Raw genomic sequence first — 576,716 nt, forward strand, 5'->3', positions numbered from 1 at the left:
CCGTCTTTTGTTCTAAAGGTTTGTCAGTTTTTTGATCCGACTTATGTCCGGAAAGTCTAGTTGAAGTCTAGTGAAGATGACTGTCGATGACAGCCGAAATATCGGATAAATAAAAAAGAAACAAAACACGAACATCATTGTTTTCATTTGACCAAAAGCCAAAATAAACCCACCAAAAATAAACAAACAAATATCAAAAATTATGAAATAAACTTAAAAATGTTTGTTTTACTTTAACATATATCCTTGTTAGGAAAGTTAAATTTTTAACGGCTTTTTGCAAAATTAACTAGAAACGAAAGGTCTTTTGACCAACAATACTAATACCCAAATGGGTTAATTTTCGTCCTGTTAAAAATGGACATTAACAAAAACATAGATATCAACATCCGCAAAGCGAAAACAAAGAATCCTTTTAAAAAGGTATTTCTAAACAAAAAATGCAAAAAAAAAATCAGATTATGAAAATCACCCTACTGTCCTAAACAAAAGAGCTCTTTTATAAAGTGACCTAAGGGGAAACACTAACGAAATTTTAAAAGTAATTCACGGCTTTGAGAATGCTGAAAAAGAAGTTTAAACATGTAATAAACAAATACTTAAAAATACATAATAATAAAATAAGTCAATACAAATAAAAGAATAAAATTAATAAGTCCATAAAATATTATAATAAAAATATGATTTATGTGTGTTGACGTCTAGATAGTTTAAAGATTTCGTCTTCACATCTCTCAGACTATCGTTTCCAAGCTTCTTTTTATCTTCATCAATTGCTGTTTACAGTTTTTAATTGTTACAGTTAAAAGGCTTCAATCTTCTATCATGGAAACATCAATGTGCACTAGGCGCGTATTTCGGAATGCCAGACACGGTAAAATTATAACAGTTTCTTCCGTGTGGGTGTGGATCATGTTCTGTGTCTGAGATTATTAGCACAGTTAACGTGGATGTGAGTTATGTTCAATGTCTTGGCTACTGGTATATTGTAGCAAAGTTAATTTGGTGCTGAACCGAGATCAAATGGAATGCTGGTTTCACCACTGACCCGTAGATGGCGGATGGGCAGAGATAATGATTTCATAAAATGTTGGGAAATAATCTTTCCTACCTTAATGCAATACCGGGCAGCTGTCTGGGATATGTGGCATTTTGCTATCCACCAAAAGATAGCGCTAGTCTTTCGTCGGTACCAGAGCTCCGATTTATACGCGAGTGAAAATTTGGGGGGAGGTGGTAGTTTTCTGTGGGTCCGATTTTTTTGGTGGGAGTGGGGCTAGTTTATTTTGGGGTGGGATAAGTTTTTGTTTGGCGGTGGGGACGGGGAAAGTTATCCCCCGCAACTTGCGCGAATTCGAAAAGAGTTTCACTCGCGAGTGGAATTCGAGCGAGTATTCGGAGCTCTGGTCGGTACACCAGTGCATGTAAATGTGGCTTGCCTATCCAAGAAATATGAAATTTAATATTTTCCTTAGAAAGATTTAGCCATTTTATTAATTACCTCTATGGCTTTCGCCTAACACTTATTAATTGATTTATCCACTGTGTTAACCGTAAGAAAAAATACATACAAAACTCCACTGCAACCCTAATTTAAAGAATATTTTTAATCATATTTATTATTTGCACTGGTTTTCTAATCTGCATCACCTTTTATTTAAATTTTCAGTTCTTTTTCAGTAAAATATCTTTATAAACATACAAATTTTCCACTAAAACTTCACAATTTTTCAATAAGAACGTTTTTTCTCGTTCAGCACCAATTTTATAACTATTAACCTCTCTTAACTTTCTACTCTCTTTTATAACCTTTTCACTGCTCAAATGCAGCTTTCCACTGATCGACATTTTGCTAATCGGACACCATTTATCCTCCTCTAAATTAACCTATATGGTCCCTTTCTAGTGCAGTTTTCATATATAGATTCACTCAAAAAATAAGAGCCATAATTTTTCTCCCAACTGCTATCTAAGAGTACCCAACTATATGTCGGTAACACCGTATCACTGCTTTGCTTAGTTCCACTATGGCACAAGTTCCATTTGGGGCTATCCCTCCCTAGTGAATGTCATTCATAGCCATCTGACAACTGTCATTGTTTTTGGCATTTTATTCGCTTGGTAGTATAATTCTGTATCGTTCTGATTTATTTTTATGTTTTCATAAAAATAAATTAATTTACCATTACTAATCTCGTTTTCTTTTCAGGTGTTTTTCTTGTGAAGGAGTGCATGAATTGGCCATCATTCCCAGTGAACACACATTACTTTCCCTGGAATGGAATATGGACTCACTGGTAGAGTTTTGGCTATTCCTGCACTTTTTCACATGTGATATTGTTGCACTTTTTCACATGTGATATTGTTGCTGAGATAAGTCCTGGCCACCATACCCAGGCAAAAAGGGTGTAATATAACCACAATTGACGACACCCCAACGATTGGCATCACACAAAAGCCATCTTTGCCACAACACATTGGTGGGAAAAAAATGTGCCACCCACCAAATGCCAGGCAACACAACATTTGCCTCCCCAACAACAACTAACCTTTGCTCTGTTCCAGAACCTGCAGGAAGCTACTATTTTGTACTACGATAACATTTTTTCCTTTATGTTATCGAAAAAAATAGTAAAAATAAGTAGATTCTTGCAGACTGGAACAGACCACTTACTAACAAGGCATGGCTAACCAAAAAAAAAAACATACGGTTACCCGCAGCAAGTGCCCACCAAATCATAGATCCTAACCCCCCTTACTACCATATAGCTCTCCCTAGCTTCCCCATCTTTAGCGGCACATTGGAAGCTAGGGATATTTTTATTTGGCCGCGGATTTGAGACCGCCACCAAAGCAAAAATGGTCTCCCCTTAAAACCCTCCACGCAAAATTTTTTTTGGGCACGGACTTGGGCGTTCGAGGGCCTCGCAACACTACCTAATTCAAATGCTGCCATATTCATTTGAATTAGGTAGAACTTGGCCTTTAGTATTTTACGTGAAACTGAGCGTGAAAAAGCGGCGTATTTAATTCTGTTCACACCTTTAAGCTGAAAACAGATACAACGTTTGATTAAAGTTTTGCCTTGGGCGTCGAGAAAAAAACAACAACAGGGCGACGACGATACCAAAGTCCAGCGTTTATCTGTTTGTCGGCATATATTTCAAATGAATTTGAATTTTTCGGCATCATGTCCAACAGTGTAAAAACGGCCAAAACGACACAAAACTTTACCCAAACGTTGTATCTGTTTCCAGCTTTACGCTCACAGCACATAGCATTGTATTCGCATTGACGTAACTTCATTGTCAAAACGATTTTGACACACCTTGCATGTATGTGTATATAAACAAACATATATGATGATTAATTTTAAATAAATGTTTTTAATTTTCAACGAATCCCAGCAAAAAAGTTTGGAAGTAGTGCAATGCAGAGTTATGATTTCAATACATCTTTCGATGCAGTCCACACGGAGTTATGAAAAATGCACTCCGCTCGATACATTTTAGAAGCACTCGCTTATAGATTCCTATCCAAGCAAGCCAATTTTTTGATCCCTACAGTCGCAGTTTCTTTCTGAACACAAGAAAGAGTGTATAAAATTATAAGAATTTGTTTAAAAAAATAAAGAAATACAAACTAAAGATACGAACATTGCTAAAATTTACGAGACGCAAATTATTTTTGAAGTGGAGTTAGAGTTTTTTAATGGAGAGTTTTTATAATTTGTATTAATGTAATAAAAGTTAATATTCTTCTTTACACGAATAAGCAATGTATTTTATTTATTTTGGGATATTTGCTACGGCTTGCATTTTATAGCATCTTTAGACTGCATTTAAATTCAATTCAAAACACTACATCAAAGGCTGTGATTTGGATCGAAAATGGAGTGCATCCTAGCTGTGTGCCGTGGAAGCAAAATGGAGTGCATCCTAGCTGCGCGCGCTCTTGTAAAATTCATAGGATAAGATGTACTCCAGCGGCAATTGTTCTAGTGATTTAACTGCATCCGCGGATGCAAACTTTTTGCTGGGATAAAATATGTTTTTTTTTTCGCAAAATTCTGTGTTGAAAGGACTGCTTACAAAAATATAAAGATGTCCACATTTCCCGAGATATGGTCCTTGGAAGTTCCCGAAAACTTAGAAAAAATTGACAATTTAGAAGAAAGTTTTGTTCCCGTGTTCGAGATTTGCACCTACACAGGAGAAAGTCTTATATTCCCCTCCGTAGGCCGTCTATTTAGAGATACATTGCATTATATATGATAGTGTACTCCGTAAGCTTTAGAATGGAATCCATATTATCGCTATCCGTTCACAATTGGCGAAGTTATAAACAATGGAAATTTCGGAACTTCAAAAGCCTATAACTCGGGTAGTTTGGATTTCCCCCCAAAGAACTTTGCATTTTTGTAATCAGGACGAAAATTTGGTTAATTAACTATATAACATAACAGTATAGACGAACTTCGTTAACGGACTCCGTCCACTTACCAATACTAACAACAATTATTGTTTACGAGCAAATATTCAATAAACATACCAAACATCAATACTAAAAACCCTTGTGTTTTCCTTTCTTTTCGTTTATTTACACCACACAACCTCTTCGAGGTAAACAACAACAAAGCTACGCTTTATTGTGGATTCTCCACATATCCTAAAATATACAGTGCACTCATCATTTGTTGTCCCACCTAAACTTTTTGCTTTCGCAGCCAAAAATCTGGTCACTTCAGGCTGGATTAAACATTTGTTCCATTCCTACCGGATAAAAACAAGCAAGGATTTCATCCACTACGCCTGGCTCCGTCAGCATAATCAATACATAAGGTACGTACTGTCAGTTTTCTACGAAAGTGAGCAGTGTAACAATACAATAACAACACAAAAATAAAAACATGCATCGATCGCTTTACAATAGTGCCGCGTTAGTTGTAATATTCTCTTTCGAAAATTTGCAATAATAATACTTAATCGATTCTCTTATTTTTGTTACGCGCAAAAAAGCATACAACGTGTGGTGTAACTATCAGCAGTGATTTTTACAACAACAGCGTTTGTTATTTAAGCTGTGTTACTTTACTTACCTGAGGTTACCATTTTTACCATTTGTTACCTGCAAAGCGAAGTGGTAAAACTGGCAAAGTGGTAAAACTGGCAGCAATTTTTAAGAGAGTGAGAGAGGAGAGAGATCACCTATGCCTTTCTCTTCTACCACAGGCTACCCGAGAAATTTCTGCAGGTAAAAAATGGTAGAACTGATTTTTCGACTTTTGTTTGACGATTATTTCACAATGAAGAACAAAATGGACGAAAAACATAAGAAAAAGTCGAACGCTGACAAAACTAAATTAAAAACTGTGAAATAAAAGACGAAAATTGTTTTTTATGTTTCTTTATGACATTGCTACCAGATTACTTTTCTGGTAAAAATGTTCATGAGAGAGCAATTTTGACACTCTTTCTTTTTTTCCACTTTTACAATTAAAAAAGTAAAGGAACAAAGCTTTAGTGGTCAATTCCATTCCGTGCATAAAAAGAATAAAAGAAATTTACAATAACAACATATCCAACACTGTAATACTGCTGTGTGTAGTAACAACACATAGCACTTATCAGTGCTGTAGTTTCGTTGATTTCGTTTTGATTATTAAGAATAAGTAAGAAGAAGAATAATCAGTAACCACATTTACGGTTTAATAAAGCGGGTCGTAAAAAGTTAAAAATTAATTTTCAGAGTACGTAAAAATACTTTAAATAACATTTCCAATCGTTTCGTTTCGTATTTCCCATAGGAACAATACAAAACGAAACATAACCCTCGTTGGCCGAGCTCGCTGTTTAGTTTCGTTTTGTTTACATTCGTGAGTACGAACAAAACGAAAAGCGAAAAGTACTCTACTCCACTAGAGCAGATAGAAAACGAAATAGTACAAAACACATGTAAATAAATCAAAAACGTTTAGTGGTTGATAAAATTCACTGTGGTTGTTGATTGTTTTATTGGGTTGTTATGCTATCAAATGTGTGTGTGCATGAATGTGCCGTGCCAATGATCATTTCACACAACACACGATTCATTTTTCATTCGTTCACATTAGTTTGTAGTTATATTATGATTATTTTTCGGTTTGTAAGTCATCGAAATAAGAAATAAAGACCACGTAAAATATATATGTATGTATGTATATTCTTGTTTAATGGGAAATTCTTAGTCGATCTAATTAAGTGCGTAGGTCCGTCTGTCGCATTCCCTCTAGCATATCCATATGTAAATGAACTGAGACAAGCTAAAAACCGAATTTAGTTAATTTCATATATGTATTTCGATTTTTTTATAAGATATTATATAAGAATGTTTTACATTTAGAGAAAGATAACTTAAAGAAAATTATATTCAATAACTTAAAATCAAATAAAAAATTTTTAATTATTAATATTCATATTCAAATACGCCATTGACTCTTGTTAGCAAAATATGAACCAAATTTTTTGGTGTCAACTTATTTATTTTTTATTTTAATTATTTAAATAATAGGTTTAATGAATTTAATATAAGAATGTCTTACATTTAGAGAAAGAAAACTTAAATGAACGTTATTTTCAATAACTTAAAATCAAAATCAATAATTTAAAAAAATAAATTAAAATATTTAATTATTAATATATAAATACGCCATTGACTCTTGTCAGTAAAATATGTTCCAAATTTGCTGGTGTTAACCTATTACGTCGATCGGATAATATGTATTTTAAGGAAGAAAACAGTCGTTCCACGCTTACTTGTGAGCATGGTATTGCTAATACAACGAATGCTATTGTTGAAAGAGTATTGTTTTGTTTTTTCCAATATTCAATGATATTTTCATTTATTCCTGATCGACTCTGTCGTAAATTAGGAGATCACTATCGATAGTTGTTATTATTGGCTCATTGCAGGAAGGTCTATCAAAAGTTTTTAGATATGCTTCTAATGCATCGTCTGTAAAGCTCGATTCAGCCATACATGTTGTATTAGAATATTCGGCTTCAGAAAAACTTGTACTTTCCTCAATTTTTCCTGAAAAATGTATAATATTAATTACCTATAGAAAAACTTGGCATTAAGAAGGAATACCTTTCAAAGACCAAATGCGCGTATTTAACTGCTTTATACAATTTTTTGCTCTCACAATATTTTCGGCAGTTAAGGAAACTTAAATCCTCGGATCCAAAAATACAGCGGTTACAAATAAATCATTGTCAAATAGCATACTCTTCCGTTCATTCACAGATTTTATTAGAAGCGAGCATAATTCTGTGCTCGGAAGTCTCTCTAATTGCAGTATAATATTCATGATTTGGATATAAAGCTCACTGTAGATGAGATTTTGCGATTGCAACTTTAAAGACGCGTCGTGAATAATTTTAAAGACATTTAAAAACTCGACAATCAATTTCCAAGTTTCGTCTGGTATTTTGAAAAATGGATGATCTGCTTTAATCAAGTTTATAAATTCCTTTAAATCTATCAACCTTTCTAACATTGAATAGGTGGAATTCCATCTAGTAACGCAGTCTAAAATTGGCATTTTAAACCCACTCGACTTTATGAGATGAAGATAGGTCTGGGTCTTCAGTTTCTTTACGATTGTTCGAACTTTTTCTAGGCTATCTTTGATATTATTTGTTTTGAGCACATCGTTGACACCAGGGTTTCGGAGTCGAGCCATTTTTCCTTCGACTCCGACTCCGACTCCAGGCCAGTTTTTTTGTCACGACTCCGACTCCGGAGTCGACTCCGAGGGTAATTTCCTATACCACTAAAAATTAATAAAATTTGCTAAATTTTTCAACTTTTCCTATACTAGGACCCTATATGCTTATGTGTTCTTTTCTCTAAGACAATTTGTAATGCAATGCGATGTAAAATTGATGTTCCGTATTGAATCTGCTGTATCTTATATCAAAAAGAAGAAGAACAACAGAAAGAATTTAGAAAGTTTCAGTAGATTTTGCCGAAATATATGTACGAGTATACCCTCCGATTATCAATTTAAAACAAAAACAAGTAGAACTGACGAGTTTGATTAAATTTTTTTTTGTACGAACGCACAGAGGGAAACATAGGCATAAAGTTGCTCAAAACTCAAAATATGAAAATCGTTTTTTTTTTATGAAAAAATGTTGATAAACGGCAACCAGACTCTTTTCTACATTTGCTATAACCATCCTCGACTTTGTAAGATTAACCAATCCAATGCATCAGTTGATTGAACTCAGCCTTACTGAAAACAAAAAGTAAATTTTCGAAAACTAACTAAATTAGGTGAAAATTAAAATGGCATTATTTTCGCGAAAACTAATATTTTTCAAGATTTATTGTTTTTGTACAGTCTCCGAACAAGATTAGCATTTAAAATTTTCAGATTGATTTTACATCTTTGCTCTTTAATAATGGTAATACATATCCTCTTTACGAAAATTGTTTATGATCATTTTTAAAATTACTACAATTTCAATAGTGAAAAAGTCTATTTCCCCGTCGTTTTCCGACCATAGTTTCTTCTAATGTTTTATGCGATTGAGCCTCAAATATCAGATTCAATCATAAAAAATTGCGCATATTTGCGCCATTCCGAAAAAATCTAATTTTTCTCAACTAAAATATGAAATATTTGTATATGGAATTGAAAGGTTTACTCACACTAAATTTTGCTCCGCGTTATAACCGGGGCTCTAATTTATCAAACTAAACCAACACCTATTAAATATGTCTGCATTATTCAGAAATATTCACGGCTTTTCTCATGTGAATTGAGAAAAATTTTATTTAAGTAAATTTCAAAAAATAAAATTTGGAATGAAATATATGTATATGGGACTATATATCAAGCTTTTTGTAGAAAATTAACTTATGTTGAAACTGAGGTATGGGGTATTGTAAATCGCGATCAGTTTTACTATACCATAACTTTTGACCGCATTTCGGCAAAATAAACTGTTTTAGCCTGATTCACCGATGGATTTCTTAAAATTATAATTTGAGCGGAAGCTGTGGTCGTACTAATGTAAAAAAAAATCGGAAAAATCGTTGAAATAAACGAGTTTCATTATGTTATTTTCCAATTAGTGGTTTTACAACACAATGTAGAGCTTAATGCTCAAAGGAGAAGTTAAAGAGCACACTTCAAAGTTGAAGTTTCTAATGTATGATTTTTTAATATATCCACTGTATCTACCTCAAACGGATGCTGACATTTTGAAACCTGAAAAATGGGGTTTTTTGAATTTTTGCTCTAATCGGGACGCGCAGCTGGATTTCCCTAAAAGCTTATTATTGGATTGTAGTACTCGCGATTTCGCATTTTTTAATGTATAACATGAGGGTGTAGCCCTCACAGGATCACAGTAATCTGCGCCTAAACACGAAATTTTTGTGCGTAAATTTTTCTCAAAAACCTATTTTTTTGGTTTAAAATTTACAAACGTCATTCGATTTCCGTGGAAACCCGCGTAAATTTAGTTTTTTTACGTTCTGAATCTAACAAGCCACGACGCGTAAAAATCCACCCACTAGATCGGCGGATATGATACCCCTCAAATTTCGAAAATTTGCAAAAAATTATTTTGAAAATATCGCATATTAAAACGCGTTTTGGATGTGTCAGTTCTACTTAAATGAATAGATCGATACGCGTGTTTAAACTGCGCGAAAACAGATATTTCAAAACTATCGCTAATCCAGAGATATAATAGATTTTTTCTAAAAATTAAGTGCGATGCTACATCCACGGTTCTTGATGGATCGCATTGAAACGGCATAGAAGGATGTATTTTTTAATGGTGATTATTGAAATCGGATGCGCATAAAATGTAAATGAACTTCGCGGAAATTATGACCATTTTACTGTATTTTGCACCCTAATATGCAGCAGATGCTACATCGTGGCCGCCAAATAGAATTGACAAACTGTACATCAAATAAAAGGGATTGATTCGCTGTGTTGGAAAATCGGATGCGCATCATGTCATTTTCATAATTACGCGGTTTATATGAGTCTCAAATGTTGTAATATTCAATATAACATTATTTGAACGTTATGCCACAATTGGAATTCCTTGTGATTTAATATAAGGTTCTAATAATATTATCCAATAGGAAAACTATAAGCGAAAAATTTGTTACAACGGAATATCATCATTATTGCGTGAAATTTTGACGAAAATGCCGAAGAACTCAAACATTTTTTTCTCCAACTTTTCCTATAAAACCATAAAAAAATAAAATTAGAATAATATGATTTTAATTTTTTCGTAATATTTTCTTCGTATTTTTGCAAATAACTTTAATACTATAGCTCCAACATTCACAACTTAGGTTTCATTTTATTCCTCAAAATGTCTGGATGCTGTTATAATTTTTTTATATATTTTTCGTAACTATGAGCGCTATTGTTTCAAAAATATGTTTGTAAATACGTGAAATTTTTTAACAAATTTGATTTTTCGCGAATCCATTCAGACTTCGCGATTATATTTTGCATCATCGCAAAGGTTACGATTTCAGTTAACGATAAAAGGATATAACAGCTAACTATATTAAGCCGCGATTTTTTTAGAATTTGTTCTAATTATCATAATTAAAACGGTCATATCTTTTGCGCGCAACGATCAAAGTTAGTAACGAAAACAGATTTGGAATGCTGATTTTTTTTTCTTAATCTATGTACCAAAAATCATTGATGTAGCATCAAAAAATTTTTTTGATTTTTTTGAAATGGAAAAGACAATTTTATACATTTTTCCTGATATACATCTGTACTGATTTGTTTGAAAATTGGCTCAATGTTTTTTATCTCATATCAGATGCGAATATATATGGAAGCTGCATCCAAATCTGGACCGATTTTCATTATTTTCTATAGGATTAATCCTTGTGCAGAAGATAAGCTTTGTGCAAAATATTATATCAATCGAAGTATAAATGAGCTTTCTAGGACTTTTGATCAACTTTTAACACAAATTTCCCCTCTGTGGGACGGGTCACATATCTTTTTCGTTTTATTTTGTCGAAATATGAAGATGGGTATGCCAACAGTAATTTGTTACTTACAGATTTTACGAAAGCGAAATTTTGACTTCTACAGTTCCCTTTTTTTAAATGCATATTTTTTAATTCGTTTCGCTTAAATACACGATTATTATGTTCTTAATGATCCCACAAAAACATATGCTGATCGGTTTATTCGTTTTCGAGCTTCAGTGGTCACCGCAAACTGCTTTAGTAAAAACAGTGTTTCGTGGGTGGCCATTTGTCAGAAAACTGTGCAATATTTTTCAACAAAAAAAAAAAAAATCTGAAAGTGGCTCAAGGTATTATAAATCAGATGAAAACAATATCTTTTGGAAAAAATTGGTAGATTACTTCTAAAGTTCATGAAAAATTTCATTTTTCGTGCACAAAAAGTGACCATAACCCCTTAATTGTGGACAAAATAAACTTATAATAATTTTTCCACATTATATTGTGAAGTATAAATATGTGAGATCTAAAACTAGTATTCCAGAGTGTATATAAGTTTTGCCATAAATGTGATGGTATATTAAGGAATCGATTTATATTGAAAGATGCAATTATAATTCTTTTGTCATGGAACATTACTAAATATAATAAATCCTTTGCTTACAAGTTTACTCATAGATTTCCTATAAAATGAATAAACGATTTATCAAAATGTTAATAAAGTTAATCTCTCTATCATAAAAAAATAAAAACTCTTTTGATAAATGTAGAAAAAACATTTTGCCCGGAGTCGGAGTCGAGCTTTTTTCACGACTCCAGACTCCGACTCCGACTCCAGCAAAATTTGCTAGACTCCGACTCCAGACTCCGACTCCGACTCCGCAGCCCTGGTTGACACACAGTTGTAAGGTGTGGGCGCCACATCGAATGCTAGTAACGTTGTCTAAATGAAAACTTAGATCTATGCATTCTTCTTCATTTTCGACGCTATTTTCGTTTTCAGCATCTACTGTGTAGCTCATTTGATTCAAGTCGTTGGCCGTCTTGATCATATTTGCAGCATTATCTGTTGTTATGGTTAGAATTTGATTTATACCTAATCTGTATTCATCCAAAATATCCAATAATACACTTTTTATATAGTCACTTTTATGTCGCTTCTTCAATTCTTTTATTCCAAGAGTTTTTATGGTTATGGAACCGTCGCTGATGTATTGGACGTTTACACCCAAAACACCTACATTTAGTCTAGTTGCTGAATCTATTTTCAAAGATAACAATTTTCCCTGTAGTTCTTTGCTGATTTCTTACTTTAAATTAGAAGAAAATTTTACAATCCTTTCCATAACGTTATGTTCATTCAGTTTAACGTTAATCGCGTTGAAAATTGGTTTTGTTAATATCTTAAAGGGACGATCTTCAGTCATTCGGAGAGGTCTGCCGTTTTTAGTAAACAATTCCACTATTGCATTTTCTACACTATTTTTATCGACGGTACATGAAATTTTTAATGAATTTTTGTTTTCTTTATTAAATGATTGTTCATTTTTCCTTTGTATGTACTCTTGATACAGGCCATGATGAAGCGTTTTAAGATGACGCTCCAAATTACCGGCATGTCCACGTAAAGTTTTATGACAATTTTCGTTGTTGCATACTAATGTTTGATTTTGATCATCAAAATCAAAAAATCGCGTAATATTTGATTTTTTGGACGAGGCATGATCGTACGATAACATTAGGTGTGTACGATAACTTCGCAAGTGAAAAGTACTTGCAAGCACTCAGCAAGTTCTTAGTAACTTCTCTCCACCAATTTTACTCTCTCGAAGCAAAACATTTGCAGATTGTTATCGAACAGCAATTTGCATAAACTTGCAAGAAGTCAGCTGATTTGACAAACAAGAAGAAGTTGGCGGAAAAGATTAAATTTAACGATTGAAGGTGTCTACCATTTGTTTTTATTTTCCATTTTTTATACCCTCAGCCTTTAGGCTAAAGAGGGTATTTACACTTTGATACGACCAAAAATGTGCCTCATCGAAATAATGGTGTTAGATCCCAAGTATGTTTGTACGATATCCGTTTCAGACAATTTTTGGTCGAGGAGAAAGTCTTAAATCCCCGGACGAAGGCCGGCCACTTAGAAAAAAATTATAGTTTCAAAGAAATTCTGTTCCCATTCCCGAGATTTCCACCTGTTCATAGGAGAAAGTCATAAATCCCCGGCCGAAGGCCGGCTACGTAGAAAAATGCTATTTAAAAGAAATTCTGTTCCCATTCTCGAGATTTGCATCTGTTCATAGGAGAAAGTCTTAAATCCCCGGCCGAAGGCCGGCTACTTAGAAAAAATTCAATTTAAAAAGAATTTTGTTCCCATTCCCGAGATTTGCATCTGTCCATAGGAGAAAGTCACAAATCCCCGGCCGAAGGCCTGCTACGTAGAAAAATGCTATTTAAAAGAAATTCTGTTCCCATTCCCGAGATTTGCATCTGTCCATAGGAGAAAGTCTTAAATCCCCGGCCGAAGGCCGGCTACTTAGAAAAAATACAATTTTAAGGAAAATGTGTTCCCATTTTTTAGATTTCTACCTGCCCATAGGAAAAAGTCTTAAAATCCCGCCCGAGAGCCGCCTGCTTATAGAAAAAATTCTGGTTCACATGAAATTTTGTTCCGAAAAAGGTTTTTTCAAATTAAGCCAATATTTTTATTTAAATTATTCTAATTTTTACTTTAGATTTTTTAAAGTTTAACGTAAACCAAAACATATAACATAAATGAAAATTATTAACAAAAAATTAAAGAAAGTATTTAACACATAAATTATTTTAATATTTAGTATGATTTTTTTGATTTTTTGGTGGGTGGTTCATCTTCACTGCCGCTGTTAGAGCTATCTTCATTTGTTTCTTCAGTATCTACATCACTTTCATCCGTGGATCCACTTCCCAACCATACATTAGAGGAAGAGGAATCCATTCTTGGTCTTTCTAATTCGGAGTCAGCTGAAGATCTTGTGGGATCATACAGTTGACCCGCGAATTTGAGAAATTCCAAGAATGGATTCCTCTGATTGGCGCGGCACCATCTTAAAAAGACAAATTTTTGAATATATCCGTCGAAAAAGATTTTTCTGCGGTTGTATTCCGGAATTGATCTTTTCAGATGGCGCCATAACCCCTCTATTGTATTTGTGTGGTTCCCGGTTTTTGGATCCACAAAATGTTGCTTGTGGTTCACCATTTTGTGAGTGTATCCCTCGTCGCATAGTGTGTGATATGACTGAAAATAAAATATAATATATGTTTTATTTTGATTTATTTATTTTTTAATATATAGTAATACTTACTGTCCAACAGTCAGAAATAATTATTGATTGTGGTTTTATGTATTTTTTGATAATAGGTAGTAGGGTGTCTCGGGACCTATCCTCCACGGGAAACATAAAACTCTTATTTGTATCCCGTTCGACACCTCCGAACACCCACTGGCCCTTAACATGATGTCCTCGGTGATATTTTCTTTTCCCGATTTTTGTTTCGTCTATTTCAACGATTATTCCGGGGCCGCCGATTTCAATTTGGGTCTGCAGTGAACTATGGACACAAACTTCTCTGCAGAAGTTGTTCCAGTCCACTGCAGCCTTAAATCCAATAGAAATTTCCTCCATGATGTCTTTTAATCCACCGTTTCTCTTTGTCCACATGAAAACAAACACGAGGATTTTATATATGGGTAAATGTGATTTGTCAAAGAATGTTCCTTTCCTAATGGAACGTCTGACATCACATTTGCCCTTATTACGGCCCCGGAATGTTTTGCAGCATCTGAAAAAAAGATTACTATTGAAAAAAAGAACAAAGTTATATTTTTTCTTACCTCCATATCCATCCGTCACAACATGGGTAAGGGCTCAACTTTAATGGATGGTTCCGGTTGCATTTGAGTATTCCCTCCTTGGGAATAAGCCCCCATTCCTGCAGCTTCTCTATTATGGGAGAAGTAAGGTTTCCATCTCGGCATCCGGAAAAAAGATCGCTGAGGTATGTTAACTGGTTAACCATTTTTGCTCAATTGTGTTTCAAATCGAAAATCAACCTCATGTTGAAAATAACTGTTATTTTCCAACATGTATTCCATTTTCAATTGGAAACAAATTGTAATAAAGTGGAAATTAAAATAACAGCTGATAATAATGCTAAATTAAGAACAACATATTAAATCATAACATAATAGAATAAACATAATTTACTTACCGTAAAGTAACCATTAATATACCTGAACAAAATACTATATTTTATTATTTTATTGCAATTATTTTATTAGTTGATTAAAACCACTGTTGCACTTACTTTTTTACGAATTAACAACTTTGTTGATACTTTAACGTTAATTAAAATATACGAAAAATTGTCCCGGAATTTTAGTCGCTTATTTCTCGAGAAGAGTGAACTTTCCCTACACTAGTGCATTTAGGAGAACTTTACATACCTGTAATAACCAAATTTCCATAAAATTCGAGTTTATTACACATATTTAACTTAAGTCCATTTTATGGATTTTCCGGAATTTTCGAGGCCTATATCTCGGGAAGTATACATTTCCTGGACAAATGTTATACACCCTTGGAATCAGGATCGGAAGGACTACTTGTGGCGAAAATGCAGATTTTTTCCGCCAGGTGCCTCTAAAGGAAAGGAGTTCCAAAATTAAATATTTATTTAAATATTGATGTTTACTGAAATTTCTTAAAAATTGTATAACAATAGTGTATATTTCGATACACTGTTAAAAATTATTGGTATATATTTCGATCAAAGACAAAGTAATAAAGACCTGACAAAATGCATGCAGCAAAAAAATGTTTACGAAACTTTGTATAGAAACATTCCCCTTAACAGGTTGCAGTTAATTCAAAATCGCAACCAAGGAGGAACATTTCACGTAATGGTATCAGAAACGAAATATATGAATTCAAGGATCTATTCAAGAATAATTCCATGTCAATTGGATCGGTAAATTCGGTTAAATACGTAAAAATGTATAAAAGAAAAAAATGTTATATCACCATATCGTAACATAACATTATGTTAAATTCAAAAACCATTCACTGAAGAATGATAGCAAAAGAAATGTCTTGTTGTATTTATGTCTTTGTTTCGATATACTAAATTCAATTTGCTGTAAGGCCCGGCCCACACTAGCATGAATTTCATTAAAAAATTGCATGAAATTAGGCGTTTCTAGATCGAGTGTTCCACCTAAACTTTCTGCTTTCGCAGCTAAACATCTTGTCACTTCAGGCTAGATTAAACAGAATGCATTTCAATATTATTACACACAATATCTGTATTTTTAACTTAACAAACATTTTATTGAATAAATGTAAATAAACAAAATTTGTCTTTGTTTTTTCATGTCATGCATGGTTGGATAGTTTCAATTGCAAGTTTAATTACAGACAGGCTAATAGTAAGTTTACATTTGCGAAATGCACTCGATTTCAACTGTCAATTCTATTGATTAAGCGACAAACGAAATCCAATGGATTTCAGATGAGTTTTCATTTGACGTATACGCAAAGGAATTGACAGTTGAAATCGAGTGGATTTCGTAAATGTAAACCAAGCATAACGTACAGAGGAATTTAGGGATGTCTCTTCGTTTTTTGAAATGATGTTACATTTTTTAATTATACCATGTTCTTGCACAAAAAAATACAATATTTGTCTATGGACGGTTGTGGATAATTTGAAGATAAATTGCAAAATGTCTATGGCCCGTTCTTACATCTTGTTTTTAAAGTCCATTTTTGCTATACCTTACTTTAAGAAAAGTAAGGAATAAAGTTCGCATTACAAGGGATTTGTTATTACATCTTCCATTGAAACTAAATGTTATATTTTGTAAAAATATGACAATATCAAGCAAAAAAATCTGTATACCTCAAGTTTTCTCAAATCTGATTGGTTGATTTGAATTTGCTGACAATTTTTACTTGCTTTTTGTGCAGCATACTCTCGGGCGCAGTTAAAATTTTAAAAGGAACACAAAGTTCCTTTTAATTTATCTAACATATTGTTACGGAATTAGGTTTAACTAATCTCCGTGTAGACGTTGTTTTATTCCCTAGTACGATTTGTACCAAATAAAACAGGGTTTGTTTTAGATTACGTTTCTACAATGCTTTATTTACTTTATTACACTTATTCGGAACCGACTTTAATTACTTAGCACACAGCTTGTCTCTAGTTAGCACGCAGCTCTTCTTTAACCGACCTGTTCAGTTCAACGCTTAAAACAGAACTAACTCAATGTTGCCATTCCAACCTGTATTTATTCCCAAAACCTCCTTGGTCTAGAATTATCCAGAACATCTGGCAACACCTCGAATCTGTGCAGCGAACACACAGACGCACATTCGCACTAAGCGAACAACCATACTCACATACATGGGGAAAGATAATTATAAGTGGACAAGCACACTAATGACGTAGTTACAACAACAAAAAATGCAAGAAATAAGAAATGGCAACTAAACGATAATTACATGATTATGGAGAACAAACAAAAGCACATTAATAAAAGGTAAAGTAAGAACTAGAATGATGAAGAGAATTCTACATGGTAGTTGTTGTTGCTTAAGTAGAGTAACTGCGTAATAAAAACTTTACGTTACAATTCAAATTTTTAAATTAACGGAAATTAAACTAAATTAACTTAAACATTCGTAACATTGCCTCCCGCTTAAGTCTGTTCTTCCCGAATAGGCACAGTTCCCCCTCGATGGTATGGGCATTGCTAACACTGCCTCCCGCTGAAGCCTGTTCCTCTTGACTAGACGCAGTTCTCGTTCCGTAGTGGTGGCAACCGATTTTGATGTATCCTCTTCTCCATCTGCTTTGGCCTTTTGATCCTCTGGACGTCGTTGTTTTCTCTCCAGGAATCGCGACGTTATAACTTCTTTCTTCGTGGTCACTCTCCTACGTGCCACCTGTGGGACCTTCGTTTTCATCATCTGCCAGCGGCGGCTCGTGATTGACGGAATTCACTTTATTTGATTCACCTGATGTCTCTTTCTCCAGATTCTTGTCCACCAGTTGGTCGTCGCTTTTTGAAGGCGGTGACGTGGATCTGGGTCTTGCTTGCCGCAATCTGCATTCTCGGGCCATGTGTCCAGTTTTCAGACAGTTATAACAAGTCTTTCTCGTTTTGCCAGCACCTCGTTTCCTTTTATCTATTACCCGTATTATTGCATCCTTCATCAGATCGACAACGGTCTGGGAATTGTTGTCCTCGACTTCCAGCCTCCGCACGTTGTAAGCTTTAGGTTTCCCCAGCATCCTCGCGGTTTCTTGGGCCAGGGCAAATGACACGGTTTCTGCAAATGTTCCTATTGGTGCCGCATACGTCGCAAATTTTACCTCTGGATCACGAATACCACTAGCAAATGTCTCAATCTTTATGCGGTCCACCAATGGATGTGTCTCTCCAGGATATGCCAACTGCGCCAACCGCTCTACTTCAGCCGCAAAGTCCTGCAAGGTCTCATTTGGCTTCTGGACTCTTCCCCTCAGTTCCATTCGGTAGATCTCTTGCTTGTGTTCACTACCGTACTTACATGGTTTAATAAGAAAGGTTAGCCAAAGCTTTATGTCAATTTAAATTTTTCATTCCAGTATGCCTAAAACTTCAAAACAATATAAACAAACTGTGTATGTGTGTGTGGTGTTTGAATAATATGCCAAACAATTTTGAAAACAATCGAATTCAGTGGTTTTTAAAATTGTTTTTAGACCATTTGTATGGAAGAAATTGGTGAGATTTGCATTGAAACAATCAGTTTATCATATTCAGAGAAAACTTAACTCTTCATTCATTTTTCGCGTTTTTTATAAAATGCCCAAAAATGCATTGTAAACAAACCCACTTGTTGCTTTTATTTTGAAGTTTTAGGAATTCAAGAAAAACAAGGGTTCTATAGATTTTTTTCATTTAAACCTACCTCTTTACTTATACCATGCGTACTTACGTTCAAGAGCAGCCATTATTTCTCCATAGTTGTTTCTAGAATCGGCGGGAATACTCTGTAATACGTCAGCAGCATCACCCTTCAATGCCATAAGGCCTTTTCGTTGTCGAACTGTAATTTGAACACATTGAAAGAGGTAGAGCCTTCGAACACTGGAGGCTTAATTTTTAACGCGTTATGGATAGCTCTCACTGGACCGCCTTTGATTTCCAGTTCCGACATTTTCTTCTCAAGGTTCACAAATTTCTCATCATGGGCCAGAAATTTCTCGTCAACAGACAAAATCTTTTTATCCAACTCTTTAATTTGTACCTCCACGTTTTCTACTCACTTTTCAATCACTAACGTGATGTTCTCGAGTTTCTCGTTAATTTTTCCAGAATTCTCTTCCAACTCCTCTTTTAAATTTCTTGAATTTTCTTCAAACATCCTAAATTTTCTGCTTTCATTTCCATCATAAGTCTGGAAGTTTCTTCATTCTTTCTAGACATCTCTTCTAACATTTTACTGGAATTTTCTGCAACCATTCTACAATTTTCTGCCTTCATTTCCATCATAACTCTACACCTTTTTCAGATGTAATTCGAATCATTTTAGTTGTAATTCGTAACATTTCATTTGTAATTCGATTATTCCATTTGTAATTCGAAACAGTTCAATTGTAATTCGAGAATTCCATTTGTAATTCGAATTATTCCATTTGTAATTCGAATTATTTCATTTATAATTCGAATAATTCCATTTGTAATTCGAATTATTCCATTTGTAATTCGAATTATTCCATTTGTAATTCGAATTATTCCATTTGCAATTCGAATCATTTCATTTGTAATTCGAATTATTCCATTTGTAATTCGAATTATTCCATTTGTAATTCGAATTATTCTATTTGTAATTCGAATTATTCTATTTGTAATTCGAATTATTCCATTTGTAATTCGAATTATTCCATTTGAAATTCGAATAATTCCACTTGTAATTCGAATAAAAAAACTAACTTGAATAATAGCTGGGGTAGCTGTTTGTATATGTATACATACACATAGCCCAGAAAGTCTGCGTTCACCTTACTACTTTTCAAAAATGATGCTAAAATTTTAGTAAATAGCTAAATGAGATCAGTTTTTCTTTCATAAATATGTTATTGACACTCTTTAGTACCAGAATAAAAAGAAAAATTCCAGAAAATATATTATTATTACGAAGATAACGGTAAAAAAGTGTTACAACTGCTAAATTAGAGCCCCAAAAAGTCTGCGTTCACTTTGCACGTTGCAATAATACCGTTCGTTTTTTGAATTTTTTTTGCAGTTTTCTCCCATTTTTAATCAATATCGTCACAACTGGTCAGTATGTGAGGTCGCTTGCACACTTAACTTAAAAAAGTAAGTTATTTCAAGAATGGAAAACAAGGGCAAAGAAATTGGCATCGATAAAAGGAAAATTCGAGGAAAATTATGGAAAAAGCTATCGAAATATTGGCGAAACTGTAGGTAGAACATATTAGTCTATACATAGAGTGATAATTAACTATAAACAAACCGGAATTTTTACGTCAAAACCCAGATCTGGGCATTATATAGGAACCAAAACCTTACAATCTCAGCAGTATGCTTCGAAACGTTATGTTGTTGCAACCAAGTTCTTCTGCATTTTGGTTCAAATTGCGATTCATGATGTTTAGGTAACCATACTTGTCCATTGTCGATACAATAAATACAAGTTGGCCCACTCCAGAAGCTGCTACACACCCCCAAACCAAAATGGCACCCTCGACATTTTTTACAGTGTAAAACAAGATTTTGTTTTTCAAGCGCTGTTCGAGCTTTCTCCAAACAGCTTGAAGTCCTTTCATTGCAAACATATAGAACATGTTTCCGTCCGAAAATATGGCTTGATTCCGGAATACTGGAGGCTTGTTTATGTATTCATTAGCAAATTCAATATGCTTCTGCCTGTTCACTAGTGATATGTACGGCTTTCGCCTTGCGACTATACCGTGAAATCCAGCTTTATGGAGTAATTTTCTGGCGGTTTGTGCACAAATACTTTTTTGGATGCCATTCTTACATTTTCCACAATTTTCGAAGTAATTATCGGGCTGTTTGTTTTAACTATATTAGTTATGTTACGCTCCTCCCGTTCTGATAATATTTTTGACCGTCCAAAACTGAGTTTTGACCGTCCAGATCTGGGCTTTGACTTCAAAATTCCGATTTGTTTATAGTTAATTATCACTCTCTGTGTGGACTAATATGTTCTACCTACAGTTTCACTAATATTTCGATCGATTTTTCCATAATTTACCTAGAATTTTCATTTTATCAATGCTAATTTCTTCGTCCTTGTTTTCCATTCTTGAATTAATTTACTTTCTTAAGTTAAGTGTGCAAACGACCCCATAGAATGGCCAATTGTAACAATATTGATTAAAAATGGGAGAAAACTGCAAAAAAAAATCAAAAACACAAACGGTATTGTTGCAACATACAAAGTGAACGCAGACTTTTTGGGGCTCTAATTTAGCAGTTGTAACACTTTTTTACCGTTATCTTCGTAATAATAATATATTTTCTGGAATTTTTCTTTTTATTCTGGTAGTAAAGAGTGCCAATAACATATTTATGAAAGAAAGACTGATCTCAGTTACCAATTTATTAAAGTTTTAGCATCGTTTTTGAAAAATAGTAAGGTGAACGCAGACTTTCTGGGCTATGTGTATTTATTTTTATTTGAAAAAAGGAAATATATTTCTGTGACGTAAATTCCAACGGGCATAACCCTTAAAGCATGGTAGAATAAGAAAAGGTAGCAGCAATACACAGCTGACTGAACTGGGTTGTAACGTTAGTGTCAAATTTCATATGACATTTTATACATTTATTTCTATTTCGATGTACATTAGGGACATATATTTTTTGAGAAAAAATATATCGTTCGGAAAAAACCATTACCCAGAAAGACTTCTTCATATCAATGATATGTAACCTCCTCCAAGTTCAAACGATAAGCGGCGCAGTAAATCTCCGCTTGTAGAGGCGATACAACGTTGGTTAATATGTGAGGTATTTTGTTAAAATTTAAAAAACTAAAGCCCTAATAAACTTGTGCTTCTTTGATTTCTAAAACAAAACATTGAAACAGCTTCTCCTTTTTCTATGAATTTCCAGCGACCCCAAACTTTTCTGCCAGAATTCTACTTTCTGCGAGAATTTATGCATTTAGTGGAGTGATGTGGAAACATAAAAATTGAAAATGTAACGAATTTTCATTCATGTTTTCCAAAATATTCAACCAAATGTGAAAAATTATTAGTTTTTTAAATTCCAATAATTTATAGACATTTCCTTGTTTTGTTTACAAGTACAACTGGCAGTAACGTTACAAACAAAAACAAATTCCTTTGTGATTGTTGTTCGAGTTGTATTTGTTGTAGTATTAACTTTACCTTATATCTACCATGCCCTTAAAGTAAAGATATAGCGTACAACTCCCATTAAATTTTTGGAATTATTTTCAATTTCATTCACGGTTATTACATACTCCAAAATTATTGGTCTGTTCCTTACTTCTGAAAATGGTAAAACCAGCAAAAGCAGTAAAAGTTGAAAACTGCTCCCATATGAATTGTATTGTGTCTGAAGTAAAGGAACGCTTTTCGAGTAAAAAGTTGTAAAACTTGAAGATTCTTGAACGTAAAGGAACAGGGCTTATGTTTGGACTTATGTCACCTTCGAGAAAAAGAAATTTTGTGTATTTTGAGTCCTTTTTATTTGTTCCAAAACATTGTCAGGTCGGTAAAGGAATTCGTAAATGTTTAGCATTTATTGGGGATATTTCCATTAGAACTCGAGTCTGGTTTGAAAGTATAAAAACAGTGGTTCAGAAATCGATTTTTTCGGGCAAAACTATATTTTATAGATAACAGAGTAAAAATGATTACTTATCAGAAAATGAATTAATTGATGTGATGTCAAGCATGTTAATAAAATTATAACCTTACGATGATATTAATTAGTTGTTTTAGAAGAATGTGAAAGCACCACACCACCAAATGTTTGTAATATGCTTATTAGATTGACCAAAAAACAAAAATTTGGAATTAAAAATAAACTGCAAGTTTTCACTAATAGATGCCTTCGCAACATTTTAAAAATATGGTGGCCAAGGACTATCTCAAATGAAGACCTCCTACAACTGGCTCAACAAGAAGATATTAACATACAAATAAAACGACGCAAATACAACTGGATCGGTCACACACTCCGTAGGCCTTTTGATGATATCTGCCATGAAACACTGAGGACGGCCAAAAACCACATGGCGAAGAACCATTTCCAATGAAACCGGAAAAACATTCAATGAGTTAAGATACATTGCATCGGATAGAGTAAGATGGAGATTCTATGTGAATAGTTTATGTTCCTGATAGAATATGCTAATAAATATAAATAATATGAGATCTGTAGTACTCTATAATAATAGCATCGAAGTATGTGGAAAGGACATTAATTTTATTTTGGAATAGATTAAGTGGTAACAAATCGAATAAATTGTCGTCTTTAGAAAGGGTGGAATATTTTGTCACATCTTCATTAAGACTATTTGTTTCAGTGGCGAAAAAAGTGCAAGGCTTTGTCCTCAGACATTATTGATTCTATATTTATAGACATGTTTCCAACGACATTAATTTTTAATTATGCATTGTATGTTTTAGCTCGAAAACATACGTACCTTTTGAGTGTGTCGTAAAGCTCCGGAAGAGATGGCATCAAATTGGCTTTTAAGCTGATTAATTTGGTCTTTGACGACTTGATATTGTGCTTTAATTATGACTCTAGGTCTGTACGATAGCTTCGCAAGTAAAAAGTACTTGCAAGTTCTCAGTAAATTCTCCTCACTAATTTTACTTTCTCGAAGCTAAACATTTGCAGAATGTTATCGAACAACAATTTGCAAAAACCTACAAGAAGTCAGCTGATTTGATAAACAAGAAGTTTGGCGGATAGGATTTAATTCAACAATCGAAGGTTGTTTACGAAAATTATTTGATTATGCATTGCTACAAAAATAATTCTCTTTCCATATCATAAATTATAGCTCATTTAGATTAGCCATAAATCCTCGACTGGATTTAATAAATCCAGTACAAATCTCATTGCATTTAGATATACATTTTGGAGGATTTAAATTGCAGTCAGCTGATTTTTGTTCATAGCACAATTACCAAGGTAGATGCATCAGCCCATCTGAACGAATTTGAAACGTTAAAAGAATTGTTTGTAAATTGAATTCGTCTCAAAAAACACACGTCAAATTACAAATTTATTATTTAATACTGAAAATGTTAGCACATTATGCTACTAATGCTAACTAAAGAGCAAATAAAGAATTATTTTATCGCAATTTGCCATCTAAAATAAATAAACGAATTATTTTATCGTTTAGACATCATAAATATTAGTCTTGGTTGATTAAAATCAACTTTGTACATCAAAACAAATTTAATTTTTCCGCCTTGTTTACAATTTTTTACATTTTAAATTATTTTTAGTGTAGCAATTCTCCGATGCATCTACCTTGTTTCTTGTGCCAGCTTGCAACTTTTTGTATTTTCTAGCAACATGTTGCAAAAAACAGAGTTGTATACGAGGATTTATGCCAGATTTAAAACAAATCCACTCAATAGGAGGATTTATTTTTGTATGGGAAATCTGGTAGATTTTGGCTGGATTTAGCAAATAAAACCTGATAATGGGCTAAATCCGGCTAATGGTGTCATATCTAAATGGCATATTAACGTCTGGCCGTCAACTTAGTGTTCCTCCTACTCCATGGTTGCGACGCTTTTTGCTGGGATTTGATACCTTAGAAATAAAACAATCATCACAAACTAAAAAGTAAGTGAATTTACAAAATAAGTCGTTTTCCATAATTTATTTAGTTATCTCTCCTCTTTTTATCTTGTAATTATTTTAATAACCAAATGTTTGTTTATATTTTTGCCAAGAATTGCAAAGCATGTTCTTCCGGGTTTAAATCAAAAGTCAAAGCATACGACAATCGTGTTTCAGTATACATTCAGCCACGTAGATTTGCCGCATCTCTACGCGGCTGAATGTGTGCTGAAACACGATTTTCGTATGCTTGGACTTTAAGCCGGAAGAACATGCAACTTAATGAATTAAGCCAGAAATCCTCTTATGTGACGAGGCCTTAACAAGGAAAACTTTGCTTGCAAAAACTTGTATGTTCTCAGTAACAAACGTCTCCAAAACTCTCCATAGTTCTCCCACAATTCGCTCTCTTTTACTTTACAAGTTTGTTATCGAACAGTATTTCGTAAAAGTTTTTACAAATTTGTACAAACTTTTGGGTTATCGTACAGACCTTCTGTCTCCATTTTTAAATTGTTCATCAAAAGTCGAAAATTACAAAAAGTCGATATTTTTGAATTGCTTGCTTTTTAACGGCCTCGTTAATAAACACATCCAACGTTTCGGTAAAGTTTTGTGTCGTTTTGGCCGTTTTTACACTCTTCGGCATGATGCCGAAAAATTCAAATTCATTTCAAATATATGCCGGCAAACATATCAACGCTGACTTTGGTGTCGGCGTCGCCCTGTTGTTGTTTTTTTCCCTCAACGTCTACGAATGCCAAGTGTAAAATACGTCTAAGTCGAAGAACTCATTCTTGTACTACGAAAATTTGAATGAAAGCTTTTATAGATATTTTCCACTTCAAATTTTCATAAAACAAGAATCCAGCCCCTGGTCCAACTAGAGTGCTTTCATTGAAATAATATACCTGTACTCGAAAAATCTGTTTGTTTCTTAATTCTTTGCATTTTTTGTCTTTTCACAGAGTTGCCGCATCTCTACGCGGCTGAATGTGTGCTAAAACACGATTTTTGTAGTGTTTGACTTTTGACTTTAAATCGGAAGAACGTGCAACTTAATGAAGTAAGTAAGTAAGTAAGTAAAATTTTTATTTGAGTCTTCTTCTTTTTCGATAACATAGTGAAATGTAAATAGAATTGACAGATACAAACATAGAACTGTAAAGTCTTATTCTAAAACCAGTAATATTTGATTAAAACGCTACATGCTGAAATAACATCGGAATATTCGTGTGTATAAGAAAATGTGTATATGGATAGCAAGACTTGCTCGAGGCCTTAACAGTTGACTAACAGTGCACAATCGACTGTTAAAATAAATAATTAAAACTAAATAACATTAAAATAAGTTAACAGAGTGCTGTTGATATCATTGTCGAACCGCGATTATATCAAACCCGTTCGTAGGTATTGATATGGTTACGAAGTTTTTCGGCAAATCACACACACGCGACCCGAACGCAAAGTAAGAGAGCAAATGTTTTAATTTTTTTACTTCAGTCTTGTACTGAATGTCATGCAAGCAGGTTGATGCCGCTTTATTTGTTTTTTTTGGGTACACCACCGTGGTGCAATGGTTAGCACGTCCGCCTTGCACTCAGAAGGTCTGCGGTTCGAATCCCAGGCCAAGCAACATCAAATTTTCAACGGTGGCAAAATTCCCCCTCAGTAATGCTGGCGACATTTCCTGAGTATTTAAGCCGTGAAAAACTTCTCTAAAAGTGGTGTCGTAAGACACGCCGTTCGGACTCGGCAATAAAAAGTAGGTCCCATATCATTGAGCCAATATGAATCGGCGTGCACTCATTGATATGAGAGAAGTCTCCCTTGTCCCATCTGGGATGTTTGTGGAACAATTATTATTAAAAGATTTTGCAGTTGTACAGCAAATATGTGGACTGAAGAATTTGAAAATGATTTTTTGTTTTGTATTAATATTTTTAATGACGCAGAATGCCTCGTCTGCAATGCAACAATAAAAATGTATATAAACAAAGGAGAGGATTCGAAATGCGGTATATGTATCTGTTTGCTTTGATGAAAGCACTGATATAAGGGACACAAGTCAAATGCTAATTTATATTAGAACCGTAGACAATTTGTTCAATGCATTTGAAGAAATTTTAAAGTTGAAATCTTAATAAAAGAAACTGAAGTGGATACTTTTGACTGTGATTCACTGTATATTATTTTTAATTTTAGTCATACAAAGCGAACGCGCCAACAATATATTTTTTCTATTTGAAAATTTTGCCTTTTTAGGCGAAGATCATTTTTAGTATTATTTTTTTTTTAATTTATTAATCGAGCTTTTTTATGATCTATAATGCAAATGAAAAAGGAAAGCCGACGATTCGAACCCACACACCCACCACTATGTTTGGCTCTGAACGCTAACACGCCGTGACAACTTTTTTCCTGTGTTTTTCATTTCATACTCAATATGAAAATCATCACCCTGTTCTGTTCTGTCAGTGTAATTTTACCCACACATAAACAATTTAAGCGCTCGCTCTTCTTGGTCGGCTATGGATTATATGCGGTAAACATATATGTTGTAAACAGAGAACAAACATATGTATGTAGATATCACAGAGAGTATGTTAAATAACAGTAAAGAGGTAATGTTTAGAAAATAGTGAATAAGGAAAAATGATAAATCGATAGAGCAAAGCTCGTGTAAAAAAAAAATATAAATATAATTTAAAGTCTTATATAAATAGATTAGCCCCTATGGGTGCCTACTGAAGAATTTTTATAAAAATCAGGTACACTAATTACATCGGGATCATAGTTGATATTCTCATTAATAACACCCACTGGCGATAGGTAAGTTGAATCTGTCCATGTTGTGTATTTTTCAGCATCATGAATTATGTTCATTATAGTATTTTCATGGTTGGCGAGACCTTCTACAAAGTTTTTTAGGCGATGAATTGCCAGGTTGCAAAATGGCTGAACTCGTGCGGTTTTTTAAATGTGTGTATTTGAAAATTTCTTAGTAGAATTTTCATAATGTTGATTTATACATTTCCTCAGGATCTTACGCTCGAATACCTCGATTTCTTTTGCCACCACTGGAGAGATCGTGAACCAAATTGGAAAGCCGTATAACAGCATCGACCGTAATGCTACTTTGTATAGAAGCAATTTTGTGCTCTGAGGAAGGTATTTATTACCAAAGAGGTACGAAAATCTCCCAGCAACACGTTTGACTTTTTGAAGAGTTGTTCTGGCATGTGAGTTAAATTTCATTAAAATATTACTTGATACTTGATATTGGATACAAACGGAATATCAATTCCATCCAGTGACAAATGGAGCCGCTTACTCAGGGGAACAACATACCTGGTGCACTTTCCTGAAGCGTTCCGGATACATATAGCTGTGCTTTTGGCTGCATTAATTTTAATACCCCAAGTCTTGTAATACTCGTCGATGGAAAGTAGATGCAAATTTGCCTTGTTTAAAGCTGTTGTTGGCGATACATCGTGAGAGTATATCAAGCAATCATCAGCATAAAGTATGGCTTGAGAGTCTGGTCTAATATGCGGAAAATCACAGAGAAATAAGTTGAATAAAAACGGAGGCAGCACACTGCCTTGTGGAACACCGCTACTAATTTGTCCAAATGATGAAATTGCATCTTGTATTTGTACGGCGAATCTTCGATTGTAAAAGAAACTTTGTATTAATTTGATGATATATGGATCAATGGCCCAAGTCGACCAATTCGTATAAAATTCCATTATGGGACACTGAGTCGAAGGCTTTCTCTATGTCCAGAGAAATTACTACAGTGCATATTTGATTCCGTAGGTTGTTGGTGATATCACTGTGGAATTTTAACAATGCATGCTGAGTTGAATGACATTTCTTGAAGCCAAATTGAAAATTAGAAATTGGTTCTATGACAAATTCTCTTTCAATTTTTTCTTTCAGCACGTGCTCATATACTTTGCCAATGTTCGACAAAAGAGATATGGGACGGAATTCAGCCACAACTTCGCTATTCGGTTTCTTTTTGATCGGGATTATTTTTGCCGTCTTCCAGTCTGATGGGAAATAGCCATTGTTAATGCAATGATTAAAAAGACAGGTTAGTAATTAAATCGTCGATTCAGGAAATTTTCTTATTATGAAGTTAGAAATGCCATCAAAGCCACTTGACTTTTTATTGTTAATTCTGGCGATTTGTTTTTAATATTTTCAGTGTTTGTGAAGTGGAAATCTCTATTGTTTAATGCAGTGAATTCATTATTGAAGGCATATATATGGCGAGGAACAGAAACCATGAAATCTGGCACCTTAGTATCAAAGTCAGCAACGGGATGTTGTGGAGGCTTTTCCACAAAAGTCGAGGAATAGTAGTCTTGGAAATTATTGGCAATCATATTGGAATTGGTAATCTTTTCATCATCATGAATAATATGAGAGCAAAATGGAGCTTTGTTCTTGCCCACGATTTTGAATACTTCTTTAAAAGCTTTTGGTCCAGGTTTTATATTTTGCAGCCGATTATTGAATTTCTGGGCTAACTCAATATTGACTGATTCTTTAATAATAATTTCAATTAGTTGTATTTGTTTGGATAAAATTCGGTACTCACTTCCAGATCTGCTTCCAGTACGATGAAATATATGCTTCAATTCTTTCTGCCAACGATGTTTGATTTTGTACAGTTTTTTTGTCCTCTCAGAGAGTGGAAATTTGTCATCTTTAATGGTAAGAATTTCAGAATTGGATTCGTGTATTGATAAGAAGGCATCATTGAAATCTCTTACAACGTTATCTATTTCCTCATTTTCTAGATTTCTGTTGACTGGAGGCATAATATTTTGAGAAAGAACGTCGATTTCATTTCGGAATCTTTCCCAATCAGTATTTTTGTACGAAGTGAAACTCTTTGGAGTTCTGAGGGTAAAATCAACTCTATCCAATCGCAATGAAAATTTAATGGGATAGTGGTCAGAGAATGATGGTAAAGTCTGCAAGCTGGAATGTTGGCGATTACCATTCATAAGATGCGAGCTTATTAGATAATGATCTAGGTAGGATAGACCATTGGGATATGATGGTGATGTGGCGCAAAGACGGGTGACTTCCAGCGAGTTATCGTCTACCCATCTTGATAATATATTTCCGTTTGAATTGCTGCAAGAATCTCCCCATATCACTTCTTGCTAATACCATTTAATGATGAATCGATTTGGATAAAAGACGTACAAATTCCAATGTTATCCACTGTGACTACATTAAATTGAATGGAACTCGTACAAATTCCAATGTTATCCACTGTGACTACATTAAATTGAATGGAACTCTTTATTGCCACCGCAACACCGACAGATGAGTAATTTGAGACAAAATTGTAACCAGCCATTTTTATTCTTTTGTTTCTTCGTAGGTGGGTTTCCTGGACGAAGCATATGTCTATTTTGTTGCTCAAAAGAGTGTTTTGTAAGTCTATTTGCCGACTTGCGTCGACAAGCGATCTGACGTTATAAGTTAATAAATGCAAATATCTATGGTCCATATTTGACTTTTACTTTATTTAATAGACGCAAGAACTCAGTTTTTGCGTCAGCTTTTGACATGGTTTGATAACGTGTAAGAAACAAGTTTATCTCTTGTTCTAACGACAATTCCTCCGGTTCCAAGAAAATGTTAGCCAGTTTCATGAACTCCTCAATTATAGAGGGCTTCGAGCGTTGGTTATTTTGTTGTGGCTGTTATGTGCTGAAGAGGCTTGAGAAAGGCTTTCCTGGCGAAACGAGAGACATGTTTATAGCTCTGTTAACATTTGCTTTGGCGATGTTTTTTTCTTCTATAGCTTTCGCCACTATCTTGCGGCGAGCAGCTACAAATTTTTTATAGCTTGGACATCCTTTATAGTTGGCTGGATGCCCAATTTCTTGGCAGTTAGCACAATAAGGTTGTGCTGATTCTGTGCGGACACGTTGACATTGCCCGGGAGCATGCTCTTGATCACACTTGACACATTTGAAAGCTGAGTTACAATTTCGTGATATATGGCCCCACTTCTGGCATCTGTGACATTGTACTTCACTATCTTTCTTTTTAGGCTTTTCCCAAGACATCGTTTGACCTTGTAATTCTTTAATGTGACTAACATCGCTGAGTTTCTTTCCTGGGAGGAGAGAAACGGCATATAGGCCAGTGTCGATATTTCTCTTAATGGATGATGGCGTTTTAAATTTCGTCACTTTGTCAACCGTATTAGGAACGAGTTCGTCCAGCTCCAGTTTGATTTGGTCTGAATTGGTACGATTGTATAAACCACGAATCACCAGTGGAACTTGTTTTTGTTCTTTAGGAGTAAAAGACAAAGAATGGATCCTCTTCTCCTTTAAAATTGCCATCATTGAGGCATGCACTGTAGGGTCCGCAAAGTAAAGTTTGCTCTTACTGTTATTTATGTTTCTTATTTGATAAGAACCTGCTGGAAGCGTAGTTTTTAAAGACTCTACAAGAGCTATGATGTCCATATTGTAAACAAAAATTGGAGGGCACCAAGATTTGGCAGTGGCTTTTTTTGTTTTTTCTCGCTCTGTGGCGGCTTAAGGTTAACGTCGGCTAGGACTTCCAGGATGCCGAATTTATTCTGATCATTAGGGTTGTAATTCGCCAGTTTGGTTGCAAGATCAGATGCGTTGACAGTAATGGGGGATAAGGCACTTTCCAACCTTTGTCGTTTACGGTCATTGGCAAAGTTTACATTTCCGATGCTTTTTTGCACATCTGAACTTATTTGGGGTGTTGAAATGATTTCCTCTTCAGCGACATCATAATCGATGTCGTGAAGAGTTGGGCCAGACATCTTATATGCAAAAATGCAAATAAGATTCTGGCAGACGTGATAATTTTATGTAAAAAACCAAAAAAATTGGATAACAAATATTTGCGCTTAAAAATTCGTGCTACCGAACAGGGGTTTGTAGATCGAAAGCAACTTAATTGATTAAACCAGAAATCCTCTTATGTTACGAGGCCTTAAAATGGAAAATGTTGCTTGCAAAAACTTGTAAGTTCTCATTAACAAAAGTCTCCAAAACTCTCCATAGTTCCCTCACAATTCTCTCCAAATTCGCTCTCTTTTACTTTACAAGTTTGTTATCGAACAGCATTTTGTAAAAGTTTTTACAAATTTGTACAAACTTTTGGGTTATGGTACAGACCTTCCGTCTCCATTTTTAAATTTTTCATCAAAAGTCGAAAATTACAAAAAGTCGATATTTTTGAATTGCTTGCTTTTTAACGGCCTCGTTAATAAATCTGGAAACACGTCCAACGTTTGGGTAATGTTTTGTGTCGTTTTGGCCGTTTTTACACTGTTTAGCATGATGCCGAAAAATTCAAATTCATTTCATGGTATAAGTAAAGAGGTAGATTTAAATGAAAAAATCTATTGAACCCTTGTTTTTCCTGAATTCCTAAAACTTCAAAATAAAAGCAAAAAGTGGGGTTGTTTAGAATGCATTTTTTGAGCATTTTATAAAAACCGCGAAAAATGAATGAACAGTTAAGTTTTCTCCACATAATCGAGTTGTGAGTATGATAAACTGATTGTTTTAATGTAAATCTCACCAATTTCTTCCATACAAATGGTCTAAAAACAATTTTAAAAATCATTAAATTCGATTGTTTTTAAAATTGTTTGGCATATTATTCAAACACCACACACACATACACAGTTTGTTTATATTTTTTTGAAGTTTTAGGCATACTCGAATGAAAAAATTTAAATTGACGTAAAGCTTTGGCTAACCTTTCTTATTAAACCATGATTCATTTGAAATATATGCCGGCAAACATATCAGCTTTGTTCCAGAACTAAACAGTTTTTACAATAGCAAAAGTACTAAGTGTTAAGGCCTGCGTACATAAGCTGCTCTGCCTGATTGCCTTGCTTTCCTGCTTCATTTTTGACATATTAAAAATAAAAGAATAAAGAAGGCCGAGGAAATTTCGAACTGGGTTGCCCTTTTCTTTTTTATTCTTTTATCAGAAGTAAGTGCGTTTTCAGACGATGCGGTTTGACTGCTCAAAAACGCGTTGTCCGTTTTGGTTCTCATTCGCAAATTGTGCCAGTGTTGAAACAAAATGTTTTCTTTTTTATTCTTTTATCAGAAGTAAGTGCGTTTTCAGACGATGCGGTTTGACTGCTCAAAAACGCGTTGTCCGTTTTGGTTCTCATTCGCAAATTGTGCCAGTGTTGAAACAAAATGTGGAATTAAGTGAACGAAAACGTACATAAGTACTTTTTTAATAAATTAGTTAATGAAATAAATTTGTGTAAAAATTTGTTCATGTACATGTTATGATTTTGTAAAATTTATTTATTTTTTATTTTATCGTGATTGAAATTATGTTAAATGTCTTGAAATAAAAAATGTATGAATTTTACGCCGGTAACGCAGGAATCTTCTTACCCTCAGGTGTTAACAATTATTACGGTATTCGTTATTAACAATTTTAACCCATTCGTTTTTCCTGATTTTGTGGAATTTACTAGAATTACTCTATTTTAAAATGTTAAAATACAATACACACATAAATATTTTTGGTACATTTATGTAAAACCGTACTTCTTTTTGTTCAAAAAGTACGCTTGTATAAAATGACTTCAAAAACGCAACACTAGATGTGAAAATTACGAATGAGAGTCAAAACGGAAACCACGTTTTTGGGCAGTCAAACCTTATCGTCTGAAAACGTTCTAAGCAAGGTAAGCAGGCAAGGCAGCTTATGTACGCAGGCCTTTACATAGTTGTTACATTAATATGCCTGTTCGATAACTTTGCAAGTAAAAAGTTTTTGCAAGTTCTTGCAACTACTTGCAAGACTTCTCGATTCACTTTTACTGAACAAGTTTGTTATCGAACAGCATTTTGTAAAAGTTTGTGCAAATTTGTACAAACTTTTGGGTTATCGTACAGACCTAATATAATAACCCAAAAGGGTTATTAACCCACTTAGCGCCGAGAATTTTTTTTTGCGAGAAAACTTAAAATTTTTTATGAAAATTATATTTTAGAGAGTTTTTAAGCATTTAAAAAAAATACTTTTTTCTCTAAAAATTATATTTTAGAGAGTTTTTAAGCATTAAAAAAAAAAAATACTTTTTTCTCTAAAACGTATAGTTTTCCTGCAATCGGGCCTTCTTTTAAAAGTGCAAAAATTTTGGAGGGTAATATAGGTGTATCCTTACATGCCAATCACTTGGTTTTTGATTGGGAAAATACTCTTACTATATTCCTAACAAATCCCTGCTTTACATGATTCTAACATTTATGATTAAATTTTTATCGCATATTTAAATTTTTCATCAAAAGTCGAAAATTACAAAAAAATCGATTTTTTGAATAGCTTGGGTTTTAGGCCAATTGCGTGGAAATGCGTAGATCAAATGAAGCGTTATAAGCGTGAAATGACAGATAACACACAATACTATAACAAAATGCAAGAAACCCCACAAAAATATTCGAAAAAACCAGAGTTTTACGTTAATTTTTGCAACCATTTTTTGTGGCGTTTAAACGACCAGTGGCTTTATCTGGGTTAAATAACTTTAAAACTTTTGCTTTTTGTGCTTCTAAGTTGTTTAAATCGGAAAGTAAGAGTGATACAATTTGTGGAGCGAAAACTTTGTTTGGAGGGCAATAAGTTACGTAATACCGTGTCTGGGGATTTCGTAACCTCTGAGGTAATAAGGGTCACACTATAGAATGGATATCTTGGTGGTAAAAGTCCTAACCTCTATGCACCTTAATCAAACTGTAAGTCAAGCCTAGTGTATAAGACAGTCTTCAGTTCCAAGCAGTGCGGTGAAAAGTTTCCGCATTAAAACTAATTCCGTGATTGGCAAAATTTAACATCATAATGATACATTAACTGCAAAGGCTTTAACAGAAACATAACCCAACCAATGAGATTATTTTATTTTTAAGTTTTTGCCATTTTAGGGGAAGCCATTAATTATATTGACTACAAAGCATACCTAACTTTAATATTTATCATTTTTTTATTATTTTATCTTCTTTATTTTTAACATATTTTTATATACTTAATTTTGTGTTGTGTAATCCGTAGAGGTATACTAGGATCTCAGAGGTTATTACAGATGTAGGCGACTTCCCTGCCAGCAATTGGAAGTGAGTTTCGCACTCCCTCGCCTAAGAGGTCACTCCGGAGACACCCCAAGGAAGATCGTCGGTGAATTACACAAACAATTTCTATAGCCTTATTGTGATTACGTTTTATCGCGTATGCCGACACTTCGGAGTGACTTCTGAGTGTCTTTCAAGGCGATTGTTTACATTTATTTAATGATTCAACACATTTGAACAAATATAGAACATTTTCTATGTGATGATTATATGAGAAGGTGGTGCAGTGGTAAGCATACTCGCTTTGCACTCTGAAGGTCCGGGCTCGCTTCCCAAGTCAAGCAAAAAACATCACATTTTTAAAATGACAAAATTAATGTATGCGGTAATTGAGGAATAAAAAATAAATAAAAATAAAAATAAAAAATTAAAAAAAATAAAACTAAAAAAAAATAAAAAATTCAAATAAAAAAAAATAAAAAAAAAATAATATTTTTTTTTTAATTTCTAGAACTATCGCGGAAATGATCTTCTAGAAGTGTCGCTGGAGTGACTTCCAAGACGACACGCCGGCGTGGTTCATTTCTTCACAACGGAGGTCACTCCAGGGTGACTTCCGCGATTGTCGCCGCGACTGTTTTCTTCGCTCTGGGCGACACGCCTAAGTCACTTCCGCGATAGTTTTTGCTTGCAGGGTTAACGATCATTAACCTCAATTATTACATTCATATAGGTAGTACGTCGGCGTCGCAGTAGCGGTGCACATTAAAGACATAAAAGCGCTTAGCTAATATTTACGCTAGTGTACGTCTTAGGAAATAGTATTCAGTTTATTATGTTCAGTGTAGCAAATTTTTAATAATAGATTAGGTGTAAAAGAAAATGTTTAAGACCATGTTTATATTATAGCCTTTTGCAGGGTTAACCTTCTTTATGAGGATTTGTTTGACGTATATGTAATGGAGTTGACATCTAAAACCCAGTGGGTTTGTTAAATCCGGTTATATATAAACGAACTATAAGGATTTTAAATTATATAGTGACAGGACTTTTATTGAAAGTTTCATTTGCGGAATATTATAATTAAGCCTAATGGCTGAGTAGCCTCTACTGAGGAGAGAAAAATAAGTACCCAATAGTGAGTAAGGTCAAAAGACCATTCGAATACATAATTACGTTTAATACGTTTATTACGTGTTTTTTTATAATTGCTTTCATAAGCGCTCAATATTTTGCCTGTTAAATTGGCTACCAAAAGAAATCTAAAGATCGATACATAGACATATTTTTTGTTGACATTATTATATTTTATGTAAATTTTATTTTTTTTTTGTATGCATGTAATTAGATTTATTTGTTTTTAATAAAACATATTATGATTTGAAAAGAAATTTTTAGACATGTATTAGTGCGGAATTTATTAGGGAAGGAAAGGTAAGGTGGTAAAGTGATGTGGGCGGGGTTGTAGGGTCACTGGCGGAATAGTTGGACCGGGTGATCATGGTTGGGCGAGCGGCGGAGGACATTAGGGTGTCCTCTAACTTAAATGGAAACTGTTGTGGGATATAAAATTTGTTTGTAGAAAAGACATTGAAATTTATTGCAACGGGCCTTGGGACTGGGTGGTAAAGGGTTGGGACCTACCCTGAAGGTGGACAGAGCTAGCCGCGGACCATCAATGATGGCCCCTCGAAGTCGCGTACAGCATCAAGTAACACATGTTTCGCCTTTTGGTAATGAAGGCTCCTCAGACATAGCGGATGTGGAACGGCTTCGCTATCATCTAACTTTTTTTTGAAATTTGAGTTATCTTTACCATATCTCATCTGTTTCGGACTTATAAACCTATCAAATCTGACTTTTTTGTAATTTTATTGTAGTCTTGAAAATTTTGACCATAATTCAGTATAAAATTTTGACTTTATAATTTGTTTCTACCGATTTCTTTATAAAAATATTTTTCGGAGCTCTAAGCATCGATTTTCATCAAATTCCGAGACCCTAATACACATTTTTTGCACAATATTTGTTGGCAATCAACACTCACGTCATTTATTTATAATTATAAATAGTTTTTTGAGTAAAAGTGTACCACATCTGTCAAAGGGTTTGTGTAAATTCTTAGGGTGGTTCTATTCTGGTAAACCATTAAAACGTGCTAATATTTTGACATTTTTTCACAAAACGAGTAAAAAGTGCCGTTATAACGCACATTTGTAACATGTTAGGTATTGAAAATATCGGCTACTCTATACTCTACATGTCCACAAATGTATAATTTACAATTCCATTCCTATCGTAGATATAACGGTATTTGTAGGCAAATATTGGTTGGTTGTATTCAGATGAATTCGAACTTCATTAAGAATAAGTGGAGATGGGAAATGGAAAAAACTCCCACAATATTTATTCAGAATACGAAAATGTGGGAATGGGAAAAAATTCCCAACTCCCATGGGTTGTCCATAGGAGAATTTCTTAATCCCCGGCCAAAGACTGACTATATAGAGGAAGCTTAATATTTTGCTTTACCTTACCGAAGAAAATTTTGTTTTACTTTAGCGCATAAACTCAACTTGCTGCAATAAATGTTACTGATTTCCTATACAGCTATATCTTTGCAAATACTTTCCAGTTTTCGCTTATCTTCCCTCTATGGACCGTTCGCAGAAAGTTATGAAAAATATACCAAAGATAGTGTTCTTTATAATGATTCCAATAGAGTATCCAGAGATGTAGACTTCGAAAGTTCCACAAAAGACCTGCCGAAGAACGGCTAATCTAAGGAAAATTACGATTTAATTTCGTGACGACATCAACATCCGAAATTTCGTGGCGATCCGATCAAAATTGCGACCTGTAGCGTGATTACAAGGTTTAGATGGGCAGACGGACGGGCACACATAGGCAGATCGACTCAGCTCGTCGAGCCATTCATTTTGGTATATATATGTAAGTATGGGTCGACGACCATTATTTCGATGTGTTACAAACTTTTTGGCCAAAACCAACTTATAATACCCTCCCCACATAGTGGTGTAGTGTATAACAAATGCGAAGCTATGTGCTTTGAAACGTCACAATTGTGCATTTTAACGCAAGTAAAAATCAAACATGTATCATTCTGAAGGGACATTTATTAATTTAGAATAACAATCCTCGAATAAAACCACTTGTGATCTATCTTGCAGATAAGATGAGACCCAAGATAATAAGTTTTTACTGAATCCGATGCAATTTAATTTGTAAATTAGTAATTTGTGGTTAACTCTATCGAATGCTTTACTGAAGTCGGTATAGGTCGTGTCAGTTTGCTTTTTCTGACTAAAACCCAGCAAAATAAATTGGAAGTAGTGCAATGTGAACTAGTTCTGTCACGGCATGTTTTGATGCAGTTCAACCGGAGTCGTGAAAAAGGCACTCCAGTCCTCACATTTTAACCGCATTTGGATGCAATCCAAAGAATCACATCCACTTGTCACATTTTAACAACATCCGGATGCAGTTCAGCGGGGTCGTGAAAAAGTCACTCCAATTCCTCGCAATTTAACAGCATCCGGATGCAGTCCAAACGTAGTCGTGAAAAAGGCACTCCGTTCGCTACATTTTATTAGCAGTTGTTAGAGATCCCTACATGTACATAAATCAGTTTGTACATCTCTACAGGCAGCGGCATACATTTTCCAAAAAGAGATAAGCGTGTTAACATTTCCAAACATTTGTTAATACAAACTAAAGGGGTGTTTACACTATCTATGAATGTCATATGATATGTCAAATTTGCTACTTGTGAATGTTGTACACGTAGTGTGACCACTATGAAAATTTTCATCTATCAAAATCATCATCTATCAAAGTCATATGTACATTTTGTGGTATAGACTTTGACAAACATAAAAGATGTCGAATGAATAAAGGAAGTGACAGCTCATATGACATAGATAGATAGTGTAAACACCCCTTAAATAATATTTAATTTGTGAATATTTTTCCGGTAACTCACGAGAAGAAAATTTCCGAATGGAGTGCTGTTGGAGTACATGTCGAAATCTTAACTGGTGATGGGAAGACAACCCATTTAGCAAATGAAGTAAAAACAGTTCAGCTTGGAACAAATGGAGAGCGGAGGAAACACGCATGTTTGCGATTGAATTCAATGGAGAATTTTCATAATTTGTGTTAATGTAATAATGTTCTTAATATTTTTGTTTTACACAAATAATAAATGCATTTTATTTGTTCTGGCATATTTTGTAATGGCTTGCACAATTTCCGCAGAATGCCTGTTTCAAACACGTGCTTTGGACTGCCTCCTATTCTACCCCAAAGGGTTAGTTAAAATGCAGTGCCAAAGAGTCAGTTAAAATGCAGTGCCAGAGGGTCAGTTAAAATGCAGTGCCAAAGGGTCAGTTAAAATGCAGTGCAATGGAGTGCCTCTTTCAGTAGTCACGCTCTTGTAAAAATCATGAGTGAAAATGCATAATTTGATGCACTTCCAGATCACTTGTACATATCATTTAACTGCCTCTTTGGAGGCAAACTTTTTGCTGGGAACCTTTAATGACCCATCAAATTATGCATTTTCACTCATGATTTTTACAAGGGAGTGACCCCGGAAAGAGGCACTCCATTGCACCGCATTTTAACTGACCCTTTGGCATTGCATTTTAACTGAACCTTTGGCACTGCATTTTAACTGACCCTTTGGCATTGCATTTTAATTGACCCTTTGGGGTAGAATAGGAGGCAGTCCAGAGCACGTGCTTTGAATAACAAAATAAAATGCATTTATTATTTGTGCAAAACAAAAATATTAATAACTTTATTAAATTAACACAAATTATGAAAATTCTCTATTGAATTCAATCGCAAGCATGTGTGTTTCCTCCGCTCTTCATTTAATCCAAGCTTAAGTGCTTTTGCTTCATCTGCTAAATGGGTTTGATATTGTCTTCCCATCACCAGCTAAGATTTCGACATGTACTCCAACAGCACTCCATTGGGAAATTTCCTTCTCGTGAGTTACCGGAAAAATGTTCACAAATTAAATATTATTTAGTTTGTATTAACAAATGTTTGGAAATGTTAACACGATTATCTCTTTTTGGAAATGTATTCCGCTGCCTGTAGAGATGTACAAACTGATTTATGTACATGTAGGGATCTCTAACAACTGCTAATAAAATGTAGAGAACGGAGTGCCTTTTTCACGACTCCGTTTGCACTGCATCCGGATGCTGTTAAATTGTGAGGAATTGGAGTGCCTTTTTCACGACTCCGTTGAACTGCCTCCGGATGTTGTAAAAATGTCACAAATGGATGTGATTCTTTGGATTGCATCCAAATGCGGTTAAAATGTGAGGAATGGAGTGCCTTTTTCACGACTCCGTTTGAACTGCATAAAAACATGCCGCGAAAGAACTAGTCTACATTGCACTACTTCCAATTTATTTTGCTGGGGACCTCTGAGGTATATTGAACTAAATTCGTGACAGTGGATAGTCCACCATTAAGGTGCCAAAAAAGAACGTGTTACGAGCTAAATCATAGAAAGGATGAAAAATTTCAGAAGAATAGTTATAATATACCCAGCAAAAAGTTTGCCTCCAAAGAGGCAGTTAAATGATATGTACAAGTGATCTGGAAGTGCATCAAATTATGCATTTTCACTCATGATTTTTACAAGAGCGTGACTACTGAAAGAGGCACTCCATTGCACTGCATTTTAACTGACCCTTTGGCACTGCATTTTAACTAATCCTTTGGCATTGCATTTTAACTAACCCTTTGGGGTAGAATAGGAGGCAGTCCAAAGCACGTGTTTTGAAACAGGCATTCTGCGGAAATTTTGCAAGCCATTACAAAATATGCCAGAACAAATAAAATGCATTTATTATTTGTGTAAAACAAAAATATTAAGAACATTATTACATTAACACAAATTATGAAAATTCTCCATTGAATTCAATCGCAAACATGCGTGTTTCCTCCGCTCTCCATTTGTTCCAAGCTGAACTGTTTTTACTTCATTTGCTAAATGGGTTGTCTTCCCATCACCAGTTAAGATTTCGACATGTACTCCAACAGCACTCCATTCGGAAATTTTCTTCTCGTGAGTTACCGGAAAAATATTCACAAATTAAATATTATTTAGTTTGTATTAACAAATGTTTGGACATGTTAACACGCTAATCTCTTTTTGGAAAATGTATGCCGCTGCCTGTAGAGATGTACAAACTGATTTATGTACATGTAGGGATCTCTAACAACTGCTAATAAAATGTAGCGAACGGAGTCCCTTTTTCACGACTACGTTTGGACTGCATCGGATGCTGTTAAATTGCGAGGAATTGGAGTGACTTTTTCACAACTCCGGTGAACTGCATCTGGATGTTGTTAAAATGTGACAAGTGGATGTGATTCTTTGGATTGCATCCAAATGCGGTTAAAATGTGAGGACTGGAGTGCCTTTTTCACGACTCCGGTTGAACTGCATCAAAACATGCCGTGACAGAACTAGTTCACATTGCACTACTTCCAATTTATTTTGATGGGTATCTGTGGTAAGTATTGATCTATCTATCTTAACGGAATACATTATCACGTCATTTCATTAAACTTGTGTATATTTTATTTCAGGAACATTTGAATGATCTGAAGGACACACGAGAAAAACATTCCAAGGACCAAATAAACATAAGTCGCCGTATCAAGTAGTAACGCTCTAGTTCCAGTATCAAGGATCAAGATGGACCTGTCATATCCATAGATATACAAGATTATATTGTCATTTGTAATTTTTTTGCACACCATACAATAAAATAAAGTTTGGCTAATGCATACATAATGCATTTACTTCAACTTACTAGTAATTTTGGCTAAAATTTCTGACTACTGAATTGACTGGTTACTGGTAATGCAATGAAGAGACAAATGCCTTTCACACGACTATCGAATTGGGGGGTTACTGGTAATGCAGTGAGGGGACAATAGACCCCTTCCTATGACATCCCCATGTTAAATTCACCAGTCTATAACATTGCGAGTAGATTGGGTGGTAACTAGGGGTGTTTACCAGTAGCCAGCAAAATTGCTAGTTATTCCCCAGTTACCCGAACAACTGGGAAAGTTACAAACGATTTTTACCAACACATTCATACTTTTCTCTACACATATTCAAAAATTTATAAATGGATTTATGAAAAAGGTCCCAGTTGTTCAATAAGTAGGCATGTAACTAGTTACTCATTGATCCTAGTTACTTTACAACCAAAAAGGAGCCTATAGCCTGCATTTGTTCTGGAAATGGGCTTCCCTGCCTATTATGTCAATTCACCAGTTACAGGTAATGCGGCGTGGAATATATTGACTATTTTATAGACTACCGATGGATAGTGTAATCGACAATGTTTCTCTTTTGTAATCTCTTTTCAACATTATTTCTATTTTTAACACAATAGACAAAATATTCTCTCATTTTGTTTATTAAAATTAAAAACAAAACTTATTGATGCGCTTGTTGTGATAAAATTGAAGATGCAAACATTGAACATTTTAAGAAGAATATTTATAATATATATGTGGTAAGTATTGATACATATCTTGCCACAATTCATTATCGCGTCATATCATTTAACTTCTATACATTTTATTCCAGGAAATATTGAATAATCTGAAGGACCCACGAGAAAAATATTCCAAGGACCAAATAAACATAAGTCACTGTATCAAGTAGTCATACACTAGTTCCAGTATCAAGGATCATGATCTATATGTATACAAGATTATATTTGTCCTTTGTAAAATATTTGGACTCCATGTAATAAAATAGAGTGTGGTTAATGCATATATGCATTAACCCATTTATCTGACTTCAAGTTACTAGTATTTTTGGCTATCATTTATGTCTACCGAATTGACTGGTTACTGGTAATGAAATGAAGGGCAATTGGGTTTCCCAAGTCTATCGAATTGACTGGTTACTGGTAATGCAATGAAGAGACAAATGCCGGCATAAGTTGAATGTTTTCATTAAGCTCGGATCGGGACCAAATTTTTGTCACAGGTAGGTCTTGTCACCCTGATCACAAGTATATACAACATTTATTGCGGAAGTCCATACTTCCCGAGATATGGGCCTCCGAAGTTCCGAAAATTCCCTTGTTAAATGTCGGCTACTTAGAGAAAAATTTTAATTTAAAAGAAAATGTTATTCCCGTTCCCTAGATTGGCTCCTGTCCATAGCAGAAAGTCTTATGGGCCGATTCCGTACAGCGAGGCGAGTCATGTCGCGTCGTCTATCGTCTCTGTGACAAAATTTAAAAAATGCACTACGTACAGCGATTTTTTGAACCAGCATTTCAAATTGCTGTCTTGTAGTAATTTTCACCATTATAAGTACTGAAACACCAAAAACGTATATAATATTAAGTAAATTCACTTAAAATAAATGAAAATGTTACTTACGATTCAATTTTTCGCTGTACGGAATCGGCCCATTAAATCCCCGGCCGAAGGCCGGCTATATAGAAAAAATTAATAATTTTATCCGAGCATAATGCTTAAACTCAACTTGCTCCCAAATGCCTTTCACACGACTATCGAATTGGGGGGTTACTGGTAATGCAGTGAGGGGACAATAGACCCCTTCCTATGAGATCCCCATGTTAAATTCACCAGTCTGTAGCATTGCGAGTAGATTAGGTGGTAACTAGTTGTGTTTACCAGTAGCCAGCAATATTGTTATTCCCTAGTTATCCGAACAACTGGGTTTGTATTTTTGCTATTGTCTTGCCAATACTGGCATTTAAACGCCGGGTTGGGTTAAGGAAAGTAGTTCCTTGTTATGTTACCTAATTTAGGTGTTTCGACTAATTATAGACTGATAATTTTATTCTGTCCACTTATGCAATAAGAAGGCAATCGAGATCCTCTGGGTAATATAGAGGTATACCTCATATATTTTATTCAAATTTTGCTATAAATACCATTATTGCGACCCCTAATAATAATGCTGTTATTTCCTTAATTGACTGCCACAGTTTCGTTGATTCTTCAAGTAATTCCGGAAGAACGCTAACGGCTGCAATGTATATAAAGCCACCAGCAGTAAATGGTAAAACCCAAGGTGCTGCATCAGATTCTGCACCAATTCCAACTAAAGCCAATGCATTTCCTGAGAGAGCACCCAATGCCGTAACAAGTTGGAGACAAATCGCGTTTTTTCTTGAACATCCAGATTTAATAAGTATGGCATAATCGCCAATTTCGTGGGGAACTTCATGCAGAAGAATAGTTACGGTAGTGACCAAACCAATTTCATTTCCGGCCAAATATGATGCGCCAATAGCAAGACCATCTGTAAAGTTGTGCGCAAAGTCGGCAGCTAGATTTAAATAACCAGATATTTCGACTCGTTCCTCTTTCTTTACATGATCTTTTTTGTCTTTATTTTTCGTTTCCGGTACACCATGACTGTGGCCATTTTCTCCTTTGAAAAGACGAACCAATTTTTCTACAGTTAAGAATACAATAATTCCAGCGAGAACCCATAGTCCTGTACTGATATCATGATTGTGTTCATGTCCTTTGTCATGACTGTGACCATGTTCATGAATGTGGCTATGTTCATGAGAGTGTGCATGTTCAGGTTGGTGACTGTGATGTGGATGTGTCGCATGGGGAATCAGATGAAGAAAGGCATCCCCCAGTAATCCTCCTGACGCAAATGCCAAAATAATTTTTAATCTTGGTCTCATAGCTTCGCTGTTATCCAATGGTATCACAAATAAAAGTAAGAAAGGAGCAGCGCTTATAAACAACGTCGATCCCATTGAATATAACCAAACGTTACCTACATCTAAAAGAAAAGAATTAATAACTTCAATAAATATTAACACATTGTTAAAAATACCTAGGGGCTGTTCCTTCCTTGAGTGCACATATTGTTCGGAGACATGGCTTTTAATGTGTTCATTCGCTTCGCGGGAATATTTAAAGCTAGGACTTTCGTCAGTGTGGTCATGACCAAGAATCGATGCTGGTGAAAGCAATATTACAAACAAGAATAATACCATTACCCATATCTGAGATGTCCACTTATATCCAAAACATCCCAACATTTTATGATCTAAGGAATGAATATAATATATAAAATGAATAGTAACACGTCACAAATGTCGCGGAATATTGAAATGTAGAGATTAGAGTTGTGTAGTTCCTGAACGAACTAGTTCCAAGAAACTATTCCGAACAAGGAACTATTGGAACTATATCCGGCTCTTTCATTTATATAGTTCCATTAGTTCATATAGTTCCAGCCGTGCATATAATTCTTTTCACTTGTATAATTATTTTTTTTATTTAATTCAACACTCACATCGATCTTTCACGCTCGGTTCCTTCATCATTCCGATGCGGCCACATTGTTAAATAAACGTAAATCACATCCTCGTTACATCGCTGCAATTTATTAGCTGTGTTCCTTTACTTACCATTTTAACCATTTGTTACCATTTTTAACCTGCAAAGCGTTCCTTAACCCCGAAAAGTGGCAAAACTGGAAGCAATTTTTAAGAGAGTGAGAGGGGAAAGAGAGCGAAATGGCTTTCTCTTCTACCACAGGCTACCAGCAAAATTTCTGCAGGTAGAAAATGGCAGAACTGATTTTTCGACTTTTGTTTGACGAAAACCGAAGAAAAAGTCGAACACTGACAACACTAAATTAAAAACTGTAAAATAAAAGACGAAAATTGATTTTTTTTATGTTTCTTTTCGACATTGCTGCCAGACCTGCCATTTTTCCGTTCCTTTACTTTTCTGGTAAAAATTTTCATGAGAGAGCAATTTTGAACAATTTTGACACTTTTCTCTTTTACCACCCTTACCATTAAAAAAGTAAAGGAACAAAGCTATTTTTATGTCAATTCATCCACCGAAAGATGAAAACACAAAGAAAGAGAAAGATTCGTTCAACTACTTCACTCTCGGAACTATTTGGAACGAAAGATTTGGAAGAAAGAACGCTGAAAGAGAAGGATTCATTGAACTATATCGCTCTCGGAACTATTTGGAACTATATTAAAGAACTAGTTCCTTTTCCCAAAAGGAACTAGAAAGATCGATCCGCTCCATGAACTAGATTGCCAACTCTCTAAATGCCGTTGATACTGTCGATTCAGAGTTGCCACAAAATAAAAATTTAAGACAATTCACACGAGACGATTCAGCGTTGCCACAAAATAAAATTGTAAGACAATTCACACGAGACGATTCAGCGTTGCCACAAAATAAAAATTTAAGACAATTCACACGAGACGATTCAGCGTTGCAACAAAATAAATTTTTTTTTTTTTTTTGGATTTCCTTCCTCCTTCACGTCATAGAGGTTGGCCTGATACCCAAAGTATGCATAGGCCATTACTGATTATTTAATTCATTGATGGTTGGTTACTGAGTAATCACTGGTTGAAAAGTGACAGTTGTACATACATATGTATGTATGTAGTTGTTATGTGATTGTTGATTAAAGTTGAAGCTTCGTGACATGTATAAATTTGCAAAGTTCTATGAAATTTTTCGTTGAGAAACTTTTTAATAATGATGGTAAGTCTTTGTAGTTTTTAAAGAAATTGATGTTTTTTCTCTCGATTTGGAATTTTGGACATATAAAAATTAGATGGTTTTCGTTTTCAGGCGTTTTGCACAGCTCACATAAATTTGATGATTCTACGTTTATCCGATGTAAGTATGTTTTTCCATAAGTATGGCCAGTAAGTAAACGATTTATTAGCTTTATATCTCCAGGTGACATTTTGGAGCCAGCAAACCAATATGAATTCGGAGGAGTATTGAAAAATTGTGTGAAATATGTTCCTTTTGTTGCTGAAGCGAATTTGAAATTATCTTCCCATTCCATCCACAGTTGGTTATAAACTGATGAGTATGCATCAGTTGTTGATAGCTTTGTGCTTATAATCGAGCCAGCCTGTGCTGCATGTTTGGCAAAGAAATCTGCACGTTCATTTGATGGTATCCCAATGTGAGAGGGGGTCCTAATTATAATAATTGATTCCAAGTTTGAGTTGTTTATCTTATTTACAATATCATTGGCAAGATAATTGTTAGAATTGTTGTGCTTTAGTGTAAGACAAGCGTTTTTACTATCCGTAAGTATAACTACTTTGTGACTTTCATCCTCCAGCATTATGTCAATTGCTTTATTAATCGCGTGTAGTTCACCCATTAGAGAAGAGGTTTTTGAAGTTATCCTGAAAACAAAATTTTTGTCGCTGGAAATGTTGCAAACTGCACAGCCTGTATTATTATTCGTTATAGATGCATCGGTCGCCCATATTGAATGTCCTCTAGTTTTGTAGAATTCCAGTTTTTCCTGAAGAATTGATCGGAAGAATTCATTGGATTTGGAGTGTTTTGCCGCCTTGAAGAGATCTATGATGAAATTTATTTTGCTAGATGGTGTTGCCATCTGATTGATCATAATTTGGTCGAAAAGGTCTTTGAATTTAATATAGATGTATCCCAGACTCGTTTTCTTGGACGGATTTATTGTGATGCTGTTGTATAGATTTTTATTGTATATTTTAAATTTGACGAGTTCTTTAGCAGCTAGATATTGACAACGCTGTTCTGGTGGTAGCATGACAGGCAGCGCATAAATGTTGTGAACTGGAGTAGACGGTGTGAGTCCAAGATTCCTTCTGAGAATTTGATTTTGAAAACTCGTCAGTTTCTTGTTGAGATAACGCGGCATGTGAGCCATAGAGGAAATTGAATATTCAGTTTTAGAGAATATCAAGGATTTGGATAAGTTTATTGAAATACTAGGGGATAATCCATTTTTGTAGCTGTTTATCATCTTTAAAGCATTAAGTGATTTGGAACACGATGCCATGGTTTCATCGTAATGATCCTTAAGAGAAAGACTATTTTTAATTAGTCTTCCTAAAAATTTGATTTTGTCGACAGAGTTAATTTTTTTGTTTTGTAAGGTTATGACTGGAATTTTCCGAGGCCCCTTTGCCACATACATAATAACAGTTTTATCAGGGTTGTATCTGAGATTTAATCGAGATAATAAGTTGTGAAATTTATTAGCTTTGAGTTGAAGATTTTGATTTGCCAGTTCAAAGTCCTTGTGGGCAGAAAGAAGGATAAAATCATCCGCAAATTGAAATAGATACGAATTTTGATCGGTGACTCCATGAAGACCAAGAGTATAAATATTGAAAAGAATCGGACTTAAGCAGCTGCCTTGAGGTAGACCGTTATAAATGTCTAACATCTCTTTGCACAAGTGTACGTTTTTTGAGAAAGTTAATAGTCCAATCACTAATATCATCTGGACAATCAAGTTCTACTAAGATTCTCTGCAGTATTTCCAAATTGACGCAATCATAAGCCTTCTCAATGTCGAGTGATAATAATATGACTTTATCACCTTGTTCTTTATGATGATTAATTGTACATTAAAGATGATTGATACACATTGAAGACGAAAAATGTTTTCTGTAAGCGTATGTGCTAGATGGGAGAATGTTTTGGTTGTGTAAAAAGACTTGTAATCTCTCTTTGACCATAAGATTGATTATTTTTAGAAAAACGGATATGAGCGCTATGGGTCTGAAATTGGTTAAGATTTCTAGGTCCTTTCCCTTTTTAGGTATGGGGACGATTTTAATTTTTCGCCATTCTTCTATTATTTCACATTTTTTCCAGGATAAATTAATCGCCTGAAAGAGGTTATATTTTGCCGGGTCAGATAGGCTATTTATCATCTCATATGTTATCCCATCTAGACCCGCGGCTGAGGGTTTCTTTTTATTTTTAAGGACATATTCAAATTCTTCCATTGTGAATTCAGTTGGTTCATTTAATGCATTGGGAACGACGGAGATCTGATTGTTATTCGGCACTAGGTCCCTTAAATGTGACAAAAATTTCTTGTTGTTGTCATCTGACCATTTGTTTCCACTGTTGTCAGATAAACTATTTTTACAACCTCGAACAAATCTGAATAAAGATTTCGAGTTAGGATCTTTATTTAGGGTTGAAATTTTGTTTTTAAAAGAATGCTGCTTAGCATATTTTGTCGCATTTTTAAAATTTTTGATTGCTTCATACAAATTGATTGCATTTTCATCACTGCTGTGCAGATCATATTTTTTTGGGCAGCTACTTGTAACCTGCGTTGTTTTTCAACAAACGAGTCCCACCAGGACTTTGGCAGTCTATTATTGTTTAACACATAGGTTGACTTTTTGATCTGAGTATTCATTGCACAATGTATTTCTTCAAAGTCGGGGTTAAAACTTATATTTCCAAGATTTTTGAGAAGTTTTTTTTTGGCTAAGAATTTCTTACCGTTGCTGCTGACATTATCCAATTTTAGGATCACAGGGAGATGATGACTTCCTCCAATAATATTATTAAGTATTTCCCAAGAAAGAGACATTACTGAGATTGTGAATGACAAGTCAAGGACTGATCCGGTATTATCGTGGATTCGCTTTTTAAAAGTGTAACCACCATTATTTAAGCAACGAAAATTTGAAGAATCGAAAACTTCTTTTAACATTTTTCCCCGCTGTGAGTCGAAAAAGTCACCAAAAGCCGAGTGTCTAGCATTGAAATCGCCACATATAAACGTGTTCGGTTGAGTATCCAGAAGAGATAATAATTTTGTAAGTTCATTTTTAATAGTTACACTTTTCACGGAATGTGGGAAATATACCGATACTAATGTGAGATTGTGATTTAGATTTGTGGTCCGACAAATCAAAATGTCCAGAGAGCTTTGAAAAGAGATTTTTTTGAACTGAATATTTTTTTTAAACATTAGTGCTACACCACCGTAATTATCTTTTCTTTTTTTAGAAATAATGTTATAATTTTGAAATGATTTTCATCTATATTGAATATTTCACTTAAAACGCAAATATCAATGTTGTATTTTTGTAAATGGAAGTCTAAAGAGTTTTTGTTTTTATTTAAACTTTGAATATTATATTGGAAAATGTTCATATTGATTGATTAAAAAAGAAAAAAAATATGTTTTACGTGAGTTCATCACGATTTCTTTCGATAGATTCTGCTGAATTTATACTTTGGGTGTCACCTGGTGAGGGCATAATAGCTTGCTGAAACTTGTTTAAAACTTCGAGGCCTTCTGTGCTGTTAAGCGTAGTTAGTATTGAGGACATTTGGCTTGCAAAAGATGTCAAGGCTTTTTCTAATTCAGTCACTTTAGAAAAGTTCCTGTGTTCAAAAACTGCTTTGGATGGAATTGTTTGTATCGGACTGGCAACTGGATTTTGGTTTCTCATTACTGGAGCTGCTATCTTACTATACTTTATTTTTGTAATTCTTTTATTAATTTCAGTTTGTACATTCTTTTTTGGAGCTCTGCTCGAAACAGTCGGAAATTCATGATTGTATTCATCATCAGAAAGAATGTTGTAATAATTTTGAGTTTCAGGATAAGTTTGGAGTACTTCCCTTCTTGATAAATTTGATAAGGCCATAATACTACTTATATTCCTCTCAGCTTTCCATTTTACACACTTTTTCGAATCCATAGAGAAATGATCAATTTTGTTGCATAAAATACATCTTGGAGACTGGCATGTATCCTTACATGAAGTTGTCGAACGGCACTCTTCACATCTTTCTTCTTCAAAAATTTAAGACGGTTCTTTGGGTTGACCTCTTTGACCAGTTTTGCCAAGTAAGTTTGTTCGAAAATCGTCAATTCTCGGGTGCGAAAATGACTTCGACAGAAAAGTAGTTCTGTTCGATAACCCTAAAATTTGTAAAAACTTTCACAAAATACTGTTCAGTAAAAGAGAACTAAGAAGTACTTGGAAGCTCTTTTAGCCAAGGCAGATTTAACAGGTAACCTTTTCGTCAAATGGCAACAACAAAAAACTCTTTAAACGTCAAATTTTGTTATGATTTTGTAAGAAGAACTGTTGTTGTATGTTGTTTACAACAATTATGTAACATTTTAGCTTCGTTCCCCTACTTTTTAATAGTAAAACTCGTAAAAGAGAGAACTGTAAAAAATGTTTTCTCACACAAAAGTTTTTTGAAATAGTTCGGGAGCGGAAAAATGGAAAATACGTCAAAAAAAAACTGGAACAAATGTCAAAGTCGGCGTATCGGCAAATCAGACTATTTTTTACACGCTCAAATTTGTCGAGTAAAAAGTTTTTAAAGAGAGTGCCATTCAGCGCCATTTTTGTTTATAAGGAAGTGAACATTTTACAATTATTTTGTGTACGGAACGCTTTTTCGGGTAAAATGTGTAAAAGTCGTAAAAGTTGTAAAAACTTTTTAGTTTTGGAACACAGCTTTTATATTCAATCAGCTGGCGTGAGTCGCTACCTTATTCAATATGCCTTGCTTTTACCCTGCGTTTATACGTGACAGGACAGTTGAGTTCATGTATTGATTGTCAAAAACCCAAAACATGCCTGTGTGACGTAGGCGTCCCGACAACTACGGAAACAGTTGTAAAATTATGAATCAATATCATCGATTTCCTTTTGTTTTCGTTCACATATTTTGTTTTTGGTTACGTTCTTTTGTTTTCAACACATTTCAATTATTATCTCACACATTTTTACAAAAAAATTCAAAAATTTGTTAACTCTACTGTCTTTGAAAAACTGATGGACAGCTGGGGGACAGCCGACAAATGTATGTATGTGTTAGTAAATCAGAGTTGTATTTGAAGACAAACTGTCTGGTGTAAACGCCTAGTTAGCTCTGTTCCTTTACGTGCAATAATCTTCAAATTTTACCACTTTTTACTCGAAATGTGTTCCTTTACTTGACGTTAGCATACAATTGATATGACAGCAGTTCACAAATTTTGCAACTTTTGCCATTTCTAAAAGTAAAGGAACATACCATTTACTTTCGGGAAAACCATGGCACAATAATACAGGTACCATGATGAAATAAAAAAGGTGAACCAATAACTACAACTTCTTCTTTATTTGCCACCGTATTCGGACGTTAGCGATCATACAATTACAATTTAGTGTTACCACATTTAACTTAACTAATTGTTAATATTATTATACAATTAAATGACATGTTTTATTCAATTATCAAATGGCTTCGGTTTCTGGCGGCATTCAGAAGACTTCGTTCTTCTTGCAGGACCGTCCATTCATTAATGTTATTTATCCATGTTGTTTCTTTCCTTCCTCTGGGTCTTTTTCCTTCGCTATTAGTTTGAATAATGGTTTGGAGAAGCTTATATTTTTAATTTCTCATTAAATGACCCAAGTAGGATGTTTTTCTGGTCTTTATCGTACGTGTAACTTAAAGTTCGGCATTCATGCGTTTAAGCACTTCCTCATTTGAGACACGATCTGTCCAGCGAATTTTTAAAATGCGACGATATATCCACATTTCAAGCGAATTTATTCTTTTTTGATCTGGTGCCTTTATGGTCCAGGTTTCGGCTGAATATAGTAGTACTGGCCATATGTAAAATTTAACAAAACACATTTTTGTTGGTAAGCTTATATCGTGACTGGTAAGCGTTTTTTTATATTTAAAAAATGAATTTCGTTCCATTTCAATTCTGCACTTTATTTCTTTCGACATATCCAACTCATCGTTAATCTGGACACCAAGGTATTTAAATGTTTTTACTCTTTCTATTTCCGTATTATTTATTAACATAGGTGCATTTGTTCCCACATTCTTTCTGCTTACAATACTCACTTGTTTTCGTGAGTGCATCCAATAATCGTTGTAGCCCCGCAAAACTACTTGCTAATAATGTTGTATCGTCGGCGTAACGAATGTTATTAATAAGCGTGTTGTTTACAGCAATACCAATGTTCTTTTTAGCTATGGATTCTGCAAATATTTGTTCTGAATATATATTGAATAAAAGGGGAGACAGAACGCATCCTTGTCTTACTCCCTTTGAAATTTGAACATTGTCAGTTGTCTCATCATCCACTTTAATATTTGATAACTGATTCCAATATAAATTTTTGATGCATCTTATATCCCATTCGTCCAGCCCAATAGAAGTCAAGATATTCATCAGTTTGTCATGCTTCACCATATCAAACGCCTTCTCATAATCCACGAAGCAAAGAAATACGTCCTTTTGAACTTCGCGACATTTTTGTATTAATAAGTTCAGTCCAAGTAATGCTTCATGAGTTCCCATGCCTTCATTGAATCCAAATTGCGTCTGGCACATAGTGGGTATATTCTTCTATGTATTATTTTTAGAAATATTTTCAGGGCATGACTCATTAAACTACTTAATCTGAAGTCACCACACGCCTTCGCATTATTTTTCTTGGGTATTGGTGTAAACGTTGATTTTAGCCAATCTTGCGGATATTCCCCTGTAATATAAATTTGGTTAAACAACTCCAATAACAGTGGTTTATTGTTGCCTTCTATTAGTTTGAGTATTTCGACAGGTATATCATCAGGGCCTGGTGCCCTTTTGTCTTTCATAGATTTTATTATCGATTCTAATTCTTCCTCATTGATTAGTCTTTCTGGAAAGCCGATTTGGTGAGTATTGTTTAGGAGCTGTGTTCGACTTTCGTCTGTGAATAAAGTTCTGATATATATTTCCCATAGTTTTTTCTTATCCTGACGTTCGTTGGGGGCTACGTTATTATCATCGCAAACAAACGTGGACGTACTTTTTGTGTAAATACCGGATGCCTCTTTCATTTTTTTGTGGAGATTGAAATCGTCGTGAAGAAGTTGTAATCTTTCAATTTCCTGGCATTCCTTGTTTATTTGTTTATAACTACAACAACAAGACTATTTTGATTGTCAAAATCTTTTATCAATTTTCTCATTGATATCGGACATATCGGTTGTTCCTCCTCTGGCATCGGACTTTTACCTTTCAAATGCAATGCGTTCTTAAGGCCGTGACAGAATCATTCGTTGCTTGCTTCCCAAATGTCAAATTATAAAGGAATGCCAGAGCAATTCCGCCGGCGTTACCTCATATAATTTTACATTTGAAAGCAAACCAGCAACGAGCTGATTCTGTCACGGCATTTAAGCGTTTGGAATTGACGTCCGTTGACGTTCTCTTGTTCTAATTCTCTTTGTGTGCACACTAGAGTTGTATAGTTCATGAACGAACTAGTTCAATTGAACGATTCATTGAAAAGAGCGTATGAACTAGATCAGTCGATATAGTTCATTATAGTTCACTGAACTATAATCAGTCGGTTACCGTACGATCAACGAACGATTCACAATCTAGTTCAACAAGTCGTTCACAAATACAGAAAGTGACGGCGTGGTCTATTTTAAGGGATGCCTTCGTAATGTGATCAGTTTGTTTACGTTTTGGATCAAGGTACATGGAATAGCAGTCCGAAAATGAAGATTTCTACAAAAACATAGAGACATAACATATTACAATATGTCGAATCGATTACCTAATGAATCTGCCTTTTTGGATAGAAAAAAAACGGAAAACATAAAAAGAAACACACACGCACAAAGCTTTTTCGCAATGACAATGACTACACACACACACAACATAAAATTTTTTGCCAGCCACCTAAATGAAGGATGTTTTTTTCTAAAATGAATTAATCTTTCTTTAAGAATGCAATAAAATTATGTAAATGTAATATTTTTGTTATGGAGTAGTTAAATTATATTAGTCTTTTGTTTGTTTGTATGTATTTACTGTATGTATGCGTTTTCATCAAACGACCGATTAAGAGCAGCCGGTGAACGATTTTTATCCGAATGATTGATCTGGACAGTGAACTATGAACTAGATTGCTGACCTAGTTCAGTTCAAAGAGCTGAGCTATTGAACTAGATCTTTCAAATGAACTAGATTGTACAACTCTAGTGCACACATCAACGTTCATTTTTAGGCTAGAACTTGCCAAAGACATAAATACAACTAATACCCCGTTTATATATATCCGGATTTAACAAACCGACTGGGTTTTAAATGTCAATTCCATTGCTTATATTTCAAACAAATCCTGATAAAGAAGGTTAACCCTGCAAAAAGCTCTAATATAAACAGCATATAAGACTAGACAAAATGCATGCAACAAAAAAATGTTTACGAAACTTTGTATAGAAACATTACCCTTAACAGGTTGCAGTTAATTCAAAATCGCAACCAAGGAGGAACATTTCATGTAATGGTATCAGAAACGAAATTTATGAATTCAAGGATCTATTCAAGAATAATTCTATGTCAATTGGATCGGTAAATTCGGTTAAATACGTAAAAATGTATAAAAGAAAAAAATGTTATATCACCATATCGTGATATAACATTATGTTAAATTCAAAAGCCATTCACTGAAGAATGATAGCAAACAAAATGTCTTATCTTATTGTATTTATGTCTTTGAACTTGCACCGGCGTTGTTATTCACTTTTCATTGTTTACATATTATACAAACACATTAGATCTGTTCCTTTACGTGCAAGAATCTTCAAGTTTTACCACTTTTTTTTCTCGAAAAGCGTTCCTTTAGTCCCGGTCCACACTAGAGTGATTTCATTGAAAAAATGTCATAAAATTATGCGTCTCTACATCGACTTCCATAGTAGAGTAAAATCTTAAAATTGATGCAGTGAGGAATTCGATTTAGTTAAGATAATGCTTGGTTTACAGTTACGAAATCCACTCGATTTCAACTGTCAAATCCATAGGTTAAACGTCAAATGAAATCCAGATGAGACGTTTGAGCTATGGAATTGACAGTTGAAATCGAGTGGACTTCGTAAATGTAAACTTAGCATAAGTTAATTTTTATTGAGACTTCTTATTTCGATAACATGGTGTATGTAAAGTGAAATGATAACATGATAACTTATGCTTTGTTTACATTTACGAAATCCACTCGATTTCAACTGTCAGTTCCTTTGCGTATACGTCAAATGAAAACTCATCTGAAATCAATTGGATTTCATTTAACGTTTAAGCAATGGATTTGACAGTTGAAATCGAGTGGATTTCGTAAATATAAACGTAGCATTAGACTTATATTTGTCTTGTTCTAATCAATTGAAAGTAGTAATGCTACATGCTTAGAGAAAAAAATGAGAGTGCGTTTATGCAAAAGTGAATGAGAGGCAAGGCTTGCTCACGGCCTATGACAAACAGAGCGTCTTTGTCTGTTAATAATAAATTACAACTTATAACTACATAACAATATAAAACGTGATAACAAGAGACTGTTAAGCATATTGTCAAACAGCGAGTATGTATGAAAAACATATGATTTTAAAACAGTATGTGTATGCGTAAATATCACAGATGTTTAGAAAGTGGGTATTAAACATTACAAACAAGTAATATTTGTTTATTAAAGTGCATAATACGAAAGAGCTATGCTCATATTTTTTTTAATGATAAAAATAACAGATACTTATTTTTTAATTAATTAAAGTAGTTTTTTTCAGCCTCTGTGGGCTCCTTGTGTTACCGTCTTGCAAAAATCAGGTACGTTTGTGTTGTTCGGATCGTCGTCGAATCTTTCATTGATGATGCTAATTGCTGATAGATATGTTGAATTTGACCAATGTATGTTTCTTTCAGCCTCGTGTATGATGTTCATTAAGCAGTTTTCGTGGATCTCTAGCCCATCTACAAACGTCATTAAGTGATAAAGTGTATATTTGCAGAAAGGCTGAATCCTCGCTTTTCCAGAAATATATGTATTGGAAAATTCCTTTGTTGGATTTTTGTAATGTTGATTTACACATTTTCTTAGGATATAGCGCTCAAATATCTCAAGTTCTTTGGTCACAGTTGGTGAAATTGTGAACCAGATGGGGAATCCATATACTAAAATTTAACGTATAGCAACTTTATATAGGAGTAACTTTGTGTTCTGGGGTAGGTATTTGTTATTGAACAGAAGAGATAACCTTCCAGCTACACGATTTAAGAACGCCTAATTTCATGAAATTTTTTAATGAAATTCACAGTAGTGTGGACCGGGACTTACTTTAGACACCGTACAATTCATATGTCTGTGTTTAGACACACAAATTTCTCGGGAAAGTAAATTGAGTTTTTTGGGAGAGAGCGGAGAGGAAAGAGCTCCTAAATACTCTTTCCTAACCCCTATTGCCTAAAAACTGAATTTACTTTCCCGAGAAATTTGTGTGTCTAAACACGGACTATGGGAGTAGTTTACAACTTTTACTACTTTTGCCGGTTTTACTATTTTCAAAAGTAAAGGAACATACCAATTTACTCATTTTTGAAGTTATTCTTGTATTTTTTGTTTATTTGTTTCTCATTTTATGATAAAAGGTATATAAGCTACGTTCCCGTAATTTTTAGTAGTAAAACTCGTAAAAGAGAGAACTGCAAAAAAATTGTTCTCACACACAAGTTTTTTGAAATATTTCGGGAACGGAAAAATCGCCCAAATTTGTCGCGTAAAAAGTTTTTCAAGAGAGCGTCATTCAGCGTCATTTTACAATTTTTTTGTGCTTTTTCGGGTAAAATGTGCAAAAGTCCAAAATTGTAAAAACTTTTTAGTTCTGGAACAAAGCTTAATAACAATGTTTGGGGAGGAATTATATTTTTATATTTCTTAAATGTTGAGCGCCGAACATATGTTATTGTTTACATAAAACATATGGCTGACGACGGCGTTATCAAAAGTTTTATGCGTGTTACCAAGGCCCAACGTGCCCAACGTAAATCGAAGACGACGGGCGACACAAAACTTCAAAACATAAGTTGGATGTGTTTAGGGCTTTACAGTTACCGATAGTTGTCTGTTCAATTTGTAAGACTTCCACGACAAACGGTTTCTGGCGCCGCCTTTGGAAGCTATAGGCCAGTACAGAATCAATCGTCGCTTGCTTCCCCAAATGTCAGATTATAAAGGAATTCCAGAGCCTCTTTGCAAATCCGCCTGCGTTCCGCTGTGTATCGCACGTAGCGTTTATTTCTATCAAATAATTAAAAACTAATAAAAAATTAAACAGAGCCACACAACTTACCGCAGTCTTTATCCCTCACGAACTAAATTTACTAGGCGTTTACACACAGACAGTATTGGCAAGACAATAGCAAAGTTACAAACCATTTTCACCAATACATTCACACTTTTCTCTATTCATACCCAGCCAACAATTTTTGCCGAGGGCTCTGATATTAGATTCTTTTAAGAGGTTTTCCAAAGTTTTTTCAGAAAATGTACGGAATTCTCAAAATTTCCCTCAGAAATTGAAGTGATCTTCAGCAAAATTTCGTTTAAGAATTTCTGCACACTTTCGTGAGCTTTTTTTCGAAAATGTTGCGAGTAATCTGCACATACTCTAATGGGAAATTTTGTTTCGTTTCTCTCTCTCTCTCGGGAACAAAATGCCGAACATTCGTCGAGAGTTAATTTAAAGGTAAGGGAGAGATTTTTTGTGTCTTCACGATTTTGCTTGTTTTTTTTAGTTATTCTGCAGCTGTTAAGTGAATAAGACGTAACGGAACAAGTTATTTTGTGATGAAATTGGCACATGTTTTACAATAAATGAAAGTGTAAGATTGTATACACATTTTTCTAAAACGTTGTTTATAATATTGTTATTTCTATTTTAGATAAATCAAATGAAAATTTGTTCGCAAGGACTGTGCTTTATGATTTTATAAATGTACAATTCAGTGGGCAGCAGCGACGAATACTATTTCATCAATATTGTAATAATAAAAAGTTCAGCAAATATTTTAAATATAGTTCCAATTTAATGAATGAGAAATTCGAATCGTAACCCAATAAACATTGAGAATTTTGGGAGAAAATATTCAGAATATCTAATAAAACATCAGAATAGTTTCCGATTTACGGATAAAATATCTAGCATTTTTTTAGAATTTGTTCCGAAAATTTTCAGAATCTCGAAACAAATCTCCGAAAAGAGTTTTTTTTCAGATTTTCGAATATTTCTTCAGAGTGTTATCAGAAAATCTTTTGAATTCTAAAGGAATTCGTATAGAAACTAGAATGTTCTTTCCGAATTTCCCTCGACAAAACGTTCCGAATTCTGCGAACCGCTTCACACAAATTCGGACCTGTTTTGCATGCGATTACGGCATCAGAAATGGAAACTTGTGCAGAAAATACATCCGAATTCGGTACGATCTCGGCAAAAATTGTTGGCTGGGTATTTAAAAATGTGTAAATGTATTTGTGAAAAAGGTTTGTATTTTTGCTACTGTCTTGCCAATACTGGCATTTGTAAACGCAGGGTTATTAAAAAAGGGCGACAATAATAGACCACAAAATTCTAGTGCATTGCAAATTTCTAACGGTTTTGTTCCAACAAAAAACCTGTTTGAGTGACAACCAATGCAATAGAATATGAGGAGAAAAGGACTGCGGTAAACAAAAACACAACAAAGGCTCAAATGATCAATTAAGAGAACGACTCAAAACAAAATAATGTCAAAAACATAGAAACACACACATGCAAACATATGGATGGCTGTGTCAATGACGTCACACCGTCACCCATATGATGCTGTGTGAAGCTGAGATCAAACAAAAATGTAAACAAACATAAAAAATATGAGCGGCAGCGACACTGGCCTTCCTTTATAATTTGGCATTTGGGAAGCAAGCAAAGCAAGCGACGATTGATTCTGTTCTGTTCTGGCCTTATGAGTTTGCATTTGAACGCTAATGGGGCTTCTACACGGTATGTTTTATACGTGTTTTTTTGTTTATATTCCACATTTCATTGTAACAATGCCTCAATTAAGCAAACAAAAACAACCATTTAGTTGACAGATTTGTAAAACGTGACAGTTGTTAGTCGAAGGTCACACTAGCGCTGTTTCAACATGGCAAATTAGAGTTCATAGGCGAGGGGTATGAGGAAGTGAAACCTCTGTGCATGGTTTTCTGTGTTTGCGATGTTGTATCTTTCTATTATTCGTTTCAAGGAACTCGTATTGATATGTAAAAAAGCAGAGCGTTTAAAAACCCTTAATACGTCGTGACACCTTCAAACGTTTTCGAGGACGTGGGTTCAAATCTCAACAGCTCATTTTATAAGGGGTTATCCCTAGTTGTGCGCACTAAAAAATCATTTTTCATGAACTTTTACGAAGAAACTACCAATAGTTTTAAATTTCGTTTGTCTGATAGGGCACATCTTATACTACTTTTTGGAATTTTTGTTGTTGAAAAATATTGCATAGAATACCTTAGAATTGGCAACGCATCCTGAAATCCGAAAACGTCCAGTGAACAATAAGTTTTATTGCAGTTTGTTTTCATTGTCTATGTAAATGTAAAATGTAAATGTAATTGTCAGCAACATTTTTCAAATCTATAAAAAGCCCATCAGGCATTGATTCTGTCCTTTTTGCTGGACAACTAAATCATGTAAGGAAATTTTTACAACTTTTAATTTTTAATTTTATAAAATTTATTTATTTCTATAGCGAATAAACGCCACAGATTTTAGTATCAAACTTAAACAACATCCTAATACACCTGAAGATCGGATTTACCACCCGTGAAACGTAGTGTAATGGTTGGATGCGTGGGACTTCGGTAGACTCCTAATTTTTCAATGTATCTCTAAAGGCCTAACAGCTCAACTCGAAAGAGAATTAATTAAATATCACTATAAATGGCCTTCGCCTTAATAAGGCAAAAATAAAAAATAATTTCAGCATGAGCCAGGCTGGGATTCGAACCTGGGTCTCCGACAACTGAGTGTCAAGGTTGCCGGCGTCTTAGCGTTCTAAGCCACCATCAACTTGTCAAAACTTTAGTAGACAATAATTGATGATCAAAAAATAAAATCTTCTGATATAGAAGAGCAATTACTAATGATGTAGGAATAAAACTTACCATAGTATTTGTGAACATTGAAAAATGGGATTACCAAGCAGGACTATAGGAAAAGTTTGGAGTTTCAATTAACTGACATAATTTCGCATATACATTTATCTAATGAAGTTCGATATATATACCAGTTACCAAGCTTTGCCTTCGTCTGCCACAAAAACAACATCCTAATACACCTGAAGATCGGATTTACCACCCGTGAAACGTAGTGTAATGGTTGGATGCGTGGGACTTCGGTAGACTCCTAATTTTTCAATGTATCTCTAAAGGCCTAACAGCTCAACTCGAAAGAGAATTAATTAAATATCACTATAAATGGCCTTCGCCTTAATAAGGCAAAAATAAAAAATAATTTCAGCATGAGCCAGGCTGGGATTCGAACCTGTGTCTCCGACAACTGAGTGTCAAGGTTGCCGGCGTCTTAGCGTTCTAAGCCACCATCAACTTGTCAAAACTTTAGTAGACAATAATTGATGATCAAAAAATAAAATCTTCTGATATAGAAGAGCAATTACTAATGATGTAGGAATAAAACTTACCATAGTATTTGTGAACATTGAAAAATGGGATTACCAAGCAGGACTATAGGAAAAGTTTGGAGTTTCAATTAACTGACATAATTTCGCATATACATTTATCTAATGAAGTTCGATATATATACCAGTTACCAAGCTTTGCCTTCGTCTGCCACAAAAACAACATCCTAATACACCTGAAGATCGGATTTACCACCCGTGAAACGTAGTGTAATGGTTGGATGCGTGGGACTTCGGTAGACTCCTAATTTTTCAATGTATCTCTAAAGGCCTAACAGCTCAACTCGAAAGAGAATTAATTAAATATCACTATAAATGGCCTTCGCCTTAATAAGGCAAAAATAAAAAATAATTTCAGCATGAACCAGGCTGGGATTCGAACCTGGGTCTCCGACAACTGAGTGTCAAGGTTGCCGGCGTCTTAGCGTTCTAAGCCACCATCAACTTGTCAAAACTTTAGTAGACAATAATTGATGATCAAAAAATAAAATCTTCTGATATAGAAGAGCAATTACTAATGATGTCGGAATAAAACTTACCATAGTATTTGTGAACATTGAAAAATGGGATTACCAAGCAGGACTATAGGAAAAGTTTGGAGTTTCAATTAACTGACATAATTTCGCATATACATTTATCTAATGAAGTTCGACATATATACCAGTTACTAAGCTTTGCCTTCGTCTGCCACAAAAACAACATCCTAATACACCTGAAGATCGGATTTACCACCCGTGAAACGTAGTGTAATGGTTGGATGCGTGGGACTTCGGTAGACTCCTAATTTTTCAATGTATCTCTAAAGGCCTAACAGCTCAACTCGAAAGAGAATTAATTAAATATCACTATAAATGGCCTTCGCCTTAATAAGGCAAAAATAAAAAACATTGGATTTGTTTTACTTGGTCGTCGCCTTTGTATTACTGCCTTTTGATGTTAGATGGTTTGTTCGGGTTGTCAGCCTATAGCAAAAAGGGAGCCTTTTAGTGTCAAAGCCGACATTATTTTATTTGATGACTTTCTTTTAATTTGATGCCGGATGAGATACGACATATTTTTATTCGATGTTTGATGAGCCATTGATATCAAACATTGTTAATCGTCATTTTGTCAAGCCGATTTGTGTCAACCAACTGTTTATTGAGCCAATTTACATCATCAGCCCCAGAAATTATTTTATTCGATGTTTGATAAGCCATTAATATCAAACATAATTTTATTCGATGTTTGATGAGCCATTGATATCAAACATTGTTAATCGTCATTTTGTCAAGCCGATTAGTGTCAACCATCTGTTTTGTGACCCAATTTACATCATCAGCCCCAGAAATTATATTATTCGACGTTTGATGAGCCATCGATATCAAACATTTGTCATTTGTCAAGCCGATTTGTGTCAATAAATTGTTTAATGAGTCAATTTAGATGAAATATCTTTTCGTTTGATTCGTATCTACTACAAGCCGAAGAAGCTGCAGTTACAATTTATGAAATTGTGTCTGTCAAGCCAGTCACAGAAGTAAACGATCGACACAAGGAAACCCCCCAGCCCGATTCGACGCATACATAGCTGAGATGAGTCTCCAACATTCACCGCCTAATACACCAACCCGCTTACAAACAGACGTAAGCACACCAGCAAGTCAGCCGTCTACAGCAAAGCCAACAACGTCAGCTGCCGGCGAAACAGCGAAACAAAAACAGACAGAAAAATCAGCCACAATGGACACAGCCGAGATGAGGAAAGTGTAGTGTATTTACACAAGAGAAACTTCTCTGTTTCAAATCCAAATGCTTAATGTTCTTTATTTCAAATTAAACAACATAACAAAGCTTAGAACTAACAACCTGTATGTACGTTTATGTGTGTATGCATATACAAGCAACCATGTATCTTTGTCACTCAAAGATAAATACATGAGAGTGAGAGTAAATTACTTGTAACTGCATACAGTAACTAAGTCGGCTTTCACACAGTGTACTTTCGTCACGGAGACGACGTCATTTCTTGCTCTCCGTTTTCGCTTCATTCGTATTTTTTTGTAAGCAGGGTTGCATTTTTGCGGGATTTTTGTGCCAATCGTACATCTTTACCTAAGCGTACTATTTATGTACCGAATGTACAAAAATATTGTAATGAAATATGTTGAAATAGAGATTACAAAATATGAGTATATATTGATTCTGATTATAAAACATCATTACAGGTAAGAAACATAATAAATGAGTGCAATAAAATAATTATTTTGTGTATGAATTTACATCAACATTACTTTTTCGTACGTTTTCTTCACTACATTTTCCCACCCTGACAACATCTACGAATAAACATCAAAACGGAAACTGTGAAATGGTGTCGTCAAAACGACACTGTGTGAAAGCCGTCTAATATAACAAAACAAGAAGAAGATCACATACTGCACATTAGGATGGATCGTACTGAAATATGTATTAGGGTGGAACGAAAATACAAATACTCTATATGCTCCCCCTAAAGTTGGCAATTAATATAAAATTTAAAAATATGAATATTTATGTACAATATAAATTCACTGAATGTAAACAATAAATAAATAACATTATTTTGAATTCATATTTAGTTATTGACTTAATGATTGAATCATAAAATTATATATAATGATAAAGCAATAAATGAAACAATTTTTTTATAAATTGTCTTTAAAAATGATGAGATCATATTAATATGATATTTTAAAGGAAAATTTTAAACATTTTTTTTTTTAAACAATTAACTGAGATTTTTTTAATTTTTCTTTACAACTCTACCTCCTTCTCTTGGTCTGAGTTCTCTTCTAGGTTGTATAATCTCTTCTGGAGCATGATTTTCATTAACAACAAGTGAAGAATTATCATTATTTACATGTGATTGTAAATCAGGCTCAATGACGTGTTGATTTTGTTGTCTACGTTGTCCTCGGATTTGGTCAAGATGTCGTTTTATGACATGGTTATTGTGATTCAAAATGCAGGAATAAGATTGAGGTCCTAGTTGATGTTTTATGGTTGCTTGAGTCCAACTAGGTTTATTAGGGTTGCGATAATCACGCACCATAACTTCCTGACCTTCGCAAAACTGGATGTCACGGTTACCTTTGTGGTTTGAAATGTTGTGTTGTTGTGAATTCATGATTCTTTCTTTTGTTTTAGGAGGTTTGAGAAGTGAAAAACGTGTTTTTAGTGTTCTACCGAAGAAAATTTTTGCTGGAGACTCACCAGTGCTACAATGTACCATGTTTCGGTAGTCCATCAGAAAACGACATAAAATTTGGTCTAAATTTGAATCCCTATTTTGGTCCAAATTGGCCAAAATAGACTTTTTGAACGTTTTTACAAAATTTTCTGCCTGTCCATTCGTAGATGGATGTCCAGGAGCAGTTAATATGTGTTTAATACCATTCAACGATACAAATTTTTGAAATTCATGAGAAGTGAATTGTGAACCGTTGTCACTTACAAGTGTATCAACAAGTCCATAACGAGAAAACATCTCTCTCAGCTTGACAATAGTGAAATTTGTTGTCATATACTTTGTCTTAAACACTTCAACAAATTTTGAAAATGAATCAACGATTATTAAAAAGTAAAAGTTTTTGATTGGGCCAGCAAAATCAATGTGAATTCTACTCCACACTGAATCACTAGGCATCCATGGAATCAAAGTACTCTTCTCAGGACTTGACTGAAGTTTTTGACATGAAATACAATTTGATATTAAATTTTCAATATCCTTGTCAAGACCAGGCCACCATACATACGATCTGGCAAGGGCTTTGGTTTTGACAATACCCAAATGAGAACGGTGAAGTTCTTCCAAAATTTTTGATCTTAGGGTTTTAGGAACTACTGTCCGATATCCCCACAAAATACATCCGTACTCAACAGAAAGTTGAGTATACTTTTCACGAAAAGGTGAAAGATTGTCGTCATGACAATTAACTAAAGTGCCTTCTAAAACCAAATCGGCAACTTTCGACAAAATTGGGTCTCGTCTTGTTTCACGAGATACATCGTTGAAATTTAAATTCAAGTTATTTTCTTGATTTTCAATAAAATTTACATAAGAATTTTCAACAGTTTTAGATTCAAAAGTTTTCTGAGGCATTCTTGAAATACAATCTGCTTCATTCTTAACACCTTTTACATGTTCAATTGTATAAACAAATCCTGAAAGGATTAATGCCCAGCGTTGCATCCGCGCTGAAGCCATAATAGGCAAACCTTTGTTGCTACCAAACAAACATAAAAGTGGACGATGATCCGTTCGTAAAACGAATGGATTTCCCAACAAATATTGGCGAAGTTTTGTAACACAAAACACAATCGATAAAGCCTCTTTCTCAAGAGTGCTATAATTCCGTTCACTTTTTGACAAAGCTCTTGAAACAAAAGCAATTGGTCTTAAACCATCAGAAAATTTATGAGATAAAATCCCAGCTACAGCATTATTTGATGCATCTGTAGTCAAAACAATTGGCAGATCAGCGTTAAAATGAACCAAAACTTGGTCTGAGTTTATAGCCTTCTTAATATCATCATAAGACCTTTTGCATCTTTCTGACCAATCGAATTTTACATCTTTACTGAGTAAATGATAAAATAGCGACATAATTTGCGCAAAATTGTTAATAAATTTGGAATAATAATTTGCCATACCGACAAAAGCTCTCAACTCAGAAACATTTTTGGGAATAGGAGCAGAAATTACACTCGAAATTCTCTCATTATTTTTACGAAGACCATTTCTGTCAATATTAAATCCTAAATAGGATATTTCAGTTTGTAAAAACAATGATTTCTTGACATTTAGTTTCAATCCAGATGATTGAAGCTTCTGAAGAACCAACCTTAAAGTTCTGATATGCTCTTGCATATTCCTACCTGTCATCCTGGTAAACAACAACATATGGAATATCTCTTAGAAGGTTTTCCATAGTTTTCTGAAAAATAGCCGCAGCTGTTTTGACCCCAAAAGGTAATCTTTTTACTTTTAAAGTACCAATATGTGTACTCCAAGCACATAATAATTGAGATTCTTCATCTAAGACAAGTTGATTATAAGCATTTGATAAATCAAGCTTCGTGAAAAGTTCACCTCCCTGCAATGATGCAAAAATTTCATCAATTCTGGGTAATGGATACTTAAAATCCAACAAACATTTATTTAGGGTAACCTTGTAGTCACCACAAATTCTTAAATCGCCATTAGGCTTCAAAATTGGAACTAAAGGAGTTCCCCAATCAGAGTTATCAACTGGTTCTAAAACACCAGATTTAATTAAATCTCTTAATTTGGTTTCAACTTTACTTTTCCAAGCCAACGGTAAGGGTCTTGGTTTGCAAAAAATAGGAATTGCGTTTTCCTCAACTCTCAACGAAACTTTAGTGACATTAAACTGTCCCAACTTTTCTTCAAAAACACCAGAAAACTCGTTTTTGATTTGATTAATAATCATAGAATTTGAGTTTGAGCAATCAATTTTGTTGACTTGCAACAATTCAAAATTAAAAGAACGCAAAAACGTACGACCTAATAAAGGAGGATTCGATGAATCTACAACAACAACAACGATCGATTTTGTTTTACCTTGAAAAGTAACCGAGGCATCATACTCACCAACTAGGTTCAACTTATCACCACTATAATCAACATATGGCACAAGACATGGACGAAGCATATTCTTAATATTGTTCTTCTCCAGGAACGACTTAGGCAGCAATGTACACGGAGCACCTGTATCACAAACTGCTTTTAATTCAACTCCATCAATAATAACCGGAAGAGAATATACTCCACTAGAATTGCACTCCGACACACTAAAAATTGAGTAATTAAAAACATCATCATCATCAAAATTATTTTCATCTTCACAAACATAATTGACACTTCTCTTTTTGTTATAGCAAACAGATGCAAGATGTCCAATTTTACCACAAGAATGACATTTACTGTCTTTGTATTTGCATGCCTGCGACTTATGATTGCGCCAACCACAATGAGAACATACAGGCTTTCTTTCACTTTCATTTCTATTGTCTCTGCCACCGCCAAAATTTCCTCTGCTTCCATTGCCTCTGCCGCTGCCATTTGAACCGCCTCTGTTACCGCTGCTACCACTGCTTCTATTACTACCGCCATTTGCATTTCCAAAATTTTTCTTCATCAATCTCTGCTTATTTACATAGTTCACTGAACTCTGCTCAGCCTCTGCTGCCCTTGACACACTTTTCGTCTCCATAATCATGGCTTTTCGCAACGCCATTTGCATTGTTAGTTTCTCGTCCTCTTCACACAGCCTTTCAAAAATAAAACTTGGTAAGCCCATCGCGAATTGATTTAATACAAAGGCTTCCAAATGATCGCCAAATTTGCAATTAAGCGCCAACGACTTCACTCTGGCGTACCACTCTGCTACCGATTCACTTTCAGCTTTAGTTGAAACATGGAACTTTTTCCTCTCGCTGAACACAATTGTTGGTGGTGTGTACTGTGTGTCCAAAATTTCGCACAAATCTTCATATTTCTTGGACACCGGACTATCGGGACTACACAAACTATGCAACACTTTGTATGCCACTGCACCAACTGATTTCAATAAGATCGATTTCTTCACATTGTCATCCGTACAATTGATCTCACAAAAATGGATTTCCAGACGTTCTTTCCACACACACCAAGATTCCACACTCGGGTTAAACTCAGACACATTAGAAGTCTGGAACACAGCAATTTGGCTGGCATTGAAACTATGGTTGCCTTCACCTTCCATCTTATTCGGCATTCACTTTAGTTTTTATTCGCTTTATTTTATTTTCAGCAAAAACTTTTAATTTTTCACAGCTTTTAATTTGTTTTCAATTTGTGTTTAAATTGATTTGTAACTTTGTTTGTTTCTGTTACTTTCTTTTAAAATTGTTCTTTACTTTATTAATTATATGTATGTACATATATTAATGTTTATTTGCTTTTTCTTTAGGTTATTGAACCACACAAAATATGTTGTTGTTGTTTTAAAAACTTTTTCCTCGTCGCCAAATTGTAGTGTATTTACACAAGAGAAACTTCTCTGTTTCAAATCCAAATGCTTAATGTTCTTTATTTCAAATTAAACAACATAACAAAGCTTAGAACTAACAACCTGTATGTACGTTTATGTGTGTATGCATATACAAGCAACCATGTTTCTTTGTCACTCAAAGATAAATACATGAGAGTGAGAGTAAATTACTTGTAACTGCATACAGTAACTAATATAACAAAACAAGAAGAAGATCACATACTGCACATTAGGATGGATCGTACTGAAATATGTATTAGGGTGGAACGAAAATACAAATACTCTATAGAAAGAAATGCTGAAAATGCAAAAACAAATTCAGCTACAAATGCAGCAGCAAAGGCAAACATTGCTTCAAAATCAGATGCTACAATTGAAGGAAGAAATGGTGAAAACTTTTGCATCGCAGCAGCCAAAAACGTTCGTCCAAAACCCTCAGCCACAAACATCACAACAACAAATTCTTGATCAACAAATACCGCCGCCGTTGCCTAACATGCCACAGTCAATTATACGCCAATCAGGGCCGACGCACGTAACGCAAGGAATGTCCGTACAATACATGCCAGCACAGGGACAACAAATAGTTCCATTAATACTGCAAATACTAATTACAGCAATATGCCTCAAAAGAAAATTTATCATGTTCCAATATTTTCAGGGTTGCCAGAAGAATGGCCAACTTTTTCCGAGTCCTTTTACAGCACCACAAATGAGTTTATGTACAGCGACCTGCACAATATAATGAGGTTAAGAGACGCTTTAAAAGGTAAAGCCCGAGAGACAGTGGAACCATTATTGCCAATGTGGAAGACATCATGAGCAACCTAAAAGAGACGTTCGGAAGACCAGAACAACTCATCAAAAGAAAAAATTCAAAAGGTCCGGAAAATTCCTCCTTTGGTGAAAGACGATTTGAATGCCATAGTAAATTTTGCCATTAAAGCATCAAATATGGCAACATTTTTAAAAAACGCTGGAGGAGAACATCATTTGAATAATCCATCATCATTGAGTAAACTAGTTTCCAAATTACCAATAAATCGACAAATGGAATGGGATGAAAAATGTCTTTATTTAAATAAATCTCCTTCTATTTTAAGTCCAATTTACATATGCACATTAAATGATTTCGTTTTACGAAATCCTAGAATCAAATGAAGTGCATTTACATCTGTTTTTTTGCGTCATTTGCTTACGCACACAATCGCACATACACACATATACAATAACACAAACACACGCACACTATATTTATTCAGAAAAATAGGAATTTCAACACAAATGTGTATCAAATAACTTAAATTAATTCCAAAAACAAAAAACATAATATTTGCAAGTTGTTTAACCATTTATTTTCACTTTTGTCATCGTTTGAGTATTTTTGTTTTTCTACAACACACACAAACAAACATTTTTTGGTAGTTTATGACGAAAAAGCAGGGTTGCGTACAATAGTATGGTGTTTTCGTGCGTTGTTTAGAATAAATGACGTAGCTATCGTCATTTATTTTTGTATGGTAAATGACGCAAAATGTTGCCTGTTTTAGCAAATAAATGACGAAAAAGTTGCTAATGTAAATTGGACATTAGATTTCAGCAAATGGTTGGAAACATTACGTCGCGTTGCTAATGGGGTTTCTACACGGTATGTTTTTTACATATTCATGCATAGCAACTGTCACTTTTTTCGCCCATATGTAATTCCTTCTGCAAGGCAAAATTTTATTTTTCATTCGTTTTCTGTTGTTTTCTTTATTTATATCGCGTACAAACAAAACAGCTTTTTACCTTTGCTTGTATAGACGAGAATAGAGCGCGTTCTATTCGAAAAATATACATATGTATGCACATAACACGTTGATGCATTAAAATTTCTGTATGGTTCACACCATGTGTACAAAATTCAGATTTGTAAAAAGTGGCAGTTGGTATGCACAAATATGTAAAAAACATACCGTGTAGAAACCCCATAACATCGTCTACGATACCCTCCCATACGCACCACACGTGTCCACTAATCGTCGTCAACCCACACAGCCAAGCCGCAAGATTGCATGCGTCGCCGTCAACAATTGTAGTGTGTGCGACGGGGTCTGTACGTCAATTATAAAAGCTGTGTTCCAGAACTAAAAAGTTTTTACAATTTTTACGACTTTTACACATTTTACTCGAAAAAGCGTTCCCGTACACAAAAAAGTTGTAAAATGTTCACTTCTCTTTAAAGAAAAATGGCGCTGAATGACGCTCTCTTTAAAAACTTTTTACACGACAAATTTGGGCGAGTAAAAAAATAGTAACATGGTTGCCGGCGTCTGATTGGCTGATACGCCGACATTTGTTCCAGTTTTTTTGACGTATTTTCCATTTTTCCGTTCCCGAACTATTTCAGAAAACTTGTGTGTAAGAACAAATTTTTGGCAGTTCTCTCTTTTACGAGTTTTACCATTAAAAAGTACGGGAACGAAGCTAAAATGTAAACAATTCACAAATATGCGGACGGACGAAAAGTGGAAGAAAATTAAAGAATTAAAATTATGTTTTTGTTGCCTTAGAAAAGGCCATCAATTAAATCAATGCAGAAATAAAGTGCGTTGCAGTAAAACTAATTGTCAAAAGTACCATAATGTGTTACTGCATTATGAAGCTCTTCGTCTGCTCCGTCGGAAAAGGTCGTAAGTCCACTTTTTTTGGAAATCGCGTTTTTGTTACAGGATGATAGTACAAGTCAAAACACGTCGTATGATAAAAGAAAATGGTAGCATGTCGCGTTTTTCTATATGTTTTGCCCTTGTCGGAAATGGTCGTAAGTCCACAAAACGTACAAATTTGAGTACAAAAATGTCGTAAGTCCACAGGAAAAAGGAAACTTTAAAAGAATACTACAGCTAATGTAGTTCAGATATTATGTTTAACGTCATCCATGGTTGGGGTACAATGTAAAGAACTAGCCTACACCTTTGGATGATAATCGGATGATATTTGGCGGAGCCTGTGGACCAAACTTTTGAACAAAAATCTGATAATTTCTATATTGCAACGAAAATTTACATTTGAAATCTATTTTCCCCTATAAAGGGCGTTCTACACGGTATGTTTTTTACATATTTGTGCATACCAACTGTCACTTTTTACAAATCTGAATTTCGTACACATGGTGTGAACCATACAGAAATTTCAATGCATCAAAGTGTTATGTGCATACACATGTATATTTTTCGAATAGAACGCGCTCTATTCTCGTCTGTACAACCAAAGGTAAACAGCTGTTTTGTTTGTACGCGATATAAATAAAGAAAACAACAGAAAACAAATGAAAACTAAAATTTTGCCGTGCAGATGGAATTACAAATGGGCGAAAATAATTGACAGTTGCTATGCATGAATATGCAAAAACATACCGTGTAGAAACCCCATAATCGAACTGATTATGAAAGATGGACTTCTGGTCTTTTTATTGATACAAATTAGGATGCTGTATGTGTTCAAATACCTCATATGTTGAAAAATTTGTAAAAAAATCAAAATTTTTACAGTTTTTACTGTCGTATATCTTACTTAACTTTATCAACTGGTAATTTGTGGTTTCTCTAGGGGCATTTATTCACATAACGAGATTAGTTTGTATTCTGAATTCAATAAAGTAATACCTTCTAACAGACGGGTAAGTGCAAAGTTTATATTATTAAATGATTCTAAAATAATAATTGATTGAAATGTTCTTGCTAACAAAGAGCAGTATGAATTTGGAATGGAATTAGACGATGGTGTCATGGGTCTAGTTCCCTATGGTTTTCACGGTGATTCTGAAAGCTCTGATGATAAACTTCCTAAACGCAGGAAGACATTACATGCTGAAGATTCTACATGGTTTGCAGACAAAAACAAAAGATGCAGTGAGTTGGGGCAGAAATACTTGGGAATACAAAAAAAGGACACAATTTGGGATTACAATGTAGTTAAAAAAGCATGTACATTAACGGAATTAATCATGAAATTTAATTGAAGGAAAAGGTCGTAAGGCTAAAAAACAAGATCGTAAGTACAACGTGTCATGTTTTACATTAAATATTAGCCGAACCTGTCCACGTTGCTGGCCCTTGAAACAGTTTATGTTACCTTTTCTTATTTCAATTAAATTTTTTTGCATAGCAAATTAGTTGGGATATGCAAGTGAATATCAATAACAAGTAAGAACATCGTTAAATTCGGCCAGGCCGAACTTGTTATACCCTCCACCATGAGTTGTATTGAATTTTACTTTCCTTTCACTTCGTTTATGAAGTAGACTAAATACCAAATTTCAGCAATTTCGGTAAAACAATGTGGCTAACCTTCAAAATACCGAAATTCGGGAGGCACCGTTCTATAGGGCTATATGAAGGCGTGGACCTATATAGACAAATTTATGGAAGAAAGTTTTATACCCGAAACGAAGAATAAATACCAAATTTCAGCCATTTCGGAGGAATATTGAGGCCACACCTTCAAAATACCGGAAATCGGGAGGTACCGTTCTATGGGGGCTATATGAAGGAGTCAATACCAAACATCCTAGAAGTAATAGGGTCGGAGATTCAACAACTGTTGCCTCGCAAATTAATTTTCTTTCATAACTTTTGCAAAAAAGCGTTTTTTTTTAAATAGGGCCTGCCCCCACGCCCTCAGAAATTCAAAAAATATAAAGCCTATTTTCACCTCGGTTCTCTGAAATTTTCAAAAAATATCGGTTTAGCCGTTTTTGAGTGTATGCGGAACATACAAACATTGTCTTTTATATATTAGATTTCACACAAAATTTTGGTCGATTAATCGCGCTAATAATTATCTCATCACCACGTTAAATTGCAAGCTTATTCTTTGTCTTAAACTCAAATCATTCTTAAAATTTCGCTTCGTCGGAATATTACTGCGATCTACAGGACAGCTACAAAGTCGGGTAAAAATTGTGGGTTTGGTCCATTTCACACCTTTCGATCATAACCAACATCTAATGGGGTCACTTCTGGTCGGAACCCGACCTCTCCAGAAAATTTCGTGACGATCGGTCCAAAATTGAGGCCTGGAGTTTTATTACAATTGTTAATGGGTTGACGGACGCACATAGCTAGATCGCTTTATCTCGTCAAGATATGACAAAATGGCAAGGGGAGGGGGTCTACGACGAATACTTCGCGATGTTACACGAATATTGGACAAAACAACCTTATAATACCCTTTCCACATTGTTTTGTGAAGTATAAATATTTTATTTTAAAAACGTCCGTAAATTGTAGGAAAAGGTCGTAAGTCCCTACAAAAATACAAAACTGTACAAGGAAAAGGTCGTAAGTCCAAAGACATCCAATTATCTCCAAAACGCGACGGAATTTTATCAAACAAAGTACAGGTATTGAAGCGGAATAAATAAACGAAAAATACTGCCTTTACCACCATAATAAAATCTTTAATACAGAAAGCACTCTAATGTTTTTTCTTTCTCCTGAAAAATTTATTGAAAGGGACTTACGACCTTTTCCGACGGAGCAGACGTCTTGCTGACGAAGAAAATCAAAATGTAAGTGCAACAAATGATTTCCACTTATGCATTTATAGATGATGGTGCTAATGTAACAATGCTGGACAGTGGAATTGCCAAAGACCTGCAACGAAGAGGAAACAATACACAATTATCCCTACAGTGGCTAAATGAACATTCTGTGATGGAGAATTCTAAAGTAGTGGATCTGGTAATAAGTGGTATAGGAGGAAACGACAGACGATAGCTTCGCTCCAGTACTCTTTTAATGGCAAAATGTGCAAAAGAGAGAACCGGTTAACATGAGTTCAACGCACACATTATTCCAAAATGTACGGGAACGGAAAAAAAGCAGAAACGTCAAAAAACTGAAACAAATATCAAAGTCGGCGTGTCAGCCAATCGGAAGGCGGCAAACATGTTGCACATTTTTGCTCGCTCAAATTTGTCGTGTAAAAAGTTTCTAAAGAGAGAGCCATTCAGCGCCATTTTTGTTCAAAGAGAAGTTGTACGGAAACGCATTTCCGGGAAAAATGTTCAAAATGTGTAAAAACTTTTTAGTTCTGGAACGAAGCTGATATGTGATGAAAAATGTATATACCACTTCAAATTTGTCCTTGCCCATTCAATCGTGTAATATGAAAAATTTGGTAACAAACAGCAATATCGATATATCAAAAATAAAATGTGGAAGTTATAAAAATGTGCAACCAAAATTAATTATCAGTTTACACCATTGTTTTTTGACAGTTCCACTGGATGTGCCCCGCTCGTCGTCTGCCGCTGGACCGATTGTGACCACTACAAAGAACCGAAAGAGGTTAATCCCATTCCAAAATCAAAAAAATCATGGTGTCCTCCCATCTTTGTTTTTAATGCCAACATTAAAACATTGACGAAGACGTTGAAAGCTTCAGTCCCAGAAAGTGCCTTTAAAATCAAAAACGCCAACAAAAACAAAAGCAAATTATATTTTGCTGACCCAAATGTGCATGCTTCAATGATGGTCGTCTTAAAAGCAAAAAACATTCAGTCATATTCCTTCACTCCAAAGGAGCATAAACGAGTCTCACTGATCATTCGCGATCTTTACTCTTATTATAGTGAGGAAGACATAAAGCAAGAACTCGACATTTTGGTACCAAATACGGTTGCCAGTGTTACAAAATTCAGAACTCCAGCATCAATAAAGAAAAACTGGGAGACCGGTCTTTTTCTTGTATCTTTGCTCCCTGGCAAGAAAATGGGAGATATTACACGTATTGACGAAATCTACTTTCAAGGTATAACCTGGGAGAAACCCAAAAAGAAGTCAGGCGAAATTCAATGTCACAGGTGTCAACGTTGGGGACACGTTTCACGGAATTGCAATTATGCTTATAATTGTGTCAAATGTGATACTCAACACCCCCCAAGGGAATGTAAAAGAACTAGGGAAGACACTTCTGATCCGCATTGTGTAAACTGTGGCAAACCCGGTCATCCGGCAAACTGGCGAGGTTGTCCCTCGTATAAAAAATATCTTCTTGCAAGGAAAAAGAAGATGGCCAAAGCAATGGGAGACAAACTTGAAGCTCAAAGCAATGTTTCAAAGGCAATAAACATGCCTTTGGTGTCACCTGGTAAAGCATTCTCTAGTCTTTTCAGAGCTTGCCCCACAATTCAATAGGAAAATAATCTAAAACCTCAAATAGTTCAAGATTTTCTCAAACTTGCCAACTTATTTCTGGAACCTGAGGAGCTCACTTTGGAGCAAGAAATTCAAATTTTCCTGAAGGAGTATAAAAACTTATCAAAGGCCGAAGCGAAAAAACAATTTCTGTCGCTTCTTAGAAAAGTAAAGTCAAATTATGGATCATATATCCCTAAAATTTTTAACGTTCAATGTTCGATCTCTGGTCGATAGAAGTCGGCAGTCAGAACTGCAGAACATATTACATCGCAACAACATTGATATAGCCTTCATTCAAGAATGTCATTTGAGAATCAGTACGAGGGTTAAAATAAGCGGATATTCATTCGTCTACGATAACTCATCCATCGGAGTTGCAATTTTTGTCAAGAACTCAATTCAATATAAAAGAGTCAACACAGCAGACTTGGGCATAAGTACCACATTCATAAGCATAGAAACGTCCTCTACCTACTCATCCAATAACTATCTGTTGGGGTCAGTATAAATTCCATGCAGCTATCCTGTACAGAGACCCGATGCTGATTTGAATAATATAATTCAACTTTCAAACAACTATGATGGTTTCATTCTGGGAGGTGACCTCAACTCAAAAAGTCCTGTTTGGGGTGATTCATACGAAAACTCAAACGGCAAATTCCTGCGATCCTGGCTGGACAACAATTCAATGGAAGTAATCAGATTATCTGATTCAAGCCCTTCGTATCCAAATGGCTCTTCATTTCTGGATCACTTTTTATTCAGTTCCCATCTTATTAATAGAGGCAATCCTAACTTCAACATAAGCAGTAAACCTACATTTTCTGATCACTTCCCTATTAAGCTAAGCCCTAAATTCGCCTCAATACTTCACATCCTATAAAAACACCAACTGGCGCAGCTTTCGCCGGGATATGGATGTAATTTCTCGTCAAATTATGCCGCATACTAACAGAAACCTACAGAATGAGGAAATAGATGATGTAATCAACGTCTTTACTAACCAATTTTCGAGTATTCACGACTTGCATTCACAGAAAATTGAATTAAAAGATGGAAAACTGCCTTATTCAGATAGAATGAAACATTTTCTTAAAATTAAGCATCAATGGCAACGTAATCTCAAGCGTATCTTCCACCATTCAGGCAACAGGACTAGCCGTGAGTATTCCATCCTCTCAAATCAAATTAAATTGCTGAAAACTATAATCCATTTAAAAAAGATTGGAAAAAATTAAACCCGTCCCGACCGCTTTCAAAGAAATATCCCGTGTTACAGGAAAAAACAAATCACCGTTCTGTCAACAAATCAAGCAAGGCAACAATATAATAACAAATAGCAATGAAATTGCAGATCAATTTAAAAGTTTTTACTAGTCGATATTTGAAGGAACTACATTATTACATGACATAGATATGTACAGCTCCAGAGTGCATTCATGTATTGATTCAACACCATCACATATATATTCATTCGACGATAGTTTCAATTCTCTCCAAAATCCGGATACGTTGCATTTCATCACATCTGAAAATGTAAAAAGCATTATTGCCAATATCAATTCACAGAAATCGTCTGGTCCGGATGGAATATCAAATTTCATCATCAAGAAATTTCCGACTTCCACCATAAATATGCTTACCTGCATTTTCAACAATTGTATCAATAATGGATACTTCCCCACGCAATGGAAGATCGCCAAAATCTTCCCATAAAAATAAAAACATCCAACTGTAATGTCGATGATTTTCGTCCAATTTCCCTTTTGTCGAACGTCGGGAAATTGTTGGAAGCAGTGCTGAAAATAAAGATAAATAGCGATTTTATTATTGATCCAATACCAAACTACCAATTTGGCTTTAAACCTGGACATTCTACTCAACATGCACTTCTCAAGTTCCACGATGATATAACAACGCATTTAAGGAGTCAATCATGTACTGTTGCCATCTCTCTGGACATTCAGAAAGCTTTCGACTCCGTTTCTCACATCGGAATTCTATATAAATTAGTCCAGTTGGGCACCGACCCTTACATCGTCAAAATCATGACAAGTTTTTTCACATCGCGAAAATTCTTGGTTCAACTCAAAGATTCAAACTCATCAATGGGCCTTGTGAAAAGTGGTGTTCCCCAAGGAAGCATCTTGGCGCCATATTTATTTAACATTTTTCTTCACGACTTCCCTCACACACATCAATCTTCTCAAGCGATCCTGTACGCAGACGACTGCTTGATCTATGCTCATAGCCCCTCACCGTTTGCCGCTCTGGGACTTGCATCTAATCACCTCAATATCATTAACCATTATTACAACCAATGGGGTATCAACATTAACGCTTCAAAATCGGTAGCGATTTGCATTCGTAATGCATCAGGAAAATGTCCAAGAAACGTTGTTCCTGAAAGTAAGCAGCTGAAATTGTCTCTGGAAGGAGTAGAAATCCCCCTCAAAACGTCCATAAAATACCTTGGCGTCAATTTCAATAACCTCATGAAATTCAACAGTCATGCCCTCTCCATCATACAAAAAGTAAAAGGAGTATTGGGGAGATTTTCAAACATACTCAACAGTAATTACTTACCGCAAAACACCAAACTCCTGTTCTATAAAGTGGCTGTCAGATCCATACTTTCGTACTCATTTCCAATCTGGTTTTCTATTTCCCCGATAGTTGCCAACGAATTGGAAATTTTGAAAAGACAGGTCCTGAGAAAATGTATCAACAAACATTATAAAACTCAAAATAAGAAGTTTTCAAATACTTACATTTACAACTCTTCCAAAGTTGTTCCATTTTGTAAGTATGTCCAACAACAAAACAGGAAGTTTGTGGAAAACCTGGCCACCCATGAAAATCCCCTTATAAGCGCAATACACGATCTGGAAATAAACACTTCTTGGTCTGAATCGTCTTATCTATCGCCGGGAGGAATCCTCAATGAGCCTCCTGACGATGATACGGGCGACTATACACTGCCACACTTCTACACAAAAACAGTACCTGGATCCCATAGAGGATAATTATTTTTTCATTAATATTTTATTGTATTTTAAATATGGTTGTTATTCTATTTTCTTTAACACAACTTATACTTACTTTATAGTATATGTATTAGCTCTCCTGCTGAGCATTCATTTTATTAATTAAATCCATCTGTGATACCTTTAATTCCTCTGAACTTACATTTATTATGTCTTCAAGCACTGTTGTCATAATTTTACAGTATCGATATTGTTATCTAGTTTTAGTTGTTTTGTTATTACTTTGTTTTGTTTATATTTATTATTCTGCAGACACTTTAGCTCTGTTCGTCACAGCCGAGGTCGGCTGCTTTATCATTCTTTATTCTCTTTTGTGTTAATATTTCACAGTTCGCATTGTAGCATATTCATTATTCCATAGTGAGTTAGAATAGGACAACAACAGTTCTAACAATCCTATTCATGTTAATCATTCAGTTTGTATCTCTCTGTACCATCGAAAAGAAGAAGACTCAAATAAAAATTACTTACTACTTAGTGTAAACAATTCACAAATATGCGTACACAATTATCTCTCTGTACCATCGAAAAGAAGAAGACTCAAATAAAAATTACTTACTACTTAGTGTAAACAATTCACAAATATGCGTACACAATTATCCCTACAGTGGCGAAATGAACATTCTGTGACGGAGAATTCTAAAGTAGTGGATCTGGTAATAAGTGGTATAGGAGGAAACGACAGACGATAGCTTCGTTCCAGTACTCTTTTAATGGCAAAATGTGCAAAAGAGAGAACCGGTTAAAATGAGTTCAACGCACACATTATTCCAAAATGTACGGGAACGGAAAAAAGGCAGAAACGTCAAAAAAACTGAAACAAATATCAAAGTCGGCGTGTCAGCCAATCGGAAGGCGGCAAACATGTTGCACATTTTTGCTCGCTCAAATTTGTCGTGTAAAAAGTTTCTAAAGAGAGAGCCATTCAGCGCCATTTTTGTTCAAAGAGAAGTTGTACGGAAACGCATTTCGGGGAAAAATTTTCAAAATGTGTTAAATGTGTAAAAACTTTTTAGTTTTGGAACGAAGCTGATATGTGATGAAAAATGTATATACCACTTCAAATTTGTCCTTGCCCATTCAATCGTGTAATATGAAAAATTTGGTAACAAATAGCAATGTCGATATATCAAAAATAAAATTTGTAAGTTATAAAAATGTGCAACCAAAATTAATTATCTGTTTACACCATTGTTTTTTGACAGTTCCACTGGATGTGCCCCGCTCGTCGTCTGCCGCTAGACCGATTGTGACCACTACAAGATTGGGCGTTGTTGTTTATGGCCCAACGCCAGGAAAAAAAGCCTCAACTAAAAATCGTGCTCTTCATGCCAGAATGTGTGCCCCTTCAACAGACAGTACAGGAAATTGTTTACAACAAATAAACTGGATGATGCAAAACTATTTTGATGTGGAAACGCTTGGTGTGAAGGTAACCACAACAAAACTATTGTCAGCTGATGATGGAAGAGCTTTGGAATTATTAAAGAAACACACAAGAAAACTTGGTGAACGCTATGAATGTCGTCTTTTGTGGAAACAAAACGTGCCTCCATTGCCAGATTTATATGAAATGGCATTGAAACGTTTATACAGTGTGGAAAATAAAATGGCACGGGATAGTGAATATGGCAGTGCATATTGAAAGAAAATATATGAATACATATCAAAGGGCTACTGCAGAAAAATTGAATTGAACGAATCACATTTAAATCCAGAACGTGTTTTTTATGTGCCTCATTTTGGTGTTAAAAATGTGAACAAAAAAGGTATTCGAATTGTGTTTGATGCTGCAGCCGAAGTGAAGAATGTGTCATTGAATAAGTGCCTTTTAAGTGGACCAGACATTAACAATTCCTTAATCTCAACAATTTTAAAATTTCGTGAAGCTTCAATAGCCGTTTGTGGGGACAGTCACATCGTGCAGCAGAAGTAATTGTTAATCGCCATTACGTAGACGACTATGTCGACTGTTTCCAAACTGAAGAATAAGCCGCGAAGGTGGTAAAAGACGTGATAAGATTTCATAGTATTGGAGGTTTTGAATTGAGAAATATAATTTCAAATTCCCAGAGGGTTATTCAAGCACCGCGGAGTCAACGACAGCGGTGAGTTTTTGACTAAAAATTGTGTTGAAAGGATTTTGGGCATACACTGGTTGCCAAATCCAGATGTTTTCTGTTTCCGCTTGAATTTACATAAAGTTGATAAATCCATTTTAGACTTTTCTAAGATTCCGACAAAACGTCAGATGCTCTCTTTGAACATGTCAATTTATGACCCATTCGGATTTGTTTGCGAGTTTATGGTTGCTTCGTCTACATCTTTACGACAAGTCAACAAATTCACGTTATCTCATTGATTCTGGATCCGCGGTATCAGTCGTACCCCCATCTATAATCAAAGGAAAACTCAAGCCGTCCAAACTTACACTTTTGGCTGCAAATCAAAGTGAAATCAAAACATTTGGTGATTGTGTATTGAAACTCGTGCACACACCAATAATAGGTGCCGATTTTCTAGTCAACTTTGATTTACTCATTGATCTCAAACGTCTTATCGACAACAGAACCAAATTATCCAACGGTGGTGTAATTTTGCAAACAAAACAATTTGGAATTTCAACACTGAATTCTGCATCTCCATTCGCAGATCTACTAAAGGAATTTGAAGACATTACCAGAACATCACCGCTTAGGAAACCAACAGATGCATTAATTGTCGTACATCACATCGAAACAACAGGATCTCCAGTTGCTGATCGTCCACGACGTCTTTCGGGTGATAAATTAAAAGCAGCTAAAGCCGAAATGGATTATCTCATCGAACAAGGTATTTGTCGTCCATCAAAGAGTGCTTGGGCTAGTCCTATTCATATGGTCGCTAAGAAAACAGGTGGCTGGCGTGTCTGCGGTGACTATCGTAAACTCAACTCACAAACAATTCCAGACCGCTACCCTATTGCCCATATACACGACTTTGCAGAAAATCTTCACGGTAAGTAAATTTTTACAACTCTTGACCTTACAAGAGCCTATTATCAAATACCCATGGCTGAAGAAGACATCGCAAAAACAGCAGTATGTACTCCGTTCGGATTACTAGAATTTTTGTACATGCCGTTCGGTTTGAGGAACGCAACACAAACTTTCCAACGTTTCATGGACAATGTGTTCCGAGGACTTGACTTCGTATTTTGTTACATCGACGACATTATCATTATGTCCGAATCTCCACAACAACATCGAGAACATCTTCGTGTAGTCTTCGAACTTTTACAACGCTTCGGACTCACCATCAACCCCAACAAATGCCATTTTGGTGTACCTGAGGTAAGATTTCTTGGCTACATAATCAACGCAAATGGTTGTTCCCCACCCACAGATCGTATTGATGCCATAAAAAATTACAAGAAGCCAGAAACTATCTGTGAGCTTCGTCGCTTTATTGGTGTCATAAACTACTACAGGCGCTGCATACCACATGCAGCACATCAACAAGCACCCCTTAACGAACTCGTTGGGAATTCAAAGAAAAATGATAAACGCAAAGTTCCATGGACAACTGAATCAGAAAACGCTTTTGAGATTTGCAAACGAAGCCTTGGTGATGCTACTATGCTACTACTACTACTATGCTACGATACCTGTTCACACGTATTTCTACGAACAGACGCTGTACGAGAACCATTACAACCTCCTTACACTGGACCTTATGAAGTTATCAACAGAATAACAGATCGATTATTCACAATTCGAATCAAGGACAAAAATATTAACGTTACAGTCGATCGTCTCAAACCAGTTTTCGAATTCAACGATTCTAATTCCAACATCACGATAAGTCATAAACAGACTGCAACGCCAACTCAATTTGAAAATTCAATGTCCACTAAAACTCAGCATACAACGCAATCTCCTTCTGAAGATTCAACCGCACCTACTCCAAACGAGGAAAGTTTCTTTCGAGAATGATCGTGACTGTGTCACTGGAGGGGGAGTGGTTGTGGCATCTCCGTCCCCGCAGTTAACAAATAAGATGAGTGATGGTAACTCTGACAAGAGGCAGCAAAAAAGAAAACAGAAGTTAGTTGCTCGCGAAATCTTCAACACCACAGTTGTGGCAAATCGACCTAATTGAAATTGTATTCCTTTTTACTAAATTAATATCAAATAAATAGTTTAAAATAGTTGTTAAGAGAAGTGACTGTCTTTTATTTCAATAACACTAGATAAACTATAAATTCTTTAAAATTTGATATTTTAGCTTTTAAGGACGAATATATTCATAATACCAAGCAGTCGTTTCGACACGTCAACTTGCAATTTTGGATACGACTACGCCAACCGTTATAAGACTGATTATATTGTTACGAATGTAACTGATAGGTTTAAGTTAATTTAGTTTAATTTCCGTTAATTTAAAAATTGTAACGTAAAGTTTTATTACGCAGTTACTTTATTTAAGCAACAACGACAACTACCATGTAGAATTCCCTTCATCATTCTAGTTCTTACTTTACCTTTTATTAATGTGTTTTTGGTTGTTCTCAATTAATCATGTAATTATCATTTAAGCTGAAAACAGATACAACGTTTGATTAAAGTTTTGTGTCGTTTTGGCCGTTTTTACACTGTTGGGCATGATGCCGAAAAATTCAAATTCATTTGAAATATATGCCGACAAACAGATAAACGCTGGACTTTGGTATCGTCGTCGCCCTGTTGTTGTTGTTTTTTTCTCGACGCCCAACGCAAAACTAATCAAACGTTGTATCTGTTTTCAGCTTTCGTTGGCATTTCTTATTTCTTGCATTTGTTTGTTGTTGTAATTACGTCAGTAGTGTGCTTGTCCACTTGTATTTATCTTCCCCCATGTATGTGAGTATGGTTGTTCGCTTAGTGAGAATGTGCGTTTGTGTGTTCGCTGCACAGATTCGAGGTGTTGCCAGATGTTCTGGATAATTCTAGACCAAGGAGATTTTGGGAATAAATACAGGTTGGAACGGCCACATTGAGTTAGTTGTGTTTTAAGCGTTGAACTGAACAAATTGGTTAAAGAATAGCTGCGTGCTAACTAGAGACAAGCTGTGTGCTTAGTAATTAAAGTCGGTTCCAAATATGTGTAATAAAGTATATAAAGCAGCGTAGAAACGTAATCTTAAACGAACCCTGTTTTATTTGGTACAAATCGTATCGGGGAATAAAACAACGTCTACACGGAGATTAGTTAAACCTAATTCCGTAACAATTGGTGTCAGGAAGTGAGATTACGATCATCCTACAATGAAGTTTAAGGATCTGCGAGTGGAAGACTTGAAGAAGGAGCTAAGTAAGTTTGGGTTGCCAACTAGCGGAAGTAAGGCTGTGCTACTAAAACGCCTTTTGGAAGAGTTAAAGTACCGTGGAGTGGACATCGACAAATGTGAGTTTGATATTAGAGATGAACTTCAGAGGCGGTAGCGAGTTGTAGTGTGATAACAGAAGTGCTAACATCGAAGCTGACGGAGTTTACAGCAACATTGATGCAGCAAGTTAATAAGAGATTGGAAGAGGACTCTATTGCAATAGACGAAAACTTCAAATGGGTGAAGGAAGAATTGGAAGAAAAATCCCAAAAATTGGAAGAATTAGAGTCAAATTTTAGAAAAATCAGCGAAAGAGAATAATACGCATGTTATTGAAAAGCGATTGGAGGTTCTGGAAAACTATTTAAAGAAATTGGATAGACAATTTCTGGCCCACGACGAGATGATTGTGAATCTGGAAAGAAAATGTCAGAACTGGAAATCAAAGGAAGTCAAGTGCGAGTTATTGATAACACTGTGAAAATCAAGCCTCCTGAATTCGACGGATCTTCATCGTTTGATGTCTTCAAATTACAATTCGAGGCGGTGGCTTCGAGAAATTCGTGGAACGATCACGACAAGGCGGTACGACTACTTATGGCATTGAAGGGCGGTGCTGCTGACGTATTACAGAATATTCCCGCCGCTACTAGAAACAACTATGGATATATAATTGCTGCTCTCGAACTTAAGTACGGCGGCAGACATAAGCAAGAGGCTTGCAATGTGCGGAGCTTGGAAGTTGAGGACAACAATCCTCAGACCGTTGTCGAACTAATGAAAGGCGCACTAATGCAGGTAATAGATAAAGTGAAACGAGGTGCTGGCAGAACGAAAAAGACTTGTTATAACTGTCGGAAAACTGGACACATGGCCCGAGAATGCAGATTGCGGCAAGCAAGGCCCAGATCCACCTCACCGCCTTCAAAAAGTGACGACCAACCGGTGGCCAAGGATCTGGAAAGGGAGACATCAGGTGAATCAAAAAAAGTGAATTCCGTCAATCACGAGGCGCCGCTGGCAGATGATGATAACGATGGTCCCACAATCTCTATAGCCATAGTCCAGCAGAAGAATCACAACTTGACGGTTAAAGGCTTCATCAATGGTGTAATGCGTACCTTGACATTGGACACCGGTGCAACAAAGTCCATTATTAGACCGGATTTGGTAAAAGGGAAGGTATTGACGTTAAATGGAGTCAAATTGCGGACGGCCACAGACGAGACTACAACAGTACATGGAAAGGCCTACCAAAGGCTGCGCATGGGTAGAAAATCGGTAAATTTCGATTTTATAGTGGCCGATATTGTGACGAAGTTATACTTGGCGTGGACCTCATGATTGCCTTGACATAACCTGGACATAAAGCACCGGTGATGACTTGGTCCAATGTGGAAATACCGATAAATGTGGACTACAACGAGAAGAAAAGCATGCATCGCCCAAAGGCAGAATCCGGCGAGACCACTGTCAATGTCCGTGCGCTGAAAGTGGAAGCCGCCGAAAATTGGTTCGTAGGAAAGCGGAAAAATCCCGCAACGAGGAGGAAACAGCGAAGACATACGTCGATGAAAGGACCATCGAAAAGCAGCCGTACAGCAAGGAAGGGCAAGTCCGATGAAGACCAGGTGGCCCTTAGGAGGGTGACCACGAATGAAGATATAACGTCGCTATCCCTGGAGAGAAAGCAACGACGTCCAGAGGAGCGAAATTCCAAAGCTGATGGCTAGAGGGTACATTTAATCGCTTGCTACCACTATGGAACGAGAAATGTGTCTAGTCAAGAGGAACAGGCTTAAGCGGGAGGCAGTGTTACAATGCACATACCACAGAGAGGGAACTGTGCCTATTCGCGACGAACAGGCTTAAGCGGGGGGCAATGTTACGAATGTAACTGATAGGTTTAAGTTAATTTAGTTTAATTTCCGTTAATTTAAAAATTGTAACGTAAAGTTTTATTACGCAGTTACTTTATTTAAGCAACAACAACAACTACCATGTAGAATTCTCTTCATCATTCTAGTTCTTACTTTACCTTTTATTAATGTGCTTTTGTTTGTTCTCAATTAATCATGTAATTATCGTTTACTTGGCATTTTTTATTTCTTGCATTTGTTTGTAGTTACGTCATTAGTGTGCTTGTCCACTTGTATTTATTTTCCCCCATGTATGTGAGTATGGTTGTTCGTTTAGTGCGAATGTGCGTTTGTGTGTTCGCTGCACAGATTCGAGGTGTTGCGTAATCTTAAACGAACCCTGCTTTATTTGGTACAAATCGTATCGGGGAATAAAACAATGTCTACACGGAGATTAGTTAAACCTAATTCCGTAACAATATACTGAATAATTTCTTTCTTGAACTCATTAGTTGTTAATCTTAGTATATAAATAAGTTAACCGGCTGTTGGAAATATATAATCTGTAGCAGGTATTCTGTAGCAGGTATTCAATTTTCAAAGAGCTATCATATCCCACAGTGATGATGGAGTAACACTGTAGGGCTTACAACGGAATTTGAGGTTCTCCTACTTTTTTATTTTTGGTAGGAATATGAAAAGGGGCACAATTTGTGTGAAAATTAACTCAAAAAGAAAATCCTTAAGTGTAACGATTAAGGATTACTACATGTTTCAAAAGGACAATGACCCAAAAATATGGGATTATTTCAAGAAATGCCCGTTTTATCAAACAGGCAGTGAAACTCGATCAAGATCACATCTTATTAAAAGTTTAGAGCTTTTCTGAATATTTCATGTTTTCAGAGGTCATAAACAGGACATAACACACCCGCAATTTTTTCGCTACAATAGTTGTATTTATAGAAGACTAATTATTCTGGGATTTACGATCCAGTGTACGGTGGATATATCACTATAAGTGCCATTAAAACTAATAAATATACTCTTGAGTATCTTAAATACAGATCTAGTTATATTATTTTAAAAAATATCAAGAATTTTTTACATTCGTTTCTATCAAATAAAACTACTTGTTTGTTGCTTTCAATAACACTATGCAACACTGAAAATGCAAACAACTTCTAGCATGGATTTTTTGAAAGTACATATTTAGACTACAAAAACCCTAGTTGGGTTTTGTCCTGTCAGATCCAGTTCGGATTTTATGGCCTCATCTAAACCGGGCTAAATCTACCCTTTTTTGCATTTATCAGGCCTTTATCTCAGAAACGAATAGGAATTTGGCCTTGCTGTCTTTAGCAATATTGTAGCCCTAAACTAGTAGAACTTATCTCTTGAAGAAAACAAATAAGAAAAACTCCATCTAGGGCATCAAAATCTATAAAATATAGAAAATTTTACATAATTGCTGAAATTCTGGTCAGTATCGGCTAAACTATTGGGAGTTGAACCAAGTAACCGTTTGCAAAAATCTTCCAAATAAAGTTCTCAACAATTCTTTAGAACATTCTGAAACTCTAAAATGCTTACTTCATGTTGTTTCAGCGGTATATTGCATCATAACTTTTACAACACGTATTTCAAACACAGTTCACACCAACAGTTTATTCTCGCATTTCGGATTTCACCACATTATTGACATTTTTGTTAAATCGTCGTTGCAAAATGTACTGAAAACAACGGCGTAGAGGCATTTTACAACAATGACATGTTCTGAAGAGTTGTGTATTACATTCCAGGGAATATTTTTCCAAAAGAAAATAAGGTGTGTTCGTTTACTCAACAATTTGTACAAATCCAGTAACTTCTTGTAATCGACTAAGGTCTTTTGCATTGTACTGTAGAGTAAACGAACAACATCCAGTAACAATTCGTACAAATTTTGAGTAAACGAACACACATATATTCAGAAAAAATTAACGGTTTTGGAGATACGGTGCGAAATGTATAAAAATTGTGGACTTTTTGCATATATTTTGAAATTTGAGGCAATAAATGTAGTTTTTCGAGTTCATTATTTCTCCAAATATTTTATTCTTGTCCTTATCTACAAATTTGCTTCAGAGGTCAGAAGAAGATTCGCATTGGTTTCAGAGATATAGCCCCAAATTTCTTTAAAAACTCAATATTTAGCCATGTTTGGATGGGGCCATAAAATCCGAGCTGGATCTGACACAACAAAACCCAACTAGGGTTTCTTGTCGTTTGGGTCTGTGCATTCAAAAAATCCTCAGTTCGAAGTGTTTGCACAAGATCACCTTAAAAATGTTGCACAGTGTAAGTTATAGCGTTTCTTTTATCCCTAATACATTTCGGTTTCAATGCTGCATACTAACTTTTGCGACAGATTGTAGAAATCATTTAATTTTGGCGACAAAAAATTTATTAAAACAATTTAAATATGTGTATAATTAACAGTTTTATTTTTAATATATGTATATGTATATTTTTTCGAAAATTATGTATGCATCGTTGAATTATAATTTAAATGTTGAGTACCTAAAAATTTAAAAAGTACATACTTGGTATTTAGTAAAGGTTAATTTTTTAAGATAGTTTTACGACACATGTGACATATGCGTAAAGTTTCTGCGCATCTTGAGCATGAACCATGTCCACAAAGAAAAGCGACATCTCTAATTCTTTCCATACAGATACTGCAATAGTGTGACTCTTCATATTCAAGAATTTTGTTTTCCAAGTATCGTAGACGTTCTACTGCGGGAATATGATTAGAATCAGTATTTGGCAAAACTCGGCCATTTTCATCTATACGTTTTTCAATATGAACGGCGCACCGTAGACACTTTTTCATCCGCTTGCCACAATCTTCGCAAGATATTTGGTGTTGACAAGGTTCAAATTTAATTAGTGGCAAATTTTCATCACATACTATACATGAAGTTAACAACGCACTGGGATCTTGTTGTATTGCGGGGGCCGTTACATTTCCTATAGCTGTAGATTGTATTTCGGTCCGGTTGGCCACATTGTTTGTATCTCTACATGGCAGGTTTCTACTAGAATTATCTTGTTCTGGGTGCTCATTAGATGTCAAATCCCTAGTTTGTGAATCGGCAGTTGATACTGATGCATCACCAGATTGTTGCGAACTAATATATTCAGTTCCTTCTTGTATATTTGTCCCTAAACTCATAAAATGAATATTGTGTGTAATTTGCTCAATTGTGGATGCATTTGCATTAGTCGACGTAGAAGAATTGCGTGCTTGCATGAATTCGCGCCCTATAACTCCACAACCTGCGTGTCGGCGATGCTGGTTTGGGCACCACACGCTTCTCCACCAGTTGAATGTCCCAAAAGAAGAGTGGCTGAACATGACTGCGCTGGCTCTCTTACACCGTCCACAGGTAGATGATAAAAAACATGTTGTGCGACTGTTGCTGTATCCCAATGCTGGTGAAAGCTGTTTTTATAAAAGTGTTGCTTATGCCCCCTTAGAAATCAATGACGATCTCCAAACGCTGAAAGTCCAACTAACAGACCGTCAAAGTGAAGTGAGGACACTGACGGTACAGCTGAAGGTGAAGAACGCAGATACTCCAAAGAGAAAAAATATGACCAAGAAGATGTGGCCGATCCGTCCTTCTACTTGAAGCATTCCTGTGCGGTGATGTTAGGGAAAGATGTTGCGAAATACATTTACTTGGGTCTGCCTCGTGAAGAAAAGGGACTCCCATACATGCAGAACACTATATTTGGCTATACATTTTTTGGCACTATTGCCTCGGATGAGGAAGGAAACCACGAAGAGTCCATCTGGTTCAAGAAGAATGGTTTATAGGACCGAGTATTTTTTTAGAATATCTATATCCTGCATATACATATACAAGCTTAAATTGTCTCTGAATGACACTGTATTATTATAAATCAAATTTCGTTGATATTTACCCCTGGTGGGTGTTACATAAATTGAAGTATATTGTATATTATTTTGAACATATCGTTCAAAGGGAGGCGGTATGTTTATGTACGCAGGGACATTTTCTTTCATTATTTTATTTTAGTTAATCATGAACTGAATATTATACGATTTTGTATACACCATGTTATCCCAGCTTAATGATGTTTAATCTCGCCCCTGCTCACATAAACAATTTGTCCAATCACTGACGTCAGATCTCATATCTCTCTCCTTTTGGCTTTTCTATTTTGTTTATTATTGTTGAGATCGTCGTGATGTGCAGAACAATTAACAAAGAATCGAACTAGAGAAGAAAAAAAACATAAATTAGTTATTGAAACCCAACCATTGTATAAGAGAATAATAGAAAACAGCGACTGTAAACAAAAATTGAGTATTAAAGGAAGAATTCTAAACACAAAACCTAATCTTGAATTCTAATAAAAAAGTGTTATTTCACAATTAAAAGGTGTCTTGGCTATTATTAAATATTGTGATATTAAGCATCAAATAGTTTGGTGATTAGGTTTTTGTCACATTAAGACTTTGCCGCCTTTGCTTATTGTGTTGTTGTGCTGGGGAAGTGTTGCTGCCTGCTACCTAGGAAAGTACCTAACCTTTGTCGTTGGATAGGAGTGCCGGAGAAAGTTGTGGTGAACAAAAAAAAAAAAAAAACCTACCAAAACGCCTACCCCAAGCAACTATTTTGATTGAAAAAATTGTAGGTTTGATTTTTCTTCTGGATTAAAAGTTTAAACATGATCTACTAACAATTCTATTAATTTTTTTACAAAAAGAATTTGTGGCATCTCCGTCCCCGCAGTTAACAAATAAGATGAGTGATGGTAACTCTGACAAGAGGCAACAAAAAAGAAAACAGAAGTTAGTTGCTCGCGAAAACTACAACACCACAGTTGTGGCAAATCGACCTAATTGAAATTGTATTCCTTTTTACTAAATTAATATCAAATAAATAGTTTAAAATAGTTGTTGTTAGTTGTTAAGTGACTGTCTTTTATTTCAATAACACTAGATAAACTATAGTGGTGACCCGTCTACGAACAAACAAAACAAAATAAAAATTTGCAACAAGCAGATCGCGATAGTTCGTGGAAATTCATAACACCGACATACGCACACATAAACACGTACATACATTCAAGTACACAAACGTGCATGCCCGCTTTTGCTCGACAACAGTTTCAACGGTCATTTTGCTTCTCAGAATTGTTTAACAAAAACACTTTGAAAACTTATGGTTGATTCAACACGGCAACTGAGACGACGGAATCCAATCAACTATAAAGAGGTCGACTCCAATAGTAGTGAAGACGAAGCCGAATTCTTCGAGAGCAGCAACATCGTAACGGACAACAATATGGCAGAAGACTTGCAACGGCAAATCCAACCGCTCCAGGAACAACTGGCTGCCTTGAGTAGTGCCACTCGGCATGAAGACACACGACCTAATCTACAAAAGGTACACATTCCTAGATTCAACGAAAGAAACCCGAATTTATGGTTTGCGCAAGTGGAACGTTCATTTGCCCTGTGTAACATAACAGCGGATAACGACAAGTTCGATCTGGTGAGTGTCCGTCTTGAAGACGAAGTATTGTTGTCAGTTGAAGACCTTATCACAAATCCACCGGACTCAAGCAAATATTTAGCAATAAAAGAAAGAATTATTTCCAAATTTGCTGAGTCTCCCGAGTCAAAACTACGACGTTTGATACAAGGTGGTGAAACAAACGGCATGAAACCAACGTCAATTTTGGCATACATGAAACGACTTGCTCCTGGTAAAGGCAACGAGGCAATCATCAGAACACTGTTTCTTGGTCAAATGCCAGAAAACATGAGACCTTTTCTAACCGCCTGGGAAGAAGAAGACCTGGAAAAATTGGCAAAAATTTCTGACAAAATGTTTGAAGCAAACAACAACAATTGTGTTAATTCTCTCTCAACCTCACAACAACCAGCTGTTGATGCAATTAACCAAAGAATATCTTTCGCCGATATGTGCAAAACAATAAGGGAACTTTCAGATAAGGTCGACAAAATCCAACAACAAATTGGTAAGCATACACGACATCGTTCCAAATCATGAAATCGTTCGCCAAGTGGTCAAAATTCAAACCAGCGAAATTTGTGCTATTTTCATCTCAAATTTGGTGACAAAGCAAGAAAATGTAAACCTGATTGTTCACGATTTCAGCCGGAAAACTAACTGGGCTGTCGTCAGTCAAATTGGTTGGCGACAGCAGCAATAACAACAACGCTTGTGAAAAACGTCTACATCTTTACGACAAGTCAACAAATTCACGTTATCTCATTGATTCTGGATCAGCGGTATCAGTCGTACCCCCATCTATAATCAAAGGAAAACTCAAGCCGTCCAAACTTACACTTTTGGCTGCAAATCAAAGTGAAATCAAAACATTTGGTGATTGTGTATTGAAACTCGACCTTGGACTTCGACGAGAATTCAAGTGGTTATTTGTGATTGCTGACGTGCACACACCAATAATAGGTGCCGATTTTCTAGTCAACTTTGATTTACTCATTGATCTCAAACAAAAACGTCTTATCGACAACAGAACCAAATTATCCAACGGTGGTGTAATTTTGCAAACAAAACAATTTGGAATTTCAACACTGAATTCTGCATCTCCATTCGCAGATCTACTAAAGGAATTTGAAGACATTACCAGAACATCAACGCTTAGGAAACCAACAGATGCATTAATTGTCGTACATCACATCGAAACAACAGGATCTCCAGTTGCTGATCGTCCACGACGTCTTTCGGGTGATAAATTAAAAGCAGCTAAAGCCGAAATGGATTATCTCATCGAACAAGGTATTTGTCGTCCATCAAAGAGTGCTTGGGCTAGTCCTATTCATATGGTCGCTAAGAAAACAGGTGGCTGGCGTGTCTGCGGTGACTATCGTAAACTCAACTCACAAACAATTCCAGACCGCTACCCTATTGCCCATATACACGACTTTGCAGAAAATCTTCACGGTAAGTAAATTTTTACAACTCTTGACCTTACAAGAGCCTATTATCAAATACCCATGGCTGAAGAAGACATCGCAAAAACAGCAGTATGTACTCCGTTCGAATTACTAGAATTTTTGTACATGCCTTTCGGTTTGAGGAACGCAACACAAACTTTCCAACGTTTCATGGACAATGTGTTCCGAGGACTTGACTTCGTATTTTGTTACATCGACGACATTATCATTATGTCCGAATCTGCACAACAACATCGAGAACATCTTCGTGTAGTCTTCGAACTTTTACAACGCTTCGGACTCACCATCAACCCCAACAAATGCCATTTTGGTGTACCTGAGGTAAGATTTCTTGGCTACATAATCAACGCAAATGGTTGTTCCCCACCCACAGATCGTATTGATGCCATAAAAAATTACAAGAAGCCAGAAACTATCTGTGAGCTTCGTCGCTTTATTGGTGTCATAAATTACTACATGCGCTGCATACCACATGCAGCACATCAACAAGCACCCCTTAACGAACTCGTTGGGAATTCAAAGAAAAATGATAAACGCAAAGTTCCATGGACAACTGAATCAGAAAACGCTTTTGAGATTTGCAAACGAAGCCTTGGTGATGCTACTATGCTACTACTACTACTATGCTACGATACCTGTTCACACGTATTTCTACGAACAGACGCTGTACGAGAACCATTACAACCTCCTTACACTGGACCTTATGAAGTTATCAACAGAATAACAGATCGATTATTCACAATTCGACTCAAGGACAAAAATATTAACGTTACAGTCGATCGTCTCAAACCAGTTTTCGAATTCAACGATTCTAATTCCAACATCACGATAAGTCATAAACAGACTGCAACGCCAACTCAATTTGAAAATTCAATTTCCACTAAAACTCAGCATACAACGCAATCTCCTTCTGAAGATTCAACCGCACCTACTCCAAACGAGGAAAGTTTCTTTCGAGAATGATCGTGACTGTGTCACTGGAGGGGGAGTGGTTGTGGCATCTCCGTCCCCGCAGTTAACAAATAAGATGAGTGATGGTAACTCTGACAAGAGGCAGCAAAAAAGAAAACAGAAGTTAGTTGCTCGCGAAATCTTCAACACCACAGTTGTGGCAAATCGACCTAATTGAAATTGTATTCCTTTTTACTAAATTAATATCAAATAAATAGTTTAAAATAGTTGTTAAGAGAAGTGACTGTCTTTTATTTCAATAACACTAGATAAACTATAAATTCTTTAAAATTTGATATTTTAGCTTTTAAGGACGAATATATTCATAATACCAAGCAGTCGTTTCGACACGTCAACTTGCAATTTTGGATACGACTACGCCAACCGTTATAAGACTGATTATATTGTTACGAATGTAACTGATAGGTTTAAGTTAATTTAGTTTAATTTCCGTTAATTTAAAAATTGTAACGTAAAGTTTTATTACGCAGTTACTTTATTTAAGCAACAACGACAACTACCATGTAGAATTCCCTTCATCATTCTAGTTCTTACTTTACCTTTTATTAATGTGTTTTTGGTTGTTCTCAATTAATCATGTAATTATCATTTAAGCTGAAAACAGATACAACGTTTGATTAAAGTTTTGTGTCGTTTTGGCCGTTTTTACACTGTTGGGCATGATGCCGAAAAATTCAAATTCATTTGAAATATATGCCGACAAACAGATAAACGCTGGACTTTGGTATCGTCGTCGCCCTGTTGTTGTTGTTTTTTTCTCGACGCCCAACGCAAAACTAATCAAACGTTGTATCTGTTTTCAGCTTTCGTTGGCATTTCTTATTTCTTGCATTTGTTTGTTGTTGTAATTACGTCAGTAGTGTGCTTGTCCACTTGTATTTATCTTCCCCCATGTATGTGAGTATGGTTGTTCGCTTAGTGAGAATGTGCGTTTGTGTGTTCGCTGCACAGATTCGAGGTGTTGCCAGATGTTCTGGATAATTCTAGACCAAGGAGATTTTGGGAATAAATACAGGTTGGAACGGCCACATTGAGTTATGGGTCTATCTTGTATTGTCACTAAACTTGAGTTGCGTTGTCAGTTGTCTGCGCGACTGAGACGAAATGTTGTACCCATGAATGTCAACTCAACTGGGTGGTCGATAAACATGTTATCGATCAGTGTTTTTTCAAACTTGTGACCTCTATTCGCAAAAAAAAAAAAACATTTTAAAAATAATTGCGCTTTGGATAACTCTTTTGTGTATTCTGGACAATATTTTAATATTTTGGCTGAGTTTTCGAGCAAATTTGGAAAACAACTCAAGATTGGAATATAACCTGCCCATTGAATCTTCGGATCGTCAAGTTTTATTTGCTGTCCCAAAAAATGATAAGTTCGGTGGAATTATTTTTTGATGAAGAAAATGTACAGGACATTGCATCTATTAGAAGAAATTTGAGGGACAAGTCGAATCCATTGTAATTGCCATCTGCACTGTAAGCTGATGATCATGTGGAAAGATCTGTATTTGTCACCAAATTCATTTGCAAAAGATTTCCTGCTGTCCGCTCCAAAGGCGATAAATTCACTTATTGTGTATTTTATTTTGAGGCATTTTCTTTTTCAACTTTGCTTTAAAGTGAATCCAGACTCTGTCACTCTTCAGGTGTTCGTGTTGGAGGTTCATGGCTGTTTAATCTGTCCAAAATGGACCTCCACGCTTCATCCGCTGTGGCTTTGGTTTCACCAAAACTCCCGAACTCCTCGGGCTAAGTTTGGATTTTCACTCAGTTTATCAATTAATATTTCGAACAGCTGCTTTGTCATTATTTTTACCATATTGATACACAAAATGAATTAATGATGCAAAGAATCAATAATTGTTAACAATTGGTCTGTTCCAGAACTGCAAGAATCTACTATTTTTTACTATTTTCTCCGATAACATAAAGAAGAAAATGTTATCGTAGTAAAAAATAGTAGCTTCTTGCAGGTTCTGGAACAGAGCTAAAATGTTTATTTTTACTTCTTGTTTCTTCGAAAATGTTCACTGCAACTGAAAATTTGTGGTTGCTGAAAAACAGACGCTTCGTCAACTGAGATTCGCAACTTCAGTTGAGAGTTGCCATACGTGGATCAATTTTGACAACTGGCAACGCCACTCAACGATAATTGTTATCGATGATCGACCCCTTAGTTGTGTTTTAAGCGTTGAACTGAACAAATTGGTTAAAGAATAGCTGCGTGCTAACTAGAGACAAGCTGTGTGCTTAGTAATTAAAGTCGGTTCCAAATATGTGTAATAAAGTATATAAAGCAGCGTAGAAGCGTAATCTTAAACGAACCCTGTTTTATTTGGTACAAATCGTATCGGGGAATAAAACAACGTCTACACGGAGATTAGTTAAACCTAATTCCGTAACAATTGGTGTCAGGAAGTGAGATTACGATCATCCTACAATGAAGTTTAAGGGTCTGCGAGTGGAAGACTTGAAGAAGGAGCTAAGTAAGTTTGGGTTGCCAACTAGCGGAAGTAAGGCTGTGCTACTAAAACGCCTTTTGGAAGAGTTAAAGTACCGTGGAGTGGACATCGACAAATGTGAGTTTGATATTAGAGATGAACTTCAGAGGCGGTAGCGAGTTGTAGTGTGATAACAGAAGTGCTAACATCGAAGCTGACGGAGTTTACAGCAACATTGATGCAGCAAGTTAATAAGAGATTGGAAGAGGACTCTATTGCAATAGACGAAAACTTCAAATGGGTGAAGGAAGAATTGGAAGAAAAATCCCAAAAATTGGAAGAATTAGAGTCAAATTTTAGAAAAATCAGCGAAAGAGAATAATACGCATGTTATTGAAAAGCGATTGGAGGTTCTGGAAAACTATTTAAAGAAATTGGATAGACAATTTCTGGCCCACGACGAGATGATTGTGAATCTGGAAAGAAAATGTCAGAACTGGAAATCAAAGGAAGTCAAGTGCGAGTTATTGATAACACTGTGAAAATCAAGCCTCCTGAATTCGACGGATCTACATCGTTTGATGTCTTCAAATTACAATTCGAGGCGGTGGCTTCGAGAAATTCGTGGAACGATCACGACCAGGCGGTACGACTACTTATGGCATTGAAGGGCGGTGCTGCTGACGTATTACAGAATATTCCCGCCGCTACTAGAAACAACTATGGATATATAATTGCTGCTCTCGAACTTAAGTACGGCGGCAGACATAAGCAAGAGGCTTGCAATGTGCGGAGCTTGGAAGTTGAGGACAACAATCCTCAGACCGTTGTCGAACTAATGAAAGGCGCACTAATGCAGGTAATAGATAAAGTGAAACGAGGTGCTGGCAGAACGAAAAAGACTTGTTATAACTGTCGGAAAACTGGACACATGGCCCGAGAATGCAGATTGCGGCAAGCAAGGCCCAGATCCACCTCACCGCCTTCAAAAAGTGACGACCAACCGGTGGCCAAGGATCTGGAAAGGGAGACATCAGGTGAATCAAAAAAAGTGAATTCCGTCAATCACGAGGCGCCGCTGGCAGATGATGATAACGATGGTCCCACAATCTCTATAGCCATAGTCCAGCAGAAGAATCACAACTTGACGGTTAAAGGCTTCATCAATGGTGTAATGCGTACCTTGACATTGGACACCGGTGCAACAAAGTCCATTATTAGACCGGATTTGGTAAAAGGGAAGGTATTGACGTTAAATGGAGTCAAATTGCGGACGGCCACAGACGAGACTACAACAGTACATGGAAAGGCCTACCAAAGGCTGCGCATGGGTAGAAAATCGGTAAATTTCGATTTTATAGTGGCCGATATTGTGACGAAGTTATACTTGGCGTGGACCTCATGATTGCCTTGACATAACCTGGACATAAAGCACCGGTGATGACTTGGTCCAATGTGGAAATACCGATAAATGTGGGCTACAACGAGAAGAAAAGCATGCATCGCCCAAAGGCAGAATCCGGCGAGACCACTGTCGATGTCCGTGCGCTGAAAGTGGAAGCCGCCGAAAATTGGTTCGTAGGAAAGCGGAAAAATCCCGCAACGAGGAGGAAACAGCGAAGATATACGTCGATGAAAGGACCATCGAAAAGCAGCCGTACAGCAAGGAAGGGCAAGTCCGATGAAGACCAGGTGGCCCTTAGGAGGGTGACCACGAATGAAGATATAACGTCGCTATCCCTGGAGAGAAAGCAACGACGTCCAGAGGAGCGAAATTCCAAAGCTGATGGCTAGAGGGTACATTTAATCGCTTGCTACCACTATGGAACGAGAAATGTGTCTAGTCAAGAGGAACAGGCTTAAGCGGGAGGCAGTGTTACAATGCACATACCACAGAGAGGGAACTGTGCCTATTCGCGACGAACAGGCTTAAGCGGGGGGCAATGTTACGAATGTAACTGATAGGTTTAAGTTAATTTAGTTTAATTTCCGTTAATTTAAAAATTGTAACGTAAAGTTTTATTACGCAGTTACTTTATTTAAGCAACAACAACAACTACCATGTAGAATTCTCTTCATCATTCTAGTTCTTACTTTACCTTTTATTAATGTGCTTTTGTTTGTTCTCAATTAATCATGTAATTATCGTTTACTTGGCATTTTTTATTTCTTGCATTTGTTTGTAGTTACGTCATTAGTGTGCTTGTCCACTTGTATTTATTTTCCCCCATGTATGTGAGTATGGTTGTTCGTTTAGTGCGAATGTGCGTTTGTGTGTTCGCTGCACAGATTCGAGGTGTTGCGTAATCTTAAACGAACCCTGTTTTATTTGGTACAAATCGTATCGGGGAATAAAACAATGTCTACACGGAGATTAGTTAAACCTAATTCCGTAACAATATACTGAATAATTTCTTTCTTGAACTCATTAGTTGTTAATCTTAGTATATAAATAAGTTAACCGGCTGTTGGAAATATATAATCTGTAGCAGGTATTCTGTAGCAGGTATTCAATTTTCAAAGAGCTATCATATCCCACAGTGATGATGGAGTAACACTGTAGGGCTTACAACGGAATTTGAGGTTCTCCTACTTTTTTATTTTTGGTAGGAATATGAAAAGGGGCACAATTTGTGTGAAAATTAACTCAAAAAGAAAATCCTTAAGTGTAACGATTAAGGATTACTACATGTTTCAAAAGGACAATGACCCAAAAATATGGGATTATTTCAAGAAATGCCCGTTTTATCAAACAGGCAGTGAAACTCGATCAAGATCACATCTTATTAAAAGTTTAGAGCTTTTCTGAATATTTCATGTTTTCAGAGGTCATAAACAGGACATAACACACCCGCAATTTTTTCGCTACAATAGTTGTATTTATAGAAGACTAATTATTCTGGGATTTACGATCCAGTGTACGGTGGATATATCACTATAAGTGCCATTAAAACTAATAAATATACTCTTGAGTATCTTAAATACAGATCTAGTTATATTATTTTAAAAAATATCAAGAATTTTTTACATTCGTTTCTATCAAATAAAACTACTTGTTTGTTGCTTTCAATAACACTATGCAACACTGAAAATGCAAACAACTTCTAGCATGGATTTTTTGAAAGTACATATTTAGACTACAAAAACCCTAGTTGGGTTTTGTCCTGTCAGATCCAGTTCGGATTTTACGGCCTCATCTAAACCGGGCTAAATCTACCCTTTTTTGCATTTATCAGGCCTTTATCTCAGAAACGAATAGGAATTTGGCCTTGCTGTCTTTAGCAATATTGTAGCCCTAAACTAGTAGAACTTATCTCTTGAAGAAAACACATAAGAAAAACTCCATCTAGGGCATCAAAATCTATAAAATATAGAAAATTTTACATAATTGCTGAAATTCTGGTCAGTATCGGCTAAACTATTGGGAGTTGAACCAAGTAACCCTTTGCAAAAATCTTCCAAATAAAGTTCTCAACAATTCTTTAGAACATTCTGAAACTCTAAAATGCTTACTTCATGTTGTTTCAGCGGTATATTGCATCATAACTTTTACAACACGTATTTCAAACACAGTTCACACCAACAGTTTATTCTCGCATTTCGGATTTCACCACATTATTGACATTTTTGTTAAATCGTCGTTGCAAAATGTACTGAAAACAACGGCGTAGAGGCATTTTACAACAATGACATGTTCTGAAGAGTTGTGTATTACATTCCAGGGAATATTTTTCCAAAAGAAAATAAGGTGTGTTCGTTTACTCAACAATTTGTACAAATCCAGTAACTTCTTGTAATCGACTAAGGTCTTTTGCATTGTACTGTAGAGTAAACGAACAACATCCAGTAACAATTCGTACAAATTTTGAGTAAACGAACACACATATATTCAGAAAAAATTAACGGTTTTGGAGATACGGTGCGAAATGTATAAAAATTGTGGACTTTTTGCATATATTTTGAAATTTGAGGCAATAAATGTAGTTTTTCGAGTTCATTATTTCTCCAAATATTTTATTCTTGTCCTTATCTACAAATTTGCTTCAGAGGTCAGAAGAAGATTCGCATTGGTTTCAGAGATATAGCCCCAAATTTCTTTAAAAACTCAATATTTAGCCATGTTTGGATGGAGCCATAAAATCCGAGCTGGATCTGACACAACAAAACCCAACTAGGGTTTCTTGTCGTTTGGGTCTGTGCATTCAAAAAATCCTCAGTTCGAAGTGTTTGCACAAGATCACCTTAAAAATGTTGCACAGTGTAAGTTATAGCGTTTCTTTTATCCCTAATACATTTCGGTTTCAATGCTGCATACTAACTTTTGCGACAGATTGTAGAAATCATTTAATTTTGGCGACAAAAAATTTATTAAAACAATTTAAATATGTGTATAATTAACAGTTTTATTTTTAATATATGTATATGTATATTTTTTCGAAAATTATGTATGCATCGTTGAATTATAATTTAAATGTTGAGTACCTACAAATTTAAAAAGTACATACTTGGTATTTAGTAAAGGTTAATTTTTTTTAAGATAGTTTTACGACACATGTGACATATGCGTAAAGTTTCTGCGCATCTTGAGCATGAACCATGTCCACAAAGAAAAGCGACATCTCTAATTCTTTCCATACAGATACTGCAATAGTGTGACTCTTCATATTCAAGAATTTTGTTTTCCAAGTATCGTAGACGTTCTACTGCGGGAATATGATTAGAATCAGTATTTGGCAAAACTCGGCCATTTTCATCTATACGTTTTTCAATATGAACGGCGCACCGTAGACACTTTTTCATCCGCTTGCCACAATCTTCGCAAGATATTTGGTGTTGACAAGGTTCAAATTTAATTAGTGGCAAATTTTCATCACATACTATACATGAAGTTAACAACGCACTGGGATCTTGTTGTATTGCGGGGGCCGTTACATTTCCTATAGCTGTAGATTGTATTTCGGTCCGGTTGGCCACATTGTTTGTATCTCTACATGGCAAGTTTCTACTAGAATTATCTTGTTCTGGGTGCTCATTAGATGTCAAATCCCTAGTTTGTGAATCGGCAGTTGATACTGATGCATCACCAGATTGTTGCGAACTAATATATTCAGTTCCTTCTTGTATATTTGTCCCTAAACTCATAAAATGAATATTGTGTGTAATTTGCTCAATTGTGGATGCATTTGCATTAGTCGACGTAGAAGAATTGCGTGATTCAACTTGGGCTAAATTAGCAGGGCGTTGGTTTGCTAATATAAGTTGTTTGCGCTTTATATCTGTAATCCATTCAAATATGTTAATACCTTTATTGTTATATTCTATTTGGCAGCCCAGGCGGTAGAAATAGCACAGTAATGTGTACATAAGACGATCCTCGTTGACATGTGATAAAGATTCATAAATCGCAAATATTTCTGGGCAATCTACTATAGTTGGATCTGAAGCTTGGAGAAGATTATTTTTCTTAACAACACACAAATGCATGGCATTGTCGCCATCCTCATCTCGCGCTGTAACATCGCAACCTAGTTTGACGAGTTTTTCAATGGCTGCAACATGACCTTGAGAAACTGCCAAGAGAAATGGTGTTTGTCGACGATTATTTCGTATGTCAATATCTGCCTGTCCCTCCCGGACCAATACCTCTACTACATTTGCATGACCATTAAGTGCTGCTAAATGCATGGCAGCGAAACCATCATCTTTTTTCACATTAACGAGTTGACGAGCCAATTGCAAAATTCGACTAGTTGCAATAACATTTCCTTTGAGCGCAGCATGATGGAGCACATTAAATCCTCTATTGTTCTTAACAGTAAAGTCTAAATTTGGAGCATTGCATAATATTTCGACTACTTCCGAGTTTTCTTTACCTATTGCATCATGCAGAGCTGTATCACCATACGAATCTTGTATGTTTACGTCGACATTGTGATTCAGTAATTCCCGAACACAGTGAGGTGTTTTTTTATGGGCACAAATATGAAGAGCCGTGCAATGGCTGGAGTTAAGATAGTTTATATCTGCCCCATTTTGGAGCAGAATACGCATCGTTTCTGGTTGGTTACCAAAAGCCGCATAATGTAAAGCAGAGTCGCCCTCTTTATCAACAACATTCACATTGGCACCTTTAGAAATCAATAATTTTACAATTTCTACAAATCCTTGGTGTGCTGCTACCTGAATTGACGCCTTGCCTCCACTCATGACATTTACATGATCGGGATGAGTATCTAAATACTGCTTAACAAACTCAAAGTGGCCATGTGCAGCTTCTCTCACTAATTTATCAGCCATGGAAGTTCCAGACAGGCCAGACAAAGGCGTCATGACATGATCTGTGCGCCTATTGCTTAAATCCATCATACTGTTTGACCGTTCAGCAGCTGAAGCAATCGGAGATCTTTCTAACTTAACACATTTTGGGTTAAGTGTCCATTCAAAACCATCGTCCAGTTGTTCCAGGCGCAAATCACCGTCTGAGTAAACTTTTACTACCTTACAAAGTTTTCCAAGTGCCTGAAATGGAAGAAATTTAGAAAAGTCATTTAACACGATTACAACTTCTTACATATCGCATAAGTTCTATCCATTCTCCATGACCCTTCTGAAGTTGTTGTACTTTTGCTGCATCGTTTATTATAGTAACTAAATCTCCAACACGAAACGAGACAACTTTAACCAAGGCGGTTGGATGAAACGTCCATCTATTTGGGCAATTTTCATACTGCACCCTGAAATTTAAAATTCAAATGTATGAGTTATTTATTTACACAACCAACGAATGTCCTAATGAACAACATACATATGATGATAAGAATATTGTAGAAAAAAATTGAAAGCAAATTGTTATAAAGAATCTTAAAAATAAAAGCTAAGCGCCATCTCAAGGTATATTGAAGAGGTAGTGGTATCACACCAGCTCAAACTGGTCGAAATCATTGTTCCAGCGGCGCAAAAGTAAAAAATCAAACTATAAAATTGCGCCATCCCACGGCAGCGGGTTCTTTCGTATCGGATTGACCCGGAACCACACAACATCAGCGTTCCGGCCAGCGGCTGCCACCTCAGTGTACATGTGTTTGTACTTGTTTAGTTTTTCTGTGTTGGGAGCAGCATATCCCGGAATGCCTGTCCCGAATTCTTTTGGTCCGTGCCGGGACGGAGGAAAACCCAGGACCAACATATTTGTGTTCGGTTTGTCATCTTCACCCATATCCAACCTTCGGTGAGATACAATAAATGTCAGGAGTGGGTGCATTAGGGGTTGCTCTGGACTTGTCCACGTGAGGACTACGACAGGGACTATGTTGCTGCATGCTGCGTGAATACAGTCCCCCGTCGTCAGATTACGAAAGTCACCTGCAGTTCCTTCGACAGCAACAGCACACGCAGCATTTAACAGCAGCCGTTGTTGTCCCAATCCCAGTTTCAGAGAGTTCACCAATCACCGCTTCAGAGAACTGCCCAATCCTTCTGATGTTCGGGTAGCGGAAAGGATGTTCCGAGACATCATCACTGCTGCAGCCGCTCGCCATATCCCTGCTGGTCGCATACCCAAAGTAAGACCAAACTTCCCAGCAGAGGCGACGGGATTAGCAAATGAGCGTGATGAGCTTCGTCGAGCCAACCCCAATGAGCCCAGAGTCAGGGAGCTGACACTGGAAGTTAACAGGCTGGTCTGCGAGCATAAGCGAGACAAGTGGTTAAATCATCTGAAGAGTTGCAACATTGGAGCCGGTATAGGTGAATTGTGGGCAACGGTTAAGTCACTCTCGAACCCCGGAAGAAGGGAAGATAGGACCTCAGTCACGTTTGGCGACGTTACGTTGACTGACCCGAAGAGGTGCGCAAGTTATTTCAATCGACAGTTTGTCGAGCACCCCGAGAGTGGCAGGGCGAAGATAATAGTATTACGTCGGATCTGATCTCTTCCTGCCGAGGAGGAACCACCACAGTTTACAATGGATGATGTTGCCAATGCAATCAGGAACGCTAAATCATCCAAAGCGTTGGGCCCTGATGGAATCTCCATGGTAATGCTGGTAATGCTGGATGAGCCGGGAGTGGAGTATCTCACTAAAGTTCTCAACTTGTCGGTACCCACCCTCATTGTTCCCGAAGTCTGGAAAATGGGCAGGGTGGATCCGCTACGGAAGCCCGGCAAGGATGCCAGAAAAAGTGAATCGTACAGGCCGATTTCGCTTTTGTCGCCCGTAGCAAAGACCATTGAGGCCCTAGTTCTCGAAAGTATCAGGAATAGCTATCAAGTTGCCGATCATCAGCATGGATTCGTAAGCAGCACAGCACGACAACAGCGATGCACGCAATCTCCACATATATTTGTCAAGGACTCAACCGGAGACCGTACGTGGAATTCAGGAAGAAGAAGTCCAAACCCCGTAGAGTGAAACAGGGAGTTATCCAAGGTGGGGTGATATCTACTGAACTGTTTAACCTCTACCTGTCCTGTATTCCGCCCCCTCCAGACGGCAACGAGATCGCAACGTATGCGGATGATTGCGCGATCCTGGCGTCAGGTACCTTCCCTGATGACATCTGTGAGAGACTGAACTCCTATTTAACCGATCCGCTACAAAATCTAGAGACACTCTGTTAACCACATGGACAGCGCAGTTTGGAAGAGAATTGAATGTCGTGGTCGACGGTAGCAGAATTCCGACCACAAACTGCCCCAAAATTTTAGGGGTCACATTCGACACTACTTTTAAGTCGTGCGCGCAAATAATAATAATATTATCATCACGATTATAATAATTATATATTTGTCTTAGAATTACAAATAGCTATATATCATTCCTTCTTCCCATTTTACTTCAATATCTGTTTACTCAATACCCATTATTATTTACTCAATATCTGATTTTAATTTTCTCAACACATATTGATAATTATTTATTTTGTACTCTTCATTATTATAACACTTATACTTTATACAATTCTTCATATATTTGAATATGCTGTTATTCATAATTTTCATTTCCTGTTAAAACATATTTTCCATTTTGTCACTTTTTCAATTTCCCTTCAAATGAATAAGTTGTTAAATAAAATAATTTTAATTTGAATTTTTAAATAATATTACATTTCAATAAAATATTAAAAACGAATATAAAACGGATTTATAATTTGGATTATTTACCAAAAACATTACTCACACGCATCAGCTATCTGCGACAAACTGAAAAGCAGGAACAAGGTCCTCAAGTCCCTAGCCGGCAGCACTTGGGGTGCAGATAAAGAAACCTTGTTGACCACATATAACGCGATAGGTCTGTGGTAAGCTATGCGGCTCCAGTTTGGTCCCCGGGATTATGTGATACGAATTGGAAAAAGATTCAAACCTGTCAAAATAACGCCCCGAGAACAGCAACAGGGTGCCTTCTCAAGTCTTCAGTGGAACATCTACATGAGGAGGCAAAGATTCTTCCAGAAAAGCAGCACAATGAGATGTTTTCGTTGCAGTACTTCCTTGGGTGTTACCGTGAGAGCCATCCCAATCGTCATCTGCTGGCCAGGCCCACGACATTCAGGCACATCAGGAAGGATATTCATGCTCTAGAGCAGCGTCGCCCATAATATTTCCATCAATACTACAGCATATGTGTATGCATTGGTGAAAAAACAACAACCACATGATATTCATCGTTTGTTTATTTACACGTACACTGTACGTGAGAGAGAGAAGCAAATGCAAAAACAACTCAGTGGGCGCCCTCACTATACTTCTTTGCAAAGACAGCGCGGCTCTGCTCTAGAGTAGGCATGCTCACAAACATACAAACACATTTTGTTATTGTGTTGGTTTTGAAACACAAACATTTTGATAGTTTCCCAACATACCACTCAGTCTGATTTTATAAAATTTACGAAAAACAATTCGTATAAATACATTCTACAATTACACGGATAAGCTAATAATTAGCATACACATTTATTATTTTCAAGAGAATCAAGTTTCGTTTATTCTCCAGTGGCTACACAAGAATTTATAATTCAAATATGATGTTTTGCTCGAGTAATGTGGGTTTGTTGGGTTGTATTGTGTAATGGAAAAAAAATGTGTGTATTGAAAATTTTCATTTCAAAAACAAAAGCTCTCTTTTTCAATTGTGTGAGTGAGCAATTTGACACACAGTGACAGGTGATGTGCGCCCTTTGAGCAGCCTTACTCTAGAGAGGGAGGTCCAACAATATAGGAGAGAACCCCTAGATCAACAGGCGTATCAAGCGGGTTTAAATAGTATTCACACGGATGCAGTTGCTAAAGCCATAAGCAAATATAGCGTGAATAAAGTCCTCGGAGTACATCCCCCATCTATCGCGTCAGCTGCCACGACAAACCTTAGTTTTGGCTCGACTACGTTCGGGATTCTTATTGGGCGGAAATCGACCGCGCCGTGCTAGACATCTGCCCAGTATGCGGCATGGGCCCGCACGACGCAAAACACCTTTTCAACTGCCCCGCCCAACCTACTCATCTAACTCCAGTGGATCTGTGGTTACATCCCATCGAATCAGCCACTTTCCTTGAACTGGAGATAGACCCAGAGGCAGATTGAACAAAAGAACGAACATACAAACATAATAATAAATATGTTACAAAAAGCTACAACCCAACCATGATCATCTGTTCCCAATTCTTCCAAAATGACCCCTAATCCCACTCCAATTCACACCATTTACCTCACCTTACTCTCCCTCCCTTCTTCAGTTGAGAACGGCTGGACCGATTTCGATAATTCTTTCTGTAAAATGTGCGCCATAACCCGACTTAGGTTTTCGATTTTTATCTTTTCTACAAAAACTACTGAACTGAACAGGGAAATTTAGTTGAATCCCGGAGAGGGCGGGGTACTTCCCCTATACCCTATTTCTTTAAAAATGTTATATCTTTATAAATAAAAATCAAATGTTCGTTGTTAATGGTATCAGTTGAGAACGGGTGGGCCGATTTCGATAATTCTTTTTTTGTGAAATGTTTGCCCTAACCCGATTTAGGTTTTTATGAAAAAAAAAAAAATTGAGCAAGCCCACTTTTACGGCCACTTTTTTCAATTTTTGTCTTTTTTACAAAAACTACTGAATCGATTTTTCTGAAATTGTCAGGGAATGAACAGGGATGGCCCCCATAAAATGGAGGCGGTGTACTTCCTTTATTTCTTTAAAAATTCTATATTTATAATAATTACAAATGTATCGGTTTAGAAATTAATTTGCGAGACAATTGTGGTTGTGTCACTGATCTTACGTACTTATTTTGGGCCCAAAGACTTGACAACGCCCACTTTGTAAAATATGTTACATCTACAAAACTACTGAACCGATTTTACTGAAATTTTCAGGGAATGTATAGGGATGGCCCCCGGTGAAAATAGGCTGCATATTTTGTTTGATATTAAAAAAACGCTACATTTGCAATAATAACGAATTTATCGGATTGAAAATGTACGAATTTATCTAGAATCTAGGCATTTCTTTTGGGTCTCAAGACCCGACCACGTTTACTTTTTTAAATATGTTATATCTCCAAAACTACTGAACCGATTTCCATGAAATTTGCAGCAAATGCTCAAGGTTTGCCGTGACACTGTATACTCTATGAATATCAGAGAAGGTGGGATACTTTCCCATGCCTTTATTTTAAACGCTTTACATATGTATATTCAGCATTAATTTTGGGAGACAATGGGGTTGTGTCCCCGGACTTAGGTACATATTTGGAGCCAAAATACCGGACCACACCCACTTTTTAAATGTGTTATATCTTGAAAACTGATGACACGACCACTCTTTTCAGTGCATTATATTTTCAAAACTAATGAACCTAATTTCATGAAATTCTGAGAAAATGTCCAGCAATGTCCCGTGGTCCAAAATGCTATATATTTGTTGATAAATTTCGAGGGCCTATTGCTTTATAATCGCTATATTTGCTAAACTTATGAATGCATCGGCTTGCAAATTAATTTTCGTGACAATGGTGGTTGCGCCCCCGATCAAATGTTCTTTCTTGGTGCCCGAAGTCCCGACCACGGACAGTTCTTAAGTATGTTACATTTATTTATTTATTTTATTTATTTATTCAATTCGTTTTTAAGGCCAAGGCCAATAAATAGTATTAATAAAAATGTCCATACTCCTAAGTAGAAAACTCATAATAATTAAAAGCAAATTTCTGCAAAAACAGAAATAAATGGCTCCCCAGCCAAAACTACTAAATCCATAAGGAATAGAAGACCATAACAAGCAACAATAAGCAAGTTACAAAACTGTTTACAGTAGTATGTCCAAAACAATCTCCATAAATCAAACCTCAAGACTAACTCGAAAAATAACGACCGATTTTCATGAAATTTTGTGGAATGTGCCGTGGTGAAGTTTAACGGTCTATCCGCCATGATTGTCAATAAGCGGGAGAAGTCGACTTTACCATTTTTTTCAACTTTTATAATTAGATCTTTTTAGGATAAAGATAGGGGTCATGGGCGATAATAAATCCTAACCAGCATAAATGCGCGAACAAATCCGACAAAGTCCGTAAGAGAAAAGAAAGGCTACAGACAAAATCTGTTGATACGTTGACGACCTTTTTGGGATAATTAAATCAAGTGCAATAAACAATCTACTGTCGACATTCAATAGCTACGATCACCGCATAAAATTTACAATAGAACACGAAAATAACGGCAAATTTCCATACATGGATGTATTAATTACAAGAAAGAACAAAAATATACTGACTGGGAGATTAGTTAATTTCCACTCAAAACACCCAAAAACAATAATAATGAATACCGCATCAAACTTTATTAGCCGCGTTCTAAATATTAGCGACAAGGAATTCCACGGAGAAATCATAAAGGAACAAGTGAGCCAAGGCTATAGTTGGGTCGGGCCGACTATGTGATACCCTACACCACTACCCCTGTGCATTAGGGATATAACTTTTTGTACTTTTTTGCAAATATCAAAAATACCACCACATAGCCGTGTAGAGCGTGAAAAACTATTATGAAATACGGTGTCAATTTTTCTCTACCGCGAAAAAAGTTTCCGCACCAAATGCATTGAAGTTCTGTAATGCATTTTTTAATTTTATCTGTCATAACAACATATTTGCTTTTCATTAAAATTTTTATTTTTTTGTAATCTAATTTAAAATCATTATTAAAGCTTTCTGGACCAATTTGTTCTCAAATCGTGCCATTTCGGACCATATTAAGATTTTTTGACACTATTGCAATTTTTGGTTTTTCTTTATAAACTCGTGAATTTTATGTTTATATTTTTTTAACCTATCGGACAAGAGAATATGGGGTCATTTGCAACGAATTCGCGAAAGTTACAGGTTGTTTTTGTTGACTTTGCCTGTGAGAATTGTATTTTTTTCTATAAACAAAGCAAATTTAAAATTTTAAGTAGAACAAATATCAAAAGGGTTTTAGTAATCACGGCCGGTGCGGGAACTTTTTTCACAGAATCGGTCTTAGAAACGCGTTTTCATTATTAGGACAAAATTCCCCACATGGTACTGGTGTTGTACTTTTGTAGAAAACAAATACGATTCTCACAAGCAAAGTCAACAAAAACAGCATGTAACTTTCGCGAATTCGTTTCAAATGACCCCATATTCCCTGGTCCGATAGGTTAAAAAAATATAAACATAAAATTCACGAGTTTTTACAGAAAAACCAAAAATTGCAATATTGTCAAAAAATCCTAATGTGGTCCGAAATGGCGCGATTTGAGAAGAAATTGGTCCAGAACGCTTTGATAATGATTTTAAATTAGATTACAAAAAAATAAAAATTTTAATGAAAAGCAAATATGTTGTTATGACAGATAAAATTAGAAAATGCATTGCAGAACTTCAATGCATTTGGTGCGGAAACTTTTTTCGCGATAGAGAAAAATTGACACCGTATTTCATAATAGTTTTCCATGCTCTACACGACTATGTGGTGGTATTTTTTCGGTTATAGCCCTACTGTGCATAAGCTTTTGACTGGTAAAATTCAAAATATTAAAATTGGGATAGCTTGGCGCCATCGCTCTGAATGTCTTCATTATTACAGGTCAATTTTGTTTAAACGCATTTAAGTGCATCGTCAGTACAACTCAAATAAAAAAATGGGAATGTTGGATGTAGGGCAACCATCAATAGGCTTCTTTCCCTGTGAGACACCCATCAACCCCCAAAATTTCGTGAGGATCCGATCAAAATTCCGACCTGTAGTGTGATTGCACAAAAAATGGAAAAAGGGATGCATTAGCGACTATTACGATATCTCTGTTGTATGACCACCCATGACAACCTTCATTCACATCGTTGTAAAGGTGATATTTTCAACTTTCCTTGTCAGGTTTTGCTTTTGATATAACCCTTATAGAAGCGGAGATATTCGCTTTGAAATAAAACGTTGGCCTTTTCTCCAAATAAGTTTTTTTCACATTCCGACCCCTGAACATTCGACCATTATCAACATCAATAGGGTTTTTCCTCTGTGGAACCCCTATTAACACCCAAAATTTCGTGACGATCCAATCAAAAATGCGACCTGTAGCAAGATTACAAAAAAATTAAAAAATGGGATGTATTGCTGACTATTGCGATATCTCGGTTATTTGGCCACCTACGCCATACCCCATATAGAAGCAGAGATATTCGCTTTGAAATAAATGTTGACCCCTGAATGTTATCCGACCATCAGTAGGCTTCTTCCCCTCCGGGACCATCATCAACACCCAAAATCTGGAGACGATCGGATTAAAATTGCGACCTGTAGCGTGATTACAAGGTTTAAATGGACAGACAGACGGGCGGACACACATAGCCAGATCGACTCAGCTCGAGACATTCATTTTGGTATATATATGTATGTATGGGTCTACGAGCATTATTTCGATGCGTTACAAACTTTTTGGTAAAAACCAACTTATAACACCCTCCCCACATAGTGGTGTAGGAAGTAAATAGCATCGATATTGAAAAACAGCTTCCCCTCAAATGTTATAAATACTTTAATATTATAAATATTATAAATCGGTGACATATATTCCCGGCCTTTCCGAACGTTTTACTAACTCTAAAAGCCTGTTCATGTATTCGTCTAAAAAAGCGTTCATGTGTGTTATGTTCTTACGGAGGTGGTCGATTGAATGAAAGACGATGTTTAAACATAACAATCAATTCATTTATTGAATAAAACTTTAAGTTATTTTATGAGTTGTAATAAAGTATTAATTATGAAGAACAATGAAATATGACGAAATATGTACAGATGAGATGTCTATTAATTGGTGGTTGCAAAGTAACTAACTGACTGTGTACTGACAATGAGTAGAGAGAGATAATAACTTAAAACTACTGATGCATGCAACACTGCTATGATGCTGCCAGATTGTTGCATTTTATGTGGTAGTACTAGGGTTACCCTAATATCTCCCCTTTTAAGTTTGAACCTGGGTTCTGGATATTACTTCAACTGGTTGTCTTCTGCGGATGATTCAGGTAGATATGCTGTAGAATCTGTATACGGCAATTTAATGTTGAATTCTCGAAGTAATATGTCCAAAGGTGATAATTTGTTTGATGAAGCAGAAGTATCGCCTGTTTTTGTTTGAAGTTGATCTGCATGTACCTTGATGCGACTTCCGTGTTTGAAATTATACTGACTTTCCTTTTTCTGATTTCTGTCCATGACTGATGAACATAGATTTTTATGAACGTTGAATACGTTGTGAGTTTTTCTTCTTGAAGATGTTAAATGACTTAGTTCCTGTGAACTTGATCTGATGACACCATTTCGCTATTGGAATATCCCATAGATTAAATTTCTCAATCCAATCTATGCCTAGGACATTTAATGATTCCAAATTTGAAATGTAACAATCCACAATTTTTGATTTTCCTGCAACTGACACTTCTATTGGAAAAAGTTTTGCAAAAAATGTGAGCTTATTGCCACCTGCATCTTCGGCGGTGTCTGTGGTTTCAAATGCATCCGGCTTTCCGATTCTTTTCCACGTTGATTTGGAAATTATGGTAATGTCTGATGCCGTGTCCAACTGTAGTTTCACTTGCTTTGAATTAATACTCACGGCAGCATATTTTCTTGCCTGCTTGATTTTGACTGGATCTGTTGTAGATACTGTTTTTGTGCTGAATTTTGTTTTGTTGTTGTTAAAATTCTGATGACTCACATTGTTCTGTTCTGAGTTTTGATCATGATTGGTTTTGCTTTGTTGATGTTTGTCGTTGTTGTGTTTTGATTTGCTCTGCATGTGCATGCTGTTGCAAAATCCTTCTTTGTGACCAATCTGTTGACACTTGGTACACTTGTGCTTGGAGTAGGGGCAATGTTTTGCATAATGCATATCTCCACAATACCAACATGCTGTTTTTGGTATCTTTTGTTTTTGTTGAGGCTTACCAATTTTGTTGTACTGTTTTTGACTTCCCTCAATTAGTGCTGTGTCACTTTTCAAATCCAAAATGCTTTGTGTTTCATCAACTAGCTTTTCTAGGTTGACTACTTCCTTACTTTCATTGAGATGCCTTAATAAACGGATTCTGATGTCACTGTCTTGTGATGATTTAAGGCCAAGTATGAAAATTAAACACTTGAACTGGTCTGTAGTTAAGTCATCCAGTTTAAAAAGTTCACACTGAAGATTGACACGACTGGCGTATTCTTTAAAATCTTCATTTTCCATCTTTGTGATTTGGAGACACTTATAACGTAGACTTACTTGTGTTTCTGTTCTGCCAAATAGTCTTGTAAGATGCTTGATTGTGTCTGCAAAGGAAAGTTCTTGAGGTTGTTTTGGTAACACGAAATTCTTGAATCGTTCATGAATGTGATTGGACATTTTTCTCCACAAAAGTCCTACTTTGTCTGCATCGTCCAGTGCACTTGCTTCCCTTTCGAAGATGTGTTTGAAACGATTGTACCACGATTCAAATAATAAACCACTGTCAGGTTCATAGTCAAAATCCGTCATGGAATTAGCTAAAGATTCCATGAGGTGGGCTTTTGCCACTGATGATTCTCCTGGATTTGATGAAGAAACTGTGTTTGCACCTTGTTGTTGTCCAGCGATGAATTGTGTGAGTTTATTTAGCATTTCCTGTTGGGTCGCATTTTGTTCTTGCTGTTGTGCAAGTAATTTCACAATATTCGCTTGTTCCGACATGACTAGATTTTTTTTTTAGTCTCTGTATGTTTTCAGCCGTTACGAATTTTTTAAGACGCTGTCGTTGTATGTGTGTACAGCAAAAATGATGAAATTCCCAACGTTGTAATGGTGTGTGTGTTGAGCTGAAAAAATTTCTGTATATGTGTGTGAGACTGCAAATTGTTGTTTGTGTGAGTGTTGATCGCTGAAGATTTCTTGAAAATTCTTGTTAGAATATTCCTGATGAACTTGCGCCTGTGCCTTTTGATGTTTTCCTTGAAAATCTTCCTGCCACAACTTTTATTGTGTGCGATGTCTTGATGTTATTACGCAGCCTTGTTGAAAGTTCTGATGAAATTGTGAAATTCCTTTTGTTACTGAGTACTGTATTCAATTCACAATCCTCGTCGCCAAATTGTTAGCGAGAATGATACATCTTTGTTCCAAAATCCTCGTCGCCAAATTGTTAGCGAGAATGATACATATTGTTCCAAAATCCTCGTCGCCAAATTGTTATGTTCTTACGGAGGTGGTCGATTGAATGGAAGACGATGTTTAAACATAACAATCAATTCATTTATTGAATAAAACTTTAAGTTGTTTTATGAGTTGTAATAAAGTATTAATTATGAAGAACAATTAAATATGACGAATGACATTTTCCATCGCGTAAGAATAATTCGCGATTCTCCTGGAAGATCAATTATTCACAGGAGGGCACGCCTAAAAATCTTCCGCGAATTACCAATCTAAAGTTAGTGTTTATGCAATGCGAATCGCGACCAAGATTGGCTGACGAATCATATGGAAGATCTTAAGAAGAAAATATAAAGAAAAAATTAAAGGAAATTTATTTTTCTTTCTTCTTTTCTTCTTTTTTTCTTTCATTTGTTGTCTTAGATTTTTACCCGTTTTGTTTTCTGATTTGTTATAATTTTAATTATTCCTTGCTGTGTGGTTGTACACTGGTTTTCATTCACTTTCTTCATTTCACTTCGCAAAACCCGGGCATGTGTTGTGTTTGTCAATATTATACGTGCCATTTATATCAATGTTATGTAGAATGTGTATATAGGAAAATCGGAAAAATAATATATCATTCGCCTGCACTAACAACAGCGGAACATAATACAAATTCGCGGAAAGATCGCTGTGAAGCATAGCAGAAGATTCGTCGTAGCGATTGATTATAAACAATAATTTTTGAGAATCGTCTACGAATGGCAAATTACTAGCGTGGGTGAATTTTATATAAAAATTCGTTAAAAGATTGGCGGAAAAAGCGCAGAAGATTAATCTGATCAAAAAATCGTCTAACAATCTTCCATATGTTCGCAGGAGAAATAAAAACAAAATCCACCTATACATACAAACATTGGAATATGTGTGATTGGTTTAAGAAAATAAAATGTGTCGGTATTTGAATTATTTTATTTAATTGATTTCTTCAAAATAATGAATTTGTTTCAAGAATGTGTTGCATAAATTTGTTTTAAGATTTTCGGTGTTATTCGCGAGTTTACATTCTACTCGACAGCTACAAAGCAAGTGCGTGATTTTCACATTCTCTTTCTATAAAAGACGGTCCTTTCGAAATACAAATTACAAATTTACATGAAGAAGTGTATGTTTACGTGTTATTTCGTATGGCTTGTCGGTCGCATAGATTTTCGTTTCGAAGGTGTTTACATGAACAGAAAATTATTTTTTTCCATTTCGGAAGAGCAAGAAACATAAACAGGGGGTTAATTTTATTGCGCATAATACAGTTTGTCAACTAATGAACTGCAAAAATATTGCATATTAATTGTTCATTTATGACAACAAATTATGTAAAAACTAAAGGTTTTTTGTGCAAATCTCTTGCTATTGGTTGGTTTACTTTGCCATAAATGAACCATTTATTAATATTAATAAATGAATATAAAGTATTGTTATATAGTTAAGGAACTGCCAACTGCCTCAAAAATGCCATATTGGCGCTGAGGCAATTGTAAGAATTACAAAAATATACATATAAATGAAATAAATAAGTCGTATGACTTCTTTCGTTTTCATTCTTTGATATACAAAATCACCGGCAACAACGGATTGTTTTGTATTCTCGTAATTATGCAACCAATAGATTTAAATTCCATATTGTCTTATTCGAAAGCTATAAAATTTAATAAAACAGTACCTACATATTTTTGGTTTCGACGACGAGATAAAGTCATTTGATGATGTTCTAGAAAGGGCTAAAATATATTCAACATAATGAGAATAGTGCATTTGAATTCTGAAATTAGAGTGCCTTTGAATATATAAGTCGTAAGAGGCTCATGTCGGAGGAGTAAAATGAAGAAGTAAAGTTGGAAGCCAAGAAATCTGCTCCTAGTCTTAAAATGGTCGCAACCCGTGATATTTAGTTCATGTGAATTAAGGTAGACGTTAGATATCAGATTATTATCTAATAAACGTCCGTAATACAAGGGTGGTTTTAAAAAAATCGAAGTCGGATTTAAAGCAATTTCACGTGTTAACATATTCCGATTGTGCTCAAAAGTTGGCAATCATAACATCTAACAAAACTAAACACTTTAAGGGGGTGCCGCATAAAAAAATCCCACATCGATTTTTTGCTTTGAGTTAAAACCAGTCTAATGTATATTTTCGGCCAATTTTGATGAAATTTGGAATGTGTGATGGAACTTGGTCTAGAAATAAATGTGTAAAATATCCAAATCGGTTCTGATTTAGATATAGCTCCCATATATATATCACAAATATTTTTGAAAATTTAACATAGCTGAAGCCAAGGTTTACCCTTTTAGAACACGCGACTCGTGATTGTATATTATAAAAATCAAATACTTTTGGATAAAATGAAATGTTTTTGTACGTGGCAAAAATTATTGGCCTTAAAAGATAATTTGCAAGGAAGCTGTGGCTATATTTATGTTAAAAAATTGGTGAAAATGGGTTGAAGCCACCATGTCTTTTTTTGTTATCTCTCTATTTGTGAGTAAACCACACTTCTCTCGAGTTTCCTGTCAAAGTAAAAGCAGCAGCAAACTAAATAAGGATCATCTCGCTAATGTATTACTTTTCAAAATTTCGTCTGCTTCTACCATTAAATGATGCTGACATTTTGAAGCCAGATTTAAAGTGTTTTTTGAAATTTTCTTCTAATTTTATTCCGCAAACAGGTTTTTATAAAAACCATATATAGGATTGTAGTACTTGCGATTCTGAGTTATTTGATAGGAATATTGTGAATGTAGTCTGCACAGCTTCATAGAAATCTGCATCCAAATTCGAAAATTTTGGTGAACATTTTTCTAAAAATCATATTTTTCGGCCCTAATTTTAACAATTGTTATTCGATTTCTTCGTACTTGATTGCACATTTTAGTTTTTTACGTTCCTGATCCAATAAATCATTCCTCGTGAAAATCAATCTACTAAAACGCGAGTTACGAGAAATTCCAAAGTAGAAAAATCACCTAAAATTGTTTTTGAAAATATCGCGTATTTTATCGCGTTTTCTGCGGATCGTTTCCACTGCAATGAAAAAACTAGTGCAGCATCTTCATTTTAGCGGAAACAGAGATTTGAAAACTTCACTTATAAGGGAGCTACATTCATTTTATCTCAAAAAATAGTGTGTGATGTTACATCCACGGTTCTTGATTGCTCGCCTTGAAATAGATATATATCAATATAGATTTTCATGGTGAACACTGAAATCGGATGCGGACAAAAATTTTATGCACTTTGCGCAAATTAGAGATATTTTATAGGTTTTTTAATGCTAGGATGCAGCCGATGCTACATCTTAGCCTTCAATGTAAATTTCGAAAAATATATATAAATTAAAAGATATGGGCTTGCTGTACATGAAAATCACATGCGGACAAAATGATTTTAATAATTACGCGATTTACACGTATTTTAAAATGCATATAAATTAAAATGGGTTATTTGACCTCTATTTCCATTTCAGAAGCTTTGAGATATATCCTCCTCAACCCAATTACCTTCCCTAATGGGAAAGCTTTAATATGAATGTCAATAAAGCAAAATCCGTCTATTTATTGGGAGATTTAAGCAAAACGAAGGAAATATTTCTATAGATTTTTCCAATATTTTCTACTATATAATGCATGTGAAAAAATATTTTGTCAAATAAAAAATTCTTTTTTGACCAAAATATGTGCTTATTTTGGCTGTAACATCAAAACTATAACACCAATCTGTACGATTGTAGTCTCATTTGATTTGCCGTGAAGTTTAGATCCACAACAAATTTTTATGTAATTTTATGACCACTAAATTGGCCTTAATTTTGAAAAAAGTTGACTTATATTCAATAATTTATCAATTTTATGTGCATTCCGCGAATTCTGTGTAACATTTTGCAGGTATTATGCAATCTACTCGCTGAAGTCACATCGAGAGAACTTTTTAGTAACAATTGTGCTTATTAAAATAATTAGCGTTTTTATAATATTTTCTTTCTTAAAAAGCGAAATAAAAGCGCCATAACTTTTGTCCGCATTAACCAAAAATTGGCTCGCGACCAGATTCGTACTGACAATTTTTTTCTTAACCTACATATCAAAAATCGTTGATGTAGCGCGAAAAAAAATTATCCGTTTTTTCTGAAATGCCTCCAAACCAGGAGGTGGTGCTATTATTTTTTTTTTCGCAGGTGTATATATATACAGCTGTGTTCAAAATAATAGGAGTGCCCATACAAACCGAGTGAATGGTCAAATAATCATGGTTACACTTCTTTCTCCGTTTTGGCCTATTTTGTATTTGTTTAACATTGTTAACATCCCAACTGTTAATTCGTTAACAGAAATGTGGCAATTTATTTTAAATTATTTACTGTTTACACCAACATCATAAATGGTCTTCAAATGCTTTGTTAAAAAAAGGAGTGTGGAAGAAAAAGGACAATAAAAATACTTTTATTTGAGTTTAGGACCAAAATTGTCAATATATTAGTTATTAGTAGTGAATTTAATAGATTTGAAGGCTGTTTGAAAACAAAAAAGGCCTTTGGATGTGGCCACAAACAGGATATTGTCCTTGCAGCTATTTTCCCACAATTTGAGCATTTATTGGGAAATCTATAGATTTTATAAACAAATCCTTTATTGATTAGAGTTGTTGAACACTCTAGCTGTTACCTCGAAAAATACATAATGTTTGATTCCCCATAAATTTGTGTATTTTGATCATTGAGCCAAGCTTTAGCCAGTTTCAATTAGACCTTTATGTAAGGATCGACCAAAAAGTTTATCTGTAAAGGCATTAATTCCTCGACCAATTAATGTTTTGAGGCCCTCAGCATCTTAACTGCACGCAGAACAATTATTTTGTTTATACTTGAAAAATTGGATGATTTGCAGATATGAGCAATTTTTCTACTCGCTTTGTTAAAAAGCAAATTTTAAGGAAATACTTTTGAAGTTATCCTACGAAAATGTTTATTAGGTTTTGCATCGTATAAAACACAATTTTCTATAGTAACTAATCTAAATAAAGTACTTTTGGACGAAAAACGTGAGTTTACGTAGAAAAATATAGTTCGGTGTATACCAAGCATAGAGTAATCAAAACCGGATTATCACAAAATGGTGTAAAACTACGTTTCAACCGTTCACGCTTTAAATTTTTTTTTTGGAATAGAAGTGCAATTGCCCAGCAAAGTTCTTTCACGGCATGTTTTTATGCATGTACATAAATCAGTTTGTACATCTCTACAGGCAGCGGAATACATTTCTAAAAAGAGATAATCGTGTTAACATTTCCCAACATTTGTTAATACAAACTAAATAATATATAATTTGTGAACATTTTTCCGGTAACTCACGAGAAGAAAATTTCCCAATGGAGTGCTGTTGGAGTACATGTCGAAATCTTAACTGGTGATGGGAAGACAATATCAAACCCATTTAGCAGATGAAGCAAAAGCACTTAAGCTTGGATTAAATGAAGAGCGGAGGAAACACACATGTTTGCGATTGAATTCAATAGAGAATTTTCATAATTTGTGTTAATTTAATAAAGTTATTAATATTTTTGTTTTACACAAATAATAAATGCATTTTATTTTGTTATTCAAAACACGTGCTCTGGACTGCCTCCTATTCTACCCCAAAGGGTCAGTTAAAATGCAATGCCAAAGGGTCAGTTAAAATGCAGTGCCAAAGGTTCAGTTAAAATGCAATGCCAAAGGGTCAATGCGGTGCAATGGAGTGTCTCTTTCCGGGGTCACTGCTTTATAAAAATCATGAGTGAAAATGCATAATTTGATGCACTTCCAAATCACTTGTACATATAATTTAACTGCCTCTTTGGAGGCAAACTTTTCGGTGGGTGATTATGTACACAAAGTTAACATCCTGAGGACCTCATAATATTATTTGGTCGAGGAATAAATTACCTATAGATGCGCTTTTTTGGCCGATTCTTTCATAAAGGATTAATGGAAACTGGCTGAAACTTGGCTCATGAATCAAAATACACCAATTTATGGGATACTAATCATTATGTTTTCTTTGAGGTAACAGCCAGAGTGTTAAACAACTCTAATCAATAAAGGTTTTGTTTATAAAATCCACTATATTTTCCAATAATTGCTTAATTTATAGGAAAAGTTGCCACAAGAACAATAGCCTGTATTTGGATACCAACAAAGGACTTTTATTTTCAAACAAATTTCAAATGTATTAGATATAGTACTATCAACTAAAATATTTACAGTTTTGGTTGTAAATTTATTTATTTTATTTATTTAACAACCGAACATTAATTCAAAGCCATCGGGCCAAAAAAGATGAATTAAATTATAACAATTCATTGTATGTTATCACTACTCAAAAAAAATAATTTGACAATTGTATGATTAAAATTCAGAATAATAATACAATGAGGAATAAAATAAATTTATCTATGTATATAGAATGTGAGATCTCGGGTAAAAATGACAAAACCTTTTAACGATCACATAAAAACTCATTAAAAGTAGGAGAAAAAAAATTAAGTTAAGTGGCATATAAGACGTTTTGCATAAGTTGTCGGGGAAACATTGAAAACTTTCATATCGTTGGGCAAGATATTAAAAATTCGAGCTACTCTTACTTCAAATGACGTATCCATAAGATGAACAGCTTTCGAAATATTTAATTAATTACGCCTTGTAAAGATAGAAAAATTAAAGGAAGACACCAAGAATCGGGGACATTGGTTCCTAAACAATTTGTAAAAAAATAAAAGCAGACATACTTTTATAAAATTTGCAAATGTTGAACATGAAAACTTTACCACATAAGGTGAAATATGAACACGCCGATTTACTCCATATACGTAACGAACTACTCTGTTTACAGCAAGCCTCAGTACATCTACATTACCTTGAGTTGTACCAGAGTATAACTCCAAACCATAGGTAACTATAGGTAACACAAGACTCTTGGCCAAACGCTGCCTCATATGTATCGGTAAATAAAGATCGGTACCATAAAGACATCTTAGGGAATGGTTGATTCTTGATACAACTGTATTAATGTGGTGGGTAAAGGTAAGTTTGTCATCCAACAAAATACCCAAACAACACAACTGGCCAACAAAATCCAAATACGCGCTGTCATATCGCAACTTCAAATTGTGATTGGAAATTGATGTGAAGCCCATTGCTTTGCTCTTTGACGGATTTATATTCAACCTGTTGTCAGACATCCACAATTGCAGTACAGACATTATCAGATCAATCTTAGATTGCAGAACAGATGTATACCTGACGTCACCAACAAAAAGCAAGTGTATGTCGTCCGCAAAGGCAAATGGCATACACCAACTTTGCAGCTTTGGAAACAGGTCATTAACGAATAATATAAACAAAAGTGGCCCAAGCACCGAACCTTGGGGAACACCACTCTTCACAGGAAGAGTATCACTACACCTTGAACCAACACAAACCATTTGCTCTCTACCGGAAAGATAAGACATAAGAAGCCTGCAAGCACTACTGGAAAACCCATAAATATCTCTTAATTTGAACAATAACAATCCGTGGTCAACACGATCAAATGCAAGAATAGACATTTTATTGCCACCAAAGTTCGCACGGATGCGGTCTGTCAAACCAATCAAGAGGGAAGTAGTGCTTCTATTTCTTCGAAAACCGCACTGAGCATCGTGCAGCATGTTATTCGCTTCCAAGTAAGCAGACATTTGAAATTATAAAATATGTTCTACAATCTTGGAACATACAGGCAAGATTGAGATCGGACGAAATTCCTGTAGATTGTTGACAGCGCCCCTCTTTGCCACCTTCCAAGCAGCAGGAAATGTTGATGTTGTGAGTATAACATTAATAAGGTGGAGCAAATGGTCTGAAATCATCCCATACACCCGCTTCCAAAACTTGAGTGTGAATCCATCAAGTCCTGCTGCATTAGACTTAATTGCGAAAAATATTTTTATTGTCCTTTTTCTTCCACACTCCTATTTTTTTTAACAAAAAATTTGATGACGATTTATAACGTTGGTGTAAACAGTAAATAATTTAAAACAAATTGCCACTGAAAGTTGAAATTTTGGGTGAAGGTTGCTGTTGGTGTGTAGGGGTGAGATAAGGCTGGGTTTTTGGAAATTCGACCTAGAAGTGTACGAAAAGTACTAAAAGGTACTAAATATGTTACCCTTTGTATTAGGCAAACGGTAAGAGCTAGAATTCTGAAATTTGGAATGAGTGTAACTGATGGAGAGCTAGAAAGATGCACGAGACAGATAGAGCTGGAATCCTGAAATTTGGAATAAGGGTCACTGATGAAGAGTAACGATGAAAGGTTTTTGGAAATTCGAACTATAAGGGTACGAAAAGTACTAAATGGTACTAAATTTAGTACAATTTGGATTTGGGTGAACGGGTAGAGCTGGAATACTGAAATTTGGAATGAAGGTCACTGATGAAAAGAACCAATGAAAGGTTTTTGGAAAGTCGACCTATTTGTGTACGAAAATTACTAAATGGTACTAAATTTAGTACAATTTGGATTTGGGTGAACGGATTGAGCTGAAATCATGAAATTTGGAATGAGGGTCACTCATGGAGAGTAACAAAGAAAAGTTGTTGGAAATTCGAACTGTAAGTGCACGAAAAGTACTAAATTTAGTACAATTTGGATTTGGGTGAGCGGATAGAGCTGGAATATAGAAATTTGGAATGAAGGTCACTGATGAAAAGTAACAATGAAAGGTTTTTGGAAAGTCGACCTATTAGAGTACGAAAAGTACTAAATGGTACTAAATTTAGTACAATTTGGATTTGGGTGGACGGATTGAGCTGGAATCCTGAAATTTGGAATGAGGGTCACTGATGGAGAGTAACAAAGAAAAGTTTTTGGAAATTCGAACTGTAAGTGCACGAAAAGTACTAAATTTAGTAAAATTTGGATTTGGGTGAGCGGATAGAGCTGGAATACTGAAAATTGGAATGAAGGTCACTGATGAAAAGTAACAATGAAATGTTTTTTGGAAAGTCGACCTATTAGAGTACGAAAAGTATTAAATGATACTAAATTTAATACAATTTGGATTTGGGTGAACGGATTGAGCTGGAATCCTGAAATTTGGAAATAGGGTTACTGACAGAGATTAACAAAAGTACTAAATGACACTAAATTTAGTACAATTTGGATTTGGGTGAACGGATAGAGCTGGAATATTGAAATTTGGAATGAAGGTCACTGATGGAGAGTAACAAAGAAAGGTTTTTGGAAATTCGAACTATAAGTGTACGAAAAGTACTAAATGGTACTAAATTTAGTACAATTTGGATTTGGGTGAACGGATAGAGCTGGAATCCCGAAATTTGGAATGGGAGTTACTAATGGAGAGTAACAAAGAAAGGTTTTTAGAAATTCTTCCTATTAGTGTACAAAAAGTACTAAATGGTACTCAATTTAGTTCAATTTGGGTGAACAGATAGAGCCGGGATCCTGAAATTTGGAATGAGGATCACTGATGGAGAGTAACAAACTAAGGTTTTAGAAAATTCGAACTACTAAATGGTACTAAATTTAGTACAATTTTGATTCGGGTGAACGGATAGAGCTGGAATCCTGAAATTTGGAATGAGGGGTAACTGATGGAGATTAACAAAGAAAGGTTTTTGGAAATTCGAACTATAAGTGTACGAAAAGTACTAAATAGTACTAAATTTAGTTCAATTTGGGTGAACAGATAGAGCCGGGATCCTGAAATTTGGAATGAGGATCACTGATGGAGAGTAACAAACTAAGGTTTTAGAAAATTCGAACTACTAAATGGTACTAAATTTAGTACAATTTTGATTCGGGTGAACGGATAGAGCTGGAATCCTGAAATTTGGAATGAGGGGTAACTGATGGAGAGTAACAAAGACAGGTTTTTGGAAATTCGAACTAAAAGAGTACGAAAGGTACTAAGTGTAGTACAATTTGGATTTGAATTAACGAATAGTGCTGAAATTTAGAATAGGTGTCACTGATAAAGAGTAAGAAAGATGTATCAAAGGTCGAAAAGTCCTAAATGGTAGTGAGTTTAGTATGATTTGGATTTGGGTGAAGATAGAGCTGGAATCGTGAAACTTAGAATTAAGATTACTGTTAGAATGTAGAATTGGGATATGGAGGTAACTTTAGAAAATCATACTAATGTGCACGAAGCAGTACTAAATGGTACTAAATTCGATACAATTTGTATTTGCGTGAACAGATTACTGTTGGAGTGTAGGATTGCGGTTACTTTGGAAATTCGTACTTGTTGTACTCTTATGTTTGAGTAAAAGATTTAGTTGTGCTTTTATGTTATAAATAAAAGAGTTATTGATAAATCAAGAAACTTAAGCAAGATTTGTTCTGTTTAATTCTGGAAACTGAAATACGTTACAATAAGTTGAAGTGCGTGTTACTACTTGTGGTGTAATACAATGACTGTGTTGTCTGAATGACTGAAAGAGACTGACTGAGTGAGAAAGAGTATAGCATGAGGGTTGCAAGTGTGTGTGTGTGTATGTATGTGTGCATGCATAATAACAATGATGCCTAGTTTCTGATTGTTTACAGTGGAACCCTAACATCTCCCTTTTTGAGACTTCTCGGGGGTCCTGGATACTGGCTGTACAGGGTTTCTTCGAGAAGTGATGCGTTGTGGGTGTATAACCGGTGATGATGGTGGAGTTGTGAAATCTTTGTGTTGAAGTCTTCTAGTAGGATTTGAAGAGGAAGATTATCATTTTGCTCTGCAGGTACATTTTGATCGGTTTCTCTTGGTCTGAGTTGATCTGCGTGAGATCTCACGAGAATTTGTCGCTTTTCCACTTGAAACTGTTCTAATTTTCTCATTTTTCGACCTAGGAATGATTCCGCTGGAGAGAGTTCATTAGGTGAGTTTTTGTTCGGTGTCGAACGATACAATTCTAAGAATGTTTGCAGTGCATAAGATGTCTCCTTTCCCTCTGATTTTTTTAAAGATCGTTTGAGAGTATCGACGAATCTTTCTGCTTGACCATTGGAACTTGGGTGATATCGAACTGTTCGTGTGTGTTTGATTCCTCGTTGAGAACACCAATTTTCAAAATCCGCTGAGGAAAATTGTGTTCCATTGTCGGATACGATTTGTTCAGGATTTCCAAACTGTGAACAATAAATAGTTAGTAAACTTAATGTTGCTGCGGTCGTGGTTGATGAAGTTTCATATATGACGGGATATTTGGAATATGAATCCACTATTACGAGGTAGTAAATGCTTTTTACAGGACCTGCGTAATCTATGTGAACACGTTCGAGAACGCGTGTTGTTGTGGGCCAAGGACAAAGGTTGGTTTTGATGGGACTTTTTGCTGCGAGTTGGCAATTGTTGCATTTCTTGACGTAAGTCTCTATGTCCTTGTCTATGTTTGGCCAATATACGTAGCTGCGTGCGATAGATTTGCTTCTTTCTGTTCCTATGTGTCCGCGATGCAGTTGTTTGAGAATTTGTTTTCTGTAGCATTCGGGTACTATTATGCGCGTATTGAACATAAGACAATCATCTGCTATTGATATTGAATCTTGCCTGTTGAAATATGGAAGAATTGAAGAATCTATGCTGTTTTTGTTTTCTGGCCAGCCGTTGTATACGTAGTTTGAAACTGTTTGTAAGGTTGAATCCTTTTTGGTTGCATTCTGTATCATTTTGAAGCTAACTGGCAGTGTTGATACGGCGTCTGTGATGTCATACCTTATGTCGTTTTCTAGGTTGATTGAAGCTATGATGTACTCGTCTGATCATTTTTCATGTGCGCTTATCAATCTTGACAGAACGTCTGCATGTCCAAAATCCTTTGTATTGGTATACTTTATATCGAAATCATAGGTGAGAAGGATGAGAGCCCAACGTTGTAACCTGTTCGGGTGTAGACCGGAACACCTTTTTTGGAACCAAATATGTTGAGCAATGGCTTATGGTCGGCATGTAGGGTGAATTTTCTTCCGAAAATCATTTTGTGGAAACGTTGTACGGCGAAAACTAGTGCTAGTCCTTCTTTTTCGATTTGACTGTAATTTCGCTCCGTTGGAGTAAGTGATCTTGAGACGTGATGAATGGCTTTGACACTCTTGTCTGGGTAAGTATGTTATATTACCGCTCCGATGCCATGTGATGATGCGTCCGCTGCAATGTGAATTGATAATGCTGGATTGTAATGAGTTAGTAGTAAATCCGATGTTAGAATGCGTTTGAATTCGTTGAGAGATTGTTGACATTCTTTGGTCCAAATGAATTTGTGATCTTTTTTTAAGAGATCATCTAGTGGTTTTCGGATGTTTCTCATGTTGTAGACATGCTTTCCATAGTGGTTTATGGAGGCCAGTAAAGATCGTACTTCTGAAATATTTTCAGGGACCTTGAGATTCTGTATTGCAAGAATTTTGTCTGGATCAGGTCGTATGCCATTTTTTTATCTATGATTTGACATAGATACTTGATTGATGGTTTGAAAAATTGACATTTTTCGAATTTGAGTTTGAAACCGTAATCTTGAATTTTCTGTAATAACAAATTAAGATTAGTTTTGTGATCGTGAAGAGATCTACTTGCCAAGACTATATCGTCTATGTACGCTCGTACTCCTTGGATGCCTGTGCATAGCTCATCCATGAGTCGCTGGAAGGATCCTGGTGCTGATTTTATACCTGGAGTGAGGCGATTAAATCTGTATAACCCTTTGTGAGTATTAATAGTTAGCAAGTCATTGCTTTGATCGTCGACGTCTAGATATGCGTCAGAGAGATCCAAATGACTAAATATCATACAATCGTGACAATCTGAGAGAATTTCTTCAGGAGTGGGCAGAGGATATTGATTTGGTTCAATTGAATTGCTGAGACCCGTGGAATAGTCTGCACAAATTCTAATTTTTCCGTTCCTTCTACTCACGATTATTGGCGCTGCAAATTTTGAAGAATTGACTGGTGTGATGATATTTGCTTTCTCAAGTCTGTCTAGCTCTGTTTCTATTTCTGTTCTCAGGCATATGGTACTGTGCATTTTGCAATGAATGTTTCTTTTGCGTCTGGAAGAAGTTTAATATGCACTTTGGTTTTTGTACAAAGGCCAAGACTGCTGTAGTCGAAAACAGGTTTGAACTTGCTTCTCAGGTTTGATATGTATTCAACGTTTGATATTTGGCTACACCAAGCTGAAATTGGTTTGTCCCAAAGGTTAAAACTTTGTATCCAGTCGATACCCATTATGTTTAAGTTATCGATTTCCGTGACGTAACATTGTAGAGTTAGCGTTTTGTCTGATACCGTTATGTTGCATTGGCACTTTCCGATTAGGCTGATGCTGTTGGAATTTATGTCTGTTGCAGTATCATTTGTTTTCTGTACGTGTGGCTTACCTATGTATTCCCATGTCGATCGTGATATGATTGAAATATCAGATGATGTGTCGATTTGTAATTTGCCTTGTTTCTTGTTTATCTCCACGGTGGTATATTTTCGCAATTGTTGAAATTGGAGTTGCTTCGTAGAGAATACAGCGTTGGCGTTGTATTTTGTTTTGTCCGACTTGACTGCAGTTTTGTCTGTAGTGGACTTGCCTCGTTTTGCGCTTTTGCAAAAGTTATCCTTGTGACCTGTCTGCTGACACTTTGCACATTTATGATTTTTAAATGGACAGTATTTTGAGTAATGCATGTCTCCGCATAACCAGCAGGGCGTTTTAGGAATTTTATGGGAATGCTTGTTGTTGTTCTTGTCGAATTTCTTGACTGCGCAAATTGATTGCGATTGATGCTCGATCAATGTATTGTCTGTTTTCAAATCCATGAGTCGTTGAGTTTCATCTACAAGAGTGTCTAGAGTTATGGAGTCCTTTGCTTCGTCTAGCAATTTGAGTAAACGTAAGCGAATGTCGTTGTCTTTGCTTGATTGTAAACCTAAGACATAGATTAGACACTTGAATTGATCCACTTGCATTGAAGAGTTCGCACTGTAAGTTAACTCTACCGTCGTATTCCTTATAGTCTTCTCCGTCAAGTTTTTTCATTTGCAAACACTTGTAGCGTAGAGACACTTGAGTTTCTACCTTACCAAATAGTTTGTTAAGCTTCTCCAGGGTGTCTTTGAGACTCATTTCTGTTGGATTATTTGGAAGGACGTAGTTCCTGAATCTTTCGTGAACACTGTTTGACATCTTTCTCCAGAGTAACGCAACTTTGTCATGATCGTCCAGAGATTGGGCTTCTTTTTCGAAGACATGTTGGTAGCGATTGTACCACGCCTGAAAAATTAATCCGCTTTCCGGTTCTGTTTAATTCTGGAAACTGAAATACGTTACAATAAGTTGAAGTGCGTGTTACTACCCTGTCGGACTTTTATTAACCAGTTGATCAAATGATTGATAATAGATCGATAATTTTTAAACTGACTAAAAACTGGCTCAAAAGTTATCTAGAGATGAACCACTTTGAACAGAAAAAATTTTCGGCAATTGTCCATGTCTAGATAACTTTTCGACCAATATAAAGTTAGTCGAAAAGTTATCTAGAGATTAACCACTCTGAAAACAGAAACATGTACCGTCTGCAAAGTATTTGTGTTTGTCGAAGAAATTAGGCACAAATGTATAAATAATTCGCACTTGCTTTTTCTTAATATTCTTCGTATAAATGCAGCATCCAGTTATAGAATACAGTGTTGATGGACTGAACATATTCGTACATATTACTCGTATTATTCTGGAATTAAAAAGGAACACAAAGGAAATATACAAATTTGCCCCTTCTTCTCTCTAACAAAAAGAGAGAGAGAGACAAAGAGAGGGAGAGAGACAATATGAAAAGTCAAAAATAAAAAACACACAGAAACAAAAATTGTTTTTTTTCCCATTATGTTTTAAACTGACTAAAAATAGGCAAAAAAAAAGTTAGTTTATTATCAGTCGAAAAGTTATCTGGCGTTGGACAATACTGACCACTCAGGCGCTCATCGCCTTGTAAAATTAGTCAGTTGGCATAAGGCAAAATGATCGATAAAATGCCACTTATGTTTAAAAAAAAGCCAACCTTAAGTGAGCTTTAAACCGGCCACAGTCCCTACAGGGTACTTGTGGTGTAATACAATGACTGTGTTGTCTGAATGACTGAAAGAGACTGACTGAGTGAGAAAGAGTATAGCATGAGGGTTGCAAGTGTGTGTGTGTATGTATGTGTGCATGCATAATGACAATGATGCCTAGTTTCTGATTGTTTACAGTGCAACCCTAACATCTCCCTTTTTGAGACTTCTCGGGGGTCCTGGATACTGGCTGTACAGGGTTTCTTCGAGAAGTGATGCGTTGTGGGTGCATAACCGGTGATGATGGTGGAGTTGTGAAATCTTCTTCCATTGGTGGACTAATGTTGAAGTCTTCTAGTAGGATTTGAAGAGGAAGATTATCATTTTGCTCTGCAGGTACATTTTCGGTTTCTCTTGGTCTGAGTTGATCTGCGTGAGATCTCACGAGAATTTGTCGCTTATCCACTTGAAACTGTTCTCATTTTCTCATTTTTCGACCTAGGAATGATTCCGCTGAAGAGAGTTCATTAGGTGAGTTTTTGTTCGGTGTCGAACGATACACTTCTAAGAATGTTTGTAGTGCATTAGATGCCGTCTCCTTTCCCTCTGATTTTTTTAAAGATAGTTTGAGAGTATCGACGAATCTCTCTGCTTGACCATTGGAACTTGGGTGATATCGAACTGTTCGTGTGTGTTTGATTCCTCGTTGAGAACACCAATTTTCAAAATCCGCTGAGGAAAATTGTGTTCCATTGTCGGATACGATTTTTTCAGGATTTCCAAACTGTGAACAATAAGTAGTTAGTAACCTTAATGTTGCTGCGGTCGTGGTTGATGAAGTTTCATATATGACGGGATATTTGGAATATGAATCCACTATTACGAGGTAGTAAATGCTTTTTACAGGACCTGCATAATCTATGTGAACACGTTCGAGAACGCGTGTTGTTGTGGGCCAAGGACAAAGGTTGGTTTTGATGGGACTTTTTGCTGCGAGTTGGCAATTGTTGCATTTCTTGACGTAAGTCTCTATGTCCTTGTCTATGTTTGGCCAATATACGTAGCTGCGTGCGATAGATTTGCTTCTTTCTGTTCCTATGTGTCCGCGATGCAGTTGTTTGAGAATTTGTTTTCTGTAGCATTCGGGTACTATTATGAGCGTATTGAACATAAGACAATCATCTGCTATTGATATTGAATCTTGTCTGTTGAAATATGGAAAAATTGAAGAATCTATGCTGTTTTTGTTTTCTGGCCAGCCGTTGTATACGTAGTTTGAAACTGTTTGTAAGGTTGAATCCTGTTTGGTTGCATTCTGTATCATTTTGAAGCTAACTGGCAGTGTTGATACGGCGTCTGTGATGTCATACCTTATGTCGTTTTCTAGGTTGATTGAAGCTATGATGTACTCGTCTGATCGTTTTTCATGTGCGCTTATCAATCTTGACAGAACGTCTGCATGTCCAAAATCCTTTGTATTGGTATACTTTATATCGAAATCATAGGTGAGAAGGATGAGAGCCCAACGTTGTAACCTGTTCGGGTGTAGACCGGAACACCTTTTTTGGAACCAAATATGTTGAGCAATGGCTTATGGTCGGTATGTAGGGTGAATTTTCTTCCGAAAATCATTTTGTGGAAACGTTGTACGGCGAAAACTAGTGCTAGTCCTTCTTATTCGATTTGACTGTAATTTCGCTCCGTTGGAGTAAGTGATCTTGAGACGTGATGAATGGCTTTGACACTCTTGTCTGGGTAAGTATGGTATATTACCACTCCGATGCCATGTGATGATGCGTCCGCTGCAATGTGAATTGATAATGCTGGATTGTAATGAGTTAGTAGTAAATCCGATGTTAGAATGCGTTTGAATTCGTTGAGAGATTGTTGACATTCTTTGGTCCAAATGAATTTGTGATCTTTTTTTAAGAGATCATCTAGTGGTTTTCGTATGTTTCTCATGTTGTAGACATACTTTCCATAGTGGTTTATGGAGCCCAGTAAAGATCGTACTTCTGAAATATTTTCAGGGACCTTGATATTCTGTATTGCAAGAATTTAATCTGGATCAGGTCGTATGCCATTTTTTTATCTATGATTTGACATAGATACTTGATTGATGGTTTGAAAAATTGACATTTTTCGAATTTGAGTTTGAAACCGTAATCTTGAATTTTCTGTAATAACAAATTAAGATTAGTTTTGTGATCGTGAAGAGATCTACTTGCCAAGACTATATCGTCTATGTACGCTCGTACTCCTTGGATGCCTGTGCATAGCTCATCCATGATTCGCTGGAAGGATCCTGGTGCTGATTTTATACCTGGAGTGAGGCGATTAAATCTGTATAACCCTTTGTGAGTATTAATAGTTAGCAAGTCTTTGCTTTGATCGTCGACGTCTAGATCAAACCCGTTCGTTGGTATTGATATGGTTACGAAGTTTTTCGGCAAATCACACACACGCGACCCGAACGCAAAGTAAGAGAGCAAATGTTTTGATTTTTTTACTTCAGTCTTGTACTGAATTTCATGCAAGCAGGTTGATGCCGCTTTATTTGTTTTTTTTTTTTTGCGTACACTGAAAAGATTTTGCAGTTGTACAGCAAATATGTGGAGGGAAGAATTTGAAAATGATTTTCTGTTTTGTATTAATATTTTTAATGACGCAGAATGCCTCGTCTGCAATGCAACAATAAAAAAATGCATATCCATCTTACCTTAGGCGTCATTATAATACGCATACAAAATATCATTTAATGACGGGAAATTTATCCGAATTTCGTTAATTTTATTTTATTATATTTAAGTTAAGACCCTAATGTAAAAATATAAAAAAGAACGAAATCGCTATCATTAATTAACTCTTAGCAATCGCAGTTTTAATAAAAGAAACTGAAGTGGATACTTTTGACTGTGATTCACTGTATATTATTTTTAATTTTAGTCATACAAAGCGAAAGCGCCAGCAATATATTTTTTCTATTTGAAAATTTTGCCTTTTTAGGCGAAGATCATTTTTAGTATTAATTTTTTTTTAATTTATTAATCGAGCTTTTTTTATGATATACTGTATATTATTTTTAATTTTAGTCATACAAAGCGAAAGCGCCAGCAATATATTTTTTTATTTGAAAATTTTGCCTTTTTAGGCGAAGATCATTTTTAGTATTAATTTTTTTTTTAATTTATTAATCGAGCTTTTTTTATGATCTATAATGCAAATGAAAAAGGAAAGCCGACGATTCGAACCCACACACCCACCACTATGTTTGGCTCTGAACGCTAACACGCCGTGACAACTTTTTTCCTGTGTTTTTCATTTCATACTCAATATGAAAATCATCATCCTGTTCTGTTCTGTCAGTGTAATTTTACCCACACATAAACAATTTAAGCGCTCGCTCTTATTGGTCGGCTATGGTCTAGATATGCGTCAGAGAGATCCAAATGACTAAATATCATACAATCGTGACAATCTGAGAGAATTTCTTCAGGAGTGGGCAGAGGATATTGATTTGGTTCAATTGAATTGTTGAGACCCGTGGAATAGTCTGCACAAATTCTAATTTTTCCGTTCCTTCTACTCACGACTATTGGCGCTGCAAATTTTGAAGAATTGACTGGTGTGATGATATTTGCTTTTTCAAGTCTGTCTAGCTCTGTTTCTATTTCTGTTCTCAGGCATATGGTACTGGGCGTTTTGCAATGAATGTTTCTTTTGCGCCTGGAAGAAGTTTAATATGCACTTTGGTTTTTGTACAAAGGCCAAGACTGCTGTTGTCGAAAACATGTTTGAACTTGCTTCTCAGGTTTGATATGTATTCATCGTTTGATATTTGGCTACACCAAGCTGAAATTGGTTTGTCCCAAAGGTTAAAACTTTGTATCCAGTCGATACCCATTATGTTTAAGTTATCGGTTTCCGTGACGTAACATTGTAGAGTTAGCGTTTTGTCTGATACCGTTATGTTGCATTGGCACTTTCCGATTAGGCTGATGCTGTTGGAATTTATGTCTGTTGCAGTATCATTTGTTTTCTGTACGTGTGGCTTACCTATGTATTCCTATGTCGATCGTGATATGATTGAAATATCAGATGATGTGTCGATTTGTAATTTGCCTTGTTTCTTGTTTATCTCCACGGTGGTATATTTTCGCAATTGTTGAAATTGGAGTTGCTTCGTAGAGAATACAGCGTTGGCGTTGTATTTTGTTTTGTCCGACTTGACTGCAGTTTTGTCTGTAGTGGACTTGCCTCGTTTTGCGCTTTTGCAAAAGTTATCCTTGTGACCTGTCTGCTGACACTTTGAACATTTATGATTTTTAAATGGACAGTATTTTGAGTAATGCATGTCTCCGCATAACCAGCAGGGCGTTTTAGGAATTTTATGGGAATGCTTGCTGTTGTTCTTGTCGAATTTCTTGACTGCGCAAATTGATTGCGATTGATGCTCGATCAATGTATTGTCTGTTTTCAAATCCATGAGTCGTTGAGTTTCATCTACAAGAGTGTCTAGAGTTATGGAGTCCTTTGCTTCGTCTAGCAATTTGAGTAAACGTAAGCGAATGTCGTTGTCTTTGCTTGATTGTAAACCTAAGACATAGATTAGACACTTAAATTGATCCACTTGCATTTCATTTAGCTTGAAGAGTTCGCACTGTATGTTAACTCTACCGTCGTATTCCTTATAGTCTTCTCCGTCAAGTTTTTTCATTTGCAAACACTTGTAGCGTAGAGACACTTGAGTTTCTACTTTACCAAATAGTTTGTTAAGCTTCTCCAGGGTGTCTTTGAGACTCATTTCTGTTGGATTATTTGGAAGGACGTAGTTCCTGAATCTTTCGTGAACACTGTTTGACATCTTTCTCCAGAGTAACGCAACTTTGTCATGATCGTCCAGAGATTGGGCTTCTTTTTCGAAGACATGTTGGTAGCGATTGTACCACGCCTGAAAAATTAATCCGCTTTCCGGTTCATAAACGAAGTCTGTCATGGAATGTGAAAGAGATTCCATTAATGCTGCTTTTGAAGTGCTGGGACGTAGCATCTTTGGTGTTTCCAGTACTCTGTGCTTGAAGTAGATTTGTTAATTGTTGCAGTAACTGCGTTTGAAGATTCATAGCCGCTTTCTGTTCAGCTAGTAATTTCACAATGCTCTCGTTTGACATTTTATGTGCAGTTGATTTTTAGGTAGATGAATTGAAATTAAAGAATAAATAAATATTCACCGTCCTCGTCGCCAGTTGTTGTACTCTTATGTTTGAGTAAAAGATTTAGTTGTGCTTTTATGTTATAAATAAAATACTTATTGATAAATTAACAAACTTAAGCAAGATTTATTCTGTTTAATTCTGGAAACTGAAATACGTTACAATAAGTTGATGTGCGTGTTACTACTTGTGGTGTAATACAATGACTGTGTTGTCTGAATGACTGAAAGAGACTGACTGAGTGAGAAAGAGTATAGCATGAGGGTTGCAAGTGTGTGTGTGTATGTATGTGTGCATGCATAATAACAACGATGCCTAGTTTCTGATTGTTTACAGTGGAACCCTAACAGTACTTATGAAAAAGTGCTAAATGAAAGTACATTGGCTATAATTTGGATTTAGGTGAACGGAAGAACTGAGGTATGCAAGTAATTTTTGGAAAGTCGTGTATTTGGTATATTTTCGTATTTGCTATATGGTACAGAATTTTGTACAATTTGTGATTTTGTAAAGGGGCAGAAATGGAATTTTTAAATTTGATTCGGTATTAGATTAGCAATTGTTGTTTAGAGTGGAGGTAGGGAGGAGCTTTTGAAAATTCGTACTTATTTATACAAAAAGTACTAAATAGTAATACGAGAAATATGGTGGCTGTGTAGGGGTGCGATACGGCAGATATGTTTTTTTTTGGAATTAAAGGAATTAAATCGATTAAATGTTGGTATCCCGTGGGGGATTGCTAGATCCTCTATCGGGACCCTCCCATTGGCGAATTGGGGAAGCTCAATTTGTTGTTATGACAAGTGGGGTACCGAGGAAATAAAATACTCGGGGGTGACCAAAAACTAGCCTAAGGGGCGGCAGCTGGTCCCTTAGTACCTTTGGTGGGCGGAAGCTGAACCAGCTAGAATGGCCACCACTGGAAATCGGTAGGCGTAACCAAAGTTTAAAACGGCTTCCGAACAGCGAATGAATACTACCACAGTGTCTGTTCCTATATTGGGCGGCTGTGAACAGCGTCTGAACTCCTGTGGAGCGGCTGCAACTACAGATGGAAAACTACAAACCCTTCAAAAGGAAACGGGAAACTACTGAAGTAAAATCCCTTGCAAATCATATAATAATAATTAATATGGAAACAACAGAAGAAACATGGCCCTCAGTCTCCGGCAATAAGAGGGTGCTAAGAATCCCCGGAGGTAAAACAAAAAAGGTATTGAAAATAGGAACGTGGAATGTTAGAAGCTTACACGAAGCTGGAAAGCTCAATAACACTATAAGCGAAATGAGCAGACTAAATATAGACATTATCGGAATAAGTGAAACATGGTGGACTGAAAGCGGAGATTTTAGATCGGAAAATACTCGAGTATTTCACTCAGGGAATCAAGAAGGGACATTATTCAAGTTTACGCTCCCACATCGGACTCAAGTAATGACGAAGTCGAGGAATTATATGCAGAAATCGAAGAGTTACTAAAAAACACCAAATCTCATGAAATTACTATTATACAAGGAGATTTTAACGCAAAGGTGGGAAGAGATGAAGTAAATGGAGTCACTAGAAAATTTGGACTAGGACAACGCAATGATAGAGGGGATAGTCTGATACAATTCTGCCAAGAACATAAAATGAAAGTTACAAATACAATGTTTCAATTACATCCCAGAAGACTTTATACGTGGAGATCTCCTCAAATTGATTACATAATTATCAAAAAACGATACTCTTCATATGTGATGAAGAGCTCAACTTGCACCGGTGCGGACGTCAAATATGCTACTTTCTAAAATAGGGATCAAATTAGCAATTACCCGAAAAAAGAAGAGGACACCCAGACTAAATCTGCACACGATGAAAGATCCAACTGTTAAATGCGAAATTAAAGCAGAGATTAACTCCAAACTTGAAGGAGTAAACAAGGAGGATGTGGAAAATATATGGCTTAATCTCAAAACAAAGATAAACTCCACCACGAATATGTGCCTACAAAACTCTCCTGCATCGAGAGAAGATGAATGGGTCACTGAGGAAATAAAACAATTTCGAATCCTAAGAAGCCAACAGAAAAATAGAAATGTCGAAAGATACTGGGAGATAAATAAAGAAATCAGAACCTTGACAAGAGCAGCAAAAAATAATTTACTTAATGGAAAATGTCAAGAAATTGAAACTCTACAGAACTTACACGATGACTTCAACCTTCATAAGAAGTTAAAGGAAGCAGCAGGAGTATACATATAAAAAAAACAGCACCAGCCACTCTGTTAGATGAAAATAACAGAGCTATATTTGAATTAGCAGAGAAAAAACGAATATGGAAAGAATATGTAGCAAAATTATTCACTGATGCCGAAAGAACCCCTTACGAAGAAACAGAAGACAATCTGACTGGAAACCCAATAACAAAGTGCGAAGTAGAGCTGGCAATAAAACACTCAAAGATATGAAAACAACAGGACCTGACGATATTCCAGCTGAAGTATTAAAACTTATAGAGGATGAAAATACTCGTAATACTCTTTAACAACGTACCAGACTGGCTAATTTCAAAATTCATACCGGTACCAAAGAAGAACAACGCAAAAAATGTGAAGAATATAGACTGATTAGTATCATGAGTCACGCATTAAAACTTTTTCTAAGAGAATATATCCCCAATGTGAAAAGTATATGGGCACATCACAGTTCAGAATGGGGACTCGAGAAGCACTGCTTAGCTTACAGGTACTAGTTCAGAAATGCCGAGAAGTACAACAGGATATATTTATATGTTTCGTTGACTACGAAAAAGCTTTCGAAACAGTTCGTCACGATAAACTAATAGAAATTTTGAAAACAATTAACATAAGCGACAACGAAATACGATGTATACGAAATTTATAATGGAAACAGGCGGCATACATCGATATAAATGGAGAAATGACGGAAGAAGTAACGATTTCAAAGTGGGTACGACAAGGATGTATCCTTTCGCCGTTGTTATTTAATATATACTCCCAACGAATATTTATGGAGGCTATAGAGCACCAAAGAATAGGAGTACAAATACATGGGATGGTTATCAACAATATCAGATACGCGGACGATACAACAATATTCGCAAGCACCATATCCGGTCTACAAAAACTTATTGACAAACTCACAGATGTAAGTGAATCGTATGGATTGAAAATCAACAAAAAGAAAACAAAATACATGACCATCAGCCGAAAAAATACGTATAACAACAGTACGTTGAAAATACAAAACACCGTAATAGAAAAAGTAAAAAACTATAAATATTTAGGAGTTAGCATAAATGAACAATGGGATGTTTCGAAAGGAATAACTTGTCGTATAGAAATGGCAAGGGATGCATTTTACAGACAAACTAAAACCAGATTCATCAAATGCTACATCTGGTCTGTTTTGTTATATGCATCAGAAACATGGACAATAAAGGCGATAGATGAAAGAAAACTGGAATCATTTGAAATTTGGATATACCGAAAATACTTAAAATACCGTGGACAGATCGGATAAGAAATGACGAGGAACTAAGAAGAATGAATCAAGATCGCCAACTCCTTAAAACAGTTAAAACCAGAAAAGTGTCATACCTGGGACATATCATGAGAAATGATAAATATATTATTCTGCAAAAAATTATTAAAGGATCAGTTGATGGAAGATCATGCAGAGGAAGAAAAGAAGTTTCTTGGCTGAAAAATATTCTGACATGGACCGGACATCAAAATGAAAGAAGTTACAGATATCTATATTTATAAAAATCCATTTTTGTTAAACATAAAACAAAAAATAGGTTTTAGTACAACAGAATCGTCAGTGTTCACCACTTCCATATTAAATATTGTTCATATATATTTTATGCCCTCTCCGCATACGAAGTAGCGGGCATTTGCTAGTATATATATATATATATATATATATATATATATATATATATATATATATATATGTATATATATGTTCGGCCGATTTGAGATATTTGAAGCACCAAACACCCTATATCTGTCCAATTTTGATAAAATTTGCAATGTGAAACGGAATTTGGTATAGAAATAAGTGTGACATATAATATATCGAAATCGATTCAGATTTAGATATAGCTCCCATATATATTTTACATATTCACAGTGGTGAAGGGTAAAGTCGGCCCCGCCCCACTTGGATCCTATCCTTACTGTTTTTTTTCTTACAAAAGTCTATACATACTTGCTTTCAAAGTTCCGTAAGTACACTTTTTTCTATATTTTTACAGCCGACAAAGACAATATGGAAATCATTGTAAAAACCGTCGTTGAAATTCCTTAATTTTTTCTTCTTTTTTGGACAGAGACCAACACCGGCCACGCGTTTAAACCTCCTTTTTACACAATTATATTTTACACAATATTTTCTAAATTGTGCAATTTTGTTGCATATGAATTGGCCACCGCTGTCTATCAACGTGCTCCGGCAACGGGCCCAAAACTGGACTTAAGCCGGTATTTGCTGTACAACGCGCTATTAAAGTAGTAAACACGTTCTGATAACTTGGGTGCTTCAAATGGTTACCGATTATTTCTAATATTACATACCTAATATCACCTTTTTCTGTTATTCTGTGAACTGTGCCCGTTTTTTGTAGATGTTCTAACATGCGTGGATTCCAGCCGCCGTGACCTTGTTGTAATTTTACTAGAACCTCTACATCCACACACACCTTAACCCGATCTCCGACTGAAAACATTGGCTTTACTGTTGAAACAACGGGTTGTTGCTCATCTAATTGACCTAAAAAATAAGAAAGATTATTGATACTAAGATAATTACTCTAAAAAGAAAGTTTATTCATAAAACCATCCGATTATTTTGATAGTTTGTATTGAAATTCATTTACATATTAAAACTCATTTACACATTAAAAACGACGATGATTGTAACAAAATATACATTGGGACAACAAAAAGAACTTTGAGTACGAGGGCAGTTCGGAAACTTCTTAGCCTAGAAGTTACAAAAAACTAACAAAAATCTGGTTTATGAATTACTCAAAAGGAATTACATTAATCTATACGAAAAAAAGAAATTACAGTGTTCTGCCGCAAACGCCCCCCGCATCTGTGGACTACCTAAAGTACACAAGCCTAACATACCACTAAGGCCCATAGTATCCTCCGTTAATGTCCCGTGTTACAACACTTCCAAATTTCTAGGCCAAATTTTAAAGAACTTAGTACGAGTATCAACGAAATATTATATAAAGAATTCTGCAGAACTTAAACAGACTCTTAAAGACATTAAGCTGGCCAAAACGGATATATTAGTATCATTCGATGCCATATCCTTATTTACAAATATACCTGTACATACCGCAATTAAAATCATAATGGAAAAATGGGACCAAGTCAAAAACCACACCAAAATCCCAAGAAAACTCTTCCTCCAACTTTTACAATTCTGCCTCAAGGACAACAACTATTCTGTATTCGATGATAAAATATATAATCAAATTTTCGGTATGTCAATGGGAAACCCTCTCTCACCTACAATCGCAGATATAGTTTTAGACCACTTACTTGACGACACCATAGCTGAGCTACAACATAAGGACATAAATATTAAATACATAACCAAATATGTGGATGATATTTTAGCAATAATCAACAAGGACGATGCGGAAACAATACTCAACACTTTAAACAATTTTCACAATAAAATTCAGTTTACACTAGATGTCGAGAAGGAAAAAACAATACCTTATTTAGACGTTAAATTGATTCGAGCCAATGATACAATCACCTTTGACTGGTATAGCGAAGACACATCCTCTGGCAGAATAATAAATTATCATACAACACAAACAAGATCACAAATCCTTAATACTGGTAAACATTTAATATACCGAATTCTAAACATCAGTGACAAACAAAAACAGCAAAATAATAACAAACATTTTACAAAACAACAGCTTTCCCGGCAATATTATACACTCCTTAATTGAGGAAATCAAAAGTAAAATAAGAGAGAAACAAATAATCTAACAAAATAAGACACAGCAAACGCACAAACAAAAAAATTTTACGGTGTAACATACATCCCAGGCCTTTTTGACAACCAAAAATTGCCAAAAATCATAAACAACAACATAAGCTTTGTATATAAAACGAACACAACACTAAACACAATATTTTCAAATACAAAAGCCCCAATTGAAAAGCAACAATAAAACAACGTTGTATATCAAATCAACTGCAAAGGAAAAAACGACGATGATTGTAACAAAATATACATTTGGACAACAAAAAGAACTTCGAGTACGAGGGCAGTTCGGAAACTTCTTAGCCTAGCACAAAAAGCGCGGTACAAACAGAAAAAAGTTAAGTGTTTTGGAAACTTCCATCTCTGTTATGAACACATGTTAAATTTTGTTTCGATCTGGCAACTCCTTCATATAGAAACATGTGTTCAAAAAAAAGACGCATCCGCAATTTTTTTACAATGGCAAAATTAGAAATGCGTGCTGTCATTAAATATTTACATAAAAAAGGTTTATCGGGACAAGAAATTCATAATGATATGGTGAATGTGTTAGGTGAAAGTGCTCCTTCATATGCAACAGTAAAAAATTGGGTTGCTGAATTTAAACGTGGTCGTACAAGCATTGAAGATGAACCACGAAGTGGACGTCCAAAAACAGCAACAACAACAGAAATTGTAGCCAAAGTGCATGATATGGTATTAAATGATCACGAATAAAAGTGCGTGAAATTGCTAATATCATAGGCATCTCAAATGATCGAGTCCATTTAATTTAGCATGAAGAACTACAGATGAAAAAGCTTTCTGCAAGATGGGTGCCGCATTTGTTAACAGTCGATCAAAAACGCATAAGAATGAACATTTCTCAAGCTTGTTTGGATCGTTTTAAGCGAAATAAAATGGATTTTAAGCGTCGCACACTGGTCCCAACTTGCGACAAAAATCGAAAAATCGATATCAGCAAATCTCTGCGACAATTCAGCAAAGATTCTCTAAACATATTATATTTTAATATTCCAGCACTGTTTTTGTAATTTATAACGGTATTTAACAAAACAGAAGAAGTTGACATTTACGTATGATCTCTTAACAACTTTAATAACATCACTAAGGTTGTGACTTCTTACAAGGCAAGTAACTCAAAATTGAAAGGATAAAATTATTTTTTTCGAAATGGAAGTTTTAGTACAAGGGTTTCTAATTAATTTTACATAAAAATGTGTACACATTATTCCCATAAAATGAGCTGGAAATCACATTTTTTATAATACTTTTTTTCCATGTCCTAAAAATTGAAGTAGAGTTTTACTAACTTCGCCATCCTTCGCCACACTCCAAATTTTTTGAAGAATGTGCGAAATAATGTCAATTTTACAAAAAATTTGGTTCCAGTTGCATATATTTGCATTTCCGTGTGTGACATTAAAAATAATGACGTCGTTTCAGTGAGTATGCCGTATTATTGTATTCTCAGTTTCTTCTTTGTTTTGTTTTAATTGTTTGTTTTGGTTTTTTTCTTTAAAGGTTTAGACATTTTTGTTTTGGGATCTACTTATGAGTGTATTTTTTTTACATTTGTATATTTTTGATATATGTATGATGCTTCATATAATATGAAAAACAAGTAAAAATGTAAAGTTCGGTCGCACCGAATTTTATTATGAAATATTCTGACCTAAAATGGTATAATTTGTTTACTTTCCCGTCCACGATACCAGTCGGGGACGTTTTTTGACCAGTAAGAACTCCAAATATAAAATTACAACCAATTCCAACCGAAAATGTAGATAAAAACCTCAAAATAACTGAAATAGGGAGGTACCGTAATATGAGGGCTATACCGAAACCTGGACCTAAGACCACAATTTTTAGCGCAGAAGGTTTCTGATCATTAAGAACCCTAAATGGCAAATTACAACCAATTCGGGCCGAAAATGTTGATAAAATCTTCAAAATACCAGGAATCGGGACGTATTGTAATATGAGAGCTATACCGAAACCTGGACCTAAGACCACAATTTTTGGTGCAGAAGGTTTCTGACCAAATACCAAAGTACAGCCAATTAGGGCCGAAAATGTAGATAAAAGCTTCAAAATACCTGAAATCGGGTGGTACCGCTACATGGAGGCTGTAGGAAAAACTGGACCCATACTTATGATTTTTTGGGTAAAGTATTTTTGTCTTATTTTTAGCGTATACTGAAAAAATCAGATTGATCCGACGATTATAAATATTTTTGTCGCACCTTCCCATACAAGTGGAACCACTGTGCGTCGTTTCATAACTGTTGATGAGACATGGATCCACCACTATACTCCAGAGACAAAAGAACAATCCAAACAATGGACTGAAGCTGGGGGAAGTGCCCCAAAGAAGGCAAAAACAATTCAATCGGCTGGTAAGGTTTTGGGACTTCAAAGGTATTTTATTGATTGACTATCTGCAAAAGGGTAAAACAATACTATTGCAACCTTTTGGATCAATTAAATGTACAAATTCGAGAAAAACGTCCTGGCTTACAACACAAAAAAAAATAATTTTTCATCAAGACAACGCACCAGCGCACAAGAGTGTTTTAACAATGGCTAAAATCAACGAATTAATGTACGAGTTGCTTGACCACACACCTTATTCTCCTGATTTAGCTCCCAGTGACTTTTACTTGTTCCCAAATCTAAAAAAAATTCCTTGCTGGCAAGCGTTTTACCTCAAATAAAGATGCAATTACAGTTGTAAACCACTATTTTGAAGACCTTGAGGAAAACTATTTTAATCAAAGGATAGAATTGCTAGAAAAGCATTGGACTAAGTGTATTGAAGTTTCAGGAGATTATATTGAAAAATAAAAATATTTTTGAAAAACTAACTATTCTCTTTCATTGATGGGCTAAGAAGTTTCCGAACCGCCCTCGTATTAGAATGGGAGAACACAAATCAGATATTGAGAAACAAAAAGAAACGACAGCACTCTCACAACATGCTCCGAGCAAAGGCCACACACCTGACTTTGACAACGTCATACTATTGGACAAAGAACGAAAAGAGAAAAAGAGACTAATGATTGAAAGCTTACGCATTCAACAACATATTGAAAGGACAATGAACATAAAAGAAGACACTGACAGCATAAGTGTCAGTTACGGCATTGCAATATTGTAATCTCACTGTGATCTAGCTTTTAATTCTTGTTAATTGTCTTATATGTTTAATTAATATAAAATCAATGTAACAAGATTTACAAATATTATCGTAAGTTATTAATACATGTACTTTCTTGGTGTTTTTGTAAAATTGCAAATTGTGATTTTTATATATTTAAATAGACATGTCCCCTGAAGAAGTCGCCAAACAAGCGACGAAACGTTGGGATGAAAAAGCAATAAACCCCTTGTTTTATTTGCTTAAATTTACCAAAGGTCAATTAGCTAAACACAATCAACAATAATAAAAAGTTTTTGTTTTTGTCAAAAACTCGCGTGCCGATGGTGAGCGTTGAACACACAACCCTGGGATTTATAGTCAGACACACACACACTGTGCCACCGTCCTCATTACTTAGTCAGGAGTAAAGTAAGTAGGTTTACCTTGTAATTTTTTTAAGAAGTAACCCATTACTTTTCAGATTACTTGTAATGCGAAAATAATCTTGTTTACATTACTTTGTAAAGGGTTACGTAAAGGGTTACGACTATCGGATCCAAATTTTTGCTGGGATAGATCCAAAATTTGAGTACAATCGGATAAGAAATAAAAAAACATGCAAAATCCGATGTCTAAATATAACAAATAATCAAAAAATATTACAAAATATATCACTGCCTTTACGCAGATGACGTCTATATCTAAAGTTCAGTCCCAAGACGGCGGGTTCTCTCGTACCTGATTGACCCGAAATCATAGTATTTCGGCCAGCGCACATTGGTGCAAGATTTCAAAAAACGGAGATTAATTCAGGGAAGCATTTTGGTATAAAAAGTTCGGCCCGACCGAACTTAACGCTTTTCTTACTTGTTTCCTTTTTAAAAGATTGGTCTTTAGTGCATATGATTGTAACTGTAATTTTTCTATTTAATTATTACGCACAAGGTACAAATCTTTTATAAAGGAAAAGTACGCAAAAAAAACAAAAAAGTTAAAACACAAAAAATACCATAACTCATCTATTTTTCAACCGATTTCATTGGTTTTTCTCATTTTGAAAAGCCAACTAAATTCTCTTCTTGATGAAAGTAAATAATTACGCATTTTGGTGTCTTCTACGTAGCCTAGATCACGAGGAAAATAATTTTCCTCACTATAACTCAACCATTTGTTACCGGATTTTTAAAAATTATGGCTTGTTCGAAACGCAAGGTTTTCACCTTTAAAAATAAACTGTAAAAGTCCGGTGTGGAAAAAAGAAGTTATGACCGTTTTAAATTGAAAATTCAAGAAACCTCGTTTTTTGCTACATTTACCGTTATAAAATCAAAAAACGAAGTGACCTAAAGAAACCAAAGGTATTTTCGTCTTCCATGGACTCCCACAATACCGAATTTATGCATCAGAACCCCTGCAAATTTTCACTGTAGCACAGTGTTATTAGTTAAGCTAATATTTGACAAAAAAACTATAAAGTTAGACTAATATTTTCGTATAGCTCCCATACATGAGTATCTCCCGATTTTATGTATTTCGGGGGTCTTGACCATGTTTTTTAGTATATTTATCTGTAAATTAGAATTCATAGTTCTGAATGCCTAAGAATTCATCGTGCTAAAATTTGTCAATATAGGTCAAAGATACAGTACAGTCAAATTTGGGGGATTTCGAACATTTTAGGCATATATTGCAACTAAACTGGCTCAAATTGTGAATTGTGCATTTTGAAGGGGTTGAACATATTTTTATCAAACATCATCTCCATATATTCTCGTTTTGGAATAACATCCATATAAAATATTCCGCTACTTTTTTAACTCTAAATACTTTTCAAAAATTGGGAAAAATAGATAAATTTTAAATTATTTTTTAATATGTTTCTAAACTTTTTTTGCCATAAATATATTTTTAAGATTCTGATATCTATCTGAAGTTGAGGATTCCATTCCAAAATGACCACTTTTGATGCAAAAAAAAATATTACACTTTATACACCAAAAAATTTAATTTTTTATTGTGCTCTTCAAATTATTAAAAATTCTTTGGCTCTAACACAGTGTAACTTTAGAAGTGAACAATATATGATCTTGACATTTTGGTGAGAGACTTAGAATTTTGTAACATATTATCATGTAACGACAGTTATACCAAAAACCGAATTTAATTTTTTTAATTAATTTCCATTTTTTGCGATTTCACCCCTTGTGCATCGCCATCATTTCATAAAAATCATTATATATAGTACCTACAACATATAAGTGGACGTGCGCACATTGTCTAATGTAGGGTGAACACAGACATTAAGCCAAAACACGCAATATCAGAGACAATGAAGACAAAAACCCAAAAAGGCAAAAATTTGACCTAAGGATATTTCCACCATTTTTTGGCATAACTCAAAATGCGCAAGCAAGACGCAAGTTTTGTTTGCGCAATATCAAAGACAACAATCAAGAGAAAAATACAAAAAAATTCTCACGACCTTCTCGACACTCTTTTTTTTATACTCCAATACATTTATGCAAAATCTGGACACATTTTGACGAATTTTTTAAACACATTTCTACAAGACTTTTTCAGAACAATTTTTTCGCTTTGCTAAAATGGTATTTTTTGAAAAAAAAAACTAAAATCGCCATAAGATGGGAAGGAGATGCGAGGACAACAACATCTACTGCAGGGGATGATCAAATAATTATACGAATTATTAAGCAGATCTCTCAGAAGTCATCAACAGATGTTAAATAAAGTTAAAGTTAAAGACTTGACACCGATAAATCTATACAAACACCTCCGATACATACCAAGGATACCGGTATACCAAAATAGGCAAATTTTGGGAAAACAATAATTTCCAGGAAAAATGGAATTTTTCATAGAAATTATGCAAAAAATGTGTGGTTATGTTTTTGGAGTAGTGAAACCGAGTACTTCTCTTCGATTTAAATCTATATTTAAGTTATATGACTTGAAAAAATTTGATTGATCACCAGAACGAAGGACAATAAAATTTGTCCCAAAATGTAGGAGGTGTTTTATATTGCCCTGGAGGTATTTTTATGGACAGAAATGGTACAGGAAGCATGAGATCGAGATGTTTAACAGATCCAAGAACTAACCGGAAAGATAGCATTTCAAAATCGCACCATGTACACTCCAGAAGTGTCGTATAACAGGATGTTTTGACATAATACCGCTTCTAAACGTATATATAATCACGTAAAACTAGTATTTTTTGCAAATAAGCTTAAGTTCTTATCGTACCTGATCAACTTAAGTAATCTAAATTCATATAGGAGGTCCCGGGACTCTAATCTGGACTCTAGACTATTAAATATCGAATAAAACCTTGGTATTTAACAATTATCCTTAGAGCACAGGATTCCAAAGGATATATTAATTTATTTAGTTAACTGGTTTACTTTACGATGTCTCCAGATAATAAATAAAATGTTTAATTCACAATATATTATCAAAACAAGAATAATTTCTTCAGATGTTGAATCAAATTTTGTTGCAAATGTTTTGAGCAGAACAAAAAGTGAGTTCGAGCATTGCTTTGTATATTTTTTGTAAAATAAGTGCAATTTTTGCAAATTAATTTTTAAATCTTTAAAAAGGATCCAATAAACAATCAATCTACAAAAATATTTGCATTTCAAATCCACAAACTATCTCAGAACTACATAAAATACGAACTAGTCATTCCAGTTGCAAATGTTTTGAGCAGCACTGTACGTGTTTAAGTTAAATTGTTTATTTTTGATATTATTTTCGCTCATTAACGGCCAATCTGTTGTGGCCTACATTATCGTTAAAATCTGCAAGCTCCTTATTGTTAGACCCTTGTAACATTTACATTGCAGATTTTAACGATAATTCTTTCGTTGAGTTCCTTTGACATTTTCCCACCTCTCTTCATCTACTTTTACTTTCCATCGGATCGTTGAAACGCGCGCTTTATAGTAAGCTTTTTCTGCAAGATCGTTGCAATTATCTAAGGTAATATCGTTACCATCATCCACTTTTATTTATTGAATAAAATCAATTTGACTTATAGTCAAATACAAATCAAAACGAAAATACTGCATTTATATTTTTCTCCCTTATTTCTTTTATTTACATTGACGTAAACATTTGGTCACTTCGAGTCGCGATTGAGTCGGTGTTGTTGTCGGGGCCTTTGTTAATCGGTCTGTTTGCTCTTATTTCGCAGCAAACAACATAACATCCATACAGTCCATCCATATATCCATCCATCCATCCATCAATCCATTTATTTTCACCCTTAATCTCATCAAAAAACAGGTACGTAAAGTGTTTTAAGTGAGAATATCGAAAACATAAAAATTGAAAGTGAAAAAAAGCAACAATTGTTTGTGTCGTGATCGCTGTTTGGCCGTCTTACAACGCGTTGCGCATCCCCCCTCCCGTATCAATCGATTTGTCACAAGTGAAAAAGAAAAAAAGTGACATTTATTTTTTTGCTATTTTTTGTTGTAAAAAATATTCGATTTTTTTCCTATAAATTGTGGTGGAATAGTGCACAAAATTAAATACAAATAATTGTTAATAAGTGCCTTCAAATTATTACAAAAAGAACCACACATTTTGATACATTAATTGTGCCAAAATTGCATTTTTTATTCCCCACATAACTTGCATTAAAATCCCTTTACGTTTGTTTGGTTATTAGCAAGTGAACAACATATATTCGTTTATACGTACATACGGGCATAAACATACATACTTACGCTCATATCGTTGAGTCAGTCGGTCGGTCAGTCGCTTGGTCGTTTACTTGTTTGCTTGCCCAGCCAGCCAACAATTTTTGCCGATGGCTCTGATATCAGATTTTTTCCGAGATTTCGTAACCTTTCTTTCCGATTATTTTCCGAGTGCTCTGCACAATCTCGGAAGGGAAATTTTGATTTGTTTTCTTTCCGATTAGTTTCCGAGTACTCTGCACATAATCTGAAAGAATTTTTGATCTGTGTATTTTTCTCGCGAGCAAAAATCCCGAACTCTGGTTGAGAGTTGATTGTATACAAACAACGCCAGCGGCAAGGGAAATTTCTTTGCTTTGTTTGCATGCTGTACCTTGTTTTTTAGTTATTTCGCAGCAGTTAAGTGAGTAAGACGTAGCGGAACAAATTATTGTGTGTTTTAAAACAAATTAAAATTGGAAGTTTGCATACACATTTTGTAAAAAGCTGTTTATAATAACAAATATTGTTAATTCTATTTTAGATACGCCAAATAAAGAACAACATCGTGATGACACATGGAAACTTTATTAGGAAAAGTTGTGTTTTATAATTTTGCAAACACACAATATCAGCGGGCAGCAGCAATGAATACTATTAAATCCAACTTGTGAAGATGATGAAATAAAGAATAAAAAAATTCGCATTAAACATCCGAACATTTTCCGAAATATAAATCACCGGAATTTTTTCCGATTTTCGGATAAAACCTTACGAAAATATTCAGATTTTTTTCCATATATCGGATAAAATATCCGATAATCTTCCGATTTTTTTCCAAATATCGGATCAAACATCCGATAATCTTCCGATTTTTTTCCGAATATCGGATCAAACATCCGATAATCTTCCGATTTTTTTCCGAATATCGGATCAAACATCCGATAATCTTCCGATTTTTTTCCGAATATCGGATCAAACATCCGATAATCTTCCGATTTTTTTCCGAATATCGGATCAAACATCCGATAATCTTCCGACTTTTTTCCGAATATCGGATCAAACATCCGATAATCTTCCGATTTTTTACCGAATATCGGATCAAACATCCGATAATTTTCCGAATTTTTTTCCGAATATCGGATCAAACATCCGATAATCTTCCGAATTTTTTCCGATTTTCGAATGTTCCTTCCGAGTTTTTTCCGAAATTGTGCAGATAATCGAAAATTCCCTTAAAATTTACCTTTTTTCATTCGAGTTTTTTTTTGCGAATTCGTTCAGAATTCGGAAAGAAACTCTAATATTCCTTCCGATTTTTTTCCGATAAAACTTTCCGAATTCGTGGGCACCTTCACACAATTTTGTTCCGATTTCTGAACGAATTCGACATCAGTAGTGCGATTCTGTAACTTTTTTTAATAACAAACCGAAATCGGTAGTTAACGAAAATATTCGGTTGAGTTAACGAATGTGCTATTCTGTAACTTTATGTTAACGATTGTAGAAATCGTTAACTCATACCGACGAAAATCGATAGGAAGGAAATGTCAAATATTATATTTTAATATTTATTAAAATATATTTTGAAGCTGAAAACATTATTTCGTCGCGAGTACAAAACATAAAGTGTTTAAGAAGGAAACAATTCAGATTTTTGAAGGATTTTGGCTCAAATGTGTTTCTTTTGGATGAATACGGATGCCAGTAAAGAAGGATTTCTTAAGATGTTTTATTGTGTGTGTGATTTAAAAGTAATAAAAGTGATAAAACCATCATTAATCTTTTTTAAAAGCGCAGTTGTATTTTTTTAATTATAAGTTGGGATCATATTTTGGGTTGTGGCGCTCTGTATGGAAATTCAGCTTTGATATTTGACATGACTTAAGCCCCTTCAGTGATCGTGGATCCACGTTACCGTCATTTGAGTTTATATATTCACATATTTAATTCACGCCCACATTAAATGAAATTTCTCATAGCAGAGAGTATGAAAAGTTCGAAAATCCAAGCTTATACGCCATTTTTAGCATTCTGATTGTTAGTGATGCTGAGTTAAAATCTATAAGATTATCACAGAACAAAGTAGGTTATAGTAATACTATTCACGTGTTGGCCTCAATGCTAAATTAAAGCCAACGAAAGCCTCCTAGAAAGATAGTGTTACGGACATTGCTATAGGTCTTACATAGCAGTACCACACTTGAGTTCTTTTGAAGCATTAGCAAACGTTTTTCCTCTTTAGTAAGTAAAACAAAGGTTAGCGTAGTCTTCATATGTAGGATAGCCACTGTTGCGCCTTCGTCAGCGCCGATTTAATTGATGCTACATGAAGGTGGTCTAAAGGAAATTTATGAGTCAATCGAAGATCAAAGAGAACTTTGATGATCTTTATGCAGTTTCAATAAAATCGGCGCTGGCGAAAGCACAACAGTGGCGAAGCTGACCCGTGTTATCATACATATGTAGTTAACCCTTATGTAAACGCTTTAAGAAGATTTTTCTCAATAAGGCAGAATTTACCTTGTGTACACTCCTGATTAACATAACATATGCTCATATAAAAACGCCGTTTTAAAAAGAAATCAACAAAATATTGCAATAATGTACTGTCGTTAAGACTTAACAACAACTTTTTTTTGGTTGTTAACTTAACAATAATTTTCGGTAATTAACGACAAAATTTACCGACAACAATTGTTAAAATTGGTATACAGAATAGCACTTACCGAAAATTATCGTTAACTACCGACATTAGTCGTTAATTCTGTCGTTAAGGAGTTACAGAATCGCACTTCAGAATCGCATACTTGTGCAGAGTTTCGTTCCGAATTCGGAAAAAATTGTTAGCTGGGTGCTTGTTGATACACACACACACACTGTATACCCCCATACCAGCTGTGTGGTGTTTTTTTTCTTTTTCGTTGAGTAGTGGTATCCCAGTAGGAAATTTTTTCGACATCCCTGTTGGAAAAATTTTCTTAGTACACGCAAAATAATAATTTAATATATTGAAATATTTTATAGTAAATATTTTTGAGAGTGATACGGGAGCGTCGTTTGAATATTTTTGGAAATTAAAAAATCGTGTATTGAGAGTGATACGGGAGCGTCGATTGAATATTTTTGGAAATTAAAAAATCGTGTACACCCTACACTCGGTCAATTCGACTTTTTAATAAATAAAGTGATTTTTTGACCGTTTTGTGAAAAATCAATTATTTTTATTAAAATTTTCCAGAATTTTTAATTTGATTTAATTTGCTTTGTGGTTTTTTGGTCCACATTCACCCTACAATCGGTATTAGTGAGCCTAATTGAGGTATTTTCGCGAATTAAATCATAAAATCTCGGTATTTTCGGTTGAAAATAATAATTTTAATTGAATATTTTGAATTTTTGTACGGTTTCGGTACGTGAAATTACGGGTTTTTCAATTTTGAGAAGAAAATATTTGAATTTTTTGAAATATTTATATATATTTTTGATTTTTACATATATTTTTGATATATTTTGATTACAGTTTGTCGATCTTTTATATAAATATTTTTGATTTCTATTCGATTTATTCGAAGTTTTCTTGAAAATTTCTGAATTTTTTGGCGTTTTTTTACCTTTTTTTCCGAAACTTTGTGGATTTTTTGATTCTGCATTCCTTTGGTGGAATTTCTGAAAGCTCGTGTGTTTAGATACTAATTGAGTATTTCTAAACTGCTTTCTTGTGAAAATTGTTTCCTGTTTTTGAGATTTTAATTAATTATCGGGTATTTTCGTGACTCTATAGTGAGTTTTGAAGTAGATTTTTGGAAATTCAGTACAAATTCCAAAATATTTTTGGCAGTTTAGCGATTTCTGTGCTTCTTTCGCTTTTGAACTTTCTTTTGAGTGATTTTTTCGGACTTTAGTTGAATTTTTTTTTGATAATTCAAAATGTCAGTCACTCCATTGTATTTTTTTTTTTACCAGAGCATCGGACGCTATAGTAACATTCGAGTCTCATTACAGTGCTATTAAGCCTGAAGAGATAGACGAATATGGGTTAGAAGTCCGTAAAGAAAAAATTCAAAAGTTATGGGTAAAGACACAGGAGATGGTTGAAAAGTGTCTTGATTTTGTGATGTCTGCCGGTGATACGAAAAAGGAGGATATTGAATCGATCGACAGTAAGTAGGATGTAGCTTACTTGAGATGTTTGTTAGGAAGTCAGTTAGGTAAACTTAAAAGGTCGCATAGACATTCGTTGAACTCGACAATGAACGATTCGGTTGCCTCTTTAGCGCAACCATCGGTTGCTAGTCCACTAGAAGCGAGAAGTAATCTTAGTACTTCTACTCAGGCTTCACGTGAAGTGGGAACCCAAGTTGATCCTCCTAATACTTTGTCTTTTAGGAGTCTTGGTTTAGATGATATTCCCATGATATAGATGATATTCTCATAACCTCGCACTTCCACCGTGTGATGTGGATATTTTTGAGGGCGATTTTCATTCTTGGCCCACGTTCCGCGACTTATTCACAGCCATTTATATAAATATTCTCGGCCTAGCGATGTTGAACGCTTATGTTATTTGATTCGGAAGATTAGTGGAGAGGCTCGTGAGATAGTTTCCAAATTTCCATTAACTAATAGTAGTTTCGTTCTTGCGTGGAAATCTTTGAAGGACACTTACGAAAATCCTCGTGTTATAGTACACAATCAATTAAAAATCCTTTTCTCTCTTCCTGTTCTTGATGGTGAAACTTGTGCGAATTTGAAATCGTTACAGCGTGGCATAAACGGATGCCTGTCGGCAATGTCCATTTATGATATTTCGACGGATAATTGGGATCCGATCATAGTATTTATGTGCCTGCAACGGCTTCCTAAGCTCACACAAACCTTATGGGAACAAAGTGTGAAAAATAAATCTTCCTCGTCATCGTGGAAAGATTTAGATGCGTTATTGTCGGAGCGGATCCAAACGCTCATGTGTCTTCACGACATGGTTGTGTGCTTTGTTCAAATAAAGCTTATCGATTATTTGAATGTCAGCGATTCCAAAATCAGTCCTCTACGGAACGGTATAAAATAGTTAAACGGTTCCAATTGTGTGTGAATTGTGTACGTAGAGGACATGGAACATAAAAGTGTGATAGTAGTCGTCGTTGTTGGCGACCTGACTTAACGCCAAACGGACATAACGCCCAAAATCAATTTTGGGCGTTATGTCCTCCTTGACCCCGGACTTAACGCCCAAAATAAAATTGGGCGTTAAGTCCGCCCCCATAGCGGACATAAGGCCCATTGGGCTTTATGACCGTTTTCCGAAATTAACGATTTTCCCACTTCATAAGTAAAATTCAGATTTATTTAGAAATAAACTTGTTTTATATATGTACGTAATAAACAAAAAATAAGCTTACTGAAATCATATTTAAATGTATACGGATTTTCCAACAATTTGTGGACAAATGGACCCAACATTACAGTACTGTGATCGTTATGATTTACTTGAGTTTTCTCGAAACAAGATTTACAAGCATGCACAATTTTGCAAACCTGCAATTTTATTTTTTAAAAACATATTCCGTATAAAAGATTTTTTTTGCTACATCTACACATCTACAACGCCATAAATAAAACATTGAGTCATAGGAAATCAAAATCAAAATTCAAACCTGAATATGCTGGAAGCGATGGAGCAAAAGTCAAAAAACGGTATATTTTACAGGAAATCGCGCGCGCGTTTTTTTTTTTTAAATATACGGTTTTTGACTTTTGCTATATCGCTTCCAGCATATTCAGGTTTGCTCTATGACACAATTTTATTTTCAATGAGGAAACAATTTTAAATATTTATGAACTTTTAACCTAACAACTTACGAAAGCGATCGAGCAAAAGTCGAAAACGGTATATTTTATAAGAAATCGCGCACGCGATTTTTTTATAAAATATACCGTTTTCGACTTTTGCTCGATCGCTTTCGTAAGTTGTTAAGTGTTAATATGTATTTAAAATTGTTTCCTCATTGAAAATAAAATTGAGTCATAGTCATAAAACCTAAAGATGTTGTTCAAAAACGGAATATTTTATAAAAAATCGCGCGCGCGATTTCTTATAAAATATACCGTTTTCGACTTTTGCTCGATCGCTTTCGTAAGTTGTTAAGTGTTAATATGTATTTAAAATTGTTTCCTCATTGAAAATAAAATTGAGTCATAGTCATAAAACCTAAAGATGTTGAAAGCGATTTCGACTTTTGCTCGATCGCTTTCAACATCTTTAGGTTTTATCTATGACTCAATTTTTAATTCACAATAAGAAATAGATCACTCAACACGCTGTTAAACATTCCGTTTTGTCAGTGTTTGTTATTTGGAAATGTGCTAATAAATTCCTGAGGAGATTTCGATTTTTCAGAGCTCCTTATGCGTCCAACTAGTTTAAAATCTACTGAATGATGTTTGCTATTTTAGGAATCAATCAAATCATTTTTAAAATCTACTTAACCATAATATAACCTGAAAGAGTCTACCATTTTGAAAATTTAAAAAAATTTTTTTATAATAAAATTAGACAGAATGTTCAAAATAATAATTTATTGTAGGTTTTGCAACACAGCAATTGAAACCGGCCTGCATTACAAATAATGATCATTAAAATATAAAAAAACTCAACATAATATTTTGGGCGTTATGTCCACTTACAACGCGGACATAACGCCAAATTTTTTTGGCGTTGTGTCCGATTATTTTTGGGCCTTATGTCCGGAGTTAGGGCGGACATAACACCCAATTTTATTTTGGGGGTTAAGTCCGGGGTCGGGGCGGACATAACGCCCAAAATTAATTTTGGGCGTTATGTCCTTGGGCGTTAAGTCAGGTCGCCGTCGTTGTTCCAAATGTAATCAACCTCATCACACTTTATTACATCGCCTAGATACCCAATCAAATACTTCGGCTCCGGGTAATACAGTCGCGACAAATTCAAGATCTGTCGATCCCCCTTCTTCATCGGAGCAACCTAGACCATCCACATCGACTGGGTGTCTGCCTTGTCAATCCTTTCATGTAGCACAAAACAAATCGGTTTTGCTAGGAACAGCAATGATAAATATTGTTCATCATGGTGTTTCCTATTCGGCTAGGGCGCTTATATAGATCCAGCATCTGAGTCGTCATTCTTGTCTGAGCGACTTCAGAATCGTTTAAAACTTCCTGTGCATTCCACTACTGCTTCTATTTCTGGTGTGAATTGTACTGTTTCGGCCACTTCTCGGAAAATTTGTTCGCTGAAAGTTTTGGCCCAAAATTCGGTATTTGGTTGGTTAGTTACCGGTCCTGTCCCCACGACCGAGGTTCGGACATTCGCGACTAAAATTGACGTGATAGAAGAAGACAACATTAATAAAACTCTTTTACGATTTTGGGAGCTAGAGGAACCTCCAAAACGGAATATGATGTCTCCGTCTGATCGTTTTTGCGAAGATAATTATATAAAAACCACGCGCAGAATGTCGGACGGTAGATATATAGTAAAACTGCCAATTAAACCTGACATAGATCCTAAGGAATTTTTGGGTAGGTCGCGAGCAACCGTTTTAAAGCAATACCTTAGAAATTAATCGTCTTTATTGAGAAAATCGGACGGACGTTAAGGTTGTTTATGACGCGGTCCTACAAGAATATTTATATCTTGACCACATGAGGTTAGTATCGTCTAGTTCTCTATCTTGTTATTTGCCTCACCACCCCGTCATAAACCCTGATAAACAGACCACTAAACTTCGGGTAGTCTTTAACGCTTCTTTCAAAACGTCTGAACGACTTGCTTTATGTCGGACCCACTTTGCAGCTTGATTTAGTCTTGCTGATTCTGCGGTGGCGTGTTTTTAAATATGTTTTCAATTCGGACATTACCCAGATGTATAGGCAGATTCGCGTCGATCCAAAACATGCCTTGCTTCAGAGAATTCTATTCCGTGATTCCCCCACGAAACCGGTCCAAGACTTTGAATTACATACGGTGACTTTTGGTGTAAATTGTGCACCCTATTTAGCAATTAGAACGCTATTAAAACTGGCGGAAGACACCGAGACCGATTTCCCACTCGCGGCGCACATTTTGCGCAAATGTATGTACGTGGACGACGTGTTTGCGGGAACACATGACCTGGAGACAGCTTTATCTGCTAGGGACGTGTTTGCGGGAACACATGACCTGGAGACGGCTTTATCTGCTAGGGATCAATTAGTTTCCGCGCTTTCTTCAGCGAAATTCGAACTTCGGAAGTGGACAGCGAACAATAGATCGATTCTCGAAGGTATTTCTCCTGATCATTTGCTAGATGAGAAAATATTGTCCTTTGTAGAATCTAGTGGATCTAAGCCGTTAGGAATAAGGTGGAATGCACAATTGGACACATTTTACTTTGAGGTCGCTCCAATCGCAAAAAAGGCATCATATACTAAACGGGAAATTTTATCCGCCATTGCAAAATTATTTGATCCTGTGGGCTGGTTAGGACCAGTTATCGCTGTAGCAAAAATGGTTATGCAAAAGGTGTGGTTGGACAATATTGGTTGGGACGACTCCCTTTCGTCAGCCACAGATGCCGATTGGCGCAAATTTGTAGATTCCTACACGGATGTTAATTCGGTTAGGATTTCCAGATGGGTTCAGTATACTCCTGATTGTTCGGCTGAACTCCATGTTTTTTTTCCGATGCCTAGGAAAAAGCATACGCGGGGCTAATTTATATTAGGATTGAGTCCCCTAGTGGAGATATTTTCGTCCATTTACTATCGTGTAAAACTAGGGTGGCCCCATAAAATCAATTTCTCTGCAATTGATATTGAGTTTCGTCAGGTTTATTGTTGGACGGTCAGGTTTTTCGTAACCAGGAGAGGACTATTCCTGGTTACGAAAAACTCCTTCGACTTGGACTACGTTTGTAGCTAATCGCGTTTGTCGTATCCAAGAAAACGTTGGTAATCACAATTGGTACCACGTTAAATCTGAGGATAATCCCGCTGATTTGGGAAGTCGCGGTCTTGCTCCTTCTGATCTAGCTAATTCCTCTCTTTGGTGGCATGGGCCACATTGGCTTAATGATCAAAAATCTAAATGGTCAATTCGTGATCTGTCGGCACTTGAAACCGATAATGAAAAGCGTTCGGTGAAAAGTCATGCCTCTTTCCTTACGAGCCCTGAGGACTTTCTTGCTAGGTTCTCTTGCTTGGGTAGAGCTCTTCGTGTTGTCTCGTATATATTTAGATTCTTCCATCGTACTCACCCAAGACATAGAAGTAATTTTGTTTACACCGACACCACTATTGCTTCGTCGGAAATCAATTTCGCCCGTACTAGATTGATTGAGATATAGGGATTTATTAGAAAAAAAATCCGCTTAATAGTAAGAGTCCTTTGGTTCCTCTTAACCCCTACTTGGATGATTATGGTATAATTCGTATGAATGGAAGATTAGTTGACTCTCCTACTCTTGCGTATACGGAAAGACATCCTATTATTCTGCCATATCATTGTCGGTTCGTAAAACTTTTAGTGGAATTTGTCCACAAGATTTCCGTTCATGGAGGAAATCAGTTGATGTTGAGGATTCTTCGAATTGAATATTGGGTTCCTCGATTGAAAAGTATGATTCGTTCGGTTATTAATCGTTGCAGAATTTGCATATTAGAAAAGAAGCGTTCTAGAAGTCAAGTTATGGCTGCGCTTCCGCCGGAACGAACCGTGATTAATAGGCCTTTTACTACAACTGGTGTAGATTTCGCTGGGCCTTTCGATGTAAAATCCTTTACGGGTCGTGCCTGTAAAATTACCAAAGGGTATGTTTGCGTTTTCGTGTGCTTCTCTACGAAAGCGATTCATTTGGAAGCAGTCTCAGATTTATCAACTGCAAATTTCTTGGCAGCATTTCATAGGTTTGTTGCTCGTCGTGGTTGTCCTCAGTCCGTATTGTCGGACAATGGTACGAATTTTGTCGGGGCTTCCAGAGAAATAGAAAGAGATTTTAGGTCGTTTCTTCGCATCAATTTCCGCAACGTGACCTTCAAAAAGATGATATCGTCGTGATTAGTCACGAAACTCTCCCTCCAACGTCGTGGAAACTAGGTAGGGGCGAAAACGTATTTCCCGGCCCCGATGGGCATGTTCGCGTCGCCGACGTTCGCATTGAGAACACAGTTATAAGGCGGCCTATAACTAAATTGGTCGTTTTGACCGAATAAATTTCGATATCTTTAACCTAGTTTTTCTCTTTAGTAATATGGACAAAATGTCATTTTTCGCTGATGAACTAAAGGACTACGACGAATTGATGGCGGAAATTGATAGAACCATGGGTCCTTCCACTCCAGTTCCCGCCGTGACGCCTTCCTCCGTCCCCAGCCCAGTTGTCAATGTAGCGTCCCAGTCCATTGTTCCCGAGATCATTGACACTTCGATGAGCAATGTCGCTCCTAACCCTCCAAATGTGGTTCCTTTGCCACCAACACCTTCCACAGCGTCGACTGTCACTGCAACCCCACCGACTTCTGATAGAATCTGTAATAAATTCAGAAATTTACCTTAGGAGAAACGGCATAGGACAGTGGTGAAGTATAGCTATTGTACTCGTTGTCTGGCACAGTCTCACCTGGCAAAGGATTGTAGAAGTAGGAGCAGTTGTCGTATTTGTAACGACAAGCATCATACCTTGCTACACGATGGCAACCATACGCCATCAAAAATTCCTACTTCTCGTCCTGATCGTAAGCATCAACCATATAAAAAGCCCAGGGTCCGTCCGCAAAATGAGTCTGTTTCTCGTCCGTCCGTAGCAAGCAGTCTTTCGGTCGCTTCCACCACAACTTCCTTTGGAAGCCTACCCCTAGTAGGTGTGGTTCCCCTCTCGCCCAGCCTGGTAGTTCGCTTAGTAACTCCTAAGACGTCTATCCCCGTCCATGGTATTATTGACCAATGTGCCAGACAAAGCCAAATATGTGTCTCTATGTATCTCTGGTACATAGTCTGCAGCTTCCCTGCTCTAAAATAGATGAAATTTCATATTGCCGATTTACCATCACTTCTATGTATGATCCGGCTCAATCGGTTGCGGTGACGGCTCGAGTTGGTGATTTGGCGCATGTCTCGACGCCTTCTGAAGCAGTGCCGGAAAGGGTTAAGGAGTCTTACCTGGGGCTACCATTAGCCGATCCGCAGTTTTATATAGTGGGACGTGTGGCTTTAATAATGGGTCCTGAGTTGTATGCCAAAATTATGACCGGCCGTATACCGGAATTGCCTATGGCCCAGTATAGTATATTTGGCTGGGTTTTATCCGGGGTATGCAGCAGCTGAGGATCCCTTATGATCCTATAGCGCGGGGTCCCTAATGGCCCAACGCATCTGTATGGTCCCTAGTAAGCTTTTTCTGCAAGATCGTTGCAATTATCTAAGGTAATATCGTTACCATCATCCACTTTTATTTATTGAATAAAATCAATTTGACTTATAGTCAAATACAAATCAAAACGAAAATACTGCCTTTTTATTTTTCTCCCTCTGTTTCTTTTATTTACATTGACGTAAACATACGACTTTGCTATTTTGGCTAGTGAGGTAGAATTTTGTACTCGTTAACCCTGTCAAAACAGATTATCAAAAATTTGTGTTTCAATTTTTCAATTAAGACCCTTTTTTCAATCTTGCACCAACGTGCAGCGGCACCAGCCCAGCATCAAACCTCTGCTTATACGTAGTTTTCTGTGCTGATACAACAAAAACATGTTAAGTCAACAAAAAAGTAGCAATGACACAAATGAAACATAAAAAAATCAATCAATCAATCTTTCGTTGAGTTCCTTTGACATTTTCCCACCTCTCTTCATCTACTTTTACTTTCCATCGGATCGTTGAAACGCGCGCTGTATAGTAAGCTTTTTCTGCAAGATCGTTGCAATTATCTAAGGTAATATCGTTACCATCATCCACTTTTATTTATTGAATAAAATCAATTTGACTTATAGTCAAATACAAATCAAAACGAAAATACTCCCTTTTTTTCTTTTATTTACATTGACGTAAACATACGACTTTGCTATTTTGGCTAGTGAGGTAGAATTTTGTACTCGTTAACCCTGTCAAAACAGATTATCAAAAATTTGTGTTTCAATTTTTCAAATAAGACCCTTTTTTTCAATCTTGCACCAACGTGCAGCGGCACCAGCCCAGCATCAATCCTCTGCTTATACGTAGTTTTCTGTGCTGATACAACAACAACATGTTAAGTCAACAAAAAAGTAGCAATGACACAAATGAAACATTAAAAAATCAATCAGATATTCTGAAGCAGTACACATCCTCTGGTACAAAAATATCTTCCACCAAATCATCAATACTCCATATTTGCCGAAAATATAAAAGTCAACAAAATGATTTTTCCCGTCGACAATATAATCTTTCCTTATGTAAATCAACCTAAAATATTGGGAGTAACATTCGAAAAAATAGCGAAGAGCCAATATCAAGTGTTAATCCAGCAGAAGTTTCGTTCATATTAGCACTATAAACTACTTAGTAACTACGCCGATGTTAAGCAAAATCGCATATGACTTTTACGTGTACGGCAACAGTCCTCAATCCACCTTAAAATGCATTAAGACCACCTACCACGCATTCATAACATCCAGTTTATATGTTTATCGAAAAATTTCTTTAAAAATAATATTTATCGAATCTTGGTTGCACTCTTTAGAAAAAAGATTTGTAGCATTATCAATAAACAATTCAATAATAGGTGAAGATATTTCAGCAATATTCGTATTAAAAAGAATACCCAATGTGTCTTTGTTGACAGGTGAAGAAGTGGGTATCTTGGAAACTATATATGGCGAAAACCAAAAATTCTTTGCAATTCTATTTTAAAAAAATTAAAAAAATTTTTTGCGAGCACATCTACAATTTTTGGCATAGAGGTTAAGAAAAAAATTCTGGTTTCAAATCTGTTCGCGTTCACAAAATTGGACGATGCGCGCAAAAGTTATAGCGGTTGCACTGTGCGGGGTCGGAATGTGAAGAACTAAATCTGTTTTGTGAGGTCTGTTGTCTCTGCTGGCATGCTGGCGTATACGCGGCTAGTACTCGCCGGATGGGGGGGTCCTTTTGACAACTTACCACCGTTGCACTATGGCAAAAATAATCATTCATGCCAGGCTTTATGTAGAGCTGTTATAAACAAAAAAACTAAAACAAGTAAAAAAGCATTAAGTTCGGCCGGGCCGAATTTTTCATACCCTCCACCATAAAATATTATGACTAAAATGGAATAATTAGTTTTCATTCCTGTCCCCAAATTTAAGTAAGTACGTTAAAATGTCAGATAATGTACATAAAATGCTTCATTAGGGAGGCCCTTTTTTATGGTGCCTATATCTAACTATGTATGGTGACAATTTTTGGTGGGCTAGCAATTGGGAGGTACCGTTATATAGGGGTTATAATAAAAAAACATGGACCTATGTTGACAGTTTTTGATGGGAGCCTTTAATGTCAAATAACTCCTAATTCGGTTAAAAATTGCAGCTAGAATCCTCAAAATACCGAAAATCGGTACATAACGTGGGAATTTCAAATGTCATTAACAGCTAGTTCGGAGGTATGTGGGCTATACGAAAATATGAACTTAAATAAACAATTTTTGTTGCAGAATTTTTGTTGGCTTTTAAATTTCAAATTACAGAAAGTTCGTCCAAAAAATAAAGCTAAGGTACGGAAAATCGGGAGGTTTGTTTTGGGGCTATACCAAAACATGGACATGGACAGGAAGTATCCTTATATTGGGGTTATGTTGACAATTGTTGATGCAGATGTGTGGTGACCACTACAACCTTCAAATGTCAAATTACATTTTGTTCGGTTAAAAATTGTAGCTAAAATTGCAAAATTACTGAAAATTGGGAGGTACCGTTATATGGGAGCTATATCCGAACATGGACCTATGTTGACAATTTTTGATGGAGAGGTGTTGTGACCACTAAGAACTTCAAATGTCAAATTACTGCTAGTTCGGTTTAATATTGTAGCTAAAATCATCAAATTGCTGAAAATCGGGAGGTACCGTTATATGGGGGCTTTATCGTTACATCGAAATTTCTTGACAATTTTTGGTGGAGAGGTGTGGTGTCCACTAGGAATTTCAAATATCAAATGTTCAATTTACAGATAATTCGGTTAAAACTTGTAGGTAAAATTCTCAACATACCGAAAATCGGGAGGTACCGTTATATGGGGCTATACCAAAACATGGACATATGTTCATAATTTTTTCGAATATAAGTTTTTTGGTCACTAAGAACCCTAAATATCAAATTATAGCTAATTCGGTCAAGAAATGTGACTTAAAACGTCAAAATACTTGAAATCGGGCGGTAACGATATATGGGGGCTATTCCAAAACATGGACCTATGTCCACTAGTTTTGTTATATAAGTTTATTGACACTTAAGAACCCTAAATGTCAAAATATAGCTACATCGGTCTGAAAATGTAGCTAAAAACGTCAAAATACCGTAAATCGGGGGTACCGTTATATGGGGGCTATACCAAAACGTGGACCTATATAGCCCATCATCGAACTTGACCTGCTTGCAAACAAAATACGCATTTTCCCAGCGTCCTACCTCCATTTTTGTGGATGCTAGAGTGATTACCACAGACGGACGGACGGACGTGCACAGATCGACTCAGAATTTTACCCTGATCAAGAATATATATACTTTATAGGGTCGCAAATGAGTATTTCAATGCGTTACAAACGGAAAAACAAACTTAATATACCCTCCATACTATGGTGGAGGGTATAAAAAATTGAAGCCCAAAAAGAGGAATAAAATAAACAAACACCTGATATGCACCTCAACTTATATCGTTATTAGGAATCACATACGACCTCGGCTGATGGAATGCCGAGATATTCCCTCCCACTGGAAGGTGCACCGTAGCACCTTAAATGTAATGAAGTGCCCCATACCTACATCTTCATCCTTGTTCCCCTTCCTATCCCTTCATCCCCTTCCCTCTACTCCAATGACAACATCTTATAATTTTCTTCAAACATTACATTACACAGGGTGTTTAAGGAACGGCTTTATATTACTTTTACATCTAGTAAATTCATATAGATTACTTTTAATTTAATGTTTATTTCAATAATTTCTTTCTTTACAGGATCTCGCAGCTGGGTGAATTCCGCAGGCGCCGCTTATAGGTTTGTATGTCCGTTTGGGGAAGGTAAGTATAGGTTAAGTAAATGTAAGTATGTATATTTTAGGTAAGTTAAGTGTTTAAATCTATCATAAAAGTGTATTTCTTTTCCTTTTTTCCAGGGGCAACCTTTAAGCCAGGAAGGATGGCATTTCAAACAATCAGGGCACTACCACCTGAGGTTTATTTGGGTTCCTATCGGGCTAGCTTGAGCTCACGCTGTGGCGAAAGGGACTAATCCGCAACAAAACGGATTTTATAAGGGACGTTATGCTAAAATGCCTACCTTTTTACAAATCTGTTAATTTTTTTCTTTTCTACTTTTATTTATAGATAAAGTGCGTTCGTCAGTTCAGGAGTCAAATGTAAGTGTAAAAGTAAGTGTGTAAGTATGTATATGATGACAGGATACCTGGACACCGCGGCTGGTAGGTGTTGACAAATTGTTGGTTCAACGTTGCAGCAGGGGAGATGAGCCCGCACGATGACGGCAGTTAGACCGCAACAAGTATTCGAAGTATTTCACTTGATTTGAGTTTTTATTAAACCTTAATTCAGTTTCAGTTTTATAGTTCTCTCTTAATTCAAAATTTTATTTTTTACTTTCAATAATTTAATTATGGTCTTTATGCTTGTTTGTTTAGTGCTTATGGTTATTAGTAAATGACTGATAATAATTAGCACTGAAAAATAAAGTATTTAACAAGTAAAAGAAACACTTGTTAAATACTTTATTTTTCAGCACAGATCAATAAAGCAATCAATAAAATGCATTGCCCTTTTTATTACTAATTCAGTTCTATTGCGTTTCACATGGGAATTCAGGGATGTTGCTAGTTCTCCTTCTCTAGGAAATTCAATTGCTTGGTAGAAATGGTGACCACTTGTTATGACTTCCTTCTATGGCTCACCTCCGGCTGCCTTGAGAGATCGAATAAAAAGGAAAGATTTTTTGTCTTCTACACTAAAATAAGGTTTCTTTTTCCTCATGTCATTTTAGAACTTCCAATGGAGACCATCTTGACGTCCAGCATGTAAATAAAACTTTAGTCCGAACTGTCAAGTGACCATAGAAGTCAGCTGGTTATGTGTTGCTACTGTCCCATAGATGGCGCTATTACAATTTGAAACGCACAGGACACAGTTTTTATTCTCATATCGACACCTCCAAATAATAGTATGCTAAGTCTGAAAAGTGAGTTTTGCAGGATAAGCTCTCAAAGTTTACAGTTTTCTTTGACCTTCACTACTATTCTGAGTAAACATTTGTTTATAACTTCTGTTCGGATTGACCGATCATTACCAAAATTTGACAGAATTTAAGTTAAAGGACGTAAAATGTAAAAATGTAAAGAACTTGAAAACATGCTAAGTCGACTTAGCATACTATTGTTTGGAGGCGTCGATATAAGGAAAAAATATTTAAAAATATCTTATTTGTTGTTATGAGAAAATGTATGCATAAATCGTTAACAGCATTCCATATCTATTCGTAGATGTTTAAATAGTTATTAAATTTATTATTATTTTCGTGGAAAATCAACAAATAATACAAAAACTTTGAAGAAAATTAATCTTGAATTAATCTGGTAACTCTATACTATGGTAGTTGGTAAAAAGCAATAACAGAGCGATCATTTTGTGCTTAAAGTGTCTGAAATAATAGTTTTGACATTACGGGCATATGAAGTTTTTTCGTGATATTGCCTATTTTCGTCACTTGCAAATCTATTTATTTTGCCAAAATTTGCCTTGTCATAGTGCGTTTTGTTGTTGGTTGCCGCTGCTGTTTGAGGTGCTATACCGTTGTTTACATTTTCTTTTGGCATTCTTATTTGAACCACATTCGTAATATAAATCCAACAAATTTTCGATCAAAATGAGTCATCCTTGTGGAAAATGCAATGCTAACACAACTGGCACTAATTGTGTTCTCTGCAATAAATGTGAAACATGGTTCCATGCAAATTGTGAAAACATAACGAAGACTTTTTTCACAATGTTGTCAAAAAACGCAAATCTTGCATACACCTGTTCCAAGTGTGTAGGAAATCCAGGAAATCATCCTACAGACGATATTGATGATGGCTTCAAAGCGGAAATTAGACAACAATTTGCTGCAATGAGAGAGTGTTTTAGTTCACTTGCAAGTGATTTGAAAAAAGATCAAATTGAATTCAAACAAACACTTGAAACCATGGTGACCGAAATTCGATGTGATTTAACAAAGGGTCTGCAGGAAATAAGAGATGATGTACAAGAGTGCAGAGATCTTGTTAGTTCTAACGATGTCTCTAATAAAAATAAATTCATGGAGCTTGAGCTTCAAAATCACTGTCTTCAGCACAGATTAAACAGAGCGGATATTGTTGTAACCGGCCTGCCTGAGAATCTTGATAAGTTAAACGACATTGCTGTTTATATCTGTGGTCTTCTCAAAGTCGATATTATTTCGGATCATATTGATAGTGTCATATATATCAGAAAGCGACATTCCATCCTAATCAAATTTAAGAATATTGGCAAGCGTGATGAAGTTATGGCTGCATATTATAAGACCAAATCCCTTAAAGTTTTCGATGTAATTGGTGGATCTGATGGAACTCGTGTATATCTAAATGATAACTATTCTAATTTGGCCAATAGAGTTTGGAAAATTTGCCTCAAGCTTAAGAAGGAGAATAAAATTATATCTTTTAATCTCATAAATCGAGAAACTCTTAAAGTAAAATTTATCATGCTTAATAATGTTTCAAAAATGTTGAATTTTCAAGAATAGTTGATTTCTTCAAAAGTAATCAATGTAATTTTTAACTTGTTAGATTTTCCATTAATCTCACACCTAGTTTTTTTTTGCTGGTAAAACCTTTTTCTTTTTTAAGTGGTCTTACCACTATAAATGAATTTTTTTTCACATTGAAAATGTTATTTGAAATCTTTTATATATTATATATACTTACTATTCGGTTCCCCAATATATATGAATATTACTGCTATCCTGATGAGTCCTAACATTAATCTTGGTCCCGTAGCTACGGATAATACTATATTGAAAAACATTACATCTTCTTTTTCTAATAACCTTAATATTGGACATATAAACGCTCAAAGCTTGTGTCCTTCTAACTCTAATGCTAAGTTAGAAGAATTTAAGCACATTTTTGGTGATTGCGGTTTGGACATTGTGGGAATTTCTGAGACCTGGTTCAAACCCAATATTTATTCCACTTCCTTAGACCTGTCAGGATATACCCTGATCAGAAATGACCGCTGTTCAAACAGAGGAGGTGGTGTATGTTTATACATATCAAAAAAATGGTATTTGTGAGTCATTGTTTGTGGAAATTTTCGGCGTAAACTCTTCATTTATTGTTGGTGTGGTTTATTTACCAAGTGGTTCGGTTGATGTCTTTGAGAGTTTTCATTCAGGTATCTTCGATAAATACTCAAATATAGTTGTAATGGGTGACTTTAATTATAACCTTTTTGATACTGTAAAATCGTTTAATTTCCGCTCACTTATTGACAGATGTGGTCTTCATTGTGTTCACAACTCGCTACCTACGCATATTAATCTTCCCACAAACAGCACTTCATTGTTAGATTTGTTTCTCACAAGTCAGCCGTCTTATGTAGCACACAAAAGCCAGATTCAATATCCGTTTTTCTCTTCTAATCACAGTCTGATATAAATTTCTCTTAAGTTCGAAACCCAACTAAGGCAAAGGTGGATTGATTTTAAAGATTATAACAAATTCAGAATAAATGATTATTCTCAACTTATTAATGAGTTTGATTTAGATTCTGTATATCGTGTTTATGATGTTGATTCCAAATTATCAATATTAAATAACTTTATCAATCTACTCCACTCTAATGTTCCAATAGCAAGAGTAAGAGCAAACTCTATGGATCATTCGTGGATGAATTCGAGAGAAATTATACAAGCTAGGAAGGAGAGGGATAGAGCCTATTCTGCCTTTATTAGAAATCCAAACAATGAAAACTGGAAGTTTTATAAGCGTTTACGGAATAAGGCCAAGTCAATAATTAGGAAAATACGTTTTCAATTTTGCAGATCTTACTTTGCCGATGTCAATGGCACTCAAATGTGGAAAAAAATTCGGCAATTAGGTTGCATTGATCGTGAAAATGTTGAAATTGAAGAAAGTGAAGTTGAAACAATAGCAAATAACTTTTTGAGTAATATGTGTCCCTTAGATAATGTTTCTTTCGATTTTGATAGTTTTGTTGAAGATGCAAATGCTTTTTCTTTTCGTTCTATTTCTGAATATGAACTATTAGTATCACTTACTTCTATTAAATCCAACGCCTCAGGTTATGATTCGGTGCCGATCAAATTCATTAAACAAATATTTCCTGCAATTTCTAATGTCTTGTTGCATATTTTAAATACTATTCTTACTGTGTCCAGTTTTCCTGATGCTTGGAAGCTTGGTAAAATTATACCGATACCTAAAGATGCTCAAAACAATATTAGGAACTATAGACCGATTTCCATACTATCTTCTTTATCAAAAATTCTTGAAAATGTTATGAAGGACCAAATAATTGAGCATTATCGTCGAACCTCATTTTTTAGTCCTTTTCAGTTTGCTTTTCGAAAAAACCACAACACAACCTCGACTCTACTTTCAATTACTGATTCCATTAGGCAACAATTAAATCAACATTCTAGCTGTACACTTGTTTCTTTGGATATTACAAAAGCGTTCGATCGTGTCAATCATTATGTTTTGCTTGAAAAGCTTCGCGACCACTGTAAATTTTCTAAAACTGCGTGTCAGTTAATTTGCTCATACCTTAAAAATCGAAAACAGTATGTTTCGGTAAATGGATTTGAATCGTCTATAGGGCTTGTGACGTCAGGTGTGCCGCAGGGGTCAATATTGGGTCCCATACTTTTTCTTTCATACATTAACGATATTGTGACTGCCTTCAAAAGCCCAATTTGCGATCCTTATGTATTTGCTGATGATTTTTTTCTTTTATTTACGTCTTACGATTCTGATACTGCTATAAACTCCCACCTTCTTCATGTCTCTAATTTACTGTCTTTAAATAAGTTGGAAATAAATCCTCTCAAAAGCAAGGCAATGGTTTTTCGTCCGCGGAATCAAAGTTCGACTCGCTCCAGAATTAAAATTGGTACTACATATATTGAGATTGTGGATTCTATGAAATGTCTTGGCGTAAATGTTGACTCGAGTCTTATTTTCAGTGAGCATATTAATGATATTTCCAGAAAAGTTTGCCTTATTTTAAGAAGACTTTATAGACTAAAAGCGTATACGCCAACTGCTGTGAGGAAAAAACTAGCTTTTTCTATGTTGATGCCTTTGGTAAATTATGGAATTGAAGTTTTTTCTGGAACCTGGTCATATAATCTAGATAGAATTGAAAGTATTATTCGAAAAATTGTTAGATATGTTTATCAAATAAGCATATATGATCATGTGCGTACTTTTGAGCTAATGGAAGTATTTCTTGGTTGTACTTTTCAGAATTATATTAATCAAAGAGTCATTTTACATTTTTATAAGCTTATAAAATTTCATGAGCCTGAAATATTAGCTAATCAATTTTCATTTATTAATTCAACGCGTAACATACAAATTGATGTTCCTTTGATTAGAAATACTACATTTGAACACTCATTTCTCGTTCGGGTTTATCGAGTTTGGAATTTTTTTCCTCCTTTCTTGAGAATGTTTTCATATTCCTACTCCACCTTTAAGAAAAAGCTGAAAATGTATTTTTTTCCAATTGTGATCTAAAAATTCACTTGTTTTTTAGTATTCCTCTGTACTATGAGACCTAAAACTTAAATAAAAACTTTTACACATTTATAAAATGTTCAATATTCATATGGCTGGGGAGCCGTAATATTTTCTTCTTTATTTTTTCTTTTTTTTAATTACCTAATGATTGTATTTTTTTTTTTGTTTTGCTTTATGAAATTATAATTGTTACTACCATAGTATTAGATTTTTATAGTAATCTATGTATTGATTTTCTGAAATAAAAAAAAAATCCAAATTATCCTGTCCCAGAGTCCGTACAAACCCTCAAAAAATAAATTAAAAAATATATGCGGAATCTAGACAATGCGTAGAAAAATATGATACCAAATTTATAGAGATTGGGTACAAAAATTGCATATTATAGCAACAACAAAGGAGAAAAACTTATTGTTGGAAAATATAGTTGCAAATATATTTTTTGGTTTGATTCGAAAAATTAGAAAAAATATTTGGGAGTTCTCCAACTATTTCGCTAAAATCCCATACAATAATTAATGTGTACTGCTAAAACTTCATTGGGTGACGTAGAGGATGAAAGATACCAAGGAACGGTCCTGACCGGCTTTATCATGGTAAAGTCCGGGATTTATCTTGGTCCCTCTCTCATCTCAAGTGGACACAGACCTCCCCGTGGTGTCACCTGGGGAGCTGCCTTTAACACCCGTTAAAGGTAGTGAGCTAACATGTGCCGCGCGTTCACCTGTAAGAACGTTAAAAACTTGGGTTTGGGCGTCGGGCTAGTCTACATAGTGAAACATCAGACAATGGAATGAGGCTGATAGACTTCGCAGCGGAAAAAAACATGGTAGTTAGCAGTACCAGATTTAGGCATCTCGATATTCATAAGGGCACTTGGCTGTCTCCAGACCAAAGAACAATAAATCAAATTGATCACGTTGTGATAGATGGAAGACATTCATCGAGCGTGTTGGATGTACGATCGTTCCGAGGAACAAACATAGACTCGGACCATTACCTCGTTGCAGCAAAGGTACGTACCCGTCTAAACGTTGCAAATAAAGCACGGACAGACACAACACGAAAGTTGGACATCGCTAAGCTGCAAACACAACAGATAGCCAAGGCATATTCCACTCAACTGACCCAATTGCTTAATGAAAGCGCTTCTCGTCCCGATAACATATCAGCACAATGGCAAAATATTGCCCACTCCATGCAAACAGCCGCAAAATCAGTACTTGGATACCAGAGACCTCCACCAAAGAATCCATGGTATGACCAGGAGTGCCGTGCTGCTACCGAAGAAAAAAATGCGGCATATAGGGCTACTTTACAATCAGTAGCAACGCGTAGCGCACGAGAGAGGTATCGGGAGAAAAGGAGAGAGGAGAAACGTATTTTCCGCAGGAAAAAGAGAGAGATGGAAAAGAGGGAGTGTGAACAAATAGAGATGTACAGGAGACAGAACGAAGTCCGAAAATTCTACCAAAGAGTGAAGCATCAAACTGAAGGCTTTGGTACAGGCATATCCTCCTGTAGAGACCAACAAGGTAATTTGGTAACTGATACAGATAGTGTGCTCAGGATATGGAAAGAACATTTTTCCAAACTGTTGGTATCCGACAGCAGTGAAGATGGCGAAGATACCACAGTTCCAATTCCAGAAGATGGTATTGAATGTATACCGCCCAGCCAGGATGAGGTAAGGACAGCAATAAACCGGCTGAAGAATAATAAGGCGGCAGGAGCAGATGGCCTACCAGCCGAGCTGTTCAAAACCGGAGGCGACACGCTGATAAGGTGTATGAATCAGATAGTTAGCACCATCTGGCAGGAAGAACGCGTACCCGACGATTGGAACGTGAGCATCCTATGTCCAGTCCACAAGAAGGGTGATAAGACTGTGTGCTCCAATTACAGAGGCATAAGTCTGCTCCCTATTGCATATAAGATAGTATCTGGCATATTGTGTGAGAGACTAAAGCCTATGGTCAATGAAATTATTGGACCCTATCAGTGCGGCTTAGACCTGGCAAATCCACCATTGACCAGATATTTACCTTGAGAAAACTCCTGGAAAAGACCCAAGAAATGCAGATCGACACCTTCCATCTTTTCGTCGATTATAAAGCAGCATTCGACAGCCCTATACGTTCAAAGGTGTTCCAAGCCATGTCTGAGTTTGGTATTCCTGCAAAGCTCATTCGGCTTTGTAGAATGACATTAACTGAGACGAGATCCTCAGTTAAAATAGGAAAGAACCTCTCCGAAGAGTTTATTACCAAAAGAGGTTTCAGACAAGGAGACGGCCTGTCGTGTGATCTATTCAACATCCTGCTGGAAAAGGTCATACGAGACGCGAAGGTCAAAAGAAATGGAACGATATACACGAACAGCCATATGTTACTGGCTTATGTCGACGACATTGACATCATGGGTCGATCGGTAAAGGAAGTAACTGACACCTTTGCAAAAGTCAAAAGAGAATCTGCTAAAGTTGGTTTGGCAGTAAACGGTCAAAAAACCAAGTTGATGGTATCGACGCGTAATATGTCCACTAACCCCGCACCATCTGTGAATGTTGGTACCTACAATTTTGAGGTAGTAAAGGACTTCGTCTACCTCGGCACCGCCATAAACACAACAAATAACATCAGTTGTGAAATACGAAGAAGAATAGTGTTGGCTAACAGATGCTACTTTGGGCTGAGTAAGCAGTTTAGGAATAAAGCCACCTCTCGTCAAACAAAAGTAACACTTTATAAAACACTGATACTACCCGTGCTAATGTATGGTTCCGAAGCATGGGTACTTGCTCAAGCAGATAAGGCAGTGCTTGGTGTGTTCGAGAGAAAAATTCTTCGAAAGATCTACGGGCCAATCTGTGTTGACGGCGAATATCGGCGTCGTATGAACAACGAGCTGTATCAACTATACAATGACATCAATGTAGTTGAACGAATCGAGATACAACGATTGCGATGGCTAGGCCATGTTATAAGAATGAATGATGATGAACTTGCTAAAAAGGCGTATAAATACGGGCCGCATGGAGGTTCTCGCAGATCGTTGGATCGTTGGATCGAACAAGTCAAACGAGATATCAGAAAGCTACATATCCCAGATTGGGAAAATACGGCAGCAAACAGAGAGGATTGGAGATTTTTTCTTAGTTCGGCTTATGGAACAAATGCTCTGTAAAAGGCCAGCTAAGTAAGTAAGTAAAACTTCATCAAGAAATATGGTTTACCATCGTGAAAGGTTATTGGCTTGTGATAACTTATAAGGATAAGAAATTAAGAGTAATATTGAAATTACAATCATTCAAAAAATGTGGAAATTAAAAAGCCTATTATTCGCGAATTAGTTAACACGTTCGCGGACGTCAATGCTATAGCATTCCGATGCAAAATGACGTGAATGCTATAGCATTCACATTGTCAGCCAATTTTTGTTCATTTACTTGTATACAATCTTAAGTTTTGGTGATTAATATACATAATATAATATTTATTTCAACAAGATACATTTTATAATAAATATAAAAAATAATAATAAAAAAACTAATTTCGAAAATAATTGGGTGTCTCTGAATTTGCTTGCGTCCGCGAACGATCTCTTTCAATATCTATGCATATTTCGATGTTTCACTCAGCGGTCAAAGTGTGCCGCCAGTTGCATCACACAATGCAAAAAACCTTAAAGTGGGTAAAAATCGCGCAATTTGGATACGATTTTGATGCGCATCCGATTTCAGTAGCACCCATCAAAAATACGTCTATATACACATATGTCAAACAGATTACTCAAGAACCGCGGATGTGCCTCCACATTCTATTTTTGGTAAAAACCCCATATTACTCGCGAATCTCTGTAATTTATGACGCGTTTTCGCAAATATTATAATCGCGTATAAAGGATTCCATTTACGTAAAAAATTTTAAAGAAAATCGAGGTTTACTACGCGGATTTATCAAAATAAATTTTTGCTGATTTTCCTATTTTCAGGGTATCTATATCCGCGGTTTTAGTGGATGCATTCTATCGCGGAAGGTATCATTAGATTCGTCGCGTAAAAAAAAACTAAATTCACGCGGGGTACAAAGGAAATTGAATGGCACTTGTAAATTTTAAACGCAAAAAATAGGTTTTTTTTTAAAAAAATTCACGCATCAAATATTGGCCTTTAGACTACAATTACTAGGATGCTGTAAGGAGCACACTCATGAGATATGCATTAAACAACGTAAAATCACGAATTTTATAATCCTATTATGAGTTTTGAATATTTTCTTGTTGCGCGTCCGAATTATTAAAACAATTCAAAAAACCCCGAAATTCCGGCTTCAAAATGTCAGCATCAATTTTAGGTGAATGTAGTGGATATATCGAAAAATGATACACTAGTATCATATTGCCCATGGAGTATTCTTTGAGTCTTTCTTTGAGCATATGTCTATAAAATGTAAGGTTAAGCCAGAAATAGGAAGGGAGCATAACAAAACTTGTTGGCTTCAACCCATTTTTACCTATTTTTCTACATTGATGCCAACACAGCTTCCACGTAAATTAATTTTAATGGTCGACCTTATGGGATTCCTCCTAAAACACTTCATTTTAAAGAATGTATATCATACAATATAGAATATGTTAACAGTTCGCGAATTCTGAATGGGTGAAACTCAGATTCATCGATTGTAACACATTTTTGGTTTTCGCCATATACATATACTCATAGCAAAACAAAACAAAGGGAAAGAACTGATTTTGACTGACAGTTTATCTGCTGTCCAGTCCACACGGTGCGCCTTAACTAATTTTAAATGGAAGGTGCTTACACCTGGGAAGTTTTTGCAGATTCTGAAACCACAATGCTCATAGATGAGAAATATCAAGAAACAAAAAAATTGCCGGAGGGATTTTCAAATAAATCGCGATTTAAGTTCACATTTTTAGGGATTCTTTATGTTTTCACGATTTTGCTTGGAAACCGCGAGTCCTATGTAAATGGGCCTATAGAAAATATTATAGCTGTGAAAATTCTCCACAAGATTGACTTTTATGACATTTTCGTAGGTTTTACCGTTTTTGAGATATAGAAGTTCAAATTGGGACAAGTCTCCATATAAAACAATGTTATGACTGCAATTTCCCAACTTAAACGTATATATCTCAAAAATGGTACAGCCTAAGAAGAAATGAATCAGACAATCTTGTAGAGAATTTTCACAGCTACAAAACTTTCTTTAGTCCTATTTTGACATGACTTGCTGTTTTCAAGCGAAATATTGAAGACTTAAGATAGAAAGCTAAAAATTTGAACTGAACCTCTATATCTCCTATCCCATTCCGATAGGACTTGCGGTTTCCAAGCAAAACAAAAAACATAAAAAACACCTAAAAATGTGAATTTTGACCGCGATTTATTTAAAAATCCTTATAGCAATTTTTTGGGATTTTTCTCATCTATGAGCATTGCTGTTTCAGAATTCACAAAATTCCCCTGTGTAAGCGTTTTTCATTAAAAGTTAGTTAAGGCGCACTGAGCATGATATTGTTTTATAAAGGGGCGATACAGTCAGTGCATTGTCGCAATTTGAACTTCTATATCTCAAAAACGGTAAAACCTACGACAATGTCATAAAGGTCAATCTTGTGGAGAATTTATAATATTTTCTATAGGCCCATTTACATAGGACTCGCGGTTTCCCAGCAAAATCGTAAAAACGGCGTTTTTTGGTTTCTTGATATTCCTTACCCATGAGCATTGTAGTTTCAGAATCTGCTAAAACTTCCCAGGTGTAAGCACCTTCCATTTAAATTTGGTTAAGGCACACCGTGGCCATTTTCCTTCGACTCAGACTCCAGGCCAGTTTTTTTCACGACTCCGACTTCGAAGTCGACTCCGAGGGTAATTTTATATACCACTGAAAATTAATAAAACATGCACCATTTCTAACTTTTTTCCTATACTTGGACCATACATGCTTATACATATGTTTTCCCTAAGGAATTCCGTAATGCATGTTCCATATTGATTCTGCTGTATCTTACATCGAAAAGTAGCAACATGAACAATTTAAAAAGTTGTAGTCGGTGTTGCCGAAATATATGTAAGGGTATATACGCTCAGATTATCATTTTAAAATTCGGTTGGATAAAAATTCTGTGTTAAATTTGAATAACCTACCGTAAAGTTCTATATTGATTTCACAGACTGTCAATGAAGGCAATGCCAATAATTTAACATGCTAGGAGAGATCACCATGATGTAATAGCATTTCTCTGCATACATATTTCATTAAAATTTTAAAGCTTGTATAAGAGGTTCTTAAGTAAAAACTAGAGATGGGCGCGTGCCTAAAAAATTAGGCACGAACATGCACGAACACGGACCAAAATTTTTATGCACATTCACGCACAAACACGGCGATTTTCAAGAAGGCACGAACACGCACACTCACGCACGAAATTACAAAAAAAGAGAAATCGATATAAGTGTACATTTATTTGTTCAAAAATTATTCATATGGGGTTTTCTGAGTAAAATCGGAGACTTTTTCAATATGAGGTTTTTGATTTCCTTTATTTTTTTGCTGTGGCGATGCTGTTCATCTACGAAGTATTTCAATATATTTTCTGATTTTTTTCGACCAACGGATCCAGAAATATCGCGCCTTGAAAAAGTCGAATTCTGTAAAAACCATATGTAAAGAGATACTCATAACTTCTTTAATATTGGTCCAATTTGAAAAAATCTTTTTTGTTGTATTTAATAAAAAATAGAAAATAATTTAGACATATGTGTGTGTGTGGGATGGCTTCGCTATCATGCAACTCTTCCTCTTTCAAATGCAATTTGTTTTTTACAACGCTGAATATTTTTCAGTCATTGTATGGCTTTCATGACAAACGCTTAGCGCAGTCTTTGAAATTTGTCCTTTATACTAGTACACTATAGGTAATTTGGCCTGTTTTTGAGGCAAAAACTAATAGCGGTGAACTTATGGGTTTTCTATACATTTTTAATGCTTTATATGCAAAAGTAAGCTAAAACAAAGAATTACACAGTAGAATTCGGATATAGCGAAAATCGGATATAAGAAACTACGTTTATAACGAACAAAGTTTTGTGTTCCAAAAGATTTTTTCTTAACATTTGTACAGACATTCAACTTCTTAAAATGACCGCGATTATAACGAACAAAAATTGTGACCCCGCGAGTAGAATTTCTTACAATTTGTTAGAAGGTACAGACCAGTTTTTAAGTACAAGCGGATAGCGACGAATTTAAGCACAGTTTTAAATATATTAATATATAATAGTTAAAACTATTTTATTCATTACAACCCAATATACGCAGTTAAAACCATAAAAAGGGTATAATGAACTAAAATATTGATCCGCCAAAACATTTTTATAAACATTGATATGTTTAAAATATTGATTCGGGGATAGATTTTTATACCCTACACCACTATGTGGGGAGGGTATTATAAGTTGGTTTTGGCCAAAAAGTTTGTAACGCATCGAAATAATGGTCGTAGACCCATACTTATATATACCAAAATGAATGTCTCGACGAGCTGAGTCGATCTGGCTATGTGTGTCCGTCCGTCCGTCTGTCCGTCTGTCCGTCTGTCCATCTAAACCTTGTAATCACGCTACAGGTCGTAATTTTGATCGGATCGTCACGAAATTTTGCATGCTGATGGGGGTTCCGGAGGGGAAGAAGCCTATTGATTTTGGTGATGGTCGGATAATATTTAGGGGTCGGAAAGGGCAAAAAACTTAGGTGGATAAAATGACAAGGTTTTTTTCCAAAGCGAATATCTCAGCTTCTATATGGGATATACCAAAAGCAAGACCCGACAATGAAAGTAGAAAATATCACCTTTCAGATGATGTAAGGTAGGTGCTCGTAGGTGATCAAACAACGAAGATATCACAATAGTAGCAAATAAAACCCCAATTTTCGTTTTTGCGATTTTAATTATATTGACGAATATCACAGCTTTGGTTGAAAATTTTCCAAAAGCAAAGCCTGACTATAAAAGAAGAAGATCCCGTCTTTACAATGATGCAAACTAGGTCGGCGTAGGTAACCAAATAACGGAGACATCGCAATAGTCGGTAATACATCCCATTTTTCTATTTTTTTGGAAATCACGCTACAGGTCGCAATTTTGATCGGATCGTCACGAAAATTTGAGGGTTAATGGGGGTCTCACAGATGACGAAGCCTATTGATTTTGGTGACGGTCGGATAATATTTAGAGGTCGGAATGGGCAAACACTTATTTGGAGAAAAGTCAACATTTTATTTCAAAGCCAATATCTCTGTTTCTTTAAGAGGTATATCAAAAGCAAAACCTGGCAAGGAAAGTAGAAAATATCACCTTTACAACGATGTAAAGTAGGTTGTCGTAGGTGGTCAAATAGCAGAGATATGGCAATAGTCGATAATGCATCCAATTTTCCGATTTTTTTGTAATCACGCTACAGGTCGCAATTTTGATCGGATCGTCACGAAATTTTAGGGGTTAATGGCGGTCCCACAGAGGAAGAAGCCTACTGATATTAATGATGGTCGGATAATATTCAGGGGTCGGAATGGGCAAAAACTTATTTGGAGAAGAGGTCTAGGTTTTATTTCAAAGCCAATATCTCTGTTTCTTTAAGAGGTATATCAAAAGCAAAATCTGGCAAGGAAAGTAGAAAATATCACCTTTACAACGATGTACAGTAAGCTGTCGTAGGTGGTCAAACAAAAGAGATATCTCAATAGTCGGTAATGCATCCCATTTTCTGATTTTTTTGTAATCACGCTACAGGTCGCAATTTTGATCGGATGGTCACGAATTTTTTGGGAGTTGATGCGAGACCCACTGAGGAAGAAGCCTATTAAGTTTGGTGCTGGTCGGATAATATTCAGGTGTCGGAATAAGCAAAAAGTTTATGTGGAGAAAAGTCAACGTTTTTTTCTTATGCGAATATCTCCGCTTCTGGCAGGAGTATTACAAAAGGAAGGCCAATGGTAGAAGAAAATATCTCCTTTATATTGATGCAAAGTATATTGACGTAAGTGGGCAAACAACCGAGATATCGCAAAAGTCAGTAATATATCCATTTTTTGTAATCACGCTATCGGTTGGAATTTTGATCGGATAGTCACGAGATTTTGGGGGTAGATACGGGCCCCACAGAGGAAGAAGCCTTTTGATTGTGATGATAGTCTGATAATATTATACATATCATGTTTGATGGTATTCGGATTATATTCCCTAAAATAAATGTTTACCAGTGAAAAGCTTATGCACAGGGGTAGTGGTGTAGGGTAACACATGGTCGGCCCCGTCCCGACTATAGCCTTTGCTCACTTGTTATAAATATTATGTTTTTAAAAGGACCAGATAAACGGCGCAATCGTGATCCCTATGTAGAACGTATTACAGATATAATAAACAAAAAAGTTGACCCGACACCTCTGTACATTTTTACAACACATGGTGAATATATCTTTAAAGAACATGTATTTTTAGTTAAAATCGGATGCTTTTTTGTGTTTAATAATTTCCTCACCAAATCAAAAATTAAAAAAATATATTTTTTCTGCAAGAAGGGCGCCTTCAAAAAAGTCATATAATTCAAAAAATCGCACATTGGTATATTATGTAGTTGATTCAGAACCCTTTTCTGAAGACATTTACGGTGTCAGAATTTCAGACAAAGTTGGACAATTTTGTACAAGTCTATAATAAAAAACTAAAATTTTGTTTTCTACGTGACGTATCCTACATGACGTTTTTTCCCGCTGTAACAAACATGTTAAAGAAAATTATTTTATAAAACAGAAAGTACACACCGCCACCATTCCACTGAATATCATATCTATGTATTTGATTACACTGTGCAGCAGCATTTTTGGGGGGTGGAAAATTTCTTTTGGAGATGAAAGCCCTTGATGAGTATACTAAGAACCCAAAAGGAAATTTTCGCCATAGGTCAAGTTTCTGAGATATCGCGCGATGAAGTTTTTAATTTTTTTCCTATAATACTTGGGAAAATAGCTCCATATCTCTGTTTGCCGTTGTTGTAGCTTCGTTTTGAGGTGACATGTCTTCAGTCAAATCGATTGGCGAATCTTTTTGTAGAACATTTCATTCTTCTAACTCAATGCCTTTCATGTCCTTTTCGTCCTTTATTTCTTGAACCGTAGTGAAAGTACCACAAGATGAGATTTTTCAGCATACAAATATTCTACAAAAATGTTGCTCAGAAGATTTTAGGTACGGTTCTCTTTGACAACTAATCGATTTTGTCCCGTTTTCATTGTCCTTTTTGACATTTAATCGGTTTTGGTTCAGAAATAAACTAAGTTTTGTTTTTCTGTATATTCGTCATTGGGGGTTTATTGGTATGTACACATAACCATTGGTTATTGCTTATGTAGACATCTGGGGTGCTTCTGAAATATTTACCACAAATAGCTATTGCAATGATGAACACGTTAATAACAAATTTTCTTGGAGGATAGATCCGGTTATCTCAATTTTTGAACCGGATATTCCGACATTAAAACCGATTTTTGAACCGGTTTTAAGTAACCGATTAAACTTATATGTATACCGTTAAAAAGCTTATAGAGTTGTCAATCAAATTAAATTATTTCGCTTCTGAAAACGTTGTTAGTTGCAGTTCTAGAACAAAAAAACCGTTTTCTTGAACCGTTTTTAAGGACAAATATCAATACGCGCAAATATGGAGATCAAAGGCTGGGGGCGAAAAATTCTTTTTGGCGATGAAAGTCGATGAAGGTAATATTACGAACCCGGAAGGACAGTTATGCAGTAGGTCAAACTTCTGAGTTATGGCGTGATCAAATTTCGTTAGGTTTTTTGTCATGTAGGTATGTATAGTTTGTCAAGAAAGAATTCATTTCGCTATAACTCAGAAGTTTGACCTAAGGCATAACTGTCCTTCCGGGTTCGTAATATTACCTTCATCGACTTTCATCGCCAAAAAGAATTTTTCGCCCCCCAGCCTTTGATCTCCATATTTACGCGTATTGATATTTGTCCTTAAAAACGGTTCAAGAAAACGGTTTTTTTGTTCTAGAACTGCAACTAACAACGTTTTCAGAAGCGAAATAATTTAATTTGATTGACAACTCTATAAGCTTTTTAACGGTATACATATAAGTTTAATCGGTTACTTAAAACCGGTTCAAAAATCGGTTTTAATGTCGGAATATCCGGTTCAAAAATTGAGATAACCGGATCTATCCTCCAAGAAAATTTGTTATTAACGTGTTCATCATTACAATAGCTATTTGTGGTAAATATTTCAGAAGCACCCCAGATGTCTACATAAGCAATAACCAATGGTTATGTGTACATACCAGTAAACCCCCAATGACGAATATACAGAAAAACAAAACTTAGTTTATTTCTGAACCAAAACCGATTAAATGTCAAAAAGGACAATGAAAACGGGACAAAATCGATTAGTTGTCAAAGAGAACCGTACCTAAAATCTTCTGAGCAACATTTTTGTAGAATATTTGGATGCTGAAAAATCTCATCTTGTGGTACTTTCACTACGGTTCAAGAAATAAAGGACGAAAAGGACGTGAAAGGCATTGAGTTAGAAGAATGAAATGTTCTACAAAAATATTCGCCAATCGATTTGACTGAAGACATGTCACCTCAAAACGAAGCTACAACAACGGCAAACAGAGATATGGAGCTATTTTCCCAAGTATTATAGGAAAAAAATTAAAAACTTCATCGCGCGATATCTCAGAAACTTGACCTATGGCGAAAATTTCCTTTTGGGTTCTTAGTATACTCATCAAGGGCTTTCACATTCAAAAGAAATTTTCCACCCCCCAGACTTTGAGTTCCATTTTGTGTCACAGTGTTATTAACAAACTCTTACAAATTGCGTTTAAATTTTGCTCTGAGTTTTGATATTTTTTATTTTGTTTTCGAAATGTTGATTTTAACTTCGAATTATACCGCGAGTTTTGCATATTTTTGAAAACAAATTGCACATCCATATAATCTGACATGTTCTTTCTTCGAATCAAATTAGAAAACTAAGAAATGATTGTTTAGTTTTAGCTTTCAAATCTTTCATGAATTGAGTCAATGGTATCAATTGAGCAGACTTTCAAAAGTTTTTGAGATCGAAGGGCAAAAATGTGCATAGTAGGGTACTTTTCCGAGCTTAATTTTTCGGAACACTCTTTGAATATTTTATGAAAACCCAATAGAGGTTCTAGCAAACTTTAAGTCAGATATACGATTCAACTCATACTTTTGTTGCAAAATACTCTTAATCTCATTCAGGGCTTGGTGTATGCTCTCAACCAACGTGTTCTTATATCTTGTTTTAACATTTTCTACAATTTGTTGTTTAGCTCCGAGTGTTTAAAATATCTTCCCAATTCGGGAACAGGATGTTTTTCAATAACATCATCCATAACAGATAATACAGTTAGATAAACATCTGATATGCAAAGAGTGTATATTGCGTTGACCCTCTGAGTAGTTTTTGTGTTTGCTTCTCTCATGAACAAAACAACTTGCAAACAAACGTCATCTTTTTTTACTCATACTATTGCCTCTCCATAACAAAACGGCAATAAGTACCAGACTACAAAAACGAAGCAAATAATTTTAGGCATTTTTGGTCGGTTTTATATTCTTGTTAGATTTTCGTGTTTTATATGGTCTCTGGCACGACTTCTAAAGGGAGACCAAAAATTTAGCACGATCGTGTCACATAGTGCAGATCGTGTTTAGTCGTGTCGTGCAAAATCGTGTCGAACAAAAAAACACGATCACGCACGGCCAAAAATGTATTCCGGCACGACACGCACAAACACGGCGTTTTTCGAGAAGGCACGAACACGCACTACTCACGCACGACACGCGCCCACCTCTAGTAAAAACACTTAGTTTAAGAATGTGGGATATGACAAAAAAGCTTCTTTGGATTGTTTTATGCAAATGGCAAAACTTGTGAATTTATGTAAGTGTAATCAGGATCGTAAGTACTACATGGGGTAAGCAACTCCAGAACAGGTCTTAAACTGGATCCAGTCCAAACGTTTGTAGTACTTAATATAAGCCCACACATTTTGAAATGTTCTGGAATTGTACCCGAAGGAGTGGAATCAAAAACTTTATCAAAATATTCCAGATTTATCGTGAACACCAGCCAACACATAGGTAGAAAAGTAAGTCTTTTTATAGAAATTGTTCTAATCACTTCTTTGAAGTCCAGTATGTTTCCTCATAGAAGATCTTAGGACTTATGTAGAAAACATGTTGGTCTTCATGTTGATCATCAGTAGGATTTCTCATAGAAGACTACAAGGTCCTTCATAGTAAACCAATGGGTCCTCTCATAGAATATAAGATGAGAAGACCAGTGGACTTCTGCCGTCAGGATATGGATTGCAACAAAATCTGTAATTATCCCTTAATATGAAAAGATTTTTTCCTGTTAAACATCACACTCAAATGTTAAACAATTTTGGCAATGAAGATGGTTCAGTTTCAGTGCGATTTATTTTTGTATTCATAACGGAACCCGACCTCCATACAAAATTTGGTGACGATCGGTGTTTAATTTGGCCTGGAGTTTGATTAAATTGAAAATAAATTAAAATTGGTATACTAAAAGGGGGCCTAGGACGACTATTTTGCAGTGTTACATGGATTTTGGTCAAAACAAATTTATAATACACTTTCCACATTATAGTGAAGTTGTAAATAAGTGGGATCTAAAACCAGTGTTTCGAAGTGTATTTAAGTTTTTCCATAAATGTGTTAAGAAATCGATTCAGCTTGAAAACTTAATTTTACATTTTATTGCAAAAATTAAGTGGATCAATTGGACCAAAAAATAATTATAATAAAGCCTTTTCTTATAAAGTAGTTTTCTTATAAAGTTAATAAACGATTCCCAAAATTTATCTCTCTGCCATAAAAAAGAAAGAAATTGGTAAATTTAGAAAAAAACAAGTAACAAAGTATCAGTCGCCTTTGCCGACAGAGATATACCCTCAGCCTATGTGAACTGGAACTTTCATATCTACGGACAGACCGAATGTAGTTAGGGTCTTTTCAGAATTTTGTGGTACTTTTTGGACATAGGAACTTGCCGACAAAAATGTCATATCTTTTCGATAGATATCGCGCCCACTAGTCATTTCAGGGGGTTATCGTACACCTGTTTGACCAGTATGCCAGGAAGCATGGACTTGTCCACGGAAAACATAATATGGCTGAAAACAGGACCACAAAGAACATCATCGGTATAAATTTCCAAAGGATCTCCGGACAAACCCTACATTGCACTTGGCCACAAATGTTGAACTTTTGTGTGGGAGGCATCCTAAGGAGAGGACCGATATGGACAATTTTAGAAGTTAAACTAAGTTTGGGCAAAATATGACGAAGGTCAAATTTTGGACCAAATCGGTTTATCAGTTCGAGAGTTATTGTGCTCTCCAGCTACTACATATGGTTCCATAGGGGGTTTTTACAACTTTCGGCTGTTTTCCCAAGAAGTATGGACTTGGCACTGAAAAAACTTTTACCGTCGTAATTGAGACATAGATTGCAAGTTGCTTCAACAGAAATCAAAGTTAGTCAAGAGCAGGTCTTAAAGTGAACTTATCCGAAATTTTGTGTGGGAGGTACCCGAAGGAATGGACAAATATAGTCCATATTCAAACCTGATCTATGTCTGGTAGATATATTAGGATGCGTAAAGTATGGACCAAATCGGTCCTTCCCTTGAAGAATTATCGTGCCCACAAATTTTCCGAACATTTTTGAACTTTTGTGGGGGAGGTACCTGAAGGAGTAAACCGATATAGCTTATCTTCGAATTTAAACTAAGTTTGGACAAAATATTATGAAGGCCAAATTTTGGATCGAATCGGCAGATCCGTTCGAGAGTTATCTTGCACTCCAACTACTACACACGGTGTCAAGGGGTTTTTTGAACCTTTCAGGCTATTTTCTCAGGAAGTATGGTTTTTCCCCTGATGAAACTTGTGCCGCCGTATGGGGGGCGGTGAATACAAGTTGCTACAACAAACAACAACATCAAAACGATTCGAGAACAAGTCCTAAACTGAACTTTTCCGAAATTTTGTGTGGGAGGTACCCGAGGGCGTGGACCGATTGAGTCCATATTGGAACCTCATCTAAGTTTGGTAGAAATTTCCCGATGTGCAAAGTATGGACTAAATCGGTTACTCCCTTCAAGAGTTATCGTGCGCACAAATGTTCCGAACATTTTCGAACTTTTGTGGGGGAGGTACCGGAAGGAGTGGACCGATATAACCCATCTTCGAACTTAAACTAAGTTTGTACAAAATATTACGAAGCCCAAATTTTGAACGGACATTGCTAAATCGACTCCAAATTGTTTGAAACGGATTTCGTCCAAACATACTTGGGGTCTAAAACCATTATTTCGATGAGGCACATATGAACGTGTATATGGTAAATAACAAAAATGTTTTGCAATCGATGAATCCGAGTTTCACCCTTTCAGAATTCGCGAACTGTTAACATATTCTATAAAGTATGACTACAATTCTTTAAAATGAAGTGTTTTAGGAGGGATCCCATAATGTCGACCCTTAAAATTAATTTTCGTGGAAGCTGTGTTGGCATCAATGTAGAAAAATGGGTAAAAATGGGTTGAAGGCAACAAGTTTTTTTATGTTCCCATGCGATTTCTGGCTTAACCTTACATTTTATAGACTATTCCCAAAGAATGAATCACAGAATACTCCATGGGCAATAAGATAGCAGTGTATGATTTTTCGATATATCCACTGCATCCACCTAAAATTGATGCTGACATTTTGAAGCCGGAATTTCGGGGTTTTTTGAATTTTTTTAATAATCCGGACGCGCAAGAAGATAATACTCCAAACTCATAACACGATTATAGAACTCGTGATTTTACGTCGTTTGGTGCATATCTCATGAGTGTGCTCCTTACAGCATCCTAGTAATTGGAGTCGAAAGGCCAAAATTTCATGCGTGAATTTTTTTACAAAACCTATTGTTTGCGTGTAAAATTTACAACTGTCATTCAATTTCCTTTGAAACCCGCGTGAATTTAGTTTTTTTTTACGCGACGGTTCTAATGAAGCCTTCCGCGTTCGAATTCATCTACTAAAACCGCGGATATAGATACCTTGAAAATCGGTAAATCAGCAAAAAAATATTTTGACAAATCCTCGTACTAAACCGCGATTTTCTTTAAAATTTTTTACATGAATGGAATCCTTTACTCGCGATTATATTATTTGCGAAAACACGTGTCATAAAAAACAGAGATACGCGAGTAATATGGGTATTTCGCCAAAAATTGAATGTGGAGGCACATCCGCGGTTTTTGAAGAATCTATTTGAAATAGGTGTATATTGACGTATTTTTGATGGGCGCTGATGAAACCGGATGCGCATCAAGGTCAATATACACCTATTTCGTATCGTATGCACATTGCGCGACTTTTACCAACTTTAAGGTTTTTTACAGTGCATGATGCAACTGGCGGCACACAATGGCCGCTGAGTGAAACATTGAAATATGCATAAATATTGAAAGAGATTGATTCGCTTTATCCAAAATCGGATGCGCATTTACCGACTTTAACTAATTCGCGAATTACAGGCTTTTTAATTTTCATATCTTTTAAATGATAGTAATTTCAATATTACTCTTAATTTCCTATCCTTATACGTTATCACAGTAAGCAGTTAAGCTTTCACGATGGTAAACCAAATATTTTGATAAAGTTTTAGCAGAATACTTTAATTTATATATTAGATTTTAGCGAAATAGTTGGATAACTCTCAAATATTTTTTTCTAATTTTTCGAAACAAACCAAAAAATATATTTGTAACAATATTTTCCAACAATGAGTTGTTTATAAAGCCAATGTTTATAATTTTGGTTTCTCATTTTTTACGCGTTGTCTAGTTTCTGTACGTATTTTTAATTTAGTTTTTAGAGGTTTATACGGACTCTGAGTTAGTATAATTTAAATTTATTGCCAGATTTTTTTTAATTTTTTTCATTTTCCGCGAAAATAAAAACACATTTTGGAAATTTTGGTGGATCTACGGATGGATATCAAATGCTGTTACTGATATATGCTTACATTTTCTCAATACAAAAAATAAGAAATTTTAAAATATTTTATCATTATAAGAGGATAAAAACCGCTATAACTTTTGCGCGCATCGGCCAATTTCGTGAACGCGAGCAGATTTGAAACCAGATTTTTTTCCTTTAACTCTATACCAAAAATCGTAGATGTGCTCGCGAAAATTTTTTTTAATTTTTTTCAAATGGAATTGCAAAGGAATTTTGTTATTTGCCATATACCCTCGTTAGCATAAATGCTGAGGGTATAAAAAAGAATCTTGGCCGGAGTCGAGCTTTTCTTTCACGACTCCGACTCCAGCAAAATTTTCTAGACTCCGACTTCGAAGCCCTTTAAATAACATATCAATTTCAAATTGGGTTGGAATCAATAAAATAAGAGACCTTCTTATATCTAATATAAATAAAATTAAACTTGTATGGATAACGAGAATGTAGCACACAATTTTTACCAAATTTTTACAAATTTCTGTTGTAAAATGCTGCAACCCCAAAGATGACTTAGTATCAAATTTTAGCCATTTCTGTGAGAATATGTGGCTAAAGGCTTAAAAATACAGAAATCCGGAAGTACCGTTCTTTGGGGGCTCAACACATAGATCGATATAACCCATTTCCAATACCAAACATTCTACTTCTGTACTAAATTATAAAGCTCTATCCTAAATATTGCGATCTTTATCTTGATTTTAACTGGCACGCGGAGTGATGGTCAGACGGGCATAATTATATCGACTTCGAAAGCCTTAAAAATACAGGTACCGTTCTTTGGGGGCTATATCAACACGTAGATCGATATAACCCATTTCCAATACCAAACATTCTAGGAGTAATATAAAGTTCTGTACTAAATTATAAAGCTCTATCTTAAATATTGCGAGCTTTATCTTGATTTTAACTGACACGGGGGATGGACAGACGGGCATGATCATATCGACTTCGAATTTTATGCTGATCAAGAATATTTATATTCGACGTGTCACAAAAGGAATGACGAATGTAAGTATTCCCTCCATATTATGGTGGAGGTTATAAAAAGACATGTAGTAAGATACTGTACAAAGGTGTTACATGGACTTACCTAAAACTGGCATGTGATCTTTGTAGTAATATCCGCCCGTAGTAGCAACGACATATTTCAAGTCGACATTTCCCTTGTGACCTAAACGGTAAACATTCGTAGATCCAGTCGTCCAGGAAACATTTGCGACACTACGACAGGATTCGTTATCCCAACCACGAATTTCCATTACTCGTCCAGTTTGCCCTGTAAAAAAAGTTTTGAGGTTTTTAATAATTAATTATTTCTTTTAACACGTGTTAGAGTACAAAAATTTGCAACCCTGCAATATCGCATTAATTTAACGAAGAGAAGAAGAAGACGAAGCTGATGTGCTGAAATGCAGTCAGTTGTTGCATAAACGTGGTAGCGCACACGCGCATTCTATTTAAAATTATTTTATGTTTTCACATCACATATTTATTTTATCATTTTCGTGTTTCCTTTAATATGAATTAAATCAATGAATGTTTGTGTTTTAATAAAATATAATTCCTGAAAAACGACCCCCGAGTTAATCCTCTTTAATTTTTTAGTTCAGAAGTGGTATTGTAATATCTAAATTTTAAATGCGCTTACGGTTCGCGGAAATAAAAGAAATACAATTTGTCGTATTCCAATAAAGAACAACGGTGTCCAAATAAGAAGATCTAATTAGAAATGAAAAACGTCCAAACGCATTGGTACATATCATAAACGTCGTAGCACACACGCGCATTCTATTTAAAATTATTTTATGTTTTCACATCACATATTTATTTTATCTTTTTCGTGTTTCCTTTAATATGAATTAAATCAATGAATGTTTGTGTTTTAATAAAATATAATTCCTGAAAAACGACCCCCGAGTTAATCCTCTTTAATCTTTTAGTTCAGAAGTGGTATTGTAATATCTAAATTTTAAATGCGCTTACGGTTCGCGGAAATAAAAGAAATACAATTTGTCGTATTCCAATAAAGAACAACGGTGTCCAAATAAGAAGATCTAATTAGAAATGAAAAACGTCCAAACGCATTGGTACATATCAAACGGCATCACATACGTAAATATGTATAAAAATTCTTGTGAACATACATACGAACATACAAACGTTTAAGAACGTTTGGGTTTCGAACTACTAGCTTCCACGAATGACAATAATTGTGCATCTACCAAATGCTCTGGAGGGAAACGATCCAAAATAGTCTTATCATTGGTCGTCCATTTTCTAAGCTCAAACTTTGCCGAAGAAAGTGCCGAAATGAGTTGATCCCTAGCAGTCACCGCGGTCTCAAGGTCATGAGCTCCTGCCAATACATCATCCACATACATGGATTTTCGCAATACATATATGCGCTGCTAGGGGATACTGAGTTTCTGTTTCGTCCGCCAGTTGCAATAATGTCCTAATAGCTATTTAAGGGGCGCAATTCAAACCGAAGTTTACTGTTTCTAATTCGAAGTCTTGAACGGGTTTAGTTGGCGAGTCCCGATAGAGGATTCTTTAAAGCGAAGTGTGCTGAGGGTCAACGCGAATCAGCCGATACATTTGGGTTATGTCTGAATTGAAAACGAATTTAAATACTCGCCAACGAAGTATTAAAAGTGCAAGGTCCAGCTGCAAAGTGGGCCCGACATGTAGAATGTCGTTCAGACTGTTCCCGTTAGACGTTTTATTCAAGGCGTTAAATACTACGCGTAATTTAGTTGTCTGCTTTTTGAGGTTGATGACCGAATGATGAGGCAAATAACACGAAAGTGTGCAAGCACTGGTAGCAGAAACTGACTTCATATGATTGAGCTCTAAATACTCATTCAGAACCTTATCATATGTAACTTTTACCTCCGGTTTTTTCAATAACGATGGCTCATTCCGAAGGAATTGCTTGAGGACATTACCACGAGATTCCCCCAAGTACCCGTTTACGCCTAACTCAGTTCGCAAGGGCAGGGTTACAATAAATCTACCGTCAGAGGATCTACGAGTGGTCCGAACATAATTTTCCTCAAAAATGCGATCATATGGGGACAACATGTTCCGTTTAGGAGTTTCTTCTAATTCCCAGAATTGCAACAAAGTTTTCTTAAGAGAGTCCTCTTCCTCAATATTAATTGTCGTATCAAAGGTTCTAATTTCCGACGATGGAATTGGCCCAGTGACAAGCCAACCGAACGTATGTACTTGCAAAATTTAAAAACAAACGGAGAGAACGAAATGTGATGTGAAGTGCAACAACTCAAACCTAACGTAAAACAAAAACAAGTAAGAAAAGCGTTAAGTTCGGTCGGGCCGAACTTTTTATACCCTCCACCACAAATTTCAGCCATTTCGGTGGATTAATGTGGCCACTACCTTCAAAACACCGAAATTCGGAAGGTACCGTTCTATGGGGGCTATATGATGGCGTGGACCTATACCTACAAATTTCTGGGGGAAAGCTTTATACGCCTAAAGAAGACTAAATACCAAATTTCAGCAATATCGGTGTGATAATGAGGCTAAAACGTTCAAAATATCGAAAATCGGGAGATATTGTATTATGGGGGCTATATCAACACGTGGACCTATATAAACATTTTATGGTAGAAATGTTTCTTAGCCTCTGGAAACACAAAATGCAAAGTTACAACCGATTCTTTGGTCAAATGGGTCTAATACATTCAAAATATATTAAAATGACGCGTACTTTATAAGGGGTCTTATGTGGGGACTAAACCAAAACGTGGACCTATATAACCCAACTTTGGTAGGAATGTTTTCTGGCCTCTGAAGACACAAAATACCAAATTACAACCAATTCTGTGGTCAAATGGGTCTAATACATTCAAAATATATTAAAATGACGCGTACTTTATATGGGGCCTTATATGGGGGCTATACCAAAACGTGGACCTATATAACCCAACTTTGGTAGGAATATTTTTTGGCCTCAGGAGACACAAAGTACCAAATTACAACCAATTCGGTGGTAAAATGGGCCAAATATCTTAAAAATTCCTTAAAACGACGACGCGTCACGCGTCATTTTGTATGGGGGCTATACGAAAGCGTGGACCTACATAGCCCGCTTTCAATACCAAAAGTCCTACGTAAATATAACATATTTTCCCAAAATTTCATCAACCTACGTCAATCCGTTCGGACGCTAGAGTGATTTCCACAGACGGACAGACGGACGGACAGACAGACGGACAGACGGACGGACATGGCTATATCGATGTAGAATTGCACGCTGATCAAGAATATATATACTTTGTGGGGTCTACAATGATTATTTCGAGTAGTTACAAACGTAGTGACAAACTTAATATACCCCCATCCTATGGTGGAGGGTATAACAAAACAACTCAAACGGAAATTTTAAAACGAGCTAAAACGTGAAAAAACTCAAACGTTATGGAACGAAACAATAACTGAAAAAAAACCAAACGGATTATGAAAAGTGAACACAACGAAAACAAAACGATAATTATTGAACGTAATAAGAATTTTAAAAACGATTAACGACTACGAACGGATAAACGATTAGAAAAAGGAGTGACAATAGAAAGTAATCAAAACAACACGAACGTAAACATTAATATAATAAACGGAAAAGCAACGTATCAACATGCCGAAATTAACATCATTAAAAGTTGAAGCTTTAAAACGGTTACTCCGCGAAAGAAATTTAAATGTGACGGGTAAGAAAAGTGAACTGATCGAACGGTTATCTGAAGCCCTTGGTAGTGATGAGGTCGAGTGTGAAGATACTGATTGTGTAGATGAAGAATCGTCAATTCAATCTCAAATCAATTCTTTAAAAGAAATGATGCAAAATGTGATATCAATCGTACAGCAGCAACATCAAGCAACACTGCCCACCGTAAGTCTATCAGAAAACGAAAACAACGAGGCCAAGGTAAGTGAATCAAACACTACACAGAAACCCAATTACGACTCCATCTGAAGAAGGTACAGCGTAAAAGAAATTGCTGAAATCTTATCAGAGTACGATCCAACAAAAGATTCAACTTTCAGCGTAGAACAATTCATCGATAGGGTAGATAAAGCCACGCAAGCCTATGAATGCGAAGAAAACCTTTTGTTATTAGCAGTAAAGTATAGTCTCGATAATCCGGACACCACATGTTTCGGCGATGTCCGGATTATCGAATTGTCCGGATTACCGAGTATTCACAAAAACACATAATTTTGTAAGTTAAAATCATTAATATCGGCGGTTTACTAGACAATAACATGACATCTAAGGTAACCGAATTCATATTAAACAAATATCACGGGTGGTGACCATTTTAAGCAGCTTTTCTGGCTACCAAATTTACTTCATAGTTTTATTCAAGGATATAAACTTCTTAGACCATCTACACATACTGATTTTCAATGTCCAATGGACTTGAGATATAACTTCAGAATTCAAATGGCCTCATCTCATTATGGTGAATATATTTTAGCGATTTCTATGACTGATGTCCATAGAAATGTTAAGTTAAGTTAACTCAATAAATTAACTTAACATTTCTATGGACATCAGCAACAGGCTTCACCTTGTCGTCGAAACCAAAAAAGGTATTGTTTTATATAAATATTATATAAATATTGGAATAAGACAATGCAATTTAAATCTATTGGCTGTATAATAACGAGAATACGATACAAAAATCCGTAGTTGCAGGTGATTTTGTATATCAAATAATGAAAATAAAAGGAGTCATGCGTTTTTAAATAATTTATTGCAATTTCTATACAAGAGGTGCGATTATCCAACTCTTTTTTTGCGTTATCGAAAAAATCGGTACAATTAAATTGTTTATAATTTCGGTAATTAACTATATTTATCAGTAACTTAGAGATCAAACAAGTAAAAAAGTGTCAGTCGGCTTTGCCGACAGAGGTATACCCTCAGCCAATGTGAATTGCAACTTTTATCTACGGGCAGATAGAATGTCTCTTCAGAATTTTGTGGGCCTTTTTCAACATTTGAACTTGCCGACAAAAATGTGGATTAGGAATTAACACAAATGTTGAACTTTTGTGGCGGAGGTACCGTTAGGGTGGACCGATATGGGCGCCATTTTAGCAGTTTGACAAAATATTAGGAGATCCAAAGTTTGGACCAAATTGGTTGCACCATTCAAGTGATATCGTCCTAACATTTTAGTGACATTTTTAAATATTGGGAAGTTGGGGACCGGTATTGCACCATGAAACTCAGTTTGGATAAAATATGACGAAGACCAAATGTTGCAATGGATTACATCAGTCACTCCCTTCAAGAGTTATCGTGCGCATATTTTTTCCGAAGATTTTTGAATTTTTGTGAGGGAGGTACCTGAAGGAGTGGACCGTTTATCTTCGATCTTAAACTATGTTTGGACAAAATATTACGAAGGCCAAATTTTTGGACCGAATTGGCAGATCCGTTCGAGATTTATCTTGCGCTCCAACCACTACACACGGTGTCATAGGGGTTTTTTTGCACCTTTCAGGCTATTTTCTCAGGAAGTATGGACGTGCCCCTTATAAAACTTATACCGTCGTATGGGGGGCAGCGAATACAAGTTGCTACAACAAAAATCAAAGCGATTCGAGAGCAGGTCCTAAACTGAACTTTTCCGAAATTTTGTGTGGGAGGCACCCGAAGGAGTTGACCGATTGAGTCCATATTTAAACTTCATCTATGTCTGGTAGAACCTTCACGATGTACAAAATGTGGGCCAAATCGGTTACTCCCTTCTAGAGTTATCGTGCGCACAAATTTTCCGAACTTTTGTGGGGGAGGTACCGGAAGGAGTGGACCGATATAACCCATCTTCGAACTTAAACTAAGTTTGGGCAAAATATTACGAAAGCCAAATTTTGAACCGAATCGGTTGCTCCGTTCGAGAGTTATCGTGCGCACCAGGCAGACAGACAGACAGACGGACGGACATGGCTAAATCAACTCCAAATTGTCTGAAACACATTTCGTCCAAACATACTTGGGGTCTAAAACCATTATTTCGATGAGGCACATTTTGCCCGTATGAAAGTGTATATACCCTCGTTAGCATAAATGCTGAGGGTATAAAAATAGTCGTTTAGTTCTGCCTATAGCAAGATTGCTATTAAATTTTATTTAAACTTTTCATTCATAATTTTGCGTTTTTATTTTACCGATTTTTGTCGGTAACTCATAATATGATTCTCAAACGAATCTAAAAAAATCTAAAAACTAAGCTATTAATTCCAATGCTTTAAATGTTTTAAACATTTCTAGATAAAATATCATTACACAGTTCCAAGGGAATTTGTCACTAATAGGGCCTAAAGATCTATTTCCTTTAGAGAAAAGGAACACCGAACATAGATTTTTAAGGGAACTAGGCTACCCAACACTATGTTGAAAATGCTGTTGCTTATCATAGTTAGACATCGATGGGTGAAGGGTAGAAAAATCATTCGACAGAGTCAAATAGTTAACTCCATATTGACTTATAACTGTGTAAACAGTGGCTAGCCACGAAAGAAACAAAATCGAACAGCGTGCGAAAAGAATTTAGCGATAAACCTGTTACGATAAATGGTTTAACATATTATGCATTAATTGATACAGGCAGTGAATGCAGCATGATCCATAAGTCAGCCGCGAATAAGCTAGGAAACGAAATAAGAAAATGTAATCTACGTATTAGCGGAGTCTGTGGAGGGACGTGTGTCATCGAAGAAGTCATGACAACAAAACTAGCTATTGACGATTTGAAATTACGGCAGAACTTTACGTTGCGGATGATCATACCCCGGACTTAATTCCTGGAAAAGACATTTTTACGAACAACAAGATACGGCTTATAGTAAACGATAAAGATCAACGATTGGAATATGCTAACGTATTAACGACACGGAAAACGGAACGAAAGCCAATTACCTTATCGGAAATTAGTTGCGGAATAAACGATGAAGAAATCCGGATTATGCTACATAAATTGATAAACGAAAATAGAGACGTCATTGGAAAAGGCATCAGCGAAATCGGATTAACGAACGAAATAAAAATTAATATTGAGTTGACGACCAAAGAACCTATTGTATCCAGACCATACCGAATTCCCGAACCGAAAAAGGAAATAGTTACCACGATGATAAATGAACTTTTAGCCAACGATATTATAACAAAATCTACATCCACGTATGCTAGCCCAATTGCACTGGTAATGAAGAAAAACGGTCAAGACAGATTATGCGTCGATTATCGAAAATTAAACCAGCACGTCGCACAGTGTCCGATTTTCCGAAAAACCTGGCCAAAACTCTAAAAATGAATGGATTTTGACCTAACCTTTGGTTTTTATGTTTTTCGGGCCGCTGATTACATTTTTGATATTATTTATTATTTAACCCTCAGGCGGTCACTTAAGGGGTCTTTTTGGTCCCTCCTCCTATAAAATGTGATCTTATCGGATCAAAATATTCTACAAATTTGTTCGCCATCAATTTCTACTATAGGTCCTAGAATACACCAAAACTCTATATCTTACCTAAACACCAGAAATATGCAAAATTATAAACACATTTTAGGGTTAATGACGTAATTTATATGGATTTTGGCAAAATTGTCATACAAAGCATCATTTTAGAAGAATGGCATCAAAGACAAAAATGTTCTCCGCTAAATTTCACTATAAGTCATTAAAGAAATGAAATCTCTATTTGCATTACATACAAAGCAAATATCGGTATCAATTTTGCCAAAATACCAAGAAACTAAAATAGGCTTGCAAGCTTCTACCATTTCTACAGTTTTGGAAATGTTTGAGTTAAGATCACTTGGAATCCTTGCACTTTAGGTGTATAATGTCTTTGGCAACTTTACTGACAAGAATGCGAGGAATATTTTTCTTAAAAAATTAACCCTCGTGCGAGTCATAAAAGCGGTCTTTTATGTCCTTTTTTCTGAAAATCTTTAAAATCGCCTATAAAATGTGATGGAATCAGATCAAAATATTCTAGAAATTTGTTCGCCATAAAATTTTACTATATGTCTTAGAATACATCAAAACTCTAAATTATAACCAAACGCCAAAAAGTGAGCCTATCCTATATTATGACATTCTGAATGAAAGAAAATCTGTACATACCTGCAAGACAAAATATTACATAAAAACAAAAAGTGCAAATATGTGCAGGATGTTTCGATGGAAATTGGTAAAAAAAAACCCTTCCCTTTTTTATGAAATGATAAATTACACGGCCCAACTCAATCTTACTCACAACTATTTTCATAATTTATTGTGAAAATTGATCTTGACAAAAAATTAACAAGTACGGACATCAATTATTAAAGAACGCACAATTCATTGGCGACACTGAACATCTTAAATACTTTTCACATACTTTCATTACAATTACAAAAAGAAAATATTTAATAACCGTTGTTTATTTTGCATATTATCATAGATTTATAAACAACTTAAATATTGAAAAAAAAAAGAAATTCCAAATAGGCACTTCGATCTGCATTTATACCCACTTATTAAACAAGAAATGTATATATTTGTTCATAAATACACGCACTGGGATCCTATAAACAATATCTGACCCTTTTTAGTGTAAATTGATAATTTTTTTTTCGATTTTTGGCCAGGTTTTTTGGAAAATCGGACACTGTGCGTCCTTAAGGAAATATTTCCAACTCCAAATATCGAAGAACAACTTCAAGACATAAAACAATTTAAATACTTTACGTCCTACATTTGAATAGCGGATATTACCAGGTTCCGATAGACGATAACAGTCGAAAATACACGGCATTTGTCACCCCTGATGGTTTGTACGAGTTCAAACGTATGCCCTTCGGACTTAAGAACGCGCCCGCAGTGTTTCAGCGTTTAATGGCACTAATCCGAGAGAGAGAGAGAGCTCGAGACGGTGATGTATTCCACTATATGGACGATATCGTTGTAGGAAGTAATAGTATTGACGAAATGTTTGACAAACTTCGGAGAGTATTTGCAGTTTTACGTGAACTAAACCTAACATTGAATTTCCCAAAATGCATATTTCTTAACGAAACCATAGAATTTCTTGGTCATAAACTACACCCCGATGGTCTAAGCCCAGGCGAGGCTAAAACGGCTGCGATTTTGAAATTCCCAACTCCCACGAATACGACAGAAGTCCGACGATTTCTTGGATTAACGAGTTATTTTCGAAAGTTTGTACCCGCGTACGCTATCATATCCGAACCCCTACGTTTATTATTAAGAAAAGATTGTCAGTTTTATTGGGATGAGAAGCAGGAAAGGGCGTTCAACGAATTAAAATTGTATTTAAGGTCCAACCCGATTTTGGTAGCGTACAAAATGGATAGCGAACACCAAATCCATACAGACGCAAGCTCCATAGGAATTGCAGGAATATTGATGCAGAAGGAAGCCGACGTGTGGAAACCTGTAGCTTTTTACAGCCGATCAACGACCAACGAGGAGAAAAACTATCATAGCTCGAAACACTTGCTGTTGACGAGGCTTTGGAACGGTTTAAATATTATATCTACGGCAAGAAATAACGGTAATCACGGATTGTAGTGCATTAAAACGACCATTCAGAAAAAATGAATTAGTACCCCGAATTGCTAGATGGTGGCTACGTATACAGGACTTTGACGTTAAAATAGAACACCGAGCATCTTCAAGAATGGAACAGGTTGAAGCCCTGAGCCGAGCACCATATGAGAAGCCAAATGAAACTGAGACAGCATCTATGCGTATTTCAAAAACCACAGTAAGTGAAGACGACTGGTTATTCTCAACGCAACTTCAGGACGAGAAAATAAGAAAGTTGGTCGACGATAGATAATTTTTTTTGTGGGTAGTCCCAAAAGCAAAACGCTGGAAAGTAGTCCAAGAACAACACGATAACGCTGGTCATTTAGGACTCGAAAAGACGATACATGGACTAAGTCGACACTTCTGGTTTCCTCGAATGCGAAACTTTGTAAAGTCGTATATTAAGTCATATACCTATTGCGCATACAACAAACACGTTGGTGAAAAACGCGAAGGAGAATACCACTTCACCGACATAGCGCCAATTCTATTTCATACTGTGCATTTGGACCACTAAAAGTTCTAAACAAAGCGAACATATTTTAGTCATTGTGGACGCTTTCACAAAATTCACAATAGTCAGAGCGGTAAGAAGCACAGCAACGAAGTACGTCATCAACGTTTTAAAAGAAGTCAGCGAATATTTTGGAGTACCAACACGTGTTATAACGGACCGAGGAACGTCGTTTACATCCAATGATTTCAAACGGTTTTGTCACGACAACGATATTAAACATATGTATTCTCAATACAGTAAGAATACCCAGATCGAATGGTCACGCCGAAAGAACGAATCGTACAATACTCGGAATGCTTCTACCAGCAACGAAAGAAGATAAACGATGGGACGACCAAATACGACGAATTCAATGGTCAATAAATACGATAAAAAATAAAACTACTGAATTATTATTGGCTTATCAACCGAGAGATATACTTCAAAATAAAATGGTATTAGCGTTACACAACAGCGAAACATTTGATGAAGAACGAATACAACAAACCCGAGACGACGCAGCTATTCGAATTAACCGGCAACGACACATTGAAAAGCAACCATATGATCAACGACATGCGAAGCCAACACGATATAAGGAAGGCGATATAATTTTAATTGAAAACGAACCTGCAGCGACTGGACATTTTAGAAAATTAGAACTTCTATACAAAGGTCCTTTTATTATAACGCAAGTTCTACAGAACGATCGATATGTTATTAAAGATTTACCCGGCTCTAACCGAAAACAACGTCATTATAAATCTATTCACGCATCCGATAAATAAAAACGCTGGTGTATCTTACCACCTAACGAAGATGAAAATAGCGAGGACGAATTTCACGAAGACGTTTCAATTGAGGACGATTGATTGACAGGATGGCCGACTGTTAGAGTACAAAAATTTGCAACCCTGCAATATCGCATTAATTTAACGAAGAGAAGAAGAAGACGAAGCTGATGTGCTGAAATGCAGTCAGTTGTTGCATAAACGTCGTAGCGCACACGCGCATTCTATTTAAAATTATTTTATGTTTTCACATCACATATTTATTTTATCTTTTTTGTGTTTCCTTTAATATGAATTAAATCAATAAATGTTTGTGTTTTAATAAAATATAATTCCTGACAAACGACCTCCTCTTTAATCTTTTACACGGAGCATGAAATACAAGAGTTTTAGAATTATTTCCATCATACACATTTTCTGTGAGCGCATCTACCATATTTGCTATTGAGTTTAAGAAAAATTCTGATTTCATAACTCTTCGCTTTCACAAAATTGGCAGATGCACGCAAAAGCTATAGCGAAATTTTTCTTTTATAAAGAAAAAATATTTCAACATTTCTTAAATGTTGTATTGAGAAAATGTTTGTTTGTATGTATATCAGTAACAGCATTTGGCATCGCTAATAAAGTATTGCATTTAAGTAAAAAGAATTCAATCGAAACGTGTTTTAGTACGCGGGTTTAACAAAATAAATTTTCCAGATATTTATTTTTTAATGTAACAATATCCGATGTGGATGGATCCGAACCTTGATGGCTTTATTAGATTCGGCGAGTAGACAATTGAATTCTCGAGGGTTTTTAACAAAATTGGCACATCAAATTTTCGATTTTGGACTCCAATTACACTGTACAACACAAAAAATAATTATAAGATAATTCTGCCAGGTTATGAAAGAGGAACGAAAAAAAGAAGACACGTGTATCGGCGTTTTGAAAGTTTACGTCGGGAAGTAACCTAAATAGGCGTAGTAACCTAAATAGGCGTCCCCCGCCGCGGATAACAATCTTTGCGCGATGCGGGGGCTAGACGTCACAATCCTCTCATTTAACTTCTTGTAGTGTTGAACTGGGAGGCTGTGATCGACCAAAGGTTATCCACTCTCTGTCACGCTCCAACACAGTGCACTAGAAACTCATAGTGCATCTCTGGACTGAGTGACACATATTTGGTAGCGATCTCCTACCAAAGTAATGGTGAGATCCCCTAACACCGGGGTGTTATGCAACATCGTGCCTATCGGTGTTCCAAGGTTTGCAGTTAGGGTACCAACTGTATTCGAACGGAGCCTCGCTGATACCTGGGCACCTCAGCGAGTAGTTTGCCCTAGTCATGGTAGTGGAGGGCTATGCCATGGCTGTCCTCAGCTCCCCCATAAACCCCTTTTCTCATGGAAAATCAATTTAAAAACTCAAAAAATCTTAAAACCCCCAATTCCGATCTACCCTCGTTATCGACCACTGCTATGACCACGGACAATGTTGCACCTTGTGCGAATACCCAATCCCTGGGCGGGGACGACAATAAGACGACACTGGACAGTGTTAGTGACGCCATCAACCAGCAGAGCAGGGAGTTGCTCGAGCTCCTGAGGGATAGTGAGACCCTCCGACTCAGTCAGGAGAGCCCCCCTCCATGGGACTGGGAGAGTTGGAAGGACGATGAGATGGATATCAAAATTATCCCATCTCAGTCGTCCAACGCAGCTCTCTCTCGCACCTTGGAGAGCTCCAACCTTATGGTCGGGGATCCTGCTCCCTCAGGGGCTGTAGTGTCGGTCGACTCCGACAAGCCTGCCTTTTGCAGGCAGGATGCTGTTGTGGAAAAGGTTCTGGAGGAGGAAACGACGACGGCTTCCCCATTTCCCCTTAACTAAAGCTAATAAGTCTCGGCAGAAGAAAGATAGGTATAATTACCGCAGAGCTATCTTCTACTGCCAAAGATTTATTGGCAAGGACCCCCTCCGAGGTAACACAGTCGGAATTTAGGAAAATTGGCTTGAAGATCCGGTTTGTGAGGCGTTTCGAACGGAAATATCCTCACATTGAGAAGATCTTCCTGCCAATCGACAAAATTCCCACCCCTGCAGAGGCTGCAGTTGCCAGATCAGCGGCTGTGACAAAGGCAACCTCTACAAGGAAAAACGTAAATCTACAGGGAAAAACGTTCGACAACAAAGAACTGCCCGAGTCCTTTGCGGACATCTTTGATGACCGCGGTCGGATCGGGCAGTTTGGCTCCACTGGCCCCAAATACGACAGAACGTAAGGGAAACACTGGTGTGATCCCTCCCGTTTCGAAGTTGGCCGGGGTAAAGAAAGGTGTAGATCTGGCAGGGGCTACGACTGTGCAGAGGGCTGGGCAACAGACCACTGTAAAGCCATCGACACCTGCTAGACCTCACCCTTCTGGTATTAAGAGCAATGCTAGCACTGTGAGTAGCAATGGGGCGGTGGCGAGAGATGGACCATCGACCTCGAAACAGGGCGGACATTCAAAGACATCTGCGCAGGAATGCGTTAAGAGGGTCAGGTCTTCTGAAGATCCGCATCCTGTTGCTAAGAGGGTGGTGGACCGTCGACCGAGCAACCACATGGACTCGCACTCACAGGGGACCGTTCATAAGAAGGCAGCCGACCCAGGTCTGATACCCCCACAGCCTTCTGATGGCAGGACACCGAAGCCAGCGAGCTCAGAAGGGATGATCGCTCCGGAGAATCTCCGAGTGGCGATCATTGATAAGGCTGATCTGGACGGGAGGATCAGCGATTCGCACTGGCTCGCAGTGGAACGCCTCCTTAGGAGAGCAATCACCTTTGATGAGGTAGATGCCGGGAAGACCGGCTTCGGCAGGGCGGTTGTCCAAAGAGGCATCAAAATCCTCTATTGTCAGGATGAGGAGTCGAGCCTGCCTTTTGCAGGCAGGATGCTGTTGTGGAAAAGGTTCTGGAGGAGGAAACGACGACGGCTTCCCCATTTCCCCTTAACTAAAGCTAATAAGTCTCGGCAGAAGAAAGATAGGTATAATTACCGCAGAGCTATCTTCTACTGCCAAAGATTTATTGGCAAGGACCCCTCCGAGGTAACACAGTCGGAATTTAGGGAAATTGGCTTGAAGATCCGGTTTGTGAGGCGTTTCGAACGGAAATATCCTCACATTGAGAAGATCTTCCTGCCAATCGACAAAATTCCGACCCCTGCAGAGGCTGCAGTTGCCAGATCAGCGGCTGTGACAAAGGCAACCTCTACAAGGAAAAACGTAAATCTACAGGGAAAAACGTTCGACAACACAGAACTGCCCGAGTCCTTTGCGGACATCTTTGATGACCGCGGTCGGATCGGGCAGTTTGGCTCCACTGGCCCCAAATACGACAGAACGTAAGGGAAACACTGGTGTGATCCCTCCCGTTTCGAAGTTGGCCGGGGTAAAGAAAGGTGTAGATCTGGCAGGGGCTACGACTGTGCAGAGGGCTGGGCAACAGACCACTGTAAAGCCATCGACACCTGCTAGACCTCACCCTTCTGGTATTAAGAGCAATGCTAGCACTGTGAGTAGCCATGGGGCGGTGGCGAGAGATGGACCATCGACCTCGAAACAGGGCGGACATTCAAAGACATCTGCGCAGGAATGCGTTAAGAGGGTCAGGTCTTCTGAAGATCCGCATCCTGTTGCTAAGAGGGTGGTGGACCGTCGACCGAGCAACCACATGGACTCGCACTCACAGGGGACCGTTCATAAGAAGGCAGCCGACCCAGGTCTGATACCCCCACAGCCTTCTGATGGCAGGACACCGAAGCCAGCGAGCTCAGAAGGGATGATCGCTCCGGAGAATCTCCGAGTGGCGATCATTGATAAGGCTGATCTGGACGGGAGGATCAGCGATTCGCACTGGCTCGCAGTGGAACGCCTCCTTAGGAGAGCAATCACCTTTGATGAGGTAGATGCCGGGAAGACCGGCTTCGGCAGGGCGGTTGTCCAAAGTGGCATCAAAATCCTCTATTGTCAGGATGAGGAGTCGAGAGACTTCCTTATCCAGCTAATAGAGGGTGCTGGTGAACTCTGGGACGGCTGATGAGATACCCAGGAGAGTCGTAGCCACAACGTGGGTGCCTCCTCCTGACTCTGATGCAGGGGAAGTGGTTAAGATGCTGAAGAAGCAGAACAGAGGTCTCTCCGTTGTGGGTTGGAGGCTTCTCAACCATTTCAAGGAGAGGGACGGCATGGTGATGCGATTCACCGTTGATAGTGAGAGTGCGGACTATATCAGAGACTGTGGGGGGTGCTGTTCTTCGGCTCTGGTGGACTTCGGTTCCGGATCTCGAGGTCGAAGTAAAGTAGTTCGGCAGCATGGCCTTCGGGTAGTGCAGATCAATCTGCACCACTGTAAGGCCGCGGCCGAACTCCTTCTCTCCCTCACAGACTCTGCAATAGACATCGCTTTGGTCCAGGAACCCTATTTATATAAAAATAAGGTTTCTGGACTAAACGATAAGCACTTCTCCCTATTCCACACGAATAATGGAGACAAGGTAAAAACCTGTATTGTAGCTAGGAAAAGACTAAATCTTATCCAACTCTACAATTACAGTGATGGCGATACGACTGTAGTAAGGCTAGACGAAGTTACCGGTAGGGCTTTAGTGCTAGCGTCGGACTACATGCCGTATGAGGCACCCGACCCACCAAGCGGATTGGTGCGCAAACTAGTGGAGGAGACGACGGGCAATTGCAGGTTAGTGATGGGCTGTGATGCTTCTACTTCCACTGGGAGAGGTGAGTCAATATTCGATTTTATTTTAGTTAATAATCTACGAGTATGTAATACGGGTAATACTGCCACCTTCCATAATAGGGTAAGGGAGGAGGTCATCGACCTAATCCTTACAAATATGGAAGATACAGACATAGTGGACTGGAGAGTATCGGAGGAGTGTTCATTTTCAAATCACAGAGCGATACACTTTCAAGTTCACTACGGAAGTAAACGGCAACTGCCTCATAGGAATCCAAGGAGGGCAAACTGGGAAAACTACAACTCCCTTGTTTCCTCGAGGCTGTGTGAGTTCTCTGAACCACGCACAGCGGAGGAAATAGATGGCCAAGTGGTGGATCTTACGCGTGTCCTCCCGGTTGCTATGAGAAGTGTTGCTCATTATCTTATCCTGGTAGCAGAACTCAACCACTATTTGTCATAAAATTTTACTATAGGTCCCGGAATACCTAAACTCTAAATCGTACCTAAACGTACTTTATCTGAGTTTATTAAGTTTTGGCCCACATAACTTCATTCTAGATAGAAGACGTCAAAAACAAAAATAATCTCCATCAAATTTCAATATAAGTCGCCGAATAAATGAAATATGTATTTGCAATATATATCAAGAAAAAATATGTTCAACTTTGCCAACAAAACACCCAAAGATATTTTGAATAAATTAGTTTTGTTCCTTTTTCGATTTGAAACTTTTAGGGCCATTATTACATGTGTTCTTTTACTATCTTGAAAATGCAAAATAAACTAATTTGGAGGCATTAAAAATATAATTTTCACATTGAAAGTTAATGACAAGAATTTCTCCTCCTTGAAATTCAATCATCACTTTATACTTTAAGTTAACCAGAACGCTATAAATCTTTTTAGTAAATCCAAACTATAATAAAAGAAGACTTATAATAATGGAGGTTAGACTCTTAATTGAAAATTATTATATACTAAGTCAAAATCTCCTAAAATATCTCACTTTTTGGGGGTTGTGTCAAAAGAAGAAATTTTCCAAATCAAATTTCATTATGAGTCTCTGAACAAAAGAAATTTGTGGATATAATATTTAACATCTCCAACAGCTTTCGCTTTTTATATATGATTTAGAACCATATTCTACCGTTTTTATTCACATTTTTGTTATGTGCGGTCATAAAATATATGTTATTAATGTTTTTTCATAATAAATTCTTTTAGAAGATCTATCTATGGTGAATATATATAGGGAAAATATTGATAACCCAGATCGGACTTTGTAAAATTACGTATTTTAGTACTATAAACTAAAATAATGCACTTTCATACGGCAAAATGTGTCGATTTAGCAATGTCCGTCCGTCTGTCTGGCTGGTGCGCACGATAACTCTCGAATGGATGAACCGATTTGGTCAAAAATTTGGGCTTCGTAATATTTTATCCAAACTTAGTTTAATTTCGAAGATGGGTCATATCGGTCCACTCCTTCATTCAGAAAATTTGGGCGCACGATAACTCTTGAAGGAAGTAAACGATTTGGTCCATACTTTGCACATTGTAAAATTTCTAACAGACTTGGGTGAGGTTCCAATATGGACTCTATCACTTCACTCTTTCGGGTACATACCACACAAAATTTCGGAAAAGTTTAGTTTTGGACCTGCTCTGAAATCGCTTCGATTTTTTGTTGTAACATCTTGTATTCACTGCCCACCATACGACGGTATAAGTTTCATCAGGGGCAAGTTCATACTTCTCGAGAAAATAGCCTAAAAGTTCCAAAAAAAACCTATGACACCGTGTGTAGTGTTTGGAGCGCAAGAAAACTCTTGAACGGATCTGCCGATTCAGTCCAAAATTTGGCCTTAATAATATTTTGTCCAAAGTTAGTTGAAGTTCGAAGGTAAGCCATATTGCTCCACTCCTTCAGGTACTTCCCCCACAAAAGTTCAAAAATGTTCGAAAAAATTGTGCGCACGATAACTCTTGAAGGGAGTGACCGATTTGGTGAATACTTTACACATCCTAATATATCTAACGGATATCGATCAGGTTCGAATTAGGACTATATTTGTTTACTCCTTCGGGTACCTCTTCTACAAAATATCGGATAAGTTAACATTAAGACCTACTCTCGAATCACTTTGTTTTTTGTTGACGCAACTTGCATTCGCTGCCCCCATTTACGACACTAAAAGTTTTTTTCAGGGGCAAGTGCATACTTCTTGAGAAAACAGCCCGAAATGTGTAAAAACCCGTGTAAAGAACCGATTTGGTCCAAAATTTGGCCTTCGTCATATTTGGTGAAAACTTAGATTCAGTTTGAAGATGGGTAATACCGGTCCACATCTTCCGGTACTTCCCCCCAATATTTAAAAAAGCCACTAAAATGGAATGCGCGATATCTTTTGAACGGGTCAAATAACTTGGTCCAAACTTTGGATCTCCTAATATGTGATCCAAATTTAGTTTAACTTCTAAAATGGCCTATTTCGGTCCTCTCCTTAGGGTACTTCCCTCACAAAAGTTCAACGTTTGTGTCTAAGTGCACTTTGGGGTCTGTTCGAAGATCCTTTGGAAATGTATACCGATGCTGTTCGTTGTGGTCCTGTTTACAGCCATATTATGTTTTCCGTGTGCAAGTCCATGCTTCCTGGCATAATGTTATACGATGACCCACTAAAATGACTTGTGGGCGCGATAGCTATCGAAAAGATATGACTCCCAAAATAAGATCCACTTCTGTAATGGACTATATCCGTCTATTCCTTCAAGTACCTCCTCCGCAAAACTTTTGAACTTTAATCCTAATCCACATTTTTGTCGTCAAGTTCAAATGTCCAAAAGATACTGAAAAAATACTGAAAAGACCCTAAATACATTCGATATGTCCGTGGATGAAAGTTTCGATTCGAATTAGCTGAGGGTATATCTCTGTCGGCAGAGCCGACTGAAACTTTTTTACTTGTTCACACCAACATATCGTCCGTGTCATGCTTAAGTGTTCCATACGTCATTTGTCTGATTCGAGAAAAACTCAAGTTAATGTTTGAGCCCATACGGATTAAAAGTGGTACAAAAATCCAATACTTTATGAGCTCAATTCTACTTAACTAAACTCAAAGAATATATCAGTAGTTTATTTTAGTCAGATATCGCTGATAGTCTAGAAGTTATGGTCAATTTTTATAATTGAAAAAGGTTGCTGAAGTGTTCCATGGGTTGTTTTTTCGTGTTTTTGGCTGTTTGTTTCACATGGAACACATTTTGTCATATTTCAACAGAACCACTTTTTATCAATTGTGTTCCACCTCCCTTATATGAAGTGCTACTGTGAGGTTGAAAATTCACGGCTTCAAATGAAACATTTATATGAGCAAATAAATACATTAAGGACTATTATTATAGGTCTCCCTAACATTTATTTATTTATTTGAATTTTTAAAGGATGCGTTACCTTAAGCAAAAATAAATTGTGGTTTTCATATAAAATTACATTATTCAAAACTATTTCTATTTAAAAACTATTATTCTTCATTTAAGCCCAGTCCTTTAAAACAATTTGTTCCATATGCCACATTGTAACTTGACGAAATTGGGCAATTTTTTGTGCCACACGCCATGATTTTCTTGTGCGGAACAGTTCGTTTTTGTCTCTATTTGTTCCATACGCCACATGGCATGGATATGGAACAAAAAAGTTAAAAGTTGTTTTATTCCATACGCCAGGCTTTATGGAAATCGAACAAAAAGACAGGATTTTTTACGTCACAAAGCGGATATGGAACATATTGGCATCTGAATATCTCAAAAACTATAGATGATAGAAGAAAACCGATTAAAAAATCTGAAAGAGCATGTTTTAAAATCTAGTGAGGTACCTTTATCTCAAAATGTCAAAAATGGCGTATGGAACAGTTAAGCATGACACCGACGATATGTACAACATGTTCGAAGATGGATTTGAACAACTGAATTGCGACCAAGAAGTCTTCTTTGAATACCGTTGTGTGAGAAAATGAAATAACAATTCACTTCAATACAAAATCTTGTGAAATGCACAAAGGCACTTTGTGTTCATACGATTTTTAGCGAAGTTTTTGCTAAGATTTTACAAGCAAACAAATTATTTTGGAAATACTTTAAAAACTCAGATCTGTGTTAGATTAAAAAAACGTCCTTTATACGAAAAATTAGGAAAATTCCATTTATTTAAACAAAAAACAACCTATTTGTACCAAGAGATTTCATTTTCAATGCTGGTATTCTGTTGATTAAATTCAAATTTTTTTTAGTTAAAGTCAGATATCATTTCTGCGTCATTAATTAAGGTTGTTGGTCAGGTAATGGTTATTGTGAAAATGTTTTTGCAATTATATCACATTTGTTCTCTTGGGAGTAATAACAGCTGGTGTTATACGACAAAGTTGAAATATTTTTTTTTTCGTTTTTTCCTTAACATTTCAGAGAAGTTTTGAAGATGGATGTAATTCTGATAAATTATTCCAAGACTTGTTTCTAAAAGTAATTAATTCTTGATTTAATTTTTACCTAAGCGATTCATAGCAAGTCCATGGCCAACATCTCTGAATCTTTTAAATTGTCTTTTGTATACGTTCCTATGTTGAAAATAAACTTTAATAAAGTAATGTATCAACTTCTTCTGTATACTTTTTACAAGTTTGGGTATACTGTAATCAATTGCAGATTTTATGGCGTTCGTAAATGTGACAGAAGTTGAGTATATTTGATTTATATTTCCACATAAAAAAGAATCATTAAGTTAGATGCTCCTTTATGAAATGTTTAAAACGAGACGAATTTGCCTTATTACACCGCCCGACAGCCAAAATTACACATGAACCGGACTATATACATACGCCTGAAACTATAGGCGAAATGGAGTAAAATGGCGTTTTTGATTATTCGTTTTCTCATCTTGCTGAGAAACATTAAAATTTCAAAGGAAAACATTTTAAAAAAAAAAAAAAAATATTTTAAATACTCGTACTCATCGCAAGATGCTGGTAGCGGTGTCATATTAAAGTGGAGATTTAGCTTTATATAAAATTATAATTTACTGCATTCAAGGGTAACAAGGACATCAAAAATTTCCTTGGAAAATTAAATACTAAAAACTTTCGGAAATATCCTGCAAATTTTTTTTTTTCAAAAAATTATATGTTCTTTATGTTTTACAACACTTTCCGAAATTTCAATATTTTAGATTTGTTAGTTATTTTTCACTTTATTCTATATCACTGTGGGACAGAAAAAAAGTAACCATATTCTGACACCGCAGCATGATTGAAGGCCAAAAATAGGAATACACGTATCCCGGCCTTTTTTCCCATAACTTCCACATTTGTAGTTACGGGCACATCAAAGGTTTGAAGCCTTGTTGTCAAAAGGGATCATTTTATCAGGCTCATATCTTCTAAAACGCTAAGGATTTTAATTTGCCCTTGGAGGCAATATGTTGTAGCTCTTGTCTTAAGAACAGGGACGTACGCAGGATTTCATTTCGGGGGGGGCCCACCATGACCAAAAATCATGAAATTTTAAAATGTTGGGTAGGGTTACATAACGCTATTTTAAAGGCTTTTAGTGGATTTTTTAACAATTATTGAGACAAGGTGTATAAAATCAATGAAGAGAGAGTTTAAAAAATTTAAAATACAATTTTGGAATTTGGTACAGAGTAATATACGAGGGCGGTTCGGAAACTTCTTAGCCTATCAATGAAAGAGAATAGTTAGTTTTTCAAAAATATTTTTATTTTTCAATATAACCTCCTGAAACTTCAGTACACTTAGTCCAACGCTTTTCTAGCAATTCTATCCCTTGATTAAAATAGTTTTCCTCAAGGTCTTCAAAATAGTGGTTTACAACTGTAATTGCATCTTCATTTGAGGTAAAACGCTTGCCAGCAAGGAATTTTTTTTAGATTTCGGAACAAGTAAAAGTTACTGGGAGCTAAATCAGGAGAATAAGGTGGGTGGTCAAGCAACTCGTACTTTAATTCGTTGATTTTAGCCATTGTTTAAACACTCTTGTGCGCTGGTGCGTTGTCTTGATGAAAAATTATTTTTTTGTGTTGTAAGCCAGGACGTTTTTCTCGAATTTGTACATTTAATTGATCCAAAAGGTTGCAATAGTACTCTGAATTTATTGTTTTACCCTTTTGCAGATAGTCAATCAATAAAATACCTTTGAAGTCCCAAAAAAAAGTTGCCATAACCTTACCAGCCGATTGAATTGTTTTCGCCTTCTTTGGGGCACTTCCTCCAGCTTCAGTCCATTGTTTGGATTGTTCTCTGGAGTATAGTGGTGGATCCATGTCACATCAACAGTTATGAAACGACGCTTAAAATCCATTTTATTTCTCTTAAAACGATCCAAACATGCTTGAGAAATGTTCATTCTTATGCGTTTTTGATCGACTGTTAACAAATGCGGCACCCATCTTGCAGAAAGCTTTTTCATCTGTAGTTCTTCATGCAAAATTAAATGGACTCGATCATTTGAGATGCCCATGATATTAGCAATTTCTCGCACTTTTATTCGTCTATCATTTAATACCATATCATGCACTTTGGCTACAATTTCTGTTGTTGTTGCTGTTTTTGGTCGTCCACTACGTGGTTCATCTTCAATGCTTGTACGACCACGTTTAAATTCAGCAACCCAATTTTTTACTGTTGCATATGAAGGAGCACTTTCACCTAACACATTCGCCATATCATTATGAATTTCTTGTCCCGATAAACCTTTTTTATGTAAATATTTAATGACAGCACGCATTTCTAATTTTTCCATTGTAAAAAATTGCAGATGCGTCTTTATTGAACACCTGTTTCTATATGAAGGAGTTGCCAGATCGAAACAAAATTTAACATGTGTTCATAACAGAGATGGAAGCTTCCAAAACACTTAACTTTTTTCTGTTTATACCGCGCTTTTTGTGCTAGGCTAAGAAGTTTCCGAACTGCCCTCGTATATTATGTATTAGTTCTTGGATATTTTTTATTGAAAATTATCATATCAGACCACGTTCGGTATGGTTATCGGTATTTGTAAGTTGTACACCACATATACTCACATATTGGTATATCTCAGAATTTGTAATATCCGCAATTGTTTTCGCTAGATCCATTAAGCAAGTGTATCTCATTATGAGAGTCATTCCTTTCGATAGTTATCGCGCCCACCAGTCATTTTAGTGGGTCACCGTACATTATGTCAGAAACAATGGCCAAATAGGATATATACGGTTTTAGGAAGCAATTCAAACTTTTGTGGGGGAGGAACTCGTAGTGGTGGACCAATGTGATTTTAACTAAGTGCGAAAATATTACGTCATCTAAAATTTGGACCAAGTCTCCAGCCATAGAGGCGGACTGGGCTAAATGCTTGTCTGACCCGGTTTTCATCCAAATAGACAGAAGTAGAAAAGATAAGAATTTTTAAGGAAATTCGTTGTAATAATATATTAATCTGGTTTTGAAAGTCTTCTGAGAAACCGAAAACGTTTTAATATTAGGCAACAAGTTCCACAATCGAACAATTCGGTTAAAAAAGGATTTTTTATTAAATATTTATTTGTATCTGAGAGCTTCTAGAAGACGATAAAAATATATCATCAAATTAAAAAAGGAATAGAGGTATCAGATTTCAACAAAACGATCAAATGAAAACCCTACAAGCTGAAGGAAAAACTGTGAACAATTATTTCTGCAAACATCTACCATACACAAATTTTAATATTTGACGGAAGCTGGACATAAAGTTGTTTATATTATTTCCGTGGTACCCAGTATTACCTCAATACCATAAAGAATATGAACAACAAATTTGTCTAAATAAATATATAATTGGTTTTCGATATATAGTCAACGAAAACCCCATTTCATGCATTTCCCTTCCCACAAGATTGAAATCGTCATATTTTTTGATACAGGATACCATAAACCTCAAACATGAACTAGCAACTATGGAGTGTAATCATTACGGAACTCCGAGTTCATTTACTTATATTTTTTTGATACTGGAACGACATGCACGGTGTGCCTTAACCAAATTTAAATGGAAGGTGCTTACACCTGGGAAGTTTTTGCAGATACTGAAACTACAATGCACATAGATGAGAAATATGAAGAAACAAAAAAATCGCTGGAGGGATTTTCAAATATATCGCGATTTAAGTTCACATTTTAGGGGTTCTTTAGGTTTTCACGATTTTCCTTGGAAACCGCGAGGCCTAGGTAAATGGGTCTAAAAAAATGTTGTAGCTGTGAAAATTCTCCACAAGATTGACCTTTATGATATTTCCGTAGGTTTTACCGTTTTTGAAATATAGAAGTTCAAATTGAGACAATGCACTATAGGTAATTTGCCCTGTTTTTGAGACAAAAATTAATAACAGCGGAATTAAAGGATTTTTTAACTTTTTAAATTATTTATGTGTAAAAGTGAGATAAAACAAAGATTTTTACAGATAAATTCGGATATAAGGAACAACGGTTATAAGCAACTACGTATATAACGAACAAAGCTATTTTTTCCAATGCCATTTTCATTAGTTTTCTTATACACAACAAACTGATGAAAACGATCACGGTAGTAAGTAACACAAATTTTGTGCCCGCGAGTAGATTTTGCAACGAATTGTTACTACAGTTTTGTATATTTTTTGAATATACGTTAATAAAGACGAGTTTAGTACTCCTTTAAACCGTATTAATGATTAATTTGTAATAGAGATATAAAATAAAGCTTACTACTGCCGCACAGTTTATAGAAAACCATGGATATACCGAACAATTTGTCGCCATTACTTATTTTACTTGTAATGAAACTGTAAACAACAATATTTTTTACAATTATTATTTATTTCCTCAACCAAAACTTCCACAATTTTAAGACTTTTTATTGAGAAGTAACCTAATAAAAACTCATAAATATCAAAAAACGGGCAAAATCGGGTTTTGAAACCTAGTAATACCAATGCAGAAGACTTTCAGTAATGTGTTCTAGGTGGCAAAATCACGGCCAAATACGGCCAATTTAGTATAAGTCTATATGAAGTGAGTTTAAGAAAAATAAAATATTTATTTCTGACTTTTTGTGTTTTTTTGGTCGCTACCCAAAATATTTAAGCTATATTATATATGAAGTAAATTCCTCTCGCAATTGCCAATCTATTCCATTTTACATATATTTATATTTGGTTTATTTTTTCGCGGTTTTAAGAACATTGAAATATGCCTTACAATATATATTTTTTTAGTTCTTCTTCGAAATTCTCACTTTGACTGCAATTTAAACCGCGATAATGACGCTATTTTGAAAAATGTCATTCATATTAATAAATTTTGACATGTTCTTTTTTCAATGCCAACTAAAAAATTATTATTATTAAAAGAAGCAAAATTGACTTTTTGCCTCAAAAACAGGGCAAATTACCTATAGTGCAATGCACTGACTGTATCGCCTCCTTATAAAACAATATTATGCTCAGTGCGCCTTAACTAACTTTTTATGAAAACCGCTTACACATGGGAAGATTTCGCGGATTTTGAAACATCAATGTTCAGAGATAAGAAATATAAAAAAAAAACAGAAAAAATCGCGGAAGGGATTTTTAAATAAATCGCGATCAAAATGCACAATTTTAGGGTTTTTTTAGGTTTTCACGATTTTGCTTGGAAACAGCAAGTCGCGTCGAAATTTGTCTAAAGAAAATGTTGTAGCTGTGAAAAATCTCTACAAGACTGACCTTTAGGTATTTTCGTAGGTTTTACCATTTTTGAGATATAGAGGTTCACTTCAAATTTTTAGGTTTTTATCTCAAGTCTTCAAGATTTTGCTTGGAAACCGCAAGTCATATTAACATGGGACTAAATTGTGAAAACTTAAAGAACCCCTTAAAATGTGAACTTAAATCGCGATTTATTTAAAAATCCCTCCGGCGATTTTCTTGTTTCTTGATATTTCTCATCTATGGGCATTGTAGTTTCAGAATCTGCAAAAACTTACCAGGTGTAAGCACCTTCCATTTAAAATTAGTTAAGGCTCACCGTGTATGGCATAAAGCCGTAATAGAGAAAAATTTGAAAATTTCAAGCAAAAAGTAAAAAAATTTCGAACAAAAAATTTGATAACGAAGTACATTTTCTGTACAGAAACTTCAGAAAATGTATGTTTTCATTTGAAATGTCCAAACATAAAATTATTTTATGAGAAAGAAAAAGCTAATGATCTGTTACAGTAGCTAAAGAAATTGTTGGTCTACCAAACCATTTCGGGGGGGGGCCCGGGCCCCCTGTGCCCCCCCCCTGCGTACGTCCCTGCTTAAGAACATAAATATTGAACACATAAAATGCACCAAACATCATCTACAAGGTCAAAATCGTCAAGGTCAAATTTCCTTTATATTTTTTTTCTAGGGTTTTGGTCTACATATATAAAACTGATGAAAATTAAAGCAAAAAACTTTTGTTTTAGATCGCAAAAACAAGTTTCTAGAACATTCGAACCTGTAGAAACGGCTTTTAATGGTCAAAATTGCAAAAAATACGATTTGTATCCTTTTTCTCTGGTTCTGGTCCATATATACTAAACCACTCAAGTCTTGAAAGTCTTCAAGTAAACAATCAACAACAATAACTAGCAAAGATATATGTACAGTGTTGCGCATATCAAAAGCAACAAATCCCGTATTACGCATTAATTCAATTTTTCGATTCGTTACAATTTTTTAAAATGTAATATTTTGTGTCCAGTTGTTCTTTGTTATGTACAGAGAGCTTTCAACAAGTTGTTTCTGTGCTTTGTAGTTGGATGGGATAACAACAAGAAGAATATTGACTGATCCTTGAGAATGGGAAGTGCAAAACAAAAGCAACAACGGGATCTTATTAACAATTGTAGTCTTATAGGTTTTAATTAAATGTCCTTTTGACTTAAATTTGTTGTTTTGGGGCATGATAGTGTCTTTTTTGGAAAAATTTGCATTTGTTTTCCCAACAGGGTTGCCATCTCCTACCACTTTTCCCATGGTCTGGGGAAAATATCATAATACCCTCAAATCAAAAATTTTCCTTTATACCAGGATGTATTGTGTTTACTGATATTCGATAGTTTAACTATGTTATTATTCGGTAAACATAAGAACAGTTGATACTAAACCATTTTCCGAATGAATATTTTGCAATTTAAATTTTTATATAAGGACAAATTTTCGATTTAAGGGTATTATGATATTTTCCCCAGACCGTGGGAAAAGTGGTAGGAGATGGCAACCCTGTTAGGATAACAAATGCAAATTTTTCCAAAAATGACACTAACATGCCCAAAAACAACAAATTTAAGTCAAAAGGACATTTAATTAAAACCTATAAGACTACAATTGTTAATAATATCCCGTTGTTGCTTTTGTTTTGCACTTCCCATTCTCAAGGATCAGTCAATATTGTTGTTGTTCTTATCCCATCCAACTACAAAGCACAGAAACAACTTGTTGAAAGCTCGCTGTACATAACAAAGAACAGCTGGACACAAAATATTACACTTTAAAAAATTTAACGGATCCAAAAAATTGAATTAATTCGTAATCCTTGATTTGCTGCTTTGCAGTGTTGCGCATCACTGTAAGTAAACAAGGCCGACTTCCGTATCGCTAGTTGCTTGAGTTGTTTAAACTTCGTCAAAATATTTCGGTTGCACTCTCATACATTGTTCCTCGAAAATGCAACAAAATGCATCAGAAATAAAAATTATACATGTTTGCTTTTACCTGCGTTAAAAATTCGTATTTCTGACGTTATGAAACACGTAGCTTTGCATTTGTTAAGTACAACGGCGTTAAGAAACATCATACTTCGCAGATTTGCAGTCATTGGAAAGCAACTGACGATACGGAGCCTACCCAACTAACTACAAAAATGTACCTAAGATTTCAGCAGAGACGATCAGACAGTATAAAAATCATAAAATATCAAACATCTTATGTAAAATTCAATATTTTCTTTGTCTTAATTTGTAGCATTAGGCTGGGACAAATCGATGTCGGATTTTTTAGACGGGGTGCCGTCTTAACTGTTTAGTTTTGTTCGATTTTAAGTTTGCCAAAGTTTAAGCACAATTGGAATATGTTAACACGTGCTACTGGGGCCTCGAAGTTATGAATAATCTTGATGTTTTGGCTATTTGGTGATTTCGGCGACCCATATCTGTGGAACGGTTAAAGATATTTGCCCGTATTATGCGTTAAATTAAAGGCCATTCTGTTCATTTTATGTTCAAAAACAAAATATGTCCCGAAAAACGTGACAGGTACGCCTTAGGGCCAAAATCGAGCCTATTGTAAAAAACCCCATTTTCTTCCTTTTTAATCAATTTTTGGAATGAAGACAAATATCTTTTACATTTTATTCTTATTTAAATTTTTGTCATGTGTCTGACATCATGTGGCTTTCTGGGTACAGCTTACTACTTGGAGAGCGCATTGTTTTAGTTGTACGTCCTTTGTAATTAATTGGTTGTAATCTGTGATGAGCTCGACTCCACGCTCTGCTATGTCGTTCACAACTTTCAAGCTGTTTACGATCCATTGCGCCACCTAGAAATTCGGAGTTAAAGTTTAATCTCTTGAACAACAAGAAGTCTCACTTTTAATTACGCCAGGTAGACCTTTTTCTAGGAATTACGGCAGTTGCTCTTTTGTAAGTTTGGGCCGAATTTACGGTGTTTTGCACGTCGGATCAAACAATGCCAGGTCAACAAGTTCAGGACTAAGATATCACATATGGTTTATCATTTTGTTATTTCCTTTTTCTGTTATTTGTTTGTCAATGTTTTCGTATTTCAATAGATTTTCAATGAGGTCCAGGTCTTGTTTTGACTATATATCCTGAAAAGAATGAAGCGTGCCTTCAGGAAAATCCTAATCATGAAATTGGCATTGCTGCAGGATACAGGGGTCCTATAGAAACATTACTCGTATCATTTTGGATACAGTATAAGCTCTCAGAGAGGATCCCAACAAATATAGAAGCTTTATCCGTGAACAACGGAGAATAAACCGTGAAAAATACACGCAACTACTTCAAGGAAGGCTTAAGATACACCAAAACAAAGTTATTTGCGAAACTATAGTTATTTGGAAAACTATTACCAGGTGTTCTGAAAACAGAGCAGAAAGAACGGGTTGCTGTTCTGGTATCACATAGGGTTACAGAACAACTCCTAGGCGTTCTTGAAACTGACAGTAACTTAGGAGAGAAACAAGACCTAGCAGTGTACGAATGCCTAGAATAATGGGGTCTCACCAGATCTAACAGATGTTATATCGATATCTCCTGTACCTGCGTACAGATAATATAAAAGTATTGTTGAGAGGGATTTTTGAATGCAAGTTTGGAAGCACATCCCAACATATTCAAGCGATTTCTATAAGAATAGCCTGCGATCGACAAATCCAAGTTCGATGTAGGCGAGAATGTTTTAAAAATACTTCCCAGCTGACTTCACAAGAACAAGAGGCCGTAGAAGCACTTTGTGTTTTCATCTTTCGAGCCTGGTTTAACGCCAGACCGTTTTTTATTTTATTTATTTATTTGGTATCTCACACGACAACAATAGAGTGTTAGAAATGAGAGTGTTGGCTATTGATTTTACAAAACGTATAATGAACAAGATAATGTTTATATAGATATAATATAGGATAGATTGGGTAAACATAATCAATACGTTGAAAAGGAATAGAGACAATAAAATTAGTTTAATACAATAACTAGTGAAAACGATATTCAGAAACATTTGTTAGGTCCAACACAAGACCTAATCCGCATTGAAACAAATCTATATATATAAAAGAGCAGTGAGGTGAGGTATTCACTGACTGACTGAGACGAAAACGCTGAAGCTAGAAAGTTGAAATTTTGGGTGTAGGTTGCTGTTGGTGTGTAGGGGTGAGATAAGGCTGGGTTTTTGGAAATTCGACCTAGAAGTGTACGAAAAGTACTAAAAGGTACTAAATATATCACCCTTTGTATTAGGCAAACGGTAAGAGCTAGAATTCTGAAATTTGGAATGAGTGTAACTGATGGAGAGCTAGAAAGATGTACGAGACATATAGAGCTGGAATCCTGAAATTTGGAATAAGGGTCACTGATGAAGAGTAACGATGAAAGGTTTTTGGAAATTCGACCTATTTGTGTACGAAAATTACTAAATGGCACTCCTAGGCGTTCTTGAAACTGACAGTAACTTAGGAGAGAAACAAGACCTAGCAGTGTACGAATGCCTAGAATAATGGGGTCTCACCAGATCTAACAGATGTTATATCGATATCTCCTGTACCTGCGTACAGATAATATAAAAGTATTGTTGAGAGGGATTTTTGAATGCAAGTTTGGAAGCACATCCCAACATATTCAAGCGATTTCTATAAGAATAGCCTGCGATCGACAAATCCAAGTTCGATGTAGGCGAGAATGTTTTAAAAATACTTCCCAGCTGACTTCACAAGAACAAGAGGCCGTAGAAGCACTTTGTGTTTTCATCTTTCGAGCCTGGTTTAACGCCAGACCGTTTTTTATTTTATTTATTTATTTGGTATCTCACACGACAACAATAGAGTGTTAGAAATGAGAGTGTTGGCTATTGATTTTACAAAACGTATAATGAACAAGATAATGTTTATATAGATATAATATAGGATAGATTGGGTAAACATAATCAATACGTTGAAAAGGAATAGAGACAATAAAATTAGTTTAATACAATAACTAGTGAAAACGATATTCAGAAACATTTGTTAGGTCCAACACAAGACCTAATCCGCATTGAAACAAATCTATATATATAAAAGAGCAGTGAGGTGAGGTATTCACTGACTGACTGAGACGAAAACGCTGAAGCTAGAAAGTTGAAATTTTGGGTGTAGGTTGCTGTTGGTGTGTAGGGGTGAGATAAGGCTGGGTTTTTGGAAATTCGACCTAGAAGTGTACGAAAAGTACTAAAAGGTACTAAATATATCACCCTTTGTATTAGGCAAACGGTAAGAGCTAGAATTCTGAAATTTGGAATGAGTGTAACTGATGGAGAGCTAGAAAGATGTACGAGACATATAGAGCTGGAATCCTGAAATTTGGAATAAGGGTCACTGATGAAGAGTAACGATGAAAGGTTTTTGGAAATTCGACCTATTTGTGTACGAAAATTACTAAATGGTACTAAATTTAGTACAATTTTGATTCGGGTGAACGGATAGAGCTGAAATCCTGAAATTTGGAATGGGAGTTACTAATGGAGAGTAACAAAGAAAGGTTTTTAGAAATTCTACCTATTAGTGTACGAAAAGTACTAAATGGTACTAAATTTAGTACAATTTGGATTTGGGTGAACGGATTGAGCTGGAATCCTGAAATTTGGAATGAGGGTTACTGATGGAGATTAACAAAAGTACTAAATGGTACTAAATTTAGTACAATTTGGATTCGGGTAAACGGGTAGAGCTGGAATTCTAAAATTTGGAATTAGGGGTCACTGATGGAGAGTAACAAAGAAATGTTTTTGGAAAGTCGACCTATTTGTGTACGAAAATTACTAAATGGTACTAAATTTAGTACAATTTTGATTCGGGTGAACGGATAGAGCTGGAATCCTGAAATTTGGAATGGGAGTTACTAATGGAGAGCTGAGGGTATATCTCTGTCGGCAGAGCCGACTGAAACTTTTTTACTTGTTCACACCAACATATCGTCCGTGTCATGCTTAAGTGTTCCATACGTCATTTGTCTGATTCGAGAAAAACTCAAGTTAATGTTTGAGCCCATACGGATTAAAAGTGGTACAAAAATCCAATACTTTATGAGCTCAATTCTACTTAACTAAACTCAAAAAATATATCAGTAGTTTATTTTAGTCAGATATCTCTGATAGTCTAGAAGTTATGGTCAATTTTTATAATTGAAAAAGGTTGCTGAAGTGTTCCATGGGTTGTTTTTTCGTGTTTTTGGCTGTTTGTTTCACATGGAACACATTTTGTCATATTTCAACAGAACCACTTTTTATCAATTGTGTTCCACCTCCCTTATATGAAGTGCTACTGTGAGGTTGAAAATTCACGGCTTCAAATGAAACATTTATATGAGCAAATAAATACATTAAGGACTATTATTATAGGTCTCCCTAACATTTATTTATTTATTTGAATTTTTAAAGGATGCGTTACCTTAAGCAAAAATAAATTGTGGTTTTCATATAAAATTACATTATTCAAAACTATTTCTATTTAAAAACTATTATTCTTCATTTAAGCCCAGTCCTTTAAAACAATTTGTTCCATATGCCACATTGTAACTTGACGAAATTGGGCAATTTTTTGTGCCACACGCCATGATTTTCTTGTGCGGAACAGTTCGTTTTTGTCTCTATTTGTTCCATACGCCACATGGCATGGATATGGAACAAAAAAGTTAAAAGTTGTTTTATTCCATACGCCAGGCTTTATGGAAATCGAACAAAAAGACAGGATTTTTTACGTCACAAAGCGGATATGGAACATATTGGCATCTGAATATCTCAAAAACTATAGAAGATAGAAGAAACCCGATTAAAAAATCTGAAAGAGCATGTTTTAAAATCTAGTGAGGTACCTTTATCTCAAAATGTCAAAAATGGCGTATGGAACAGTTAAGCATGACACCGACGATATGTACAACATGTTCGAAGATGGATTTGAACAACTGAATTGCGACCAAGAAGTCTTCTTTGAATACCGTTGTGTGAGAAAATGAAATAACAATTCACTTCAATACAAAATCTTGTGAAATGCACAAAGGCACTTTGTGTTCATACGATTTTTAGCGAAGTTTTTGCTAAGATTTTACAAGCAAACAAATTATTTTGGAAATACTTTAAAAACTCAGATCTGTGTTAGATTAAAAAAACGTCCTTTATACGAAAAATTAGGAAAATTCCATTTATTTAAACAAAAAACAACCTATTTGTACCAAGAGATTTCATTTTCAATGCTGGTATTCTGTTGATTAAATTCAAATTTTTTTTAGTTAAAGTCAGATATCATTTCTGCGTCATTAATTAAGGTTGTTGGTCAGGTAATGGTTATTGTGAAAATGTTTTTGCAATTATATCACATTTGTTCTCTTGGGAGTAATAACAGCTGGTGTTATACGACAAAGTTGAAATATTTTTTTTTCGTTTTTTCCTTAACATTTCAGAGAAGTTTTGAAGATGGATGTAATTCTGATAAATTATTCCAAGACTTGTTTCTAAAAGTAATTAATTCTTGATTTAATTTTTACCTAAGCGATTCATAGCAAGTCCATCGCCAACATCTCTGAATCTTTTAAATTGTCTTTTGTATACGTTCCTATGTTGAAAATAAACTTTAATAAAGTAATGTATCAACTTCTTCTGTATACTTTTTACAAGTTTGGGTATACTGTAATCAATTGCAGATTTTATGGCGTTCGTAAATGTGACAGAAGTTGAGTATATTTGATTTATATTTCCACATAAAAAAGAATCATTAAGTTAGATGCTCCTTTATGAAATGTTTAAAACGAGACGAATTTGCCTTATTACACCGCCCGACAGCCAAAATTACACATGAACCGGACTATATACATACGCCTGAAACTATAGGCGAAATGGAGTAAAATGGCGTTTTTGATTATTCGTTTTCTCATCTTGCTGAGAAACATTAAAATTTCAAAGGAAAACATTTTTCAAAAAAAAAAAATATTTTAAATACTCGTACTCATCGCAAGATGCTGGTAGCGGTGTCATATTAAAGTGGAGATTTAGCTTTATATAAAATTATAATTTACTGCATTCAAGGGTAACAAGGACATCAAAAATTTCCTTGGAAAATTAAATACTAAAAACTTTCGGAAATATCCTGCAATTTTTTTTTTTTCAAAAAATTATATGTTCTTTATGTTTTACAACACTTTCCGAAATTTCAATATTTTAGATTTGTTAGTTATTTTTCACTTTATTCTATATCACTGTGGGACAGAAAAAAAGTAACCATATTCTGACACCGCAGCATGATTGAAGGCCAAAAATAGGAATACACGTATCCCGGCCTTTTTTCCCATAACTTCCACATTTGTAGTTACGGGCACATCAAAGGTTTGAAGCCTTGTTGTCAAAAGGGATCATTTTATCAGGCTCATATCTTCTAAAACGCTAAGGATTTTAATTTGCCCTTGGAGGCAATATGTTGTAGCTCTTGTCTTAAGAACATAAATATTGAACACATAAAATGCACCAAACATCATCTACAAGGTCAAAATCGTCAAGGTCAAATTTCCTTTATATTTTTTTTCTAGGGTTTTGGTCTACATATATAAAACTGATGAAAATTAAAGCAAAAAACTTTTGTTTTAGATCGCAAAAACAAGTTTCTAGAACATTCGAACCTGTAGAAACGGCTTTTAATGGTCAAAATTGCAAAAAATACGATTTGTATCCTTTTTCTCTGGTTCTGGTCCATATATACTAAACCACTCAAGTCTTGAAAGTCTTCAAGTAAACAATCAACAACAATAACTAGCAAAGATATATGTACAGTGTTGCGCATATCAAAAGCAACAAATCCCGTATTACGCATTAATTCAATTTTTCGATTCGTTACAATTTTTTAAAATGTAATATTTTGTGTCCAGTTGTTCTTTGTTATGTACAGAGAGCTTTCAACAAGTTGTTTCTGTGCTTTGTAGTTGGATGGGATAACAACAAGAAGAATATTGACTGATCCTTGAGAATGGGAAGTGCAAAACAAAAGCAACAACGGGATCTTATTAACAATTGTAGTCTTATAGGTTTTAATTAAATGTCCTTTTGACTTAAATTTGTTGTTTTGGGGCATGATAGTGTCTTTTTTGGAAAAATTTGCATTTGTTTTCCCAACAGGGTTGCCATCTCCTACCACTTTTCCCATGGTCTGGGGAAAATATCATAATACCCTCAAATCAAAAATTTTCCTTTATACCAGGATGTATTGTGTTTACTGATATTCGATAGTTTAACTATGTTATTATTCGGTAAACATAAGAACAGTTGATACTAAACCATTTTCCGAATGAATATTTTGCAATTTAAATTTTTATATAAGGACAAATTTTCGATTTAAGGGTATTATGATATTTTCCCCAGACCGTGGGAAAAGTGGTAGGAGATGGCAACCCTGTTAGGATAACAAATGCAAATTTTTCCAAAAATGACACTAACATGCCCAAAAACAACAAATTTAAGTCAAAAGGACATTTAATTAAAACCTATAAGACTACAATTGTTAATAATATCCCGTTGTTGCTTTTGTTTTGCACTTCCCATTCTCAAGGATCAGTCAATATTGTTGTTGTTCTTATCCCATCCAACTACAAAGCACAGAAACAACTTGTTGAAAGCTCGATGTACATAACAAAGAACAGCTGGACACAAAATATTACACTTTAAAAAATTTAACGGATCCAAAAAATTGAATTAATTCGTAATCCTTGATTTGTTGCTTTGCAGTGTTGCGCATCACTGTAAGTAAACAAGGCCGACTTCCGTATCGCTAGTTGCTTGAGTTGTTTAAACTTCGTCAAAATATTTCGGTTGCACTCTCATACATTGTTCCTCGAAAATGCAACAAAATGCATCAGAAATAAAAATTATACATGTTTGCTTTTACCTGCGTTAAAAATTCGTATTTCTGACGTTATGAAACACGTAGCTTTGCATTTGTTAAGTACAACGGCGTTAAGAAACATCATACTTCGCAGATTTGCAGTCATTGGAAAGCAACTGACGATACGGAGCCTACCCAACTAACTACAAAAATGTACCTAAGATTTCAGCAGAGACGATCAGACAGTATAAAAATCATAAAATATCAAACATCTTATGTAAAATTCAATATTTTCTTTGTCTTAATTTGTAGCATTAGGCTGGGACAAATCGATGTCGGATTTTTTAGACGGGGTGCCGTCTTAACTGTTTAGTTTTGTTCGATTTTAAGTTTGCCAAAGTTTAAGCACAATTGGAATATGTTAACACGTGCTACTGGGGCCTCGAAGTTATGAATAATCTTGATGTTTTGGCTATTTGGTGATTTCGGCGACCCATATCTGTGGAACGGTTAAAGATATTTGCCCGTATTATGCGTTAAATTAAAGGCCATTCTGTTCATTTTATGTTCAAAAACAAAATATGTCCCGAAAAACGTGACAGGTACGCCTTAGGGCCAAAATCGAGCCTATTGTAAAAAACCCCATTTTCTTCCTTTTTAATCAATTTTTGGAATGAAGACAAATATCTTTTACATTTTATTCTTATTTAAATTTTTGTCATGTGTCTGACATCATGTGGCTTTCTGGGTACAGCTTACTACTTGGAGAGCGCATTGTTTTAGTTGTACGTCCTTTGTAATTAATTGGTTGTAATCTGTGATGAGCTCGACTCCACGCTCTGCTATGTCGTTCACAACTTTCAAGCTGTTTACGATCCATTGCGCCACCTAGAAATTCGGAGTTAAAGTTTTATCTCTTGAACAACAAGAAGTCTCACTTTTAATTACGCCAGGTAGACCTTTTTCTAGGAATTACGGCAGTTGCTCTTTTGTAAGTTTGGGCCGAATTTACGGTGTTTTGCACGTCGGATCAAACAATGCCAGGTCAACAAGTTCAGGACTAAGATATCACATATGGTTTATCATTTTGTTATTTCCTTTTTCTGTTATTTGTTTGTCAATGTTTTCGTATTTCAATAGATTTTCAATGAGGTCCAGGTCTTGTTTTGACTATATATCCTGAAAAGAATGAAGCGTGCCTTCAGGAAAATCCTAATCATGAAATTGGCATTGCTGCAGGATACAGGGGTCCTATAGAAACATTACTCGTATCATTTTGGATACAGTATAAGCTCTCAGAGAGGATCCCAACAAATATAGAAGCTTTATCCGTGAACAACGGAGAATAAACCGTGAAAAATACACGCAACTACTTCAAGGAAGGCTTAAGATACACCAAAACAAAGTTATTTGCGAAACTATAGTTATTTGGAAAACTATTACCAGGTGTTCTGAAAACAGAGCAGAAAGAACGGGTTGCTGTTCTGGTATCACATAGGGTTACAGAACAACTCCTAGGCGTTCTTGAAACTGACAGTAACTTAGGAGAGAAACAAGACCTAGCAGTGTACGAATGCCTAGAATAATGGGGTCTCACCAGATCTAACAGATGTTATATCGATATCTCCTGTACCTGCGTACAGATAATATAAAAGTATTGTTGAGAGGGATTTTTGAATGCAAGTTTGGAAGCACATCCCAACATATTCAAGCGATTTCTATAAGAATAGCCTGCGATCGACAAATCCAAGTTCGATGTAGGCGAGAATGTTTTAAAAATACTTCCCAGCTGACTTCACAAGAACAAGAGGCCGTAGAAGCACTTTGTGTTTTCATCTTTCGAGCCTGGTTTAACGCCAGACCGTTTTTTATTTTATTTATTTATTTGGTATCTCACACGACAACAATAGAGTGTTAGAAATGAGAGTGTTGGCTATTGATTTTACAAAACGTATAATGAACAAGATAATGTTTATATAGATATAATATAGGATAGATTGGGTAAACATAATCAATACGTTGAAAAGGAATAGAGACAATAAAATTAGTTTAATACAATAACTAGTGAAAACGATATTCAGAAACATTTGTTAGGTCCAACACAAGACCTAATCCGCATTGAAACAAATCTATATATATAAAAGAGCAGTGAGGTGAGGTATTCACTGACTGACTGAGACGAAAACGCTGAAGCTAGAAAGTTGAAATTTTGGGTGTAGGTTGCTGTTGGTGTGTAGGGGTGAGATAAGGCTGGGTTTTTGGAAATTCGACCTAGAAGTGTACGAAAAGTACTAAAAGGTACTAAATATATCACCCTTTGTATTAGGCAAACGGTAAGAGCTAGAATTCTGAAATTTGGAATGAGTGTAACTAATGGAGAGCTAGAAAGATGTACGAGACATATAGAGCTGGAATCCTGAAATTTGGAATAAGGGTCACTGATGAAGAGTAACGATGAAAGGTTTTTGGAAATTCGACCTATTTGTGTACGAAAATTACTAAATGGTACTAAATTTAGTACAATTTTGATTCGGGTGAACGGATAGAGCTGGAATCCTGAAATTTGGAATGGGAGTTACTAATGGAGAGTAACAAAGAAAGGTTTTTAGAAATTCTACCTATTAGTGTACGAAAAGTACTAAATGGTACTAAATTTAGTACAATTTGGATTTGGGTGAACGGATTGAGCTGGAATCCTGAAATTTGGAATGAGGGTTACTAATGGAGAGCTGAGGGTATATCTCTGTCGGCAGAGCCGACTGAAACTTTTTTACTTGTTCACACCAACATATCGTCCGTGTCATGCTTAAGTGTTCCATACGTCATTTGTCTGATTCGAGAAAAACTCAAGTTAATGTTTGAGCCCATACGGATTAAAAGTGGTACAAAAATCCAATACTTTATGAGCTCAATTCTACTTAACTAAACTCAAAAAATATATCAGTAGTTTATTTTAGTCAGATATCTCTGATAGTCTAGAAGTTATGGTCAATTTTTATAATTGAAAAAGGTTGCTGAAGTGTTCCATGGGTTGTTTTTTCGTGTTTTTGGCTGTTTGTTTCACATGGAACACATTTTGTCATATTTCAACAGAACCACTTTTTATCAATTGTGTTCCACCTCCCTTATATGAAGTGCTACTGTGAGGTTGAAAATTCACGGCTTCAAATGAAACATTTATATGAGCAAATAAATACATTAAGGACTATTATTATAGGTCTCCCTAACATTTATTTATTTATTTGAATTTTTAAAGGATGCGTTACCTTAAGCAAAAATAAATTGTGGTTTTCATATAAAATTACATTATTCAAAACTATTTCTATTTAAAAACTATTATTCTTCATTTAAGCCCAGTCCTTTAAAACAATTTGTTCCATATGCCACATTGTAACTTGACGAAATTGGGCAATTTTTTGTGCCACACGCCATGATTTTCTTGTGCGGAACAGTTCGTTTTTGTCTCTATTTGTTCCATACGCCACATGGCATGGATATGGAACAAAAAAGTTAAAAGTTGTTTTATTCCATACGCCAGGCTTTATGGAAATCGAACAAAAAGACAGGATTTTTTACGTCACAAAGCGGATATGGAACATATTGGCATCTGAATATCTCAAAAACTATAGAAGATAGAAGAAACCCGATTAAAAAATCTGAAAGAGCATGTTTTAAAATCTAGTGAGGTACCTTTATCTCAAAATGTCAAAAATGGCGTATGGAACAGTTAAGCATGACACCGACGATGTGTACAACATGTTCGAAGATGGATTTGAACAACTGAATTGCGACCAAGAAGTCTTCTTTGAATACCGTTGTGTGAGAAAATGAAATAACAATTCACTTCAATACAAAATCTTGTGAAATGCACAAAGGCACTTTGTGTTCATACGATTTTTAGCGAAGTTTTTGCTAAGATTTTACAAGCAAACAAATTATTTTGGAAATACTTTAAAAACTCAGATCTGTGTTAGATTAAAAAACGTCCTTTATACGAAAAATTAGGAAAATTCCATTTATTTAAACAAAAAACAACCTATTTGTACCAAGAGATTTCATTTTCAATGCTGGTATTCTGTTGATTAAATTCAAATTTTTTTTAGTTAAAGTCAGATATCATTTCTGCGTCATTAATTAAGGTTGTTGGTCAGGTAATGGTTATTGTGAAAATGTTTTTGCAATTATATCACATTTGTTCTCTTGGGAGTAATAACAGCTGGTGTTATACGACAAAGTTGAAATATTTTTTTTTTCGTTTTTTCCTTAACATTTCAGAGAAGTTTTGAAGATGGATGTAATTCTGATAAATTATTCCAAGACTTGTTTCTAAAAGTAATTAATTCTTGATTTAATTTTTACCTAAGCGATTCATAGCAAGTCCATCGCCAACATCTCTGAATCTTTTAAATTGTCTTTTGTATACGTTCCTATGTTGAAAATAAACTTTAATAAAGTAATGTATCAACTTCTTCTGTATACTTTTTACAAGTTTGGGTATACTGTAATCAATTGCAGATTTTATGGCGTTCGTAAATGTGACAGAAGTTGAGTATATTTGATTTATATTTCCACATAAAAAAGAATCATTAAGTTAGATGCTCCTTTATGAAATGTTTAAAACGAGACGAATTTGCCTTATTACACCGCCCGACAGCCAAAATTACACATGAACCGGACTATATACATACGCCTGAAACTATAGGCGAAATGGAGTAAAATGGCGTTTTTGATTATTCGTTTTCTCATCTTGCTGAGAAACATTAAAATTTCAAAGGAAAACATTTAAAAAAAAAAAAAATATTTTAAATACTCGTACTCATCGCAAGATGCTGGTAGCGGTGTCATATTAAAGTGGAGATTTAGCTTTATATAAAATTATAATTTACTGCATTCAAGGGTAACAAGGACATCAAAAATTTCCTTGGAAAATTAAATACTAAAAACTTTCGGAAATATCCTGCAAATTTTTTTTTTTTCAAAAAATTATATGTTCTTTATGTTTTACAACACTTTCCGAAATTTCAATATTTTAGATTTGTTAGTTATTTTTCACTTTATTCTATATCACTGTGGGACAGAAAAAAAGTAACCATATTCTGACACCGCAGCATGATTGAAGGCCAAAAATAGGAATACACGTATCCCGGCCTTTTTTCCCATAACTTCCACATTTGTAGTTACGGGCACATCAAAGGTTTGAAGCCTTGTTGTCAAAAAGGATCATTTTATCAGGCTCATATCTTCTAAAACGCTAAGGATTTTAATTTGCCCTTGGAGGCAATATGTTGTAGCTCTTGTCTTAAGAACATAAATATTGAACACATAAAATGCACCAAACATCATCTACAAGGTCAAAATCGTCAAGGTCAAATTTCCTTTATATTTTTTTTCTAGGGTTTTGGTCTACATATATAAAACTGATGAAAATTAAAGCAAAAAACTTTTGTTTTAGATCGCAAAAACAAGTTTCTAGAACATTCGAACCTGTAGAAACGGCTTTTAATGGTCAAAATTGCAAAAAATACGATTTGTATCCTTTTTCTCTGGTTCTGGTCCATATATACTAAACCACTCAAGTCTTGAAAGTCTTCAAGTAAACAATCAACAACAATAACTAGCAAAGATATATGTACAGTGTTGCGCATATCAAAGATATAAAGAATAAAAAAAAAAAAAAAAAGCAACAAATCCCGTATTACGCATTAATTCAATTTTTCGATTCGTTACAATTTTTTAAAATGTAATATTTTGTGTCCAGTTGTTCTTTGTTATGTACAGAGAGCTTTCAACAAGTTGTTTCTGTGCTTTGTAGTTGGATGGGATAACAACAAGAAGAATATTGACTGATCCTTGAGAATGGGAAGTGCAAAACAAAAGCAACAACGGGATCTTATTAACAATTGTAGTCTTATAGGTTTTAATTAAATGTCCTTTTGACTTAAATTTGTTGTTTTGGGGCATGATAGTGTCTTTTTTGGAAAAATTTGCATTTGTTTTCCCAACAGGGTTGCCATCTCCTACCACTTTTCCCATGGTCTGGGGAAAATATCATAATACCCTCAAATCAAAAATTTTCCTTTATACCAGGATGTATTGTGTTTACTGATATTCGATAGTTTAACTATGTTATTATTCGGTAAACATAAGAACAGTTGATACTAAACCATTTTCCGAATGAATATTTTGCAATTTAAATTTTTATATAAGGACAAATTTTCGATTTAAGGGTATTATGATATTTTCCCCAGACCGTGGGAAAAGTGGTAGGAGATGGCAACCCTGTTAGGATAACAAATGCAAATTTTTCCAAAAATGACACTAACATGCCCAAAAACAACAAATTTAAGTCAAAAGGACATTTAATTAAAACCTATAAGACTACAATTGTTAATAATATCCCGTTGTTGCTTTTGTTTTGCACTTCCCATTCTCAAGGATCAGTCAATATTGTTGTTGTTCTTATCCCATCCAACTACAAAGCACAGAAACAACTTGTTGAAAGCTCGCTGTACATAACAAAGAACAGCTGGACACAAAATATTACACTTTAAAAAATTTAACGGATCCAAAAAATTGAATTAATTCGTAATCCTTGATTTGCTGCTTTGCAGTGTTGCGCATCACTGTAAGTAAACAAGGCCGACTTCCGTATCGCTAGTTGCTTGAGTTGTTTAAACTTCGTCAAAATATTTCGGTTGCACTCTCATACATTGTTCCTCGAAAATGCAACAAAATGCATCAGAAATAAAAATTATACATGTTTGCTTTTACCTGCGTTAAAAATTCGTATTTCTGACGTTATGAAACACGTAGCTTTGCATTTGTTAAGTACAACGGCGTTAAGAAACATCATACTTCGCAGATTTGCAGTCATTGGAAAGCAACTGACGATACGGAGCCTACCCAACTAACTACAAAAATGTACCTAAGATTTCAGCAGAGACGATCAGACAGTATAAAAATCATAAAATATCAAACATCTTATGTAAAATTCAATATTTTCTTTGTCTTAATTTGTAGCATTAGGCTGGGACAAATCGATGTCGGATTTTTTAGACGGGGTGCCGTCTTAACTGTTTAGTTTTGTTCGATTTTAAGTTTGCCAAAGTTTAAGCACAATTGGAATATGTTAACACGTGCTACTGGGGCCTCGAAGTTATGAATAATCTTGATGTTTTGGCTATTTGGTGATTTCGGCGACCCATATCTGTGGAACGGTTAAAGATATTTGCCCGTATTATGCGTTAAATTAAAGGCCATTCTGTTCATTTTATGTTCAAAAACAAAATATGTCCCGAAAAACGTGACAGGTACGCCTTAGGGCCAAAATCGAGCCTATTGTAAAAAACCCCATTTTCTTCCTTTTTAATCAATTTTTGGAATGAAGACAAATATCTTTTACATTTTATTCTTATTTAAATTTTTGTCATGTGTCTGACATCATGTGGCTTTCTGGGTACAGCTTACTACTTGGAGAGCGCATTGTTTTAGTTGTACGTCCTTTGTAATTAATTGGTTGTAATCTGTGATGAGCTCGACTCCACGCTCTGCTATGTCGTTCACAACTTTCAAGCTGTTTACGATCCATTGCGCCACCTAGAAATTCGGAGTTAAAGTTTAATCTCTTGAACAACAAGAAGTCTCACTTTTAATTACGCCAGGTAGACCTTTTTCTAGGAATTACGGCAGTTGCTCTTTTGTAAGTTTGGGCCGAATTTACGGTGTTTTGCACGTCGGATCAAACAATGCCAGGTCAACAAGTTCAGGACTAAGATATCACATATGGTTTATCATTTTGTTATTTCCTTTTTCTGTTATTTGTTTGTCAATGTTTTCGTATTTCAATAGATTTTCAATGAGGTCCAGGTCTTGTTTTGACTATATATCCTGAAAAGAATGAAGCGTGCCTTCAGGAAAATCCTAATCATGAAATTGGCATTGCTGCAGGATACAGGGGTCCTATAGAAACATTACTCGTATCATTTTGGATACAGTATAAGCTCTCAGAGAGGATCCCAACAAATATAGAAGCTTTATCCGTGAACAACGGAGAATAAACCGTGAAAAATACACGCAACTACTTCAAGGAAGGCTTAAGATACACCAAAACAAAGTTATTTGCGAAACTATAGTTATTTGGAAAACTATTACCAGGTGTTCTGAAAACAGAGCAGAAAGAACGGGTTGCTGTTCTGGTATCACATAGGGTTACAGAACAACTCCTAGGCGTTCTTGAAACTGACAGTAACTTAGGAGAGAAACAAGACCTAGCAGTGTACGAATGCCTAGAATAATGGGGTCTCACCAGATCTAACAGATGTTATATCGATATCTCCTGTACCTGCGTACAGATAATATAAAAGTATTGTTGAGAGGGATTTTTGAATGCAAGTTTGGAAGCACATCCCAACATATTCAAGCGATTTCTATAAGAATAGCCTGCGATCGACAAATCCAAGTTCGATGTAGGCGAGAATGTTTTAAAAATACTTCCCAGCTGACTTCACAAGAAAGAGGCCGTAGAAGCACTTTGTGTTTTCATCTTTCGAGCCTGGTTTAACGCCAGACCGTTTTTTATTTTATTTATTTATTTGGTATCTCACACGACAACAATAGAGTGTTAGAAATGAGAGTGTTGGCTATTGATTTTACAAAACGTATAATGAACAAGATAATGTTTATATAGATATAATATAGGATAGATTGGGTAAACATAATCAATACGTTGAAAAGGAATAGAGACAATAAAATTAGTTTAATACAATAACTAGTGAAAACGATATTCAGAAACATTTGTTAGGTCCAACACAAGACCTAATCCGCATTGAAACAAATCTATATATATAAAAGAGCAGTGAGGTGAGGTATTCACTGACTGACTGAGACGAAAACGCTGAAGCTAGAAAGTTGAAATTTTGGGTGTAGGTTGCTGTTGGTGTGTAGGGGTGAGATAAGGCTGGGTTTTTGGAAATTCGACCTAGAAGTGTACGAAAAGTACTAAAAGGTACTAAATATATCACCCTTTGTATTAGGCAAACGGTAAGAGCTAGAATTCTGAAATTTGGAATGAGTGTAACTGATGGAGAGCTAGAAAGATGTACGAGACATATAGAGCTGGAATCCTGAAATTTGGAATAAGGGTCACTGATGAAGAGTAACGATGAAAGGTTTTTGGAAATTCGACCTATTTGTGTACGAAAATTACTAAATGGTACTAAATTTAGTACAATTTTGATTCGGGTGAACGGATAGAGCTGGAATCCTGAAATTTGGAATGGGAGTTACTAATGGAGAGTAACAAAGAAAGGTTTTTAGAAATTCTACCTATTAGTGTACGAAAAGTACTAAATAGTACTAAATTTATTTCAATTTGGATTTGGGTGAACGGATAGAGCAGGAATCTTGGAATTTTTAATAAGGGTCACTGATGGAGAGTAACAAAGACAGGTTTTTGGAAATTCGAACTAAAAGTGTACGAAAAGTACTAAGTGTAGTATAATTTGGATTTGAATTAACGAATAGTGCTGAAATTTAGAATAGGTGTCACTGATAAAGAGTAAGAAAGATGTACCAAAGGTCGAAAAGTCCTAAATGGTAGTGAGTTTAGTATGATTTGGATTTGGGTGATAGAGCTGAAATCGTGAAACTTAGAATTAAGATTACTATTAGAATGTAGAATTGAGATATGGAGGTAACTTTAGAAAATCATACTAATGTGCACGAAGCAGTACTAAATGGTACTAAATTCGATACAATTTGTATTTGCGTGAACAGATTACTGTTGGAGTGTAGGATTGCGGTTACTTTGGAAATTCGTACTTATGAAAAAGTGCTAAATGAAAGTACATTGGCTATAATTTGGATTTAGGTGAACGAAAGAACTGAGGTATGCAAGTAATTTTTGGAAAGTCGTGTACGATAAGTGGTAAATGGTACAAAATTTGGAATATTTTCGTATTTGCTATATGGTACAGAATTTTGTACAATTTGTGATTTTGTAAAGGGGCAGAACTGGAATTTTTAAATTTGATTCGGTATTAGATTAGCAATTGTTGTTTAGATTGGAGGTAGGGAGGAGCTTTTGAAAATTCGTACTTATTTATACAAAAAGTACTAAATAGTACTATAATTGGTTTCAGGGGAACATATAAGCTGGAAAAGTAAATTGCGGTTGGGATGTACATATGTGTACCAAAAGTTTGGTAACATGTTGGTACCAAAACCATTTTGGTATTGTGTAAACGGTTAAAGTGAGAAATGTCTTCTATAGGGGAACGAAAAGTACTAAACGGTACTAAATTTGGTGTTGGGTGTAGGAACAAAGCTTGGATTATATAATTTGGACAAAAAATACGAAATGGAAAAATATTTGTTATGGATATCACTCTGAACTTTGAGATAAAGTTCGGACTTCGGTTGGAAAATATGCATAAAATCTTCAAAATACTCTAAGTCTTCAAAATACCTCTTCTAATAAAAGTGGATTGAAATAGACATTTTTTAAATTAATCTTTTATATCCTCTGAGTATTCAAGGTCCAAATGTAAAGAAAATTGAACAGTATTTGTTCTATTTTTAAAATACCTACTACCTATTTCTACCTACCTATTCGGGTTCTTGGAGAAACCGCTGAAGCTAGAACCTTGAATTGTGAATGTGCGTTATTGTTGCTGTGAAGGGGTGAGATAAAGTTTAGTGTTTGGAAATTCGTATTGGGAGGGAATACTGTGTAAGTGAAGGAGAAGGAGTAAAACCAGAAGACAAGTCTGAAATTTGCAATATGAGCTGTTGGTGTATGTCTGTGATATGAGGTCGTAGTTCTGGAAATCCGAAATAAAAAATATGGTGGCTGTGTAGGGGTGCGATACGGCAGATATATATTTTTGGAATTAAAGGAATAAAATCGATTAAATGTTGGTATTAAAAATAGGTTTTAGTACAACAGAAAGGTCAGTGCTCACCACTTCCATATTAAATATTGTTCATATATATTTTATGCCCTCTCCGCATACGAAGTAGCGGGCATTTGCTAGTATCAGATAAAGGAAATAACAAAATGATAAATCATCTGTGGTATCTAAGTCCTGATCTTGTTGGTCTGTAGTGGGATTCTCTAATGCATTTTTGGTTACCGACAAAAATCGGTAAAATTAAAGTAATTGTAATTTCGTTAATTAACGAAATCAGTCGGTAAGTTAGCAACCAAAATAAAGTTGTCGCTAAGTACTACCGATAGCAACAGTGTTGCCAATTTTTTTTTCACATTTCATTCATAATTTTGGATTTTAATTTTACCGATTTTTGTCGGCAACCAAAAATGGGTTAGAGAATCATAGCCAAATGCGGAAAAAATCTTAACAAAGCAAGCAGACGAAAATGGAAATTTCTCCAGAAATATTCAAACCATACAAAAGAACAACTGCCGATCTAGAAAAGATCTACCAGACGTAATTACAAGTGAGACTTACTTATTGTTGAAGAGATTAAACAATAACTCCGAATTTCTTGAAAAAGATCCTGCAACTTGGGATGGTAAACAATTTAAAAGCAGGGCAAGGAGTCGAGTTCACCACCAATTAGTCATCTGTACCCAGATGGCTCTAAAACCACATTATGTCAGTCCCTTAAATAAATTTAAATAAGAACAAAATATAAAAGACATTTGTTTTCATTCCCAAAAATTAATAATATAAAAAATGGGGTTTTTTCACAATAGACTTCATTTTCGCTCTAAGACGTTTTCGTGACATTGTCTTATTATCTTGAATTCAGTAATCATTACGAATATTGTCGTTCAGCAAGAAATGTTAAGAACAGAATGGCCTTTAATTTAATGCATAATACGGGCAAATAGCTTAAACCATTCCAGAGAAATGGGTTGCCGAAGTCGCCAAATAGCCACAAAATCGGGATTTTCAAAACTTCGAGGCCCCAGTGACACGTGTTAACATATTCCAATTGTGCTCAAAATTTGACAATCTTAAAATCTAACCAAACTAAACAATTTAGGGGTTGCCTAAAAAAACCGATATCGATATTTCCCTTTAATTCAATTTAACAAATTTTATATTTTTGCGTAGTTTAATAATAAAAAAGGTATTACAATGTACATATAACCATATTTTTATACCCTAAACTCTGTGGTAAGGGGTCTCAATAACATCGACGATAAACGGCAAACAATCTTAATTTAGAACATTTTGAAGATTATTGATGATTTTTTAACTTTAATTGACAATCTTACGACTTTTATGACGATTTTCGTCCAAAAACTGTTTGCATATTCTGAATTTATTCATTTTCTGCATATTTTTTGCATATTTTACATATATTTGGCATATTTTGTGCATATGCAAATATGCAAAAAACAAAATGTGACACTGTTATTTAATTCAGTTTTCTTTGAAACGAATTTTGGCCCAATCAGAATCTTTATTATTAAAAAATATGCAAATATGTAAAATCCGATGTCTAGTGATGAACATGGAGAACGGTATTCTCATGATCTCGCCATTACACAGAACATATTTCAAGGAAAGAATTTCGGGGCTGATTATTGTTGGTCAATTTGTCGTGGGAACAGTGGTAAACACAAACGTATTGGGTAATTTTAAGTATTGGGTAATTTTAAATATCTGTGAATAATTTAGTTTCATATGTTTCGTTTAGGTATGTAAGTACCTTTTGAAAAAATGATTATGCCCTAATCCACTATGTAGGGAGGGTATTATAAGTTGGTTTTGGCCAAAAAGTTTGTAACGCATCGAAATAATGGTCGTATACTTATGTATATATACCAAAATGAATGTCCCGACGAGCTGAGTCGATCTGGCTATGTGTGTCCGTATGCCCGTATGTTGATGAGGGTTCCGCAGGGGAAGAAGTCTATTGATTTTCAGGGGCCGGAATGGGCAAAAAACTTATAGTCGCTAATACAACCCAACATTTCATTTTTTGCGATTTTAATTATAATGACGAATATCACAGCTTTGGTTGGGAAGCTTCCAAAAGCAAAGCCTGACTATGAAAGAAGAATATCCCACCTTTACAATGATGCAAAGTAGGTTGGCGTAGGTGGCCAAATAACGGAGATATAGCAATAGTAGGTAATCCCATTTTAAATTTTTTCGGATAATATTCAGGGGCAGAATGGGCAAAAACTTATTTGGAGAAAAGGTCAACGTTTTATTTCAAAGCCAATATCTTTATTTGTTTAAGAGGTATATCAAAAGCAAGGAACGTAGAAAATATCAGCTTTACAACGATGTAAAGTATGTTGTCGTAGGTGGTCAAACAACAGAGATATCGCAATAGTCGGTAATGCATCCCATTTTATGATTTTTTTGTAATCACGCTACAGGTCACAATTTTGATCAGATCGTCACGATTTTTTGGGAGTTGTTGCGGGTCCCACAGATAAAGAATATTAAGTTTGGTGATGGTCGGATAACATTCAGGAGTCGGAATAAGCAAAACGCTTATGTGGAGAAAAGTCAAGGTTTTTTTCTTATGCGAATATCTCCGCTTCTGGTAAGAGTATTCCAAAAGGAAAGCCCGTCAATGGAAGAAGAAAATATCTCCTTAATATTGATGCAAAGTATGTTGGCGAATTTCAAATGAAATATTCTGAATTTCAAATTAAATATTCTGAATATCAAATGGAATATCTGAATTACAAATAAAATATCTGAATTTCAAATGGAATATTTGAATTAATAATAAAATATCTGAACTTCAAATGGAATATCTGAATTACAAATAAAATATCTGGATTTCAGATAGAATTTCTGAAATACAAATAAAATATCTGATTTTCAAATGGAAATTCTTAATTACAAGTAAAATATCGGAATTTCAAATGGAATTTCTGAATTACAACAGCTATTTTCTGAATAACAGTTGGAAATTGTGTAATGTGGACCGGGACTAACAAAATTTTGGGAAGAAATGATGTAGAGATCTACAAATCGAATTGCTTTTAGGTAGGAATCTTTAGAGAAAATGAATCTAATACCCCGTTTAGACTATGCTTGGTTTTGCAAATCCAGTGGAACGAAAATTCCCCTTGAGTTTTTTGTCTTCTCCGTTTCAACTTAAGGGAGAAAGTAAAAAAACTCACAAATATATGTCAAATAAATCGAGATAATGCTCTTAATCATCGTTTAAGTACATAGTCTAATAGTACGTTTACGTCAAATAAATCCTCAAAAAGAAGGTTAACCCTGCAAAAACCTATAATATAAACAGCATATAAGCCAAGTTTAACATCCCAGAACAGACAAGGAAACTTTTATAATATCGAAGAGTGGAGTCCGATTCTATTTTTAGCACGATGGGACATCTTAGCCTACAATAAATAATAAATCGAGCAAATGGATAAGGTAGTGCCATCGACATATTTGAATACCTATGTTATTTAAAAAATTTTCTTTATGTTGTTGGGGAAATTACAACAATAAAATTTTACTACTTAGGGGTTTAAATTTTCATATTCAATTAGCTGGTTTGATGCCACTGCCCTATGAAACCTTATATAGCTTTAAACAAAGTCATATTGACCATGTAGTGGTGTCACACCAAAAGAAGTGTCAAACGCCTATATAATAAAATTATAATTTCACCAACAAAAAGAAAATGTTGGCATAACATATTCAAAATTTTGTACATAAAAACACAAACTGCATCTCTATTGGATCGATAAAATGGGTTTAAATGCTGATAGGATAGGAAAGATAGGATATTTCACGACGTAATTTGAATGTAATCAAATGCTATTGAAAATATTGGTTCTTTCACAACTTTCTTTGAATGGCTTCAAATGCTGATGAAAAGATCCTTCACGACTTTATTTGAACCAATGCAAAAGATCCAGTGAAATCATGACATCCCATGGAACCACTTTCATAAAATTTTGCTAGGAACTTAGCGACAACTGTAGTGTTTTTCTGCCAGAGGTTTTTGCTGTTTTAAAAGCCTTAGAGCTACTAGAAGAAACGACAGACAACGCAGGTATGACAGCCACGATCTACGAGGATAGCCAGGTAGGCGCTTAGATCCTATACCATTAAATCTAAGATAGTTCAAAATTGTAGGTCTATCCATAAAGCAAGTAATATACCAGGACACTGCGATGTTTAAGGTAATGAGTTAATGAATTGGCAAGGCAAAGCTCTCAATCCTCGGACCTAAAGGTGGAGGACTGTGTCAAGCCACCGCTCTGCTTTTCCTCAGCAAATTCTACGTAAGAATCTGGCAAGACGTACCTGGTTGTAAGGTATCGAAGTCGATCTGGCCGGTTATCTCAGGGCGTAGAACTGCGTCCTTTCTCTCACTACGGAAATCAGAATCGCTCTAGGGGTCATCACTAGCTACTGCGGCATCAGATCTATTACAAGCAAGTGGGATGACAACAACATTGAATACGTAATCAATCGAGCACCTTCCTTGTCGGCGAGCTAGACTGTTGAAGATAGAGAATGTTTGGTGTATACGGGATTGAATCCCTCTCCTACTTTTCCGTAGGAGACTAGGACTAGAAACTGTTTTTTTTTTTAACTCCTCAACTAACTAAATTCAACCACCTCTCTCTCTACTATACAGTGATCGACATTCGTTTAAGCGCAACCCATCTTTTGTGGTTATTCGCTAATTAACTACATTTATTAGGGGTTTCTTTATAAAACAGTTAGTCTTATTACAATTTAACGAATTAGGCACGAAACTTGCTCCATCAAAACTAATCGCGGAAAATTCTCTACAAAAACCTTAAAAATGGTAAGGAGTTCGTTTAAGCGCACCCTACTTAAAAGTACAAAATGTGGACTTAATATTAAGTCTGAGCCAAAATTTATCGTAAATCATTTCTTAGCAGGGCCTATGCTTTCTCCCATGGAGAAAAATCGCGAATCGGAATTGTTGCTATAAAATGGTGACACGCTTTCAGCTAAAAGTTGTACCAACACTCCTAAACCGCTTATAGTCCGGTCAAAATAGACATGCGTATAAGGGGGAAATAGCAAAAATTCCCACAAAGCTGAATTTTGGTGGAGAGCTAGGGTTGGCCATTAGAAGCAACGTCCTAAAAGTCCCCATCGATCCCATGTGTGCAAAACAAGTTATTCGGGGTCAAAGGTCATTTTTGGAGGCATTATTCAGTTTTTTTAATTTTTCTCAAAAACGGTAATACTTAGCAAACGCCCGCTAAAGTAAAAGTTGTAGATTCAATAATTGTCTACAAGATTGGTCTTTACGATTCTTAAAAAAGACTTACCATTTTCGAGATACCTCGATCTAAAGGTCAAATAAAAAATTAGCCGCATAAGTACATTATGAGGCGAACCGGTTAAAGTAACGACACTATGTGTTAGATACTTCCGTAAGCTTTCAAACGATATCCACTTTGCAGTAATCGGTTCAGTAGAACCGGGTCTAACCCGATTTTTAAATTTGGCATTTCGGGTTTAATAACCGGCTAACCGGATCCGCAACCGTTGAAAATTATACATTTCCGTAATCAGCGCAACAAACCCTACCATCGGACAAAACTTGAAAAAAATCGGAGAGTTTTCATTGGGGTCGTTCCCGTTGGGCTTTCGATTATACGTGTGGGTTAAATTGGCTATTTTTGCATAAAATGACTGTAACATTGAATAACTCTACTAAACACACTTCGATTTTGTTGGAATTTTTTTTAGAAGATAGCTAAAATTTCGCTCTTCAAGAAAATATATATTTTTTTGGGGGGACAGACCCGATTACTTCGCTTATTTTAGCCGGTTCGTCTGAATATGTGCATATTTCCCTTATAAGTGCATAAAAATCATGTGTTTTCTAGAACAGCTATATCTCAAGAATGGTTCCTTCTAAGAAAAAAATTATAAAAGCCAAACTTGTAGGTAATTTTTCTGTCTACAATATTTACTTTAGTCACTTTTTGATTAGATCAACCGTTTTCAAAAAATAAATCCGAAAACCTAAAAACCCTTAAATTTTGACCTTTGACCACGAATAATTTTTTTTGCACACATGGGATCGATGGGGACTTTTAGGACGTTGCTTCTAATGGCAAACCCTAGCTCTCCACCAAAATTCAGCTTTGTGGGAATTTTTGTTATTTCAATGTCTATTTTGACCGGACTATTATTTTGGATCATTGATTGTTGCGTAGTGTATTTCACTAGTGCAAACAATAGCTGAGGTAATGCTTAATAGTTTTTATGCTGAATTAAATCAACATCTTATTCTCTTCACGATAATACATTGATTTTCTGTCATTATTTCTTAGTTGCGACCAGGGATGGGAACATTATTTCACTGAAAACTACGCATTTTTACATTTTTTATTAAGATTGGAAATCTACAGGGCCACGGACACTTTCCGATTTCATTTTTGTTTATGCGAAACCAATCGGCCACGTATTTCTAAGAAAAAGTACCCCGCACAATAGGACTTTTATCAATAAAATAATGCTGGGATGTGATTAATTTATTTTTACTTAAATCGCGAAATTATTACTGTTAAAGCACTAAACATGCTAAATTTAATTATTTTCTAGCCATTTTTGTTAAAATCTTTAATTTTTTTTTATCAAATTCGTATGAATTTTGATAACTCCATCCTTTTCAGTTTTTTGTATTTTATAAACATGTGTTACATTGAAATTTTGGCCATATAATAGGTACTGTTATCCTTAAAAAACAGTAAAATGTCATGTAATGATCAACAAGTCGCGATTGTGTGCAAAATTTGTTTAGGTTATCGGAATTTCTGTATATTCCTTACGAAATTGATATCCATCATTCGTGATATGTTTTAAACCACCATATATTTTCGCGGTCAGTTTAAAGTTCTGCGCGATATCGAAGATAAGCACAATAGCGGTATTCACTCATGGTGGTAGATTTAAAACTCTTGTTAATGTACTATATGTACCACACTCTAAACTTTTTCTGTTGAATTTCACAATGATAATGATAGGCAACAAGATGCGACACAAAAATGCGTAGTTTTCAACAGCTTTGTTGTTGTAAGATTTTACGCAAAATATGCTTAAAATTTACACATTTTGAGTTGCGATTTTAAACACAATTTATTGTAATCTGACGCACTTTTCCTTGTAAATATATGCAAATAATTTCTGAATGGGTATAATAAAACTACATTTTGTACGGAGAAAAAATTGTTTTATTTATATAAAAACATAATTTATTTAATTAAAAATACCAATAAAAGTAAATATATATACGGGTATGTTCTGAGACACACTTCAACCTCTCACTTCACGCCTAAAGCATTTTGTTCACCTCATTTACTCCTAGTTTTGCGAATTCCTTGGGGCTAAGATTCATTTTTCAGGCTTCTAAACATCAATTAAAATTATTTATGACACTAAAAATATGTATTTCAAAACTTTTTCGACTTTTAAGTAAAAACAATATCTTCACAACCTTTCGCCCGCTTCGAACAAAGAACCACGAGCAACTAACTCGTGTTTTTTGAGTTTGTTGTTCTTCTGCTTGCTTGGCTTCTGTTTGTGTTTAATTTCAAGCACTTTCTATTGCAATTACAGCTTTTGCAACATTTTATGTTTGAAATTAAGCAGTTTGTGTTTAATTTCAAACATATTCTGTTGAAACTACTGTTTTTCCAATAATTTGTGTTTGAAATTACGCATTTCCATAAATTGCACTATATTTTGTTAATTATTACGCACCTCCTAAAAAATCAACAAAAAATCACAGTGGTTTTCATTGCAATTTTCAACAAATAATTTAGAGTGCAGGGTTTTTCACAACGAAGTGTGAATGTCTTTTTTGTGTATATCGCAAATAAATCAAAACATCTTAATGTCGTCGTAAGTCTATCTTTTAGTTTCAGTTTTATTATACTTTTTCATAAAAAAATGTTTTTTCTTGGCCTCCATTCTTTTATTATTATTTTATTCTTTTTACTTTTCCAATTTTTCTACCAAAAAACAAAACTCCGACATAAAATAAAACTCACAACAAAGTGATGGCACAACAATCAGCTGTTCTGCACCCTTGTAAAAGTACAAGGGAATGTTTACAATACTTTTAGGTCGAGTAAATTAACAACCCTGTGGTAAATTAAACTTTCATGTATTTTGTTGTTGTGGTGTTGTAAACACTTGTAGATCTACAATATTAACAAGATGTACAAGATCTACAAGATCTACAATGCCACTTTACCAACATGAGTGAATACCGCTAATAATACACTCTCGCCGCTACTGCGCACACAGCTGAAAGACAGTTTTCAATATTCAGCGGTCAAATATAGGCGGGTAAGGTGTCATAGTCCAATTTTGACTTTAAAATCAGTCAAATAAGAACAATTGCAATTCGCGTTTTTTATCATTATAAATTTTATTATTATAAATTTGATATAAAGCTTATTTAATGGGTTTTAAGTAGTGTGGGCTTATACGAATGTCGCACAATTTTTAAGGTTTTTAGAAAAAAATCCACGATTAATCGCATCTGTGTCAGTATTCAATTTATTTCCCTTTAAGTTTCTAGCATTATAATACAACTAATTGTTTTGTTTTTAAAATTACTAAAGAATGAAGAAAAACGCTTAGAGATAGCAAACAACCTTAGAGCACACACTCCCCCAAACAATATAACATCGTGGGAAGAAACCTGCAACAAGCTCAAAAACATAGCAATAACTCACGTGGGATACACCAAGAAAAGCGAACGAAAGGAATGGATCTCAGACGACACCTGGAGTCTAATCCAGGAGCGAAATCGTATAAAGCAACAAGCCTTAGGTGATGTATCGAAGAAGGACCGATGTAAAACCGTGGCAAAAATGGTAAAACAATCGGCGCGAAACGACAAAAGGATTTACGCAGAAGCAATGGCAAAGGAAGCAGAAGCAGCAGCGGGATCAAACAACATGAAAGAGCTCTACAAAATAATAAAACGCTATACAAACAATTCGCAAATCCGTTCACAACCAATAAGAGACATGAACGGTAAACTATTAACAAACGCCGAAGAACAAACGAAACATTGGAAACAGCATTTTGAAAAAATAAGCAATATCGATGGTGATGATAGCGAGTCCGTCCACTTGGTCCAGCAAGTTAATAAAAATTAAAATGTGGATAACTCCATAAATACTGATGCCCCCACAATAGCTGAAATTGCAACAGCCATAATTAAACTGAAAAGAAACAAGGCGCCAGGAGAAGATGGTATACCACCCGAACTCTTCCAAGTTGACCCCACAACAACGGCAAGAATTATACACTCGCACATAAACGAGGCGTGGATAAATGAGTGGCTACCTAGTGCATGGACGAAAGGCACCATAATTAAACTGCCGAAAAAGGTGATCTGGCGGGGAATAAAATTATTGCAATCATAATAAATGACAGCCTGCAACCTATTGAAAAAACGTTGCGGGATGAACAGGCTGGGTTCCGCCCACATCGAAGCTGCGTCGACCAGACAAACACCCTGCGCGTAATAATAGAACAATCTATAGAATGGCGAACACCACTCTATCTCGTCTTCATAGATTTTCGAAAAGCGTTCGATTCTATTAAACGCAATGCAATTTGGTCCGTATTACAAAAAAAAGGGGGTGCCGCCAAAAATTATAAATATCATAAAATCAATGTATAATAACGCAACTCTTCAAGTAAAACATAACAACATAATGAGTGAGTCTTTCAAAACTAACGCTGGGGTGAAGCAAGGTTGTCCCTTATCCCCGTTACTTTTTGCGCTAGTTCTCGACGATATCATGGAGAAGATATGTTCGAAGAAAAGAGGTATTATTGGGACTCTCCATCGACATCTAGAAGACCTGGACTTTGCCGATGATATTTGTCTTATGTCGCACAAGTTTACCGACATGCAAGATAAAGTAAACGAGCTTGTTCTTCTAGCCAAAGATGTTGGCCTCGAAATTAACACAAAGAAGACGCAAGCAATGCGCATAAATTATTCAAGTGACAACCACATAAAAATTAACAACGCACCAATACAATATGTGAAATCGTTTTGCTATTTAGGATGCTTCATGGATATTGACCGTGGAGTGGAAGAAGATGTCAATAGTAAGCTAAATAAAGCCAGATCTGCGTTTGGTCGCCTCAGCAAAACATGGAGGTCATAATATCTCTCGCTCCAAACAAAACTGCGCTTATTCAACGCATGCGTAAAACCAATTTTGCCATATGGGAGCGAAACCTGGCTCTTTTCAAACGGAATAATTCAAAAACTACAAGCCTTCATAAACAGATGCTTAAGAAGAATTTGCGGCATCTTTTGGCTAAAAACAACTTCTAATCTTGAATTGTGGAACAAAACCAATGAAGAACCAATAAAACGCCAGATTACAAGAAGAAAATGGAAGTGGATAGGCCACACACTTCGAAAAGATGCTGGTAGCATCTCCAGATGTGGCTTAGATTGGAACCCCCAAGGCACTAGACGTCCAGGAAGGCCCAGAATCACGTGGCGCAGAACAGTTTCTATGGAACTTAAAAGATTAAACATGTCCTGGCAAGAAGTTAAATTTATATGTAATAATAGAGAAGAATGGAATTTTCTTGTAAATGCCCTATGTTCCCAGGTGGAATGAGTAAAGGAAAAAAAATTGTTTTGTAATGAAAAACTTAATAAAACTTATTTAGTTCGCGAGTATATACAAATATACACAAAAACTTGTCTTGCGCTTAAACGAATGTTGACCACTGTATTTATTGTCCTTCCAACTATATTCCGTCTCTACACTTTCCTTCCCCTTTTTAACTAATTTCAGGACGAGCTCGTATCCATCAGAACAACACATTTATTACCACAATTGCCAACTAAACACACCTCGATCCACATCAACTCCAACCAAAACATCTGTAAATCAATAGCCATAACCATTACCACATGCACTCCATCGTAAATTCACCACCTGAACACCGCAAGCCTACGCACAGTGGGAAAAATACCGATCTAGCGTGCAGAAAATCAAAAAATGGACTTAAAGGAAACTATGAAACGTTAGTACAGTATTAAACTAGAGGGTTGACTGTACTACTTAACGGCGTATATAATAATTAGAATTAATTAGTAGGAACGGAATAACGGTACATTTAATATAGATATTTTTTAAAGTGTTCACGATGATGTTTTTTAATCGAAAAATTGTGATGGACGTATGCAGTCTGTGAACATATTACTGTCGAATCTTTTGTATTTTTGACTTATCGTAAAGGTATTTAATTAAATTTATCGGTTTTATAAGCCATGAGTTACATAAATTTAGATGTTATTGGCTAATTATATGTAACGTCCATTTTATTCCATTTCTGCAATTAAAAAAGGGGTAAAGTACAGAATCGGATCGAAATATTTTTTTTTTATTTTTTGTATATCTTGTCCAGAATAACATCTCAAATTATTTCCTGTGACTTATTGCGATTTTTGAATTCAAATAAAATGAAGATACTGGGAAACATATTTTTATAACATATCAGATATCAATTGCAATTGATCACAGCATAGCAGATAAGAAAATATAAATTGAAAAAGGTCGTCCTTCGGTCGCTATGAAATGGGTGGACGTAGGAAACTGTAGGAAACGTAGGATAGTAGTGACATGCCTCTAACCAAACTGTTAAATTCAAGTTTTTATTACTAAAAAGTGCAGAATAGACACATTTTGGACTCGTACACCCAATATATATTTATGAATGAATTGCTTGTGAAATGGCATCTATGAATTTATAACTCAATACATAAAATTACAACAAAATCGGCTGAAAAAATTACCTCAGGAAATTACCGTGGAATTCAGAGACAAGAAGTCCAAACCCCGTAGAGTGAAGCAGGGAGTTCCCCAAGGAGGGGTGATATCTCCGGAACTGTTTAACCTCTACCTCTCTGCAATTCCACGCCCTCCCGACGGCATTGAGTTAATTACGTACGCGGATGATTGTACACTCATGGCGTCAGGTCCCAATATCGGTAACGTTTGTGAAAGGCTAAATGCCTATCTCATTGATCTTGTAGAGTTTTTCCACGCGAGGAATATGAAAATATCCACCACTAAGTCAACAGCCACACTGTTCACCACATGGACGGCGCAAATGAAGCTCCCACTGAATGTGCAGGTCGACGGTGCAACTATTCCGACCACAAACTACCGCAAAGTCCTACGGGTCACATTCGATAGCATGTATAAGTCGTCCCAGCATACTACAGTTATCTGCGATAAGCTGAGAAACAGGAACAAGGTCCTCAAGTCCCTAGCCGGCAGCACTTGAGGTGCGGATAAAGAAACCTTGTTAACCACATACAACGCAATAGGCCGGTCTGTGGTAAGCTATGCGGCGCCAGCGTGGTTTGCTAACGTAAGTGATACGCAATGGGATAAACTACAAATCTGTCAGAATGCTGCCCTGAGAACAGCTACAGGGTGTCACCTCATGTCTGCAGTGGACCATTTACATGAGGAGACAAAGATCCTTCCTGTGAGTCGTCACAACAGGATGTTGACGATGCAGTACTTGCTTGGATGCTATAGGCAAGACCACCCAAATCACCATCTGGTGGATATGCCTGAACCCCCCTAGGCGAGTAAGGGAGGATTATAGAGATCTAGAGAGAGAGGTCCAAAGATATAAAAGAGAACCTCTAGATCAACGTGCATACCAGGCAGGTTTAAGAGACATTCATACTGATGCGGTTGCAGAGGCTCTGGCAGCCTACAGTGTGAATATAGTCCTCGAAGATCATCCACCACCCGTGGCAGCGGAAGAGCAGGAGCTGCCAAGACAAACGAGAGTCGTGTTGGCGCAACTAAGATCTGGTTGGTGCAGCCGCCTTAATTCTTACTGGGCCAGGATTGATGGCACGCGGAATATCTGCCCAGCATGTGGCACCGGTCCGCATACTACGCAGCACCTGTTTAACTGCCCAGCCAACCCGACTGACTTAACTCCTCTCATATTATATTAAGGTAACTTTTAGCTAGGTAACAGGTAATTTTCTTTCTTGAATATGTATCATGAAAGTCATCTTGCATCAAGGGGTTTACCTGAACGTGCTGCCCTTGAGGTGGAGTTTATTGCCTTTTATTATACCTGCTGTTTTTCCAATAGTTGACTAATATGCATTCCCTACAATTTTATGAAAAAGTATTGAAGGTTTTATGTGGAAAGTCATTAAAGGGTTTCAATAACGTAAGATTCATGCTAATTTCGGCACCCTTTATGAGGATCAGATACGGGTATAGATGTACATACTCATTAATCAGTTACATATGAATGGAAAAATCCATATTTTATGGAGGTTTATTCATAGATTCTTTCTCACACAATATGTGATACAGGTATAGACGTTTTTTTTTACAGTACTTCTATCAACCATCGATATAGGGAGCTGCTATCTAAATAAGTCCTTAAACTACTGCAGGATCCGATCTTAACACCAATTCGATTCTGATAGTGATTAGTATTTAAGAAATAATGAATACAATGTATAAAGTATACATAATTTAGTTTTTAAGATTAATAATCTGTAACCAAATACTTAGAATATATGTAAATATATATGTAAGACTAAATTCCGAATTTCAGCCATTTCTGTTGGATAATGCGGGTAAAATCGTCCAAATTATTTTTATTTTCTGCACGCTAGATCTGCATTTTTTCCCACTGTGCTACGCTTGCATCACCATCAATCATCACAGCAATTAACTAAATTACAGTTGATCTTCTATACACTCCTCACCGAAACATCTTTCACACCCAACAATATGGCCGGAACTACACAACACCCCTCATCATCCAAAGCCCACGCTCCACACTACTACATCACGGGTTATCATGAACGACAATTCCCCGTGAATTTTTTCACTTTCTCCCTTAAGTTGCAACGGCGGAAAAACAAAACTCACGGGGAAATTTCATTCATGATAACCCTCCACATCAATAATCATCTCTACATATACATACTATAAAATATTCAGATATAAATATGTATCAAATAAATAATGTAATAAATAAGTACGGTAAGATACTGGATTTAGTATTTGTGAATAATACTCTAAATTTTGAAATTTCGAGAATTCATCCTGTATCTATTCCTGAAGATTACCATCATCCCTCACTTTGTATACAGTTGATTTATAACTCCCCAATTTCAACACCACTAACTTCTAGAACATTCAAATCTGTTTTCAACTTTAAGAAAACTAACTTTCAAAAACTGAATCTTCTCATTACTACCACGGAATGGGCCTCTTTGTTTCACTGTAATAACCAATTTGACCTTGAACAGGCTGTTAATAAATTTTATGACGTACTAAATAATTTTCTTAATGAATGTGTACCAAAAGTTAGAATAAATTCTTCTAATAAGTTGCCGTGGATTACATCCGAATTGTCCGCTCTTAAAAACTCTAAAAATAGACTTTCAAAAAATTTTAAAAGTCGGGATCTACTATAGATTATTCAAATTATTCCATTGCCAGATCAAAGTACAACATTGAATCTCACAGGTCATATAAAATTTACATTGATAAAATTAAGATAAATATTAAATCCGATCCAAAATCATTTTATGATTTTGTTAATTTAAAACGAAAAAGTACCCGTAGACCTCATTTAATAAAATATAAAAATAAGGCGTAGGCGATCGTGATATCGCTGAATGTTTTGCTAGCTTCTTTGCTTCAACATATTCGTATAGCAATAGTTTCTTGGATACTCAATATCCATATCAGTTACGTAACATGGCCCTTTTGGTCATTTAAACTTGCCGACAAAAATCATGATTAGGATTAAAGTTAAAAAGTGTTGCGGAGGAGGTACTTGAAGGAATGGACCGACATAGTCCATTATGGAAGTGGATCTTATTTTGGGAGTCATATCTTTTTGATAGATATGGCGCTTACTAGTCATTTCAGTGGGTCATCGTATTCATTTTGGACCAGTATGCCAGGAAGCATGGACTTGTCCACGGAAAACATAATATCGTTATAGACATGACCACAATGAACACCATCGGTATACATTAACAAACGATCATTGAACTTTTATGGGAGAGATACCTTAAGAAGAGGACCTATATGGGCCATTTTAGATGTTGAACTAAATTTGGACAAAATATTAGGAGATTCAAAGTTTGGACCAAATTGGTTGATCGGTTCGGGAGTTATCGTGTTCTCCAACCACTACACTTTCGGACTGTTTTCTAAAGAAGTATGGACTTGCCTCTGAAAAAAGCTTTTACCGTCATAATTGAGGCAGCAAATTCAAGTAGCTTCATCAAAAATCAAAGTGATTCGAGAGAAGGTCTTAAAGTGAACTTATCCGAAATTTTGTGTGGGAGGTACCCGAAGGAGTGGACAATATAGTCCATATTCAAACCTAATCTATATCTGGTAAATACATTTGGATGTATAAAGTATGAACCAAATCGGTCACTCCCTTCAAGAGTTATCGTGGCCACATTTTTTCGAACATTTCCGAACATTTTTTAATTTTTGTGGGGGAGGTACCTGAAGGAGTGGACCGATATGGCTTATCTTCGAACTTAAACTAAGTTTGAACAAAATAATGCGAAGGCTGAATTTTGGACCGAATCGGCAAATCCGCTCGAGTGTTATCTTGCGCTCCTACCCTTACACACAGTGTCACAGGGGCTTTTTGCACCTTTCAGGCTATTTTTACAGGAAGTATGGACTTGCCCCTGATGAAACTTGTACCATCGTAAAGGGGTCATTGAATACAAGTTGTTACAGCAAAAATCAAAACGATTCGAGAGCAGCTCCTAAACTGAACTTTTCCGAAATTTTGTGTGGAAGGTACCCGAAGGAATGGACCGATTGAGCCCCTATTGGAACCTTATTTAAGTCTGGTAGAAATTTCACGATGTGCAAAGTATGAACAAAATCGGTTACTCCCTTCAAGAGTTATCGTGCGCACAAATTTTCTGAACATTTTCGAACTTTTGTGGGCGAGGTACCGGAAGAAGTGGACCGATATAACCCATCTTCGAACTTAAACTAAGTTTGGACAAAATATTGCGAAACCCAAATTTTGGACCAAATCGGTTCATCCGTTCGAGAGTTATCGTGCGCACCAGCCAGCCAGACAGACAGACGGACGGACATTGCTAGATCGACTCCAAATTGTCTGAAACACATTTCGTCCAAACATACTTGGGGTCTAAAACCATTATTTCGATGAGGCACATTTTGCCCGTATGAAAGTGTATATACCCTCGTTAGCATAAATGCTGAGGGTATAAAAATTGAAATCACTGCACATTCTACTTACAGGTTCACATGAAAAATAATTCGTGCGATGAAGATCAGTATACAATATTTGATAGTTTCTACTACATCTAATAGGAACATTTAATCTAATAGAAGAAATAAGGAAGTCTGAAGGTATATCGCCATTTAAAATTTTAAGTACAAAAATAGTGTTCATCATTATGCGTCTGCTTTTTAATGTGGGTAATCGTATTAATTTTAGCCTGCTAGTGTATGGAGGAAGGCCAAGGTCACCATTCCAATGAAAACTTCTCAAGGCAAAGAGTAAGAAATGTTTTTGAACAGATTCTATTTTATCGGCATAAATTCCATAGCAAGGATTCCATATTACTGATCCATATTCTAATATGGGCCTAACAAGGGAAACAAATAATTGCTTAGTAACATATGGGTCTAAAAATTCCTTAGCCCATCGTTTTATAAAACCTAATACACCATTTGCTTTATTCACCATTGATATAATGTGATTATTAAAATCTAATTTTGGATCCATTAAAATGCCGAGATCAATAAACGATACTACGGGCATCAAATCTGTCCCATTAATTTTATAATAACCTGTAATTGGATAAGCACATATGTTTACATTTTTTAGAGCGAAGCTATTTAGATCGTTTTGAAGTAGATCAATACTTTCTTGAGACTTATGAGTATAGTAAATTTTAACATTAATTATTATAATAATAATAATAATAATATTAACTAAATCGGATCTTTATTTAAAATGTTTGTTGAACATTGTATTATTACAATCTGGATTAAATAGCATTCGACGCCGCTGGATTGGACATTTATAAAATTATAAAGCACAGCCCTTCCTATCAAATTGTCCATATGTTATTATTATATTTATCTAAAATAGAAATAACAATAGTATAAACAACGTTTTAGAAAATGCGCAAACAAACTTACACTTACATTTAATATAAAACATGTGCGAATTTCATCACAAAATAACTTGTTCCGTTACGTCTTTGTCACTTAACAGCTGCGAAATATGTAACTAAATTCTGAACACATGGAAGGGTGAAATGCGACAAACTTCATGAAAGGGTATTCATTTTGTCAAATAATGTAGGAAAATATCCAATTTTAAGAAAGATTTCGGAAAATTTATCAATAAAAAATGGGTGGGGCATGGCCAGACTCATGTGTTACGAATGTGTAGCTCCTTTTCAGGTGATCCTTTAGACTTCGTGTTTCTTTCGTTGGAAAGCTAAGAAAATTTACCTGGAATCTCAGGTTCATAGCTTTGTTGTAACCCAGTTTAAAATGCAAAATAAAATGAAAAAGGCCTGGCCAAACTCAGGTGTCCAACGGAGGGTTAAACTGTAAACGTAACTTATTGGAGGTTTTTCCTATATAACAAACTATTCCTAAACACAAAACATTTCTTATTAAAACTTGTGAACAGCTTCGAAAAATGTACGAAACGAAAGTGCGCAGCACTGTATATCATAATTCTATGCCAAACCATTAGTTAATTCGACCTGCTTATGAATGGGATATTAATTAGATTTCTGTTTTAGTCTTCCGCATGGTAATAGATCATGATTTAAAATAATTCATCTATATATAAAGTCGAAAAATGTTTGTATGTTTGTTTGAAATTTATGGACACAAAAACCGCTGAATCGATCTTGCTGAAATGTATATATTACTACATCGCCTGAAAGTAACATAGGCCATAAAAAGTTTTGAAATTCCGCTTTGATCCGGAGATATAGCATCAGTATCGGAGGTAACTCCAAAATATGCAAATATCTATATAACGGTTTCAGCTACAGTCTCCAAATTTAGAATGTGTGACGAAATTTGGTCTACAAATAAATGTGCCAAAATATATCGAAATCGGTTCAGATTTGGATATAGCTCCCATACATATTTTCGTCTGATTTCAAGTATTTGATGCACAAAAAACGCTATATATGTCCGATTTGAATGAAATTTGGAATGTGTGACGGAATTTGGCCTATAACTACCCAGCAAAATTTATTTGAAGTTGTTCTATGTGAAGTAGTGATTGAAAAGCTTTTTTAGAAGCAGTCCACGCAGAGTCATTAAAAATGTATTCCGTTCTTCACATTTTGACAATGTCCGATTTGAATCCATTTCATAAAATGTTCACATTTTAGCAATGTTTACATTTATAATAACTTTTTGCAAATAAAATTCTTAAGATCACAAGAAACAATTTATTTTACGGTATGGGTAATCATGGGTCCAAGAAATGTCAGACTGCATCTTTGTAGCCAAGAAAGTAGTTGAATCATGAGTGCAAGTGGCTATGTCTTTTTACGTGAAAGAAGTCATGATTTTTACAAGGACATAGTGCAGCTAGAATGCAATCAATTTTAGATGACTCTATGCAAGAAGCATTTTAAGATGTTTTTGCGTAATTTTGTGTAATAAAAGCTAACTTTCTAGAATAAAAGTATTTGATTTTGCACTCAGTCGCTTTTTATAATGATTTATTTGAGATATTCCATTGTTTTATATTCATTATATTTCAATTTCATTAAGACGATCTACGATCTAGGACTACTGTTTTTTTTTTTTTTTTTTTTTTTTGTCAAACAAAAATGTTCTACAAAAACATGAGTTTGAACGAATTTCAATTCGAATCGTCCTAGAGAAACAGGCCATAAATATTAATTTAAAGCTACCACAACTCTTTTAAATAATTTTTCCAAATGACCCTGAGGTCTCAAATCAGTGCAAAATCCTCGCTTAATAAATGTTAACTTCTCCCATATCCTCGCTTGCCAATCAATTTTTAAACGAATCGAAAAATCAATTCAAAATACTTTCCATGGAATGTATATTTATTCACTACAAAGAACTAATGCAAAATGTGTGCTCAAGAAGCAAATTAGACAGTATCCTCACTGCACCATGCCCTTGTAAAATTCATGACTTCTTTCACATAAAAAGATGTAGTCCGAAATCACTTGCATTCATGATTCAACTACTACAAACATTTTGCTGGGCAAGTCTACCAAAATATATCGAAATCGGTTCAGATTTGGATATAGCTCCCACATATATTTTCGTCCGATTTCAAGTATTTGAAGCACCAAAAACGCTATATTTCCGATTTGAATGAAATTTGGAATGTGTGACGGAATTTGGGCTATAACTATATGTACCAAAATATATCGAAATAGGTTCAGATTTGGATATTGCTGCCATATATATTTTCGTCCGATTTCAAGTATTTGATGCACCAAAAACGTTATGTATGTCCGATTTCAATGAAATTTGGAATGTGTGACGGAATTTGGCCTACAAGTAAATGTGCTGCGGGGTAGCGAAGCGCACCGGGCTCAGCTAGTTGAAAATAAAATAAGCTTATTGAAACATTCATATTTTTATCAGTTCGGTTATTGCCATCATATTGTATATATTATTTTTACAAAAATATGTTTACTTTGTATTACCTTCCCCGCCATCTTGTTGGCCCCACTCCCAATCAGGACCACGAGCTACTTGCGCTCCAACGAAAATACCTTTTAGTTGAATCCGTTTGCTGCCTTTTCTAGGCGGTACTCGTACACTAAAAACATTCATTTTGTTAGTACGCAAACATATAATTCTACCTTCATATAATACTCACCCTAAGGAGGTAGGTGTCGTATACCTAATGAAAGGATGTTCTTTATCGTGTAAATCAGCCCCATAGCAAGTGGAGCAGAGATGATAGTTCGCACATTGTTCACATTTGAATACAATGCCAGCTATTCCCCCTTTAGAACAGCCATCACATACTACATTAGGATGACGGACGCCTTAATGAAAAATAATTACTATAACAAAATTCAAAAATTGCTGAAGTAGTTAAATCTTACCGACTTGTGCATTATCCACTATTATTAAATCATATTGATTTTGATACCCGACGCGATAATTCGTTCTATGGCCAGAATCCCAATTTACAACCACCGTGTTTTCTGGAGAATGTACAGATCCCAAACGTCCGATTTCGCAAACAGTACCTACGTGTCCTTCTCCTTCATCTGCGGTAAATAAACGAAAATAAAATAAATTTTTTTACAATGAGACAAAATGTAGTGTATCCTTAGTTGTAAGTTTAACATTGATGGTCAAGAATTGATACATTAGGGTAATCTCTTTTCCTGTTAATGTTGAGTAACTATGCTTAAAACTATTTTCTCATATATTTTTAATTAGATAATACCGTTTTTCCATATTTATATATTAAAACAATTACCAACAAAAATGCACATAACATTATAAACTTAGTATAACATGCCGTGTCGCGTTGTAGTGAGAATATTGAAACACTTGGCAAATTATCTACGATTAGAGAGCACTTATGAGTTTTGTATACAATGCTAAATACGATGACACTTATTTTACACTTTACACAAAACCAACGGTCGTGTAGCGTCGCACAGTGTCACGACAGTGGCAAAAAATCATCAAAAGCGAGTACCTCGGAGTTTAAACGTATTGATGAGAATCGATAGAAAACCTTCCTATTAGACGGATTTTGAATTTTAGTATTGATAAATCAAGTAGTATTGTCCATATGAGGGTTCAAATCCCATATCAAATATTTGAATGAGTAAATTAACGGTAGTTATAAAACTGATTTTTAAGCTGCTTTGGATGTAGAAAACTTGGCTTCACATTTGTTTCAAAGTATATAGTGTATGTGGTTACAGTTACCCAGGCTTGTAGTTTTTACAGTGTTTTATTTAACTTGCTTTGTTGGTGTCCGTTTAGTCCAAATGTAGTAACTCATTTTTGCAGTTGAAACTTTGCATACTTTTCAGATTTGGATGGCAATACATGAATATGAAACCAAAACCAATATGGGTCCATTTTTCCTATAGCCCCATACAGTGGTACCACCCGATTTAGTTTAAATATACTAACTAATTTTTAACACAGTTGCAGTTGACCAATCGAACTGAAACTTTGCACACTTTTCAGATTTGGATGACAATACATGAATATGAAACCAAAACCAATATGGGTCCATATTTTCCTATAGCCGCCAAATACCGGTAACACTCGAATCGGCCAAAAAAAATGTAAAGTTAAAAATTAAAAATAATTCTTCTTCCTCCATCATGAGGAAGAATATACTTATTAAGGCTAAGCGACAAATTATTTTCTAGTTTTAAATGCATTTATAAATAAAACACTGAAGTTAATTTTTTAAATTATTTTTTATTAGTTCATCAAATTTGTGAACAAATTTTAAAAAAATTAGTGGAGTAGAAAAAAATTGTATAAAAGTGTATACCGATATTATTTGCTGTTTTAGTTGTGAAAAGTAAGTACTTCATGTCAAAATGAGTTCGTTTTAAATTCAGGTTTATTTAAAATACAAAGCAATTCTTCAATAAAATAAAATGTTACAAAAATAGTTTATGTAGTGTGCTTAAGCCTTTCTTGAAAGCGTCGGCTCTCGCTCAATGCACAATGACGACTAAATCGCTCATTTTGATACTTGACAATTCGGCCTCTCGTAACTCTTCGTCCCTCCTTAGCGAGCTATCACCGGATTCACATTCATCTTCGACTTGTAACATTGGATCACCATAGCACCAGGGATTTATTGACATAAGACCGCAATATTTCCTTTGCTTTAAACTTAAATCGGGCAGGTCCTCTACCATATGACGATCATTTCCAATGATCCTTGTCACGATATATGGTCCTTATACCGGGCGTTTGTACATAGTAGGTTTAGCATGACGATTGTCAAACCTTTCCTTCCACTTCTTCTTTAGAGACTTGATTTTAGAAGCTATCTGCTTTCTAATTGCTTTTAGATCATAATTCTCTCGTTGTTCATCCCCAAGCGCTGATTCGATTACAACTGACATCTCTTATATTAATTTGAATATTAGGTCATTCGGACTGAACTTCGTAATTGCATTCGGCTGCGAATTTATACCCCATTGTAATGTTGGTACCTTTGTTTCCCATACATTTGTAGCACCCTTTAGACATTTCAGAGAATTTAAAACTGTTTGGTTTTATCCGTTCGGCTTGGACATTAGCTCGCGTTGTTGCAATTTGCACATGCTGGATTCCGTCCCGTTCCACCAACTGTTTGAACTCCTTTGACGTGGCTGTCCAAATACTGACATTACATCTTGCAAAGTTGTTATAACAGGGCTGTCTTTGTATTTCTTGTGGGCTTAATTATTGTGTGTTTGCTGAACGAACAAACAATCACTAGGACGTACTGATTCCCTTTCTTACTTTTAGGGACGCACATGTGGTCGATGTTGATACTCTTGAATGGAATTGCTAGCATTTCTTCGATATGTAGCTCGCCTCCTTTGACCTTGCTGTAGCAACCTTGTTGTAGGAACCAAAAATCTCATTGAAGTCTTTGAATAGTTTCTCAAGATGGAATTGTCCCAAGTCATCATGACATGCTTTAATGTAGTGTATTTACACAAAAGAAACTTATTTGCTTCGAATCCAAATGCTTAATGTTCTTTTATTTTAAATTCAACAACATAACAAGCAGTGTGACCAGATCTAAAAAGGTATTGCAGCTAAATCTGCTTTGAAATTATGCTAAAAAATGCTAAAATAAATATTAAAATGCCAAAAATAATGCTAAATTTAAAAACGTCGTTTTTTATATATTATTATTTTTTATATATTATCTGCAACAATATGGAAGGTAAATTAAGATATAACACTCTGGAAACATGCGTCTTTTGTTTGCAGGCGAAGATTGACTATATTGGTCCATGTTTTGGTATAGCCCGCATATAACGGTTCCGGCCGATTTCAGGTATTTTGTTGTTTGTGTCTGCGTTGTCAGGCCGAATTAGCTATGATCTGGTATTTAAAATTTCCAAAAAACTGATCCAGCAAAAATTGTAAACATAGGGTCCCCCTTTTGGAATAGCCCCCATATAACGTTACCACCCGATTTCTAGTATTTTGACGTTTTTAGCTACATTTTCAGACCGTATTACCTATAACTTAGCATTTAGCGCTCCTAGGGGTAAAAAAACGATCTACCAAAAACTGCCAACATGGGTTCATTTTTTGGAGTAGCCTTAAATAACGGGTATTTTTACATATGTTGTTAGCTACATTTTGAGAGCTGGGCTGGATTCTTATTCTTTGAAAAATTTAAAATGAAAAATATTTTCTTTACAATTTTTTTTTCATTTGACATTTATTTCATTTAAAACATTTTTCATTGCACGTATTCAGAGAAACAGAATTGAGACCCAGATCGAATAAGCTGTAATTTCGTACTTAGGAGTTTCAACAAAATTGTGGACATATGTCAATATACAGTTACTGTCCGGTTTCAGGTATTTTAAGTTTTTATATACATTTTCGGTTTAAATTGGCTGTAATTAGCATTTAAGCTTCGTAGTGATCAAAAACGTCACCGCCAAAGTTGTGGACATAGGCTAAGGTTTCGGAATAGGTCTTATAAAGTGGTACCGGCTGATTTAAGGTACTTAGGGGTCATATGGGTTTAACGAGGTTATAAAACTTTTTCAGCATAAATCGCGGACACATGCCCACGACTCGGTGCCTCGCTTATAACGACGCCGCTGATTTTAGCTTTTTATGTTTAAATCTAAATTTTCAGGCAAAATTGGATGTCATTTGATATTTATAGGTCCCAGTGGTCAAAAAACTTTTCCACCTAAAATAATGGCATTAGTACTTTCGTAACAAAAATAAAAACTATTCCATATCAGTTCAGAATATTTCATGGTGGAAAGTATAACAAGTTCGGCTCGGCCAAACCTAACTAAATGTATAATAACCTAATTAAATGTATAAAAATTAACTAAAAATTATTAGTTTTTTATAAAAAGTACTAATATATTTCGCATTTTAAGGATAGAATAATGCTAAATTAATAATTGAAATATGCTAAAGAATATGCTAAATGGAAAATTTGAGGCTAAATACAAAAAATAATGCTAAATTTAGCTGCAAAAATGCTAAAATGGTCACACTGATAACAAGCTTAAAACTAACAACCCACTAAACAATTGTTGCCGAGCGCTCTGATGTTAGATTTTTTTAAGAGTTTTTCCAATGTATGATCAGAAAATATTCCGATTTCTCAAAATTTCCTTCAGAAGTTGAACCTATTATCAGCCATTTTTTTAAGGAATCTCTGCACATTTTCTTGTGCTTGTTTTCGAAAATCTGCCAATATTCTGCACATTCTCTGATGGGAAATTTTGATTCCTTTCTCTTTGTCGCTAGTAAATTCCAAGAGAGATTATTTTAAGAACTACAAAGACATGGTAGATTTTTTGTTTTGTTTGCATGCTGTGGTTTGTTTTTTTTTTTTAGTTATTTAGCAACTGTTAATTGACAAAGACGTAGCGGAACAAGTTATTTTGTGATTTAAATCGCAAATTGTTTGCAAACACATAATGGAATAATCAATATTTTTTAATTATATTTTAGGAAAATAAAATAAAAGCATTCGAAAACTTTATCAGGAAGGACTGCGACTATAATTTTGCAATTTTTGCGGGCAGCAGCGGTGAATAATATAATAAATTCACATTGTAATTATTTAAATTGCAAGAAATTCGAATCAAATCCGAGTAAAGATTAAGAATTTTGGGCGAATATATTTGGAACATCTAATGAAACATCAGAATAGTTTCCGACTTTCGGATAGAATATAGCAATTTTTTTAGAATAAGTTCCGAAACTTTCCAGAATCTCGAAACACATCTCCGAAATGTATTTCATTTTCTGCACATTTTCGAATACTTCTTCAGAGTTTTGTCCGAGATTGTTCCGAAAAGCAAAATTTACTTCAGATTTTTTTACGAAATTTCTTCAGAATTCGAAACTAATTTTTGTGGAAACTCGAATGCTCTTTTCGAATTTCCTTTAACAAATTGTTCCGAATTCTGCGAACCGCTTCACACAAAAACGGACATGTTTTGCATACGAAGACGGCATCAGAAATGGAAACTTGTGCAGAGATTTCGTCCGAATTCGGTACGATTTCGGCAAAAATTGTTTAGTGGGAAGTGGTTACGTATGTTTATGTGTGTGTGCATATACAAGTTCCCAGCCAACAATTTTTGCCGAGATCGTACCGAATTCGGAGGTATTTTCTGCACAAGTTTCCATTTCTGATGCCGTAATCGCACGCAAAACAGGTCCGCATTTGTGTGAAGCGGTTCGCAGAATTCGGAACGTTTTGTCGAGGGAAATTCGGAAAGAACATTCTAGTTTCTACACGAATTCGTTTAGAATTCGAAAGATTTTCTGATAACACTCTGAAGAAATATTCGAAAATCTGAAGAAAAAAGAATTCTTTTCGGAGATTTGTTTCGAGATTATGAAAATTTTCGGAACAAATTCTAAAAAAAATCTAGATATTTTATCCGTAAATCGGAAACTATTCTGATGTTTTATTAGATATTCTAAATATTTTCTCCCAAAATTCTAAATGTTTATTAGGATACGATTCGAATTTCTCATTTATTAAATTGGAACTTTATTTAAAATATGTATTTGTTGAACTTTTTATTATTACAATGTTGATGAAATAGTATTCGTCGCTGCTGCCCACTGAGTTGCACATTTATAAAATCATAAAGCACAGTCCTTGCGAACAAATTTTCCATTTGATTTTTCTAAAATAGAAATAACAATATTATAAACAACGTTTTAGAAAATGTGTATACAATCTTACACTTTCATTTATTGTAAAACATGTGCCAATTTCATCACAAAATAACTTGTTCCGTTACGTCTTATTCACTTAACAGCTGCAAAATAACTAAAAAAAACAAGCAATATCGTGGAGACACAAAAAATCTCTCCCTTGCCTTTAAATCAACTCTCGACGAATGTTCGGCAATTTTGTTCCCGAGAGAGAGAGAAACGAATCAAAATTTCCCATAAGAGTATGTGCAGATTACTCGCAACATTTTCGAAAACAAGCGCACGAAAGTGTGCAGAAATTCTTAAACGAAATCTTGCTGAAGATCACTTCAATTTCTGAGGGAAATTTTGAGAATACCGTACATTTTCTGAACAAACTTTGGAAAACCTCTTAAAAGAATCTAATATCAGAGCCCTCTGTAAAAGTTGTTTACTGGGTTACCATGTATCTTTATCACTCAGGATACATAGATGAGAGTGAGAGTGAGTGAGGCTTGTAACTGCATACAATAAATAGCAATAATAAATAGGAAGAAGATCAACCTGTATATTAGGTTGGGCCATACAAAATATGTATTAGGGTAGACCGAAACACAAATACTCTATATGCTCCCCCTAAAGCTGGCAATTAACATAAAATTGAAAAATGTCAATATTTATGCACAAAATAAACTCATTGAGTGCAGATAATAAATAACGATATTTTGAATTCATATTTAGTTACTGACTTAATGGTTGAATCATAAAAATATATAATGATACCAATTAATGAAACAATTGTTTTTTACACAAATTGTCTTTTCTTTTTTTTTTCAAAATAGTCTGGCTTAATCCCATTGTTGTCGTTTTAATATTTTAAAACAACTAGTTTATTAGTGGAAAAGATTTGGCATTGTTCGCCAAGGGGTAAGGCAGGGAATACTATAGTTTCGATTCTCGCCACAGTATCTCATCAGTTCCCTTGTTTTTTGTTTGTGGATATTCTTAACCGAAGTTATTTTTCAATAACTTCAACAAAAAACTTGTTATACCCAAACATCAATCGTCAGCTCGAAGTATAAAGCTAAGCAAACAAAAAAGTTCAATGAGAAGTTTTTCCTCGGCAACCTCACACAACTCCGACGAATGTGTCTGCGAAAACAATTCAAACCTTTTCTTTAAAAATGATGAGATTATATTAACACAATATTTTAAAGGAAAATTTAAACATGTTTTTATAATTAACTAAATTATTTTAATTTTTCTTTACAACTCCACCTCCTTCTCTTGGTCTGAGTTCTCTTCTAGGTTGTATAATCTCTTCTGGAGCATGATTTTCATTAACAACAAGTGAAGAATTATTATCTACATGTGATTGTAAATCAGGTTCAATGACGTGTGGATGTTGTTGTCTACGTTGTCCTCGGATTTGATCAAGATGTCGTTTTATGACATACTTGTTATGGTTTAAAATGCAGGAATAAGATTGACGTCCAAGTTGATGTTTTATGGTTGCTTGAGTCCAACTAGGTTTGTTAGGATTTGCGATAATCACGCACCATAACTTCCTGACCTTCGTAAAACTGGATGGCACGGTTACCTTTGTGGTTTAAAATGTTGTGTTGTTGTGAATTCATGATTCTTTCTTTTGTTTTAGGAGGTTTGAGAAGTGAACAAGTAAGAAAAGCGTTAAGTTCGGTCGGGCCGAACTTTTTATACCCTCCACCACAAATTTCAGCCATTTCGGATTAATGTGGCCACAACCTTCAAAATAACGAAATTCGGAAGGTACCGTTCTATGGGGGCTATATGATGGCGTGGACCTATACCTACAAATTTCTGGGGGAAAGTTTTATACGCCTAAAGAAGACTAAATACCAAATTTCAGACATCTCGGTGTGATAATGAGGCTAAAACGTTCAAAATATCGAAAATCGGGAGATATTGTATTGTGGGGGCTATATCAACACGTGGACCTATATAAACATTTTAGTGTAGAAATGTTTCTTAGCCTCTGGAAACACAAAATACAAAGTTACAACCGATTCTTTGGTCAAATGCGTCTAATACATTCAAAATATATTAAAATGACGCGTACTTTATATGGGGCCTTATATGGGGGCTATACCAAAACGTAGACCTATATAACCCAACTTTAGTAGGAATATTTTTTGGCCTCTGGAGACACAAAGTACCGAATTACAACCAATTCGGTGGTAAAATGGGCCAAATATCTTAAAAATTCCTTAAAACGACGACGCGTCACGCGTCATTTTGTATGGGGGCTATACGAAAGCGTGGACCTAAATAGCCCGCTTTCGATACCAAAAGTCCTACGTAAATATAACATATTTTCCCATATTTTCATCAACCTACGTCAATCCGTTCGGACGCTAGAGTGATTTCCACAGACGGACAGACGGACGGACATGGCTATATCGATGTAGAATTGCACGCTGATCAAGAATATATATACTTTGTGGGGTCTACAATGATTATTTCGAGTAGTTACAAACGTAGTGACAAACTTAATATACCCCCATCCTATGGTGGAGGGTATAAAAACGAGTTTTTAATGTCGTACCAAAGAAAATTTTCGCTGGAGACTCACCAGTGCTACAATGCACCGTGTTACGGTAGTCCATTAAAAATCTGCATAAAATTTGGTATAAATTTGAATCTTTATTTTGGTCCAAATTGGCCAAAATAGACTTTTTGAAAGTTTTCACAAAGTTTTCTGCCTGTCCATTCGTAGATGGATGCCCAGGAGCAGTTAATATGTGTTTAATACCATTCAATGATAAAAATTTTTGAAATTCATGAGAAGTGAACTGTGATCCATTGTCACTCACAATGGTATCAACAAGTCCATAGCGAGAAAACACCCTCTTAGCTTCGAAATGGTGAAATTTGTTGTCATGTCTTTGGTTTTGAAGACTTCAACAAATTTCGAAAAAGAGTCAACGACTATTAAAAAGTAAAAGTTTTTGATTGGGCCAGCAAAATCAATGTGAACTCTACTCCACACTGAATCACTAGGCATCCATGGAATTAATGTGCTTTTTCGGGACTTGATTGAAGTTTCTGACAGGAAATACAAGAGCTTTGGTTTTGACAATACCCAAATGAGAACGATGAAGTTCATCGAAAATTTTAGATCTTAGGGTTTTAGGAACTACCGTCCTATATCCCCACAAAATACATCCATACTCAACTGAAAGTGGAGTATACTTTTCACGAAAAGGTGAAAGATTGTCATCATGACAATTAACTAAATTGCCTTCCAAAACAAAGTTTTGATAAAATTGGGTAACGTCTTGTTTCACGAGATATATTTTTTTGAAATTTAAATTCAAGTTATTCTCTTGACTTTCAATAAAATTGATGTAAGAATTTTCATTATTCTTTGATTCAAAACATTTCTGAGGCATTCTTGAAATGCAATCAGCTTCATTCTTAACACCTTTTACATGTTCAATTTTATAAACAAATCCTGAAAGGATTAATGCCCAGCGCTGCATTCGCGCTGAAGCCATAATAGGCAAACCTTTGTTGCTACCAAACAAACATAAAAGTGGGCGATGATCCGTTTGTAAAACGAATGAATTTCCCAATAAATATTGGCGAAGTTTTGTAACACAAAAGACAAAGCCTTTTGACAAAGCTCTTGAAACAAAAGCAATTGGTCTTAAACCATCAGGTAATTTGTGAGATAAAATCCCAGCTACAGCATTATTTGATGCATCTGTAGTAAAAACAATTGGCAGATCAGCGTTAAAATGAACCAAAACTTGGTCTGAGGTTATAGCCTTCTTAATCTCATCATAAGACTTTTTGCATCTTTCTGACCAATCGAATTTTACATCTTTACTGAGTAAATGATAAAATGGCGACATAATTTGCGCAAAATTGTTGATAAACTTTGAATAGTAGTTTGCCATACCGACAAAAGCTCGCAACTCAGAAACATTTTTGGGAATAGGAGCAGAAATCACACTCGAAATTCTCTCATTATTCTTACGAAGACCATTTTTGTCAATATTAAATCCTAAATAGGATATTTCAGATTGTAATTGACATTTAGTTTCAATCCAGATGATTGAAGCTTCTGGAGAACTAACCTTAAGGTTCTGATATGCTCTTGCATATTTCTACCAGTGACCGTAATGTCATCTTGGTAAACAACAACGTATGGAATGTCTCGAAGAAGATTCTCCATAGTTTTTTGAAAAATAGCCGCAGCTGTTTTGACACCAAAAGGTAATCTTTTTACTTTCAAAGTACCAATATGTGTACTCCAAGCACATAATAATTGTGATTCATCATCTAAAACAAGTTGATTATATGCATTTAATAAATCTAGCTTCGTGAAAAGTTCACCTCCCTCCAACGATGCAAAAATCTCATCGATTCTGGGTAACGGATATTTAAAATCCAATAAACATTTGTTAAGGGTAACTTTATAGTCACTACAGATTCTCAAATCGCCGCTAGGCTTCAAAATTGGAACTAAAGGAGTTCCCCAATCAGAGTTATCAACTGGTTCTAGAACACCAGATTTAATTAAAAACACTAGAAAACTCGTTTTTAATTTGATTAATAATCATTGAATTCGAATTTGGACAATAAATTTTGTTGACTTGCAACAATTCAAAATTAAAAGAACGTAAAAACGTACGACCTAACAAAGAAGGATTCGATGAATCTATAACAACAACTATCGACATTGTTTTACCTTGAAAAGTAACCGAGGCATAATACTAACCAACTAGGTTCAACTTATCACCACTATAATCCACGTATGGCACAAGACATGGACGAAGCATCTTCTTAATATTGTTCTTCTCCAGGAACGACTTTGGCAACAACGTACACGGAGCACATGTATCACACACAGCTTTCAACTCAATACCATCAATGATCATCAATGAGTTGCACTCCGACACACTAAAAATTGAATAATTAAAGACATCATTATTTTCAAAATCATTCTCATCTTCACAAACATAATTGACACTTCTTATTTGTCATAGCAAACAGATGCAAGATGTCCAATTTTACCACAAGAATGTCTGTCTTTGTATTTGCACGCCTGCGACTTATGATTGCGCCAATCACAATGGGAACACACAGGCTTTTTTCACTTTCATTTCTGTTGTCTCTGCCACCGCCAAAATTTCCTCTGCTTCCATTTCCTCTGCCGCTGCCACTTGAACCGCCTCTGTTACCGCTGCTACCACAACTTCTATCGCAACCGCCATTTGCATTTCCAAAATTTTTCTTCATAAACTTCTGCTTATTTAAATAATTCACTGAACTCTGCTCAGCCTCTGCCGCCCTTGACATACTCTTCGTCTCCATAATAATGGTTTTTCGCAACGCCATTTGCATAGTCAGTATCTCGTCCTCTTCACACAGCCTTTCAAAAATAAAACTTGGTAAGCCCATCACGAATTGATTTAATACAAAGGCTGCCAAATGATCGCCAAATTTGCAATTAAGCGCCAGCGACTTCACTCTGGCGGACCACTCTGCAACCAATTTACTTTCATTTTTGGTTGCCACATGAAACTTCTTCCATTCACTGAAGACAATTGTCGTTGGTGTGTATTGTGTGTCCAAAATTTCACACAAATCCTCGTATTTTTTTGATACAGGAGAATCGGGACTACAGAAGCTATGTAGAACTTTACACGCCACCGCACCAACCGACTTCAATAAAATTGACTTCCGAACATTATCATCCGTGCAATTAATTTCGCAGAAGTGAAATCAAATATCAAAACATTAACCCAAAACCCCAATTTTCAATTCCTAAAGTTCTGTTCATATAAAAACATTTGAGCCAAATTTTGATATCGTACGTCAATTGTTTTGGCAGTTTAATAGTTTTTACCAACCGTACCTCCCTATTTACGGTATTTTTCCCAAATTAGCCACATATTACTAAAGGAAAAGGCTAATGAGTGCACCCCAAACCTACGGGACCGGTAAAGGACTCTGCCTCAAAGCCCGACTCTGCTCCGAAATGCAAGGGTGAAGCGGCTGGAAATGCTGGTCTCAATAGGAAGATGGTTAGGCCAGCTAAGGTAACATTGTCTTCTGGAGGAACGAACAATGCCCCGCAGCATAAATCTGTGAAGCGCGTTCGTTCCTCCGAGGATCCACAGCCTTCACCTAAGAAGACGATGACTTCTCAGCTGGTTGAACCATCAACCTCGTATGCGGCGGCTGTTGAGCGTACAACCAAGGGGAAGCAACTGAGTACAGGGAAGGCATCCACCTCCTCTGGAAAAGTTAACCCCAAGACGCACGGTCAAGGACGCAAGAAGCCATACCGTAGACCGGTTACAGTGGCAGATGATAGAGACCATCATTTGGCAATCATCGACAGAGCTGACCCAAATGGTAGAATCAGCGACAGTCACTGGTTGCTTTTTGAAACTGGTCTTCGGTCTGCCATAGTTTCTGGACCGGAAGATCAGGAAGACCGACAGTTTGGCAGCGCCTTCTTACGAAAGGGTGTCAAGGTTATTAACTGTCTGAACAAGAAGTCACGAGATTTTCTTGTTCGGACAGTTGAGGTCTTTGGCTTTTGGCTTTGGGAAGGAGCTGATGTTGCGGCGGTCTCCCTATTCGATATTCCGTCCAGGAAGATTCTTTCAGCGTGGATTTCCCCACCTACTGTGGCAAGGAGCTCCTGCTGAAAATGCTGAGATTGCAAAATCCCAACCTCACTACATCGGGCTGGACTGTAATAAGTCTAGCACCCTGTAACGAGGATGGTGGTTTGGTTGCAAGAGTGGCGGTTGACCCCCCTGGGGAGTTGTATCTTAGAGAACGTGAGGGCAAACTGAATTTCGGTTCAGGATGGGTTCGGTTTCGACTGAGTCCACCCCACGAAACTCAGTAAGGGTAGGGAAGCGGCAAAGGCTGCGCATCTTGCAGATTAATCTGCATCATTGCAAAGCCGCCGCCGCTGAACTACTCTTGTCCCTCACGACCTCTGAAGTGGACATTGTCTTAGTCCAGGAGCCTTATATCTATAAGAATAATGTTTCTGGACTAAGCAATGCCAATTTCGACATCTTCGCCGCGTCCGAGGGGGACAAGGTGAGGACTTGTATAGTAGGTAAAAAGAGCTTAAATCTAATCTTTCTATCTAATTACAGCAACGGGTGACATGTGCACGGTTAGGCTGGAGCATGGTACGGGGATGGCCACGATGCTGTCATCCTTATACATGCCTTTTGAGGCCCCAGACCCAACAAACCTGGATGTCCGACGGTTGCTCGGCGATATGATGGGTACCTGCAACGTGATCCTGGGATGCGACGCAAACGCTCACCATTTCCAATGGGGCAGCAAGGACACCAATAAAAGGGGTGAGTCTATATTCGATTTTATTTTATCATATAATTTACGAATATGTAACAGGGGTAATGATCCAGCCTTTTAAATCAGGGATAGGGAGGAGGTCATCGACCTAACCCTCTCTAATCTAGATGACTCCGTCCTAAGGAATTGGATGGTATCCAAAGAATGTTCCTTATCGGCTCATATGAAGATATTCTTTGGTGTTTTTTTGGGCGGAGGTCGCCAAATTCCTTATAGGAACCCGCGAAGAACAACTGGGATAAGTACACGGAACTAACGAGTTCTCAACTTACTCTTAATATTAATTTAGAAACAGTTGAGGATCTAAATGGGACCGTAAAAAAACCTTACAGACGTTCTTCTCCGTTGCCATAAAGAATCATGTCCACTAACCTATCCTGGGAAGAAATCTCAGCCCGTGTGGTGGAACAAGGAACTTGGCGAGCTTAGAAAAACCACCAGGCGACTGTATAACAGGGCGCATGAGACTAAACTCGACATTGATTGGGACTCCTACAAGGTGAGTTGCAATAACTCTTGAGATCAAGCGAGCTAAGAAAAAATCTTGGGTTAATTTCTGTGAGTCAGTAGAAGGAGTCAACGACGCGGCTAGGTTTCGAAGATTACTTTCCAAGGACCCTAAATCTATCGGAAGTATCAAGAAGCAAGATGGTGCGTGGACAGACTCTCCTACCGAGACTCTTAACCTCTTGGCAGAGACCCACTTCCCAGGCTGTAAGGATGCGGACACCGTCAATAATGAATGTGACGACTTCCAAATTCCAGAGCCTATGGGTTTGGATCTCTTTGATAAGGTGGTTAACAGAAATATTTTTAAATGGGCTGTCAACACTTTCAAGCTATATACGTCACCTGGACCGGATGATATAACGCTGGCGATGCTTCAATTTGCATCGCCACGTTTATATCAAATCCTGGAGGAGATCTATAGGGCGTGTTTGACTCTCTCATATGTACCGGGTCTGTGGAAAGAGGTAAAAGTTACTTACATTCCCAAAGCGGAAAAACCTAGTCACTCTGCACCAAAGGACTACAGACCCATCAGTTTATCATCCTTTCTCCTTAAGACTCTCGAAAGACTGACCGATCTGGAGATAAGAAACCATGTTGATACCGCCTCTATAAGCAACTCACAACACGCCTATATCAAAGGCAAATCTGTGGAGTCTGCCTTGCATGAGGTGGTTGGCTTCATTGAGAGGAATATGGAAAACTCAAACTTTACCTTGGTGGCCTTTCTGGACATAGAAGGAACTTTTAACAACGTAGAACTTGAGTCCATAAAACTCTCACTTAAGAAAGTTAATACACCTGAACCTCTAACTTGCTGGATAAATAATATGCTAGAAAGCAGAATTATAAACTCCAGCATTGGGGAGACAAAAATTAGGAAAACACTAACTAGAGGCACCCCCCAAGGAGGGTTGCTCTCACCGTTACTGTGGCTACTTGTTATAAACAGACTGACTGATCTGGACAATCAAGGTATAAAAGGTGTTGCCGATGCTGACGACGTTGTACTACTGATTTCCGGTAAGTTACCGTCAACCATTTCGGAGCTTATGCAAGGAGCATTATCGACACTGTCGCGCTGGGCTAAGGCCAATGGCCTTGGAGTAAACCCAACCAAGACAGAACTGGTAATGTTCACGAGAAAGCGTAAGCTCGGCGTATTTGTACCACCAACTCTGGATGGAGTGCAGCTTCAGCTCTCGCCCGGGGCAAAGTTCCGTGGCACAATCCTGGACTGTCAATTGCGATGGAACAGGAATGCTAAGGAAAGGGCGAAGAGAGGATTGATTGCACTTTATTCATGTAAGAATTCTATTGGGAAAAGTTGGGGTTTAAACCCGTCGATTATACACTGACTGTATAACACCGTGGTTAGACCAATCTTATACTATGGTTCTCTTGTTTGGTGGCACTCACTGCGCCAAAAATAGACATCCGGTAGGCTTGACAAGGTACAAAGAGCTGCCGCGATTCTCATAACTGGAGCCACCAGGAGCACACCACAGGCTGCTCTGAACGCAATGCTGAACTTAAAACCACTGAGTCTCAGCATTTAGTGTCAGGCAACTCGCAGTGCCCTACGGCTGCATGAACAGGATCTCTGGCGCGGTTGTGCCTATGGGCATGGATGTATCCTGAACGAATCAGGTATGAATGTAAACCAACGCGGAAAAGTGAGCGACTATATATCACCAGTCCTGAGATTTGACGATATAGACATCGTTATACCTAGTAGAGACGACTGGAACCGCAGTAACCCCCCTCTGGACAGTCTGGCTTTTTATACAGACGGTTCCAAGATGGAGGAAGGTACCGGGGCTGGCGTCTACTGTGAAAGGCTATCTCTTGAGTACACATACAGGCTAGACAGCAACTGTAGTGTTTTCCAGGCTGAAATCTTCGCGATTTGGAAGGCAGCGGAATTGATAAAAAGTTTAGATGTAGAAATCTTTGAACCGGTGACTATCTTTGTGGATAGTCAAGCGGCTCTTAAAGCCATCAAATCCTGCAACATCAAATCCGATGTCGTCCTAAAGTGTAGATCAGCCTTGGGAACGCTAACTAACGGCTTCCGGCTATGCTGGGTACCAGGACACCGCGACTATCTGGGTAATGAAAGAACAGATGAATTAGCTAGACGAGCATCGCAGTCTACAGATCTAGCTATCGCCACCCATTTGTCATTCCTTCCAAAAAATTGAAACGTTCTCTGACGAAAGAGCCAGTGAATTGTGGCATAATGAACCTAGGTGCATTGTGGCAAGATCCATATGGCCGTCTATGTCAGTCAAAAGAACGAACTCTCTGTTGCACTTGAGTAAAGCTGAAGTTAGAGTAACGACGGGAGTCATTACTGGACACTGCTATATCAGGGTCCTTACCATTAAATGGGATGAGGATGTTACTGACTACTGCAGACTCTGTGAGGATGAGGAGTTAGAGACGATCGAGCACATCCTGTGTCGTTGTCCAGCCCTGCCTCGTAGACGGCATAGGTTAGTAGGTGCTCACTTTCCACCGTGTTTAACTTTCTACTCAACTGTGGAACCTGCTGTGGGACAGCGCAACCTGAACGCGTAAATTATGTTTCAAATATGCTGCCTACCATTAAAAAAATAAAACTTTTTCCTTCTCTAAAACTATTCCTCCCCTCTTAACTTTCTTGCAATTTATTCGTTCTTTAATTTTTTTTAACAACTTCCTCTTTTTATTTCTTCCCCCTATCCTCTCTTTTCCATCTCCTCTTTTCTTTGCAGCATTTTCCTCTTTTTTCTACTGGATGATCACAATGGACCGGAAGGTCACCGAGTAACAATTTAGTGGCTGCACATCCTCTAACCTAACCTAGTGGCAGACTTTAAATGGTGGGTTGTAGACTGAAGCCACCCTAGAATATGGTTTCTATAGATACAGTGAGTGTCACAAATATTCTGTTTTCATTTTCCCCAATAATAACACCTCAGTATTTTAGAAGCCATATCCAATATCCAAAAAACAAAATACTTAAAAAAATGTTGGTCCTATAGCAATTAAAAAATGTACGTAACATGGATCCATGGCAACCCTGTAAGCGAGAATAACAAAGAAATCGTTGTTAACCCTGTCCTAGAAAACTGGTTATATTTCATTATAAAAACAGCACAAATAAAATAAAATTTTGCTTATTTTTGAATATTTTATCGAATATCGTTGAAATAATGTGCAAAAGTCACGAAAATATAGAAATAATAGATTTCGTAAAACACATAAGGCAGCCAAAACCAAGGACTGTGAGGGAAGGTAGAGGAATCTCCTAAAAAATTACGGCTAAACCTCCCTTAATTTTCTTGAAATTGATCACCCAGCCCTAAATGACTTTCAGAAGATAGAAAATACGCACTTACATTCCAGAAAAATCGTAAGGATAAAGCCTTTCCTGGCCTTTCATGTTGGTATATCATAGAAGAATTGTTACCGTATACCCCTTCCAGAGGGAAAGAGTGGGAATACTACCCTCCCTCATGGTTTCCTAAAACAATCTTCGAAGCAGCACAAAGCTGAAACCAGCGTATTAACTTGTCATTTGCACTGGAAATATTTTTGGCCACATTATTAGGAAATATGCATCCGCAAACATGACAGTTCGTTTCTTTCGTATGTGCACAAAAGCGCACAAAAGCGTCTTTTAAATTTAACATTTTTTAACAAGATGCGTTGTTTGTGTTGTCAATTATCAAATCAATTATCTATCAAATAAATGACGTAAATTTCCAAACACCTGTTTCAAGTGTAAAATCCGTTAAAGTCCCCAATCTCTGTGCCAATGAACGGAAACAAACAAAACGATTCCCGTACCAATCACACAAAGCCACAAACTTTTCAGCTTCTCTGAATCGTTTCATTCTCACAACCAAAACAAAACAACAAAATTTGCAATGTAAAAAGATGAAAACTGTACGATTGCTGAAACGTACTTCGGCTATGCTTTGCCGAGTTGTTAATTCACCACCGAAACAAAAAGAATTTTTGGCAAAGTGGTGTTTTACATTTAAACGATTGCTCGTACGAGATTTTGTCTCCTCTTTGTGGTGGTTATTCTTGTTAAGCGGAGTTGCAAAACATAGTAAGATAAATTGAAACAAAATGCAGTTTTGCAATAAATTTGTGTATAAAAAATTATTTAACGCATAAAATGATTATTTTTTATAAGCATTTTAAAATTTTTGTAAAATACCTCCATTTTACATTAAGTATTTGTAACAAAATGTACGCTTGGTACCATGTTACAAAAAATGCAACCCTGTGTGTGAAATTTACGAATATGATCAAAGAGGAGACAAAGTCTCGTACGAGCAATCGTATAAATGTAAAACACCACAAACTTTTGCTGTGCGTTATGGTCAATGACACACTCAGACACACACACATGTGATCGCTTAACGACCCTATAATTATATAACTTAAGTTCGCATCAGCATACCACAGTGAATTTTATCAACCACCAAACGTTTTTGATTTATTCACATGTGTTTAGTACTATTTAGTTTTCTATCTGCCCTTGTGGAGATGAGTACTTTTCGCTTATCGTTTTGTTCGCACTCATGAATGTAAACAAAACGAAACTAAACAGGGAACTCCGCCAGCGTGGGTTATGTTTCGTTTTGTATTGTTCCTATGGAAAATACGAAACGAACCGATTGGAAATGTTATTTAAAGTATTTTACGTACGCTGCTCTGTGCATCCAGTGTTTTTATTTTCTCTCTTTATTTATCGGTTACACTCGGGTTTCTATCCAGCGTTGCCAATATTTTCAAGCCTTATTTGTATTGTTACCTACATGTTGTATAGTATTCTTACACTTTTTATATTTAATTTCATTTTTGGACTAGTATGCGTTTCATTCAACATAAGTTTCTTGAAAATATGAAAACGTCAACAAAAAGTTTGTACTAAATAATATTTGAAATTTGTATATTGAAATTCAATAAAATTGGTTTCAAACTTGTAAAGTATTATATTGTTACGGAATTAGATTTAAATAATCTCCGTGTAGACGTTATTTTATTCCCCAGTACGATTTGTACCAAATAAAACAGGGTTCTTTGTTTATTATTGTCTTTTTAGGACGAAGGCCATTATTTATGAAAGTTTTCAATTAATTGTATTCATCGTTTTAGATTACGTTTCTACAATGCTTTATTTACTTTATTACACTTATTCGGAACCGACTTTAATTACTAAGCACGCACGCAACTTGTCTCTAGTTAGCACGCAGCTATTCTTTAACCGATCTGTTCAGTTCAACGCTTAAAACACAACTAACTCGTCGTTGCTGGTTCCACCTGTATTTATCTCAAAATTCCCTCGTTCAAGAATTCTCTAGAACACGCCTGGCAACACCTCGAATCTGTGCAACGAACACACAGACGCACATTTGCACTAAGCGAACAACCAGACTCACATACATGGGCGAAGATCAATACAAGTGGACAAGCACACTACCCAGCTAACAATTTTTTCCGAGGGCTCTGAATTCCGATTTTTTTCCGAGATTTTCTGAATATTTTTTAGATATTTGTCGATTTCTCTAATATTTTTCTAGAAATTGTACCGATTTTCTAAAACTTTTTTTTAAGAATCTCTGCACATTTTCTGAAGATCCTGAAGAATCTCGTTCCGAATTCGTTCCGATTTCTAATCGATTTTCTAAGGGATCTTTTTGTTCGATTGTTGTCGAAAAACAAAGTGATTTTTTATAAAATTCGCATATCACCAATATTAGTGAAAATTTAACATAGCTGAAGCCAAGGTTTACCCTTTTAGAATACGCGACTTGTGGTTCTATATTATACAAATTAAATATTTTTGGATAAAATGAAATGTTGTTGGACGTGGCAAAAAATATTGGCCTTAAAAAATAATTTGTGTGGAAGCTGTGGCTATAGTTATGTTAAAAAATGGGTAAAAATGGGTTGATGCCACCATGTCTTTTTTTGTTTTCTCTCGATTTGTGAGTAAACCACACTTCTCTCGATTTTCCTGTCAAAGTAAAAGTAGAAGCAAACTAAATAAGGATCATCTCACTAATGTATTACTTTTCAAAATTTCGTCTGCTTCTACCATTAAATGATGCTGACATTTTGAAGCCAGTTTTACAGTGTTTTTTGACATTTTCTTCTAATTTCATTCCGCAAGCAGGTTTTACAAAAAATCGTATAAGATTGTAGAACTCGCGATTCTGAGTTATTTGATATATGTGTCGTGAATGTAGTCTACACAGCTTCATAGAAATCTGCATCCAAATACGGAAATTTTGTGCGAACAATTTTCTAAAAATCATATATTTCGGGTCTAATTTGTAGAATTGTCATTCGATTTCCTCGTACTTGATTGCACATTTTAGTTTTTTACGTTCCGGATCTAATATGCCATTCCCCGTGAAAATCCATCCACTAAAACGCGAGTTACAAGAAAGTCCAAAGTAGAAAAATCACCTAAAATTTTTTTTGGAAATATCGCGTATTTTGTCGCGTTTTCTGCGGTTCGTTTCCACTGCAATGAAACAACTAATACAGCATCTTCGTTTTAGCGGAAACAGAGTTTTGAAAACTTCACTGATAAGGGAGCTACATTCATTTTATCCTAAAAAATAGTGTGTGATGCTACATCCACGGTTCTTAATTGATCGCCTTGAAATAGATATATATCGATGTAGATTTTCATGGTGGACATTGAAATCGAATGCGGACAAAAATTGTATGCACTTTGCGCAAATTAGCCATATTTTATTGGTATTTTAATGCTAAGATGCAGCTGATGCTACATCTTAGGCTCCAAATTAAATTTCGAAAAATATATACAAATTAACAGATATGGTCTTGCTGTACATGAAAATCACATGCGGACAAAACGATTTTGATAATTACGCGATTTACACGTATTTTAAAATGCATATAAATAAAAATGGGTTATTTGACCTCTATTTCCATTTCAGAAGCTTTGACATATGTATATCCTCATCAACCCAATTAGCTTCCCTAATGGGAAAGCTTTAATATGAATGTCAATAAAGCAAAATCCGTCTATTTTGTTAGGAGATTTAAGCAAAATGAAGGAAGTATTCCTATAAATTTTTACAATATTTTCTACTACATAATGCATGTGAAAAAAATATTTTTTCAAACAAAAAATTATTTTTTGACCAAAATATGTGCTTATTTTGGCTGTAACATCCAAACTATAACACCAATCTGTATGATTGCAGTCTCATTTGATTCGCCGTGAAGTTTGGATCCACAACAATTTTTTATGTAATTATATGACCACTAAATGGGCTTTAATTTTGAAAAAAGTACACTTATATTCAATAATTTAGCAATTGTATGTACATTCCGCGAATTCTGTGTAACATTTTGCAGGTATTATGCAACCTACTCGCTGAAGTCACTTCGAGAGAACTTTTTTGTAACAATTGTGTTCATTAAAATAATTAGTGTTTTTATAATATTTTCTTTCTTAAAAAGCGAAATAAAAGCGCCATAACTTTTGTCCGCAACAACTAAAAATTGGCTCGCGACCAGATTCGTACTGGGAATCTTTTTCTTAACCTACATATCAAAAATCGTTAATGTAGCGCGAAAAAAATTTTTATCGATTTTTTCTGAAATGGAATATGAAATAATTGACAATATTCCTGATATACAGTTTTTGAATTGTTTTAATATAAATGCAAAATATAATAACACTGTGACACAAAATGGAACTCAAAGCCTGGGGGTGGAAAATTTCATTTGAATATGAAAGTACTTGATGAGTATACTAAGAACCCAAAAGGAAATTTTCGCCATAGGTCAAGTTTCTGAGATATCTCGCGATGAAGTTTTTGATTTTTTCCCTATAATACTTGGTAAAATAGCTCCATATCTCTATTTGGCGTTGTTGTAGCTTCATTTTCAAGCGATCAAATTTCGCTTGTTTTTTGTCATGTAGGTATGTATAGTTTGTCAAGAAAGAATTCATTTCGCCATAACTCAGAAGTTTGACCTACGGCGTAACTGTCCTTCCGCGTTCGTATTATTATCTTCATCGACTTTCATCGCCAAAAAGAATTGTTCGCCCCCCAGCCTTTGATCTCCATATTTGCGCGTTTTGATATTTTTCCTTAAAAACTGTTTAAGAAATCGGTTTTTTGTTCTAGAACTGCAACTAACAAAGTTTTCAGAAACGAATTAATTTAATTTGATTGACAACTCTATAAGCTTTTTAACGGTATACATATAAGTTTAATCGGTTACTTAAAACCGGTTCAAAAATCCGTTTTAATGTCGGAATATCCGGATCAAAATTGATATAACCGGATCTATCCTCCAAGAAAATTTGTTATTAACGTGTTCACCATTACAAGAGCTATTTGTGGTAAATATTTCAGAAGCACCCCAGATGTCTACATAAGCAATAACCAACTGTTATGTCTACATACCAATAAATAACCAATGCCGAATATACAGAAAAACAAAACATAGTTTATTTCTGAACCAAAACCGATTAAATGTCAAAAAGGACAATGAAAATGTGACAGAATCGATTAGCTGTCAAAGAGAACCGTAGTTAAAATCTTCTTCGCTGAAGTCACTTCGAGAGAACTTTTTTGTAACAATTGTGTTCATTAAAATAATTAGTGTTTTTATAATATTTTCTTTCTTAAAAAGCGAAATAAAAGCGCCATAACTTTTGTCCGCAACAACCAAAAATCGGCTCGCGACCAGATTCGTACTGGGAATCTTTTTCTTAACCTACATATCAAAAATCGTTAATGTAGCGCGAAAAAAATTTATCGTTTTTTTCTGAAATGGAATATGAAATAATTGACAATATTCCTGATATACAGTTTTTGAATTGTTTTAATATAAATGCAAAATATAATAACACTGTGACACAAAATGGAACTCAAAGCCTGGGGGGTGGAAAATTTCATTTGAATATGAAAGTACTTGATGAGTATACTAAGAACCCAAAAGGAAATTTTCGCCATAGGTCAAGTTTCTGAGATATCTCGCGATGAAGTTTTTGATTTTTTCCCTATAATACTTGGTAAAATAGCTCCATATCTCTATTCTATTTGGCGTTGTTGTAGCTTCATTTTCAAGCGATCAAATTTCGCTTGTTTTTTGTCATGTAGGTATGTATAGTTTGTCAAGAAAGAATTCATTTCGCCATAACTCAGAAGTTTGACCTACGGCGTAACTGTCCTTCCGCGTTCGTATTATTATCTTCATCGACTTTCATCGCCAAAAAGAATTGTTCGCCCCCCAGCCTTTGATCTCCATATTTGCGCGTTTTGATATTTTTCCTTAAAAACTGTTTAAGAAATCGTTTTTTTTGTTCTAGAACTGCAACTAACAAAGTTTTCAGAAACGAATTAATTTAATTTGATTGACAACTCTATAAGCTTTTTAACGGTATACATATAAGTTTAATCGGTTACTTAAAACCGGTTCAAAAATCCGTTTTAATGTCGGAATATCCGGATCAAAATTGATATAACCGGATCTATCCTCCAAGAAAATTTGTTATTAACGTGTTCACCATTACAAGAGCTATTTGTGGTAAATATTTCAGAAGCACCCCAGATGTCTACATAAGCAATAACCAACTGTTATGTCTACATACCAATAAATAACCAATGCCGAATATACAGAAAAACAAAACATAGTTTATTTCTGAACCAAAACCGATTAAATGTCAAAAAGGACAATGAAAATGTGACAGAATCGATTAGCTGTCAAAGAGAACCGTAGTTAAAATCTTCTTCGCTGAAGTCACTTCGAGAGAACTTTTTTGTAACAATTGTGTTCATTAAAATAATTTGTGTTTTTATAATATTTTCTTTCTTAAAAAGCGAAATAAAAGCGCCATAACTTTTGTCCGCAACAACCAAAAATTGGCTCGCGACCAGATTCGTACTGGGAATCTTTTTTTTAACCTACATATCAAAAATCGTTAATGTAGCGCGAAAAAAATTTATCGTTTTTTTTCTGAAATGGAATATGAAATAATTGACAATATTCCTGATATACAGTTTTTGAATTGTTTTAATATAAATGCAAAATATAATAACACTGTGACACAAAATGGAACTCAAAGCCTGGGGGTGGAAAATTTCATTTGAATATGAAAGTACTTGATGAGTATACTAAGAACCCAAAAGGAAATTTTCGCCATAGGTCAAGTTTCTGAGATATCTCGCGATGAAGTTTTTGATTTTTTCCCTATAATACTTGGTAAAATAGCTCCATATCTCTATTTGGCGTTGTTGTAGCTTCATTTTGAGGTGACATGTCTTCAGTCAAATCGATTGGCGAATCTTTTTGTAGAACATTTCATTCTTCTAACTCAATGCCTTTCACGTCCTTTTCGTCCTTTATTTCTTGAACCGTAGTGAAAGTACCACAAGATGAGATTTTTCAGCATCCAAATATTCTACAAAAATGTTGATCAGAAGATTTTAACTACAGTTCTCTCTGACAGCTAATCGATTCTGTCACATTTTCATTGTCCTTTTTGACATTTAATCGGTTTTGGTTCAGAAATAAACTATGTTTTGTTTTTCTGTATATTCGGCATTGGTTATTTATTGGTATGTAGACATAACAGTTGGTTATTGCTTATGTAGACATCTGGGGTGCTTCTGAAATATTTACCACAAATAGCTCTTGTAATGGTGAACACGTTAATAACAAATTTTCTTGGAGGATAGATCCGGTTATCTCAATTTTTGATCCGGATATTCCGACATTAAAACGGATTTTTGAACCGGTTTTAAGTAACCGATTAAACTTATATGTATACCGTTAAAAAGCTTATAGAGTTGTCAATCAAATTAAATTAATTCGTTTCTGAAAACTTTGTTAGTTGCAGTTCTAGAACAAAAAAACCGATTTCTTAAACCGTTTTTAAGGAAAAATATCAAAACGCGCAAATATGGAGATCAAAGGCTGGGGGGCGAACAATTCTTTTTGGCGATGAAAGTAAATGACATGTCACCTCAAAATGAAGCTACAACAACGCCAAATAGAGATATGGAGCTATTTTACCAAGTATTATAGGGAAAAAATCAAAAACTTCATCGCGAGATATCTCAGAAACTTGACCTATGGCGAAAATTTCCTTTTGGGTTCTTAGTATACTCATCAAGTGCTTTCATATTCAAAAGAAATTTTCCACCCCCCAAAAATGCTGCTGCACAGTGTAATTCAAGCTAGTGTTGATAGCTTTAACATACTCGTGCACATTCTTCTACTATTACAACAGGGACGTATGGGACGTTAGGACGTATGAAATTAGAATCATCCATAAATAGCGCATTAAAAGAGAATTGTTTCTGAGTTGGGGATTCGTTCTGTGTTGTGTGTCAATATCAAAGGCGTTAGCGGCCAAGAATTTCATCAGATTTTTTCCAGAAAATCTAATCTTTTCTTGGAATTTTCCAGAATTTCTTTCCGAATTCGGACCGAATTCGTTGCGAAACTCTAATATTTTGTTAGAATTTTCTTAGAAAATTCTTTCCGATTTCGGTGGACACGTCCATACAACTTTTGTACCGAATTCGGAAAGAATTCGGCATCAGAATCGGCAACTTGTGCAGAGATTCTGACCGAATTCGCAAAGAATTCGGAAAAAAATGTTAGCTGGGTAATGACGTAATTACAACAACAAGCAAATGCAAGAAATAAAGAAGTAGCAAACTAAACGATCAGGCATGTTCTGGCATTCACCTCTGCACCTCACGTGTATCGAACACACCTAAAGCTGTTCTGCAACACACTTTACACCTAGTTGGGGTGTATTCCTCACACTGTAATTTTGTTGGCGAGAGCTGAGTGAATCCTTATTTTTTAAAGAAACTAATTGAAATTTTCTACAAAAAACTGCATAAGACTAAAATTTAATGTGTTTTCTATTAGCATTTAAAAAATATATTTAATTTTCTTAACAAAATATGATTAAAAAATGTATTTTTTCTTAAAGTACCAAATTCAACATGTACGCGCTCTTGTAGAAGTTCGTTTCTTTGTTTACGTCTGCTTCGTAAACAATCAAACGAACAAGGCGTACATACCCACACACGCATGTTTACTCGTTGATGCGCCAACACAGACTGATATTTTTTCATTGTTAATGATAAAGTTTGAAAGGTCTAATAAAGCTTTCCAAACTTCTTTCGTTAAATATAAAAGCTATTTTCACGTGAAATACAGAACATCAATTGCATTCACAGGTGAAGTGTATGTGTGATGTGAAATGGATACACGGTGAATTCCAGAACATACACGGATAATTACATGATTATGACACAAAAAGCATATTAATGAAAGGTAAAGTAAGAACTAGAATGGTGAAGAGAATTGTACATGGTAGTTGTTGTTGCTTACATACAGAAACTACGTAATAAAACTTTCAAATTTTCAAATTAACGGAAATTAAACTAAATTGACTTAAACCTATCAGTTACATTCGTAACATTGCCTCCCGCTTAAGCACAGTTCCCTCTCGGTGGTATGGGCATTGGTAACACTGTCTCCCGCTTAAGCCTGTTCCTCTTGACTAGACACAGTTCTCGTTCCGTAGTGGTGGCAACCGATTTAGATGTACCCTCTTCGCCATCAGCTTTGAACTTTTGCTCTTCTGGACGACGTTGCTTTCTCTCCAGGAATCGCGACGTTATACCTTCTTTCTTCGTGGTCATCCTCCTAAGTGCCACCTGGTCTTCATCGGACTTGTCCTTCCTTGCTGTACGGCCGCTTTTCGATGTACATTTCCTCGACGTACATCCTGGCTTTTTCCCCCTCGTTGCGGAATTTTTCCGCTTTCCTACGGGCCAATTGTCGGCGGCTTCTACCTTCAGCGCACAGACATCTACAGCGACTTGGTCAGATTCTGGACTTGGGTGATGCTTGATTTTCTTGTCGTTGTAGCCCACATTTATCGGTATTTCCTCATTGGACCAAGTCATCACACGGTGCTTTATGTCCAGGTTGATGTCAAAGGCAATCATGAAGTCTACGCCAAGTATAACTTCGTCCACAATATCGGCAACTATAAAATTGAATTTACCGAGTTTCTACCCATGCTCAGCCTTTGGTGGGCCTTTCCATGCACCGTTGTAGTCTCGCCTGTAGCCGTCCGCAATTTGACTCCATTTAACGGCAATACCATCCCTTTCACCAAATCCGATCTAATAATGGACTTTGTTGCACCGGTGTCCAATGTCAAGGTACACTATACACCATTGATGAAGCCTTTAACCGTTAAGTTGTGATTCTTCTGCTGGACTATGGCTATAGAGATTGTGGGCCCACCGTTTTCATCATCTGCCAGCGGCCTTTCGTAATTGGCGGAATTTACTTTACTTCGGATTATTGGCCATAAGTTGGTCTTCGCTTCTCGAAGGAGGTGAGGCGGATCTGGGCCTTGGTCGTTCCAATCTGCATTCTCGTGCAATGTGTCCAGTTTTCCAACAGTTGTAGCAAGTCTTTCTCGTTTTGCCATCCCCTCGTTTCACTTTATCTTTTACCTGCATTAGTGCGTCTTTCAATACCCAGCAAAATTTGAAGGAAGGGGTTCCATGCGATGACGTGATTTCATGGCATCTTTTGCATTAGTTCAAACGAAGTCGTGAAAGATCCGATCTTTTCATTAGCATTTGAACCTATTCCATCGATCTAGTAGGGATGAATTTTGTGTTTTTATTTATACACATTTTCCTAAATATATAAGAATAATTATTTACAACTAGGAGACTCGAAATCACAACCAACGTTGTTAAAATTCTCGTCGCAATGATAATGTCATTGCAAAGGGTTGGTGGAAATGACATGCCAAAGCATTGGTGAAAATGACATGTCAAATCATTGGTGTAAATGACATGCTTTGGATCCAAAAATGAATAGTATCTTTTGGGGTCCACGCTCATATAAAATTCATCGATGAAGATGCTACAAAGATGACATGCCAAATCACTTGCGCCCATGATTGAATGACATCTTTGGCATCGAACATTTTGCTGGGTAGTTCGACAAAAGTCTGGGGATTGTTGTCCTCAACTTCCAGCCTCCACACATTGCAAGCCTGAGGTTTCACCATTGTCTCTTGCTTATGTCCGTTACCGTACTTACCCAGCAAAATTTGAAGGAAGTGGTTCTATGCGATGAAAGATCCGATCTTTTCATTAGCATTTAAAACCATGCAAAGGAAGTCGTGAAAGATCCGATCTTTTCATCAGCATTTGAATCATTTGTACAGATCACAATAAACAAACAAGTCGATTTGTACATCCCTACAAGTAGCGACATCAAAATAAAAGAGTATACATTTCCAAATTTTTGATATAAAATTACAAATTAAATGTAGGTTCACGAACTAGATTGCTGTTGGAGTCCATGCCGAAATCTGAACTGGTAATGAGAAGATAATAGAAAAGCTTTTGTAAGATGAAACAAAATCAGTGGCTGAGATTGGACGAAGTAAACACTGTTGCGGTGCAGCGGCGGTGATTAAATTGAAATTTTGGGTGTAAACTTTATGCTGATAAATTAGTTCTAGTTATTTCATGAATTAGTTTAAATTATTAGTTTGAATTAGTTTAAATATTTCAATACAGAATTTTCCATTTTCCAAACAAGACATGAAAATGTCATGCCAAAAGATTGGTAGATTGGTGAAAATGACATGTCAAAGCATTGGTCAGAATGACATGCTTAGGATCCGGCAATGAATGTCATCTTAAGATCGGAAAATGAATGTCATCTTATGGTGGTCGCGCTCATATAAAATTCATGAGTGAAAATGTTAAAAAGATGACATGCCAGATCACTTGCACACATGATTCAATAGCATCCTTGGCATCGAACATTTTGCTGGGAACTCTTTATTAATTCAAACTGAAATAACTAGAACAATTTATCAGCATAAAGTTTACATCCAAAATTTCAATTTAATCACCGCCGCTGCACCGCAACAGAATTTCTAGTTCGTGAAACTACATTTAATATGTAATTTTGTAATTTTATAACAAAAATTTTTGAAATGTATTCTCTTTTGTTTTGATGTCCCTATTTCTAGGGATGTACAAATCGACTTGTTTTTTTTTTTTTTTTTTTTTTTTTGTAGTGATGTGTACAAATGATTCAAATGCTGATAAAAAGATCGGATCTTTCACGACTTCCTTTGCATGGGTTTAAATGCTAATGAAAAGATCGGATCTTTCACGACTTGCTTTGAACCAATGCAAAATATCCAATGAAATCACGTCATCGCATAGAACCCCTTCCTTCAAATTTTGCTGGGTTTGGTTTGTCATGAAAATCATATTTCAATACAGAATTTTCCATTTTCCAAACAAGACATGAAAATGTCATGCCAAAGGGTTTGTGAAAATGACATGTCAAAGCATTGGTCAAAATGACATGCTTAGGATCTGACAATGAATGTCATCTTAAGATCCGAAAATGAATGTCATCTTATGGTGGTCACGCTCATATAAAATTCATGAGTGAAAATGCTAAAAAGATGACATGACAGATCACTTGCACCCATGATTCAATAGCATCCTTGGCATCGAACATTTTGCTGGGTAAGTTCGAGAGCAGCAATTATATCTCCATAGTTGTTTCTAGAAGCGGCGGGAATATTCTGTAATATGTCAGCCCTTCAATGCCATAAGTAGTCGTACCGCCTAGTCGTTATCGTTCCACGAATTGCTCAAAGCCACCGTCTCAAATTGTAATTTGAAGACATCAAACGATGTAGATCCGTCGATTTCAGGAGGCTTGATTTTCAGAGTGTTATCAATAACTCGCACTGGTCCTCCTTTGATTTCCAGTTCCGACATTTTTTTTCAGATTCACAAACTTCTCGTCGTGGGCCAGAAATTGCCTGTCCAATTTCTTTAAATGGTTTTCTACAACCTCCAATCGCTTTTCAATAACTTGCGTAATATTCTCGAGTCTTTCGCTGATTTTTCTAAAATTTGCCTCTAATTCTTCCAATTTTTGGGAATTTTTGTCCAATTCCTCCCTCAGACATTTGAAGGTTTCTTTTATTGCAATAGATTCCTCTTTATCTTACTAAATTCCTGCATCAATGTTGCTGTGATCACTTCTGTAACCTCCCTATAACTCGGAACCGCCTCTGAAGTTTCATCTCTAATATCAAACTCATATTCGTCGATGTCCATTCTGAGGCCAAAATGCGTTTTTTGTAGCTCAGCCTTACTTCCAGTAGTTGGCAACCCAAACTTAGATAGCACCTTCTTCAAGTCTTCCTTTCGTACATCCTTGAACTTCATCTTCATTGTAGGATTATCGTAATCTCACTCCTGACACCAATTGTTACGGAATTAGATTTAACTAATCTCCGTGTAGACGTTGTTTTATTCCCCAGTACGATTTGTACTAAATAAAACAGGGTTTGTTTTAGATTACGTTTCTACAATGCTTTATTTACTTTATTACAATTATTCGGAACCTACTTTAATTACTAAGCACGCAGCTTGTCTCTAGTTAGCACGCAGCTATTCTTTAATCGATCTTATCTGAAAAATCCCCATGTTCAAGAATTCTCCAGAACACATCTGGCAACACCTCGAATCTGTACAACGAACACAAAGACGCAAATTCGCATAAAGCGGACAACCAGACTCACATACATGGGCGAAGATCAATACAAGTGGACAAGCACACTAATGACGTATTTACAACAACAAACAAATGCAAGAAATAAAGAAGTAGCAAACTAACCGATAATTACATGATTATGACAAAAAAGGCATATTAATGAAAAGTAAAGTAAGAACTAGAATGATGAAGGGAATTATACATGGTAGTTGTTGTTGCTTACATAAAGTAACTGCGTAATAAAACTTTACGTTACAATTCAAATTTTTAAATTAACAGAAATTTAACTAAATTAACTTAAACCTATCAGTTACATTCGTGACAATATATACATATATCAATTAAGTTAACGATATTAACAACTTCACTCTCAAGTGATTCTGAATCATCAATCCCATTGGATTTATATACATTTTTATAATGAAAGTGTTGTAGCATTTCATTAGGTGGGTCAAAATGTCTACAACAAATGGAGTGTTAGAAAAACTCGTACTGAGTTTTATTTCTAAATTTGTTTTTTACAGAGTTCATAATAGAAGATTCTTTCTACACATGCATCCCTGCAATTTCTACAATTCGAGTTGACATTACATCAAAATGTGTTTTAATCATTAGCAGAATGATCTCCAAATATTTATTTCCAATTTACAAACACAAGCGATAAAAAGAGACAACTAGATATACAAAAACACTTCAAAGCTGTTATAAAAGTTTTCCAAGTCGAATTTGTTTGTCTCCATTTCATGAACAAATTTCCCGATTTCAAGAAAAAATCCAATACTGAAAAAGCGTTGTCAGTATTATTGCTCTCGCTCTCTGCGGCCTATCTGATATTTCACACAAACAGTAGTTGAAATTCGAGCCTAATACGCATATATTTCAAATATTCAATGTTTAAAAAGTTAAAGGAATAAAGCTATGATCTGTAACATTTACACAAACGTTTGCTCTACTTTGTTTTTGCAAAATCTTAAGAGGCTGTTTATAAAAGCAAAATAAGCTAAAACATTTATTTTCCGTTGCCGTTATTCGATTCGTAGAGATCAAAAAGTTAATTTTCGATGACATTAATGTTAATACTTCACCTTGATTTTGCCAAATCCAGTTTGGTCCTCGCACTACTCTTATCCCAGGGGGAATGGCTGCACGCATATCTGAAAAAAATGAACATAATTATATGATACATATTGAAATAAATTAAGATTACATCTATTAAATTAAAATCTAGGAATATTTTGAAGGACAACGTAAGAAATTATATATCGGAAACCAACGTTTAACTACCAAAGAAGCAGCTGAATGACTAAGTTTAGTTGGTCGAATTCTTTAATACAATTCTGGATCTATAAGTAAAAAATAACTCACATAGCACCAATAATGTTACAGAATTAGAGTTGAACTTAATGACGTGTAGATGTTGTTTTATTCCCCGATACAATTTGTACCAAATAAAACAAGGTTTCTTTTTGGATTACGATTCTACAATGCTTTATTAACGTTATTCACTTCAGTTATCCACGCAAGACTTTATTTCTCTACTAGCACACAGCTTTTCTCCAGTAAGCACAAAGCTTTACTCTATTCAGGCTATTTATTTACTAGGCGATGATTACAAGTCCCGATAAAACTTATAACTGATTTCCCATCCTCTCCATTCCCGTATGTATATGTGCCCTCTGCTACTTAGACTGTTCTAGTCCCCATGATCTGGGAGGTTCTACAATGTTCAGGCAATTGGCAAATACACTCGTGTACGCACATACAAACAGACTAACAACTAATGGGGCTGTAGAACTAAATAAGGGAGAGAAGAATAGGTTAAAATGCAGAAGCATAATCGAATAGTCAAAATAAATAGAAAGAAAGATTACAACAACAATAGCTATGTTAGCAGTGCAAATTCATTTCATTTCATAATTGCAATGAACTTCATACAGTTGTTGTTGCAAAAATAAATAAGAGAGAGAGAGAGAGAGAAAGAGAGAACTGAAAGCGTACAACAACAACAATCAAAATAAACATAGGAAAGTAGTGATTGGAATTCTCATAGAGTAATCGTGGTTGTAAATTTGATTTAAATAAACTAAAAGCTTAATAGATTAATAGAAATTCGTCTAAATAAAATTAAATCAATCAGTTACATTCGATTCAATTATAATTAGGTGCCCGCTTCTTTGTATACGGAAAGGGAATAAAATACAAATAAACAATATTTAATATAAAAATGGTTACCACTGAAAATTGTGTAGTACTAATCAGGGTTCCCAGTCCAGTTTCTTCACGACTTCGACTCCGGAGCAGCATTGCCGACAGTTTTTGATCGGAAATCTTCAAATTGTCAATAAAATTTGGAAAATTCGTCAACATGTTCCAAAACTAGGTTCGGTAACTGTTTAATTAATAAATTATAAAAACAACCTACAGAAATATATTTTTTGCACAACGAAATAGATGCAAATACCATATTCCAGATATAGCCAATCTCTCTGGAAATTGGTAATAACATTGAAAAAGCTCATAAATCGAGTTTGCAACATTATTATACCTTACACCACTACAAAGACATAGAACTGTAAAGACTGGAAAAGATGCATAATACAAATATGTTTATGAAACAAAGTATATAAACATTTTCCCATTAAATCCCATTAAAGCGCAATTCGACTTATACAAATTGTAGGAAAGCAAAAAGTTGGGCTCAGGTTTGTATTCCATAGTAGTTTCCAGTTCATTGAATATAAATTAAGCGGTTAAAATCGCCTGAAATTGTTAACTACTTGACAGAATGTTAACTACTTAACAGAATGTTCTTTATTATGATGCAAAATAGGTTGGCGCACATCTCACATTCCCATTTTTTATTTGAATTGTACTGACAAGTAGGTCAGCTTTGGTTGGATTCGTTGAACAATGAAGACATTCTGAGCTTTAAAATGTTCCTGATTGCGTTACCAAAATTTGTAAAATGCTTGCGATTTTGAAAAAGACGCTGGGATATTCCAATTTATTGAATTTTATTTCCATGTTGTTGAAAGCTACCCTGAAACGCAGAATTACTATAGCATTTTGGATGACAGAAATTATGACAAAGTTTTTCCGGCAATTAAAAATAAAACCCCAACAAGAATAAATATCAATGAGGAACTAATTCGCAGAATTACGAAGGTCAAATACAGAAAAATTGCTGCTCCAATAAAAAGAAACAACCACACAGTAGCAGAACCTACAGCTTCAATTCCGTCTAAGCCAACTTTTGAACAATCATTTTTTCAAAGTTTCTGAGCTCGAAAAAGCACTATTTGCTTTCACTAATCAAATGTCAGAGCTACTCCCCTCATTAAACTACACAGAAGGTCTCATCATTCTACATAACTTTAAACAATCTGTTTCTGGTCCCAGATCCAATTCAAAGGACAAAAACAATGGTCAAGATAACCCTCAAACATCATCAAAAGGGGCTTGACAAGTGTGATAGAAGACTTTTTTCACAATAATTTAACAAATCCATTTTTATTTTAAAATCGTGAATATTTTACATTGAAAGTTAAAAAAACAAACACTAGCTTAAATTTTCTTAAATAAAATGAATATAGACATACAGTGTCCCACAAATGTCTTCCTATGCAAATTGTAATAGTGTGCGGCTATTTGCTACCAATGAAATTTCGAAAGAAGAGCCTAGTCTAATGAACCATAAAGAAGTAATTAAGCCAATCCGAAAACATTTGATATTTCGACACCACAAAAGTCTTCGTACTCCAAAACAGAATTTATCAAAACGGACACTAAAATATTTTAAAATTAATTTATTCAATTATGAATTTTATATATGTCGTTATATCTTTAGTCACCCCAATTTTTTGAACGGGGATATAAATTTATCTCAATAATGTAAATTTATCACAGATTTTAGGTGAATCCATATATTCATTCCAATTAGTAAACACAACTAATTGCGGTATGGCTCAATATCACTACAATATTAGTACATAGCTATCGACTAAATTTCTTATTTTAAGGTTAAGGTTCAATCCACCACGCAAAATTGAGTACTTAACTTCAAGGAAGTATATGAAGTCCCTCCCAGATCTTGAAGATTGACATGATCATTAAAGTACGACAAACATGTCCCATGTATTTTGAACATTTGTTAACAAATCTTACCACAGATTTCGCGCAGCAGACCAGATATATATTCGTAGTACATCTCCCTCTTATTTTATTTTAACAGGAACCGTTATAAAAGAATCTTTAATATGCGCAAATTGGAATAACATCAAATCATTTCTGAAAAGTACGAACACTTTTGTCGGAACAGTAAAGGCACATTTTTTAATATTTCGCTAATAACTTTTGCACTAATTCGCAAAATTTGCCAGTTCTTTTTAATAAAATAGAAGAAATGTATAAGAAGGACAGATACAGTTAAATATTTTGTGAAACTATTTCGCAAACTACTGATTATCACTACCAAATATTTTATTACAAGGAGTACGAAGACATTTGTGGTACACTGTATGTATTTTCAGGGAAATTTTTAATATTGATGGGGGCCAAAACGCATCCTCATTTATAAACTACAATATTGTTTCAAAAAAGGAATGACAATTACGGTGGAGTTGCCATTCCTTTCAAAAGTATTTCGATAAAAAAGAAGCACGCGGTGAATAAGATTTAATTCAATAATTCTTTATTATCCCAGCAAAATGTTCGATGCCAAAGATGCTATTCAAGAATGGGTGCAAGTGAAATGGAATGTCATATTTTTAGCATCTTCACTCATTCGTTTTACAAGAGCGTGACCCCCAAAAGATGCAATTGATTTCCAGATCCTAAGCATGTCATCTTCACTAACTCGGTGAAATGGCATCTTCAACAATTCTTTGGCATGGCATCTATACCAATTCTTCGGTATGTCATCTTAACTAATTCCCTAGAATAGCATTTTCGCTAATCTTTGGCATGTCATTTTCCCCAACCCTTTGACATGGATTTTTCACGTCTTGTTCGGAAAATGCTGTACTGAAATATGATTTTCATGGCTTTTTTATTTATTCAAAGCAATTTATGAAATAACTATAATTTAATTATCATCAAAATTATAATTGCAGTTTGTTGTTGCAACAGTAGTTTATATGTTCATTTGTCTGCTTAATGAATGTGGCTACATATTAAAGTTTGTTAGTAGATTTGATGCTGAGCAGATGTTTTGTGTATTGATACCTTGCCCTATAGAAATTTATACGGCAGCACCACCCGAGCGTAAAAATACTCTGCTTTGTCCTGACAGCTGACGCTCCTCAGCTGAGATAAATGGTGGATATTCTCCGAGGACCGCATGCAGACGATAGATATTTGTTTATTGAATCTGCGACTGCATTCATGTGAATACTTCTTAAACCTGCTTCATAGGCTTGTTGATCCTGGTTCTGCTACCATCGACCATGACATTCAACTCTAACTCTATTGTTCTCAACTCTGCCGCCCAAGTGGTGAACAAAGTGGCCGAAGATTTATTGGCTGATATTTGTATATTCCTCGCGTGGAAAAGGGTGGTAAGATCAGACAAAATGAGTTCAGCCATTCACAAATGGCATCAGGGAAGGCACCTGACACCAAGATCGTACAATCATCCGCATACGTTATAGGTTAGACAGTTCCTGCAATATCACCTCGGACAACTCCAAGTTTCACTCTACGGGTCTCGGACATCTTGATCCTAAATTCTACGCACGACAGGCGTCCAAACATATAATTTATTATCCAACGTTTCAAACTTGGCCGGAGCGTAGTCTGCTCGATGAACTCAAACAGCGTGGAGTGCTTGACAGTCTCAAAGGGTTACTATCACTATTCTATCGCACGAATTACTTTGATTGAATCCTCGACTAATATGTGTGGAGATGGCGTGCAGCGCAGTTGTTGTGCTGCTTGCGGATCCCATGTTATTGATCGGCAAATAGACAGTTATTTCTGATGCTGGGGAGGAGTAAAGACTCAAGGGCCTTTGCTACGGGCGACAAAAGCGAAATTTGTCTGCACGATTCACCTTTGCTGTCATCCTTGCTAGTCTTCAGTAGCTGGTATATTTTCCAGACTTCGGGGACGATGTGTGTGGCTAGCGACAGGTTGAGAACTTTATTGAGATACTGGACATTCGGCCGTCCAGCTGTTGCAGTTTAAGCACCGCCGCTGCTCGCAACATAGTTCAATTCCTCCGCAACTGATATATTGATTCATCTAACTGCGAATTACTATTTCGTGAATTTTATATTACGAACATTTTGGAAATGTACGTTTTTTTGTTTTGTAGGAATTTACAAATCGACTTGTAGAGCAGGGCTCTCTAGAGGCAAGAAAACTTTTATAATACCAAAGATTGCAGTCCGACTCTATTTTTTGCTCAATGATTGGGACTTCCCACCGTAATAAATCTTACATAGCTTTAATAAATCTTCGATAAGTAAAAGAAAATATATGTACATGTGTATAAATAAAAACACAAAATTCATCTCTATTGGATCGATGGAATGGGTTCAAATACTGATGAAAAGATCGGATCTATCACGACGTCCTTTGAATGGGTTCAAATGTTGATGATCATTTGAACCAATGCAAAAGATCCAGTGAAATCATGGCATCTCATGGAACCACTTCCATAAAATTCTGCTGGGACCATTTAGTAATTCTCGTACACATAAGTACGAACTTCCATATTTAGTACCCTTTAGTATTCTTCGTACCTTTCTAGGACGGCTTTCCAAAAACCCCTTTACACAAAAACAAATTGTACCAAATTCTGAAACATTTAGTACTTTTCATTGTATGTATTTACAAAGTCATCTATCTGCATATGTTAACCCCACACACAAACAGTGATTCTACACCCGATACCAAATAACGATTTAGTACTTTTCGTATATGTATGGCATGCACGTATTTCTTAAACCACCTCCGTATACGCTACACAGCAACACTCACCCTGATAACCACATATATCAATCCTACACTGACATTAATACCAAATAATAACAGTAATATTAAGTCCAAACTTTTAGGATTTCACCTCTATCCATTCGTCCAATAACAAATTGTACCAAACTTAGTACCGTTAAGTTCTCTTCGTACGATTTTAGTACCGTTGGTACAATTCGTGCCAATATGTACGAATTTCAAAAACTACCTCCATGTCTCAATCCTACACTCCAACAGAAGTTTTACCAAATCCAAGTATTCCAGCTCTATCCGTCCCCCAAAATCCAAATTGTTCCAAATGTAGTACCACTTAATACTTTTCGTACTCATAATTATGAATTTCCAAAACTACTTCAGTTCTAAAATGCAACAGTAATCCTAATTTCATATTTCAGGCCTTAAGCGCTATCCGTTCACCATAAGTACGAATTTCCAAAACTACCTTTATCCTATGCCCCAAATGTAATCTCAATTCTAAATTTAAGGATTCCAGGTCTATTCGTTCACTCAAATCCAAATTGTACCAAATTTATTACCATTTAGTACATTTTGTACACTCATAGTTTTCAAAAACCATTTGGTACATCTTTTTTACTCTTCATCAGTGACCAAATTGTACTAAATTTAGTACCATTATTACTGTTCGTAGAGTGATCCTAATTCCAAGTTTCAGGATTCCAACTCTATCCGTTAGCCCAAATCCAAATTGTACCAAAATTTAGTACCATTTGGTAACCATAAGTGCATATTTCCAAAACTACCTCAATCGTACACTTTAACAATAATCTCAATTCCAAGCTTCCAATTACCCATTGTACCAAATTTAGTACTTTTCGTACACATAAGTACGAATTTCCGAACCTACTTCAATCCTACACCCCAACAGTAATCTCAATTCCAAATTCCGGGATTCCAGCTATAACCGTTAGCTCAAATACAAATTGTACCAAATTAAGTACTATTTATTTCCAAAACTACCTCAATCCTACACTTCAACATAATCTCAATTCCAAATTTCAGGCTTCCAGATTCCAAATCCCCATCGTACCAAATTTAGTACTTTTCATACACATAATTACGAATTTCCGAAACTACTTCAATCTTACACTCCAACAGTAATCTCAATTCCAAATTTCATCTATATCCGTTCACTCAAATCCCCATTGTACCAAATTTAGCACCATTTAAAACTTTTCGTTCCCATAAGTACGAATTTCTAAAACTACCTCAATCCTACACTCCCACAAAAATCTCATGATTCCAGCTCTATCCGTTTACCTAATTCTCTATTGTACCAAATTTAGTACCATTTCGTACTTTTTGTACCCTAATTACGAATTTCCAAAACTACTTTAGTCCTACACTCCAACAGTAATATCAATTCCAAATTTAAAGATCCAAGCTCTATCCGTTCACCCAAATCCAAATTGTAATGAATTTAGTACCACTTAGTACTCTTCGTACACTCATAGTTTCCAAAAACCCTTTCCTCACACTCAGTCCAAATTTAAAATCAAGCTTTATCCGTTCACCCAAATCCAGATTGTGCCAAATTTAGTACCATTTAGTACTTTTAGCACCCATAAGTACGAATTTCCAAACTTATCTCAATCTTACACTCCGACAGTAATCTTAAATCCAAAATTGAAGATTCCTGCTATTTTCGTTCACCCAAATCCCCACTGTACCAAATTTAGTACCACTTAGTACTTGTCATACACATAAGTACTAATTTCCAAAACTTCCCCAATCCTACACTCCAACTGTAATCTCAATTCCAAATTTCAAGTTTCCAGCTCGATCAGTTCACCTAAATCCCTATTGTACCAAATTTAGTACCATTTAGTAGTTTTCGTATACATAAGTATGAATTTCCTAAACTACCTCCATATTTCAATCCCACGTTCCTACAGTGATCCTATTTCAAAATGTCAGGATTCCAACTATATCCGTCAGCCCAAATTGTACCAAATTTAGAACCATTCAGTACTTTTCGTACAAATGAGTACGCATTTCCAAAACCATCTCCTTGTATCAACCCAACTTCTCAAACTTGATTTTAATTCCAAATTTCTAGCTTCTAGCTCTATTCGATCAGATAATACCAAATGGTACCAAATTTTTACATTTTAGTACTTTTCGTACACTTGTAGTTCGAATTTTTGAAAACCGTTGGACACCTTTATTCTACATTCTATCAGTGACCCTCATTCCAAATTTCAGAATTCTAACTCTACCGGTTCGCCAAATACAAAAGGTACCATATTTAGTACCATTTAGTACTTTTCGTACCCATAACCAAAAATTTACAAAACTACCTCAATCCTATACTCCAACAGTAATCTTAATTCCAAATTTCAGAATTCCTGCTATATGCGTTCTCCCAAATCCAAATTGTACAAAATTTAGTACCACTCGGTACTTTTTGTACCCACAAGTACGAATTTAGTACTTTTCGTTGCCATAAGTACGAATTTCCAAAAGTATCCCAATCCCGCACTCTAATAGTAATCTTAATTCCAAATTTCAATATTCCAGCTCTATCCGATCACTTAAATTCATATCGCACCAAATTTGGTACCATTTAGTACTTTTCGTACCCAAAAGTACGAATTTCCAAAATACCTCTATCCTACACTCCGACAGTAATCCTAATTCTAAATTTCAGGATTCCAGCTCCATCCGTTCCCCCAAATCCAAATTGTACTTTATTTGGTACTATTTAGTACCTTTCGTACCCATATGTACGAATCGCTATAACTCAGTAGTTTGACCTATGGCATAACTGTCCTTCTGGGTTCATAATATTAACTTCATCCACTTTCATCGGCAAAAAGAATATTTCACCCACCAAGCTTTGATCTTCATATTTACGCGCAAATTTCCTTTTGGGTTCTTAATATACTCACTAAGGGCTTTCATCTCCAAAAGGAATTTTCCACCGCACAGAAACCTTGTTGCACAGTGTTATCAGTCAGTGAGTGAGTCAGTCAGTCATCATTACTGAACTCTTTTATAATATTAGATAAGGGAGAACAAAACTCACGTTCTTGAGAAAGTAGCTACCATAAGTGTCAAAAAAGTGAGAATGTGAGGCAAATTTTCTCTCACTAACGAAATCATGGTGAGTTGAACAAAAAAATTTAATTATGGACATTTTTTATAGAAAAAAATCAACAAAAAAGAAATTTATGCATTTGTAATGATAATCAGTTGTATTTATTTTAGTTTGAAAGTAACAAATAAAAAAACAATTACAAATTCCTTTGGCAATTATACATGTTCATCCGTGTATCGATGAAGTAATGAAGCATTTTCCAGGTACAGGAAGCGGTTCGGAATCATAGGATGGCAACAGGAATGGAAGAGGCCCCATTCAGGAGCATCCCTTTTCTGCAGTTGTTGTTCCTCAATAGAACAATGTGCATACATACATATATCGATACTTACAAACTTTGCGGCAACTCAAGATGATAAGTGACATATCGTACGTAATTGCCTTTGAATTGTTCATTTTTCGCTAAGGTTCCCTGCAAAATATTCGATGCTTTTTACCACCTTCGCCCATGCTTTTTAAAAGACGTGACCCCCAAAAGATCCAAATCGTTTTGGATGGCATCTTCAATAACCCAGTGGAATAGTATCTTAACCAACACCTTGGCATGGCATCTATACCAAACCTTTGGCATATCATATGCCACGGACAAGAATAATCCTAAATAGGAAGGATTAAATTCATAAAGTAAAATATGGAATAACAATTGAATATTTATCAAATAATATCTATATAAAATTTTCAATTCTTTTCCAAAATTTTTATGGCTATATTTATTGCCTTTTTGTTTAAGATTTATTTATTTTTTTATAATTCATTTAATGATGGCTAATACGAGTATTGTAGTAATTTATACTTTGCCATTTTATAAATTATTTTAAGTTTATTATTATTATTTTTTTGTCCCGTTGATTTGATAGTCAGGATATGTTTTATATGATGTGTGTTCTATGTTGTGTTTATCTTATGTTGAGAGCTATTTCTGCTCGGTTTTTCGAGTAGTTCTTTTTTTTTTTGTATTGTGAATTATATTACAGTTATTTTCGCTAATTGTAATATTATTAGTGAAATGTAGTTGTGTATAGTTATGCCAATGCCTGCTAGTTTTGTGTTTTAATGGCTTATCCTCTCTATCAAGTCATCTCAAATTGTATTAAATATTCTGTTATTTTACTTTTTTAATTTTTTTATGATATTGTATTCCTTACATAGTTGTATATTAATTTATAAAATGTGGCCCTCGGGCTTTGAAATTATGAATAAATATTTAAATAAATAAATAAAATAAAAATCAGATGTTGTTCGTTGGTAATGGCATCAGTTGACCGTAACCCGACGTTGGTTTTTATGGCCACTTTTACGCACACTTTTTTCAATTTTCAATTTTTTCATTTCTACAAAAACTACTGAACCGATTTTCCTGAAATTTCCAAGGATGGCACCCGGGTAAAATGTGCTACAAATTTAGTTGAATTTCGGAAGGGGCGGGGTACTTCCCTATACCCTATTTCTTTAAAAATTCTATATCTACATCTTAACATATAAAAGTGCTTTGTAAGTGAGTGAGTGAGTGACTGACAGATCATCGCCCAGACGAAACCGCTGAAGCTAGAAAGCTGAAATTTTTACTGTGGGTTGCTGTCGGTACGTAGGGGTGAGATAAGGCTGGGTTTTTGGAAATTCGACATAGAAGGGTACGAAAAGTACTAAGAGGTACTAAATGGGGTACCCTTTGTATTCGGCAAACGGGAAGAGCTAGAATTCTGAAATTTGGAATGAGGGTCACTGATGGAGAGTTAGAAAGATGCACCAAAGCGTTTTTGGAAACTCGACCTCTAAGTGTACGAAAAGTACTAAATTTAGTACCAATTGTATATTTTGAACGGATTTAGTTAGAAACTTGGAATTTGGTATGGGAATCAAGTTTGGGAAGTGATGTTATTATAAGGTAATGGTTTTGGAAGTTCGTAATTATGTGTACGAGAAGTACTAAATGGTACTTAGTTTGGTACAATTTGGATTTGGGTGAACGGATAGAGCTGAAAACCTGAAATTTGGAATTTAGATTACCGTTGAAGTGTAGGATTGAGATATGGGGGTAGTCTTGGAAATGAATGAGGAAGTTTTGGAAATTCGTATTTATGGGTAGGTAAATTACTAAATTTGGTACAATTTGGGTAAACAGATAGAGCTGGAATCCTGAAATTTGGAATTAAGTTTACTATTGGAGTGCAGGATTGAGGTAGTTTTGGAAATTCATACTTATGGGTACGGAATGTACTAAATGGTACAAAATTTGGTACAATTTGGATTTGGGTAAACATGTTTGGTTCAATTTGGATTTGGGTGAACATATAGAGCTGGAATTCTGATATTTGAAATTAAGATTACTGTTGGAGTGTAGCCTTGAGGTGGGTTTGAAAATTCGTACCTATGTGTGCGAAAAGTACTATATGGTACTAAATACGGTATAATTTGGATTTGGGTGAACGGAGATAGCTGGAATTTGGAATTTAGATTACTGTTGGAGTATAGGACTGGAATAGTTTTGGAAGTTCGCATTTTCTGGTTACGAAAAGTGCAAAATGGTACTAAATTTTTGTACAATTTAGATTTGGGTGAACGGATAGAGTTGGAATCCCTAAAAATTTGGAATTACTGTTGGAAATAATAATTAAAATTCGTACTTTCATACAAAAAGTATTAATTGTATTATGAATAGAGCTGGAATTCGGAAATTTGGTATTATAGTCGCTGTTGTTGTTAAGGTGGAGATATGAATGTAGTTGTGGATATACAATAAGTGTACGAAAATAACTAAATGGTAATGATAGCCCAACTAATTCAATTAAATGAAACTGGCACAGAGTTTGGTTCAAATTGCTATTTTGAAAAGGGGTAGAGCTGAAATTGTGAAATTCGGTATTAGTATAGCAGTTGGCGTTTATAGTGGAGATAGAGAGGAAGTTTTGGAAATTATGTATACGAAAAATACTAAATCGCGGTTTGGATATAGTTTTGGATATAAGGAAGTAATTTTTGAAACTTATACATATTATAAGTACTAAATTTGGTACCAGTTTGGTGTTGGTGAATTTCGAATTGTTGTATGAGGGTTTGTGTTGGTGGTTAGATAAGGATTTTTGAAATGCCTACAAATTCTGAAATTAGGCTGAGGGCTTGCAGATTTATTCAAAAATAGGAAATGTATTAAATGGCATTAAATTTGACGTTGGGTGTAGCATTGAAGCTGGAATTATATAATTAGTGTGTGAAAAATAAGTTTTTGCAATAAATTTGGTATTGGGCTGAGGAATAGAAGTAAAATTCCGATTTATTATTTATATTCACTGTTACAGGTGATCGTACAATGAGTGTACTAGAAGTAATAAATAATACTAAATATTGAAGCACTGGTATTGAGTGAATCGATTATTGAAATTTATTATGAGAATCATTGTTGAGATCAGAGGATCAGGATCAGAATGTTTATTAAAATCCATCTTTAAAGGTTCCTACATGTAATACCATTGACATTGGGTTAACAAGTAGAGTTAAAACTGTGAAATTTGAGGTAAGGTCCTGAATTTTAAAAATTGTACTGAATAGTGTACTATTGCTTTCATGTCAACACGAATTCGGTTTCTAAATAATGTACTGAATTCATCAAGTCGAACGTATCTTTTCAACAAAATTGTTTTTATTTTTGTTGTCTATTCTGAACGTTATAGTAAGTTCATTTGAAAGAGGAAAATCTTACGGCTAATGTTTTACAAAAAGGTTTTTACACCCTGAGAACAAAAAGGCCTAAATGTCTCAAAAATTATCTGTTATATAGGGTAGCATCTTTTGAATAAAGGGTTTCTACATTTTGATATCACAAATTCCAAAATTCGGTTGGAAAATGTGGATTAAAAAATTTTGATAAAATTTTTAAAATACCCATACCGTTCTAATAAAACATGGACTGGAGTTTAAAATGTAGACCACTGTTGAAGTGTGGAGTTCTTTTTTGAAATTCAAACAAAACGTGTATGAACAGTACTTAAATGAAATTAAATATCAATTCAAATAGGTATAAGTACATCAAAAATTTCACTGTTCACCATATTAAATATTGTTTATTTCTATATTATTCCTTTTCCGCATACGAAGTAGCGGGCATTTTGCTAGTATATAAATAAAAATCAAATGTCGTTCGTTGGTAATGGCATCACCTGAAAACGGCTGGACCGATTTGTATAATTCTTTCTGTGAAATGTTCGCCTTAACCCAACTTTAACTTTTTATGCAAAGAAAAATTGACCACACCCACTTTTTAGTTTTTCAATTTTTATCTTTTCTACAAAAACTACTGAACCGATTTTTCTGAAATTGTCAGGGAATGTAGAGGGATGGCCCTCGGTTAAAATAGGCTACAAATTCAATTGAATTTCGGAAGGGGCGGGGAACTTCCCATATACCCTATTTTTTAAAAATGTTATATTACAATAATTACAAATATATCTATTTGGGAGTTAATTTGCGAGACAATTGTGGTTGTGTCTCCGACCATACACACTTTTTTAGGACCCAAAGACTTGACCACACCCACTTTTTAAAATATGTTACATCTACAAAACTACTGAACCGATTTTCCTGAAAATTTCAGGGAATGTACAGAGATGGACCCCGGTGAAAATAGTATGCATATTTTCTAGAATTTTGAAGGGGCATATTTAAAAAAACGCCTTATATTTATAAATAAAAATCAAATAATGTCATAACCCAGCTTAGGTTTTTATGGAAAGAAAAGTTTACCACGCCCACTTTTTCCAATTTTCAATTTCAATCTTTTCTGCAAAAACTACTGAAATTGTCAGGGAATGTACAGGGAGTTCCCCGAAAACAGGCTACATATTTTATTGCGATATTTTTAAAAAACGTTACATTTGCAAAAATTGTAATGTATCGGTTAAAAAATATACGGATTAATCTACAATCTAGACTTATTTAGGGCCTAAAGACCTGAACACGCCTGTTTTTTTTTTTAATATGTCATAACTCCAATACTACTGAAGGGATTTTCATAAAATTTGCAGCAAAAGCTCAATGTTTGCCGCTATGTATATTTTATGAATTTCGGAAGAGGTCGGGTACCTTCCCCATGCCTTTCATTTAAACGCTATATGTATAAGCCAAACTTATGATTACTCGTATATCGGTTTCAGCATACATTTAGGTAGGCAATGAAGTTGTGTGCACCCAAAATACCGGACAACGCCCACTTTTTTAATATGTTATATCTTGAAACTGATGACCACTCTTTTCAAAACATTATTTTTCCAAAACTACTGAACCTAATTTTTAGAAAATGTTCATGTGTGTGAAGGTAAATTGGATTTCAAATTGGAAAATTTAATTTTAGCAAAGGCACGAACCAACAACAGCGTACTGTACAGAGCACTTCTAGGGCTAAATTTAAATTTTAATTTAATGACAAAATTTAATTTAAGAATGAAACTATTAATATCTTTATAATATTTGAACAATATTTAACTGAATTAACCCAGATAAAGCCACTGGTCGTTTAAACGCCACAAAAAATGGTTGCAAAAATTGACGTAAAACTCTGGTTTTTTCGAATATTTTTGTGGGGTTTTTTGCATTTTGTTATAGTATTGTCTGTTATCTGTAAGTTCACGCTGATAACGCTTCATTTGACAAACGCATTTCCACACAATTGGCCAAAAACCCAAGCTATTCAAAAAAAATTGACTTTTTTGTAATTTTCGACTTTTGATGAAAAATTTAAATATGCGATAAAAATTTAATCAAAAATGTTAGAATCATATAAAGTCAGGGATTTGTTAGGAATATAGTAAGAGTATTTTATCAATCAAAAACCAAGGGATTGGCATGTAAGGATACACCTATATTACCCTCCAAAGTTTTTGGAACTTTTAAAAGAAGGCCCGATTGCAGGAAAACTATACGTTTTAGAGAAAAAAGTTATTTTTTAACAAATGCTTAAAAAATCTCAAAAATATAATTTTCATAAAAAATTTAAGTTTTCTCGCAAAAAAGAATTCTCGGCGCTAAGTGGGTTAAAGGAAACTGTAAATATTTATTTAGCATACAATTTTATTATATTAATGAGGTTTGTTTAAACATTTAAATAATTATATACGTGTCAAAAAAATTGGAACAAAATTATTTTATATACCCACTAGGAAAGCTGCTAAAGGGTAACTACTTTGGGGCCCACCACTAAATAATGGGAGGGGTTCGTCGACGGAATATTTTTTTCTGGATAGGGCATTGTCCATCAAGACCATGCCTTTCAAGAAATTCTAAATATTTTCAGATTTTGGAAAAAAAAATTATTTTATATAGCCACTAGGAAAGCTGCTGAAGGGGTCTTCCACCAAACAATGGGGAGGGGTTCGTCGACGGAATATCTTTTTTTCTGGATAGGGTATCGAATGTCCATCAAGCCTTGTATGTCTTTCAAGAAATTCTAAATATTTTCAGATTTTGGAAAAAAAAATATTTTATATGCCCACTACGAAAGCTGCTAAAGGGTAATTACTTTGGGCCCCCCACCAAATAATGGGGAGGGGTTCGTCGACGGAATATCTTTTTTTCTGGACAGGGCATCGAATGTCCATCAAGACCATGCCTTTCAAGAAATTCTAAATATTTTCAGATTTTGGAAAAAAATATTGCTTATATCCACTACGAAATAGCTGCTAAAGGGTAATTACTTTGGGCCCCCAACAAGATAATATTTTTTCTAGATAGGGCATCGAATGTCCATCAAGAAATTCTAAATATTTATTTATTTATTTATTTATTTATTTATTTATTTATTTATTTATTTATTTATTTATTTATTTATTTATTTATTTATTTATTTATTTATTTATTTATTTATTTATTTATTTATTTATTTATTTATTTATTTATTTATTTATTTATTTATTTATTTATTTATTTATTTATTTATTTATTTATTTATTTATTTATTTAAAATTCTTTCATATAAACAAAGCCATACGGCCAAAAGAGATGATTACATTATACATAACATTGAGAAATTCACTACTCCAAAATCGGGAAACAATAATCCTATATTTTTTATTAAAAATCATACTAAATTTTAGAGATAAAAGAAATATTTAAAAGGTTACGTTATATACAACACTGAGAAAAATACACTACTCCAAACCCAGGACATAAAAAATCCTACATTAATATTATAAAAAAAATTGTGAGATCAAAACAAAATATTAAGGGTTAATAATAAGACTGAAATGAACACACGTTTTTAAGTACAATATAAGTACGTTTGTACTATTACATGTTATCCAAAGTGATTGCGAAAACGTTTTGAGAATGTAGAGGGAGTCATGGTGAAAATTTTCAATTCATTAGGCAAGACATTGTACAAGCGTGCGACACGCACCAGAAATGATTCATCCATGATATGGTGAACAATAAGAATTTGATTACGCCTAATTGAGGCGCCGAAGACAAATTTGTCCGCCATAAACTGAGGGCATTGGTGTTTGATAGTCTTAAAAAACTGAGGAGAAGTCGAGAATTTACAAGTGACTGAAACGGGCAACCAAAAAAATCAATCACATAAGGGGTGACATAAGCTCGGCGATTTAGCTTATATACAAAGCGAATAACCCTAGACTGCTTAGTGTATAATATCAAAATTACTTCACGTTTTACCAGAATACACCTCAACACAGTACAGGAAAATCGGCATCAAATAAAAAGTTGCAGAGCCAGATCGGTGGTGTAAAGACCACGCAGAGAGGATTTATGTTGGGATGTTACCATGTTAATATGGTTAGCAAAATTTAGCTTGTCATCAAGCATCACTCCTAAACACAAAACATCTGAGACAAAGTCAACATGAACATTATTGTATTCCACCGAAACATAGATGTTATTAAATGTAGCAAAAAATACAGCCTTTGTCTTTGAAGGATTAATGTCAAGAAAGCTATTTACCATCCAAGAACGCAACGCTTTCATGGCGTTATCAATTTTAGCCTGAGCCACTGATGCAAAGCGACAATCACCTTTGAAGACCAGCTGTACATTATCAGCATACGCATAAGGCTCACACCAAAAGCTTAAAACCGAAAAAAGGTCATTCAAAAACATAATAAAGAGAAGAGGGCCAAATACCGATCCATGCGGAACACCACTCCTCACAGGTAGAAGAGAGCTGTATCTATTATCAACACAAACCAGCTGCCTTCTATTATCCAGATAAGAGGCAATAAGTGAACACGCACTACAAGAAAAATTAAAAAGTTATGCAACTTTTGAACCAATTTAATATGGTCAACTCTGTCGAGTTGACGGAGGACACCAAATTTGGTACCGCAATATCCGTTTCGAATAGAGTCAGTCCGACCCAGCAAAAGAGATGACGTACTCCTGGCTCTCCTAAAACCGCACTGGGCATCATGAAGCATGTTATTACACTCAAGATAGGACGTCAATTGCATCTTTAAAATATATTCAACTATTTTGGAGAAAATCGGCAAAATAGATATCGGGCGAAATTCTTGAATCGACCCAACTACATTTTTCTTTTTAAAAGGCACAATTTTTGACAACTTCCAGGCGTCAGGGAAGACTGAGTTTGTTAAAATGGTATTCACCAAGTGAACAAAGTGATTGGAAACAAAAGGAAGAATAATCTTCAAATATTTAGGCGTGAAGCCATCTAAGCCAGCAGCATTGGAATTAATAGAAGCAAAAGCCTTCTCAAGGTCTGAAACAACAACACATTGAAAAGAAACCCCACCATCAGCACAGCCCATTCCCTGAAAGTCGCCCAATGAATTAGACGAATTAAGTTGATTACCAGCCAAATTTGCATTCAAATCATCAACACTTCCATTAAACTGATATGACTTATCACATGAAAAGCCATTAGTCTTAAGAATGCTCCATAATTCCTTATTGGTAGATTGGCGCTCAAAAAGAGACGAGTGTGCAATTAGTTTAGCCTTACGAACAACAACTTGGGCCTTGTTTCTGGCCTTGCAAAAAATTCTCCAATCAGACATATCTTTTGTTAGCATGTATTGCCTAAATGCCAAATCCCTTAGTGAGTTATAGTATTCTATATCAGAGGAGTTAACCAGGTATTATCAGAGATCCTAGATAATCTCCTTTTTTTAATAGGGAACATGGAAATCACCGATTTGAGAAACGTGTCAAAACACTCCCATTGAATGTTAACATTATTTGTATTATACATAGAAGAAAAATCAAATGCGGAAACTGCAACAAATAAAGTCTCATTACTCAACGCACCATAGTCAATAAACTCAAAGAATTGATCAGCACGAGAAACGGATATACCAAGGGACAAAAATATAAAGGCATGGTCAGAAATATTAGGGCAAATAAACTGACCTGAAGAAACAATTGCGTCTTCCATGTTAAGGGCAAAAAAATCAAGCAGAGAGGTGGAATTATGCCCTACACTGTAATGGGTTGGTAGAAAATTGTGTCTGATGGAAACACCTAGCCTTCTGCATGAATCTCTAACCTTAACTGAGCTGCCAAGACAGAATAAATCGTTGTTAAAATCACCCATGAACAAAACTTCAGGAGATAGTAGATTTGAGTGATGGTTACGATGTTCTGAGGAAAGATCGCACCAGAAGTGGAGGTGGGGGATTGGCTTTCCTATTGCACCAGTCTGTCCAATACACCCTATCTCGCTTGAGCCTGTCTCTAATGACCCGTACATGGAATGTATGGGGGTAGCAGTCAGGTGTGGTGTTGCCGAGATAGAGTTGCTGAATGTATACAAATGACGTTACCTGGCAACCCGTCATTTCCCTTGGATCAGGCCATCTCCCCATAATTGTCTCCATTAGCAGACCACCCGACTTCATCACCTCTGAACGCCGCACGTTCGTCAATCATAAAAAAGCTGATTGGCCGAGTTTCAGAGAGTTCACCAATCACCACTTCAGAGAACTGCCCAATCCTTCTGATGTTCGGGTAGCGGAAAGGACGTTCCGGGACATCATCACTGCTGCAGCCGCTCGCCATATCCCTGCTGGTCGAATACCCGAAGTAATACCAAATTTCCCAGCAGAGGCGACGGGATTAGCAAATGAGCGTGATGAGCTTCGTCGTATCAACCCCAATGACCCCAGAGTCAGGGAGCTGTCACTGGAAGTTAACAGGCTGGTCGGCGAGCATAAGCGGAACAAATGGTTAAATCATCTGAAGAGCTGCAACATTCAGGCACTCCACGCTGTTTGAGGACATTGAGCAGACAACCCTCCGGCCAAGCTTGAAACGTTGGATAGTCAACTATATGTGTGGACGCCAGTCGTACGTGGAATACAGGAATAAGAAGTCCAAACCCCGTAGAGTGAAACAGGGAGTTCCCCAAGGTGGGGTGATATCTCCGGAACTGTTTAACCTCTACCTCTCCTGTATTCCACCCCCTCCAGACGGCATTGAGATCGTGACGTATGCGGATGATTGCACGATCTTGGCGTCGGGTACCTATCCTGATGACATCTGTGAGAGACTGAACAACTATTTAACTGATCTTACCACCTTTTTCCATTCGAGGAATATGCAGATTTCCGCCACAAAATCTACAGCCACTCTGTTCATCACATGGACAGCGCAGATTGGACGTGAGTTGAATGTCGTGGTCGACGGTAGCAGAATTCCGACCACAAACTGCCCTAAAATTTAAGGGGTCACATTCGACACTACAGCACTTGGGGTGCAGATAAAGAAACCTTGTTGGCCACGTATAACGCGATAGGTCGGTCTGTGGTAAGCTATGCGGCTCCAGTCTGGTCCCCGAGATTGTGTGATACGAACTGGAAAAAGATTCAAACTTGCCAGAATGCCGCCTTGAGAACAGCGACAAGGTGCCTCCTCAAATCTTCAGTGGACCATCTACATGAGGAGGCAAAAATTCTTCCTGTAAAGCAACACAATGAGATGCTTTCGTTGCAGTACCTGCTTGGATGTTATCGTGTGAGCCATACCAATCACCATCTTGTGGGTAGGCGCGGCCCATTCAGGGAGATCAGGAAGGATATCCATGCCCTAGAGGGAGAGGTCCAAAGATACAGGAGAGAACCCCTAGATCAACAAGCATATCAAGCAGGATTGAATAGCATTCACACGGACGCAGTTGCCAAGGCCTTAAGCAATTATAGTGGGAATAAAGTACTCGGAGCACATCCTCCATCTATCGCAGCTGAGGAGCGTCAGCTGCCACGACAAACCAGAGTAGTTTTGGCTCAACTACGCTCGGGATATTGCAGTCGCTTAAATTTGTATTGGGCGGAAATCGATCGCGCCGTGCAAGACATATGCCCTGTATGCGGCATGGGCCCCCACGACACACAACACCTTTTTAACTGCCCCGCCAAACCTACCCATCTAACTCCAGTTGATCTGTGGCTACATCCCATCGAAGCAGCCATTTTTCTGGAACTGGAGATAGACCCAGAGCCAGATTGAACAGAGGAACGAACATATAAACATAATAAAAACACTGTTACAACAACAAATCGACAACATCATGCTCAAAAGCCTCCATGTTACCATTGCACAGTTGTCGCAATCACAAAATTTTTGGCCAAAATTATTTTTTTGAAGTTTCATATTTTTATAATTTTTTGCGCGGAATAATAAAAAACACTTCAAACCATCCGAAAATAATTGGTTTTTCTAAATACCATTAATAGCCAGCCGCTCGTTGGTGTAATGCTAAAGTTGAAAATTTTTTGTATAAAAAATAGAACAGACTGTGTGCTGTAAAATATATACTTTTTGGTGTGCTGTGTGGTCGAATGGGTATACGAAATTCAGACCTAAGTTATTATGAATCTGGAAGCTGATAATAAGTGCTTTCATAATATATAAAGAAAGAACGAAGAAAGTTGTAATATCTGGGTAGGGAGATAAAAGTTTGTGTGTATATTGAAAATTATTTTTTACAAATATTTTTGAAATCTTCTTAAACTTTAGAAAAAATGTAAAAATATCGTCTCCTCCAAAAAATTTTTGGAAGCTGGCAGGGGTATGTACTATCATATTCAGATGAAATATTTTGCCTTATTTTGCCTTTTTTAGAAAAAATGTATTTTTTACTTTAAGTTGAGTGAAATTTTTTATAAATTGATGTTTTTATTGTATATAGTATTGAACTGAAAATGTGGGATAAAGACAAAGTTTCATCCGATTTTTCTTAAAATTGATATTTAAGGTTTTAATAGTATAAAAAACATTTCTGCAACATTTTTTGAAAATTGGCCCACACTGTGACATAGCCGTACCGTCCGATTTAAGATATTTTAAAGATTTTAGCGATATTATTTAACCGATTCGGCTCTAACTTTGCATTTTGACTTCATGGAAAGTATAAACTGTTTGTACCAAATATTTTGGTTAAGACCTCCCACAACGGCGCCTCACTATTTAATTAATTTTCGCTGTTTTTGGCGAAAATACATTTCAATTGATATTTTGGGACATTTGATTAACCTGGTAGTTACCAGAAGTTTGCTCAAATTATCGGAATTAAAGAAGAGCTTGTTTACCGCCTTCATATAATTCTTGTATGTTTAACATGTCAATTTCCCCTTGATTTGGAAAAATTTGAAAAATACTGTTTCGAAACAGCTAAATATATTCAGGGCCATTATCCTTGGGTAGCGATGACACCAACAGTGCACAAGGTCTTGATTCATTCTAAGCAAATAATGCAGAATGTTGTGTTGCCAGTTGGATGTTTTGGAGAGGATGCTGCAGAAACAAAATATATAAAAATGACAGATTATTACACGCTAGAAACAGTAGTCGTGTCAATAATCTCACAGACGTATTTAATAGAGCATTGGATACATCTGATCCACTTATATCATCTATACGCCTAAACGCCCGCTTACAAGAAAGAAAGCGGTTAAACCTGCCATCTGAAGTAATCGAATTGTTAGTTTGTGAACTAAACGATGAATTACGGCCCGATGACACCAACAGTGCACAAGGTCTTGATTCATTCTAAGCAAATAATGCAGAATGTTGTGTTGCCAGTTGGATGTTTTGGAGAGGATGCTGCTGAATGCAGAAACAAAATATATAAAAATGACAGATTATTACACGCTAGAAACAGTAGTCGTGTCAATAATCTCACAGACGTATTTAATAGAGCATTGGATACATCTGATCCACTTATATCATCTATACGCCTAAACGCCCGCTTACAAGAAAGAAAGCGGTTAAACCTGCCATCTGAAGTAATCGAATTGTTAGTTTGTGAACTAAACGATGAATTACTAAACGATGATACTAATTGTGATGAAACCACAGATGAAGAATTCGAAGAAGAATATGGCGATGAAAATATAGTTCTGGAAAACGAAATATCTACATATATTCAATAATTAATTAATTTAAAACTTAATAGAGTTCTTTTATTTTCTTTACTTAATAGTATAAAACAACCTTCTTAAGCCTGTTTTAAGTCATACTTTTATAAAAAGAGTAAATTTTGAATTATGTTTACCGCATTTTATTTTGTTTTACAACTCATGTTTGTACTAAAACATCACATTTTGTACCCTAACATTTTGTATGCCTTTGCATATCTAAAAACCTAATAAATAGTACTATATTGTACCTTATGATTGCAGAAACGCGTTTTAACGGATTTGCAATAAATATTAATATTATTATAATAAATATTAATCTATTTATAAACGAAAAGTATACATTATGTTGTATTAAATAATTTTGGCCAAAAAAATTTGAATTGGGACAACTGTGCATTGGGAAGATAAACGACACCAACTAGAACTTTTCTCCTACCCAACAACAACTCAATGAACAAGCTTTCCGCCCCCAATATAGACTACTTTTATAAACAACTTTAAATATGAGAGACCTTGAAACGTATAAAGCTACCCCGCCACCCCTCTGTGCAGGACGATCATTTCTGCAGCACGCAAATCGAGAAATATCAATTTTGCTTGACGGAATTGAGGATTTGAGCCACGTTTCTGTATCTCCAACCACATTCAAAAAACTATTCCCCACAACGCTTCTTATTTCAGAAAGTTTTGGTGACCTACAAGAGAGATTAAAACTGCTGCGGTTAAAATGCCCAATATTTAGATTATTAGTTAACGCACTCAAGATGATCTTAGAAACGTGTTATCATGCACAATATCGCCTAAATTGCAATCGAACATTGTAACCCTTGATGTCACAAATATAAATTATGTAAATCGATAAAATTAAATATCAGATGCTGCTGCAATATTTCCTTCCCCTGAAGACACCCCAGAACCTCCACAACCAACATCGCCAACCCACTCATCAGAAGTAAAAAAACGTCCACACTGCACTGCATCAAATGTCTTTTCCATATTATTTAACAGCGTGATTCTGACTCTAGGCTCATCACTAGACATCGGATTTTTGCATGTTTTTTATTTCTCATCCGATTGGACTCAAATTTTGGATCTAGGCGTTTTAAGGGTCAATTTTTCGATATTTGGGGTCATATCAAAAACATGCAAAAAATATGCAAAATATATGCAAAAAATATGCAAAAAAATGCAAAAAAAATGCAAAATATGCAAATATGCAAAAAAATATGCAGAATATGCAAAAAATATGCAAAAAAAGGAAACAGTTTTTGGCCGAAAATCGTCATAAAAGTCGTAAAATTGTCAATTAATGTTAGAAAAATCGTCAAAAATCTTCAAAGTGTTCTAAATTAAGATAGTTGGCCGTTTAACGTCGATTTTTTAGCAGATTATTGTGTTATCGACACCTCTTACGACAGTGTGGTGTAGGGTATAAAAGTATGGTATTGTAATACAATTTTTTTATTATTAAACTATGCAAAAATATAAAATTTGATCAAATATCTATGTAAAATTCAATATTTTCTTTGTTATAATTTGTAGCGTTGGGCTGGTTATTGTTCAAAGGGAACAAATCGATGTCGGATTTTTTAAGGCGGCAACCGCATAAAGTTTTTATTTGGTCAGATTTTAAGACTGTCAAAGTTTGAGCACAATTAGAATATGTTAACATGTGCCACTGGGGCATCGACATTATGAAAATCTCGATTTTTTGGCTATTTAGCGATTTCTGACATGGTTAAACTTTTTGTCCATATTAAGCATTAAATTAAAGGCCATTCTGTTCTTAACATTTCTTGCTGAACAACAAAATATAAGTATATATAATAAATCTAATACTAAATAGGTATTACAGAATTCGAGATAATAAATCCAATGTCCCGAAAAACGTGACTAGGTACGCCTTTGTGCGAAAATTGAGACTATTAAAAAAACATTTTCTTCATTTTTATAAATTTTTGGAATGAAAACAAATGTCTCTTACATTTTGTTCCAAATTAAATTTATTCGAGAGTCAGACATAATGTGGTTTTGAGCTATCTGGGAACAGCTGACAACTTGAAGAACGCTCTGCTATGTAGTTCGCAACTTTCAAGTCGTTTACCACCCTTTGCGCCTCCTGGAAATTCGGAGTTAATGTTTAATCTCTTGAACAACAAGAATTATGCCAGACATTTTTCTAGGATTTTCGGCAGTTGCTCTTTTGGAAGTTTGGATCGAATATTTCTGAAGAAATTTTAATCTTTGCTTTAAGATTTTTGTCGCCTTTTGGCTCTTTACGGCGTTTTGCACCGTTGGGTCAAACAATGCCAGGGCAGCAAGTTCAGGACGAAGATACCACAGATTATTAATTATGTTGTTATTTCCTTTTTCTGAAATTTGTGTGTCAATGTTTTCATATTTCAATACATTTTCAATGAGGTCTAGGTCTTGTTTTGATCCTAAACGTATCGTAGAATGTGAAGAACCCGAAAACAATCAAGCGTGGCTTCAAGAAAATCGTAACTATGCAATTGTCATTGGTGCTGGACCCCTGTAAGGTGTATAGGAACGTTACTAGTATCATTATGGATACAGTAGAAGCTATCGGAGAGGATCCCTACAAATATAAGATCTCTAGAAGCTTTATCCGTGAACAGCGTGTGCACTGGAATGGAAAACTATTACCAGATATTCTCAAAACAGGGAAGAAAAAACGGGTTGCTGTTCTGGTATCACATGGGGGTAAAGAACAACTCCTAGGTGTTCCTAAAACTGACAGTAGCTCATGGGAGAAACAAGAACTAGCAGTGTACAAATGCCTAGAAAAATGGGGTCTCACCAGCTCGAGCAGATATTAGGTCGAGAGCTTCCGTACCACCGTACTAACTTGTTAGAAAATGGTTGAGAGGGATTTTTGACTGCAAGTTTGGAAGCACATCCGGACATCAACCAAACATATTCAAGCGATTTCTATAAGAATAGTCTGCGATTGACAAATCCAAGTTCGAAGTAGGCGAGAGTGTTTTAGAACTACTGCCCAGCCCACTTCCCAAGAACAAGAGGCCGTAGAATCACCTTGCGTTCAAATCGTTCGAGACTGGACGCCCCCAGAATGTTTTTTCTATTTTATTTATTTATTTAGTATCACACACGACAACAACTGAGTGTTATAAGTGAGAGTTTGGGTTATTGATTTTACAAAACGTATAATGAACAAGATAATGTTTATATAGATATAATATAGGATATATTGGGTAAACATTATCAATAGGTTAAAAAGAAATAGAGACAATAGATTGAGTTTAGTACAAAAAAATAGTGAAAACTATATTCAGAAATATTTTTAGGTCCAAAACAAGACCTAATCCGCATTCAAGATTTACTTAATACGAAAGGCATTCACAAACAAATATCAGATAAAGGAAATAACAAAATGATAAATCATATGTGGCACCTTAGTCCTGAACTTATTGGTCTGGCATTGTTTGATCTGATAGTGCAAAACACCGTAAAGATCCAAAAGACGACAAAAATCTTAACAAAGCAAAGAATTTCTCCAGAAATAATCGATCCAAACTTACAAAAATCAACTGCCGAAATTCCTAGAAAAAGGTTTACCAGGCATAATTACAAGTGAGACTTAATTGTTGTTCAAGAGATTAAACTTTAACTCCGAATTTCTTGAAAAAGATAATGCAACTTAACCACAGAACATCAATTACCAGGAGGGGTAAAGGATGGTAAATAACTTGAAAATTTTGAGCGACATAGCAAGGAGTCGAGTTCATCACCAAGTTGTCATCTGTACCAGATGGCTCCAAAACCACATTATGTCAGTCCCTTAATGCCCGTAATTTCAAGGCTTAGCTATCTATGAGTTCACAGATATCTCCCGTGTAAACAACGGTTTATAATTTCAACGCATAGGTAACGTTACCGAGTCCGTTACCGAGTTACTTACACTAAGGATTTTACCTGGTTAATCGTTGCCAATGTGTTAAAAGTTGTAAAACACTTCTATATGGCAATGATTTTGCGAAATCATGAATAAAAATCACCAATATTACCACATGATTTCAAAATTTACACGCCTCGGTAAATAACATGGAGAAATTACTAAACGCGTAGGTAAAGATAACTAATAGGAAGCTACCTACCCGTTTACCCAGACGTTGAAATTACGGGCATAAGTAAATTAAAATATGTATGAACAAAATGAAAGCGTTTGTCATTGAAGCCATACAATTAATGTACAAATGTCCATCTTTGTAAAAACAAAATTACATTGATGGAATGTTTGATGGATGGCGATGCCATTCCACGGCCGATATGTCTGATGAGTCTCTACAAAAGACGTAACATGTCACATAATGGTGGTTTTGGGGGTTCGCATCTTCGGCTTTCCTTTTTCACTTGCAAACATCATCGGTCATCATTTCTCCAACGAGAAATGAATTAAAATTAATATTAAAATAGATCTTCGCCCTAATAGGCAAAATTTTCAAATAAAGTAAAATATATTCGTTCTCATTCGCAAAAATTTGATAATTTAGGAAGAAAAAAGTTGTTTTTTTTAATAGACTTCATTTTTGCCCTTAGGCCTTTTTCCGGACATTGGGTTTATTATCTCGAATTCAGTAAGACTTACGTACTTTGTCGTTCAGCAAGAAATGTTAAGAACATAATAGCTTTTAATTAAATGCGTAATGCAAGTAGCTTTAACCGTTCCACATATATGGACCGTCGAAGTCGCCAAATAGCAAAAAAAAATAGATTTTCATAACTTCGAGGCCCCAGTACCACACGTTTTAACATATTCGAATTGTGCTCAAACTTTGGCAATCTTAAAATCTAACAATACTATAAGGTTTAAGCGGCTCCCCGGCTAAAAAATCCGAGATCGATTTGGTCCTTTGAGTTAAAACCAGCCCAATGCTACAAATTAAATTAAGATGCTACAAAAAATAAAATATTGAATTTTACATAAAACGTTTGATATTTTATCAAATTTTATATTTTTACATAGTTTAATAATAAAAAAAAATGGTATTACGATACCATATTTTTATACCCTACACCACACTGTCGTAAATGGTCTCAATAACATAATAATCTGCTGAAAAAATCGACGTTCTACGGTCAACAGTCTTAGTTTAGAACACTGTTATGTATTTTTTGATGGTTTTACCAACTTTAAATAACAATTTTACGACTTTTATGACGATTTTCGGCCAAAATCTTCTTGCATATTTTTTGCATATTCTGCATATTTTTTGCATATTTTGCATATTTTTTGCATATTTTGCATATTTTTTGCATATTTTGTGCATATGCAAATATTAGGGTAACCCTAGTACTACCACATAAAATGCAACAATCTGGCATCATCATAGCAGTGTTGCATGCATCAGTAGTTTTAAATTATTATCTCTCTACTCATTGTCAGTACACAGTCATTTAGTTACTTTGCAACCACCAATTAATAGACATCTCATCTGTACATATTTCGTCATATTTCATTGTTCTTCATAATTAATACTTTATTTCAACTCATAAAACAACTTAAAGTTTTATTCAATAAATGAATTGATTGTTATGTTTAAACATCGTCTTTCATTCAATCGACCACCTCCGTAAGAACATAACAATTTGGCGACGAGGATTGTGAATCAAAAACCGCTCACACAGTAACAAAAGGAATTTCACAATTTCATCAGGATCAACACTCACACAAACAACAGTTTGCAGTCTCACACATACAGAAATTTTTTCAGCTCAACACACACACCATAGCAACGTGGGAAATTTCATGATTTTTGCAGCGCACACATACAGACATACGACGGCAGCGTCTCTAACAAAATTGTAACGGCTGAAAACACAGACACTAGAAAAATCTAGACATGTCGGAACAAGCGAATATTGTAAAATTACTTGCACAGCAGCAAGAGCAAATAGCAAAGCAGCAGGAACAATTTGCGCAACAACAGGAATTACTAAATAAACTCACACAAATCATCGCTGGACAACAAGGTGCAAACGCAGTTTCATCATCAGTTCCAGGTGGAGAATCATCAGTGGCAAAAGCCCACCTCATGGAATCTTTAGCTAATTCCATGACGGATTTTCACTATGAGCCTGACAGTGGTTTATTATTTGAATCGTGGTACAATCGTTTCATACACATCTTCGAAAGGGAAGCAAGTGCATTGGACGATGCAGACAAAGTAGGACTTTTGTGGAGAAAAATGTCCAATCACATTCATGAACGATTCAAGAATTTCGTGTTACCAAAACAACCTCAAGAACTTTCATTGGCAGACACAATCAAGCATCTTACAAGACTATTTGGCAGAGCAGAGACACAAGTAAGTCGACGATACAAGTGTCTCCAAATCACAAAGATGGAAAATGAAGATTTTAAAGAATACGCTAGTCGTGTCAATCTTCAGTGTGAACTTTTTAAACTGGATGACTTAACTACAGACCAGTTCAAGTGTTTAATTTTCATACTTGGTCTTAAATCATCACAAGACAGTGACATCAGAATCCGTTTATTAAGGCATCTTAATGAAAGTAAGGAAGTAGTCAACTTAGAAAAGCTTGTTGATGAAACACAAAGCATTTTGGATTTGAAAACTGACACAGCACTAATTGAGGGAAGCCAAAAACAGTGCAACAAAATTGGTAAGCCTCAACAAAAACAAAAGATACCAAAAACAGCATGTTGGTATTGTGGAGATATGCATTATGCAAAACATTGTCCCTACTCCAAGCACAAGTGTACCAAGTGTCAACAGATTGGTCACAAAGATGGTTTTTGCAACAGCATGCACAGGCAGAGCAAATCAAATCACAACAACAACAAACCTCAACAGAGCAAAACCAATCATGACCAAAATTCTAAGAAGAACAGTGTGACTCATCAGAATTTCAAGAAGAATAAATCAAAATTCAATACAAAAACTATATTGTCAACAAAGCAAGTACACTTCAAGGAATTAAGAAAATATGTCACAGTGAGTATTAATTCAAAACAAGTGAAATTACAAGTGGATACAGCCTCCGACATAAGCATAATTTCTGAATCAACTTGGAAACGCATAGGAAAACCTGAAACAACCCCAACAACAGAGACCGCCAATGCTGCAAATGCTGAGGAGATGAAATTTCTAGCTAAATGTTCAACAGAAGTCTCAATAGGAGATAAATGTGAAATAGTGGAATGCTATATTTCAGACGTGGAATCACTAAATGTAATGGGCATAGATTGGATTGAGAAATTTAATCTATGGAACATTCCAATTACAGCATGGTGTCATCAAATAAATTTCAACGATGAAATATCAAAAATAAAGTCATCATTCAAAGAAGTATTTGACAACAGTTCAATGGGTTTATGTACCAAAACAAAAGTAAACATCAAGGTACTTCCAAATGCAAAAGAAGTTTTTATACCAAAAAGACCAGTTCCATACGCAGCACGCAGTGAAATAGAAACCGAACTGCAACGTCTTGAAAATTTAGGTATAATAACTCCAGTGGACACAACAAAGTGGGCAGCACCTATAGTCGTAAGTAAACGCAATGGAAAAGTAATAATTTGCGGAGACTATTCAACAGGTCTAAACAATGCCATAGAACCTAATCAATATCCGTTGCCTACACCAGAAGAGATTTTTGCAGAATGTCACAACTGCACAGTTTTTACCCATTTGGATCTATCAGACGCCTACCTACAAACAGAAGTAGATGACGACAGTAAGGAGTTGTTAACAGTCAACACCCACAAGGGATTGTTCAAATTCAACAGATTACCTCCAGGAGTGAAATGTGCACCAGGTGCATTTCAACGAATAATGGATGAACTATGCACAGGTATAGATGGCGTTAAGGCATATATCGATGATATTATGATTGCCAGTCCAGACATTGAACAGCATAAGCAATCCTTACAAACATTACCGCAACGTATTCAAGAATTCGGATTTCGTCTAAAATTTGAAAAATGTGCGTTCTTTCAAAGCTCAATTATTTATTTGGGACAAATAATTGATAAAGCAGGAATACGTCCAGATCCAGAAAAAATCAAAGCAGTTCAGCAGCTCAAAGTTCCTGAAAATATATCCGAGGTAAGATCTTTATTAGGTTCAATTAATCATTATGGAAAATATGTTCCTAATATGAGAAATCTGAGAAAGCCTCTTGATGATCTTTTAAAGAAGGAAGCTCATTTCAAATGGACAACCGAGTGCCAGGCAGCACTAGATAAATTCAAAAGTATTCTTTCATCAGATCTCTTGCTTACACACTATGATCCAACTTTACCAGTCCATATAGCAGCAGACGCATCAAGTCATGGTATTGGTGCTGTTATATATCATACATTTCCAAATGGAAGTATGAAAGCAATTCATCATATTTCAAGGTCATTGACTCCTGCAGAAAGAAATTATAGTCAAATTGAAAAGGAAGGTCTCGCTTTAATTTTTGCAGTACAAAAATTTCACCGCATGATACTTGGTCGAAAATTCACTCTTCATACAGACCATAAACCATTATTAGCCATATTTGGGTCTAAAAAAGGCATACCTGTTTATACAGCGAATAGACTTCAAAGATGGGCGCTAATTCTACTTGGTTATGATTTTGACATCATGCAGAAGATACAAAATCTGATAAAGTTTTTCAGTAAATTTTATCATACATGGAAAAAGGATGGCTTGAAAAACAAAATCAAGTGGACCAACAAGTAGCACCTTATTTCAAACATGAGGATGAATTATCACAGGTTGACGGATGTCTACTTTTAAATTCTAGAATAATCATTCCACAAAAATTCAGGAAGAAAATTTTAACACAACTTCATCGTGGACATTTCGCAATTGAAAAATGCAAAACGCTCGCAAGGAGTTATGTCTATTGGCCCAACATAGACAAAGATATTGAAGACTACGTCAAAAGATGTCAAAATTGTCAATTAGTATGTAAAAATCCAGTCAAGACAGACTTATCATCATGGCCATTAACATCAAGACCGCTAGAACGAGTTCACATCGACTACGCTGGTCCAATTAAAGGATTTTACTATCTCTTAATAGTGGATGCATACTCAAAGTATCCAGTCATTTATCAAACATCGTCGATCACAGCTACGTCTACAATCAAATTAATGAACGAATACGTTTCACAATTCGGAAACCCGGAGCAGCTCGTGTCAGACAATGGAACACAGTTCTGTTCCAACAATTTTGAGCAATGGTGCAAGGAAAGAGCCATTCAACATACACGCACAGTTCGTTTTCATCCCAGCTCAAACGGACAAGCCGAAAGGTTTGTTGACACTTTCAAAAGATCACTCAAAAAAATGGAAGGGGAAGGAACGATACCGGAAATACTTTGCAAGTTTCAAGAAGTATACAGATCTATGCCAAATGTAAATTCACCAAATGGTTCATCACCTGCAGAAGCATTTCTAGGACGCAAAATGAGAACCATATTCGACGCTCTTAGAAAGCCTTCAACATCAGCTCTGGAAAGAAACGAGAAAATGGAAAATCAGTATAATGCCAAACACGGAACTAAGCCTAAATCGTTCAAGCCAGGAGATTTAGTATATGCAAAAGAGTTCCGTCACAACAAATCAGAATGGGTTCCTGGAGAAATAATCAACAGAACAGGTACAGTCACTTACGACACAGCAATATGGGTCGGAAGTCGCAAAAAGTTAATCAAGGCTCATGCGGATCAACTTCGAACAAGATTAGCAGATGAGGTTCCTCCATCATCAGACAACGCATTAGCTCTTGATATATTACTTCAAGACTTCAACATTCAATTGCCTCCTACGGATTATACAGCATCACAACAGTCAAGTGAAGATTTCATTACTCCACCAAGTTCACCCATCATCAACTATCAACCAAGAAGGATCACACAGAGAAGACAGCCAGTTGAAGTAATATCCAGAAGCCCGGTTCAAACTTAAAAGGGGAGATATTAGGGTAACCCTAGTACTACCACATAAAATGCAACAATCTCGCATTATCATAGCAGTGTTGCATGCATCAGTAGTTTTAAGTTATTATCTCTCTACTCATTGTCAGTACACAGTCATTTAGTTACTTTGCAACCACCAATTAATAGACATCTCATCTGTACATATTTCGTCATATTTCATTGTTCTTCATAATTAATACTTTATTTCAACTCATAAAACAACTTAAAGTTTTATTCAATAAATGAATTGATTGTTATGTTTAAACATCGTCTTTCATTCAATCGACCACCTCCGTAAGAACATAACAGCAAAATATGCAAAATAAATACGAAATATGACCCTGCCATTGAATTTAGATTTCTTTGAAACGAATTTTGGTCCAATCAGAATCTTCGTATCTTTAATATTAAAAATATGCAAATATGCAAAATCCGATGTCTACTCATCACCGTTTATAAGTACGTATTTCAAAAGTTTTTTCCTCTCACGCAGCTTACGGCATTCAAAAACAAGCTTTGCAGCAGGGGGGTAAGGTGATCGTTAAGATACACACGTGATGCAACATGGGTATCAACCACATCATTCAACGACAGACGACCAAGCCGGTGATAATTTGCCATAATAGCATCCCTTATATGCACCGCTGTAAATTTTACTAGAGTTGGGCAATCTCGTTCTATTGAACGATCCGGATCACTGTCCTCGTTCAAAAACGAATGAGTAACATCATAAAAACCAACGTGTGAAATTAAGTATACGCAGTTTTGTCAAAGAAATTACCGGTGTCCATTGAACGAGATAGTGATCCGGATCGTTCAATTGAACGAGATTGCCCAACTCTAAATTTTACCAGCACAGATTTGCCACCAAATACATTGCAACAATGCTGAATCTATTTTTTCACCAAGAGCAACATTGCACAACATTGCTATTTTCATAACCGGCTCATAAAGATTGGATATACCCCTCCGCAATCCATTTATTAATACATCAGCTCTATTATTACGTCTTTGACACGAAGATCATACCTCTCAATTTCTGACAATCTCCTTTTAACGCTGCTTAAATCATTCTCCAATGCAGATAAACGCTTCTGGCAGGCCAGTAGTTCGGCATTTAATTCGGATCTCATATCTGCCATTAATCGATCTACCATTGCCTCGTAATCAAGTAAACATTGATTCAGTCGTTGATCTAGTTGGTCTCTAACCACAGAAGCAAAGTCATCCAAACACTTTTTCATTCTTTCATCGAGTGACTCTCTCAATGAAATAGCAAGTCTGTCGAACATTTGCTGTACGCAAGTCAAATTCGAAAAACCAGCATTACCACTCGATGTTTTACCACCAATATTTGATATAACGCTAGGAACACCCGGACTTTGCCTAGGACCATTTTCTCTCCCAGTCGACTTGTCGTCTTTGATCTTAGCAATGTCCACATTGATGCACCTGGGATGAAAATAATTGTCACATCCAACGCATCCCACTCTATACACCCATTTGGTAATATTCCTCAAACATAGTGGGCAAGAATATTGTTTTGTTGGAGCCACTACTAAACAACAAAAACCAAATGGCGGCAAAAACAAACGTATGCAAGCAACACAACAATAACTGCGGAGTACTCCGCTTCACCAAACGGCAATAGGCAACAGGTCATTCATCAGCCAAAAACTGCAACAATGATCGAATGTCGTATTCTTCACATTCAAAATATTCTTTAATTTAAAACTACAATATTTCTTCATTAAATATTAATTTTTTCGCGTAGTAAGTAAGTAAAATTTATTGAGACTTTTTTCCATTCGATTACAATTGATTTGAACTTATCGATAACAATAATTAATCGTAGAACTATATCGTTTTATTCTACTACACACTGTCAATCGTAAAGGCTACGTGACAAAGTGAATATGTTTGTGTACATGATATGTAAACAAACTAACAAAAACGTATAAGAAGACTTGCTCGCGGTCTTATCTTTAACAAATAGTGCGACATTGTGCACAAAATACTTAAAAATAATCAACAATTAAATAATCAACAATAAAAGTTAACATCAATTTGATGTTAAAAAACATAACGACTTTATGTTAAAATAATATTTCTATCGTGAAATGTAAACTACATAAATAGTACATCTGCGAAAATGTATGGTAAACAAGTGCAAATTGCGAAAGCAATGATCAAAACAAACAAAATGACTTAGTGTGAAATATTAAAGCAATGAATAAGCTATATAATAATCAAGAGATTATTCATAAGGTACGATGTGAGACATTTTTTTTTAATCTAATAAATGCTAAATAAAATATCACAGTATTTAGATTTATACTCTGTGTGTTCCAGCAGAAGTCTTGGTGTAAAAGTCTGGTAATAAATACAGATTGAGATCGCTGTCAATGTTCTCATTTATAATGCCAACTGGTGAAAGATATGAAACTTCCGTCCAGTTAATGTTTTCTTCGGAATAATAAATATCACTCAAAAGGTTAGTTCCATGTGATGCCAAGTTATCCACAAATCTTTTTTGGAGGACATGGACGTATCTGCAGAATGGTATAATATTGGCAGAATTATAAATATATTGATTGGAATATCGCTTGGTGGGGTTTTGATAATTTTTCCCAACGCACTTTCTAATAATCTTCCTCTCAAATGTCTCTACCTCCTTGGCTATAGTTGGGGAGATTGTAAACCAAATCGGAAAGCCGTAGCTAAGGATTGATCGGATTGCCACTTTATATAACAGTAGTTTGGTATTTTGGGGCAGATACCTGTTGCACAATAATGATGAGAATCGTCCAGCAGTCTTTTTGGCTTCCTTGAGTGAAGCTCTGGCGTGATCATTGAATTTAAATAACTTATTGATATTTATCCCCAAGTATTTAAAACTATCTTTAAATGGAATTTCAACCCCATCGAGTTGCAGATGCAGTACCTTAGATTCCGGAACCACTTATCTATGACACTTCCCTGACGGATGTCTTATGCATATAGCTTCCGATTTAGTTGCATTTATTTTAATTCCCCATCTTTTATAGAATGCATTAATTTTTCCAAGATGATAAGCCGCATCAGTAAGAGCATGTATAGGTGAGCTGTTGTGACTATATATGAGGCAATCATCAGCATACAAAATCGCCTTTGAATTATCGGTTTGATGTGGAAAATCATATAAAAAGAGATTAAAAAGTAATGGCGACAGTACACTGCCTTGCGGTACGCCACTCTTGACATCTCCAAAGCCAAACATACAATCATTTATGAGGACCGAAAATTTCCTATCTGTCAGGAAGTTTAGGAATATTTTTGTTAAAAAAGGATCAATATTGAGTTGAATCAATTTATAAATTATGCCTTTATGATACACGGAGTCAAAAGCCTTTTGGATATCCAGGGAGATGGCTACCGTACAAACTTTCTGCTTCAGATGACTTGTTACGTCATTATGGAGTTTCAGCAATGCGTGATTTGTCGAATGTGCTGCCTGGAAGCCAAACTGGAATGAAGATATTGGGTGTATTATATATTCGCTCATTAGCTTATCGCGGAGAATACGCTCGAAAATCTTGCCAACATTTGATAATAATGATATTGGGCGGAAGTCTTCAGGTGTAGTGCTGTTATATTTCTTTTTTATTGGAATAATTTTCCCAACTTTCCAAGATTTTGGAAAGTAGCCGTTATTTAGGCAGTTATTGAAGATTATTGTGAGAAATTTTATGGCAGAATCAGGGAAGTTTTTCATCACGAAATTGGAAATACCATCTATACCGCTAGATTTCTTCCTGTTTACATTGGAAATGTGTGATTTGACGGTAGCAATATTAGTGAAATGGTAATTGTCGGGGTTTTGTACTGCGTTAAATTCCTCACTAAATGAGTATATATGATTGATTGAATGACTTCTGATAAGATATTCGATGTTAGGAAATGGCATTTCCGGGATATTCTCTTGAAAAATATCTGCATTCGACTTGTTGCATTTTCAAACTGTTGGCGGTAACTATTCCAGTCTGTCGATTTGTATGATGTGATTTTGTATGTTTACTTCCAGCTTGAGGGGAAAATGGTCCGAGAATGATGGAAAACTCGAAATTTTGATATTCTCCGATTGATTGCCGATGAGGCTGGGACTGACGAGGAAATGATCCAAGAAAGACGGTCCATTTGGATACGACGGGGTTGAATCACAGATTCGAGTGACGTCAGTACAGTTGTCTAGAAGCCAATTATGAAGGGATCTGCCGTTAGAATTATCCATGACGTCACCCCAAGAATTGTGCCTAGCATTAAGGTCACCACCAAAAATGAAACCATCGTAATCTGCTGTCGACGAAAGACAACCGTCCAATCCAGCGATTAACTGCTGAGTGTTACAGTTACTCGGAATGTAAAGGGATCCAAGCAAATATTTACTTAGGATGTTGTTTCGTTTGGTTTCAATATCTATAAATACTGCATTAAAAGTAACATTCTCAAATACAACACGCTTATAATTGAGTGTTTTCTTTAGCAGGATTGCTACCCCAATAGGTGAATGATCATATATAAAGGTATAATTTTTTATATTTACTCCTCTTAGCCTACGGAGATGACATTCCTGGATGAATGCAATATCAATATTGTTATCTGACAGGTATTTACTTAGTTCAATTTGGCGGCTGCGATCCAAAAGAGATCGAACGTTGAATGTGAGTAGCTTAAGCGACCTATGGTCCATAAGTTGACTGAACTTTTCTTAAAATACGCAAAAATTCATTCTTTGCGTCAATCTTTGACATGTTGTTGAATTCAGCTAAAAATATGTTTATCTCTTGTTCAAGAGTAAGTTCCTCTGGTTGAAGGAATACGTCGGCTAGTTTAAGGAACTCGTTGACAACTGACGGTTTGGTATTGTTATGTTTTGTAGGTTGAAGAAAGCTGGCAAACGTTTTGTTTGGGGTAACTACAGAATGTGGTAAAACTTTACTTACTTTTTGTCTTGCAGCTTCTTTGATTTTAATGGCGTTTTGTATTTGTTCTTTCCGCTTTGCAGCATACTTTTTAAAGATGGGGCAGCCCCGCCAATTAGCAGTGTGGCCAACTGCGTTACAGTTTATGCAGAAAGGTTCACTTGAATCTGTCTTTTTCCTCTGGCACTCTCCTGGTAGATGCTTCTGATCACATTTTACACACTTATATTCTGAACCACAGTTTTTAGCTACGTGGCCCCAGCGCTGGCACCTACGACACTGAATCTCCGTTTTTGTCTTTTTTGGTTTTTCCCATGTAACAGGTTGCTTTTGTATTTCTCTAATATGGGAAATATCTGTAATTGATTTGCCTGGTACCAGTGTTACTAACAGGAGACCAGTGTCAGTGTGGGTTTTAATTGATCTAGGTGTTGTGAATTTGGTGACTTTTGATACGGCATTGGGTATTAATTCATCAAGAGATGTTTTTACGGTATCAGGATCGATGCCATAATACATGCCTCTCAAGACGATTGATGATTGCTTTAATTCCTTAGGTGTGAAGGAGTATGCGTGAACAGACTTATTACGCAAGGTTTCCAACATTGCCTTGTGTGCAATGGGACCAGTTAAAAAAAGTTTACATTTGTTAGGACCAATGTTCTTGAGTTTGTAAATTATTGATTTCTCTTCTAGTTGTTCAACTAGGCGTTTGACATTAATGTTGTACATAAATATTGGCGGGCAAAATGCTTTGCTGGATAGTTGCGACATCGTAGTTGGCTCCTCATTATTACATTGGACATTATGTCGCTGCTGAGTGCTCTCGATTTCCAGATCCGCAAAAAGAGCAAATCTGTTTTGATTGTTTGGATCATAAAGAAGACCAGAGATATCCACATCAGTCGGTGGCGCTCCATCTTCTAGTCGCAAGCGTTAGTTGTTGTTTACGCCATTATTTATAACCGGTGATTTATTGGGGGGTATGGCCTTTCCAATATCCATTGCCGTCATGAGTTGAGTTGCAGGTATCATCAGAACAATTAACTTCTGATGGAATACCTGCTAAACTTGTAATATTTAAAAAAAAATCCGATGAAAATAAGAGCGGTAGAAATTTTTAATATTTGACAGTTAGGGATCTCAAGTCCGAAAAAACTTTTTCGCGGAGCTAAAATATCAATCAGCTGCTCATGGCAACGTTGCCAGATTTTGGAAAAAAAATTATTTTATATGCCCACTACGAATGCTGCTAAAGGGTAATTACTTTGGGCCCCCCACCAAATAATGGGGAGGGGTTCGTCGACGGGATATTTTTTCTGGATAGGGCATCGAATGTCCATCAAGCCTATGTCTTTCAAGAAATTCTAAATATTTTCAGATTTTGGAAAAAAATATTTTATATTATTTACAAAAAATTATTTCTAATTACTTTGGGGCCCCAACTAAATAATGGGGAGGGGTTCGTCGACGAAAACTTTTTTCTGGATAGGGCATCGAATGTCCATCTAGCCTATGTCTTTCAAGAAATTCTAAATATTTTCAGATTTTGGAAAAAAAATATTTTATATACCCACTACGAATATACCCACTAGGGATATTTTTGTCTGGATAGGACATTTTTTATGTGAAAGAAGTCATGATATTTACAACGGCATGGTGCAGCGAGGATACAGTCTATTTTGCATCTCAAGCACACTTTTTGCATTAGTTCTGTGTAGTAAATAAATATACATTCCATGGAAGATTTTATGAATTGATCTGTCGATTCGTTTAAATATTGATTCTCTAGCAAGCATTTTGAGGATATCGGAGAAGTTGACATCTATTAATTTAGGATTAATGCATTCTATTTCACCGATTTGAAAGACTTGAGGGCCATATGGGCAGATTATTATATTAATTAAATAAGTTGGGGAAGAAGAATGAAACAATAAAAACAGAAGTTTGGTGGTATTTCGAACAAGTTTGAGTCCGAGTCGTCTTTGTGAAACAGACCATTATTTATACATTTTTAGGTAAAGGATTTAGTATTATACATATTATTTATTTATTTATTCGTATTTAACTTATATTTAATATAAGATAAATAATATGGCTATCAGCTACGTAATAGTTTACAAATGGTTTTAAATATTATACAGGAATTTTACAAGAAGATATAAAATTGAATACAGAATTAATATTTTCCATTGTAGGTTGGAGGATGTCTATTCCTTTGTTTTGAAGAAATGTGTTTTGGTGATGGCGTAAAGAATTGCACTCAGTAAAAATGTGTTCCACCGTACATGTATACATATTAATATACGTATATTAATATTAATATACGTACCTTTTCTAGATGGTGGAGGGTGTACAATAGGCCGGGGCGATTTGTATGGAAGGTAAAAAACCTTAATAGGCCCTTCGCGTTTCTGATTCCTGGGATTGAACTGAGCAAAAAAAAAAGCATATAACAGACAAACCATTGAGATTTTCGAGCCAACACAAATACAAAAATTGTAGCCAAGACAGTAATTCAGAAATCTCTAATACATCGCAAAAGCATTGGAACGCTTTTTCAGGCAGTTTTGGTCTTGAGAAGGTGCAAACTTTTCGGAAAATGTCGATAAATGGCACTCTTCTACAAAAGTTGACCAGAAAAATATTGAAGAGTTCTGATGCAAAATTCCATCGTGTTGGGATCCATGGAGAACTAAAATGCCTTTAGTTCGTTTGGGTCACTTCGTTTTATTTTTTTATAACGGTAAAAGTAGTGAAAATCTGAGTTTCTTATATTTTCAATTTTAAACGGGCATATCTTATTTTTTCCACAACGGATTTCTTTTGATCCTTCTTCCTTTTAAAGGGGTGAATAATATCTTTTGAATAAGCTATTAGTGTGTTAAATCGGTTAACAAATGGCTAAGTTATAGTGGTTTATGTCTGAAAACCCCCACAAAAAAATCTATAATTGAATTTCTCACAATTTTCAAAATAAATATTGAACAAAACAAAAAAACATTATATTTTTGAAAATTATGTAGGCTACATTTTGCTGGGATCCAACCAAATCAATGTGGGTATTATCTCTTTGATAGCGTACGTTTGGTTGACTTCTGGCTTTAAACTTCGGCAAAATATTTCAGTTGCACACTCATACATTGTTCCTCGAAAATGCAACCAAATGCATCAGAAATCAAAATGATTAATGCTTGCTTTATTGCGTATTTTTGACGTTTTGAAAAACGTAGCTTCGAAGTTGTCAAATACAACGGCGTTAAGAAACATAATACTTTGCAGATGTTCAGTCATTTGTAAAGCAACTGACGATGCGGAAGTCAGTCTTTATGTAGAAGAATAAATGAGGCGCTCAGCGCCAAAACGGCCTATCCCGCATGCCCAAAAAAATGAAACTAGATATAAAGATCTATCCGAAACCTTTTGAACTAAATACTAAAAAACTCCCTATTGCATTACTTAATACTAGATTGTACTACTTTTTAAAAAAAATGCCTGTAGTCCTTGAATAGGCATTTATTGAGTTTCGGGACTTTCGCAACACTGATTGGTCGAAGATTTTTGATCATTTGATCATTTTAGTCCATTATATCGCACATGTAATGTTGAACGTCAACTTGAATTGATTGATTCGTTGTTAAATGATTTATATTCTCTTGTTCCTCTGGTGGCGCGGAGGGTTAGCCCCAAGAAATGATGCTTGGCTACGGTCTGATGTAGTGAAATCGCCTCAATCCCTAAGAGATCTTGTATATTTAGAATGGCGTAGGCGTCCAAATGATGATAGCAGGCGTATTTTTCGCATTTATAGGAATCGTTGTAAAGCGGTTATGCGTAATGAAAGGAAAAAAATTTATAATAAACTCTTTGGTCGCATGGATAATAGCCAGTTATGGAAATCCCTTCGGTCGTTTGGATGCATGGATGATTGTAGTGACTCTCCCTCTTTGGATGTAAATGTTGTTAATAATTGCTTTTGTAATGTGGTTCCCTCGGGAGTGAATCTTTTAAATGGTTGTGGGCGGTTGGATTGTGTTTCTGGTGGTGATGAGGGTGTTTTCCGGTTCTATTGAATTTTTATGGATGATGTTGTGAGGGCTTTGGGTAAAGTCAGATCAGAAGCTGTTGGTGTTGATGGTATCCCTATTAAGTTTTTTAAAAGTGTCCTCCCGTATATATCGTCGCATTTTTTACACTATGTAAACACCATTTGTATGACTTCGACGTTTCCGCAGGATTGGAAAATCGCTAGGGTTGTACCGGTGCCTAAAAAGGGGGAGTTATATGATGTTGCTAATTTGCGTCCTATTAGTATTTTGCCGGCGATATTAAAGGTTGTTGAGCATATTTTTAAAGATGCTATAGTTGAATTTCCTGATGACCGCAAGGTGTTAAGTAGTTCGCAATTTAGTTTTTGGCGTGGATGTAGCACCACAACCCATCTGTTGTGCCTCACTGACCATATTCGGGATGTTTTTAATTCAACCGATGTTGGTTTGCTGCTCGTTGACCTTGATTTGTCGAAAGCTTTTGATTCGGTAAATCATGTGTTATTGCTTGACAAGTTAAAGTCGAGTTATGGATTTTCTCAGTCTGCCTGTAGTTTGTTGTCGTCATATTTGGCGAACAGATTTCAGTTTGTTGACCAGGTCTGATGTTTGTGGTCTTCGTTCCGGTGTTCCCCAGGGGTCAGTTTTGGGTCCGCTATTGTTTATTATGTTTGTGAACGACATTGTGGTTGTGAACGACTGGCGGTAGTTGTCGTCTTTCGTACTGGTGTCCCTGAGTTGGAAAGTTTAGCTAATTCTGTTTTGCAATCTCTTTCTATGTGGATATATTCAATGACCTCTCTATCAATTAGAGTAAAACCAAAGCCTTGCTTTTTAATTGTTCTGTTCTCAACAGTAGTTGACGTTGTTAGTGAGATGAAGTGCTTGGGTGTTATTATAGACAGTAGGTTGGAATTTGGTTCGCACATTGATAAGGTGTTGTTGCGGGTTAGATTCCAGCTTCGCCGATTATACTGTCTACAGGCTTATTTACCCTTACTTGTCGGTAGAATAGTTGCATTGTCTTTGGTAATGTCACAGGTGAACTGTTGTCTTGAGGTATTTTCGGGTGCATCTTTGGGCCAAATTCAACGTGTCCTTAGGATTGTGAATTTGATTGTACGGTATGTGTATGGTTTACGTCGACGGGAACACGTTTCTCAGTTTGTGGAAAACTTTCTGGGGTTGCCTTTCGACAAATATGTCATTTTACGTATTCTTCAGTGTCATCACCGGATTATGAGTAATTTCAGCTCGCCGCTTTGTGTTTTTTAGGTCATCTCGAAATCCTCAATTATTGTATCCAAGATTTTCCTCGTCTATTGGTGAGAACTCGTTTGTATTGAGAGCTTCAAAGATATGCTGCCCTTGCCTTTGCGTAAATTTGCCTTCTCTGCCTAAGACTTTAAATTGCCTTGCATGGAGTATCTCCGTGGTAATATATAATTTTATTTTATTACGATTTTAAATATATTTTTCCTTTTTAAGTTTGTAATGGCTGGGGGCCATAATATACATGGGAACAACTTTACTTTACGCTGAAACCTCGGATTTTTTTTTTGAAAAACAATTCATTCGATAGATATTGTCTTCCTGATTACGGGAATATATATTTTTTGGCTGGGACGTACCCGATTATCCGGTTATTTAATCCGTAAGTTTGAATAATAAACCCACCGTAGAACCGGTTAGTATGAACCGATTTACTTTACATACCAGTCATATAACTGGTTCGACAGATATATCTGTTAAGTCAATCACTGTTTTTAACATCTTCCCCCAAGGAGCCAGAGTTAATAGTACCATTTAGATAAATATATTTAGAACTTATGTTGTAGCTCATATAGTAGCTTTATATTGCTTCAATAGCATTACTGCTTAATAATAATAAGTGTTCAATTCGTTCATTTTATTAATTTACTGTAAAATAATTATTTTCTCTTTTATCGAGAACAACCTGTATTTATTTTGTCATCCTTTCTTTGATTTGCTTTTGAATTCGCCTTAAAATTAAACATAACATTGTTGTTGTTACTCTATTCGAAAGAGGTTAATAGCAAAGGAGAAATAATATGTATGTAAGTATGTTACTCAACAGTCGAGAGAGATCACCATTAGAGAAGAGATGAATATTTATGTGTTACATACGTACATACATACATAACAACACATAATTTTGTAAATATTTCTGTGCTTCTGTTGGTTTTTTGCTGGTAAATGCATACCGCTAATTCAGGTTTATGAAATGTTGATTTGAGAAAATAAAACATTCTTATTCGAAGCAATCAAACTAGCAAGACGTTTTTAATTTCGTGAACAACAACAAGCGTTTGGAGACAACTTAAAAAGTGCATTATCAGCCTTAGACATTAGGCAGTTTGAGTCAAGGTTATTGATTAAATAAATTACCCGCGGGGCAAGGTAAACATAAGAGTCAACATCATTCCGTGCATTACTGTTCCGGCTGGGACAAGTTAAACAAAATTTCCCGTGATTTGGAAGAAGCTGGTGCCATTTGTTGGCTGTTGAACAAGGCGGCGAATATTATCAAACTGGTTAGTTGCCCCAAAGCGGAGACAACGTTCAACAAAGTGTAAGAACCTACCATCATCCTGTGTAAGAAGTATTTTTCCTCGAGAGAGAATTTGCAGTGTTTGTGTCATTAGTACGAGTAATATTTGTAATTTGTCCCAGGGACAAGGTTTGCGTTCACCACAAGAATTAACTTGGCATACTCAAGTCGAACCCTTGAGTGAGGGGTGTGATTAATTCAGTGTTCACCAGCAACAATAAATTCAACCGCTGCGTTTGTGTTGGGCACACACACGAGATTATCTTTCTCTCTCTAGATAAACATCGCGTGCGTTAATTCATTGCTAAAACAAAGAAGATGATCGGTGGTGAGAGTAACGTAGAAACTCACCACAATTTAGATTGTGTGTGTTCACACAGATACGGCTCGCGATCCCAGTGGTGATTAACACTGGATTAATTTCATATAAGTCACATTCCGGGATTGTCAAAATAGGCAATCCTTAAACAATATCCAAAAAACAGTTTTTAAAATAAAAAGTTTTAAATCATTAAAAATAACCAAGTTTTTCCTATATTTTTAAGTTTTTCTAGACTGCCGGCCTTCGGTCGGGGCTTAATATTTTCACCTCTGGGGTATGTCCAAAAATCGGCTACGCAATCCAAAGTTTTACTGAATTCATTTTTTTTCATTGCATTAAAATGGCATTATATTGCACATTTTTTTAGAAAGAATAATGCAGACAGTTGAAGACTAATATCTCCGGCTCCATATAAAGTACCGCTGCGAATAGGATCGCATTAGAAAAGCTAAAGTGTAGTCTACAAACTGGGTGGTGTTTGGATTTACTTCATAATCGCTTATTTCTAATGTTTTATCATTTTTTATAAAATAACCGATTTTTTTGATATGAATTCATTTTTTTTCATTGCATTAATATGGCATTATATTGCACATTTTTTTTAGAAAGAATAATGCAGACAGTTGAAGACTAATATCTCCGGCTCCATATAAAGTACCGCTGCGAATAGGATGGCATTAGAAAAGCTAAAGTGTAGTCTACAAACTGGGTGGTGTTTGGATTTACTTCATAATCGGTTATTTCTAATGTTTTATCATTTTTTATAAAATAACCGATTTTTTGGATATTTCTGTCGAACCGGTCATTTGACGGGTAAATCGGTTCATAATAACCGGTTCTGCGGTGGGTTTTTTATTCTTACTTACGGATCAAATAACCGGATAACCGGGTACGTCCCAGCCAAAAAATATATATTGCCGTAATCAGGGAGAGAAGATCTATCCATGACAAAAAATTTCAGCGTGATCCGAGCCTTAAGCGTAAAGTAAAGTTAAGCCGATTTTTGGAGAGTTTTGTGACTGAGAACTTGCAAATTTTTGCTGGGAAAATTTGTCCGCAAAAATTTGCAAGTCTGATCAGCTGACTTTTAATCACCTGTTCAATGTAAACAACTGGAAATGTTAACATTTTTGACCAAGAAAATTTCACAATTGCACATTTTTTTAGATTCTAAAGCGTTGTGGATAGGATTAAAGCAATAAATAAGTAAACTGCAATTTTAAAATGTATGTTTTTGTTCCGTTTGGTTTAAAACATCAAAAGAAACAAAAACAAATTTCATACATTTTCGGAAACAGCTGACCTTCTTGCAAGTTTTTGCAAAATGCTGTTCGATAACTTTCTGCAATTTTTCTTGCTTGAGAGAGTAAAATTCACTGAGAGAGGTTGCTGGAACTGACTGAGTAATTATTGCTGGGAAAGTTATCGTACACACCTAATAAGTGGAGTGGTGCTGCTTGATTTTGGAGTTGGTGTGATCTTGTTTACAGGCAATTGCTATTTGATTGGAGAAATTGTAGACTTCGCAGTGGTGTCTCATTAGCTCTGTGCTGCTGTTGTTGTTGCTGTGTTGTAGGCGTATTGATTGTAGAGTTTGTGGAGCTGGTACATACATACATATGTGCAATGTCGTCTACAACCAAAACGTATACTTGCCCTACATGTAACTGCTTGGTAAAGGGTAATCAAAATAGTGTTGGTTGCAGTATCTGTGGGATGTTTTATCACATAAAATGTGTCAATGTGACCACTGAACAGCACAATTTCTTGTATAAGAACAGGAACAACAAAATGTTTTCATTCAAATGTCCAACCTGTATCAAGAAACCTACGCGTAATGTGGATGCCAACTCCGATGTTGCTGGTAGTAGTAGAAGTGTTGCTGTTTTGAATGAAGCGGATATCTGTGATAAGGTTTTTGATTCGATGCAAAAAGAATTAGACGACTATAAGTTGTGCTTGCAGAATCAGTTTGAAACCTTTATGCTTAAAATGAAAGATGTTGTTAAGAAGTTGAGAGAAGATCTTGATGTAAGTGTTCAGCGGATGGAGGAATCTGTGAGAGATTGCCGTACAGTGATTGGGCAATTAGAGCACACTTTGCAAGAAAGAGAAATTGAAAATGATATTCTAACGAGGCGCCTGAATAGATCCAACGTTATAATAATGGACTGCCGGATGGTATCAAAATGTTAAGAGATCCTGTAATGAAAATAGCTTCACTATGCGGCATTGATATTCGACCTAGCGATATCAACCACTGTTGCTACATCTCGAAGGGTAAATCGATACTAGTAAAATTTAACTCGGTTTACCTCAGAGACAGTCTTATGGCGAGTTATCAGAGAAGGCGTAATCCGTTGTTGCTTTGTGAAGTTACTGATGTTTCTGTGAGGAGTTGTGGAGATGCAAAAAAATTCGCAAATTCAAGCTGCTAAGTGCAGACAATCCGAAAGCTTTGGTTATGCTTCCAGATGGTAAAGAAGATGAGTTTGATGTCAGACGATGTGCGGATATGTTGGAGAATGATACGCAGCCTGTTGCTTATTCGCAGCAGAGTAGTGGTAATAGTGATGAGAATTAAAGTTGGGTTATTTGGGTAGCATAATTATTTATTGATTTTTTTAGGATTACCGGAAATTTATTTATTTAATTTAATAATTTAAATTTAGTTTTGAATGATGAGTTTTTCTACGAATTTGGGTGATATAATAAGTGATAACAGTTTTTTGGTTAGTCAGCTATGCAATTTTAAAAATAATTTAAATGTTGGTCATATTAATCTTCGAAGTTATAATTTAAGCAAGAACTCGTTTAAAATCCATGAGTTAAGAAAAATCTTAGAAGGAGATAATCTTGCCATTTTCGGGGTCACTGAGTCGTGGTTAAAACCTGTTGTTGCGACGCCCTGATAGTAGAGGAGGGGGCGTTGTGTTGTATGTGTCTCAGTGTATGAGGCATAAATTGGTGTGTAGGGGCAGTTCTTATGGTGTAGTTGAATATGTATTTTGTGAGGTGAATGTGAACAACAATGTAGTGCTCTCTGGTGTGGTATATCTACCACATGGTGATATCGCGTCAATGGAAGAAGAAATTTCTGATATAAATGTAAGATACCCCAATGTTGTTATTATTGGTGATTTTAACAATAACATGTTTGATTTGTCACGGAGTTTTGTTGTAAGGAATATTTTTAGTAGAATGAATTTATCTGTTGTTCACAATTCTATGCCCACGCATATTGATGTTTCACATGGATCTACCTCGTTGTTGGATTGTTTCGTTGTGTCTTGTCCAGTGTGACCAGATCTAAAAAAGTGTTGCAGCTAAATCTGCTTTGAAATTATGCTAAAAAATGCTAAAAATAAATATTAAAATGCCAAAAAATAATGCTAAATTTAAAAACGTCGTTTTTAATAATATATACCCTCCGCCACAATATGGAAGGTAAACTAAGTTTGTTTTTCCGTTTAAAGCGCTTCAAAATAATCATTTGCGACCCTATAAAGTATATATATTTTTTTTGATCAGGGTAAAATTCTTAGTCGATTTATGCATGTCCATCTGTGGTAATCACAAAAATTGAGATAGGAATTGCCTATAATTTAGCATTTAGCGTTCCTAGGGTTCAAAAAAATTATCTACCAAAAACTGCCAACATGTGTTCATTTTTTGGAATAGCCTTAAATAACGGGTATTTTTATGTTTTTAGCTACATTTTGAGACCAGATCGAATTAGCTGTAATTTCGTATTTATGGTTTTGAACAAACTTCTCCATTAAAAATTGTGGACATAGGTCTACATACCGGTACTGTCCGGTTTCAGGTATTTTAAGTTTTTATATAAATTTTCGGTTTAAATTGGCTGTAATTAGCATTTAAGCTTCGTAGTGATCAACAAACGTCACCGCCAAAGTTGTGGGCATAGGTCAAGGTTTTGGAATAGGTCTTATAAACTGGTACCGGCTGATTTAAGGTAGTTAGGTGTCATTTGGGTTCAAAGTGGTTATAAAACTTCTTCAGCATAATGGCGGACACATGCCCACGATTTGGTGGCCCCCTCATAACGACGCTAAACTTTCGGGCAAAATTGGATGTCATTTGATATTTATAGGTCCCAGTGGCCAAAAACGTCTCCATCTAAAATTCTGGCATTGGTACTTTCGTAACAAAAAGAAAAACTAATTATTCCATATCAGTTCAGAATATTGCATGGTGGAGGATATAACAAGTTCAGCCCGGCCATACCTAACTTTTTTGCTTGTTTTATTTTATTTTCTTATTCACATTTTCATTTCCTGCCATATTTTATATTGCATAAATTAATAAATTAAATGCATAAAAAATAAAAATTAGCTGTTTTTTTTTATGAAAAAGTACTAATATATTTGGGATTTTAGGGATAGAATAATGCTAAATTAATAATTGAAATATGCTAAAGAAAATGCTAAATGCTAAATGGAAAATTTACGACTAAATACAAAAAAATAATGCTAAATTTAAAATAAATAAATAAATTTAGCTGCGAAAATGCTAAAATGGTCACACTGGTCTTGTCCGAATTTAATTGCTTGTTCAAATCAATTTGCATGTCCTGGTATTTCGGATCATTCGTTTATTTTTCTGTCGGTTAGTATGCACTGTCGTCTGGTTAAGCAGTTTTATGAATATGCGGACTATGACGCTGTTGATTTGTTGGCTCTCGCGGATGCATTTGCTATGTGTGGTTTAGATGGTGTGTATGATGTGGCTGATGTTGATGTACTTAACCGTGGTTTACGTTATATGCATAGTGCTGTCCCGGTTAAAAAGCCGTTCTGTAGAGTCAATCATGATGATTGGTTTAAATCTCCAGACATACGTTATCATCTGTCTGTTAGAGATATAGCCTACAGTGCATATCTTCGTGACAAGAATATTGTTAACTGGAAGAATTACTGTAGATGTCGGAATCGGGCTAAGAAAATTATCAGGAGACTTAAATTTATAGCGCATGGTGACATGTTTGCGAATAAAACGTCTAAAGATATTTGGTCCATCTTGAATAAGAGTGGTTTGGGAGATGAGGATAGTGAAGTTGATTGTGTAGATGTTGAACAGTTGAATTATAATTTTGTGTCTAATCAAACGGTGAATGAATTTGATGTTTCTTGTATTCCTGATAGTGTTTATGATGGTTTTTCGTTTCGTGCTGTTGATTTGGCTGAAATTGTAAATGCGTTTTATAAGATTAAATCTAAAGCAGTTGGTTATGATGGTTTTCAACTTAAATTTCTGATGAGCTATCACTGTTCATGTTAGCCAGTATGGATTTAGATGTAACCGTAGTACAACGTCCCTCCTTGTTGGATTGACTGACAATGTGAGGAAGACTGTTGGTGGGGGTGGTTGTTGTGTTCTGTTGTCTTTGGACCTTGAAAAGGCCTTTGACAAAATTAATCACTTCATTTTGATTAAGAAGTTGCGTCGTTTTTTTTTTAATTTTTCGTCTTCAGCGTGTAAGCTTATCTTTTCGTATTTGTTCCGGAGGTTGCAATATGTGAGTTGTAAAAATTGTGTTTCGAGTATGCTACCTGTGAGTAGTGGTGTGCCCCAAGGTCCTGTCCTTGGGCCTTTGTTGTTTATAATGTATATTAATGATTTGTTTGGTTGTATTAATAGTAGAAATTGTATGTCATTTGCCTTTGCTGATGATATACAGGTTTTGTTTAAAGGGGAATATGTTTTTATGGATGTTTTGCAGTCTTCTATTGATTTTAATATTAATATGTCAGTCACGTGGTTGTCCAACAATGGGCTCTCAATAAATACTAGTAAGACTAAGGCTATGTTTTTTGGCAACTTCCAAGAGAGTTCTATAAATGTTTCCATCTATAGGGAGTCTATAGATGTTGTAAGCTCGATGAAGTGTCTTGGTTTGTTGCTTGATAGTGGTTTGGAGTTTGATCTGCATGTTAATTGTTTAGTTTCCAAGGTAAACTTTATTTTAAGAAAGTTGTACTGTTTGGATATTGTCCTACCTAAGAAAATTAGGATACAGGTAGTACATGCATTGATAATGCCGCATGTTTTGTATTGTATTGAGGTTGTTGGTGGAAGTTGTGGCTATGTTTTGCGTAAGCTTAAGCTATTGTTTAATAGGGTCATGCGCTATGTTTTTGTGCTTAAACGTCGTGATCATATTTCTTCGTATGTAGAAGAATTTCTTGGTAGTTCGTTTGATGCTTTTCTGAATATTAGGTGCATGCTGTTTTTCTTTAAGGTGATACAAATCCAAGCCCCTTCCTCTGTTTTAGAGTTATTTGTTTTTAGTAGATCGGAGAGGAATAAACAAATTCATATACCGCGTTTGACCCCTTTTTTGGAAAAATCCTTTTTGGTACGGGTTGCCCGTGTGTTCAATGGTTTACCGCAAGATCTTAAGACATTCAGTGGCTCCTTAACCTGTTATAAAAGGAAGTTATTTCAATATTTCAATCGGAGTGATTTTGAAGATTAATAATTTTTCGACTAGTACAAATTTTTGTTATGATTGTTTATGTTCCTTATTTTTAATATTGCTTAGCTGATTTACTAAACAGATCTTCATATTTTCTTTAATTACATCCTGTTAATGAATTTTAAGACTATTAAATTTAATGTATTGTTAGTTTTAAGCTTTTGGAGTAGTGTATGTTTTGTAGCTTTTGGAACCGCTCTTGGCCCTATGGGCTAGGTTCCCATTTATGAAAATAAATTGAATTGAATTGAAATGAAAATGCAATGTGAAGTTTTTTAGTATTTATTTCAAAAGGTTCCGGTTAAATCTTTAGTCAGTCAGTCAGTTTTTTTTTTTTGTATGTGGATTACGCGGTTTGGGGCGCAGCCTCAAATGGGAATAAGTTTATTCCAAGGCCCGTTCCCCAATATTTTTGGTTTAGCACAACTAACCCGGGGGTTCCTAATTACAACGTTTTCTTGTATGGACCACTACAAAAAAAAATTGTCGTCATTTTAATTACTTTTCAATTTGTGAAGATAGAACCTCATCGGGAATGCGACTAATGTAATTGTAATTGCCACATAACAAACCATAAATTAATTTTTCATAGGTAAGTCACGTCACCCTGATCACAAATATATATAAGATTTATTGCGGAAGTCCACACTTCCCGAGATATGGGCCCAAGGAATTTCCGAAAATTCCTTTGTACTCGTATGTATCTTCGCTATTTTTGAACGGATAATGATAATATGGGAACTATTGTAAAGCTTAAGGAATATACTATCATATTTATATAGATGCGTTCAAAATAATAGGAGTGCCCATACAAAAAACGGAAATGGTAATAAATATGGTACAACTTATCCATTTTGGTTTATTTTGTATTTGTTTAACATTGTTGACATCTCAATAGTTAATTCATTAGCAGAAATGTGGCAATTTGTTTTAAATTATTTACTGTTTACACCAAAAAAAAAATAGGAGTGTGGAAGAAAAAGGACAATAAAAATATTTTTAGTTGAGTTTAGGATCAAAATTGTCAATATTTTAGTTAACAGTAATGAATTCAATAGATTTTATGGGATTTGATGTATGTTTGAAAACAAAAGAGAAGTCTCCCTTGTCCCATTATTGGGCAACTCAATGGATTTTGTAGACAAAAGCTTTAATGATTATATTTGTTTGACGCTATGGATGTTATCTCGAACAATATATAATGATTGGTATCCCATAAATTTGTGTATTTTGATCCTTGAGCCAAGTTTAAGCCAATTTATGTAAGGATCGGCAAAAAAATATCTATAAGGAATTTATTCCTCGACCAAATAATATTTGGAAGTCCTTGGGATGTTAACCTTATATATGCAATAAATTTCGCTTCTATTAAAAAAAAGTTTAAAACGTGAACGGTTGAAATGTACTTTTGCGCCATTTTGTGATAGGCAGGCTGGGCTTGCACTATGGTTGATATACGCCGTAATATATTTTTCAATATAAACTTACGTTTTTCACTCAAAAATACTTCATTTAGGTTAGTTCTATAAGAAAACTGTGTATTATACGATTCAAACCTAATAAACATAACCGTAGGCCAACTTCAAAAGTTTGTCTCTAAAGTTTCCTTTATAACAAAGCGTGTTGAAAAATGTCTCATACATATGTGCCAATCATCCATTTTTTCAGATATGAACAAAATAATGAATTCGCGTGCTGTTAAGATGCTGAGGACCTCAAAACATTACTTGATCGAGAAATTAATGCCTTATAGATACGCTTTTTTGGCCGATCCTTACGTAAAGAGGTAATGGAAACCGGATTTAGCTTGGCTCAAGGATCAAAATACACAATTTTCCGGGATACCGATCGTTATATATTGTTCGAGATAACAGCCAGAGCATCAAAAAACTCTAATCACTAAAAGTTTTGTCTACAAAATCCATTGAGTTACCCAATAAGTGCTCAATTTATGGGAAAAATCGCCGCAAGGACAATAGCATGTTTTTGGCTACATCCAAAGGACTTTTGTTTTCATACAGACGTCAAATCTATTGGATTCACTACTGTCAACTAAATTATGGACAATTTTGATCTTAAACTCAACTAAAAATATTTTATTGTCCTTTTTCTTCCGCACTCCTATTTTTTTGAACAAAAAATTTGAAGGCGATTTGTAATGTTGGTGTAAGCAGTAAATAATTTAAAACAAATTGTCACATTTCTGCTAATGAATTGCCTGTTGGGATATCTACAATGTTAAATACATACAAAATAGAGCAAAATGGAGAAGTTTAACCATGTTTATTCGACCATTCCCTTGGTGTGAATGAGCATTCCTATTATATGGAACACAGCTGTATATTTTATAAATAGGAGATTTAAGACTTTTCCTATGTGCAGGTGCAAATCTCTGGTACGGCGACAACATTTTCGGAGCAAGTTGAGTTTAAGCATTAAGCTCAGATAAAATTATAATTTTTTCCTAAATAGCCAGCCTTCGGCCCGGGATTTAAGACTTTCTGCTATGGACAGGTGCAAATCTAGGGCACGGGAACAAAATACCTTTTATATTTAAAATTTTTCTCTAAGTAGCCGACCTTTAACAATTAAGAGCAACTACTCCATAAAAAACCTTTTTAATGAGGCAACAATGATAGAAGTAAAATCATTAAGAATAAAATTAAAAAATACACATGTTAGCGATTGCAAGGAATATAACATTACGTCAAAGATGACTACTCAAAAAATACACATTTCTGTTTCCTCTTGGGGAAAACATATTGTAATCAATTAATTTGCTTCATGGAGAGAAGCAACCAGTTTATTCCGAAATGACAAGAAATTAAGATTAAAACGCTTTAAATTATTCGGCAGCGAGTTAAACAAACGAGACACTCTCACAATAAACGATTCATCCATATGGACATCCAACCTGGGAATACGCAAATTCGTACTACGAGTGGATCGCAAAAACTGAAATTATTGCCAAGAAGTGAGGACACTGTATCTTGCAAACTTTGTAGAAATGCAACATACATCTGATGTCAATAAAATCAGCGAAGGAACAACCCATGAAACGTTCAACAAATGGAGAAATGTGGGTGTAAATACCCACAGAAAAAAATATACCTTATCGCACTGTTGAAAGCTGTCTGCACTTTTCTTATGTTTTGCGAAACAGTTCCGGAATATACTTCTAAACAGTAAAGTATGTTTGGCATTACGAGCGCATATACCAACTTTCGCATGACATGATACGGAAGAATAAGGTCACAATTGTAAAGTCGACGCAACGCAATGTGTACGCGAGAAACAACTCGGTCAAAGTGCGTGGAAGATGTTAATTTGTTATCAATGAGAACACCTAAAATCTCCAAAACATCCACAAATTCTAATGGAACATCTTCATACTTCAAACCAAGATTAATATCATGCGAAGAGAAAATAATGGCCTTCGTTTTAGAAGGATTAACACTCAATTTGTTACAATTCATCCAAGTTCTTACTGAGGATAGAGTTATGTTTATACAAGATTCTAATGCATCCACATAACTCAATTTACCCGTAAACAAAAGTTGGACGTCATCCGCAAAGAGGTAGGTGGAACAGAAATCACCGATACTGGTAGTAATGTCATTAATAAACAGTAAGAAGAGAATTGGCCCCAGAACTGAGCCTTGAGGTATTCCACTCTTAACAGATAAGACTTCCTACGTAGCACCACTGACAACTACGTACTGCTTCTTGTCAATCAAATAAGAAGACATCAAACGACACGCAGTGGAATGAAAACCGTATATTCTGTGTAACTTATTAACCATAATTGAATGATCCACTCTGTCGAATGCCTTTTCAAGATCCATAGATAACAAACCCGAAAGTCTGCGATTATTGAAGTTCCTTCTAACAGTGCCAGTAACCCCCAACAGCAGGTTTGTTGTACTTCTGTTTGCTCTAAATCAACACTGTGAATCACTTAAAGTGTGCTTAGAATCTATATATTCTAGCAATTGTCTTTTCAATATATGCTCCATGACTTTAGCTAGAATAGGTAAAATTGAAATTGGTCTTAAGTTGTCGAGAGATGTAGCATTCGATTTTTTCTTAATGGGAGTTATTTTACCAACTTTCCACAACGTTGGGAATGTGTGTCATAATAATAGAATTAATTATATGGAGAAGTGTTGATCCAATATGAGGCAGAACTATTTTATAAAACTTTAAAGAGAACCCATCATTACCAGGTGCATTTGATTTAATTTAAGAAAAGGCTAAAAATAACTCATCGAGACCAACGGCAGCGGGTTCTTTCGTACCGAATTGACCCGGAACCATAGTGTTTCGGCCAGCGGCTGCCAACCCAGCATTAAAATTATGCTTCCACGTAGGTTTAAATGCTGCTACAACAACAACAACAACGGAACGAAAACTAAATTCTCCTTCATCAGGGCGTGGTAAATATACTGAAGATGGGGTCGAGGTATCCAATTGGTGGCATAAATAGAATACTCTACCAGCTGGCGGAAAAATCTGAAATGTTTACCACAGGTAAAGTTTGTTGGTGGGAAGTCCATACCTCCCGAGATATGGGCCCCTGAAGTTCCGAAAGTTACCTTGTTAAAGTAAGAAAAAAAATAAATTAAAAAAATGTTGTTTTCTTTCCCTAAATTGGCTCCTGTCCATAGGAGAAAGTCTTAAATAACCGGCCGAAGGCCGGCTATTTGGAAAAAATTGCAATTTAAAATTTTTTCCGTCAGCTGGTAGAGTATTCAATTTGGGAGCAAGTTGAGTTTAAGCATTAAGCTCGGATAAAATTATAATTTTTTATATATAGCCGGACTTCGGCCGGGGATTTAAGACATCTAGGGAACGGGAACAACATTTTCTTTTAAATTAAACATTTTCTCTAAGTAGCCGACATTTAACAAGGGAATTTTCGGAACTTCGGAGGCCCATATCTCGGGAAGTATGGACTTCCGCAATAAATGTTATATATATTTGTGATCAGGGTGGCGAGACCTACCTGTGACAAAAATTTGGTCCCGTTCCGGGCTTAATGAAAACATTCAACTTATGCCTCAATTTGTACCCAATTGGTTCCTTACGAAATTTTGATTCAATTCATTCCGCACTTCCGCAATAAATGTGACGAGACCTACATGTGAAAAAAATTTGATCCCGATCCGAGCTTAATGAAAACATTCAACTTAAGCCAAAATAATTTTGAAAAAATTATGATCGCGTTAGCCCTGTTTAGCATCTGTCCATAGGAAAAAGCCTTAAGTCCCGGCCGAAGGCTTCACAAAAATTTAATTTAAGTTCCAAATCCAGCCACTACATTCAACATGCTCCTATTTACATTGTATGTGTCTAGGAGCATTACAAATGGCAAACAATTACAAACTACTTACCTGTATATATATGTCAAGCTTCTTGGTGTATATATTCAACATTTGTTTGGAAACATTGCACGAGTAAGTTTCAAAATGTACGCAATAGCCTTTTCTATTTTTTTTAATATTTACTTTAGAATATGTAGAAAATGCATTTTTACAGTGTTTTATTTAACTTGTAATATGTATATATCGGTATATGTTCTCAACTTTCATGCATCCGCAAACAATAACACATTTAAAATGAATATGTTAATGCAAATATAGTTTCATAAGTATCCGTTTGTTTTAGTTATAGTGTTTAAAGGCGTATTTTTACAAAAAATGCCTATAATTTATTTGGATTGGAATTATCAAGTATAACATTTACGTCATTTTTGCACAACTGTCCAATTATTCAAGTTCGTAACGTGAGTTCTTACTACACAGAATTACGTACATACACTACTATTTCCAAAACTATACCTAAAGATACGACGTATGACTTTTGGCAAAATAAAGGCTGGTTTAGACTCATGCTCCGAAATCCACTGGATTTCACGAAATCCTGAAATTCACCCCTGTGTTTAATGCTATGTTTACATTTACGAAATCCACTCGATTTCATCTGTCAATTCCTTTGTGTATACGTCAAATGGAATCTCATCTGAAATCATTGGATTTCATTTGACGTTTGGGCAATGGATTTGACAGTTGAAATCGAGTGGATTTCGTAAATGTAAACATAGTATAAAGCCTTTTTAGATGAGCACCTTATGCTTGGCTTACATTCGGCATCGTTTCGTGATTTCGCCCGAAATCAAGCAGAATTTACCATGATTTTGCATACAAAAATGAAATCATCTCATTTCGTGATTTCATCGAAGTCACAGTACTCATGATATACAACCCTGTTTTTGCCTAAAAAAAGTACCAAAAGTTGCAAGACTTTCCACGTAGCACAATAAACAAGGTGGATGGCGAATTGCTGCAACCAAAAAATGTAATATCAAAATTTGTAAACAAAGTAAAAAAATTTAATTACTTTGTTACAATGTTAAATTTTCATTGCGTTCCCTACTTTTTTCATCGTAAAATTCGCAAATGAGCGAAAAGTGAAAAAATAATTTAATTTAATTTATTTGACAATCGCAGTAACATAGCCCATAGGGCCAAGAGCGGTTCTAAAAACAGCTATACAATAACTACTCTCAGTTACTTATATCTAACAATATTTCTTAGCTTATCATAAATAGAATTATACACAAATAAAAGCAAAAGCATGTAAATTAAGAAATAAAAATATATAACAAAACAATCATTTTTAGAATCAGCTATGCAACAATATATCATTACAAACTAAGACAAAATTTATGAACGCTGTATTTCATTACGATTAAAATGAGCACATAACTTATTCTTGTAGCATTTTAAAGAGGAATTAAAGCTTTGTCCCTTTACTTTTTTAATGGTAAGAGTGGTAAAAGAGAAAAGTTTCAAAATTGTTCAAAATTGCTCTCTCATGAAAATTTTTACCAGAAAAGTAAAGGAACGGAAAAATGGTAGATCCGGCAGCAATGTCAGAAAAAAACATAAAAAATCGATTTTCGTCTTTTATTTCACAGTTTTTAATTTAGTGTTGTCAGTGTTCGACTTTTTCTTCGGTCAATCGTCAAACAAAAGCCGAAAAATCAGTTGTGCCATTTTCTACCTGCAGAAATTTTGCTGGTAGCCTGTGGTCGCTCTCTCTCCCCTCTCACTCTCTTAAAAATTGCTTCCAGTTTTGCCACTTTTCGGGGTTAAGGAACGCTTTGCAGGTTAAAAATGGTAACAAATGGTTAAAATGGTAACCTCAGGTAAGTAAAGGAACACAGCTTAAATGTCTTGAGACATGGTGGCAGATTGTTATAAACACGCGAAATTCTAACATAAAACGATTTTTCCAAAAAAGGAGTCAATAATAAGTATTTACCTACTTATGTCGCACGATAAAAGATATTTGTCAGATAATTCGACCAAAAAAATTGCCAGTACCTACGATTTCTTGTTTTTTTTTCTTTCCAATTTTGAATATCATCCTTTTTCGATGTACATACATACAGTGTACCAACAGTACCAGTGTACATATGTATGTATTTGGTCATTTGTAATTGACTTCCAGCTCTGCGGGAACTAAACTGAATGAATTCATACACCTTTTCAGTGCGGATATCATTTTTTAGTATCATGACAGGATCTCAACAGTATCAATATATATCTGGTACAGCGTAAATTTTATACCGCATAAATCGGAAGTTGATCTTTCGAAGATGTTTTTATTACAGTTTATAAGTATAAATATATGCCACAACCTCACTTCCAATGAAATTACCTCGGAGTTCTTGATTTTTCAAATAACCTACCAATTTTGTGGATTAGTACTTTTTCCCTCAAAACTTTGGAAACCACTTTCGGCGTTATCATCTTCATCTTTTCAATCGGCATCTGACCGAAACCACCACTAATCTTTACAAACTCTAAACTAAGCCCTCTCCTTTTAACCATTTTTCGCTGTTAATTTCCTAAAAAGACACTTGAAAATAAATGAAACTCGATTTGATTGCGAATAAAAAATTCGATACAACTTTCAAAAATTGACAAAACAGAGGTGTACAATGGACCCTCACAGTTGGTGCATATACAGTTTAATAAAAAATAGCGCTCTTAGTGTAAATCATCTTTTTTCAAGAGTAGGAAGATCAATTAACATTAAACGGCATAAGGTGGGAGTAGCGCGGTCGTGTCCCAGTGCAGACCACGCAAGGCAAACAATCTTATCAGAGTATGATTTGTAATAAGGGCTCCATAGAATGCAACCATATTCCAAAACTGGGCGGACGAGGCTAACAAACAAACGTTTCGTAAGGTATGGGTCATCAAATTCCTTAGACCAACGTTTTATAAAACCCAATAACGATTTAGCTTTATTAACACAAGAATCAATGTGCAAATTGAAGCGCAATTTATGATCTAATGAAACACCTAGATCTAGGAAAGAGTCAACATTTTCCAATTGATGTGAACCAATATAATAATTGGAGAAAAACGGAAGTGATCTAGATAAGGAAAATTTTTTACACTTTTTGAGGTTCAAAGTCATCCCATTTGCGTAACACCAATTAGTAAGAGAGTGCAGATCATATTGTAGATATATTAAATTACTTAATGAATTCAGTTGAAAGAATAGCTTTACATCATCAGCATACATTAAAATTTTGCAGTAACGTATAGCTGAAGGAAGATCGTTAATATATAGTACAAATAAAAGTGGGCCCAGGTGGCTACCTTGCGGCACACCGGAAGAAACGAACAGGTCCTTGGAAAATGACTCGTTAAATAAAACTTTTTGGTTGCGTCCTCTTAAATAAGAGGAAATCCAATTCAATAAAGATTGTGGAAATCCCATGATATCAAGCTTATAAAGCAAATGTTTATGCACTACGGTATCAAAGGCTTTACTAAAATCGGTATAAATAACGTCTGTCTGTTGTTTATAAGAAAACCCTTTATAGACATGAGTTACAAACTCCATGAGATTAGTAATTGTAGATCTGCCTTTCATAAATCCATGTTGAAAAGGTGAAATTATAGATTTAACAAAGTGAGATAGTCTTCGAGAAACTAAAAGTTCAAAAAGTTTTGGGATAGCACTAAGTTTTACTATACACCTATAATTTTCAACAAAGCATCTATTACCAGATTTGTGAAGTGGAATAATGAAGCTAGATCTCCAGAAAGTTGGAAAGTAACCATTATTTAAGGAATAATTAAAGATTTTTGTAAGAGGTTGATAAATTTCATTCGCGCAAGATTTAAGAATATAAGTAGGAACACCATCTGGACCGGGTATGTATGAAGAACGAAGCGACTTTAAGCCTACAAGGACTTCTTCTTCAGACAATACAATATGAGGTAGATGATTCAGCTTGTCAATACTATAGTTATATTGTTCATTTAGAATTTTAGAAGAGTAGGAAGACTGAAAGAAGTCGGCAAACATATTAGAGATTTCGAATTCATCCGAAGATTCTCTGCTACCAAATTTCATACAGCTTGGGAAATTATTAGCCTTTCTTTTAGAATTAACAAATTTAAAGAAGCTTTTCGGGTTATTTTTGAAATTCCTACTCATTTTATCAAGATAATGCCGATAAAAATAAGAATTGGCAGAATTATATTTATTTCGGGCTACAATATAGCTAGAGTAATTCACTGTGGAGTTAATTTTTTTTTGAATTTTTTGAAGCATCTACTTTTTATGTTTCGCAACCTCCTTAACGTCGATGTGAACCAAGGAGGGCCATGATCAGAAACTTTTGTTATATATGGAGTTGTTTTAGCGAAGGCAGAGTTAAGTTGATTATAGAAATTAGAAACGCTTAAATCTATCGTATCATTAATAACAAATCTTGTACTTAATAAAAATGATTTTAGCCGATTAATATCTGTTTTTCCAAAATAAAATTTAGGATTAATATATTTCTTAGACCTAGGGGTCGGTCTAGAAATTTGTAGTTGAAGGTTAACTGAAAGTGTAGGATGGTAAACATCTTCTGGCAATACGATAGGTAGACATCTATTTAATGCAACATTGAGTGTAGATGAAAAGACTAGATCAAAGCCCGATCCTTTATGTTTAAAACATTGTTAACTTGGTAAAGACATTGACTAAAAATTAAATCCCAAAAATCGTCAATTCTAGTGCTAGTTGCAGGTATAAAATCTATTCTATTGTCCCCAGGGACCCATGAGATATGAGGTAGATTAAAATCACCCATACAAATTAATTCGGAGGTAGTAGACATTAAAGAAGAAACACTTTGAATTAAATTGGCATGTCTTAGATAAATGTCATTGCTCGAGTTTGGTGCAATATAAGAAACAGTTACAAGGTAATTCAGTTTTACACAAAGAAACTCATCAGAAGTTGTCACTGGTATTGCAACTAATTCAGATGAAATAGAATTGTGAACTGCAATTAAAACACCACCGCCAACCTTGTTTAATCTATCTTTCCTATAAACTTGAAAATTTTCGCAAAAGATTTCAGTATCACTTATTTCAGGCTTTAACCATGTTTCAGTAAACACTACGACTTTATAATCACAATAAAAACTTTTTAAATATAAGCTACTAAGTTTAGTTTTCAAACCTCTAACATTTTGATATAAAAATGGCAATGACTCTAGTTTTTTGGAAGAACAATCGGATTTATCGGAGTAGATCTTTCCTTGTAGATGAATTCTTTCACTGTAAGTCCCTCGGGCCAAAACTCGCTATCAACTATGGTATGGAATAAATCATTTGGAACCACGATCCTAAAAGATGAAATATCTCTTGGTTGAGGCGGATTAAATTTAAATACCTTTAAATCATTATCATTTGAAATATTAATTCTAGATTTGACATAATTACGAATATGATCAGTTGAAGTATCAGGATGTAGTCGTGATACAAAAACAGTTTTCCGCGGCGCAACTACAATTAGTTGATCTAAGGGTAACGATGGAGGTTCTGGAGCTGAAGGCTCATGGATAACAACAGAAGGTATAGGGGGATTACTTTGCGGAACCGAAGGTGAAGGACTCTCAGCTGGAGTAGGTAAATTGGTTATAGATTTATTGATGACAGGAATAATGGTATTTGTTTTATTAGTAGGAATAAGAGCCAAGGATGAAGAAGACTCAGGAAGAGTGCTAGCTACTGATGAGTTTCAGATGACTGGGCAATTGGTGTGATAGGAGGAGCTGAAGTAGCAATCGGGGAATTTAGAGCAATCAGATTTTCAGAGGTGGAAATGGTATTACTGGCTGATGATTTTTTCCTTTTCGGAGAATCAACCGAGTAATCAAAACTATTTAACATTGTTTCTATTTTTCCAAATTGTTAAAAAGGGGATTGAATTTCTTTTTTAATTTAGAGACTTCTAATTTAGTTTCTTTAAAAAGACGAACGAAATTTATTTCTTTATCTCTACAGTCAGGGCACGACCAACGTAATCCCATGGATCTATCAGTAATATAATCAAATTGTTTACCATTAAACCCAGCACATTATCACATATCCAACAGGTAATCAATCTCTCAGAAAAAAAATTTCTAATACTGCATTCGCTATATAAACAAGCCATGGTGATAATTAATAATATGCCTAAAAGTATGCTACGGTATATATATGTTAAATAATTATAGTTTGAAAAGCACTGAAAATTAATATTACGGCCTAATAGTATGCTATGAATGGTTTCAATAAAGAAAATCTATCAAAAAGAAGGAATAATAAAACAAAAGAATGAAATGTCTTCATTTTTACAATCACAATCATGAAATTGCTTTAAATCAATTAATTTGATAGCTTTGATAAATTCTCCTTGATAAATTGTGTACTGTACAAATTCCCTTGATAAATTCTCCTTGATAAATTGTGTACTGTACAAATTCCCTTGATAAATTCTCCTTGATAAATTGTGTACTGTACACAGTACAAATTCCCTTGATAAATTGTGTACTGTACACAGTACAAATTTTCTTGATAAATTCTCCTTGATAAATTGTGTACTGTACACAGTACAAATTCCCTTGATAAATTCTCCTTGATAAATTGTGTACTCACTGAAATTCGATGAAGTAACAACAACAAGTGGGTGACGTAGGGGATGGAAGATACCAAGGAACGGTCCTGACCGGTTTTAACATGGCAAAGCCCAGGATTTATCTTGGTCCCTCTTTCATCCCAAGTGGACACTGACCTCCCCGTGGTGTCACCTGGGGAACTGCCTTTAACACCCGTTAAAGGTAGTGAGCTAACATGTGCCGCGCGTTCACCCATAAGAACGTTAAAAACTTGGGTTTGGGCGTCGGGTTAGTAACCCTCCCCTAGAAAAAAACAGCCTACTATGAAAAAACGAAAGAAAAGAAAAACAAACCCCTCTAAAGTTGACGAACCCCGCAAACGTTTTAAGGACCATGATCTGCGAATCTGCACCTGGAATGTTCGCACTCTTTATAGAGAAGGTGCAGTCTTCGCATTGGCAGACGTACTTGGAAAGTACAATGCCGATATTACTGCCATACAGGAAATACGATGGACTGGGAAGGACGTCACAACAACACCTAAAGGTGACGCACTGTATTATAGCTGCCATGACGTAAAGCATGAGTTTGGTTGTGGATTCGTAGTTAGTCGGAGACTAAAACATCTTGTATCCAGCTTCACTCCAGTGAATGAAAGACTTGCTGCAATTCGAATAAAAGCTAAATTCTTCAACATCAGCTTTATTTGCGCTCATGCTCCCACTGAAGAAAAGGACGAACAGACCAAAGATATATTTTACGAGTGCTTAGAAGAAACATATGACCGTTGCCCTGCCCATGACATTAAAATCATTCTAGGCGATTTTAATGCCAAAATTGGAAAGGAGAATATCTTTGGCCCAACAGTCGGGAAATTCAGTCTCCACAGTGAAACATCTGACAATGGTATGAGACTGATAGACTTTGCAGCTGCAAAAAACATGGTAGTTAGCAGTACCAGATTTAATCATGTCGATATTCATAAGGGCACTTGGCTGTCTCCAGATCAGAAAACAAGAAACCAAATTGATCATGTTGTGATAGATGGAAGACATTCATCGAGCGTGTTGGATGTACGATCGTTCCGAGGCGCAAACATTGATTCGGACCACTACCTTGTTGCAGCAAAGGTACGCACCCGCTTAAACGTAGCAAACAAAGTACGAGCAGACACAACACGAAAGTTAGACATCGGTAAGCTGCAATCACAACAGATAGCCACAGCATATTCCACTCAACTAGCCCAATTGCTTAATCAAAGCCCTCCTCATCCCGATAACATATCAGCGCAATGGCAAAGCATTGCCCACTCCATGCAAACAGCCGCAAAATCCATACTTGGATACCAGAGACCTCCACCAAGGAATCCATGGTATGATGAGGAGTGTCGTGCTGCCACCGAAGAGAAAAATGCGGCATATAAGGCTACTTTACAATCCGTAGCAACGCGTAGCGCACGAGAGAGATACAGGGAGAAAAGGAGAGAGGAGAAACGTCTTTTCCGCAGGAAAAAGAGAGAGATGGAAAAGCGGGAGTGTGAAAAAATCGAGATGTACAGGAGCCAGAATGAAGTCCGAAAATTCTACCAAAGAGTCAAGCATCAAACTGATGGCTTTGGTACAGGCACATCCTCCTGTAGAGACCAGCAAGGTAATTTGGTAACTGATACAGATAGTATACTCAGGATATGGAAAGAACATTTTTCAAATCTGTTGGTATCCAATAGCAGCGAAGAAGACGAAGATACCACAGTCCCAATCCCAGAAGATGGTATTGAATGTATACTGCCCAGCCAAGATGAGGTAAAGACAGCAATAAATCGGCTGAAGAATAATAAGGCAGCAGGGGCCGATGGCTTACCAGCCGAGCTGTTCAAAACCGGAGGCGACACGCTGATAAGGTGTATTCATCAGCTAGTTAGCACCATCTGGCAGGAAGAACGAGTACCCGACGATTGGAACCTGAGTATCCTGTGCCCCGTCCACAAGAAGGGAGATAAGACTGTATGCTCTAACTATAGGGGCATAAGTCTACTCCCTATTGCCTACAAGATCGTGTCAGGGATATTGTGTGAACGACTAAAGCCAATGGTCAACGAGATTATTGGACCATACCAATGCGGCTTTAGACCTGGCAAGTCCACCATTGACCAGATATTTACCCTGCGGCAAATCCTGGAGAAGACCCAAGAGATGCAGATCGACACCTACCACCTTTTTGTCGATTATAAAGCAGCCTTCGACAGTCCGCTGCGCTCAAAGGTATTCCAAGCCATGTCTGAATTTGGTATTCCCGCAAAGCTCATCCGGCTTTGTAAAATGACTTTAACTGACACGAGGTCCTCAGTTAAAATAGGAAAGAACCTCTCCGAAGAGTTTGGTACCAAAAGAGGTTTCAGACAAGGAGACAGCCTTTCGTGTGACCTCTTCAACATCCTGCTAGAAAAGGTTGTACGAGAGGCAAACGTCAAAAGAAGTGGCACAATCTACACCAATAGTCACATGTTACTTGCTTATGCTGATGATATAGACATCATGGGTCGATCAGTAAAAGAAGTAACTGATACCTTTATAAAGGTCGAAGGAGAATCTGCTAAAGTGGGTCTGGCGGTAAACGGTGAGAAGACCAAGTTGATGGTGTCGACGCGCAATGCGTCCATTGAGCTCGGACCGACTGTGGAAGTTGGTTCCTATAATATTGAGGTAGTAAAAGACTTCGTCTACCTCGGCACCTCCGTCAACACAACAAACGACATCAGTTGTGAAATAAAAAGAAGAATTGTATTGGCCAACAGATGCTACTTTGGATTAAGTAAGCAGTTTAAAAACAAAGCCACATCTCGTCAAACAAAAATAACGCTCTACAAAACACTGATACTACCCGTGCTGATGTATGGCTCCGAAGCCTGGGTACTTGCGCAAGCAGACATGGCAGTGCTTGGTGTGTTTGAGAGAAAAATTCTTCGAAAGATCTACGGACCAATCTGCGTTGACGGTGAATATCGACGTCGCATGAACCACGAGCTGTATCTGCTATACAACGACATCAATATTGTTAAACGTATCGAGATGCAGCGATTGCGTTGGCTAGGCCATATCATAAGAATGAGCGATGATGAACCCGCTAAAAAGGCGTATGAATACATGCCACATGGCGGTGCACGCAGAATTGGCAGGCCAAGGAATAGATGGCGCAAACAAGTGGATGTTGAGATGAAAAGGCGCGGTATTCCAGACAGCAAAGCAACAAATAGAGAGGAATGGAGATCTCTTCTTAGTTCGGCCTATAGAACAAATGTTCTGTAATGGGCCAGCTAAGTAAGTAAGTAAGTAAGTAACAACAACAAGTAACTGAAATTCGAAAAACTATTGAAATTAATTATTTTTTAAAATCGATATGAGAGCTCGCCATAAACACTTGCACACAAGCAGAGATGCCAGATGCATTTTTCGGTGGTATATGCTATATAAACGGGCTAAACGGGCTATAAGTATAACCCGCTAGAGTGATTTCATTGAAAAAATTGCACGAAATTATGCGTCTCTAGATCGACTTCCATAGTAGAGTAAAATCATAAAATTGCTGTAGTGGGGAGTTCGATTTAAGAACGCCTAATTTCATTAAATTTTTTAATGAAATTCACGCTAGTGTGGACCAGTACTTATATGATTTCGTTTTACGAAATCCTAAAAATAAATGAAGTTTATTTACATTTGCTTTTTGAGTCAATTGTTCACACATACACACGCACGCAATAACACATACGCACGCACACAATCATACAACACACGTACATAATAATTTTTATTTCGAAAATATAAGAATTTCACAACACAAATGTTTATCAACTAATTTGACTTAATTCAAAAACATAATTTTTGCAATTTTTTTTAACCATTTACTTTCACTTTCGTTATTGTTGGAGTATTTTTTTTCTCTATTCATACAATATCAACACAAAACAGTTGCATTTTTCGGTGGTATATGACAAAAGAGCAGTGTTGCTTTGTATCGTATTTTCGTGCGTTGTTTAGAATAAATGACGTAGCTATCGTCATTTATTTTTGTAAATGACGAAAAATGTTGCCTGTTTTAGCAAATAAATGACGCAACAGCTCTAAAACCTCATTTTTGTGCTAATGCAAAAAGCATATTACACTTATTTTTGTTGATTTCAAACATATCACAACAATCAATTATCGTAAAATTGTGTATATATCGAATTAATTGTGTATTATAATAACAAAATTATTTTATCGTTGAGATATCATAATTATACATTTGTATTGATAAAAGTGAGAGAAGTCTCCCTTGTCCCTTCGGGGATGTTGTGGGAACATATGTATGTATGTATTGATAAAAGTGTTTCAGAAACAGCAAAACAGTATTACTTGCGCTATTTTTTCCCGTTATGTGCAAGAAATGTGTTCCCGTACTCCTAAACTAACAAAACTTGATTTTTTCTTTAACAAAAATGACGCTGAATAAGACCTTAAATACATCCAATGATTCAACAAAGTTGGACGTCATTACTGAGAGAAAAATTTTCTCCGTTCCCGTATTTAAAAATAATATCTTTTTATACCCTCCACCATAGGATGGGGGTATATTAAGTTTGTCACTACGTTTGTAACTACTCGAAATAATCATTGTAGACCCCACAAAGTATATATATTCTTGATCAGCGTGCAATTCTACATCGATATAGCCATGTCCGTCCGACTGTCCGTCTGTGGAAATCACTCTAGCGTCCGAACGGATTGACGTAGGTTGATGAAATTTTGGGAAAATATGTTATATTTACGTAGGACTTTTGGTATTGAAAGTGGGCTATGTAGGTCCACGCTTTCGTATAGCCCCCATACAAAATGACGCGTCGTCGTTTTAAGGAATTTGTAAGATATTTGGCCCATCTTACCACCGAATTGGTTGTAATTTGGTACTTTGTGTCTCCAGAGGTCAAAAAATATTCCTACCAAAGTTGGGTTATATAGGTCCACGTTTTGGTATAGTCCCCATATAAGGCCCCATATAAAGTACGCGTCATTTTAATATATTTTGAATGTGTTAGACCCATTTGACCACAGAATTGGTTGTAATTTGGTATTTTATGTCTTCAGAGGCCAGAAAACATTCCTACCAAAGTTGGATTATATAGGTCCACGTTTTGGTATAGCCCCCACATAAGGCCCCTTATAAAGTACGCGTCATTTAAATATATTTTGAATGTATTAGACCCACTTAACCAAAGAATCGGTTGTAACTTTGTATTTTGTGTTTCTAGAGGCTAAGAAACATTTCTACCATAAAATGTTTATATAGGTCCACGTGTTGATATAACCCCCATAATACAATATCTCCCGATTTTCGATATTTTGAACGTTTTAGCCTCATTATCACTCCGAGATGGTTGAAATTTGGTATTTAGTCTTCTTTAGGCGTATAAAACTTTCCCCCAGAAATTTGTAGGTATAGGTCCACGCCATCATATAGCCCCCATAGAACGGTACCTTTCGAATTTCGGTATTTTGAAGGTTGTGGCCACATTAATCCACCGAAATGGCTGAAATTTGTGGTGGAGGGTATAAAAAGTTCGGCCCGACCGAACTTAACGCTTTTCTTACTTGTTTCCTTTATTTTTTTAATAGTAAAAGTGGTAAAAGAGAAAACTGTTAAAATTGCTCTCTCATGACCAGTTTTACTAGAAAAGTAATGGAACGAAAAATGGTAGATCTGGTAGCAATGTCAAAAAGAAAAATACCAATTCAATGTTCTTCTTTTATTTCACAGTTTTTAACTTTATTTTGCCAGCGTGCGCCTTTTTCTTCTGTTTTTCGTTCATTTTTTCTTCATTGTGAAATAATCGTCAAACAAATGTCAAAAATCTGTTCTACAATTTTTTACCTGCAGAAATTTGTCTGGTAGTCTGTGGTAGGAGAACACGCCCGAACTTTAGTTTTCGAAATAATTTTACCTTTGCTTTTGCTCCAAAACAAAAAAACAAATTTGAAAAACACACAAGACTTTGGACGTGTTTCTTTCGACATACAGAAACAGGCTGTAACTCTCTCAAAAATTGCTGCCAGTTTTACCACTTTTCGGGATTAAGGACCGCTCTGCAGATTAAAAATGGTAACAAATGGTAAAAATGATAACCTCAGGTAAGTAAAGGAACACATCTAATGTATAAAGGCATCAGTAGTACGATTCTCTAATGGGTATTTTACACGATATGTTTTTTGCATATGAGTTGTCACTTCCCCCATACAAAATGTATATGCAAAGTGACAACTGATATGTAAAAAACATATCGTGTTATGGGTACTTAACTTTTACCTACAAATATCGGTAGAATTAAAACGCAATTTAATGAATGAAAAGTTCAAATGAAAGTTGACAACATTGTTGCTATCGGTAGAACTTTACGACTACTTTTTATTCGTCGCAAACTTATCAACATCGCTAACTACCGAAAAGCATTTTAATTTTACCAATTTTTGTCGGTAAACCAAAAAATGAGTTAGAGAATCGCACTACAGTAGTGGGATTCTGTAACTTTTTTCTACCGAACCGATATCGTTAAATAACGAAAATATTCTATTGAAATAACAAGAGTGCTATTCTATAACTCAAAGTTATCGACACAAGAATTTTAGCGACGAATATCGGTAGAATGACGGAATGTAAAGAAAATGAAAAACCCATAAGTAGGAAGTAAGTTATGTATCCTTACAAATATTTCGTTCATAGAGCGTTTTCAGACGATAGGGTTTGACTGCTCAAAAACGTGATTTCCGTTTTGACTCTCATTCGTAATTTCCACATCTAGTGTTGCGTTTTTGAAGTCATTTTATACAAGCGTACTTTTTGAACAAAAAGAAGTACGGTTTTACATAAATGTACCAAAAAGGTTTGTGTGTATTGTACATGAACATTTAAAAAAAGTAATTCTTGTCAATCCTATAAAATTTGGTAAAATGTATGGGTTGCTAAAGTTGTTGCCTCATATCGCATGCCATGTAAAAAATAATAATAATTCTTACTAGGCGTTTACACCAGACAGTTTGTCTTCAAATACAACTCTGATTTACTAACACATACATACATTTGTCGCCTGTCTCCCAGCTGTCTATCAGTTTTTCGCAGCAACAGGGTTAACAAATTTTTGACATTTTTGTGAAAAAGAAGTGAGATGATAATTTAAATGTGTTGAAAACAAAGGAATATGTACAAAAACAAAATATGTGAACGGAAAACAAAAGGAAATCTATGGTTTTCATTCATAATTTTGCAACTGTTTTTGCAGTTGTCTGGACGCCTACGTCACAGAGGCAAGTTTTGGGGTTTTGACAATCAATACATGATGTCAACTGTCCTGTCTTTTGTAAACGCAGGGTTAGGTAAGATGATACTTTGGATGCCGAACTTTGTACAGGTTTTCGTGTTCTTGATATTTATTAATTAAAATCTCTATTAAATTTTTTCCCACATGTCACTTCTTTCAGCATTTAACACAAAAATGTTTATTTGTTTAAATTTTTATTCCTACACATTTCGCACACACATTTTTCATTTTATAAGAATATGTGAGGAAACAGTTATTATTTATACCATGATGATATTTACATTAGGCAATTTTTCTTGACGGATTTTTTCTTCTTTTATACAAACAATTCTGTTCGAAATTTTTTTTTATTTCAAAACATTTAAAATAATATCAATTACGAAAACTATAAAAGAAATTAATTAAAAAATCATAACATGTTCTTAAAGTAATGTTTGTATAATCTATATAAATAAAAAAGGATGATGTTAGTTACTACGCTTATAGCTCAAGGACGGCTGAACAGATTTTGACAATTCGCACCAATTCGGAATGGTCTCATGGCAGAAAAGGATAAAACCTAAAAAAATTGCGAAAATTTGCGAAAAATTTGCAAAAATATTTTTTCATGAAAGTCAATTTTTCCACAAATTTCTATCGAGATTCGCGTTTGGAGTATACCTTGACACTTATTTGGACAGTTTTTGGCGAAAATTGTATATGCACCAACTGTGAGGGTCCATTGTACACCTCTGTTTTGTCAATTTTTGAAAGTTGTATCGAATTTTTTATTCGCAATCAAATCGAGTTTCATTTATTTTCAAGTGTCTTTTTAGGAAATTAACAGCGAAAAATGGTTAAAAGGAGAGGGCTTAGTTTAGAGTTTGTAAAGATTAGTGGTGGTTTCGGTCAGATGCCGATTGAAAAGATGAAGATGATAACGCCGAAAGTGGTTTCCAAAGTTTTGAGGGAAAAAGTACTAATCCACAAAATTGGTAGGTTATTTGAAAAATCAAGAAGTCCGAGGTAATTTCATTGGAAGTGAGGTTGTGGCATATATGTATACTTATAAACTGTAATAAAAACATCTTCGAAAGATCAACTTCCGATTTATGCGGTATAAAATTTACGCTGTACCAGATATATATTGATACTGTTGAGATCCTGTCATGATACTAAAAAATGATATCCGCACTGAAAAGGTGTATGAATTCATTCAGTTTAGTTCCCGCAGAGCTGGAAGTCAATTACAAATGACCAAATACATACATATGTACACTGGTACTGTTTAATTACGAATAGTTTCATTCTCTTTTCAAATTATGATGTTTTTTTTATTTCTTCCGTTAGAACTTGACCATTTAGCAGAAGTGCAACTTTGTGTTTTCGCACAAAGTGAAAGATGTCAAATTCTAATGAGAATGTACTAAAAATTGGCGCCACTTTGCAGTGTCCATTGTTTGTTTTTATTCTCTCTTTGGTTAAATAAAGAGTTGTCATTCGATTTTCGTCGATTAAAGAAATAACTTGGATTTTCGTCCACTATTGGATTTTCGTCCACATAACACTGTAAACAAAAGGTACAGATATTGTTTCCCAAACACTAATTATTCAATAAAGGATTGAATCATTTTTATTATAACGAAATTGATACTGCTGTTGTTTTGTTTTCTTTTTGGTTTTTTCTTTTTATTGCTCCGCAAACATTGGTCGCTTCGAACCGGATAAACATTGATTTTTTTGAGCCTCGATTGCACATTGGTCCAATCGAGCCGAATACATTGCTTCCAGCAAAAGGATTCGGATTCTCTTCACTTGGGAAGCAACAGCAATTGGGTTTTTCGTTGTGTTACAAAGGCGATCTGACTCCGTCATCAACAATAAAGCAACATAAACATCATCATCCCTCATAATTATTGTCATCAACTTCTTTATTATTTAAGCTAGGTGAGTACCGTCAAAGAAGTGAGCATTCGCGAATGTAATTTCTGTTTTACAACAAAAAATAAAGTGCTAAATTAGTTTGCTAACATTCGCCCTACAACGCCGTCGCGTCGTTATAGTTGTTGTTGTTATTCTCTTCAAGAATAACTACATTTCTTATTACTTCGTTAGAGTGCTCAAAATAACATCCAAAGTTAAAGAGAGCAGTGATTAATATTTGTTGGTATTCTATTCTATTCTATTCTATTCGAGAAAAATATTAATATCGTTGTTAGTGTATTTTCAATGCATATTCAAATTGCAAAATAAAAGAAATAAAGAAAAAAGAAAAAACACTAACAACTCTACTAGCCACCAACCGTTGAGTTGTAACAACAAATACCCATCACTGCAGTCATCTGTTCTGTTGATCGTTCGATCGACATACACACACACGTGTTATAAATATACGAGGTCCGCACCAAAAGGTAAATATACGAGGGGTGCGTGAAAAGTTTTTTATTCATTCTGAATATGTTAATGAAATTTCTTTTCGAATATTTTTTACAAAATAATTGTTTTTCTTGTTATTGTTGGTAATTAGTGTGCATCTTACAGTCCGTGCACCCTACAATAGGTTAAACATTATTCAAAATTTGTGGATTTTCATCCATTTATTTAAATTTTTGGAAAGTTTTGATTATTCGTTTGTGTTTCTCTTGAGAAATAATTTGTTTGTGTATTATTCGATACACATATCCGAAATTTAGTGCACTGAGAGAAATTTTGAAGGCTTTCAGTACACAGTGAAAAATACAATTTTCCGTTTCTTGTCAATTTTGTTCTTTTTATTGTATTTTTCGGTACAATAAAATAAAAATAGTGTATTTTTCGATACACTGAGGAAAATTTTGTGATTTTTCGGTACACGTCGATACATTAAAATAAAGTTGGGTATTTTTCGATACCGATTTTCTCAATTGTTGGATTATTTCAATTTTTTGGAATTTTTGAGAAGTTTCCACTATTTTTCGTTTTACATTGGTAATTTGGTACGTTTTATTGTATTTTTCGGTACATTAAAATAAAAAAAGAGTGTATTTTTCGATACAAATTTTACAACTACTTAGAATTTGGCAGATTTTAAGAAAAATCAACACTGATTTCCGACGTTGGCTTGATAAACTTTAGTTGACAAGTGAATATATTATAGCATTTTCGTGCATTGTGAACTACTTCTTCAAGTCAGGTTGTTTTGGTCCATTTTAGAAAGGACATTTTTCGATTTCATTCAAATTTTATTTCGATTTTCATCGTTATGTCGGTTACTCCTCTAGACAGATTCATCAGAGTTACAGATGCTCTCATTACGTTTGATTCCAACTTCACTTCTCTCCGAGATGAAGATCTGGATATCTATATTCTTGAAGCTCAGGCGGCCGAATTTAAAGTAATGTGGAAAAAAGTAAAAGAGACGTTTGACGAATGTCTTAATTTCCTAAAAACTGCTGATAAACCCGATCCCAATGGCATTACATCAGCAGAGTGTAAATATCAGGTAGCTTTCAAGGCGTATATAAATACAATTGCAATGATCAATCGGAAAATTGATGAACATAGAGCTAGGTCATTGAATTCTTCTCCCACTTCTGGCGAAAGATTTTCTGTTCCTGAAGGTTTGAATATAACTAGATCATCAGCTGAATACAATTCATACAATGATAATGTTTTCCATAGTTTAAACCTTCCACCATGTGATATTGATATTTTCAATGGCGATTTTCTTTCATGGCCTAAGTTTAGGGATCTTTTTTCTGCATTGTTTATTGACAACAAGCGCTTGAGTGACATAGAAAGGCTATGTCACTTATTGAAGAAAACTAGTGGCGAAGCGAAAGATATTGTTTCAAAATTCCCTTTGACGAATAGGAGTTTTAATTTAGCTTGGAATGCTTTGAAGGAGACGTACGACAATGTACGAATTCTGGTTAATAACCAATTAAAGTTATTGTTCGACCTTCCGGTCATTGATATAGAATCATGTTCAGGATTGAAACAATTACAGCGGGGTATAAATAGTTGCATTTCTGCTATGGAAATTTATGATGTTTCGACTAACGATTGGGATCCGATTCTTGTTTTCAGTTGCATCCAAAGATTACCCACAAACACTGTTCAATTGTGGGAACAAAATATTCAAAATAAATCGGTCCTATCTTCATGGAAAGATTTAGATTCCTTTCTTACAGAAAGAATTCAGACACTTACGTGTCTTCGTGACATTAGGGGATTTGAATCCAATAATAAACATGAAAGCAAGTTTTCCAAACGGAGTCTTTCCATTTCCTCATCCACCTCTTCAGGTCGATTTTGTATTATGTGCACTAAGTTAGTTCATCCCTTAAGATTCTGTCCCAAATTCTTAAAATGCTCGATCGATAGTCGCTTTCGGCACTTCGACGTCATCATTGTTGTATGAATTGCCTAGCTACAGGTCATGAAGCATATAAATGCCACAGTAAACATAACTGTTCCAAATGTAACAGGCGACATCACACGCTGTTACATCGTGAAATATCTTCACAAATAGGTTCTCCAAAATCTACGACTTCGTCACATTCTAGTTCGAGCACACCTGTATCCTCGCGGTATTCTTCAGTTCGGAACCAAGATACTTCCACTTCTTCGTCTGGTATGTCTTCGACAAATAGACAAGTGTTTCATGTTGCAGAAAATAGGAAAGTCGTATTAGGAACGGCTATGGTGAATATCGTTCACCAAGGAGTTTCACACCCAGTTCGTGTCCTTATCGACCCAGCATCCGAATCTTCCTTCATTACTGAGGAGTTACAACAAAGGATTGGTATTTCTACCACATCCACAGCGGTAACCATAGCAGGAGTTAATCAGGCCGTTTCAATGAGATCGAACAAGAAGTGTTCATTCTGTATTGGTTCCACAATCGGTGATGAATTTCGCATAAACCTTAATGCATTGGTAGTTCCTAGCATTTCCAACAATTTGCCTTCTACGTTCATTGGTACTGGATTATATTCGCGTCTTCCAAATATTCCTTTGTCTGACCCTCAGTTATTCGACTGTAGACCAGTAGACATTTTGATAGGTGCTGATCTATATCCACAAATTCTTTTACAAGGAATTAAGTTTAATATTTTGGGTTCTTTGGTTGCTCAAAATACAGTTTTCGGTTGGATCATTACTGGTCCACTTTCTCCAAGTATAAGAGTATATTCTACAGTAGTGAGATATGCAAATCATGAGGAAAATAAAAGTTCGAATTACAATTCTTACAGGGTGCAATATTTACATTAGACGATGATAGTGAAAGTTCTATCGTAGTTTTTAAGTAACATTTGACACTTAGTTTATACGGTTTTACATATTCCCTGAAGATGCAATGTAACTCATTGCGAAATATTGGAAACCAATAAAAAATAAAATCTGGCCTCAAGCTCAAATAAAGTCTTTCTTTTATAGGAAAAGAAATATTTGAATTCATTTTCTCACATGTTCATGTGAAACATTCGTCCTTTTTTGAACATAGTGTTATTGACCACGTCAAAATACTTTGCTACAAATCTTCTTCAACATAATCTTGAATCTCCTTGACTATCGTTTACCAATTTCAAAACTGAAAACATTCATTTTCTATAGTTTTTATCGACCTTTGGATATTTTTTATTGTTTTTAAGACTTCTGTCTTATTGGGCTATAAGGTCCTTTTTGTCAATGAAAAATAAATAAAAATTACTTATTTCATTTTTATATCCGACGTTTCGTTGGGATTTTTCCAACTTCTTCAGGGATAAGTTTTTATTTATCTGGCAACGACATGAATATATACATACAATAATTAGTATTCGCATTTTACATCTGTTTCACTAGCAATAAGAAAATATGTTACTTACAAGTAATTTCTCGTCACTTCTACATTTAAATATTAATAATTGTAGGTAAAAACAACACAAACAATTAAATATATAAATAAATGCAAAAATAATCAAAAATTAAAATAAAATATCACAGTGGTCCTTAATTCTAGTAATCACAGAGGGTTAAATACGACTAAAATATTGCTAATGTATAAATTGCATTGGTGTTATCTTTATCTTCTTTTCTGTTTATTGCACGATCCATTTTCTGCTGTATTCTCAAACTCTCCAATGTGTATCTCTTATTCTCCACTTTCTCTTTGTCTAATATGTTCACATTGTCAAAGTCAGCTGTGTGGTCATTCTCAATGCAATGTTGTGCTAGAGCTGTTGTTAGTTTTCTTTCTGTATGTCATTGTTGTGTTCATTTACTCTTGTGTTTAAGCTTCTCTTCGTTGTTCCGATGTATAGTCTGCCACATTTTTCTTCTTCATTTCCTTTGCATGTTATCTCGTAAACAATGTTATTTTGGTCCAGTTTATCGACTTTGGTTTTTGTTTTTGTGTATAATGTGGAGATTGTTTGATATGGTTTGTGTGCTAATTTGATGTCATTATCGTTTATTATTTGTCTCATTAAATTTGTTTCTGTAAGCCGAGGTATGAATTGTATGCTGTAGTGTTTGGTGTTGTCAGATGTATTGTCTTCGTTTACTTTCTGGGATGATGATTTTTTTAGGAGTTTATTTATTATAATATTCGGATAACCATTTTGTTTAAGAATTTCCCTGATTTTAATTATATTTTTGTGCCTGAATTGCTCGTGACTGAGTGTTAATACCTTGTTTATTAAATTGTTGGCGGTGTTTATTTTTTGTTGCAGCGGTTGTGTGGAGTGAAAATTCATTATTCGTCCTGATGATGTAGGTTTTGTGTACCAATCCGTATTTATTTTGTTTCCAACTTTGTGTATTTTTATGTCCAGAAAAGGAATGCAGTTTTTCTCTTCCATCTCTATAGTAAAGTGTAATTTTGTGTGATAGCTGTTTAGTGCTTTTAATATATTTGATTCTTCTCCTTTTTTGATTATAGCAAACATATCGTCAACATATTTTGTTATATATTTAAATTTTATGTGTTGTTTTTCTAGATCATCTATTGTTTGTGTTAAAAGGCTATCCAGAACGACGTCGGCAATTGTTGGAGATAGGGGGTTGCCCATTGGCATACCATAAATTTGTGTATAAAAGTCACCATCGTACATGAAATAATTATTTTCATTAAGGCAGAATTGCAATATTTTTAAAAATTGAGATTTAGGAATTTTTGTGTGTTTTTCTATAGTTGTCCAATGTGTCATTATATTCTTAATCGCTAAATGAATCGGTATGTTTGTAAATAACGATACCACGTCGAAGGATACTAAAATGTCGTTGTCGTCAAGTGTTATTTCATCCAGGTTCTTCTTTAATTCCAATGAATTTTTAACATTGTATTTTCTTGAAACTATATTTTGAAGAATGTTGCCAATGTGTTTCGCTAATCTATAACAAGGGACTTCTAACGACGACGATATTGGTCTCAAGGGCATATTTGGTTTGTGGACTTTTGGGAGACCATAAAGTCTTGGTGCATTGGAGGCATGTGTCGTTAACTTACATTTATCTTGTGATGTGATATAATTTTTCTTGTGTAAGTCCGTTATAATCTTATTATTGGTTCTTTGTAATTTTTGTGTTGGGTCTGATCTTATTTTCTTGTATGTAGTTTTGTCTTCTAATAATTTGCACATCCCTTTTTTATACGCGTCTTTGTACATTATGACGGTTTTGTTGCCTTTGTCGGCTTTGGTAATTACGATTTCATCCTTGTGTTTTCTCAAAAACTGTTTTGTTTCTTCAAAAATTCGAAGTATAAATTTGTCTTTTTGGCTTGTTTTGTTTATTCTTTTGTATGTTAAAATTCTGTTTGTTATTTTTGTTCGTAATATATCTTTTTGTCTATCGTCAGCCAATGTTTGGACCCATTGTTCCAGATCTGCAATCAGTTGAACTGATGAAAATTTATTATTGTTGATGGGGATTGCAAATTTTGGACCTAATGATAGTAACCACGTGCTTTCGTAATTAAATATTATGTCTGTTTTGTTTTCAAACCATGAATGGTTAAAGCTGAGACCATAAGATTCCATACCTTGTTTTTTCAGTTTCTCCAATTTTGATGAATGCTTCTTTTTACTGTTCAATGTCAAAAATAGGTATCTTGTATGTTTTCTTTTTATAAAATTGTCGTATTCTTCCAACTGCATCGTCGATTTTAAAGTTTTCCTAATATGATTTACGGTTTTCTTGGCGTGTTTTATATTTAAGTTTGTTTCTTTAATTTCGATGTTTAGTAGATTCGAATGGAATTTATGTTCTATGTTTGTGAATTCTTTTAATATCTTCTCGTCTGTGAATAGCGTATGTGAATTTGTTGTTGAGTTTGAGATATGTGATGGTATCAATCCGCATTTTCTGCATGCTAACAAAAATTTCAATCTTTCTGATAATTTTGCTAGTCGTTTTGTTTCTCGGCAGTAGGATTTCAGATTACTGCATGTTTCGACGCTGTATTTAAATTTGATGTGCGTGAAAAAATTCTTCATGATGTCGTTGATTAAACTTATTGTTATCGGCGGGCCCTCCGAGTAATTATTTTCTATAGTTTTTATCGACCTTTGGATATTTTTTTATTGTTTTTAAGACTTCTGTCTTATTGGGCTATAAGGTCCTTTTTGTCAATGAAAAATAAATAAAAATTACTTATTTCATTTTTATATCCGACGTTTCGTTGGGATTTTTCCAACTTCTTCAGGGATAAGTTTATATTTATCTGGCAACGACATGAATATATACATACAATAATTAGTATTCGCATTTTACATCTGTTTCACTAGCAATAAGAAAATATGTTACTTACAAGTAATTTCTCGTCACTTCTACATTTAAATATTAATAATTGTAGGTAAAAACAACACAAACAATTAAATATATAAATAAATGCAAAAATAATCAAAAATTAAAATAAAATATCACAGTGGTCCTTAATTCTAGTAATCACAGAGGGTTAAATACGACTAAAATATTGCTAATGTATAAATTGCATTGGTGTTATCTTTATCTTCTTTTCTGTTTATTGCACGATCCATTTTCTGCTGTATTCTCAAACTCTCCAATGTGTATCTCTTACATTCATGCTGTTATACAAATACTATCTCCTAGAGGTGGAATAGTATTCGAACGAAATATTCAAAAGGGCATACAGTTGTTATCGGTACACGATATTCAAATGGACGATTTCGTGGTTCTTCTGATCGAACAATTCTCGCACTTCGTGTAAATGAGTCGTTTAATATAAAACGTTTTTTCAGGCGTTAACCGTGGAAAAGTAACACGGTGTTGTAGGACGACGAAGAAATTAGTTAATCATTCTAATTAAAATGAATTGTTCGTGATGAACATAAATTGGTTTCTTTCTTTTTTCATATAGTTGAAAATTGTATAAGACAACCTACTCTCAGCTATTACTAGTCTGACGAGTAAAAATGTACGAATATTTATAAACCACATGTAGTTGGAAGCAGATTCTTAGTAGTGGCTCCTACTCGGGAGTTTAGAATTTGCTGGTCGATAGCGCCCTTCAGGCGAAATAAAACGAAGACTTTCCTATCCGGGATATATAACAATTCTTCGTTTTTGATTTTAATTTAGCTGGTCGGTAGCGCCCTTCTGGCGAAATAGAACGAAGAGGCTCCTATCCGGGAGATTTAACAACTTTTCGTTTCTTTCAGTTACAAAAAAATGTTATTGTATCGAATCGCTCCTATCCGGGAGGTTGAACAACGCTTCGGTACTAAGTAGTAGTCGATGAAGCGCCAATGGAAATTGGCATGGGTCCTCCGGACCACATGGGCTTTCCGAGCCATTTATATTATAAGAAATGTACAAAAAGGAAAGAAATTGCTAAAATGCTCACTATTGACGGTTCCGCCGTTTAATGTAAAATATTTACTCATAACTAAAGAACTAGAAATTAAGTTGAAACATCGCTGGATATTTCAAGGTGGCCGGCAATGTTTAATTACGAATAGTTTCATTCTCTTTTCAAATTATGATGTTTTATTTCTTCCGTTAGAACTTGACCATTTAGCAGAAGTGCAACTTTGTGTTTTCGCACAAAGTGAAAGATGTCAAATTCTAATGAGAATGTACTAAAAATTGGCGCCACTTTGCAGTGTCCATTGTTTGTTTTTATTCTCTCTTTGGTTAAATAAAGAGTTGTCATTCGATTTTCGTCGATTAAAGAAATAACTTGGATTTTCGTCCACTATTGGATTTTCGTCCACATAACACTGTAAACAAAAGGTACAGATATTGTTTCCCAAACACTAATTATTCAATAAAGGATTGAATCATTTTTATTATAACAAAATTGATACTGCTGTTGTTTTGTTTTCTTTTTGGTTTTTTCTTTTTATTGCTCCGCAAACAGGTACTGTTGGTACACTGTATGTATGTACATCGAAAAAGGATGATATTCAAAATTGGAAAGAAAAAAAAAACAAGAAATCGTAGGTACTGGAGATTTTTTTGGTCGAATTATCTGACAAATATCTTTTATCGTGCGACATAAGTAGGTAAATACTTATTAAACGTTAATAAGTTTGTGATATTAATGTGACTATGTTATTTACGTCGAAATTAAATATAGGGTGACCAAGGAATCGACAACAGTCACGTGTTAGTGTGACAAGACTTCAAGCATCCGAAACACACAGAGAACGGCAACTAATAGAATAGCTCTGCTAACAAGGATCAATGTACCAAGTACTGGATAGTACAGTCTCAGTCAAAATTCAATTACATCATTTGTCCGTGTTACCAGAGCCATTGCATCTAATTCCGAACTTGCAAACAGAGAAGTCAGAAAAAAAATGACGAAGGTGGTTACCTGATAACGATCGGATCTTAAATTCAAATTCCTATGATCGCAATCCTTCCTACGAATTCAATTACTTGAGTGAAATATCGTGTTCAATGGTGAAAGCAAGAATTGTAGAAAACCATCGATTATGAAACGAATAGGGGCGTTATGATATTATTTTGCTTACTATGCTACCGAATATTTTTATTTAAATCGCAAAAAATATACCTTTGTCCCGATTTACAGTTGCTAATTTTCTCGCAGCTATTGTCAGTTTATAGGAGAGAGAGTCGAAGAAAACAGAAACACTTTGCCTCTCAGTACCGTCTCTCTTCGTCAAACTGACAACTGTCGAAAGTACAATTATCTAATATACATCTGCTTCAAAGATCATCCTAAACAGTTCAAAACAAAGAAATGTTTGCCACTGAGCAAGGTGAAAGCAATAATAGTATTATAGGTTTGAATCAAAGCCATCAAGTCCTGCACCTAACAAACTGCGAGACGAAGTTCGCCGGGTCTCCTAGTATAAAATAAATAAAACATATTTCATGAACGAATTTATCAAAAATAGTACTTTATGTACGTTTTCGTTCACTTACTTCCACATTTTATTTCAACACTGGCACAATTTGCGAATGATAACCAAAACGGACAACACGTTTTTGAGCTGTCAAACCCTATCGTCTGAAAACGCACATACTGCAAATAGTTAGTTCCGATCCACACTTGAGTGTTTTCAATGAAATAATTTCATGAAATTTGGCGTTCTTAGATCGAGTTCCACACTACAGCCATTTAATAAAATTACTTATGGGTACATTACACGATATTGTAGCATATAAGTCGAAGGTCACACTAGAGCGGTTTTCGTGAAACTTTTAGGTATGTATAGATTGAGTTCCTCACTACAGCAACTTCATGATATTACTCTAGTATGGAACTCGACCTAGGAGCCCTTAATTTCATGAAATTGTTTCAACGAAACTCGCTAGTGTGACCAAGGACTAACCGATGGCTATTTCTGTATGGTTCACAACGAATCCTTCAACTCACTTCTGGCATAGACAAAGGGCGAAGGCATGCTTATTCCCGAAACCTTTTTGCTCGTCGGTGGTGTGGGATCTTGCCACCGTCTATCGAAGATTATCTACATTAAATCAATTTAAAAAATTTTGTTTAAAGCATGCATAGCAGAGAAGATTGAACATACGAGTGTTGAACTGCGTTCCACAACATAGTTTTTAAGTGAATGAATTCCACACTATGAAGTAAACTTTTGAATTTTAAATATATTCTAACTGTTACAAATTAGAATAATCTTAATATGGCAACCTTTGCTCTAAACGAGCTTTCATTCATTTGGGTGAAAGACTATCAATTTTACGTTTAATTCCATTTGTTTCCTTGCCTTTTGTCGAAAACAAAATGTCTAACAACATTTTCTATTTACTTGTAAAACAGAAGCCAATCTATTAAGTAGCAAGAAGCTAAATAAAACCAGCAGCATTTTTACCTTTTAATTTTAAAAGAAGTCAACTGCCTTTCATTTTCGGCAAAGAAAGCCGCTTGCAATTATAGGAGTTGCCACCGCTACATCGATAAAGGTTTTATACAGTCCATTCCAGGCCTACTCCCGTAATTGTACACAGAGAGATTGGATTGATGCAAGGACTTTATTTCACTTTATTTAAGCCGAAGGGATATTCTGGTGTTATTTCATGACCCTTTGAAGTCCTCCCAACCATGTTACCCGGTATCCACCGATAAATCACTGCTAACCCATACGATCACCCCCTTACCTTTACCTCAGATGCCGTTTAAGTCAAACTATTTTTTTTCAATTCAAAGCATAGTAAATTTTACCAACATTTTAATAAAGAAATTATTCAACATCTTAAACCAGAAAAATCTTAAATAAAGTTAGTTACATCCTAAGACAATTCAGTGAAAGTACTTATAATTATTATTTTTGTTTCACTTTAACTTTAGCTAATACAAAATGATGAGTTTTTATGTTCAGCACAAAGATTTAAAATTATAACCAAAAGAAGGTATATGTGTGTATAAATGTAACAAGCGATTCATTGATTTTCAAACTTTAACAGCTGGTCATACATTTGAGGTCGTTCACCGCTTTAATATTAATTATTGAATTTAGTAAGAATACACGAAAACGGACAGAAGAAAAAAACAATGACAAAAGAAACAGATAAAAACGATAGAGATCAGTTATATTGAGAGAGAGCTCCATAGCTACACTCTCAGTAACAAAAGTTCCACACTAAAGTGATTTTATGAAATTACTGTATTGGGAAACTTTGACCTAAGTCCCGGTCCACACTAGAGTGAATTTCATTAAAAAATTTCATGAACTTAGGTGTTCTTAGGTCGAATTCCCCACTACAGCAATTTCATGATTTTACTCTACTATGATACTCGATCTAGAGACGCATAATTTCATGTAAAAATTTCAGTGAAATTACTCTAGTGTGGCCCGGGACTAAGAACGCCAAAATAATGGGAAAGTTTCCTATGAAAGTTTCAGCGTGTGGCTTTAGAGTAACATAAATGTAAAAATCAATGTAAAAGGTGTTCTACACGGTATGTTTTTTACATAATTGTGCATACCAACTGTCACTTTTTACAAATCTGAATTTTGTACACATGGTGTGAACCATACCGAAATTTCAATGCATCAAAGTGTTATGTGCATACATATGTATATTTTTCGAATAGAACGCGCTCTATTCTCGTCTGTACAACCAAAGGTAAACAGCTGTTTTGTTTGTACGCGATATAAATAACAACAGAAAGCGAATGAAAAATAAAATTTTGCCGTACAGAAGGAATTACATATGGGCGAAAAAAGTGACAGTCGCTATGCATGAATATGTAAAAAACATACCGTGTAGAAACCCCATAACAGTTTTGGGTTGAATGTGGGCAGGTTTAGCAATGACTTTAAAACTGTAACAATGAAACATCACATACGTACTGCCAACATTCAAACACCAAATTGTGGCAACTTCCAGGAAATAGAAAATTTAAATGGTTTCCGCAGTAAACAAAATATATAAAAAACCAAATAATTTAAAAATACTTGCAATTTTGGACAAACTTATCTCACAATGGGAGTAACGGTACCGGTTCAGAAATTAAATGAGAGCAATTATGGTGCCGTCTCACAAATAATAGCAAGGTGTGGTTCTATTTTCTCCAAATTCCAAGTAATAAACGGAGACATATAATGATATAGGTTTTATAAAATAACACAACTTACATTACAGCGTATCCAGCGACGAAAGGCCTTTGTTGATGACGATAGTATGAGGTTATGTAGAATTAGATTGTACTGCAGGTTTCCAAATACCCCACTTACAATACAAACTAATAAGGGGTCTGCATATTTGCTGTCGTCGATATAGTTGCAACAAATGTAATTTCCTAATATATTAGGTTAATATTATCAATATTATCTTCGTTCCAGAACTAAAAAGTTTGAACATTTTTCCCCGAAATGCGTTCCCGTAAGTTATCACTTAATGCAATTGTCCATTAAATTATATTCTTATAATTTATTATATTTTGATTATCGTTGGCCTTTTGGTTTAACGAATAAAACGCAACGGCATATTTGCCGGAATTACTTTTTCAGCGAACTGCCTTCTTTATTGTCAGAAATGTAATTTAACTTAAAACTAAAACAAAACCTTCACCATAATTAATGCTAGCTAAACATATTCTGCAATTCGCGCATTGACACGTCTACGACACATTTCGTAGTACTATTGAAATCAACATCAAAATCACAGAGTTCAAGTTATACAACGCTGTTTCGGTCCAAATAATAGCAGATAACAGAAGAAGGGAGCTCCCTTCAAGCGCCATGATTATTGTGCCAGCTTTAAAATCAACAAACACACAAGTATATCCGGATTTCGTGAAAGCGAGTGGATCCAAGGAGCGTGGGTGAAAACATATCTTATGGTGACACTATCGGTACTTAGTAGTGCGCATGATGGAATAATAAGGTGGCGTAAAATAGCGTGGTGGTTTGTTTTCAATCTGTCAATTTTTTATTGTGAATAAATGTATGAAAACTTAAACAAACATTTTGATATTTTGAAGAATTTTCGGCCAAAATTGGGTTGTTGTTTTGCTCTTTACGTAACCTGGTAAATATATCTTGACCATTATTTAGTCGCGCGTTTAGATCGTCGTCGCTCGATCATCGTGGTTGTTGTTTGTTTGGTGACAGCAAAATGTTGGTTGAATGGATGTTGTGTTGTTGCTTTAGGTGATTTATTATTCAATCTGGTCGCAGGTGAGCTATATTATAAATGATACTAGCACTACATAACTTATTCTAAATGGTTATTATAAATTCACATTAATTAATAATTTTACATTAACTAATAATTTTAATTAAATTGCAAAATTATAAACCTTTCAATAAATAGACTTCAATTTTTTATGCCCTAAATTTGGGGAGTTTTTAACGTTATATTTAGCTAGCGTGACAATAATCTTAAAATTCCGAATTTGAGCGAAACACTGCCATTTTGGTCACTATTATTACTTATATGAGTTGGTTTTGCCTTTCCTGCCCATTTCGCTATTGATTTTTTAACCGGCATATGAACAAAGAAATTGATATTGAATTATCTTTGTGGACCTAACGGCAATTCTATTGTAATGTTTATTTATTAAACAGAAACTAAATGTACAGCTTAGATAATGCCATAAAAAGGAAAGAAGAGCAAATAAATCTATCGCAAATTGCCCTTGTGGGTCACTCCCCTTCTAAAAAAACGTCGAAAAATTGTCCGAAATATTATTAAGATACAAGTCATGGTGTATTTTTATAAGATAACAGTAAAACTCAGATTGCTGAATTGTGCTGTAATATATGTGTCCATTTCAAAACGAAATTTTGTGATTTTATTTAAATTTTCGATGAGGGTAAAATACCATTAAAAATCATTTCCCATGTCGAAGGTCACACTAGAGTGGTTTCATTGAAACTTTTAGGTATTTATAGATCGAGTTCCCCACTACAGCAACTTTATGATATCACTCAACTGTGGAACTCGACCTAGGAACCCTTGTTTTCATGAAATTGTTTCAATGAAACACTCTAGTGTGACCTTCGACCATGGAAGATGAATTCAGTCATATCAATGATAGAGTTTTTCAGAAAATGCGGCAATAACTTCTTAGCTAGTTTTAGCTATAGCTAAAGTAGTGTCCAAGATTGTCTAAACATTATTATGCCCCAATAAACGTGTGAATTTTGATTTCAAAAAAAAAAAATGGTTTGAAAAGCGTCAATTAATTCTTAATTCAAATATTTTGAAAGAATTTTATTTTATTAGTGAAATGACATAGAAACATTAAACATGCGAATTATATTTAATCAAATGTAAAAAGTTTTTTAATTCAAATATTTCATTGACACTTCCTTTGTTTTGTTACAAATGCCTATAGTTTAAACTCTACCTTCTAATAATAGTACCATGGAAATTAACTTAGAAAACTATGCAGCTATGAGAGGTTTCTTGTAGATGATATCTGATCGTAATATTACATTAAAAAATTATTTGTCTGAAGAATTGCCAATTTAATGACGGACTAAGCAATTGGGCACATTGGTAACTAGATCCATTTGGATATTATCTCCATTTTTGCGGATATTTATAGTAGCAAAGAAATTACTGGTGAATATTGAATTTTGGTGGAGGATCGTTTGTTAATTCAACTTGAATTTAATCCAGAGAAGGATTTAAAAAATTTTGAATTGATGATAAAGTGAGATCTTTGCTAATAAATTCATTTAATAAAATTCTCAACTAAGAGGTAGTATTGAGTTTCTAAAGATTAATGTGTCAATGTTAGCTAGAAGCTAGAGTTAGGACAGATAGTAATATAATTGCTAGGACGAATCATGGCTTAAATAGAACGGTTTGCTAAAGCTGTGGTCAGTTTGAAATTTTTTCTTTCGGTTGTCTTATAAAACATCAACCTCTATGCTGAATAATATGCTAAAAATGAGATTGAATGGTATTTTAAATCGTTTTTAGAAAATTTGTATGACTTTAATATGCACAAAAAGCTGAAAGAAACAGCCGGAATATACAAACGGAAACCTCCATCTATACTCTTTGATGATAATAACCAAGCCGTTTTTGAAATCTCGCAAAGAAAGCAAATATGGAAAGAATACATATTAAAACTATTTACAGATCATGAAAGATCAGATTGTGATCGTAATGAAAACTCTGACATAAACGAAAATTCTCTCGTAAGTGTAAATCCTATTACCAAAGAAGAAGTCATATATGCAGTAAAATCGTTAAAGGACAAAAAAGCCGTTGGTCCAGATGAAATTCCCGCCGAAATGCTCAAATTAATCGATGAAAACAATATACAATTGTTTGTGAAACTGTTCAATAATATATACGAGACAGGACAATATCCGCGAGATTGGTTGAAATCTACATTTGTCCCCATACCAAAGAAAGCAAACGCCAGAAAGTGCAACGATTATAGATTAATTAGCCTAATGAGCCACGCCTTAAAAGTATTCCTACGTATAATTCACAAAAGAATATACCCCAGATGCGAGGCAGCAATGGGAGAAACGCAATTTGGATTTAAAGAGGGAATGGGAACTCGAGAAGCACTAGTTGGTGTTCAAGTGCTAATCCAAAAGTGTCGCGATGTCCAAAAAGACGTATTTATGTGTTTTGTAGACTATGAAAAGGCTTTTGACACTGTTAAACACGACAAGCTAATGGAAATTCTGACATCCATAGGCATTGAAAACAATGACATAAGATGCATAAAAAATCTATACTGGAACCAGACAGCATCAGTAGAAGTATCCGGTGAAACTACAGATGAAGTAGTAATATCAAAAGGTGTTCGACAGGGGTGTATACTTTCACCATTATTGTTTAATGTATATGCTGAACAAATATTTCGAGAATGCGTAGAAGGAAAAAGGATTGGGATACAAATACATGGACAATTCATTAACAATATTCGATACGCTGATGACACCATGATAATAGCGAGTTCTTTAGTTGGACTCCAAAGTCTCTTAAGTTCCCTCAACGAGATAAGTAATTCATACGGATTATACATTAATCTTAATAAGACAAAATATATGATCGTTACTAAAAGTACCAATTTCTACAACTCCACACTAAAAATCCGTGAATCAGAAATAGAGAGAGTAAAATCATATAAATACTTGGGAGCACAAATAAATGAGCAGTGGCAATCTTCTAATGAAATACGATGTCGTATAGAAATGGCGAGAGAAGCGTTTCTCAAATACAAAAAAGTACTAAGCAGCCACGACATCAACATTGAGCTTAAAACCCGCTTTATCAAGTGCTATGTATGGTCTGTTCTATTGTACGGGGCTGAAACATGGACTGTAAAATCAGCAGACGAGAAGAAATTGGAAGCATTTGAAATGTGGGCATACCGACGTGTGCTCAAAATTCCATGGACCGATCGAGTGTCAAATGCCGAAGTTCTGCGAAGAATGAATGTACAACGGCAGCTAATTAAAACCATCAAAACCCGGAAAGTTTCCTATTTGGGACATTTGATGAGGAACAACAAATATAAGATCCTGCAGATCATTCTCAAATCCCAAGTTGAAGGAAGACGTGGTAGAGGTCGAAGAGAATTGTCCTGGCTAAAAAATATTCAAGACTGGACCGGATACCGCGATGAACTCAGTCTTCTAACAGCGGCTAAAAACCGACAATTATCGCTTTCCACATAAACTATATATTTGCAAGAACAATGTAATAAAATGTAATATTGTATGATCGCTTAACATCCGGATAACGGATATGCAAATAAAGAAGAAGAAGTATGAACAAATGTATAATTTGGTGTTCAAATAATCACTTAATCATATCTATAAACCAATTTTGTGGAAAAACCTTGGAACTTATTGATTTTTCGCATTTTTATAAAATACTCATACAAAATCATATAAAGAAGCCCACTTGATGCTTTGCTTGTATTTACTACTTTCGAAAATTTAAGAAACGAGGGCTCTTATAGATTTCTAAGGGCAAAATATGATATTAATGAATAATGCGAAATATTAAATTTATAAATTAATATTTTTTTAAGAAAACAAAAATTAAAAATCAAATAAATTGGATTAAATACAAATAAGATTAAATAAGATAAAAGATTACAAAAAAATTAATAAAATTAGCAAAAAGTATTAAATATGGATAGTAGGCCTTTTTGCCTTTGTCAAACACCCTATTTTGCCTGTGTGTATTACATCTGCTTAACGGGTTTTTATTCTTTATTAGCAAACGATGTCGTACTTTATATCGACTCTTCTTTTCTAAGAGCAAACCATGTGTTATAATTTTGTGTAAATTTTTTCTTACAACATTTTTAATATATTTAACCCTCTTGTCATTTTTATCAGACTGTGTTACTTCTTTTGGCTGAAGTATTTCAGTTTTTTTTATTTTAAATTCACTTTTTAATTGACTTAATCTGATTTTGATATAGTCATGAAGATACATTTTATTATAATTTCTTGAACCTTTCTTGTAATCCATACTGGATACTTCATTTATTTCATTTAAATTTTCAATTAACTTGTCGCTACTGTTATTTTCTTTTTGGTTGTCCTCCAAAAATAGGGGATATCTAATTTCTTTATTTTAAAATTCAGATATAATTTTAATAGGCATAATTTTATTATCAGAGTTTAAGCAGACTAAAGTCTTTTCGATTATTGCCTCGTTTGAGGTCAAAAATTCCTTCGGTTTATTTATATCCCATTGTTTATAAGTGCTCGACACTTTTTGTAACGTGTGAGTGATTATCGGAGCTAAAGTGTTTAAGGTTATAGCCTCGTTAGAGGTCGAATATTCCTTAGATTTCTTTAGGTCCGATTTCTTAAAGTTATTCCGTATTTTATTACGGCTTTTTGGTTGTTCAATTATCTGAACTGAATTTGAATTATTTGTATTTATTGGAACTAAAGTGTTTAAGGTTACTGCCTCGTTAGGGGTCAGTAATTCCTTGGGTTTATTTAGTTCAAATTTTTTAATTGTTTCCTTTAATTTATTAGGGAATTCTATTTGTCCATTTTTATGAACATCGGGTGTCCCGTAACCAATCTTAACTCAAGAGTTGACAATTTTCGCTTCGTTAGAAGTCGAACATTTTTCCGAAAAAACATTCATGTTTTTAAATGAAGAACTATCGTCAATTTTCCGTCTATCCTCTTCCGTACCTAAGGGATTTCTATTTGCATAGATTTGGTCAAATCTTAATGTTATATCGTCAAATTGAAGTTGGAATTGTTTCTCTAATCGCTCCGTTCGTTCGCGCACGGCATTTTTCACCGCCGCTTCTATCACCTTCTGTAGCTCCATTATATCCATGGTATTATGGACGAGCACTTCAGGATGAAATTTTCACGAAAGAAAAATTTAGCCGAAAAAACTATTTTTAGTTACATGTTACGATATCACTTACACCGAATTATTAAATTTTTGTCACATTTTCTAAAACACATTTCCACATTATTTTTTTAATTCTTTTTTCTCAAAAAGTGAAGTCTATTTTTTAGTAAAAAGTTCACTTACATGTCTTTATTTTTGATTAATTTGATATTTACAAATATAAACTAAATCTCCAGTTGCTTGTTGATCCAAATGTTGATGATGATGTTGTTAAAGTTGGGCGTGGATGATTTCACTTTGTTTGGCGCCAGTTATCACTTAATGCAATTGTCCATTAAATTATATTCTTATAATTTATTATATTTTGATTATCATTGGCCTTTTGGCTCAACGAATAAAACGCAACGGCATATTTGCCGGAATAACTTTTTCCGCGAACTGCCTTCTTTATTGACAGAAATGTAATTTAACTTAAAACTAAAAAAAACCATCACCATAATTAATGCTAGCTAAACATATTCTGCAATTCGGGCGTTGACACGTAAGTCAGCACCTTATTGCAGAATTATTTAATTGTAAATATTATTAAATGTTTTCATTCTTACAATTAGGGCACTGACATCTAAGTCAGCACCTTATTGTCGTATTAAATATTATGTTATTAACTATATGTTGTGTATTTATTTCAGCTATAGTCCATATTTTGTTGCTTCAAAATTTGAAGAAACAAAATGTTTAACAGTGGATAATGAAATTGATTACTACGAGCGGAGGCAGAGAATACTATAGTTTCGGAAGCAGCCAAACTTCCTCATCAGTTCTCTTAACCGCTGACTCGGTGTCGATAAACAGGTCAATAAGAGTGACCAGAAAATTAAACAGAACGAGAAATTTTCTGTATCCTCCTAAATCTGTTGACCGCACAATTGAGTCAGAATAATCAAAATCATATACCCACTACTGTTTTTTATGCTGTCTTTGCATCGCAAAGAAGACAAGCATAAGTAGTGTTGTTTGCAGTAAGCAGAGATCACAACAAAATGTTGTTTTTGCTTTATGCGTAGTCAACAAGTAAGGCCGTGCTGATTGCCTGTTATTGTTGTTGGCTTTGTATTGTTGGACTGCAAAATAATACTTGTTGTGTATTTATTTCAGCTATAGTCCATATTTTGTTGCTTCAAAATTTGAAGAAACAAAATGTTTAACAGTGGATAATGAAATTGATTACTACGAGCGGAGGCAGAGAATACTATAGTTTCGGAAGCGATGCAAAGACAGCATAAAAAACAGTAGTGGGTATATGATTTTGATTATTCTGACTCAATTGTGCGGTCAACAGATTTAGGAGGATACAGAAAATTTCTCGTTCTGTTTAATTTTCTGGTCACTCTTATTGACCTGTTTATCGACACCGAGTCAGCGGTTAAGAGAACTGATGAGGAAGTTTGGCTGCTTCCGAAACTATAGTATTCTCTGCCTCCGCTCGTAGTAATCAATTTCATTATCCACTGTTAAACATTTTGTTTCTTCAAATTTTGAAGCAACAAAATATGGACTATAGCTGAAATAAATACACAACAAGTATTATTTTGCAGTCCAACAATACAAAGCCAACAGTTATTAACTATAACTAAATAAAATGTTACATAAGCAATATTCCCTGTTAACTCGTACACCAAAAAAGTTGCAAAATGATCACTTCTCTTTAAACAAAAACTTTTTACACGACAGGTTTGAGCGAGCAAAAATGTGCAACATGTTTGCCGACTTCCGATTGGCAGGCACGCCGACTTTGACATTTGTTCCAGTTTTTTGACGTTTCTGCCATTTTTCCGTTCCCGTACATTTTGGGAAAATGTGTGCGTTGAACTCATTTTTGACGGTTCTCCCTTTTGCACATTTTACCTTTAAAAAGTACTGGAACGGAGCTATTGAATTCGTTGTATACTTATACGCACATTCACTCATATACCAAATTTAGTAATTTATGATTCTAAATAAATTTTCTTAAATGAATGTTATCTTTACGTAAATGATGTTGAATAACTTTTAAAGAACTATTTTTTGCACGAATAGATCGGGGTTTAAATTAGAATATTCTTTTTTTACAAATTTGCAAATTATCAGCACGAGGAAGAAAATTAACAACTGTTCACTAGACGCCAAATGACAAAACTAATGACTGCGTGATTCTCTCCGCCAGATGATAGGTGGTCAAAGTGTGACACTGGTTGTGGTGTGTGTTATGAAACCTATGGGAGAAGAAGAAGAACACTACCCTAAAAAGAGTTTGCTTCCTTACAGCTATACCTAATTTAGGTCGTGACATACAAAAACACAACAACGGTCTCCGAGCGTCCGTATTACCCATGGTTTAATAAGAAAGGTTAGCCAAATCTTTATGTCAATTTAAATTTTTTCATTCGAGTATTCCTAAAACTTCAAAACAATATACATAAACTGTGTATTTGTGTGCGTGGTGTTTGAATAATATGCCAGACAATTTTAGAAACAATCGAATTCAATGATTTTTAAAATTGTTTTTACACCATTTGTACTGAAGAAATTCCGATTTGCATTTGCAGATTTGCATTGAAACAATCATTTTATCGTATTCACAACTCGATTATGTGGAGAAAACATAACACTCCATTCACTTTTCGCGTTTTTTTATAAAATGCTCAAAAAATACATTGTAAACAAACCCACTTGTTGCTTTTATTGTGACGTTTTAGGAATTCAAGAAAAACAATAGATATTTTCCTTAAAATCTACCTCTTTACTTATACCATGGTATTACCCAAATACGTTGAATCCGAAATCCCATTTCAAACACAAAATCCTCGACCAAAACTGATTAAATTGTTTTCATTCGTAAAATAAATCATTTTCCCTTGCAATGAATTGTATTTAATGTTTTGCTGGGCTTTTGTTTTCAAAATTCAAAACACACACATACATACATACAATAACATATCGTACGTTCTGTCAAAGTTGAAAATGTTCAACTTACAAAAAGTATACGCTCGACGTATTTCGGTAGTTCTCATAAGAATACACGTGTTCTACTTTTTCACCACACACGCCCTGGGAATACGGTCGTATTTTGGCATAGCAGTTAAGAGAACAACAAGAAAAAAATAAGGTCTTACCCAATGACTTGAACTCCAAAACTTAGGAAATTTGTGAAGAAATTGTTTTAAGCGTAGATGACACATACTTATGTATGCATATGATTCATTGGGTTCTGTCAATTGATCAACAATTTGCACAGCACTCACTCGTTGTTGATCTGTCGGTGCGATCGGACGTGGTGTTATTCAGCGGAATAATATTGTTAATATTGTTAGGCAGGCCTTGCCTGTGACTGCCCCTGCGGTGGCGCCCGTTATGGCGCCTCCTGCTGCAGCCGCTGCTGGTGCGCCTGTAGTACCTGTGCAGAAGCCAGTGGAGACGTGGTCTGTGGTGGTAAGACCGAAGAAGAAGGGTCCTTCTGGCACAGAGGTGGTGAAGAGGGTGATGGAGGAGGTGGCTCCCTCTTTGAACGTTCGGGTCCATGATGTGAAGCCCATTAAGGATGGTGGTGCTGTCTTCCGGACTCCGTCCGTGGCTGAGCGGGAGAAGATTGTCGCGAATGAGAAATTTGCAGAGTGCGATATGGAGGTGTCCATAAACGACAAGCTGGGACCGAGGGTAGTGGTGCAGCGGGTGTTTTCCTGTATTCCTGTGGACGAATTTATGGAGCAGCTTTATGACATGATTTTCAAGACGATCATGACGCAGGCGGTATACACCAGGAGTGTTCGAATAGTGACGGGGAATCAGGGTGATAAGTTCAATCTGGTTCTTGAGTGTACCGAGCGGGCTGCGGAGAAGTTGTGTAGAAAGGGTGTCTTCATTAGATAGCACCGTTTTACAGCTCGTCGGCAGGATGTGGTTGCTTCTTGCTACCGCTGCTTGTCGTTCGACCACAGGGTAAGAGATTGTCGCATGGACTCGGATGTCTGCCGTAGGTGTGGTGGCACTGGTCACATTTCGTCCCTGTGTAATATAATTATAATAATTGTTCCACAAACATCCCAGGCGGGACAGGAGAGACTTCTCTCACATCAATAAGTGCACCCCGATTCATATTAGCTCAATGATATGGGATATACTGTTTATCGCCGAGTCCGAACGGCATGTCTAAGACACCACTTGTAGAGAAGTTGTACAAGGCTGATATACTCAAAAAATGTCGCCAACATTACTGAGGGGTATTTTGCCACCGTTGAAAAGTGCTTGATGTTGACTGGCCGGGGAATCGAACCCCCGACCTTAAGCGTGCAAGGCGGGTGTGCATACCATTGCACCACGATGGCACCCTGTGCCCCAACCCTATTTACTGTCGGAATTGCGCGTACAGGGGTCTTCCAGCAAGGCATCTGATGATGTCTCTGGAGGGCCCAGTTTTGGCAGGATTAGTGGCCGGGGCGAATGCTCGTCATTAATCATGATAAGAGTTCTGCAATATAATTGTAAGGGCTCGGCGAGCGTGACTCAGGAGCTAGGCCACGCTATGCTAGCGTTGGACGCTTCCTTTGCACTGCTGCAAGAGCCTTACTGTAGGGATGGCTGTGTGAGGGGATTGCCGGGGGGTATGCGGGTCTTTACGGACCAGAATTGTGACTCTGCTATAGGTGTGGGGGACAGTGACCTTGACTGTACTGTTGTTTTAAGTAGCTAATCCTAGGTTTAGACGCGAATACAACCTCCTCTTTGTGGTTCTCGAAGATGACCAGCACCACGTCTGGCCATCAGAACCGCACAAGAGGAGATTTGCTAAGTAAATGGGTGTTAACGAGGGGCCTGGTTGTTTTAAATGAGCCCTCGGATCTGTATACCTTTGATGGCCCATCCGGTGTAAGCGACATTGACGTGACGGTTGCAAATGAGGCAGCAATGACGGTTTAGTTGGCAGATTAGTGACGACTGGGGTATTAGTGACCATAGGCTCATTGAGATTATGGTCACGCCACGGATGGAACGAGACGTGAACTGGGACCATTATGCGAACTGTGTCAGGGAGGCAGTTATGCCATTAGCGGACTTCTGGGCACGTTAGATGACCAGGTCAGCAAGTTGAATGAGTGGATGAGAGGCGTCAATGACGTACTCCTTGGTAGACGCCGTCAGGTGAAACCAAGTAAGGTCAAATGGTGGAGCCGTGAGCTGGGTCTGATGCGGAGGGGAGTTGCGCGTCTGAGGAAGCGTTTCCAAAGGGCAAGGCGAACCAATGCAGAAGATCTGACTCAGCGTAAAGCTGAGTTCCGTGCTGCTCTTAGGACGTACAAGGACGAGCAATCTAGGAGGAAAGAAGATGATTGGAGGAGATTTATACAGGACAATAGGAATGATCCCTGGGGAACGGTATGCCGTGTGTGCCGACATGGTGCGTCTAAGCGTCAGGTTGACCTACAGGCGTTGCGTCTTGGCTCCACGTCGACAGCCTCGGGATGGGCGGGAAACGTTGGGATTTTGCTGGGGTCTTTCTTTCCAAGGTCGGAGACTCATTCACCTCCCCAGCTTGTGTGGGAGTTGGGTGAGCCTCCGGACTTGGAGCGTCATGAAGTTGCGGGCAGTATGTGCCGGATTAGAAGTAGAAAATCGCCAGGTATCGACGGTATGACCGGAAGGATGTATAAAGCCATTTGGAAGGTCATGCCCGAGTATATTGAGTCCGTCCTTGGTGGTTGCATTAACCAGGGGTACTTCCCGCGTGCGTGGAAGGAAGCTCGCGTCGTTGTGCTCCTCAAGTCGCCTGATAGAGTAAGGAGTAATCCTCGCTCGTATCGGGGCATAAGCCTTCTCCCAGTGCTTGGAAAGGTGCTGGAGAGAATTATGGTGGCAAGGCTAGGGGAGTGCCGCGGCGTGAGTCTTTCGCCGCATCAGTTCGGCTTTGTCGAGGGTAGAGGACGGTGGATGCATATGCAGAACAGTCTGAGCGGGTCAAATGCCAAATATGTCTTAGGCATATTTGTTTACTTTAAAGACGCATTTGACTTCCTTTCGTGGGATAGCGTGCTCGCTAAGCTGTCTGAGATCAGGTGTCGAGAGTTTGTTCTCTGGTCTAGTTATTCCAGTGGACGAAGAGCTTGTGTCGTGGGAGCCAATGAGACGGTGTGGACAGATGTGGAGCGAGGCTGCCCTAGGGATCTATCTATGGTCCATTTATTAGGAACCTCATGATGGATTCTCTGCTGCGGGAGTTAGCTACCACTTTCAAGATTTGTGCGTATGCTGATCTTCTCATCATGATTGAAGGTGAGACTCGAGTCGAACTGGAACGTCGTGCTGAGGAGGCCATGGGAATCGTGCAGATCTGCAGTGACCGAGTGGGTGTTGAGGTGTCCAAGGAGAAGACTGAGCTAATGCTGCTGAAAGGCAGATTAGCGCACAGTCTACCTCCAAGCAGGTCAAGTACCTTGGAATAATGATGGCCGAGAGAATGAATTTCCTGCCGCACTTTGATCGCTTGAAGGACAAGTTAACTGCTGTAGCTGGTATGGTTACAAGGGTCTTGCGGACCGACGAGTGGTCATGTTAGCATGTCTGCCAGTGTGTCGCAGTGCCAGTGTGTCTACGGACGCAATGCTGGTGCTACTTGGCGCCCTGCCCTTTGACCTGGAAGCGAGATGTATGACGGTTCTGTACAAGCTGAAGCGTGGTTTGCAGCTGTCTGAGGATGATTGGCTCGCAGTGCAATCCTTCGGGAGCGTGCTGCTGTTAGGTGGCGGACTAGGTGGATGGACAGTGACAAAGGGCGGGTGACCTACGAATTTATTCGTGACGCAACGTTCGTGCTTGACCGCCCAGATTTCGGCTTTAGCATGAATCTGGGATTCTTACTGACGGGACATGGCTATTTAAATGCATTTTTATATGAAAGAGGCCTGTCCAGGACAGATTTATGTGGGTGTTGGATGACTGAGAACTGGAGGCATATATTGACGGAATGTCCTTACTATGATGACATTAGAGATTTAGTCAATATGGGTATAACGTATGGATTTATGTGGGTGTGGGATGACTGAGGACTGGAGGCATATACTGACGGAATGTCCTTACTATGATGACATTAGAGATTTAGTCAATATGGGTATAACGTATGGAGGGGCGGGGTGCGATTTCAGTAGGGCACTTGGAGACTGTCGGACCTTTAGTGGTTTAAGTAGGTATGCACGTGAAGTGTTTGATAGGAGAAGGACTATTCTTAGTAGAGATAATTCCTCCGCATAGTCACCTCTACAGTTGGGGCGTGTTGGTGTTGGAGGAGAGTTCGAGGAGTTGGTTTTGGTGCTGCGTCGTTTTTACTGTTTTGGATGTAGTGCCAACCATCCGTGAGGGTGGTTTCGTCCATTGTTTGTGTTGTGTGTCCGTTGTCGCGGTCCCTGTGGGCCCATTGTGCAGTCCGTGAGGACAGCATGTTAATTGTTTGTGGTCCTGCGTTGTATTTGATCCGCTGGCTTGCATGGAGGAGGTCACCAGTCCGGGACTGTTTGGAGTCCAACTGGTAGTGGTCATTCGCCACGAAGCCTGACCGGCAGTTGGTGTTGGCCCCCTTGTGGAAGCATCGCGGTGGCTGTGGTTTGGACCCAAATCGCGGGTAGAGTTTCGGCTCGAATGTGGAGTTGCATATCAACCGGGTGCCTGACCCATAGAAAGGCAGGGGTTTAGATAGGCTCCGCTCTTAACTAAGTTGGCGATCACGTCCAAATTCGTGTGAGCGAATTGGTACTCGTACTTTCCGTGCGGGGGCGTTGGTAGACGCATTGTATTCACCCGGTGTTAAGAGCACTGTGGGGTAGGCCGTATGGCAGGTACCCACATTAAGCACCACGACGTATGTCATCAATGTTTGTCATTATACACTTTATCAACATCTCTTTTATTGTAAACCGTAATTCAAGGCTTTACATAGAAGCCATTGTTCAATATCAACTTCCCTTCTAGTTATAACCTTCAACCGAGTAACACGTCTCATTTTCCTTTAGTTTATAATTTTTTTATAATAAAGTATGTTTAATATTAAACAATGGTCGACTACGCGTCTTATTTAATTATGTCATAATACAGACATAACAGAAGAGTGAAGAAAAATACAATCTATGTTGCCCTTGCTCTTTTATTCTTCTATCAGAAATGACGTCCATCTTTGCTGAAACGTTGGATGTGTTTAGGGCTTAAGGATTCCATGGAAGTATACTTTACTGCTATGCCGTATTCCCAGGGCGTGTGTGGTGAAAAAAGTAGAACACATGAGCTCTGTTCCAGAACCTGCAAAATAGTACTATTTAGTACTAGTTTTACAATTTTTTGATAAAAATGCGTTCCTGTACTACAAAAACTGGCAAAATTTGCTGTTCTCTTTATACATAAATGACTCCAAATGGCTTTCTCTTCTACTATTTTCTACTACACGAATTTGGTTGTGTAAAAATTGGAAATTTGTCAAAAGGAATATTTGACATTTTTTGAAAGAAATAAAAATAAAAAGTCTGAACCAAAACATCAATAAAAATAATTTGAAAGCAAATTAAATTGAAATTATGCAGCCAACATTAAATTAATTCATCTGCAATTAACTGCTGAATCGTTAAATGAAAATAAGTGGTATTGAAATATAAAATGTCATCAAATCTCATATTTTTTAACAATTTCAATCTTACAGATCGACTACTGCAATGGCCAATGCATGAATGGCATCGCAAGTTGGTACAGGGAGTTATCAAATTTCGCAGAGGAATCATCTTCTGTACACGCCATTTACGCCACAACAACATGATTTGTATTGCTCAAGCCCTTCAAAATTTTACTTCTGATAAAAGAGTATCCTCGGTGGAACAAATGCTTGGCATACGAAATCCCAAAAGTTGTTTTCCCCAAAAGCCATATGTTACCTTCCTTCAACACCACAGAATGGAAAGGATAAGACTAGCTGATTCTATTTTCTTTGCTTGATATACATATGTACATAGGTCAGTCGATATTATTGTGGACCAAAAACATAATGAACTGATTAAATAAGTACCCGAACAATAAATCTTTTAAGGAATTATTATCATGTGTTTTATTTTCCACATAATATGTAGATATGTACATATGTATGTATATTGATTAGCCTACGCCAAATTGGTCGAAGGGGACGATGCTTTGTTTGATGCTTTTGTAAAAATATAATTTCCTATGATTTTTGTTGTTCCAAGGGCGTTCTAAATTTGGAAAATTGATTGAAAATGACCAGAAAATGACTTGCATCATTTGATTTGAAATTACTATTCATTGCAAACATACAAACATACATTTTTTATTTTTCATGTGACGTTTGCCATTTTTCGTCCTTGACATACTTATGAACATTACTATATTTTCCGTTCCTGTACTTTTTGAAAAAGTATGTGTTCTGAGAGCAAATTCGGCAGTTCTCTCTTATGCTATTTTTGCCACTGAAAAAGTACTGGAACGAAGCTATGTATTCTTATGGGAACTACCGAAATACGTCGAGAGTATACTTTTTGTAAGTTGAACAAACTCAACTATGACAGAACGTATTGTATGTATGTGTGTGTTTTGTATTTTGAAAACAAAAGCCAAACTAAACATGAAATACAATTTATTTCAAAGAAAACATTTAATAAAGTTTCTGTCGCGGTTTTTGTGTTTTAAGTAGGATTTCGGATTCAACGTATTTGGGTAATACGGGCGCTCAGAGAGCGTTGTTGTCGTAGGTAGGTGAATATTTTTTGTACGTCACGACTTAAATTAGGTATAGCTGTTATATTAGTCCCGGTCCACACTAGAGTGATTTCATTGAAAAATTTTCATGAAATTATGCGTCTCTAGATCGACTTCCATAGTAGAGTGAAATCATAAAATTGCTGTAGTGGGGATTTCGATTTAAGAACGCCTAATTTCATAAATTTTTTAATTAACTTCACGCTAGTTTGGACAGGGACTTAGCGATTATTTAATACTTAGCAAAATATATAGTTAAACTTGGTTTAGACTATGCACTTATACGATGATTAAGTGCATTATCTCGATTTATTTGACATATATTGTATGAAAATGACAACCTGACGTTTTAAAAATTATAAACTTAAATATTTATTTAAAAATTGAATAACTTAAGCGCTCGGCACATACGGTCCGTTTAGTGACACGCGTTGTCCCAAAACAGTTAAACTATATTTAACTTTAATGCGTCAGCCATATTGTTGTTTTTCAAAAAACTTGGCTTCACTTACACTTTTTTCATGTGGTTGTTGTACAGCAACGCTCAACGCACCGTATGTGCCGAAGGCTTTAATTAATGACGAAATGCTTATTCACATATTTTGTATAAAATAAACTAGCAAAATGTCCGCTACTTCGTATACGGAAGAGGAATAAAATACAAGTACATAAGATTTAATGTGAAAATCAAGAGCACTGAACATTTTGGTGTACTAATACCTATTTTAATTGATATTTAATTTAATTTACCTACCGTTCGTACACCGCACATTTATTACTTTACCAGTTTGCTAAATACCGCATAGCATATAATTCCCTTTTAATTCGAATTTCCAAAACTGCGATTTAATTTCGTAGATACACACCAAGGACCGAATAGGCATTGTCCAAATGGCTGCAAATTTGGACCTTTAATTTTCAGAGGATATAAAGTCTTATGGCCTGTTCCCGTACTTTATAAAGTGGTAAAAGTCGTACTTACTTACTTAGTTGGTCCATTACAGAACATTTGTTCCATAGACCGAACTAAGAAAAGATCTCCATTCCTCTCTGCTTTTCGCTTGACTTTTTGGAATACCGCGCCTTTTCATTTCTTCATCCACTTGTATGCTCCATCGAAGCTTAGGCCTGCCGATTCTGCGTGCACCGCCATGTGGCGTGTATTCATACGCCTTTTTAGCGGGTTCATCATCGCTCATTCTCATGATATGGCCTAGCCAACGCAATCGTTGCATCTCGATACGTTTAACTATATTCATGTCTTTGTATAGCTTATATAGGTCGTGGTTCATACGACGTCGATATTCACCGTCAACGCAAATCGGCCCGTAGATCTTTCGAAGAATTTTCCTCTCAAACAAACCAATAATTACTGCCTTCTGCTTGCGCAAGTACCCATGCTTCGGAGCCATACATTAGCACGGGTAGTATCAGCGTTTTGTATAGTGTTATTTTTGTTTGACGAGATGTGGCTTTGTTTTTGAATTGCTTACTTAGACCATAGTAGCATCTGTTGGCCAATACAATTCTTCTTCTTATTTCACAACTGATGTTGTTTGTTGTGTTTATGGCAGTGCCGAGGTAGACGAAGTCTTTAACTACCTCAAAATTGTAGGTACCAACTTCCACAGTTGGTCCGAGCTCTATGGACGCTTTGCGCGTCGACACCATCAATTTGGTCTTTTCGCCGTTTACCGCCAGACCCACTTTCGCAGATTCTGCTTCGACCTTCCTAAAGGTATCAGTTACTTCCTTTACTGATCGTTCCATGATGTCTATGTCATCAGCATAGGCAAGTAACATGTGGCTATTGGTGTAAATTGTGCCATTTCTTTTGACATTTGCATCTCGTATTACCTTTTCCAGCAAAATGTTGAAAAGATCACACGAAAGGCTGTCTCCTTGTCTGAAACCTCTTTTGGTACAAAATTCTTCATAGAGGTTCTTTCCAATTTTAACTGAGGACCTAGTATCTGTTAAAGTCATCTTACAAAGCCGGATGAGCTTTGCGGGGATACCAAATTCAGACATTGCGTGGAATACCTTTGATCGGAGGGGACTGTCGAATGCTGCTTTATAATCGACAAAAAGGTGAAATGTGTCGATCTGCATCTCTTGGGTCTTCTCTAGGATTTGCCGCAGGGTAAATATCTGGTCAATGGTGGACTTGCCAGGTCTAAAGCCACATTGGTATGGTCCAATTATTTCGTTGACCATTGGCTTTAGTCGTTCGCACAATATCCCTGACACTATCTTATAGGCAATAGGGAGAAGACTTATGCCCCTATAGTTTGAGCATACAGTCTTATCTCCTTTCTTGTGGACGGGACGGGTACGCGTTCTTCCTGCCAGATGGTGCTAACTAGCTGATGCATACACCTTATCAGCGCGTCGCCTCCGGTTTTAAACAGCTCGGCTGGTAAGCCATCGGCTCCTGCTGCTTTGTTATTCTTCAGCCGGTTGATTGCTGTTTTTACGTCATCTTGGCCGGGCGGTATACATTCTATACCATCTTCTGGGATTGGAGCTGTGGTATCATCGTCTTCGCTACTATTGGATACCAGCAGATTGGAGAAATGTTCCTTCCATATCCTGAGCACGCTATCTGTATCTGTTACCAGATTACCTTGCTGGTCTCTACAGGAGGATGTGCCTGTACCAAAGCCATCTGTTTGATGTTTCACTCTTTGGTATAATTTTCGGACTTCATTCTGGCTCCTGTACATCTCGATTTTTTCACACTCCCGCTTTTCCATTTCTCTCTTTTTCTTGCGGAAAAGATGTTTCTCTTCTCTCCTTTTCTCCCGATATCTCTCTCGTGCGCTACGCGTTGCTACTGATTGTAAAGTAGCTCTATATGCCGCATTTTTCTCTTCGGTAGCAGCACGACACTCTTGGTCATACCATGAATTCCTTTGTGGAGGTCTCTGGAATTCAAGTATGGATTTTGTGGCTGTTTGCATGGAGTGGGCAACATGTTGCCATTGTGTTGTTATGTTATCGGGACAAGGAGTGCTCGCGTTAAGCAATTGGGCTAGTTGAGTGGAATATGCTGTGGCTATCTGTTGTGTTTGCAGCCTATCGATGTCCAACTTCCGCGTTGTGTCTGTTCGTGCTTTATTTGCAACGTTTAGACGGGTACGTACCTTTGCTGCAACAAGGTAGTGGTCCGAATCAATGTTTGCGCCTCGGAACGATCGTACATCCAACACGCTGGATGAATGTCTTCCATCAATTACAACATGATCAATTTGATTACTTGTTCTTTGATCTGGAGACAGCCAGGTGCCCTTATGAATATCGAGATGATTAAATCTGGTACTGCTAACTACCATGTTTTTTGCAGCTGCAAAGTCTATCAGCCTCATACCATTGTCAGATGTTTCACTGTGGAGACTGAATTTCCCGACTGTTGGGCCAAAGATATTCTCCATTCCAATTTTGGCATTAAAATCGCCTAGAATGATTTTAATGTCATGGGCATGGCAACGGTCATATGTTTCTTCTAAGCACTCGTAAAATATATCTTTGGTCTGTTCGTCCTTTTCTTCAGTGGGAGCATGAGCGCAAATAAAGCTGATGTTGAAGAATTTAGCTTTTATTCGAATTGCAGCAAGTCTTTCATTCACTGGGGTGAAGCTGGATACCAGATGTTTTAGTCTCCGACTAACTCCGCAACCAAACTCATGCTTTACGTCATGGCAGCTATAATACAGTGCGTCACCTTTAGGTGTTGTTGTGACGCCTTTCCCAATCCACCGTATTTCCTGTATGGCAGTAATATCGGCTTTGTACTTTTCAAGTACGTCTGACAATGCGAAGACTGCACCTTCTCTATAAAGAGTGCGAACATTCCAGGTGCAGATTCGCAGATCATGGTCCTTAAAACGTTTGCGGGGTTCGTCAACTTTAGAAGGGTTTGTTTTTATTTTCTTTCGTTTTTTCATAGTAGGATGTTTTTTCTAGGGGAGGGTTACTAACCCGACGCCCAAACCCAAGTTTTTAACGTTCTTATGGGTGAACGCGCGGCACACGTTAGCTCACTACCTTTAACGGGTGTTAAAGGCAGTTCCCCAGGTGACACCACGGGGAGGTCAGTTTCCACTTGTAAAGTCGTAAAAGTTGTAAAAGTCGTAAACGATTTTCATATAAATTTTGTGTACGGGAACGCAAAATGTGTAAAAGTGGTAAAAATTGTAAAAACTTTTTTGTTCCACTTCTGTCAACGTTTTATTAGAACTGTACCCCGGCTTAGGGTACTTTGAATATTTTATTTACATTTTCCAACAAAGATGCTGTAATTTTTTAATTTGTGGTATCAAATGTAGAAAACTTTTATTCAAAAAAGGTTACTTAATGAGAGCTCTGACATGGCCCCTATATAACAGCTTATTTTTTTTTAATTTTTTTAATTTAATTTTTTTATTTACTTTTGTCTACACAACAAGATGGTAATCTTATAGTTACAGTGTAGATTTATGAGAAAAAAATATATCCAACTTAACTAGTAGGGTCACAAAGTATATGGGGGGGATACATAGTTCTTACTGGGGTATAATAATTGATAAGAACAAAAAGAAATGACAAACAATTTAATTTATAAAATATTGAAAAATACTTTTTTTGAAGGTAAGTTCGTTGTTGATGCTTTGGATTTGGTGAGGTAGAGTATTCCAAAGACGTATACTATTGATATAAAATTGCTGTTCCGACACAAAACTGCGCCTTCTGAGAGGAATCAATTTCCTTCCTCTGCGAGATTGAGCAAACGTAAGTTTCTGATACAGATAACTCGGCTTTTTCTTCATAATTACTTGTTGCAACAGAATTAAGGATCTAATGTTAAGAAGATCGTTGAAACTAACTCCGTAGAGCGAATTGGCAAAAGGGGAGATATGCTGGGATATTTTCCGACCATACACATAACGAATTATATTGTTGTATGTCACATTTAATTTGCGCAAACTCGAGGAATTGCAGTTGACAAAAAGCTCGCACCCATATATCAGACTAGGAACAATAAACGTTTTTGCAAGGAGTATCCTAATTTTTATTGGCGTGAACGAATGTGCAATCCATAAGGATCGCAATTTTGCATACGTCTGACCAGCAATATTATTAATATGATCTGACCAACCTAGATTGCTGTTGAGTGTTACACCTAAATTCTTTGTTTTTGATACAAAATCTATTTTCTGATTATTAATGTAGACGTTTGGATGTGGAATGGAGAAGTTTTTATTTTTGTGTATAATTAGACACTTAGATTTGGTGGGGTTTAGCAATAAACCATTTGCAGTCGCCCATGAATATACCCTGGATAAATCGGCATTAAGTTCGTTAATGCATTCATTAATCTCGTCAATGGTGCAACTTAAGAAAATCTACACATCATCTGCGTACACAATGATTTGACTGTCAGATAGTTGTTGCGGTAAGTCATTTACGTATAGGGAGAACAACAATGGACCAATGATTGAACCTTGAGGTACTCCCGTAGGTACAAGTAATGGTTTGGATTTTATATTTCCAGTGCATACTGATTGTTGCCTGTTGGTGAGATACGACATTAGTAAATTGATTGCTGAAGGTGAAAAATTGAAAAATCTCCGGAGCTTCATACATAAGTTCAGGTGATGAACAGAGTCGAATGCTTTGGAGTGATCTAGCAATACAAGGAAACTTAATTTGTTCTCATCACTTCTAATTTCCTCAACTACTGCAGCAAATGCAGTAACACAACTGTTGTCAGCACGGAAACCTGACTGCCGATCAGTTAACAATGATTCTCGCGTAATATACTCCATCATTTGGTTATGTAAAATTCTTTCAAACACTTAAGATAGATAACAAAGGATTGAGATAGGTCTATAGTCAACGTTCGATTTTGGTATAGGAATGATTTTGGCATGCTTCCAGATGGAAGGATATACACTTGAATATAGTATAGAATTGAAGAGATGAATAAAATAGGGTAGGAGACGTGGAAGCAATATACGAACAAATCTGGGATCATATTTCTTTGATAAATTTTAATTAATTTTTTTTTCTTCTCTGGGGATGTAAAGTCGCCGAAATTGCCTTTCGAAAAAGAGAAATAAAAACACGAACGTTTTAGTTTTCAAATAATAAAAAGCAGAAGCTTTATTCAGTAAATAAATATAATTAAGTAAATAAAGGGAAAAGTAGCAAGGCGAACAGATTACCTGTGTTACGGATGGTGATCGAAAACGAAGTGCCAATAATAATGCCGAAAGGTCGAGTAGGCGCAAAAACAACACTCGTTAGAAAACTCCTAGATGACAGATCAATGTTGTTATAAAGAAGGAGTAGGCAGTTTTCTAACGATTGAGTGAATCAAACACAATGAAAGTAAAGCAAAAAGCGAGCATTTCTAAACAATGCAAATTAAACTGAAATATATTAATTCTTGCTTAAACATTGGCGCCTACCTTGAAACATTATTAATGTTGTAACACATATCGATAAGTAAATACAATAACAAGTAATCATATATGCTATAGTAATAGGTGGTGCAGTGCATTTGTGAGCAAATTCAAATTGGTTCCGACATACCCTACAACTAAACCTATGAGGCGTTTACCAATCGTCCGCAGTGATGGACGTACGCTCTCTTTCTACCATACGAACATGGTGTGAATTGCCCGAAACCGCCAACGTCCTAGTGGAACCCCCAGTTATGGATTCTGACCTGGAAGGTACGAAATTCGCGTTCGAAGCCATTAACGAAGAATCCGCAGTTACGGATTCAGATGTCAATTTTTTTTTATTAAAATCCGCAGTGACGAATTTTGATAGATCTCCATTTTCTTGTAACACCCGCAGTGACGGATTCAGATGAAGCGTCCATTTTACTACTACAAAATTACATATTACTAGGAGACCCGGCGAACTTCGTCTCGCAGTTTGTTAGGTGCAGGACTTGATGGCTTTGATTCAAACCTATAATACTATTATTGCTTTCACCTTGTTCAGTGGCAAATATTTCTTTGTTTTGAACTGTTTAGGATGATCTTTGAAGCAGATGTATATTAGATAATTGTACTTTCGACAGTTGTCAGTTTGACGAAGAGAGACGGTACTGAGAGGCAAAGTGTTTCTGTTTCCTTCGACTCTCTCTCCTATAAACTGACAATAGCCGCGTGAAAATTAACAACTGTAAATCGGGACAAAGGTATATTTTTTGCGATTTAAATTAAAATATTCGGTAGCATAGTAAGCAAAATAATATCATAACGCCCCTATTCGTTTCATAATCGATGGTTTTCTACAATTCTTGCTTTCACCATTGAACACGATATTTCACTCAAGTAATTGAATTCGTAGGAAGGATTGCGATCATAGGAATTTGAATTTAAGATCCGATCGTTATCAGGTAACCACCTTCGTCATTTTTTTTCTGACTTCTCTGTTTGCAAGTTCGGAATTAGATGCAATGGCTCTGGTAACACGGACAAATGATGTAATTGAATTTTGACTGAGACTGTACTATCCAGTACTTGGTACATTGATCCTTGTTAGCAGAGCTATTCTATTAGTTGCCGTTCTCTGTGTGTTTCGGATGCTTGAAGTCTTGTCACACTAACACGTGACTGTTGTCGATTCCTTGGTCACCCTATATTTAATTTCGACGTAAATAACATAGTCACATTAATATCACAAACTTATTAACGTTTAATAAGTATTTACCTACTTATGTCGCACGATAAAAGATATTTGTCAGATAATTCGACCAAAAAATCTCCAGTACCTCCGATTTCTTGTTTTTTTTTTTTCTTTCCAATTTTGAATATCACCCTTTTTCGATGTACATACATACAGTGTACCAACAGTACCAGTGTACATATGTATGTATTTGGTCATTTGTAATTGACTTCCAGCTCTGCGGGAACTAAACTGAATGAATTCATACACCTTTTCAGTGCGGATATCATTTTTTAGTATCATAACAGGATCTCAACAGTATCAATATATATCTGGTACAGCGTAAATTTTATACCGCATAAATCGGAAGTTGATCTTTCGAAGATGTTTTTACTTACAGTTTATAAGTATACATATATGCCACAACCTCACTTCCAATGAAATTACCTCGGAGTTCTTGATTTTTCAAATAACCTACCAATTTTGTGGATTAGTACTTTTTCCCTCAAAACTTTGGAAACCACTTTCGGCGTTATTATCTTCATCTTTTCAATCGGCATATGACCGAAACCACCACTAATCTTTACAAACTCGAAACTAAGCCCTCTCCTTTTAAACATTTTTCGCTGTTAATTTCCTAAAAAGACACTTGAAAATAAATGAAACTCGATTTGATTGCGAATAAAAAATTCGATACAACTTTCAAAAATTGACAAAACAGAGGTGTACAATGGACCCTCACAGTTGGTGCATATACAATTTTCGCCAAAAACTGTCCAAATAAGTGTCAAGGTATACTCCAAACGCGAATCTCGATAGAAATTTGTGGAAAAATTGACTTTCATGAAAAAATATTTTTGCAATTTTTTCGCAAATTTTTTGCAATTTTTTAGGTTTTATCCTTTTCTGCCATGAGACCATTCCGAATTGGTGCGAATTGTCAAAATATGTTCAGCCGTCCTTGAGCTATAAGCGTAGCAACTAACATCATCCTTTTTTATATATATAGAAGATATAGTATATCAAAATAGTACAAATGAGCCGCTTCACAACGCGGTTACCGTACTAACTTCCGGTTCACAAAAATAAATGTACTTGAGCTTGAACATTACTAAAACCGATTCACATTACTAAAAACGAGAAGCACCCACAAAATTCGTAACATTGTCCGAAAATATCGAGTGGGGACAACCACGAGGTGCAATGTAGCGATGAAGTGCGGCCAAAAACTATTCTATTCCTAATGCCGGAACAAAAGTTGTATAAGTTGAATGCACTAGACGACCATGCATTCTCATGACACCATTGTTAATGATTTGATTCAAAGAAGCTAACGAACAATTTTTGAGGCACCTATTTTTAACCATTAGACATTTATATTCGTCTGCTAAATGGATTTTTTGGACAGTAATAACTAACCCATTTCGAACCTGGCTTAACTCTGCGACGGAAATCCATAGTTGTGAATACGATTACAACCGGTTAGCCATACCACGAAGTGCTTTCATGAGTGACGAAAACTTTTCCAGCACATTTTCAAAATAGCACGAATAATACGAAAAATGTCAATTTCAGAACCAAGCGGAGCCAGATCTCGAATAGACCAATCCGACTAGTCTAGACTAAGCCATTGCATGCCACCAAAAAAACTCGCCACGAATATAGGCCAAAAAAGGGGGTTTGAATGCTCTCAACAATGAAATTCTAAGCCAATTTCCATAAGAATGACTTTCAAAAGTTTAGACGCTAAACTGTGCCACAAAACTCTAGCCGAAGGTGTGAACCCGATTTTAAGGCAGCGATAATACGATAATAGATGCATGAACACATCTACGAATTTACGCTACTCTGAATGAGTAGCGAACAAAAATGGGATGGTCCCAACCAATTTGATTAACTTTGAATTCTCGACGAGGGAATCAGTCCAGTGACTAGCCATCCAAACACAGAATTTTGGGCAATCAAAGTCCCCGATAGAATTGAACGACAACCCTGTAACAAAATTTTTGGATACAAGTCTGCACCCAACAACAGATCCACAGGACGTGAATAGCACAAATTAGCATCTGCCAGACGAATACTTGGCATTTCAGATCTTAAATCAGAGGAAACTGTAAATGACGGTAAGTTTCCAGAAATTGAAGGCAATACCAAAGCACTAGTTTCTAATAAAATCGTGAATTTGCCGAAATTGCACAATTCACACCAGAAATAACCGCATTTGTTGAACATACCGGAAGTTTCAACCTATTCTGCAATCGCTCTGTTAGAAAAGAGGATTCAGAGGCGGAGTCTATTAAAGCCCTAGCTGGGTACGAAATGCCACAATGCATTATGTTCACCATCGCTGTCCCCAACAAAACCGACTTATTCTGTGAGGTATGAAAGACCTACAGATGCCGAGGATGTGGATCGGCGAGAAGGCTCGAGAGTTGGAGGGTTGGAAGGACGAGCTACAAATGCCGATGGATGGACAAGGAGGATCGACGGGTGGAGGGTTGGAAGGAGTAGGGTTGTTCCTCCTGAGCGAGAAAACACTGGAGGTGGAACTATTTGGAGACGAGTCGCTACGATGTAGCAAGGTGTGATGACTTCGATTACATTTCGAACATCGACGATGACTACTGCATGTTTTTACTTCATGCCCCTTACGCAAACAATTCACACATAATCTACGACGTTTCACAGTGGAAAACCTAGCCGAGACAGACATATTTTTGAATCGAGGACATTCAAAAAGCAAGTGGAACTGCTGGGGACAAAGAATGCAATCATTTTTCTGCGAATCCTTTGGAGAACGAGAAGAATTCGTATTAGTAATATACGAGTGAAGCTTTTTCACATTACGGTTTTTCACCGGATCATTTCCTCTCATGTCGTGAAGACACATGAGCGTCTGAATTCGCTCAGTTAACTAAGAACGTATCCCAATTTTCCGTGCTAACGTCGTAAATGGACATTGCAGACAAACAACAATTAATACCACGCTGGATTTGTTTGAGACCCGAACACGTCTCGATTTCAAGTACCGGAAGCGAAAATAATACTTTGAACTGACTATGAATCAACAAACGACGATTATCATAAGTCGATTTCAAAGCATTCCATGCTAGACTGAAGCTACGGTGAGTCAAAGGGAATTTAGAAACAATTTCACGAGCTTCCCCACAAGTTTTTTGCGTCAAATGACAATGCCGCTCAATATCCGACAATCTGGAATTGGTAATATAGACCGCGCTAAATAAGTCTCTAAAAGTAGGCCACGAGAGAAAATCACATTCGAAAACGGGAATATCGCACGGAGGCAAATCTAAATTATGGACAATGTCTAAATTTGGCGGGTCAATACCAAAATTCGAGCTATCCCTAGAATTCCCAATACCTGATATTGGGGAGCTAGAAGCCTGAGTACCCACACTTCGAACAGTGTGGGTAGACGAATTCGTGTTATTTAAACCGGGATCGTTTCTCGAGGCTTCCCTTGGAGTGGCAGACAAACCCTGCTCATCCTTAGAAATATTGGAAGGATCCTGGTTTAAGGAAACCACTGAACTGCTATTAGAGCTCAAGGACGATTTTCGAAACCGCCGAAATTTATTTAAATATTTATTAATAATAACCTGACATTCCATAAAAAGTTTATAAACAACTGCGTATTTACCATCGACAACACCAATGTCTTCCGCAGTTGTATCCTCAGCCGATTTCAAATACTCGAGGAAACTATCAAACGAACTTTCCACCTTGGACCAGTTTTTAACCAACTCGGTACTTTTCACTTCTATAATAAAGAAATCTAAATCTTCTTCCTTCGCGTCTTTAATTTTGGCACAAAATTTTACCAAATTATCCGAAACTCGGGTAATATCATTGAGAGGAGTGGAGTGAAAGGCATTTTGCAAAGATTTTCTTTAAAATCACACGAAAAATTCAAAATTTACGAAAAAATCAAAAACCATGTTTTTCAAGCAGAAATTGCGACAAAAAACGATAAAAGCGAAAAAATTCCAACTCAAATAGAAAAAGAATTTCCAAGATTTTTCACAAAAAATGGACCAAAATGAGCAAAATTCACGAAAAATTAAGAAAAAATCAACAAAAATCGCCAAAAACGTTCGATAACAAACGAAACACCAACTTTTTCCCTTTAATAATTTCGAAAAATGTTCAAAAAGTGTATAAAATATCGATAAAAATCAAAAAGATTTCGAAAAAAGCAAAAAGTAGTATATAAATATATAATATTTATGTTAAAATATTCGATAAATGGGCTTGAAATATTTTTTACGGTACCCAAAATTATTAAAAACGGCAAAAAATTACTATTTTTATGTCCAATTACAATAAAATAATATTTTTTTCCAAACCGATTAATATTAACGTAATTGCGGACTGTAGGGCGCACGATAAACGAAAATGTCCAAATATGCAATTATTTTTATATACACACACACTGCAATTTAATATGCAAAAAAATTTTCTCTTTTGTACCCAACGTGTAAACCAGCCCCAATCGGCCGACCCGATGTGTGTAGCGTACACGCAAACAAAAGAGAAACGAAAAAAAAAATATTTTCACTAGGCTAGCTGTCGCTGCCTAAAGCAATGGTATGTATGTAAGTGATATTTGTGTATATAACAAGCAATAGACCGACGACGTAAGTATGTCACTAGCGTATGTATGTTTATATTATTGTGTATTATTGGACAGGGAATAATGCGAGAATAGAAGATATAATTTCGTGTATTTTTCGGTGGTTTATTTCTTTTGTTAGGCACAACAAGACAGTAGTAACCCGATGGAAATAATTATGTAATTAATTTTCAATAAATAAATGAATTATTTTATTAATAAAATTAGCAAATTTTAACACGACTGTTAATTAATTTTTTTTAATAATTACACCACCATTCACTAATGAAAAATACACTGCTTTTGACTATTTTTTGCACTTTTTTCACAATAAATTTTTGCAACAACAATTATTTTTATTTTTTTATTGGTTTTCACTGTTCAATTATAACACACCAGTCGTTTGCTGTCATTGAAAGCATAAAGACGTGTTAATTATAATCTGTTAATTGCCACTTGTAGTGCGCGTAAAAAATCCATTATTATAACTCTGTTATAATGACGAAGAAGAGGAAAAAGTCCTCTGGAAATACCCCAAAGTTTAAACAACAAAAAGCTGTGGATACCATCAGTTTTAATCGATTCCAAAGCCTGTCTGATTCAGATGATGATGCCAGTGTCGAAAGTGGTGAAATTTCTCTGCGTAAAGCAAAGGTTCCATGCATAATAGTTGACTCATGTCACAATCTAACTAAAATTATTACCTTTCTTGGTCATAATTGTAAGTATAAGAGGATGTCAATTGGGACGAAAGTTATTCCAAACACCGTGGCAGACTTTGAAGAAGCTGTAAAGAAGCTGAGTGGCAGTGAGTTTGATTTCTTTACTCATGCATTGGTTGACGAAAAGAGATTCAAGCAAGTTTTGTTTGGGCTACCTAGAATTACAGTGGACACAATCAAAGAAGAATTTAAGAGTGGTTTCAATATAGAACCCATAAGTGCAAAGGAGATTCCAACCAAAAGAAGTAATCCAAACGATGCGATTTATATGATTGAGTTTGACAAAAACCAGGTTAGCAAGAAAGAAGTTCAAAAAATAAAGTATTTTTGCGACATAGGGGTTCATTGGAGGAACCCACTAAGAAAGAAAAAAGGACCAACACAGTGTTCCAAATGCGCAATGTATGGCCATGGATCATCCAATTGCCATCGTAAAAACATATGCCTATTATGTGGTGGTCAACATGACTATTCTACATGCCAATTGAGAAAAACAACAACAACAAATGGACCTGTTATATACAAATGTCACAACTGTTTAAAAAAGGGTTTAAGTAATGTGAACCACAGAGCGGATGATAAGAGTTGCCCTCAAAGAAATGAGTATTTAGAAATCCGTGCAAAAGTTTCAAGTGGAAATCGCTCGAGAAGCGTACGTAAGAGTTTCATACCTCCAGCAAATGTCCGTGAGAATGACACACAACCCATTTATAGTAGTGACATCCCCAGTGGACCATCTAGATTTGTAGACAGCAAAAAATCATATGCGTCAAATATGAAAACAAATTCGAGTGGAGATGATGGCAACATCTCAAATGAACAAATTTTACAAATTTATTTTGATGCAATTGATGCATTGCAACAGTGTAAAAACAAATATGACAAAATGAGAGTGCTCGGTATGATGCTCAAATATGTCATATAAGCAACATAACCTCAATGAAATTCATGTTATGCACTATAATGTACAAGGCATAACAAATGGTTCTTTTATTATTGAAATGGAACATGTACTTAATGAAAATAATATTGATATTGTTCTCATGAATGAGACCTTTTCGAAGCCGAAACACAACTTGAAATTGAGAAATTATACCGTGTATAGAGAGGACAGATTGACACATGGAGGAGGAGTTCTTATTGCAATTAAGAATGGAATCCCACACCAAAGAATTCCAAAGATCCAAACGTCAACAATTGAAAATATTTCCATTGAAATTCGCATAAATAAAAGACCAATAAGGCTAACGTCAGCCTACTGTCCTAAATACACCAAAAATTTTATTAATGACATCAAAAAAATAACAAGCACTTCAGATGAATATTTTATATTTGGCGATTTTAATGCTCAGCACACATCTTGGAATTGCCATCGAAATAATTCAGCCGGTAGTAGATTGTATAATCTCCAAATGCAGTCCAACTTTTATATACACAGCACAAACGAGTACACCAGATATTCACAACGCCAAAATCAACAAATTCCTTCTGTAATTGATCTGATGCTCACAAACTCTGGACTTCAATTTTCTGATTTGCAGACTTTCCCAAAGGTCTTAAATTCAGATCATGTACCAATTTCATGCCGCATTTTCGGAACAATAAAAGCGAAACTTCAACAATTAAAGCTTTATCACAAAGCTAATTGGCGTTTAATTCAGCAATACGTAAATGATAGTATTCAAAATACGAATTTGGAGAACATAATAATAACGCAAATGAATATAGAAGACGTGCTGTCAAAAATTACAAAAATAATACAACTTGCTGATGACAAAGTTCGCGTTGCTGAGAGAAATGTTTGGCAAAAAAGACTCTCCTCTTTAACTCAGTACCTAATTGGCCAACGAAACAGATTTCGTCGTAAGTTACAGAGATCCAATGATACAGCACAAAGAATAACTCTCATTGCTATTCTCAAACAACTGAACCAGCTGATTGAGCACCACGTGAACAGTGATAGAAACATCAGCTGGAACAAATTTTTGACGTCGTTGCCACCCGGAAAAAAGAAATTCTGGATGCTAACAAAAGCTATTCGTCAATCGAAACCTAAGATCGGAACTTTAACTGTAGATGGCGCTGAAGTCTATAACAATGTTGAAAAAGCAAATATTATTGCTAACGTTTTCGAAAACGCTCATAATTTAACTTCAAATCTTACTTCTTCGCAGGATAGGAAAGTAGCACGCCATATTGAATGGCTGAGAAATCAAATTGTGATTCATGAAAGCGAATATGAACCAACAACCATTGAGGAAGTTAAGTGGTTTACCAAGAAGTTAAAAAATTCAAAAGCTCCTGGTTTAGATGGTATAAAACCTGTTTTATTGAAGAAAATGCCTGATTCTGTTTTTGCATTGATTACAAAGATATTTAACTGGTGTTTAAAGAATTGCTATTTCCCGAAAACGTTCAGAGCTGCCAAAGTAGTACCAGTGTTGAAAAGTGGAAAAAGTTCCAAGCAGGCCAATAGTTATAGGCCTATCAGTATGCTTAACTCCCTGGATAAAGTTTTTGAAAACATTATTTTGCAAAGGCTTTATGAATTTACTGAAACGAATTCCATTTTAAAAGAAGAACAATTTGGATTCAGGAAGCAACACTCCACAGTTCATCAAGTGAAACGGATGGTAAACATAATCAGAGAAAACAAAGCCCAACGTAAAAGTACTGGAGTCATTGTTTTGGACATAGAAAAGGCATTTGACTCTATATGGCACGATGGTCTGATCTACAAACTAAATAATTTTGGTTATCCACTATATTTGCAAAAAATGATTCAAAGTTTTTTATCTGAACGGAGTTTTAATGTTTACATTCAGGACTCAAAATCTACTTCGAGAAACATAAAAGCTGGTGTACCACAAGGGTCAATACTTTCTCCATTTTTATATTCTATTTTTACTTCAGATATAAAAATATTAAAAAACGAATCAATTGCGCTGTATGCCGATGATACTGCATTAATAACCTCAGGAAAGGTGTCAAATGCCATCATAAGAAGGATGAAGAACTCCTTAGTACATCTGGATAAATACTTCGAGAAATGGAAAATAAAAATAAATGAAGGAAAACCGCAAGCCATTATTTTCCCATTTAACAAAACCCCAAAAAGAATTCCCAGTGTTAATTTAATAGTGTCGGGATGTAATATCCCTATACAAACTTCCATAAAATATCTTGGAATTACACTCGACAAGTCTCTGAACTTTAAAGAACACGTACTAAATGCAGCTGACAAAGCAACAAAATGTGGCCGAGCTCTATTTCCTTTATTGAACAGGAAATCAATGTTAAACATTAAAAATAAGCTGCTCATATACAAAATGTGTTTAAGGCCAATAATGACATACGGCTGTCAAATTTGGTCGAATATTTGTGCTAAAACACATCTGAAAAAACTTCAAGTTATTCAAAATAAAAATCTTAAAAATATATTTGGTCTAAACATGCGGTATTCGACATCCCAACTCCACCAACGGTTCAATGAGAAAATGATTTCGACATTCATGGAAAACATAAATGAAAGATTTGAGTCACGAAATAGAACTTCTACGCCCAGATTGCTTCGAACTCTACAATAATATTATCATAATATTAAACTTTTTTCTATCAGTATAAAAAAATATACTAAATTTTTGTTTTGTTTTTCAAAAGGGTTTTATCCTATCTTTTACCTTAAATTGTTGAAAATCATTATTTGAAATAGTTTGTAAATTTTATTTGCTGCAATATTTATAATTAAAATCTCAAAAAGTTTGTTAAATTTATAAAAATTTTAAAATTTTTAAATGTAAGATTGATAGAGGTACTCAATAAAAAAAAAAATTATAACACAGATAAAATCAGAAAAGATAAAATGGAATACGCGACGCGTTGTGAAGCGGCCCTATGTATTGTTGTTGCAATGGGAACGAAAAGAATTTTTGGACGATGGATATTATCTTCTTCTTCTTCTTAATTGCATATTCGATATTCGAATGTTAGCAACCATATTACATTTCATGTATAATTTTCTTTATATATTATTGACAAAATATGAATATAAATCTCTGTTTCTTGCGACACTTATTAAATTTTCTGCATTTCGAAATTCCGTCCATTGTTGAATATTTTGAAGCCAGGACATCTCTTGTCTTCCTCTGCTACGTTTACCGTCTATTTTGGCTTGTAGAATTCTTTGCAGGATGCGGTATTTTGGGTTTCGCATTATGTGTCCGAGATATGAAATTTTTCTCCTTTTTATGTGATCGAAGAGTTCTCTTGTTTTGTTTAATCTTCGTAGAACTTCGTCATTTGATACGTGAGCTATCCACGGTATTTTAAGAATTCTTCGATATATCCACATTTCGAAGGCTTCTAAGCGCTTGACTATTGTTTTTAAAGTCCATACTTCCACAGTATATAACAAAACTGGCCATATGTAGGCCTTTATGAACCTTGTCTTTGTTGCAATGTTAATATCATGGCTTGTTAATACTCTTTTGTATTTGTGAAAGGCGTCTCTTGCCATTTCTATCCGGCATTTAATTTCTTTGGAGTTATCCCACTGATCATTTATTGAAAACCCGAGATATTTGAAGCTCGACACTCTATCGAGTGGAGTGTTGTGAATTATTATATTCATGTTATCAAAATTATTTTTCCTGCTTATTATCATATATTTTGTTTTATTGGTGTTTAATCTTAATCCATCTGTTTCCCTACATGCAGTTAGTCTTGTGACACGGTTTTGTAGACCCGATAAGCTGTCTGCTATTAGGGTAGTATCGTCAGCGTATCTGATATTGTTTACGTATTCATTATTTATTAGGATTCATTCTTGGACGTTGTTAATTGATTCCTTGAATATTTTTTCGGAATAAATATTAAACAATAGTGGGGACAGTGTACAGCCCTGTCTTACTCCTTTGGATATAGATATTTCTTCCGTCATTTCTCCATTGATATTAACATGTGCACTTTGATGTCAATACAGACTTTTAATGCATCTAATTTCTTTCTCGCTTATTCCAATTGACGCCAGAATACCCATGAGCTTGTCATGCTGTACGGTGTCAAATGCTTTCTCGTAGTCTATAAAGCACATAAAAACATCCCTATTGACATCTCTACATTTTTGAACCAACACTTGTACGCAGAATAGTGCTTCACGCGTTCCTTTTGCTTCTTTGAAGCCAAATTGTGTTTCACCCATTTCCTTTTCGCATTTTTCATATATCCGTTTATGTATAATTTTAAGGAAGATTTTTAGGGCATGGCTCATTAGGCTGATAAGTAGGTAATCGTTGCATCTTTTCGGGTGAGATTTTTTTGGGATGGTTATAAATGTGGACTTCAGCCAATCCTGGGGGTATTGTCCGGTGTCATATATGTAGTTAAATAGTTTTGTCAGCAGGTCAACATTGTCACCATTTATCATTTTTAGAATTTCGGCAGGTATTTCATCAGGAACCATGGCTTTTCGTTCTCGGAGGGATTTTAATGCATCTTCAACTTCACTCGCCTGTCAGTTGCTGTGATATCCGATTGTCATAATCCGATCTGGTAGAGTCCCTGAATAAGTTTTGTATGTATTCTTTCCAGATATATTTCTTTTCAGCAGTTTCAAAAACGGTTTCATTATTATTGTTGTAAAGGACTGAGGAATTGGTATTTCTGTAAATGCCGGCTGCTTCTTTCATTTTCTTGTGTAACTGAAAGTCGTCGTGCAGTGTCATCAGTCGTTCAATTTCTTGGCATTGACTGTTCAGGTGGTTATTTTTGGCTATACGCACTTCCCTTTGAATTTCCCTGTTGATTTCCCAATACATCTCGTAGTTACTATTTTTGTATTTTCTACGCTCATCCATCAGTTGAAGTATCTCTTCAGTCATCCAACTTTTACTTTTTGGTTTTGTGTAGTTTCCAAGCGTGTTACGTGCAATTGAATTGATTGTGGTCTTCACACTGTTGCATATATTTTCCACGTCATTCCTGTATATATTGATTAACTCTGTGTTGACTTGAGAAGAAACATCAGACCTTATTATAGGATTTTCGAGTTTTCCGATGTCAATTTTTCGATTTCGTGATTTATTTGACTAACGTGCTAGTTTTAGGTGGATTTTTGCCATCAGAAGATTGTGGTCAGATGGTACATCTGCGCTAGGGTATGTTGTGACCTTTCGTACAGACGAGCAGTGTCGCCTGTTTATAAGTATGAAATCTATTTGGTTCCTTATCACATTGCAGACTCTATCTTGGGGGGATTTCCAAGTATATAACCTTCTTGGCGGTAAATAAATTCCTGGCAAAATTCGATGAGTCTGTCACCTCTTTCATTTCTATCTCCTAGACCATATATTCCTTTTACTCCTGCAACTACATCGCATCCTACCTTTGCATTGAAATCGCCTTGGATTATGGTTATTTCATGCGGTTTTGTTATTTTAATGAGTTCTTCGATTTCATTGTAAAACGCTTCAATCTCGTCATTACTTTTATCTGCTGTAGGTGCATAGACTTGGATTATATAAATGTTGACTGGTTTTGCTGATATTTTTATTATCATAGTTCGGTCAGATTTTGGAATGAATCCGATGACACTTTTAGCTATATGTTCTTTCACTATAATGCCAACTTTATTCCGATGATTTCTATTCGAATTACCTGAAAAATATACTTTGGCATTTTGGGATACAAAATCTCCAGTGTTTGGCCACCAAGTTTTACACACTCTCAGTATGTCCACATTGAGTCTATTCATTTCAGCTATGGTATTGTTCAGTTTTCCTGCTTCATATAAAGTTCGAATATTCCATGTACCAATATTCAGTGTCTTTTTAGTTTTACCTGCGGGGATTCTTAGCACCCTCGAGTTACCGGAGATTGAGGGCCGTGTGTTTTGTTCTGCATTCATTGTTATATGGTTTTCAAGGGATAAATACATCAGTGATTTCCCCTCATCTTCTGATGGGTTTTAAGTTTACCGTCTTAATTTCAGCCGCTCTTCCTAGAGTACATACGCTGTTTGCAGTCGCCCATTGTGGAAACAGACACCGCTATATATATTATATTTTTGTTATTATTTTTTCCACAACGCGAGCTCACAATAACAAAACACTGCACTCACCTGTTGGTTTGTTGATGTTTTGGGGATGATAATGATGTTGATGAAGTTGATTAGGATGATTATGATGTTGATGGCTGCTGCGAGAATAAATAAACGAAAACCAATTAGAAAAACGAAAACTCCAAAAACTTCGAAAAAGAGAAATAAAAACACGAACGTTTTTATTTTTCAAATAATAAAAAGCAGAAGCTTTATTGAGTAAATAAATAAATATAATTAAATAAATAAAGGGAAAAGTAGCAAGGCGAACAGATTACCTGTGTTACGGATGGCGATCGAAAACTAAGTGTCAATAATAATGCCGAAAGGTCGCGTAGGCGCAAAAACAACACTCGTTAGAAAACTCCTAGATGACAGATCAATGTTGTTATAAAAAAGGAGTAGGCAGTTTTCTAACGATTGAGTGAATCAACCACAATGAAAGTAAAGCGAAAAGCGAGCATTTCCAAACAATGCAAATTAAACTGAAATATATTAATTCTTACTTAAACGGGGGGTAAACCCCTTCTTGTAAAATAATAGCCTCATAGTCCCGGTCCACACTAGAGTGAATTTCATTAAAAATTTCATGAAATTAGGCGTTCTTAGGTCGAATTCCTCATGATTTTACTCTACTATGCAACTCGATCTAGCAACTCATAATTTCATTGAAAAAAAAAAAATAATGAATGGCTTAATTTTTGTTGTTTTATTATTTTAAAACAACTAATTTATTAGTGGAGTTGTGCTAGGTTGCCAAAGAAAAACTTCTCATTGAAGTTGTTTCTTTGTTCCCCTTCATACTTCGAGCAGACGATTGATGTTTGGGTATAAAAAGTTTCTTGTTAAAGAAGTTATTGAAAAATAACTTCGGTGGAGAATATCCACAAACAAGAAACAGGGGAACTGATGAGATCCAGTAACGTGGATCGAAATTAGTCTTCCCTGCCTCACCCCTTGGCGAACAATGCCAAACCTTTTCCACTAATAAATTAGTTGTTTTAAAATAATAAAACAACAACAATGGGATTAGGCCATACTATTCTGAAAAAACAAAATTGTATTAGCTATCCCAATAAAAAACGAAGCAACCAATTACCAGATTACCTGTGTTACGGATGGCGATCGAAAACGAAGTGTCAATAATAATGCCGAAAGGTCGCGTAGGGGCAAAAACAACACTCGTTAGAAAACTCCTAGATGACAGATCAATGTTGTTATAAAGAAGGAGTAGGCAGTTTTCTAACGATTGAGTGAATCAAACACAATGAAAGTAAAGCGAGCATTTCCAAACAATGCAAATTAACTGAAATATATTAATTCTTACTTAAACATTGGCGCCGACTTTGAAACATTATTAATGTTGTAACACATATCGATAAGTAAATACAATATCAAGTAATCATATATGCTATAGTAATGGGTGGTGCAGTGCATTTGTGAGCAAATTCAAATTGGTTCCGACATACCCTACAACTAAACCTATGAGGCGTTTACCAATCGTCCGCAGTGACGAACGTACGCTCTCTTTCTACCATACGAACATGGTGTGAATTGCCCGAAACCGCCAACGTCCTAGTGGAACCCACAGTTATGGATTCCGACCTGGAAGGTACGAAATTCGCGTTCGAAGCCATTAACGAAGAACCCGCAGTTACGGATTCAGATGTCAATTTTTTTTTATTAAAATCCGCAGTGACGGATTTGATAGATCTCCATTTTCTTGTAGAACCCGCAGTGACGGATTCAGATGAAGTATCCAAATAGTACAAATGAGCCGCTTCACAACGCGGTTACCGTACTAACTTCTGGCTCACAAAAATAAATGTACTTGAGCTTGAACATTACTAAAACCGATTCACAAGCGATAACGGTTCGTCAATTACGACAGGTTCAGGATGAGCGATAAATGAGCACCTATAAACAAATTTAACATCAGCTCCAGAGACCACCCATATGTGGAGCACCAGCTGGAAATAAATGCCACGTAAAGACCAAATGATATATCGAAAATTTTGACGTACACCACGAGAAGCACCCACAAAATTCGTAACATTGTCCGAAAATATCGAGTGGGGACAACCACGAGGTGCAATGAAGCGATGAAGTGCGGCCAAAAACTATTCTATTCCTAATGCCGGAACAAAAGTTGTATAAGTTGAATGCGCTAGACGACCATGCATTCTCATGACACCATTATTGTTAATGATTTGATTCAAGGAAGCTAACGAACAATTTTGAGGCACCTATTTTTAACCATTAGACATTTATATTCGTATGCTAAATGGATTTTTTGGACGGTAATAACTAACCCAGAGTTATCAGCGACGGAAATCCATAGTTGTGAATACGAATACAACCGGTTAGCCATACCACGAAGTGCTTTCATGAGTGACGAAAACTTTTCCAGCACATTTTCAAAATAGCACGAATAATACGAAAAATGTCAATTTCAGAACCAAGCGGAGCCAGATCTCGAATAGACCAATCCGACTAGTCTAGACTAAGCCATTGCATGCCACCAAAGAAACTCGCCACGAATATAGGCCAAAAAAGGGGGTTTGAATGCTCTCAACAATAAAATTCTAAGCCAATTTCCATAAGAATGATTTTCAAAAGTTTAGACGCTAAACTGTGCCACAAAACTCTAGCCGAAGGTGTGAACCCGATTTTAAGGCAGCGATAATACGATAATAGATGCATGAACACATCTACGAATTTACGCTACTCTGAATGAGTAGCGAACAAAAATGGGATGGTCCCAACCAATTTGATTAACTTTGAATTCTCGACGAGGGAATCAGTCCAGTGACTAGCCATCCAAACACAGAATTTTGGGCAATCAAAGTCCCCTATAGAATTGAACGACAACCCTGTAACAAAATTTTTGGATACAAGTCTGCACCCAACAACAGATCCACAGGACGTGAATAGAACAAATTAGCATCTGCCAGACGAATACTTGGCGTTTCAGATCTTAAATCAGAGGAAACTGTAAATGACGGTAAGTTTCCAGAAATTGAAGACAATAACAAAGCTCTAGTTTCCAATAAAATCGTCAATTTGCCGAAATTGCACAAATCACACCAGAAATAACGGAAGTTTCAACCTATTCTGCAATCGCTCTGTTAGAAAAGGTATGGTGAGGTATGAAAGACCTGACGAGCTACAGATGCCGAGGATGTGGATCGGCGAGAAGGATCGAGAGTTGGAGGGTTGGAAGGACGAGCTACAAATGCCGAAGATGTGGATGGACAAGGAGGATCGACGGGTGGAGGGTTGGAAGGAGTAGGGCTGTTCCTCCTGAGCGAGAAAACACTGGAGGTGGAACTATTTGGAGACGAGTCGCTACGATGTAGCAAGGTGTGATGACTTCGATTACATTTCGAACACCGACGATGACTACTGCATGTTTTTACTTCATGCCCCTTACGCAAACAATTCACACATAATCTACGACGTTTCACAGTGGAAAACCTAGCCGAGACAGACATATTTTTGAATCGAGGACATTCAAAAAGCAAGTGGAACTGCTGGGGACAAAGAATGCAATCATTTTTCTGCGAATCCTTTGGAGAACGAGAAGAATTCGTATTAGTAATATACGAGTGAAGCTTTTTCACATTACACTTTTTCACCGGATCATTTCCTCTCATGTCGTGAAGACACATGAGCGTCTGAATTCGCTCAGTTAACTAAGAACGTATCCCAATTTTCCGTGCTAACGTCGTAAATGGACATTGCAGACAAACAACAATTAATACCACGCTGGATTTGTTTGAGACCCGAACACGTCTCGATTTCAAGTACCGGAAGCGAAAATAATACTTTGAACTGACTATGAATCAACAAACGACGATTATCATAAGTCGATTTCAAAGCATTCCATGCTAGACTGAAGCTACGGTGAGTCAAAGGGAATTTAGAAACAATTTCACGAGCTTCCCCACGAGTTTTTTGCGTCAAATGACAATGCCGCTCAATATCCGACAATCTGGAATTGGTAATATAGACCGCGCTAAATAAGTCTCTAAAAGTAGGCCACGAGAGAAAATCACATTCGAAAACAATGTCTAAATTTGGCGGGTCAATACCAAAATTCGAGCTATCCCTAGAATTCCCAATACCTGATATTGGGGAGCTAGAAGCCTGAGTACCCACACTTCGAACAGTGTGGGTAGACGAATTCGTGTTATTTAAACCGGGATCGTTTCTCGAGGCTTCCCTTGGAGTGGCAGACAAACCCTGCTCATCCTTAGAAATATTGGAAGGATCCTGGTTTAACGAAACCACTGAACTCCTATTAGAGCTCAAGGACGATTTTCGAGACCACAGAAATTTATTTAAATATTTATTAATAATAGCCTGACATTCCATAAAAAGTTCATAAACAACTGCGTATTTACCATCGACAACACCAATGTCTTCCGCAGTTGTATCCTCAGCCGATTTCAAATACTCGAGGAAACTATCAAACGAACTTTCCACCTTGGACCAGTTTTTAACCAACTCGGTACTTTTCACTTCTAAAATAAAGAAATCTAAATCTTCTTCCTTCGCGTCTTTAATTTTGGCACAAAATTTTACCAAATTTTCCGAAACTCGGGTAAAATCATTGAGAGGAGTGGAGTGAAAGGCATTTTGCAAAGATTTTCTTTAAAATCACACGAAAAATTAAAAATTTACGAAAAAATCAAAAACCAAGCTTTTCAAGTAGAAATTGCGACAAAAAACGATAAAAGCGAAAAAATTCCAACTCAAATAATGGAAAAAAATTTAAATTCTTGCGAAAAGATCCAATTTTTTTCCAGATCCAACAAGAATTTCCAAGATTTTTCACAAAAAATGGACCAAAATTAGCAAAATTCACGAAAAATTAAGAAAAAATCAACAAAAATCGCCGAAAACGTTCGATAACAAACGAAACCCCAACTTTTTCCCTTTAATAATTTCGAAAAATGTTCAAAAAGTGTATAAAATATCGATAAAAATCAAAAAGATTTCGAAAAAAGCAAAAAGTAGTATATAAATATATAATATTTATGTTAAAATAGTAGATAAATGGGCTTGAAATATTTTTTACGATACCCAAAATTATTAAAAACGGCAAAAAATTACTATTTTTATGTCCAATTACAATAAAATAATATTTTTTTCCAAACCGATTAATATTAACGTAATTGCGGACTGTAGGGCGCACGATAAACGAAAATGTCCAAATATGTAATTATTTTTATATACACACACTGCAATTTAATATGCAAACAATTTTCTCTTTTGTACCCAATGTGTAAACCAGCCCCAATCGGCCGACCCGATGTGTGTAGCGTACACGCAAACAAAAGAGAAACGAAAAAAAAAATATTTTCACTAGGCTAGCTGTCGCTGCCTAAAGCAATGGTATCATGGTGTAAGAAAGAAGGTGATACAATAATAGCAACCTATGTCTTCATTTGCTGTCAAAACATATTTTTAATCAAAAATAAATAACAAATATTTCGCTTCTATAAAAAATTTCTGTGTACAACATCTTTGTTTAAGCTTCGCGAATAATATTTTAACGTTTTCTTCTAACTTTTGCGGATATTTCGCGCAAAAAAATTTGACAGCAAATGAAGACTACAACCTAACGTCAACTATTGGATCACCTTGTTATATTCGCCTTGAATGGTATGTATGTAAGTGATATTTGTGTATATAACAAGCAATAGACCGACGACGACGTAAGTATGTCACTAGCGTATGTATGTTTATATTATTGTGTATTATTGAACAGGGAATAATGCGAGAATAGAAGGAATAATTTCGTGTATTTTTCGGTGGTTTATTTCTTTTGTTAGGAACAACAAGACAGTAGTAACCCGATGGAAATAATTATGTAATTAATTTTCAATAAATAAATGAATTATTTTATTAATAAAATTAGCAAATTTTAACTGTTAATTAAATTTTTTTAATAATTACACCACCATTCGCTAATGAAAAATACACTATTTTTTTGCACTTTTTTCACAATAAATTTTTGCAACAACAATTATTTTTATTTTTTATTGGTTTTCACTGTTCAATTATAACACAGATAAAATCAGAAACGATAAAAAGGAATACGCGACGCGTTGTGAAGCGGCCCTCTGTATTGTTGTTGCAATGGGAACGAAAAGAATTTTTGGACGATGGATATTATATTTTTTGTTATTATTTTTTCCACAACGCGAGCTCACAATAACAAAACACTGCACTCACCTGTTGGTTTGTTGATGTTTTGGGGATGATAATGATGTTGATGAAGTTGATTAGGATGATTATGATGTTGATGGCTGCTGCGAGAATAAATAAACGAAAACCAATTAGAAACACGAAAACTCCAAAAACTTCGAAAAAGAGAAATAAAAACATGAACGTTTTTATTTTTCAAATAATAAAAAGCAGAAGCTTTATTTAGTAAATAAATAAATATAATTAAATAAATAAAGGGAAAAGTAGCAAGGCGAACAGATTACCTGTGTTACGGATGGCGATCGAAAACGAAGTGTCAATAATAATGCCGAAAGGTCGCGTAAGCGCAAAAACAACACTCGTTAGAAAACTCCTAGATGACAGATCAATGTTGTTATAAAAAAGGAGTAGGCAGTTTTCTAACTATTGAGTGAATCAACCACAATGAAAGTAAAGCGAAAAGCGAGCATTTCCAAACAATGCAAATTAAACTGAAATATATTAATTCTTACTTAAACGGGGGGTAAACCCCTTCTTGTAAAATAATAGCCTCATAGTCCCGGTCCACACTAGAGTGAATTTCATTAAAAATTTCATGAAATTAGGCGTTCTTAGATCGAATTCCTCATGATTTTACTCTACTATGCAACTCGATCTAGCAACTCATAATTTCATTGAAAAAAAAATAATGAATGGCTTAATTTTTGTTGTTTTATTATTTTAAAACAACTAATTTATTAGCGGAGTTGTGCTAGGTTGCCAAAGAAAAACTTCTCATTGAAGTTGTTTCTTTGTTCACCTTTATACTTCGAGCAGACGATTGATGTTTGGGTATAAAAAGTTTCTTGTTAAAGAAGTTATTGAAAAATAACTTCGGTGGAGAATATCCACAAACAAGAAACAGGGGAACTGATGAGATCGAGTAACATGGATCGAAATTAGTCTTCCCTGCCTTACCCCTTGGCGAACAATGCCAAACCTTTTCCACTAATAAATTAGTTGTTTTAAAATAATAAAACAACAACAATGGGATTAAGCCAGACTATTCTGAAAAAAAAACAAAATTGTATTAGCTATCCCAATAAAAAACGAAGCAACCAATGTTCGATTATTTTTTAAACTCTCAGCATTTATGCGAACGTGTAAGGTGGTGCTTGCCAGGCAATATTTTACTACAATATGCCTACTATCAACTTTAGGTGCTGTAAATCTATAAAAGATACATTTTTGTTTTTCCGAAACCGAAGAATGTTTTCTAAAGTTTCAATTGATTTCACAGCAAAATCAACAATCAGACAAATACTTATTATTATCACAGCGCCATCTAAATTTCAAGCTTTGGAATTTAACCTAGTTATGTATCAGATCGTTTTGGTAACTGCACCAGCTTTATTTAAAATTCCTTTGTCTGTTATCTTTCCTTGAAACCTCCGGAATGTTTGGTGGTTTGAAGTAAGTGTTTCTCGGCCATTTTGTCGCTGACGACTAATATAAAAGGTTTAAAGAATTTAACTTGCCATTACGGATCATAAAAAGCTGAGGGCCATTATTATATGTGTTCTTTTACTCTCTGAGGGATTTCATAACGAAAAATAAACCAATTTGGTGGCATTAAAAATATAATTTCTACATTGAAAGTTAATGTTAAGAAGCTCCTCCTTGAAATTCAATCATCAGTTTTAACTTTAAGTTAACCGGAACGCTATAAATCTGTTCAGTAAATCCAAACTATAACAAAAGAAGACTTATAATAATGGGAATGAGACTGTCTTTTTTCTGCATTTTTAAAGTTAAAGGTTTCTCGGTCAATATAAAAAGTTTAAAGAATTTATCTTGCCATTCGGATCATAAGACTGAGCCTGTCTTTTTTCTGCATAATTTTTATTTATTTTTCAAATGATATATTCCAACAAATGTTTCATTGGCAAGCTATATTCTTTCAATTTAGCCGTTGCATTTCTTGTCATATTTGATTTTATCTACAGATTAATGCAAATAAAGTTATAATCTGATATGTGATTTGCAAAGCTATGTAAGGAAGTTCGAGTTCACATAAATTTGTCGGAAAGACTCAATTTCCATTACCTTGGTGCCAAATCGTCCGACCGGTAATAAAAATTTTAGTTAATTACTTAGCTGGCCCATTACAGAACATTTGTTCCATAGGCGGTACTAAGAAAAGATCTCGATTCCTTTCTATTTGTTGCTTCGCACTCTGGAATACCGCGCCTTTTCATCTCATCATCCACTTGTTTGCGCCATCTATTCCTTGGCCTGCCAATTCTGCGTGCACCGCCAAGCGGTCCGTGTTTATACGCCTTTTTAGCGGGTTCATCATCGCTCATTCTTATGATATGGCCTAGCCAACGCAATCGCTGCATCTCGATACGTTTAACAATATTGATGTCGTTGTATAGCAGATACATGCGACGTCGACATTCACCGTCAACGCAGATTGGTCCGTAGATCTTTCGAAGAATTTTTCTCTCAAACACACCAACCACTGCCATGTCTGCTTGCGCTTCGGAGCCATACATCAGCACGGGTAGTATCAGTGTTTTGTAGAGCGTTATTTTTGTTTGACGAGATGTGGCTTTGTTTTTAAACTGCTTACTTAAACCAAAGTAGCATCCGTTGGCCAATACAATTCTTCTTTTATTTCACAACTGATGTCGTTTGTTCTGTTTACTGAGGTGCCGAGGTAGATGAAGTCTTTTACTACCTCAATATTATAGGAACCAACTTCCACAGTCGTTCCGAGCTCAATGAACGCATTGCGCGTCGACACCATCAACTTGGTCTTCTCACCGTTTACCGCCAGACCCACTTTAGCAGATTCTCCTTCGACCTTTATAAAGGTATCAGTTACTTCTTTTACTGATCGGCCCATGATGTCTATATCATCAGCATAAGCAAGTAACATGTGACTATTGGTGTAGATTGTGCCACTTCTTTTGACGTTTGCCTCTCGTATAACCTTTTCCAGCAGGATGTTGAAGAGATCACACGAAAGGCTGTCTCCTTGTCTGAAACCTCTTTTGATACAAAACTCTTCGGAGAGGTTCTTTCCTATTTTAACTGAGGACCTCGTGTCAGTTAAAGTCATTTTACAAAGCCGGATGAACTTTGCGGGGATAACAAATTCAGACATGGCTTGGAATACCTTTGAACGCAGCGGGCTGCCGTAGGCTGCTTTATAATCGACAAAAAGATGCATCTCTTGGGTCTTCTCCAGGATTTGCGGAGGGTAGGGTAAATATCTGGTCAATGGTGGACTTGCCAGGTCTAAAGCCGCATTGGTATGGTCCAATTATCTCGCTGACCATAGGCTTTAGTCGTTCGCACAATATCCCTGACACGATCTTGTAGGCAATAGGGAGTAGACTTATGCCCCTATAGTTAGAGCATACAGTCTTATCTCCCTTCTTGTGGACGGGGCACAGGATACTCAGGTTCCAAAAAAATTTTTGTTTTGTTTTTCAAAAGGGTTTTCTCCTATCTTTTACCTTAAATTGTTGAAAATCATTATTTGAAATAGTTTGTAAATTTTATTTGCTGCAATATTTATAATTAAAATCTCAAAAAGTTTGTTAAATTTATAAAAATTTTAAAATTTTTAAATGTAAGATTGATAGAGGTACTCAATAAAAAAAAAAAAAATTATAACACAGATATAATCAGAAAAGATAAAATGGAATACGCGACGCGTTGTGAAGCGGCCCTATGTATTGTTGTTGCAATGGGAACGAAAAGAATTTTTGGACGATGGATATTATCTTCTTCTTCTTCTTTATTGCATATTCGATATTCGAATGTTAGCAACCATATTACATTTCATGTATAATTTTCTTTATATATTATTGACAAAATATGAATATAAATCTCTGTTTCTTGCGACACTTATTAAATTTTCTGCATTTCGAAATTCCGTCCATTGTTGAATATTTTGAAGCCAGGACATCTCTTGTCTTCCTCTGCTACGTTTACCGTCTATTTTGGCTTGTAGAATTCTTTGCAGGATGCGGTATTTTGGGTTTCGCATTATGTGTCCGAGATATGAAATTTTTCTCCTTTTTATGTGATCGAAGAGTTCTCTTGTTTTGTTTAATCTTCGTAGAACTTCGTCATTTGATACGTGAGCTATCCACGGTATTTTAAGAATTCTTCGATATATCCACATTTCGAAGGCTTCTAAGCGCTTGACTATTGTTTTTAAAGTCCATACTTCCACAGTATATAACAAAACTGGCCATATGTAGGCCTTTATGAACCTTGTCTTTGTTGCAATGTTAATATCATGGCTTGTTAATACTCTTTTGTATTTGTGAAAGGCGTCTCTTGCCATTTCTATCCGGCATTTAATTTCTTTGGAGTTATCCCACTGATCATTTATTGAAAACCCGAGATATTTGAAGCTCGACACTCTCTCGAGTGGAGTGTTGTGAATTATTATATTCATGTTATCAAAATTATTTTTCCTGCTTATTATCATATATTTTGTTTTATTGGTGTTTAATCTTAATCCATCTGTTTCCCTACATGCAGTTAGTCTTGTGACACGGTTTTGTAGACCCGATAAGCTGTCTGCTATTAGGGTAGTATCGTCAGCGTATCTGATATTGTTTACGTATTCATTATTTATTAGGATTCATTCTTGGACGTTGTTAATTGATTCCTTGAATATTTTTTCGGAATAAATATTAAACAATAGTGGGGACAGTGTACAGCCCTGTCTTACTCCTTTGGATATAGATATTTCTTCCGTCATTTCTCCATTGATATTAACATGTGCACTTTGATGTCAATACAGACTTTTAATGCATCTAATTTCTTTCTCGCTTATTCCAATTGACGCCAGAATACCCATGAGCTTGTCATGCTGTACGGTGTCAAATGCTTTCTCGTAGTCTATAAAGCACATAAAAACATCCCTATTGACATCTCTACATTTTTGAACCAACACTTGTACGCAGAATAGTGCTTCACGCGTTCCTTTTGCTTCTTTGAAGCCAAATTGTGTTTCACCCATTTCCTTTTCGCATTTTTCATATATCCGTTTATGTATAATTTTAAGGAAGATTTTTAGGGCATGGCTCATTAGGCTGATAAGTAGGTAATCGTTGCATCTTTTCGGGTGAGATTTTTTTGGGATGGTTATAAATGTGGACTTCAGCCAATCCTGGGGGTATTGTCCGGTGTCATATATGTAGTTAAATAGTTTTGTCAGCAGGTCAACATTGTCACCATTTATCATTTTTAGAATTTCGGCAGGTATTTCATCAGGAACCATGGCTTTTCGTTCTCGGAGGGATTTTAATGCATCTTCAACTTCACTGTTTGTGATTGCCTCGCCTGTCAGTTGCTGTGATATCCGATTGTCATAATCCGATCTGGTAGAGTCCCTGAATAAGTTTTGTATGTATTCTTTCCAGATATATTTCTTTTCAGCAGTTTCAAAAACGGGTTCATTATTATTGTTGTAAAGGACTGAGGAATTGGTATTTCTGTAAATGCCGGCTGCTTCTTTCATTTTCTTGTGTAACTGAAAGTCGTCGTGCAGTGTCATCAGTCGTTCAATTTCTTGGCATTGACTGTTCAGGTGGTTATTTTTGGCTATACGCACTTCCCTTTGAATTTCCCTGTTGATTTCCCAATACATCTCGTAGTTACTATTTTTGTATTTTCTACGCTCATCCATCAGTTGAAGTATCTCTTCAGTCATCCAACTTTTACTTTTTGGTTTTGTGTAGTTTCCAAGCGTGTTACGTGCAATTGAATTGATTGTGGTCTTCACACTGTTGCATATATTTTCCACGTCATTCCTGTATATATTGATTAACTCTGTGTTGACTTGAGAAGAAACATCAGACCTTATTATAGGATTTTCGAGTTTTCCGATGTCAATTTTTCGATTTCGTGATTTATTTGACTAACGTGCTAGTTTTAGGTGGATTTTTGCCATCAGAAGATTGTGGTCAGATGGTACATCTGCGCTAGGGTATGTTGTGACCTTTCGTACAGACGAGCAGTGTCGCCTGTTTATAAGTATGAAATCTATTTGGTTCCTTATCACATTGCAGACTCTATCTTGGGGGGATTTCCAAGTATATAACCTTCTTGGCGGTAAATAAATTCCTGGCAAAATTCGATGAGTCTGTCACCTCTTTCATTTCTATCTCCTAGACCATATATTCCTTTTACTCCTGCAACTACATCGCATCCTACCTTTGCATTGAAATCGCCTTGGATTATGGTTATTTCATGCGGTTTTGTTATTTTAATGAGTTCTTCGATTTCATTGTAAAACGCTTCAATCTCGTCATTACTTTTATTTGCTGTAGGTGCATAGACTTGGATTATATAAATGTTGACTGGTTTTGCTGATATTTTTATTATCATAGTTCGGTCAGATTTTGGAATGAATCCGATGACACTTTTAGCTATATGTTCTTTCACTATAATGCCAACTTTATTCCGATGATTTCTATTCGAATTACCTGAAAAATATACTTTGGCATTTTGGGATACAAAATCTCCAGTGTTTGGCCACCAAGTTTTACACACTCTCAGTATGTCCACATTGAGTCTATTCATTTCAGCTATGGTATTGTTCAGTTTTCCTGCTTCATATAAAGTTCGAATATTCCATGTACCAATATTCAGTGTCTTTTTAGTTTTACCTGCGGGGATTCTTATCACCCTCGAGTTACCGGAGATTGAGGGCCGTGTGTTTTGTTCTGCATTCATTGTTATATGGTTTTCAAGGGATAAATACATCAGTGATTTCCCCTCATCTTCTGATGGGTTTTAAGTTTACCGTCTTAATTTCAGCCGCTCTTCCTAGAGTACATACGCTGTTTGCAGTCGCCCATTGTGGAAACAGACACCGCTATATATATTATATTTTTGTTATTAGTTTTTCCACAACGCGGGCTCACAATAACAAAACACTGCACTCACCTGTTGGTTTGTTGATGTTTTGGGGATGATAATGATGTTGATGAAGTTGATTAGGATGATTATGATGTTGATGGCTGCTGCGAGAATAAATAAACGAAAACCAATTAGAAAAACGAAAACTCCAAAAACTTCGAAAAAGAGAAATAAAAACACGAACGTTTTTATTTTTCAAATAATAAAAAGCAGAAGCTTTATTGAGTAAATAAATAAATATAATTAAATAAATAAAGGGAAAAGTAGCAAGGCGAACAGATTACCTGTGTTACGGATGGCGATCGAAAACTAAGTGTCAATAATAATGCCGAAAGGTCGCGTAGGCGCAAAAACAACACTCGTTAGAAAACTCCTAGATGACAGATCAATGTTGTTATAAAAAAGGAGTAGGCAGTTTTCTAACGATTGAGTGAATCAACCACAATGAAAGTAAAGCGAAAAGCGAGCATTTCCAAACAATGCAAATTAAACTGAAATATATTAATTCTTACTTAAACGGGGGGTAAACCCCTTCTTGTAAAATAATAGCCTCATAGTCCCGGTCCACACTAGAGTGAATTTCATTAAAAATTTCATGAAATTAGGCGTTCTTAGATCGAATTCCTCATGATTTTACTCTACTATGCAACTCGATCTAGCAACTCATAATTTCATTGAAAAAAAAATAATGAATGGGTTAATCGCATTGTTGTTGTTTTATTATTTTAAAACAACTAATTTATTAGTGGAGTTGTGCTAGGTTGCCAAAGAAAAACTTCTCATTGAAGTTGTTTCTTTGTTCCCCTTCATACTTCGAGCAGACGATTGATGTTTGGGTATAAAAAGTTTCTTGTTAAAGAAGTTATTGAAAAATAACTTCGGTGGAGAATATCCACAAACAAGAAACAGGGGAACTGATGAGATCCAGTAACGTGGATCGAAATTAGTCTTCCCTGCCTCACCCCTTGGCGAACAATGCCAAACCTTTTCCACTAATAAATTAGTTGTTTTAAAATAATAAAACAACAACAATGGGATTAGGCCATACTATTCTGAAAAAACAAAATTGCATTAGCTATCCCAATAAAAAACGAAGCAACCAATTACCAGATTACCTGTGTTACGGATGGCGATCGAAAACGAAGTGTCAATAATAATGCCGAAAGGTCGCGTAGGGGCAAAAACAACACTCGTTAGAAAGCTCCTAGATGACAGATCAATGTTGTTATAAAGAAGGAGTAGGCAGTTTTCTAACGATTGAGTGAATCAAACACAATGAAAGTAAAGCGAGCATTTCCAAACAATGCAAATTAACTGAAATATATTAATTCTTACTTAAACATTGGCGCCGACTTTGAAACATTATTAATGTTGTAACACATATCGATAAGTAAATACAATATCAAGTAATCATATATGCTATAGTAATAGGTGGTGCAGTGCATTTGTGAGCAAATTCAAATTGGTTCCGACATACCCTACAACTAAACCTATGAGGCGTTTACCAATCGTCCGCAGTGACGAACGTACGCTCTCTTTCTACCATACGAACATGGTGTGAATTGCCCGAAACCGCCAACGTCCTAGTGGAACCCACAGTTATGGATTCCGACCTGGAAGGTACGAAATTCGCGTTCGAAGCCATTAACGAAGAACCCGCAGTTACGGATTCAGATGTCAATTTTTTTTTATTAAAATCCGCAGTGACGGATTTGATAGATCTCCATTTTCTTGTAGAACCCGCAGTGACGGATTCAGATGAAGTATCCAAATAGTACAAATGAGCCGCTTCACAACGCGGTTACCGTACTAACTTCTGGCTCACAAAAATAAATGTACTTGAGCTTGAACATTACTAAAACCGATTCACAAGCGATAACGGTTCGTCAATTACGACAGGTTCAGGATGAGCGATAAATGAGCACCTATAAACAAATTTAACATCAGCTCCAGAGACCACCCATATGTGGAGCACCAGCTGGAAATAAATGCCACGTAAAGACCAAATGATATACCGAAAATTTTGACGTACACCACGAGAAGCACCCACAAAATTCGTAACATTGTCCGAAAATATCGAGTGGGGACAACCACGAGGTGCAATGAAGCGATGAAGTGCGGCCAAAAACTATTCTATTCCTAATGCCGGAACAAAAGTTGTATAAGTTGAATGCGCTAGACGACCATGCATTCTCATGACACCATTATTGTTAATGATTTGATTCAAAGAAGCTAACGAACAATTTTGAGGCACCTATTTTTAACCATTAGACATTTATATTCGTATGCTAAATGGATTTTTTGGACGGTAATAACTAACCCAGAGTTATCAGCGACGGAAATCCATAGTTGTGAATACGAATACAACCGGTTAGCCATACCACGAAGTGCTTTCATGAGTGACGAAAACTTTTCCAGCACATTTTCAAAATAGCACGAATAATACGAAAAATGTCAATTTCAGAACCAAGCGGAGCCAGATCTCGAATAGACCAATCCGACTAGTCTAGACTAAGCCATTGCATGCCACCAAAGAAACTCGCCACGAATATAGGCCAAAAAAGGGGGTTTGAATGCTCTCAACAATAAAATTCTAAGCCAATTTCCATAAGAATGATTTTCAAAGTTTAGACGCTAAACTGTGCCACAAAACTCTAGCCGAAGGTGTGAACCCGATTTTAAGGCAGCGATAATACGATAATAGATGCATGAACACATCTACGAATTTACGCTACTCTGAATGAGTAGCGAACAAAAATGGGATGGTCCCAACCAATTTGATTAACTTTGAATTCTCGACGAGGGAATCAGTCCAGTGACTAGCCATCCAAACACAGAATTTTGGGCAATCAAAGTCCCCTATAGTTCAATTCTATAGACAACCCTGTAACAAAATTTTTGGATACAAGTCTGCACCCAACAACAGATCCACAGGACGTGAATAGAACAAATTAGCATCTGCCAGACGAATACTTGGCGTTTCAGATCTTAAATCAGAGGAAACTGTAAATGACGGTAAGTTTCCAGAAATTGAAGACAATAACAAAGCTCTAGTTTCCAATAAAATCGTCAATTTGCCGAAATTGCACAAATCACACCAGAAATAACGGAAGTTTCAACCTATTCTGCAATCGCTCTGTTAGAAAAGGTATGGTGAGGTATGAAAGACCTGACGAGCTACAGATGCCGAGGATGTGGATCGGCGAGAAGGATCGAGAGTTGGAGGGTTGGAAGGACGAGCTACAAATGCCGAAGATGTGGATGGACAAGGAGGATCGACGGGTGGAGGGTTGGAAGGAGTAGGGCTGTTCCTCCTGAGCGAGAAAACACTGGAGGTGGAACTATTTGGAGACGAGTCGCTACGATGTAGCAAGGTGTGATGACTTCGATTACATTTCGAACACCGACGATGACTACTGCATGTTTTTACTTCATGCCCCTTACGCAAACAATTCACACATAATCTACGACGTTTCACAGTGGAAAACCTAGCCGAGACAGACATATTTTTGAATCGAGGACCTTCAAAAAGCAAGTGGAACTGCTGGGGACAAAGAATGCAATCATTTTTCTGCGAATCCTTTGGAGAACGAGAAGAATTCGTATTAGTAATATACGAGTGAAGCTTTTTCACATTACACTTTTTCACCGGATCATTTCCCTTATGTCGTGAAGACACATGAGCGTCTGAATTCGCTCAGTTAATTAAGAACGTATCCCAATTTTCCGTGCTAACGTCGTAAATGGACATTGCAGACAAACAACGAGAGAAAATCACATTCGAAAACAATGTCTAAATTTGGCGGGTCAATACCAAAATTCGAGCTATCCCTAGAATTCCCAATACCTGATATTGGGGAGCTAGAAGCCTGAGTACCCACACTTCGAACAGTGTGGGTAGACGAATTCGTGTTATTTTAACCGGGATCGTTTCTCGAGGCTTCCCTTGGAGTGGCAGACAAACCCTGCTCATCCTTAGAAATATTGGAAGGATCCTGGTTTAACGAAACCACTAAACTGCTATTAGAGCTCAAGGACGATTTTCGAGACCACAGAAATTTATTTAAATATTTATTAATAATAGCCTGACATTCCATAAAAAGTTCATTAACAACTGCGTATTTACCATCGACAACACCAATGTCTTCCGCAGTTGTATCCTCAGCCGATTTCAAATACTCGAGGAAACTATCAAACGAACTTTCCACCTTGGACCAGTTTTTAACCAACTCGGTACTTTTCACTTCTAAAATAAAGAAATCTAAATCTTCTTCCTTCGCGTCTTTAATTTTGGCACAAAATTTTACCAAATTTTCCGAAACTCGGGTAAAATCATTGAGAGGAGTGGAGTGAAAGGCATTTTGCAAAGATTTTCTTTAAAATCACACGAAAAATTAAAAATTTACGAAAAAATCAAAAACCAAGCTTTTCAAGTAGAAATTGCGACAAAAAACGATAAAAGCGAAAAAATTCCAACTCAAATAATGGAAAAAAAATTTAAATTCTTGCGAAAAGATCCAATTTTTTCCAGATCCAACAAGAATTTCCAAGATTTTTCACAAAAAATGGACCAAAATTAGCAAAATTCACGAAAAATTAAGAAAAAATCAACAAAAATCGCCGAAAACGTTCGATAACAAACGAAACCCCAACTTTTTCCCTTTAATAATTTCGAAAAATGTTCAAAAAGTGTATAAAATATCGATAAAAATCAAAAAGATTTCGAAAAAAGCAAAAAGTAGTATATAAATATATAATATTTATGTTAAAATAGTAGATAAATGGGCTTGAAATATTTTTTACGATACCCAAAATTATTAAAAACGGCAAAAAATTACTATTTTTATGTCCAATTACAATAAAATAATATTTTTTTCCAAACCGATTAATATTAACGTAATTGCGGACTGTAGGGCGCACGATAAACGAAAATGTCCAAATATGTAATTATTTTTATATACACACACTGCAATTTAATATGCAAACAATTTTCTCTTTTGTACCCAATGTGTAAACCAGCCCCAATCGGCCGACCCGATGTGTGTAGCGTACACGCAAACAAAAGAGAAACGAAAAAAAATATTTTCACTAGGCTAGCTGTCGCTGCCTTAAGCAATGGTATGTATGTAAGTGATATTTGTGTATATAACAAGCAATAGACCGACGACGTAAGTATGTCACTAGCGTATGTATGTTTATATTATTGTGTATTATTGAACAGGGAATAATGCGAGAATAGAAGGAATAATTTCGTGTATTTTTCGGTGGTTTATTTCTTTTGTTAGGAACAACAAGACAGTAGTAACCCGATGGAAATAATTATGTAATTAATTTTCAATAAATAAATGAATTATTTTATTAATAAAATTAGCAAATTTTAACTGTTAATTAAATTTTTTTAATAATTACACCACCATTCGCTAATGAAAAATACACTATTTTTTTGCACTTTTTTCACAATAAATTTTTGCAACAACAATTATTTTTATTTTTTATTGGTTTTCACTGTTCAATTATAACACAGATAAAATCAGAAACGATAAAAAGGAATACGCGACGCGTTGTGAAGCGGCCCTCTGTATTTTTGTTGCAATGGGAACGAAAAGAATTTTTGGACGATGGATATTATATTTTTTGTTATTATTTTTTCCACAACGCGAGCTCACAATAACAAAACACTGCACTCACCTGTTGGTTTGTTGATGTTTTGGGGATGATAATGATGTTGATGAAGTTGATTAGGATGATTATGATGTTGATGGCTGCTGCGAGAATAAATAAACGAAAACCAATTAGAAACACGAAAACTCCAAAAACTTCGAAAAAGAGAAATAAAAACATGAACGTTTTTATTTTTCAAATAATAAAAAGCAGAAGCTTTATTTAGTAAATAAATAAATATAATTAAATAAATAAAGGGAAAAGTAGCAAGGCGAACAGATTACCTGTGTTACGGATGGCGATCGAAGACGAAGTGTCAATAATAATGCCGAAAGGTCGCGTAGGCGCAAAAACAACACTCGTTAGAAAACTCCTAGATGACAGATCAATGTTGTTATAAAAAAGGAGTAGGCAGTTTTCTAACGATTGAGTGAATCAACCACAATGAAAGTAAAGCGAAAAGCGAGCATTTCCAAACAATGCAAATTAAACTGAAATATATTAATTCTTACTTAAACGGGGGGTAAACCCCTTCTTGTAAAATAATAGCCTCATAGTCCCGGTCCACACTAGAGTGAATTTCATTAAAAATTTCATGAAATTAGGCGTTCTTAGATCGAATTCCTCATGATTTTACTCTACTATGCAACTCGATCTAGCAACTCATAATTTCATTGAAAAAAAATAAATAATGAATGGCTTAATTTTTGTTGTTTTATTATTTTAAAACAACTAATTTATTAGCGGAGTTGTGCTAGGTTGCCAAAGAAAAACTTCTCATTGAAGTTGTTTCTTTGTTCACCTTTATACTTCGAGCAGACGATTAATGTTTGGGTATAAAAAGTTTCTTGTTAAAGAAGTTATTGAAAAATAACTTCGGTGGAGAATATCCACAAACAAGAAACAGGGGAACTGATGAGATCGAGTAACATGGATCGAAATTAGTCTTCCCTGCCTTACCCCTTGGCGAACAATGCCAAACCTTTTCCACTAATAAATTAGTTGTTTTAAAATAATAAAACAACAACAATGGGATTAAGCCAGACTATTCTGAAAAAAAAAATTGTATTAGCTATCCCAATAAAAAACGAAGCAACCAATGTTCGATTATTTTTTAAACTCTCAGCATTTATGCGAACGTGTAAGGTGGCGCTTTCCAGGCAATATTTTACTACAATATGCCTACTATCAACTTTAGGTGCTGTAAATCTATAAAAGAAACATTTTTGTTTTTCCGAAACCGAAGAATGTTTTCTAAAGTTTCAATTGATTTCACAGCAAAATCAACAATCAGACAAATACTTATTATTATCACAGCGCCATCTAAATTTCAAGCTTTGGAATTTAACCTAGTTATGTATCAGATCGTTTTGGTAACTGCACCAGCTTTATTTAAAATTCCTTTGTCTGTTATCTTTCCTTGAAACCTCTGGAATGTTTGGTGGTTTGAAGTAAGTGTTTCTCGGCCATTTTGTCGCTGACGACTAATATAAAAGGTTTAAAGAATTTAACTTGCCATTACGGATCATAAAAAGCTGAGGGCCATTATTATATGTGTTCTTTTACTACCTGAGGGATTTCATAACGAAAAATAAACCAATTTGGTGGCATTAAAAATATAATTTCTACATTGAAAGTTAATGTTAAGAAGCTCCTCCTTGAAATTCAATCATCAGTTTTAACTTTAAGTTAACCGGAACGCTATAAATCTGTTCAGTAAATCCAAACTATAACAAAAGAAGACTTATAATAATGGGAATGAGACTGTCTTTTTTCTGCATTTTTAAAGTTAAAGGTTTCTCGGTCAATATAAAAAGTTTAAAGAATTTATCTTGCCATTCGGATCATAAGACTGAGCCTGTCTTTTTTCTGCATAATTTTTATTTATTTTTCAAATGATATATTCCAACAAATGTTTCATTGGCAAGCTATATTCCTTCAATTTAGCCGTTGCATTTCTTGTCATATTTGATTTTATCTACAGATTAATGCAAATAAAGTTATAATCTGATATGTGATTTGCAAAGCTATGTAAGGAAGTTCGAGTTCACATAAATTTGTCGGAAAGACTCAATTTCCATTACCTTGGTGCCAAATCGTCCGACCGGTAATAAAAATCTTAGTTAATTACTTAGCTGGCCCATTACAGAACATTTGTTCCATAGGCGGTACTAAGAAAAGATCTCGATTCCTTTCTAATTGTTGCTTCGCACTCTGGAATACCGCGCCTTTTCATCTCAACATCCACTTGTTTGCGCCATCTATTCCTTGGCCTGCCAATTCTGCGTGCACCGCCAAGCGGTCCGTGTTTATACGCCTTTTTAGCGGGTTCATCATCGCTCATTCTTATGATATGGCCTAGCCAACGCAATCGCTGCATCTCGATACGTTTAACAATATTGATGTCGTTGTATAGCAGATACATGCGACGTCGACATTCACCGTCAACGCAGATTGGTCCGTAGATCTTTCGAAGAATTTTTCTCTCAAACACACCAACCACTGCCATGTCTGCTTGCGCTTCGGAGCCATACATCAGCACGGGTAGTATCAGTGTTTTGTAGAGCGTTATTTTTGTTTGACGAGATGTGGCTTTGTTTTTAAACTGCTTACTTAAACCAAAGTAGCATCCGTTGGCCAATACAATTCTTCTTTTATTTCACAACTGATGTCGTTTGTTCTGTTGAGGTACCGAGGTAGATGAAGTCTTTTACTACCTCAATATTATAGGAACCAACTTCCACAGTCGTTCCGAGCTCAATGAACGCATTGCGCGTCGACACCATCAACTTGGTCTTCTCACCGTTTACCGCCAGACCCACTTTAGCAGATTCTCCTTCGACCTTTATAAAGGTATCAGTTACTTCTTTTACTGATCGGCCCATGATGTCTATATCATCAGCATAAGCAAGTAACATGTGACTATTGGTGTAGATTGTGCCACTTCTTTTGACGTTTGCCTCTCGTATAACCTTTTCCAGCAGGATGTTGAAGAGATCACACGAAAGGCTGTCTCTTTGTCTGAAACCTCTTTTGATACCAAACTCTTCGGAGAGGTACTTTCCTATTTTAACTGAGGACCTCGTGTCAGTTAAAGTCATTTTACAAAGCCGGATGAACTTTGCGGGGATACCAAATTCAGACATGGTTTGGAATACCTTTGAACGCAGCGGGCTGTCGAAGGCTGCTTTATAATCGACAAAAAGATGCATCTCTTGGGTCTTCTCCAGGATTTGCGCAGGGTAGGGTAAATATCTGGTCAATGGTGGACTTGCCAGGTCTAAAGCCGCATTGGTATGGTCCAATTATCTCGCTGACCATAGGCTTTAGTCGTTCGCACAATATCCCTGACACGATCTTGTAGGCAATAGGGAGTAGACTTATGCCCCTATAGTTAGAGCATACAGTCTTATCTCCCTTCTTGTGGACGGGGCACAGGATACTCAGGTTCCAATCGTCGGGTACTCGTTGAACAGTTCGGCTGGTAAGCCATCGGCCCCTGCTGCCTTATTATTCTTTAGCCGATTTATTGCTGTCCTTACCTCATCTTGGCTGGGCGGTATACATTTAATACCATTCTGGGATTGGGACTGTGGTATCTTCGTCGTCTTCGCTGCTATTGGATACCAACAGATTTGAAAAATGTTCTTTCCATATCCTGAGTACACTATCTGTATCAGTTACCAAATTACCTTGCTGGTCTCTACAGGAGGATATGCCGGCATTAAAGCCATCAGTTTGATGCTTGACTCTTTGGTAGAATTTTCGGACTTCATTCTGGCTCCTATACATCTCGATTTTTTCACACTCCCGCTTTTCCATCTCTCTCTTTTTCCTGCGGAAAAGACGTTTCTCCTCTCTCATTTTCTCCCTGTACCTCTCTCGTGCGCTACGCGTTGCTACGGATTGTAAAGTAGCCCTATACGAGTATGCCGCATTTTTCTCTTCGGTGGCAGCACGACACTCCTGATCATACGATGGATTCCTTGGTAGAGGTCTCTGGTATCCAAGTATGGATTTTGCGGCTGTTTGCATGGAGTGGGCAATGCTTTGCCATTGCGTTGATATGTTATCGGGATGAGGAGTGCTTTTATTAAGCAATTAGGCTAGTTGAGTGGAATATGCTGTGGCTATCTGTTGTGATTGCAGCTTACCGATGTCTAACTTTCGTGTTGTGTCTGTTCGTACTTTGTTTCCTACGTTTAAGCGGGTGCGTACCTTTGCTGCAACATGGTAGTGGTCCGAATCAAAGTTTGCGCCTCGGAACGATCGTACATCCAACACGCTCGATGAATGTCTTCCATCTATCACAACATGATCAATTTGATTTCTTGTTTTCTGATCTGGTGCCCTTATGAATATCGAGATGATTAAATCTGGTACTGCTAACTACCACGTTTTTTGCATCTGCAAAGTCTATCAACCTCATACCATTGTCAGATGTTTCACTGTGGAGACTGAATTTCCCGACTGTTGGCCCAAAGATATTCTCCTGTCCAATTTTGGCTTTAAAATCGCCTAGAATGATTTTAATGTCATGGACAGGGCAACGATCATATGTTTCTTCTAAGCGCTCGTAAAATATATCTTTGGTCTGTTCGTCCTTTTCTTCAGTGGGAGCTTGAGCGCAAATAAAGCTGATGTTGAAGAATTTAGCTTTTATTCGAATTGCAGCAAGTCTTTCATTCACTGGGGTGAAGCTTGATACCAGATGTTTTAGCCTCCGGCTAACTACGAATCCGCAACCAAACTCATGCTTTACGTCATGACAGCTATAATACACTGCGTCACCTTTAGGTGTTGTTGTGACGCCTTTCCCAATCCATCGTATTTCCTGTATGGCAGTGATATCGGCTTTGTACTTTTCAAGTACGTCTGCCAATGCGAAGACTGCACCTTCTCTATAAAGAGTGCGAACATACCAGGTGCAGATTCGCAGATCATGATCCTTAAAACGTTTGCGGGGTTCGTCAACTTTAGAGGGGTTTGTTTTTCTTTTCTTTCGTTTTTTCATAGTAGGCTGTTTTTTCTAGGGGAGGGTTACTAATCCGACGCCCAAACCAAAGTTTTTAACGTTCTTATGGGGAACGCGCGGCACATGTTAGCTCACTACCTTTTAACGTTAAAGGCAGTTCCCCAGGTGACACCACGGGGAGGTCAGTGTCCACTTGGGATGAAAGAGGGACCAAGATAAATCCTGGGCTTTGCCATGTTAAAACCGGTCAGGACCGTTGCTTGGTATCTTCCATCCCCTACGTCACCCGATAATAAAAATCACTGTTTCTTAATCTCAATTTAATTTATTTTTATATTTCTATTTATTAGCTTTGGCACCAAGTACAACAATATTTTTCATTTCAAATTTTCATAGAACAAGAATCCAGCCCCTGGTTTGTTTCAACAACCAAATTTGGGCATCCACAAACTGATCAGCAGCAAACTATCATTTCCTTTCAAACATGGGCGGTGAACAACGTGCATGAAGGCACGTTAATGAATTATGCAAACAAGAAATCTAAGCGAAAGATCTCAAAAAATATTCACAAATTTGCTAAACTGTGATTAGAAAAAGTCGGAGCTTATGCGAACCATCCTTTGGGGTGGGAAAAAGTGCTTTGAAACCCCATGACTACGCACAGAGGAAGCCGACACTTTCAAATAAATCTTTGACGCTAATTGGATAAAGAAAAAAACAGCAAGTGATAACAACAAGAAGCCCGGGTTAAATGATACAGCCATAAGTTATTAAGCATTTCATAATCTATATATATAAAAGAGTAAAATGGTGACTAACAGATTTACAACGCCCAGACGAAACGGCTGAAGCTAGAATCCCCAAATTTTGGGTGAGGGTTAGTCTTGGGGTTTTTGGAAATTCGTCCTATAAGGGTACGAAAAGCACTAAAATGTACTAAAAATAGTCTCGTTTGTGTGGCTGACCGCCTAATAATCAACGACCAGACGAAACGGCCGAAGCTAGAAAACTGAAATTTTGTGTGAGGGTTAGTCTTGGGGCGAAGGTGCTCGATAAGGCTGGGTTTTTGGAAATTCGTCCTACAAGGGTGCGAAAAGCACTAATATGTACTAAAAATGGTCTCAATTGTGTGGCCGACCGCCTAATAATCAACGCCCAGACGAAACGACTGAAGCTAGAAACCAGAAATTTTGTGTGAGGGTTAGTCTTGGGGCGAAGGTGCTCGATAAGGCTGGGTTTTTGGAAATTCGTCCTACAAGGGTGCGAAAAGCACTAACATTTACTAAAAATGGTCTCATTTGTGTGACTGACCACTTAATAAACAACGCCCAGACGAAACGGCTGAAGCTAGAAACCTGAAAATTTGTGTGAGGGTTAGACTTGGGGCGAAGGTGCTCGATAAGCTGGGTTCCTTGAAATTCGTCCTACAAGGGTGCGAAAAGCACTAAAATTTACTAAAAATGGTCTTATTTGTGTGGCTGACCGCCTAATAATCAACGCCCAGACGAAACAGCTGAAGCTAGAAACCTGAAATTTTGTGTGAGGGTTAGTCTTGAGGCGAAGGTGCTCGATAGTTCTGGATGTTTGTAAACTCGTGCTACAAGGGTGCGAAAAGCACTAAAATGTACTAAAAATGGTCTCATTTGTGTGGCCGACCGCCTAATAATCAACGCCCAGACGAAACGGCTGGGGCTAGAAACCTGAAATTTTGTGTGGGGGTTAGACTTGGGGCGAAGGTGCTCGATTAGGCTGGGTTCTTGGAAATTCGTCCTACAAAATGGTCTCTTTGTGTGACTGACCGCCTAATAATCAAAGCCCAGACGAAACGGCTGAAGCTAGAAACCTGAAAGTTTGTGTGAGGGTTAGTCTTGGGGCGAAGGTGCTCGATAAGGCTGGGTTTATGGAAATTCGTCCTACAAGGGTGCGAAAAGCCCTAAAATGTACTAAAAATGGTATCATTTGTGTGGTTGACGGCCTAATAATCAACCCCCAGACGAAACGGCTGAAGCTAGAAACCTGAAATTTTGTGTGAGGGTTAGACTTGGGGCGAAGATGCTCGATAAGGCTGGGTTCTTCGAAATTCGTCCTACAAGGGTCGAAAAACACTAAGATTTACTAAAAATGGTCTTATTTGTGTGGCTGATCGCTTAATAATCAACGCCCAGACGAAACGGCCGAAACTAGAAACCTGAAATTTTGTGTGAAGGTTAGTCTTGGGCGAAGGTGCTCGATAAGGCTGGAAATTTGGAAATTCGTCCTACAAGGGTTCGAAAATCACTAAAATGTACTAAAAACGGTCTCATTTGTGTGGATGAACGCCTAGTAATCAACGCCCAGACGAAACGGCTGAAGCTAGAAACATGAAATTTTGTGTGAGAGTTAGTCTTGGGCGAAGGTGCTCGGTAAGGCTGGGTTTTTGGAAATTCGTCTTACCACGGTGCGAAAAGCACTAAAATGTACTAAAAATGGTCTCATTTGTGTGGCTGAACGCCTACTAATCAACGCCCAGACGAAACGGCTGAAGCTAGAAACTTGAAATTTTGTGTGAAGGTTAGTCTTGGGGCGAAGGTTCTTGATAAGGCTGGGTTTTTGGAAATTCGAAAATCACTAAAATGTACTAAAGAGGGTCTCATTTGTGTGGATGACCGCCTAATAATCAATGCCCAGACGAAACGGCTGAAGCTAGAAACCTGAAATTTTGTGTGAGAGTTAGACTTGGGCGAAGGTGCTCGGTAAGGCTGGGTTCTTCGAAATTCGTCCTACAAGGGTGCGAAAAGCACTAAAATTTACTAAAAATGGTCTTATTTGTGTGGCTGATCGCTTAATAATCAACGCCCAGACGAAACGGCTGAAGCTAGAAACCTGAAATTTTGTGTGAGGGTTAGTCTTGAGGCGAAGGTGCTCGATAGTGCTGGATTTTTCTAAACTCGACCTACAAGGGTGCGAAAAACACTAAAATGTACTAAAAATGGTCTCATTTGTGTGGCTGACCGCCTAATAATCAACGCCCAGACGAAACGGCTGAAGCTAGAAACTTGAAATTTTGTGTGAAGGTTAGTCTTGGGGCGAAGGTTCTTGGTAAGGCTGGGTTTTTGGAAATTCGTCCTACAAGGGTTCGAAAATCACTAAAATGTATTAAAAAGGGTCTCATTTGTGTGGATGACCACCTAATAATCAACGCCCAGACGAAACGGCTGAAGCTAGAAACCTGAAATTTTGTGTGTGGGTTAGGCTGACTTCATAAATGCAGTGTGATCCGTCAAATGACATCGTCGCGACTTCATAAATGCAGCATGTATTTTTATTGACATCGTCGCGACTTCATAAATATCACGCGACACATCACACTGCGCAGCAATTGCTGAATTTGTGCAGTGTTTCCAAGTGGACTGCACACCAATTGAATTTCTTTAGTACTGTTATGCCAACTGGCATTTGCAAAGAAAATAGGAAAAATACATAAGGAAACCATTACAAATGGCGGATTTGTGTTAATTATTCACTATAATAAATTTTCGAAAAACGGAATTTTACAAAAAGTAAAGCAATGTGTGCGTTCATGATTGCAGCAAAATGACACGTCTCTTTTTTGACAATGTCAGTGTTGCCACACAAATTTACTTCATATTTTTATGATATTGTCATTTTTTGCAATGTAAATACTGCATTTATAAAGTCAGCCTTAGCCTTGGGGCGAAGGTGCTCGATAAGGCTGGGTTTTTGGAAATTCGTCCTACAAGGGTGCGAAAAGCACTATAATGTACTAAAAATGGCATCATTTGTGTGGCTGACCGCCTAATAATTTACGCCCAGACGAAACGTCTGAAGCTAGAAACCTGAAATTTTGTGTGAAGGTCAGTCTTGGGGCGAAGGTGCTCAATAAGGCTGAGTTTTTGGAAATTCGTCCTACAAGGGTGCGAAAAAATGGTCTCATTTGTGTGGCTGACCGCCTAATAATCAAAGCCCAGACGAAACGGCTGAAGCTAGAAACCTGAAATTTTGTGTGAGGATTAGTCTTGGGGCGAAGGTGCTCGATAAGGCTGGTTTTTTGGAAATTCGTATAAGGATGCGAAAAGTACTAAAATTGTCTAAAAATTTTGCTTTTTGTATGGCTGACTGACTAATAATCAACGCCCAGAAGAAACAGCTGAAACTAGAATCTTGAAAATTTGTGTGAGGGTTAGTCTAGGGTCGAAGGTTGTCTATAAGGCTGAGCTTTTAGAAATCCAAACTACAAGGGAGTGAAATGTACTATAGATATTACTATTTTTATAGCAGACCGACCTGTTTATTATTGGTCGGACGAAACGGGTGAAGCTAGAATTCTAAAATATTTCGATAAGGTTGGATTATTGGAAATTCGTACTAGAACAGTACGAAAATATAAATAAAAAATATAGATTTAACATTACTGTTGTAGTGGATGATTGAGTAACTAAATATAGGTGAAGAGTTAGAATTTTTTAAATTTGGTATTGTTGTAACTGTTGGTGTGAAAGTTTTTGATAAGGAGGTGGTTTCGGATATATGTTCTACACGTGTTCAAAATGGTCTAATGGTACTAAATTTGGTACACTTTACTATTGCATAAAGGAACAGAGTTGGAATTTTGAAATTTAGTATAAAAGTCGAATATTTATAGAAATTTCGTTAAATGTGAACAGAGAACAGAAAAATGTAATATTGCTATCAAAAAAGAACACTAAAAGTATTCAAATGGGCCTTTTTTCCACAGGACCACACGTTTTCTAATTTCCATATCAAAGTGTAATGAAGTAAAATGGAATAATTCGTTTCCTTTCGTTTATAAAATTACTAGCAAAGTGCCCGCTACTTCGTATGCGGGAAGGATATAAAAAACAAATAAACATTATTTGATATGGAAATGACAAACACTGAAAATTTTATTGCACTAATACCAATTTAAATCAATATTAAATTTTATTTTAACTAAGGGCTTTCAGTTCTCAGAAGGTAAAACATTCTTGTAAACAAAGAAACCCAAGACCAATGTTAGTACCATTTAGTACTTTTTGTAGCCTTATAGTAGATATTTGCATACTATTTCAGCCATCAGCGACCTGCATACCAAATTTCAGAAGTTATAAGCATCTCAAAAAAGCTTATATTATCGTTCATGCAAAAACAAAATTGTACCAAATTTAGTACTTTTCTTACACCTGGGTATAACCTTAAAAAATTACCTTCTTATATGAACCATTTATTCCAACTTCGAATCTCATTTTCAGCTCCATCAGTTCTTCGAAGACCAACAATAGTAATCTATCTATATACATATATAAAAGAGTAAAGTGATGATGACTGACAGATCTGTACCGCCCAGACGAAACTGCTAAAGCTGGAATCTTGACATTTTGGGTGGTGGTGAGTCTTGAAGCGAAGGTGATCGATAAGGCTGTGTTTTTGGAAATTCGTCCCAGAAGGGTGCGAAAAGTACTAAAATGTACTAAAAATTATGTAATTTGTGTGACTGACCGACTAATAATCAACGCCCAGACGAAACGGCTGAAGCCAGAAACCTGAAATTTTGTGTGAGGGTTAGTCTTGGGGCGAAGGTGCTCGATAATGCTGGGTTTTTGGAAATTCGTTCTAGACGGGTGCGAAAAGCACTAATAATTGTAACATTTGAGTAGCTGGTTCCATTTGTATATGGCGAACCGGTAGAGCTAGAAATCTGGAATGAAATCCGTAACTGTACGAAAGGTATTAACATGTACTAAATTTGAGAACGGATAGATTTGGAATCCTGATATTTGGAATTAAGATTACTGTTAGACTGTAGACTTGGGAAAGTTTGGAAAATTCGTAATTATGGGCACGAAAAGTACTAAATGGTACTAAATTTGGATCTGAGTGAATATATAGAGCAGGAATCCTGAGATATGGAACTGAGATTACTGTTGGAGTGTGGATTTGGAAATTCCTAAATATTTGGATTTTTGGGTGAACGGATCGCGTTGTAATCCTGAAATTTGGAATTAAGATTACTATCGACGTGTAGGATTCAAATAGTTTTGGAAAATCGTACTTATGGGTACGAAAATTACTAAATAGTACTAAATTTAGGTGAACGGATGTTGCTGGAATCCTGAAATTTGGAACTAAGATAACTATTGAAGTGAAGGGTTGAGATATGGATGCAGTTTTGGAAATTGGTACTTACATACATATGTGTACGAAAAATACTAACTGGTACTAAATTTTGTACATTGTGGATTTGGATGAACGGATGGAGCTGGGATCCTGAAATTCGCCACAATGAAATTCGTACTTATGTGTACGAAGAGTACTAAATTTGGTATTGGCCTTTTTTAGAAGAATGTTTTACCTTCTGAGAACAGAAATCTCTTAATTAGAATGTCCCAAAAAACGTGTCTCGCTGTTGATGTGTAGGTGTAAGATACGGCTAGATTTTTTTTTTTTTTTGTTTTTTTGAAAATCAAACTGATTTGGTACGAGTAGTATTAAAATAAATATTAATTACATTCAATGGTAGTGTTTCCAATATTCGTAATATATACAGTGGAGTACCCCAGGGTTCCATCCTGGGTCCCCTTCTGTTTATTTTATACATTAATGATATTGCCAACAGTGTACACAGACGTGGGTGTACTCCGTTTTTGTATGCTGATGACATTCATCTATTTTTTAATGGTAAAACTGCTGCCGAATTGCAGTCTAATATTAATTCTACATTATGCGACATATCACATTGGTTAGATAGCAACAATTTGGTGATTAATGTTTCTAAATCTAAGTCGATGATATTTGGTCCCACTAGTCGTCTAGGTGGTAGTGTAAATATACATATTGATGGTTCCCCTATACATTTCGTGGACAAGATGAAGTGTCTAGGTGTCATTATCGATTCTAAACTTGATTTTTCCGCACATATTGATGCTTTGTTTCCTAAGATCATAAATGTTCTTCGTAAATTATATAGCACTGAGTTCTACCTGCCCCTCTTTGTTAAAAGGAATCTGGCTCACGCACTGCTAATGTCAGTTATTTCTTATGGCATTGAGGTTATATCAGGTACAACTGATGTACAGTTGAAGAGAGTAGAAAAGCTTTTTAATATGGTTGTCAGATTTGTTTACAGTTTGCGCAGAAGGGACCACATTTCTGCTCATGCGCACAATTTCTTAGGAGTGCCTTTTAAAGTTTTTATCCAACAACGTGTTGTGTCTTTTCTTTATAAATCGATATTCTTGGATCTGCCAGTGTTACTTCGTGAACGATTTTCGTTTTCAAGATATACTCGTAACATACAGATAATTCTGCCCATTTTTTCCACATCTTGGTTAGAAAATTCTTTTGTTGTTCGTGCTGCTCGGCTGTGGAATCACCTACCCAATGAGCTACGTAACTTCTCTTTCCCATGTTTTGAATTTCGGCGTAAGTTTGAAGCCTTTACTATTAATAGTAATACTACTACTTAATACATATATGGTATTTTACTGAGTAGGACATTGTTCTGAATACATGCTTTTTCGATCATGTTGAATTACCAGCAATATATTTTTTTTCTCTCAGTCTCAGTTTTGATTCTTCTATAAGGCTGGGGAGCCTTTTTTGCAATTTTTGTTTTAATAATTTTAACTTACATTGTGTAATATATATCTATTTTGTCTTATCTCTTTTCTGTAAGTCATTTTGTAATATGAAATAATTTTGTAGTTTCATGCTGTGTTGCGATGCCAATTGGCCAATAGGCTTCTATCGCAATGTATAAATAAATAAATAAATAAATAAATAAATAAATAAATTAAAGTTGTTATTAGTAACAAATTTTTCATTGTTCTCAATTTCCATATTAAATATTGTTTATTTTTATATATATATATCCTTTCCGCATACGAAGTTGCGGGCATTTTGCTAGTTATCATATAATAGTGTTCTCAAAGCAAAAGAAACTACAATCGTCGAAAAAACATAATCAATTATCAGCAATCGTTTTGATTTTTGTTGTAACAACTTGTATTCACGACTAACAAAGAAGTTTAGGTGTGCAATAGCAAGTTGAAGTAGGTTAAAAAACTCTTTTCTCAAATTACAAAGTAGAGCCTTAGTAGCAACATATTAATCCGTGCAGGATAATGGAAGTGCGCAAATAGTTCTACGTTAGTCAAAATTAAATATTTGTGTATCAAAACCAACAACAAATTTATTCGAAAATATCTTCAGTTTATATGTCAGGCAATGATCATCTCAAAATATAAAAGGTCTATGCAGCTCAAATTAATGGTTAAGCCATTAGCTTTCAAATACATGAAATGTTATCAGAAATGTAATGGGCATTTAAGTAAATATTTGTTATGAATAGTTTCAGAAAGTAAAGTTGTCTTGGGAAACTTCACCCTTCACGTAAGAGCGCACCTAATAATAAAATGAAAAATTTATACCACACATACACTTCTTCTGAAGGAAACAGTCTCCCCTAGTAGAATATCGTGTAAACTATATATAAAACAATTGTGTCTTCTATTGAATGTTAGTCCCAATTTACATTAGGCGAGTTTACTTGCGGCAATTGTCAGTTTGTAGGTGAGAGAGGGTGCTGAGAGGCAAAGGGTTACCATATGCCTCACCTCTCTCTCCTACAAAATGACAATTGCCGCAAGTAAACTCGCCCAATGTAAATTGGGACTTATATGTGACTGTGTTGTCTTATTATACTGTACGTTTGAGAGCGTAGTATACGAATGAGAAAAAACTTAAAATTTTGGGAAATAACGTTTTGAATAACGAAGTTTTGGATAAGGGGAACACCCTGGAATTCGGTAAGAAAAGCCATGAGCTACAACATTCGTTCTCGTACGGCTTAGAAAAGAAGCAGACCCAAAACCTTTGATTTTAATACATCAGGTTATTATCACACTTATAGCAAGCAAAGAAGAACTGCATATTACGACATGGCAGAATCAAACCAAAGTGCGAATGCTCCGTTATTTACTGATCCCTCCCAATCAATAATTACTAACATCAGTGCCAATAACTCATCTACTCCGAAACAGCAGATCCAGTGACACCTGCGGGCAGATCACTGGTACAAGATAAGGCAACATCCGTAAAACATCCTTTGAGTAAAACATAAGGAAAATGGTCCACAATGAAATGTCGGAAATTAGACAAATGATTAGCGGACTGACTATGGGTATGAAACAGTTGTCCGCAGCTGTTAATAAACAGGCTGTAGTACCTCCAGCCCAAAATGGGAAACAGGGAAATTCCATATGTTGTGAGATTTGTCTTTTTTGGTCTCGGGCCAAATTGCCGTGAGGCTGACCACATCTTTATAGAGTGCCCGGCGGAGTATTGAATATTGTTCTGCTATCGATGCGGTAAAGCAGACACTACTGTTCCTAATTGTCCAATATGTAAGCAGGGAAACCAGAATAGGGGCGTGGAGAAAGCAGGGGACGCACGTCCTTCCGAGAACCCTACGAACAACAACAATTAGGGACAAACATTGTCCAAATAAAGAAGAAAGACAAGGAGGAGCGCAGTAAGGATAGTTTTAAGATAGATACAGTCGACTTCGCTTTACTGTAAGTCGGTTTACTGAAAAATATCGGATAACTGAAATCGTGTTCCTGCACCATTACATTTTTAGGTCAATTTCTCACTATTTACTCCGCATTAGTGAAACTCCACATAACTGAAAATATCGGATAACTGCAATTGTATTTTGGCAAAATTTCCGTCCCCCCAAATATATGAATATTGTTTTAACATCTTTGACTCATAATATTAATCTTGGTCCTATAGCTACTGGAAACAATCTCTTGCAAAGTCTGACTAGTTCGTTCTCTAAAAACCTTAATATTGTGTACATCAATGCACAAAGCCTTTGTCCTTCATTCTCCAACGCTAAACTAGAAGAATTTAAAAGTACATTCGATGATTCTGGTCTCGATGTCATAGGGATTTCAGAAACTTGATTCAAACCTATTGTGTTCTCAAGCTCCTTAAATCTTCAGAATTATAACCTAATAAGGAATGATCGTACTCCCCACAGAGGAGGTGGGGTATGTCTTTATATTTCTAAGCAATTACGGTATAAAGTTGTTTTCAGGAGCATGCAATACGGTACTTGTGAATCACTTTTTGTAGAATTATTCGGAACCGATTTCTCTTTTATTGTGAGGGTCGTATATCTCCTAATGGTGCCACTGATACCTTTGAAAATATACATGCGGACATCTTTGATAAGTTTTCCAACATAGTTGTTATGGCAGATTTCAACTATAACTTATTTGACTCTGTAAAATCTCATAATCTTCGACCAATTGCTGCTAGGTGTGGCCTTCATTGTGTGCATAATTCCTTACCAACGCATTTTAGTAGACCCAGTGGTAGCACATCATTGTTAGATTACTTCCTGATAAGTCAAATATCTTACGTGAAACACAAAAATCAGTTTCAATTTCCATTTTGTTTCCTCGTACCATAGTTTTATTTTTCTTTCTATTGAGTTTGCTCCACATGAGAGGCGAAAGTGGATTGATTTCAGAAATTATAACCGTTTTAGATTAGAAGATGTCTCTAATGTAGTTAATGACTTCGATTTTACGTCTTTTTATTCTACAAATGATGTTAACTCTCAATTATCTAAATTGGATGATTTAGTAAGCATGATTCATTCGTTTGTTCCTACGGTGAGGGTCCAATCCGTCTCTAATGATTATCATTGGATGAGTTCCAACGAAATCGAACAAGCCATAGGACAAAGAGACAGATCATACAGTTTATACCTTAGGGCTCCATCGGATGAAAATTGGAAGAAATATACTCGTAAGAGGAACAAGACTAAGTCTATAATAAGAAAGGCAGTAAATTATTCTCTAACATCGATGTTTCTTCAATTTGGAAAAAGCTTCGTCAGTTGGGTTGCGCGGGTCGGGAAACTTCGGATAAGGAAGGTATTGATCCTGAAACAATCGCTAGTCATTTTCTGGGTAATATGGGTCCGGCTGAAATTAGTTCCTTTAATTTCGAAGAATTTGTAGATCAGAACGATTCCTTCTCATTTCGTATAATAACAGAATATGAATTGTTTTAGCAGTAAATTCTGTAAAATCGAATGCTGTTGGCTATGACTTAATTCCTATTAAATTTTTTTAAAATTATATTTCCTATTATTTCAGTAGTTTTCCTACATCTAATTAATTCTATTCTAACGTCTTCTACTTTTCCGGATGCATGGAAGTTGGGAAGAGTTGTTCCTATCCCTAAAAGTGATCGCATAGTTGTTGAAGACTATATGAGCATTGCCGGCGATATTCGTTTTTTAGTCCCAGTCAATTCGCGTTTCGTAAGAACCATAGCACTATATCAGCCTTGCTCGCATTAACTGATTCGGTGAGATCTCAGTTAGATAGACATTCAACCTGTGTCCTAGTTTCTTTAGACGTTACGAAAGCATTTGACCGGATAAGCCATATTCTTTTATTAGAAAAACTTCGCGATAAATTTGTTTTTTTCTAAATGTGCTTGCAAACTTATTTACACGTACCTGTTGAACCGTAGACAATATGTCTCTGTAAATGGTGTCAATTCTTCAGTTGGAAATGTTATTTCCGGAGTACCACAGGGTTCCGTTTTGGGTCCGATTCTTTTCCCTTCTTACATCAATGATGTTATTTCTGATATAAGTAGTCCAATCTGCCAACCTTTTGTTTTTGCGGATGATATTTTCTTACTATTCAAATCATATTCATCTGAGGAATCTATAAATTCCCATCTTCTTCACGTATCTAACATATTGAGATTGAATAAGTTAGAGATTAGTGCCGCAAAAACTAAAGCAATTTATTTCCATCCACGCAATCAGCTTTCTCATTACCCCTGTATTGCGATCTCTGGACAGTGGGTTTGTTGAGTCTTTCAAATGCCTTGGGGTCAAACTTGATTCCAATCTTGACTTTAGTGAACATATAAATGACATTTCTAAAAAGATCTGCTTGATTTTAGGAAGATTATACAGTTTAAAGGCATATACTCCTAAGATAGTAAGAACGCACATTGCTTTCTCATTACTCATGTCGTTGCTTAATTATGGCATTGAAGTCTTTTCTGGTACCTGGTCATATAACATTGACAGAATTGAAGGAATTATTCGTAAGATTGTTAGATACGTGTTCCAACTGGGTATAAACGATCATGTGCGCACTTTACAATATACGTCGGAATTTCTTGGTTGCAGTTGCCGTAATTATATAAATCTACGCCTCATTCTACATTTCTACAAATTAATAAGGACTCAAGAACCTGAAACACTCGTTAATGAATTCTCGTTCATACATTCTACACGTAACGTGCAGATTGAGGTTCCTCTGGTACGACCACTCATTTTTAGTTCGGGTTTATAGAATTTGGAATTATTTGCCTGCTACAATGCGTATTTTTTCATATTCTTATGCCACTTTTAAGAGAAACTTAAAGTCATATTTTAATAGAGATATTTTGTATATCTAACATATTTTAATAAAGATATATGTAAACATGTACTTATCTTTTTGTCAAACCGTTAACCTTTAGCTATGGGATCCTTTGTTTTATCTAAGTTATTTCAATATTCATATGGCTGGGGGCCGTTTTATATATTTGTATGCATTTACATATGTACATACATACATACATATATAGTTATCATACTTTTTTATTTAATTTGGATTGTATAGATGTTAGTTATGAGCATATAACTTTAACAGCATAGCTTAAGTTTTTAATGTAATCTTCAATACATGTATAATTGGCATTTATTTGCTTTCTTTGTATTGATTGAATAAATAAATAAATTTTGGACTTTTCATTGAAATCACTCTGCTTTACTGAAAAAAATTATCGCCATATTTTTTTCAATAACTAGATCATGATGAAATTATAAGGTGTCGTAAAACTCCAGCGTTGTGGTTTCAATCTGTTAATTTTTTGTTATTGTGAATAAATTGTATGAAAGCGTAAACAAATACTTTTACATCTTGACGAAATGGTCAAAATACAGTTGTTGTTGTGCTACTTACATGACCTGGTAAATAGACCTTGAACTAGATAAATTCATTGGAAGAGAGGGAAATGACGTAATACCCCGGTTACACTATTAAAGGTTAGCCCACTGGGTTTAATAGATCCAGTGGGTTAATCTTTGCTGGTTACACTTATGCTATGTTTACATTTACGAAATCCACTCGATTTCATCTGTCAAATCCATAAGTTAAACGTCAAATGAAATCCAATGGATTTCAGATGAGATTTCATTTGACGTTTGAGCTATGGAATTGACAGATGAAATCAAGTGGATTTCGTAAATGTAAACTTAGCATTAGCTTTTCGAGGATATAAACTGTCAGCTGATGTTTGTTTACGTATACATACAAAATAACTAGTAAAGTCGTGTGTTACACTTTTACAATTTCTCGTATGAGATATCGTCCCCTCTTTGCTCATATTGGTATATTTTACACACAGGGATGCATTTTTACTTTTTGTTAAAAAAGTGTCAAATGAAAAAAAATAAATAATTTTATGATTTTCAAATAACTTTAGATTTATTAACTCCATAAAATCTCATGCGAGCAATCGTAAACGTGTAAAACACGACAAACTCTGTTGCAAAAACAGTTGCAACTTTTGGTACTTTTTGAGTAGAGTTGGATTTTTTTGCACAAATACCAAATACAACACTGTATTTTTGGTGGATTTGTGCCGGATTTAAAATAAACCCAGCCATGAGAGGTTTTAATTTTTGTATGGCAAATCTGGTCAGATTTGAGCAGATTAAGCAAATAAATCCTGAAGTGGGTTAACCCGGCAAAAAGCTGTAGTGTAACCGTGCTATAACGTTTAGTATCGATTTAGATTATTAACATAATAGTACGTTTATATATAACCGGATTTAACAAACCCACTGTGTTTTAAATGTCTATTGCATTGGTTATATGTCAAATAAATCCTCACAAAGAAGGTTAACCCGGCAAAAAGGCTCTAATGTGTACGGCGTTTAAGTTAAACATTTCTATAACTTGATTCTTCTAATTTCTTTTTAGTTATATATGTGGGACAAAAAAGTTTAAAGAATAGAGTAAATGTGAAATCAGATCGAGAAAAGAAACTTATGAACTTTAGAAACGCAATACGACGACAATATCTCAAACTTTAAAAAATAAAGAAACGATCATAATTTTAGTGAACCCAAAAAGAAATGTGTTGATGGAAGGACATAGATCAGGATCACCTAAAAACGCTGAAAATACTTTACTAATTTTGTTCAGAAATGCAACCTATTCAGGCAACAAGGAAGTCAGTGATTTAGATTTTTGCATTATTTTAATTGGATTAATGTCAATTGTATTTTTTTATTTTTTAACTGTTAAAAATTGTATATGATTGGATTCCCAATTTTTTTTACTTTTATTCAAAGTTCGGATAACTGAAAACATTTTCGCTTATGCGAAGTTCGGATATCTGGAAAAAATTGCAGTTATCCGAACTCCGCTTATGCACAAGCTTCGGATAACTGAAACAAATATAGTGATTTTTGTCCGTTTCAGTAAAGCGGAGTCGACTGTACAAGTCAATTATTGCACAGTCAATACCGGAACACAGCATACCAAGTAGATGAATAGCGTTATGATAGTTCATAGCATTTTCTCTCTGAATTGAATTTTGCGTTCGAGATGGATATTTCTGGCAGTATACTGCAAAGTCTTTATGACTTCGAGGAATTTAATTCCCGCGATTAATTTTTGTTTTGTATTAAAACTGTTTTTCAATTTGTTAATCATTCTCCGCACTCGGCCGACGAGTCAATACCCGCTAGCAATATGAACTAGTTCGGAATCGGAAACTCGTCGATTCTCTTGTTCACAGTAACTAGTTCCACTTTAGACCCATCACAGTGCAATCAACTGTAAACATTTAAAAGAGATGTCTGCAAAAGTAACCAACTGACTCTCTATGCATTACCCGTAGATGGTACTGTAATAATTCGAAGTTTACTGTCATATACCAGTTTATTTACCAGCTCTCTATTCTGTTTTTTAAAAAAGTGGTGGATTTCGCAATTGAATTCTCGTCGTTGACTTGGCGTCAATTGTGTGCCAGTATCGCTTAGAGTTAGTTCTGTAGTGGGATTCTGTAACTCATTTTTGCTGTTACCGACAAAAATTGGTAAAATTATGACTAAAAACAGAAAGAAAAGTTGGCTTCACTGTTTGTGTCGGTAGAGGCTAGCGACTACTTTTTATTCATCGTTAACTTACCGAAAAATTTCGTTAATTATCGAAATTATAAGCATTTTATTTTACCGACAATTATCGATAACAGCAAAAATGAGTTACAGAATCCCACTACTGGGGCTGAAATCTGTTTCTATGAAAATGTGAAATGAACACTTTTATAAAGGAGAAAACTGTCAAATGAAAAAAATTAAAGGAAAAAAAAGGAAAATTTTCGTAGAACAAGAACCCAGCCCCTGGACTAAGCATTTGACCGGATAAGCCATATTCTTTTATTAGAAAAACTTCGCGATAAATTTGTTTTTTGTCTAAATGTGCTTGCAAACTTATTTACACGTACCTGTTGAACCGTAGACAATATGTCTCTGTAAATGGTGTCAATTCTTCAGTTGTAAATGTTACTTCCGGAGTACCACAGGGTTCCGTTTTGGGTCCGATTCTTTTCCTTTCTTACATCAATGATGTTATTTCTGATATAAGTAGTCCAATCTGCCAACCTTTTGTTTTTGCGGATGATATTTTCTTACTATTCAAATCTTATTCATCTGAGGAATCTATAAATTCCCATCTTCTTCACGTATCTAACATATTGAGATTGAATAAGTTAGAGATTAGTGCCGCAAAAACTAAAGCAATTTATTTCCATCCACGCAATCAGCTTTCTCATTACCCCTGTATTGCGATCTCTGGACAGTGGGTTTGTTGAGTCTTTCAAATGCCTTGGGGTCAAACTTGATTCCAATCTTGACTTTAGTGAACATATAAATGACATTTCTAAAAAGATCTGCTTGATTTTAAGAAGATTATACAGTTTAAAGGCATATACTCCTAAGAGAGTAAGAACGCACATTGCTTTCTCATTACTCATGTCGTTGCTTAATTATGGCATTGAAGTCTTTTCTGGTACCTGGTCATATAACATTGACAGAATTGAAGGAATTATTCGTAAGATTGTTAGATACGTGTTCCAACTGGGTATAAACGATCATGTGCGCACTTTACAATATACGTCGGAATTTCTTGGTTGCAGTTGCCGTAATTATATAAATCTACGCCTCATTCTACATTTCTACAAATTAATAAGGACTCAAGAACCTGAAACACTCGTTAATGAATTCTCGTTCATACATTCTACACGTAACGTGCAGATTGAGGTTCCTCTGGTACGACCACTCATTTTTAGTTCGGGTTTATAGAATTTGGAATTATTTGCCTGCTACAATGCGTATTTTTTCATATTCTTATGCCACTTTTAAGAGAAACTTAAAGTCATATTTTAATAGAGATATTTTGTATATCTAACATATTTTAATAAAGATATATGTAAACATGTACTTATCTTTTTGTCAAACCGTTAACCTTTAGCTATGGGATCCTTTGTTTTATCTAAGTTATTTCAATATTCATATGGCTGGGGGCCGTTTTATATATTTGTATGCATTTACATATGTACATACATACATACATATATAGTTATCATACTTTTTTATTTAATTTGGATTGTATAGATGTTAGTTATGAGCATATAACTTTAACAGCATAGCTTAACCCTGCCAGCAATTGGAAGTGAGTTTTATCTAATTTTATACATGAGGATCTTTTTGGTGTCTAATTTTCTGTAAAAATGCGACATTTGTCTAATATACAATAACAATTGCATTATTATCCCATTTGTATCGTATCCAGTCACCATTTAGGAAAGAATACGATAGGCAAATAACAACAATAACATATGTATCTAAAAATAAATGTAAGCTATCTCATTTATATCCCAATGAAGGATGGAAATTAGATAGACATATCTATTTTCCATCCTTTATTTGGATACAAATTAGACAGCTTACATTTATTTTTAGAATTGTTGTAAGTTGAATAAATAAGACATTTGTACACATATGGTTATATACGCAGGTGGTGCAATGGTAAGCATGCTCGCTTTGCAATCTGAATGTCCGGGGTTCGATTACCAGGTCAGGCAACATCACATTTTTCAAATGACAAAATTAATATAAGCGACAATTCCTGAAACAATTATAAAAATATAAATAATGAATTAAATTAAATAATAAAAAACCAAAAAGTCAAAAATAACCCAAACAAAGGATTAACGACACAACAACAACAATAAAAAAAATAAAATAAAATGGAATTAAATTAAGTTAAAAAGAAAATCAAAATAAAATGTTCTTTTTTATTTATTATTATTTTTATCAAGTTTTTAGCTATATTAATGTTTTATAGTTAAAAAAAAAGATTTGTCATTAAAAAAATGTCGACTGGCCTGGGAATCGAACCCGGGCATTCAGATTGCAAAGCGAGCATGCTTACCATTGCTCCACTGATATTATCGTTTTAATAACTTTCTGAAGTGTCCAATTAGACACTCAAAAAAGTATCTAATGAGTGGAACAGTTCTTCCCGAGAGCTTTATCTTTTTGGATAATTGAAGTGACTCATTGGACAATAAAGAGATAGCAAATGTTGGCAGGGAAGTTTTTAATGTAATCTTCAATACATGTATAATTGGCATTTATTTGCTTTCTTTGTATTGATTGAATAAATTAATAAATTTTGGACTTTTCATTGAAATCACTCTGCTTTACTGAAAAAAATTATCGCCATATTTTTTCAATAACTAGATCATGATGAAATTATAAGGTGTCGTAAAACTCCAGCGTTGTGGTTTCAATCTGTTAATTTTTTGTTATTGTGAATAAATTGTATGAAAGCGTAAACAAATACTTTTACATCTTGACGAAATGGTCAAAATACAGTTGTTGTTGTGCTACTTACATGACCTGGTAAATAGACCTTGAACTAGATAAATTCATTGGAAGAGAGGGAAATGACGTAATACCCCGGTTACACTATTAAAGGTTAACCCACTGGGTTTAATAGATCCAGTGGGTTAATCTTTGCTGGTTACACTTATGCTATGTTTACATTTACGAAATCCACTCGATTTCATCTGTCAAATCCATAAGTTAAACGTCAAATGAAATCCAATGGATTTCAGATGAGATTTCATTTGACGTTTGAGCTATGGAATTGACACATGAAATCGAGTGGATTTCGTAAATGTAAACTTAGCATTAGCTTTTCGAGGATATAAACTGTTAGCTGATGTTTGTTTACGTATACATACAAAATAACTAATAAAGTCGTGTGTTACACTTTTACAATTTCTCGTATGAGATATCGTCCCCTCTTTGCTCATATTGGTATATTTTACACACAGGGATGCATTTTTGTATCATGGTATCAATCGTACTTTTTGTTAAAAAAGTGTCAAATGAAAAAAAATAAATAATTTTATGATTTTCAAATAACTTTAGATTTATTAAATCCATAAAATCTCATGCGAGCAATCGTAAACGTGTAAAACACGACAAACTCTGTTGCAAAAACAGTTGCAACTTTTGGTACTTTTTGAGTAGAGTTGGAATTTTTTGCACAAATACCGAATACAACACTGTATTTTTGGTGGATTTGTGCCGGATTTAAAATAAACCCAGCCATGAGAGGATTTAATTTTTGTATGGCAAATCTGGTCAGATTTGAGCAGATTAAGCAAATAAATCCTCATGAAGTGGGTTAACCCGGCAAAAAGCTGTAGTGTAACCGTGCTATAACGTTTAGTATCGATTTAGATTATTAACATAATAGTACGTTTATATATAACCGGATTTAACAAACCCACTGTGTTTTAAATGTCTATTGCATTGGTTATATGTCAAATAAATCCTCACAAAGAAGGTTAACCCGGCAAAAAGACTCTAATGTGTACGGCGTTTAAGTTAAACATTTCTATAACTTGATTCTTCTAATTTCTTTTTACTTATATATGTGGGACAAAAAAGTTTAAAGAATAGAGTAAATGTGAAATCAGATCGAGAAAAGAAACTTATGAACTTTAGAAACGCAATACGACGACAATATCTCAAACTTTAAAAAATAAAGAAACGATCACAATTGTAGTGAACCCAAAAAGAAATGTGTTGATGGAAGGACATAGATCAGGATCACCTAAAAACGCTGAAAATACTTTACTAATTTTGTTCAGAAATGTAACCTATTCAGGCAACAAGGAAGTCAGTGATTTAGATTTTTGCATTATTTTAATTGGATTAATGTCAATTGTATTTTTTTATTTTTTAACTGTTAAAAATTGTATATGATTGGATTCCCAATTTTTTTTACTTTTATTCAAAGTTCGGATAACTGAAAACATTTTCGCTTATGCGAAGTTCGGATATCTGGAAAAAATTGCAGTTATCCGAACTCCGCTTATGCACAAGCTTCGGATAACTGAAACAAATATAGTGATTTTTGTCCGTTTCAGTAAAGCGGAGTCGACTGTACAAGTCAATTATTGCACAGTCAATACCGGAACACAGCATACCAAGTAGATGAATAGCGTTATGATAGTTCATAGCATTTTCTCTCTGAATTGAATTTTGCGTTCTAGATGGATATTTCTGGCAGTATACTGCAAAGTCTTTATGACTTCGAGGAATTTAATTCCCGCGATTAATTTTTGTTTTGTATTAAAACTGTTTTTCAATTTGTTAATCATTCTCCGCACTCGGCCGACGAGTCAATACCCGCTAGCAATATGAACTAGTTCGGAATCGGAAACTCGTCGATTCTCTTGTTCACAGTAACTAGTTCCACTTTAGACCCATCACAGTGCAATCAACTGTAAACATTTAAAAGAGATGTCTGCAAAAGTAACCAATTGACTCTCTATGCATTACCCGTAGATGGTACTGTAATAATTCGAAAGGAAAATTTTCGTAGAACAAGAACCCAGCCCCTGGACTAATCTAATTACGACAGTTGGAATTTTTGTGTCTTTTTACTTTTTCAGTAATAATTATTCAGTAACTTGTTTTCAGAGAGTAAGAGAGATTTTACCCTTTGATACGAAAATAGAGAAACAAGTAAAAAGACAGCATTTAGTAAACTTTAGCAAGATAACAGTTGATGACCGAAACAAAAACATTGGCGCCAATGCACTATAGGTAATTTGCCCCGTTTTTGAGACAAAAATTAATAACAGCGGAATTAAAGGATTTTTTAACTTTTTAAATTATTTATGTGTAAAAGTGAGATAAAACAAAATTTTTACAGATAAATTCGGATATAAGGAACAACGGTTATAAGCAACTACGTATATAACGAACAAATCTTTTTTTTCTTATGCCATTTTCATTAGTTTTCTTATACACAACAAACTGATGAAAACGATCACGGTAGTAAGTAACACAAATTTTGCCCCCGCGAGTAGATTTTCCAACAAATTGTTACTACAGTTTTGTATATTTTTTGAATATACGTTAATAAAGACGAGTTTAGTACTCCCTTAAATCGTATCAATGATTAATATGTAATAGAGAGATAAAATAAAGCTTACTACTGCCTCACCTTTTATAGAAAACAACGGATATACCGAACAATTTGTCGCCATTACTTATTTTACTTGCAATGAAATTGTAAACAACAATATTTTTTACATTTATTGTTTATTTCCTCAAACCAAACTTCCACAATTTTAAGACTTTTTATTGAGAAGTAACCTAATAAAATCTCATAAATATCAAAAAACGGGCAAAATCGGGTTTTGAAACCTAGTAATACCAATGCAGAAGACTTTCACTAATGTGTTCTAGGTGGCAAAATCACGGCCAAACACGGCCAATTTAGTATAAGTCTATATGAAGTGAGTTTAAGAAAAATAAAATATTTATTTCTGATTCTTTGTGTTTTTTGGTCGCTACCCAAAATGTTTAAGCTATATTATATATTAAATAAATTCCTCTCGCAATTGCCAATCTATTCCATTTTACATATATTTATATTTGGTTTATTTTTCCGCGGTTTTAATTACATTGAAATATGCCTTTCAATATATATTTTTTTATTTCTTCTTCGAAATTCTCACATTAACTGCAATTTAAGCCGCGATAATGACGCTATTTTGAAAAATATCATTCATATTAATAAATTTTGACATGTTCTTTTTTCAATGCCAACTAAAAAATTATTATTATTAAAAGTTGCAAAATCGACTTTTTGCCTCAAAAACTGGGCAAATTACCTATAGTGCAATGCATGAAAGAAAAACTAACTCCAAAGCAATGAAAAAGTTCTTCAATTTTAAGCGAAATAAATAAAAAATAATTAATATATTAATAAAATAATCAAAAAATATAGCTGATTTGTAATATTTATAGTATTTTTCAACAAAAATAAGATAAACATTGAGCAGCTGACCATTTGCAGGTGATTTAAAAACGGCTGATCGAACTTGCTAAATGTTGCTGGGAAAAATTCTTTCAGCAACTTTTAGCAATATCTCAGCAAACAACTGTCAAACTTGTTCGCTCACTTCGCTCTCTTTTACTGAACTCTTGTGTAAAAGACAGCATTTAGTAACATTTCGTAATAATTATTACAAATTATCCCGTAAAAAGACACATATATGGTCTGTTCCTTTACAATAGAAAACGGTAAAACCGGCAAAAGTAGCAAAAGTTGTGAACTGCTCTCATATGAATTGTATGGTGTCAGAAGTAAAGGAACGCTTTTCGAGTAAAAAGTGGTAAAACTTGAAGATTCTTGCACGTAAAGGAACAGAGGTCTAACGACGTTTTTAAATTGAATAGTACAACAGTATTTCAATGGCATACGAAATGTAAACAAAACACGGTTGTATGTCTTTGGGAAACACAAAGACGTAAAGTAATAAAGACTCGAACAAATGCATTTTCCAAAAACATATGACAATAGTTCCATATTTTGGTTACAGATGACAAAACAACTTACTGGAATTGATAACAGCAATGCCAATCGTTTTTGATTCCCATTTCTCGCGACAGAAAACATAAACGTTGTGTTTTGTGGCTGAAATTTACTTCTTTACTTTTTTTTATTGTTTATTTAATAAAAAAATCAAAAGTGAATGCCGTCAAACTTGAGTTTTAATGTTTTTCTTGTCAATATTCCAATGAGTAACAGTTTTCGTTTAACAGAATGTTGCTATGATATCGTAGCAACAGAGGTTAACTCCCTCTACAGTTAATTTTTCACAATTGACTTTTCCTATCTTATAATTTTAGCTCTGTTCCTTTACGTGCAAGAATCTTCAAGTTTTACAACTTTTCACTCGAAAAGCGTTCCTTTACTTCAGACACCATACAATTCATATAAAAGCAGATTACAACTTTTGCTACTTTTGCCGGTTTTACCACTTTCAAAAGTAAAGGAACATACCAATTGACATCTTTGGGAAACAGCCATTTAGGGTGAGCTAGATTGAAAAAGGCAAGCAGGCAGTTGTATAAAAAGGGAGTTTCAATCATAGTAGATCTACTACGCACCAAGGTCAACTAATGTGAGAAGCGCTCCTTATGGCATAATAGGTGGTGTAAATGATATATAACATCCAGTAATCAGTTTTAAAGTAATTTACATTAGGAGACAAAACATAATGAAGTAGATGGAAAGTAAATACTGTAAAAAGAAATAAAGATTGTGGATCAGCTTCATAATATCTGCAATATATATTTTGACATAATAAAAAAAATAATAAAATTTTTTTGGCTGTTAACGCCGCAAGAATTAGTGGCAAAGAAGTCAGTGAAGAGAGCTCTTTTTATTGGTTAGTAGAGTTGAGTGGTAGTGCCATATTGGGCACTGGCAATGCAAGCTAGAGGATTAGGCTTTTGTGTTCCATAAAGGAGAAAGCCAGTGTTAAAGTTAAGAATGCCGGTATTATTCTTATTGTGCTTATATATTTTTATACTCATTGTAATTTGATCTCTATCGGAAAAAACTTAAAAAATACATAAAAGAAAAAAGGAAGAGAAAAAGTATTTTATCTGTAGATTATTTTAATGTCAATAAATGTTCATAATGATTATGTTTTGAAGCTAAATTTGTGAATAGGTGTTGCTAAATTTTTGTACCCTTGGGGAGGGTTGGATGAAGTAAGTACGTGAGTATATTTTGTGGTGTATGGGGATCCGGAAACAAAGAACGTACGGATGTACTGGATCCAGGTAGGGACGGCAGGAGTGGGGCCCAACAACAAAGGCCCCGGTATAAGTTTCCCCGTTGTATGAGCCGAAAGTTAGAGTAGGATTTTTACCCCCCTCATTCGATGTTTGTGTGTGTTGGTTTCGATAGGCGGTTTGAGTACCTTAGCCCTGTGCAGTCTCCGTGGTTAGTTGGGGCGGCCGATTCGAGCACCGAAAGGACACACATAGCGGAGATAGCGCCCAAACTAAAACGAAAATGAAATGTATCGTAAACTGTGCTATAATATCTACGCACATAGCAATAGACAAATAAGAAAAATAAAAATAGACCAAAGAGAAGTCATAAATCGTTAAAATTCTTTAGCGCTAGTGCATCCGAACGGCTAACAAAGAAGTTTAGGTGTGCAATAGCAAGTTGAAGTAGGTTAAAGGACTCTTTTCTCAAATAGTTCTACGTTAGTCAAAATTAAGTATTTGTGTATCAAAACCAACAACAAATTTATTCGAAAATATCTTCAGTTTATATGTCAGGCAATGATCATCTCAAGATATAAAAGGTCTATGCAACTCAGATTAATGCCTGGTTAAGCCATTAGCTTTCAAATACATGAAATGTTATCAGAAATGTAATGGACATTGAAGTAAATATTTGTTATGAATAGTTTCAGAAAGTAAAGTTGTCTTGGGAAACTTTAGCCTTCTCGTAAGAGGGCACCTAATAATAAAATGAAAAATTTATACCACACATGCACTTCTTCTGAAGGAAACGGCCTCCCCTAGTAGAACATCGTGTAAACTATATATAAAACAATTGTGTCTTCTATTGAAAATTATATGTGACTGTGTTGTCTTATTATACTGTATGTTTGTGAGCGTAATATATGAATGAGAAAAAAACTTAAAATTTTGGGAAATAACGTTTTGAATAACGAAGTTTTGGATAAGGGGAACACCCTGGAATTCGGTAAGAAAAGTCATGAGCTACAACACTCGTTCTCGTACGACTAAGAAAAGAAGCTGACCCATACGTTTGATTTTAATACATCAGTTTATTATCCCGCTTATAGTAAGCAAAGAAGAACTGCATATTACGACATGGCAGAATCAAACCATAGCGCGAATGCTCCTTTATTTACTGATCCCTCCCAATCAATAATTACTAACATCAGTGCCAATAACTCATCTACTTCTGGGAGCGATCTAATCAACTCCGAGGACTGACTATGGGTATGAAACAGTTTTCCGAAGCTGTTAATAAACATGCTGTAGTACCTCCAGCCCAAAATGTACCACATAACCTTCGTAGAAACAAGGATGTAAACAGGGAAGTTCCATATGACCATAATAGTAGTGCTACAAATACTTCACAGAACAATTTCTATACTACCTGTCATTAACAACATTTTTGAGCGCCTTTTACATAATCATTTAACTTTATACTTTTCACAAAATGATTTATTAAATTAATTCCAATATGGGTTTCGCAGAGGTTGTGGTATGGAGGAAGCTACTCTGAATGTTCAAAATTTCATTTGTAATGGATTGGATAATGGGTGCAAAGCAGTTGTGGGTGTTTTTTATGACTTGTCGAAGGCCTTTGACCTGGTGGAACATCCCACCCTTCTTTAAAATCTTTCATTGTACGGCGTAACAGGAAGATCGTTGTCACTTTTAGAAAGTTATTTATGTGGCAGGAGCAATATGTCGATATCAATGGCATTAGGAGCAGTATGCGAAATGTTATATACGGTGTGCCCCAGGAGAGTGTTCTAGGACCTCTTTTATTTTCGTTATACTTAAATGATTTGAAAAATCTCAATTTGAGAGGAAACATGTTTATTTACGCGGACGACATATGTAGAAAGGGATTCATCACTGTTTTTGTAATACATACGACTAAACCGTCTTTACGTTAATGCAAAGAAAACCCAACTTATTCGTTTTAAACCTCATTTTGGATTTAATAATGAATTTAACATTAACGTTGAAGGAAATGAGATAAAAGAAGTTAATGTGGTTAAATATTTAGGCTTGCACTTGGACGGTAAGTTGTCCTGGGATCATCACATTAAAGTTCTGAAGTCAAAAATTACACCAGCCATTGGTTTGTTATACAAATTTAAAAACATATTTAATAGAACAACGAAAATGTTGATATATCAGTCATTAATTCAAAGTCATTTGAACTACTTAACGATCGTTTTTGGCTACAAAAAGACGACGGAATTTAAATCGCTCCAACGTTTACAGAATCGAGCGTTGAAAATAGTAGCGAACTTGCATATTTCCCATTCCACGGTTGATTTATTTAAAAATTCATTTCCGTCAATATTGCCAATACATGGAGTCTACAAGTTACACATTTTACTATACGTTTATAAATGTGTTCATAATATTGGCCATCATACTATATCATTTTCTACCCGACGACATAACATTAATACCCGTAACAGAAACAATTTAGAAGTTGCACTATGTCAGTCAGAAACAACAAAACAAAGGGTTCAATACTCAGGTACAAACGAGTACAATATCTTGCCTCAACAAATAATGGACATTGATAGCTTTTCTTTATTTAAAAGTAGTGTAAAACGATTCTTATTGCATGAGCTTCTGTTATAAAATACTTTTTTTAAACATTTTTTTTAATTGTTAAACAAAAGTATTTACTTTTTAAGGAGCAAATTTTATTTGTAAATCTTTTGTCAACTAGCCTCAACAATGCCAAATGGCGCTGAGGCACAATGAAATTTGTAATCTCTAAAAAAGAAAATAAAAAAATAAAAAAAAAAACAATGAGAATCAGCCAAACAGGCAAATGCCTCCAACCGACCAGATGCCAACTTCTAACCAAAATCTACTACCATTTATGAATGTGATAAATGAGCCTTTAAGAATTCGAGTGGATAAACTAGGTTTGAACTTTAGTGGTGACCCTCGGGTCCTTAGAGTCCACGACTTTATCTATCGGCTAGAAGTGATGCACTCACAGTACAACATCCCCTGGTCAGAGGAGTTGTGAGATTTTTCTTTTTGGTCTCATGCCAAACCAGGGAATGGTACTGGCTACACCGAGAGATTGGCAAGGCCTTAAATAAGCTCTGATTAGTCAATATCAAACCCCGCAGTCGAAGTTCGATATTTTTAGAGACCTTCTGGAAAGGAAACAGAGGCAAAATGAGTCTGTGAATAGCTTTTTCCAGGAAATGGGAATATTGCGCTCAAGGCTACTTCAGCCGATTTATGAATTTGAAATGATAAAGATTCTAAGAGGAAATCTTAGGGAAGATATTAAGCGCCACGTGTATCAAATGTCGATATCAACCGTTGAACATCTGCGCGTTGAATGTTTAGAGGCTGAGCGTAATTTTCACAGGCGTGGAAACAGACCTTTGCCACCTCCACAACGTCCGGTTAGGCAAGTGAATGAGATTTACCAAGAGGAACCTGTGTCTCAAAACATGGAGCCCATTGAAGATCTGGAGGTAAACATCTCCGCAATTCGTGCACACCCCCCAGCCAGAACACCCATCGTTTGTTGGAATTGCCGTGAGGCTGGCCACATTTTTATAGAGTGCCCGGCGGATTATCGAAAATTCTTCTGCTATCGAAGCGGTAAAGCAGACACTACTGTTCCTAATTATCCAATATGTAAGCAGGGAAACCAGAAAAGTGGCGTGGAGAAAGCAGGGGACGCACTTCCTTCCGAGAACCCTACGAACAACAACAACAATTAGGGACAAACATGGTGCAAATAAAGAAGAAAGTCAAGGAGGAGCGCAGTAAGGATAGTTTTAAGAGAGATATGCCAAATTTTACAGCAGCAGAACGGCATTATGTTCCATTAGGGCAACATCAACGTAGTTACGAAAAAGTGAGGGAACTAATTTTTAACTCCGAACTTCAGAACGTACACAAACAACTCTCAAGTTGAGGCAGAAAACCAAACAATGGCGTACACAGAAACGACATCTGGTAGAATCAATTAGCGCTAGTGCATCCGAACGGCTAACAAAGAAGTTTAGGTGTGCAATAGTAAGTTGAAGTAGGTTAAAGGACTCTTTTCTCAAATTACAAAGAAGAGCCTTAGTAGCAACATATTAATCCGTGCAGGATAATGGAAGTGCGAAAATAGTTCTACGTTAGTCATAATTAAATATTTGTGTATTAAAACCAACAACAAATTTATTCGAAAATATCTTCAGTTTATATGTCAGGCAATGATCATCGCAAGATATAAAATGACTTTGCAGCTCAGATTAATGGTTAAGCCATTAGCTTTCAAATACATGAAATGTTATCAGAAATGTAATGAACATTGAAGTAAATATTTGTTAGGAATAGTTTCAGAAAGTAAAGTTGTCTTGATAAACTTCACGCTTCTCGTAAGAGGGCACCTAATAAGAAAATGAAAAATTTATACCACACATGCACTTCTTCTGACAGAAACAGCCTCCCCTAGTAGAATATCGTGTAAACTATATATAAAACAATTGTGTCTTCTATTGAAAGTTATATGTGAGTGTGTTGTCTTATTATACTGTATTTTTGTGAGCGTAGTATATGAATGAGAAAAAAACTTAAAATTTTGGGAAATAACGTTTTGAATAACGAAGTTTTGGATAAGGGGAACACCCTGGAATTCGGTAAGAAAAGTCATGAGCTACAACATTCGTTCTCGTACGACTAAGAAAAGAAGCTGACCCAATACGTTTGATTTTAATACATCAGGTTATTATCCCGCTTATAGCAAGCAAAGAAGAACTGCATATTACGACATGGCAGAATCAAACCATAGTGCGAATGCTCCGTTATTTACTGATTCCTCCCAATCAATAATTACTAACATCAGTGCCAATAACTCATCTACTTCTGGGAGCAATCTAATCAACTCTGAAACAGTAGATCCAGTGACACCTGCGGTTAGATCACTGGTACAAGATAAGGCAACACCCGTCAAAAATCCTTTGAGTAAAACATAAGGAAAATAGTCAACAATGAAATGTCGGAAATTAGACAAATGATTAGCGGACTGACTATGGGTATGAAACAGTCGTCCGAAGCCGTTAATGAACAGGCTGTAGTACCTCCAGGCCAAAATGTACCACCTAACCCTAGTAGAAACAAGGATGTAAACAGGGAAATTCCATATGACCATAATAGTAGTGTTACAAATACTTCCAGGACAATGAGAATCAGACAAACAGGCAAATTCCTCCAACCGGACAGAAGCCACCTTCTAACCAAAATCTACTACAATTTATGAATGTGATGAATGAGCCTTTAAGAATTCTAGTAGTTAAACTAGGTTTGAACTTTAGTGGTGATCCTCGGGACCTTAGAGTCCACGACTTTATCTATCGGCTAGAAGTGATTCAGTCACAGTACAACATCCCCTGGTCAGAGGTGTTGTGAGATTTTTCTTTTTTGGTCTCATGCCAAACCAGGGAATGGTACTGGCTACACCGACAGATTGGCAAGGCCTTAAATAAGCTCTGATTAGCCAATATCGAACCCCGCAGTCGAAGTTCGATATTTTTAGAGACCTTCTGGAAAGGAAACAAAGGCAAAATGAGTCTGTGAATAGTTATTTCCAGGAAATGGGAATATTGCGCTCAAGGCTACTTCAGCCGATTTATGAATTTGAAATGAAAAAGATTCTAAGAGGAAATCTTAGGGAAGATATTAAGCGCCACGTGCATCAAATGGCGATATCAACCGTTGAACATCTGCGCATTGAATGTTTAGAGGCTGAGCGTAATTTTCACAGGCGTGGAAACAGACCTTTGCCACCACCACAACGTCCGGTTAGGCAAGTGAATGAGATTCATCAAGAGGAACCTGAAAACACGGAGCCCATTGAAGATCTGGAGGTAAACATCTCCGCAATTCGTGCACACCCCCCCAGCCAGAACACCCATCGTTTGTTGGAATTGCCGTGAGGCTGGCCACATCTTTATAGAGTGCCCGGCGGAGTATCGAAAATTGTTCTGCTATCGATGCGGTAAAGCAGATACTACTGTTCCTAATTGCCCAACATGTGGGCAGGGAAACCAGAAAAGGGGCGTGTAATAACGACAAAGTGAGGGAACGAATTATTAACTCCGAACTTCAGAACGTACACAAAAAACCCTCAAGTTGAGGCAGAAAACCAAACAATGGCGTACACAGAAACGACATCTGGTTGGACTAATGATCTCAGAGTTTTCGCCAAATCAATGTTGGAGGTAAAATTCTGGAGGGGCTCCTAGATTCCGACGCGTCGGTCAGTATGTTGGGCCGAAATTGCCGAGAAACAGTTGAGGAGTTTGAAGTCTCAGAATACCTATTTGCAGCAAACTTACCACAAGAAAAAGTGTAAACATTATTTCTATGTCCTGAATCGGAACAACCCCTATATTTGGGTAAAGATTTTTGGCGTCTGTTCAATTTGGCCCCCGACGTTATAGGTGTGTCTGGAATTAATATTGAGAAGGTTGTTAAAGATATGGGCGATAACAGTTCAACGTATAAACTTAACCCACATGAATTGTCACCTGATGAGACTAGGAGTTTAAACGAGGTTATAGCGACATTCAAGACGTTTGAAAAAAGTGGACTTGGTTGCACCGGCTTAGAAAAACATACGATAAAGCTAGTTGATGGAGCTGAAATGGAGCTAAAAGACAGGTATTATCCAATGTCTCCATAACATATGAAGACGTCGATTATATGCTAGCACTGAGAGTGACAGAAGAGAAAGTCCGTGGAGCAACCGCATCACCATAGTTCGTAAACCTGGCAAAAATCATTTTTGTCTCGATGCGCGAAAACTAAACAAGCACACGGTCAAGGACCCTTACCCACTACAAAACATAGAGGGAATATTAAGTCGTATCGACGAAACTTTTTTTATAAGTAGTGTGGATTTAAAATACGCGCTCTGGCAAATTGAGCCAGACGAAGACATATACCGCCTTCACGGTTCCAGGTCGTCCATTGTACCAGTTCTGCGTGTTGCCGTTTGACCTGTGCAATGCCGCACAACGACTATGCTGTCTGATGGACAAAGTCATTCCCCAAAGACTTAAGGAGAATGTCTTCGTGTACTTGAACGACCTGTTAATCATCTCAGGTGATTTTGAGGAGCATCTTCGTTTGTTAAGAAATCGCAGTTCTGCTTTAGACAACTTTAGGATTTATCATTGGGGAAGGTGTTTTACGTACAGATCCAGAAAAGATCGAGGCTATAAATAACTTCGGGACGCAGTGGAAAATAATAAATAAAAAGTACCCGATTTAAAACTTATAGACAATATGGTGTTCAAAAAGAGTCATCCTACATATGACCCGGAAACCCAAGAATTCCAATGTAAGCTTTGGGTTCCACAATCGTTAACACACGTTTTAATAGAACCGGCCCATGATAAGACCACATCCGCGCACGGAGGGATCTCCAAAGCCCTATACAGATTAAAGGAAAAATATTATTGGCCCCAAATGTCAGTGCAAGAAAGAGAATATGTTTCCAAGTGTAGGGTTTGCAAGGAAACTAAGGCCACGGACGAAAACACTCAGCCTCTGATTGCATCATATGTATCAGGCCTATCAGCAGCGCGCCAAGAGATACAACGCCAGAGCACGCCTCGTCACATTTTCCCCAGAGCAAGAAGTATACAAAAGAAATTATGTCCTTAGCGACTTCGGGAAAAACGTTAATGCCAAATTTGCCCGGAAGTTTATAAAATGTCGGATAGTGAGCCCCGTAGGAAATAATATGTATTCCATTGAAGACCTAAAGGGAGATCCAATGGGTGTCTGCCATGCCAAGGACCTTAAAAGATAATTCTCTACCTCATTGGTACCAGAAATGTGATGCATCTAATTGGTATGCCTGGGTAAAAAATAGACTGAACAATTCAACCTATAGTAAACCTAAACTAATATCCCTCTATTGGAATGTCCTTCCTGTCTGAGTTGGGAAAATATAGGCAATCAAAAACATTCCCAAAATAGGTATATAAACCATCCATAACAATTCATATCAGTGTATATAAAGTTTTAGAATTTAATAGGGTATATGTGTGATTTGTAAAAACACTAGAATTGCTTAGGTCGTTTCACCATAAAAGTGCAATAAAAAGAACCTATGACAGTTCTAAATGCTTTATTACACTTTGATACAAAAATGTTTGGAAAAAAGAAGTTTAGAACATTTCCAAAATGTGTTTGCTTTATCCTAATAACATTTCAGGAATAACACTAATATTCAGTGTTTTCTTTGATTTTCTTTTCAACAACAAGGCTTTCTACCTTCTATAAGTGTAAATTGATTCATATCAGGTAAATGTGCATTGTGGTCTGAATACTGTTTGTCAATTCATAAACACTCCCGCGAACAATATGCCGAAACCCCCCAATCAAATTCACCCACACGACTGTGCACACTAAAACCCCAAAAAAGATGTAAATTGTATTTCACAAACACATATATCAATATAAATTTTCATTATATTTATCATTATTGATTTTAACCGTCATTGGTAACAAAAATGGCGAGCATGTTTCTTTTATCAAAATTTCGCACTGTCAAATCAGTCTTTAACAACTAAAATAAACAACCAACAAAACCTACAGGTCAGTGAGCGGCAGAGGTTGTACTTTTTAAAACTCAACACATGGTCACAAAACCATCCTTAAATTCATAAACGGTTGCCTATCATCCATATAACATAACACTTTCGTGTGATGCGACCACATAATCATACACATAAATAAAACACATAACTAACACTACTGGATACGGGACAATCACCGGACACCACGACTGCGTTTGCGTACCTGATTAGTTCACCATAACACTAATTAAACCATCATGGTGGTAAAATTCTTCAGTTGGAGAAACATATGTACTTTTATTTTGTATTTATTACGTACGTTACATATGTACGTCAGTATGTGCCCAGTAGGTTCACAAAATAAACAGGAATTCACATCAGCAATCGCTGCACTTTTTTGGGAGTACCACCGTCCATCTGCAAAATAAGGCAAACCTTTTGTTGCGACATTATAGGGGTGTCTTTTTACTTACTAAATTTTGCTGAAAAATTTTCCTTTATACAACTGTCAAAATCTGCAACATTAGTAATAGTTATTACAAATTATCACGTAAAAAGACACAGATTATTACTCTTCCATGGGGTCTAATTTTTTTGTCAGTCAATTGTGGTGTGAAAGATTGAGTTATACTCAGATGACAATAATATTTGCCTTAAAAATTTCTCCTCTTGGTAAATTTTAATTCCTTTAATTTATTTCGGTTTTCGCTCCAGCTGGTCGTGTGCGAGAAATGAGGAAGCAGCCATTTTGGGTGAACTAGATTGAAAAAAGGCAAGCAGACAGTTGTATAAAAAGGGAGTTTCAAGGAATAACTTTACGCTGAAACCTCGGATTTTTTTGAGAAACAATTCATTCGATAGATATTGTCTTCCTGATTACGGGAATATATAAGTTCGTCCGGGGCCTAAGATTTTCACCTCTGGGGTATGTTCAAAAACCGGCTACGCGATCCAAAGTTTTCCTACGTCCAGGTTTTCCTATATTTTAATGTATTTCTAGACTGCCGGCCTTCGACCGGGACTTAAGATTTTGACCTCTGGGGTATGTCCAAAAACCGGCTATGCAATCCAAAGTTTTACTGAATTAATTTTTTTTTTCATTGCATTCATTGCAGATAGTTGAAGACTAATATCTCCGGACCGCTGCGAATAGGTTCGCATTAGAAAAGCTAAAGTGTAGTCTACGTGGTATTTGGATGTACTTCATAATCGGTTATTTTTTATTTTTATAATCTTTTATAAAGTAACCGGTTTAAAAAACGTGTTTTTGGATATTTCTGTCGAACCGATTATACGACGGGTGTGAACATGTATGTTATTTGATAGGTATTTTCATAAGCTTTCATATGATACCCATATCAAGTAAACCGATTCATAATAACCGGTTCTACGGTGATTTTTATATTCAAACTTACGGATCAAATAACCGGATAACCGGGTAGTTCCCAGCCAAAAAATATATATTGCCGTAATCAGGGAGACAAGATCTATCCATGACAGCGTGATCCGAGCCTTAAGCGTAAAGTTAAGCCGAAGTTACATACAAAAATAAACAAAATGGGAAAAGTTGAAAATTAGTGGAGGAAAATGTTGTTTATTGGAAAACTGGCTTCTGGCGGGAAATGACAAGGGTGATATAAAAGGCTGCAAAGGAAAGAAAATCGAGTGTTGCATACAGACGTTACCAAGTATAAGTACCAATCGCAGAAAGCAATTAAACAAATTTTTTGACTTTGAGTTTTTTATTTCAATTAGTGTAAGTAAAATTGTGATGTGGTAATTCAATGTGTAAAATAGTGATTATATGTGTGTTCCAATAGATAAAATCCGGCGTATGCACTCGTCATCTAAGGAACATACAAGAGACGGTGCATCATTTTTATATACACAACGGCGAGCAAACCGATGGACGAAGAGTTGGAGGTCAGCACACCAGAAGTATATCAGATTTGGGAGAATACCAGCCGGTGCTAGATTTCATCGTTCGCTCTCAGAGTTTTTACCACCAGAGCTTTTACCACCCCGTCATTTCCTGGGTATTATTGATGCGAGGCCAGAGTGAGTCCTGCAGTTAAAAGGATCCACCGAAATCTCGTCAGCCAGAAGGCCATTGCGGGAGCTGTAAGAAGAAAAAGGAAACTATATCAATAAATTTTTCCCCTCATTAGCAATTTCATAAAATTACTTTTGTATGTCGCGGTCCATACTAGCGTAAATTTCATTAACAAATTTCATGAAATTAGGCGTTCTTAGTGTCGGCGAGGAAAACTAGAACACGTAAATGTTGAAACAGTTTATTAAAGTCTATAATTCAGAACAATGAAAATATTTGACAAGAACACATATGTCGAAACGCAAACTCCTAAATTTGTTGTTGTTCTAAAGCATGGCACAATCATACAGGTACCCGCATCAGCCCAGCTGATGTACTGTGAGCTGTCAAAAAAGTTGTTGTAATTGAAAACACAAAATTATAAAACAAAAAATTAAAAGAAAAACGTTGAACTTTTTACGGATTTTTGTTGTATTGTGTTTATTAATAACTGCCTAACAAAATTTTGTTGAAAAAAATGTGTGAATCGCTTTATTTTTGGAAAACATATTTGACATTTCACAGTACTGAACTCGTTTTTGTTGTAGTTGTTTGCTGATGCATCTACCTGGTAATTGTGCAATGTTCTAAAGTAACCAAGATACCTTAATCGTATTCTGGCTTCTTCAACCTCGTATTCTCGTATTCTGTCTCGTCTTTTGAAATCCATTTAACTATCCACACTTGAGCTCTTGGTAAGAACGTTTTTTTCCAAAGGAATAAATCCATATGTAAAAAGAAACAAATTTTGACTCCGCTTTTTCATCTTCTTGTGTTTGATTTTTTTATTTTGCTGATAAAACATTGGTGCGAGCAACAAAGACTAAATCCAAAAAAGAGTTTTGTCTTTGTTGCGGCTCTCTTGAAGGTTGCATTTTCGTTCCATCTATTCACATGAACTGGCTCCATTCCACCTACTGTTCATCCCTTCCTACAGGTACATTTGGTCCATAACGAGACGGATAAACTCACCGATATTCGAGAGAGATTTCTGCTCCATAAATTTACAGTTCTTCAAAGGTGCATTCTAATTCCATTACATTCTCTCTATCTAATTTGACGTGAAGTGATTATGTTCAAAATCGATTCATTGCAGAAACAAATTTGGACAGCATCGTCTTTACAGAGTGTTCATTTGCAAGCTCAAGAACTTATTTTTTCATCTTTTATCTTCCATAGTCCCAATTTACATTAGGCGAGTTTACTTGCGGCAATTGTCAGTCTGTGGGTGAGAGAGGGTGCTGAGAGGCAAAGGGTTACCATATGCCTCACCTATCGCTTGCTTCCCCAAGTGTCAAATTATAAAGGAATGCCAGAACCTCTTTGCAAATCCGCCTGTTCTGGCCTTAAAAGCTTGAACATCATATGCATCCAGCGGTCTCTGTGACTCAAACAACACATTGCTACAAAGTATTTTACTTTATTCAACCTAGCCCTGAATTTAATAAATCCAGTACAAATCTCATTGCATTTAGATATACCTTTGGAGGATTTAAATGGCTCTCAGCTGATTTTTGTTTATAGCACAATTACCAAGGTAGATGCATCAGCGCATCTGATCGAATTTGAAACGTCAAAAAAAGTTGTTGTAAATTAAATTCGTCTCAAAAAACATGCGGCAAATTAGAAATTTATTGTAAATAAAGAATTACTTTATCGTTTAGACGTCGTAAATATTTGTCTTGGTTGATTAAAATCATCTTTGTATATCAAAGCAAATTTAATTTTTCCGCCTTGTTTACAAATTTTTAAATTTTAAATAATTTTTAGTGTAGCAATTTCTCGAAGCATCTACCTTGTTTCTTGTGCCAGCTTGCAACTTTTTGTAATTTCTAGCAACATGTTGCAAAAAACAGAGTTGTATACGAGGATTTATGCCGGATTTAATAGATCAATTATAGCTCATTTAGACTAGTCATAAATCCTCGACTGGATTTAATAAATCCAGTACAAATCTCATTGCATTTATAGCTCATTTAGACTAGCCATAAATCCTCAACTGGATTTAATAAATCCAGTACAAATCTCATTGCATTTAGATATACATTTTGGAGGATTTAAATGGCAGTCAGCTGATTTTTGTTCATAGCACAATTACCAAGGTAGATGCATCAGCCCATATGAACGAATGTGAAACGTCAAAAGAATTTTTGTAAATTGAATTCGTCTCAAAAAACATACGTCAAACACATGGTACAATCATTACAAGGTAGGACACAGCAAACATATGATTACAATTTTTCCTGAGGTCCTCCTATTGTGTCAAAACTGTTTTGACAAATGACAAAATTGATTGAAAATAAAATAATAAAATCAAACTATGTATGTATAAATAAAAACAAAAGACAATAATACATTATTCGAAAACAAATTATCGAGGAATGCTTTTAAGCAATTGTTCAATTCAGTGGAATATGCTGTGGCTATCTGTGGTGATTGCAATTTACCACATCTTTATTAATGGTGCCCTTATGAAAGTGAAGACACTTTAATCTGGTCTGCTGTTACCGTGTATTTTGTAGATGCGAAGTCTATCTTCCTCATCATTAGTCAGATGTCATATGCAGGATAACGATCAATGTATCGCTGGTCTGTTCTTCAATGTATTCGGTGGGATCTTTCAAACTTCAAATAAAATTGATTTTGAAAAACAGCATCTATCCAATTGCAGCAAGTCTTTATTCGGGGTGAAGCTGGTTACCAGATGTTTCACCCTCCGACCAGCTACAAACGACGGAACTCATGCTTTGTGTCATTGCACATAATACAGTGCGTCTCTTTGGGTGTTTTTGTAACGCCTTTCCTTATCCATTTTATTTCCAGTATGCAGTAATATTGGCATCGTTCTTTATAAACAGTATCTGCCAGTATCTAAAGTCCACCTTCTCTATGAAGAGTCCAGAAATTCTGGTACAGATTCGCAAATCTTGGTCCCTAAAACGTTTCCGGGAGTAATAAACATTTGATGTCGTTTGTTTTTTCATAGTATGATGTTTTTATAGGTGTGGGTTAGTAGCCCAACGGCCAACCCAAGTGTTTATAGATGTTATGAATGAGATTGCGGCGTAAGGGGGTTGTTCACTCTTTATTTTAAGGTGAGAGAAAATAAAAACAATTTATTTTAATTTCGATTTATGAATTTTTATTTATTTTTCAGGATTCTTTTTGGACGGTTTTAGAAGAAGTCGAAGACGATGCGGTTAATTGGCGGTAAGTACAACAACTAAAGTTTTATTTCATATTTCATTTCTAATTCTATTTTTTCTTTCTTTACAGTTACTTCATTATCTTACATACTATTTTAATACTAATATTAACAACTATGAAATTCAATAAATTAGGCTACGTTAACATTAAGCAAAAATTCAAATAAAAATGTAAAAAAAAGAAAGAATAAATAAAAATAAAAAAAAAGGAAAATTAAAAATGAAAACAAAACTTTATTATGCTCCAACATTCTGGCCCCATTGAAGAGCCGCAGGACTTCAACCAATCGGCAGTGGAGCTAGCTTCGCAATTGGCCTCCTACATATGCCTCTCTTCGTCTTTACCTCCGCCACTCTGACCTTTCCGTCTCTGCCTTCGGCTACGCTGACGACTCGACCTGTCAGCCACTCTTGGGGCGGTAGATTGTCCTCGTGAATGACCACTAGACGACCGATCTCGAGGTTGACTTGAGGCTGCCTCCATTTGCCTTTGTCCTGCAGACCCAGGATATAATCCCTGGACCAGGCCCGCCAGAACCTCTGCTTGAGAGCGCAGAGCATCTGCCAACGCTTGCAGAACGTCAGCCTGTTGACGCTGTCTTCGTCGACGAATTCTGGCGGCAGCGAACGCAGACCCGCTCCGACTAGTAGATGCCCGGGTGTCAGAGCTTCCTCGTCGTTGGGGTCTGGAGACAGCGGTGCTATGGGGCGACTGTTTAGCACCGCCTCTACTTCTGCGAGCATCGTCACCATCTCTTCTTGTGTCAGCAACACTTTGCCGACAGCTCGCAGAAGCAGGAACTTCGCCTGTTTTACGGCAGCTTCCCACAGGCCCCCGAAATGAGGAGCCCTCGGAGGAATGAAGCTGAACTGCACGCTGCACGAGGCTGCGTATTCCTCCACGGCTTTGTGGCTTGCTAGGAACCTCTCTTGCAGTTCCCTCAGCTCTCGGCTGGCTCCTACGAAATTCGTCGCATTGTCGCAGTACATCTTCTTTGGGAGCCCACGGCGTGCGGCAAACCTTTTAAATGAAAGAATAAAAGTATCAGTGGATAAATCAGATACTAATTCTAGGTGAACCGCTTTGGACGTAAAACAAACGAAGACGGCAATATACATTTTGGTAGGTGGTCGCCCGCGTATTTTTAATGTAATATCAACGGGTCCACAAAAGTCTACGCCTACTATTAAGAAAGGACGTAAAGCTCTCACTCTATCAGTGGGTAGATTTCCCATTACTTGGGTCATCAGCTTTGGCTTATATCTATAGCAATGAATACAATTCCGAACTATTCTGTTACATTCTTCTCGGGCATTTATTAGCCAAATTTGTTCACGGGACAAAGCCTAGGGCCTTTGTACCAGCGTGACAATTTTTGAAATGTAAATCTGTCAAATATATTGAAACAAAATGATGCTTTTTTGGGAGTAAAAGGGGAAACTTCGTATTATGTGGTAACTTCGCATTAAGTAACCTTCCACCTACTCTTAAGAGAGAAAATGTTCTTTTACACTCAGATAAATCGTGTATAAATGGCGTCAATTTTTGAAGATTTGATTTTAGGCAGATTGATTTCTTTATTTTAGAAATATCCTCTGAAAAACTGGACTTTTGAACTACTTCGACCAATTTCAGGAAAGACCAATTCAACTCTTGAGCTGTAAGACAGATAGAATTTGGAATCTTTCGCTTCTTAACTCTATCAACGAATCGAAAGATATATGAGACCACTCTAAGAAGCTTTTTATAAGATGAGTGATCATTTATTAATTTTAGAAGAATGCTCTCAGAACATTCCTTATCTGTCTTACTATCTGACGCCAATAAAACTTTGGATTTTCTTACTTCCAATGATTTTTCTTCCTCAGTCAATTCAAAGTGTTTATTGACTGGCCATTTAGACATATCGTCTAATAGAAATTTAGGTCCTTCGAACCATATTGAAGACTTAAGTTCTTCAACACTGCATCCTCTCGACACTATGTCGGCTGGATTTTGTTTGGTGGGCACATGGCGCCAAATCCCGCTCTCTGACCACTCTTGAATTTCTGCGACTCTATTCGAGACGAAAGTGGCCAGAGTCGAAGGATGGGTTTTTAACCAATACAGTACAATTTCTGAATCGGACCAAAAGTATATATTTTCGACTTCAAAGTTCATCATTGGGTTAATTCGTAACCACATATTCGCCATTAAATGTGCTGCTGATAGCTCCAACCTCGGAAGAGACATTGTTTTGAGCGGTGCTACTTTAGATTTGGCCGTCAAAAGTCGACAAGAAACTCCATTGGAGTCCAAAGCACGCACATAAAAACAGCAGCCATAGGCTCGCATCGAAGCGTCTGAGAATCCGTGAATTTGGATCCTCGAGGAAGTGGTCGTGTTTACGAATCTTGGGATTTGAATCGTATCTAACTTTGAAAGGTTAAATTTGAAGTCTTCCCATGCTGAATTCAAACGCATAGGAATCGATTCATCCCAGTCTAATTTATTTATCCAAAGTTCTTGCAAGAGCATTTTGGATTTGGTTATTATAGGGCACAAGAGACCGAGGGGATCGAATAATCTTGACGAAATGGACAAAATGTGTCTTTTTGTAGCCTTCATATCTTGAAAGCCTCCCTCAATATAAAATTTGAACACATCATTTCTTGGAGCCCAATGTATTCCTAAAGCTCTTGCAGTTTCTGAATCTGAGTGCAATAATTTTTCACTGCAACTTGTCTCATTAAAGTCAGGATGATTTGAGAACCATTTGGTCAGTTTGAACCCTGCAGAACTGAGAATGGTAGTCACTTGGTCACGAATTGTGATCAGACTACTCAAATCAGCAGCACCAGTCAATAAATCATCCACATAAAAGTCGTTGCGAACAACTTCAGCCCCAGTTGGCAAAGTCTCTTTGGACAAATCGCTTAAATGGCTAAGACAACGTATTGCCAGAAATGGCGCAGAAGATGTGCCATAAGTGACCGTCTTCAATTTGAAAATTTGTAACGGATCACTATCGTTTTGTCTCCAAAGGATTAAGTGAAAATCTCTATCTTTCTCGTCAAGTAAAACTTGACGGTACATTTTCTCAATGTCTGCTGTAATTACATATTTATGTAGACGGAAACGAAGCAGAGTGGAGTACAACTCTTCTTGAATAGTTGGACCAACCATCAAGAGATCGTTGAGCGAAACATGTGAAGATGTCTTGCTCGAAGCATCAAAAACGACGCGAAGTTTAGTAGTTGTACTTTGCGGTCGGAAAACACATTGATGAGGAATGAAATAATGTGGCGTATTAGGAATTTTATTATTTGTCATTTCCATGTGACCTAAGTCAAGATACTCTTTCATAAAGGAATTGTACATTTCTTTAGATGTGTCGTCATGAGAAAGTCTCCTTTCCAAAGAGAGAAACCGCCTTTTTGCAGTTTCAAATGACGAACCTAAACGTTTCACATCTTCCTTGAAAGGTAAAGACACTTGAAAGCGCCCTGACGGTAAACGTCGCACATATTTTTGGAAATGTTCCTCACATTTATTTTGCTCATCAGACCAAATCTTTAATGAATTATTTGGAATCTCTTCCAACTCCCAGAATTTTCTAACAATTGCATCAATCGTTTCACTATTCCCTATTGAACTATTTAAATGGCATATAGTAGAAGTGGACCCCTTTGACTCATCGTATTTTCCAGCTACGATCCAGCCAAGCGAAGTTTTTTGTAAAACTGGAAGACTCGGATTTGGTTTGATTTGGCCTACACAAAGAAGTTCGAAGAAAACTTCAGCACCAATTAACAAATCAACTCTCCGAGGTTCACTAAAACTAGGGTCAGCCAGTTCAATATTTTTAGGAATGTTCCAATCAGAAATTGATATCCTTTTATCGGGTTGAATATTTGTTATTGAACTCAATACCCAGAACTTAGACGAAAATTGGGTAGAATTGAGTCTCGACATTATAGACAGTTGGACACTATTCTTTGAGAAAGATGATAACTCAGAAATACCAGTTAAATTTAATCTGCCACCTTCTCGTTTTACCTTAAGCCTCTGTACCAGGTCCTCAGTAATCAAATTAGGTTGAGAACCGGAATCTAGAAGAGCTCTAGCCAAAATGTATTTCCCAGAACTACTTCTTACCTGAACTAGTGCTGTGGCCAAAATTACGCCTTCACTCGACGCCGAATGGTTGACCGAAGCACTGGAAGTAGAGGGCTGCTCTTGATACAGATTTGAATTTAGATTATCAGAAGCATATCGATGCAGTAAGAAATGGTGTGCACCACTGCATACTCTACACTTCACTCCTGAATTGCATTTGGCCACCGTATGACCCTTCTTCAAACAATTAATGCAAGCAGGGACGGCTTTAATGAATTCAAATCTTTGGAGAACTGGTACAGCAGTAAAAGAAGAACAATTTGTTATGTTATGCTGCAAAGATCTACAGAAGACACACTTTTCTGGAGATTGTTTCTGTTTAGAAACAGAAAGTGAAGTCTTGAAATTCCTTTTAGGCTGATTATCAAATTTGGGTTTGTTTAATTTGGGTCTTGCACCAGAAGACTCCTCAGCAGAAATATGCTGGTATCTTTTATTTAATGCAGCCTCGCAATCAGACCATAATGGGAGCTTTTCGAAGTCAAGCTGTTCTTCCCATTTGGACTTAGTGATTGGATCGACCTTTGACATAACTAAGTGGATTAATATTGCGTTCGTAATCTTCTTGTCATCACCAATAGACAACAAAGAATCATAAATGGCAGAAACAGTGTCAATCATGCTTCGCAAAGCAGAAGCCGAAGGTTTGGTGATCTCAGGAAGATCAAAAAGTTTGGCAATATTATCAAAAAATATTAAGCAATCATTATCATAAACCTTTTTTAAGCTGGCTAATGCTTTGGGGTAATTTTCTTCAGAAATCTGAAAAGCTTTGACTGTGCCAAGTGCTTCATCGGACAAGCATGAAATTAAATGGTTAAACTTCTCTATGTCTGTTAATGTCGGATCTGTATGAACTAAGTTTTCGAAAAGACTTATGAAATTCTTATATTCGGAATATTTTCCGCTGAATTTTGGCAATTTCATGTTTGGCAATCTAGATTGATGCGATTGAGCACAAAAAGAAGTCTCAGGCATACTACTCCTCCTATTTTTAGATAAAACTCCTAAAAATAGGGACTTTGCCGATACACATAAGTCTTCCAATTCACCACGATCATCATTATCGGGATCTAGAATATCTAGTTCGGATTGTAAATGCATTGCCTCATCAATATATTTGTTTAAAATGTCTAATCGACATTCTAATTCAAATGAATTGAAGGATATTTTCTTTTCTCGGAAAGAAGTCTTAATTCTTTCAATATTTTTTATTATTTTTTCCTGTTGTTGCTTCAAATTGGCTATTTCCGTATCAGGATTACTTTGGTGTTTCTTACCACCAGCCATTTTGATATATATCAATAAGTTTAAAGGAGTTTAAACAACAGAAAAACTCTACACACTTTAATATTTCTTAGTGGTAGGAAATTTTAAGTTTATTATCAAATAAACTCTCGCTTTTTTTAATAAAATATAAATTGTCAGCTTTAAAATAGTATACTAATACTATCTCAATTAATTAAATTTAATTGGACAATTGAAAACACAAAAATTTCAGTAAATTAGAAATTTTGTCAAATCCTGTAGTATAATGCACCCTTAAGTATTTTGTGTATATCGATAACACCGATAACACAACTGATCAAATTGAATAACCGAATATGGGTACTCAATTACTCACAAAGTATGTGGCACTAATGAAGTTAAAATCAAAACAAAGAAATAATATGAATTTAGTGGAAAATTGCAACAAATTAAAAGTGTAAATTAAATAATTTGTGAATAGGCAAAAAACCAAAAATGAAATGTATATTTTTTGTTAGTTTAACTTCACTCGCGTAATATGAACTTAAACGCGGATTAGCGTGGTGCAATAAAAACAACAAAAACAATTGGAATGGCTGACAAGCAAAATGCAAAGCGGAATGAGAAAAGAAAAACAAACTTAATTTGAAGGTAATAATTAAGTTTGTGTTATTTAGCCGCGAATATTTATTGCCAAAGCGATTCACAAAATGTATTTTATTTAAAATAATGAAGCGTAGAAAAATAATTCGTGTGAATTGTGGAAAAATCTCAAACAAATTTGAATAAATTACAAATTCTCTAACACTGAGTATCTTACAGGTTAGGATTCACACAAATTATGTTCAACGCTGTTACCTGGGAATCAGAATCACTCTCCTGATTATTGTGCTTGCTCCTACAAAGACGGCAGTCGCAGAAACGGGGCATCTGGATATATGGAACAGTAGCAGCAACAGATCAGATAACCACAGGTATATTTATTTAAAAGTATTTAAAGAATTTTTACTGTTCTTCTTCTTTCTTATTTGCAGAAACTTTGCAAATTAGTTTTGTATTAATTTAACAAAACACAACGTCACTTTACAATCCCGGGTTTCGGCACCAAAATGTTCACTCTTTATTTTAAGGTGAGAGAAAATAAAAACAATTTATTTTAATTTCGATTTATGAATTTTTATTTATTTTTCAGGATTCTTTTTGGACGGTTTTAGAAGAAGTCGAAGACGATGCGGTTAATTGGCGGTAAGTACAACAACTAAAGTTTTATTTCATATTTCATTTCTAATTCTATTTTTTCTTTCTTTACAGTTACTTCATTATCTTACATACTATTTTAATACTAATATTAACAACTATGAAATTCAATAAATTAGGCTACGTTAACATTAAGCAAAAATTCAAATAAAAATGTAAAAAAAAGAAAGAATAAATAAAAATAAAAAAAAAGGAAAATTAAAAATGAAAACAAAACTTTATTATGCTCCAACAGGGGTATCAGGTTCCACTTGAGATCCGTCAGAACCGTTGCTTTTTTTCTTTTGCTCTACGTCACCCTCTCCATAAAGAAGTAAACTAACGTTAAATTCGTCCGGGCCGAACTTTTAATAAGCTCCCCCATGACGTTGTTCACTACAACACATTTGACCAACATTTTATCAGTCACTTCAATCCGTTCGGACACTAGATTGATCTCTACAGGCAGACGGACGGACATGGCTATATATGTTTGTCTTAAATGATTATTTCGTATGGATGCGTTAATAAATGAAAAAATAAATTGTATTTAAAATCAAATATAAACAAAACAAACATTGACAATATTTCAAATAGAATACTTGTTGCTTTTGTTATTAGTAATTTTGAAGTTATAAGCAAACTGGCTTCAGAGTTGCTTTTTTAAAATTTCATGAACCTGACCAACCTTCTAATAACTGAACCATGCGTCAAACAAATGTATTGTTTACTACTGAAAATGTTAGCACATTATGCTGCTAATGCTAACTAAAGAGCAAATAAAGAATTAGTTTATCGCAGTTTGCCCATCTAAAATAAATAAACGAATTATTTTATCGTTTAGGCATCATAAATATTAGTCTTGGTTGATTAAAATCAACTTTGTACATCAAAACAAATTTGATTTTTCCGCCTTGTTTACAAATTTTTACATTTTAAATTATTTTTAGTGTAGCAATTCACCGATGCATCTACCTTGTTTCTTGTTCCAGCTTGCAACTTTTTGTATTTTCTAGCAACATGTTGCAAAAAACAGAGTTGTATACGAGGATTTATGCCAGATTTAAAACAAATCCACTCAATAGGAGGATTTATTTTTGTATGGGAAATCTGGTAGATTTTGGCTGGATTTAGCAAATAAAACCTGATAATGGGCTAAATCCGGCTAATGGTGTCATATCTAAATTGCATATAAAACAAGTCCATTCAATACGAGGATTTATTTTTGTATGGAAAATCTGTAGTGGGATTTTCTAAAGCACTTTTTGGTTACCGACAAAAATCGGTAAAATTGAAATCCTAATAATTTCGGTAATTAACGATATTATTCGGTAAGCTATCGACCAATAAAAAGTAGTCGCAAAGTTCTACCGATAGCAACAGTGTTGTCAAATTTTATTTCAACTTTCATTCATAATTTTGCGTTTTAATTTTACCGATTTTTGTCGGTAACCAAAAAATGCGTTAGAGAATTTCACTACTGGTAGATTTTCGCCGGATTTAGCAAATAAAACCTGATAATGCGCTAAATCCGGCTAATGATGTCATATCTAAATGGCCTATTACTCAACTCTCCGTCGCAATGTCTGTCCATTGAGAGTCTTGCTTAATCACACTTTTGTTACCTACTACAGACCAACAAACCGGTTATAACAGATCTTGTTTATCTTATTATAATATTCTCCATTGTCGTCAAAGCGCATGTCCATATAAAAAATCTCTATTACTCATCATCGTAATCATTGTCCCGCACTGTTTTCGCATATTATTCAGTTGTTCTTTAATTTTACATGCCAAGGCAAAGAGACTTAGGTTTTAAGTGGGTTCTTATTGCTGTTTGTACTTTATACTCCGTAGCTAATACAACATCATTACATCAAAAATATTTTTTTGTAAACATTGTGTTTCATTTCCAAAATTCTTTCCTCAGTCGACGTAATTGCTCTGTTGTTTTTTGGTCATATGTTGATATTTGAAATTCATTCACAGGCATTTGTATCTGTTAGTTGCAAAATAAATTGAAGTTTTTGCGATACATTCAGAACAGTGGTCGGCATGGACTAAAACTGTGGTTGAGAAAGACAAAATATACATATGTTCATTGGCCTGATACAAAACCGAAACTCAACCATACATTCAGTATACAATTATATGTGTGTTCGTTTACTCAAAATTTTTACAAATTGTTACTGGATGTTGTTCGTTTACTCTTCAGTACAATGCAAAAGACCTTAGTGGTTTACAAGAAGTTACTGAACTTTTACAAATTTGTACAAATTATTGAGTAAACGAACACACCTTATATTATCTCCATAGCATCGTCACCTGTATAAATAAACAACCTTATGTCAAGGTTCATAGTATACTCGAATCTCGTCATACACTTCTCCAAACAATTTTATTAGACAATTTTAAGCTACCTGGTTTGGTCAAGAAAGTTGATTGAGATATCAAGTCCAAACTGTACTATCAATTTGCATTTGCTTGCCTCTTCTCAGAGGAACTGATCCCTTTGTCACTATCGTCGTTACAATTTTGTTTAGACTCACTTCGGGCGTTAGCGCTATTTCCATCACCACAAATTCTCCAATTTGCCCTCAAATTTGTCTCTCGAAAAATTCATTCGCTAGTGTGTCGATTAGTGGAGTTCGAAGCATCGCTAAACAGTAACGAACTACCTCTGACCACACGGTGCTTGCTGGAGACACATTTGAACGAAGTTAAAATAACGTGGCAGAGATTTAACGATATATACAAAAAATGCTTTACGGAATTGTCCAATGAAGTGAAGGAGGCCAATGAGGATGAGGCCAGTGACACGGAAAAGGTGAAAGACAAATATAAAAAGTCGTACGCCACATACTGCGGATGTATCTCTAAGCTTAGCGAAGCTCTGGAAAATATCTCCTCAATCCCGGCTACTCCTCTCAGTCCGAGTGGCAATGCTAACAGTTCCACCCATCCCTTTAACCTTCCTCCAATTGAGCTTAATACTTTCTGTGGGAATTACCAGGCCTGGCCCACTTTTCTGGACATTTTTACAGCACTGTGCATTCAAAACTCAAAATTGAGCGCCGTAGAAAAGTTGTTTCATTTATCGCAAAAAACAAAGGGAGAAGCTCACGATATTGTTTCAAAGAGTCCTCTCACCAATGTCGTAAACCCTGGTCCAATCTGTGTTTTAGGTATGAGAACAGGCGAATTTCAATCAACGGCCAATTGAAACTCCTATTTTCTCTATCCCCAATTGCCAGTGAATCGGCTAACTCCATTAAACAACTTCATTTACTCGAGTATCTCCATTCTTAACCCTACGATCCATAACCAGGTACGCGGGTACTTTTTGAACTTTAAAGTGCTGCCTTTCCTTTATTATTGAAGATATCAACTTGAAACTCCGGATCATCAGAGATTTCGGCTAAACTTAGAGACTGGAAAAAAGCTTATCAATTTTGGTTAAATATATTAACTAAAAAATTACTTTAAAGTTTTTGTATACGAGGGTCCATGACCAGGGTACCCGGGTACACAAATAAAAAACCCTACATTTTCTAGGGTTTTTTGTGAGCCTTTCTAGCCTAGAAAATGCTCACAGAAACCAATTTTATTTTACAAACATGAAATTTGTACAGTTTAGATGTAAAAACTAAGTGATTTTAATAATTTGTACATATAAATATTATTTTATTTGAATATAAACGAAAAAACTTCACTTGGGTACCCGGGTACCCTGGATATGGACTCCCGTTCGTCCAGGTGGTTATGGATCGTAGGGTTAGACTATACGAAATCGATGTCGACAGCTGGAATCCCATATTTGTCTATCTGTGTTCCAATTGTCTCCCAGACTCCACACTAACGTTATGGGAACAGACCATAGGTGACAAAACTATAATTCCGAAGTGGTCTGAGCTAGACGCTTTTCTGACAATCCGATACAGAACCCTAGAGTCTGTATCAGAATTTAAAAATTTCATTGATCGGAGGCCATCTTTACCCAAATCAAAAACTTTCAAAGTCAACACATTCCAAACGAGCGTTGACCAAACAGAGTGAAACTTGTGTCCTAACGACTTTCACATCATTAGGAAGTGCCCAAAATTCCTTAAAATGAGTCATAATCAACGGTTGATTGAAATTAAAAACAGCCACCTATGTTTAACTTGCTTCTCTAGCTCCCATGTCGTCAAAAAAATTCAAAAGCAAAATCTCGTGTTTCAAATGTCCTAAACGACACAACACACTTCTACACAGAGACGTAACACTTCGTCTCCGACCTCCAATAACAGTTCACCTGATTAAAACACCACCTCGGTCACAGCGTCATTTGTTCCTACGCAATACACACCAATACAGTCCGCTACTTCTTCCAATGGTGTTGTGCAAAATTGCTTTGCTCCCAATTGCAATATCAGTATCAGGACCCCATACTGATATCGTGAACCTTGTTAACCAAGATGTCACATACAAAGCAAGACCTCTGATAGACTCAGCCTCTGAAGGTACTTTCGTCTCAGAAAGGTTATCAAATCTACTGAGGCTTCCCATGGAACGTACTACAGCTAAAGTATCTGGACTTAACTATACTATTTCTGCAGAAGTTCAGAAGAAATGTCATAGATAGAAGCTTCGAACTCACTATTTCTGCACTCATCGTTCCGCATCTCTCAAACAATCCTCCACCTAAAACGATCGATTCTGATATAGTTTCCATGCTTCCTCCTCTAAAACTTGCCGATCCTCGGTTTTATGAAAGTCGTAACATTGACCTTCTGTTAGGAGCAAACGTTCTTCCATTGCGCTCAACTTATCTCCTATTTCATAATGACGCAAGAAACTGTTTTCGGGTGGATTTTGAGTGCTCCCATACCAGCTCGCGATCCAAGCACTTTTCCCACCACAGTTTCTTACTTCTGTGAAGTATCTCTTGACAAGGAGATTTCACGATTTTGAGAAGTGGAAAACATTCCACACAAACTTTAATTTCCAAAAGCGTTGAGTTCTGCAAAAACTTTATGAAAGAACGACTACCTATTAAAAAAGAATTTCCAAATGTATTGTACAAGAATACCTTGCGTTAAAACATATGATTCCGGTAGACGCTTCGAATTTATATCCAATTTCATCCAACTACTACCTTCCGCATCACGCTGTATTCAAACCTGACAGTACGACCACTAAGGTTCGGGTGGTATTTAATGCGTCATGTCCTAGCTCGAATGGTTTGGGCTTAAATGATATGCTCCACACAGGACCTGTCTTACAAAACGATTTAACACTCTTGATTCTGAACTGACTAGGCGTTTACACCAAATACAACTCTGATTTACTAACACATGCATACATTTGTCGGCTGTTTCCCAGCTGTCTATCAGTTTTTCACAGACAGCAGGGATAACAAATTTTTGACATTTTTGTGAAAAAGAAGTGATATGATAATTTAAATGTGTTGAAAACAAAAGAATATATACAAAAATAAAATATGTGAACGGAAAACAAAAGGAAATCTATGGTTTTCATTCATAATTTTACAACTGTTTTTGCAGTTGTCTGGACGCCTACGTCACAGAGGCAAGTTTTGGGTTTTTGACAATCAATACATGAAGTCAACTGTCCTGTCTTTTGTAAACGCAGGGTGAGGGTCCTATCGATACGTCTTCAACCGTGATATCCAAAAGATGTATCGTCGGATTCGAGTGAATTCTGCTCATACTCCCTACCAAAGGATTTTGTTCCGTAAGAATCCAGGCGATCCTATTCAGGATTTCGATCTCCAAATTGTTACATTTGGTGTCAACAATGCTCCTTATTGGGCGATAAGGACCATTCTCCAATTAGCCAATGACATTAAAAAATTATTCCCGTTAGCTTCCAAGATTCTAAGCACATCTATGTTCCTTCAGCTATCCAGGCACGCGAGGAGGTGATCCAAGCTCTTAAATCTTGCGGACAACATTCCAAGAACATTATCCACTAATCAACAATATTAGGATACCAAGATGGATTAATTACACTCCAGATCCAGACGTTCAGTTTCATGGGTTCTGCGATGCCTCCGAAAGGGCATGCGCTGCAGTTCTCTACATTCGTGTTGCTTACTCCAAGGAAATATACACATTTATAATATACAAATCGAAAGTGGCTCCAATTAAAACGCTCTCCATCCCAAGGTTGGTACTCTGCGGCGCTTTGGTACTCGCAGAAATGATAGGTAATCTTCTACCTAAACTCGTCATCCAAAATTACTCTGTCTTGCTGGTCAGACTTAGGGTTTTGGGTTTTCCCGGTTTTTATCATTCCCGGGAAACGGGAATCATAAAATCGACATCCCCGGGAATCCGGGATTTCCCGGGAAATTTTAAAATACGAGAGTGGATCAAAATTTCCGTGATTTTTGTATCTTCCCATAGTAACTTATATGATTATATCGATTAAAAACGAAAAAAATGGGGAAAAAATGCACAATCCGCCCGGATTTTGCCCACACTTCCATTATCTAAAGCTAAGAAAATCGCTATATGGAAAGTGATTTGGCTGGACCTCGAAAATCGTATTTTGTTATTATTCTTATGATTGCTTGAAACAAGCAAGAAAGTATCAGTCAGCTGTGCCGACTGAGATATACCCTCAGCCTCGGACCTAAAGAAAAGAAACAAACACAATACTTCTGACGTTTCTAGGGCCTTTTTCAGTTTTGAGCCAATGTCTTAAGAAGTATGGATTTGCCCCGAAAACTAGGGCCACACACAAAACATGTTGGCAAACATTTAAAAAAGAGAGTGTGGGAGATTTCTCCCTTCGACGGTTATCTTACATAGCACCCAATGTAGTTGGTAATGGTAGGCTTTTTTGAGATTTTGGCCTTTACCTAAGGAAGAGTGGACTTGTCCCCCAAAAAAAAAAAATTCGCCGTCGTAACAGGGATTTCAATTCAAGTAGAACTTTTTGGGAAGAATTTCAAAGCGATTCGAAATTACCTGTTAACAGCACTTTACCTACATTTGGTGTTGGAGGTACCTCAAGGGCTGGGCCGATATAATCCATATTCCAACCTGATACATGACTAGATGAAATAATATGATATGCAAAGTTTGGACCAATTAAAAACTTCCTGCAGGAGTTATCTTGCCAATTTTCTATTTTAGTTGTTGCCGCCAAGGTTTCCTGGAGCTTTTAAGACATTATCTCAGGAAGTATTGACCCCGAAACAATATGTACGGTCGTAAAGGGGGTCGTAAAGAGAAACTGTTGAAAATTTCAAATCGATACGAGAGGAGCTCTAAAACTACACTTTTTCCGAATTTTGTGTTCTATACCTGGAACTAATATTACCATGGGCAATATTATGACCGATTCGGTTATTCCCTTCGAGAGTTGTCATGCGCACTATTTTAGCGATAATTGTTAAACTTTTGGGGGAAGGTACCGGAAGTAGTGGACCACCGATATGGTCAATCTTCGAACTTAAACTAAGATTGAATAAAATCTCAAATGCCAAATGTTTGACCTGATCGGTGGCTTCGTTCGAGAGTTATCGTGCGCACCAGCTAGCAAGCCGGACCGGACCCTCTTTAGCCCAATGGCTAAGGGTATCAAAATGGATCTTTAAAATAGAAAATATTCTTTCGCACTTAAATAAAACAAACTAAAACTCCGTCGTTATAGACCATGTTTTTGGTGCGGTTCTTATAACTTTTTCCGTGAAAACGCTTTTGTAGATTAAAATTATTTCCAAATCTTTTGTAATTTATTGATTCTGTAAAATCTAATCGAATTCTGATTCCATAGTATAAAAGTGACGGGCATAGCTTATTTATTCATTCAATATTTGTTGTGATAACTGTAAAAAGATATTTCCCGGGAAATTTGATTTTGTTTCCCGGGAAAATCCCGTAACTAGGAAACCGAGAATTCCCGGGAATTCCCGGTGCGGATTGTTTTGTCCGGGTTGGCGAACAGCCCTGTTGCTGGAATACCTTTGTGGCAAACAGGGTATCCAAAATTATCCAAATAATGATCCTTCTAAGTGGTTTCACGTAGAGTCCATCCACAATCCCGTGGATTTAGCCAGTCGAGTCGGTATGGTGGATAGGACCAGAGTGATTGTCAAAACCAGCTGACCATTGGCCAAGTGACAACCAATACGTGTACGAAGAAATTAACTTAGAGAAGAAACACATAAAGGTGAATTTTTCTTATTTCCATGAGTTTGCCGACATTTAAGAAAACTTTTCGTGCTTCTCTAAAGCCTTGAGAGTTGTAGCATATATGTACAGATTCTTCTTTGCGATGCATCCAAAATTTCGCTCGAACTATCGAAAGACAACCCAAACTAATGGCAGCTTTGCCCCAAGAGAGGTGCGAATATTCGAGGCCATTCACTCACACTGGTCTTGACTTTGCAGGTCCCTTTGAGCTAAAAAGTTATGCTAGTCGGTGCTGCCGTCTTAAGAAGATTTACGTATGCATCTTCGTTTGTTTTTCCACGAAATCCATCCATCGTGAAGCTACCTCGGACCTGTCGACTCCAGCCTTTTTAGCGGCTTTCAGTCGTTTTGTCTCCAGGCGAGGTTGTCCGCTCCATCTTTACTCCTATAACGGCAACACCTTTGTTGGTGCTTCGTGAACACTTGTCAAAGAATTTATTCAAATACGAACCATGCCCGCCAAAATATCACTTGGCACTTCTGTGGGAGGCGGGTGTGAAGAGCTCCAAGTATCCTCTCAAAAGAACTGCTAGCGCGAATAAATATAATTTCGAAGAATTTCAAACCTTGTTGTCCAGAATTGAGGCTTGTATGAACTCCAGACCACAGTGTCCTATGTCACAAAACTCTAACGATCTAACTCCAATACTAATGGCAAAGACTCAAGAGCATACATCAACATTTTTGTTCACGGTGGAAAAATGAGTACCTTAAGGAGCTCCAAAAACACCACAAATAGAAACAGCCCGAAGTTGATGTATCTGAAGACATGCTCGTAGCTATTCGAGAAGAAAATTTACCCCCAAATAGCTGGAGATTGGGACGAATGCAGAAGGTGTATCATGAATCAGACCACCGAATTCGAGTGGCCGACGTCTGTACACAATAGGAAACCATAACTAGGCCTATTACGAAATTCGTAATAATTTCAGATCCTAATTCGTAAAAATAAACTTCCAACTAAAGAAATATAATGCAATGGTTTCCTCGTATAAATTCACGTGTCGGTTGTGCAGGGGGCCACATGGGTTGAAGTTCTGTTCGCGTTATCGCAATGCTAACACAAACGAAAGATTAGCTATTGTTAAAAAGTTCGGATATTGCGGTAATTGCTTGGCCCACAAGCATTCACAGGGTTCCTGTTTCACCAGGACGGGTTGCGGATACTGTGGTCAACAGCACCATTCTCTACTTCATGCTCATCCGAGGCTTCAGAGAGGATCTAGACGCTCCCTTGAAAGACATGCAAAGACTAAAACCACTTCAGGAGACCAAGCCCCAGTCAGCCAATCGACTACGCCAACTCAACAGTTTCGTCGAGAACCACTCACGTTGCCGTCAAATGTGATATCCCTTACATCTCTCATAAAGCAGAACGTTGCCACACTCCTCCCTACTATGGTAGTTAAGATCGGCGGAAATGACGAAAACCATTATGCAAGGTGTTTATTGGAAACTGCATCACGCATGAGTGCTCTCAGAAATGTGCAGATCGATTGGGTGTGAGGTGCTTCAGATTACATGGAGAGAGAATATGTTCCCTAACCTTATTATCAACTGCTAATTCTTCTAACAAAATCGACGTCACTCTGAGGGTTCATAATAGAATGAGTACCATCACCCCAAAAGAATCCCTTCCAGAGTCAGCCAAAACTCTCTTCTCTAATTTCATCCCAGCGGATACAAACTTTAACAAGGCGGCATCTATCGATATAGTGCTTGGGGTAGATGTTTACTCCCGAATAGTTCGGGATGGTGTCTACGTTCGAAATGTTCTCCCCACGTCGCAGAACACATTATTCGGGGTTATGTTGTATGGATTATATTCTACCTAACTGACATATCTGTATAAACTTAATGTGATGCAAATGAATTATCTATAACACATTTTGTACTACCTTTAGTCAACATATGTAAATAATTATAAAATATCTGAATTCACACAATTAGTTAAGATATCTTACAATGTTATTCTATGTTGTTTATGAATTATCGTCTTATTTTCCAATAAGTGGTGACTTCTTTGAATTACTATTTTCTTTGCAGTAATATACTGCAAGCGGGCCGAGAATGTTTACGTCGAAAATTTCCCCTATTTCTAAGCCATCATTTAGAAACGCCATAGAAATTGATCTAAAGTAACCAAGATACCTTAATCGTATTCTGGTTTCTTCAACTTTGTTACTTTTTCTAGTTATATAGTAAAAAGCTATTTCCTTTTTAAAATATCTGTCTTGTCTTTTGAAATCCATTGAACTATCCACACTTGAGGTGTTGATAAGAAGCAACAAAAACTTTATCCAAAAAAGAATTTTGTCTTTGTTTCGGCTCTATTGAAGGTTTAATTTTCGTTCCATCTGTTCACATGAACTGGTTCCATTCCTCCTGCTATTCATACAGGAACACATATAATAGAATTCAGGTTACTAGCTGGATTATACTCATGCTCCGAAATCCACTGGATTTCACGAAATCCTGAAATACTCTTATAATCCGGTTACACTTAACCGGATTAACCCAGTGGGTTTGGATTTCAAATGTCAATTCCATAGCGCAAACGTCAAATAAATCCTATCGAAGTGGGTTAACCCGGCAAAAAACTCTAGTGTAACCGTACTATTATTTTTTGTTGATTTCAAACAGATGATGTTGATTTCAAATAGTAGATGCATACGTGCAGCTGCATGAACATGAATTTTCAAAACAAGTTTTTACAAATAAAATTTGTCTTTAAAAATATACGACAATATATAAATTTACTGTTTCATTTCGAAATACATCGTTAAATTGTGTATATTATGTACATATGTCATAATTTCTGTGTATAATACTAAAAAATTTAGAAAAAAAATTATTTAATCGTTGAAGCAATGGTAGAACAAAAAAAGGTAGCAGCAATACCCAGCTGACTGAACTGGGTTGTAGTGTTAGTGTCAAATTTCATATGACTTTTATACATTCATTTCTATTTCGATGTACATTAGGGACATATATTTTTTGAGAAAAAAATATATCATTCGGAAAAAAACATTTCCCAGAAAGACTTCTTCATATCAATGATATGTAACCTCCTCCAAGTTCAAACGATAAGCCGCGCAGTAAATCACCGCTTGTAGATGCGATACAACGTTTGTTAATATGTGAGGTATTTTGTTAAAATTTAAAAAAATAAAGCCCTAATAAACATGTGCTTCTTTGATTTCTAAAACAAAACATTGAAACAGCTTCTCCTTTTTCTATGAATTTCCAGCGACCCCAAACTTTTCTGCAAGAATTCTACTTTCTGCGAGAATTTATGCATTTAGTGGAATGATGTGGAACCATAAAAATTGAAAATGTAACGAATTTTCATTCATGTTTTCCAAAATATTCAACCAAATGTGAAAAATTATTAGTTTTTTAAATTCCAATAATTTATAGACATTTCCTTGTTTTGTTTACAAATACAACTGGCAGTAACGTTACAAACAAAAACAAATTCCTTTGTGGTTGTTGTTCGAGTTGTATTTGTTGTAGTATTAACCTTACCTTGTATTTGTTCTACCATGCGTTGAAGCGTCAAAATTAGATATTTGGATTGATAAATGGTCTGTTCCAGATCTGCATGAATCTACAAATTTTTAATATTTTTTCGATAACATAAAGGAAAAATTTTCATGGTAGTAACATTTTGTAGATTCTTGCAGGTCTGGAACAGGAATAAAGTTGTGTTCCAGAACTTGCAAACACTAGTAATACTTGCACTAGTTTTGTCCCGCTTTGTTCCAGAAACGCGTTCGCGTACGAATCTCGCACTTCTCTTTAAACAAAAAATGGAACAGAATAAAATTTTTCTGCTATACAAATTTTGCCGAGTAGAAACTAGCACCTTGTTTGCAGTCATCTGATTGCCTGACATTCCTGCTTGAGTTCTTGCAGTTTCTGCAATTTTTTAGAGTTGGGCAATCTAGTTCACTGAACGGTTCGATCTTTCTCGTTCCTTTTATCAAAAGGAACTAGTTCCTTAATATCGTTCCTTCGTTCCATATAGTTCCTTCGTTCGTTTGACATTTAACTCAAATGTTCCTTTTATTTAAATCGCTCCTTTGGATGAATCGTTCGTTCAAATATCATTTTGTGTAAAACTCCGCCGTTCTTTTAATGTTAAACAAATGAAAACACATTTTTATATTTTTTATTTTATAGAATTTATGCGCGCTTTATTAAAGACTAGTAACAAATATTTGTAAATTTTTGTAATTGATAGAGAGAAGTTTTCACCTCATTATTAAAGGAATAATATTAATGATATGTGAGGCAATTTATGATCTGCTCCCAGCTCTTTAAGTTCTCTTACTCCTTTGCCATTTTACAATCTTTGCATTTTTTTACGGGAACACACACTTTTTATGTTGAAAATCTATTATATTTTCCTACACATGTAGTTAAACGCAAAACCCTTCACATACACACAAACAAACGCATCGTCAATAACAAACAAAATAGAAACAGAATAGAAAAGAAATTCATACGTTCTTTTCTATTCTGTTTCTATTGACGACGCGTGTGTTTGTGTGTATGTGAAGCGTTGAACAAATAGAACGAGATGAGCGAATAGAACGAGATGGCCAAAAAGAAAGAGATGAACGAAAGGAACTATATAAACGAACGAGTCGGATATCGTTCCGATCGTTCCAGTCTCGGAATAGTTCCAATGTTTGAACGTTCCCGCACTGTTTGAACGAATTTGTATAGGAAAGTATTTTTTGGCATTTCGCTCATTTACTAATTTTACAGCACAGGAACACAATGAAAAATTAACATTGTAACTGTTGGCGTGATACCACTGACCGTCGATAGCTCAGGGATGAAAAGAGAAGAAAATAAAAGACAAAACACCATTGCATCAGTTTAAAATATTTTCAATGTTTATTGGTGGTATAGGGTTTCTGCGAACGAGAAACATAACCTTTTGTATGACTCGACAACGAAATAATTGCAATAGGAGTGTGACTCCTTCGAAAGTTAAATTGAGCTCGAAAGAGCGGCCAATTAATGCGATTAATTGTAATGCTGCGTAAGGGGAAAACAATGTATCGAACGTATACATTGGCGTAACCAATGTATCGAACTTAAACATTTGCCGCCCACCTTGACGTGCTATCAGCAAGGCAATTCGCGAGCAAACTTAAACTAGAGTTAGTAGGTTGTGTTTCAAGTTAGAGGTAAGTAAATACAGTTTCAATTGAGCATTTCAAATTGTAAAAATAATGTGCGAGTGTTCGAATGCAATTATTAAAGTAGGTTTTTGTTAAAAGTGTTCGTTTTGATCGACTATGTAATTTGACTACGAGGTATTGGACCGGTCATGATGTAGCCGAATATAGTTTTCTGAGCCACCAATTGATTATTCGAAACAATGTGAGGCAACTCAGCCTACAAAATTTGTGGGTATAGATCAGCGCCTAATAACAAATCAATTGGCTTGTCTTCGGATGTATCTGCTAGTCCGATGTGAGACAAATTAGAGCGCAGACTCGATATGGAAGAAGACGACAAAATTTGGGGTATAGATCAGCGCCCAATAACAAATCAATTGGCTTGTCTTCGGATGTATCTGCTAGTTCGATGTGAGACAAATTAGAGCGCAGACTCGATATGGAAGACAACGACAACAAGTTTTTCGAAATGTTAGGTGAGACTAACACATCAGCATGTATAATACTTTCCGAATTTTGAGGGGACGATAAAGCCAAATAACAAATTTTTTTTGAATTGCTATTACAATTTACGCCAGACAGAGTGGTGTTAGTTGGGCGAGAAGAAATGCCAATTGTTTTTTGTAGTATCTTTGTGATTATAGAGACTTCCGACGAGGGATCTATTATGGCTCGAACAGAATAACTTTTGCCATTTGAATGACAATAACGACGGCGGTTCCCAATAACATGTTTTTATTCTGTGTTGTGTGTAGAACTTGTCGATTAACGAAACTAGAATTCGAATTCTGATTGGAGATACGCGACTAGAAGTGGAGTTCGATGGAATAAAAGGATTGATTGATGGAGTAGAGTGTGATGCCTGCCTTTACAAACAGAACAATCGTGATGGCTATTGCATTTTTTAACATGGTGCCTACTCGAGAGGCAGTTAATACAAAGGCGAAGTTTTTTTTAACAATAGAAAACTTGTCCTCGAACGAAAGTTTTATAAATCGAGAACAGTTTCGAAGTAGATGCCCGTAATTTGGGCGCATCACACATGTATGGTTAAACAACGATTTCGGAGAACGATAGGACGACGAGTTAGTTTTAGAATTTGAACGAATAATAGGTGAAGATTTTGGTGGAGATCGACAACTTGGAGAATTCGATTTTATCGAAGTTTTCATAGCAGTGAAGTTTTCAATGCACGACAATGTTTGTATTCTATCTGTTAGGAACGAATCTAATTGTTTCCATGTCGAAAGAGACGACTTCTCTTTGACACTTTGTTCCCACAGAGCTATTGTCTGTTTAGGAAGACGGTGTATGCAAATATAAACAAGAATTGGATCCCAATGATCCGTTACAATATCATAAACAGACATAGCGGAAATGCAATTATTGATTCCGCGCTGAAGCGCCTTTTGTGCAGAGATCGATTCTTTTTCTATGGAAGGAAGGCCGAAAAGAAGATTGATATGATTTTGTACGAGGATACGCTTATTATCGTACGCACCCTCCAATGCCTTCCAAGCCAATTCAAAACTACGATGGGTGAGTGGAAATTTCGAAACAATTTCCCGAGCCTCACCGCTGGTTTTGTGAACAGAAGGTACCCAGCAAAAAGTTTGCATCCGCGGATGCAGTTGAATCACTACAAGCGTACGGTACATTTGCCGTTGGAGTACATCTTTTCCTATGAATTCACTTATGAATTTTACAAGAGAGCGCGCAGCTAGGATGCACTCCATTTCGCTTCCACAGCACACAGCTATGATGCACTCCATATTCGATCCAAATCACAACGTAAGATGCAGTGCTTTGGACTGAATTTATATGCATTCTTCGGAGCCATTGCAAGCCATTGCGAAATATCCCAAAATAAATAAAATGCATTTATTATTTGTGTAAAACAAGAACACAAAGAACTTTATTTTATATAATAAACACAAATTAAAAAAAAAAGTTTCCACTAAATTCAATCACATTTGAGCTTACTTCCTCCTTTCTCGATTTATTCCAAGGGCATCTGATTTTCTTTCATCATCCTAAAGTTTTTTTATGTTGCCTTCCCATCACTTGTTCAGCTTTCAACATGGACTCCAACTCCACTCTATTAAAAATTTCCGTCTCGTGAATTACCGCAAAAATGTTCGCAACTTAAGTTGTTATTTCTTTATTTTATAACAAATTCTTCGAAATGTATACGACTAGTTTATCTTTTGAAGAAATGTGTAGGGATCAACCAACTTTTTTTTTCTGTAGGGATCTCTACAGCAACTGCTTATAAAATGTATCGAACGGAGTGCATTCTTCATAACTCTGTTGAACTACATCGAAAGATGTTGTGAAATCATAACTCCAATTGCACAACTTCCAAAATTGTTTGCTGGGTATTGTGTTCAAACTATTGGATGGTGGAGCAGACGTACTAACTGGGAGTTCCTCCGAAGGTGACATGTGTTGAGGAAACATTGGTGCATTGTTGGTTGGGGTTGGTCCATTCCAAGATGGAGAAGACTTGGACGATTTTAGCTCGTCTAGCTTCTGGTTTATTGACGAAAGGCAATGTTGATATGCCCGAAAGGAGCTGTCGTATTTACCCTCGACGACATTATTGAGGACTCTGTGATGTCGCCAGATGGTCAAGACACTTCTGTTGAGTGCTTTTGAATGTTGTCCATAATTGATTAAGCTCGGAACCGTATATTTCGAGATTAAATACGGTGTGCTTATCAGGATTTAGTCGTTCGAAATACGCATCAAATTTAATAAGAGCGTCGGCAGATCGAATGAAACGCACGAGGGGAGTTATGGACATTTCAACGAATTTAGAGAGTGGGGAAGAAAGAGGGAAACGAATTAGTTCCAAAAATATATATGGGCTTAGAAGTTTAGGACAAACTATTTTTATCCAAGCGTCGCAAATTTAGAAAGGCGATAACGATCGAAATATTTATACTGAAATTGAAGCTACAACAAAAGTACGACTTGTACAAAAATAGGAATAAAAAACCAAGAAGTGTAAACGAATGTGAACACTCAACCAAAGAAAGGATTGAAAATATTCTAAATTGCGACAATGAAATATAAAATTCCACCAGTAAAGTATGAGAGTTGAACAAATGATAAGAAATTGAACACAAGACTGGGACAATTTGCCGACTAGGGTGTATAGATATGGCCATATTCTCAATATTATTCCGAAAAGAATTGAACAGGGTGTATGGTACAATGAACAAGACGTCAGAAAAGTCAAACAAATTTCAAGAACGAGATTTCTAAACGAAAGCAGCAGGTAAAAATAGAAATAGAAAAATGTTTAAATTGCAAGATTGGTTTAAAGTTATTTGCTTCGACCAATGAGAAAATGTACCAGTACCGACTGTATGGTACACAATTTTTGAATGAAAGATTTTTTCAAAAACGACTAATATGCATAAACAATATCGATATTATTTGCAATTCAATTCAACCAAATTTAATATAATTATATTTATAAACTGCAAAAATGCTGAAAGTAGGGTGCCTTAACCGAAGATAACAACAAATGGTATTGTAGCACCACACGAAGTAAAAAGCAAAAAAAATCTAGTCGAAAATATTCAACAAAAAATATAAGAAAAAATAAATATTTTGAGACGATATGTCCCACAGTGCGAGTGGCGACCACAAATATTAAATAAAATAACATTAGAAAGCGAAATTTACAAATTTGCAAATGCATGCAAAAGTGAATTGAGTAATAAGACAAAATATAACTCCAGTATAGTGTTTATAGTATCAAAAAACAAAAACAAAACATATTGCATAAAAAGACGAAGAACCTACGAAAAGAATAAATCAGCAATACTCTCCTAAATTGGTCTTACACGGTTCACTCATAAACGTTGAAAGGTGAAGAATAAAAACTATTCAGAGAACAAGTAGAAAGTAGTAACAAATAAAAGAAAGAAATAACAAGAATAATTTGTGCCGGCAGTCATGGTAGAACAAATATAAGGTAAATTTAATACTACAACAAATACAACTCGAACAACAACCACAAAGGAATTGGTTTTTGTTTGTAACGTTACTGCCAGTTGTATTTGTAAACAAAACAAGGAAATGTCTATAAATTATTGGAATTTAAAAAACTAATAATTTTTCACATTTGGTTGAATATTTTGGAAAACATGAATGAAAATTCGTTAATTTTTCAATTTTCATGTTTCCACATCATTCCACTAAATGCATAAATTCTCGCAGAAAGTAGAATTCTTGCAGAAAAGTTTGGGGTCGCTGGAAATTCATAGAAAAAGGAGAAGCTGTTTCAATGTTTTGTCTTAGAAATCAAAGAAGCACATGTTTATTAGGGCTTTATTTTTTTAAATTTTAACAAAATACCTCACATATTAACAAACGTTGTATCGCCTCTACAAGCGGGGTTTTAGTGCGCGGCTTATCGTTCGAACTTGGAGGAGGTTACATATCATTGATATGAAGAAGTCTTTCTGGGAAATGTTTTTTTCCGAATGATATATTTTTTTCTCAAAAAATATATGTCCCCAATGTACATCGAAATAGAAATAAATGTATAAAATGTCATATGAAATTTGACACTAACGTTACAACCCAGTTCAGTCAGCTGTGTATTACTGCTACCTTTTCTTATTCTACCATGGCCGGCAGTATACAACGAGCGTTTCTCACATAACATACTCATACATAAAATGAGTGAAAAGTTATTATTCTCCCAACTGCAACTACACTCTAACTGAGAATTTATAACTTTGTTGCAATACAAATAACTACTCATCTCAGTGTATTAGAAAAAAAGAACAAATATAAGTAAAAAAACACACCAGATAAAGCGATGTAAAAAAATAATACTCAAAAAACTGTTGTTTTTTAATTGAGAACATAAACTGAAACAATTAACATCAAGCCACATAAAGGAAAACAAAATCTGAGAAACAGAAGAATATTAACGAATCAATAATAGGAACTCAATAAAACATAACTTGTTAACTATTTTAACTATCTATCAAATCAAAAATTGTGGCATTTGGTTTTATTAAAGAATTAAACAAAATTACGATGGCCCAAACAACCCAATGTTCTGTATGTGGAAAAAATATACAAGGAAACACTTTTATAAATTGTGGAATTTGTTCTTCGCGCTTGAACCACAAATGTGCAATTTCTAAAAATGAAAATCTCACCGAGCCGTTCATCAAACTTATAAAACAGAGTAAAGGAGGCATTTTATTTAAATGTGATAAATGCATTGTCAATAACTCAAACGCCAATAATTCCAATGACTCTGTGACTGGCGGTATTTCAGGCAAACGCGCTAGTCTGGAAAATAGTATCAAAATGCTGTCTAAAATTGTATCTGAGGAAATTATGTCTAAACTGGATGGTATTAAAGATGAAGTGGCTACATGTGTAGCAAAAACTAAAGAAACAGAACTGTATGTAAAAGACAAACTATTCCATCTAGAACTTGAAAATAATTCATTGCGAATGCAACTAAATCGAGGAGATATTCTTATAAGTGCCCTTCCTAACCATCTGTCAACCAATGATTTTTATGAAGAGGTATTCAAAATTGAACTGTTTTCGGAGTAGTAGTATCTAATGCAAATATGTTTGATGGTTTTTCATTTCGATGTACCAACACAATGGAAATATTCAGAGCTTTGTGTAGTTTTAATTCAAATGCAGTTGGAACAAATGACTTACCCTTAAAATTTTTAAAAATTTATTTCTTGATTTTAGTTTGGCTTTAGGTCAGAAAATAAAAACAATAGAGTTTGTTTTTTATTTTATTTTTATTGTTCCAATATTTCGATCTTCTCCGAAGATCATCATCAGGGAATTTTTCTTTAAAATAGAACAATTGACAATCATTATATAAAAATTAAACAAATGTTTTCAACAATAATTACATTTTGTTTTTCTTTCCTTAACAACAGTCAATTATGCACATCCTATTTTCCAAACGAGTATTTCGCAACTAAAGCTTTTTGTGTTTTTCTATTGCATTTCTGTAGATCTGTGCACAGTGTTCCGTATCCATTTTGTAGTTTATTCTATTTTCTACTGGCACATTTATAATGTGTAGCATTTCAAGCATGAATCTGCGCTTGTAATTACTTTCCTGTGCCAAGATTTCTACTTCCTTGAAGTTCGGTGTGTGTCCTGTGGTTGCACAGTGTGCCGCAAGCGCAGTTTTTTGTTCAAGGGGTTTACTTTTGTTCTTTTGGTCTGATTTGTGACCACTTATTCTCGTTTTTAGCTTGTTTTTTGTTGTGCCAACATATAACTGAGGGCATACGTTGGAAGAGTCACCGCTGCATTTTATCTTATATACGACGTTCGATTTGTCGTCGTTAGGAATTTTCGATTTCGTCCTACTGAAAAAGTTGTTATTAGTGTTATTGCTTTTTAACGCTAACTGGTACTGTTTGTTGTTATATAGGTTTGAGTGTGAAACCCTTTCTGAAAACCCAGGAACGTAAGTAAATCGTTTGTATATCTTGTCTTCTTTTTGTTCCTTGTTGACGGTTCTTGTGTTTGTTACGTGTTTGATTAATTCGTTTATCGTGTTAGTTGGAAAATCATTCTTCTTTAGAATATTTTTGATTTTATATTTATTTTTGGCGTGGAATTTTTGATCACTGATGTTCAAGACTCTTTTTATAAAGTTCGTTGCCGTATTTATTTTGATTCCTCGGGGGTGTTTGGAATGATAATTGATCAATCTTCCTGACGCCGTGGGTTTTTGATACCAATCTAAATAGAGCTTGTTACCTTGTCTATGTACAATAGAATCTAGGTATGGTAAACGATTGTCGGCTTCACACTCCATGGTGAACTGTATTTGCTTGTTATAATTATTTAACATATTTAGTATGTTGTCAACTTGGTCTTTGTGTATTATGCAAAATATATCATCGACATATTTAGTCAGTATTCTTGGTTTTACCTCCAGTTTTTCCAAAGTTTCTTCTAGTAGCTTTTCCATAACGATGTCGGCTATGATAATGGGTACGTCAGTGTTTGTGGTGTTAACAAACCACTCTTTATTATGTTGTGAGTTGAGTTCTTGTTGTTGTTGTCTTTTTAGTGTGTTGAGTAAAAGAGATCGCTTAATTTTGGACACAGTGGGCCAAACTAACAAACTCCTAAAGGAAAACAAACATATTCTTATACTCAATTCGGACAAAGGTTGAAAGACGGTGGCTATGATGAAACAGGATTATGAATCTAAAATGCACAAAATCCTAATGGATATGTGCACCTACAGGCGTTTGAGAAAAGATCCTACAATGGCACTACAAGAAAAGTGCAATAAATTAATTACAAAATTGTTTGAATTAAATATAATCAATGATATGGAGAAGAACAAGTTAATACACAGAACATCGGTATCGCCAAAAATATATGGACTCCCTAAGATCCATAAGGAAGGCATTCCTTTAAGACCAATATGCTCCTTTGTTAATTCGCCAACTTATGAATTATCAAAATATGTGGCATCAATACTAAAAGTATTGACATTGGAATCAAAATACAATATAAAAGACGCTGTAGAGTTCAGATCCAGAATCAACAATCAAAAGATTGATGACTCTGAAATGTTGATATCTTTTGACGTAGTGTCCTTGTTCCCCAGCGTCCCAGTAAACCTGACTATAAAAACAATAAAGGAGAAGTGGAACATTCTAGGACAACACACAAATATCCCACAACACATTTTTATAGACATTTTAACTTTATGCATTAAGGATTCAAGGTATTTTGCTCACGATGACAAAATATTCGAGCAGTTAAAAGGAATGCCAATGGGCTCCCCTATCTCCCCAATCATAGCCGACATCGTTATGGAAAAGCTACTAGAAGAAACTTTGGAAAAACTGGAGGTAAAACCAAGAATACTGACTAAATATGTCGATGATATATTTTGCATAATACACAAAGACCAAGTTGACAACACACTAAATATGTTAAATAATTATAACAAGCAACTACAGTTCACCGTGGAGTGTGAAGCCGACAATCGTTTACCATACCTAGATTCTATTGTACATAGACAAGGTAACAAGCTCTATTTAGATTGGTATCAAAAACCCACGGCGTCAGAAAGATTGATCAATTATCATTCCAAACACCCCCGAGGAATCAAAATAAATACGGCAACGAACTTTATAAAAAGAGTCTTGAACATCAGTGATCAAAAATCCCACGCCAAAAATAAATATAAAATCAAAAATATTCTAAAGAGGAATGATTTTCAACTAACACAATAAACGAATTAATCAAACACGTAACAAACACAAGAACCGTCAACAAGGAACAAAAAGAAGACAAGATATACAAACGATTTACTTACGTTCCTGGGTTTTCAGAAAGGGTTTCACACTCAAACCTATAAAACAACAGACAGTACCAGTTAGCGTTAAAAAGCAATAACACTAATAACAACTTTTTCAGTAGGACGAAATCGAAAATTCCTAACGACGACAAATCGAACGTCGTATATAAGATAAAATGCAGCGGTGACTCGTCCAACGTATGCCCTCAGGTATATGTTGGCACAACAAAAAACAAGCTAAAAACGAGAATAAGTGGTCACAAATCAGACCAAAAGAACAAAAGTAAACCCCTTGAACAAAAAACTGCGCTTGCGGCACACTGTGCAACCACAGGACAAACACCGAACTTCAAGGAAGTAGAAATCTTGGCACAGGAAAGTAATTACAAGCGCAGATTCATGCTTGAAATGCTACACATTATAAATGTGCCAGTAGAAAATAGAATATACTACAAAATGGATACGGAACACTGTGCACAGATCTACAGAAATGCAATAGAAAAACACAAAAAGCTTTAGTTGCAAAATACTCGTTTGGAAAATAGGATGTGCATAATTGACTGTTGTTAAGGAAAGAAAAACAAAATGTAATTATTGTTGAAAACATTTGTTTAATTTTTATATAATGATTGTCAATTATTCTATTTAAAAGAAAAATTCCCTGATGATGATCTTCGGAGAAGATCGAAATATTGGAACAATAAAAATAAAATAAAAAACAAACTCTATTGTTTTTATTTTCTGACCTAAAGCCAAACTAAAATCAAGAAATAAATTCAGTCCAAAGGTCAACAATAATTCCCACAAAATTTTTAAAAATTACTTTTCCTGTTGTAGCAGATCATGTATGCCATATTTTCAATACCATATTAACAACATCAACATTTCCAAAAACATGGTGTTTTGCTTGGGTAATACCTATACCAACCAAAAGTTAAAACTCCTCAACATTCCAGTGATTTTCGGCCAGCGAGCATTCTTCCAGCTCTTTCAAAAATATTTGAATTTTTAATGAAGGACCTAATCAACGATCATATGACTGAGAAAAAGATACTTTCAGAGAAGCAGTCAGGATATAGGAAAGGACACAGTACTACTACTCTAATGACAGACATTGTTGACAAAATTAGGAAGTCCGTGGATGAGAAGAAAATTACGGCATTGATTAGCTTAGACTTTAGTCGCGCTTTTGATTCTATAAGTCATGAAATGTTACTAAATAAGCTGCATCGATCATTTGAATTATCACTAGAAGCTTGTCGTTTAATAAAATCATTTTTGTTTCACAGATACCAATACGTTCAAAGTAAGGAAGACACTTCTGCAATATGTCCCTTATATAGAGGGGTGCCTCAAGGATCTATCTTGGGGCCCTTCTATTCTCAATATATATCAATGACATATTTGATACTATACGGTTTATGGATGGCCACTTATACGCAGATGACCTGCAGCTAATTGCTAATGGATGTGAAGGCTCCGAGTCGTATTTTGAAACTTGCGTAAACTCTGAGTTAGAAACCATAAACCATTGGTGTTTGCATAACTATATAAGTACAAATCCTACTAAGTCAAAATAAATTATTTTTATGCCATTGTCGCATTACACTGTGCGACACGAAAAATATTAACCACATTCTGACACCGCAGCGTGATAGAAGACGAAAAATAAGAAGACACGTGTCTCGGCGTTTTTCCCTGTTACTTCAAATTTCGCGGTTATGGGCCCCCAAAGACCTGAGGCCTTGATGTCAAAAAGGACCATTTTGTCAGGCTCATATCTTCCAAACCGTTAAGAATTTTGGTTTACTCGTGGAGACAAAGTTGTAGCTCTCATCTTAAAGAATAATAATTGTGAAGACATAAAATCCGTTCAACCTTATCTTCAAGATCAAAATCGTTAAGGTCAAGTTTCCGTTATAATTTTTTCTCAGATTTTGGTCTACAGATATCAAACCGATCAAAATTGAATCAAACAACCAACTACAAAAATTTACCTTAGATCTCAATAAACAACTTTCTAGAACATACGAACCCTGTAGAAATGGTTCTTAAAGGTCAAAATAGCAAGACAAATGCAATTTTTATTTTCTTTTTTCGGTTTCTGCTCTATAGAAATTAAACCATTCAAAATTCAAGAATACATTCAACCACAATAATGTAGCGAATATATCAGTATACAACTTTGTGGAACATCAGAGCCCACTACGAACTGTTCTTAAAGGTCAAAATAGCAAAAAACTTTAGAAAATATTCGATTTTTATACTTTTTTCTCCGATTCTGGTCCATAGATACCGAACGTTCAAAATTCAAGAATACAAGCAACTACAAAAATGTACCTAAGATCTCAGTTAACAACTTTCTAGAACATATGAACATTCTAGGAGCGGCCCTTTAAGCTCAAAATTACATTAGTTTTGCCCATTCTTTCCTGGTCAGGTCCGTAAATAAAAAACCTTTCAAATTTTCTAGAGTGTTGAACAGTTTGTTATTTCCAGACCTGAGCATTAACCATAATATAATTGTTAGTGAATTTTGAACATGAAGGACCGTTCCTAGAATGTTCATATGTTCCAGGAAGTTGTTATCTGAGATCTTAGGTAAATTTTTGTAGTTGCTTGTATTCTTCAATTTTGAACGGTTTGGTATCTGTGGACCAGAATCCGAGAAAAAAGTATAAAAATCGAATATTTTCTAAAGTTTTTTGCTATTTTGACCTTTAAGAACACTTCGTAGTGGGTTCTGATGTTCCACAAAGTTGTATACTGATATATTCGCTATATTATTGTGGTTGAATGTATTCTTGAATTTTGAATGGTTTAATTTCTATGGAGCAGAAACCGAAAAAAGAAAATAAAAATTGCATTTGTTTTGCTATTTTGACCTTTAAGAACCATTTCTACAGGGTTCGTACGTTCTAGAAAGTTGTTTACTGAGATCTAAGGTAAATTTTTGTAGTTGGTTGTTTGATTCAATTTTGATCGGTTTGATATCTGTAGTCCAAAATCTGAGAAAAAATTATAACGGAAACTTGACCTTAACGATTTTCACCTTGAAGATAAGGTTGAATGGATTTTATGTCTTTACAATTATTATTCTTTAAGATGAGAGCTACAACTTTTCCTCCAAGCGTAAACCAAAATTCATAGCGGTTTAGAAGATATGAGCCTGACAAAATGGTCCTTTTTGACATCAAGGCCTCAGGTTTTTTGGGCCCATAACCGCGAAATTCGAAGTAACTGGGAAAAACGCCGAGACACGTGTCTTCTTATTTTTCATCTTCTATCACGCTGCGGTGTCAGAATATGGTTAATTTTCCATGACACAAAAAATTACACACAGTGTTATCCAATCACTTTCACATTTAATAACTGCAATATACAGAATGTACGGTCTTTAAAAATATTGGGCTTTCACGTTGACGACCAGCTGAATTTCAATGACCACATTAACAATGTAGTTATGAAAACTACATTTCTTTTGCGGAAAATGTACAATACTAGCTCTCCCCTTCCTCTCAGTGTGAGAAAAATTGTTGGGAAATCCTTGATATTACCAATAATCACACATAGCTTAGAAGTGTATTCTGGTACATGTTCAGGAAGTCTAAAACGTTTGAAATTGTGTACAAACCGTATTGTAAGATATGTCTACAACATAACATAAAACGTAACAATCATGTAACACCCTGCACTATTGATTTCTTAGGTTTGATATTCGATAACTTTATAAACTTAAGAGATGTATCCTTATTGTACAAAATCATGCAAACCCGAACACCGATACAGCTTTATTCGAAATTTCAGTTCGGTATCTCAGAACGCATTCATTCTTTTACCGCTCCTCGTTCCCATTCATTACTTATGCGACGATCATTTCACGTGAGGGCAGTAAGAATTTGGAACAATAGCACACCGTATGAAATGAGACATTTTTCAGCTTCATACAGCAAATATATAGAATTAGCAAAACAATATATATAATTTCTAGTATTGTGTTTGTTAATGATCAATTGGTACCAATCAATATTTTTTTAACTGCTTTTAGATGTATATTATATTCATCCATATTCGTGTTAAATATAAACTTATTATTTAGATTTAAGTTTGGTTTTTTTTATGTAATGTAAACTTAATATCTAATAATGTAAATTATATTGTAAAATTATTTTATGTACGTCTCTATTGTTGCCTTGTGTAATCGACTATGGCCAAGAAGGCATTAGATTTTACATAAATAAAATGAAATGAAAAAAATGAATACCTCGCAAAAAGTAATAAAACACAGGCAGCGAAATGGCTATGCGTAAGCAGCAAAGCTCCCACTCAAGAACCGACGCTACAAACGACCAAGCAGTGATCGACAGAATTTTGTTGGTATGTTTACAATGTAATCTAACCGACGCTTTATAATTGTGCGTGAAAAGATGTACGTTGCTATTGCAATTACCCCCATTATAACAAGTCTTCTTTTGTTATAGTTTGGATTTACCGAACAGATTTATACCGTTCCGGTTAACTTAAAGTTAAAAGTGATGATGGAATTCCAAGGGGGAGCTTCCTGGTATTAACTTTCAATGTAAAAATTATATTTTAATTCCTCCAAATTGGTTTATTTTGCGTTTTCAAATTCATCAGATAGTAAAAGAACACATATAATAATGGCCCTTAGAATGCGAATTCTCAAATAGGAATATCAATACTTCCAGGAGAATAAAAAACGAATGCGTTTGGTTGGAGAAGAACGATCTATACAACAAATAAACCAAACGACCGTATGACTGTAGCAATGTGTGCCAATGCAAATTCTCAACTAAAGCGCTTCGTTAGAAAAGACCTTGGGGAATAACAACAACACTAACAACTAATAACAGAGATTGATAGTGTAAATTGGGTTAGAAACGAGATTTCAAAAAGTAGCCGCAAAGTTATTGGAAGAAAGGGGTGTTGTTATTTCTCATGAAGCCTTTGAGTGAGAAATAAAACGAACGAAACGTATAGCGGATAATTGTAGTGAAATTGTTGTAATTATTTCTCTAAAAGTTCTTAGAAATACAACCAAACGAGAAAAGTAGAAAACAACAAATTCGAAGGAACAGCACTGCTACAACTGATCTTTGAAAAGATCAACGACGAAGGAAGTTTGTTGTTGTGTTTATTATTAAAGTGTTTTATTTTCGAAAATAGAACCAAAATAATAAAGGGACAACAACAAATTGAAATAAGCAGCACTGCTGGCGACGATCACTACAATTACTGCTACGACTAAGTGGAGTGTATGAAATGTGTGAAATGCGAGACAATAATATGGATACACTAGCGAAATTGTAATTAACAAGGCGACCTATGAGCGATGTAGCGAACAATTTTAAACCAAAAAATTATATTGGAATTCAAAAACAACAACACTCGCGGGTTTGCTCAATTTTTGCATAGAAACTGATTTACGTACCTGTGTTTTGTTGATGGTAATGAGAGATGATGTTGTGATGACGATCATGGCACAATCATACAGGTACCCGCGTCAGCCCAGCTGATGTACTGTGAGCTGTCAAAAAAGTTGTTGTAATTGAAAACACAAAATTAAAAAACAAAAATGGAGGGTTGGCGTTTTTTGTTTGGGATGACGACTTCTATTTTGTTTTTCAAAATAGTCAGGCTTAATCAGAGTGTTTCTTTGCGCACGTATCTATTTGAGCTAGCAATTGACACTTGGGTATAAAAAGTTTCTTGTTGAAAAACAAGAAATAAGGGAACTGATGAAGATCTGTGGCGAGATCTGAAACTATAGTATTCCTGCCTTACCCCTTGGTAAACATCGCCAATTTTTTTCCCACTAATAAATTAAAGTTGTTTTAATAGAATATTAAAACAACGACTATGGGATTAAGCCTGACTATTTTGAAAAACAAAATAGAAGTCGTCATCCCAAACAAAAAACGCCAACCCTCCTAATTGTGAGACCGGGCACCGTCAAAATGTTGTTTATTGCTGTAGTATAGCATAGCAGTGGGAAAAATTTGGTTTTGTTTGCAAGTGAAGTTGCTAGAGTTTAGGTAGTGCCAAAGAAATTCTCGATCAGAGTGTTTCTTTGCGCACGCATCTATTTGAGCTAGCAATTGACACTTGGGTATAAAAAGTTTCTTGTTATAAAAAAACAAAAAATAAGGGAACTGATGAAGATCTGTGGCGAGATCTGAAACTATAGTATTCCCTGCCTTACCCCTTGGTAAACATCGCCAATTTTTTTCCCACTAATAAATTAAAGTTGTTTTAATAGAATATTAAAACAACGACTATGGGATTAAGCCTGACTATTTTGAAAAACAAAACAAAAATTTAAAAGAAAAGCTGTGAATTTCTGACGGATTTTTGTTATAATGTGTTTATTAATAACTGTCTAACAAAATTGTGCTGAAAAAAATGTGATGAGGTCGACTCCTCAACCTCATCACTAAAATGCAGCCCAAGAAAACCTAAGGAAAACCCCAAAAACGAAACACGCGGGTGATGTGTCTTCTTCGACGGTTCGAAAGAAACTCCTTTTTATTCACAAAATATTTACAGATCTTAAAACTAACACACACATACAATACATTTAGTAATGCATGCTGTGTACATAAATGCAACGCACACAATGCGTAGCGGTGATAAGATTACACATTTTACATATTTAAGATATTTTCATATTTTTTTTTTTTCATTTTCGAATTGCTACGAGATTACTCAGATTTTACATTAATACTAGGAATAGAAAGAATTATGATAATTTAAATCTAGGTAATGGCTCCCAACACCTTTAGCAACCAGCTGGGACGAGGACTTCTTTTCCCTCGATGAAATACGTGGTATACCCATTTTTTGCTTGAAGAATACTGCTTTTTTATAGGGATTGTTCCCTTTCCCCTATCACCATAACCGGAAACAATTCTAAGACCTCTTTTGTCACCAATTGCTGTCATACGATTACGTGATACATGTCGTACAATTGGACACTTGCGCCGTTCTGCACCGGCAACTTCTTCTTCATTGGCATTTAACACTGATATCTTTCTGCTATCGCCACTGTGTATTTTTTGTGATTTTATATCCATGTTGTTCTCTCTCAATTTTTTGACATCACTCTCAAGGTTTTCAGAGCGATGGAATTGATAATGTCGAGGTTCAGGGGTTATCATCAATTAGAATTAGAGTAACCATATTGACGACCTCGACAATAACCATTTATTGGCGGCAAATCAAATGTCATATAGAAACTTTCCTCACTAAATGTCAAATCATAACAATCAATCTGTAATACTTGAAGCAGAAGCAGCATCTTTGCCACAGAATAATATAACTATAAATAAAACGAAAGTTTCAGACCGCCTGTGTCTATAAATTAACCTAGTGTTTTATTTAAACCAACCTACACCACCAGTTTCCTAATAGCAACACGTAAGTATTGCCTGAATACTTGTTGTGTTGTCTATATTCATTGAAGTGTTGTTGTTGTTCGTCTTTGGACAACAATTAATTTCGGTTCTAAAACTACTCTGTAGATTTTGAGCCCCTACAAGTCCATACGCCTGTATCGGAACTTGTACATGGTCCTTCGAAGCCTTTAAAAACGAATCGGCTGATTTGCAAAAAAATCATAAAAATTTCGATAAAAATTGTGTGAAAAAAAATCCAAAATTTTCTGACCATATTCAGTGTTTGAATGTGGCGGCCTTTGCATTATTTGTTGTACACAGTAACACAGTCAACAAATACCAGTGCACGTTGAAAAGAGAGAGAATCAAAGATTTTTGTGTGTATTATCAGTTTTAACACATAATAACACATACTTTCATCATTTAATAAAACAACAATCACTCATCACTTTTATTCATCATTTCTTCACATTTGTTTTTATTTTGTTTTCATTTGTCATTTACAACATATAAACGAATATTGCCATCTGTTTATTGTTGTGCTTGATCGATTTGTCAATAGTCAACTGTTGCCATATCGACTATTGATCATTTAGTGTGGACACAAACCTTGGTGAATTAGTGTAACGTAACGTAAGGTTGTAGACCGTAACGTATAAAACGTAGCATAAATTATTGAATTCGAAACAATAATAAAAACGATAATAATTTCAATAAAAAATAATAATAATTTAATAAAATACAATAAATAAATTAATAAATAACAAAATTTACAAACAATTAAAAAATATAATATAATTTTTTCATAAAAATTTATAATTTAAATTTTTATTGAGAATACGAAAATTATACTGCAAACACAAAACAATTTTCGAAATAATTACATTTTATTTATTTACAAGTAAATAAAGTGATAGTTATAGTTTGATAGTATAATATAAATAATAAAAAAAATTATAAAATAATAAGAAATAAATTTTAAAAAGATAAATAATAACGATAAATAATTTACATAAAAATAATAACATAAAAACGCATAAATTTATAATATCAATATGGATTCAATAACTTGTGCTAAATTTGAATACGAAACCGACAGCCTTATGCAAACGTGCAGAAAATTAGGAAATACTCCAGAGAAAGATCTTTCGTATTCTTTAATAGAAACTAAAATAGAATCAATTGATGAAGATTGGCACAATGTACGCAGTGCATTTGAATGTGTCTTTTTTACTGCAACAGAAGATGAGAATGAGAAAAAATATAAATTGAAAGCCAAACAAATGTTTGAGTCCGTCAGAGACATTATTAGAATTTATTAGAAATTTTAAAGAATAGAAAAGATAAAAATCAAAGTAATACCGCTAGAGGCGATGTTACAAATCCGTCACTATTTCACAGCTCAGCTGCTTTTGATATGTCGGAAATGTGTATAAAAGTGCCACCTTGTGACACTCAAGACTTCTAAGGAAGTTATGAAGAATGGCCAACATCATAATAATCCCAGACTCACTTCTGCCCAAAAACTATATTATTTGAAAAATAAAACCAAGGGCGAAGCTGGAAGAATTGTAGATCGTTACCCTTTATGTGATCAAAATTTTTCGTTAGCGTGGGAAGCATTATCATTGCGGTACGAAAATTTAAGAGTATTAGTGGATAATCAATTGAAAATTTTATTCAATCTTTCGCCAGCAAAGGTTGAATCCAGCGAAAATATCAAGAGAATACAATCAACAGTAAGCGACTGTCTAGCTATTTTGAAAGCACACAATGTAAAAGTGGATCAATGGGATCCGATATTAATATATTTGTGTTCAACCAAACTTCCAGTTGAAACATTGACCCTTTGGGAACAGTCTCTTGAATCACATTCAGAGATACCCAAATGGTCTCAAATGGAAGAGTTTCTAAGAAACAGACATCGAGTTCTAGAGCGAATCGATAGTCTTAGAAGTGAAGAAGCATCAAGCAATTTTGAATCGGACTTTACCGCGCATCGATATGCGCAATCGACACCATCTAATGGATGTGTCATGTGTGGTAAAAACCACATACTAAAGAACTGTGGGAGATTTAATAATATGTCAGTGAATGAAAGAGTTGAATTTTCACGTGAGAATTGTTTGTGTAATAATTGTCTTAAAAGTGGACATGTCACACAAGAATGTTTCAGTATGCATAGATGCTTATATTGCAAGAAGAAGCATCATACAAAGTTGCATATTGGGAATGTGCCACAATTTCCAACGAGTACGAACTCACCAACGCGTGGTTCTCAAAGTCCTCGTTCGGAGGCAAGTAGGCAAATAGTATCACATGTCACGACAGATGACATGCCTTGTACTTCCAATAATGCCGCCCAAAGCTGTAATGTAGAAACGCATTTATCAATTAGTGATGATGATGTTTTGTTACCAACGGCGCTTGTAAAAATCAAACATGCCGGAAAAAGTTTTACTGTAAGAGCTTTAATTGATACAGGATCTAAACGATATTTTATAACAGGCAAAATAGTGAAACGAATCGATATTAAAACAAAAGGAACCGAAGATGTTACTATAAGTGGACTTAGTGGGTCAGTGGTTGCACATAGTAATGAAATGTGTAACATAACGTTGAGTGGAGACAATTCCGATATAAAAGCAAATGCCATGGTTATTCAAAATTTGACTAGTTCAATCCCAACTAAGTCGCATCATATTTCAGTTTTTAGAGAAATTAATGACTTGAATCTTGCCGATCCTGGTTTCTTACAGACGGACCAGATTGATATGTTAATCGGCAGTGACTTACTACCATCCATTATATTAAATGGTACTAGAAGAAATATACTTGGGAGCATGATAGCTCAAAATTCTATCTTCGGATGGTATATTTATGGTCCATTAATTAACAATAACAACAAAATTGAAAACAATGTAAAAGTAAACAAGAAAAAATGTAACAGTATGTTATTACGGAAAAGATAGACACGATGTGAAATTAAGATGAAATCATATTCAAAGTACAAGCATTTTCGACGGTATTGGTACTTGTATTTGGAATGTCATAACAAGATGATAAAAGTGATGTTGAAAATGATGTAGTGTATTGAAGACCAAATATTGTATGTCCATTAGCGATTGTATCAGTATGTGTACGGACCTAGTGTCCTTGACATATTAACTGGTGGTTAGGTTTTGGCAAATCACCCGAGTAAGAAGAATATATGAAATAAGTAAAAGTCACTTGAGGTGACATATAAATAAAAAATAAGTTCAATTAAGTGAATTATGAAACCACTATAGGTGGATGCAGACAACAGCCTTTTAAATGTAGATCCTCAACGGAAGAAAATGTTACTAGAGGTGGCTAATCAAAAGAAAAATGTAAATGAACAGAATGGGGAATGTTTCGCATTGAACCTAAAAAAGACTAAAACAAATTTATTTGTGAGTCACTAGAGGTGCCTCAAGAAACTTTTCACTTAAAAAATATGATAGGTTGTTATTATTCTAATAACGATTTTAAGAATGGATTGTTTATTAACTGAAAATGGTTTCGCTTGAGCCAGAAAAGCACAACACAAACTTTGAGATGTCAATGTAGAGAACATAAACAACAGACTTATTAAAATTTCCATTGAAATATTGTTTTTACGAAGATATGTAACCACTAGAGGTGGTAACAAGAAAAAATCGAGCTGAATCTGCATAAAAATGGTTTCACTTTAGCCAGAAAAGTGTCATAAAATCTTTGCTTTTAACTTTAATTAATATGCCATATGGAGTATGGTGTGCTTGCTTCTGTTTTAGTTTGCAGATGATCATAAACAATGACTGGCGTCTGTTTGAGAGTCTTCCGATCTTCAACTCCAAATACCGAAGTTCCATGACATCCACTACCCGTATGGGTTTTTAAATCATCGCCACCCAAAGCACTGTGAAATGGACTATTACTTTTATAAAGATGGATGCCATTTGAGCAGCACACGTCCACGTCGATTCCAAAAATTGTGACTGGTCGAGAGGAGATCATAAAACCACACATTTTAATTACCTGAAGATGAGGAATCTTAAATTACAACATCAAGCAGTTCAGGGGGCCCGGTAACATCAACAAGAGTAACGACATAGATGCAAAACATCATATAAATATAAGTTGCACCCGTGCAAGGGGCCCGGCATGTCGAGGTTCAGGGGTTATCATCAATTAGAATTAGAGTAACCATATTGACAACCTCGACAATAACCATTTATTGGCGGCAAATCAAATCTCATATAGAAACTTTCCTCACTAAATGTCAAATCATAACAATCAATCTGTAATACTTGAAGCAAAAGCAGCATCTTTGCCACAGAATAATATAACTATAAATAAAACGAAAGTTTCAGACCGCCTGTGTCTATAAATTAACCTAGTGTTTTATTTAAACCAACCTACACCACCAGTTTCCTAATAGCAACACGTAAGTATCGCCTGAATACTTGTTGTGTTGTCTATATTCATTGAAGTGTTGTTGTTGTTCGTCTTTGGACAACAATTAATTTCGGTTCTAAAACTACTCTGTAGATTTTGAGCCCCTACAAGTCCATACGCCTGTATCGGAACTTGTACAGATAACATTCTCTTTAAAATCGGCATTAGGGTTGAATTGGAAACCACCGATATGTACTTCTTTAGTACCTTTCTTCAGTACCATCACTTCAAGATCACTTTTGGGAATTTCGATGTGATCTTTCTCTTTGCTGGCTTGACTCATATCTTCTTCGTCACACAGTAATTTGTCATAGACAGCACTTTCTTCGTGTAGTTGTTGTTGTACCATTTCATCTCGGCACCCTTGAAATTCAGCCTCCATATTGGCAAGATCAGCAACATGACGTGTACGTTCATTGTCCAACAATTGTTCCAACTCCTCATTTCGGCTATTCAATGCAGCATTTTTACATTCCAGTTCTCGGATGCAACTATCCAAACCATCAATACGTATACCTAATGCACGTAATTCATCTTTTTGTTCACGTAGTTGTTTATTTTCGACTTTTAATTTTCGCGAAAAATCCACGCACGCGTTTTCATTCTCAGTTTTCGAGTTCCTAACGACTTCCTGTGCAGGCCCTACACTACCTGAGAACTGTTCCTCAAAATTTATGTTCACCTTTTTTGGTGCTATTCCTAAAATGTTCCCACTTCTTACTATTTCGTAACAAATTTGTAGATAGTGGTAATGACTTGTGTAGTCACCCTCTTTCCCTACTACCTCCATATATCGCACGTAATGTGACAATAATGATTGATAACTCTTTTCGAAGTCTTTTGTTCTTGAGAAAAGAGCTCTTCTAATCTCCCCCCAAAACTCAAAAGAAGCCTCTACTAAATTAATTGTTTCCCTTATATTTGGCGGTCCTCTTTGGAGCAGTCCGGATTCCTTTCCGGATCACCTCAGCTATAAAATCTACATTATGTAGACGTGGCACTTCTATAGGCACAAACAAACCCATAGCTTCCATGTTTTCCTCTATGCTTTTAACGGCATATTGCACTCCCACAGCGAATATGCAATGATCGTATGGTACTTTTTCCATACGTCGGAGCTCCCCTTCGTTTCCTAAAAAGTCCGTTCTTGCTTCCGCGAAAGAACTAACTATTTTGGAACACTTTTCCCTAATTTCCTTGGCTACACTTGTTTGAGCAATTTTGCATATTTGTAAATCAATGGACACTATATACTCGCCCAACATCCTTTGATGTTGGATGAATTCTTCAAAATTCATTTTTGCGAGATACACTTCTTGGCGCTTTATTTATTTTTAGATATAAAATTGGCCTTACACACTCTTTGCTTCGAGTGTGCGCCTTTTATACAGACGGATAACCTAACGAGGTTTCTTTTTAACGTACGTGCCTTCCTCGTCTCTAAAATAGTGAATAAATCCGCCGCAGTATTCTTTTACACTACGCGAACTATCACTTTATACCGACTAAGCCTAACATAGTCACTTTTTAACTACGCGCCTAATACTTTTTTTAAAACTGACGTATGCACTACAACACTTCACTAAAATGCTAGCCTTTCACGTCACTACTACTACGCGATCTATTCCGTGTCTATACTACACACGAAATAATCACTGTGGGGTCACCAAATGATGAGGTCGACTCCTCAAACTCATCACTAAAATGCAGCCCAAGAAAACCTAAGGAAAAACCCAAGAACGAAACACGCGGGTGATGTGTCTACTTCGACGGTTCGAAAGAAACTCCTTTTTATTCACAAAATATTTACAGATCTTAAAACTAACACACACATACAATACATTTAGTAATGCATGCTGTGTACATAAGTGCAACGCACACAATGCGTAGCGGTGATAAGATTACACATTTTACGACCGTCCCTTTTTATCTTAACTCAAGTGTTTTGGGCACGTCTCGTTAATTATTTATGACCGACAGCTGTTATATTTAACAATAGGTTCTTAGTAAACATGCATTCAAATAAATCTACCTGACTGTATTCACACAGAAAAATAGTTTTCTACAAAACTTAACATGCTCTCGGCCTTAAAAGATTCTAATCTTTTAACAATTAACAATTATTATTATCATTAAGATATTTTCATATTTTTTTTTCATTTTCGAATTGCTACGAGATTACTCAGATTTTACATTAATACTAGGAATAGAAAGAATTATGATAATTTAAATCTAGGTGATGGCTCCCAACACCTTTAGCAACCAGCTGGGACGAGGACTTCTTTTCCCTCGATGAAATACGTGGTATACCCATTTTTTGCTTGAAGAATACTGCTTTTTAATAGGGATTGTTCCCTTTCCCCTATCACCATAACCGGAAACAATTCTAAGACCTCTTTTGTCACCAATTGCTGTCGTACGATTACGTGATACATGTCGTACAATTGGACACTTGCGCCGTTCTGCACCGGCAACTTCTTCTTCATTGGCATTTAACACTGATATCTTTCTGCTATCGCCACTGTGTATTTTTTGTGATTTTATATCCATGTTGTTCTCTCTCAATTTTTTGACATCACTCTCAAAGTTTTCAGAGCGATGGAAATTGATAACATTCTCTTTAAAATCGGCATTAGGGTTGAATTGGAAACCACCGATATGTACTTCTTTAGTACCTTTCTTCAGTACCATCACTTCAAGATCACTTTTGGGAATTTCGATGTGATCTTTCTCTCTGCTGGCTTGACTCATATCTTCTTCGTCACACAGTAATTTGTCATAGACAGCACTTTCTTCGTGTAGTTGTTGTTGTACCATTTCATCTCGGCACCGTTGAAATTCAGCCTCCATATTGGCAAGATCAGCAACATGACGTGTACGTTCATTGTCCAACAATTGTTCCAACTCCTCATTTCGGCTATTCAATGCAGCATTTTTACATTTCAGTTCTCGGATGCAACTATCCAAACAATCAATACGTGTACCCAATGCACGTAATTCATCATTTTGTTCACGTAGTTGTTTATTTTCGACTTTTAATTTTCGCGAAAAATCCACGCAGGCGTTTTCATTCTCAGTTTTCGAGTTCCTAACAACTTCCTGTGCAGGCCCTACACTACCTGAGAACCGTTCCTCAAAATTTATGTTCACCTTTTTTGGTGCTATTCTTTAAATTTTCCCACTTCTTACTATTTCGTAACAAATTTGTAGATAGTGGTAATGACTTGTGTAGTCACCCTCTTTCCCTACTACCTCCATATATCGCACGTAATGTGACAATAATGATTGATAACTCTTTTCGAAGTCTTTTGTTCTTGAGAAAAGAGCTCTTCTAATCTCCCCCCAAAACTCAAAAGAAGCATCTACTAAATTAATTGTTTCCCTTATATTTGGCGGTCCTCTTTGGAGCAGTCCGGATTCCTTTCCGGATTCCGATGAACTTAAGCTGTTCATCTCAGCTATAAAATCTACATTATGTAGACGTGGCACTTCTATAGGCACAAACAAACCCATAGCTTCCATGTTTTCCTCTATGCTTTTAACGGCATATTGCACTCCCACAGCGAATATGCAATGATCGTATGGTACTTTTTCCATACGTCGGAGCTCCCCTTCGTTTCCTAAAAAGTCCGTTCTTGCTTCCGCGAAAGAACTAACTATTTTGGAACACTTTTCCCTAATTTCCTTGGCTACACTTGTTTGAGCAATTTTGCATATTTGTAAATCAATGGACACTATATACTCGCCCAACATCCTTTGATGTTGGATGAATTCTTCAAAATTCATTTTTGCGAGATACACTTCTTGGCGCTTTATTTATTTTTAGATATAAAATTAGCCTTACACACCCTTTGCTTCGAGTGTGCGCCTTTTATACAGACGGATAACCTAACGAGGTTTCTTTTTAACCTACGTGCCTTCCTCGTCTCTAAAATAGTGAATAAATCCGCCGCAGTATTCTTTTACACTACGCGAACTATCACTTTATACCGACTAAGCCTAACATAGTCACTTTTTAACTACGCGCCTAATACTTTTTTTAAAACTGACGTATGCACTACAACACTTCACTAAAATGCTAGCCTTTCACGTCACTACTACTACGCGATCTATTCCGTGTCTATACTACACACGAAATAATCACTGTGGGGTCACCAAATGATGAGGTCGACTCCTCAACCTCATCACTAAAATGCAGCCCAAGAAAACCTAAGGAAAAACCCAAGAACGAAACACGCGGGTGATGTGTCTACTTCGACGGTTCGAAAGAAACTCCTTTTTATTCACAAAATATTTACAGATCTTAAAACTAACACACACATACAATACATTTAGTAATGCATGCTGTGTACATAAGTGCAACGCACACAATGCGTAGCGGTGATAAGATTACACATTTTACGACCGTCCCTTTTTATCTTAACTCAAGTGTTTTGGGCACGTCTCGTTAATTATTTATGACCGACAGCTGTTATATTTAACAATAGGTTCTTAGTAAACATAAATCTACCTGACTGTATTCACACAGAAAAATAGTTTTCTACAAAACTTAACATGCTCTCGGCCTTAAAAGATTCTAATCTTTTAACAATTAACAATTATTATTATCATTAAGATATTTTCATATTTTTTTTTCATTTTCGAATTGCTACGAGATTACTCAGATTTTACATTAATACTAGGAATAGAAAGAATTATGATAATTTAAATCTAGGTGATGGCTCCCAACACCTTTAGCAACCAGCTGGGACGAGGACTTCTTTTCCCTCGATGAAATACGTGGTACACCCATTTTTTGCTTGAAGAATACTGATTTTTAATAGGGATTGTTCCCTTTCCCCTATCACCATAACCGGAAACAATTCTAAGACCTCTTTTGTCACCAATTGCTGTCGTACGATTACGTGATACATGTCGTACAATTGGACACTTGCGCCGTTCTGCACCGGCAACTTCTTCTTCATTGGCATTTAACACTGATATCTTTCTGCTATCGCCACTGCGTATTTTTTGTGATTTTATATCCATGTTGTTCTCTCTCAATTTTTTGACATCACTCTCAAGGTTTTCAGAGCGATGGAAATTGATAACATTCTCTTTAAAATCGGCATTAGGGTTGAATTGGAAACCACCGATATGTACTTCTTTAGTACCTTTCTTCAGTACCATCACTTCAAGATCACTTTTGGGAATTTCGATGTGATCTTTCTCTCTGCTGGCTTGACTCATATCTTCTTCGTCACACAGTAATTTGTCATAGACAGCACTTTCTTCGTGTAGTTGTTGTTGTACCATTTCATCTCGGCACCGTTGAAATTCAGCCTCCATATTGGCAAGATCAGCAACATGACGTGTACGTTCATTGTCCAACAATTGTTCCAACTCCTCATTTCGGCTATTCAATGCAGCATTTTTACATTTCAGTTCTCGGATGCAACTATCCAAACAATCAATACGTGTACCTAATGCACGTAATTCATCATTTTGTTCACGTAGTTGTTTATTTTCGACTTTTAATTTTCGCGAAAAATCCACGCAGGCGTTTTCATTCTCAGTTTTCGAGTTCCTAACAACTTCCTGTGCAGGCCCTACACTACCTGAGAACCGTTCCTCAAAATTTATGTTCACCTTTTTTGGTGCTATTCTTTAAATTTTCCCACTTCTTACTATTTCGTAACAAATTTGTAGATAGTGGTAATGACTTGTGTAGTCACCCTCTTTCCCTACTACCTCCATATATCGCACGTAATGTGACAATAATGATTGATAACTCTTTTCGAAGTCTTTTGTTCTTGAGAAAAGAGCTCTTCTAATCTCCCCCCAAAACTCAAAAGAAGCATCTACTAAATTAATTGTTTCCCTTATATTTGGCGGTCCTCTTTGGAGCAGTCCGGATTCCTTTCCGGATTCCGATGAACTTAAGCTGTTCACCTCAGCTATAAAATCTACATTATGTAGACGTGGCACTTCTATAGGCACAAACAAACCCATAGCTTCCATGTTTTCCTCTATGCTTTTAACGGCATATTGCACTCCCACAGCGAATATGCAATGATCGTATGGTACTTTTTCCATACGTCGGAGCTCCCCTTCGTTTCCTAAAAAGTCCGTTCTTGCTTCCGCGAAAGAACTAACTATTTTGGAACACTTTTCCCTAATTTCCTTGGCTACACTTGTTTGAACAATTTTGCATATTTGTAAATCAATGGACACTATATACTCGCCCAACATCCTTTGATGTTGGATGAATTCTTCAAAATTCATTTTTGCGAGATACACTTCTTGGCGCTTTATTTATTTTTAGATATAAAATTGGCCTTACACACCCTTTGCTTCGAGTGTGCGCCTTTTATACAGACGGATAACCTAACGAGGTTTCTTTTTAACCTACGTGCCTTCCTCGTCTCTAAAATAGTGAATAAATCCGCCGCAGTATACTTTTACACTACGCGAACTATCACTTTATACCGACTAAGCCTAACATAGTCACTTTTTAACTACGCGCCTAATACTTTTTTTAAAACTGACGTATGCACTACAACACTTCACTAAAATGCTAGCCTTTCACGTCACTACTACTACGCGATCTATTCCGTGTCTATACTACACACGAAATAATCACTGTGGGGTCACCAAATGATGAGGTCGACTCCTCAACCTCATCACTAAAATGCAGCCCAAGAAAACCTAAGGAAAAACCCAAGAACGAAACACGCGGGTGATGTGTCTACTTCGACGGTTCGAAAGAAACTCCTTTTTATTCACAAAATATTTACAGATCTTAAAACTAACACACACATACAATACATTTAGTAATGCATGCTGTGTACATAAGTGCAACGCACACAATGCGTAGCGGTGATAAGATTACACATTTTACGACCGTCCCTTTTTATCTTAACTCAAGTGTTTTGGGCACGTCTCGTTAATTATTTATGACCGACAGCTGTTATATTTAACAATAGGTTCTTAGCAAACATGCATTCAAATAAATCTACCTGACTGTATTCACACAGAAAAATAGTTTTCTACAAAACTTAACAAAATGTGTGAATCGCTTTATTTTTGGAAAACATTTTTGACATTTCACAGTACGGAACTCGTTTTTGTTGTAATTGTGCAATGGATGACGATAGAAAATTGTTGTAAGGACAACAACAACGAATTTAAGTATCCAAGATTCTTCTCTCCTTAAACAAATGTAATTTGTTCAGCGGGCAACAACAAACAGCTTCGACTGGACAGATCCGGGCGATTGGATCAAAATGTTGGCGTGATACCACTGACCGTCGATAGCTCAGGGATCAGGGAGAGAAGAAAATAAAAGACAAAACACTAGCGTATCAGTTTCAAATATTTTCAATGTTTATTGGTGGTATAGGGTTTCTGCGAACGAGAAACATTACCTTTTGCATGACTCGACAACGAAATGATTGCAAGAGTGTGACTCCTTCGAAAGTTAAATAGCAATTGTCGTTGCCAGTGAACATAATAGCACTAACAAGGTCGTGATCAACAAAGACGACCGCAGCATTGGAAAGCGCCCCTCTGCATCCGAGCTGAGCGAATGTGACTTTTAGGAGAGAGTGTGGGAAAGAATGAATATTCTCTCCCAGCATCCGAACCAGGCGAATATGATTCCTAAAACAAAGGCAGAGAGGATTTCCCCATTGAGCTCGAAAGAGCGGCCAATTAATGCGGTTAATTGTAATGCTGCGGAAGGGGAAAACAATGTATCGACGTATACATTGGCGTAACCAATGTATCAAACTTAAACCGTAACAAAGTAATTTAATTGTTTTCCTTTGTTTACAAATTTTGATATTACAATTTTTTGTTGCAGCAATTCGCCATCTACCTTATTTATTGTGATACGTGAAAAGTGTTGCAACTTTTGGTACTTCTTTAAGCAAAAACAGGCTTGTATATCATGAGTACTGTGATTTCGATGTTGATTTCGCTGAAATCACGAAATGAGATGATTTCATTTTTGTATTCAAAATCATGATAAATGTTGATAGATTCCGCGCGAATCCACGAAACGTCACCGAATGTAAACCAAGCATAACTTTGGAAATATTTAAATTCTAGTTCCAATAAGTTTGCAAAAACTGAGTCCAGCAAAGTGGTTATTGTCACCGAGTCCAAAAACTTATATTCCTACTGTTTGCGTAGCAATAAAATATAAAAAAAATAAACAGGTTTTTTTTGCACTAAATAATTCAAATTTGGTTTTGGTTTTATTGAGGAAATTGTAAATGTAGATCCATTAATGTCCGTAATTTCTAGCCCTAGGTACCTACCCGGTAGCTACCTATTAGTTATCTTTACCTACGCGTTTGGTTATTTCTACGTGCCATTTACCGAGGCGTGTAAATTTTGAAACATGTGGTAACATTGGTGATTTTCATTCATGATTTCGTAAAAACATTGCCACATATAAGTGTTTTACAATTTTTAACACATTGGCAACGATCAACCAGGAAATTCCTTGGTGTAAGTAACACGGCCGTTTTCGACCCGGTAACGTTACCTATGGATTGAAATCATGAAACTTTGCTTACACGGGGGATATCTATGAACTCATAGATAACTACGCGTAGAAATTACGGGCATAAGAGGTTCCTACTTAAAAAAAAAAAAAAAACAGAAAAATCATTTTGAATGGGGAATGTTTATTATCATTTGATATTCGATGACATTTATTTTTTGCAGATTATGTCTAACAAATATTGGCCGAGGCTACGTCACAGACGGTCCATCCGTTGAGTCCAATTTTCAATGACTCGTTCAAGCTTTTCGAATATTCAAAAAAACTTTGCTATATCTATTACTTACTTACTTACTTAGCTGGCCCATTACAGAACATTTGTTCTATAGGCCGAACTAAGAAGAGATCTCCATTCCTCTCTATTTGTTGCTTCGCACTCTGGAATACCGCGCCTTGTCATCTCATCATCCACTTGCTTGCGCCATCTATTCTTTGGCCTGCCAATTCTGCGTGCACCGCCAAGCGGTCCGTATTTATACGCCTTTTTAGCGGGTTCATCATCGCTCATTCTTTTGATATGGCCTAGCCAACGCAATCGCTGCATCTCGATACGTTTAACAATATTGATGTCGTTGTATAGCAGATACAGCTCGTGGTTCATGCGACGTCGATATTCACCGTCAACGCAGATTGGTCCGTAGATCTTTCGAAGAATTTTTCTCTCAAACTCACCAAGCACTGCCATGTCTGCTTGCGCAAGTACCCAGGCTTCGGAGCCATACATCAGCACGGGTAGTATCAGTGTTTTGTAGAGCGTTATTTTTGTTTGACGAGATGTGGCTTTGTTTTTAAACTGCTTACTTAAACCAAAGTAGCATCTGTTGGCCAATACAATTCTTCTTTTTATTTCACAACTGATGTCGTTTGTTGTGTTTACGGAGGTGCCGAGGTAGACGAAGTCTTTTACTACCTCAATATTATAGGAACTAACTTCCACAGTCGGTCCGAGCTCAATGGACGCATTGCGCGTAGACACCATCAACTTGGTCTTCTCACCGTTTACCGCCAGACCCACTTTAGCAGATTCTCCTTTGACCTTTATAACGGTATCAGTTACTTCTTTTACTGATCGGCCCATGATGTCTATATCATCAGCATAAGCAAGTAACATGTGACTATTGGTGTAGATTGTGCCACTTCTTTTGACGTTTGCCTCTCGTATAACCTTTTCTAGCAGGATGTTGAAAAGGTCACACGAAAGGCTGTCTCCTTGTCTGAAACCTCTTTTGGTACTCTTCGGAGAGGTTCTTTCCTATTTTAACTGAGGACCTCGTGTCAGTTAAAGTCATTTTACAAAGCCGGATGAGCTTTGCGGGGATACCAAATTCAGACATGGCTTGGAATACCTTTGAACGCAGCGGGCTGTCGAATGCTGCTTTATAATCGACAAAAAGGTGAAATGTGTCGATCTGCATCTCTTGGGTCTTCTCCAGGATTTGCCGCAGGGTAAATATCTGGTCAATGGTGGACTTGCCAGGTCTAAAGCCGCATTGGTATGGTCCAATTATCTCGTTGACCATAGGCTTTAGTCGTTCGCACAATATCCCTGACACGATCTTGTAGGCAATAGGGAGTAGACTTATGCCCCTATAGTTAGAGCATACAGTCTTATCTCCCTTCTTGTGGACAAGGCACAGGATACTCAGGTTCCAATCGTCGGGTACTTGTTCTTCCTGCCAGATGGTGCTAACTAGCTGATGAATACACCTTATCAGCGTGTCGCCTCCGGTTTTGAACAGCTCGGCTGGTAAGCCATCGGCCCCTGCTGCCTTATTATTCTTCAGCCGATTTATTGCTGTCTTTACCTCATCTTGGCTGGGCGGTATACATTCAATACCATCTTCTTGGATTGGGACTGTGGTATCTTCGTCCTCTTCGCTGCTATTGGATACCAACAGATTTGAAAAATGTTCTTTCCATATGCTGAGTACACTATCTGTATCAGTTACCAAATTACCTTGCTGGTCTTTACAGGAGGATGTACCTGTACCAAAGCCATCAGTTTGATGCTTGACTCTTTGGTAGAATTTTCGGACTTCATTCTGGCTCCTGTACATCTCGATTTTTTCACACTCCCGCTTTTCCATCTCTCCCTTTTTCCTGCGGAAAAGACGTTTCTCCTCTCTCCTTTTCTCCCTGTATTTCTCTCGTGCGCTACGCGTTGCTACGGATTGTAAAGTAGCCCTATATGCCGCATTTTTCTCTTCGGTGGCAGCACGACACTCCTGGTCATACCATGGATTCCTTGGTGAAGGTCTCTGGTATCCAAGTATGGATTTTGCGGCTGTTTGCATGGAGTGGGCAATGCTTTGCCATTGCGCTGATATGTTATCGGGATGAGGAGCGCTTTGATTAAGCAATTGGGCTAGTTGAGTGGAATATGCTGTGGCTATCTGTTGTGATTGCAGCTTACCGATGTCGAACTTTCGTGTTGTGTCCGTTCGTACTTTGTTTCCTACGTTTAAGCGGGTGCGTACCTTTGCTGCAACAAGGTAGTGGTCCGAATCAATGTTTGCGCCTCGGAACGATCGTACATCCAACACGCTCGATGAATGTCTTCCATCTATCACAACATGATCAATTTAGTTTCTTGTTTTTTGATCTGGAGACAGCCAGGTGCCCCTATGAATATCGAGATGATTAAATCTGGTACTGCTAACTACCATGTTTTTTGCAGCTGCAAAGTCTATCAGCCTCATACCATTGTCAGATGTTTCACTGTGGAGGCTGAATTTCCCGACTGTTGGGCCAAAGATATTCTCCATTCCAATTTTGGCATTAAAATCGCCTAGAACGATTTTAATGTCATGGACAGGGCAACGGTCATATGTTTCTTCTAAGCGCTCGTAAAATATATCTTTGGTCTGTTCGTCCTTTTCTTCAGTGGGAGCATGAGCGCAAATAAAGCTGATGTTGAAGAATTTAGCTTTTATTCGAATTGCAGCAAGTCTTTCATTCACTGGAGTGAAGCTGGATACCAGATGTTTTAGTCTCCGACTAACTCCGCAACCAAACTCATGCTTTACGTCATGGCAGCTATAATACAGTGCGTCACCTTTAGGTGTTGCTGTGACGCCTTTCCCAATCCATCGTATTTCCTGTATGGCAGTAATATCGGTCTTGTACTTTTCAAGTACGTCTGCCAATGCGAAGACTGCACCTTCTCTATAAAGAGTGCGAACATTCCAGGTGCAGATTCGCAGATCATGGTCCTTAAAACGTTTGCGGGGTTCGTCAACTTTAGAGGTGTTTGTTTTTCTTTTCTTTCGTTTTTTCATAGTAGGCTGTTTTTTCGACGCAACTAGCTCCGCGTCTTCTCCATTTAAATATTCTTCCACTGCTTTATTAAAAAAAAACTTTTTTGAGCCTTGGTCTATATGTTACCCTCTTTCCGTTGTTCGGTTTCAAAAGGTATTTACGTAAAGCATAATAACTTAGTGCATATCTATTACAAAGTTCTCTTATTGCGACACCAACTTTCTCGTAGTCCTGCGCAGCTTCCTTTAATTTTTCTGTATCTGTATTTGTATTTTTCTTCTTTCTTTTAATATGAGCTGTTTTTGCTATTCTTACATTTCTTTTAAGAAGACCTTTTTTCCTCATGTTTGTAATATGTCTTTGAAATGAAGATTTCGATATTCCATATTTTTTAGATACAGCAATCGTGGAGTCTGCACAGTTTGAATAATCTTGCACAGCTTGCACTTTTTATTCGTCGCAAACTTACCGAAAAATATCGTTAATTACCGAAATTATAAGCATTTTAATTTTACCGATTTTTGTCGGTAACTCAAAAAATGTGTTAGAGAATCGCACTGCTGAACAAAATTTTCATATGAATTCACTTATGAATTTTACAACACTCCATTTTGCATCCACAGCATACAGCTAGGATGCACTCCATTTTCGATCCAAATCACAGCTTTTGATGTAGTGTTTTGGATTGAATTTAAAGGCACGCTTCGGATAGCATTTTTAGTCAGTCTAAAGATGCAATAAAAATGCAAGCCATTGCGAAATATCCCAGAAAAAATAAAATGCATTTATTATTTGTGTAAAACAATAATACAAAGAACTTTATTATATAAACACAAATTAAAAAACAGTTTGCATTAAATTCAATCACTTTTGAGTTTACTTTCTTCGTTCTCCAATTAATCAAAGCGCATCTGATTTGCTTCATCATCCTAAAGGTTTTTTATGTTGCCATCCCATCACTAGTTCAGCTTTCGACATGGAATCCAACTGCACTCCACTCCATTAAAAATTTCCGTCTCGTGAATTACCGCAAAAACGTTCGCAACTTAAGTTTTTATTTCTTTATTTTATAACAAATTCTTCGAAATACATACACTCTTGCATGATACAATGATACAAGGTAATCTCATTTGAAAAAACCGTCCTTGAGCTGCCAAATACAACCATGTATTCGAAACAATATGAAAGTTGTTGTTATTGTATGTCAATGACAACAATAACAAAATATTGTTTGTTTACATTATATTGAAATTTTGTGCATATTAAAGATTTTCTTAATTTTGGGAAAAATTCTAGTCAAAAGCGTAAGCAATGTGAAAAAATAAGAAACGGACATCGCGGTCCATTTGGGTATGTTGAAATTCTGTGTAACTGATAAGAAAAATAACATTTTATTGCCAGCAATGTGTACCATCCTGAAGTCGTTAACAATATCTGCCAATTAATGCTCCGTAACAATCATGGTGTCAGCGAGCAAGCCTGTAAGTTTTTTTGTTGGAACGAAGATAAATTGGTATATAATTATGTATTGAATGTGTCTGATTATTATAGATAACTAAACCTCTGCTGAATATTGGTCGTGCTGTTGTTTGTATTCCCCATGTTTGTACATCCCCGGCATTGAAATCATGAATGTTGACGGGTAAACTTGTTGGTTGGATTTTGAACAGTGCAAATTTCATTTGCGAAGCCTTTGGTGACTTAAAGTGGTTTGTAAATATGTGATAATAATCTGTTTCAAAAAATATGCTTCCCTTCTTTCTTATTTCAAGCCGGTCAAGTACCACATCACCCTTAAATATATTGAAGTAACATTGCATATCCGTGTAATATACATATACGCAAGTGCTACCATCGAAACTTGTTGCAGAAATTGTGTTTGGAACATAGAGGCGGCATAGAGATCGTAATGTATGCGGATTAAGTCCTATGTTGGCGACGGGTCCTATTGTCGATGACATGTGTGGTAGGTTAAATGTCTATCATGACAAGCTTAGTGCAGTTCTACCGTATTTAGTGATCACCCCCATCTATCGCAGCAGAAAGATGCCAGCTGACAATGCAAAAACAAAAAGAAGTTTTAAACAAGTTAAGGTCCGTACGATGCAGCAGTCTTAACTCGTATGGGGCCCGAATTGATGCCATATATCCATGTCGATTGGAATCACACGACACGCTGCATTTGTTTGGATTCCCAGCTAACCCCACTCACCCGTCTCCTGATTATCTATGGATGCAATCAGTCCAGGTTGCAGACTTTTTGAGCCTGGATATAGAGGAATCAGAACCTGATAACTGAAATAATATAAGAACGAACCCATACGTTGCAACAATAACAACCGACCTGGTAGTTCAGACTTACCTCTGTAATCTTTTTCGACGAAATGAGAAAAGACAAATGATATTTATATGCGTTTCTTAATCGGATAGTTGGAAACCTCTTCTACCCTGAAGAATTATACTGAAGGAGTGGAAAAATATTAAAAAGATGACATTACTGATTTTATTCTTGTAGAATGCTATTATTAAAAAGTAACAAAGAATGTAGTATTTTGTTTTTTATTAGAAGCTTTTGTGTAACTATAAAAAACAATAAAAGGTGCAGTAAAGATAAATGTCCTAAGAGCGGATCCCTTAGTTTAAATAAATAGCATATTATACGTTTGTGGGGTAGGTATCATGTGGGCCTAGTGTTTGCCCTTCACATGTGGTTTATTCCAGGGTCCAGGTTCTTTGAGAATTTCTTGTTCACGTTTGGCGTCTATTATTGATTGCACAACAAATTTCCCATCATCTTTAGCTGTAGTATTGGCGGCCGCTTCGGTTGCTGGTTTTGTGATTGCCAAATTGGGGGCTGCATTTTCATCCTTGAAAACTTGTACACGTACATTACTGCGATCATGGGATTTTGTGGTCTCGGTCTACAAATGTAGAAATGTTATAAATAATCCATAGCATGACCTTCATAAAAAAAATACTTACTCTAATAGTTCCTTGTGCATGACTCTTAACAGCCGCTCCAGTGCGCATACTACCAACTATTTGCCTACGACGATGACCTCTCAGGGATGACAGCGCCTGACGACGTTCCTGTATTTGACGATTTGTCTCCTCTTGAACATTATCGTAATTCTTGTACATTAAACGTTGGGCGACAGTAAAATCAAAATGTTGGTGAGCCTCCTGAAGTTCCTCCAGTGGCTGAGCACGACAAGCAATACCACGACGAAATATTTCATCCGCTTTACGGGAATTATTAACAAATCATAACAATATGCCCATGCGATATAAAAGTCCGATACCATTGTACCAATACCAGCATTAAATAATTGTTGATAACATTCAGCTGGATCTTTGTGATTATCAATCTGAAAATGTTTTACAAAAACATTATTACACACACATACATATATATTAAGTCTTGCTCAATATTAAAATGTACTTACATATTTAATGCACAGTTTTATCATACGACGATCTTGATAGTATTTTCATCACTTTCAAAACAAGACAGACAATCCATTCAATATAATTGTACCATGCACTAAGCGGATCATCACCTTCGTAATTGTGTATCTCCCTTTCTAGTTCTTTTCGTTGGGCCATCAGTTCTTGGACTGATTCCACTTTAAGGGAAGCCTGAAAATCCTTTTCCTCATCGAAGTCCATTTTAATTGCTATTCACAAAGTCTGGGAATGAGTTTAACACCTTAGAACGGGACAAATTGTTGTAGTGCTTCAATATGGGCTATGTGAAATTTGCAGTTTGAGCTTGGAATATTGGATAGTTGTTTCACTGAAAGGAGTAACAAATTAAAAATAGTTAAGCCATGGCAATTAAATCAGGTTCCTTCTACAGTGACAATATATGAAAAGAACAAGGAATTTCTTTCCTTTAGCTACGACACTCTGAAAATATTTTCTAATTGTAAGTTTTTTGTAAGTCCCCGGCATTCGGTCGGAGTTTTAAGACTTTCCCCTAGGGAAAGCGCCTCCTCTTCGCCTCTTCATTTTGAACTGGTTTTATTTTGGATTTTTGAACGTTTGTGTGGAACAGGTCTCACCAGCATCAAAGAAACTAGAAACACGCAAATCTCCGAATATGGGCTGTGAAAATGCCATGTCTTCGAAAATTTAAAATATTATTGTCTGAAAATTTAAAATTTTTAATTTAATTTAAAAAAGTTTTGAATTTGAGATGTAAATAAAACTGACATAGGTATGTATGTTTTAACATATACATACAAAGTTTGTCAAAATCGTTTTGACTATGAAGGGACGTCAAAGCTAATACAACCCTGTGAGCAGTGAGCGTAAGACTACCTTGTATCATTGTATCATGACACTCTTGTTTCTCTTTTGAAGAAAGGATGTCGGCAGCGGCGGGTTGGGATCAACCAACTGTTTTTGTTTTGTAGGGATCTCTAAAGCAACAGCTTATAAAATGTATCTAACGGATTGCATTTTTCATAAATCCGTGTGGACTGCATCGTAGGATGTTGTGAAATCATAACCCCACATGCACAACTTCCAAAATGTTTTGCTGTGTATATGCAAAGGAATTGAAAGTTGAAATCGAGTGGATTTCGTAAATGTAAACCAAGCGTACACACGATCAGTCTTGACTTTCGATTTTTCGGAATTATCGATTACTGTCAAACAGTCCAGCGACCGCAAAATATTTTGTGGTTGCATGATGACTGACAAAAGTGAGCGGCCACAGCGGCAAGTAACCGATTATTTGAGCAAAACTGACTTGCAACCATATTTTGTGGCGTTTAAACGACCAGTGGCTTTATCTGGGTTAAATCGGCGGCGGCTGAACCCTTAAAAAATCAGTGGCGGCGGCGTGTCGCCGTCAAAAATCTCGACTCGCTTCCATCTCTGCTTGAATTCTTCATAGAGCTGGAAAACTATCGATAGTAGCACAATTCGATAGTTTCAATATTTCTTATAAAAATATCGATAGGATCGATACTATCGTTTGTTTTGAGCGCCTGTATTTGAAATTAAAATTTTAAATGTCAAATTTAATCCACTGGAGTGCAAACGGGGTATAAACTTTTTTATGATAATAATAGCCTAGACAGACGGCAGTCATGGTAGAACAAGAAAAGGTAGCAGCAATACCCAGCTGACTGAACTGGGTTGTAGTGTTAGTGTCAAATTCCATTCGACATTTTATGTATTTATTTCTATGTTCGATGTATATTAGGGATATATATTTTTGAAGAACAAATTTATTCATCAGAAAAAAAAAACTATTTCCCATAAAGACGGCTTCATATCATTGACATGTAACCTCCTCCAGATCCGAACGACATGCCGCACACTAAAACATCGCTTATAGAGGCGGTACAATATTTGTTAATATGTGTGGTATTTTGTTAAACTTGAAAAGAATAAAGCCCTAATAAACATGTGCTTTTTTGTTTTCAAAAGCAAATGATTGAAACATCTTCTCTTTTTTCAATGAATTACCAGCGACCCGAAACATTTTTGCAAGTATTCTACTTTCTGCGAGAAATGATGCATTTAGTGGAATGATATGGAAACATTCAAATTGAAAATCTAACGAGTTTTCATTCATGTTTTCCAAAATATTCAATCAAATGTGAAAAAATATTAGTTTTTTAAATTCCAATAATTTATAGACATTTCCTTGTTTTGTTTACATTTACGTTGACACTAAGGTTTACAAACAAAAACAAATTCCTTTGTGGTTGTTGTTCGAGTTGTATTTGTTGTAGTATTAACTTTACCTTGTATTTGTTCTACCATGGACGGCAGTCTTAATTTGCATTAACAGCCTCATTTCAAATTAATTTGAACATTATCCCCATTTTTAATGCACAAATTCAAACTGAAATTTCAATATGAAAATCAGTTGTCTTTTGTCAAATGTCATGATTATGAACTTAAAAAAGGAAAACATTTTCGCCTTTCTTTCAAGTAAGTAGTGGTCTTTCGCGAATAGCCTAGAAGCTAATCGTTTCTTAGCGCCTTCTATCCAATCTATTTTTAAAATTTTTATTTTCACAAACATTTCATTACCCACCATACCAATTCTATCGAAAATAACATCTTCTTCAAATTTTTCTTTACATTTTTCCGACATTTTTATATGTTTTTTTATAACATGTTTTTTGCAGCTGCAAAGTCTATCAGCCTCATACCATTGTCAGATGTTTCACTGTGGAGGCTGAATTTCCCGACTGTTGGGCCAAAGATATTCTCCATTCCAATTTTGGCATTAAAATCGCCTAGAACGATTTTAATGTCATGGACAGGGCAACGGTCATATGTTTCTTCTAAGCGCTCGTAAAATATATCTTTGGTCTGTTCGTCCTTTTCTTCAGTGGGAGCATGAGCGCAAATAAAGCTGATGTTGAAGAATTTAGCTTTTATTCGAATTGCAGCAAGTCTTTCATTCACTGGAGTGAAGCTGGATACCAGATGTTTTAGTCTCCGACTAACTCCGCAACCAAACTCATGCTTTACGTCATGGCAGCTATAATACAGTGCGTCACCTTTAGGTGTTGCTGTGACGCCTTTCCCAATCCATCGTATTTCCTGTATGGCAGTAATATCGGTCTTGTACTTTTCAAGTACGTCTGCCAATGCGAAGACTGCACCTTCTCTATAAAGAGTGCGAACATTCCAGGTGCAGATTCGCAGATCATGGTCCTTAAAACGTTTGCGGGGTTCGTCAACTTTAGAGGTGTTTGTTTTTCTTTTCTTTCGTTTTTTCATAGTAGGCTGTTTTTTCGACGCAACTAGCTCCGCGTCTTCTCCATTTAAATATTCTTCCACTGCTTTATTAAAAAAAAACTTTTTTGAGCCTTGGTCTATATGTTACCCTCTTTCCGTTGTTCGGTTTCAAAAGGTATTTACGTAAAGCATAATAACTTAGTGCATATCTATTACAAAGTTCTCTTATTGCGACACCAACTTTCTCGTAGTCCTGCGCAGCTTCCTTTAATTTTTCTGTATCTGTATTTGTATTTTTCTTCTTTCTTTTAATATGAGCTGTTTTTGCTATTCTTACATTTCTTTTAAGAAGACCTTTTTTCCTCATGTTTGTAATATGTCTTTGAAATGAAGATTTCGATATTCCATATTTTTTAGATACAGCAATCGTGGAGTCTGCACAGTTTGAATAATCTTGCACAGCTTGCACTTTTTATTCGTCGCAAACTTACCGAAAAATATCGTTAATTACCGAAATTATAAGCATTTTAATTTTACCGATTTTTGTCGGTAACTCAAAAAATGTGTTAGAGAATCGCACTGCTGAACAAAATTTTCATATGAATTCACTTATGAATTTTACAACACTCCATTTTGCTTCCACAGCATACAGCTAGGATGCACTCCATTTTCGATCCAAATCACAGCTTTTGATGTAGTGTTTTGGATTGAATTTAAAGGCACGCTTCGGATAGCATTTTTAGTCAGTCTAAAGATGCAATAAAAATGCAAGCCATTGCGAAATATCCCAGAAAAAATAAAATGCATTTATTATTTGTGTAAAACAATAATACAAAGAACTTTATTATATAAACACAAATTAAAAAACAGTTTGCATTAAATTCAATCACTTTTGAGTTTACTTTCTTCGTTCTCCAATTAATCAAAGCGCATCTGATTTGCTTCATCATCCTAAAGGTTTTTTATGTTGCCATCCCATCACTAGTTCAGCTTTCGACATGGAATCCAACTGCACTCCACTCCATTAAAAATTTCCGTCTCGTGAATTACCGCAAAAACGTTCGCAACTTAAGTTTTTATTTCTTTATTTTATAACAAATTCTTCGAAATACATACACTCTTGTTTCTCTTTTGAAGAAAGGATGTCGGCAGCGGCGGGTTGGGATCAACCAACTGTTTTTGTTTTGTAGGGATCTCTAAAGCAACAGCTTATAAAATGTATCTAACGGATTGCATTTTTCATAAATCCGTGTGGACTGCATCGTAGGATGTTGTGAAATCATAACCCCACATGCACAACTTCCAAAATGTTTTGCTGTGTATATGCAAAGGAATTGAAAGTTGAAATCGAGTGGATTTCGTAAATGTAAACCAAGCGTACACACGATCAGTCTTGACTTTCGATTTTTCGGAATTATCGATTACTGTCAAACAGTCCAGCGACCACAAAATATTTTGTGGTTGCATGATGACTGACAAAAGTGAGCGGCCACACTGGCAAGTAACCGATTATTTGAGCAAAACTGACTTGCAACCATATTTTGTGGCGTTTAAACGACCAGTGGCTTTATCTGGGTTAAATCGGCGGCGGCTGAACCCTTAAAAAATCAGTGGCGGCGGCGTGTCGCCGTCAAAAATCTCGACTCGCTTCCATCTCTGCTTGAATTCTTCATAGAGCTGGAAAACTATCGATAGTAGCACAATTCGATAGTTTCAATATTTCTTATAAAAATATCGATAGGATCGATACTATCGTTTGTTTTGAGCGCCTGTATTTGAAATTAAAATTTTAAATGTCAAATTTAATCCACTGGAGTGCAAACGGGGTATAAACTTTTTTATGATAATAATAGCCTAGACAGACGGCAGTCATGGTAGAACAAGAAAAGGTAGCAGCAATACCCAGCTGACTGAACTGGGTTGTAGTGTTAGTGTCAAATTCCATTCGACATTTTATGTATTTATTTCTATGTTCGATGTATATTAGGGATATATATTTTTGAAGAACAAATTTATTCATCAGAAAAAAAAACTATTTCCCATAAAGACGGCTTCATATCATTGACATGTAACCTCCTCCAGATCCGAACGACATGCCGCACACTAAAACATCGCTTATAGAGGCGGTACAATATTTGTTAATATGTGTGGTATTTTGTTAAACTTGAAAAGAATAAAGCCCTAATAAACATGTGCTTTTTTGTTTTCAAAAGCAAATGATTGAAACATCTTCTCTTTTTTCAATGAATTACCAGCGACCCGAAACATTTTTGCAAGTATTCTACTTTCTGAGAGAAATGATGCATTTAGTGGAATGATATGGAAACATTCAAATTGAAAATCTAACGAGTTTTCATTCATGTTTTCCAAAATATTCAATCAAATGTGAAAAAATATTAGTTTTTTAAATTCCAATAATTTATAGACATTTCCTTGTTTTGTTTACATTTACGTTGACACTAAGGTTTACAAACAAAAACAAATTCCTTTGTGGTTGTTGTTCGAGTTGTATTTGTTGTAGTATTAACTTTACCTTGTATTTGTTCTACCATGGACGGCAGTCTTAATTTGCATTAACAGCCTCATTTCAAATTAATTTGAACATTATCCCCATTTTTAATGCACAAATTCAAACTGAAATTTCAATATGGCAATGCTGTTGAAAATCAGTTGTCTTTTGTCAAATGTCATGATTATGAACTTAAAAAAGGAAAACATTTTCGCCTTTCTTTCAAGTAAGTAGTGGTCTTTCGCGAATAGCCTAGAAGCTAATCGTTTCTTAGCGCCTTCTATCCAATCTATTTGTAAAATTTTTATTTTCACAAACATTTCATTACCCACCATACCAATTCTATCGAAAATAACATCTTCTTCAAATTTTTCTTTACATTTTTCCGACATTTTTATAATATTAAAAAGACTAAAAAATATCGCGAATAAATTAAATTTATATTGGCTTTATTGTGGTGAAAAGGTCAATGTCAGAAAGTATATTTGTTTCGAATATTTTGGCGAACTTTTGTAAAACTTTATGAAATGGTCTGCTGGGTACGAACGAACAGCTGTTTCATAAATGCAGAAACTATGGTCTGTCAGGGTAAAAAATTAAAGCTTCGTTCCCGTAATTTTTAATAGTAAAACTCGTAAAAGAGAGAACTGCAAACAATTTGTTGTCACAAACAATTTTTTTTAAATAGTTCGGGAATGGAAAATACGTCAAAAAAACTGGAACAAATGTCAAAGTCGGCGTATCAGCCAATCAGACGCCGGCAACCATGTTACTATTTTTTTACTCGCCCAAATTTGTCGTGTAAAAATTTTTAGAGAGAGCGTCATTCAGCGCCATTTTTGTTTAAATAAAAGTGAACATTTTACAACTTTTTTGTGTACGGCAACGGTTTTTGGAGTAAAATGTGTAAAAGTCGTAAAAATTGTAAAAACTTCCTAGTTCCGGAACACAGCTTAATTCAAATTAAAGTGCCGTACACATTGTCAGTTTTGACTGACGATTTTTCGAAAATATTGATTGCTTCAGTTTTGTTGGGTTTTACGGAGCGGTCACACTATCATTCATGTTGGATGCCAAGCCGTCAGTCAAATTGTAAAATTTGCTCAATAAATATGGGCTCTGGCAACCATAAACTAATAAAAAAAACAATAAAATGATGTGGCTATTTTCTATTTACTTGGGAATGTTGTCCATGAAAATCCCTACTCAGCGACCCATGACTTCCCACTAAATTAAAAATACACATATAATGAATTTGGAAAACCACAAGCATTTATTTATTAATACAGCACATTTATTAGTATAGCACATTCAATTTAGACACTGGAAGCTATTGAGCACATTTTTCCATTGGCACAATACCCGAGTCCCGAATCTGTTTGTTTCTTTTTGCTTTGGCGTCATCCACAGAACCATCTTTTTTTTCCTTTTATAATATTCACTTCTTTCACAATTTGGATTTATGTATAGCTATTTCCACATCTATTAGTACCGCACACGCAATTCAAACTCCGGGAGATTTTTATATTTTTTCAACAGCACAATGCAGAAATTTATTTTTTTTCCTTTTTGTTTTGTTGTCATCCACAGAACCCATTTGCCCATTTGCTTTTTTCCTTGTTATCCCGTTCACTGTATCGTCAAATTTCTTTTGTTATGACCGCGTGTATCGCCATATTCCAATAGTAATTCTCCAAATTTAATAAAACACGAATTCTTCATTTTTATTTGATAATTACACTGCAAATTTATTCCTTGAATGACGTTTTTAGTTCACACTATCATACCATCATACAACCAACACCTGACTGTCCAACAACCACAAAATTTTTTGTGGGTGCATGATGAATGACAAAAATGAACGGTCACACTGGCAAGCAACCGATTATTCGAGCAAAACTGTCATTCAAAACTTACAATGTGTACTCAGCTTAAGGAAGTTTTAATGCAAATTAACTCTGCCGTCTGTCTAGGGTATTAAACTAATGCTAGATTTATATTTACGAAATCCCCTCGATTTCGACTTTCAATTCCATTGCTCAAACGTCAAATGAAATCTCATCTGAAATCCATTGGATTTCACCAAGCATAATGCTTAGTTTACATTCATGGTAGAACAAATACAAGGTAAAGTTAATACTACAACAAATACAACTCGAACAACAACCACAAAGGAATTTGTTTTTGTTTGTAACGTTACTGCCAGTTGTATTTGTAAACAAAACAAGGAAATGTCTATAAATTATTGGAATTTAAAAAACTAATAATTTTTCACATTTGGTTGAATATTTTGGAAAACATGAATGAAAATTAGTTACATTTTCAATTTTTATGTTTCCACTAAATGCATAAATTCTCGCAGAAAGTAGAATTCTTGCAGAAAAGTTTGGGGTCGGTGGAAATTCATAGAAAAAGGGGAAGCTGTTTCAATGTTTTGTTTTAGAAATCAAAGAAGCACATGTTTATTAGGGCTTTACTTTTTTTTAAATTTTAACAAAATACCTCACATATTAACGAACGTTGTATCGCCTCTACAAGCGGGGATTTACTGCGCGGCTTATCGTTCGAACTTGGAGGAGGTTACATATCATTGATATGAAGAAGTCTTTCTGGGAAATGTTTTTTTCCGACTGATATATTTTTTTTTTCTCAAAAAGTATATGTCCCTAATGTACATTGAAATAGAAATAAACGTATAAAATGTCATATGAAATTTGACACTAACGTTACAACCCAGTTCAGTCAGCTGTGTATTGCTGCTACCTTTTCTTATTCTACCATGGTTTACATTTACGAAATCCAATCGATTTCAACTGTCAATTCCATAGCTCAAACGTCAAATGAAATCTCATCTGGATTTCATTTGACGTTTAACCTATGGATTTGACAGTTGAAATCGAGTGGATTTCGTAAATGTAAACCAATCATAAGTTTAGATTTACCAAATCCACTAGATTTCAAATGCCAATTCATAGCGTATACGTCAAATAAAATCCAGTGGAGTTAGAACTAGGATTATTTGACATATATACTATGGAATTGACATTTGAAATCGAGTGGATTTATAAATCTAAGCGTAATATAATTTGATGTATACCTAATGGAATTGACATTTGAATTCCAGTGGGTTTGTTAAATCCAGTAATACTATGTTTACATTTACGAAATCCGCTCGAATTCAACTGTCAATTCCATTGCTCAAACGTCAAATTTATTTTATTATTATTATTTATTTATTTGATTTTAAATAATATTTATATTTCATTATATTCTAGAACCCACGAAGCTTTAGTTAGCTTGTGTGTGGGATATAAATTCTATAATGTTTATACAATGTTGGCCATGTTAGCCGTAGACTTCAATGGTAATTTTAATTATTCATATATTTATACTTCATTAATTTAATTCTAAGATGCTTATCTCGTTCATTGGTAATTTCTTTTGGCATTCCATTTAGTATGGTAGGAAGTGTAACAGCAAGTGAGTACTTGCCATAATCATTTTTGTAGTTTGGTATGTTGTATTTGCCTTCGGTTTTGCTTCTAGTATTTTGATTGTGATCCAATTTCTTTGCTAGGCCACTATCTTCCATAAATTCTTTCACAATAGATATTTATATTAAGTATTGACAGGTTTTTGAATATTGTTTTTGTGGATTTCTCTTTGGGTGACGTAGGGGATGGAAGATACCAAGGAACGGTCCTGACCGGTTTTAACATGGCAAAGCCCAGGATTTATTTTGGTCCCTCTTTCATCTCAAGTGGACACTGACCTCCCCGTGGTGTCACCTGGGGAACTGCCTTTAACACCCGTTAAAGGTAGTGAGCTAACATGTGCCGCGCGTTCACCCATAAGAACGTTAAAAACTTGGGTTTGGGCGTCGGGTTAGTAACCCTCCCCTAGAAAAAAACAGCCTACTATGAAAAAACGAAAGAAAAGAAAAACAAACCCCTCTAAAGTTGACGAACCCCGCAAACGTTTTAAGGACCATGATCTGCGAATCTGCACCTGGAATGTTCGCACTCTTTATAGAGAAGGTGCAGTCTTCGCATTGGCAGACGTACTTGGAAAGTACAATGCCGATATTACTGCCATACAGGAAATACGATGGACTGGGAAGGACGTCACAACAACACCTAAAGGTGACGCACTGTATTATAGCTGCCATGACACAAAGCATGAGTTTGGTTGCGGTTTTGTAGTTGGTCGGAGGTTAAAACATCTGGTCTCCAGCTTCACCCCAGTGAATGAAAGACTTGCTACAATTCGATTTAAAGCAAAATTCTTCAACATCAGCTTTATCTGCGCTCATGCCCCAACCGAAGACAAGGACGAACAGACCAAAGATATATTCTACGAGAGCTTAGAAGAAACATATGACCGTTGTCCTGCCCATGACATTAAAATTGTTCTAGGCGATTTTAATGCCAAAATTGGAAAGGAGAATATCTTTGGACAAACAGTTGGGAAATTCAGTCTACATAGTGAAACATCAGACAATGGAATGAGGCTGATAGACATCGCAGCGGCAAAAAACATGGTAGTTAGCAGTACCAGATTTAAGCATCTCGATATTCATAAGGGCACTTGGCTGTCTCCAGACCAAAGAACAATAAATCAAATTGATCACGTTGTGATAGATGGAAGACATTCATCGAGCGTGTTGGATGTACGATCGTTCCGAGGAGCAAACATAGATTCGGACCATTACCTCGTTGCAGCAAAGGTACGTACCCGTCTAAACGTTGCAAATAAAGCACGGACAGACACAACACGAAAGTTGGACATCGCCAAGCTGCAAATACAACAGATAGCCACAGCATATTCCACTCAACTGACCCAATTGCTTAATGATAGCGCTTCTCGTCCCGATAACATATCAGCACAATGTCAAAATATTGCCCACTCCATGCAAACAGCCGCAAAATCAGTACTTGGATACCAGAGACCTCCACCAAAGAATCCGTGGTATGACCAGGAGTGCCGTGCTGCTACCGAAGAAAAAAATGCGGCATATAGGGCTACTTTACAATCAGTAGCAACGCGTAGCGCACGAGAGAGGTATCGGGAGAAAAGGAGAGAGGAGAAACGCCTTTTCCGCAGGAAAAAGAGAGAAATGGAAAAGAGGGAGTGTGAACAAATGGAGATGTACAGGAGACAGAACGAAGTCCGAAAATTCTACCAAAGAGTGAAGCATCAAACTGATGGCTTTGGTACAGGAATATCGTCCTGTAGAGATCAACAAGCTAATTTGGTAACTGATACAGATAGTGTGCTCAGGATATGGAAAGAACATTTTTCCAAACTGTTGGTATCCGATAGCAGTGAAGACGGCGAAGATACCACAGATCCAATCCCAGATGATGGTATTGAATGTATACCGCCCAGCCAAGAAGGACAGCAATAAACCGGCTGAAGAATAATAAGGCGGCAGGAGCATATGGCCTACCAGCCGAGCTGTTCAAAACCGGAGGCGACACGTTGATAAGGTGTATGCATCAGCTAGTTAGCACCATCTGGCAGGAAGAACGCGTACCCGACGATTGGAACGTGAGCATCCTATGTCCAGTCCACAAGAAGGGTGATAAGACTGTGTGCTCCAATTATAGGGGCATAAGTCTGCTCCCTATTGCATATAAGATAGTATCTGGCATATTGTGTGAGAGACTAAAGCCTATGGTCAATGAAATTATTGGACCCTATCAGTGCGGCTTTAGACCTGGCAAATCCACCATTGACCAGATATTTACCTTGAGACAAATCCTGGAAAAGACCCAAGAAATGCAGATCGACACCTTCCATCTTTTCGTCGATTATAAAGCAGCATTCGACAGCCCTATACGTTCAAAGGTGTTCCAAGCCATGTCTGATTTTGGTATTCCTGCAAAGCTCATTCGACTTTGTAGAATGACATTAACTGAGACGAGATCCTCAGTTAAAATTGGAAAGAACCTCTCCGAAGAGTTTACTACCAAAAGAGGTTTCAGACAAGGAGACGGCCTGTCGTGTGATCTATTCAACATCCTGCTGGAAAAGGTCATACGAGACGCGAAGGTCAAAAGAAATGGAACGATATACACGAACAGCCACATGTTACTGGCTTATGCCGACGACATTGACATCATGGGTCGATCGGTAAAGGAAGTAACTGACACCTTTGCAAAAGTCGAAAGAGAATCTGCTAAAGTTGGTCTGGCAGTAAACGGCGTAAAAACCAAGTTGATGGTATCGACGCGTAATATGTCCATAAACACCCCACCATCTGTGAATGTTGGTACCTATAATTTTGAGGTAGTAAAGGACTTCGTCTACCTCGGCACCGCCATAAACACAACAAATAACATCAGTTGTGAAATACGAAGAAGAATAGTGTTGGCTAACAGATGCTACTTTGGGCTGAGTAAGCAGTTTAGGAATAAAGCCACCTCTCGTCAAACAAAAATAACACTGTACAAAACACTGATACTACCCGTGCTAATGTATGGTTCCCAAGCATGGGTACTTGCTCAAGCAGATAAGGCAGTGCTTTGTGTGTTTGAGAGAAAAATTCTTCGAAAGATCTACGGGCCAATCTGTGTTGACGGCGAATATCGGCGTCGTATGAACATCGAGCTGTATCAACTATACAATGACATCAATATAGTTGAACGAATCGAGATACAACGATTGCGATGGCTAGGCCATGTTATAAGAATGAGTGATGATGAACCCGCTAAAACGGCGTATAAATACGGGCCGCATGGAGGTTCTCGCAGATCTGGAAGGCCAAAGCTTCGTTGGAGCGAACAAGTGAAACGAGATATCACAAAGCTACATATCCCAGATTGGGAAAATACAGCAGCAAACAGAGAGGATTGGAGATTTTTTCTTAGTTCGGCTTATGGAACAAATGTTCTGTAAAAGGCCAGCTAAGTAAGTAAGTAGGATTTCTCTTTGCTACTTTGATTGGCTTGATGGGTTTGGCTTTGCATTTTCTTGTAGAGGAGTTTTGCAATCCTATTTTGTGTTGTTTGTAGGTGTCTGGTGCATCTTGCATTGCCCCACGCCGTAATACCATGCCTAATATGTGACTCAACTAGTGAGAAATATGCTTGCTTTAGGACGTAGTATGGCGCAGCATTGCCCAAATGATATAGTGCGTAAACTGACTGACGTAATTTGTTCTGCAGATGTTGAACATGTACTTTCCATTTAAGTTTGTCATCTAACTGGACACCTAGATATTTGTATGTTTCAACTTCTTCAAGTTTTGTGCTGCATATGTCACTGTTATGTTGATTGGGGTTGTTGTGTAAACAGTCTGTGTCATGGTATAATATTGCGATATTTGATTTTGGTTTGTGCCTTGGCCTTATGTTCATTATTTTAGTTTTGGATGAATTAATGATTAAACCACTATCATGACACCATCTAGTGATTATGTTGAATTCATTTTGTAGGATATTTGTTGCTGTGTTCAGCGATTTATTAGTGACGATGATAGCTGTATCGTCAGCGTATGCGAACGCAGTACTGTTCTTGAGTTGATATATCATTTCATTTGAGTATATTATGTAGAGGATTGGACCCAGTTTGGAACCTTGTGGCACGCCATAGGGTGCATTCATCATTGAGCTGCATGTATTACCTATTTTAACACAGAACGATCTTGACGACAGGTAGTTTTTGAACCACCTTAAGTGTTTCGATTAATTTGTTTTGTGGCAGAGTGTCGAAAGCCTTAATGAAGTCGATAAATAATGCGAGGCAGTTTTTATTTTGGCTGAGGGATTCGTTGATATGGTTGGTAAAGTAACCTAGTAGTTGATTTATGTTCCTGTCTTTTTGGAATCCAAATTGCTGTTTATTTATGACGCTGTATTTCTTCAGAAAGTTATGCTAAGTTTACATTTACGAAATCCACTCGATTCCAACTGTCAAATCCATAGGTAAAACGTCAAATGAAATCAAATGGATTTCAGATGAGATTTCATTTGACGTTTGAGCTATGGAATTGACAGTTGAAATCGAGTGGATTGCGTAAATGTAAACTTAGCATTAGTTAGTCGTCTTGAGATGATTTCCTCTAATACTTTTTCAACAGCAGGTAGTAACGATATTGGCCGATAATTGTTATAATCCTTTCTATCCCCATTCTTATATATTGGTCTTATAACGGACTGTTTTATTTTGTTTGGTACTAATGCTTCAGCTATGCTGGCATTGATTAATTTTGTTAAAAGATTAGCGTGGTTTTTTAAGTCGAGCGGACGTATATTGTCTATTCCCGCACTTTTTTTCGTATTCAATGTCTTAAGTATATTTTTTATTTCATCTTCAGTTGCATACTCCATATATAGCGAGTTGTTGACGATTTTTTCCACTCTTGTATTTAGGGTGACAACTGGACATGAATGTATTATTTTCAGAACGTTTTCGTTGAATTTTATTGCAAAGTTTTCAGATATGTCATTTAGAGATTCATTTTTAAAGTGTTTCTTTATTGTTTCATCTAGGTTTTCCGACTTTTTCCCGTAATTTTGTGAATTAGTTGCCACGTACCTCGTATATTGGTTCGGTTTAGTATAAATTGGCGATGGTAGTAATCGTTTTTTGCGTTAATAATTAGTTTATTTAATTTGTTGTTGAAATTTTTATATATTTTTTCATTTATTTTATTGTTTTTATTTTGTGTCCATTTTTTATATAATTTATCCTTTATGCCGCAACACTTTAATGAAATCCAATCGATTTCAGATGAGTTTTCGTTTGACGTATATACAAAGGAATTGGCAGATGAAATCGAGTGAATTTCGTAAATGTAAACATAGTCTAATACGTAAACATACTAAAAGTGTGCTTTCCCATATACAATAGCATGTAAAACTTTCAAAATTTAAAGTGAAAAGTGTTAAAATTTATTCCTTGAAAATGAACAAAACAAAAGAAAAATTGCTTCTGTTTGGTTTACATTCGGCGTCGTTTCGTGATTTCGAAGGCGTTTCGTGATTTCGCGCGGAATCAAGCAAAATTTATCATGATTTTGCATACAAAAATTATATCATCTCATTTCGTGATTTCAGCGAAATCAACATCGAAATCACAGTACACATGATATACAACCCTGTTTTTGTCTAAAAAAGTACCAAAAGTTGCAACACTTTTCACGTATCAGAATAAATAAGGTAGATGGTCAATTACTGCAACAAAAAAATTTAGTATCAAAATTTGTAAGCAATGTGAAAAAATATTAAATTACTTTGTTATAGTGCGTTTACACTACAGTTTTTTGCCGGGTTAACCCACTTTATGAGGATTTATTGCTTAATCTGGTCAAATCTGACTAGATTTGCCATACAAAAATTAATAGCCCGTTTAGACTATACCCGTATACGATGATTAAGGGCATTATCTCGATTTATGTGCTTAATCCACCCAAATCCACCCTGATTTACCATACAAAATTAAATCAACTCAAAACTTGGATTTGTTTTAAATCAAATGTTAAATCGAAATATTTTGATATACAACACTGCTTTTTGCTCCTAAAAATGCAACTATTGCAGTCTGTACCAAAATTGGCAACTATGTTCATGTGTCGTTTTTTACTAGGGTTATGACTTTTTGACCTTTTTTCTCAAAAATGATTTCCTGTAGCGAGAGTGAATGAACTTTTGCCTATTAAAAATTTGCTCCAAAATTTTTATTCCCGTTGCTCGAATAAGTGACATTTTGCCTATTAATGACTAAAATAATTTTTATTCCATTTAAATATTGAAAAAGGTCCCGGACAAAGCACTTTCAATTTATGTGATAAATGGAATGAATCTATATACGATATAAAATGATATATATGTAATAATATGACGATAAAATTGGTGAGAACAAAAGCTTATGTCATTCTGGATATGTCGTGTGGTTTTAACGATAGTTTTGAGTTATTTATGTGCTTAAAGTGACTCCAATTTTTTTCCAAAAAGCTCAGCTTTTTGTGCGTGAGCTTTTTTTCTATCGAATCACCTTGTAATTAAGATTTTATATAATCTTATACAAAAGCTCATCAAAATATGACACATGGATGTGAGGTTGTAAAAAAGTCATAACCCTATTATTTAAATTTTTCAAATAACTGTAAACACAAACACACAAAAACAAACAGAAGCGGAAAAATAGAAAAAAATATTAAATAAAAATAAAATGGATGTAGCTTTAATTAAATATAAATTGTAAACAACATATTTAATAGCAAGTTGTCAGATTATTTTGTGCAGTATTCCATTCCATTTTTAATTTTCAATCAATTATTTTTGCAAGTTCGCGTATGTATACGTAAACAAAGATCAGCTGACTGGCATCTTATATCATTTTAGACTAGTTTAAACAACTAGGATTTGAAAGTTGGATTTAGAAATCGAGTCGATTTAAAATGACTAGTCTAAACGGACTATAAATCCTCTCACGACTGGGTTTATTTTAAATCCGGCACAAATCCACCAAAAATACAGTGTTGTATTCGGTATTTGTGCAAAAAAATCCAACTCTACTCAAAAAGTACCAAAAGTTGCAACTGTTTTTGCAACAGAGTTTGTCGTGTTTTACACGTTTACGATTGGTCGCATGAGATTTTATGGAGTTAATAAATCTAAAGTTATTTGGAAATCATCAAATTATTTATTTTTTCATTAGACACTTTTTTAACAAAAAGTAAGATTGATACCATGATACAAACATGTATCCCTGTGTGTAAAATATACCAATATGAGCAAAGAGGGGACGATATCTCATACGAGAAATTGTAAAAGTGTAAAACACGACTTTATTAGTTATTTTGTATGTATACGTAAACAAACAACAGCTGACAGTTTATATCCTCGAAAAGCTAAGTGTAACCAGCAAAGATTAACCCAGTGGATCTATTAAACCCAGTGGGTTAACCTTCAATAGTGTAACCAGGGTATTACAATGCTATTTTTCATTGCGTTCCCGTACTTTTTTAATGTATTGTAAGAAAAAAGAGCGATTTGTCCAAAATTGCTTCCCCATACGAATTTCTTAAAAAATGCGGGAACGGAAAAATTACGGAAATTGCAAAACCTCCAGCAGAAATGTCAAAATTAACGTATCAGCTATCGTATATAGATGCCAATGAACAAGGTGCTAGTTTCTACTAGGCCAAAATTGTATGGCAGAAAACAGGAAAATATGGTGTTATTCGGCGCTATTTTTGTTTAAAGAGAAGTGTCTTGGTAGATTTCGGAGTACGGGAACACAGTTTTAGCACTAAACGGAAGTAGTAATATTTTGCAGGTTCTGAACACAACTTTTATCTATAAAAATTTATTATTATGATGTCTAAACGATAATATCATTTTTTATTTTTTCATTTGTTAGTACTATACACAATTAATACGATATATAGATAATTTTACACTAGTTTTCGAAATAATGTCAAGTTTACATTTACGCTCCACTGGATTTCGCGGAATCCTGAAATACATCCCGGTGTTTACACTTATTTATTTCTTAATTTCAAACATCTCACAATAATCAAGGTAGATGCATATGCGCAGCTGATCGAACATGAATCTTCAAAAAAAGTTTTTGTAAATTGAATTAGTCATCAAATATAGACGACAATATAGAACTTTACTGCTTTATTTCGAAAATTATTGTAAAATTATCTATATATCGTATTAATTGTGTATAATACTAACAAATGAAAAACTAAAAAAATAATTTTAACGTTGAGACATCATAATAATAATTTGTTATTAATACATTTTGATGGATAAAATTTGTGTTCATACCTGCAAAATATTACTACTTGCAGTAGTTTTCCCGTTTAGTGCTAGAAATGCGTTCCAGTACTCCGAAATCTAGCAAGACTTGCACTTCTCTTTATAAATAACAAACTCTCCTCCTGTTTTCTGCTAAAAAAATTTGGTCTAGCAGAAACTAGCAGCGTGTTTATTGACATCTGAATACGATGGCTGATACGCTGATTTTTGCTGGAGTTTTCACAATTTCCGTCATTTTTCCGTTCCCGAATATTTTAGGAAATTTGTATTGGAAAACAATTTTTGACAATTAGCTCTTTTTGATAACATTACCATTAAAAAGTACGGGAATACAATGAAAAGCATTGTAGAAATGTAATTTAATATTTTTTTTACATTGTATACAAATTTTGATACTAAATTTTTTTGTTGCACCAAATGACCATCTACCTTGTTTATTGTGATACGCGAAAAGTGTTGCAACTTTTGGTACTTTTTTAGGCAGAAACAGGGTTGTATATCATGAGTACTGTGATTTCGATGTTGATTTGGCTGAAATCACGAAATGAGATGATTTCATTTTTGTATGCGAAATCATGATAAATTTTGCTTGATTCCTCGCGAAATCACGAAACGCTTTCGAAATCACGAAACGACGCCGAATGTAAACCAAGCATAAAGTTGTATATTTTTGGTGACTAATTCAAATTACAACAACATGTTTTGAAAATTCATGCTCGATCAGCTGCGCATATGCATCTACCTTGATTATTGTGATATGTTTGAAATCAACTAAAAAAAAGTATAAACACCGGGTGTATTTCAGGATTTCGTGAAATCCAGTGGATTTTGGAGCGCAAGTGTAAACTTGGCATTCTTCAGTTTTTAAACCTAATCCTTTGAAACAATTTGTTCCATACGCCACATTGTTAGTTTAAACTTGGCATTCGTGTCATTGTTCCCTCCCTCCTTAAGTGTTCTCTACAAACCCTATGAAAACTGTGTTCGCTTACGGCGGACCGTAGGGTGATATTTCCAATCATTGCCCTACAAATCTTCTCACAGACTATGTTCGATCAGCGCGGATCGTAGAGAGTACTCTCTTGGTAATTTCTCCCTGGAACTGTATTCGCTCAGTTCGGATCGTAGTGAGAACTTTCCAATAAGCAGTGATTGCCTCAGCCTTGATTCACTTTCGGTTTTTATACACAAAGCACTTATAAGTCATCTCTTCACCAGTACGGAAGTACTTCTCGGTTTACTCACGAATTGTAACGCGTCTCACCCACACCAGGTAAAGTCTTCAGTACTTTTCGCCTAAATAAATCACCTACACACCATTGTTATTATTATACAAACTAAAAACATTTGTGTTTTATTTTTCTCCTCTTATATTTATCGGTAACACTCGGGTTTGTATCACTTGCTCATCTCCACAAACAACAACTATTCTCTGCGGCCTTTCTGAGCTATCACCTAAACATTTGTCCACCTAAACATTTCATCTAATCGAGACGGATCAGTGGACAACTTACTCGGTGTTGTTTGTGCTAATCGGAGTTTTTGTTCTCTTCTTCACCACACAAAAGTTTCCCCAATCACCCCTCACCACCATCCTCATCATCAAACCATCATACATTATCACCAACAACAAATATTTCATCAAAAACAAACCAGGTATGTAAATTCAGTGTTTTTCATAAGTGATCAAATCGCGAGTGTTCAATTTTTATCTCTTTTCGCATAAAAATATTTCGGTATACTGATCGACTTTAGTTCACCCTATCGGTCGGTAATTACAATCAAATACGGTCAAAATACGGTAAAAAAAATACGGTTGAAATATTAGAAAAAATATTTTTTATTTTGTGGATTTAATAAATCTAATATACGGCATACTGTGCTTCTTAATTATTCACCAACAAGTGTAGTGATCGCAAATACGTGTTGTTGTTTTATTTATTTCGGGTTTTTCTCACTATCTCTACGTCAATAATTATTCCAAAGGGATAGCCCTTTAGTGAGAATTGCAGCAACAAACGTATTACAAATTACCCGCCTTTTTGTATTTCTTCTAGCGTCACTTATAAAACGAAAAAAACCTACCAACAACAAGCCAACACGTTGTGGTCTTGTAACGTGACCGTTACATTACCAAACCGCCTCTCTGACATTACATCCAGAATCAATACAAAAGTACCTTATTTGTGCATGCATAATCCCAACTTCATGCATAATTACTACTCTATTCGAACATTATTCAAACTTCAGTGTATTTCCTGGTTAACTCGCCTTACAAATAATTCTCATTCACTCCGTAAACCCAGATGGATAAGCTGTTTAGTTTTCGTCGCTGAATTTGTCGAGTGCTGGCGTTAAACGAAGTACACGATAAGACGTGTGGCATTGTCCGCAGTCACTTGAACCGAACCTAGCAACAGCCGTCGGCCCTGGGATTCGTTCGCTCCTTGCGATTTTTCGCTCCTGCCGATTCGTTCGCTCCTGTCGACTCGTTCGCTCCTGTCGATTCGTTCGCTCCTGCCGATTCGTTCGCTCCTGTCGATTCGTTCGCTCCTGTCGACTCGTTCGCTTCTTTGCCATTTGTTCGCTCCTGTCGATTCGTTCGCTCCTTGCGATTTGTTCGCTCCTGCCGATTCGTTCGCTCCTGTCGATTCGTTCGCTCCTGTCGACTCGTTCGATCCTGTCGATTCGTTCGCTCCTGTCGACTCGTTCGCTCCTGTCGATTCGTTCGCTCCTGTCGACTCGTTCGCTCCTGACGATTCGGTCGCTCCTGGCGATTCGTTCGCTCCTGACGATTCGTTCGCTCCGTTACCTAACCTTTTCCGACTCTTCTCTTTGCAGAGTAGCAGAACCGACCGTCAACAGCCGAGTACGATCAATCATCCGAAAGCCGCCCAGCCGATTGTCGATCCAATACCGAGCCGAGTACTGCCGAGAAGAATATCGCCGACAACTACCAACAAGCCGACAGCATCCGAGCACCCCCGAACCGAGCAAACACACCCGACGACTACCAACAAGCCGACCGTATCCGACGGCATCCGATTACCCAGAGCCGCGCAACACATCCGACGATTGCCGACGAGCAACCAACAACCGAATATCACCGAGCCGATCCACATATCCGACGACTGTCGAGCCGACAGCCAACCGACTATCGCTAATCCCATCCCCACACCCGATCATCATCGGGCCGACAAGTATCCATCCGAGATTGTTCGTAGCATCATCCCATCAATATACACTACATCTCTAACTAATCTCAAATCCATTGAATATTCATATATACGTAATTGTATCAATAAAGCATTGAAGCACAATTAACTGTTGTTCTTACTTAAGGTTCGTGGGTCCTTAAGTCGACCCTGGGTACCCGAGAAGCAACACCCGACCATCGTTGAAGAACCAGCTACAGTGCAGAAGATGTGTATGTCAGACTTGGATATCATGAATATAATTCACCGATGGTCACTGAAATTTTCGGGTGACAGCGACCTCGTCGATTTCCTTGAGCGGTTCGAAGAGTTGGCGGAATGTCATTCCATCCCATTCGATCGTCTTCTCTGGTCATTGTTCATCATTTTGGAGGGGAACGCGTTGAAATGGTACCGGGTCAAAAGAGACGAGATCAAATCATGGTCGGAGTTTCGGGCCGAGGCTGAGCGATTTTTCCTGTCTAAGCGATACATAAGCCAAAAGGAGCATTCGTTCTACAACCGACGGCAGCACAATAAAGAAAGGGCGAAGGATTATATATTGGCAATGCTGACAACCTCTCGACGACACTTGCAACTACACAAGATGAACAATATGGATCGCATTTACGATAGCCTGCGACCAGAATACAAGCACTACGCTAGACGTCAAGATTTTACAACATTGGACGAATTGATGGTGTTAACCGATGACTTCGAAATATTGAAAAGGGATGAAGCCAGACTAGAAAAGCCGCACACTTCCCATATGATTCAAGAGGTTGCAGTGCCCTACGCTCGTGATACTCACTGCTGGCGCTGCAAACGCCCAGGTCATATCCGGTTTCAGTGTCGGAGAACTCCCATAAAGTTCTGTTCGCGTTGTGGCAAGGATGACGTACTTTCTCGAGAGTGTAGCTGCGTCAAAAGGGAAACAATGAATTCGGAGACGAATACTTCCTCACGAGACATTCGATATTTTATCCCAGTATCAGTGGAAGGGATAAAGGTCAATGCGCTCATCAACACGGGGTCATCGCTTAGCTACATCGACCAGAAATTGCGACAAATGTTGCAGTCCAGCCGGGTACGTCAAGAAGAGCTATCCAGATGGCAGATCAAAGGCTTGCGGAGTGTGAGACCGATATTCGGTTACGAGTACAGTATCGAGGAAAAATTTTAAATCTTTTTGTTACGGTAATCCCAACTCTAGCCGAGCCGCTTGTATTAGGGATGGATTTCCTGGCAGAGAGAAGTTGCAGTCTGACCCTTGATGGAGAGACCGTGTTAACATCCATGGCCGAGCGGCACACGGATTCCATTCACACCGTTGTATCCCTCTCCAACCAGGAATGTTTAAAAACCTAGACAAATCCAAACCAAACCGGTCCATCCCAGTGGCAGGGTATGGAAAACCCGTCAAAATCTGATGTTGTAACCAAACCAACAAAGATCAGAAACAGCAAACCATCTCGGAGCCCAATTCGCAACGTTCCTAAGAAAGCCGACGATCACCAGCACAAGGAGGGCGCAAAAACTGGACCAGAGCAAGTCAGAATTAAATGTCTTCATCCTAATGTTCCCGAGCCAAATCGGACATCACCGCCCGCAGCCGAGAACCCACAGGTACTAGGTTCAATTGTAAAAATATCGTCGCGGAATAGGGAAAGTCACGAAATTGGTTCAGCGGGTGATCGAAAATGGAAGCGATTTAACTCAAGCTCTCCCACGGGGAGTTAACTACTCCTGCCCATAAATGTAAAAAAAAAACAATATATAGAGAGAAAAAAAACATACCTTACATGTTTTTTTACGAAGTAAGGGGGGGATGTAACGTGACCGTTACATTACCAAACCGCCTCTCTGACATTACATCCAGTATCAATACAAAAGTACATTATTTGTGCATGCATAATCCCAACTTCATGCATAATTACTACTCTATTCGAACATTATTCAAACTTCAGTGTATTTCCTGGTTAACTCGCCTTACAAATAATTCTCATTCACTCCGTAAACCCAGATGGATAAGATGTTTAGTTTTCGTCGCTGAATTTGTCAAGTGCTGCGTTAAACGAAGTACAAGATAAGACGTGTGGCATTGTCCGCAGTCACTTGAACCGAACCTAGCAACAGCCGTCGGCCCTGCGATTCGTTCGCTCCTGTCGATTTGTTCGCTCCTGGCGATTCGTTCGCTCCTTGCGATTTGTTCGCTCCTGCCGATTCGTTCGCTCCTGTTGATTCGTTCGCTCCTGCCGATTCGTTCGCTCCTGTCGATTCGTTCGCTCCTGTCGACTCGTTCGCTCCTTGGGATTTGTTCGCTCCTGTCGATTCGTTCGCTCCTGTCGACTCGTTCGCTCCTGTCGACTCGTTCGCTCCTGGCGATTCGTTCGCTCCTTGCGTATTTGTTCGCTCCTGCCGATTCGTTCGCTCCTGTCGATTCGTTCGCTCGTCCTCCTTTTCAGTCGTCGCTGGTGGTTCCATATAATACATCACTGATGATTCATATATACATATATAAGTGATCTAGAAAAAATAGAAAAAATTTCGTAGATAAAACACATAAAAACATAAAACAAACTAAACAAATAATAAGTGAAATCCCAATGTCCAAGAAAAAACTGGTAAAAAACTAAAAAACTGGTAAAAAGTGAAATCCCAATCATTAGAATCAAAAAACTGGTAAAAAGTGAAATCCCAATCATTGGAATCAAAAAACTGGTAAAAAGTGAAATCCCAATCATTGGAATCAAAAAACTGGTAAAAAGTGAAATCCCAATCATTGGAATCCCAATGTCCAACGAAAAAAATGAAAAACGGAAAAAACTGAAAAAGTGAATACCATTGTGTTGAAAATTTCTTCTTTAATATAATTACAGACGGGATATTGTTGGATATGTTGGATATGTTGTGTTGAAAACCTGAAAACCTACAAAATTCAGTGTTTCAATTTGGCATTCGTGCAGTTTGGTTCGCCATACCACATATTCGATTTTCTGAAATTTAGGAGCAGTTTACGGAAACAAACAAAAAATCCGAACAAAACGAAACATTTGCCGAGCAAAGAGCGCGTAAAGTGTGTGTTTAAAGATATACTCAAATAATCAGGCATATTCTGGCATTCACCTCTACACCTCACGTGTATCGAACACACCTAAAGCTGTTCTGCAACACACTTTATACCTAGTTGGGGTGTATTCCTCACACTGTAATTTTGATGGCGAGAGCAGAGTGAATCCTTATTTTTTAAAGAAACTAATTGAAATTTTCTACAAAAAACAGCATAGGGCTAAAATCTAATGTGTTTTTTATTAGCATTCAAAAAAAATTTAATTTTTTTAAAAAATATGATTTAAAAATGTATTTTTCCAAAAGTACTAAATTCAACATGTACGCGCTCTTGTAGAAGTTCGTTTCTTTGTTTACGTCTGTTTCGTAAACAATCAAACGAACAAAGCGTACATACCCACACACGCATGTGTATTCGTTGATGCGCCAACGCAGACTGATATTTTTTCATGGTTAATGATAAAGTTTGAAAGCTGTAGTAAAGCTTTCCAAAGTTCTTTCGTGAAATATGAAAGCTCTTTTCACGTGAAACACAGAACATCAATTGCTTTCACAGGTGAAGTGCATGTGTGATGTGAAATGGATACACGGTGAATTCCAGAACATGCACGATTATAACTAATTTTTTTTTTTTTTGTAAAATTAAACCAATTGTCGAGGTAAGTAAAAATAATACATATAAATTTATTATATATTTCATTTTATTTATTGTAATTTAAATCTTTTTAGATGCCATCAAGAAAGTCGTGCTGCATACCTTCATGCAACAACCAAGAACCCATTGCGAATATTAAATTCCATCGGGTCAGGGCCTCATGGTTTCCCATGCTACGGCAAGAATATGGGTATGATGTCGATTTTACCCGCAAATATGTTTGCTCTCAGCATTTTCATCGGCATCTATATCCCCAAAACATTACCTTTATGCGTGGGCCATCCCAACATTGCCACCGAGATTCGTGCAAGAAACTACATCAGCAGTCGCAAGGGCAATGCTTGATGCACAACACCACGCAGAAAGGGAACCATCTGCAAATACAAACGCGGAAACAATGGCTGAGTACCCTGGGCGCCCTGATGATGATATGGAAAGTGCAGATGATGATGGTGCTATGGAAAGTGCAGATGATGATAGCGCTATGGAAAGTGCAGATGATGATGCAGATGATGACACTGAGGGAAACGACAACCGACCTGACAATGAAATTTGGACAGACATAATAAAAAGAAATTTCACATATCCACTTTCCGACAAGGAGATGGATGTCGTAAAAACGAAGGCCTTGATGTCGAGAAAAGTGTACGAAATGGAACAAGATCTGCTCCAGTTCAAATCTCCACTCATTGATTATGTGGACTTATTTTTCGAAGATTGTCCCATGGGCTTCAGTGACAGCAACACTTAAGGAATTTTTCAACAATAAACCACTAAATGAAAGGCTATGCATACTATCCTTTGATGGTATTAAAATTAATAATGATGATGATAATATCAGGTATGCATATGCTTTTCTTTTAAGTGGCTTATTGAGTGAATGGAGTGTGTTGGTAGGTGTTGAGGCTGCGGACTTTAAGCGTATGTTGTCTATAGTATATGAAGCAGCCGGTAAAATTAATGTTACCATAGCCCTTAATGTATGTGATGCAGACTCATGGCATATGCCGTTGTTGTTTCCTCTTCAGGAAGAGGAAATTTACTGCGAAACGGTCCCAGGACATAAGTTGATTTGGTGCATAGACATCTATCACTTATTAAACAACCTGGTTAAGGCTTTTTTGGATGAAAGAGGCATTACATATGGCAGAGTAGACACAAATCCCAACTACGTTGACGAATACATCATACGTACAAGAAGCAGGTATTCATATGAACAATTCAACATATACAATTATTTGCGTGTTTTTAATAACACTGTTGTGGATGAACTCGCAAAACTACCCCCGAGATACGATTTGAACTCCACAAAAGAATTTGTGTCCGGTGTGGCATCATTCGTTAATTTATTAATGAATGAAGAGAATATGTGTCTCGATGAAAAACGATGTATACTAGAGACATTTCAAAATTGTCTCAAACAAGTAGATTATCATCAAAATAAATTGTTTATTTCAGCCATTAAAGCATGGTTGGCTTTAATGGAAAAATATGGTAATGTACTTTTAAACAAATGTACAAGTCATACAACTATCGAAGCATATTTTGCAAATATAAGGTCGCGTTATGATACTACACCAACGGTCGATAATATCTTGTATTGCAAATCAAGATCTGATACGGCTATAGATGCTAGCAAAAAAATAGACAATATTTTACTTTGGGCGGAGCAAAAATTCCCCTATTAAATAAAATGTATAATGTATGTATAATAATGCCATTAAAATGTACAGCGAGTCAATTAAGTATTTTGCCTCTTTAGAAAATTGAAAAAAAAAATTAATAAATGTAATTAAAACCATCAAATTAGAGGTCAACAAGTGGAATATTTGTATGTAGTATGTTTGTGAATAGTTTAAGATCCGATATCTGCAAGAACCGATGCGAAAGGTGTAATGGTCTTTTAGATATTGACAAACATCTATAATAACACAAACTATTTTACCCCAAAAAAGTATTTTGCCTTTTACATATTTTTTGAGAAAATGAAATTTTTGTTACACGCTAAAGATTTTTATAGTAACCGTTGGAAATAATCACATTCTACAACCGTTTCGGCACCAGTTCCACCATCTTGCGACATGTTTTCGCGATTATTTTTTTTCCAATTTTCCTTCATTAATTTCTCCGACAATATGTTGCATTAATTTTGGTCCTTACCGACCTTAATCTCTAAGAAAATCTGTGAAAACTGAGTTGCCTCTACTTTCAAATCATAATAAATGCGTAAAAAATAAATAAAAAGCTAAGATACATCGCTAATAGTGAAATAAATTACTGATTGGAACTATGAAAATCAAGAACAGATGCAAAAAATGATTTAAAAAATTGCAAGATCCTTCGAATGGCACGACTGATGTTTTCCCATTGATTGATGCGATGTGTGGGAAGTGGCGCCGTTTGGTTTCGTTACTACTTCAATTTCAGACTATTTTCGGTTATCACGGTGCAAAAACGGTCCGGCAAATAGGATCCGACGATTCCACCGACCCACAAACCGTTATTTTTTCTGGATGAAGTGTCAGTTCTTGAATCTCTTTAAGTAGATCTTCTTCTCAAATGTGGCAATTTTGCTTCTTTACATACCTATAAAGCCAGAAATGTGTCTCATCTCAACATTAAAACGCCAAATCACGAATGAAAAAGTCAAATAAAAGTTCACAACACTCTTGCTATCGGTAGAACTTACCGAAATTTTAAGCATTTTAATTTTACCGATTTTTGTCGGTAACTCAAAAAATGTGTTAGAGAATCGCACTGCTGAACAAAATTTTCATATGAATTCACTTATGAATTTTACAAGGGAGGGCGCATTTAACATGCACTCCAGTTTGCTTCCACAGCATACAGCTAGGATGCACTCCATTTTCGATCCAAATCACAGCTTTTGATGTAGTGTTTTGGATTGAATTTAAAGGCACGCTTCGGATAGCATTTTTAGTCAGTCTAAAGATGCAATAAAAATGCAAGCCATTGCGAAATATCCCAGAAAAAATAAAATGCATTTATTATTTGTGTAAAACAATAATACAAAGAACTTTATTATATAAACACAAATTAAAAAACAGTTTGCATTAAATTCAATCACTTTTGAGTTTACTTTCTTCGTTCTCCAATTAATCCAAGCGCATCTGATTTGCTTCATCATCCTAAAGGTTTTTTATGTTGCCATCCCATCACTAGTTCAGTTTTCGACATGGAATTCAACTGCACTCCACTCCATTAAAAATTTCCGTCTCGTGAATTACCGCAAAAACGTTCGCAACTTAAGTTTTTATTTCTTTCAAACAAGTAGATTATCATCAAAATAAATTGTTTATTTCAGCCATTAAAGCATGGTTGGCTTTAATGGAAAAATATGGTAATGTACTTTTAAACAAATGTACAAGTCATACAACTATCGAAGCATATTTTGCAAATATAAGGTCGCGTTATGATACTACACCAACGGTCAATAATATCTTGTATTGCAAATCAAGATCTGATACGGCTATAGATGCTAGCAAAAAAATAGACAATATTTTACTTTGGGCGGAGCAAAAATTCCCCTATTAAATAAAATGTATAATGTATGTATAATAATGCCATTAAAATGTACAGCGAGTCAATTAAGTATTTTGCCTCTTTAGAAAATTGAAAAAAAAAAATTAATAAATGTAATTAAAACCATCAAATTAGAGGTCAACAAGTGGAATATTTGTATGTAGTATGTTTGTGAATAGTTTAAGATCCGATATCTGCAAGAACCGATGCGAAAGGTGTAATGGTCTTTTAGATATTGACAAACATCTATAATAACACAAACTATTTTACCCCAAAAAAGTATTTTGCCTTTTACATATTTTTTGAGAAAATGAAATTTTTGTTACACGCTAAAGATTTTTATAGTAACCGTTGGAAATAATCACATTCTACAACCGTTTCGGCACCAGTTCCACCATCTTGCGACATGTTTTCGCGATTATTTTTTTTCCAATTTTCCTTCATTAATTTCTCCGACAATATGTTGCATTAATTTTGGTCGTTACCGACCTTAATCTCTAAGAAAATCTGTGAAAACTGAGTTGCCTCTACTTTCAAATCATAATAAATGCGTAAAAAATAAATAAAAAGCTAAGATACATCGCTAATAGTGAAATAAATTACTGATTGGAACTATGAAAATCAAGAACAGATGCAAAAAATGATTTAAAAAATTGCAAGATCCTTCGAATGGCACGTCTGATGTTTTCCCATTGATTGATGCGATGTGTGGGAAGTGGCGCCGTTTGGTTTCGTTACTACTTCAATTTCAGACTATTTTCGGTTATCACGGTGCAAAAACGGTCCGGCAAATAGGATCCGACGATTCCACCGACCCACAAACCGTTATTTTTTCTGGATGAAGTGTCAGTTCTTGAATCTCTTTAAGTTGATCTTCTTCTCAAATGTGGCAATTTTGCTTCTTTACATACCTATAAAGCCAGAAATGTGTCTCATCTCAACATTAAAACGCCAAATCACGAATGAAAAAGTCAAATAAAAGTTGACAACACTCTTGCTATCGGTAGAACTTACCGAAATTATAAGCATTTTAATTTTACCGATTTTTGTCGGTAACTCAAAAAATGTGTTAGAGAATCGCACTGCTGAACAAAATTTTCATATGAATTCACTTATGAATTTTACAAGGGAGGGCGCATTTAACATGCACTCCATTTTGCTTCCACAGCATACAGCTAGGATGCACTCCATTTTCGATCCAAATCACAGCTTTTGATGTAGTGTTTTGGATTGAATTTAAAGGCACGCTTCGGATAGCATTTTTAGTCAGTCTAAAGATGCAATAAAAATGCAAGCCATTGCGAAATATCCCAGAATAAATAAAATGCATTTATTATTTGTGTAAAACAATAATACAAAGAACTTTATTATATAAACACAAATTAAAAAACAGTTTGCATTAAATTCAATCACTTTTGAGTTTACTTTCTTCGTTCTCCAATTAATCCAAGCGCATCTGATTTGCTTCATCATCCTAAAGGTTTTTTATGTTGCCATCCCATCACTAGTTCAGTTTTCGACATGGAATTCAACTGCACTCCACTCCATTAAAAATTTCCGTCTCGTGAATTACCGCAAAAACGTTCGCAACTTAAGTTTTTATTTCTTTCAAACAAGTAGATTATCATCAAAATAAATTGTTTATTTCAGCCATTAAAGCATGGTTGGCTTTAATGGAAAAATATGGTAATGTACTTTTAAACAAATGTACAAGTCATACAACTATCGAAGCATATTTTGCAAATATAAGGTCGCGTTATGATACTACACCAACGGTCAATAATATCTTGTATTGCAAATCAAGATCTGATACGGCTATAGATGCTAGCAAAAAAATAGACAATATTTTACTTTGGGCGGAGCAAAAATTCCCCTATTAAATAAAATGTATAATGTATGTATAATAATGCCATTAAAATGTACAGCGAGTCAATTAAGTATTTTGCCTCTTTAGAAAATTGAAAAAAAAATTAATAAATGTGTTTAAAACCATCAAATTAGAGGTCAACAAGTGGAATATTTGTATGTAGTATGTTTGTGAATAGTTTAAGATTCGATATCTGCAAGAACCGATGCGAAAGGTGTAATGGTCTTTTAGATATTGACAAACATCTATAATAACACAAACTATTTTACCCCAAAAAAGTATTTTGCCTTTTACATATTTTTTGAGAAAATGAAATTTTTGTTACACGCTAAAGATTTTTATAGTAACCGTTGGAAATAATCACATTCTACAACCGTTTCGGCACCAGTTCCACCATCTTGCGACATGTTTTCGCGGTTATTTTTTTCCAATTTTCCTTCATTAATTTCTCCGACAATATGTTGCATTAATTTTGGTCGTTACCGACCTTAATCTCTAAGAAAATCTGTGAAAACTGAGTTGCCTCTACTTTCAAATCATAATAAATGCGTAAAAAATAAATAAAAAGCTAAGATACATCGCTAATAGTGAAATAAATTACTGATTGGAACTATGAAAATCAAGAACAGATGCAAAAAATGATTTAAAAAATTGCAAGATCCTTCGAATGGCACGTCTGATGTTTTCCCATTGATTGATGCGATGTGTGGGAAGTGGCGCCGTTTGGTTTCGTTACTACTTCAATTTCAGACTATTTTCGGTAACCAAACCAACAAAGATCAGAAACAGCAAACCATCTCGGAGCCCAATTCGCAACGTTCCTAAGAAAGCCGACGATCACCAGCACAAGGAGGGCGCAAAAACTGGACCAGAGCAAGTCAGAATTAAATGTCTTCATCCTAATGTTCCCGAGCCAAATCGGACATCACCGCCCGCAGCCGAGAACCCACAGGTACTAGGTTCAATTGTAAAATATCGTCGCGGAATAGGGAAAGTCACGAAATTGGTTCAGCGGGTGATCGAAAATGGAAACGATTTAACTCAAGCTCTCCCACGGGGAGTTAACTACTCCTGCCCATAAAAGTAAAAAAAAACAATATAGAGAGAAAAAAACATACCTTACATGTTTTTTTACGAAGTAAGGGGGGATGTAACGTGACCGTTACATTACCAAACCGCCTCTCTGACATTACATCCAGTATCAATACAAAAGTACCTTATTTGTGCATGCATAATCCCAACTTCATGCATAATTACTACTCTATTCGAACATTATTCAAACTTCAGTGTATTTCCTGGTTAACTCGCCTTACAAATAATTCTCATTCACTCCGTAAACCCAGATGGATAAGATGTTTAGTTTTCGTCGCTGAATTTGTCAAGTGCTGCGTTAAACGAAGTACAAGATAAGACGTGTGGCATTGTCCGCAGTCACTTGAACCGAACCTAGCAACAGCCGTCGGCCCTGCGATTCGTTCGCTCCTGTCGATTTGTTCGCTCCTGACGATTCGTTCGCTCCTTGCGATTTGTTCGCTCCTGCCGATTCGTTCGCTCCTGTCGATTCGTTCGCTCCTGCCGATTCGTTCGCTCCTGTCGATTCGTTCGCTCCTGTCGACTCGTTCGCTCCTTGGGATTTGTTCGCTCCTGTCGATTCGTTCGCTCCTGTCGACTCGTTCGCTCCTGGCGATTCGTTCGCTCCTTGCGATTTGTTCGCTCCTGCCGATTCGTTCGCTCCTGTCGATTCGTTCGCTCGTCCTCCTTTTCAGTCGTCGCTGGTGGTTCCATATAATACATCACTGATGATTCATATATACATATATAAGTGATCTAGAAAAAATAGAAAAAATTTCGTAGATAAAACACATAAAAACATAAAACAAACTAAACAAATAATAAGTGAAATCCCAATGTCCAAGAAAAAACTGGTAAAAAACTAAAAACTGGTAAAAAGTGAAATCCCAATCATTGGAATCAAAAAACTGGTAAAAAGTGAAATCCCAATCATTGGAATCAAAAAACTGGTAAAAAGTGAAATCCCAATCATTGGAATCAAAAACTGGTAAAAAGTGAAATCCCAATCATTGGAATCCCAATGTCCAACGAAAAAAATGAAAAACGGAAAAAACTGAAAAAGTGAATACCATTGTGTTGAAAATGTCTTCTTTAATATAATTACAGACGGGATATTGTTGGATATGTTGTGTTGAAAACCTGAAAACCTACAAAATTCAGTGTTTCAATTTGGCATTCGTGCAGTTTGGTTCGCCATACCACATATTCGATTTTCTGAAATTTAGGAGCAGTTTACGGAAACAAACAAAAAATCCGAACAAAACGAAACATTGGCCGAGCAAAGAGCGCGTAAAGTGTGTGTTTAAAGATATACTCAAATAATCAGGCATGTTCTGGCATTCACCTCTGCACCTCACGTGTATCGAACACACCTAAAGCTGTTCTGCAACACACTTTATACCTAGTTGGGGTGTATTCCTCACACTGTAATTTTGATGGCGAGAGCAGAGTGAATCCTTATTTTTTAAAGAAACTAATTGAAATTTTCTACAAAAAACAGCATAGGGCTAAAATCTAATGTGTTTTTTATTAGCATTCAAAAAAATATTTAATTTTTTTAAAAAATATGATTTAAAAATGTATTTTTCCAAAAGTACTAAATTCAACATGTACGCGCTCTTGTAGAAGTTCGTTTCTTTGTTTACGTCTGTTTCGTAAACAATCAAACGAACAAAGCGTACATACCCACACACGCATGTGTATTCGTTGATGCGCCAACGCAGACTGATATTTTTTCATGGTTAATGATAAAGTTTGAAAGCTGTAGTAAAGCTTTCCAAAGTTCTTTCGTGAAATATGAAAGCTCTTTTCACGTGAAACACAGAACATCAATTGCTTTCACAGGTGAAGTGCATGTGTGATGTGAAATGGATACACGGTGAATTCCAGAACATGCACGATTATAACTATTTTTTTTTTTTTTTTTGTAAAATTAAACCAATTGTCGAGGTAAGTAAAAATAATACATATAAATTTATTATATATTCCATTTTATTTATTGTAATTTAAATCTTTTTAGATGCCATCAAGAAAGTCGTGCTGCATACCTTCATGCAACAACCGGGAACCCATTGCGAATATTAAATTCCATCGGGTCAGGGCCTCATGGATTCCCATGCTACGGCAAGAATATGGGTATGATGTCGATTTTACCCGCAAATATGTTTGCTCTCAGCATTTTCATCGGCATCTATATCCCCAAAACATTACCTTTATGCGTGGGCCATCCCAACATTGCCACCGAGATTCGTGCAAGAAACTACATCAGCAGTCGCAAGGGCAATGCTTGATGCACAACACCACGCAGAAAGGGAACCATCTGCAAATACAAACGCGGAAACAATGGCTGAGTACCCTGGGCGCCCTGATGATGATATGGAAAGTGCAGATGATGATGGTGCTATGGAAAGTGCAGATGATGATGGCGCTATGGAAAGTGCAGATGATGATGCAGATGATGACACTGAGGGAAACGACAACCGACCTGACAATGAAATTTGGGCAGACATAATAAAAAGAAATTTCACATATCCACTTTCCGACAAGGAGATGGATGTCGTAAAAACGAAGGCCTTGTGTCGAGAAAAGTGTACGAAATGGAACAAGATCTGCTCCAGTTCAAATCTCCACTCATTGATTATGTGGACTTATTTTTCGAAGATTGTCCCATGGGCTTCAGTGACAGCAACACTTAAGGAATTTTTCAACAATAAACCACTAAATGAAAGGCTATGCATACTATCCTTTGATGGTATTAAAATTAATATATAGTATATGAAGCAGCCGGTAAAATTAATGTTACCATAGCCCTTAATGTATGTGATGCAGACTCATGGCATATGCCGTTGTTGTTTCCTCTTCAGGAAGAGGAAATTTACTGCGAAACGGTCCCAGGACATAAGTTGATTTGGTGCATAGACATCTATCACTTATTAAACAACCTGGTTAAGGCTTTTTTGGATGAAAGAGGCATTACATATGGCAGAGTAGACACAAATCCCAACTACGTTGACGAATACATCATATGTACAAGAAGCAGGTATTCATATGAACAATTCAACATATACAATTATTTGCGTGTTTTTAATAACACTGTTGTGGATGAACTCGCAAAACTACCCCCGAGATACGATTTGAACTCCACAAAAGAATTTGTGTCCGGTGTGGCATCATTCGTTAATTTATTAATGAATGAAGAGAATATGTGTCTCGATGAAAAACGATGTATACTAGAGACATTTCAAAATTGTCTCAAACAAGTAGATTATCATCAAAATAAATTGTTTATTTCAGCCATTAAAGCATGGTTGGCTTTAATGGAAAAATATGGTAATGTACTTTTAAACAAATGTACAAGTCATACAACTATCGAAGCATATTTTGCAAATATAAGGTCGCGTTATGATACTACACCAACGGTCAATAATATCTTGTATTGCAAATCAAGATCTGATACGGCTATAGATGCTAGCAAAAAAATAGACAATATTTTACTTTGGGCGGAGCAAAAATTCCCCTATTAAATAAAATGTATAATGTATGTATAATAATGCCATTAAAATGTACAGCGAGTCAATTAAGTATTTTGCCTCTTTAGAAAATTGAAAAAAAAAATTAATAAATGTAATTAAAACCATCAAATTAGAGGTCAACAAGTGGAATATTTGTATGTAGTATGTTTGTGAATAGTTTAAGATCCGATATCTGCAAGAACCGATGCGAAAGGTGTAATGGTCTTTTAGATATTGACAAACATCTATAATAGCACAAACTATTTTACCCCAAAAAAGTATTTTGCCTTTTACATATTTTTTGAGAAAATGAAATTTTTGTTACACGCTAAAGATTTTTATAGTAACCGTTGGAAATAATCACATTCTACAACCGTTTCGGCACCAGTTCCACCATCTTGCGACATGTTTTCGCGGTTATTTTTTTCCAATTTTCCTTCATTAATTTCTCCGACAATATGTTGCATTAATTTTGGTCGTTACCGACCTTAATCTCTAAGAAAATCTGTGAAAACTGAGTTGCCTCTACTTTCAAATCATAATAAATGCGTAAAAAATAAATAAAAAGCTAAGATACATCGCTAATAGTGAAATAAATTACTGATTGGAACTATGAAAATCAAGAACAGATGCAAAAAATTATTTAAAAAATTGCAAGATCCTTCGAATGGCACGTCTGATGTTTTCCCATTGATTGATGCGATGTGTGGGAAGTGGCGCCGTTTGGTTTCGTTACTACTTCAATTTCAGACTATTTTCGGTAACCAAACCAACAAAGATCAGAAACAGCAAACCATCTCGGAGCCCAATTCGCAACGTTCCTAAGAAAGCCGACGATCACCAGCACAAGGAGGGCGCAAAAACTGGACCAGAGCAAGTCAGAATTAAATGTCTTCATCCTAATGTTCCCGAGCCAAATCGGACATCACCGCCCGCAGCCGAGAACCCACAGGTACTAGGTTCAATTGTAAAAATATCGTCGCGGAATAGGGAAAGTCACGAAATTGGTTCAGCGGGTGATCGAAAATGGAAACGATTTAACTCAAGCTCTCCCACGGGGAGTTAACTACTCCTGCCCATAAAAGTAAAAAAAAACAATATAGAGAGAAAAAAACATACCTTACATGTTTTTTTACGAAGTAAGGGGGGATGTAACGTGACCGTTACATTACCAAACCGCCTCTCTGACATTACATCCAGTATCAATACAAAAGTACCTTATTTGTGCATGCATAATCCCAACTTCATGCATAATTACTACTCTATTCGAACATTATTCAAACTTCAGTGTATTTCCTGGTTAACTCGCCTTACAAATAATTCTCATTCACTCCGTAAACCCAGATGGATAAGATGTTTAGTTTTCGTCGCTGAATTTGTCAAGTGCTGCGTTAAACGAAGTACAAGATAAGACGTGTGGCATTGTCCGCAGTCACTTGAACCGAACCTAGCAACAGCCGTCGGCCCTGCGATTCGTTCGCTCCTGTCGATTTGTTCGCTCCTGACGATTCGTTCGCTCCTTGCGATTTGTTCGCTCCTGCCGATTCGTTCGCTCCTGTCGATTCGTTCGCTCCTGCCGATTCGTTCGCTCCTGTCGATTCGTTCGCTCCTGTCGACTCGTTCGCTCCTTGGGATTTGTTCGCTCCTGTCGATTCGTTCGCTCCTGTCGACTCGTTCGCTCCTGGCGATTCGTTCGCTCCTTGCGATTTGTTCGCTCCTGCCGATTCGTTCGCTCCTGTCGATTCGTTCGCTCGTCCTCCTTTTCAGTCGTCGCTGGTGGTTCCATATAATACATCACTGATGATTCATATATACATATATAAGTGATCTAGAAAAAATAGAAAAAATTTCGTAGATAAAACACATAAAAACATAAAACAAACTAAACAAATAATAAGTGAAATCCCAATGTCCAAGAAAAAACTGGTAAAAAACTAAAAACTGGTAAAAAGTGAAATCCCAATCATTGGAATCAAAAAACTGGTAAAAAGTGAAATCCCAATCATTGGAATCAAAAAACTGGTAAAAAGTGAAATCCCAATCATTGGAATCAAAAACTGGTAAAAAGTGAAATCCCAATCATTGGAATCCCAATGTCCAACGAAAAAAATGAAAAACGGAAAAAACTGAAAAAGTGAATACCATTGTGTTGAAAATGTCTTCTTTAATATAATTACAGACGGGATATTGTTGGATATGTTGTGTTGAAAACCTGAAAACCTACAAAATTCAGTGTTTCAATTTGGCATTCGTGCAGTTTGGTTCGCCATACCACATATTCGATTTTCTGAAATTTAGGAGCAGTTTACGGAAACAAACAAAAAATCCGAACAAAACGAAACATTGGCCGAGCAAAGAGCGCGTAAAGTGTGTGTTTAAAGATATACTCAAATAATCAGGCATGTTCTGGCATTCACCTCTGCACCTCACGTGTATCGAACACACCTAAAGCTGTTCTGCAACACACTTTATACCTAGTTGGGGTGTATTCCTCACACTGTAATTTTGATGGCGAGAGCAGAGTGAATCCTTATTTTTTAAAGAAACTAATTGAAATTTTCTACAAAAAACAGCATAGGGCTAAAATCTAATGTGTTTTTTATTAGCATTCAAAAAATATTTAATTTTCTTAAAAAATATGATTTAAAAATGTATTTTTCCAAATGTACTAAATTCAACATCTACGCGCTCTTGTAGAAGTTCGGTTCTTTGTTTACGTCTGTTTCGTAAACAATCAAACGAACAAAGCGTACATACCCACACACGCATGTGTATTCGTTGATGCGCCAACGCAGACTGATATTTTTTCATGGTTAATGATAAAGTTTGAAAGCTGTAGTAAAGCTTTCCAAAGTTCTTTCGTGAAATATGAAAGCTCTTTTCACGTGAAACACAGAACATCAATTGCATTCACAGGTGAAGTGCATGTGTGATGTGAAATGGATACACGGTGAATTCCAGAACATGCACGATTATAACTATTTTTTTTTTTTTTTTTGTAAAATTAAACCAATTGTCGAGGTAAGTAAAAATAATACATATAAATTTATTATATATTTCATTTTATTTATTGTAATTTAAATCTTTTTAGATGCCATCAAGAAAGTCGTGCTGCATACCTTCATGCAACAACCGGGAACCCATTGCGAATATTAAATTCCATCGGGCCAGGGCCTCATGGATTCCCATGCTACGGCAAGAATATGGGTATGATGTCGATTTTACCCGCAAATATGTTTGCTCTCAGCATTTTCATCGGCATCTATATCCCCAAAACATTACCTTTATGCGTGGGCCATCCCAACATTGCCACCGAGATTCGTGCAAGAAACTACATCAGCAGTCGCAAGGGCAATGCTTGATGCACAACACCACGCAGAAAGGGAACCATCTGCAAATACAAACGCGGAAACAATGGCTGAGTACCCTGGGCGCCCTGATGATGATATGGAAAGTGCAGATGATGATGGTGCTATGGAAAGTGCAGATGATGATGGCGCTATGGAAAGTGCAGATGATGCAGATGATGACACTGAGGGAAACGACAACCGACCTGACAATAGGTCTGTACGATAACCCAAAAGTTTGTGCAAATTTGCACAAACTTTTACAAAATGCTGTTCGATAACACACTTGTTCAGTAAAAGAGAATTGTGAAGTCTTGCAAGAACTTGCAAAAACTTTTCACTTGCAAAGTTATCGAACAGGCATAATGAAATTTGGGCAGACATAATAAAAAGAAATTTCACATATCCACTTTCCGACAAGGAGATGGATTTCGTAAAAACGAAGGCCTTGATGTCGAGAAAAGTGTACGAAATGGAACAAGATCTGCTCCAGTTCAAATCTCCACTCATTGATTATGTGGACTTATTTTTCGAAGATTGTCCCATGGGCTTCAGTGAGAAGACAGCAGCAACACTTAAGGAATTTTTCAACAATAAACCACTAAATGAAAGGCTATGCATACTATCCTTTGATGGTATTAAAGTTAATAATGATGATGATAATATCAGGTATGCATATGCTTTTCTTTTAAGTGGCTTATTGAGTGAATGGAGTGTGTTGGTAGGTGTTGAGGCTGCGGAAACATACAACATTTACGACTTTAAGCGTATGTTGTCTATAGTATATGAAGCAGCCGGTAAAATTAATGTTACCATAGCCCTTAATGTATGTGATGCAGACTCATGGCATATGCCGTTGTTGTTTCCTCTTCAGGAAGAGGAAATTTACTGCGAAACGGTCCCAGGACATAAGTTGATTTGGTGCATAGACATCTATCACTTATTAAACAACCTGGTTAAGGCTTTTTTGGATGAAAGAGGCATTACATATGGCAGAGTAGACACAAATCCCAACTACGTTGACGAATACATCATACGTACAAGAAGCAGGTATTCATATGAACAATTCAACATATACAATTATTTGCGTGTTTTTAATAACACTGTTGTGGATGAACTCGCAAAACTACCCCCGAGATACGATTTGAACTCCACAAAAGAATTTGTGTCCGGTGTGGCATCATTCGTTAATTTATTAATGAATGAAGAGAATATTGGTCTGTTCCTTTACTTTTGAAAATGGTAAAACCGGCAAATGTAGCAAAAGTTGTGAACTGTTCTCATATGAATTGTGTGGTGTCAGAAGTAAAGGAACGCTTTTCGAGTAAAAAGTGGTAAAACTTGAAGATTCTTGCACGTAAAGGAACAGGGCTTATGTGTCTCGATGAAAAACGATGTATACTAGAGACATTTCAAAATTGTCTCAAACAAGTAGATTATCATCAAAATAAATTGTTTATTTCAGCCATTAAAGCATGGTTGGCTTTAATGGAAAAATATGGTAATGTACTTTTAAACAAATGTACAAGTCATACAACTATCGAAGCATATTTTGCAAATATAAGGTCGCGTTATGATACTACACCAACGGTCAATAATATCTTGTATTGCAAATCAAGATCTGATACGGCTATAGATGCTAGCAAAAAAATAGACAATATTTTACTTTGGGCGGAGCAAAAATTCCCCTATTAAATAAAATGTATAATGTATGTATAATAATGCCATTAAAATGTACAGCGAGTCAATTAAGTATTTTGCCTCTTTAGAAAATTGAAAAAAAAAATTAATAAATGTAATTAAAACCATCAAATTAGAGGTCAACAAGTGGAATATTTGTATGTAGTATGTTTGTGAATAGTTTAAGATCCGATATCTGCAAGAACCGATGCGAAAGGTGTAATGGTCTTTTAGATATTGACAAACATCTATAATAACACAAACTATTTTACCCCAAAAAAGTATTTTGCCTTTTACATATTTTTTGAGAAAATGAAATTTTTGTTACACGCTAAAGATTTTTATAGTAACCGTTGGAAATAATCACATTCTACAACCGTTTCGGCACCAGTTCCACCATCTTGCGACATGTTTTCGCGGTTATTTTTTTCCAATTTTCCTTCATTAATTTCTCCGACAATATGTTGCATTAATTTTGGTCGTTACCGACCTTAATCTCTAAGAAAATCTGTGAAAACTGAGTTGCCTCTACTTTCAAATCATAATAAATGCGTAAAAAAATAAATAAAAAGCTAAGATACATCGCTAATAGTGAAATAAATTACTGATTGGAACTATGAAAATCAAGAACAGATGCAAAAAATGATTTAAAAAATTGCAAGATCCTTCGAATGGCACGTCTGATGTTTTCCCATTTATTGATGCGATGTGTGGGAAGTGGCGCCGTTTGGTTTCGTTACTACTTCAATTTCAGACTATTTTCGTTTATCACGGTGCAAAAACGGTCCGGCAAATAGGATCCGACGATTCCACCGACCCACAAACCGTTATTTTTTCTGGATGAAGTGTCAGTTCTTGAATCTCTTTAAGTTGATCTTCTTCTCAAATGTGGCAATTTTGCTTCTTTACATACCTATAAAGCCAGAAATGTGTCTCATCTCAACATTAAAACGCCAAATCACGAATGAAAAAGTCAAATAAAAGTTCACAACACTCTTGCTATCGGTAGAACTTCACGACTGCTTTTTATTCGTCGCAAACTTACCGAAAAATATCGTTAATTACCGAAATTATAAGCATTTTAATTTTACCGATTTTTGTCGGTAACTCAAAAAATGTGTTAGAGAATCGCACTGCTGAACAAAATTTTCATATGAATTCACTTATGAATTTTACAAGGGAGGGCGCATTTAACATGCACTTCCACAGCATACAGCTAGGATGCACTCCATTTTCGATCCAAATCACAGCTTTTGATGTAGTGTTTTGGATTGAATTTAAAGGCACGCTTCGGATAGCATTTTTAGTCAGTCTAAAGATGCAATAAAAATGCAAGCCATTGCGAAATATCCCAGAAAAAATAAAATGCATTTATTATTTGTGTAAAACAATAATACAAAGAACTTTATTATATAAACACAAATTAAAAAACAGTTTGCATTAAATTCAAACACTTTTGAGTTTACTTTCTTCGTTCTCCAATTAATCCAAGCGCATCTGATTTGCTTCATCATCCTAAAGGTTTTTTATGTTGCCACCCCATCACTAGTTCAGTTTTCGACATGGAATTCAACTGCACTCCACTCCATTAAAAATTTCCGTCTCGTGAATTACCGCAAAAACGTTCGCAACTTAAGTTTTTATTTCTTTATTTTATAACAAATTCTTCGAAATACATACACTCTTGTTTCTCTTTTGAAGAAAGGATGTCGGCAGCGGCGGGTTGGGATCAACCAACTGTTTTTGTTTTGTAGGGATCTCTAAAGCAACTGCTTATAAAATGTATCTAACGGATTGCATTTTTCATAAATCCGTGTGGACTGCACCGTAGGATGTTGTGAAATCATAACCCCACATGCACAACTTCCAAAATTTTTTGCTGTGTATATGCAAAGGAATTGAAAGTTGAAATCGAGTGGATTTCGTAAATGTAAACCAAGCGTACACACGATCAGTCTTGACTGTCGATTTTTCGGAATTATCGATTACTGTCAAACAGTCCAGCGACCACAAAATATTTTGTGGTTGCATGATGACTGACAAAAGTGAGCGGCCACACTGGCAAGTAACCGATTATTTGAGCAAAACTGACTTGCAACCATATTTTGTGGCGTTTAAACGACCAGTGGCTTTATCTGGGTTAAATCGGCGGCGGCTGAACCCTTAAAAAATCAGTGGCGGCGGCGTGTCGCCGTCAAAAATCTCGACTCGCTTCCATCTCTGCTTGAATTCTTCATAGAGCTGGAAAACTATCGATAGTAGCACAATTCGATAGTTTCAATATTTCTTATAAAAATATCGATAGGATCGATACTATCGTTTGTTTTCAGCGCCTGTATTTGAAATTAAAATTTTAAATGTCAAATTAAATCCACTGGAGTGCAAACGGGGTATAACCTTTTTTATGAGAATAATAGCCTAGACAGACGGCAGTCTTAATTTGCATTAACAGCCTCATTTCAAATTAATTTGAACATTATCCCCATTTTTAATGCACAAATTCAAACTGAAATTTCAATATGGCAATGCTGTTGAAAATCAGTTGTCTTTTGTCAAATGTCATGTTTATGAACTTGAAAAAGGAAAACATTTTCGCGTTTCTTTCAAGTAAGTAGTGGTCTTTCGCGAATAGCCTAGAAGCTAAGCGTTTCTTATACCCTAGACAGACGGCAAAGTTAATTTGTTAATTTGTTGTTTGTTTGTACCCAGCAGACCATTTCATAAAGTTTTACAAAAGTTCGCCAAAATATGCAAAACAAATATACTTTCTACTATTGACTTTTTCACCACGATAACGCAAAAATAAATTTAATTTATTCGCGATATTTTTGAGTCTTTTTAATATTAAAAAAATGTCGCAAAACTGTAAAGAAACATATGAAGAAGATATTATTTTCGATAGAATTGGTACGGTGGGTAATGAAATGCTTGTGGAAATAAAAATTTAAAAAATAGATTTGATAGAAGGCGCGAAAAACGATTAGCAGCTATTCTATTCGCGAAAGACCACAACTTATTTGAAAGAAACGCGAAAATTGCTGATTTGTTTTCCTTTTTTATTTTCTTAAACATGGAAATTTGACAAAAGACAATTGATTTTCAAGAGCATTGCCATATTGAAATTGCTAAATTCATTATAAATTCAATTTTATTTTGTGCATTTAAAATGGGGATAATGTTCAAATTAGTGAATACCGTCTGTCTAGTGAATACCATTGTGTTGAAAATTTCTTCTTTAATATAATTACAGATGGGATATTGCTGGATATGTTGTGTTGAAAACCTGAAAACCTACAAAATTCAGTGTTTCAATTTGGCATTCGTGCAGTTTGGTTCGCCATACCACATATTCGATTTTCTGAAATTTAGGAGCAGTTTACGGAAACAAACAAAAAATCCGAACAAAACGAAACATTGGCCGAGCAAAGAGCGCGTAAAGTGTGTGTTTAAAGATATACTCAAATAATCAGGCATGTTCTGGCATTCACCTCTGCACCTCACGTGTATCGAACACACATAAAGCTGTTCTGCAACACACTTTATACCTAGTTGGGGTGTATTCCTCACACTGTAATTTTGATGGCGAGAGCAGAGTGAATCCTTATTTTTTAAAGAAACTAATTGAAATTTTCTACAAAAAACAGCATAGGGCTAAAATCTAATGTGTTTTTTATTAGCATTCAAAAAATATTTAATTTTCTTAAAAAATATGATTTAAAAATGTATTTTTCCAAAAGTACTAAATTCAACATCTACGCGCTCTTGTAGAAGTTCGGTTCTTTGTTTACGTCTGTTTCGTAAACAATCAAACGAACAAAGCGTACATACCCACACACGCATGTGTATTCGTTGATGCGCCAACGCAGACTGATATTTTTTCATGGTTAATGATAAAGTTTGAAAGCTGTAGTAAAGCTTTCCAAAGTTCTTTCGTGAAATATGAAAGCTCTTTTCACGTGAAACACAGAACATCAATTGCATTCACAGGTGAAGTTCATGTGTGATGTGAAATGGATACACGGTGAATTCCAGAACATGCACGATTATAACTAATTTTTTTTTGTAAAATTAAACCAATTGTCGAGGTAAGTAAAAATAATACATATAAATTTATTATATATTTCATTTTATTTATTGTAATATAAATCTTTTTAGATGCCATCAAGAAAGTCGTGCTGCATACCTTCATGCAACAACCGGGAACCCATTGCGAATATTAAATTCCATCGGGCCAGGGCCTCATGGATTCCCATGCTACGGCAAGAATATGGGTATGATGTCGATTTTACCCGCAAATATGTTTGCTCTCAGCATTTTCATCGGCATCTATATCCCCAAAACATTACCTTTATGCGTGGGCCATCCCAACATTGCCACCGAGATTCGTGCAAGAAACTACATCAGCAGTCGCAAGGGCAATGCTTGATGCACAACACCACGCAGAAAGGGAACCATCTGCAAATACAAACGCGGAAACAATGGCTGAGTACCCTGGGCGCCCTGATGATGATATGGAAAGTGCAGATGATGATGGTGCTATGGAAAGTGCAGATGATGATGGCGCTATGGAAAGTGCAGATGATGCAGATGATGACACTGAGGGAAACGACAACCGACCTGACAATAGGTCTGTACGATAACTCAAAAGTTTGTGCAAATTTGCACAAACTTTTACAAAATGCTGTTCGATAACAAACTTGTTCAGTAAAAGAGAATTGTGAAGTCTTGCAAGAACTTGCAAAAACTTTTCACTTGCAAAGTTATCGAACAGGCATAATGAAATTTGGGCAGACATAATAAAAAGAAATTTCACATATCCACTTTCCGACAAGGAGATGGATTTCGTAAAAACGAAGGCCTTGATGTCGAGAAAAGTGTACGAAATGGAACAAGATCTGCTCCAGTTCAAATCTCCACTCATTGATTATGTGGACTTATTTTTCGAAGATTGTCCCATGGGCTTCAGTGAGAAGACAGCAGCAACACTTAAGGAATTTTTCAACAATAAACCACTAAATGAAAGGCTATGCATACTATCCTTTGATGGTATTAAAGTTAATAATGATGATGATAATATCAGGTATGCATATGCTTTTCTTTTAAGTGGCTTATTGAGTGAATGGAGTGTGTTGGTAGGTGTTGAGGCTGCGGAAACATACAACATTTACGACTTTAAGCGTATGTTGTCTATAGTATATGAAGCAGCCGGTAAAATTAATGTTACCATAGCCCTTAATGTATGTGATGCAGACTCATGGCATATGCCGTTGTTGTTTCCTCTTCAGGAAGAGGAAATTTACTGCGAAACGGTCCCAGGACATAAGTTGATTTGGTGCATAGACATCTATCACTTATTAAACAACCTGGTTAAGGCTTTTTTGGATGAAAGAGGCATTACATATGGCAGAGTAGACACAAATCCCAACTACGTTGACGAATACATCATACGTACAAGAAGCAGGTATTCATATGAACAATTCAACATATACAATTATTTGCGTGTTTTTAATAACACTGTTGTGGATGAACTCGCAAAACTACCCCCGAGATACGATTTGAACTCCACAAAAGAATTTGTGTCCGGTGTGGCATCATTCGTTAATTTATTAATGATTGAAGAGAATATGTGTCTCGATGAAAAACGATGTATACTAGAGACATTTCAAAATTGTCTCAAACAAGTAGATTATCATCAAAATAAATTGTTTATTTCAGCCATTAAAGCATGGTTGGCTTTAATGGAAAAATATGGTAATGTACTTTTAAACAAATGTACAAGTCATACAACTATCGAAGCATATTTTGCAAATATAAGGTCGCGTTATGATACTACACCAACGGTCAATAATATCTTGTATTGCAAATCAAGATCTGATACGGCTATAGATGCTAGCAAAAAATAGACAATATTTTACTTTGGGCGGAGCAAAAATTCCCCTATTAAATAAAATGTATAATGTATGTATAATAATGCCATTAAAATGTACAGCGAGTCAATTAAGTATTTTGCCTCTTTAGAAAATTAAAAAAAAAAAAATTAATAAATGTAATTAAAACCATCAAATTAGAGGTCAACAAGTGGAATATTTGTATGTAGTATGTTTGTGAATAGTTTAAGATCCGATATCTGCAAGAACCGATGCGAAAGGTGTAATGGTCTTTTAGATATTGACAAACATCTATAATAGCACAAACTATTTTACCCCAAAAAAGTATTTTGCCTTTTACATATTTTTTGAGAAAATGAAATTTTTGTTACACGCTAAAGATTTTTATAGTAACCGTTGGAAATAATCACATTCTACAACCGTTTCGGCACCAGTTCCACCATCTTGCGACATGTTTTCGCGGTTATTTTTTTTCCAATTTTCCTTCATTAATTTCTCCGACAATATGTTGCATTAATTTTGGTCGTTACCGACCTTAATCTCTAAGAAAATCTGTGAAAACTGAGTTGCCTCTACTTTCAAATCATAATAAATGCGTAAAAAATAAATAAAAAGCTAAGATACATCGCTAATAGTGAAATAAATTACTGATTGGAACTATGAAAATCAAGAACAGATGCAAAAAATGATTTAAAAAATTGCAAGATCCTTCGAATGGCACGTCTGATGTTTTCCCATTTATTGATGCGATGTGTGGGAAGTGGCGCCGTTTGGTTTCGTTACTACTTCAATTTCAGACTATTTTCGGTTATCACGGTGCAAAAACGGTCCGGCAAATAGGATCCGACGATTCCACCGACCCACAAACCGTTATTTTTTCTGGATGAAGTGTCAGTTCTTGAATATCTTTAAGTTGATCTTCTTCTCAAATGTGGCAATTTTGCTTCTTTACATACCTATAAAGCCAGAAATGTGTCTCATCTCAACATTAAAACGCCAAATCACGAATGAAAAAGTCAAATAAAAGTTCACAACACTCTTGCTATCGGTAGAACTTCACGACTGCTTTTTATTCGTCGCAAACTTACCGAAAAATATCGTTAATTACCGAAATTATAAGCATTTTAATTTTACCGATTTTTGTCGGTAACTCAAAAAATGTGTTAGAGAATCGCACTGCTGAACAAAATTTTCATATGAATTCACTTATGAATTTTACAAGGGAGGGCGCATTTAACATGCACTCCATTTTGCTTCCACAGCATACAGCTAGGATGCACTCCATTTTCGATCCAAATCACAGCTTTTGATGTAGTGTTTTGGATTGAATTTAAAGGCACGCTTCGGATAGCATTTTTAGTCAGTCTAAAGATGCAATAAAAATGCAAGCCATTGCGAAATATCCCAGAAAAAATAAAATGCATTTATTATTTGTGTAAAACAATAATACAAAGAACTTTATTATATACTTACTTACTTAGCTGGCCCATTACAGAACATTTGTTCTATAGGCCGAACTAAGAAGAGATCTCCATTCCTCTCTATTTGTTGCTTTGCTCTCTGGAATACCGCGCCTTTTCATCTCAACATCCACTTGTTTGCGCCATCTATTCCTTGGCCTGCCAATTCTGCGTGCACCGCCATGTGGCATGTATTCATACGCCTTTTTAGCGGGTTCATCATCGCTCATTCTTATGATATGGCCTAGCCAACGCAATCGCTGCATCTCGATACGTTTAACAATATTGATGTCGTTGTATAGCAGATACAGCTCGTGGTTCATGCGACGTCGATATTCACCGTCAACGCAGATTGGTCCGTAGATCTTTCGAAGAATTTTTCTCTCAAACACACCAAGCACTGCCATGTCTGCTTGCGCAAGTACCCAGGCTTCGGAGCCATACATCAGCACGGGTAGTATCAGTGTTTTGTAGAGCGTTATTTTTGTTTGACGAGATGTGGCTTTGTTTTTAAACTGCTTACTTAATCCAAAGTAGCATCTGTTGGCCAATACAATTCTTCTTTTTATTTCACAACTGATGTCGTTTGTTGTGTTGACGGAGGTGCCGAGGTAGACGAAGTCTTTTACTACCTCAATATTATAGGAACCAACTTCCACAGTCGGTCCGAGCTCAATGGACGCATTGCGCGTCGACACCATCAACTTGGTCTTCTCACCGTTTACCGCCAGACCCACTTTAGCAGATTCTCCTTCGACCTTTATAAAGGTATCAGTTACTTCTTTTACTGATCGACCCATGATGTCTATATCATCAGCATAAGCAAGTAACATGTGACTATTGGTGTAGATTGTGCCACTTCTTTTGACGTTTGCCTCTCGTATAACCTTTTCTAGCAGGATGTTGAAGAGGTCACACGAAAGGCTGTCTCCTTGTCTGAAACCTCTTTTGGTACCAAACTCTTCGGAGAGGTTCTTTCCTATTTTAACTGAGGACCTCGTGTCAGTTAAAGTCATTTTACAAAGCCGGATGAGCTTTGCGGGAATACCAAATTCAGACATGGCTTGGAATACCTTTGAGCGCAGCGGACTGTCGAAGGCTGCTTTATAATCGACAAAAAGGTGGTAGGTGTCGATCTGCATCTCTTGGGTCTTCTCCAGGATTTGCCGCAGGGTAAATATCTGGTCAATGGTGGACTTGCCAGGTCTAAAGCCGCATTGGTATGGTCCAATAATCTCGTTGACCATTGGCTTTAGTCGTTCGCACAATATCCCTGACACGATCTTGTAGGCAATAGGGAGTAGACTTATGCCCCTATAGTTAGAGCATACAGTCTTATCTCCCTTCTTGTGGACGGGGCACAGGATACTCAGGTTCCAATCGTCGGGTACTCGTTCTTCCTGCCAGATGGTGCTAACTAGCTGATGAATACACCTTATCAGCGTGTCGCCTCCGGTTTTGAACAGCTCGGCTGGTAAGCCATCGGCCCCTGCTGCCTTATTATTCTTCAGCCGATTTATTGCTGTCTTTACCTCATCTTGGCTGGGCAGTATACATTCAATACCATCTTCTGGGATTGGGACTGTGGTATCTTCGTCTTCTTCGCTGCTATTGGATACCAACAGATTTGAAAAATGTTCTTTCCATATCCTGAGTATACTATCTGTATCAGTTACCAAATTACCTTGCTGGTCTCTACAGGAGGATGTGCCTGTACCAAAGCCATCAGTTTGATGCTTGACTCTTTGGTAGAATTTTCGGACTTCATTCTGGCTCCTGTACATCTCGATTTTTTCACACTCCCGCTTTTCCATCTCTCTCTTTTTCCTGCGGAAAAGACGTTTCTCCTCTCTCCTTTTCTCCCTGTATCTCTCTCGTGCGCTACGCGTTGCTACGGATTGTAAAGTAGCCTTATATGCCGCATTTTTCTCTTCGGTGGCAGCACGACACTCCTCATCATACCATGGATTCCTTGGTGGAGGTCTCTGGTATCCAAGTATGGATTTTGCGGCTGTTTGCATGGAGTGGGCAATGCTTTGCCATTGCGCTGATATGTTATCGGGATGAGGAGGGCTTTGATTAAGCAATTGGGCAAGTTGAGTGGAATATGCTGTGGCTATCTGTTGTGATTGCAGCTTACCGATGTCTAACTTTCGTGTTGTGTCTGCTCGTACTTTGTTTGCTACGTTTAAGCGGGTGCGTACCTTTGCTGCAACAAGGTAGTGGTCCGAATCAATGTTTGCGCCTCGGAACGATCGTACATCCAACACGCTCGATGAATGTCTTCCATCTATCACAACATGATCAATTTGGTTTCTTGTTTTCTGATCTGGAGACAGCCAGGTGCCCTTATGAATATCGAGATGATTAAATCTGGTACTGCTAACTACCATGTTTTTTGCAGCTGCAAAGTCTATCAGTCTCATACCATTGTCAGATGTTTCACTGTGGAGACTGAATTTCCCGACTGTTGGGCCAAAGATATTCTCCTTTCCAATTTTGGCATTAAAATCGCCTAGAATGATTTTAATGTCATGGGCAGGGCAACGGTCATATGTTTCTTCTAAGCACTCGTAAAATATATCTTTGGTCTGTTCGTCCTTTTCTTCAGTGGGAGCATGAGCGCAAATAAAGCTGATGTTGAAGAATTTAGCTTTTATTCGAATTGCAGCAAGTCTTTCATTCACTGGAGTGAAGCTGGATACAAGATGTTTTAGTCTCCGACTAACTACGAATCCACAACCAAACTCATGCTTTACGTCATGGCAGCTATAATACAGTGCGTCACCTTTAGGTGTTGTTGTGACGCCTTTCCCAATCCATCGTATTTCCTGTATGGCAGTAATATCGGTCTTGTACTTTTCAAGTACGTCTGCCAATGCGAAGACTGCACCTTCTCTATAAAGAGTGCGAACATTCCAGGTGCAGATTCGCAGATCATGGTCCTTAAAACGTTTGCGGGGTTCGTCAACTTTAGAGGGGTTTGTTTTTCTTTTCTTTCGTTTTTTCATAGTAGGCTGTTTTTTCTAGGGGAGGGTTACTAACCCGACGCCCAAACCCAAGTTTTTAACGTTCTTATGGGTGAACGCGCGGCACATGTTAGCTCACTACCTTTAACGGGTGTTAAAGGCAGTTCCCCAGGTGACACCACGGGGAGGTCAGTGTCCACTTGGGATGAAAGAGGGACCAAGATAAATCCTGGGCTTTGCCATGTTAAAACCGGTCAGGACCGTTCCTTGGTATCTTCCATCCCCTACGTCACCCACAAATTAAACACAAATTAAAAAACAGTTTGCATTAAATTCAATCACTTTTGAGTTTACTTTCTTCGTTCTCCAATTAATCCAAGCGCATCTGATTTGCTTCATCATCCTAAAGGTTTTTTATGTTGCCACCCCATCACTAGTTCAGTTTTCGACATGGAATTCAACTGCACTCCACTCCATTAAAAATTTCCGTCTCGTGAATTACCGCAAAAACGTTCGCAACTTAAGTTTTTATTTCTTTATTTTATAACAAATTCTTCGAAATACATACACTCTTGTTTCTCTTTTGAAGAAAGGATGTCGGCAGCGGCGGGTTGGGATCAACCAACTGTTTTTGTTTTGTAGGGATCTCTAAAGCAACTGCTTATAAAATGTATCTAACGGATTGCATTTTTCATAAATCCGTGTGGACTGCACCGTAGGATGTTGTGAAATCATAACCCCACATGCACAACTTCCAAAATTTTTTGCTGTGTATATGCAAAGGAATTGAAAGTTGAAATCGAGTGGATTTCGTAAATGTAAACCAAGCGTACACACGATCAGTCTTGACTGTCGATTTTTCGGAATTATCGATTACTGTCAAACAGTCCAGCGACCACAAAATATTTTGTGGTTGCATGATGACTGACAAAAGTGAGCGGCCACACTGGCAAGTAACCGATTATTTGAGCAAAACTGACTTGCAACCATATTTTGTGGCGTTTAAACGACCAGTGGCTTTATCTGGGTTAAATCGGCGGCGGCTGAACCCTTAAAAAATCAGTGGCGGCGGCGTGTCGCCGTCAAAAATCTCGACTCGCTTCCATCTCTGCTTGAATTCTTCATAGAGCTGGAAAACTATCGATAGTAGCACAATTCGATAGTTTCAATATTTCTTATAAAAATATCGATAGGATCGATACTATCGTTTGTTTTCAGCGCCTGTATTTGAAATTAAAATTTTAAATGTCAAATTAAATCCACTGGAGTGCAAACGGGGTATAACCTTTTTTATGAGAATAATAGCCTAGACAGACGGCAGTCTTAATTTGCATTAACAGCCTCATTTCAAATTAATTTGAACATTATCCCCATTTTTAATGCACAAATTCAAACTGAAATTTCAATATGGCAATGCTGTTGAAAATCAGTTGTCTTTTGTCAAATGTCATGTTTATGAACTTAAAAAAGGAAAACATTTTCGCGTTTCTTTCAAGTAAGTAGTGGTCTTTCGCGAATAGCCTAGAAGCTAAGCGTTTCTTATACCCTAGACAGACGGCAAAGTTAATTTGCATTAAAAATTCCTTAATTTGAATTAACTTTTTACCCTGACAAACGGAAGTTTCTGCATTTATGAAACAGCTGTTTGTGTTGTTTGTTTGTACCCAGCAGACCATTTCATAAAGTTTTACAAAAGTTCGCCAAAATATGCAAAACAAATATACTATCTACCATTGACTTTTTCACCACGATAACGCAAAAATAAATTTAATTTATTCGCGATATTTTTGAGTCTTTTTAATATTAAAAAAATGTCGCAAACTGTAAAGAAACATATGAAGAAGATATTATTTTCGATAGAATTGGTACGGTGGGTAATGAAATGCTTGTGGAAATAAAAATTTAAAAAATAGATTTGATAGAAGGCGCGAAAAACGATTAGCAGCTATTCTATTCGCGAAAGACCACAACTTATTTGAAAGAAACGCGAAAATTGCTGATTTGTTTTCCTTTTTTATTTTCTTAAACATGGATATTTGACAAAAGACAATTGATTTTCAAGAGCATTGCCATATTGAAATTGCTAAATTCATTATAAATTCAATTTTATTTTGTGCATTTAAAATGGGGATAATGTTCAAATTAATTTGAATTAAGGCTGTTAATGCAAATTAAGACTGCCGTCTGTCTAGGCTATTAGCGCCTTCTATCAAACCTATTTTTTTTTTTTTTTTGTTTTCACAAACATTTCATTACCCATCATACCAATTCTATCGAAAATAATATCTTCTTCAAATTTTTATTTACATTTTTCCGACATTTTTATAATACTAAAAAGACTCAAAAATATCGCGAATAAATTAAATTTATTTTTGCTTTATTGTGGTGAAAAAGTAAATGTCAGAAAGTATATTTGTTTCGAATATTTTGGCGAACTTTTGTAAAACTTTATGAAATGGTCTGCTGGGTACGAACAAACAGCTGTTTCATAAATGCAGAAACTATCGTCTGTCAGGGTAAAAAATTAAAGCTTCGTTCCCGTACTTTTTAATAGTAAAACTCGTAAAAGAGAGAACTGCAAACAATTTGTTGTCACACACAAGTTTTTTGAAATAGTTCGGGAACGGAAAAATGGAAAATACGTCAAAAAACTGTAACAAATGTCAAAGTCGGCGTATCAGCCAATCAGACGCCGGCAACCATGTTACTATTTTGTTACTCGCCCAAATTTGTCGTGTAAAAAGTTTTTAAAGAGAGCGTCATTCAGCGCCATTTTCGTTTAAAGAGAAGTGAACATTTTACAACTTTTTTGTGTACGGCAACGGTTTTTGGAGTAAAATGTGTAAAAGTCGTAAAAATTTTAAAAACTTTTTAGTTCTGGAACACAGCTTAATTCAAACTAAGGAAGTTTTAATGCAAATTAACGCTGCCGTCTGACTAGGGTATTAAACTAATGCTAGATTTATATTTACGAAATCCACTCGATTTCAACTCTCAATTCCATTGCTCAAACGTCAAATGAAATCGCATCTGAAATCCATTGGATTTCATTTGACGTTTAACCAATGGAATTGACAGTTGAAATCGAATGGATTTAGTAAATGTAAACCAAGCATAAGTTTAGATTTACCAAATCCACTAGATTTCAAATGCCAATTCATAGCGTATACGTCAAATAAAATCCAGTGGAGTTAGAACTAGGATTATTTAACGTATATACTATGGAATTGACATTTGAAATCGAGTGGATTTATAAATCTAAACGTAATATAATTTGATGTATACCTAATGGAATTGACATTTGAATTCCAGTGGGATTGTTAAATGCAGTAATAGTATGTTTACATTTACGAAATCCGCTCGAATTCAACTGTCAATTCCATTGCTCAAACGTCAAATGAAATCCAATCGATTTCAGATGAGTTTTCGTTTGACGTATACACAAAGGAATTGGCAGATGAAATCGAGTGAATTTCGTAAATGTAAACATAGTCTAATAGTAAACATACTAACCCCCAGTTTTTGTAAAAATTTTTATTCTTCTCACACGAATTGTCAAATTTTGTAGGTCGATTTACTCGCTTTAGCGCAAATGTAGAGCGCTGATTTTTAAATGAGGAATCCTTAACGATATATGGAACGGGTATACCAAAAATTAGATGGGTATGTCATCTGGGGTCTGAGCTATGAATGCCTAAATTATTACGAATATAGACGAACGAACAAAAATAAGTTACAAAAACAGGGGGTTAAAGTGTGTTTTCCCATAAACAATAGCATGTAAAACTTTCAAAATTTAAAGTGAAAAATGTTAAAATTTATTCCTTGGAAATGAACAAAACAAAAGAAAAATTGCTTCTGTTTGGTTTATATTCGGCGTCGTTTCGTGATTTCGAAGGCGTTTCGTGATTTCGCGCGGAATCAAGCAAAATTTATCATGATTTTGCATACAAAAATTAAATCATCTCATTTCGTGATTTCAGCGAAATCAACATCGAAATCACAGTACACATGATATACAACCCTGTTTTTTGTCTAAAAAAAGTACCAATAAATAAGGTAGATGGTCAATTACTGCAACAAAAAATTTTAGTATCAAAATTTTTAAGCAATGTGAAAAAATATTAAATTACTTTGTTACAATGCTATTTTTCATTGCGCTCCCGCTCTTTTTTAATGGTATTTTAAGGAAAAAGAGCGATTTGTCCAAAATTGCTTCCCCATACGAATTTCTTAAAAAATGCGGGAACGGAAAAATTACGGAAATTGCAAAACCTCCAGCAGAAATGTCAAAATTAACGTATCAGCTATCGTATATAGATGCCAATGAACAAGGTGCTAGTTTCTACTAGGCCAAAATTGTATGGCAGAAAACAGGAAAATATGGTGTTATTCGGCGCTATTTTTGTTTAAAGAGAAGTGTCTTGGTAGATTTCGGAGTACGGGAACACAGTTTTAGCACTAAACGGAAGTAGTAATATTTTGCAGGTTCTGAACACAACTTTTATCTATCAAAATTTATTATTATGATGTCTAAACGATAATATCATTTTTTATTTTTTCATTTGTTAGTACTATACACAATTAATACGATATATAGATAATTTTACACTAGTTTTCGAAATAATGCCAAGTTTACATTTACGCTCCACTATATTTCGCGGAATCCTGAAATTCATCCCGGTGTTTA

General features: G+C 35.9%; 4 protein-coding genes and 7 long non-coding RNA genes across 23 annotated transcripts; 5 read left to right on the forward strand and 6 right to left on the reverse strand.

Annotated features, from left to right (window-relative positions):
* The first annotated feature begins 2,098 nt into the window (after window positions 1-2,098).
* On the forward strand, window positions 2,099-3,774 carry LOC141392980 (uncharacterized). The gene is made up of 2 exons (XR_012409938.1): window positions 2,099-3,335; window positions 3,408-3,774. It is a non-coding gene; the product is annotated as an uncharacterized lncRNA (long non-coding RNA).
* Window positions 3,775-27,833: 24,059 nt separating this feature from the next.
* Window positions 27,834-30,482, forward strand: LOC141392981 (uncharacterized). 3 transcript variants are annotated; one of them, XR_012409940.1, is made up of 5 exons: window positions 27,834-27,928; window positions 27,989-28,188; window positions 28,261-29,048; window positions 29,163-30,302; window positions 30,357-30,482. It is a non-coding gene; the product is annotated as an uncharacterized lncRNA (long non-coding RNA). The 3 variants fall into 3 exon arrangements; XR_012409941.1 differs by having other exon boundaries at window positions 29,163-29,353; window positions 29,565-30,482; XR_012409939.1 differs by having other exon boundaries at window positions 29,163-30,482.
* An 8,562-nt stretch (window positions 30,483-39,044) lies between these two features.
* On the forward strand, window positions 39,045-43,999 carry LOC141394346 (uncharacterized). The gene is made up of 3 exons (XR_012410370.1): window positions 39,045-40,235; window positions 40,881-41,642; window positions 41,719-43,999. It is a non-coding gene; the product is annotated as an uncharacterized lncRNA (long non-coding RNA).
* Window positions 44,000-44,007: 8 nt separating this feature from the next.
* Catsup (zinc transporter catecholamines up) lies at window positions 44,008-45,327 on the reverse strand. The gene is made up of 2 exons (XM_073968609.1): window positions 44,993-45,327; window positions 44,008-44,938 (listed from the first exon to the last, which is right to left on the reverse strand). The coding sequence occupies exons 1-2, from the start codon at window positions 45,198-45,200 to the stop codon at window positions 44,043-44,045; spliced, it is 1,104 nt and encodes a 367-aa protein (XP_073824710.1). The 5' UTR covers window positions 45,201-45,327; the 3' UTR covers window positions 44,008-44,042.
* Window positions 45,328-77,118: 31,791 nt separating this feature from the next.
* On the reverse strand, window positions 77,119-78,992 carry LOC141394351 (uncharacterized). 3 transcript variants are annotated; one of them, XR_012410373.1, is made up of 3 exons: window positions 77,637-77,773; window positions 77,414-77,569; window positions 77,119-77,298 (listed from the first exon to the last, which is right to left on the reverse strand). It is a non-coding gene; the product is annotated as an uncharacterized lncRNA (long non-coding RNA). The 3 variants fall into 3 exon arrangements; XR_012410374.1 differs by lacking the exon at window positions 77,119-77,298 and adding an exon at window positions 78,542-78,652 and having other exon boundaries at window positions 77,437-77,569; window positions 77,637-78,481; XR_012410375.1 differs by lacking the exon at window positions 77,119-77,298 and adding an exon at window positions 78,873-78,992 and having other exon boundaries at window positions 77,455-77,569; window positions 77,637-78,776.
* A 12,274-nt stretch (window positions 78,993-91,266) lies between these two features.
* LOC141392343 (uncharacterized) lies at window positions 91,267-94,016 on the forward strand. The gene is made up of 3 exons (XM_073965293.1): window positions 91,267-92,089; window positions 92,230-93,039; window positions 93,427-94,016. Exons 1-3 carry the CDS (start codon window positions 91,267-91,269, stop codon window positions 94,014-94,016), a joined length of 2,223 nt encoding a protein of 740 aa, XP_073821394.1.
* Window positions 94,017-100,852: 6,836 nt separating this feature from the next.
* On the reverse strand, window positions 100,853-462,124 carry mib2 (E3 ubiquitin-protein ligase mind bomb 2). 2 transcript variants are annotated; one of them, XM_073968614.1, is made up of 11 exons: window positions 461,969-462,124; window positions 461,870-461,911; window positions 461,620-461,813; window positions 285,516-285,584; window positions 254,061-254,228; window positions 253,829-254,000; window positions 253,653-253,768; window positions 187,669-187,854; window positions 139,053-139,248; window positions 103,041-103,203; window positions 100,853-102,988 (listed from the first exon to the last, which is right to left on the reverse strand). In XM_073968614.1, the coding sequence occupies exons 4-11, from the start codon at window positions 285,580-285,582 to the stop codon at window positions 100,982-100,984; spliced, it is 3,075 nt and encodes a 1,024-aa protein (XP_073824715.1). In that variant the 5' UTR covers window positions 285,583-285,584; window positions 461,620-461,813; window positions 461,870-461,911; window positions 461,969-462,124; the 3' UTR covers window positions 100,853-100,981. The 2 variants fall into 2 exon arrangements, with proteins under 2 accessions (XP_073824715.1, XP_073824714.1); XM_073968613.1 differs by lacking the exons at window positions 461,620-461,813; window positions 461,870-461,911; window positions 461,969-462,124 and adding an exon at window positions 341,677-342,121.
* On the reverse strand, window positions 141,978-156,943 carry LOC141394354 (uncharacterized). The gene is made up of 2 exons (XR_012410376.1): window positions 155,237-156,943; window positions 141,978-153,499 (listed from the first exon to the last, which is right to left on the reverse strand). It is a non-coding gene; the product is annotated as an uncharacterized lncRNA (long non-coding RNA).
* Window positions 415,715-418,962, reverse strand: LOC141392982 (uncharacterized). The gene is made up of 2 exons (XR_012409942.1): window positions 418,886-418,962; window positions 415,715-418,814 (listed from the first exon to the last, which is right to left on the reverse strand). It is a non-coding gene; the product is annotated as an uncharacterized lncRNA (long non-coding RNA).
* A 57,808-nt stretch (window positions 462,125-519,932) lies between the features above and the next one.
* Window positions 519,933-521,404, forward strand: LOC141392984 (uncharacterized). Of its 2 annotated transcripts, XR_012409944.1 has the most exons (4): window positions 519,933-520,078; window positions 520,176-520,255; window positions 520,326-520,483; window positions 520,547-521,404. It is a non-coding gene; the product is annotated as an uncharacterized lncRNA (long non-coding RNA). The 2 variants fall into 2 exon arrangements; XR_012409943.1 differs by having other exon boundaries at window positions 519,933-520,255.
* LOC141392983 (uncharacterized) lies at window positions 521,320-523,565 on the reverse strand. 7 transcript variants are annotated; one of them, XM_073965946.1, is made up of 5 exons: window positions 523,020-523,501; window positions 522,839-522,923; window positions 522,221-522,570; window positions 521,757-522,142; window positions 521,320-521,695 (listed from the first exon to the last, which is right to left on the reverse strand). In XM_073965946.1, the coding sequence occupies exons 4-5, from the start codon at window positions 521,913-521,915 to the stop codon at window positions 521,462-521,464; spliced, it is 393 nt and encodes a 130-aa protein (XP_073822047.1). In that variant the 5' UTR covers window positions 521,916-522,142; window positions 522,221-522,570; window positions 522,839-522,923; window positions 523,020-523,501; the 3' UTR covers window positions 521,320-521,461. The 7 variants fall into 7 exon arrangements, with proteins under 7 accessions (XP_073822047.1, XP_073822048.1, XP_073822044.1 ...); XM_073965947.1 differs by lacking the exon at window positions 522,839-522,923 and having other exon boundaries at window positions 523,098-523,501; XM_073965943.1 differs by having other exon boundaries at window positions 522,221-522,923.
* Window positions 523,566-576,716: the final 53,151 nt, after the last annotated feature.

This window comes from Musca autumnalis, unplaced genomic scaffold (genome assembly GCF_047663935.1).
Source record: "Musca autumnalis isolate F117 unplaced genomic scaffold, ASM4766393v1 scaffold_2, whole genome shotgun sequence".
NCBI classification, from domain to species: domain Eukaryota; kingdom Metazoa; phylum Arthropoda; class Insecta; order Diptera; family Muscidae; genus Musca; species Musca autumnalis.

Coding starts and splice junctions, on each gene's coding strand:
- Catsup (XM_073968609.1), bottom strand. CDS start 45,200: ATGTTGGGATGTTTTGGATATAAGTGGACATCTCAGATATGGGTAATG. Junction 44,939..44,992: donor AAGGAAGGAACAGCCCCTAG/GTATTTTTAACA, acceptor CTTTTCTTTTAG/ATGTAGGTAACGTTTGGTTA.
- LOC141392343 (XM_073965293.1), top strand. CDS start 91,267: ATGGTTGATTCAACACGGCAACTGAGACGACGGAATCCAATCAACTAT. Junction 92,090..92,229: donor CAAAATCCAACAACAAATTG/GTAAGCATACAC, acceptor TCACGATTTCAG/CCGGAAAACTAACTGGGCTG. Junction 93,040..93,426: donor CTTTGCAGAAAATCTTCACG/GTAAGTAAATTT, acceptor CCCCACCCACAG/ATCGTATTGATGCCATAAAA.
- mib2 (XM_073968614.1), bottom strand. CDS start 285,582: ATGCGTGCAGCCATTCCCCCTGGGATAAGAGTAGTGCGAGGACCAAAC. Junction 254,001..254,060: donor AGTGGATAATGCACAAGTCG/GTAAGATTTAAC, acceptor TTTTTCATTAAG/GCGTCCGTCATCCTAATGTA. Junction 139,249..187,668: donor AGATCACATGCCAGTTTTAG/GTAAGTCCATGT, acceptor CTTATTTTTTAG/GTCAATTAGATGAGCAACAA.
- LOC141392983 (XM_073965942.1), bottom strand. CDS start 521,915: ATGTACAAGAATTACGATAATGTTCAAGAGGAGACAAATCGTCAAATA. Junction 521,696..521,756: donor ATGCACAAGGAACTATTAGA/GTAAGTATTTTT, acceptor CTACATTTGTAG/ACCGAGACCACAAAATCCCA.